General features: G+C 41.0%; 14 protein-coding genes and 1 long non-coding RNA gene across 31 annotated transcripts; 8 read left to right on the top strand and 7 right to left on the bottom strand.

Moving 5' to 3' along the window:
• Window positions 1-1,749: 1,749 nt before the first annotated feature.
• LOC116437960 (E3 ubiquitin-protein ligase KCMF1) lies at window positions 1,750-48,151 on the top strand. Its single transcript, XM_032096364.1, has 7 exons — window positions 1,750-2,323; window positions 24,689-24,856; window positions 31,940-32,079; window positions 38,540-38,641; window positions 42,507-42,681; window positions 44,788-45,070; window positions 46,001-48,151. The coding sequence occupies exons 1-7, from the start codon at window positions 1,765-1,767 to the stop codon at window positions 46,260-46,262; spliced, it is 1,689 nt and encodes a 562-aa protein (XP_031952255.1). The 5' UTR covers window positions 1,750-1,764; the 3' UTR covers window positions 46,263-48,151.
• A 5,746-nt stretch (window positions 48,152-53,897) lies between these two features.
• On the bottom strand, window positions 53,898-140,434 carry HOOK3 (hook microtubule tethering protein 3). 6 transcript variants are annotated; one of them, XM_032095150.1, is made up of 24 exons: window positions 140,307-140,432; window positions 126,140-126,225; window positions 115,933-116,005; window positions 107,851-107,901; window positions 104,724-104,856; window positions 103,201-103,268; window positions 96,040-96,102; window positions 94,485-94,568; window positions 93,303-93,466; window positions 91,077-91,217; window positions 89,406-89,607; window positions 85,991-86,101; window positions 83,348-83,435; window positions 82,732-82,801; window positions 78,451-78,591; window positions 76,158-76,245; window positions 71,873-71,950; window positions 71,136-71,170; window positions 70,261-70,343; window positions 68,831-68,931; window positions 66,637-66,741; window positions 66,459-66,530; window positions 64,868-65,004; window positions 53,898-56,793 (listed from the first exon to the last, which is right to left on the bottom strand). In XM_032095150.1, exons 1-24 carry the CDS (start codon window positions 140,361-140,363, stop codon window positions 56,778-56,780), a joined length of 2,247 nt encoding a protein of 748 aa, XP_031951041.1. In that variant the 5' UTR covers window positions 140,364-140,432; the 3' UTR covers window positions 53,898-56,777. The 6 variants fall into 6 exon arrangements, with proteins under 6 accessions (XP_031951041.1, XP_031951042.1, XP_031951045.1 ...); XM_032095151.1 differs by having other exon boundaries at window positions 71,873-71,878; XM_032095154.1 differs by lacking the exon at window positions 85,991-86,101 and having other exon boundaries at window positions 71,873-71,878; window positions 140,307-140,433.
• Window positions 140,435-140,507: 73 nt separating this feature from the next.
• RNF170 (ring finger protein 170) lies at window positions 140,508-165,420 on the top strand. Of its 4 annotated transcripts, none has more exons than XM_032095158.1 (8): window positions 140,508-140,582; window positions 143,623-143,680; window positions 150,550-150,631; window positions 155,528-155,603; window positions 156,931-157,039; window positions 158,048-158,121; window positions 159,987-160,091; window positions 161,817-165,420. In XM_032095158.1, the coding sequence occupies exons 5-8, from the start codon at window positions 156,970-156,972 to the stop codon at window positions 162,084-162,086; spliced, it is 519 nt and encodes a 172-aa protein (XP_031951049.1). In that variant the 5' UTR covers window positions 140,508-140,582; window positions 143,623-143,680; window positions 150,550-150,631; window positions 155,528-155,603; window positions 156,931-156,969; the 3' UTR covers window positions 162,087-165,420. The 4 variants fall into 4 exon arrangements, with proteins under 4 accessions (XP_031951049.1, XP_031951050.1, XP_031951047.1 ...); XM_032095159.1 differs by having other exon boundaries at window positions 140,549-140,582; window positions 150,550-150,693; window positions 156,928-157,039; XM_032095157.1 differs by having other exon boundaries at window positions 140,563-140,582; window positions 150,550-150,693.
• A 16,897-nt stretch (window positions 165,421-182,317) lies between these two features.
• On the bottom strand, window positions 182,318-195,111 carry LOC116438267 (transcription factor jun-D-like). Its single transcript, XM_032097098.1, has 2 exons — window positions 193,765-195,111; window positions 182,318-187,547 (listed from the first exon to the last, which is right to left on the bottom strand). The coding sequence occupies exon 1, from the start codon at window positions 195,109-195,111 to the stop codon at window positions 193,822-193,824; it is 1,290 nt and encodes a 429-aa protein (XP_031952989.1). The 3' UTR covers window positions 182,318-187,547; window positions 193,765-193,821.
• Window positions 195,112-198,466: 3,355 nt separating this feature from the next.
• THAP1 (THAP domain containing 1) lies at window positions 198,467-205,374 on the top strand. Its single transcript, XM_032096855.1, has 3 exons — window positions 198,467-198,646; window positions 199,081-199,276; window positions 203,332-205,374. The coding sequence occupies exons 1-3, from the start codon at window positions 198,576-198,578 to the stop codon at window positions 203,797-203,799; spliced, it is 735 nt and encodes a 244-aa protein (XP_031952746.1). The 5' UTR covers window positions 198,467-198,575; the 3' UTR covers window positions 203,800-205,374.
• On the top strand, window positions 200,456-202,186 carry LOC116438177. The gene is made up of 2 exons (XR_004237620.1): window positions 200,456-200,557; window positions 201,348-202,186. It is a non-coding gene; the product is annotated as an uncharacterized LOC116438177 (long non-coding RNA).
• Window positions 205,375-219,044: 13,670 nt separating the features above from the next.
• CHRNB3 (cholinergic receptor nicotinic beta 3 subunit) lies at window positions 219,045-231,940 on the top strand. Of its 4 annotated transcripts, XM_032097212.1 has the most exons (7): window positions 219,045-219,591; window positions 222,207-222,358; window positions 223,406-223,450; window positions 227,780-227,889; window positions 228,114-228,643; window positions 228,731-228,996; window positions 230,292-231,940. In XM_032097212.1, the coding sequence occupies exons 1-7, from the start codon at window positions 219,549-219,551 to the stop codon at window positions 230,424-230,426; spliced, it is 1,281 nt and encodes a 426-aa protein (XP_031953103.1). In that variant the 5' UTR covers window positions 219,045-219,548; the 3' UTR covers window positions 230,427-231,940. The 4 variants fall into 4 exon arrangements, with proteins under 4 accessions (XP_031953103.1, XP_031953102.1, XP_031953104.1 ...); XM_032097211.1 differs by having other exon boundaries at window positions 219,046-219,591; window positions 228,114-228,996; XM_032097213.1 differs by lacking the exon at window positions 219,045-219,591 and adding an exon at window positions 219,736-219,897 and having other exon boundaries at window positions 228,114-228,996.
• A 2,951-nt stretch (window positions 231,941-234,891) lies between these two features.
• CHRNA6 (cholinergic receptor nicotinic alpha 6 subunit) lies at window positions 234,892-245,662 on the bottom strand. The gene is made up of 6 exons (XM_032097403.1): window positions 245,314-245,662; window positions 242,835-242,974; window positions 241,634-241,678; window positions 240,477-240,586; window positions 239,352-240,336; window positions 234,892-236,376 (listed from the first exon to the last, which is right to left on the bottom strand). The coding sequence occupies exons 1-6, from the start codon at window positions 245,624-245,626 to the stop codon at window positions 236,254-236,256; spliced, it is 1,716 nt and encodes a 571-aa protein (XP_031953294.1). The 5' UTR covers window positions 245,627-245,662; the 3' UTR covers window positions 234,892-236,253.
• Window positions 245,663-268,294: 22,632 nt separating this feature from the next.
• Window positions 268,295-314,684, top strand: IDUA (alpha-L-iduronidase). Its single transcript, XM_032095221.1, has 14 exons — window positions 268,295-268,744; window positions 271,789-271,929; window positions 300,930-301,012; window positions 301,593-301,700; window positions 302,339-302,434; window positions 302,988-303,190; window positions 303,612-303,791; window positions 305,400-305,616; window positions 306,229-306,444; window positions 307,068-307,189; window positions 308,416-308,541; window positions 309,159-309,235; window positions 309,992-310,092; window positions 311,744-314,684. Exons 1-14 carry the CDS (start codon window positions 268,620-268,622, stop codon window positions 311,842-311,844), a joined length of 1,896 nt encoding a protein of 631 aa, XP_031951112.1. The 5' UTR covers window positions 268,295-268,619; the 3' UTR covers window positions 311,845-314,684.
• On the bottom strand, window positions 274,215-311,813 carry SLC26A1 (solute carrier family 26 member 1). 4 transcript variants are annotated; one of them, XM_032095220.1, is made up of 6 exons: window positions 311,263-311,351; window positions 293,955-294,058; window positions 291,100-291,182; window positions 281,532-281,615; window positions 280,465-281,115; window positions 274,215-279,086 (listed from the first exon to the last, which is right to left on the bottom strand). In XM_032095220.1, the coding sequence occupies exons 5-6, from the start codon at window positions 281,083-281,085 to the stop codon at window positions 277,566-277,568; spliced, it is 2,142 nt and encodes a 713-aa protein (XP_031951111.1). In that variant the 5' UTR covers window positions 281,086-281,115; window positions 281,532-281,615; window positions 291,100-291,182; window positions 293,955-294,058; window positions 311,263-311,351; the 3' UTR covers window positions 274,215-277,565. The 4 variants fall into 4 exon arrangements, with proteins under 4 accessions (XP_031951111.1, XP_031951108.1, XP_031951109.1 ...); XM_032095217.1 differs by lacking the exons at window positions 281,532-281,615; window positions 293,955-294,058 and adding an exon at window positions 311,730-311,813 and having other exon boundaries at window positions 311,263-311,363; XM_032095218.1 differs by lacking the exons at window positions 281,532-281,615; window positions 293,955-294,058 and adding an exon at window positions 311,654-311,745 and having other exon boundaries at window positions 311,263-311,363.
• A 2,525-nt stretch (window positions 314,685-317,209) lies between the features above and the next one.
• Window positions 317,210-324,208, bottom strand: LOC116437521 (purpurin). The gene is made up of 6 exons (XM_032095222.1): window positions 324,100-324,208; window positions 323,089-323,206; window positions 321,504-321,640; window positions 319,922-320,034; window positions 318,644-318,856; window positions 317,210-317,451 (listed from the first exon to the last, which is right to left on the bottom strand). Exons 2-6 carry the CDS (start codon window positions 323,203-323,205, stop codon window positions 317,441-317,443), a joined length of 591 nt encoding a protein of 196 aa, XP_031951113.1. The 5' UTR covers window position 323,206; window positions 324,100-324,208; the 3' UTR covers window positions 317,210-317,440.
• An 11,996-nt stretch (window positions 324,209-336,204) lies between these two features.
• On the top strand, window positions 336,205-359,270 carry PDE6B (phosphodiesterase 6B). Of its 2 annotated transcripts, none has more exons than XM_032097084.1 (22): window positions 336,205-337,015; window positions 338,937-339,089; window positions 339,423-339,512; window positions 341,809-341,949; window positions 342,969-343,043; window positions 343,134-343,198; window positions 344,170-344,236; window positions 344,381-344,428; window positions 344,612-344,761; window positions 345,647-345,790; window positions 346,366-346,431; window positions 346,998-347,144; window positions 348,667-348,774; window positions 349,794-349,903; window positions 350,897-350,984; window positions 351,537-351,637; window positions 353,062-353,169; window positions 353,893-353,956; window positions 355,384-355,458; window positions 356,377-356,460; window positions 356,741-356,897; window positions 358,025-359,270. In XM_032097084.1, exons 1-22 carry the CDS (start codon window positions 336,605-336,607, stop codon window positions 358,081-358,083), a joined length of 2,511 nt encoding a protein of 836 aa, XP_031952975.1. In that variant the 5' UTR covers window positions 336,205-336,604; the 3' UTR covers window positions 358,084-359,270. The 2 variants fall into 2 exon arrangements, with proteins under 2 accessions (XP_031952975.1, XP_031952976.1); XM_032097085.1 differs by having other exon boundaries at window positions 356,741-356,907.
• A 5,228-nt stretch (window positions 359,271-364,498) lies between these two features.
• On the bottom strand, window positions 364,499-366,882 carry ATP5ME (ATP synthase membrane subunit e). Its single transcript, XM_032096368.1, has 4 exons — window positions 366,704-366,882; window positions 366,478-366,532; window positions 366,109-366,207; window positions 364,499-364,638 (listed from the first exon to the last, which is right to left on the bottom strand). Exons 1-4 carry the CDS (start codon window positions 366,737-366,739, stop codon window positions 364,613-364,615), a joined length of 216 nt encoding a protein of 71 aa, XP_031952259.1. The 5' UTR covers window positions 366,740-366,882; the 3' UTR covers window positions 364,499-364,612.
• A 1,260-nt stretch (window positions 366,883-368,142) lies between these two features.
• Window positions 368,143-379,788, bottom strand: TMEM175 (transmembrane protein 175). Its single transcript, XM_032096367.1, has 10 exons — window positions 379,616-379,788; window positions 379,217-379,255; window positions 378,032-378,129; window positions 377,178-377,229; window positions 376,272-376,307; window positions 374,815-374,898; window positions 374,021-374,185; window positions 372,649-372,727; window positions 370,832-370,973; window positions 368,143-370,336 (listed from the first exon to the last, which is right to left on the bottom strand). The coding sequence occupies exons 1-10, from the start codon at window positions 379,745-379,747 to the stop codon at window positions 369,673-369,675; spliced, it is 1,491 nt and encodes a 496-aa protein (XP_031952258.1). The 5' UTR covers window positions 379,748-379,788; the 3' UTR covers window positions 368,143-369,672.
• A 29,388-nt stretch (window positions 379,789-409,176) lies between these two features.
• GAK (cyclin G associated kinase) lies at window positions 409,177-477,439 on the top strand. Of its 2 annotated transcripts, none has more exons than XM_032095585.1 (28): window positions 409,177-409,526; window positions 415,699-415,760; window positions 417,006-417,065; window positions 418,850-418,964; window positions 419,394-419,536; window positions 421,760-421,885; window positions 423,027-423,116; window positions 427,122-427,257; window positions 427,868-427,980; window positions 428,528-428,639; window positions 430,860-430,983; window positions 439,012-439,061; window positions 439,161-439,309; window positions 442,967-443,089; window positions 444,866-444,999; window positions 445,981-446,175; window positions 446,759-446,876; window positions 449,222-449,301; window positions 449,653-449,846; window positions 451,688-451,846; window positions 452,622-453,086; window positions 455,081-455,251; window positions 462,573-462,707; window positions 463,029-463,148; window positions 465,780-465,992; window positions 467,920-468,068; window positions 469,223-469,399; window positions 471,960-472,203. In XM_032095585.1, exons 1-28 carry the CDS (start codon window positions 409,385-409,387, stop codon window positions 472,059-472,061), a joined length of 3,957 nt encoding a protein of 1,318 aa, XP_031951476.1. In that variant the 5' UTR covers window positions 409,177-409,384; the 3' UTR covers window positions 472,062-472,203. The 2 variants fall into 2 exon arrangements, with proteins under 2 accessions (XP_031951476.1, XP_031951475.1); XM_032095584.1 differs by having other exon boundaries at window positions 409,178-409,526; window positions 452,619-453,086; window positions 471,960-477,439.
• Window positions 477,440-487,587: the final 10,148 nt, after the last annotated feature.

Below are 487,587 nucleotides of genomic sequence, written 5' to 3'. Positions count from 1 at the left end.
TGACAAAATAGAGTAGTAAGACACATGTTACTCACTGCTCCAGTCTGTGCACTGTTGCTGTGAAATGCTAGCAAGACAGGTATAGCTTTGTCACCAAAACTATCTCAGAGACACTGCTTTCCTAGTTTGGTATGTGAGTATTATGACAGCTACAAGTTGCTCTTCAGTTTCTTGTCATCTGTGGTGTACTTCTTACAACCTCCTTGCATGGTCATTGACTCTTTGCCTGCTTTCACAAGCAGTGAAGTCATTGGCTCCCATCAGTCAAAATGATCCCCAGTTTCCCCTACAGCATATCCAATTCACAGGTATTGCTTGCTGCCACTGAAAATGCCCACAAACCACTGGAATTTTAGACTTTTAGATCCAGGTTATCTTCTCAGTAGGCACCGTTTATGAAACTGCATGTGGCTAAAGAAAAGCTGGAAGTGAACCAGGTCATCAGAAACCAGGAACACCCTTGTACCAGGAACAAAGGGTGCACATGCATGTAAGGTGTCAAGCAGAGGCTGTATAAAACAAATGGCATGGGAGGGAGGTGGTGCCAGGAATGAGGTTGGCACTTCCTCCTTTCAGCGTGTTCTGGTTCAGTCCCGCCTTTCCCAGCATCTTGATACTAGGCTGCTCTGGTGTGGGCCCTCATGGCCCTTGAAATAGACTGAGAAGGTATTTCACCAACTTAAACATGTAAGAATTGTGGGGCTGGGGCAGACTTATGGGAGCTGTGGTGTAAAACAGTGGAGAGGATGGAGGTGTTGGATTGGCAAAGGGAAAAGATTAAGGAATTCCATACGCACGGTAGAGGAAAACAAAGGCAGATGGGAGAAGGTGAGAAAGATGGTGCTATTATCATGGATGCAATCTAGGGAAAGGCCAGGAAGTCATAGTAAAAAAGGCAACACAGAAGCAAAATGCATGATGTATGTGCCCTGTGAATCTGCACCAGGGAAGGAACATGGCCATGTTGCAGGTCTTTCACTCGTTCCAAGCCTGGCCTGCTTCCATGAAGTGGCAGGAAGCCATCAATGATGGGATGAAAAGTCCTCATGGTGTGGACAGACCAAGACACTTGTCTGGAGTACAGGGCCTTGAGGGGAAGCTGTATAAGAAGTGGCTGAGGTCCCTGGGTCTCTTCAGCCTGGAGGAGACTGAGGGGAGACCTCATTGTAGTTTCAACTTCCTCATGAGGGGAGCAGAAAGGGCAAGCACTGATGTCTTTATCTGCGATGATTTGTGACAAAACCCGAAGGAACTGCATGAGGGAGGAGGAGATTTAGACTGGACACTAGGGAGAGGGTGGTTGCGCACTGGAACAGGCTTCCAAGGGAAGTGGTCACAGCACCAAGCCCGACAGAGTTCAAGAAGCATTGGAACACGCTCTCAGGCACATGGTGTCACTCATGGGGCTGTCCTGTGCAGGGCCAGGAGTTTTGACTTGACGATCCTTGTGGGTCCCTTCCAAGCTATTCTGTGATTCTGTGAGCGAGACAACACACGGCACTCCGTGGGCATCCTCTTTACAGAGCTAGAGTTTAACTGAAGGACACTTCTAGCAGTCCTCTGCAGGCCTGACAAAGGCGGAACGGAGAAAAAAAACCCAAAAAAAACACGAAGGAAGGACTTCAGCCCTGTGTCTGGAGTCGCAGCTCCCCAAATCTGTCAGAACGAGTAACGCGATAAGTGACGGAACGCTGGCTCAGGGCATGCGCCCAGCTGTTCTCTGCCGCTTTTTGCCCGCTCCTTTAACATTAAAAAAGCTGATTAATGCGTGTCGTTTCGGTCAGGCCGGTGCTGGGTCCCGTTACCTCGGCTTCCTTCCCCCGGGCGGAGCCCGCCCTGGCCCGGCAGCCCGCGCGGGAGGGCCGCCGCCCTGCCAGGGAGTTTCCTCTTCCTCCAGCAGCGCGGCCGGGGCGGGAGGAGGAAGGGGAAGGGGCAGGGGCCGAGGCCGGGAACGCTCCAGCGCGGCCACCGCCGTCGCTGGTGCGGCAGGGGCGGAGCGGCGCGGGAGGCGGAGCCAGCGGCCGTTGGGGCCTGGAGTCACCGTGTCACGGCGCCCGGGAAGCCGTTGCCGCCGGATCCGCCCCCCGCAGGGCGAGCGAGGAGGCAGGAGGAGGAGGAGAAGAAGGAGGAGGAGGAGGAGGGGGGAGGCCGGCTCCTCGCCGGCTCTTGTGTTTTCGCCCTCTTCCCGGCCCAGCCCCGGACCCTCTCCTCTCGCACCGGGGCGGCGGCGGGGGGAGAGGCCGCAGCGGCGCCCGAGCTGCCCGCGGAAGCCCCGGGACGGGCCTGGGCCGCCGTCTCCGGACTAGGATGTCCCGACATGAAGGTGAGCGGCGCGGGGCGCCCAGGCCGCTCCCGGCGGCGGCGGCAGGGCCCGGCCCGGCGGCCTTGGGGGCCGATCATCATCATGGCGCCGCCGGGAGCGGGGCCCGGGGCCCGGCGGCGGAAGGAAGGAGAGGCCCCGTCGGGCGGGCCGCGCTCTGCAGTGTCATAGCGGGGGAGGCCGGTACGGCCCGTTCGCCGCGCGGCCTCCGCCGGGCGGGGCCGGGGCCGCAGGTACGGCCGGCGGGGGAGCCGGGCCGCCCCGCTTCTCCGCCCGAAGGACGGGCGGAGCGAGGTGCGGCGCCCCCGGAGGGCCCGGCCGCCGTGGGTGGGCGGTGGCGCGGGGCGGCCCTGCCGACGTGTCGGCCGCCGCCGCGGCAGGTCCGGCCGGGCTCCGCGCCCCGGGGCCCCGCTGGGTGCCGGGGGAGCGGCGCCCGGGACAGAAGTGTGCGGGCAGCCTGCCTGGCCCTGCCGAGAGGTGGCTTGTGTGCTGGCGGCCCCGGGATCTGCCCGTTTTCCCTCGGTTTTGCCTTGCGGCCGAGGAGGCCGGTGCTGGTGTAGTAGTGGCATGTTTTGAGGCCGCCGGAGAAACGTGTTCTGTGTGCTGCTTGCCTCTGATCCCGTTGTGTTTATCGCCGTGGAGGAGTTTAGTGGGTAGTTAGTCAGAAGAAGCAGGGTGGAGGAAGAGATGGAGGCTAAGAAAGGAATTCGTGCAGGAAGAGCATGCGAGTGTGAAACCAGTAGAGAAAGTTGCTCGGTTTTTCTGTGCTTGTTTACCAGCGGGTAAAGTGTTCGGAATAGTATTCTGTAAAACCAGGGATTGTCATCTGAAAAGGTAACTTTCTGCCATGTTAGGAACTTAATTCAGTATTGTCTCCATTTTCTCTTATCTAATTTATCTTTTCTCTGTTCTGTGTAATCTTAAAACCTTTTGACAGAAACGTTACAGGAGAATTCGATATTTGTGGCTCATACTGCTGGCTTCTAGTTAGTAGCTCGATTTTAGGCAGTATTGTATATGTGACGGATTTTTGGTGTGTGTCGCAGTATTTTGCAGACTTCTTGTTTGTGCAAGTACGTGTGCATCTCTGTCAAAGAATTTTCTTCCCTAAATCCACTAGCTTTTTTTTTGTTGTTTGCTTGCTAAAGTTGAAGCTTAGTAGGACTGCTGCTTTTTCTCCCTCCCCCCGCCCCCACTTCATGTTTTCCAAGAGGGTAGAGATGGATTTCTTTATGGTTAAAGATGCAGTTTTGACTGAAATAAAATGATTATTGATCACAAAATTATTGGTGGTGGTGTAGTAGGCTTATGCAGTCTGTAAGTATCTGCTGTGATGCATGTATCCGTAATACTCTCTTTAAAGTACAGTAGTGGAATACAGGCTTTTCGAACTTGAATAGGTCAAAATTATGGAAGTTTTATCATAGTGATAAGTGTTATCATGTGTTGTTCTTTAGTGGTTTTCAGTGATCAGTGCATGGACTATTGTAAGAGGTGGTGATGTGTGTTAAAAAGACATCCCAGCCCTGTCTTTTTGTTAAAATAGAATTTGAAAGTACATTTTCTTCTATGTTTCTTATGGAGATTATAGCATGAATTTTCCTTTAAGTTGTTAGGTTCTTTGTAGCAGGAAAAATTATATTTCCTGTCTTTGATATTTGTTGGTATTTTTAGAAGGAGTGACTGTTAATGAAACCAGGCTTAATATTCTCTTTGCAAAGCAGATTCATCAGTGATTGTTCTATTTAGACACACCTAGTTAGAAAAAAAGGAGATAATTGCCTAATTAATTACCTACTTGGTAAGCGAATGTGAGTTTTGGTAATTCTGGATCCTGGGTGTAGACTTCTCAGGTGTGTGTGAATAAACAATGCATTCCTAAAACCATGAGAACACTGTGAGATTAAAAATTACATCTACCATTGTATCCTTGTGATTTTTTTTTTTTTAAAAAAGCTAGTCTGTCTCTTAATTTCTCAATGATTCTCCTCTTACTTCACACTTCAGGTGTGTTCTTTTAGGCAACTTTAGTTACAGGGATAAAATAACACATATTAATATAGGAGGCATGGTTTTCCAACTTTATGGAGAAGATGTTTTGGGGGCTTGATTTTGGTAGAACTCTGGAAATCCATAGAAAGTATATACTCAAAAAGAAAGGTAATTCTTGCTTCAGATCTGCGCAAGTTTATTCACAGCTGACAGTTTTTGATCCAGTATGATGAGTTTGGGAATGGCTGTCTTGGAAGACTATGGTATAGGAGGAAAACAAGCTTTAATCATGTTTATGTGATTTCTTTTATATGTGTATTTTCTTTAAAATGGTCCATACACAAAGTTACAAACAAGCTTTATTGATATTTCTTGACAGAATCTGGATGCTGTACCAGTTTTATGGTGGAAAAGTATGTATCTGGATGTGTAGATGCTGGAGAAGTTAAAATTCTAAAGGCTTGGGACTTAAGTAGGCTGTAAAGCATTTGATGGAGATTTATGCTTACTTTCCTCTGGGGTTTCTCGACTACTTCTTTGGTGTAATAATCTGTACAAAACAATTGTTTGGGATTTTTTGGTTAGTTGGTTTTATTGTTGTTTTTTTAAAAGGGAGATTTTGTTATCTTTCACAAAAAGTTTGACCACAGCCTGCCTTTTCACTGTGCTCTCGTTTCACATATGAGCTCCAGACTCCTGTTTCTCCCAAATCCCGGAAAATAGACACCAACTAGAATTTAAATTACTGTTGCTTTTTTTGATGTGTTTATTCAGTGTTCAAGGGACTTCCTTGATAATGCTATCAAGAGTTAAGTATTTATCTCTTGCTATTGCTAGGCTCCTCTAATTTTTCAAAACCATTTTTGTTCTGTGATTGGGTGTTAAGAGGCTAGCTGTTCTTTGCCTTTGGTTTTGTAGAATGCAACGTGAGGTCATTCCCTGGTCTTGGATTTCATGTTGTTCCCTTTATAGGAGCAATATGCTGTGTTTCTCTGGGTTAGCCCCTCTGTGGAGAAATATGTGGTGGTGTAATATTTGGCAGCCTACAAGGAACAGGTAGGTAATATTTTTTTACATCCTGGAAAGTTTACCAGAAGGTATTTTGCTTATTACAGATTGTCTCTTTGTGGACATGTGTCTTGCAATGATTCTCTTACTCGGCAATAGACACCACCCAGGACAGCAGAAAAATTGAGAATTGCAACTTCCAGGAATATCATTACAAGACCATTTTTGCAACTTGTTTTGTGGAACTAGGTTGCAACAGTATTACTGGCCTGGCTTAAGATTCCCTACAGCTGGCATCTCCAGAGGGCTCCCTGTTCCATATCACCTGCATCACTTAGTTCTGTATCTCTCATGCTCTGCACCCCACTCTCAGACCCAGTTCCATCCTTTTCTTCTTATTCTCACTAAAGGACATAGTCTTTAAGCTTCAAAGAGCTGTCAGCAATTCAAGCAGTGGGGTTTTTTTGCTGGTCCCCATTTGTCAGCATTTCTTATGAATCAGCAAAGGTCTGCAGTTAATCCTAGTCTCATGTGAAGTAAATTGTAAATGGATGGCTAGGAAGGGAGAGCAGTGACTGTCAGGACCACATGGCCTTTCCAAATACTCTTCTCTGGCTTTAAGATCCTTTTACCTGAGGGAGCCAGTGTCTCTCTGCTCCTTCTCTTTCTGTGTATGCATAAATGTGTTGCATAGAGATACTGAAATCAAGTGGTTATTTGTAGTAGAAGGGTAAATAAGTAAATCTTAAAAAAGAACTGCATATAACTTCGTCTTTGAAATTCAAGAAATCATAGTTACAGTTGAATATATACCAACCACTGTAAAACTATTAGTATAAGGGTAATGTTAGCTCCAGTCCTCTAGCTGTACAGTGAAAAGATTGGGAGTCTGGGCTGATGATGTATTCTGTATGGTTACAATACAAAACATAAAACTTAATCTGAAACAAACTTTTTGAAAACATTAAAACAAAGAGTAATTTCTGCCCTTTGTAATGGTGCAATAGCTGTGTCATACTTGAGCTGCAGAAGGGTACTACAAACTTCTGTCACGACAATGCTCAGCCAGTTGATCTGTAACTTAATGCTTCATATAGTGTCAGTTATAAAGTTGCCACAAAATGCAGAATTAATATATTTTTGCATGTAAAACTTTTAATTCACTTAACAGGACTACATATTTTCCGTACAAAGTACTCAAGATACAGTGTTGGTGAAGTGTGGCATGTAGTAATGAAACATGTCTGTGAGACCAGTTACAACTTGCTGTTACAACTTCCGATACTTTGCTAGCATCTCCTTCAAAGGAGTCTGCTATTTCACAATACAGAATAATAACAAATTCTTTCATATGTTGCTGCCACTGAGATCTATTTTGTAGAAATTAAGTCCAGATTAAGTTGTGCATGTAACATAAAACAATGAGTTTTTTTGAATTTGTACTAGTATTTGAGTCTGCCAAAGCATTTTTTAACTGTATATGCAAAGTGTTTCGTACTCTTCTTAGTTTTACTCTATGGTAGCATATTAATACATCTAATTACAGATGTAGTACAGTATCTGAAAATTAGTTAGTGTGACAATTTGACTAGTGGGAGCTGTGTTTAGACACAAAAAAATGTTAATGTTAAATATAAACAGCTGCAAATGTGATTGGAAATATTTGAACATAGTAATTTGCTTTTTTATTAAACTGTTGTTTGATTTCAGTAGGAAACTGAATCATCATTTAATAATAAAAAGAGCTGGAAACATAATTCATATTTTAACTGGCATGATACTTACTGGCTTTATGAAAGCTAGGTTTTAAAAAAGGATTTTGGCTGTGGTTTAGGAAACTGTGTGAACCAAGCTGCTGCTGTTCCTGCAGAGTCTGAACAAGGTCCTCCAAAAAATGTTTGTAAAAGGAGACTGTTTTTCCTCTCAAGTCTTTATAAAAAGTAATGACACCATCATGGGAAAAGGGAGAAAAGGATTAGATTTAAGTTATCAATGTTTGAAAGACTTGTAGCCTATATTTTAAGCAGGAAAACTGGAACAGAACTGTGATACTTTTAACATTATTGTGTGGGGGTGAAGAGAGAAGACAAACGGTGAAAAAGCTCTGTTCCAAATGCTGATTTAAACAAGAAGGGATTCAGGGGAAATTTATAGAGCCATGAAAATTGCTTGAGTGGTACTGGACAAATAAAATTTGTACATGTTAAATAACAAGAATAAAGCTTTTCAAATACTTCTGCATGTTTACATTACTGATAACATTTGAGGGAGAGTTGTTAGTGTCACTGTTCATTGTTGTATCTTCATTGTTATGTTACTTCCGTTATTGTTAAATACAAAACCAAAGCAGTGATTAATACAAAAAGTGCTAATACATTCAAGAAGCTGCTGGACACAGCAGCATATTTGAAGAATGTTGCTCAGGAGTTGGGATGTGCCAGAGACAGATTCCAGAGACAGCAATAATTCAACCTCATTTGAGTATCTTTATTTTGTACACAGCTGCATATTATCTACTCCATACCACCCTGCATTCTTTAGGGTGTGCAGGAGGGTTCTCTATGTTAGACCACTGCTCAGCGTTTGGGAGTGCACAGCAAATGAGCAGATAGAGACATTATAGAAAAAAAGGATGGTCAAGGTGTTGACAGTGGAGCTTTGTTGTGGAAAGCTGGATCAACTGTTCTGTCTTCTGTTGCAGAGTTCATGTGAACTGCTAGGTAAGTTATTTTGTCAAGAATTCACAGGTAGCTGGTAGCCGTTTGTTCCTTATGAAGACCTGGTTTGGCATTTTGAGACCTGAGCATTTACACCTCCAACTGCATTAACTGAGCAGTGAGCTTTGAAAAAACACTTAACTATAGAAAATCGAGGATTCTTAAAATTCCATCCTTTGGCATCTCAGATTGGGTGACTGAGTTCAGCAGACTTAGGAGTTTTATTCTTTACGTGCTGTGGTTTCCCTTTATTTTAGGAGAAGGGAGATCTTGCTTAGAAGTGTTGTTAAAGTTAATACGTTGATGTTCGGGCTGCACTGAAATGCTATAGAGAAAATGCTTGCAGAGATAAGGCAGTGAGAAAATCCATAGTCAGTGCAAATTTCTTTGAACTGTGTGATAGCTAAGCGCTCAGGCTGACCAAGGAGGACAAAACAAAAAGGTTGTTTACTGAACATCATACACGCTGGTGCACTGAGTAAGGTGATATTTTTAAGAAAGGAATATAATTGTGTTAGATGACATCTGATAGATTCTGACCATAGATTGATACTAGGGATACATATATTTTAATGTGAGTAAGGTAGTGAGCTTTCATGGGTTTTGTTCCTGTAATCGTTTGGGCTAAATCCCCCACATGCAATGTGTTCTTCCCCTCTATAGGATTTACAATAGATGAGCGGATTTGGTAGCTGTAGGTTCTGAAAATGAAGACATAATGGAGAAGGGATATACAAAACTTTAACTATAGGCAGAAGTGTTGCTCGCTTTTACAGAAACAACATTACTAACATGATTAAAATTATTAAGGTACTGTGAGCAGTTCAGAAAACTCAACCAGGGTGCTGTTAGTGACTCAGGATGTAAGGGATGTGTGAGGGGGAATTATTGCATGGACAGAAATTGAAAAAGTATTTGCCTCAGAAAGGCTGATAGAGAATCTGAAAGAAAGGCATCACTGCATAAAATGTAATATGTAATCTCCCTTTTCAAATACAAGAAGAAATCTCATGAATTCAAGGGGAAGAATAAAATTGAACTGCTTTTTCATACACTGTGTAATGAGATTATGGAGAATTTTTTTATTTAATGTTCTTGAGGCTACCTCATACCCAGATTTAACAATTAAGGCTTTGAATTTTATCTTAAACTTTCTAGTCCTGGTATTTTAACTACTTCAGATTCAGATGTGGTTGTCAAGGATCTTAAATCTTAGCTCCCTTTCCCTGAAGCATCACTTGAGCATCTGGTTTGAACTTACTCCTACAGTTCCCTGTATATCTAGTCCTAATGGTTATCCACATTTTTTCCTCAGTGTAGCATTTTGATGATTTTAACGCAGTGAAGTGAGAGTATTTGTAATTCAGTGTGAAGCACAGAGACAAGCTCATTAGTTTAACTTTTTCAGGAAATATGTGTAAACCCAACATTTCAGTTCAGATCTACTTGAAAAGTTTTGTGTGGCTTATTGTCATTTACTAAGTTGAGAAGTGAGATCTGTGCCAAGTAAAAATTGTGAGGCAACATCACAGAAGCCTTGGAATTGTGTATCAGAGGTGTGTGCAGGTAATGGCTTGATTTCTACCACTTGAAGTTACTTGTTCTAGTTTGAAATTAATTTTTAAGTATGAATAGAAGAAGTCACTGGAGCCTCTGACATATTAGGAAAAAATTATACCACCCCACCTGCCAGGTTTAGTCTGAGAATGTGGTTTGAGTAAGTTGACAGGGGAAGGATGGATGGATTTACTTGATGGAATTTTTATCTTTTTTTATTTTTAATGTTTGAATATTTGTAAAAAAAAATTAGGCTTCGTCTATGATTTGCTTTTTATGAGAGTTCCTCTTTTTATTGCTCATTTGTCACCCTGCAGTGAATTTCATGTTTGTGTTAGTTCTTTTTGTTGTGATTGTTTTATTTGGAGCTTCTAGGAGACTGTCTCTAGAAGTCACCCCATTTTCAGTTGGAGAGCTGGGTACAACTTTTTTATTGCAATTAGGCTTGGAACTTGATACAAGAAACCGTGATGTTTCTCCCATTTGTACATGGGATATCACGTGTAGATTTTGTCTTGCCAGTAGGCCGTCAGGAGAGTCTCCTACAGGTAGAAATGAGTGGTCTTGTACTCCGTTGCAGTGAGTTTTATAGTTATAAGTCCATTCTTCCAAATTTTTTACTCATTGGGACATTTCACTAGCATAATATATTGTTTGCAGCTATCAGTTCATATGACATCCCCATATTACTTAAAATTTGTCTTTAATTTCACATTTTTGTCAAAGTACTATTGATCCACATTTGATTTGTATCATCGCACTGTCATCACTGACAAAATCCAGCTGAAGAAAAATATTAATTAGAAAAAGCTTTTTAAAAATTATACTGCAAAAGTAAGATGAAATAACAAACAAAGTTCAAAAAATTATAACTGCATTTTTTTTTCTTACCTCAGGTCAGATTTGGTCTTCCCCCTTCTGCCACTTCCTGGTGCCAGATTCTTTTTGGGAGGCAATGTTTCTTGTCTTGACTGACAAGAGGTGCTGTCTCTGGTAGGATAAATTATCTTCTTTGCTTTCTTTCTTTTTGTCTTTGATCTCTTACCCTTTACCCTCTTACTTTGTTGTCACTATTCTTTCTTCCCCTTGCTCTGCTCTCCCTCTCCTACTTTCCTCCTTTGAGTGCTCTGGGGTGGGATTTTCAACACACCCTTGGGAAGCTGTAGATCCGTGTTGGGTGCAAGTGCAATAGAAATTTAACGCCTGCCTCTGTAAGCCTCTTTGAAAAGCAAATCTCTGGTGTTTCTTGGTGCACAACTTGCCCTTGCTTATTTCAGAAAACAACAGTTGCTGGAAAGGTTTTTAGACAGCCAGATACAGAGATGGATTTGTGTTTTGGTTTTGTTTGTTAGCTGATGAGGTGCTTTTAGTCGTGAAAGTTTTACTAGGTTATGACTGATATATTCTTTAATTATTTCTTGAGCAGAGTCATTGTTTACAAAACTCTTCAGTAACAGTTGATTCTAGTGTAAATACTATGTACTATTAGCTTATTGATACTAAAGCAGCCAGTGATCACTTGAGCAGAAGGTGATTTCTAATGGCTCATTCTGTGACACTATATTTAAAAATTTGAAAGGATGAGGTGAAATCTATGTATAAACAATGTAGAAAGCAGCATAAATTAATGTGACAGATATAAATATCAATATTCGTATTAGGGATGTAATTTTAAATCAGTTTCCAGACCACTTTTCAGACCAACAGAGTTGCTTTCCAGCTGCTTGATGGTATGGGAGGAACTTCATGGCAGCTTCTGGAAGGAAACACCTGGGTGTGTGCCTAGAACAACATTAGAATTACTTGGCAGATGAATATCGGCACCCTGGAGGTGGCCGGTTGGAGAGCAGTGCTGTGAGCTGTTATACAGGTGATACTCCGGGTACTTGATAGGTATCTCAAATATCCTAGCTCCAGCAGCAGTAGGTCATACATGATTTTCAAGGTCAGAAATGCATTAGTATATAGTCATGTAAGGACCTCTTGTGTGATTGTCAGTAACTTCTGTCTTTATCTCTAAACAAATGATTCTGGTAAGAATCAACATTTAGTTTTACTGGAAATATATTTTTGCATATTTACCTCTATGTGTATATGTATTAGCTGTGCATGCTCAGAAATCATGGTTACCTGGAATCAATTTTAAACTGCTGTGAGTCTTGATTAGAAACCCTTGTCAGTTGGACTTTCTTTCATGATAGAATGAAATTAACTCTGAAGAAATCTGTGATTTGGGCACAAAGGCTTTTCTGTGCTCAAGATACCATCACATCACTTCTACTCAACAAAGCAAATGTTTTAATTAATTCAAATATTTACATATGCTTTTAGTGTAGGCAGTAATGCTGAGATGTGCCTAACAGAAATGGCATTTCGTGTACAGCTGTTATGTGCGTATCATGCTGAGGTGTGGGTTATATCTGCAAGTGGAAAATCTCTGTGGCGAGAAGCAACTCATGATCCACCGATGAAGTGGGTCTGTGAGAGCAACTTCACCAAGAGTAATAGTGCTGGAACAAAGGTCACATCTGGACTGACAAATGTGGCACTGCAGCTCATTAGTTTAACTTTTTCAGGAAATATGTGTAAACCCAACATTTCGGTTCAGATCTACTTGAAAAGTTTTGTGTGGCTTATTGTCATTTACTAAGTTGAGAAGTGAGATCTGTGCCAAGTAAAAATTGTGAGGCAACATCACAGAAGCCTTGGAATTGTGTATCAGAGCACCAAAGTTTCTTCTGACTTTGTCTTTACTTTCTGAGACTAAATAAGGCCACTAACTTCAGCCTCTGAATTATTGTTAGTATTACTTTTCACATGTCCAAAGCAGACTCTCTGAAACTGGTTGTGGAAAAGGACGTAAGTTTGGGAAAGAGATTTCAGGATGCCCATGAAGAAAGACATCTAAGCTTTGCAAAAGTAAGCTGTAGAGAATGCAGAGCTTTCTGTGTCATGACTAAGCTTTTTTCAGTCTGGATGTGCATAAGATAGTGCAGATGATTTTAATTCCATACCTGTTTCCTGCTTTCACTTGTACTGTTCTGATAAGATGAAAATGTCAGTAAGTGTAATTTGATCTCTGACTGTGCAGGTAGAAGTCAGTTATTTCTGCTGTTAGCCACAACCTGTTGATTACACTAGTTAGATGCTTTGCTGGAGTAAGAAGATGGAGTAGAAACTGCGGAATGTCTTGACTCAGGAGTAGGTCAGACACATTTTCCAGCTCTCTTCTCACTTGGTTATCTTAAATTTTAGAAAATTCCAAAGATGAATAAAAGCCTATTTGCCCTCCTGAATTCAGAAAGAATGGGTACTGTGATCTGCAGGTATCTTTCCCAAGGTTGTCTGCCATAAGGCCTCTGAAATGCCAGGCAGGGTCTGACAACAACGTTCTTATTCTGAACGACTCTGGCGGTGAGCAGAGAAAACAGCTTGAGATTTTTGCTGTAGAAGATATGCAAATATATTCTTTGGAAATGAGGATATACGTGTAAAGATTCATTAGAATATAAACATGTCTTTACAGTGTAGATAACTGAAAAATTGACTGTTACTAGTCAAAGTTGTACTGGTAGAGGTTGCTATTGATAGCATTCTTGTGCTGTTGCAAACTGCTGTTTGGAGTTTATTTGGAAGCAGAGAATCTGCAAGATGCAAACTCTCAAGTTTAACTCATGTCACATTAAAAAAAAAGAAGTATAAATGGAAACTATTAATAAGTTTTGGGTTATCTCATAGTTTGTTAGAATGTTATCCAGCTCTTAAGTATTGGAGCCAGTTACTGGGAAGTGTCATTCTTACTGTGCCTCAAAGCTCAGTTAATATCTTGTTCCTGAAAGCATTAGGAATTAAAGGAAAACTACCAGAAAGTAAAGGAATGGGTTGTTGGGAATTGAATGCCAGAATACATTTATTTAGCCAGGAATGAAGTACTTCAAGGTGATCATTGAATGAGGTGCAGGACTCCAGGCTCTAACTTTGGGGTGTACCATGATGTATCTCTTCAGAGGAAGTATTTCAGGTCATCTGCTGATGAACACTCTTGTTATGCTTTCACTAAATGTTGTGTTGAGCTTCTTCCAAACCTACTATTCGTTCCTTCTAAAGTCCTTCTTCAAAGATTACCACTTTTCAAGAAAGCAGACATTTTCTTAGCTTGTGTAATAGGACATAGCATTAAATGTCCCTAATCGGTAAGATGACATTGTCTGCATGTTCCTCCGTAGTGCTGAGCATTTGGTGATCCTGGCAGTGTATAGAAAATTTAAAAGTCGACACTGTAGTATGGTTTAGTTCAGCGCAGTTTGTTCTAGTTAATTGAAAAACTCTAGAGAAGCTGCTGGGACTCAGAAATACCTCAGAAATTAGAAATTGCAGGGGAAATCTGATGAGCTGTATTTAGGATGGAGCAAGCCTTAGGGTTAAAGAAGACAAAAGAAGTTGTATGTAAATAATTGGGTCCTTTTGTTTTCGTCCTGCAACAATTGTAGGCATCTTCTAATTGTACACAAGAAAAATGGATTCACTATAGGGTCTAAGTTACATTTGGGTCTGTTACCTGTACGGAAGGATGTCTGCAAATAAAAAAAAACCCTTGCAAACCTCTTAGCTGTAAATATATATTTTATGTGGACAGCATTTCAGGTGCATTGCCATACCTCTTTCATCCTGAAAAATTTTATAGTCAGACAGAACCATGAACTTCAGGAAGGTAAAAAGTACTGAGTTGCTTCTGAGTTTGACTGCTCTGCTGAGAAGTGTGTCAGTGAAGTAAGGTAGATGCCAACTCTGGCACATGCAGAAGAACTTGGAAGGAAAGTAGTTAATACTTATTGTGTATTGTAATAAGCTGGTGTGTTGCAACAGTCAACAAAGAGCTCAGAAAATAACAGCTGTCTTGAAGGTGTACCAGGACTGTCGGCATCCTATTCAGCTCAACGAGCTGAAGGTGTCTCTTCATCCATGCATCCCAGTGACATCACCTGGAAGACTGTCAAGGGAAATGGAAGGAGTATCAGGCTCATACCCAAGCTCATTTTACAGTTATGTGTAGACTAGGAGACTTGTAATATTTGTGATTGCATGTTTGACACACATCAAACTTTAGAATGCAACACAGTGTACAGTGAGGCAGTCCTAAAAAACAATGTATGTGTTAAAAGAAGAAGGTATGAGTTACAGAAGATACAAGTTTGTGGATGAGTGATTTTTGCTCATAAACATTTGAGAACTTGAAGAAGCTCAACAGTTTAGTGGGTGAAAACCACCTTTGTGTGAATTCAAGCAGAGTCCAATCGGCAGTGGAGAACAGAGCTTATAAGTTAGTCTGAAAGGAAAAAATCTTGTGCTTCCAAGAGGCAGAAATTGAGGTGAAACAGCTAAAATACCTGTCATATGTCCACCTTCCCCTACTTCATTATCTAGGTTTTCCTCACTAGTATCTTTGTATTACAGATTTTTTTTTCTAATAGATTGTTTAAAAATGCTTTCAATAAAGATCTGTCAGATTTTTTTGTTACACATAATTTTTTCTTTATTCTTAAAATACTGTTTCATGCATTTTGTAACTGTAGTATGGCAGCTGACCTTGTAGTAAGAAGTAGTGAGACCTAAGGGGTGTTTGATCATCCCTCTCCTTTTTTCCTAAATCCTGAAGTGAGGTACATTTTACCTGTTTTGATAAAATGCTGTATTGCTGACACCTGGTTTATTTTGTGGTTCAGCAAATAAAGTAAAACATTTGAGTCTTGTTTAAGAAAATGAGCTAATTACATTAAAAGTTCTTAAGTACTGAAGACTCATGAGCTATGATCTACAAATTAGTGATGGGTTTTAGTGTTTAGTGATAGATTGGAAGCTCTATAGAAAAATTATGTGACATGTTATTTTCAAATAGAGTGTTTAGTAAATTATTCTTAAAAGTAAGTTGGATACATATGTGAGATGATCAGGACTGTCAGGGAAATGTTCTAGAACATAATACTTGATCGTCTTTGGTTTTTTATGCATGTGCGGTTTAAAGGGACAAGAAGAACAAAACTACAGGTAATAAAGCTCAGCGAAACTCTTCCTAATGAGGAAAACAAGGGGAAAGGTAAGGCATTTGGTATGGCTGGCAAATGGTTGTGTTGCCAATACAGGGAACATATGAGCAACATATAAGGAGCCCTGCCAAGATGATCTTGAGGATGCTGGTGGATGAGAGGCTGGACATGATCTGAGAGCCCAGAAAGCCAGTTGTATGCTGAGCTGCATCCAAAGCAGCGTGGGCAGCAGGGGAGGGAGGGGATTCTGCCCCTCTGCTCTGCTCTGGTGAGACCCCACCTGGAACACTGCATCCAGCTCTGGGGTCCCGGCACAGGAAGGACAGGGACCTGTTGGAGTGAGACCAGAGGAGGCCACCAGGTTGACTAGAGGATTTCCTCCTATGAGGAAAGGCTGAAAGAACTGGAATTTTTCAGCCTGGAAAAGAGAAGGTTTTAGGGGTACCCTCATTGTGGTCTTCCAGTACCTGAGGGTAGCCTACGAGGAAGTTAGAGAGGGACTTTTTGCAGGGGCATGTAGTGACAGAACAAGGGAGAATGCCTTCAAACTGAAAGAGGATGGGTTTGGGTTAGATGTTAAAACTCTTTTGCAGATGGTGAGGCACTGGACCAGGTTGTCCAGGGAAGCTGTGGATGCCCCATCCCTGGAAGTGTTTAAGGCCAGTTTGGATGGGGCTTGGAGCAGCCTGGTCTAGTGAAAGGTGTCCCTGCCTGTACCAGGGATGTTGGATCTAGGTGATCTTTAAGGTCCCTTCCAACCCAGACAATTATATGATTGTTTGAATTAGGAAAGAAGTCTATGCCATGAAGAACTGGAAAGAAGAGGTGGAGGAACAGAACAAGCTCAAAGCCTAATCGAAGTAGACATGAAACCTTTGCTTTAGGTTACTGTGTTTCCCACAGTGCTCTACTTAGCCTTCCCATCGTAAGCGTTTGTAGTTTCTGGAGACATGTTATCAGCCTGACAAGCAGTTCTATATAACAAAAAAGTGGGAGAAAGAGTTGTCAAGGCAGTCCGTTTATGTTCAGAGTAAGAACAATGCTTTGAGAAAGCCCAGGATAGAATATTGCAACTACTTAAATGAATATGTTGTAGGATTTTAAGCTCCTATTGCCCCTCTGTGTTGTGTTCAGAGACTTACGTATTTTTACAAGTTACTAGACCTCTTGTGGTGTTAAGGAAAGATAAATTATTTTTATGATATTGTGATGCCATTCAAAATGGTGATTTTGAAGGTAGTCTTTAAGTTTGAAAGTGTTCTTGTGCTCCTCTCTATGACGTGAATTGGCTGGGAGGAATCTAGGTGTGACTGCCTTGTTTTAGGCATTGCTGCTTTCTTCAATGATGAGAAGAACCATTTGATTTTATATCCCTCCCTCTTCCAACTGCTTTCTAGTTGTGTTTTCATGACCTGGAAAGTGTGTATTTCCAGACCACTTAATGCAAGTCTTTTAAGTCTGAGCTATTATGAGGCATGTAATTCACAAAGCATTACGACTAGAGCTAAAGCACTTGCTGCATGCAGACTTCTTGTGTCTCTCACTTCCAGCTCCTTGGTTTCCTAGCCAGTATTGCCTACTTTCTGCATTGTTACCTATGATAAATCTTGCCTTCTCCCCATCCCACAGGGTGGGAAAAGCTTGCCATGTTTGCTTATTTGGGTAATGTTTAAAAGGATCAGGAGTGAGTTTAATAGTGCAAAAGGAGGTAAAGCTGAGTGTGTATTCCTTACACCAGAGCTATGTTTAAGGTGTACCCAAATAGTTAATTTCAGCTAAGCTCTTAGCCTCTGCCAAGTGTTGTGGGGGTTTTTTTCTTATCTGCCTGAAACAGTGGCTCACAGAAAAAGCATTCTTCAAGCATGTTTACTTCTCTGTTCAACTGGTCTGTACTGCTCAGTTGTCTCCCAAGCCTTACGGGACATGTGTCTTATTCTCCTTGTGTGTTTTTCCCTTTTTATGCCACTCTGCCTAAATAATGGTAATCCAAAGTGCACAAAGGTTTATTTTCTGAGAAAAGGATATGTTAATTCTTTTATGGCTCAGCAGAGAAGTACCAGTTCTTTTGTTTAATTTCTTTTTAGGATTTTAGTGTTTTCTTGATGTTTCCTTCGCCTGTAAAACTCACTTGTGTGTAATGTACTTTTCCCCCAGCCCAATTCTCTTTTAGCTGGTGCTTGCCTGAGCAGTGTATTTCTGTTGTCTCATCCTGAAACAAACTCAGGAATGTGGTCGTGTCCTATTGAGTGAGAAACTTTTCCATTGATTTTACTAGATACAGGATGTAGCTTAGTACTGTTACTGTTATTTTCTTGCCCTGGAGCTGTTTGTAGCTTTCTCAGTTTAAGTATTTTTCTGTTAATAGAATTCACATTCTGTTTGCCATTTTCCAGATTAACAGAGTTGTTAAATAAAATCATGTCTGGTGCCAGTTCTTTGCCACACTACAGACCTCATGTGCTCCATTGCAATCTGTTTATTTTTAATGTATTTACAGTACTTTAGCAGGTCTTTGTGTTGTGATGGTTTTGATGGTCAAATTAAATTATATTAATGGAATGATAAGAGACATGTGAGATAGTATCAAATATTAAATTGGAAATCCAAATTGACTTGATCAGAAATCCTGCATGAGTTCTGCATAGATCTGGGCATGTTTTGCAAGTGCTTACTAATCACTTGTTCCTGATGCCCTAGATGACTGAAACTGTTGTGCATAAAACTTCCACAACCTGGAATGTGAAAGCAAAAATAGAAAAACTTCTTTTTGCAGCAGGCTGGCTGAGGCTTTGGATCAAGTCTGAAACTTGCTGGGCCAGCTGTACTGTTCAATTCTTTGTTTTTACACCAGGGTAATGACTGTCCCCCTCTCTCAGCACTGCCGAAGCCATGCCTCAAGTATTGCATTCAGTTGTCTCTTCACTTTAAAAAGGACATCGAAGTGCTGGCATGTGTCCAGAGGAGGGCAGCAAGGCTTGCAAAAAAGTCCAGAAAATATGGAATGACTGAAGGAGCTGGGTTTGTTTAGTCTTGAGGAAGCTCAGGGGGGACATTATCACTCTCTACAACTACCCGAAAGGAGGTTGTAGTGAGATGGAGGTCGGTCTCTTTCAATGTGCCTGCAGTGAGAGGACAAGAGGAAATGGCCTGCTCCTGAGACAGGGAAGATTCAGATTAGATATTAGAAAAAAAAATTTTGGGTGGTCAGGAATTGGATTCGTTTGCCCAGGGGTGTAGTGGAGCCAGGTATCCAAGAGGCATCTGGATCTGGCACGGGGTGATACGGTTTAGTTGTTTAGAGATTACAGTGGTATTGCTGAGTGGACAGTTGGATTTGGTGATCTTAAAGGTCTTTTCCAACCTTTGTGATTCTGTGATTCTAAGTATCAGGCAAGTGGGCTTCATGAAAATTATTGACAACAGAGAGGTTAGGTGTCTGTTTCTACTCCAGACTCGAGAGGAAGGAGGAGTGCAGTGAAGAAAACGAAAAGCCTTTTGTAGGCCCAATTCCCTCTCTTTCCTCCTTTTTTTTCCCCATTTCCAAGTCAACAACATCTCTGTCTGCAACTTTAATCCTACTAGTTCTTTTCAGTCTGGTTACTTCTTTTTCCTCTTTGCTCTAAGAAGGTCCTGCATGTTTGGCCGTGTTGCGTACATGCTATGTGGGGGGACAGAGTGTTTTTGGTTTTCTCAAGGGTTTACTGTGTGAATTTTTTGTTCAGTACTTGTAGCTGCAAGGGCGAAGAAATAGGTTCTATGTTGTAGGTGTCTTTAATGTTTGTTTTCACAGTCTGCTTTAGTAAACATGAGGAAAAGTAAACAAAAATGAATGTTCTTAGATTTGGTTGATTTTTCTGGTGAAATGTTCACAGAAACAGCAGAAGTTCTTAGAATTTGACCTGTCAAACCAGGCAGTAGTCTACATTAAGAAATGAGTCTATTAAAGTAAGAAACAATTGGCATTTCTTCTTTATTAAGTATTATCAAATGGGATATATTTTCCTGTCTTCAGTCTTGGAAACAGCTGAACTGCGTAAATAGAATATCTTAAGGTTTGGACATGCTGTGTGGCATGTAGACTGTAGATGAGGTAGTTAATGTCAAGCAGATTTATTTAAAACTGAACAAACCCATAACAATCATATGAAAAGAGCATCTTACACTATCAGATGCATTTAAAAAGGACTATTACTTATGATCTTCAAAATATAGAAATAAAATGCAGTATACAGATTGCAACCATTTGTACCACGAAAGAGGTGGCACAACATTTTAAGTTTCACTTGCATGCTTAAGTTCGGGTTTTTGAAAGGTAGAAACCTTGAAGTTTATCCAGTCCCCTGAAATTCAGTGGTACTCTTGCATATAATACTTTCAGTCTTTAGAAGGGTGAATCCTTTCAGTACTTTATGTAAGTTACGAAGAAATTCTGAAGTAACTGGCATTTTCTTTCCAGAGAAGAAACCATTGATGGGCTAATTTTGTATTTGTGTTGTACATTAAAGAAATACAGTGATCCTCCCTCTGAGCACTGATGAACGAAAAACAATACCTAAATTGGCTGGAAGGTTGGGTTTTGGATGTTGAGCTGCTGGCAGGAATGCTAACTGCTGATAACTACCCATGAAATTAGTGTCTGCCAATGTATTGCTAAGAGGAGGAAATTAATTTAATTCTCAGGAAGAGCAGAATGACTAAATATTCTTCTTTGGAGGTAATTTTTGTTTTCACTGTTTGAATACTTCACATGTTGGCTTCATATGTGTTTAAAATGTTTTCTAATGACTGGTATTTTCTTGAAAGGTGTTGTTTAATTTTTAGAAATTTCTAAGTATTGATAAAGTTCATGGCCTCATTTTGAGGCTGAAATGTATTTCAGCATCTCTGTATAGCTAATCTTTCACCATATGCTCTTTATAAGACAAAAAAGATGCTGGGTTTCCTACAGTTTCTCAGGTAATTTTGTCTGGCTCAGATTACTGGGCTTTTAATATCATTATTATTCTGATTGCCCTTAGTTTCTGAGGACACCAAGTAGGGGGAAAAAACCTTTGCTTTTTTTACAAATGTGTGTCTATCCAAGGCAGTAATGGCTTGGGACACTAAGGACACTTTCACTGATGTTACCTCATAGCTTTGCTTGTAATCATAAATACAAATTAATCCTGAGGTATATAGTATTTGAACCACGTGGTTTTTTCAGTGTTACTCTCTCCATTATGAATCCAGGTTATGTGCTGTCTTTGGTGTATCTATTAAACCCAGGACCAGTTGCATTCATTTTCGTTAATTTCTAGCAAAACAGTTCAGTGTCATAAAATCAAATTATGCTTGGCTATCAGGATCAAAATATGAAAGGTGTTGGGGAAGATAATTGTTTCGACTTTTTCTTTTTTCCTAGAATCACTCAACAAATCATTCAAATCATTCAATGTGCTACATGTAAAATGCTGAAATAATTGACCTGGATTAAAAGAACCTGTGGGCTCAATAAAAATGTAGTAAGACTTTTCTATTGAAGGGGTAAAACATACTTTATTGGTGGGACTGTTAGGTATGTCCTGACTCACTTCACTCAAAGTGTGAAGCTGGAGAGATTGAGTGTTGATACTTCAAGGGAATGCTTCTGAAGAAACTTTCAGAACCCGGTGTTCGTTAGTTGAAGGTGAACCAAAAGCTTTTAGCACAATGCTGTCCTCTGGTGGAATAATGTTGCACTAAAAGAGCATTGTACACGGAGGAGAAAAGTTTTCATTAGATCTATGTTATGCAGTATATGTTGGTACTTGTGTAGCAGTAACAAAATAGAACAAAATTTGAGGATGCCTCCAAATCATCTGTGATGTAATGTAATTTGTAACTAAAATAGATATTTCTTACTCTTACCATTCCAAGCTGATGTTTTCCTTAAGGTTAATCAGAAGTTCTCATTGAACAGCAAGTCATTTGGAGTTAACAGGATTTCATTTTATGATTCTTTTAAAAGTCAATAGTAACAGTTCTTTCAAGTCAGAAGTGTATTTAAATAGTTGTCACAGATTGTTCATACTTCTCTTTTGGTTTGTTCTGTGCTTTTGTTCCTTGCTTTCATGTGGTCCATAGTCTTTAGACTGTGGGGTATTTTTCTCAAAACCAGTAATTAATGTGGATACATCCTGTTTAATCTGATAGTCTTGGATCTGTAGCATACCTGCCATACTTGGAAATGTAAAGTAAATGCAGGGAAATGTTGGATAGACACATACTGAAAGATAGGCTGTGCTAAATAAAGTATGTTATCTTTGAGTGTTTGAGGTTTGTGCAGAATGAACTTTTGTAATTTCACTTGATGTAAAGATTAAAGCGTAAAAGATTCAAATCAAAAGCTTTCGTTATAGTAGAAAGAATAAGGTGGGATGAAATTACTTGGTTATTTCACTTTCTAGATCACGTGTTGGGTAGGTAGTTGAGATTTTGGCAGCCAAGTAATAGGCTTGAAGAGGAATAGGAAGAACTGTCAGGCCTGACTTTGTTCAGACTTTTAAAAAGGGAAAAATCAGTAATACAATTTCTGGAAAATAAATCCTGCTGGATTCAGGGGAAGGTCTGGGGATTTAAGCATGTGTTTAATGCCTAAATTTTGATTTAATAATTTTCCCTTTTGCAGTTTTCATTCTCTGCTATAGAAAAGGATATAAGAGTAACCTGATACATCCCTTGCTGCCAGCCTGTTCCTCAAAGGGAAGGATGTGGTAGTTGTTGTAAAATACCAACTTTGAGAGATGCAGAAAGAATGCTGTCTCTAGAACATTGCTACTCTCTTGGTCTGACTTCACCAGCCATAGAGATGTGTTACACTAATATTAGTTTTTCTGTTTGAATCAAATTATAGATGTTCTAATAATTGATCATAAGTAACAAAGTTCATCTGTTATTTGAAGACCTGGTAGATTCTCACTGCAAATGTTCTAAAATTTTAAATACAGACATTTTTGTGATTTATGTTGATGGCTGAATTTCCCCACAGTTAATATCACATCATATATAGAGGTTACAGATTGGAGTAATATGGAGAAGTACTGACGTGAAGAAAACACGTAAATCAGAGCTTCTTAAAAATGTCTGTCTTCAAGTAGGAATGATGTAAATGTTTGAGAGAAAACATGACAGGAGTTTGTTGCAAAGAGTCTTACATCTGCATTAAATCAGTTGTTTTGAGCTTAAATGAAAAGAATGGGAAAAATACTACTTTCTGGAGAAGCATGGGTTAGTACTTCATTTGGAAAGCTGTTAGTGTCTGACATAGATTCTAGGTTAAACTAGTTTGCTTATTTCAGTGTGACGTCTAACTTGCTAATCAGCTGTTTTCTAGAAAGTTCAGTAGGCAACAAAAAGACTTGCAGTGCTGCCAGTAGCTGCTAAGTATTGTGTGTGCAGCATCAATTGTTGGGAAGATCTGCGTGCTGCATAGGTAGAATTTTGTGGGTCTCTGTGTGGGAGGAAGAAAGCAAACACACCAACTGAAGCAGTGAAATTCAGTTTACAGAGTTAGCAAGCAAGTGTTCTCAGAAGTTAGCCTGCTGTCAGCATCCACATCATCAGATTGTTAAAAATCCTTCAGAGTTTTTGGATGAAACTTCAGGAAAAAGAAAGTTAAGTGAGAAAGGCGGTTTTTTCATTTTTTCTTTTTTAAGCCAACCAAACCAATTTTGAAGATGCTAACGTGGCCATCCTCGAAACATAGTTCGGCTATTAACAAAGATTCTGGAGATATTTTCTTCTAATACGCTGTTCCATGTAGAGGGATGATTGCAGAATAGATATGCAGTGAGGTGAATAAAAAACAGGTTCAGTATTCACATAAGCACCGTGATTATACCTTAGAAGCTAATAGTGCTTCAGGCTGTCCCGATAGATGAAGAAACTAAAGGCAAAAGTGATAAAATAATTTTGCTCACTGTTCATCTAACTGCAGTGATGCAATTGTTGGAACAAGTAGGGGAGATTCAAAAGTAATTGCTTATCAATGTGTTTCTGAATTACTTGTGGTAGAGCTTCTGTTCAGATGCTATAGAGTGGAGTAGTAAAAAAAAAAAAAAAAAAGCAAAAATATTCTGTAACTCACACCAGAACAACTCGGTTTAAAAAATAGATATATGGCTAATGTGACTCTTGTTCTGGCAGTTTGCTCTAAAATTGTCTGTGCTTTTACCAAACTGTGAAGAAGAAATCTTAACTGTTGCTGAAAGAGGATGTTGATCCAAATCCTGCCTTGGGTTGTACACACTGGTTTCTTTCGTGAAGGTCCTTAATTTGCTGCTGCGGTTGAAAGATGTTTGTGTTCGCCTTCACAGATTACAAGACAATGTCACTTCTGCACTTAACTAGGCAACCCAGGGAGAACTGAAACCATACAGAGAAAAATGAAAACTTCTTGAAGCTATAAAGCCTTTCTCAGACACACATGCAGTGTGGCTACTTTACATAGCAAAGCATGAGCTTAAGGGAGAAATAGAATGGAGAGAACTCATGCAGCCTAAATTAAAAAAACGTAGAAAAACATCCTAATTTCTACCGCACATGAAATGTCAGGGATGGCTATGGTGTTATTCAGAATTAACATATTAGGAAGTGTTGAATTAAAGGCTGGAAAGCTAGCTAGTACATTTTTGCCAGTGGTTGATTTGGTTGTTGTTTTTCTTTCCTCTTGATCAACCATTATACAATTTACCTTTTAAAAGTGGCACAATTCCTGACTGAATAGTTAAAATACCAGTCAATACTAAGGGGTAAAGGTGTCTGTAGGAAGGTGGAGCTGAAGAGCTTTTATAACTTAACCTGTTATTATTTCAGGTGCTTGAGTCTGCTTTACTTCAAGAATTCAAGATTCTGATTTTGGGAGAGCAGTGTCTTTTAAAGACACAAATGCATTATAAATCGAGTCTCATGTCAGCTGCACATGTCAGACATGGTTGGCTCTGTTTAGTTACTGAGAGGCAATAGCAACAAATCTTCCTCATAAAAAATAAGTGCATTTGTTGCTGTCTTAAAGCAATTTTATTTGTTTACAGGTGTCAGCTGTGATGCATGTTTAAAAGGAAATTTTCGAGGCCGCCGATACAAGTGTTTAATTTGCTACGATTACGATCTGTGTGCAACTTGTTATGAAAGTGGTGCAACGACAACAAGGCATACAACTGACCATCCAATGCAGTGCATACTAACAAGAGTAGATTTTGGTAAGTGATAATTTCAAACTCCTGTAATTTGTTGCTATATTTTTGTGTTTCTACTTATTAATCACTTCTCCAATTAGTGCGCTAAAAATAAGGGCCAAGTTCTTGTGTTCTAATAAGCAGGCGTGTTTTCTTCTCTAGAAGAACTGAATTTTTTTTTTTTTTTTTTTTTTTTTTTTTTTTAAACTGCTGCACATGTATTTCTGATTTTTTTTATTTTGGTCTGATAACAGCAAATTATCAGACTAATAAATATACTTAGTAACAGTGACTACTGTTAAAAGTGCCACGGTCTACAGGCAGAAAAAAAATCCTAGTGACATTTTGTAGGAAGGTTGTTCATTGGTGGCTTACATGAAACTGCAAGTACAAGAAAGGTGGTGATGGACTGCATTGAGAGATTAGTAGTAAGGACTAGCATGTAGTCTTTTTAGAATTCCTTTGTAGATGTACTAGTCTCAGAATTATTTCTAACTGTAAAGTCTTGTCAGTATTTAGAATAAATAATTGTTCTTGTGTCCTATCCAGTTTGATGTTTCTGTTGCATCATACTTGAAACAGGTTGTAACTTGTGAGAAATGATTTTGTGACAATCCACTGCTCTACGATGTTGCTGATCCTGGACATGTATTTTCTTTTGATGTCAAACACATGGGACTAGCATTTCAGTATTTCTTCCTAGTGATTGCACCTGTAATACTCATTTTTTAAATCTTTTAAATATGATGATTTCTCAAAAGATGAAGTCCTAACTTCTCTACCTTTTTGATTATAACAGAAGTAAAATTTATACTTTATTGGTTTAAAGTTTAGAGAATAGCTGTATACAGAAACATGCAGTTTCTTAAAACAACCTTTATATGAAATTGTCTTCAATTTTCTTTTAATTCTCAGGGCTCCTCTTGCCCTGAGACTGCCTGATCATGACTTCAGAAATCCAGGCCATGGGAGTCCATGATTTGAAAGGAAATAATTTAGTGCATTATCAAAAAATACATGCCCCTGTTTTAACTTAAGTGTTTCTTGTCAGGCTTTTGTTTTTTCCTCTGTGTACAGTATTGGGGATTGAAGTCACTGTTTGAAATGCACAGTTGAAACTTCTTAACCTGTTATCAGCAGTTATTTTTTGACATTAAACATGGGATAAAAGGACAGCATTGCTGTAAGTACTAAATACTAATCACAGGGGTAAGAAGACTGAAACGTAGTAATATTATAAGTCAAAGATTTTGGTGTACTGCAATGAGAACTTGTTCTAAACTATACTTTTTTTTTAATGCCTATAATGAGAAACTAGGAGTGACTACAAATTTTGTTTTGTTTTTTTGCAACTTGGGTACTTCTCTTCTGGAAGTCTTTGATACATACACCTTTGGCTTAATGCCTTTTATGTATGTATTTTGTAGAGACACAGAGGGGTTATTTTCTACTATTTTAAGTATGCCTGAAGAATACAGATAGGTGGAAGAAGGTTCACAGTGAAGTGTTGAGATGGGTAATAGGATTTGAAGGACAACTTCTATATTGCTTAGTGTTTATGCTGTTTATTCTCTAAATGGGAATAAAAAACCAAGGTCTATAAATTTAATATGGCTTGCTATCCAAGCATTGCTCCCACAGAGCTAGTATCAGGAAACAAAATACTGCAGCTCAGCGCTACAGTAAGACTCCTGTTTTGATAACTGTGCAGAACAAGAATGTCACCAAATTATGAGCTGCAGCAAAGTCTGATGGCACCTAGTTACTACTGACCTTGTAAGCTTATAGAGTGGAGAATGAAATGGGAAAATTGGAAAATAACATATTCCTTAGAGTTCAGGAGGATCTGTGGCATCATTCCTAAAATGTTTTGATTTTAAAGTTCCCTGTAGAATACACGTAAAGGCACATACCTTACAATATTGTACAGATGCTTAAAGAAATTGGTGACTTTTCAAAGGGCCTTGTGTGGCCAAGAAGATCATGTGACTTTGAGGAACATGCAAAAAATTAGGAGCTAAGAAATGTTAAGTTTAGTTAGAAAATCAGTAATGGTAGAAGTAGTCTAAAATTACCTGATTCAGGGTTGTTAGGATAGTTTTATTACTGGATATTAAAAATCACTAAGGTTAGATATTAATGGCTGAGAAGAAAATAATCTCAGGGCAACTAAGTGGTATTGTTGTGGTTTATCCCCAGCCATCAGCCAAGCCCCACACAGCTACTTACTCCCCATCAGCGGAATCAGGGAGAGAATTGGAAGGGTAAAAGCTGAAAACTCCTGGCTTGAGACAAAGGCAGTTTAATAGGGAAAGCAAAAACTGTGCACACAAGCAAAGCAGAACAAGGAATTCATTCAGTGCTTCCCACGGGCAGGCAGGTGGTCAGACATCTCTGGAGAGCAGGGCCCCATCATGCCTAATGGTGACTTGCGAAGACAAACAACAAGACTCCAAATGTTCCCCGTTCCTCCTTCTTCCCGCCTTCATATACTTTATATCTGGAGTGTGGTGTCATATGGTCCAGAATGTCCCTTTGGTCAGTTGGGGTGACCTGTCCTGGCTGTGTCTCCTCCTAATCTCCCATGCACCCCAACTTCCTCGCCATTGTAGGAGTAGCAGCGCAAAAAGCAGAAAAGGTCTTGGCTCTGCGTAAGCCCTGCTCAGCAATAACAAAAATACCAGCCCTGTGTTCAACACAAATCCAGAAGATAGCCCTGTACTTCACACTGTGAAGAAAGTTAACTCTATCCCAGCTGAAACCAGCACAAGCACAGAACTGATGAAGTCTTCAGTTGCTCCCTGGTGATGTGGAAAGTCAAATGAAAGGAGAGTGTTTGTAATGTATGGCATTACAATGAGTGGGGATTTTCTTAAGTGAGGAAGATGTCACTAGAAAAACAAACTGGAAGGCTGTTAGTGTAGCTAGGTGTGTGAATTGTAGTGTACTTGGCTGTTGACAAACTTCAGTACTGTTATCTGTAGGCAGGTTTGTTTCAAAGATACAAAAATATTTTAAAAGCAGTAAACTTAAAGTTTTTCTTATGATATGGAGGAAAGCGGACAGGTAGTGAAAGATGAGTATTTTATCAAGGAAAAGGAAACAGAGTGGGTAATCCTTCTCTTACAAAACTGATGCAAGCACTTCAGAGGAAGTCACTGTCATTTTTCTGATTTTAAAAGTGCACATGGGGATCAGCAAGTCATTTGCCCAAAATCCGTCTGCTACTGAAGAAAAGGAGCCTGTACTATTGAATCCCACCACCACTCTGGCCATCACTGTCTGGGTGGGGGTATCTGTGGAGTTCACTTAAGTACTCTGCCTGAAGCTGCAACCAAATTGTTTGTGGTGGATAGCTGACCACATGGATGATCCTTTCAGTGTAGGAAAAGTCATATATTGTTTACCACTGTGAAAGTTAGGATCCGTTTTTAGAGTTCCTAGGTACTGTAATAATGTTGCAGAATATACTGCAAGAAGATGGGACTTTTTCAGGCACTCTGAAGGAGCTTTTGTTGTCATCTTGACACATTTTAATTTTTTTTCCTTGTAAGTCAGACTAGTAAAGGAGCCAGTATGAGAACACTGAAGACAAGTTAAAAGCTCTAGTGTTTTCTGGTTGTGCATGTTCACTCTTGCAGCATCTGGTTGCCATATTTATCTTTCAGGAGTCAGCATATGACCTAGTACTAATTTTGAAGCAAGACGGGATCCAGAACAATGGCAGTGCTGTTGTTCCTCAGGCCCCACAAGAGATACTGGAAAAAAGGCTTCAACACACACCAAGAGTGATATGCTTCTGTAAGAGGGACAGAGCTTAATATAAAGTATGAAGTCTCATATGTAATGAGAAGTGGCCTTCAAAGCACAAATCCAATTAGTTTATTTCAGAGGGGTGAAAGAGTAGAATTGTAATAGGCCTGTAAAGAACAGGAATGTGTTTACCAGGCAGCCACTTTTGTGCTCTTTGTAGGTCAATTTGTCAGGACAATGGAGAAGTTCACTGCGAATTTCCTAGTTTTCTTTTTCCTAAAAAAGCATTTTAAACTGTTAGGATGCTTTAGGGTCTAAGCATGTGGGTTGCCCATTACCACATCATTTTCAAGTGCCTATACTGACAAAAGAAAGTAATACAAATTGTTCATAGGGTTCTCTGCCAAAATCATATTGTGTTACTTTCATTGAAGTACAGAACCTACCTTGGTTCAGAAGTGCCTTCACTTGTCAGCTAAGATGCTTGTGTGACAGAAGATCCTGCCACTTTTTGTGCCCAATTCCTAAGCAGAGGGAGCTGATTAAATAATGGGTACCTTAATAATATGTGGTGTGAGATTGTCTGGATTCACCAGAATTCAGCTTGAGACTTTGTGGGTTTTTTGGTTTGTTTGGGGTTTTTTTCACACACTAGAACAAGATGTGTTTGCTAAATGTGTATCATGCTAAGTGTGAGCATCGTAGTTTGTTTGGAACAGGGCTCTGGAGCAGCTTTGAGGGTAATATGTATGGCTGCTTGATAAGTAATACAAGAACATACATACTTTGTTTTGTTAAGTGGTGTGTTGCCACCATTTGGTTTCTTTAAGCATTAAAAAAATAAATAAATAAATACACTACAAGTTGTGTCATACCAACATTTTTGTCTATATGTATATATCACATTGAATATACATTACTTATATAAAGAAAAGTGAAACTGAAATTCCTTACTACTGTGTACCCTTGTAAAGAATTATATCTTAACAAAAAGTACAGGCTGTTAGAAAATGTAATCCTGAATTAGATCTCTCTTTGACAGATTGATTTTTATCTAAGGAATTCTGTGATACTTCTGTTTTCTCACTAACCTCCTACCAATTTTAAGAGTGTACTCGTTAGATTTAAGTATGCATTTAACTTTTGTAGCTATAGATGGATAAAAAAGCAAAATTGCTGATATTTTTGGTTGCATTTTCACATTTAATTCAGGTTGTTTCTTGGTGTTTTTTCCCCACCAAGGAAAAGCTATAATGTCTAAATACTGTTGTGCTTGAAAACTGTCTTCATAAACTACTGTTGGGTCCTCATCAGACAGTGTTCTGATCTTTCCACTCCTTTGTATTCTTCCTCTAATTGATAAGACATATGGGTCACGAATCTTATCCTAGAGGGATGCAATTGAATCTGGTTTTACTTTTTTGCTCAATAGCCTTGTCTTTCTAGACATCTTGAACAGAGGGCTTTAGAGTTCCAGAGGAGTTTGAAGAATTATGGACTCCTCCTTTTGTCTTTGAAATGAACCAAAATTTTAATACCTGAGAGATTTCTTTGTGGTCAGAAGAGATAGTTCTTTGGTCATGGGCACATTGCATTCTAAACTGATAGATTTGTAAATGAAAACAGTAGCACAATTGTAGGTTCCTTCACTTCTGCAGCCGTGGAGGCACAGTGTTTCATTTCTTCCCATGTTACCTCTAATTCTTAATTAAATTCATTAACAAACGACCCCTTGGTCGTCAAGAACATGACTGTTCATAAATTTTAGGATTTTTTATGTCCTTGTAGACATAAAAAAACCAGATAAAAACATAAAACAGATAGAGAAATACCCATTCACTACCTTCAGTGCTCAAAACAGACACAAAGATTCATAAGATCACTTAATTACCAACCTTTTTTTTTTTTTTTTTAACTTAAATATTCCTTTTAATTAAAACCTATCTGGTGATCTATGTTTCACATTAGAAAACAGATTTTGGTTGTAGTAGGTGCAGAGAGATTAAAGTTGAAGAGGAAAAAAGAAGGGAGGTATAAATTTACGAAGGAAAAATATCTGGATTTGCCAGATATATATGTAACTTCTACACATTTTTTAATATTTCTTTTCCCAGGGGAAGGCATATTTGTTTGGCATTCTCATGTACGTTTGATGTATATTACAAGAAAGATGTGGAAGGAGGTTTGAGTGCGAGAACATGCCAGAGGTATAATCAAAAGACTGCAAAGACCTCCGACTTTTATTATATTAGTGAATAAATGTTTTGTTTTGTATTCTTTGAAAACAAGGAACAACACAGGATTTGACAGCCTTGTCAAACCTCCCCCCTTTGTGATAGAACTATGTGTGCTGCTAAAATTCTTGACGTCTCGATTGAGCTAACAGTGTATCTAAGGAGAAGATACTTCTATGTGCATGCTTATGTATTTCCAGCTCTCTTCAGATGAGTTGTGGCCCTGTGCCCTTTGCCCAGCTGTGAGGTTGGAGTTGGTACTGTTGCCTTACTTGAAAATATGTTCATTCATTCTCAGTGAGTTTTATAGGTAGAGGTTTTAAGGCAATATGATATTTAAGAGGGGGGTTGGTTTGTTTGTTTGTTTGTTTGTTTGTTTTTATATTGATGTGAGTGAGAAGCTTATTCATGTTTCCTGTAGAATACAAAATACCTGCAGAGGATGAGAGAGAATAACGTTCTGTCCTTGCATAGTTTGATAAATTTTCATCTTAAGTTTGGGGAACTTCTATGTTAGCAACTAAAAGGTACCTACTTTTCATCAATGATGCAGAAGTGCTCACATTCAACACACCTAAAAGTTGCAGCTGGTGTGTAACAGATACCCAAATTCCTTTTGCACTATCAAACTTTTATGTTATATATTTGAGACACTTCCAAAACTATTTACTGCAAAGCAGTGGTTCAACTATGGTATAAATACTGACATTTGGTGTCAGTGAGGACTTCTGAAATTTGATCTAAATTTAAGGTCTTTTCAAGAGTTCAGCTTCTGGTTGAAATCTTATGGTTGAAAAATACCATAGTTGACCCTGTATATTGGATAAGAACAGTGGTGGAAAAGTGGAAGTGTGGCAGTGTCAGCAGCATCATGATGGAAGTCTTTTTTCCTAGTAAATATTAGAAAACTTAAGTTATATGTGCTAGTGAAAATGAAGTATAGTCTCTGATTTTTTTATCAGTAACTGAACCGCTCCTGAATATAGTTATTTCAATGAAAAAACAGATTAATTTAGTAGGGATTATAATGAAGTACATTTGTAAACAGAGGTTGATGTGAACAAAATTAATAATGATACTTTCTTTGAAGTAACCTCTATTTAATCTCTTTCTGTTTCAGACTTGTACTATGGTGGGGAAGCTTTCTCTGTAGAGCAGCCACAGTCTTTCACTTGTCCTTATTGTGGGAAAATGGGTTATACGGAAACATCTCTTCAAGAACATGTTACTTCTGAGCATGCAGAAACATCAACAGAAGTGGTAAGGAGCCTCAGAGCTTGCTTTCATGGTGGAAATATATTTTAAATAGTCTCATTTCTGAAAAATTGTCTTCCTGTTCTTTCCTGAAGCATGTGTTCATTTAAGTGCTAAGTACCTATGTTTGAGAATGACGTCAAAATTCTTCTGTGATTTATGGGTATCATAATATAATGAGCTTGGTTCCTTCTTTTAGAGTTTCTGCTTGTTGTCGTGATATAAAGGCCGCCTAAACATAGGAGATTGTTATGTTGTAAGACAAAATTTAGAAAGTTCTCATGGGTATTCTGTCTAGCTGTGTCTCCCTTTTCACAGTTAGTATGTAATTGTTCTGCAAGCTTACAGCTGTGCTGGTTTTCTGTAAGAGAGAGGAAGACATGCAGGTAGTTTGTTGTGTTTTCTAATAGCATTTTTAATGAACCTCTTATTTTTTATGCAGTGGGATTTTAAAATTGTTTTAAAACTATTCTTGTCAAAGCAGGGGGTTTCCCCCAATCCATAACCAGTAGGACACTAAATGGGGTTTTAAATGCACTTCTTAAACAAGTTTCAACTTAAATACTTCAATTGGAGATGTTAACTCCTGATATCTTGATTGACCTTGGGAGGAGAAGAAACTCGGTTAGCAGAATGACATGGAGGGTGCTATTCTCTGGTTAACTGTTTTACCATAGACCCCGAGGAAGAAAGTGATACTTGAAGTGGATTACTCATCACTAATATATTGTGAAGAAATCAGTTATAAATAGGTTCTCTCTATTCTAATTCTGTAGTTTTCTTTTCTTCCGCAGAAATTTTGAAAGTTAATGAATGACTCTTCAAACCTAATAAGGAGCTTGGGTGAAGAGGTGATATGGAAAGGTGTTAAGATCTTTCTTAAAAACACAGGAAGTGAAAAGGTTTACTTCACAATCAGTTGCACTGTGGTAGAATTATTTAACTCTGTGACACACTGCAACTTTTACAGTCCTCTGAGTTTTTCTTAAACTTTGCAACTTTTACACACAGCGTCAACCACTGAAAGTTCTGCATTTGGATGACTTTATTTTGTTTGGTGGCTTTGTATTGCAATTCTGATTTGGACCACCTGATGTCAGCGATATGTTCCTGACACGGAGTGTCCATAGATCCTGGGTTTTTAAAGCTGAGGCGCCCTTGTTTGCAGTTGTGACTTCCAGAACTCTGCACATAAAGCCTAAATTTGTGATTCTTGACACCTGCTACTCTGGTGAATCCTGAAAGAGTTAAATGTGTAAAAAAAAATCCCACAAAATTTTCCTTTTTATGCATCAGTCTGCAACACTGCTGTATCATTGTTCCAAACAATGATAAAGGGCAATATTTTTTGAATACGATTGTTACTGTTTGTGCTAAGTTTTGAATCTGGCTTTTGTGATAAATGCTTAGTATGCATGCACATAAAATTGTTTGGGTACTGTACCCTTACTGAGATAGTGAAGGGAAAATACTATGGATTCTAAATGTTCGTAGTTACAGGCTTTCAAACAATTATTTATGTTTACTGAGCTTGTAGTCATTGGAGTATCTCCTTCCAAAGGTGTGTTTTGTTTTAGACATGTATTTTTAGGGATGTAAGGGAACTTTGCATTCCCAGTTTTTCAAGGAATAAGCCAAAAAAATTTTTGGTCTGTTAAATTTTGCCATTTTTATATTCAGAGTGATGCAGATAAGAAGTTTACTTTCTGCTGATTTCTCTCACTTATAGGCACTGGTAAGTACAACAATGTTACATGTCTGCAGGCAGCAATCACAGACTGAATGAGGTTGAAAGGGATCTCTGGAGGTTATCTTGAGCAGGGTCACATACAGCTGGTTGCTCAGGACCATGTCCAGACAGTTCTTTAATAGTGACTCCACTAATAGTGACTCCACAGTTAATTCTCTGGTTAACTTGTGCCAGTGCTTGGTGATCCTCACAGTGAGAAATGTTTCAGCGTTTCCTAATGTTTATGAGGAAGCTCCTATGTTTGAATTTGTGCCCACGGTCTCTCATCCTGTCGCTGCTTGGCTCCATCATTCTTTCAAGTTCCCTTTAGGTATTCATGGACATTCATAAGATACATCCCCCATTAGCCTGCCCTTCTCCAGGCTGAAGAGTTCCATCTTTGTCAGCCTTTCCTTCATTCTTGAAATCATCTTTGTGTCCTCTTACTGAGCTCTTTTCAGTGCGTGCATGTCTCTCATACATGCGGAGCTGGGAACTGGGCACTGGTGCTGGATGAAGGCAAAGGGTCACAACCCTTGACCTGCTGGCAGCTCTCTTCAGTGGAGCCCAGAACACCACTGGCTTTCTTTGCCACAAGAGCACACTGCTGTCTTGTGGTCCACCCGGACCCCAGGTTCTTTGCTGCAAAGCTGTGTTCCATATGACTGGCCTCCAGTGTGTGCTGGTTCCTGGGGTTGTGCCTGCCCAGGTGCAGGACTTTGTACTTCCCCTTCATAAGGTTCCTGTTGTCCCATTTCTTCAGTTTTTTAAGGTCTCTCCAAAGGGCCACACAGCTCCCTGGTGTATCAGCCACTCCTCATAGTTTTGTGTAATCAGCGGAATTCCCACTAATCACCACCCTCTGAGCCCAGCTGTTGAGACACACTCTCTACTTATCCAGCCTGAGCATCAACAACTTCTCTTTGAGAATCCTGTGAGAGGCAGTGCCAGTGGTCTTACTTGAGGTCCAGGTAGGAAGTTTTCCCTACTCTTCAGTCATCTATCAGGCCAGACACTTCAGCATTGAAGTGTATCAAGCATGCCTTCCCCTTTGTGAAGCCAGTGCTGACTACTATTGATTATTTTCTTGTCTTTTCATGTGCCTGAAAGTGGTTAACAATAGCTTCCTCACTTGCCCAGGGATCAAAGCAAGATGACCAGCCTGTAGTTCCCTAGGTCCTCCTCTTACTTGCCTGTCTTTAAGACGGGAGTGAAATTTGCTTTACTCCAGTCCTCAGGCATCTCACGCAGTCACCATTATTGTTAAAAGATTGAGAGGAGGGAGCCTCACAATGGCATCTGCCAGCTCCCTCAGCACCTCTTGGTGCATCACACCATCACAGCCTGTGGATTTAAGTATTCCAGTTCACATAAGTATTCTGCAGAGTAATCCTCTTCCAGCAGGGGAATGTCTTCACTGCTCCAGACTTTCTCCCTGCTCTGTGGGGCCTGGAGTGGCAAAAGACCAGTCTTGCCAGTAAAGACTAGCAAAGGAGGCACTTGGTACTTCAGCTTCTTCTGTGTCCTGTGTAACTAGGCCTCACATCTTTTGAGCAATGGGCTCGCATTTTCCCTGGTTATCTTTTTATTTTCTCTGCACTTCTAGAAGCCCTTCTTGTTACTGTGGATACTAATTGCCTGACACAGTTCCATTTAGGCTTTAGCTTTGCTTACATTGCCCTGTGATGCTCAGATAATGCTTATGTATCCCTCCAGGGCTACCCTAGGAGGGTAACCTCTGTATGGGGGGGTTTTTTGTGTTTGAGTTTGTCCGAAAGTGTCTTGATCATTTATGTAGGCCTCCTGGCATTTTTGCGTGACTTCGTATTCATTGGGATGGAGAACTCTTGAGTTTGGAGGGAAGTGGTCTTTCAATATTAATAGGCTTTCTCAGGGCCCCTTTACTCTCCAGGTTCTTACACCATGGGACTCCTCCAAGCAGTTATTTTGAGGCCAGAGTATGCTTTGCTGAGGTCCAGGGTCACGAGCTTGTTTTTCATCTTCTTCCCTGCCCTCAGGATCTCGAACTGCACCATGTCAAGGTCACTGCAGCCAAGGCTTTCTTTGACCTTCACATCCTGACTGATATCCTCCTTGTTGGTAATTATGAAGTCCCATCTAGCACCTTTCCTTGTGTGTTCCTTTATCACTTGGAGAAACCCCGAGTGCACTCCAGGAGCCTCCTGGATTGCAGTCACACTGTGTTGTCCTTCCAACAGATTCTGGGGTGGTTGAAGACCTCCATGAGGATCAGGTCCTGCAAGTGTGAGGCAGCTGCTCTATGTCGCTAGAGGGCCTGATCTGTTTCTTCCTCCTGGTCAGGTGGCCTGTAGTAGACAACCCCTATAACATCACCTTTGCCTGTTCTCTTTTTAATTCCAACATGTAAGGTCTCCATCAGGTCATCTTCCATCCAGACAGCACTTTTAATGCACCCCAGCTGCTCTCTCACTTAAAGAGCAAGCCACCCTTCCTGTTGAAAGAGCCCCCTTCCTCTTCTAAAGAACCAGTATTTCTTCACCCATATAATGTCCAGGGACAGTGGTTAGAGTTGTAAGGCAGAGGAGTCTGGGAATCAGTATGATGATTGTTTTTGTTGGTGTTGGGGGTTCAGGTTAGTTGGACTGGCCCAGATGAAATTTAGTGTTCAATTAGAAGTCTTGCTAGCATTGTAAATGAAAAAATATTTAGGAGACTTCATCAAATACCATCTCTTCAGTCTTGTTTCAGAACAAAGATTCAAATTTTCTGCTATTATATTGCACTGCAAAAGCTTTCTCACTTTTGGGAAGACAGTAACTAGGCCTCTTGGTACATGAATTGTAAGCACTAGGTTGTTGATACTTTGAGGATAAAACTGGGGAGAGCTTTTTCTGCAGTAATGAAATGGACAATCTGAGACAGTCTCAGTGTCCCTGTTCTCCCAGTGACTCTTGTTGAGGTTACAGAAGTGCTGTCACTTACAGAAGTGCTGTCACTTAAGGTGGTTACTTTGTATGTAAATGGGGAAGTTGTGATAATACATGCACAGTTCTGGAAACTGGCAGGGTTGTATGAGTGGGATTGGCTTAGGCCTTTAAAGTCATCGTTCAGGGTTGCGTGGTGATTTCCTAATACAAATGCTCATAAATTTAAGAGAAAATTCTGACAATATTTGCCTTTCAGCTGCACCGATTGTTCATGCATGTTATAATTAATAATGATTTTTAGCTGTGTCATGCTTAATAAATGATCCAGCAATCTTTGTTGTTTGTGATTCTGTCAGAGCTTATGCTTAACTAAGTTGCTGTTCGTGTGTAACAGTGCTGGAATAACTTTCCTTAGTCAATAGTTCTTGAAAGTTTAGTTGATACTTTGGATTTGGGTTGGGGTACTTCAGTTCCTTCTTACTCACTATTCATTATAACCTTTTCTTAGCTGGTATTTTCCTGAGGATTGAGTATATTCACAAATATGGGCAGTTAATTACACCTTTGTCATGTTAACAAAGAATTTTCTGATGCTTTCCTGCTTTCCAGGAGTGGGTTGTTCTTCTTACATTGGGTTTCTGCTTCCTCAGAGTAGCTTAAATAAAAGAAGATTGCTTTGAAAGTGTTGTGTACTCTTCTGTTAGAAGATTAAGCAGCTGTAATGAAGTTTAGGGAATTCAGAACCATCTGTCCAATACACATCCATTCCTATATCCCTACAGGATAGCTATATGATATGTTGGCATAGCTGAGTATTTGTTATATTATGCTGTAATAAGATGTACCCTGTAGTGCACTTGTTTGGCTTCTGTAGAGGTGAAAAATCTGTGGAGAGAAATGCTGAACATTAAAAATACAAGGGAAGGAGTTGTAGCAAAAAGCTTTTAAAATGCCTGGTTTTCTTTTCAGAACTGATCACTAAAATTAAAGTGGAATTAGATGCAGCAGCTCCTGTCAAAAGCAGCTGAGATTTTATAGTAAACTTCAAGACCTTGTTCTCACCTCCATGAGAGTCCAACAGATGTGTGTTCTTTTATACAAGTGTTCTTAATGCTTGTGGTCTTTTGACATCTACATTCATCGGCTTAAGTATACACATGAAAAATGAAATAAAAATGGAAGATGCCATTTGTAGAGTCATTCAAAGAACAAGTCATAATTATGGTAATAGTAGTGGTAATGTTTGCCTGCTTAGTTAACTGTATTTTGGTTTAAAAAACAACCAAAAACCATTAAGCGGGGCGGGGGGGGGGAAGGGAACCAAACAAAATCAAAGAGAGACCTCAGTACCTTCTCTCAAAATACTGTTGTGGAGGGGTATGGGGATTACCCCTTCTCTGCCAAGTCTGCACTTCCTGGGTGGTGTGGTCTCAGCTTGATACTTAGCAAAGAGGGGCAGTTTCATTCTGATTCCTTTGCTGCGATGAATGTCAAGGAGGCAAATAACATTCCTGTATGATTAGACTTGACTGACTGGGGCAGAACTGGCATGCAAATACTAATTTTCAAGACATTGCAAATTGAATTTGAGAATCCTAGCTCTGGTTTTCATAGTATTCTGAAATTCATAAAGTAAAAGGTGGCCAAATTAATGTCTGCACTTCAGTAATTTTTCTGAGGTTTTTGAGTATGTTGATATTCACGTGTTTGTGAATGCCAAAATGTGATTTTAGAGCATAAGAGCCAGTGTCTAATGACTGATTCGATACAAGTTCTATTTCTTGTAATATTTATAAAGTTGGGTTTTTTCCTTGCTTTGTTATTTCAGATTTGTCCAATATGTGCAGCATTACCTGGAGGGGATCCGAATCACGTAACAGATGACTTTGCAGCTCATCTTACACTGGAACACAGAGCTCCTAGAGATTTAATATCCTTTCCAATTTGAAGCAAAGGGGCTAGACTGTTTCACCTAGTAGTCATGGTGACTTGGTTTGATTTTTATAGTCAAAGGGTCATATTCTGGATTTCCTGGAACTTAGGTTGCTAAAGATATGTATGTCAAAAATAAGAAGGTTCATCTGCTAGTTTAAATAAGTGTGGTTATCAGACTGTGCACAGACTTGTAGGTATACTTGAGAGTGTTTTGTGCTCTAACAGCAGAAACATTTACAGAATTTTGACAGAGGTTTTTTCTACTTGCATTGTGTTTTATCCTGCCTCATCATTACTCTTGGTGCTGTTTTATATGTATCAAGATTCAGTGCTTGTATATATTTATGACTTAGATGATTCAGGCATAGCTGCTTGAATTGTAAACTTGCTTAACTACTTTCAACACAATCTTTTAATAAGTAATCTTGTTGTGTTACTGACATTTTGTAATACAGCTCAGAAAACCTTCAGATTTTCTGGGAAATAAGATCTTGTCCTTCAGTTACCTTAGCAGCCAGTTACGGACATTTATCTGTGCTTGATGGCTGAAGAGCTGGAACTGTTGGGTTTTTTCATCCTTGTTACAGGAATATTTGTCTCCTTCTTTGAAATTTTTTTCCTCCCTAGAATTAACTGATAAAATATCTTTTGGTTTGGGCTTTTATTTAATGACATGCAAGCTATGTAGCATCCCTACAGTAAGGAATCTCTAGATTATTCCATTTTTTCTCATTTAAATAGACAGAAAAAAAGACTGCATTATAAGTTTGATAGTGGCTTTTTTGTTCAGGGATTTTTAAAAAGGAAAAAGGAATAATGTAAGCGCAAGCAGTTGAATTTAAAAAAAAATCCAAGCCCTATCAAACAGAATTGATTACACTAATAGAAGGGAAACAGCATTTGAGGTGATGGCTCCACTTCCGTTATGATTGTGTTTGATTGCATTTAAGTTTGTCAGTATTAACATGGTTTAGGGTCAGGACTGACTAAATGTGCAGGTTAATTACTGTGCAATAATTGGATCAGGTAAAGGAGTTTGGATATAGATTTAAACTGTGAAAGGTGAATGATGGAAAAACTGATGCAAAAATCAGTGCAAAGTCAGACGAAGGCAGTTGCTTGTACTTTGCTCTCTCACAGACAGGAGTAGAGCTCTCAGCACTCAGGAGGAGCAGGGTGCTGAATACTGTGGCTCTGGTTATGAGAGCTTGATCACAGGCATCCCCAGTGGCCAGGAGTCATGCCATCCTCCCTTTCTGGAGGAGGTGGGATAAGATTGATGAGGGGAGAGTGACTTCCAGACCACCAGATCTTTCCTGGCTTTTGGACAGCTCTGAAATGTTGCTTGATGGCTGATGTAGTTTGAGCAGTTTCTCTTGTATCGTCTTAGTTCTGCTCATTGTACCAGCTGTGAGATTTTCATAGCACCTGCCTAATTAGGCTTTTTCTAGCAAGAATTACATAACTACATAGCAGTGTACCAGAGTTCAAACTGTGGGCTTCCAACATTGACTTAACTGCTCTGTTAAGGCAGGAAGTTTAAATTTTTCCAGCTACAGAGTAAAATTAATTTCCTACTGAAATACACGAAATAGTTGATTAGAATTCAGGCTACGGCTGCATTTTCTCCTCCCTAGTACCAGAGATGCCACCAGATGACTTTTAATTAGGGAATGTTTGAGCTAGAAAAGACAACCTTTTTTTCAAATACAGAGTAAGGTTTCAGTATCAGTCATCCCAAAATGGATATATTTTGGGAATACAATGCCCATGGTTAAAGATAACACATGTAGAATTTTCTACTTGTACTCTATTGTGTTGGTGTCCAGAGTTGTCAAATTTCTAAAACCTGGTAAGAAGTATCTTGAAGTGTCTGTTTGACATTGGTCTCTACATCATATCTAGCAATAGGCAGGTCTAAAGCAGGAAAAAAGGAAGCAAATATGCCCTTTTTCACTCAGGGTCTGGCAGTGTAGGAAATAAGAACCATTGGACTCTAACAGGAAGCTGTTAGAAAGCTGCTCTCTGATATACAATTATATTGCTGTATATGAAGTTGAAGCTGTACAGAACAACTCTCCAGGCCCTGTAATTGCTTTCATGTACAAAAAGGAGATAGAGGAGGCTCTTGGCTTGTACTTTTTCTAGAGTGAAAATTTATTTTGCAGTTTGAGGTAAACATTTATTGTTGGATCTGCTACAGTTCTGAGAGGTGGTCTTATCCACCAGCTATTAATTAGACATATTTGGTTAATTTTGGTTTTTGTTCTTTCCTAGAGTTGTCCCAAAACACTGCATGTGTTTCTTACTACAAACCTTGTGCAGCTATTGCAAGGTGTGTCATTTATTCCTACAGTCTGTGGACAGCTCTTTAAAACCCAGTTTCTTTCTTTAGCAGGAAAATACCTGAAAATTCATTAAATACATCTTTTCAGTGTTAATCATGCAAGTAGTTCTCACATGACTATTCAGTTTAAATGTTTGTCACAAGGTAAGGTTTGCAGAGTCTTTTCTTACTTCAGCATAGCTGGTAGGACTCAAGTGCATGCTTAGCTGGTATTTGAAGAATGACTTTTATCTCAAACCACTTTAAAAGCTGCAGTTGGGAGAGTTACCCTAGAGTCCTGTGCTTGAAAAATCCTCAGATAATATCCTGTTCTAACATGTTTAATTATTAAAAGCTTGCCAAACTACATAGATTCTATAGTCCATCTAATTTAGCAACTCATCTCCAGTAGCATCCAAAATTGGCACATCCAGAAGTGCAAGACACTCTGTACTAAGCAAAGCGTGTTCTGTGCCGGTGAGGTTTTCCTCTTGCACCCTAGATGGTAAGTTTTACTCTGTAGCATAACCAACAGTTTTGAAAGAAGCAAACGTTCTGTAAAGTCATCTTGTACTGGCCAGAAGCTGTCTCTTCCCATGAGAAGTCAAGTCATTCCTTTCAGTCTTAAGTTCTTGACCTCTGTGACATCATGAGGCTCTGCCTCATAACTGTGATTTATGAAAAGTACATTGGACACTACCCTTGCACAGAAATTGGTACCATATGAGTGGTAACCATGCTATTATAAAAATTTAAAAATGGGAGATGGAGATCTAAGCTGAATTCTAGTAACACTAAAATGAAATAGTAAAGCCTATGCTATTTCATTTTTCACAAATGAGTCATGCTAGTAATTTTTAAGAAGAAGCCTTGTCTGGACTGTCTTGGAGGAATGAATGTTAACAACTTTATGACAAAAATAATCTTTAAATAATTTGTTGATTACCTCAAAATTTATATGAGAACCTATAAAAGTGTGACACAAAATACAAGCATCTGATAGGCGGAAGTGGGGAAAAGGGAAAATGAAAAGCATCATTGTCATAACTTGAATTAGTGATATTTCTTTTGCTGTAAGAAAAAAGGTGAAACAAAGGGGTGTGATGGATGTGCTGAATATTCCAGAAACCTGCAGTTTCCTAAAGAATGAAGTGATGAAATTTCTTGGATAAAAGCATGAAGTACAGAAGTCAAAAGGAATTCGGTAACTTTCCTGATCAGAATTGTAGTTAACTTTTTAATTATTTTTGATGCTTAATGTAAGAAGTGGGAAGGGAGAATTGAAATCCCTGTCTCAGCAGTAAGCTTGGCTGAAAATGCATTTGTGTGGGTTTTCATTAAAAAAAAAATGTTACCAGATCAGTAAGTCTGACCTACAGCATAGCCACAGTGTACCTTAGCTCTGCTTCAAAAGTTAGGTCATTACTTCATGAATCAAGAACAGTACACCTGCATATTTCATCCATCAAATGTCCTTTAATGGTTATTTAAGACTCAATGCCAAACAGTTCTGTTTTCTTAACTTCTTGACTACGATGAATCCAGTGGTGTTCGGCATGTACGTAGGATGTTCCACCCAGGCCGCGGTTTGGGAGGCCCCCGTGCTCGTAGATCAAACATGCACTTTACTACCAGTTCCCCTGGTGGGCTTTCGTCTTCTCAGAGTTCGTATTCTCCAAGCAATAGAGAAGCCATGGATCCTATAGCTGGTAAGAGCTGTAACCACAAATTTTACCCCACTGTCCTCCTTCCACAGGGGAAGGAAAGTGCAAAATGACAGTAGTTGCCCTGCTCTACGTCGCTGTGAAGCTGCACTACAGGCACAGCATCCCACAGCACAGGTGAAGAGGGGAAGGGTGTTCTTACTGTCAACATCAGAAAGTAATTAGGCTGTGTCTTTAGGATTCCCAGAAATGACTTGTTTGTTCTATTTTTAGCTTTCATGTGAAAATAACTTTTTTTTACAAGGAAGAAAAACTAGAGAGTGAAGACAATTCTGAGAACAAATATAGCTTTGCCTATGGGGAAATCTAAACATGTTAATGTTATGGTCTTCCACCATGCCAGAATGTTACAGGGAAACCTCAGAATGTCTGCCACAAATCCATCTTTGCTTATAATGCAAAGGAGACACAGTGCTCAAACTGGAGCTTGCTACTATCAGGGTGTAACTTCTTCAGGGGCAGGTAGCCAGCAGCTGTCTTAATGAGGCATTGTCCCTAAAAGGGGAGCTGTGGATCCACTGCCTTCCTTAATCATGGTCCCCTTTGCCCGCTTTCTGCTGCCTCTGGTGCTCTGCTGGCCTGGTGTGACTTGATGTAACTCATTAAATTAGCTGTGAAGAAGTAGCCTGTCAAGAGAAGGAAACAAGTTCAGTGAGGTCACAGGTGAGTTTGTTCAAAGAGGGAGGATGTTCTTGAAGCTTCCAGTGCAAGACATCCTCTTTCTTTTCCCAGGGCAGCTACTTCAGCTCAGTTACAATGTGAAGTGACTGCTGAAGTTTGTTTTCAGCCTCTCGGGACCTTCCCACTTAGCAGCATTAAATGTGGGATAAAATGTCATTCTTCTGCATCTATTCTCTTTTGGTGGAAGCTGTGTTTCTGCATTTAGAGCACACTGAGCTTGGTGTCTGCCTTGTTCCAGCACTGTCTTGAGTTCACACCTGCTTCCCTGTACTCTAAGCTTCAGCTTACAGTGAGAATAAATATATCTTAATCTTGCCTGTGAGTTTATCATGCCTGCCTTTTTACTGGAGTAATAAATAGGAAACACCACAGTAATTTTCCTGTTTAAAGTTCATAGCATCAGTTACTTTTCTTAACTTTTTTTTCCTCCCTGTGGCATTCTCTAGTAATTAAAATTTACTTAATTTTGGTGCTACTGTCAGTGTTGGTGAAAATTACTCAGCCACTCTAGTCCATATTTTACTTTATTCCTTCAAAAACAGCTTGCTTTAGAATTACATTTCATTAATGCGATGGAAGAAAAATTGTCATGACCTATATAGTAACTTTGTAATGCAGAGGAGAGGGGCAGGAGCAGGATTGTCCCCTGCTTCCTCTGCCATTGCATCAACTGTGGCAGGTGTCTGAGGTGACAAGTACCTTCTGCACAGGGCATAGAATAGATTCTGCAGTAATGCACTGAGCAGTAATTTGCTGCTAATACTTATTTCTAAAAAACCTTTGTGAATAAAACTTGCAAGGAGCATTCCATCCTTCTGAATTGGAAGACTTAAAAACAGAGGGAGGTTTTAATCACTAGGTCTCCATGCTTGTGGCAGAAATAAGAATTCATACAAAATGCTTTTGAAGCATTTTGTGAAGCAGTGATTTAATATGTTTTCTTAAATAAATTTCTTTTAGTAAATGTTTGAAGCAATGGTACAGTATTTCTCTCTCTGCTGCAGCACAGCTTCCCTCTGGGATACCTGGGAGGATGTAGTTTGTTTTTTGAGGGAACACTTGTTGAAAGGGAAAAAAAAGTCACCATCCAAAGCCAAAATAAAGAAGTTTCTTAGTCAGTGGCTATTTTGACTTGGAAGTTTCAGAATTGCTGCAGAGGACGTCTTTTGCCAGCGATTACGTGTAGATTGGCTCTCCTGTCATTGTCAAGGCATTAAACTTTGACTTGTTACTTGGACTAAGTCTGCATAAATTAGTCTTAATCTTCATAGGCATTATTCTTCATAGTCTTCTGTGAGCATTGTTGGGTTTTGATGTTAGTTGAGAAAAATGGAATTCAGGGTGTATTTATTCTGCTGTGTAATGCTTATTTAAGATCTTAAGTCATAGGTGCTTTCTCTTCTCTGGCAGAGCTTTTATCCCAGCTATCAGGTGTGAGGCGTTCTGCAGGAGGACAGCTCAACTCCTCTGGCCCTTCTGCTTCTCAGTTACAGCAGCTGCAGATGCAACTGCAGTTGGAACGACAACATGCACAGGCAGCAAGACAGCAACTGGAGACTGCACGCAATGCAACCAGACGCACCAACACGATCAATGTCAACACCACTATGACACAATCTACAACAACAACCAACACATCTAACACAGAAAACAGTCAGCAGACTATCCAGAATTCCCAGTTCCTTCTGACAAGGTAACTTGTTCAGTGTATTTACTTGTATTTACCTCTTAAAATTCCTGTTCACCTTAGTTCTAGTAGAGATACAGATCTTGATGAAGCTTATGTGTTTGGAGTCAGGCACGTGCCTAGGTTGGCATTCATTAACAGAATACTTACCTAGTTTAGAAATTATACTTAGACCCCAGAGTTATTTGAAAGAGGATTCCACCTCCGGTGTCATTCCAGTTCTAGAACATGGACTACTGATCTGAAATACAAATGTTTTCCACATCTTCTCTGTCACACCCTCCACAAGCATACTTTCATTTGTCTGGTATTGTGAAGGAGTGTGGTAGTTTTAACAGCTCCTGTGCCTGAATGTGAGTCGGATGGATTTTTTGTCTTAGTTCAAAATAATGCCATGTGACATCTTTCAGTTAGAAGCTCACTTGAGAACCTTAATCAAAGCACCCACAAGAGTCACAGCCTGTGACTTTCAGAGTTGGAGTGAGCAATTTCCTTGCCACTGTTAGGGCATGCATGTGCCCTAGGAGAAATGGAATTACATTCAGTAATCCGTACGCAGGCTTTATACATGCAATGATGTGTTTTGTGGCCAGTGTGAACTTAGAAGTTGATGTGGAAACAAGGGAGGCATATAATTGCATGTCCAGGAAATGGCATCAGCCCACCCTAAAAGACTCGTGAATAGCAGGAAACCTCATGAACAGTTTTTGATGTTCCTCTAGCTTTGGGCTCCACTGTGAATGCTGCTGCAGCAGCTGGGAAGGAGTGGGTTGTTAAATGCATGCGTGTTGTACTGAGGTGCTGGACGTGTTGAAGGGCAGGCAGGACTCTCCTAAGGAGCAGTTTCTGAGCACATCTCAGCCTGTCGGTGGTGTATCAGTGAAATAAATGGGCTTTCAGCAACTTCCTGTCTTCTCTTCCCTTGCTGCTGCACAGGTTGAATGATCCGAAGATGTCGGAAGCAGAGCGTCAGTCAATGGAGAGTGAACGGGCAGACTGCAGCCTGTTTGTTCAGGAGCTTCTACTGTCCACCTTGATGCAGGAAGAAAGTTCCTCCTCAGATGAGGATGAGCGGGGGGAGATTGCAGATTTTGGTGCTATGGGCTGTGTAGATATTATGCCTCTAGATGTTGCTTTAGAAAACCTAAATTTAAAAGAGAGTAATAAAGGAAATGAGCCTCCTCCACCTCCTCTTTGATGACATCCCACTTTGCAGACAATGTCCTCTGTGCTGTATTTGCCAATGAAAGTGGACAACAACTATCTTGGGTTTGTTTTGGTGATTGTAATTTCAGGTCTGTCACTCTTGTTACATTGTGTACATTCAAAAGAAAGAGAGAAAAGATATATATGATAATCATTTCCACTTAACTAATTTTTACTTCTAGCAGGTAAATGTAGGTTGCAGTGCAGAGCAGAAGGCTCTGTGTCCTGTACCTTGACATGCAAAAGGCTCTCCTAATACTCCACATTCAAACTGAAGAGGAAAAAAAAATGAAAAATCTCTAATGAAGCTGCTGTGTGTATTTATGAATATTAATGAATAAAAACTGCTTGGATGGTTTACCTTAACTACTGCATGACGTTTTTTGCAGCGTGCATGAGTTTTAGTGACCTTGTCATTTAAAAACTTAAATACAAGGAGTAAAACTATAAAACACAAAGCTTTCCCATTATTCAAAGGTTACATGATGAAAAAGGTTAGTGCTGAGTAGCAGTTTGTGGCCACAGAGTAGCTTTTTAATAATATATGACAGAATGACATCTTCATGTGCTGTTCCTGCACAGGATGAAAACTCTGCAGTGAGATACATTGTTGTGACCAGGGTGTGGCATTTTGCTGTGTGTGACCATTATGTTGCCCTCTCAGCTGTCACCGCAATGTGGAGTTAAACTTCATTTTACGCATCTGTAGGAGACACAGCAGTAAGGCCACTGCTGGAAGCTACTGCAAGGGACTTTTGTGTGCCCTAAAATCAAATGATGTTCACTTTTGTTTAAAGTTTTCCTTTGTTGTGGTTGTTAAAATTTTTTAATTGTTAAATATGTTTTATTCAGGTGTAGACAATTCATATATTCACTGTGTTTCTTAAAAAAAAAAAAAGTTAACCTGGATCCTATTGTCTTAGTTTAAAAAGCCTTTCACAGCCTCAATCATAGTTTATTTATGTATTTGCTTCATAGTGTGCAGAGACCTGACAGTATCAGGAGAGCTTGAGGATTTGGATTCCCAGATTGTCAGTATATTACAAGAAATTCTTAATGCTAACTTCAGCACCTTTTATTTATTGTTTCTTTTGGTTATTTTCCCCAGTATAAAAAAAAAGTTGGAAAAAAGCCTTTTAGTTGAATCATGCCACCTACATGTCTTTACTGTTAATCCTACTGGTTTGGAAAAAAAAAAAGAGTATGGTGTTCTTGTGCATAGAAATTTATAATAGCCCCAAAGCAAGGGCAGAAGGGGTATGTTCGGACTTGATTTTGGTTTTCTTTCTTTTTTTTTTCCCTTTTTTTTCCTTTTTTTTTTTGGTCGGTTTTTTGAATGTAAAGTTAGATTATAAAAACAAAAGTGCACACAGCTTCTGATGAAAATCTAAACTAGGCTTATATCATAATGATGTCTTTCCAGATCTTTCACCTCACGGCCTCTCTCTTTCTCTGTATCCTCTCATCTCAGCAGCACTGTAGAGTAAACATACAGACTTGGACACCACGTGGTGTTCTCAGCAGAACTGTGACATGTATGCTAATCCAAAATAACAGCAGGAAAAAGCTACCCCATTGACTGAAGTTTAAGTTCCTTCCTTCCTCTTTTTTTTTTTTTTTTTTTTTTAATCATCAAATCTTGATTGTTTTCATGTAGAGCAGCACAAGCTTTGGTTGGGTTTTTGGGTTTTTTTTTCTTTTAGTCTCTGCAACAGAAAACTTTACATGCAGCCTCTGGTTATCCTGAGAGTTAGCCCCAGTAGGGACTTTTTTATTGATTGTTGAAGACTTTCAAAAATTTTTCAAGCTGTAGTTTTTCAAACACATCTTCTGCACATTACAATAAGACACACGGTTCAATAAAGCATTTTCAAGACTGTTGTTCAGTTGATTTTCTTTGGTTTTAATGTATTTTCCAGACAGTTTTGTTCCAGAAATTTCCGCATCTGCCTTTCATTCTAACTGTATCTTCCAACACAAAATCAGTTTGTGTAGACATTCTTGGTGGTTTATATAAACGTTTTAAAACCAAATGCTTTGGCAGGTGATGAAGTGCATAATCTACACTCTTCACAGGTAGGTGAATTGGAGGCTGCATAGACCAAGACGCATTTACAACAGGCTCTTCTCAGTCCAGTGTTTTGTATTGGTTGAGGCTGGTCTCTTACACTGCCTGAATTCCAGACACCGCCACACTTGCCCGGAAGGGGACGCAAACCAGTGCTACCCGTGTTTGTTTAGTGACTGAATACATGCTGGCTTGGATTTAAAAGTATCCTTGGGTGTCACATTAACTTGTTCAAATCCTTAGTTGTTTGGGGGCCAGTTGACCCTTTTTTTTTTTTTTTTTTTGTTTCCTTTAGGTTTAGAAATAACATGAACTGGCTACTAGGAAGGTATTCTGGTAGTCTGTTAATTCCTATTTGCGGGGAAGTGTTTCTCAGAATAAGCTTTGTGAAGGTAGTACTTTTGAGTTATTTCCAAAACATTTATTTTCAGGGTGCTTTGGGCTGCAGTGACTACAGCCTCCATGAGCTTTGAAGGGGAATCTCATAGGGGGTTACTGCCTTCAGCATGTGAGAGAGGAAAAAAAACCACAAAACGACAAAAAAACCACCACAAGACCCCCCCTTCCAGGAGCAGGAGCCTTAGTGCTCTGCACTTGCACAGTTCTGGAGTGCAGTGAAACCTGTACTGTGGCTGGGTGGTCAAGGTCATGTACAAAATCACTGTCAAAGGTATCAGCAGAAGAAATTTTATTACAAATCTCTGAAAGCACGACAAAGTTCTATGGCAAAATTCACTCTGGTACCACACAGGTAAAGCACAAAAAGGAGAACTGGATTGGAGTCAGCCTGGAACGATACACAGCAGAGACAGGATGCAAAAGGGTGAGGACTGAGAATGTAAGGGTGCAGAGGGGGAAGGGAGACCCTCCCACTGAGTCACAAGGTTCGCAGTGGACCTCTTGCCAAACCTACCCATGTAATTCCTCAGTGCTTTATGTCTAAAGGATTTGGCAGCACTTAATCATTAACTGATTTAACTCTTACAGAATGATTCCATAAGATTTATTATGGAATAAATAATAACAGTACACTTAATTTTGTTACAACAGTAACTTAATTTTGAATCTGAAATGGCAACATTGGTGCTACACTTGCTATAGTTTGTACAGTTTTCAGACACAGATACAGACTTTATATTAAAATATCTGTGTGTGTGTGCGCGTGTGCAGAGCACCTGTTACAGACTCCCCCATTGTTCAGTGAAAGACACACGCTGGATGTCCTCTGCATCTCTCCGTGGGCAAAGGCCTGAGCCTTGGGGAGGGGGTACCAGGCTGGGCCCACTGTCAGTTTCTGACGAAGCTCCTTTGAGTTCTCAGACGTGTGGGTGCTGACAAGCACCGAGGCACATCCTGCTTCAAGGGAGGTGCTGACACAGCCGCTGGGGCCAAGGGACCTCAAAGGTCCTCCTGTGGGAACTCTGTTCACAGGGTTGAGATGCTTGCCTTTAGTCTTCCTTCAGTTGCCATCCTGGACTCAATCCAGCTCAGTAATTTTCCTCAAAGGCCCAGTAACAATAATACTATTTCAGTCCAGCTGTGATTCAGATAAAAATAAGTATTCATTAGAAAAGAACTTAGTTGGGCAACAAGTGCCTGGGAACAGGGAATGTTACGGGTAAGATCGAGGAGAGCTTAATTGTACAGGTACAGGGGAAGGATGTGCCCCACCACAGACAGCTGTGTGTGCTGTGTGAGCTGTGCTGTGTGTGCTGTGTGTGCTGTGCTGTGTGAGCTGTGCTGTGTGTGCTGTGTGTGCTGTGTGAGCTGTGTGAGCTGTGCTGTGTGTGCTGTGTGTGCTGTGTGTGTTGTGTGTGCTGTGCTGTGTGTGCTGTGTGTGCTGTGTGTGCTGTGCTGTGTGTGCTGTGTGTGCTGTGTGTGCTGTGCTGTGTGTGCTGTGTGTGCTGTGTGAGCTGTGTGAGCTGTGCTGTGTGTGCTGTGTGAGCTGTGTGTGCTGTGCTGTGTGTGCTGTGCTGTGTGTGCTGTGTGAGCTGTGCTTTGCTGTGCTGTGTGTGCTGTGTGAGCTGTGTGTGCTGTGCTGTGTGTGCTGTGCTGTGTGTGCTGTGTGAGCTGTGCTTTGCTGTGCTGTGTGTGCTGTGTGAGCTGTGCTGTGTGTGCTGTGCTGTGTGTGCTGTGTGTGCTGTGTGAGCTGTGTGAGCTGTGCTGTGTGTGCTGTGTGTGCTGTGCTGCGTGTGCTGCGTGTGCTGTGTGTGCTGTGTGTGCTGTGTGTGCTGTGCTGTGTGTGCTGTGTGAGCTGTGTGAGCTGTGCTGTGTGTGCTGTGCTGTGTGTGCTGTGCTGTGTGTGCTGTGTGAGCTGTGCTTTGCTGTGCTGTGTGTGCTGTGTGAGCTGTGCTGTGTGTGCTGTGTGTGCTGTGTGTGCTGTGCTGTGTGTGCTGTGTGTGCTGTGTGAGCTGTGCTGTGTGTGCTGTGTGTGCTGTGTGTGCTGTGCTGCGTGTGCTGTGTGTGCTGTGTGTGCTGTGTGTGCTGTGTGTGCTGTGTGTGCTGTGCTGTGTGTGCTGTGTGTGCTGTGTGTGCTGTGTGTGCTGTGTGAGCTGTGCTGTGTGTGCTGTGTGTGCTGTGTGTGCTGTGCTGTGTGTGCTGTGCTGCGTGTGCTGTGTGTGCTGTGTGTGCTGTGTGTGCTGTGTGAGCTGTGTGTGCTGTGCTGTGTGTGCTGTGTGTGCTGTGTGTGCTGTGAGCTGTGTGTGCTGTGCTGTGTGTGCTGTGTGTGCTGTGTGTGCTGTGCTGTGTGTGCTGTGTGTGCTGTGTGTGCTGTGAGCTGTGTGTGCTGTGCTGTGTGAGCTGTGTGAGCTGTGCTGTGTGTGCTGTGTGTGCTGTGTGTGCTGTGCTGTGTGTGCTGTGTGAGCTGTGTGTGCTGTGAGCTGTGTGTGCTGTGCTGTGTGAGCTGTGTGAGCTGTGTGAGCTGTGTGTGCTGTGTGTGCTGTGTGTGCTGTGCTGTGTGTGCTGTGTGAGCTGTGTGTGCTGTGAGCTGTGTGTGCTGTGCTGTGTGTGCTGTGTGTGCTGTGTGAGCTGTGTGTGCTGTGTGAGCTGTGCTGTGTGTGCTGTGTGTGCTGTGAGCTGTGTGTGCTGTGCTGTGTGTGCTGTGTGAACTGTGTGAGCTGTGTGAGCTGTGTGTGCTGTGTGTGCTGTGTGAGCTGTGTGAGCTGTGCTTTGCTGTGCTATGTGTGCTGTGTGAGCTGTGCTGTGCTGTGTGTGCTGCGCTGTGTGAGCTGTGCTGCGCTCTGTTTTGCTGGCAGACGGCAGATCCCGTATCGCTGATGGCGCTCCATAGCCTGCGTTGTCCTTTCCTGCGCTGTCAGCGCGGAGCGTGCCCGCTTCGATTCTGGTGAGGGCTGCCAGACTGCCTTTGTTTGGGGGAGGGGCAAACAGAAAGACATACAGCCATTCCAATGTTTTGTGACAGTTAAAGGGGTAGGAAAAAGCATGGAAACAGTGAAGTCCCTAGAAAGCTTTTTGGAGTATCGATGTGATCTGTCTGTAACTTCTGATCTGCCTTAGAGGTCTGGGTTGGTTTTTTGGTACATTTTTTTGTTTGGGTCACAGCCAAAGAAAGGGTCTTGCACATGGTGGTGTGATAAACAGTGAAAATGCATCTGCCTCATGTTTTACTTGTGACTGCCTTCATCGAGTCCCTGGCAGTGGGGGTTGGGAGAGTTTCCATTCCCTGCCCTTAGCTCAGGTTGGGTTTCCTTCTTGGCACGGAGTTGTGCCCCCTGTTAGTTTGTGGACAGCGTAGTTTGGCGCAGAAACCAAACATCCAGATGTGTGCACAGCTGCAGCTCTGAGACACTTGTCTGTTGTGAAGGACTAAAGGCCATTCCCTGCTACCAGCAGGAAGCCCCAGCAGGCAGAGAGGCTCCACTGCCTCCTGGGGCTCTCAGAACTACAGCAGGGAAGGAGCGGGTACACTCGGTAAGTGAAGGTTTTCCAGTTACATCACATCTTCGCTCTGGCATAGCTGACCTTCACTTCTGGCCAGCCTGCTTTGCCGCATGGGTACTTTGCTGTGTTGAGGCTGTTCTACTGCTTTAGCTCCTAAGGAAGAGGAACTCGGTACGCCCAGCACAGGAGGAGACTCCCCTGCGGTGCTTTTCCCTCGCTGGAGGCAGGGTGGCAGTGTCCCCCTCCAGACCTTGCAGCCTTGTTCCAAGGGTGCTGCTGCCTCCCACTGCCAAACACACACGTGGATATAAACGTGCTGCCCTTTGCTTTGGTACACAAAGGGTTTTGAGACAGGCGGATGGGTACAAGGATTTATTTACAGGATTATACTTAATGCGAATAGTATACAGGTGCTCAGAAGTTATTTGTGGACGAAAGAGTGGAAAAGGGGAACTGTAGGGGGAAAATGTGCAGCCTCTGGAGCATGCTTCCACCACACCTTTTAACACAGCAGTGGCTGTCACCTCCTGCAACCTGGGGGACAGTGCGGCTGTGGGGTGTGGAGGAGAGGTACCACTGGAAGACAACCTGCAGTGCTGCATCCTCCCTGCTGGGCCAGCAGCTGTGGAGGGGCAGTGGGAAGCAGGGGGATAAGAGCACAGTTCCCCCATAGCATGAGAGCATAAGTCATGGCCTTGCAGGAGTGGACAGGCAGCAGAGCGGAGAGTGGGGAGTGGAGGCCAGAACAAGGGATACCAGTGTGGGTCTCAGCACACTTCGGGGTGGGACAGCTGGGAAGGGAAAAAGATGTATAGCAAAAGTTTGGAGAGGTTCGGAGTGAGGAAAAGAACAGGACAGGGAATGACAGTCAAAGACAGGAACTGTTACAGTCATGCCAAAGATGAAGAGGAGTGACAAGTGGGACTGAGGAAGGTAGAGGACCACAGTGAATAACAAGCAACTGGAAGTGAGGCTCTGGCAGCTTCCTGCCTCCACCCTCCACTGCCTGTGGTGCAGGAGGAAGCTGGGTACCACCTCTGGGGCTCTCCTGCCCTTCCCAGCCAGCAAACACTTTACCCCAGCCTGACCTCAGCCTCACAAGCTCTCCAGTCACTACCAGGCTGGCAGCACTGCCACCAGGGCACCTTCCCCTTTCTGATCCTATTCCTTTTACAGACCAGTCCCAGAAGGCTGTATCAGGGTCTCTGCACATCCTTCTTAACCCCAGTACCACCCACAACACTCATGGGCTCAGTATTGCTCTCTGGCTGTTGCCTTCTCTTTCACAAAGATCAGCACTTGCCCATTCTGAGACCCACCCAGGCCTCCTCCTCCCCAGCTGCCAGAGCTGTTCATCAGTGCAGGATGGAAGGACAGATGTTTGTGTCCACATTAGCAGTGTCTCTTTTCCTTTAGCTACATCTGTTGTGAAGCTTCCATCAGCAAGGGAAAATCGTCTTACTTTGGTCATTTGGCTCAGCCCTTGGTGAGGCAAACCATGCCATGCACCTCAGGCAGCCATATGGGATGGTTCCCAGCAGAAGTGAGGACGTTGTGCTTTCTGATATACTGGTACTGCCCACCTGCCATTCACCCTCCTTTGCAGAGCCCGAGGAAATGCGCTTTGCAACCAAGTACCAAATAAAGGGAAGACAAGCATTTACATTTTATATAAGCGTTTATTTACAACTTGTTTAACAACTGTACACTCTTCTATCACCTTGGAAGCATTAGTGTATTTGACTGGGAAAAAATATTAAACTTTTTGATTCCAATTATCATTAATGAGGTTTTTTTGTCTATATACACGTATGTATATTAATATTGCTACCATAACAATCTGGTAGTTACACAATTTGTAGATGAACTGAAATGGGAAATAAATGTTTTGACACTCTAAGAATTCATTCTTTTACAGAAAATATATCACTGGCAACTTCACAAACAGTTACTACTTTGATAATTGATCAACATTTAATTCAGGACTGTCAAACAAGCTGCTATTAAGAAGGTAAGAGAGTTTTTCTATGCAGCACAAATGAAGTTAGTATATCAGAGACATGCTGGAGATCAGCTCTGAGTTGAGAGCTCACAACCACTTCATGGCAGAGATGCCAGGTTAATCTAATTAAAGTGGCCAGCTCCTTGCTGAAAGTTACTGGCTCCACCTGGCATCTCTCTGTTGCATTAGTAAACTCAAACAACTTTTGTCAAGCTAAACACACTTACATACAAATGTCAAGGCTCAAGAACAACTGATACTTAGTCTCTAATCTGCACAGACCACTTGGAGAAATGAGGTACTGCTCGGCATCACTTTGGGACACCCGTGGAGGCAGGTGCACAAAAAAAGCAATCCCCTCCTGCCCAGCACAGTGCCCTGATTTCAGGAATCCTGCACCCAGCCTGACTTGGGGCAGGGTGCGGTCCCAGCCGGAGCAGCACTTGCAAATGAAAAACATACCATGCCTTTAACACCCAACTAAAAGAAGTTTTACTAGTAGCACTTGCCCTGACACATAACAAGGGATTCAATGGTTAGGACCTGGAAAGACACAAATCCTTCAGCTCTCAGGCTGGACTCAGTCTGATGAAATTCTGCTGCCTCTGCTGCAGGAGTAGCTGACTCGTTATCACCAAACCCCAGATCCTGGCTGCAGGTCACGTCAGACTTCACTGTCCCTGGCCCTGGTGGACCAGGAAAGACATATCCCCATCTGAAGTCTTTACGGACAGCTGTCAGCCAGAGCATCTGGTAGCCACAGTACCTGATACAGTATCCAGAAAGGGAGAACACCACAGTTCTCACTGGGATCTGAATTTTATCCTTCACTCTGCTGCCTGGCCTGGTTGGAGCCCATTCTTGCTTGCCCATCCCTTTGCCAGGCAGCACAGACCACCACGCTCTGGTGGGGCACACATCTGTCCTATCTCCATGTCATTCTGCACAAGGCCACGGACACTGTGGGATCAGATCCCTGAGGGCTGGACAAAAGCAGGTGTCTCTGCGCACGAGGTGGGGCTCTGTCAGAGCCCACCTGACGGGCCAGGGACGAGGCAGGCACTGTATGTGTGACCAGAAGAGACTGCAGAGACAAGTGGACACAACGCTTCTTCAGCGCAGGGGTGCCCCATGGCAAACAGGGCTGGAGGTTCTGCTACTGCCTAAATAACCAAAATTCCTGGAGGCAGCAGAGTTCATATCAGTATTTCTGCAGGATTAAGATTCAAGTGAGCAAGAATGGGGTTTCTCTAAAACTGGGTTTAAATCAAACTGCTTAAGGTACTCGGCATTCAGACTTCTCAGTTTTTCCAGCAGTCCTATGGCTGGAAAGCCCCTTTCCCTGTTTGTTACGTACTAACTCCTATACAAGAAACCTCTTAACGTACAACACTACAGCACTCCCTCGTCTTCTGAATCTTGCCAGTACTGGATGCCCAATACAAAACAAAGATACAGTAGTACAAATGTGCAGATATTTAGGAATATTAAATAAGCAGCTTTTTAAATTAATATAGGCAGTACAAAGCATTTTGAGTTACACTGTCTACATATGGCAAATCTTATAGCTAAACTTCAAAATACAAAGAAACAGCCAAGCTAGTGCAATTGGAAATTAAATAGCTAAGACTGTGACAGGAGAAAGAAAAAAAGAAAGGAAAAGAACAGTACAGGTGAAAGATAAACAATCCAAATTATAAACTGGCAAGGACAGTCTGCATAATACTGAAAGTGTAGATGACTTTCATAATTATCTCCATTCATGGTCTTTCCTCAGATTGTTTTAACAATTGTACACAGATTGAAAAAAAAAGCTTCTGAAAGAAACCAACAACACAGCTCAAATGTAGAGAGAAAAATACAACAGCCACAAACTACTGTGTATATACATATTAAGGAAGCAGGCAATGCCTGTGAACAAAATACCACCCGGTAGTTTGCCTGGCTCGGAGATTATCAGATGAAACTTGCTTGGTTTTCTAAGGAAGATGGGATCGCCAAGCAGCAATTCATTAGTCATTTCTCCTGGTAAAATACCTCCTTCGCTTTACTTTATTTGTTTAAAGATTCAAAGTGGATCCTTTAAGGGTGCAGGTGCTTTGAAATTTTAACAGTAACCAAAAGGCCTTTTTTAGGAACTCATTAAGACTAGATTTTTATAGTTCGGTATATGAAAATGTTGCAGGAAGTCTGTGTGTTAATACTGTTAATCAGAATTAAATAAAGCAGACAGGCGGAAGTAAGATGGAGAGCTGACAGTGCTCTGTCAGTTTGCAGAATGCCTCCTGTTGAGTTGTGAATACTGGATTTCCTCTCTTCTAGCCTCATAGGAGACTTTTTGTGAAGAGAAAGAGTAAGTGGAAGTGGGAAATGGGAAAGCCACTTCCCAGGATGGTAAGCTTCTCTGCAAGTAGATCCCCCTTTGAAATCAGATGGCCATGAGTCTTAAGTGTAGAACTGGTTAAGTTTTGGTTATGCAGTCTGGACAGAAAAGCAAGTCATGCACTGAACAGTCCCTGTTATAATAATGCTGCAGGTCATGCAACCACATCACTGCAAATAAAAGAATAAAGAAGAAAGTTAAAAAGCAGATAACATATTACTGTTGAAAAAAAAAAAAACCAAAACAGAGAACAGAACAGGTCTTTTTCAAAGCAGTTTAGTAAGGCCACCTCTACTTAAGAGTTGTGCAAATTCACAGGGAAAATACCTTTGCCAAACAACTCTTCAAATTAACAGGAAGGTTACAGGCCAGTAATTGGAAAAAGCAACAAAATAGCCATGGTCAATATCTAAATTTAGCTGTAATTAAACTTTACACACTTCTGAGTAAAATTCTTCAGGGCACCATTCTTAACTAATAAAGCTACGGAAAATAAGTTTACACGGCAATGAGCAAGTCTCAGGCATTCCTGCTGTCTGTGAGTACAACTGTTAAAGAACCAAAGGAAGATAAAGTGAAAGGTGCCCACCCAATACTGCGTTTACATGCTAAAAGACAATCAGTCAACGACTGTTTTGAGCTCTGAGCACTGCTGAAGGCATTTAAATTTCATCAGAGCTCATCCTGTGCATGAGGCTCAGCATCACTGCCCCACTGCACAGGCAAGTTCTATCCACTGCATACAAATACAGGTTTGAATTGCCAGAAAATTATACATGTTCTTCTTAAAGTAAGCTGAGTAGAGTCACTGAGCAGTTGAGAGAGCACTCCACAGTGCTGCAGAAGGGAATCTAAGTTTGGAAGAGAATCGGAGAGGTTGGCACAGCTCTCGATCCTCACCGATGCACCCTCTTTCCAGTGTAACTGGAACGGGATGCTTTACTGACACAGCTACAGTGCTTCCACTTTGCCCACATAACACATGTCCCTACACAGCACTGGCACAGCACTAAATGTGGATTTTTGTTTTCATATTGCAAAGAGCAAATTGGCTTCACCAGACTGAAGTTAGAGCTTGTTTCCCCACATCCTTCTCCCTTGTATTGCACTGGTCAAAAATGATTCTAAGAATGCTTCTTGGGACAATCCAGGTTAAATAGATAAAAAAGAGTATTTATGCTACAAGTCTTGTAGCTTGTGTATCCCTCTTCTTTTCCTTCTCATTCATCCACCCAGAATACTAACCACAGTTGAAAAACAAACAGAAACAGAGAGACACATATCAAATGGAATAAAAAATTTAACACATTCAACACATTCAAAGCCCTTGGGGGTGTGTATTTTGAACAATCATTGTCTTTTAAGCTTGCTTGGCACTGCTTGGTGCATAAAGTTACACAGTTCAGGATTAATATGAAGATCACTGTAGTTATTCTATAAAAAATTAGAAGTTCAATCTACATAAACATGTACCTATTCTATTGTGCATAAATGAATGTAATCTACTCCTTTAGTCTCACCTGGCTATTATTTAGTTCAAACTTACTATTTAGTAGCACTTCAAGTGTATGTTGCACATACACAGAAGTGATATTGTAGGCTTCTCTTTGAGTCAGCAGTACTTTTGAGAGGTCTCAGGACACTGTATTATCTTTCAAGGATGTAAAATTTCATCTGGTAGTGCCCTTTCCTGACTAGAAATTCTTATCATGTTCTAGTTGTCTGTCAGTTTCTCTATTTCAAAGCCACCTGTTGAGGCAGCAACAGATAGAAGACAACAGAGATGCAAGATGTGAGGGTAAATTAATTCAGCATAACCTGTCACTGCATCTGCAGCATCTGTAGAAAGAGACAGTTTATGCAGCAGACAATGCGTCTAGGGAGGAGTGACAACAAGAACACAAAGCAGACTATACAATTTAAAAATTGTGGCCTTATAATGTAATGCTTATAATTGTTCCAAGACTTTACTGATACTGCTAAACAAAAGCTTTAAAATCTCTCTCGAAACCACTGATGCCTCCAGGAAATAAGTTTATTCTCCAGCTTACTAACCTTTTGTGGCTGTGAACAATAACCTCTGCTTTACAATATTTTAAATTATATAACTGATCCAAATTCAAATCCAAATCAAAAGTCTGATGGTCTCATTACAACTATTTTATAACCCTATAAATACTACATCACTGGGGATTTTCTCTTAAAATTCCATCCACTTTTATGATCAGGCTAACAATGTGAGCATGCTAACACTAATAATTGAACTTTGTTAGCTCTCTTTTCAAGTTAGGTATAATCATTAGGGATTCAAATTCCATTTCTAAACTACTCTATACCTGTGGAAATACTTGCTTTTGCAGTGTTTCAGATTTGTGTCATGCTACAGTAGTTAACAGTTCCTCAGAGTGCTGACAAATGTCTGGTTTTGTAATGATTAAAACAACCACATTCCTCTTTCTGAAATGTGATATTCTAACCTCATCTGATAGCAAAGGACCTCTCTAGTGCAAAGCAATGAATAAAGTCAGCACCAGAAAGGAAAGGCTGCCCAACTGACCTGTATTTCCCTCTACCAGCAGTATTTTTCATGTTGTATGGATCAGTCTTTGAGACCTATAGCAGCAAGACAGCAGCAAGAAATTTTTATCTGACATGAAATCTGCTCTCAGTCTGGAAGTGACACCCCATGCAAAGGGGACTGAAGGATATGCCATCTTCTGAATGACTTTACGTGCACAGCAAACAGCAGCAAAACAAACTCCGGATTTGCCACCAGAGCCAACTAATGCAGAAATATACCTCAGGATAGGCCTGTACTACCTTGGCAAGGCCCAAAGGTGAAGTAAGAATCTGGACCACAGGGAAGCTGACAGCAACACCATCCCCTAGCAGATGAGGACTTAGACTACAGCAGTCAGCCCACGTTGCTACTGATCCACTGACTACAATGTGACATCAGGACAATTTGTCTGGGAAGCTATCTTGGCTATACTGCCAGGTGCTGTTTCAATGCCTCATGGGACGGTATGATTTGTCAAGTTTCCTAGAGCCCCCACTCGACATTCATTCATTGTCTAATTTGAAGAGATGATGCTTTTAAAAATGAATTTTATGTCCCAATATTTTAATGAATCCACAAAAATAAAGTCAAAGAAAAAAAGAGGATGAAGCTAGCTAGGTCCTCAGCACCTCCAAATGGTACAGTAGAGCTGGCAACAGAATCAAAGTTTCCAGGGTTTCACTGTACCAGATGCAAGAAGTCTGAGGCTGTGGTGGCTGATAATGACAGCTTCTGCTTTATACACAGGTAAAACCTCTAATTCTTACTCCATTAAAAATAAAATTTAATTAAAAAGATAAAAACCCAGCCCAATAAACTCAGGTTCTTCTTAATTCATTTAAAAATGAACATCAAAATGCAAAATGGTGAAAGATATACTGCTCTCCTGATTTTTGTATTGACTAGTTGCTTGCATCTGTCTCCTCCATTTTCATACCAAAGAAATCACACCTTATTTTTAGTTATAGCCTGCAGGATCACTGACAAACTTCTGCTACTTTTCTGGACTTCCAGAGGGAAGAAAGATCACAGCAGTAAGGCAATCCAATCAGCCATGCCAGGATGTGATCTTGATTCCTTAAGAGTGACAAACTGGAGGCATGATTAGGATCCTACATAGAATCTGACATTTGCTCAAAAAAACCTCACCACTTGGAATATATCCTGATAAACCCTTTTAGCTATTTATTTATGCAATGCCAGACGAGGAAAATGCCTGCAAAATTTGCTAAAATTGGTTAGGAGATACTGAAGTTTATCAATACAATCTTACTGCACCACACAGAGTCCACATTTTACCTAAAACACATGTGCAAAAACCCGTAAGAAGTCAGTATTGCATAGCTGACTGAGTGCAAAAATACCTCCCTCATCAATCCTTGCAAAAAGTCAGTATGTTGGGCAAGAATAAAAAATCTCTATACAATACATAAAACTGAAATACTGTTTTACTTCATAAGAAGAAAAAGGTAAGCCACATTCAGGATAGTCTTCCTCCAAAAGGAAGAAGAAAAGAAGAAAATCAAGTGGTGACATTAAAATACCTTCCAACTACCAAATCTACAGAAAATGTCAACACATCAGGACAATTAAACCCACTAAAAATCATCCAGGAAGCTGTTAAGTGTATAGTCTCATACGCTAGAGAAGAAAGGAAAAGCAAAAGCTACTAGCACATGTCAAAATACCAAGGACTTTAAAATTGCCAAAACCTTTTAAATTTTCTTGACAGCTTACACACACCACTTACTATTTGAGATCATAATAAAGCAGTAATAGGAATATTGACTGTTAATTCTTTCATACACATACAAAAATGCCAGCGCTCCTTACAGAACAAAGAGCCATGGAAAACTTGCAGAAGCATTACTGCTAACACAACTGACACTTGAACAGGAGAAGATTGCCATCTGATTATTTCCAAACAGAATGAAAGGCATCTTATAGCCATGATATATTTATTTCATTTTGCAATACATAAAGGTGAATATTCCAGATATGTATTTACCTTTGTACTGTGGGTGGAACACACAACCTTTAAATCAGATTACTTCCATTTTCACAGCACTTAGAAAATACATGTTATGATCCAAGTGGTTGTGTGTTGCTATCAAGAAAACATGGAACTTGAATATTTTTTTCCTGTAATGATCAGATCTGCTAAAAACTTAACTCTCCACAGAAGTACATGAACTGGACCGCACATACATCCTTTTAGGTCAGAAACTAAGCTTCGGCTCTGAACAATGAAAATATTTATCCATTTATCTGTTATCTTTTATTGGTATTAATTAAAATCTGTCAGAAAGATTATTCTGGGCAGATCCTCAGGACAGTGCCCAGAAAAGTACTCTCATGAACTCCTCAGCTGTTTTATCTCTGCCCTGAAGAACGTTTTCTCTTTAAGCTCAGTTGTAGGGGTTTTTTTCTGTAGTGTATCAGGACAGGATATAGCACTGGCTTAGTAATTACCACTACGATTTTGATTTAAATAGCCTTTATTGCCTCAGGGAAAAAAAGTATTCCTAAAAACTTCTCAGAACTATCTAGCACACTGAGAGAATTCTGTTTCACAGGTTGGGGTTTTTGCTTATATTCTTTTATTACTCAAGGTATGACAAATAGAGAACATTCACTGGTAGCTCCCCTATATATGTGTTTATTCCCTGGAGTCACAGTCTGAACTCCTTCTTTTTCTTAATCCACACTGCTTACAAAGCTACATAACAAGCAAGGGAAATAATGAAACTGAACCCTTTGAATAAAGAAGCTGTTCTTGTGAAAAAGAAGGTTTAATGATGGTCACCACTTGCATTCATCCACACAGAAAGATCAACAATGGATGTATGCAGCATATTAAAGAAGTAAAGCACTGAAGAACAAAGAATTTAACTCCTCTTAATCACTAATAGAAGACAGAACAAATGATTTACTGGAACTGGACAGCAACCAAGTATACGTCTGTAAGAGTGCAGTACATTTTTAGGTTTTTATATTCAACATGAATTCTGTGAAATACCAGAATTTCTGCAAGTTTGTAAATTCTCAAAGGCAAAATGATTGTTCACTTGCCTAACAATTACTATGAGCAACAGTAAAGGTCAGATTCAATATGAGTCTTGTGTTGCTCTTTGATACTATATAAAGATGCTATCTATCTTTGAAGGGAACTACAGAAGACACTTCAGTGTCTTAAAGGAAAAAGGAAAGACAGAATCACAAAGCAGAAGAGAAAAGCCAACAACCACCAAGAAGCAAAAGAAGCCATGAGAGACTGGAAAGTAAAGGCATATGACAAGGCTTCTAACCAGCATCTGTTCATCTCCTAACTCTCAAGGCCATTAGCCTGTCATCAAAACTTTGGAGGCAAAACAGTAAAACAAATAGTAACATATTAAAAGCAATTACTTTTATTCTAGTGTGCTGATTGTGTTCAAGTTCTTTTAGACCTGCGCCTAATTAACAGCAATAAGTAATTAAATTACTAGACAAAATTAAGAGAGAAAACTTCCCATTAAGGTTCCATCCCTTTCTTTCACAAAGAGCCCTTGGCAGTTTAGTAACAGAAAAAGTCAGCTAGATTAAAATTAAAATAAAAATGGAGCTTTAGGTATTCTTAGGTTCTTGCTCTGGGTGATATAAAATGCTGTAACCTCAAGCAGAACATCAAATTCCCTCAGAGGAGTGGTCTTGCTCCTGTTCGCATATAGCGTGTGGTAAAGAGTTCTTCAAGTTACTATAATCGATTGCACAACAAAATCAGTAAAAGATATCCCACACAAACTGCAATCATCTAGATAATTACAGATAGCATTTTGTATCCAGAGCATTTTATATCTCAGTAAGAGACAGAAGACTGAGTGTATCACCTCACTGAGCTACAGAAATTATCCACAATCCCCTTTGCATTGTTACCTTTCTGCACACAAGAAACTTGCAATGTCTCATCTAATTTTTGCAAGCACAGCCCATACCAGTCATACACTGCATAAGTGCAGAAAATTTTTAGAAAACCATGTTTTTCCAAATGTGAGGAATACAAGACAAAACTATATGTAGAATTCAGCATCTGTTTTCTGGCAGGCAGGGTAACTAGAACTGAAAATATTTTTCAGACACTGAATGCATTTCCTAGCCCAGATTAAAACAGATGATGTACTCCAGGATAAAACAATAGTAATTAAAAATGTCATTCACCTGTTTATTACCCTTTAATCTAGGTGTGCTTGTTTTAATTACCTTTGCTCATTGCACCCAAGTTTTGAATTAAAACACACATTCAGATTGATAAATGCCAGTATGATTGATAAATGCTAGTATGTCTTTTCTGTAAGGGCGTTTATGCAACAATGTCTCCACTTAGGAGGACATTAAAACCAGGTGAAAGAATAAATTTTTAAACTGACTGCATGCACATTAGGGTCCAAACAGTCTCTAAATAAAAACCATTTAAAACTGAATCACAACACGATGGTACGTATATGAAACTTCCAGCCAATACTCAGGTTCTCTATGTCCATCAATTCTTTGTCAAAAATGATAGGGAATGCGTAGAACTGGTCAGGGAAAAAGCACAACTTTGTAGGAACAGAACCTAAACAGGAGGAGCCTCCATCCAGTGATCAACATGAAGGTGTTACAACAATTAATCAGCTATATACTAAAAAGGCAGTACAACAAATCACAGCCAGTTTCCAACAAAGTCAGCAATAAACTCACCTGAAGGCACTGGTACCATTAGTAAGGCAACTGATACAATTATACCCTGAATCAATATATTAAAAGCAAGTCTTTTGGTAGGGGATGACAACTGGAATACATTAACAATATTAATTAGGGCCTTGATCCATTATGTATTGGTCATCCATAATTATAAAATTTTAAAACAAATGTCCTTTTTAAATGGATGATAGAGTAGCATATTAGCACATTCTAAATACTTCTCCACCTTTTTAGAATATGTATTTAAGCATACACTTGACAAGGAAGAGTGGAATAAACCATTTGAAAGTATTCATCTCTACCAGCAAAAGAGTTAACACCAGTTGATAAAGAAAAACCTGGAAAAAAATCACCCTCTTTCCCTAAATGCCAAGAATAAGAGCAAACTTTGCACTTACGAGATTAAAAAAACCCCCAATCTTTCTTTTTTGCATTGGTGAGTTTTTTTAGTATGAAATATATTTCACAATAATACTATAATCTAGCTTTGCATTTCTGTAATGAGATTTCAGCGTTTTTCTGAAGCAACAGGTTAGGAGATGAAACAAAAAGCTAATTCCCTTTGAACAAAAACAGTCTTATAAAGCATAACAACACTTATAGGCACAAAAGTACCAGCTGTGGTAAGAAATCTACATTGTCATATGTCCACATGAGGTTTTTCATAAGAGACCAGGCTTCATACAAATAAGACTGTTTTTATACAGCACTCCTCTAGATGTTTTCAAAATTTTGGCACATTCAGAAAATGCAGAGAGAAATGAACTCCAAAAAATGTAAGCAAAGGGCATTACAGAACAATGAGAAAGCATAATAAAACCCTTTCCTGAACTGTAAAATAATAGCAGTAACAAGGGAGAAAGAGAAAGGATGCTGGTTTATTTTCCTTGAATGTTGTCACTTGCAATAGAAGTGGCCTGGATCACAGGGCAGTTTTCTTTCTAAGGGCAAGGCTTCTCTACCTTGCTGTTGCTGGCTGGACATGACCAGGGTAAGATCTCCTTGTGCTCGTGGCTTGCCTTTGTCTAGCCAGGAAGGACTGTCCTGAGCCTGTACTAGCCAGTCTGTCTTCTGCTGCTTTCTTATGCAGAGTCATCCCCTACAAAGAGAAATTCTCAGTGATTACCAATACAGAACACTGAATAATTTTGTTTGCATTTTGTTCATTATTTCTGCCTTCATACTGACTAAACTAGTTTGAATTCCATACACAAAGCATCATATTTTCAAGGGCAAAGGTTAGACACTCTTCCTAATACTTTGTGTGGAACTCTTCCCCTTCCCTGCAGTCATTCTCCAGGTTTAGAGTAACCACCTAAGAACCCAAAATATGCTTCTCATGGCAATTAGATAATTCTTTTCAAAAGGGCTTCCCCCAATTCCCAGCTCTTTTCAGCATGTTGAGCTAGAAAAAGTACTTTTCTTCTGGAAAAAGTTTAGGTATTGTCATCCTCTGTGGAAACACCAGCTCATATGTCAGAAGCACATCTTGGAGACAGTATGTTCTTATCAGGCAAAAATGCAATGAGGAAATTAAGAAAGCTGTGGTGGGTTGTGCAGTTGTGTATAAAAGCAGAGGCTAACTAAAGAATGATACAGACAAAGCTGTCACCATCTTGGTGTTCATGATAGGTCACTGAACTGTGGATCTTACCTCCGGCTTGTCTTCTACTTGTTAGTGGGACTATTGTTATAAAATTGGCCAAGGACACTGGTCACTTGAAAATACCTCCAATATGTAAACAATTCAAACACTCTGCTTGAGTTCAGACTTGCTATCTATGAACACAAGAAGGATGTAGAACAGCAAGAAGGAAACTCTTCCAAAGGAATACAGAGAGAAGGAATTTGAATTCTATGATGGAGCAGAGTGAAAGTTACAGATGTCAAGGAGTCTTTCTGTATGAAGAGAAGTTTCAATGCAACCAGTCTGCCAAAGAGAAGTCTTGAACACATCTGATGTGAGTGACAACTTTCCTGGCACATAGGCCCAGAAAAAGCTGTATGGCTGCACAGATCACATCTTCTATTCAAACTTATTCTTTCAATAATTTAAGTGAGGGTCTTGCTGCTGCCCTCACTCTTCATACGGGGCTAAATTTGCACCCAAGTTAAAGGGATTGTTTCTCAGAGCACTTGAGCTGAATTGCAAGTTAACTGAATTGCTTTGATTGTGCCCCTTCATTAGAAACAACTGAAAGACTGGAGAGTGGTGAATCAAAGTAAATTTGAGCACTGTAATTTGTATAACTAAAGGGCTGTGATTACAAAATAGTGATCTGAGCCACTTCTGATTTTAAAACTTGAAAATTACAAACTTTTTTTTATTTTCCCCAAGGTTATTGTAGGAACATACTCTTACATAGAGATAACTTAAAATTACTAAAAGGTATTTGTTTCTGTGTTTGTGTGTTGGAAAATGCTTCTCAAACAAAAATACTGTAAATGAATGAATGCTGTTATAAATATGCCAGAAACAAATAGTATTAATAGTTTCTTTCCTTTTTTTTTTTTTCTTCTTCTTTTCAATTAAAAGGTTTGGGAGATTCTTACCATATTGTACCAGGCACTAACGATAAATTTCTCCTCCATTTCTCTTTGACTTTTTGTTTTCTCATATTCTTTCTATAAAACATAAAAAATCCATATATTTAAAGCCAAAGTGTAATAGAAGTATTAGTGTCTAACTAAAAAGCAATGAGCTTTTACTACAAAACACAAGGATTACTACCTCCAGGGAATGAAACATTCTGTCCCGCTCCTGCAACTGATTTTTCAGTGCCTGAATCTCAGGAGCAGCACCCTGGTTCTGTTTAGGATCTAATGTGCGGATGACCTGTAAGAGAAAACCAGTTTGCTTTTATTAAATCATGCAAAAGCAATCTTGTTAAGGAATTACAACTTTTTAAGTTAGGTTAAGAAATAAAAAAAAAAGTAACTTAAAATATCTCTCATCAAGCATGCCATATTAGAGCTTCTGAACCGGGCCCTCTTTTACAGGACTGTGAAACAAAACTACTGACAAGAAAAAGTGATACCTAAAAGGTTCAGTAACCCAGAACCACATTTGTAGCTCCTAACCCAGGCTAGATTACCTTGGGGCCACAGTGATAGAAATATCTTCTGTAAGGTTTCTCTCTTTATAGTTATGGTTTTCCTGCCTGTCAATTTCTCCTGCTTGAAGAAGGACTGCTTCTGTCCTTATGGGTATTTGCCATGATTCACCAACCTAAAATACCAGATGTTGTAATTTCTAGGTAGCTCTGTTAAGCCAAGAAGCACTCTGTGGCACATGCATAACCACCATACTACTAAAAAGATGAAGGGACACCCGGTACATTTGTATGTGTCATCCAAGAGTGCCGGCAAACCAAGCTAAACCAAGAACAAATCCAGCAAAATGCCTGAATCATTAAGCCTTTAATAGAAAATGGTTTGAAACTTTTTAACAACTTCTGGCTTTACAGAAATAAGACTTCTCATCTTCTGTCTTTCTACCTATTTCAGAATTGTGTCCAGATGCTGAAATAAAACAATGCTTTAAATCTCAGTGAGATATTTTTACTGTATGGTAAACATACAAATCCTATGAGGAGTGGCTGAGGGAGCTGGGGGTGTTTAGCCTGGAGAAAAGACAGCTCTGGGAGCCCTTATCACTCCTTACTTGAAAGGAAGTTGTAGCCAGATGGGGGTTGTGGCCTCTTCTCCCAGGCAGCCAGTGACAGGATGAGACACCATAGCCTCAGGCTGCGCCAGGCAAGGTTTAGGCTGGATTGTCAAGCATAGGAATGGGCTGCCTAGGGAGGTGGTGTAGTCACCATCCCTGGAGGTGTTCACGGAACTGCATGCGGCACTTAGTGCCATGGTCTAGTTAACAGTCGTGATCAGACAAAAGCTGGACTCAATGAGTATCTTAGAGTTCTTTTCCAACTTAAATGATTGTATGATTCTATTATCTTCTATAAAAGCATGTTATTTTTCTAAGAAAATACTCATTAGACCTGGATACACTTTCCATAGTGGAAGACTATAATGATTCTACTGGTCTTCACAAAAAACCCTGCACCAAAACCCATCAATAACAACAATGAGAAAAAAAGAAGACAACTCCAAACCAAACACAAATAAAACTCAAAATGAAAATTGATAAAAAGATTACAAAAAGTTAACCTAATTAATTCTACTGTCATATAAAAATACCCTATAGTAACACAGTACATAAAAATAAATAAGTCTTACTGAAAAAGGAAAAGCCATCTTTCAGTGGTATATACTCTAAGACGCAACAACCAATAAAAATTGGGGGGTGGGCCAAGGGACAGAGGAGAAATTTGTTTAGACTTCCTGAAGACATTTCACAAGAAGTCATTCAGGAAACTCCACAGAAGTAAAGGAAGAAAGCATAAAGTTTTGCCAAATTAGGAACCTACTTACAGATTCCAGTGTAATGATATGTATCCAAAGACACGGACACGCTTTTAAGAAACTCAAAATAGCCAAGTATAGTAAGAGAAGGGGACTATGATTAAGACCACAATATTGCCATTTTAAAGCTAGTAGTATACCCATATCCTCAGTACTTAAATATCAATCACTTTCTCAACAGAAGCATATATTAAGCAATAAAGGCAAAGAGAATGCTGAACATCATCAGAGAAATGTAACAGCTATTGAAGATGATCCAGTCAAAAAGATCACTTTACTGAGGAAAAGCATCAATAAAAGAGTCTCAAAAATGGGGTAATCTTCTGCAGAATTAATCCGTATTAAATTCTGAAACAGTAAGATGATAATCTATAGGCCTTCCTTCTCTTTTACTTGTTACTGTGTATACAGATACCTCCTCCATTTTTACTCCCACGGAGTGGACATGTAATACAGTCTATGTCAGAGAGGGATCATTTACATGGAACACATCTACTTACACTTTTGGCCTTTTCCAAATACTTTTTGTATCGTTCTTCCATTTGCTTCATTTCCTCCTCCTTTTTCCGTAAAGCTTCTTGTAATTCCTCAATTTTAAGTGCTTTATGTCAGAAGATGCACACATTGGAAAATAGCATCATTATATTATGCATATTTTCATGTTTTACAAGAGACATTTAAGACACAGCTAAAATATACTTCAGTTAAGAAAAGCTGACATAAGAAACCTGATGTGGTAGATATCACATATTTAATTACTGTACAACTCAGAAACACATTAAAAATATGTACTCCTGTAAAATCTCATAAAATTGATTTTTTGGGACATAATTTTGCTTTTTAAAATTACGACATAGAGAAATTGAATCATAAAGCAATCATGTTACTGAACACATTTAGAAAACCAGTTTACTAAAGACTTACAGCTACTATAATATCTTGGCATGTAATACAGACAAATAGGATTTTTCTTATTTTATGTAAGAGGAATAATTCCTAACAGGCACAACTCCTGCTTAAATCTGCTAAACTGTAACATGAATATACTAAATTTAATTTTCCTCTCACATTTTCTTAAGCAGCAATTGAGATCAGTAGGACAATTTAATTGCACAGATTTTTCCTGTGTTGGTGTAAGAATATGTCAAGCCACTATTACTTCTACATCTTCTATACAACTTCTTAGATCTCAGAAAACAAAATTATATTTTTTCTATTTTTCCTCCATCTTACTATGAATAAAATAATTTTACCACAAATCAGAAAATCTACCATTGGTTACAATCTTTTTGCCTTGTTCTATAACAACTAGTCTTCTAAAAAAACCAGACTACCTCCATCATTACTTCTCTAGAAAAAATATAGCAATAATGTGCTAAAAACCTACTAGATGCAGGGTTCTGCATGCCCTCTGAGCAATATGATACATATCTTATATTCTCTTTGACCAGTAACTGAAAGTTTGCTCAAATGACAACACATTTTTGAAAACACATTGAAGGAATATACACTGGAAGTAAAGATGAGCCAGTGACAGCAGCAAGGATCTTCTAAATTAGGGTCTTACGAGACATGACAGTTCTGGACAGCTAAGGTTCAACAGAAGGTATGGCAGTGAGCTGGTATTTCTACGGCCAATGTCACTGGGGTTTGGGACTAGATGATCTTTAAGGTTAATTCTAATCTCTTAGCATGCTATGATTCCATGATTTCTTACTACAGTGGTTTCTAAAATGTGATCCCATGCATTTCAAGTGCTAAGAGCATCTTTTTGGTCACCATAGTTTCCAGAGAAATTAACAACATACATGTCCCTTCCATTAAAAATGTACATTCTGCTTACCTGACACCTCCTTTAGGTATTATAATTAAAGATGTTGCACATGAAATAATTTATAAAGAAAAGAAATGGACTGCACAGGTAACTCACAACTGTTGTTGCATCTTGGTTCCAAATCTTCAATAATAGCTCGTTTCTTCTGTAGCTCATTGTTAGCTTCATGGAGCTTCTCACTGTTACAAACCACAAAAGCACATATTGTTTCCCCAGTAGTATTACTGTGCTTGAAATGAGCACTAAGCAGTACAGAAAACCCTCAGAGACAGATTATTTCTAAGGGCATGATTGATTTTTTTCTGTGGGGCTTAAGGACAAGAGACAATATCACTGTAGAAATATTTGTCAGATAAGATGAAAACCATCATTCTGTATGGAGAACTGCAACAGCAAACAGCTTCTTTATCAGTAACTGTACTTAACTTAGAACTTAAGAGTTAATTGTACAATGAGGGCCTAAAATGAATACTGATATTACATTGAGAAAGAATGGCTAAACCCAAAGGCAACAGAAAGTTCTTTTTGCAAGCCAGTCAAAAAGCAAATACTCTTTCAGGGAAATAAAAGATGTGCAAAAATAGCACAATAAAATGATAGCACATCCTAAAGTATTATCTTCTATGCCATAATGTATATTAAAGAGTAAACAAATTAATTTTGTTTATATTAGCATGCTTTCCTCAGAAGAAAATTACTTAGCCCTCTTGAGCAAAGATTTGCACAACGTTAAGCAAAGCTTTCTACCCAACACAAAATGATGGTTCCCTCATCGCTCTTACTTTCAAAATGGTTTTCTACAAGAAAAAATATAGAATCTGAACAGCAGATTCCCAAATATTCCTGTGTTATCTAATGTCTCTTAGTTGCATATTTTCCAGATCCATGATTAATGAGTGTCTGCCTTCCTCGCCATATAGAAAACACATCATTTCAAACTGCAAACAAAATAGGCAAATAAAAATACTTACAGATGTTCTTCAAGTTTCTTTTTCAGAAGAACTGACTAAAATAGAAAGTTAAATATTTTGTTTTAATATATTGTGAAACTCTAACATGTTTAAAAAATTATTTGAAAACATGCAATTTTGGCACTCTAACCAAAATCCAACTTTTTTACTTCAGTTTTAGATCACAGCTGTAAAGCCTCTGTGGTAGCAACCTTTCTCTTCACAGCTGTGTGACTGTAGTAACATTAAACCCTTTAAAACTTTACAAATATTTTCCCAGGAACTAGATCAATAAAAGCAAGATCCATAAATGACAGAATTCTATGGCAGTTGTCTTAATTTGTTCAGTACTTTGTATTGGAAAGTGCAGCTAAATTTGCAAGAAGAGCTGTCCTACCAATATTGCATTGCAACTTGCATGAAGACATGTAGCAAATTAGTTGAAGTAAATTCCCATCCCCACAGAAACTAGAAGGAGTAGAGTATTTCTAACTGGAGTGTAGCAAAAATGTCACCTTGTTTGTGTTTCTTATCTTTCTTGATTACAGACACATAAAAATCACCGTACAACTTACAGTGTTCCACTTTCTGGTTAAATCACGTTTAGATAAGCTCTTTGAATAAAAACTTTGAAGTAATTTTAAAATTTTAAACTCACTTCATACACAGTGAGTATCTTTCAAAAAGAAAAAATATCCCAACTCAATAAATGTCTATGAACTGAAAGTAGTGTTAAGTAAATAGAAAGCCATACTCACAATAGCCTTGAGCAGAAGCCCATGCCAAGAAACAGAGATGACATTAGTATAAAGCAAAACAGCAGCCAACAGAAGAAACTATTTAGAAAGTCATGAACAGAAAAAGTTAAAGCTATGTATTTTTCACGCAGGCGCAATTTTTTCCTCTGTTCTCATGAGCCCTTTCATCCTGTAACATTTTCTAAAACATGTCACTAAACCCAAAAATATAAAAATAATAAAGAAGCACATTTACAAATCATTGTGTTTAAACCAGAATTCCAAAGGAGAGCAACTGCTATTTTGGAAAGTAATTTTAAAATAAAAATCATACAACTAACAAAATGAAGGAAAATAGCCAGTCTGTTGGGCTACAATCAGAATTAAGAGATGCAGGTGTTTTTGTGGTGTGATACTGAATTGTGTTATTGCCACACTGATTGAATACAAAGCAAATGTAGAATATTTAAATCTGCAACTGCCTTTTTGGTTTGTATTTATCCAGTATTAATCACTGGTTTAGCATGTTACTGATGGTCCAAAACATCATCAAAATATAAGATAAAATCATCAACAAAATTACTTTATTTTTTTTTCTCCAATGTTCTTTCAACAAAGGTTTAGATACCTTGCTAACAGAAAAAATTACTGTTTGCACTCAAAAAGCAGTTTAGTTTGGTAATACTTCAAAATACTGTCTTTGATCACATTCCTGGGGCATGTTTTTTCATTATTTTAAAAGAGATTTTCTTTTCGCACAACAAGAAAAGTGGAGAGCCATAAAAACAAGTCAACATGGCTCTGTTGACTTCACAGTCAGAAATCTGCAGCAGCTGAGGATCTGCAGGTTTTCTTTTCCAGTCCCCTGAACAACTGCAGCAACACCACTTTTTCTGTAACAAAAAATATTTGTATGCATCTTTATCAGTCACAAATCATTTGAACTGTTCCCATCACTTATATTCGATCATTTAGGGGACTATCAGCTGGCTGGGACAAGAAAGAGAAAAAGTTGGAAGCAGTGCCCATTTCCCTAAGGTAAGAAAATCAAAACTGAACTCAGCTTTTCTTTGCAATCCTTGTATTGCACTTGGGTTTATCTTGAAACAGGCAAAACTACTACTCAACACTGATTCCACTGGTGTATTATTTACCTAGTATCTGCACTGTTGAGGGAGTAACCCTCTCCCATCTAGACGGATCATGTTCTCACAAGCAAGAAATTAATTGTGATAAACAGCACAAACAATTTAAAGAAGCAGAACTGAATTTACCCACATTAATTTACCTAAGACATATGATTAGGAAAAAGACTAAAACACTCGATATGCCATTTTAGGCACCCAAAGATCCTGTACATACTTGTCAGATAAATTCAAACAGATCACTCTAAATATGGGCAAACATTACTTCTGGGATTTCTGCAGTATCAGTAAGCTTTAAAGACTCATGTACAAATCTAAAATATAATTAGTATAAAATTGTACTCTCACAGGAAGATGAGTCTCCTAAAAATGGTAGAAATAAAAGTCCTTTTGCTTGAAGTTTCTTTCATGCTTAAACAAGCCAAAGGAACAAGTCTGTCCCCTTCTTCAGGGCAAAATTCGGTTTTGTTTCACATGTTAAGGTTATGGGCAGAACGGCTAGGCTCTGGCCTGAGATTAAGCTAACTTAGCAGGGTGTGGGAAACTATGGATCATCACTTCAGAAGACTGCTGGATGAGATCAGCAATGCTGTGAGGTGATTAAAGTCACAAAACAGCACCATGATGGAGGGTCAGATTTCAAGGATCCTGACAGTAGTGATAGAATGGTTTGGGCTGGAAGGGACTTTTAAAGGTCACATAGTCCAATCCCCTGCAACAAGCAGGGACATTTTCAACTAGGTCAGGTTGCTCAGAGCCCTGTCCAACCTGGCCTTGAATATTCCATGGATGGGGCATGGGCAACCTGTTCTAGTGTCTCATCAAATGAACAAAGTGGCTGAACTTCACGGGTAACTGAAGAGGTAACAGAGTTCTGGGGACGTTTTAGGGAGGTGTTGTATCAGTAACAGCACGTAAGGCCAAGACTGCATGTTACATTTTGAAAAATATTAGGCATGGGATGGATTTAACACATGGGGCAGAAGTAACTAAAGGCCGGGTGTTTATATAGGAAAGGATTAGGGCAGAGAACCAGAGAACAAGGATGATAAACAACAGTGGTAAGACATGCAAATGATGTAGTCGAAGCTGTTCAGGAAACTGTTGAGTAGCCCTGTGCAACTACTGCATTCTGGAAGCCAATAAATCAAAGCTATTCTGAGCACACCAGACATATCTGCATTGATTCTGTAGTCTGAAAGATGGGGGAAAGGAGGCCTTTGCCTGGCTAGCAAGGTAACACCCAGGATGGACTAATCAATAATCCCAACAGAATGTGTCAGTGCCCATTACAGGCCCAATGACACACAGCTGCCCTCCACTGCACTTCAGTATAAAATCAGAACTGCTTGCCCATGTGGACCTTGGCACACAGCATGTATCACTGCAAGGACACTTGCCTGGGTTAGGACAGTACCTCTATGTCTTTTTGGGCACATCTGAAAATAACTTCAGCTTTAAAACCAAACAAAACTTAAAAGAAAAAAAATACCAAAAAAAACCCCAACAAAAAACAAACCTGAGCTCTCATCAAACATTTCTGGACTGAATTAAAATGGAGTGCCAATTTTCTGGATTGAGCACAATTACAGTGTAAGTATGTAAAAATATGAATTTCAGTGCATTGTTGCAGAAAAATAGCAAAAACCAGGAAATTAGCTGAAAATGATGTATTGGCAAACTGTATGCCATGTCTCTCCCATTGCTTTTTCATATGTTTCTGAAGAATCACTCTTTTTGTATGGCTATCCTACAGATAACTCAGGTAGTCTCAGCACAACTTCGATGTACTTGAGCAGCTGGGTTTAACTTCTGAGGTTTGCTCTGCTTCGTCAGGGAGACTGCATGAAGACCGCGTCAGAGGTTCTTGCATCCTCAACACTTCCCTGAGTCTACATTCACTCCTTTGCTTCCTTAAGAGTAAATGAAATCCTACACATCAAACTCAGCAAAAGAGACTATGGGATCAGTGCCTGTAAGTCACCACTGCTATGGTCAGACCTAGAAAGAAGCCATGAGGGCAGACACACCCTAAATTACTGCCCCAATCAGTGCCTCCAAAGAGACACAACTAGAATTGCAGTAAATAAACGTGAATACAGTTAGACAGAGATCACTTACAATACTCAATATCTGAGAATAATTCTTTCATATTCTTGCTCACCCTGAAAAGATTTTGGCCAATAATCAAGAGAACAAAGAACATCTCAGAATTTACCTATTTTAACGTGCATTCTAAAACACATTCTTAGTTACTCAGGAAAATAATCTTGTTGGAAATCAACTAGGTGTTTTACATTCATATAGTTTATTCTGAAAATTAAAAGTATAAACTAAATTTAACACACTCTTAAGTGAACATAAGCAGCTAGTAAAAAAACTTGCACTATTTTATATAAATTAGTTAAAACAAACCCACAAAAATAGAAAGCAACACATTACAATTTGTTGCCAATTAGCAACATGATACACTGAGATTGTGAGCATACACTATGCATGTACAGTCCAACAAATCACCGCTTTCAAGAAAATTCTAGAGCTTCTTTTTTGAAATACAGGAGATAATAAACAATTTTTGAGTGGAAGACTGAAAGTTGTTTTCCACACTAACTCAGCTACAATGTGTATTCTTACATTTAAAATAAAGTTAACTCTGTATACAGAAACAGAAAATGCTGCATTATGTTGAGGGCCTAATTATTTGACCTTTTTTTCATTTTGGTCTGCCTTTTTTTATCATTCTGAGATACATTTACATGAACAATTACAGACCCTCCAGTGGCTGGAAAGGCCTCAACTTTCATTAAGAAAACTAAACCAAAACCAACTTCAGATGCTTTATTCATAGAGAATCAACATTTTCTCAATTCCCTGCAAAACTGTCTATTCCAATTAAATAGTTTTCTATTGCAACAGACACAATTATTCAAATAAAACATATTTGACATCTTCTCTACATAGGATGGTTTTCTAATCTAGACAATTGTCTTACATCCTAGTTAGAGAAGCACAATTTATTGATAAGACCATACAAGTAAATATGCAAAACTATTAGAAATCTCAGTTTGTATATTTCTTTGACATTTTTTTTTTTACAAAAAGGTCAAAGTTTCGAAAATGGTAACTATTCGAATGTAAGTTTGATGTACATTTCTACTTACATCTTCAGCTTTTGAACCTTGATCCTGCAAAGATTTTTGTAGTTCTTCAACCTGGGACTGTACTTCTAGAAGTCTCTGATTTACCAATCTAGGAAAGAGACAATATTTTTTTTTTCATTAAAAAAAACAATTGCAAGAGGAGGTGTCAGACTTTTAGTGTCCAGTGTTTCCAGCTCATCTACACAAAAAATGCAATACGGTAAATTACTCTCAAAAAATTTACAGCAGTAGTTAGAGCTTACAGCAGTTCCAGAGATTGTAACATCCAGATGTTCATCCAGAACATTTTCATATTCCTCAAGGACAACATAAATGCATGCAGAAATCATTTCTATATACATGAAAGAAAACCTTTTAACAGCCAGTTTTACTGCGTGAGAGCTGCTAGCTTATGCTTTTGCACAGTTACGGAAACCCTATAAACCTGCAGGCTGGAAGGAATGTCCACAGTTTGCCTGGATCCAACTTCCTCCTTAAAGCAGGTGCACTTACAGCAGATTGCTGGCAACCACATCCAGTACCAGGTTTGGACACTTTTAAGCATAGAGGTCTGTCTCTTTGGGCTTCTCTTCTAGAGCTCAGACCCATACTCCATATTTTGTCTGCTGCCTCTTGTCCTTCCACAAATAATGTCTTGAGAACAGCCCAAATCTGTCTTCTTACTACCTTCTCATGAAGTAGATGCAGATCACAGTACAACCTCCTCTATGCCACTTTTTCTTTGTCCTGGACACACTTGCTTCTCAGTTTTATCCCACCTGTCGCACCTTCTAGTGTCTCTCACCTTAGGAGTATTCTGCTGCACTTCTACACATCCACATCTCTCTGGCACTTGGGAATCCAAAATTACATGCTCTGTCTAGGTGTAGTATCTTAAGTACTGATAAGAGGTGAACAACCATTTTCCCAGACTGACAGCCTGCCTGCAGCTCAGTGAGAACAGTCCAGATCACAGTCAACTGCAAGGTTCCCAAATAACATATCCTCCTTTGCCACCCACTAGGACCCCAGGGCTTTTGCAGCAGAGCTGCTCCACAGCCACGGACAGGACTCCCATCAGTTCATTTCTCTGCACTGCTGAGCTCCTCTGAATAACAGCTTTCCCTTTCAGGATATCCTAAAGTGGTACTATTCTCAAACTTCCTGGGAGTCCAGTCCCTCTCATCAGTGAAGTTGTTAATAGAAGTGATGAACAACTGGTCCTGGTACTGATGACTGAGGAACTGGTTGCCAGCTGGGTTTCATTTCATTGACAGTACTACTCTAGGCTCAGCTGTCCCATCACTGTCCAATTAATTTTTTTGCTCACTTTACTGTCCACTTATTTAGTTTATATCTAACCATTCTGAACGTAAGGATACCATGGAACACTTTATCAAAGGCTTTACTGAAGCTAAGCTAAGTACCATCCTCTTTTTCACCCTTCTTCACATGTGCAGTCATCTCATTGTCAAGACAATTGGATTAGCTGGGCATGATTTGCTCTGAATAAATTCATGTTGACATTTCCCAGTTACTTTCCTGTCCCTCATGTGGCTGGAAATAGATTCCAGATGGACTTGCTTTGTGAAATTTCCAGAAAGCGACCCGTGGCTGACCAGTCTTTGTAGTTCCTCATACTCTTTTTCTTGCCCTTCCTGAAGGTGAGTGCAGTATTTACCTTTTTCCAGGCTTCAGGCACCTCCCCCAGTTGAAGGGGAAGATAGAGGAAGATTAGATAAAGAACAGATTTGAAGCTTAGATAGAAAGCAGCCTCACATCACTATCAGCCAAATACTTTGCCATGCTCAGATGCACTCTGGCCCCACAGATGCCTGTATGCTGACTGGCTCAATCCAGCAGGGTTAGGTAGAGCAGGCTACCCAGGAACACGTCCTGTTGGGTTTTAAATATCTACAAGAATGGAGACAACATCTCTGGACAACATACTCCAGTATTCATCAACCCTCACAGTGAAAATAAAGTATGTTCTTGCATTTAGATCAAATATAATGTGTTTCAAGCTCTGCACACTGCCTCTTGCCCTGCTACTGAGTACTACTGACAAGAGTCTAGCTTCATCTCCTTTAGACCCTCCCATTAGACACTTTGGTAAGATAACATTGGTAAGATCTAACCTAAGCCTCCTCTTTTCCAGGCTCTGTCCCTCAGGCTTTACTCATAACAAGACGCTGCAGTCCTGTAATCACATCCCTGTGGCCTTTCCCAGGACTGACTCCATTAAATCCATGTCTTTCTTGTCCTGAGGATGCCTGTAGGAAAGTCAACTGCAACAGAGGACAAAATTTCTTACCTGTTTTCTGTCTCCAGTTCATTCTTACGTAAGTTTGCATCATCAAGAAGGCTCTGCAACAAGGCAATCTTCTCATTGTCAGAACCTTCCTGGTTCAATTTTAACATCTTGTTCTCATGCTGAAGGCGAATTAGTTTCTCCCTAAACACATAGAACACAATTTCGTAAAAAAAGGAATGCTAATATCTGTAACAAAGAAAACAGTTTACCATAGGAAATAAAATAATAACATAAATACAATCTTTTTAAAGGAGATGGCTGCAACAGCAATCATGTTTTCAAACCCCCAAATACAAACCTAATTTAAAGAGTTGTAATTGCAGAATGCAGAACACAAGGAAATTACCTCAATTCCCCTATCAGGATCTCTGAGTACAACTCCAGAGATTTATAGGGAGAACACAAAGAATGCAAAGCTTAATGCCAAGCATGAAGAAAGACTGTAATCTCAGCTGTCACTGAACTACTGCATAAACCTGAGCAAGTCACTTCCACCCTTGGTCTGTTTACACAGAATCACTGAATCATTTGGGTTGAAAACATTCTTAAGATCATCAAGATCCAACATAAACTCAGCACAGAACCATGTCCCTTAAGCACCACATCTACACATCTTTTAAACACCACCAGGGACGAGGATTCAATCACTTCCCTAGGTAGCCTGTTGCAATGCTTGATAACCCCTTCTGGTGAAGAAATGACTCCTAATATCCAATCTAAACCTCCCCAGCACAGCTTGAGGAGAAGAGACCAATCCCTGCTTTGCTATAACCTCCTTTCAGGTAGTTGTAGGAAGTGGTACAGTCACATCTGAGCCTCCTTTTCTTCAGGATAAACAGCCCCCCTGCTCCTCACAGGACTTAACTCTTTACACCCTTCTCCAGCTCCACTGTCCTTCTCTGGACAAGCTCCACCACCTCAGTGTCCTTCTTGTAGTGAGGTGGCACAAAACTGGACACAGAACTTGAGGTGTGGCCTCACCAGTGCCAAGTATGGGGGGGACAATCCCTGCCCTGGTCTTGCTGGCCTCTCTGGTGCTGATACAGGCCAGGATGTCATTAGCCTTTCTGGCCACCTGAGCACTCAATGGTTCATGTTCAGCTGCTGTCAACCAACACCCTCAAACCACACCAGAACAACAGGTGTCATGTTGGGGTCCCCCCCCCCCGCCATGGAGCCCCGGGAGAGGGCCCTGAGGGGACAGACACGGGGTTTCCCTGTCCCTGGTCACCTCTGTTCCCCACTGGTTGGTTTGGGTTCCCCGGGGTGGCCAAGGACCCTCGGGTCCCGTGACTGCGGGGTTCCTGAGCTGAGCCCCGGCCATGCAGCTGGAGAAATAAACATCTCTGAAACATCTACCAAGAATCTGTCCATATATATTTCTTTTCCACGGGCCTCCTGGTTTGATATAGGCGTGTTCCACTATCCCCGCTGTATCAGTGTCATCCACAGGGACCTGGACAAACTGAAGAAGTGGGGCCATGAAAACCTCATGAGGGTCAACAAGGCCAAGTGCAAGGTCCTGCACTTGGCCTATGGTAAACCCTGGTATCAGTCCAGGCTGGGGATGAACAGATGGAGAGCAGCCCTGTGAGAAGGCCCTGGGGGTGCTGGGGGATGAGAGGATGGACATGACCCAGCCATGTGCACTCACAGCCCAGAGAGCCAAACGTGCCCTGGGCTGCATCCAAAGCAGCGTGGGCAGCAGGGGAGGGAGGGGATTCTGCCCCTCTGCTCTGCTCTGGTGAGACCCCACCTGGAACACTGCATCCAGCTCTGGAGTCCCAGTACAGGAAGTATGTCAACTAATTGAAGTGAGTCCTGAGGAAGCCACTAAGGTGATCACAGGGATGGAACACCTCTACTATGAAAACAGGCTGAGAGAGCTGGGGTTGTAGATCAGGGTCCAGGGATACCTTACAGTAGCCTTACAGTACCTGAAAGGAGCCAACAAGGGAGCTGGAGAGGGATTTTTTACAAGAGCATGGAGTGACAAGACAAAGGAAAGTGGTGTAAACTTAAAAAGGGTGCTTTAGATTAGACATTGAACAGAAATTCTTTACTTTGAGGGTTTGGAGGCAATGGCAAAGGGAGTTGTGGATGTCCCCTACCTGGCAGTGTTCAAGTCCAGGTTGGATGAGGATTTGAGCAACCTGGTCTACTGGAAGGTGTCCTTGCCCATGGCAGCAGAGATGAACAAGATGATCTTTAAGGTCCCTTCCAACCCAAGCTGCTCTATGATTCTACAATTACTTCCCACTGTGCATCTTTCCGGCCACTCTTCTCCAAGCCTGCAGCACTGTACAGGTTGTTGTGACCCAATGGCAGGACCTAGCACTACGCCATGTTGAACTTCATGCAATTGTCCTCCACCCACCGATACAGCCTGTTCAGATTCCTCTGCAGAGCCTTCTGACCCTCCAGCAGATCAACACTGTTCTGGGTAACCCAAAACGTTATTGTGTTCCTTATCTATCTGTGCCCAAAATTGTTACTGTCTTCCTGCAGCTGGAAAACAGAAGGGCGGGGCTGGGCGGTACCCCGGGCGCTTTAAAAGTTGAAGCGCTCTGGCAGAGTCACTCTCTGCCTGCTTGGCTTGCCTCTTGGTTCTTTCTTGCCTCTACTTGCTACAGTAGCAAATCGAGAAGCTCCATTTCACAATCAAAAACTGTTTCAGAGTGAATTTTGCAACACCTGTCCGCAGCCACTCCCTCAATACCCTTCGGTGGATCCCGCCCACTCCCATGGACTTGAGGGCGTCTAACTGGCACAGCACTGGTCATTAGATGTTTCCTCCTGTATTGCGGAGGCTTTATTCAGCTTCTTGCACCTGTCTTCCAGATAAGCAGTCTTACTATTAAAGACTGTGGCAAAGAAGGCTTCAAGTAGATCAGCCTTTTCCTTGTCCTTTACTGGTATGGCTCCCCCTGCATCCAATAACGGATTGAGAGTCTCCTTAATCCTCATTTAATTGTGAATGTATCTATAGAAACGTTTTTTATTGTCTTTTATTGGCAGTAGCCAAAATAAGCTCTAGTTGGGCTTTAGCCCATCTAATTTTCTCCCTGCATAACAGCACAACATCTCTGTAGTCCTTCTGAGTGGCTTTGCCCCTTCTTCCAAACATAACACAATCTTTTTTATCCTGAGTTCTGGCCAAAGCCCTGTGTACAGCCAAGCCAGTCTTCCTGATGGTTCTTCATTTGGCACATGGAGACATCCTGCTCCTGCACTGTTAACAGTTCCTTCTTGCCCTCCCGGACTCCTTTGCCCTTCAAGACTGACTCCCAAGCAACTTGACAGCAAGACCCCTAAACAGGCCGAACTATGCCCTCCAGAAGTCCAAAGTGGAGGTTCTGCTGGCCTCTCTCCTTAATTCTCTGTGAATCAAGAACTCTCTCATTCAGTGCTTGCTGTGCCCAAGACAGCCTCTGATCATCACATCATCCACCAGTCCTTTCCTGTTCACATTGAGTCCACTGAGACACCTTCCCTAGCTGGCTTGCTCAGTAGCTGTGTTAGGAGGTAATCTTCCACACAGTCCTGGAACCTCCTAGACTGATCCCTTTCTGCCATATTGCATTTCCAGCAGCCATCCGGTAAGTTGAAGTCCTCCATAATAAGAAGGGCCAGCAATCTCAAGACCTCTCCCAGCTGCCTATAGTATATGGCATCCTAGACGAGTGGTCTGTAACACACCCACCAGAATATCTGCCTTGTGGCCTTCCCCTTGATTCTTACTCATAAATACTCAATTCTTTTGGTACCATCATCAAGCTCTAGACAATCAAGACAGGGCAACAACAAGAAACCTTTTTCTAGTATCCAACCTAAACCTTCCTTGGCACAAATTCAGACCATTCCCTTGGGTCCTGTCACTGGTCACAACAGAAGAGAATGTCTGCCCCTCCTCTTCTTCTCGTGAGGAAGGTGGAGACCAGCATAACATCTCTGCCCAGTCTCATCTCCAGGCTGAACAGACCAAATGACCTCAGCCACTCCTCATATAGTTTCTCCTCAAGGCCCTTCACCATTTTTGTGGCCCTCTGCTGGATGCTAAGAGCTTTATGTCCTTCTCATATTGTAGCACCCAAAACTGCACACAGGACTCTGCCCCAGTGCACAGCAGGACAATCCCCTCCCTTGCCTGGCTGGTGATGCTGTGCCTGATGCACCCCAGGACACAGTTGGTCCTCCTGACTACCAGGGCACTGCTGGCTGATATTCAACTTGCCATTGACCATTGTAAAGGTTAGTAAAACAAAGCACACATTAGCTTACTTTATTTCAGGAGTAATGATTTCTGCTGCTAAACTGTCTGAAGGCTCTTGTCTTCCCAGAGGCATCAGTCCTGAGTAAGGAAAAGCACACCATTTACTTTCTTTACATGACAAGAAGTAAGAAGTTCTAGAAGTTTTAGACTATTGCTAGACAACGCAAAATGACACAAAGTCAAGCTACAGCAAGACTGACAGACAAACACCATTTCATTTGGTGAATCATTACTTCATCCATTCTGAAGAAATATTATTGCAGTTTGTTTTCTGCTTATCTAAGAACTACAAAGGTACAGAAGATTACACATAGGAATGAACTATTACGCATGAAACATCATGAGAAAATATCTCTCTAAAGAAAATTATGTAACCACACAGAAATCAGATATATATTATAAAAATATCCTACTGGAGAGGAGACTAAAATTTCTGATTGGCTGAAATAACATTTGAAGCTTTTGCTTGCTTATAAAGCTGTGACTAGTTGAAGAGGTTTTACACTACTGATTTTAGGGGAGCTTGAATTTATTCTGTCCTAAACAAAAGCACATTCAAAACTCTACAGAAAACTCCTGTAAGCTTTAGAAAAGATGCATTTAATCTCCTTATTTGTCCTTTACCTGTAGTGGTGAGTTGACCCTCCTGAGCTTGTACACATCTAAGTTCTTCAATAGTTTCTTTCAAAGAATCCCTTTCTGTTCTTAATCTCTGAATAATTGGAAAGAAAACAATTCAGTCTTGGCGGTACAAATCCATCTCTAACAGCCTTCAAAATTTTAAAAATAATTTAATGCAGCTCTAGAGATTACTTCCAAATTAAGGTATCTCAGTCTATTTCATAACAAAAGAAATGTAAATTTTATGTATTCCACAGGAACAGTGGTTTGGCATTTTTTGGGAGAAGGGTTGCTGATCTTACTGGACTAAAAATAGCAGGGTATAAGCTTACAAAATCGAGATATTAGTGGCACAAAGTCCTGGTACCAGGTAGTAAACAGTATCCACTGGGGCCACTCAGCTGTTTTCCTTTTCCTTTCATTGGGGCTGATTCCAAAGGAAATGGAAGTCAGTTGAGAGACCACAGATTTTTGCCTCACCATGAATCCAAGATTCAGCCAGGAGTGAAACCACGGGCATATAAGTACAGAGTCAACATAACAAACAAACTGCTTTTAACTTCATTTTGTTTGCCTTTCACCAGTGGAAGTGCGAGCAGCATTTCCATATCCCATTCCTCCTGTGGGTCAGCTGGCCTTGTTATTCACCAGCATCTTGGCTATGAAAGAAAACTAGTTGCTTAAGACTTGGTCCAAAGAGAAATGAAGAACAGGACTGGATCGCCTTGGGATCCAAACAGGTGTGCTACTCAGTAGCATCAGGCAAATACTCTTTCAATTTGGCACAAGTACCCTTCTGGCAAAAAAATGAGAACCTACAGATAGCACCAAGTTTTTGTCCAGAAGGGTGCCAAGAGTCAAAAAAAAGAGAAAGAATGTAATGATCCAAGTTCTAGTTTGCTCCAAAATCAGACATGTTCAGTATTACTAAATGGTCCAGGACAGACCTTGCTTCTGTGTAGGTATGGAGTTGTGTTGGCTGGTAACATTTCATTTTACTAACAGTTGATTCCCAAATGCCAGAATATTTTAGAAAAAGCTCTAGGGCTTCACTGGTACAAGCAACTCAATAATTATCTTAGTACTTATATATAACAGACCACAGAGGTAAAATTCCAAGCTGCTTTGATGGAGATATCAAACACTACCACACTTTGCCGAACATAAAGAAAAGGGTAAAATCAATTTCAGTAACTATTTCCAAAATATAACTGACAAGATACCATTACCTAGCCTGTGACCTGTGGTGGGCTACCTTACTGATACGTATTGACAACACAGAACAGAAAGAGGGGGTAATACAGACAGTGAATCACTGAGTTCATGTGATGAGAGACTTCTAGCTGTAACTTACTTCTCACAGGTGCATATCCATTCAAAAGAATGTACTTAAAAACAACATCCAGCTCAAAAAAATGCTATTTTTTGGGGGTGAAACAGAAAACTATATGATAATGGCCTGCAATTCAGATCCTTTGTGCAAGATGAAATGGTCCACTGAGCCATGGATAAGCCACAGAAACAATCTTACAATTGTTCAACATAAAAGAATTGGAAAAAAACCCCAATATAAAAATAAAAAGCAGGAAAGAAAGCCAAAGCACAATACCAGTACAGTTACTATGAACATTCCAGCCTGATTTGAAGGGCAGATGGAAGTTATGTGAAGGTCAAGTGTCCACCGCAGCTTGAAAATTTAATAAAACATGGAAACCAATGACCTACGAACATAAAATAACTAAACACTTTCAGTTCAAATGATACTTAAGTGCTGGGCTTGGAAATCTTGGAAAAAACTGGACATTAAATATGATTATTAAGGAAAAAGCCTGCAGGGTTTCCAACAGTTGGATCAACGGATTTGTAATTAAAACATGCCTAAGAAACTGCTAACTTCAATTGCTGACCTTGGTTTTAGGTAGTTTGAGGCACCTGCATATACATTTCTAAGAAACAAGCTAAAATTAACTGTTGAGAAATGACAAATGTGCAAGAGAAGTCCAAAGGATCAGTCCCGTCAAGAGAGGACGGAGCAATTAATCACAGAATCACTAGCAGCAAATGACACAAGACGAACGGGTAGATTGGCAGCTACCCTGTGTGTTCCACATTGGCAGTACAAGATAGGTCAACGAGGAGCTGTCATAAAAGCTGAGATCACCACAAAGGACATTTCCCTCTACACAACTACTACTAAGCCTCTTGCTACATTAGTGATGACTCCACAAAGAGAAGCATGCTGATGGTACCTCAAAGAATGCCTTAGGAAAAGAAAGAAACAGGAATTTAGTTCTAGGATGATACTGCAGAAACCCTGTTGTAAATAGCTTTTCAGAATATGTAACAATTACCCTGGGTATTTATGAACCTTCTCATGGTAAATGGCCAGGAAACAACTTCAGATGCCAGATATGAAGGCTTTTCCTCTTAAAAATGGGTTGCATATGTTTTTGTACAGTCACTTTATTCCATGCTGTACAATTCTTAGGTTTAAAAAGTAGCCTGTACACAAACATTAGAAAATTTTAGATGAAAAAAGACTTCCTAATTTAAAAAGATTGCTAAGTGTAATTACCATATCTCTGTGTTATAAAGGATACAAAGTTGCTATTGTTACTAACAAAAAAATAACACCTTGGCACTTACATCTTTTTCTTTTTGGAGGCTGTCTACTTTTTCTTTCAGTCGTTTGCATTCATAATCTAATTTATCAGCTTTCTTGGATTCTTCAGATAACCTGTTTTGTAGTTCAACTGCCTGTGAGAACAAGAATCAATAATGTGTCTGCAAATGTTAAAACAAAATACACAAGACAAAGTAGCCAATTACAATGCACCACAAGTCATGTTGTAAAACAAATGAAATAGTTACTTATAGGACATACTAAAAAATGCTTTCATCAGTTGTTCTGTGTTTCAGTAAAATAAAAAGCATTCAAATATAAGGTCTTAGTGCAAGCAAAAGACAGAAGAAATGCGAAGTATTTTCAGTACATCTAAAACAAGAATTTAAGCTCAAGCAGGGTTTACAGAAAGAAAAGCTATGTAGTTCTAGGAATCAAAAAGCTTATGAACAGCAGAAAAATCTTTCTGCATTCTGAAAAGCCTAGTTAAAAGAAAAAACTGTGAAGAAAGCCAATTATCTACACCGTTTGTTAACTTTATTTCATAAGCCTCACTGAGAATTCAACTACTAGTTTATGCAGCCAGGTAACATTCCCTAACCTGAGATTTCCTAGTAATTTTTAATACACTAACATAAAGATTCAGCCACAGGCTCCAAACAGTTTTGTTTATTTGAGGAGAAACTGCTAACAAAGCCACATGTATGCTCTCAACTACAGATCAGTAAAGACCTCTTAAAATTAAGTGATCAGAAATCTGAAAGCTGAGCACAACAGATGGTAAATCAGCGAAGTCTTGCCTTTTCAAAACTCTCAGCCTTTACTAGCAAAGATTAATTTCCAGAACACTAGTAAAGCTCATAATGCAGAGAGCATGGAAGCAAATAAGCTAAATAAAGACTGACCTGCAAACACAAAAGCTGAATGAAGAGTCAGCTTAAGACCTACAGCTTCTTCTGAAGCAGTTTATAAGAAGGCTTCTTCATGGCTTTTAGATTACACAGGAAGTGATTAAAGCAGTAGCCATACCTACATAAAATTGTCCAGTGGTTCTAACTGCCTTTTATTTTCAATGTGTACAACTATAACAAAGTAACTACAAGGCCTAAAATACGCATGGTCTTAAGTCTTAGAGAAGGAGTTTGCTGCTGTTATTCTTAAATTAAAGGCTGCAAAACCAGCACAGGCCTGCATTTTCTGCAATTAAAGAAATTAAAATGTTATATATGAAAATATTTCATTTTTCAGATGTGAAATCATCACTGGGGCTATCAGAACAACTGCAGGTATAAAAAAACCTGCAGGCCTTCACCAGTGATTGTGCCACCACTTGCCAAATGTGAGAATTTTCACCTCAAATGGAAACAAATGCATTCATGTTTGTAATCAATCATGCTAAGATAATGGTCTGTAGAAAAACACTGAAGGAAACAAATTTGTCTTCAATTAGGACTTGTGAGTGTATTGAAAAACATACAACTTCATGGTAATGCAGAAGATTAAAAGAAAAAATGAACTGCCATCACATTTACTAAGCATTATCTGTGTGTGGAATGAGTAAAGCAGCAATCTTGCAACAAAGAAAAGCAAGACATACTGTTAGCTATGTATCAGAATGCATATGCACAAAGGGGCTGAATTAAAATTACAAAAAAAATTATCCTGAAATCTTCACATTTCAATTCTTTATGCCAAAATAAAGTTTCTTAGAAAAGGCTTATGCTTGCTCTCAGAAGAGTGAAAACAAAACACCACCAATCTCACCAATCAATCTCACCTCACAGAGATAGTTCTGTGCAGTGAAGGTGCAATTTCCTTGCAGATTGATATAGGAATTTGAATCAACCACTTTCATCTGCATAGCACAAGGCTTCTAAGCCAAAGAAATAACTCTCTAATGGCATCCTCATGAGTGGGGCTGGATCCTTCAAACACCAGACAAGACATATTCCACTACAGGAGCACACTAGCGCTCAGCAGTGACATAACATCACAATTCTTACGTCTGGTTTACTTCTGATAGCACAATTTAGGACTCCCAGAAAAATAATTTTGTGGCTTATGATTCACAGGCAGGTCTCAAAAGGAGACCAGTCTTACAGACACTGAAGACAAACACAGAGTGTTCATTTTGAGACACCGTAGTTAGGTGAAGAAAACACATCTGCAACAGGACACCTGAGGCTTATTCCAGTCTCAGCCAGTAAACAGTTTTGCACCAAACAACAGCACCTCATACAGGAAATCCTACCCATAAAATACAGGGAATAATGAAGAAAAGGAGTACTTTAGCAGCACAAATGTTTGGGATTGCCCTTCCAAAATCCTTTTGGTTGGTGAAATAAGAATCACATGCAGGTGTTGAGGTTACACAACAGTATAACATGCTCAGCTGTTTAATGGAATGACATATTGGGCTGCCAGTAAACTTGATATTACTCATGTGTGGAAGGCCATTCCTTTCTACATTTACTTTTCCCTTTGTCCCCTTGGACAACTTTTCTTGTCCAAGGCCTTTTTTTCTGGTAAAATCATTTGGTCTGTATTTAAAATTAGACTACATAGGCTGAAACTAGTTGTTTTAAACACTGAGATAGCCAAGTGCAAGGAAAAAATCTATCAAATCTTAGGGAGACACATTGTTTCTGGGCTGGCAATATCGTTAGTGCCTGTTTCTGTATTTCATTCTACTGTAAACTGACATACAGGGACCCCTGTGCTGTGATCATTTGATCAGGCAGAAATACAGAGCAGGCACTACTATTTTAATGAACCATGCTCTGTCTGGCCCTCTAACAAGAATATAAGAATGATATCGTGTCCCTGTAGTATAGAAGCAGAGAGAAGACTAAACACATCTTCCAACTTTACAGAAACAGCATCACATGGCACTTGGATAAACAGGTGCCTTTCACTCCACAGAGTGTGCTGGTGACACATTTTGTACTCCACTAGGTGCATATAAAACAGGGATGACAAGGGTCCTTCTCTCTTAAGTGGAAAAGTTCAGATGTATCAGACAAACTAGAACCTTAAAAAAGGGGGTAATTTAACCACAGGAATAACTTACCTCAGCTGTGGTGTGTGTTCCTCACTGCTGGAATATTGTAGTGAAAAGTGGATACTTTTTCTGAAAGGAGAGCCTCTAATTCAAGCCTCACTACTGAATATGAATTTGGAATAATTTTAGAAAAAAAAAACCACTTAAAATCTGTTGAGCTTCTAAATGCAGGAAATACTGCTTTTTGACAAAGTAACATAAACTTACAGCAATGACAAGAATTGCAGGAAAAAAGGACAAAGGTAGCACCTACAAAACATCGAAGCATTCTAAACAGGAGGTGGTTTTTTCGTAGGTTTTTTACTTTGAAGTATTAGCCATGTTATGAAGTGTTGAACTATACAGAGCACTACTGCATTGATGATGCCTGTCCTCACCTGTCTCTTGTATGTTTCCAGCTGACTGCGTGCTGCATTGGCCTTCCTCAGTTCTTCTTCCAGGCTCACGGTATTTTGCATGTACATTGTATTCTTCTCTTCTAAAAGCTTCACTTGCCGCCGCAAGTCACCCAGATCCTCCAATTTCTTTTTGTATGACTCTACCTGGCTTTCTAATTTGGCTACTTTATCAGAAGAATGCCTGAAGGGACAGATTTATATCAAAGTTGAACTCTAAAAACGAACAAAACTAACAGAATTTAAAATGCTTCCTCACTGTGCTTTCTTAATGCAGAAGACATTCTGAGACATAATGGGGAGAACAATAAAGCAATCATATCCTCCTATTACTGATGTTTTCACTTTTAAATTGTCTGTTTTCTTCCAATAACTATTTGTCAACTCTATAAGCTGCTGAGGAAGGTTCTTTTAGACCCTATCCCTTTTCCTAACACCCAGAACTTTCTGATCTGCTTCCAATCTTAAAATAATAGTGAAAAAACCTCATTCCCACCCATTTCCTTTCAATTCTAAATTATCTTCTGTCTTAAATTTGTCAAAGGTAAAGAAGAAAAGTTTCTGCACTTCATTTTAATGACAGCCAGGAATAAAATCATAAAGATCCATCTCCTAGGCAAATTGAACTTGGTGACACAGAAGTACCATAATAGTTTTGGAACTTGATTCCTTCTTTAAAAAAAAAAAGAAAAAAAAAGAAACACCAGGCTTCATTCACAGCTTTTCAGAGTTTTATCAATCCACTTGCTGCACTGCCAAGACAGCAATGGACCTCACCTCCCCCAACGACCTCTGCTACTATTACTGTCCCCAGTTTCATTTTAGAATCAACCAATTTACAGACCCAATTTCCTGTGAAATCCAGGGAATCTCCCACTGAATTGATGGGCCAGTTTACGGGACACTGAGGCAAGCCAACTCTGCTTAATCCTCAGTGAGGTGCAGGGCCTCTCTCTTGGGGCAAGGAATTTTTGAACCCAAGCCACCCACACAGTTTATGCAGTGTGATGGGTTCATTCCTTTTATTAATGACAGAAGGGTAAAAGACAGATACCATTGGTAGAAGGCTACTGGTGAGTCAGGAATGGCAGTATTAAATAAACCTTGCTGGAGAGAATGGGTAACTGTTCTGAATAACCCATGGCAGCAAGATGCCAATACTGAAGGATTATGCTCCATAATAAAAGTGGCTGTCCCACCCTATAAACCCCAAGTATCATCAAATCATTACAACTTTCAATGCTAAAATCCAGTGGCAATGAGAGCTGCAACAGATGCTCGTATTATCATTATATGATAAACCAAAAGCACCACCCAAAGTCCAAACAATGCAAACCCAAGAAAGGAAATGGCCTAGTTTTATGATGAGAACAGATGCCCAAGACATGATGAAGGTGAATATTGCATACTCAAAGAGACCAGTGAGTGCCCTGTTATAACCATAAATTGGCATAGAATTACGAAGTTTACTAATAGTTATTGATTAGGTACACAATAAGCAACTATTTTACTCAATAACTGCGCATTGGTCTGTGTACCTAAACCAGAGGATCCAAAGAATCTTGGCATTGAAAGTGTTTAATATAGATTAGGTACACAAATTATATAGACTAAAACATAGTAGTTAAAAAGGATTAATGGAGCAATATTTACCTGAGTACATCTATCTCATCCTTCAAAGACTGAGCCTCCTCTGCCAGTGTAGTAAGCTCTTCTGTTTGTTGTCTCAATTCTGCAATTTCCTTTTCTAGCTCTTCACAGCGTATTCGATAGTCATCTTTGGCAGCTTCTAATCTGTAGGAATGAAAAAAAAGCCCAGAAAATAATTTCTCATCCTGAGCCACAGTCACCTTTCCTCATCATCAGCCCCTCTAAGAACACACAAAATGGTTTCCTCCTGCAGTGAAGGAAAACAACAGCCCAATGTGCTTATTCAAAATATAAAAGCAGATTGACTTTATTGATTTATGCTTCCAATATCAGTCTATTTCAAAATTCACAAGGTAACATATGTTCTCATAAAGACAAAACCTGATGTTTTTCTCTATAACAGTAGTTTTTCACAGTGGAAGCTTAAGCAGGAATTTTCATCTTTTTTCATCTTGGGACATACAGATTTGAACACGACATCTTTATTCTAAAATTTTGTTCAGCTGTCCAACTTATCTACCTCCAACAATATTGATCTGATTGTTAGATGTTATAAATTCCATACACCTCTCATTGAAATGACTTTATTTATTTACTCATAAAGAACCAGTGCATGCCCAGTATGTCTGGAGAACCAGGTTATCCAGTTAGCAAGTAAAGAACTCTGACCAAAGTTGCTGAACTGCTTCCATATAGTATACACAGGCAAAGCTCCATTAACCTTGTAGTAAACAAAGGGAGTAAGTAATAGAAATTTTGTCAAAGTATTTTGAACAAATGGAAGAGGACATAACCTGAAACACAGAGTCCTACTGTGATTTTGCTCTGAAATTAATAAAAAAACAATCCAGGCTAGGAAATAAGGGCATGAGGGAAAAAAAAAGGCAAGGAGTCCTAAAAGAATCTACAAGAAAGGAGACAAGAGAAAATCTTTAAGTCATCTAAATCAGGAACAATGAAGATTTGGATCATGACAAACCAGAACAGTCAAAGGACAAAGAAGCAAGACTAGGATGAAAACTGGTATACCACAGTGAGCATCAGTTAAGCTGTACCAATCAGCTTGATCAGGTAGAACTGGAAGCAACACACACAAATTGCCATTAGAAGCCACATGATATGAAGACAGGGGAAGGAGGTAAAGGAGACAAGGAATGAGTCTCACATATGAAAAAAGTTTAGAATGACCTTCAGAACCTGAAATTAGAGTAACAGGCAGTGCAGATATTGAACATGGGGACAAAATCTGTTAAAACAGTAATTGATACCAGACTCAGGTAGGAATCACTTCAGAGCATGGAGATGAATCAGGATAGATAAAAGGGGACATTATCACCATTCTATTCCTTTACATAGCAGAGGAATAAAAAGAAGAAATCCAGGCACTAGCTGTTGTGAAAGAGAAACACTGAATGTTTTTCAATAAACTGATGGGAGATGATATGTCAGAATAAGCAGGAAAGGAGGCTTATCAAGGGGAAATGGAAAAATGGCAAAAGAGACAAAAAAAGGAAAATAATGTGGCACATATTGTAAGAACTGGAAAAGGGCAATGAGAAGAAGACAGCAAAAGGAAAACTGGCAGTGTAAAGAAAGAAATACCATAATAGCACTCACAAAAGAGAAGGAAAGTATGGCAAAGAGAATGAAAAGGTGATGGTGAAGTGAACCAGCTTTCTTCCACAGAACAGGCTTACACAGCCTGAGAGCAACGGTCAAGAGGACCAGGAAGTATATTTAAAGAGGAAGTGTATCTTCACATATTGGGGAAATGTAAAAGAAGTGCAGAGCTCATACATGGATAATCTCCATCTTTCATCATCTACGAAATTTGTTTTCAAGGACATATTTTGCTTTGTACATAATGCCACCAGCAGTACAGCCTGTAGCAAACTTTCATCAAGGAATTACTACACTTTAAAAATACAATCAGAATAATTTGCATAAAGGAAAGCATGCTACTTTTCATTCTCACTGACTTTGCAAAACATGGGTGAAATGACTGCACACAAACAATTCAAAGTAACTCATGGTAGAGTGACAAATTGTACTTTTTTTAATGCTAGACCTCGTAAAGAGCAAAATTATAACATCACTGCAAAAATGGTACTACTGTGGTTATACACCATCCATTATACTAATTAATATTTGCCAGCAGAACCAGAAGTATCTAAGTCACCTCTGTTGCCAGCTACAAACAAACAACCTAACCAAGTGTAGCTTTTCTACCTGAATGTTTCCTCTTGAAGCTGTTCCAGTTGTGTCTGCAGCTGCAGGTGTCTACGACCTGCAGGACTGTTGGGATCTTCAATAGAATCAGATTGGTTTAAACGTTCCATCAAAATCTGGTTCTCAGCAAGCAGGCTGCTCTTCTCCTCTTGGAGGGCTGCAACCTGTTGTAATAAAAGCATGAACAGAAATAACTAACCTACCCAGGTACAGAGAGCAGCATTTTTTCATCTTCTAATGAAGTCTCAACAGAGCCCACAAACAGAAACATGCAGGCTTCACTAGGTACACTGCACAAGAATACACTGTATCATTTAAAAGGTAGTCAATTGCTATGTGATGTAACCAAGGTACTGCAACATTAGGGGCTGAGTTACCACTCGGGAAACATAATCATTCTTTGATGTACTTCGAACAAGAATTTAAAGAAAAGTCTTTGTTACGACAGAAGATCACTTCATTGTAACAAAATCTGCATACTTTCCCTAAAAACAAATAAAACTAGCTCTCCACAGTAAGGGCCATCCGTAAGCAGGCCTGTCCGGCCAGTCCGAAAAATGATTCAGTTTCCACTAGCACTGTGAAAACAGGTAGTAGTGCAAAGAATCCAAAGTGCTCCACGACCTGAAACATGGGTTCATATACTAACCACGACAAACAGACCAGCTTTATTAATTCCAACAGTTACTGAACTGCAAGAAGCCTGAATTAATACTGCAAAGTCAGGTTGCAATGGTAATGCCTTTCAGGGCTCCCCCTTCACACTCCTCATGTCTGCCCAGACTGATTTACTGACTGTAAAACTTTGTCTAAAAACCCATACATACTTAATGGTCTCCAGCAACTTCTGACTGGGATTTAACTGTTAACTGGAACTGTTACAGCAGCAGAACTTGTATTAGTTCTCTATGGCAAGAGTTTCACACAGCTCAAACCCTTCCTAACTGAATAAAAAAAGTTTTGCTAGTATGAATCATTTTAATACTGACAACGCAGCAACAAGGTAAGAAAACAATGGCATTCATTCTGCTAGCACAAGTGAAAACAAAATAATTAGTGTGTCATTTTCACCCCCCTTCTAAAAATTATGTTTCCATATTCTACTACTTATTTTCAGCCATCTAAAAGTTAGCACATCTTTTTTTCACTTCAAAATTGATACAGACTCTGTAGCAAACTTACCTGCATATCTAACTCATGACATCTCTGGGCAATTTCTTCTTTCGTTGCAAGTGCTTCATTTAATTCTTCTGTAGTTTTCTTCAGCTACCATAAACAACAAACATTTACATTTTCATCATGCTCTGTGATCCATTTAAAAATATTCTGAACTACAGACTACATATCTATAAAATTATTTTTACATTTAGATAATACACTGAATTTTTAAAAACAGAACAATTTTGTTCTTATAAAGAAAAAAAGAAGCAGATGTGAATACTGTTTCGTTTGTGTACTAGCAAAAAGTAACCGTACATAAAAGGAACATTTGCTCTTACATTAGAATTATCACATCTATTCTATAAATTGGGTCAAAAACTCCAGAAGAACTTGGGTCTGAAGAACTCATCAAATTTCTAAACTGAAAAAAAATTGTCAATACCACTTTTCTTTACAGATGCAAAGAGTGCATAATTTCAATTTTCAATCTACATTTGAAATACAGAAAGGACTGGAAGGTGGAATACAGGGAATGGACAATCAGGATAAAATCTCTCTAGTCACTGGAAGCTACTTTTAGTGCACAACAGGAATAAAACTAACATGTGACAGAGAAGCCTACCGTTCCAAAGAAGGGCACTGAACCTTATAAACAGTAGGAAATATTCAGGTACTTCCCTTCAAAGACTTAACGTTTAAGGATATGTATCTCACTGGTTTGCAAATGAATGCAGTTAAGATAGCATAAAAAACATAGCCACAAGAAAATTGGTCTGATAAAATAGGTGTATGCATGTTAAGTGTGTGTGTGCGTGTATATATATATATACATATATATATATATATATGTATTACGTATGATTAAGTTTAAATGGGCCATCTCAAACAGCATCATCATATATTGCATTTGCAAGTTTATTTCTCATGGGCCTGTTTACATACAAAAATCAACTTCGTCTGCAAGAATGTACATATTTCTGCAGAGAAAGCATGATGGAGGAATACAATGAGCACCACTAGTCTTTTTCTCCATTAGAAAAAAATCTGAGGAAGCAGACAGTGTTAGCATGAGGATAAGGTAGTAAAACAAAAATCAGGTTTGTATATTTTTAAAATAAATCAGACCAGGAAAGATTATATTTGAAAACTTCTCTACTACATTGCCACAGTTCCAGGATTCCCATAGGAGTGGGGGTTTTGTAAAAACTGACTTTGGAAATAGGAACTCACATAAAAATATTTAATCTAATAGTGCACATTTTTTATCTTTCTTTCTTTCTCCATACCTAAAGATTTGTACCAATCTGCAGTTTTGCTTTATTATGTCATACAGCTAGACTGGTTTTTCAAACCAACTTTTTAATATCCTTTAAACACAATAGGAGCAAACTCAATTTATAAAGCTAAAGGACTTGAAATACTGAAATTTAGTTTTCCGCTTCCTATTTTACTTTTCCACAAAACCCTTTAATGATTAAAGAAAAAAAAAAAAAGAGACAGAATTCTTAATATGGAAAAAAAGACTGGCCACTGACATGCTATGATTGAAGGACAAGAAACATCTAGTCTTAGATACCTGCCGATCAAGGTCAACGTAAGCATCATTTCCAACAGAGACTGGAGACTCTTTACTCATCAACTGCAATTAGATTACACTGGGTTAGAAAAAGCAAAGATTTTTACTTTTATATTAATACCTAAGTTTCAATGAAATACTGAGCTGATTTTTACTTTTGGGAGTTTTAATCCAAATTAATTTGAAAGGTTTTAACTTCATTTTTATATATGACACATTCAGAAACACGAACATAAAAAAATCTTCATAATTTGTATTATTTAGAGTGCTATAAAAGAAACCTTACATCATCTCTTTTTCTTTTGACAGTGCACATTCTTTATCTATGATGAAGCCTATAGAACATCCCACTAAATTTTTTACTGCAGTGGCAGTGGATTGATAGTAGATATCAACACACCATGCAAGACCTATCTTTAATTGTTCTCTGCTAGTGGGTGTTTTTTTCATATTTCCATTACCTGGATGTTAACATCAATTTACTTATTTATTTGTTTCACTAAACTCCAGGACATATCTCTCTCAACTACTAGTGCAAATCAAAGGTGATAAAAATTCTGCTCTGGAGTTGTCTGTAATTTTCAAGCTTAAAAAGAAATTCAGTAGAGTGCATTCGTGAAATGAGTATTACAGTTCCTTGTACACTATTTTACTGCAGGAATAGCTGATAGTGGTTTTGGCCTAGAATATTAAAAAAACCAACAAAACAAAAACCAGAATCAAACCCTCAACACAAAACCCCACATCAAATCCTACAAAATTGACTGATGTACTGATCAAAAGAAAGAAAAAAGCTGATAATTAAGTTTTCTTATAGTAACCAAATGATCAGCTGTACAGGTCGGTAAAAGTGAAATCAAGCGTAGCAGAAGTTGTAGATCAGCAACCTCCTCCCACACAGGTCAAGCAAACATACTAAAGTAACCTTCTTACTAAAAGTTGCAAGACGGCAACAGGAACAGTCTTGCAAATGAGAAATACACTGTAACTAATTCAAAAGCCATCACCGCAGAACAGCGCTGATGGTTTCTGTCCAAACACAAAATGTTCTGATGCGATCCATGAAAGTTACAATTAAAAAGGCCCTATCCTAACCAAAATCAGGACAAGACTTCTTCCCTAGAATCTCCTGGCTAGCCAGGTAACTCGAGAGACAGTACTTCCTTTATTCCTTCTAGAAATCAGTGCTTTTGCATTGTTTTCCTTGGCAAGGTTTTTGGGATACTGCACGGAGCCTTCCCTTCTCAATCCTGTTTATATCACCGCATACAAGTGAAAAATCTGTTTGACATTTACACCATTCAAATATATACATTTACTTTTCTCTCACTTTCCCCATTTCCTTAACTGGGATTTAGCTGCATAATTTAGATAATCTCTCCTCAGCAGTCCTCCTCAGACCTTGACAATATTTGCCAAATTTCTTACAATGACAAATTACTCCAGGATGAAGCATTACATCAAGCCCACATTCTCTGCAACAATAATTAGGAAGTCCCTAGCCTCAGAGCAGTCCCCTGAAAAGTGAAGTCTTGTCTTTTTCATTACCATATATAACGGCATTACAAACTTATCTTCAATTTAGGACCCTGTTTTCTAAGCCAATTATCATTTAAACAAAACCTCCCAATCCCATCCCACTCTGTGATGTTCATACTATCTTCAAATACTGCATTTCACCAGCTTTTCCACATGACTAACAGGGATATCCCATATTAACGAAATACTGAACTCCTCTCACTATTTTATATTCCACAATGCTGTTCACAAACACACTTTGGACACATGGACACACACACACACAAGTTCCACCTGCTAAGCCAGCACTTTCCAACAGGCCGGTCCCATGCTGCAGGCAGCATGGAAGGGTGTACAACACGTCCCTAACAGCCACCACCCCTTTCTGGCTCTAACACAACTTCCTCTTTGAAAAACCAGCTCAACAGGCCTGTCCAAGACTTACAGTAAAAGGAATACAAGTGACCGCACAACCCACTAGAGGCCACTGTGGTTTCATTGCTTTCTGTGACTCGCCATAAGGCAGGCCAAGAATATAATCCCTATTTTCTTCAACGAGTTTTGCCATCTCTCCAAAGCATCCTGTCCTTGAGAACCCTTAGCAGAAATATCCAGAGAAGAGGACATTATCTGGAGTAGGATTAGGTAGTGGAAATACACAGTCTGGGTGTACCATGAATGCTAAACTGCACGTGTGAATTTCACTCCATGGGGTACATAAAGAATGTAATGGGGAAATGTGAATGAGGCACCAAGGGCAAGAGCCACAGATACATGTATAGATGTATCTCACATGACTCAGTGCAACAAAAAGCACCTTGCAATTGGAAAATCTGTGGTATGGTGAGAAAGCTAAAGACAAAACTTAAGGCACTGCTTTGTGTTCAGTATCACAATCCGACAAGAAGAAAGAGATTGCCAGGTAACTCAAAAGGAACACAGGAATCCAACTTCTGATCATCAGTTAACAATAAAACAATTTTAAGAAGTGGGATGCAAAGGTAGAGTTATCCCAGCAAATGATTCCATCTCTTCCCTACACATCTCCTCACATACTCTAAAGGACAATATGTAAGAAAATGTCTTGACCATGCTCTGCTTCTGGATTGCCTGTACACAGTTTCTCCCCACTTAGAAGCAAAAACATCACTATATATAGCACAGCCAGTAGAGCACAAATCTACTCACCTACCCAAACTTCTCTCTCTTCAGTCAGATTATTTTAAAATGTCAAGGAAACTTTTACTGAATGCTATGTTTTCAGATTCCATACAGATAGGTATGTTACCTTGAAACACACACTACACCTTCCATCCACCTAAAAATTAAAAGATAAGATGCTTGCCTAGTTTCCCCTACTCTTGACTTTGTTTCTGGTCAATCAACATTTTCTGATATTCCTGAAATTTAGAGTTGCAAAATGCTCATTTAAACAATTACCTGCTGAATGGTACATCAGCTCTTTCTGCACTATTTATTACTGATCTTACAATACTAGTAGGTTGTTAATAATTTTTAAAGCAAATTTCCATACTGTTTTCTGCTATGTATCTCCTTTGCTTAAAAGCTCACATTCAGAAAAAATTCATGACATACAGATGTAGTTTCAGCGCTTCACATGCAACTTGCAAGCGTGACATTACAATATGTGATCTTGAGTGGTGTGGATCAACAGCAACACTTTTGAGTTTAGAGGGGCAAACCTTATTTCATTTGTATTTCAAAGGAGTCAAGAGAACAAAAAGTAAAAGGAAGTGGTCTTCTCATTTTCCCTTCACATCTGTTTTCTTCAAGACCAGACTACAAGGAGAATAAAGGTTTACCTTCACTATATTGCAGCACTGGAACTGGCTTTCATTTCCAAACATAATTTAGTTTAAGTATAGTATTATCACCTATTTTCACACATAACTTTAATGGAGGATGATATGCAGAGACTATAAAAAGGGAAACACAAAAAATGTGCTTGCTAATTCAAGCAATTGCATTGGGGCTCTACAGGAGAAAGAAAAGCCTGCTTAAGAGCTTCCCACAGTGAAATAAACTAGCAACTAGCATTTACAGCCTTGTTCTTTTTCTGGTTTATTTTGCAAAGAGGTCAGTCTGGATTTTAAATGGTCCAATAACCTGGACAACATAACAATTCTTACAATTATTTGTGTCATTTTATGAGAAGAAGTTGTCATTCCCTGTTAATCCTTTACATCTACATTTTTTCATGTTCACAGCTTTGGTACAGTATGTTACATAATACCTGTAGGTCTGCTAATCTTATGTTATGAAAACCTTCACCTTTTAACTGCTTTCACTGTAAAATGTGAACAGGCTGTGTTGTCATGGATACATAAAGATTAGGGAAGGGGTAAAAGTACCACAAAACCTGCATGCATGAATAACCTGAATTATGAAAGCCTTTTTTCCCCCCATACAGGATTTTGTAAACACAGCTGCTCTATTTAGTTGAGGATTTTGAAGTCCAAAACATTTGCTTTATCTGAAATGCTTCTTCTATGGTGGATAATATTGTAATAAGCTCGTTTAAGTGCCCACAAAGCAATGTCAAAACCTAGCTTCTGTACTCATGTTATGTTTTTTTCTTAGAACATTTTTATGTTAGTTTTTAGGAGTCCAGGCTATACTAGACACTGTATATCCTTTAAAGCAGCTAGACTTCATTCTTCCTCCAGCTGATACCCAGTCTATCTATTGATAGACCCAATAAAATACTTCCATATCATTTCCTAAATTCAAAAAAAATTTTTACTTCAGACAAAATAAACCTTTAAACAACCAGGACAAAATACAGGAGGGGAAACCCCACAAAACCAAACAGTGGAAGTAACACAGTCGGTGTTACCCCAGACTTAAGTAAGCACCTTTTCTTATGCACCCCAGGCAAGTTTGACACTACCCCTGACACTATTCTGACTCTCAACTTGACCTGCACAGAGAGCTGCTAAGTGATCAAGTTTAGAGATGTTCTGAACAGTAAATGTAAACAACTTGTTTACCTCAGCTACCACCTTCATCAACAATGAACTTGGCTACTCCAGGAAGAGACTGGGGAAAATGACAAAAAGGGAGAAAGGGGGAGGGAGAAAGAAAGGGGGAGGGAGAAAGAAAGGGGGAGGGGGGAAGTGAAATACATGATGGCCAAAATAATTTCTGTAAGAAAATATTTCGGGCCTTTAAAAAATCTGAAAATTATGAAATAAAAAAACCTGTTATAATACACATATTAAGATATTCAATCTTGTATCTCGCACACAACTTGCATTTTGATACCTACAACTGCAGATTAGCATCTAAGAATCTAAGTGGTGACAACACACCAGATCTATTTGACTACACTGAGAAACTAACAGAAAAGCACTGTTTCATTTATAAAACCTTTATGGAGCACAAGGCATATTTTAAACATTTAAACAGGTGAAGAAAAAAATGATGACGAACCACAAGTTAATAAAAAACTAGATAATTGAATAAAACTTAGAAAACAAAATGCTGCTTCTTCCACTGAAAAATCATCTTCATACAAAAAAATAGAGAAGACTTGTTCTATTGTGCCTCATTAAATACTTTAATGAGTAAGATGATCTATGATACCCAAAGAAGCATCAAAAAAAATTTGTATGTGCTCAGCTGAAACAGAAAAATTAATTACATAATATATCAGTAAAGCTTAGAGAGGTCTTCTGACATACCTAATTTTGAAGAGTACCTGCAATGTCATATGCTTTGAAATGTTTGGATTAGGTGACATACCAACTTTTCAAATATGCATATATAGCTGATTTCCTACATACTGCTTTTTCTAAGTCACTTGAATTCTAAAAGCTGCCATGAGTCTATGAAATAGAAAAACCTCCTTACAAAATCCCATGAAATTTCACCCTTTTAAAGACTCTCCCCATGTCAATCTGTGCTGGCTATGATCTAACTCCCAGAATAACCTTCTTCATGATTTTGCCAAGGCCCTGAAGCGAGATGGGCCTGCAACTGACAGCATCTTCCTTCTTTCTCTTCTTGAAAACTGGAATAATATTTCCCAGCTTCCAATTGACTGGGACCTCTCCAAACTCCAAGCCCATTGAAAAATAATGGAGAGAGGCCTTGCTCTCAAAGTGTGTGAAAGTCTGAGACATCTTCTCACCTCCTCATTAACCACTTGAGATCCTCCTCATTTGGTCCTAAAATGTCTTCAATTTCTAAGCAGCTTGGAAAGTAGCATTAAAATTACTCAGAACTGTGCCACTGGCTGAATAGTAAGCTTTTTGATTAATTAAATTTCAAAAATCTGCTCCAGAAGAACAGACCCTTACCCTATGGTTTCTTATGACTTCTACTCATCATCTCAGAGAAAGGGCACAAACATTGAACAAGTTCAAAGTTCACTCATCAAATGCTGAAAATTATGGGCTGCTTCAAGTCTAGCTATTTTATCAAATGAAGAAGACTTTAATAAAAATCAAATAGATTTTCAGCACAAAGAAGGAAGATAAAAGAAGGCTTTATATTTCAAGGTGGTGCAGAATACAGTAATGCTGAAATTTGGGTTTAATAAAAAACACTAGAAAAATCCACCAAAACACTTTATATTACAATTATAAAACTTACCAAAAAGTAAAATACCTCAAAACTCCAGCAAACTGGTGCTTGGCAGCACTGACTGGAAGATGATTTAGATAATGATTCTTTTGATGCTCATTTCAAAAGTCCTCTCCAGTACGTTACAGACAGCAGTCCACACACAGACAACTGAATGTATGACTGCATGGATACAGCACTGGCCAAAGTGATGACTGGGGACAGATTCCCTTGTAGTATCACTGACATCTCTTTCTCTATTCAGACACTACAGAGATGAGACACTGCTCTAAAGCTCAATGTGGAATTTAGTTTCTCTTGTTCAGGTTCAGAAGAAATGAGATTACTAGTGGTTTCCTGCTTTTCCCAGTGGCCTGCCCTGCAGCAAACATCTATAGACTGATAGGCATTTCTCTTATAGGCACTCTGGACTTCTTAGAAGTCACACACGGGCTTCAGTGGCTAACACTGTGGTTTGATTTACCACAGAAGAGCACTTCTACAAAGTGCACTGCAGTATACTCACTGACTTGTAAAAACATACCAGTTTACTGTATTATTCATGTATGTTCATATTACATATCATTACCCTGTTCATAACACTACAACTGACAAATGATTACTGTTAGTCAATTCTCTTTCCTTTCATTTGTCTACTAAATTTTTTAAAATTTTAACAGTTCACTGAGCTTTGCAGTCTCAAGATACAAATTTTGACAACATTCTACAGTAACTGGTTATCCATATAAAATCAATCTAGTGCACTTCAGGATTCACAGGGTGGGAAAGGAAAAGGAAAGGGAACCCAGTATCAAAAATATCTAGAAGTTTCAGTCTTCCAGGTTTAAAGAAAAGTGGGACATTCAACCAGAGTTCCTTGACATAAAGCAAGATTTTTCTAAACAAAAAATGGAGAAATTTTTCACTGTAAAAAGGCAAAATCTATGTCCCTTATTTTCTTAACTTCCAACTATGTTTCTCCTAAGTGGGAAAAAGCATACTACCGTAAAATACTGAAAGGCCGAAATTTTACAAACTGTGGGCTTCCCAGCATACCTCCTGAATGGCTGTCATGACAACGTGTTGAACTGATTCTTCCATCATCATTATGGTCTGGATGTACTCTGAAAATAAAAGCATTCTGAAATGTCAGTGTTGAAACTCAAGTCACAGAAGGTAAGATCAGAAGCTGCATCCTTCCTACAAGATGACTAGGTGTCATGGATGACACTGAAATGCATAATCACCAGTCAAGTTCCACCCCAACAAATTCAACAAGATTTTATCACAAGTCTGTTCAGACATAAATCCAGGCTTATTTGAACTCTACAACAATAAAAAAAGTACATTATTAACTTTTTTTCCCCTCCCCTGGCATCTCATACTTCTGAAATAACTAATTTTATCCTTTTTTCACTTTGTTCCCAAACTATTCAGGCTCTTCAAGTACACAATCCATGCACAGGTTGTCCTTTCCGGTAAGTGTAACAATAACAGCCTGCCTTCCCACAGTATCCTCATCTCAAAGCATTTTCATGCTCATTCTTGGTGTTTGTTCTTATTTCGGTACTACCTCACAAATTAAGTCCCCTCCACTTTTTAAGTCTTTAGCTATGTGTCCATGTGAGCTACACAACAGTATCACATAAGATGATACAGTAGTCAGAAGAACAAATTCTGACATTTAAACTAAGTCCAGGAGCAAATGACTTGCCCAGCATCATATGGTTTCCAGCCAAACATCATCTCCTTTGTTTTAATGATGTGATTAAGAGAAAGAAGCTGGGAAAAAGTCATCACCTTCAAGTGGTTAATTTGCTCATGCTGAATCTCACTCAAAGTACATAAAATTAGACGGTTCTGGTATTTCAAACACGTGCATTTTTAATGTCCAGACTGAAAGAGTATTTGTGCAGGTCAGAATGACAGTCAGTGCCATGGGGGTAGAGAGGCAGGAGTCTCTTTCAGGGATTGCTGAAGAGGGATTGAATTGCCAGGCAAATGGCCTGAAGTGACTTTTTGGATGCTCTTATGATACCACACTCCATCTTCAGCTGTTGTCCAGAAGGGCATGGATGCATTACTTTTTCCTATTTGCCAACCCCATAGCAACGAACATCTTAGAAACTACAGTATCCCAGACCAAACCAGACATATCTTCAGACCAAGAACCACTCATGCTGATGGCTTTTGGCCATGTAGTAAGATGATGTCTGGAATGCATTTCTAAAATCAAGAGTCATGATGAATAATGCAATAATTACATTTTTCCACTCTTAAGTATCCCGATCTGCCTCATCAATGGTTAAAAGGTGTGCCCAAGAATTTTTTTCTTTGTAGACTGATTTTTAGCTTGGCAAACCAAAATCGAAAATATGTAAGTTGGAAGTAAATTCAGTGCCACTCTGAGTCTCCAAAAATAGTGAAGCTTACAACAAAACAACAGTTACTATCTGTAGGACAAAATAATGACATCATTAAAAGAAACCAAACTGTTTCTGACAGAAACCCAAGAAATATAGTTTTTCTCCTCAGCAGTTGAACAATAACCAAGAAAACATGTTTTCAAAATCTATTACCTTGCTTCTGTTCACAATTCACAGCACATCCCAAAATAAGCTGAAGCATTCTCCCAAGCTCTGCAGCATCAGCATGCTCTCCAATCAGGTTAACATCAGGAAGGGTGAAGTCATTTATCTGTTGCCCTAGAATCTGCATGAAGACCAAGTACATGTACATGGCTGTATCACTGCACATATACATACCCATTTATTTCATACAAAGATGATTCCGAATCAGCAAGAGCAATTCACTCTTACTTTACCATAGTTTTGAATACACCTTCAAAACAAACTAAATTGCCTAACACCTAACATCCCACTATTAGATCATACCGTTTGATACAAATAATACTTGGGAAAAGACAAACATGACTGTCTCAACTCACAAGCAACTACTAGATAAACACTTAGCAAGATTGTTTTTCTTCAGATAAGAAAGCTAACAAAAGCAGGCCTCCACATGGCTAAATAATTTTTTTAAAGCATTCCATTAAAAGAATCCAACTAAAAACATCTCCTGTAGCATAAGATATTACACACATCTGACATTTCTTACAACTACAAAGTCAGAAAATCAAGTATTTCGCCTATACAATACATATATCTAACACTGACAGGTGACAAATACAAGACAGTAAAAACCTCATATCACATTTTTAGCAAATTTAAGGATATCTGGCAAGTCTTACAGCTAAGAAAGCTGTTCCATGGAGATAATCTGAGGTAGTAGTACAATGATATGTAATTAAACAGCCCACATGCAGAAAGAAAGAAAAAATCCCGCAAAACAAAAGCCCATGTGACTCACAATTAGTGTTATCTGATTTATCATTAAAGATCATTAAGGATTAACGATTGTCAGTAGAAGCAACTAGACAATTCTGCTAAATTGCTCTTTACTGAACAGAGGGTTGAAAATATGAATATGAAATTTGGAATTAAACACATCTCTGACACATTAATTGCAGATAAAAAGAAACTTCTTAAACAGGGTGCAATAAGGAAACAATGACTATAGAGGGAATCAGTTGTGTTTGCTGCATGCTCTTTTTTGTGCAATACCCAAGAAAAACAGAAATCAGATTAAGGCATTTACAAAAAACATAGCATATATGAAGAATACAAAGAAAACAAGCCATTCTTAAGTTTAGTTGGGTTGGGCTTCTTGGAAGTGTTGTGGCTATATTCTGATTATGTACGGTGTGTTTTGTATTGTAGGTAGGATTTTTAAGCAGTTTTCTCAAAGAAGTAACTTAAAGACTTCTAAAAATCTTTGTAAACTTTAAAGGACCCATATTCACTCTTGTTGGAAGAGACTTCCTTTAGGTCATAAGAATTCTGTGAATGGATCAAGCACAATGGAAAATATTACCATTGTATATAGACTGCAATAATATTTTTTTGACTCTGATATGCATTTATATATTGATCTGTAGTTCCTGAATTTCTTTCAAATATAATGCTAGGTTTAAGTTAACAACACTACAGTGACTTCATAGTTACTGACAATAAAACTTCTATTGAGGAAAGCTGAAGGGAACAGGCAAATTGGCAGGCACTGTGTAGAAACCAAGGATGTGAAGGTGTGAACAGAGTTTGAAATAAACAAGAGAAAAAATTAAAAGAACCCAAAATACCAAAAGCCCTGAAAGAAATATGAAGGATAGATTCTAAAATAACTATCTTGAGATGAAAAAGAGCACTTAACCCATTTTCAAAAACCAAAAATATAATACATTTACAAAAAAAATTAAATTTTCAGTTCCAGAGCAGCAGAGTTCTGTAGCAAGATTAACTGAGGCATAACAAAGCATGAAAGCTATAAATAGTTAACTTAGGCTTGCTGTTCTTCCATACTTGACAAAGACAGCAAACGTAGCATTTCTACTGGGAGATTGTTCTTCTGAACTCAATACAAATTTCTGAATTTTTGTGGATGAACAACATTAACATTTTTCAATGGCTTTTAGCTACATCAGGTAAAATCCACATACACATCTATATTCTAGTAGCAGAGAAGGGAATCATGCTGAGGAAAACATAAGCAGAATTCATTAGCAGAATCCAGATCATCTCTACTATCACCCCCAGGATTGCCTTGGCAGAAAAAAACCAAACTAAACCAAAATCCAGTAAGATTTATAAATGTGCACTACCTTTACAGAAATTAATCAGCTTGAAACAGCTCAAAACTTGCTTAATAGTAAAGTTTTCACACCAGAGACTTAAATCATCATAAATACTAACCAGTCAAAAAGAAGCTTTCATCACTTTGTCTTAGCAATATTAATTTTCCATACTAAAAACCTGATGTGTTTCTTTTTAGTATTTCCAGTTATGACCAGCTGGCTTAATCATCAATTTTCAACATTTATTTAAACATGAATACTTAACCATTTACTCATTATGGCCTCCTAAGACAAATTTTTCTTTCTAAAGTATTTCAGTTTATTAACAAATAACTTAATCTCTGAAGTATTTATGAGAAGACAATATTTTGAGACAAGCAATGTCTAGAATATATATATTATGGATTTTGTGCTGCTGCCTGTACAGATCAATTTGTCTCAAACATCACTGAAAGCAGATTTCACCTGAAGATTCACCACTGAAAGAAAAAATATGGTACTCTGTCTCCTCTGGAGTAATTAAGTCCTGAGTTTGCTCAAAATAAGAGAAAATGATGAGGGCTGAGTCCAATGACAATCCCTGAATTAAAATGTTTAATTGGAAGTCTTAATGCAGGGAGAGGCTAGAAATGCTCTTTCTCTCCTCAAGAGGAAAATAAGGAAAAAAGCAGACTTAAGCTGCAGAGGAGGAGGGGAAAAAAATCAGACACAGGTACAGTACAGTACATCAGACACAAAATCCATCATCAGAACATAGTCAGTAAAGCCATCTACTGTTTACATGGCAAAATTTGCATATCACGCTTCCCTGGAACTCCTGAGTTTTCAGTAAAGCAGGTGAGAAGTTTTAAAGAAGGCCAAGACTAGGGAATAGGCCATGAATCATTATACATGCCAAAATGTTTGCAAGAAAACGTCAGAACTTAACCTGCAGAATACAATTTATCTTCAACAGGTTAACTAAAATACGTAACTCAAAAGGCAAGCAGATGTAGATTACTTAAAATGGTTCTTACCTCATGGTTATAATCCAGTATTCCTTTTAAAATTTTTTTCAGGTTGCTTACCTATTTGACAAGAAGGAGGAAATAAAATAAATGCAGGGAATAAATTATAGAGAAATGATCAGAAAGTAGGTAATCACAGAAGAATCACACAAAAGAAGGATACAATTACATCTATTTACCTGCAGTAAATTTAGAATCACAAAAGTTATGCAAGGGGCCCTTATGATCAGACTTCCAGATGTGATCACAAATCTTTATTAATTCCCAGAACCCATTTAAATTTATGAAAAATATAACATTGTCTTGGATCTGCTTTAAATCAGATCCTACAGCACGAATGTTTTATGAGTACTTGTTTATTTTAGGATTATCTTCATATCCAGAAGTTGAAACATTCTTTTCCTCCTTTCTTCTCTCCAAGCATCCTAGTAATCTACTTTCTGCAGGGATAAACTTCTTCTTCCAAACCAAAACCAGCTACTGCTCAATATCATCCTTTATTCCCAACCTATTTAAGTCTAATTTGTTATTTTTCTCAGTAATTATTCCTTTTAGTTCTTTCATTTTTGTTCTTGTCATTCTCTGTCCCGCCTCCCCCCTCCCAGTTTTTACAAATGAATGTCTGTCTTACAGTATCTGGCAAAATTCACAATTCTCAGTGTTGACTTCACTGCTATACAAAGGTAGCTTCTGTTCCCTTGCACAGCCAATGGCACCAGTTAAGTAACTCCTGTACAGAATGTATGGCACATTTCTCTAGTACTCAATATTGCTCCCTTCCCAGCAAAAATCCATTTGCATCAAGCTTCTGGGAATGTAGAGTGTGTTTTAAATTATAAAAATGCCCATGGGTATCAAAGGTGAAATTTAGACCGAAAAAAAAGAACCTTTGCTGAAATTAACTACTACAGTTTACCAGCAATTATGGTCCAAGTATTCAAGAAAAGAATTTAGGTAATACTAGCAGCATCCTGTTTCCTGGGACAGAGGATCTGCTGAGGGAGCTGGGGTTGGTTCAGCCTGGAGAAAAGGAGGTTCAGAGGTGACCTTATCACTCTTTACAACTCCCTGAAAGGAGGTTGTAGCCAGGTGGGGGTCAGCCTCTTCTGCCAGGTGACAAGAGATGGGACAAGAGGAAATGGCTTCAAGTTGTGCCAGGAAGAGTTTAGACGGGGTATCAGGAAACATCTCTTCATCAAAAAGGGTTACCAAGCATTGTAACAGGCTACCCAGGACACGACTGAGTCACCATCCTTGTGGTGTGCAAAGAGCTGTGTAGATGTGGTGCACTGGGACATGACTTACTGGTGGACTTGGCAGTTTATGGTTGGATTCTAGGATCTTAAGGATCTTTTCCAACCTAAATGACTCTATAACTGAAGTTTAAACAGGATCTGCAAAGACTAAAACTGATAGAAATAGGATTCACAAAGTTCTCTTGCTGACCACAGTAGGCACTGCAGCAAACTGTGGAACTACAATGAAGGGAGCGCAAAACCTCTCAAGTTCCAATTGCCTTTGAAGCCCACGATAAATTTTACATTCTTGACTGCATTCCAAAAATATCCAGTTAGGAGATTCTGTCCACTGACAGAAGTTATATACCTTTCAAACAATGTGATGGTTGTTAGGAAATGTGATACTGAAATTCAGGGGCAAACTCAACACTTCAATACAGTCAACGAACAAAATGAGGTGATGAAAGTAAAATCCAAACTCAAGAAAGGAACAGGCTACACACACTGAAAGATTTTGCCAAGAAGTCCAAAGTGGTGACGATCTGATTATCTTACTCCTATTAATCCACTTCCTTTTGGATACAAGTGCCAGAAGTTGATTCCTTATTAAGATATAGGAACATTCTGATTGTCTCCATAATGACTGAATTTTAAGTCATACAATAAACAAAAATTCATTTGGACCTGAAAAGTGACAAATCAAATACCCTGACAACCTAGAAACAGAACGGAAGCGGCTACACTATAGTAAGTATATGGGAACATCCACTGTCTCTTCTGTAAGAGCAAATACGCAGCTTACGCCTTTTACACCAAAGCACATTCTTTTTCTGTACTACTACACACAACACAGCGCAGTTCTGTAAGAGCTACAACTATTTCTTAGCAGTCTGCCCAAGCGCAACCAAGACCACCACTCAAAGGCAAAGCACAATCATAACCAAAGTCTGCAACAGATTTAAGAATTTAAAGAAATTAAGAAATTTTATTTTTATGTCAAATCACCACAAAGAATACTGCACTGATTGGAACATAATTTTCAAACTTGATTAGTTAAAATCTTCCGGTTTATAATTTACCTGAGTCTGCTGCAGAAAGAGCCACAGAAACACAAGGGCCGTGTTGCAGAATTTAAGTCCAGTTTACCGGTGAGAACATTGTGAGGAACCTTGAACTTGAACATAATCCCAAAAAAATGAGAAACCAAATGGAAAGCATCCACCTGTGAAATACTTCTTTTCCCCTCTCCTTGTAAGCATTTTTGAATTAAAATCCCTTAAACACAAAGAGCCACCCTCCTCCATGTAACTTTCATAGAGCTTAGAGTTGAGATACTGGAACAAAAATTTGTTGCATTTCACAATAGATGGACCATTAAGTATTTCTAGACAAACATCTATCCATTTTCAATCTCTTTACGATCTGGCCTTTCTGTTTTACTTTCCCAATCTCATATTATGAATGACAGTATATCTGCTTTGAGCTAATGCATCCACATAGGCAACCTGAATATTCTCACTCCTTCTTTGAACACCTGAACTTCACTAATACCCACAGCAGAGTTGTGTGGGTGTTCTCTATGCTAAATTATCATTACCCCCTCAATTAACAGCCATCTTGGCTTAGTATAGCACTACAAACTAAGCACACAGTGTTTAGAATGATACTGATGCTTGTGACACAGCATTACCTTGATAACTGACTGGAATGAAAGCAGAGATGATGTGATCTGCCAACACCATATGACTTAATGGTTGCTTAGTTTCTCCCTGGTTTTTTCTTTTATTCTCACTTGTCATATGAAAACTCTAATTAATTACAATTTACTTACTGTTTCCAACCTCAGGTTTGTAAGGGCAGTCTGTCTAGATTTCTCTCTTTACAAATATAGTTGTGCAACAAAGGGAAAGGCTGATGAAGTGGACAATAGAAAATGCCCTTAAGCTTGTGATTGTTGATAAAAAGGGAGCATGGGTTATCTAACTTCTTGGTTTTTTCTCCAACATTAGGACAGTCAGTCCACAATTTTGCATTACACTTATATCACGTGTATGACTGAAACCTTTTTTGTGCTGAAGGCTCTGAATAAATTGGCTTTTCTTTTTGTATTTCAGATCTTGAATAACCTCTGGAAGTGTTGCTAGGGCACACTTTCAAGTGGTGTGTGAATTCTTAACCAATGGGCTTTGGATATCTCATTAAGGTACATTTTTACCCATTTGCAGTTAACAGGTGGGGTGGGGGGTGGGTGGCATGAGGCTGTGGGTGGGTGTGTGCATTGTTTGCATCACTCTCGCAGGCATTTGGTTTCTGATTTAAACTGCGTTTTGCAGGAGCATGTCTCATCACTGATTATAGATGGAACCTAGAAAAAGACTAGGTTATCCCTCTTCAGACGGTCTTCTACGAAAAAAAAAAAATCCCCAAAAGAATGTATACAGACACTTCCCTGAGTTAAATGACAAGGAAAGAAAAATTTAATGTAGCTCCGAAGACAGAGAGCATTCCCACATTCAACTTATACTGTTGACTTAGGAGTTAAGGTTATATCAAAAGAGAATTAAATATATAGTTGCTCATTAACTTTTTGACAGAAATGAATGTCAGCTTCCAATACACCTATAATCTCTGCTTCTCACTTGTAGAAGAAACATTCACATGACAGGTTTCCAGCCTTATCAGGTAAACACCTTCTAAAAGGCTGCTGGAAGTGCTCCCTTCTCCTCCAAAAGAAACAGAAAAATAGAAATAGAAATAGAAATAGAAATATGATACTGTACACTGAAAACTAGCTCCCATTATTCCAACAGTCATGTCAGCTTGTACTGAAAAAGAATTCAGAGCTAATGTAACCGTACCACTGTAAGGAGTCAAAATTAATTCTCAGAAATCAGATTTTTTTACTTAGATTACAGCATTAATTGGTTATTCCATTTTGCCATACTGTACCAAACACACGGCATTCAAACTGTAGTAGGTGTCAAAAGTTTAGTGGTTCCTGTTATTCAGTAATGGAACTAACAGAGCCTGCTACTATAAACATCACTAAAATTGTACTTTAAATTGATACTGTAGTCTGAATGCCGAAACAAAAAGCTCAGAAGAAAAAGTCAGAAATCAAGCTGAACAATTAATTTCCTTCCTTTCCTAAGCTTCCCACACTGAATGGAAGGGGGTGGGGGCAAAGGGTGACAATTTTATGCCATCCCTCAGATAGCCAACAGTTTATTCTGTAACTGCCAAAACTGACAATGTATGTATCAAATCAGTAACTTTTTTCTTGATTAGGGAATTTCATTCTTGCAAAATTTTGGCAATCATATTATTTTCTAACCTGTTTTTCATTTTGAATAAAGGTATTATGTTCAAGATGTCATCTTCCTCAGCCATGAAATACTAGGTTGTACACAATTTGAACTTGGACTATATATAAGTACTTATTGTACACAAGGAAAGAGTTAATGTCTTTGCTTTTTCTTTTTTGTAAACCATCATAGAATTGCAGGTAAGGCAGCAGTGAAAAGTTTTTTTGTTGCCTAAGGGAAAACACAAACTACTGTATTCACTGATGTATGCTACGACCATGAAATTTTAACCCTGAAGAAATAACACTTCTCTACTAAACACAGTAGACAAAGATCTGTGACCAGGAATGCTTGCTGAATGGTTCCTACATTGCAAGTTCCCTTTTTCTCTCCCGTGCATTGCTCAATTTCTCAAGTCTGGCAACTTGCCCTGAAACCAAGACTGTAAAACATCCCTGTGATTTTTTTTTTAAATGGTACAGCAACAGCAAAAACATTGCAGTTACCAGAAAGCAAAATGCTAAAAAAACCCCCCAAAAACCAAAACCCCAACCCCCCCCACAAACAAACAAAACCAAAAAAACAACCAAACCAAACAACCAAACAAAACCAAAACAAACAAAAAACACCAAACCAAAACAACCCCCACCCAAAACTAAACAAACAAACAAAAACCACCTCAGCCTTATGTTCTTGTTTTTCTCCATACAGGAAAACACACAATTTAAAATTAACTATCACATCACTTGTTACCTTCTCCCAGGTAAACAGTGACAGGACAAGAAGAAATGGCCTCAAGATGCGCCAGGTAAGTTTTAGATTAAATATTAGGTAAAAAATTTTCATGGAAAGCATTGTAGAGCATTTGAACAGACTGCCTAGCAAAACGGTAGAGACATCATCCAGGAAGTGTTCAAAAAAGTGCAGATATAGCACTTGGAGACATAATGGGTTGTGGTGAACACAGTGGTGGTGCTAGGTTGACGGCTAGACTTGATCTTAAAGGTCTTTCCCAACTTTAACAATTCTATGATTCTACAATTTTCTGAGTACTTCTATGAACAGTGGTTAGATGGGCTGTACAAGGCCTGCACTAACCTCTACCAGCCCTCCTAAACACCATTTCACAAAGCAAAACTTCCAACACATTACATTTTAGATTGTTTTTATGTATTTCCCCTACTAGACTGGCTCCTTTACGTGGTTCAAGATACCAAGAGCTTGTACAAGTGGTGACTGTTATCCCAGATGGCATCAGAGGCAAAGAGCAACCATGTTTAGCAACAAGAAAATAATGCAGCTCATTATCACATTTGAGATAATCCAATTATCACTTCTCATGGCACTTCTCAAAGGATGATGGGAAAGCTGTATTCTAGAGTCATGCAAGTATGATGCCCACATCTTTAATCTACTAATGAATATATTTCTAAAAGGAGGTTGTAGTCAGGTGAGGGTCAGTCTCTTCTCCCACTTAGCAAGGGACAGGACAAGAGGAAATGGCCTCAAGTTGCACATGGGGAAATTTAGATTGGATACTATGAAAAATTTCTTCACCACCAGGGCTGTCAAGCATTAGAACAGACTGCCCAGGGAAGCAATTGAGTTACTATCCCTGGAGGTGTTTAGAAGAGGTGTAGATGTGGAGCTTAGGGACATGGTTTAGTGTGGACTTGGTAGACTTAACTTGATCTTAAGTCTTTTCCAAGCTGAACAATTCCATGTACACAAATGCACAGACTGGAGTGTTCCTACAAGCCAGACTATAAATGAAAGACTGGCTGATAGACACTTGGAAAACTAGACTACTGATAATGTTTACTCACATATAAAGAACAGTTGGCAAAGTATAGGATTACTTTTCTGATTAAAAAACTTGAGTTCAAGTATCACAATTGTGGCTTTTAGTATTCTTCATGAAAAGGGACGTGGTCTATAAAAATGTATACAAAAAGCTGATTATACATATTTCTTAAACAGAACAAAAAAAGTTTAGTTCTTGTTTACATGGATACATGAAAAAGGAGATGGAATGACATCAGCAATAAACTTAAATTTGACCTGATGCTTTTCCAACCTCAGTCACATAAGCAAGTTACTAGATTACTCAGCTTTTTTTTTTTCACACCTACTAAGCTTTTACATCTGCCAAATTGGTGGGAGACATAAAAATAAAATATTTATTCCTCTAACTCCATATGACAGTTATAGAAGCTGCTGCTCCACTTTCAATCAGCTCAAATGCTATTATAACAAACAGTTCTCAACTTGTTATTCTCCACATTTAACAGCCAAGACTTCAATATTCCTTAGAAGAAAACCCAAAAAATATTTTAGAGAAAAGTAAGACCTTGTATCCAGCCATTCACTTGTAATTCCATACAATTCTTTGAGAAGTTCATTTATATTAAGTGCTTTACATGCAGCAGAAGCCAAGAGAGTTCTAAAGCTTTCTTAGGGATCGTGTTTTTTATTCACCAGTCAGTCAATATATCCTCATCAATGTACCCTCACTTTTGCTGGCAGCCCCAGTAGACAAAACACTCTAAAGCATTCCAGACTCCACACAGCTGGCCAGACAGCAGAATCCATGCTGATAGGTTTCCTGGCCAAGTCAAAACATAAACAGCAGCAGTGTACCCCATCTTTCTCTCAGGCAGCATTCTGCCTGTGTGTCCCTGCAATTCAAAGAGTGATGTAGACAAGCCAGTAAGTACTAGAGCATTTCACAGCTGTAGGCCTTCCCCAGATGCTCAGAATGGGCTTTGGTGGCTGGAAAAAAATGGTTTTACGGGAAACAAGAACTAACAGTAAAATCATAACTATTTTTTCCCCCGAATTAGTCAGGCTGAAAATGGAAATTTAGAAAAGCACATAGATCATTCTCTGAACAAACTAGTCAAAAACCACACTAGCATCTACATGTGAGACTGTGCTCTTCAGATTCTAAAGCAAGATGTTCCTCATTCATAGTTCTTGTAAATTCTATTTCCTTCAGGTTTGCAGAGAAGTACTAGAATGCCAAGCGATACAAATTACCCAGCAAATAGACTGTGGTTAAAAACCATGCTGAGTAGAAACACAGAAAAAACACTACTTCCTCCCTTAAAACTCAGTAGTTCTGCAGAGCTGACAAAGTAAAGGAAGCAACGCTTCGCCATTTTTCTTCAAAGATACTGCTTATTATGTTCTTATTTTTATGCAGCTGCTTCTCAAAAAAGCTGCTTTTTTAAAAGCTGCTGTCACACTGTGCATTAAAAAAAAAATCTCATTCAGCACTTGAAAAATGAGAGGTAATTGATGTATAACATTTACTTTAATATTTTCCTTTTAAGTCATTGAAGCCTATTTACAAATTCAAAATGTCTTTGCTAAAACTGTGCAGGACAATACAACATAAAAACAAGTAAGTGTAATTTAAATGGTCTAAAATTCAAAATGCTGTCTATAAAGCAAGATCCTAATCCAAAAATGTGCGAATATTTAGACACAATATTGTATTAAGAACTGAAATACAGATTCACAGACAAGCAAAGTAAGTCAAATACCTTCAGCCTCCAATTATCTCCTACTTCTGTTTTGATTCTGTTCAGCCAATTTTCATCAAAGTAAGCTGGATCTCTGAAAGATAAAAAGTGTATTCATTAAAAACAGGTTACAGAAATTGTGAGTACACATTAGTCATTAAAGCTCCTGTCTCAGGTTTGAGTTAATTTAAATGACTACCTCTTGTATCTGACACATTGCCTGAATATAGTAGTTCAGAATCCTGTCACTACTCACTTTTCTAAGATCTTGCACCCCATTGACAGCACAGCTTCATTGTGTGCCATGAGCAGCTTATGCTTTTGAGGAAGCTTTTTTGTATTTTGAATGCATTTTGCCAGTTCTCCCTCCATAAGTCCTATCTCTTAATTTCTCTTCTGGTGCTGCAGCAATATTTAGTTGCATTTCTTAAAAGTGTTAAGAATTATTCCTTTTGCGCATATGATGGATCCCTACCATTGTACACTGCTTACAACTATACAACTTCTAAAATAAAAGCCCGAAACCAAACAATACAAATGCTGTCTTGATACAGTGAGAATAGCTAAAGAGTATCACTGAAGTTTTTATGACTGAGAACACACTTCACTATTCCACATACCAAACACTATCAGTTTTTGCAAATCTCTTTTCATAGTAACCCTACACAAATCTTTTTGTGAACACCCTTCCTCAGAAGTTTTTCTGTCCCCTGCACTTTTGACAAGGCAATCAAGAAAAAGAACAGAGAACTCCTACTGCTTGCAGAGTATACTTCTATTTCTATGAACAACTTCTCCCTCTTCATTTTCCTCCAAGCATCTTCCACAAGCTGCTTCTTCAAGACACCTCCTGAGACTCTCCTGCTGCCAAGCTCAACTAAAAGGCTAACATTTTCTACTAAAAGGCTAACATTTTCTACTCTCAGTTCAGTCAAATTTTCCCTTTATCACACAGAATTTTGAAAATTATATAATCAGAACTAAGGAGGAGGAATGTACTACTTATAACTGGTTTTAAAGGAGTAGGCAAACATAAGGAAAGGCTCATATTTCATCTAACATATAAAGTTAATACAGTCATAGTGAAAAAAAAAAACACAAACCTTTCTGTTGTTAGCAAAAGGCTCTTAAGAATCTGTGTTACTGTTTCAGGTGAAGTACACTATTTTCTGGACTTACACTGCTGCATTTGCCACTGATTACTATTACATTTTCTGCTGTACCCTCTACACAGAAGGGTTCTGGACTGAGCTCTTTTTTCAAGGGCAAGATGCTGTGAGATCTTTCAGCAAAACTTCAAGAAAACTCTGCATATGCCTGGAGATTTAAATAACATCCATATCATATATACTGCAAACCAGCAATTACGTCAGTACTTTTATTAGAGCACAAACTTTGTAGCCACACTTTGCATCTGATGCACAGTACATGCTGTATTTCATCTTCCACAGTGTCCTCACAACGCATCAAGGTCTGCAAGCTGTACTACAGCTACAATACACAGCAATGGAGGAAGATCACAAACAGCAATGTTTCTCTATTGACACACTTCCATTGCTATTTTTACACACTTTGTTACAGACTCTGGTGAAGATTACAGCATATTTCCTTTCCTTTGACATGGCATCTGCAAACATATCTGGAAGAACAGCTTTAATTACTAGTTAAGTTGATGACTCCAAATTACTTCCATTCATAAACAGTACAGTTCTAGCAGAGATGTCAGAATCTTAAATTATGAAACAGAAAAAGCAATGTCTTATCCAAAGTATCATCTGGTTTTGAAATATATATTTTCAAAGAGCTTTCAAATGTCCTCTCTGCCACAAGAAGACAAGTAAACCTAAGAACGACATTGATTCAAGTATATATAAGATCTCTGAGATATAAAGAAAGTTCCCATTCAGCTTTCACATGAAACAAATAGCTCTCCTTGCAAAAAGCCTTACTTAAAACGTCTTCGTTTGGCTAACTTCCACTCAATTACAACAAAATCATCTCAACAGTAATAAAAAGAATGACAGCTCAAATACCATTTTAGGTGTGGTGTTCAAAAAGCACCCTGGTGACTCTCAAGAGGGTCTTCCGGGAATTGCCAACACACAAGTAAGCTTGCTTAACAGACTCACAATTACAAAGGATTTATGCAGCTGAGAGAGAATGTAGGTATGACCTGTGCTTCCCCATCAAAAAAACCCAATAGCACTTCCTTAGGGATTGTATCTTATAATTTTAAGGGTTGCACTTGGCCACGAACATTTTCAGCTGCTTCAAGACTGCAGTGCCATGAATATACCAATCCTTGACATACCATTTTCAAGGTAAAGGTTCTAAGAAGCAACACGGTTAAGTATAAACAACATCCCACAAGCAAAATTATATTTGAACTGACTGGGTAGCTAATATTGCATATCCAGTTTTCAACAATAACAGCACCAATAAGTGCATCAGCTGAGGAACAGTAACAAGATTTCAGAGTTAGGTCCAACTCACTTCACTCTGGAAGCCTTAGTTTCAGCAGAAACTAAGCAGCTTTTCTCAGCTACTACTGTAATAAATGGTACCCATGGACCAGCAACTGTCTTTCACAGTCTTGATGGAAGTCATAGGCTACCTAAACCCTTATATACATGATCAGACATGCTTACGGAAGGTCCTGGAGAAATAAATCTAAACTCAAGGTGGTAGTCTTCTTCCATAGATCCCATTTGGTTTTTTATTTGTATGTATACAAAACTCATGGAAGCATCCAAGGGCCCAGCAGCTGATAAGCACCCCACTTGAAATCAATATTATGTAACAGTAGTCAAAATAGCACCAACAACTCTTTTTAGAGAACCTTCATGCAGGTTACACAATAATTAATAGCACACTGCAAAAACACTTTGCTGGGAATACAACAAGCAGATGAGCAACAGGTTGGGTATCAACACCAATCAAATCTAGAATGATCATCCTTTCCTTAACATAAATAACCTACCATTATAATGTTCTTTCTCTTCAAAAGTTTAATTAAAGTTCATTACTAATACCAACAGCAATGCTCTCTCTATATAACAAATTACTGGAAATAAAAAACTTTTCCACAAGAACTTCTAAACATACTTTTAAAAAGGGGCTTCCAGATTGTGGGAACCCAGAGTGCAGAGAGTATTTCTCTGCCTGTTTTGAAGGGTTCTACCCCCCTGGACAACACTGGTTTTGACCTTCGTCCATGGAGAAAATTGCCTACCCTCTGGGAAGAATTAGAATCTACACTGGTGTGAACTAGGTGATAGAATACTATGTAAGATTGTCACAGGGTGAAAAATTTAGAGGTTTTGGGTTTATTAATATAGTAAGTAGATAAAAGCAAAAAACATCAAAATGGAGAATCCTTGTAGTTTCCAGGTTTCTTCCTCCTTCTTCACCTACTCCATTTTCTGCAGTATTGGCAGTATAGAATGATTGGTCACAAAATGCCGCAGTACAGGGTTACGCGGAAGGATAGTTCATTAGGCATTGGTAGAAAAGTAAAAATATTGTACGGTTTTAGTGGCCTTTAAAAAGCCTTGAGCTTTCCTGCATTTTGCCTTTTGTATTTTGCTCTGCTTCATGCTATGCTGTTGGCATGTGAATTACTGATAAGATATAATAAACAACCTGAAGACCAAGAAAATACAGAAGTCCCATTCGTCTCTGACTCCTTGCAAAGACACTAAAAAGTCTCCCCCATCAGGGGAGACACAATTAAGATGCAGCCTGCGTCACCAGATGTTGGGTCATTCACAGCCCTTGCAGCAAACAAGTCTCCCAACGCTGTATTTTTGGGAACCAGGATTCAATCGAATTCAGAGTTCTTTAACTGCCTTAGGCTATTTCATTCGGAAGCAACAGCATTTTTCTTATAGTGTTTAAAAAAGCATCACCTAAGCAAATATGAAAATGTGTGTCTGAGAATAGACCAGCTAAACTATCAGAAAATGGACTGGAGCATCATCATTGCCATGACATGGCTTGTGCATGAACTAAGTATTCTGAATTCAGTAAGTTCCTGAGCCTAGAGCCAAACTTACACAATCTCCAGCACTGGATAACTTTCAGGTTTAGAAAGGTATTTGTGTATCAGTTGATTGCTGCCTACTATCTGAGTAGTACTGCAGATAACTGGGACTGTTCTTCAGAGCACAAGATACTTATGCTTGTTGTTAATGTTCTATCACTTCATGTGATGTTTTCAGCAGTGCTCATTTATACCATCTCCATCTTATTTTGTATGCAAATTTTCCTTTATTTAAGCAATCATCTCTCCGCATCACAGATGCCAAGAGACAGAAATACTCTTCTGAAGAAAATCAACCCACAGAGCATGTAGTATAACTCATGATTATTACTCATTTTAACAGTGGTACAGTAAGCTGCTTCAAGAAACATGTTTACAAAAATTTCCCTCCCCCAGCGATATACAAAGGCATGGCTTTTGTGTTCTGCATGTGTCAAAACATACACAGCGTGTTGCAACGTATAATGTAACAAATGAATAATTAATTGAGAGGGGCACAATGCACAGATGACAAAAGAAAATACAGACCACTTCTTACACTTACCAAGGCCAGTATGACAGAGCAAGAAATAATCAAAACAAGAGGGACACCTGGTATTAAACAGTCTCCAGAGTGGGATGAAAGGCAAATTTTAAAACATAGTATAAAATGGGAAATCATGTTATTCTAGGGATATCAGTGGACAGTGAAAACATCAGTGCACAAGCTACAAAAAAAAAAAAGGATGTGATTCAGAAGCAAGCTACGGCACTTCTACCAGCAAAAGCTACACAATTTTAGGTAAACAGCCTACTCATAAACGATTTAAACATTTTCTTTTGCTTCCACTGTTTACTCCTGGAGTACAACATTCTTTAAAATACTCATCAACACTGATTGTGTACAGGCATTTTATCTTACTGTATTTCATATCAATCCTAGTCAGAGTGATCAATAACTATCACATCTGAATACAAACAATGAATCTTACAAAATAACACACAAAAGATAAGCTCAAGCATAGGCTGAATTTCTTCCTGCAAGATAATACAGTTAGCACTAGAAAATTACATTCAGTGATACTTTAACCTGAATCTTGAAGACAAAGTTTTAATGCTATAAAGAAAGAAAACGTCCTTCACAAATCTATCAACATCTGCTTTTTAACAGCTGAAACTGTAAGCAAAACGTTCATGCTTGGTTACATAGAACACATTTCTGCTATTTGCTATCACATACTACATCAATAGTGAAAAGCTTCTGAAGGTGTCAATTTCCTCTGTAACCTTTTCTTCTGACAGCTTCTTCCAGCAGTTTTGTTAAAGAAAATTCTGCTAGGTTTGTTGTGATGTCTGGCACTTACCTACAAATGGGCTACTACCCTGAGTGCAAAAAATATTGAGGATGATGTACAAAAAATTAAGAAGCATAGAAGAAACTGTTAGCCCCTTCCACTTAGCACAAGGCATAGCTGGTTTTTATCAGCTGATGAGCAAGCAATGTTCTTCCTTTTCGGTTTCCTCTTTTCTTCCTTTTTCTGACAAAAACTCCTACAGTTCTGTTTTGTGCAAATTTTCTGTATGTCTAAAACGACTAATTCCCTGAACTAGGGATCTGTCAAAAATTGTTCCTTATCTTGATCTACTATCTCACATCCTCATAAGTACCAGTGGGCTTTTCCTATGAAGGTAGATGTAAAAAAAAAAAAAAAAAAGAAAAAAAGAAAACAATTAGAAATAATAGAGTTCACTAGTAAACTTTTAAGCTTTTTGGAAGAAATGCTATCCTCACTCCCCTATGGAAATAGATCCAGATCACTGGATCACCCCAACAGCTTTAAATTTTCATCAATGGTCTTCTTCACTTGACTTCTTCGTTGACAATATTTTCTTCTTTCATAATGAATTCTTTTCCCTTTTTTTTTTTTTTTAATTCTCACTCGATATATTAATCTGCTCTTTCAGCTACTTTTTAAATATTAATTTATTTATTATAGTAAAATCCTGATGTACACAAAAATTGCATCATCAAAAGTTAGAGAATTCTCCCCTCCCTACCTTTACCTAATTAACCTCTCATTACTATTAGGCTCAAAAAATGCACACTTATGAAGAACCTTAAACAGGAGGCAGCTATACTGAAAAGCACCCAATTTTCAAGGAACACAAATTACAAAAATAGTAGTTTATCCTTCTAAGTGGAATAAGAGTAATGGCATTTAAGTTGTATCTGTAGTTAAAACAATAAATTTGTCCTTTGAAGACTAACTTTTTTGAGAGATTTTCATATCAAAGACACAACTATTCAAGTTTTCACTGCAAATTATATGTCTGCAGTGACCTGGTGCTTTCAGGCTTGTTCTTTGCTATTTAACTTCACTGCATGACTTTTCCAAATAACCTTAAGCATGCAGCTATCTTCCTGTTGTACAGTTCTACATCTGCAAAAATTGTCTTCTACACTTGCTTCATATTGTTGAACATGCCCTGACTCCCAGATAAGTATTCTTCCTGTTGTATCTGTTCAAAGGAGCAAAAGGAGGATTTCACTCCTAGTGTTGAAATTGGTTTCATTTTCAAGAAAGATTATTTAAAATGGCTTTGTCAACAGGCTCCTGATCAGTTTTCCAGTTAGCTATACAAATGCTGATCCCTGTGTTTGACCTATATTTCAATCTCATGTCCAGGGAAAGAAACAATGCTTGGCTATTCTACAATCCTTGGTTTCCGCTTCAAAAATCAATCAGACTAATCTTCTGTTACTCTTCTTATCTTGTACTACTTATCTTCTGTTTATTCTGTTTTATAAAGAAAAAACAAAAAAGAAGCAATAATATTTTCTCTCAAAATTGTTCATGTTATCATTCCTGTCATACAATCCAAGATCAGATTGCTCCTGCTCTTCAGAGTTTATCTAAACAGGAATGCAGTCAAGATTTAGCAATACTGTTGCTAAATTTCAGCATGAGAATATGTCTGTTCATTACATAAGTAGGCAAAATGTCAAATCTGAAGCACAACTACTGATGCCTTTTCCTGGTCTTAAAATCACGACTCAAACACAGAAGGGAAAAAGGGATTTTACCTTGGTATCTATTTTAAGGATCTTTAGGTGCATTGAAAGTGCACATCCAGGTCAAATGCACCGCAGTGCACACCACAATGCCCCCACCAAAAGATCAGGTATAACATTATAGGTCTTACTAGTTAGCATATCTATCAAAAATTCCCCAATGAGAGGCTTGAATGAGCCCCCCTCCCCAAGGAACCTTCCCCTGGATGGTTCTATCTTAGTTTACAGAATGTGTTCTGGAGAAGACCTTGAGGTCTGGGGCACACTGATCTGTAACTATGAAACTTCTAAAATGTTTAGTCTCCTAGCTGGATAAACAAGTCCAAGAATGTAGGGAAAAAGCACTAAGAATACAGAAGTTGTAAAAAGGTATAACAGGGGTATAAAAGAAAAGGCAAAAAATCATCATGGCATCACTACCATAAAGTAGGATAGTCAAATAATTTTGGCATGTTCACATTATTACATAGGGCATAAAGAAAGAATTATAAATTGTTTAGTTGGTCTCTATATTTAGCTGGAAAAAACTGAAGAATTTCTGTTTCAGTGTCAGCATGGCAGTTGTTACAAAAATATTTTAAAATAATGCTACAGAAATGCAATATTTGTATTGTATATTTATTCTAAAAACATTAGTTCATCAACTTAAAACAGTATCTTAGAACCATGTGCTAAAAAGTCCTGCTTTATTTGACTACATTGAGATTTCCCTTTTCCCCTTTTTTATTCTTCCTGTGAACTGGCAGCCCCTTCTCGCTCTAGGAGGACAGCTCCTGCTCCTGAGAATCTGCAACTACAGAACAGACTCAGTGCCCTCAAACAGTTACAGTCCTAGGAGCTCTGTCAAACAAATCATCTGTGTTCAGTAAACCTGAGCCATGCAGCAGCACAAGAGGGAAGCGCTAAGCACTAGCACAGGATGGAGGACCCTCATCTTCTGACTAACATCATCCAAGAAGGCCTGTTGCTTGCTCAGGGTTTGAATTCCTGGCATTGTTGAAAGACTGCTGAAGCTTGTCCAACCCTCACACTATTACTCCTCCTGCTCTTCCACCTGGGCACGAGTGGTACAGCTAGGGAAACCTGCAAAGTGCCGAGTGTGATTATGTGGCTTCGGAAGCTATGGTCAAGGCTCAAGTAGCGTTCTCCCCAGTTACATCAGTTAGTGAGGAGGAGGTTTGAGCAGCAGACAGATCCTGCAGGTCAACAACCAGCTGCAATCTAGTGTTGGCAACAAAGTTTTGGTTTCAATAGCCATTGAACCCTTCTGAGAATCAAGGACTGCTAGGAAGAGATGGGATCCACCAGACTGTGGTGGGCAGACACATCTTCACTAACAGGCTGGCCAAGGTGGTAAGAACAGTTTTATAAAAGTAACAACAGAAAAATGAACAGTAAGTGACAAAGCAGTGGACTCTGTTGAAAAACTAGGGGTGAGGAATGATGTGAACAAAAGATACCTCATAGTCAACAAAACAGGGCCAGGTGAAGTGGGATCACCCCAAGCATATGCACACAAATATAGAAAGGCCTAAAGAAGAACACTCTGGGGAAAGCTTCATTCTTGGGAATCAGAACGACTGGATGCATACATGGAGTGCTTGTGCACTAATGCATGCAGCATGGCAAACAAATACGAAGAAGCAGAGCTCTGTATGTAGTTACGAAGTCACAGTCTCACTGGGATCATGAAGTTGTGGTAGGATGGCTCACATGCCAGGGCTGCTGCCATGAACATACACAGGCTCTTTAAGAAGAACAAGCTGAGAAGGCAGTGACAGGGAGACGCCCTTCCTGTGAGAGAGCAGTGGGAATGGATGAGCTCTGTCTTAGGATGGATATGAGCCAGCTGAGAGATTACTGGACAGGATGACTAAGCAGACTAACGTAAGTGACACTGTTACAGATTCCTGCTACAGACTGCCTGATCAGGATAGCATCTTCATAGAAGAACTGATCAAGCATGACAGAGGTAACTGGATAGCAAGGTGGGCTGAAAAATGGCTGAAATGCCAGGCTCAGAGGTTTCAGAAGCATGAAATCCAGCTTGAGGCCAGTCCACTAGCAGCATACCCAGTGGGTCAATAGTATTAAATGTCTTTAATAGAGACCTAGATGACGGGACAGAGGGCAATTTTTCATATAATACAAAAATGGAAGGAGTGTTTGATACACCTGATAGTTGTGTTGACATTTAAGAGAAATTTGACAAGCTGGAAAAACACATTGAGAGGAACCTTACACATTTCAGAAAAGGTAAGTGCAAACAAACCCTATTCACCAGTATATACTGGGGGCCAGCTGGTTGGAAAACAGCTTTTCAGACAAGAAACTAGGTAGAAACCAAGTGGAACGCACTCCAGCAAGGTGTCCTTGCAGCAAAGAAGGCCAAACACAACCTGGGCTGTGTTGGGAAGATCGTTGCCAGCAAGCCAAGGGAGGTACTGCTCAGATATGTTAAACCTGTATCTGAACTGCTGCATCCTGGACTCCCCAGTATGAGAGACACCTGGACATACATAGTAGTTCAGCAAAGGGCAATTAAGATGATTAACAGACTGCATTTTCTGTCAAATGAGATGAGACTGGATGAGTTGTGTTTGTTTAGCCTCAAGAAGAGAGGGCTCAGTAGGATCTCACCAATCCTGTGTATAAATAACCTAATGCTTCTTCTTTATACACTCACATAATCTCAGTGGTGTCTAGTGAACAGACAAGGGATAGCGGAAACAAATTGAAAAGTACTTCCAACTGCAAACAACTAAACTGACAGCTCCATTCAGTTTATCACAGAAGTTTCATTACATTAAACTAATTCTAACAACGATCAGGACCTTACCTTGCACTGATTTCAATTTTAAGTGGGAATCTGTAAGTTCAGTTTTAATTCAGCTTACTTTCCAGTAAGTTCACACCTGACTAAACTCTTCCCTAAAACAAAACTTTCTTTATTTAAGATAGTTATCTGTAAACAACAGAGAAAAAAATCATTAGTCATGTTCCAGTTTAAAGTACCATCTAAGCCACATCCTTACGGAATACCAACCAAGTTTGAACTAAAACACATGTAAATATCGAAAAATGTACAGATAAAAATCCTCTGTATTTAATTCATTAAGTAAAGAATTACTTACATTTTTTGAAGGACCTGGGCCATCACAACCCCACTCGTTAAATCTTCCACAGTCTGGCATGGTGCCTCAACATTAAACGTTTGGATCTGTGGGAGAAAGGAAAAAGTTATCTTTTTTTCCTTCAATGTCAAGGAATTTTCAAAAGTTTGAAAAAAATGATACCAAATAGCAAACAGAATAAATGCCACACATTTAGTGTACATATTAGGTTTAAAAAGCTTTATATTTAATAGCCATCAAAGAAATTGTTTTCTCAATAAACTTTGCTACAAAAATCAGTATTAAATTCTCCAAAAGGCAAACTTTCCACTGCATTTTCTACTTACTGAAAGTGATCAGTGCATTAAAGTACTTCCATATATTCATGTGCATATATTCAAGTACACTGTCTCAATCAACAAAAGTAAGAAACTCAGTTTTTAGAAGAAACACTGAACCCACAGAATGTTCATCAGCTCCCCACAATGAGAAGACAAAATGTAGATTGACTTATATATTCCAAACTTCATTATTCCCTGCTATCAGACGGAAGAGAAGAAGACGATGCTGTTAAACCATAATTGGTCTATGCACTACTAGCATTCTGAGCCTTTCAGTCTGCTGTATTAACACAGTGACAGGCACTACAGTCCACAGCAAAGCACTTTTCTTCCTTGCTCTCTTGGTGAGAAGAATCAGTCCACTTCAGTACAGTCTTTTTAACTGGTCTAACTTATTTGATAATTTATTTTAAAGTAACATTATTTTTAAATGATGTGGATGATTTTGCAAAAGTAATTTTGATGGTATTATTTGGGGGATATCTGCCTAGTGTTCTCTGCTACTATCCTCCTCCTAGGGGAAGCCTGGGCTTATTTGTAGAAAGCACTACTCATATGCACAAGGGATAAGACAGTCTACAAGAGCACTTGCAGCTTCAGAGTACATAAATGTTAGATACATCAATCATTTTTTTTCTGAACATAATGTACAACCATTCATGCTTTAGTGGCATCTGAAGGAGTAACAGTGATCAGTCATTTCCCAATAAATACCCTTTATATGTGTGTCTTAGAATAAAAGACAATTCATGTAACAGTGTGAAATTTTGAAGGTACTTCTCTGAGAAGACTCTCAAAAGGCCACGTGCACAACAACCAGATTCTTCTTACACTTTTGGAATAGGTATAAGCACTCTAGGTCATGGAAGGTACAATAGATCATGCAAGAACTCTAGCAGTGCCATTTAATATTAATTTGGAGTACAGGCACCTAGGTGAATTTTCCTTTTTTTTCCCTTTATTCTGGAGAAAAAAAAATAACACTCTATTAGGAAAAAAAAGCAATGATATCCATGAAGAGTCAAAAATTTAAGCTCTCAGAGCATGTTTCCTGATCAAGTTCAACTGTGACCAGTCAATCATGTCCATGTTCCAAAAGCACATGAATAAATTACTGAGTGGCATATAAAACAGACAGAAGTGACCTCTGCACTTCTGATTCAGACTTTCTTACAGCATGGTCTGAGCTACTTTAAAAAAACCAAACCACAGCTGCTTCTCTAGAAAATCAAGAAGCCATCATAGATTGTCAGGACACTAGATGCAAATTGGAGTGGGTGGGTGAGGAAAAAAAACCCACACATGAAAACACAGCGTAACAGGATATAACACTGATTTGCTATTTTGCCAGAAAATTGAATTTACCAGTAGTCTCTGAATTGTGGCAACACTGTTGAAGGAATACAGAGACAATTTTGAGTCCCCAGCTCAGCAACACATTAAACAAGAAATAATACTTTACAGCTAAAAAAAAAAGGGGCTGCAATGATACCATGAATGCTTATGCTTGAAGAAGTTCAAGATGCAAAAAAGAAAAAATTATCAAGCATAGAAAATGGAAACGTTTTTCTAATTTTGCATATTATACCTTTAATTAATGAAAATTGAAATCACTTCGCTGCACAATAGCCAAATCAAAAAATCACTTAAGAAGTACTGCTATTACGGTTTTGCAGAAATAGGCAACGTTAAATGTTATTTTCAAATAAGCAACAGCAACATAATTAAGGTCTTCAGAGTTTTTTAGATTTATTTTGTAACTTGATATATGAAACACCTCCTTGACTAAATAAAAGCGTATGTAGATGATATCACTACACTGATGGTTAAAGAAAGATGACTAAGCCTATTTCCAAAACACAGAAAAACAAGATGCACATTCTCTGTTATTTTGTATATAATTTTATCATCATACTTCCCCAACACTTTACATAGAGAAAAAAGGTCAAAAGTTTCACTAAGGTTCAGGTAACCTATTTCTTCCTCCCATAACCACACATGCAAGATTGCCATTGAGGAAAATAAATGTTTTTCATAGTAAGCTGTGAAAGAACAGAAAGAAAGACTTAAATTAATGTGACTTTTATCTTCACTCATGTTTAAATTTTATAATAAATGTCTTTGCTTTTATATTTCAACTGTGTCAAATTTATGCTGCAAAACATTTATACAAATCTTAAAAAACAATGAAGTATATCCTTTTCATATGCTTCAGCAAGTATCCTTCAGAGATACAAAAGTAACAAATTTTCTTCAAAAAACCTTACATAAAACAGCTTTTCAAATTTGCATCAAAGTTAAACTCCTATACCATTCTCAGTTCTACAATATGCTAAACCCCTCTAGGAAAGCAGAGTTCATTTTCCAGAAGGGAAAAAATGGTAACAATGTGGCAATGCATACACAGAGTCCGGCCATGGAGAAAAAGGAGCAAATTTAAATTTGTGTGTGTGTGTAGGCCTCTAAACAGCTATTCAGTAACAGCTGTTAAAACAGTGCTCTTCCTGTGCATTGTGATGTATCTCCTTCTGGAAGACTTCTCTCCCTTCCTGCAGGAACTGCTCCTCTGCTCCTCCTTCTTGAGTGTTTGCAATGCACTCCTCATCTTTAGTTCCACAACACTGAAAATTAATTCCTGTTTGCTGATATGATTCTTGGGATTTTTTCCCCACTTCTTGAACCAGTGTATGGAGTCTGTGGGCACACATGAATCTCATGGATGCAACAAGGCCAAATGCTGCAACCGGGTTGGGGCAGCCCCCCAATCAACACAGTCTGGGGGATGAACAGATCGAGAGCAATCCTGCTGAGAAGGAATTGGGGGTGCTGGTGGGTGAGAGGCTGAAAATGAGTCAGAAACGTGCATGGCCAGCAGGTTAAGGGAGGCAATTTTCCCACTCTACTCCTCTCTCATGAGACCCCACCACACTTACATGTCCAACTCTAGGGTCCTTAGTACAAGGAAGACATGGACTTGTTGGAGCAGGTTCTGAATAGGGCCACAAAAATGATGAGAGGACTTTCTTCCTATGAGGAAAGGCTGGGAGAGTTGGGGTTGTTCAGTCTGGACAAGAGAAGGCTTCAGGGATATGTCACTGTGGCCCTTCAGTAGTTAAAGGGAAGATGGGGACATACTTTTAAATAGGCCCTCTAGCAACCAGAAAAGCAGTAACAGTTTTAAACAGAAAGAGCATAGATTCAGACTAGATACAAGGAAGAATTATTCTAAGATGAGGGTGGTGAAACACTGGAACAGGTTGCCCAGAGAAGTGGTAGATGCCCCATCCCCAGTAAGGTTGGGTTAGGCTCTGTGCAACCTGATCCAGTTGAAGGTGTCCCCACCCAAACCCAGGGGGCTGGACTACTTGACCTTTGAAGGTCCCTTACAACACAAACTATTCTACGATCCTATCACACAAGAGTCTGGGGAAAAGAAAGGGGTAAAGTAAAAAACCCCAGCCACTTGACTCAATCACTAGGTCTAGTAAGCCTTCATACCTTCCATCAACTATCATGTAATGAAAGAGAAGGGTGCTTTAATTTTACTAAATATTAATCCAGATCTCTGATCCACACGGACATGAACAGTAAATTTTTATACAAAGCTTAAAATAAGGATTAACAGGTGACAGTTACAACGTAAAGGAGGCTATCACTGAGGACTAAATAATTGCTTCAGGAAGACAAAACCTTAGAAAATTTACTGTTCCTCATTACATATATGGCTAGAGAGGATTTGTTAGCTACTAGAGATAGGATGCAAAAATGTTTTTCATGAAAAACACCTTTGATATGAAGGTAAGTGAACTGGACAAACACTCAGTTGTCAAAGACAGTAGGTAAAAACCAGGATGAAAATGTGATGGGGAACTCAGCATAACGAAACTTGATGGGGAAAAAAAAAAAGTAAAAAACAAACCAAAGCAAACCAATTCCGCCTCAAAGACAAAAAAAATTCTCAATGACCTTTCCCTTCACAACACTAAGGGATAATGAAAGACTTGCTCTTTGCTGAGTGATTATATACACAGCTTGGTTTTTATTACTGATACAGTTACGTAATAAACCTTTTAAGTATGGTTTTGCAATAATACCTCAAAATCGTTGTTAGTGGTTCTTAGCAGATAAAACACTGTGTGACTGGTTACGTTAAGTATAAACACAACAAACAGTAACACCCAGTTACCAATTTATCTGAGCAAAGCACTCCCCAGTCACTGCTGGGGGATAAACTGGGCATCGGTCCACAGATTCTGACCAACCTGCTTGTTTCTGTTGGGTTTTGCCACTCTCTTTCCCTCTCCTTATTATTATAATTATTAGTACTGTTGTTATTAGCATATTTAGTGCTATATGATATTAATTATTAGTACTATTTTATATTGATGTTCTCTCTAGCCTATTATTACTATTATTGTTGCTATTTTGTTTCAATTATTAAATTTTTCTTATGTCAACCTGAAAGGTTTACCTTTTCTTTCCCATTCTTCTTCCCACTGGCAGGGGAATCAGCAGGGAATGAGCGAGCAGTTGTGCGATCCTTAATTCCCAGCAAGGGTTAAACCATGATATCACCACTTCAGAATTATTTATCCACTATTTTCCTATACTTTTGGAACTGACTATGCAAGCTTACAGCTAGCTGCCATGTAGAGCCTAGAACAATACCGTGCCACTACAGAAGAAATAAATCACATAGACAAGACACAGAGAAGTGGCTGTGAAAGGAAACAAGAAAGGAACCAGCCTCACTGGGTTGGATGCAAAGAGCACACTAGCAGAGAAGATTAAGGTGGGTTGGATACTTCTGTTCTTGCACATTAATCCTGTACTACCTACAAGTTATGCAAGAATCTCACTAAAATAACGTTTACTCAGCTTCAATGCCTGGAGGAAACCAGAATATAAATTCTTTTCACAATGGCAAGATAATTATGTGATACACACAGTTGTTCTTCCTCAGATGTAAAATTCTTGTATTGAGACAGGTCTTTCAAATTAGAAGTGGATTCCCATCCTAAAAGCAGATCCTATGCTTTTGGATAACCTTAAGGTTTCTTCACCCATTTTTCTCCTCACAGTTGGTAGCACTGCTATCTTCTGCCTGCACAGTCATGGCACAAGCTGTTTTTTCATGCTTTCCAAGACAACAGCAGACTGCATGAAACCAACAATGGGGAAACAGATTCTCTAACAAGCAGCAGTTTTATTCCAAGATTTGAATTTGTGAATGTTTCCACTGATTTTTAGGTTGTCAGATTTTCATTACTAAAATATCAAAAGCTACTTTGCAATCCAGCTGTAATACTAGGCACTCAATTAGCCCAACAATGAAATTACAAGGCTTTTATATTACTGGTCAGGGTGGGGATTCTTCTAGGGAAGGACCTGAATATGAATTTTTAATTAATTTCCCTCTCATTTTATGTATATTGTGTTTAACCCGAAATATCTGAACAAGTCAAAGCCAGGAAATAGCTCAATCAATATATTTTATTCAAAATGACACTTTTTCAAATATTAAATATTTCCTTCACAGAAACACAGCACAGAAATTAGAAGATACACCTTTGATGCCTTAGGTTTTAACCTTTATATTTTTCAAATTCTGTACTGCTCGGTGTGTGACTCTGAAGTTTCTTGTAGCCTGTTAACTTCTGCTCTCTCATGCTAGGTAGACATAACAAAGCCTCTCCGGCCCTGCTTTCCAAGGACACCAAGACTGTTCTAGGCCAAAAGTATAAACCAAAGAGCAGCTAAGGTGGGGGGGCAAGCTGAGGGAGAAACTGAAGCTTTAACTGGAGAATTAACCCTGCTGTGCAAATGAACCAAACCTATAAAAGAGTGAAGAACTCGTGACCTGGGGTCCATCTTGGGGTCCATTTTGGCAATAGCCTGTAGCTGCCAGGGTGTACCTTTGAAGGCCTTTCAAATAAATACCTATTTTATTCTTTCACTCCTGTCCAGTCTCTGTGTCTAGTAGGCCTCTTAAGATATCACCTTAACCAAAGCTTTCTTACTCAAGGAGTTAAGAGATGAGAGAGCCATGACAGCATAACGCAGTTACTGCTGCACTGTCTTGGCATTGCCACTAAATTGCTGCTAACTGAAGTGTTCAAGTATGACAAATTATTAAGGATACAATGAACAGAGTCTCAAGTCTGAATGGTTTTTTGGTTTAACCATTTCAGAAACATTAATGAGAAGACAAGCTAACCTACCAACTCCTGTGGTGAAAATGAATGTATTCCTGTTTTCAGCTGAAAGCCAGATGAGCCAACAGATGAAAAAGAACTCTAAACAGCATTTGCAATGAAGATAAAATGAAAATATAATACAAAATAGAAAGGCCTAAAACAACACCATAAACCAATGGCTCTTTCCAGTCAATGCTTTCTCTTCTCAAAATACAAGCTACTAAGAAAATGCAAAACTGCCAAACATTAAATCACTGCACCCATGTTTATAGGATATGTACATTCACATTCCACCAAGCACCAATGAATTTTAGCAAGCTTCAAAAGTGCCTTTTAAGACAAGAAATATTTTCTCATGGCAAAAAAAACCCTAACCCAAAACACAAATGGTAGGATTTCCAGCAACCAGCAGCTTCCTCTGTTAATCAGAGTGCAAAAATTTCCATCTCTACTACTCAGAAGTGACAAAATAACACACTTACAACAATGTCATATTAAACACCGAAGTACGATATGTTCTACTTTCAGTACTCTGACTCACAGAAGCCTAGATGATAATTCAGCCCATAGAATTAGGACACATGAAGTTTCACCGAAGAAGGATAATGAAACTTTTCTGTAAAAAGAGGTGTTCAGTGAACAAAAGAATTAAATTCTTTTTATTCCAAATGAAGATGGCTAGGCTACTAGAAACCTGAACAACATCAGGCAAATGTGCCCAAATTGATCCATACTAAAATAAAGAACAGGCAGCAAGACCTAGCAACCATGTGAGGGCACAGGGCCAAGTAAAGTCAATTAACTTCTTGGCTAGTGGCTAGTCAGAGAAACTTCCCAAATTTATACTTATTTCTAATATTACTTAAACAACAAAACAAAAAACCCCAAATCAAACAAAAAGCAAACAGAACAAAAAATAAATAAAAACAAAACAAGAAGTGAAAAGAGATGACAGCTTTCCCCTTGCAAAATACAAAAGAAGAATAACAACTATTTAAAGCCTGTAACTCCAACCTTTGCCGCTATAATTCAGATGAGAAATATTGTCCCTATTGACAGGCGAAGGTAAGAGCTCTCTTCCCCAAAGGCACAGAAGATGAATCCAAGAACACTAAGTTCTACTGAAATATCATCTGCACACACTTTCTGATCAGTGTGGAAACACAGGCTTTCACAGAATCACATGAGTAAGAAAGATTTAGCAGTTAAAAGATAGGATTAAGAGAAAGCTGGCACTAAGTTTTCACCAGATTAAGAAATTTCAGACTTAACAGATTCTAGAACTGGTAACACAGATGTATAGCACACCACTAAAATTAGCATATCTTGCAGTTCAAGTCTTCTCCTTTTCCTTACTTATATTTCAACAGTTTCGTGAACTTCATGGAATTCTGTGCAGAACAAGATTTTTCAGAGGCTGACCAAATTCCATGGTTCCTTAATAAAAAGGCAGGAGCCACCATGTAACAGCATCTTTTGACACTGTCCATAAAATAAAATCATTAACCCTGCCAGAGTGATCAAGTCATGCTGTCTGGTTTTTTTTTTTTTCCTAGCCACAAAAGGGGCAGTACAGTTAATAAAACCAAACACACACACACAAAACCACACAAAAAATAAAATAAGAAACAAACAAAAAAAACCACAAACATAAATTCTGTCACAGTTAGTTACACACTTATTTCTACTTATTCCTACACTGAAGTGAAACTATGGATACCTTGCTGCCATGGCAAACAAGTTCACTCAAAGATTTTTCTTACGTAATCCTGAAATGTAGAAAGGCTGTAACTCATTTAATAATTTGCAACACTGGAATGAATAAATTACAGAGGCTCATTTCCCCGATCTATTGTGCCCAAAATATAAATCATGTGGGGTAAAATATGCATTTGTAGCTTAAGTATCCTAACTTAGCTACCGTGAGAGACTTAGCTTCAAATGGGAGCTCCACAGAGGACACAAAGCACTACACTTCCAGCATGACACACTTTTGCAAAGAAGCTTGCAGCTAAACGGCATGAAAGAGCCCTAGGAATCCCCAGGACTAAAGCACATTATCATCAGATTTCCAATGCATCTTCTTGTGCAATACTTGCTCCACTACCTGCATCACTTCAAAGACATTTCCTGTATGCCCCCTTTGAAAAGCTCCCATCCCTTTGTGGCCCCAGCTAGTCCACTGAAACACAACTCTAGCTTTGTATTCATTCAGAAGCTTCTGCCTGCCACAGGCAGGAGTGGAGTGCTGGCTGGATTCCCCCGCCCTTAACCTTAGAGAGCTTTTCCCTTCACTGAAACCCTTCTCCTCCTTTTCATGCTCTTTGTTCTCCGCCCTGAATGAGCAGTACTAAGGAACTCACGGGAATGACTTAAGTCATGTATGGCAAAGGCAGGCAGAAAAACAATACAAGCATACTCTGCAGGGCACGAAACCACCACCAGTAGTTAAGGGAAAGAGTTAATCCCCCTCCTTTCCCTGTGTGGCAGGACCTGCCAGGTTGTTGGCAACAAAAGCCACAAGGACACTACTACTCTCTTTCCCTCATGGTTTTTCCAACCATGCATTCCTGCCTTAACCTTGTGCTAGTGTTGGTTGCCATGTGGCAAATAACCTTGCTGTTGTTTGCAGGTTTTTTTTAATTAATTACTAGGACTTGCAAATTAAATTGATTAAACAACCCCAGACTTAGGCTCTGAAGTTGGGGGCACTTAACAAGGCAAATTAGGCAACGACCTTTCTAAACGACCACACTAGAGTCAGCCAAGAAAGCAGAGAGCAGCAAGTGCAATTGTGTAGCAGGGGAAAGATAAGAGGGGCTCACCGCTCAACTTGAATGCCTGCAATTGCTCTACAAAAGTCAAACATATTGCACCAGAGATCTTTAATGGCCCAGGAAGAACAGAATGTTAGAATATTATCTTCAAGTTTACAAGTCCCAAAATGTCACAATTAAGGCGGACAATTGTGCAAAATTCAGTTTGACTTAATCTCTTTGAAACATCTGTATTTAAGTATTTCAGAGAAGATAGAAACAGTTTTCTCTCGACACCTCCCACTTTGAGATTAACAAGCTAACAGAAAAGTTGTTTCCTTTACACTCTCTAAGGTTCACAGTTCCTAGGAGCAAAGTCTGTTTCTTCTCCAAGCAACATCTTGCAACCCTTCACCAAAAAACATGAGGGGGCCGAATTGGGAGCTGAAATTGAGCACATACTAAATCATATCTAAATTTTTTTTCAGAGAACTGCTATAAACATACACTGTATAGAACAGCTCTTCAGGAAGGAGAAAATAGAAAAAAACCCAGAATTTTGGACAAGGCCCCAGAGAATGAAAATCTAACAGTGTCAAAGTGTACGCATGATGAATAATGCCTGCACCTCCAAATTCTGCGTTCAGTTTTCCTTTCTCAGGTTGACTTAAAAGATGGCAGGGAACATATACAAACTGTACCCTATTACCTTTAATTATCGTACTCCTATGTTATCAGCCTTCTATAACTTGCTCTTCAATGTGATCTTGAAGAGAACCTCCTCTTTCTTCCTGACCTCTCAGCAACACGTTAAAAAAATCCCTATTACCTAATAATGGTGCTAGACACTCCAGCTCCTTCAAACATGGTGAATGTTACACTCAGAATATCACAGAAACACCTATCCCTTTAAAAGCTGGAGCAACAAATTCTGTACTTAGTGAGAGGTCATAAAATATAAGAAAAGGTTGCTCAGCCTACTGGTCTTTCACATTAGTTACAGGGGCTGTCATCTGCCAGGTTCCTCAAGCCACATTCCATGACTGCTGACAAGTTCAAGATTTTTGCCCTCTGAACAGCAACATATTGTATTCAAACAGAATAGTTGTCTTGATTCACTGTCGTCATCATCAACACAATCAACCACTCCTGAAACATGTTGCTTTTTTCAAGAGGTAAGACATGCTGATGCAATTATATTATCAGGAGAAAATGAAACTCTACAGCTTTATGGTCAGTGGCCAAGGATTGGAAGAAGATGCAATTTAAACAGGTATAGCAAGTTGCCTACGATCTTGGCAGCCACAAGAAACGAGAGGAGTACATAAAAACGCAAATGCACAAGCATCGAGAACAGCATAATCTGAAAAAAACATAACCGGACAGTACAGAAAAACAGCGTCCCCAATAAACTCCAGCAATTTCTCTTTGAAGAGTGCCTACCAAGCACTTGCAAGCAGCCTTCTTGAGGAATCAAAATCTGTTTCAGCAGTTGGTCACATGGTCTCTGTACTTCATACTACCATAGACAAATCCTTACTGTTGGGGATAGGCCACGACACAGAATACAGCGATGCACTGTACTGAGGAGATTTTTCAGCCAAAAAGGCAGAAATGTCAGAGGACTCACACCACATAAATGACCAAAGTGCTTGTGAAATAGAGAATACTGAAACAGGAGCCTTGCAGTGTTTAGAAAGTTCTCACTTATCACAAAAGTTTTAACAGAAACTTCGGCCTTGAGGGTTGGAAAAGAAGAAAAGCAGACAAGATGCAGCTTGGTGGAGGCAGCACATACTAAAAAAAGAGATATTTGTCATAATGAAAGAAAGTTCATGACATGTCCACATCAACTTACTACTTACAACCACTTAGCAGCAACCTTTTTGAGGAATCCTCCTGTTTATATACCAATGCTAAGCAATCTTTTCAGTATCATACCTTAGTCCTGTGCTGAAAAAGAAAACTTGTCAGGTTACGTAGCAAAAGCCTATAGCCATCACAACGATTTCACACATTAAAGTACAACTGGCACAGTTGACAGTGCTTCATGTTTTATGAAACGCCTCAGCTATGTACCTAAGTTGAGAGCACTCCTGACACCACACACACAAAAAACAACCCAAACTGAGCACCAAAAACCCATGTGTTCATATGTGAACCAGTCTTAACTTTTAAGCAAAAAAAGATGTTGTCAATCTCTTCTTAGATACACTGAAACAACTTTAGTATCATTGCAGGTATACCTCACAGACGTTTTTCTAAACTGCCTTGGCTGAAGCGCACCTCGGATAACAATTCCACAGTGCATAGGATAGTCTCAGAAGAGGTTTGTGGGAGATTTTTGGTAGAGCAATAATTCTACAACTACAGTAGGTTGCAAACAGTGCTGAAGTGCAATATCAATTTTGAGAAGCCTGTACTTGGTCTCCAGTCCTTCGTTTAGTTTTGCTCACGTTGCCACTACTGTGGCTGTCTCAAAGTAGTATCATGGTCACCTGCTAAAGTGGTAGGAAGTCAAAGGTCACCTAGCTGTTTAAAATCCTGAACAAAAATTATTTAGAAACCCATTTAATGACACTGTCAGAGGGGTGAAAAATTAACAACAATTACACCCCAAGCTAAAGCCTAACAACAAAAATGGGTATTGGCAAAATATTAAAAAATAAACCAAAACATATTCAGACGTAAGCAGCTTGCCCCAGCATAAACACAGCGGAACAGAAATCACAGGCATGCAAGGTAAAAAGCCTAAGCAATATTCTCCTTCAATAAAATCATGAGCTGGCAGAGGGAGGAGCACTTTCTTCTCACCCTATATACATCTGAGCAAACATTCAGTCTAGGCCGAACAGGTTCTCAGACTTGCAGAAACCCTTATCTATTCAAAACACAGACAAACCAGTTAAAGTACTTCTGTATGAATGTTAAGCAAGCAACCTGGGAGGTTAAACCTGTTCTACTGAGCAGCCAGCTTCTCTGGTATAATGGGAAATGACTGGTCTTCCCAGATGTGCATAAACAGTTATTAAGACAGCTCTACCCTCCTCTCTAAATGAACGGTTTCCCAAGAATCATTACGGGACTTGAGAGAAAGCCAAGAAAAAAAAAGCAACTTCTTTATAGACAGTAAGTTTCACTGAAGAACAAAAAACCTCATTGCCTCTTCTGCAAGTTTCATGTATCCTGGAATAAACTGAAGTCACCTTTCTTCTTTTTACTGAGTCTTTTTCAAAACCACATTCACACATAAATGATGAAACTGTAAAAATAATCCATAACTTCATACGTTCATCTCAGAATCAAGCTGACCCATTTGAATGCTGTTTTAAGAGAATTTACTATTTCTGCTAACCAAAAAAGCTGCAGCTAGTCTCTTCCTTAGCTCAATGTTTGAGTGGGTGGAAAGGTGAGAAGTGCAAAGGGATCTGTGTGGACCATTACTACAGACAGGACCAGGCTCCACTGGATAGGTACAGCTTCAGGAGTGCAGATTATAAAGACTGAGCCTCTCACTCAGCTTTTCTTTGCGGGTATTAACACCCATCGACTTCCTCATATTGGGACTTTTCATTCCCCATATTTAAAGGAGAAAGCATGAAAAGCCAAAAGCAAGACAAGTGGCCAACCATAACAAAGGTAGAAAAGTTGGCAGGAATGTGAAGGAAGGAGAAATTGGGTGACTTATTCCAGACTTACGCAAAGCATTTCCCCAAAAACCTCTTTCCCAATATCGTTGCCTTCTACACTTTTAGGCCACTTGTTCACCTCTAACAATAAATTCATTTCCCTTGCTTATCCTTTTTGACTTTCACTGAGAAATCTAACCTGTTATTCCCCAGGAACTTACCCATCACCATCAGAGATTCAGTCAGCTTTGGCCTCTCATAGAAAAAATGTCTAAAAATTTCTGACTCTATTTAACAATCAGCTGTATTGCAGAGTTTCATATTCTAGGTATTTACTTGGCAATTTTGCGCATAGAGAGGGGAAAAACCCCAAACCAAAATCCAGTGGTTTGAAACAACTAGTCAATAACTCAGCTACTGCAGAAACACAAGCTCCACGTCTGTGTTACAGTCATTGCTCAGACTACAGAGTAGCTGCAAACCCAAGTTTAACATCCACGACATTTGGGCTGCTCTTTGAGTGACAGCATAACCTAAAGACATTTTTGGAAGAAACTACAAACATTAAAGTGGTATAAATCAATTGCTATTATAAGATCATAGAATGGTTTGGACCGGAAAAGAACCTTGAAGATCATCTGGTTCCAACCCCTCTGCCATGAGCAGGGACACCTTCAGCTAGACCAGGCTGCTCAGAGCCCCATCCAGCCAGGCCTTGAACACCCTAAGGGATAAAAATATCACCTCTTAGGTTGATACTGTAATATCCTCGACCTCATCGGTGAGTTCTGTCTCTCGAGACTCAAGCACTGCTTAGAAACAGACAAAAAACAAACAGGCGGAAATGCAAGTTTCTGATCAAAAAGGCGGCCTTGCTGGTCAGAGCAGCGGGCGGGGGCGAACAGCGGGGCACTGACAGACCGACGGACTAGCAGGACAAGGATCAGAGCCACGGCCTGCAGCTCGCCCGCCCAGCCCGGGCGCACCTGGGGGCGCTCCCGCGCCGGCCCCCCGGCCCTTTGTTCCCCTGCTGCAGGGGCAGCGTTGAGGCAGAGCACGGCCCTGCCCGGGCACCCCCAGAGCGCCAATATAAGACGTAAACAAGGCAGGGCCGGGCCGCTCGAGCTCCGCCGACCCCGACCCGGGCGCGGTGCGGGCCGCGGGGCCTCTATCACCGGAGCGGAGGCGCGGCGGGGCGGGAGGCGCCCAGCGCCGCGGCCCTGCGGTGCGGCACAGCTCGGTGCGGGCGGGCAGCGAGCACTCACCCAGGTGAGCAGGCTCTCGCCGAGCTCGGCGCGCTCCAGGCTCTCCACGTTGAACATGGCGGGGCTGCGGGGCCGCGGCCGGGTCGGTACCGCCGGTCCCGCCCCGCCCCGTCCCGGGCCGGGCGGTGGCGCCGACACGTCACCGCGCCCTGGCGGAGTCCGGCCGCGCGCGCCTGCGCTCGGCGGCCTCGGGGCGGGGCGGGGGACGCGGCGCGACCCGGGCGCCGTCGGGGGGACGGGGCGGGGCCGCGGGGCCGGCGGCGAGCGGCGGGCCAGGTACCGCGGGGGGACGGGCGGGGCCGGACCGGACTGGGCTGTCCGCCCCTCACAGCCAGCCGGGGGGGCTGGGGAGGGCGAGGGAGACGCGAAGCCCTCCGTCGCAGGCCCGCCGAGGCACCTCGTACGTCGCCGGGCCCCCGAGGGATGCGGGGAGGAGGGTCTGCCAGCCCTTCCCCCGGCTCTGTGTGTGTGTGTGTGTGTCTCGGCGCGGAGGAGCTGGTTGGGAGAGTGTCCAGCAGGGCTGGGATCGTGGGTTTGTGAAGATGGTGCACCACAGGCGTTATCAATGTTGGTGTGTAGTGTGGCTTGGTTTCTGGATGGAGTGGCCCCTACAAGGTTTTTTCTCTTTTTGTAGCAGAAAAAGACGTTTTACCCACAGACGTTTTCCTGTTAGTGAAAGGAGCAGCCCCTACAAAGCTTTCCTCCTTTTGGAGCAGGAAATGACCCTGCACCTACAGACATTTGACAATTTCATTATCTAGTGTGGCTTGGTTTGTGTACTGAGCAGCCCTGACGACGTTTTTCTCTGTTTTGGGAGAAGACAACGACGTTAACTTCTTTTCAACAAAGCTCTGCTGTAGTAAATTTAATGAACAGGCAACCTACCAGTATCTGAAGGGGGTCTGCAGAGAAGCCAGACAGAGACTCTTCGTTAGGAACTGTAGTGACAAGGAGTAATGGGTTCAAACTTAAAGAAGGGCAATTTAGGCTAGATAGCAGGAAGGAATTTTTTGCTGTCAAGTTGGAACAAGTTGTCCAAGGAGGTTGTGAATGCCCCAACCCTGGCACTATTTTAAACCATTTTGGATAAGCCTTTGATGCTTTTTCCTGGTCTTAAAATCACGACTCAAACACTGTTAGAAGGGAAAAAGGGATTTTACCTTGGTATTTATTTTAAGGATCTTTAGGTGCACACCTCCAGGTCGAATGCACCGCAATGCACACCACAATGCCCCCACCAAAAGATCAGGTATAACATTATAGGTCTTACTAGTTAGCATATCTATCAAAAATTCTCCAGTGAGAGGCTTGAATGAGCCGCCCTCCCCAAGGAACCTTCCCCTGGATGGTTCTATCTTAGTTTACAGAATGTGTTCTGGAGAAGACCTTGGGGTCTGGGGCACACTGATCTGTAACTATGAAACTTCTAAAATGTTTAGTCTCCTAGCTGAACAAACAAGTCCAAGAATGTAGGCAAAAAGCACTAAGAATACAGAAGTTGTAAAAAGGTATAACAGGGGTATAAAAGAAAAGGCAAAAAATCATCATGGCATCACCTTGAGCAACCTGGTCTAGTGAGAGGTGTCCCTGTCCGTGGCATGGGGATATTGGGACTGGATGATCTTTAAGGTCCTTCCCAATCTCTCAACATTCTATGATTCTATAAGTTACTTGCTTAGCACTAGCTACAAGTGGTAGCCAGGAAGAAGGGTGATTAGACATTGGAATGGGCTGCCCAGGGAGTTGGTGGAATCACGGTCCCAAGGGGCATTTAAGAAAAGATTGGACATGAAACTTGGTGTCATGGTGTGGTTGACTAGGTGGTGTTCAGTCTTAGATTGGTCTTTTGATGATCTCAGTGGTCTTTTCCAGCCTAATTGGTTCTGTGTGATTCTTCAGGTGATTCAATTAATTTTTAATCTCAAAGACAAGGAGTCTGTCTGTGGCCAGAGTGCTCCCAGATCCTTACTGTGCCCCAGCCAGAGGAACTCTCCGTCATGCTGCAAATGGGTCACCTGAGGAGTTTGAGTAACTCTTTCTCAGTAGTGTGTTGGATTTTGGCCTATTTGAAGTTTGCAATGAGAGTGTGTGGCACCATGATAAGTTCTGCAGTTCCCTGTCAGTTAACAATGGGTCGGACATGTAATAACATGGAGCAGCGGGCACAGGGTAACAGTGGAGGGTTGAATAAACAGGAAGGGTCGCAGATGCAAAAACTGTCACTTTTTCCCCATTTTCTCAGAGTTCTTCCATTTAATAAATTAGTAGCATGGACAAAATCTGAGTGCTCCCTTTATGTCAGTGTCTTTTGAATTAAAGAGTATTGTAGAAGCTATGAAAATTTTCAAGTTTTCCCAGGAAAGTACTTTTGCACTGATCTCTTTGTATAACCTGCTGTATAAGTTATAAATCAAATCTGTCTTCATTTAAAGGTAATTTTCAGTTTGAGAATGAGTTTGAAATCATAGGAAACTGCACAACTACCAACTTTCCATTCCAAGTTTTAAAGTGTGCTTTAAGCATTATGCTTGGTACTTTTGACAAACAATGCTTTCACAGGTATATTGCATTGTTTAAGGTTTTCTGCCGTATCTTCCTCTGTGTCTCATTTCCCACTCTGCTTTGCTTGTTGCCACGAGGTGTAGCTTGTATTTTGTTGACTCAAACACAGTAATGTTTTTTTTGCCTTGCTATCTATTTTAGATACGAGGTTGTATATGAAAGTAGTGCTTTCTACAATAAGGAATTCTTGGGCACTTTTCCTAAAAGTGATCTGAAGCCTCTTCATGCTTAGCCGAAGTATTACCATATTCTAGTAAACATTATTATAATGAAGTGACAATATTTCTTTTTCTTCCTGTCTGACCAGGAATGTCAGGTATCCAAGCTGAAGGCATTGCCCAGCTCTTCCTCATGCTCCTATCTGCATGTGAATTCAGTTCCACCCTCTAGTTGGTTTAGAACTCTATACCTTTCAGTTTGTTTTAGCCTTATGAAGTGATGGAAGACTTTGTTGGGAATTGTTTTACACAGGTCATACATCACCCAGCCAGATATTCAGAAGAGTAATGCTAAACAGGCCATTGAATTTGTCATTTTGCTTCAAGACATCTGCACGGTTTCGGGCTCAGGAGAAAAATTATTGGAGACATTTTGTTTTCCCAGTAGAATGGTATATTAATCTTGGATTATTTTTCCTCACAGTCTTGCATTTGGAGCTTGCATCTGCATTACTTTTAACTTGCAAAACATTATTGCATCAGCAAAAGTACAATATCTACTTTCCTTTTTCTTCTTTTTTTTTTTTTCTCCTTAGGGAAAAATGTGTCTCAGAGACTGCTGACCTCAGACCTTGCAGAAACCTGCTTTATCAGGCAAGTGCCTCAGTTGGTCTGTTCATAAGTTATACTCAACAAAGTCATTATTTGCCTACTGAAGTTGCCCTCTTCTCTCTTTTGGCAAGACTCTTCAGCCTTTTCCATTCTCTTTTGCAAAGAGCACACATGCACTCGAATGTAGTCAGCACAGTCCTGAAAGCAAAGGTGATTCATGGTGAGCATATAACTGAATATTATACAGCTGAGTTTGGCTGTATTTCTTGTACCAGCTGAACTGATTTGTAAACGCAAAGTTGATGCAAGCTCATAGTAATGATGCATTAACAGACTGCATGAAATTCTAGTAGGATAATCCCAGTCAGTTTTAACAACGTTCTCACAGAATATGTCTTACCAATTTATATGTTGCTATATTAGATTTTTTTTTTTTTTTAGTTTCCATTAGTAAATGTGCCCTCGGGATTTTCTCCTACTAATTTTTAAAATATAGGGAGATACTTAGTACTAGAGATTGTTGTGTGTTGCTTTATTCAAGTAAGACTATGCTCACAAAAATGACAAGCTAATAAATCCTGTTTCCTCAGAAACAGTTTTTCTAAGTACACTATCAATCATTTCCATTATTTCTCTTTTATAATGTTGTATTTGCCTACACCACTTTTTTTAAAGTCCAGTTTCAGTACACTAAGGAACCTGGATAAAATGTATTACCTCAGGATTTAGCTGATTTAGGATTTAGGCTAGTAAACTTATAGAGTATTCAACACTTTCACTGTTCATCATGTGTAGTTCATGCCTGCTGTTGTTAACTGTTTCTGAATGCAGTCTGGGCATATCTTTGAACTGTTAAAGAAAGAGAGCATAAATAACTGTAGGATCCAATTTGCTGAGTTAAATCCATTCACAAAGTCCCATTGTCAACCATGGAGAGGGGCCATGACCTGCTACTACCCGGAAGCAGGAAGTAATTAGATAACTTCTGACAAGGCAGGTCTCAATTTTTGCCCTACATATATGAATTTGTCTTTATTTTGGGAATTTTCGCCTGTTTTTCTCTTAAATGAAATATGCTAAATTTATGCCCTCAATATTTCAATATGAGCTAATATATGTTCAGGAGCTGGATTACAGAATAAATATACTCTGTTTTAGTATGTTTAAATTCCTGAAAGTTGGTTTATGTTATCTAAAAGAGGCCAATCTTATTAGAAACTTTTTAATACAAATGAAGCCAATTTTTCTTGTTTGTTCCTCTTACCATGGAAGAAAATTTTAAGGAGTTAAAGCCTTTTTGTCTTTAAGAAAGTGAGACCTGTGGTATTTGACTATTTGGAGATGAATTAGCTTATCCAGCTTTTTTAAAGAGCAGGGGTAATGCTTTTGCTAATAAAAGGCAACTGGCAAAAGGAGTTACACGTTCTGGCTTGCACACTGGCCCACCATCACTATCTTAACTTTATAATTTTTTTCAAGAGATGTTGATGGCTGCCAGTACTGCATCAAGAGGAAAAAACTCAAAATGAAACTGAAATAAATGAAAACCCAAAACTCCATTTTTCTCATCCTGTTCACTCCCAGCCCATCCCATAAAGGACACATTGTTATCCAAATTATCTTTCAGATGTTAAGCAAATTTGTACCACATTCACAGAGTCAATACCTTAATGTTAATAACTTGTATCTCACAGCAGTATTGCTTGTGTGTTACCTCCTTGTTTACTTCTCAGACATCAAGAGAGCCTCTTACTACTTTTTCACTATGCTTGTACATTCCTTTGGTAGTGGGTCCTAAAAATATCTGTGGTTTTGAGAGTATGTTATCATATGGTACTTCCCTGATAAACTCAGAAAAGTTCAAATACTTCAGAAAACTTTGGAGAAAATTCTGACTTTGGATAGCTGACAGCTGTTTAACATATCGTGGTAACGACTGGATTGTTTTTAATGTCTTTATGAGTCATGGCATAGGGTATTGTTGTAGCTGTGCTTTATGTCTAACATTGAAAGTCTTGATAATACTTTTCAGATCTGAAAAATTAAGAAATAGTACATCCACACTACTGTATGTCTTCATTCTCTCACATTTCAATGTGATCCGTATGAATTTCCAAGAATAAAAGTCGTGGTACTTCCAGTATTGCTCATTATAGGTCTCCTTTTTTTTCTTAAATCTGCATACATTGTTCATACAAATTTCCACAGAGGGAAAAATGTAACTTTTAAAGGTCTGTATTTATTTGAAATGTAAAAACAATTAGTGTTGCTTTCTGTCAGTGATCACTCTGAGAAAAACTGATAATAAACAAGGTAATTTTCTGTTCAGATGGTTAATCGCTGACAGATTTACCAATAAAACGGTATTATTTTACTGACAGTAGATTGCATTCCTTCCTATTGCCAAACCTTTTGTGGACCATTTAGTCTGAGGTTGTTTACACTCTCTAGCTATCAAGAATCCTCGTGGAGATAAACCTGATCCTAGTCTACTGGGATGCAATGTCAAGCTGTAACTTAGCTAGCCCAAATGGAATGGAGGAGTAACTCCTTGTCTTTTTCCTCTTTCTGTATTGTTTTACTTGAAGCAAGTGCCAGTAGTCTGAACATGAGATGAAATAAAACTGGAATTTAAGATTTGGGCTTTGTTGTTGTTGTTTTTAATGTAGGAAAAAGGCCCAGCATTTTTGTCAGTTTTTTAGACTTCGCAATTGATATTTTTAACATTCTGAAGTTAATTGTATAAATTCCAGTTTTGATGTGAGTATTGTTAGATGTGGCTTGGTTTTCATCCCCTCATTGGAACACAGGGTGGAGTTATGCTTGCATTTAAGAAAGCTATCCTTGTGAAATGGCTAAAAAGAGAAAAAGGCTTAAGTATAACCAGAAATAATTTATCAGAATTTAATCTATTTTCAATTACTGCCTTTTTTTCCCGAAGTAGTTTTATACATTTGGTACTTTTCTAAGAGCTAGTGTAGACAGGAATTAATTTCTTGTATTAAAAAATAGAAACAGAGCAATAAAAAATTCAAACCTTCTTTGCAATTATAAAATGAAACAAAGTAACATAAATCTACAGAAAAGAAAGAAAAACTTTAAAATAATTTAATGTCTGAAAATCCTGTGGTGTAGAACCCAGATCTGAAAATGATTATATGAGGAAAAGGTTGATGAAATACTGTCATTTATTTTTTCATAATCAGACAAATGTAATGGATCAATGGATGGAATTTAGTATGAACCACACTAACTTGCTCTTGAATTGCATCAAATTATTTACAGTGACTATTTTAGGAGTGATTAGATATATGTGATAAAATCTGGTTCTGGAAGTCTTCTCTGACACACACTTGGTCTTTATCAAGGCTGGTTGTCTCTGAAGACTGTGTCTTCATTACATTATTTAAGAGCTAAATCTCCTATAGCTTGCTTCTTAGTCGTACCAACTGAAAGAGCAACACTTGCTAAATACATGCACTGTGAGGTGAGATCTCTTAGAAGCTATTTTAGTACTGTTATCTAGCCTATCATACATTCAAACCACTGCAGACAACTCCTTGGCTGTTATGGTTGCACTTGAAGAAATATGAACTGCAAGCTTCCAGTTCTAGGTATTTTGTTTGAAAACATTCAAGACAGCCTTGAAATCAGAAAATAATTCCTTCATCCTTCAGTCAGACATTTTTTCTATTAATGTATTTTAGCTTTTTCCTTGTAGACACTGCTTTTTTTAACATGCTATCTCAGAGATAAGAGGGGGAGGAGGAGGAGATTGTTACTGTCTCTACTGAGGCTTGAATTCAGAGAAAGTATGTATTGTTTCTTTTGAAGTGATACCCTTCTGTTTTGTAGTACCTAGTCTACACAAGTCTTGTCAGCTCTCCTGTGCAATGATCTTATTCAGAAAAAGTGCTGGAAGTAATGAGAAAAATGTACACAGCACTTGCTGGCAGTCCAGAAGCAGCGAGTAAATTAAAGTATGAACAACACGAGCATTAAGCATGGATAGTTTGTCTTGTCTAGAATTCAGCAATAGCAGCAGCTGGGAGTGAGACAGAGGCAGAGATTCCACTCCCCCGCTATATAATCTTTGCAGTATTGATACGTAAGTGAAAACAAGGTGTTTCTGGGTATTTTATGCAGAGAGAAAGACTGTGCAACAATTTCTCTTGGGTACTATGCTTGTGTCAAAAAGGTTCTTGGGAAAGTCATATATGTTCCAAAATGAAGGGCTGAAGTAGATACCAGTAACTGGCATTAGGTGCAAGGAGGAAGAGAGGTGAGGATCTGTGTATTTAGTTTTCATGTTTTGATGCTAACTTTGGCACCTTAGTTTGGTATTTCAGGAAAAGTGGGTGAGCAGAAATGAAGGCAAGTAATGAATGCAGTAAGTGCTATTAATGGTAGGCAGATAAGAATTTAGAGTGTTGTTGCAAGGAACATACAGAGAGGGAAGAGTTGGGGTGGATGTCTTGAAAGCTGTTCAGGGGAACTGATTTAAATTGCTGTGATATTGGTAATTCATGTGTTGTTTTCAAAGTGCATCAAGCAAGCAGTGACAGAGGAAGTTCAAATGTTAGTGTAAGAAACACTTGCATTCCAAAGGTACAGTTAAATCATCTGTATGCCTCTGGCACAATAGGTATTTCTAAAAAAAAAAGCCAACAAGCCAAAACCCTGTGTAATACTTAATGGGATGTAGTTGTTATTGGCATTTTGGTATATTCTAACAGAGCTGATGTGGAACAATGGAGGAATTATCACATACCAGTTCCCTGGCATTTACTTCTGGTTTTGTTCTGAGTGGTCAACCCAGAAAAAACTGTGGGACAGAGTAAAAATTAGTGGACTGATACTTAAGGAGGAAAAACTTAGGAATTGAAGACAACAGCATGCACAGTTGTGGAAAGTGGCTGTCTTAGAATGATGCAGTGAAAGAAAGGGAAGCTTCTTCAGGACTGGATATGCAAAGAAATAAAGTATACACGCAGGTAATGTTGAGCTAGGGAGGCATCACAGCACACCTACCAGTCCAGAGCCTCACCACCAGGGAACTGCTGCTCAGAAAAATTCCACATGTTAACCTCATGGCTTTAACTGTAGGAATGTAATTGTGTAACTAGCTATGCAGAGAAATGCTGTAACTCCTTGTGTAGGCCCATGTTCTTATGTAACACCTTTCCACAAAGACCTGGTCTTTTGTTCATTAGTGTATATGAAACGTGTGTAAGCATTGACCTACTTTAAACATGCCTGTTTATGAGTCACTAGTATTCCACCTTTGAAAGAAGCTTTCCAAATACTATGACATAGTTGCTTGTTGAAAGCTGTAATTAGCCAAAAATTGGCTATAGTTACAGAAATAATAGTCTCAGTTCAGATTGGCACACTTAGGATAACTTAGTTTGTTGTTTCACTTCATATATGCTTCACTATTCCATTTTGGTTTTCACAGTGAAAGCCCAAAAATATTACAAGAATTAATGAAATCTCCCCTTGTTCTCCATGAGTTTGCTCTGCTCTCATGGTACTTAATTATACCACTTACACTTTTTAACAATACTCTTAGAATGTATCAGGTCCTCTTGTGTTGCTGCTACAGAAGGCAGCTCCCACAAATGTAAGGAAGCTTGAAAAAAAGCTCCACTGCTTATACTAGAAAAAATCTGGAGGGTGAGAGTAGCTCTCTTAGGGAAAAGATGACGCTTTCTTACTAGCAATAGACTGGCATGCTGAGGTCTTGCCAGGGTAGTCATTGCAGGTATCCACTAAAATCCTGATGATTTGTACTCCATTTCAGTTTTGCAGTTAATTCAGGGCCAGAGGGTGTTTGGTGATGTTTGCTAGACAGTGAGGTTTAAATTAAAAATGACACATGAGCTGTGAAGTGTAGAGAAACACTGATGAAACTTGCAAGCTGGACTAGGAAACAGAGAAAATGATACCAGTCCTACCTGCCTTCAGAAACCAATACTGGGATTTTATGTCAGCATCATACGAGAAATACTTCAATTGTATATAGACACAGCTTCAGTGTGACTTTCCATGTCATTTGACAGAGTTAGCTTCGCCCTTCTGATTTCGTAATATTCACAGCCATAGTTCATTTCACTTCCTGATTGCAACAGGAATGATTCAGCAGTGTGTTGGAAACTGTTTTATTTTGCATGTCTCCAACTGTATGTTAGTGCTGTAGGTTAATAAATGTTAGCCTTAGTCATTCTGGTGGCTAAAAATATGAAACAAATATTAAACAAGTGAGTCTACCTAAGGAAGCCTGATAATACTGTTTTTCTTTTAAGTTTTTCCCATGTTTCCAGCTAAAGGTTGGTAATGCACAGAAAACACAAATGAAGTTTAAAATGCACTGGGTGATTCCTGTGTATCCAAATGAGCATTTAACACTAAAACCAAAATGTCCTTGTTTCTTTATTCACATAAGTGGTGAAAGTTAAGTTTCTGTGTTGGCTTAGCCTGGCAGGAATAACGTGGTGTGTAACAGCTAAAATTCTTGGTAATGCAGAGTCATTAAATTTTTTTTCTGTGAACACTCCTTAGAATATGGCCAGTTCAGTAATGACCTATTCCTATGCAATTTATCTTATAAAGATTTCCAGATAAACTATCTGACTAATTTTTTTTTTTAAATCCATAAATCATAACACAGTTATTTTATATTTGTTTACTACTGCACAAGACCTCTACAGCAAGCTCAGTGTTTGGTAAAAATGGATACATTGCTTCTTTTTATACCACTTTTTTCCCCCAACAATGACTGTTCTGTTGCTTCAGGAATTTGTTGTATATATGAATAGATGAGTACACATATTGTTTGTAACTATGTTTAAAATGTCTGTGCACATATGTTTTAATATATGTATATGTATATATTTCTTTTTATATTTTAGAGCTGTGATGGCCAGTCACCAAGCAGAAGTTCAGAGTTTGAAGCTAGATAATGATTCAGTTATAGAAGGAGTAAGTGACCAGGTACTGGTGGCAGTTGTGCTCAGTTTCACTTTCATTGCTGCTCTGGTATATACGCTTTTAAGGTGAGAATGTGTTGACAGGAATTAGTCAACATACCTGCATTTATAAAAATCGTAACTTTCTTGACAATTTTTTGCATTGGTAGATAAAAATTGTGATTTTGTGGCAGGAAGGAAGTGACTGTTAGATTGCTTACTATGTTTAACTAATTGTTTGGCACAGCTAGAATCAAAAATTCTTCCTTATCTTCAGATAATTAAGCTGAATAGGGTTCATCATTCCTGAAAATGGTTAAATTCACAGTCTGTATGGCTGCTGTGTCACATTTGGTTAAAAAGTACAGATTTGTCAACAACTCCAAAATTAAAATTGGAAATATTCCTCCAATGTATGTCCTAGCTGCAGTCTCTTTCCAACAAAAAAACCAAACCAAAACAAAAAAACCCCAACTAACCAAAAAAATCCCCAAATCCAAGTAAGTTGACTGTTTTGGTTTTTTTTAATTAGTATGCTGTAAAACAGTGGACTTCAATATTCATTCCATACAGGAAAATGTTACGTTCAGAATTCATGATCAAGTCATCAGAGCTTATTTTCATTTCAGAGTTTTTCTTTGCATCCTAACAAATATCTTAGCCTGTGGGTTTTGGGAAAATGAGTCTGAGCTTCAGATTGGGTCCTTTTATTTTATTTTATGGATGTCCATAAACATCTGAACACAGAACAGTTGTCAAAACCAAGAGAACTCAATTTTAGTGACACATTGGCATCATGGAACTTACTGAAGAGTATATGTCCACATGAATATACTGCCGGGGTAGAGTTACTTGAGAGCAAGCTACAAAATAAACTACAGGTAGAAAAACTTGGTTGGACTGCAAGGTGGTGCTGCTGTTCAGGACCAGGAGATCACAAAGGAATCTTAAGAAGTGCATTCACTTCACCTTACCTTTTTTTTCCTGAAGCTGTTTCAGTTACTCAGATTGCTTTAAGAATGCCTCTTTTTCATCTGCTCTGTTATGATTTCTCTACCCCTTATATTGACATTTTTGGCAGTTGCGATTTGAATTTTAAGTGTTTCATTTGAAAGTCAACATTTTATTTTTGAGCTTTAGAAAGGCAAGTAAGAAATATTAAAAAAAAAAAAGTAAGTGGAACAAGGGTCAGCAGTTGGCAAGAGTAGCAGGAGTTCAGTCAGAATTAAGTTCAGGAAGATGATGCATCAATTATGAAGAGTTTCTTAGGGAGGAAGATAAGGCTAGTTATTGACTACCTCCGCAGTGTAATGAGGTAGGTAAAAAGTTTGACTGTGAATCCTGTTACATACCTTGATGGTTTATTTTCTGGAAGGGCAAACAAAATGAAAACACAAAGCTTCCAGGCTTTGGAGGACTGCATTGTATGATTCGTGGCCAGTGACAGGACTCGAGGAAACACGTGAAGCTGAGTCAGAGGAGATTTAGGTTAGATATCAGAAAAAAGTTCTTCACCTAGAAGGTGGCTGAGCATTGGAACAGGCTCCCAAGGGAAGTGGTCACAGCACTGGCCTGACAGAGCTGGAGATGTGTTTTGGCGATACTCTCAGGCACATGTGTCTTGAGGGCCAGGAGTTGAACATAATGATCCTGATGGGACCCTTCCAACTCAGCATATTTTATGACTGTGATTCTATGACTGACGACTGAAAGTCTTAACAGTATCCTCTTAGCTCCCTGCTCTGCCTTCTGGTACTTTTTTGAATTGTCTGTATTCAGCAGCACTCTTCATCTACCTCCTTTGTATTGTTGCTATCAAAATCTGCTCAGTATGCTAGAAAATCTGTACAGTACAAAAATTATTGTACTTTAAATTTATTTAGCACTGAGGGAGAAAAAGAGTGTTTCCTTTTTCTTCTCTGGTTACCTTAGACAGCACAGTGATCTTTGTGTTCCTTATACGGTGTTCATTTTCTTTGCCTTTCGTGCTTCCGTATCAACAGAACAGGAATACCTAAGTTGGGTAGGAACAGGTCATGGGTAAGTATACAGGAAAGAAAGCTTACAGTAATGAATAGTTGCAGGAACTGAATAAAAAGGGCAACTAGGAGCAAGGAGTATGTGTTGCAGTAGATTTTAGGGGGCAGAAGCAGAATATGGAGAGAACTGTTAAGGGATATGGTTGTTGTACTTGTTTTCAGTTGAAAGAACTCAATGAAGTATCACATCAGGGCTTCATTCATGCTTCTGGTGGAAAAAACTTATGAGACATAATTAACATATGTAACAAGTTGCAGATGTGTAGTTCAGGCACTGTATGATACTTTTGTAAAGCTTGTATGCTTTTGAGTTATAAATTTTGATACAATGAAACCACATTTTTTCCATGATCTTTTAAACCGGTGAGGTTGTCATATTACAAATGAGGTTGTGAAAATTCAGTGTATTCAGCAAATTAAAGGAAGCCCGACCCTTTAATTTCCTACAAGGGATTCCTCATTTGTCCTAGATGACTTATCTGTTCCTTGTTTATGGATCTACAGGTTTAGATCTTTTAAATCCCATTTTTCTATCCATCATATGGTTTGATTATAAGATCAAGTCAGTATTTTCAGCAGAAGTGAGATCTTACTCCTTGGAAGTTAACAGTGTCCATCACTGCACAGTCATGCACCAGTCCCCTTAAGTACTGTCCCTCTCTTTCCATGTTTGAGACTGCGCACTGTAAGAGTAGGCAGCCTTCCTCCTTCCAATAATAATAGTTTGGTGGGGCCCTCTGTGGTACATAATAGAATCTTTCCACATCATGGGACCTTTTCCCTCAAGTTTTGGCATGCTAACAGTCAGAAATGGGGCAATAAAAAGCCTTTGCATCTAACTTTATTTTTTTCTGGCTTGTGTTTGATAATGCCTTTAATTACATGGCACCATGCTGATTTTTATTTATTTCATTTTCCTTTTCATACTAATTGCATGACAGATGTTATGAATTTGATATGTCTTGAGCTCTGCCTGTCCCTTCCTGAACATTGCATGGTTTTCTGCTACCTCACCATCTTATGCATAAGTGACAGTACATGCTGTACCTCTACAGCTCTACAAATGCTCTCGTGATTTCAGCATAGTATGCGATACCAGGGTAAGGTTCATACAAATGAACACTTTCAGTAGCAAATTTGCAATTAGTTGTTTATGGAGAAATCAGAATAAACTGTCTTAAAATTCGCACCTTCCGTTTGTGTGTGAATCAAATTGAATTTCAATATATATCAAACATTCTGGCAAAATGAAGTTGTGAACTATGTTAATTTTGTAGGTTCTAAACAGAAAAATACTTTTATACATATAACATTTATGGCAGACAACATCCACAAAATCTGACTCATGGAGACCAAGGGTGCGTAAGAAGGGTTTTAATAGCCTTCCCATCATATAGCTTTCATATGTCACCCACATTAGTGTTAAATAGATTTGGTTTTTACAGACAGCCATGTAAATATTAGCATGAAAACTATGGCACTTGTCTGTTTCTCTCTGAAGAAAGAATGAAGCAGACAAAACGTTAAACATAGAAGTAATGCAATATTATGATTGCCCACATTAAATGAAGGAAAATATTGCAGAAGCTCCTAGAGCCATTGAGGAAATTATATGATATAACTGCAACCAGGAAATGTCCTAGAAGTTCAGCCAGTCCTGACAGAGGATCAGCTTGCCTCAATATCCCTGGAAGCATTGCAACCTGTTTTTTGATTTAACTTTTAGTTCAGGATGGATGAAAATAACCTGAGTTAATCTTGGCTGATTTTGTACACTATGCAGTTAGAAATGTGTTTCCACAAGCCTTAGATAACTGTGGCAAATAATTGCTCATATTTATAGAATGGTAGCCTTATTCTGTCCCCTTTTCACTCCATGAAGAGTCTTCTGTATGAACTGACATTTCTTCAGTCTTTCTCTAATGTTTAAAAAACGTGGGCAGTAGTTCTTATTATCTTCTGAACTTCCTCCAACTTCTTTATGTTTCTATGCATTTAGCCCAAAATGGAGAACAGAATCCAGCTGAGACCTCAAGAGTCCAGAGCAGAATGTATCATCATTGAAATCCATATGAATAAATAAAGCATAAAAATTCACATTTTTTAATAGGCTGTTGACTTGTATTTATCATAACTCAACACCTCTGATTGTTGTCAGCACATTTTTAATTTAAATTCTGTCCCATTGTGCTTTAGAACTTCAAATTTCTAATACATCCGTCCTTCTTTCTTCAGTGTGTCCCTTCCCAATGATTCTTCTTGGTGTATCTAACCTGTAGTTTGCTTGCCTGTAGAATCTTTCTTTTTTTAAAAAAGAGTGATTTTAAAAGAGTGGTTTCTTTTTATATCCAGTCTGCTGATAGTTACATAAATTCAATACTCTAAATGTAAGTTTGTCTACCCTTTCTTATGCAAATGTCATGTAGCAGATAAAATTGAAGTAATTAGGGGGTTTCAACTCTATGACTTAAGCAGTGAGTGAAAAACTAGTACTTTATGGGTAGACCAACAAATAAGAAACTAGCAGTGGAGACAAAAATGAAAACTGTTTCTGCAATAAAAAAGCTTTCAAGCAACTTCATTTTTTGTAGGTTCATGGCTTAATTTTTTCTCAGATTAAAATCTAGTTTTAACATGGTTTAATGATTGGTTATGGAGTCTCTGAAAAATCTTGCTGCTGTACAGCTTTAAGTGCCCAGAGTAACTTTAGGATCCCAAATAAATTCCTGTTTCCTTAAAAATTTGTGTACTTCCTTTAAAATCCTTTATAGCAGGAAAGAACGATTTTTTGCCCTTTGTTCAATTTTCATATTTGTTTCAGTGAGTTATTTTTCAGTGTTGGATCACAGGGGTTTTTTTATTGCTTGTATTTCCTTTCACAGAAATGAACATCAGAACATACATCCAGAAAATCAAGAGCTAGTGCGAGCTCTTCGTCAGCAGCTTCAGACTGATCAGGTGCTGTGCTAAGTGTTGGCATTATTCAGCTCTGTGATGTGGGGTACTGTAGCGTGCAGAACTCTGAGGCTCTGGAAGAAGCTGATCTTGATAGTTGTGGCAGCTTACTTACTGTACAGAGGCATCCTTGAAATTCATCAAATAATGAGATAATGTAGCGTTTTTTCAATGGATGCAATAAGTAATTAAAACTAAATATTTGGCTGGTTCTTTTTTCAAAGATCTTTTTGCCACAAGGTGGAGTATGTTAGATTATGCTGCGTGCTTCCTGTAATGTTCCTGGGAACTTAATGGTAAAGGAAAGGAAATCTGGAGTACAGTTTGCTGAGACAGGACAGTGGTTAGATGTTTAGATTGATAAACAGCATGTAACAGAACAATGGCACAGCAACAAGAGCCAGGCAACAGAGTGAGAGAGGAACTTTTTAGCAAAGCCTTTAGTCACAGGACAGGGAGCAGTGGTTCTAAACTGAAAGAAGCTAGGTTGAGATGGGACGTAAGGAAGAAATTCTTTACTGTGAGGGTGGTGAGGCACTGGAACAGGCTGCCCAGAGAATTTATGGATGCTCCATCCCTGGAAATGTTCAAGGCAGGGTTGGATGGGGCTCTGAGCAGCCTGGTCTAGTGGAAGGTGTCCCTACCTATGGCAGGACAGTTGGAACCTAGTGATCTTTAAAGGCCCTTCAAGCTCAGATTATTCAGTGATTCTATGTCTGCATCTGGTTTGGACAGGTAGAGTCTAGGCCATACTTTTGGAGAATATTGAGAACAGTCTTTCATCATGATAATTCTTGAAATAATGACAGTGCATATTTATGTGGAAGACAAATACGGCAAAATGGGGAGAAAAACTGTTTCACAACAATGACATACACAAGCTGATATCTGTGTTTGGGCTTGGAAACACTAAATGCTGCAGCTGGTAAGCAATGCAGTTCAGTTACCTGGCTCTGGACAGAACTACTCGGGATAATGAAGTAACAATATAGATCCGAGTTTGTTACTCATGCTCCAGCATGTCTAACCTGGCTCAATGTGAAGGACCAAGGAGGTTCTTTCTTTGTGGTCTTTAACTGGTTTGAAGCACACACTTATTTAACAGATGAAGGGAAAATAACGGTCTTGTCACAAAAACTCACTTGTTGAATCAATGCATTTAAGTGTGTTTGATTTTTGCATTTAAATATATTTCTCATTTCACATAGTTCTTTATTTGACAGTTTGACTTATAGTAAATGACTTCCATTTTATTATTATTTTTTAGATCTCAGTAGACTTACATAGAATAGTATCTCTAACACTTTACATTTTCCTGTTGTTCCAGCAGGATGCTTCTGCTGGTGATAGGCATCGCTTCTATACAGATATGTCCTGTCCAGTGTGTTTGCAACAGGCTACATTTCCTATAGAAACAAACTGTGGACATCTCTTCTGTGGTAAGCAAGCAAAGCTCCTAGGTGCAAAGATAAAATTAGTACAGAAATACAAACTTTTGGCGCTGGTACAGGCATCCTAATTCAAAGCTTTGTTTGCTTTTAACTGTTTATCTTTTTGTCTGCATAAGAAGTATTTTTTTATAAATGGTCGAGAACTACATTTATGAATAAACAGTCACTTTAAGATTGTGCTGCACTGTTTTCTATGCCATAAGGAATGAAACTGATTAATTTTAAAATGTCAAAGAGTACAATTTGTTTCCAGTTTGGTAAAAAACTGAAGAGTTTGAGAAACATTTGGAAATGTACCATTTAAAAAACCTGTTTTAGAAAGAATAAAATAATCTTTATCTCATAGAATATTTTTTTCTTGGAAGTCCTGCAGAATTATGAGTAAGTTCAGAGTTGATTAAAGTGTTTGGTTTGGGTTTTTTTTGAGGCCATGTTTATATATAGACCCCCTAGGTAGCATTTTGCTTCCTCTCCTTCAAGTTCCCAGTAGGATTCTTTCACTGCATTCATCTAGTTTTATGAAGTATGTCATGCATACCATGCCTCCTTGTTTAAGTGAAAAAACAAGGAAGTTTGGAAAACAGATAAAGTACTCACATTTTTATATTTGTCTTCATCTGTTGAAACACTGATGATAAAGCCAAGTTTTTAGGATAAATTTTACATCTCTTGACATTTTTGTGGCTTCTAAATTTTAAACTGATAAAAATCTTAGTTATTTGCTTCTTCACTTAAGGAGTAAAAATTTGTGGTGTTTTCAGGAAATAATGCCTTAAAATTCCTGATCAGTTGAAGCTATTCCGGATTTTTCTCATTAGTAGCATTGAATTTGAACATGTTAGTTCTTGGTATCTTCAGTGAATGCTTATACAAAATTACATCGGAAAATGTGGATTTAACCTAACTGCGTATATGCACTTTCTTGTGCAACATATTACTTCAGGCAATGTGTTTTTCACCTCAGGAGTTTAAATGAGTGTCACTTATCTTCACCAGGTTCCTGCATTATTGCCTACTGGAGATACGGCTCATGGCTGGGTGCCATCCGCTGTCCAATCTGCAGACAGACGGTAATATTTTAAGTCATCATGGGCCTGTCAGTTTGGTTGTCTACGATAGCCTGCCACAAGGCACTTACATGTGAGCTGCAACAGTGAGGCTGGCAGATAAAGAAGTCTGAGAAACTGAAAGAATGTAGAGGGATATGTGAGACAGGAATGGTGGGCATTCAGGTTTTCCAAACGTTTTGCTTTGACAAATGGCTCAAAAAACTCAGATTGTTCCTGCAACTCAAACATAAGTGAACTGCACTGATAACTCAGCTCTTTTTCTGTGAGGAATATATGAAAACAGAAAATTGTGAGATTTTAACTATGATCCTTTCATGCTTTCTGTTCAAGATGTTATTTAACTTCTTTTACCAGAACTTGCATCTGAAAGGCTTGGCTGTTGTTGTAGACTGCTAGTAGCAGCACAGGTTCCTGAGAAATACCCTGTCCCTTCCTTCTCTCCCTACCAAAACACCTATCCATGTCAATTTCTTATTTTGGCCCTATTTTTAACTTGTATGTATTATTAATTTCATCTTTGTAGAGCAAGCATTAGCTTACTTCCTACGCAACTTACTTATATTGTCAGTTTGAAATAATGTTCCTGCAACTCATTAAGGCTTAGGATCTCTGAGTTTGATAGTGTATGTTTTAACAAAAGTACATCTTTATTTTAACAGTGGACAAACTACAGAGCTATTAACTTCTGATGAATTATGTAACTCATGCTTTTGCCCCTCCATTATATCCTGCTTTGATTGTGTGTATCAGCAGGACAAATGACTGTAAGAACACAGTTGAAGGAAAGAAAAATAGGTATGACTGAAGAATTACTAGGTTTAGAGTGTAGCCAGTGAGGAAAAAGACACAAATAATAAAGGTGAGGAAAGCGGAAAAGGGGAAAATAAGTGATTTTTTTTGGTGTCATTTCTTACATATATATTCATTTACCTTCCTCTGAGTAACAGATATATTGGGTGGTACTGCTTGCATGGTTATATATTCATTCTCACCCTGGTTTATAAGTGGGGAAGAGAAATATGTCTACATGAGGAACATGAGTCATACAGGAGGTTTGTGGCAGTACCAGGAGTTGAATGTACATTTGCTCATGCTCTCATTTCTAAACGTGACTGCCACACAGATTTATATTCAGTCGCCAGGTATAGAGGAAGCTTTTGAAGACTGTAATAATTACAAGGGCTATGTCTTCCCTGTTTCCTATGTTAGTCTGCATTTTATATCTGCACATTGCTTCCAAATGGAAGTCTCAAGTTTTCAGCAACTCCTATGCAGAAAGATAACATGCATAAAGTCATATTCACGTACATCTTATTTCTCTATGTTTGCATGAAAGTTAACCCAAGAACAGAGCAGAATAATCTGTGCTTGCAAAAGAGCTGAAGGTTAATATCTTTTTCTGTTAATTCATCCTGGTGTGAAGATCCATATGCAAAACTATGAATTTTGCTGCATGTTTGTTGTCATGCAAGGCAATTCTAAAGATAGAAGAAGAAAGGCCTCATTGATTTCTTCATTTGATTTTCAATTTAGGAAACAAAATTAGATGAATTTGGTAAATTAACTTTGTTCTCCAAATCATCTGTCCCACTTATGAAACATAAAGCATTTAGGTGTTTAGAAAAAAACATATAATCTTCTCTTAAAAGGAAGGTTCTTGTGTGCTTTTTTTAACAATCTCCTTAATATTCTGTGAAGAGCTATAAGCAATTAATTAGTTAAAACTTAATAGCAGTATCCATGCTAGTAATTTTCATTTATTCTCTTATTAACTATTCAAGTAAACCAAAGGTTTTTCTATGTAGTTAACTGAAGATGAGTGTTTTACAGTTGCACATGTAACATAATCTCCCTGCTGTGCCTAGGTAACACTGTTCTTACCACTCTTTGGTGAAGATCAGCAGGGTGCAACCCAAGTGTTTCAAGATGTTAATGATTACAATCGAAGATTCTCAGGACAGCCCAGATCTGTAAGTTTTGGATAAATTTGGGTGGAAGTCAGTGATGTCAGGAGAGTTTGAGTGCAATTTTTTTGTGATTTTTTTTTCCCCCCTTCTTTTTTTTTCCTTTCCCTGGGATATGGGTTTTCTCTTCCTGATGCTTAGGGCCTAGGCAACTTTTTCTTTAGGAAATTCATGTTTATATGGTTAGGTCAAACCCAAGACCTCAAAATTATTATTTTGTCATTTATGAGAATGTATGAAAACTTGAGTTTTTGTTGTGAGTGAGAATCTAGTAAGTCTTGAGTTTTCTGTTCATGTGTTAGGTTGGTTTTTAGATATGAGTCATTATTTTGAAAGGATCAATAATTAGTCAGTAAAAATACTTAATGAAATACATGACCGGCAAGGAAGAATATTCACTTCATTGATCTCTTTACCCTGATTAGAAGAATCTGAATCTGAATCTGTGCCTTTCCTCTCAGACAGCTATATGCTGTCTTGATTTTTCAATTTTCCTCCTCTTTTATATTACAGTCTTTATTCTCTGAGTAAAGAAAACCAGATTTTTTTTCTGTAAATAGATAAAAGGGGTGGTCAAAGTTCTACAAATGTTAGAAAGACAGCCTTGTGAGCACATCTCCTGTGTGTGTGTCCTGTTTCGCAAGGTGAAATGCACACACACACATACTTAGTAACTTCCCTCTTTGTCTTCATTTGTTATGGGATTTGGATATAGCAAGAAGACATTAGCAAGAAAAATGAACAGTATAAAGAAACAGAAGAGGGAGGGATGTTTTTCTAAACCACAAAATGTGTGGGTTTTGTCCAGAAGAGATTGAAAGTACCTTTCAGGCTCCATCAGACTTCTCTGTGAGCTGTGTCTAGTCCCCAGTAACCTGCCTAGGGGGTGCCAGAAATCTGGAGGTCATGCCAGAAATCTGCACTGAAGCCCTAATTGGACTAGATAAATTGTCTTTGATTTATACACAGTGTTACCACATCGAAAAATTCTTTCTCAACACTTTTTCAGCTATGGTAATAACTCATTTTAATGGAGTTTAATGGCTTTATGTATAAACTGTGTACCATAGAAGGGAACCAGTATAAAAAGGTTTTAAAGTTCACCCCTCCCTACTTGTCACAACAAAAAACTGAATATTCTCTATTGAACAGTCTCTTACTAAGCTGACAGAATCATAGCAAAATGGAAAGGAGCCAGAAATTGATGCATTTAAAGGTTCTTTAGTTTACTTTGAAGCTTCATCCATCCTTTGGAAACTTGTGTGAATCACTGGTTATACACCAGGAGAGGGGGTACTGTGTTTCTGAAAAACTGTAACCTATTCTGCTTTACCTATACCAAAGTTTGTTCTTGCAATCCTTGTTTGTCTTCCATTCTGATCAATATTTCACTCCAATTAACCTGTTTGCTGTTTCTCACTTTCCCAGTCATTTGTTTTCTTCTATTAGCAATTTCTTTTCCTTCATAATAGTTGCCAATATATGTTCTAGTGATGTATAGTAAGTGTATGCTTTTCATTATAGATTAACAGTTTGACTGTTTCTTGAAAACATATATAGTCTAAATCTGACTTTCTACCCAGTAAAACTAAACTCATTAACTCTTCCTGGATTTTGTTTTAATTCCTATAAACTGACAGGTTCTAAGATGTAATGTAGTTGTAGAAACTTCAGTTGAGCATGGATGAGTTGCTGAAGCAAAATACTAACTTTTGGGTTCTTTCTTTATAGATTATGGAAAGAATTATGGATCTTCCCACTTTATTGCGGCATGCTTTCAGGGAGATGTTTTCTGTAGGGGGCCTCTTCTGGATGTTTCGCATCAGAATATTCCTCTGCTTGATTGGAGCCTTGCTGTACCTAGCTTCACCTCTGGATTTTCTTCCTGAAGCTCTCTTTGGAATTCTGGGATTCTTGGATGATTTCTTTGTCATTTTTCTTCTGCTGATATATATCTCTATCATGTACAGAGAAGTGGTAACACAGCGTCTAAATAGATGAAACGGACAAAAGTGACCTAAAAGCAGAGTCAGTTGTGGAATGTTTTGAAAAGAAAACTATAACGTGAGTATGATATAGCAAGGTGCCTGTGTATGATTTCAGTAGTAACAATTTCTTAGCTGGTTATGTTATACAAACATAAAGGGTTAGTATGTGGTGATGCTTAACTGGAGTCTTTAATTTGTGCATTACCTATGCTTCATAAGGATGTTAGTTTTATAATGTTGTAATAAACCACCTTCATCTACTTCCACCTGATGAACAACTGTGTGTAATGAAAGCAGGAAACACTTTTTTTGGTGTGTTGTGCTTTGTGAAAAAGGATTTCTAGCAAATGACTTCAAACAATAAGCTGGTTTGCATAATCTAGGTGTGTAAGAAAATTCAGAAGTTCTTCACAGTACAGTTATCATGGCTAAATTGTTTGATGTCTTCCTGTTGTGGGCTAGAGTTTTTTGAAATAAAAGTAGCTTTGTTTGTCTCTGTGGAAGAAGAAACCCAAGGAACCGCATTACAATTATCACCCTGCTGTTTGCTGTTGTCCACATGCTTCAGAAAAATAAGGATAATACCTTGGTATTGCTTGAACTGCACTATGTACAGTTGCATGCAATTTGTACCATTTTACTTTTATATTTGGGAATATACACACAGTATCTGATCTACATTGAGAAACCAGTATTATGCATGTCACGCTCATTAGTGCTCTATTTTTTTAAGTGAGAGCATGGTTTTTCTCTTCAGACTTTTTTATTTGGTAAGTATGTATCTTGGAAGCGGAGGTTTTGTGCTACTTTGGGTCAATGCAATATGTCTGAAATGCAAGTTTGCATTTCTGTAGATGCATTAAAACATTGGGTCCATTGGAAAGGACACTCAAATTCCAAATAGTGGTTGAAATAAAGAAGTCAGAGCTGGATGTTTACACTACATGTACATGTACTTGTATGTGTACAGTGTAGATGTCTACCCAAATGTACATTCTGCAACACATGTGTACTAAACAACATAGATATTGGGGTGATTTTCAGTTGGAGTTTTCTTGGTTGGTTGGTTGGTTGATTTGGATGTGGATAGAAGAGGTTTTGAATTACCTTGAAAAATAGTCTGTGATAAGGGACCACAAAAAGATCTTGAAAATGTTCTCAAAAATTCCTGGGTATCCTTAAAGCTGATTTTTTTTTTCATGTTGAATTTGAACATAGGCTGTCATAGCTATACAAGTGGAAAATACTTTCATTTTGAGCAATGATTGCCACTAGAAAGGTCCAGGATATGACAGATCATTGTATTTTTTAGCTGTAGGAATGACAATTGCAATTTAGCTTCCTGAGTACTTGAAAGACAGTGAATTAATAGGTGATTCTTTGTGTGTTTACATATATGGGATGAGACTTACAATGAAAGGGACCTTTTCACCACTTCTGTGTTTTCCCTGTGCAGGTGTCTTTCCACAGCTTCTAGCACTTAGGCCTGTGCAGGAAGATGTTAGAGCTGAAACCTCAGGTGTCAGTCATTGAAGATGCAGATTGTCTTTCAGTGTCAGTGCTCTAAATGACATTCATTTAAAACTAAATTCACTGATTCTTCATTTGAAAATTTAGTTTTGAAAATCCAAGGACATTTTACAAATGAACTGGAAAGCTAAACTTTTCTTTGTTGCTGTTTGTTAGAGATAGGCAGGAAGAGAAAAGGGAAGTGAAGCAAGGGTTGGAGAAAGAGAGCTAGAGAGAAGATGACATTTTTGGAAGTAAATGATAACTAACTTCTCTTGAGCATCTTGGTTGAGCTTTTCTCATTGTGTTAGCATTGCTAATGTATGGTGAGGGTTTAGTGGCTACCTCAGTTAAAACTCTTTAAGGTATTATTGAGTAAGGGTGAGATATTCATAAGCTATTAGGTGCATTTACAAATCAAGATATTAGTTTAGGATGTTACGTAAGACAGGATTTCGCAGTTTGCTGTAAGTATAGTTTTTGATTTTGGGGGTTTTTTTCCCAAGAAATCTAGCTGAAAACAAACCTCAAAAATTCTTTTTTGACTGAGTAAATTTAACAGCCCCTTTTCTCCTGGAGTTTAAGTTGTAGCTCTGCTTAGAGAAGAGTGTGAACTGCTATTGTAAAGTAATTGGCATCTGTTCATGGAATTTGTTGATATAATACCTCATCCATACTTTTATCCAATGATTATAATTTTCCCATGACTCTATAAATCCGGCGTGGATATAGATGCACATGAAGCTGCTTACTGATTGGTTTTCTTTAAATTTCCCAATTCCATGTGCTACTGTGAAGTTCTGGAAACACCCATCCCATCTAAAGAGATCCTGTGTATCTGAAATCATACACAAACCACATCTGAAAGATTATATGAAGTTTCCCTGTGTTCTTTTTCTTCAGTACATTTCTGGTAGCCAGAAGGGTTTCGCTCAGAGGCTTCTGCTTACTTTTGAGTATTGAGTAACATTGTAATTTTAAATTCAACACATTAAATGCTTGACAGAATTAGGACTGTTCTTTTCACCGATACGCGTGCTTGCTTGTGGATGTTTTTTTTGGTCCTGCAAGCCAATGATAGACAGTATTATGATTTGTTCAGGCCTTTTTGTGTAATGTGAAGATGCATCTGTCCTGCAACATCTGGCCGCTGCTCCTTTACACAAATCTGAAATAGCTATAAGTGAGCTATCTTGGGTACTTAGCTTGAGCTTAACCTAAGGTCTAGCGCTCCCAAGAAGCTGCAGATTAAAATATGAGCATGTAGTATTCCTGAACTGTGTGCTGCCAAGTCGTTCTGGCAGCAATGTGAAAGGTAAGGGTTAGGGCTGAGCACTGGCTTCAGAATGTAAAGGAAATACATGATGCTGTGTGCAGAGTGACTGCAAACATCACTGTGGTTTTGTCTCCTGAGGTGGGTCAGGTGTGTCACTAAGGGGGGAAAGTTAAAAAAGGAAAACTATAGCAGGAAGATATATGGGGATAAAATACAGTTCTTAAAAGATCACAGGGTCGCCAAAAGCTATGTGAAATATTTGATTGTTCTAGCAATATTAACAAAGAGGAAAATAAAAATTACACTTAATAGCTCTTAAAAAATAACTTGTAGCATCTTGAGGCCTAATGATCATCGCTGTATAGAGCGATCCATTTCTGTGCTGTTCGTGTGCCACACCATTGATGTCTGTGAGGATCAGGCAGAACGGTGTGGTTTGGGGATACAATTTTGCCGTAAGTTTAATAGAACTGTAGCAGTGTGTTATACTAGATTTTTAAGACAAAAGAATTTAAAACTACTTGTTGTTACTTTTAATGATAATAAATTGCTGTTAAAGAGATTCTCTTGAATTATTTTATTTTATTGCCTATCTGGATGCAATATTATTTCCCCTTTTTCCACTTCCACAGGTTCAAGATTTAAGTGTGGTGTCCCACCCTTAATGGGAAGGGAGTACTCAAGATTTGTAGATGCTCATGGTCAAAAGGAATGACAAAAGTCAGAGGGTCCACAAAAACTCACAAAGTTCTATTAGTAAATTACATACTTGACATGAAATTGGTATAAGTTAGTCCCTGATCTCCTCTGTGAACACATGGCACTGGCTTTTGAACAGAGGGTCAGGGTGAAAGGGGAGAGAGAAATATAGAAATGAATTAAGGAGGGGGAGGGAGAAAGAAAGGGAGAGGGAAAGAGAGATCACCGGTCTTACCTCCAGCATTGATCCAGCTGGGGTGTCCTGTGGGTACCCACACACATGGGCTTAGTTGGGGTGCCTTTTATAGATAAATCCCCCCATCTTGGTGATCAGTTTCTCACTTTCTATGCACATCAGGAATCCTGTGCAGTCCATTCCTCTAGACCTTTCTGGAAATGGGTCAGAAGGCTTTGGGGATCTTTGGTGGTCTCCATCCCCTCTTACAGTCCATGACCCCTTCTCAGCCTCATCCCTGCACTTGTGCTGTGCTGTGTTGTGCTCATCTCCAGGAGCCAGAATAAGGATGTTTGTCCCAGAAATGTGCTGCCCTACCTCCTTATGGCCTCTTCTCCAGCCACATCCTGCTCTTTCTCAGTGTGTTATCACCAACAATTCTTGGCTGTTATCACCAACAATTCTTGGCTGTTATCACCAACAATCCATGGCTGGCTCCACAGCTACCTGGCTGTCGGTGTTTGACACATACACATTAGCCCCCTTGTCTTCTAGGATTCTGTTACTTTCCTGCAGTTGTGATCGATTTTTGTCTTGGTGTCTGTGCTCAGGATGTTTAGAGATAACTCATTGTTTTTCATCTTTATGATTGCCATAATAAAGATTACAAAATTTCTAAGATCTTAGTCCCAAAAGTGTGTTGTACATCAGACATCTTTCCCTAAGCAGTCCAACCAGTTCCATCAGATCCATGGGCACTAAGCTTTCAGGCTGATAAACCAGTACAGATGATGAGTTAGCACCTTCACGTAACAATCCTCTAGCAAACAAAAGCATAAAGCCACGTGTATGAGAATGTATGCAAACAACAAATAGTCTCTGTAGATTTACAGGAAGGATGAAGACTGGGCTCGGAAGAACTGGGTGTGACTCATCTGTGCTGCAGTCTTGGGCTTTTCTTGATTCATGTCATGAAAGGGCCCTGGGCATCAGGAAGACATGATCCATTTTTCTAAGCAGTGTCTAACAAATCATAGCTGGGAAGTCCACTGCCAGGTTGGGTCAAGTCTTTTGTTAACTTTGTAGCCTGCTTTGGTACACAGTTTCAGTGTTTATGGAAAAACATGTAATTGTGTATTTGGTAAGATGCTATTAAATCAGGTTGGAAGTTTGAGGGGTATACACTACACTTGTTCTTATACCTGCTGCCCCTGTGCTTGCCATGGAAACCAAAGCTAAACACTTGAAAGTTCCTCAGCCAAGACTGACAAAGGACATGGATTTTTAGGCGGTCTGTTGTACAGTTGCAGTTTTGGGTAGATTTTCTGCTTCCAGCTGTCAGCCAAACAGAAAACTGCCTGTTCGTCACCCATACTGAAAGCTACATGGGATTTGCTCCATGGAGACAGAGCAGTGAGTCTTACTATGCCTGTTTCTTTGAGATGGTGCGTCCTAGTAGGTTGCCTTCTTCCCTGTTGTGTGTACTGTGTTTTTAAACTGGGGAAGAAGCTGCTGAATTTCATTCAGTCTATGATTCACTCAACTTAGGGACCTGTAGATATTTAGAACAGAGATAGATCTGGAGGTCCTGCTTCTCATGTGGACAGCACATCATTAGATGCTGTGGTAAGTAGAGGTGCTTTCTGTAAGGGATTTTTTTCATCAGGGCGTGAGAAGCCTATCCAAATAATAAATAATGCAGCAAAATCAGGAAAAAAGAGCAGGAGTTTGGAGTTGAATTTCCTATTCTACAACTTGGATTCAGCCTCTTGGTATGCCCCTGCTCTGTACCGTGCTGCCTTATGTAAGATGTTTGTCGCGTCAGCATCCATATAAAAGTCTATCATAGATACATTTTGTTCTTGCCCGAGTAATCTCAGATCTTGCCATGGGGATTTCTATTGCAACCTTCATGTCAAATGTTAGGGCTGCTGTATTGAACAGGTGAAGTCAAAAGGTGTGGAAGAGTGGGGGGTGATAAAAAGGGTCCTCTTAAAGTAAATTTCTATGTAATATACTCTCATTGGGACTGTATGGCCCTGTATGAGGATATCCAAATATCTTGTCTTTGTTTATGCTAATGCTAGATAGAAGGCACAAGAATTATGGCAAGACTAGAAAATAAATCCAGAAATAAAGAAGAAACTGAGATTTTTGACTACAGGATAGACTGAGGAAGACTTGAGTCTCTAAATATGTTAAAACAGGATGCTATTTCCTGTATTAGGTGTGACTGGAGAAACGCATATGGCTGGAGCTTGAGTGACAGCAAATGAGACTTAAACTAGAGCAAATTTGCCAAAGTGAATGGGGAGGGGATTTTGTCTTGTGGAACCTCTCCTGAGAGGCCTCTTAAGGCAGGCTAATGCCTGTGGGGACTGTCTTTTGCACAGCTAGTCCTGCGGGGGAAAGGGCAGGACAACGAAAAGGTGGCTGCTTTCAAGGCAGCTGGTCTGGGCCTTAATAGATGTGAGACCAAAGAAGCCTGATCTGGCCAAATCTTTATTGTTGATGGTGTTTCTGACACACATTACCTGTATGCATCAGCTGGCAGACCTGACCAGCTTACCTTTTCCCAGGGATTTTGCTAAATAGCAGTGCTTAAAATCCATGGCATAACAATATGGCTACACCTTATTTCAGGACTTCTTAATGATTATTTACTGTAATATTCCATTTTATTGGCAAAACTCCTTGTTTGTCCAGTATTTTCTAAGTAGAGGACTGTTTATCATGATTAACAGATGATTAATTGGTGGGAGAGAGAGAAGGGTAGGGGAAAGGAACATAATTGATAATATTGAGTTCATTGCTCATTGCTGGCAGGTAACTAATGGAGAACCATGGGTGTATCAGGCGATAGTAATAGCTTGGCTAGAATATGTTTCATGGAAAGCTGTTCAGCTTCACGCTAGCATATGCTGTGCTTCACAGTGAAGAATTGTTTTCTACCCCTTCCCCCTTTTGCCTTCATTCTGGAAACTCGTTTCTTTTTTTACCAAGATGGGGGATGCAGCAAAACCTGAAAATAATCCACACTTTATACAGGGCAGTCAAGTACTCCTGACTAAAACTCCTTTTTCAGGGATAGGCTTCCTATCATTCCATGGGACGTGTTCTTACTCTCCAGAGCAGAAGGTCACATTTTTGTCCTTCCTGCCTTCTTCACCATCTAGTTGCCAGGGGCTGGTGCTGTCTGATGTGGTTGCTATTATGTGTGGGCTCTAAGGAGGGTCATGGTAATCAGTTCAATCCAGGTTGACCCAAAATATGCCTCATCAGTTTGCTGGTTTATAACAGTTTATGTTTTCATCCCATCTAGGGCCTTCAACATCCAACCAACCTGACCTGAAGCTGCTCTAGTTTCATTTCTCTTTTCCTTGCAGGATTTGGCTGTTTTGTGCATTCCCCTCCTACTTTCTTCCTGTTCTCTGTAAGGACCAGAATGAAGATGACAGAACAAATTTTGATGAATCACTTGCTTATATACCACAACACTTTGCACCTTACCTCTGAATATCCCTTCCAGCCAGCCACTTAGTGCTCTTGCATCTCACAGGCCATGCATCAGGAAGGAAGGTAGACATGTCTGTGGTTAAAGGGCCAAATTCCTCATGTAGCAACATGAAGAAGACAGTTCAGTACAGCTCTGTGGTTCTGCCTCCTGTTCATACAAGGAGCTAGGCATCCTGGCTCTGCTGCCTTTTCCCAGGAAGGATGCAGGACCTGAAGTCCATCAGACTTTTCCCTTACACCTTTAACTTCCCTTAGTATTGCTTCCTGGTTTGGTAGCTGCAAGTGGAGAGAGAAGCACCAGAAGGAGCAAGGCATCATACAGACCTCCTAGTTAGGCAGGCTGTGTTTGCGCCTGGGAAGAGCCCATGTACTAAGGAGATGTTGCATTCAGTTTCAGTCACATCTGGAGAGACTGGTTTTCTCTGTCACTGAGGTTGTCAGGTACAAGTCTTTTCTTGACGAAAAACAAAGCATTGCTTTGAAAATAATCTCTGTGGTGCTAACCTTTATTTACCTACAGGTGTTTTGAGCCCCTGGGATTCTTGTTCTTATGATTTCTTTCACAGCTCCCACAAGCAAAGGTTGCCTCAATACGAAAAGAAGAAGAGAGATCCCAGTAATCATATTGCAACTTCAAGAACCCTAGGAAAGAAACCAACCATGTAAGACACTTGATTAAAACCACAAGGACTGGCAACGTGGTGCCGACAAAGCCGCTTCTCTGGAAATCCCGTGAATTTCCCGCTCTGAGCTGCTGGGCAAACCCTTCCCTGGATTCAGATTTTCACTTTTGATTCACCTTGCTTGGAAGAAACAGGTTACTGATAATAATTTTAGATGTTAGATCAGCAGCAGAATTAGCCGCTCTGCCCCAGCCCCAGCAGAACTTCTCCTGTCCTACCTCCTGTTCTACTGTGGGCTGCCTCAGTGACTCACAGGGGCACTGTAGATGCTGTGGTAAATCTGGGGCAAAGGGGTGTAGGGGCTTACTGAAACTTCTCATAATCCACACGATTGCTGACGTTTCATTGCCAGGAATGGAAGAAGGAAGTAGGGTGGTCAGGGGACCACCAGCTGGCCGGGTTATCCCTTAGCAACAACCCCGAGTAAGGTATGAGGGTTAGTGAGACCAGATCCTAACAGAGGTCCATAATGGCACCATGAGGGGTATGAGGCAGACAAAAAGCAAGGCCAGGATGCAGCTGCAGCCTGGGCATTGGCCCTCAGCATCAGTGAACCAATGGAGGGGAGCTGCAGCAAGGCAAGGTGTCCCCCACTGTTCCCTCAGGACTGCAGAGCAGCTTCACTGTGTGCTGGAGAGAAAAGCCAATCCCTGGGGCCAGGGCAGAGCTAGAGGTGGCAGCTAGCCCTGCACCCCTGTGAGTTGGTGGGAGTGTCCCCACACTGTGCTCCTTGATGTGTCTGCAGGGCTCTCCAACTTTTTGAGGACCACCTGGCTTCTCAGGGTGTCTGTTGCTTCTTTGAGCTGCTGCAGACAGGGTGACTGGAGCCCAGCAGGAATGAATTGGTTGTACAACCTTTTTCAGAGAAGCTTAACGTGAGCTTGCTTCTGTTCTTCTGTTCTGCTTGCTTCAGCCAGTCACTATCCAGTGATTCCTGGGTAGTGTTGATCTTGATAAAGACGATGGCAGGTAAGAAAAGACTGCATTGCCCAAGCTGTCCCTGATATTATAGGAAGATTCAGGAATAGACACAGGACAGGTGGGCTCCTCTGGACAGTACACCTGTAAACAGATGTCTCACCTGACTGCTTGTAGGTATCTGCCATAGTTTCTTTTTTAATCTGCTCTTTCTGTGCATTTTCCTTAAGTACTTATGCTTGCTTGGAAGGCATGTGTTCTTTAATCTCCTTTGGGGCCCTGCCTTAGAGTGAGACACTTCTCCATATAACATGTGAAAAATCACAATAGGAAGACCCTAAAGGGTTAAACTTTATCAAGTACCGAAATTCAGCAAAAATAAAATAATCTGAATGCGAAAGAGGAATCAACTTGGGGATTAGTCATTACTGAGTAGGATTTACAGAGGAGTAAAAGTAGCGTAAAAATGTAAACTAGCTTTGCATCCACCCACCATACCATGTTTGCTTGCTGAGAAACACCAAGCAAGAATCAGTAGGCACATCATCTGATATCTGCAGCAAAGGTCCATGGGTCGAAATAATCTAGCAAAAGAACGGCATCTCAGACAGCAGGTGTACATGCCTGAGCTGGAAAAGACCTACTTATAAACACAGAGCCCACTGGTCACTGGCCACCAAGGGGTACCACAGCCTTTGCCCAGGGCTCTCTTTGCAGATCTTGGTATTGCCCATGGGCCGTTTCCCAAGAGATGTTTCACAGGGACAGTTGCAATCAAAACTATTTTCCACCCAAAGCTGTACTCTAATTCCTCCTGTTGGCACCAGAAAGATCATGTACTTACCTATGGACACTTCTACAGCAATAATGAGGTTGTGGACAGATGTGCTCCCCCGTGGATGACTCCTTTCCCTCTGATACGGCCCTTTGCAGTAAGGAATGCAGATTAAACCCCCTGTGTCCCAGTTGCATTTTCCTGCCCTTTTCCGACAGCCCTCTCCCACCAAGCCCAGCCATTTCCCAACAAAAGGCAGCAGCTTTGCACATTGCCAGTTCACAAGGTTTGACACTGTGCACAAGGATGATGATTCATTTGGCAATTCTGAGGATGTATTTCATCCCTCATGGTTCAAAGACATTTTACTTTCCAGGCAAATGTAGTCTGATAAAGAGGTTTCAGTATCTTGGCTGTTCTTGGTCTACCCTGTATCTCTTCTCATAGCCTAAGTGCCTCTTCTTTTCTTCTGACAGCATCAGCACTGCTAAATCAAGCCAACCTGGCATCCTGCTTACAGCCCCAGCTTTGGGAGTCACATGAACATGAAAAAGTCCTTGTTTACATTAATCCTTCTTCACAAGTCTCATATTTCCTGAGAAAAATTCAGTATGAGAGACCCCATGCTTACAGCCTTATATGCCAAAAAAGGGGACATGAAGAAACCAGCTGCTGAATTCATCTTTTGCTAGGTTTTATATTTCTGAAGCAAGGTTATGCTTTTGTAGGACTTGAGCTCAATTAGCTTTTGAAGCTATGGTTTGTCTGCACTACTGCTTCTCTTCTTCTCCTTCCCTCCTGCTACTGCCCATAAGTCTGTTTCTTCTCCGTTTTGTCTTGCTTCCTTCCAAGCTGCCTTTTCCTCTCCTCTTTTCATGACTGGGGGCGTTTCTGCTTGCTTACCGCTACTGTATCTACCTGCATGTTTAGTGTGACAACTCTTCAGGGAAGGCGTTGGAAGGGTAAGGGAGGTCCTTCCACTTACAGACCTCGTCATTGGTGCTGCAAAAGTAAAAACCATAGTCTCTAGTAAATGTGTGAAGTTTTAGATACTTATTCCCTCTAATTTAAAAAATATAATTATGCCAAGCCATCTGTTGCTAATGTAAAAAAAGATGTAAATAGATGATACATAGTGTACGGAGTGTCACATGAGTGCTCCATCTGCTATGAGGAAAGTCACTGCTCCCCAGCAACAACACTGGGTGCTGAAGTGCAATCCAGCATTTGGAGCAGACTTAAGCTTTCCAAAGGCATAACCAGATCTGAAGGCTGACCCAAAAGAAAAGCAACTCAAACAAGTGTGATTGGTAGATCTCTGAATATCAGTCTTTCATCTCTGTTTTTCTGACAAGTAGCCGTAGTGGCTTAATTGAGGACATCATAAGTTATATCTTTATGCTCTTGTTCCAGACTCTTGGCAAGCCCAGGGATCTTGCTCTCCTTACTCATATTTCCAAGGTTTACCTGGCAGACAGGAGCCTAACAAGCTGTGTCTCTCTACCTAACAACATCAGAATGTACCCACAATGTCAGAGCAATTGGGCAATGAACTAGCAGATGAAATGCAGCTCTGAGGAACATGAAGTAGTGGGCATGAGGCAACAGAAACCCTTTCCATGGATGCTGACTGATAGACTCCTTGTCAGCTGTTGCCACTCAGAAGGAGACCCAGGAACTGCTGTGAATTATTTGGTGTGCTCAGCAGTGGCTAGAAAAGGAAATAAAAGGTTGAGAATCATGAGAGAGGTAATAAAGGTAATTTAATCCTCTTGGGCATGTGACTGGAGAATTCTCACTCTTCTTCACTGTGAGCCCTCCACCTAGTTCTGGTCTCCCTATCTCAGGATGGGTGCAGTGACAGGATAGGGCAGACTCTTGGAAGCTGGAAGTACAGCATAGTTCTCTGCAAAGGTACTAGGATCCTCAACCTGCAAAACAGAGAAGGTATGGTAGAGATCTTAAAAAAACAGGACTCTGATGGGAGATGTGACAGGAAAACCACTATTCACCTCTTCAGATGCCGCCAGGTGTGAGTGACACCACCGGGAGTTAGCAGAGAACAGTTTCTAAACTCAGCAAAAGGATAAGCTGCTTCACAAGATGCACAGTTACCCTCTGCTGACAGAACTGGCGATGTTAAGAGTTTGTACAGTTCCCAAAAGCTTCTAAACAGATCTGTAGTACCAATTCCATGAGAACTGATAAACATGGAAGCCCCAGAATGACCCTTCTTTCCAAAAGCTCTCAAATGCCTGTCAGCAGTAGGTGGAGGCAGATCTTTTATCATGCCATACTCTTTTCTGAGGTGTCTGCTGCCATCAGCCCGGGAGCTGTGTCAAATGGCTCCACAGTCTCACCAACCTTGAACAAGCAGTTCCACAGAACCCGGTATCATGTTTCCAGCTTGCAACGGATTTGGGACAAAAAGGGAGTGCAAAACAACCCTATAGGAAGCACTTTCTGTTGAGAAAACAGTCTCCATTTCTGCAGTACTTCCTTCCCAGGTTTCTCTTGGAGGGGCTCAGCAGTGGCTGATGGTAGATGCCTTTGAAGAGCAGGCTTTTCCCCTGAGGGCACAGCCCCTACGTGAAGCCCAGAGATGGGGAGAAAGGCAACAACACAGAGAGCAGGGCAGGTCATGGTGGCTGGCCCTTACACTGAGGCTACCTACCCTGTGGTCTCCCACTGCCCACAACAGTTACTGAAGGGAAGAAACATTATCCAGGGATGGAGGGTGAGCCATTCCTCAGGGACATAAATGAGCACTCCTCTTTCTTTTCGTCTGTTGGAGTGTATCATCCAGCACCTCTTAATTTCCAAAGAGGCCAGGAGGGTTCCCTTGAGGGGCACAGCAGTACATGAGCAGTTTTTCACCTCTGAACATGAAGGTGATGTCTCAACATGGATTTTCACAGCAAAAAGATGAGTGGAAGAAAACTGAAGAGAAACCATCCAAAGTCTTCTGGGAGAGGGACAGTGGTGTGAAAGGGGATGCCCTTTTGATATCTTTGTCAGGAGCCAGGGCTTCTTGCTCCAGTAATGCTGGGGAAGACACAGTTACATCAAAACACCCACTTCTAGGGCCAAGGCAGCTGTTACCACCAGGATGAAGCCTTCCCTGTGCTACAAAATCTGTCTGAGAAAGCAGGATACATGTGGGTTTTGTAAACAGCAAAATCAGGTACAAAAAAAAAAAGAATGTCACCTTCTTAGCACCAACCCAAACATCTGTCTGGTCCAGACAGAGCCTGAGTTTTGCTATTGCTCATAATAAAGCATCACAAAACATATTTTCTGCCTTTTAAAATCTGATTCCTTGAACATAGGGGGCTCTAATTCTGCCTTTGGTAGGAAGGTCATGATCTGCTCTTGCATCTTAATCTTTCATCCCTACCAGGTAACAAAGGTTCTCAGTTGAGTGGATCATGAAAAACCTAATGCCACAGATCCAGCAGGAGGTAAATGCAGTTTGACCATGCAAACTGTAAGGTTTGGAAGTTCAAGATGGGATCAGGAGCTAGTGCCAGCTGTGTTCGCCCCCCACCCCAACCTCCCCAGCCAAAGCTCAGATGAGCAGGTCCTTCTGCAGATGTGGAGCAAGAAAGCACAGGAAAGTCTTTAATCTCCCTGTCTCTGCCTGGAAAGCTGCTTTTCAGAGGTACAAGCCAGCAAAAGGACAAGCCAGCAGAAGGACAAGCCAACAGAGGAGAGGCAGGTGAGCCACCAGTGATCAGAGAGCATTTAGGCACATGCAGGACTGGCTGTAACAGGCCCCCTCTTGTTTTTCACCTTTTATAGCTTCTTGAGAGGCCTGAATGGCCCTGACTTTGCATTTATGTCCTTTGCACTGCTGAGCAAACAAGCAGGGCCTTGTCTCCACCAGACTCCTCCACCCTTTGTTGGCTGCCTTTCAGTTTTCTGCCTTAGTGCATTGCAGGCAAATATTTGCACTGTGGTCTCAGACACTACCTCACTCCTGTTTGCCCAGGTTCTCACTTCAGTGCCTTGAACATTGTGCTTACTCCACCCACACCCTAGGGTGACCAAGTCACAAGGACACAGGCTTTGTGTGCACTGCTGTCCTTTGTGTCCTCCTTCCCTGGTACTGGCAAACCTGAAGGTCAGAGATGTCCAGGTTGCCAAACCCACCTGTAGCCTTTACAAGTGTGTCCTTGCTGGGGAGTGTAGCAGCCATGCCCAGCCCACCAGTAAGCACCAGCAGGTGAAGAGAGGGGGCAGATACCAGGCCTGGTTTTCGTGAACCTCTGTGTAAATGCTAAGCCCCTGTGTCTAAGTTTGCAGTGACTACAGTCTGCTGCATGCCCAGATGCATGGAGGCTTGGAAGTTCACTTTTTCACCCACCTTCAGGTGCCTTGCAAGCAGAGCAGTCACTTGGGAGGGCTACATTTAATTATGTGTGTAGTCTTTTTCCATTGGGCTGTGTTCCCAAAAGGACATGCAAGCCGCATAAAATTATTGGTTGTGACCATGGGGAGTGTTTAATGCTGTGCATGAAACAGCCTAGGTCTCCTTGCTAGGCAAAATTGTCCAGTTAAGGCAGCTGCGGGTTCATCCTTGCGGTGATTCTCTCAGTGGTGTGCCTAGTTTGGCCGGGTATCACATACATCCTCTGGGAGAGCCCTGACTTAGACCTCAAGGAGCAAGAGTAAAATAAAGTTCCCTATTCTGTTCTGTTCTCTTTACTTTTTTTTTCACCTCTCCTAAGCTCACAGCCTGAAAAGCTCAAAAGTGCTGCCAGACTGTTTGTGTTACACTGCAACGAGGCAGTGCTCTTTATGTGTCCTGGGGGCAAAGATGGCCCGTTATGCATCTGGAGAGGTTTAGGCAGGACTAACACCAGTGCTCACATAGATCATGAGGATGGTTAGAGTGAAGCAGCACCTTTGCAGAAGGCCCACATGGTTTTAATTTGGGAGGTACCAGGGAAGAGCCACACACCGAAGGTGAGGCTCCAGCTGTTGTACCAGTCCCAAGCCAGATGGACACGTTCTGCTGCAGGGTGCCTGCTCCGGGGAGGCGGTGCTGCTGCTGCAGTGCCGTGGAGCAGTCAGAAACAGCACAAGGAGTAAATATGACACACTAGCCCTGCTGCTAGCATCGCTGTGACCAGCTCCAACAGCAGTGGATCTATCCAAGAAGGAGGGATTTGCCTTCCTGGAGCTTCTTTTGAGGCTGGTGTATGCAAAAAGGAATCAAAGTATGTGGTTTTAATAAAGCAACACCAGCATAAAATTTGACAAGTTCCTCTGTTCAAGCAATTTGTCCTTTCTAGCCAGAACATTCACTTCACACAAAGTCAATGAAGGAAAATAGAAAGTCTCTCCTGGTTTTGGCTGTCAAAACTCAAGCAGCATTGCTAATTTTGAAAGTAGAAGGGAAAGGCAGTGAGGTCAGGACGCAGTTGCCCATTGATCCCAGCTGCATGGCACAAGGCAGACACTCCCCTGGGCCTCACTTTGCAAGTCTGTCATTTCCAGAAACGACAATGAGTCACATTTGCCCCATGTGTCATTTAAAGAAATTGAAAGAATTAACTGGTAAGGCACTGGGAAAAGCCTGGTGTGAGTCATGCTTTCAAAGCCATAGCTGCACAGGAACAGGAAAGCCCACATGGCTGTTCCCAAACTGCAGCCCATGGGCAAATATGCCCCTTAAAATCTCCAGAATCTGCAGTCAGTGAGACTCTAGCACCTTCAGAAGGGCAAGAGGTGATCCAAGGGGTATATTGAGGGTTCAAGGTGTTCAGTGGCATAATGAGATGTCCAGTCATTTGCACAGCTGGTTTTGGCTTGAGTTTGTCTTTACCCACAGTGTGTGCTCTCAGGTGGCCTGGAAACAGGCTTCAGAATAGTCAGTAAGAGAGTATTTTGTCCAACACCCACTATAAAGAGATGCACTGGAACAGAGACATTATAGGTGAGAAGGGAGAGCTGTTAATTTCCTGAGATCAACCAAGCTGGCCAGCACCTGGAGTTAAATCTCCATCACTCCTCAAAAGGCTACAGTGATGAGAGAAAGATAGTGGAATACATTCCTTTCCAGTCAACTCTTACTTAATCTGCAAATGCTGGAGAGCCTTGGCCTGTGGCAAAACAGAAGAGGTAATCTGGCACCTCTGTTGAGCTTTCTAAATTACCTTCGAGTTGTGGATTTTCTAAAGCGTGTTTTGGAGAACAGCAACAAGTCTCCCCATGCTGGTGTTTTGCCCCAAAGTATTTACATTAGTGTCAATTTCGTGTAATTTTCTGTCTGGTATTTTCCTTCATTTTCTCCCCTATTTAAGCCTGTTAAATACAGAACCCAGAAAGAAGGGAGATTCAAGATCTCCTTAAAACTAAGGGGCAAATCCACAAAGCCCACACAGTTTTTAAGGCCACATTCTTGCTGTGGCTTTACCCTAGCCCTGCCCAGCACAGGGAAGCAAGGCTGTGCTGAGCCTGCAGGCTCACGACACTCACCGTAGGCAGAGGCTCCCTCTCTTCTACAGCTGCATTTGTCAGTCAGTTTATTGATTCACTGACCTTAGATTTTCTGCTTTTGTACGTTAGCAGGTGAAACTGTGGAGGATAACATAGTATGCTCTCTCTCTGTCCTTCTACTTCCAGGAGGCAGTATTCAGTTTGCTGCACAGCAAAGTGCCTACACACACACCTGGGCAGGGAAGGCAAAGAGAGAGGGAGGGGAGCTGGGAAGGCTGCCAGCTGCAGCCTGAGGGAGCAGATGGAGATGCAGTGTTAGGGTTAGAGAAATGCAGTGAGTGGGAGGCACCAAAGGAGAGCTCAGGAATAGAGAAAGGATGGAAACAGGGTGGAAAGGAAGAAAAAGTTCTCTTTGCAACTGTCTATAAGCACCAGGAATTCCAGAGCATCAGGAGGTTTTATTTGGTTTACACGCAAGGTTCTGGTAACGGGGCACTACAGAGATGGGTTCTGTGAGAAGCTACCAGAAACCTCTCCCACATCTGACAGAGCCAATGCCAGATGGTCCCAGGATGGACCCACTGCTTCCCAAGGCCAAGCTACTCAGAGTTGATAGTAATAACTCTGTGATAACATCTTTAAACAGGAAAAAAAGTTATTGTGAGGCATTAATTGTGGCCGGAGAAGAGAGGAGTGAGAATATGTGAGAGAAACAACTATGCAGACACCGAGGTCAGTGGAGAAGGAGAGGGAGGAGGTGCTCCAGGTGCCAGGACTGAGATTCCCTACGTTGGAACTGGTGGGTGCCTGAGAGGAGGCTGTGACCCCATGGGAGGCCTGTGCTGGAGCAGGGTCCTGGCAGGGCCCTGCAGACCCATGGAGAGAAGAGCCCACACTGGAGCAGGATTCTAGTAGAACTTGTGACCCTGTGGAGGACCCACAGTGGAGCAGGGGAAGGACTCCTTTCCCTAACAAGAAAGCAGCAGGAGCAAAAAAACATATCAGGAACTCACCATAACCCCATTTCTCATCTCCCTGCACCACCTGTGGGAGGAGGGAGAGAATTGGGAACAAAGTTTGGCCTGGGAAGGAAGGAGGGGTAGGGAGAAGGTGTTTTTAGGATTTGTTTTACGTATTATCCTGCTCTGATTTTGACTGGTAATAAATTCAACCCAAGTAAAGTCTGTTTTGCCCATGATGGTAAGCAGTGAGTGACCTCTCCCTGTCGCTACCTGAGCTCCTGAGCCTTTCGTTTTATTTTCTCTCCCCTGTCCAACTGTGGGGGGAAGTTATAGAGCAATTTTGGTGGGCGCCTGGCATCCAGTCAGGGCCAACCCACCACAGAGGCCCAGCTGTTCGATGCGGAATAGAGTAATGCAGGGGCATGGATATTCCACCATAGAGCACAGGCCATGGGTAGCTGGAAACCTCCTTCAGAAGTAACATCTGCTTAAGGTCTCTCAAGCAGATGTAATAGTTGCAGCCAAAAACCCATTTCATATTCCTTTCAGGTGGGCCCTATTGCTCAGGGCCATGGATGATTGAGCTGTTTGATGTCCTGCTCCCTATGAAAAAACTGGACCTGTTCTACCAGATCCAAAGGAAAAAACTTGTTTGATTAAAGGAAACAAACACACAAAAAATGACCAAGAAAATAAGCAAAGGATGAACATTCAACCCCAGACATAGCTACCTCAGGTAATGTGTTCAGAGCTGCTGCTGTGTTGTAGGTTATGTGATGCTGTGGCTACAGGTGCACAGGAACTGCCAGGTCAGAGCAGAGCAGTAGCCCTTTCAGCTCATACGTATGGCTCAGAGAATGACTCCACAGGTTACTAAAAGCTACAAGGTGATGGTTAGGAATTATGTGCTCTGGCTGCCCTATTTGTCTTCTCCTGCATCTCCTGTTCTGGGTTGCTGGATAGCTGAAGAATGAGCTTTGAGACACCCTCCAGAATCCAACCATTACGATGCATCACACACAGTAGTCATATCATGGGACATGACAGGTATCCAGGGATCTGTGACTGGCCTTTGCAACTTGGAATCTCAGGAATCAGGCCTCCAGCCCTGCCCTACTCACCGACCATGGGCTGACATCCATCCAACCACCTCCCTGAATTTATGAATCCATCAGTTACAGTCATTAACTCTCCACCTGCCTTGCAGCTGGGTCTTTCTGGGACTGACATTTGAGAGTTGTAGCAAGAATGATGAAGACATGAATTTCAGATTTGGCAGAATGGCTCAGATGATGAAACATCTGCCCAAATCTTGTAATTTGCACTTCCTGACCTAATTTACAGTTGGTGGGGGGAAACCCAATGCAACTTGCATGTCATATCTTCCACATTGCTATGTCACACCAGAGAAAAGGAAAACTTAGAAATTACTTTAGCGCAGCCAGCTACAGATGAAATAGAAAGTAACCCGCTCACATCACGACAAGTGAGAGAAGTTCACAGCTATTTTGTGTCACCTACTATTTGACTTCTGGCAACTGATGCAACTGCCAGATCTACCTGAATGGCCTGTGCCAGAACCTCAGCCACCCAGGCTGAAGGAACAGAAATAACAGGCTGCAAGAGAACCAATGGGCCTTTGCCTCCCTTAGTCTGGAAGATGTGCAGGGACGAGGAACAAATTATGAGTTGCCGTTCTGTGTGGTTTTGGAAGTTGTGCAAGGGCCATGCCTGTTTCCCTCTTGCAAGGATCCCCGAGAGAGAGGCAGAAGAAAGGGAAATTCTCGGAAGAAAAAAAAAAAAAAACCTGAACACAATCCTGCAGGTTATTCAACCAATGGGAAGCACCCACTTTCATTCCACACCCTCTGGATAATAAAGCACAATCAGTCTCAACTGTCTCCTTCCTGAGCACTTCTGAAGGCACCATTCTGAGGCACTCAAAGTCAGAGAAACTCAAACCTTAAAGAGAACAAGCAGACTGGTTCTTATATCACATATGCTAAACACTTTTCCATAGAACCATGCTCTGAAGTTCCAATTGACATAGAAAATTAACAATACGCTCAAACATCTATCAAACCATTAAAAGCACAAACCATTTTGTTGTTCTACTTCCCCTCTGCAATTAATTTGGAAAGCATGAAGATTATTGCAACAGTGCTTCAGACTCCCCCATGAAGAAATCTGTCTTGAGTGAAAACCTGTAAGGAATGGTCTGACTAGCATGTGTGAAACACAGCCTGAAGCCATGCACGACATGGAGATTAAAAAGCATTAAACAACTCCCAGAGCACTGAGGGTTCACGTTTAGAAGTCACAGTAGTCCCACACCAAACCAATAATGCGGTCATAAACCTAAGCGCCAACATACAACAGCATGAACAACAGTGTGATTACAGCTTCCTTCCCCTCCCCCAGCTTTGTCATGCCCCAAAAATCCTAGCATTCGTATCTTAAACCAGAAAACATTCCCTCTGCTGTTTCTTCAGTGCCAGACCTGGAATCCACGCGCTCTAGAGAAAAGCCAGGGTCCAGCTGTGTGCCGGCGTGTGAGCTGGCACAGCCAGCGCCACCGGCACTGCCCTGCTTCCCAGCTCTCACTTCAGCCGGGCATCCTCGCAGCGCTCCTGCTGGGCCTTGGCACTCACTCCGCCCAGCGTCGCTAGTTTGAAAGATTGTATCCGGAAGGCAGGGCTGCCTTCCCAGAGCACGGGAGCTTTCAGCTGGGACTTCAGAAGTGTTGTCAGCACGTGGGGATGTTTACCGAGTAGCTCTCCTGTAGGAGTATGTCAAGATGTATCAATGTCCATAAGAACGATCATGGGAAAGAAAACGAAATCCCTTATTTCAACAGCTTTACTCCAGATCTGGTTCAGAACAATTCAATTTGCAAAAAGGTTTTACTGTCACTCGTTCTGTTGAACCAGAAGAGTCAAGACACGGCTAACAGGAGACCCATCCCACAGGGCTGATGACTCCAGTCAGCTTTTCTTAGCAAGGGCCTGAAATCTGATATCATCAGAGCTGGACTGTCTCTTCTCTTTTGCTCTTTATAAAAGTTTACTTTCTGAGTTGCAACTGCACTAGCATATACGGAAGTTACCACAAAGAGCAACATTTTTACAAGAAGAAATTTGTTCCTCCTTGCACTTTGGTAAGTTCACACAATCAAAGGAAGCAGTGTTATCAAGCATGGTTTAAAAATACTCCTTAAAAAGCCCAAATCACTATGCCTTAAGCCTTTTAAATTTCTTGATGAAATGATAAAAAAACACAGCCAAAAATATGAATATAAAGCAGTTTTAATTTTCCTCTAGATATTTATATCAAAGAAATAATACTCATGTCCAAGTACTGTACATACAATATCTTCCTTATAAACTCTGTAGTTTAAAACACATGTACAAAATTGCACATTGCAGTTTGCAAAAAATCATAAATACCTTTTTGCATGTAAACAATTCCAGCACAAGGATCAATGTTATACATTCCAAAATGTCTAAGTGTCTGTTCACAAACAAAAACAAACAAAAACCCCACTGTGATCTCCATAAAGGTCCTAATGTTACAAATCAATCATTAACAGATTTCTAACTGATGTACTACACACAGGGATACATAAATGAGCACAAGGCAAGTCGCCTTTTAGTCATAAGTACTTAAGACAGAGGCTTGGAATACAATCCTGCTGCCATTTAAACCCACGGTATCCATCCCACAGAATTTAGTGGTAGCAGCATTGAGTTAATTTTTCCAAGATTGCCAATTGCAGTATGCCTTATTTCCAATTCTCAAACAAGTTGGCTACCACTGAACAGTAGGAATTTGAAAATTATTGTAAACACAGTTATCACTGTTGTATATTCAGTAAGTTACAGTATTTTCCTAAACACATCACTAAATTAAGAAAATGTTTTACATTTAATCAAGTGCAAGATGCCCACTAGTATTGTCCACTTTGTCTCAGAAATAAGTATTTTGAATATAATACTACACAGTTAGTAAAAGTAATGTAAAAAAAATTACAATGGACATAATCCTCAGCTGTGTATTATTAAGCCCTGTAGCTTGTTTACAGAAAAAAATCACCACATCAGAAAAAAGGTCTCAGAAGTGCCCTTTAAAATCTCTCCTGACCAAATCCAGCAAATGAGTAGCTACTGAATTTTGTTTCACTACTATCTCCATCTGTGTGCAATGTCCTTGCCAGCACACCTGTTGAAGACTTCCCAAAATTAATCAAGTTTTTAAAGGTCCATGATATCCATACAAAATTACTTGTTTTGTTGTCTGTTTTGGGTTACTTTTGTGGGTTTTTTTTTGTTGTTTCGTTGGGGATTTTTCAACCTGTTCACATGCCGTAATTTCATAAAATTCTACCAAAAGCAGAGATTTTTAAAGGGTTTCTCAGAGGCTTCCCCTGTGCCAGCTAATTTAGTAAGGCAGAATAAGAAGGTACACATAAAGCCAACTTACAAAAACCCAAGAAAGGATGTTTGGGAAAAACACCCACCCACCAACTAGTTGCACATAAGCTGCTGGAAGAGCAAAGCCCAATTTGAACTGCTCTGCTTCCACCTTTTGTTTTGAAGAGCTACCCTGAAGGAAAAGGTTTCAGTGCCATGCTTGAAGGCCTGTGAAGAACCAGCTTGAAGAATTGTAGGAAGTGGCAGTTTGCTCACACTTCTTTTGGACAAAAAGAGAGCTTGGAGATGCTGGTGGTGACAGAGCAGGGAGGGGATTCTTGCCCTTTACAGGAAATTCCTTATTCTGTTAATCAGCATGTGGCATGAATCCCAGTAAGGACCACAGAACTTGCATCATACTACCAGCAGACCCAGCCCATGACATTGCAAGGTATTGTGATTATAGTAATGCAGATCATTAAGTGTTTTCTGCATCATGGAAGCTTAGCAAGAATCAGAAGCCATCAAGGGTTTTCAAAGCTGGGTCCTATTGCCCAAGAGCTCTCCTTTATCTTACAGGAGTTAGTTCCTCTGTTGAACTGATAGAAAGACATACTGCACAAAGAATGATAGATTTCATCTTTCCTAGTCTGCACCTAACTGGAGCTACTCCTTTCTAAGAGGATCTCCTTTGAGTCATACAGGATTAGCCACCACAAACACCACGCAGTGAGGGCACATACGTGGTCCCCTGAACCTCAGAAAGATTTTTCAGTGTAGGCAGAAATTGCACTTACAACAAGCCAGCTTTAGATGAGCCACTACAGGAAAGAGAAACTGCTCTGGAAGAATGTCCTACAACTCCACAGATGGAAAAACACAGAAAGCCAAAGAGCTACTTCATCAAAAGTCTTATTCAGCAATACAGACCCAGCCACCTCTCCTGGTAAGATGCTCCATAGGGAGTCTAAGAATTACCTTCAGATATCATAAACTAGAGGTAACCTAACAGATTGAGTTTTAAGGCCCAGGAGGCTCAAGGCCCTTCACAGCAGAATATCCCTGGTACTGCCACCTCTGAATCTCTCTACTCCTCTCCCCTTCTCTCCTTTTCACCTTAAGAAGCCAGTAGACCCGTTCCTGATTAAGAAGAGTGGGAGTGGCAAAAATCAGTAGCTAAATTTTGGTGTGCGAGAGGCCTATGCAGACTTGCCTATCATTTTCTATTTAAAAGACAGGAATTGCACAATACTATATTGCAACACTTACTCCCTTCCCTTTGTCCCGTACAAAGTAGCAAAGCGCAACCAAAGCAAAATCACTGTTGGGAGTGTTTAGATTGATGGCTCACATGTCAGAACAGCGCTAAGCGTCTCTGTAATTAACAGCACTTTGCAACAAAGTAAAACAATTCTCCAAGATATACTTGTGTTGGGCCTTTTATTTCGGGTTTGGGTTTCTTTCTGTGGGTCTTGGTTTGGTTTTGGGGCTTGTTTTTTTTTTTGGGGGGGGGGGGGGGGGGGGAGGACGGGAGAATTAAGGAAGCCTGAATATTTAATTTGTTACACACGGAGGAATGCTCAAGGGGCTCGCAAGAACTTGTTTTGCTGCACGTTGAGCAACACCACATGGCAAAGCCTTGAAATTAGAGCAAATGCTTGAAGACAGGGCGTAGCTGTCTTTTGGAGCTCGTCCTTGAAGGGCTGCATTTTATTAGAGAGCAGAGCTTTGCATCACCAGTCAGCATGCAGACCTGGGCTTTACTTGATGACATTTCAGTATGGTGGTTGCCATGGCTTTAAATAAATAAGGGTAAGTGTGAAATCAACAGTCATCAGGCCAAACAGGGAGGGGCACAGTTTCTAAAGAAGAGACATTTAGAAGACACTTAAGCAGTAATAACAAAACAAAGTAAGTAAAAAAGCATTCTGAAGAGTAGTCTTAATTATCTGCCACTTAAACATGCAACAAATATTACCATTAAATACTGTTTTAGAGATAAATATTATTTTTTCCTTGGATTCCTTTTTTTTCTCCTTCCTGGTGCTGAAAAATTCAACTATCATCTCTCATATTCCCAGTGGGGAAAGGAATAAAGACATAAACTTTATTAGACACTACTGGCCTGCTGGGAAAGTGGTATCATACCATGTAGACATACCAGCTTGTGCGGTGATTTCACTTGCAGGGTGCACACAAAGACTGTCAAAAATCACAAGGATTTACAATTCGATTTTACTAACTGGCCCAAAATGCTTTGGACAGATAACAACACTTTGGCAGCATTTCTGGAATCCCTATTCTGAAGGTGTCATCTTGCAGACTATAAATAGGTGTCCTAGCTACTTATGGCCATAACTTATGTGACATTAGACATAACAAGAACATTTAACTCCCTAACAGTATTTCCTCAATACTTCTGTCACCCTCCCATGAAGGATGTTAAAAGACAGAATGGTAAAAGTTGGAAAAATCCAAGAATTCAAACTCTGGCTCTACTCGTGAAGAACAGCAAGTTTTAAATCAGTATCTTCTACTGCTCTCTTTCCATAGCAGTTACTACGGAAAAGAAGGAGACTATCCTAAATACACTCTCTGGAACATCACACTAACTTTACTTGACACTACTCCATTGCTTCTGCCCTGCATTACAAGAAAATCTGCAGATTTATGAAACAGAGGTGTGGGAAAGATTGTCAAGTTCAGTATGTTATCTTTCAAATTACTCAGCATGTACCAGAAGACTATCTTTAGTTAGTTAGTTAGCTAGTTAGTTAGCTAAAAACTGTTAATCCTTAAAGGTCAATTTTCCATATGAGGCAGGAGAGACACATCCCTTGGGGCACTGGGAAGCTCTCTGAAGAGGACAAGAAAACGGTATCAAACAGCTTCTCAGAGTTCAAGCTACTGGCCATGATTTTTCACATGTTCAGTCCATTGTTTAAGAACAGGGATGCAGTGAGAAGCCTGACTCTTAGTAGCTTCAGCTTTCTCCATCTATGACAGAAGTAATACCACAGTTGTACAACCACTGATTGTAACTGAACAGTTGCAAGACATGCTTTAAGGTACCTATTAGAAAGGTTTTCAAATTTATTCAAATAAATTTTGAGGTAAGAGTAAAACAGGACTCAACCTAAAAAAGTAACTGGACTTGCAAAATCAAAACAGAGACTACGACCAAAGATTTTTTCTTTCCTCCCCCTTGTATGGGATGGGAGTCTGTTACTGACCTCCAGCAAGACAGCTATCCAGACCCTATTTAGCTGACTTACAATTCCACCCACACTTAGTTCTTAACCAATAAGTAACAGCAGTAGTAAATCTTATCAGCAGTGTGCTAAAAATCAGAATCATTGTATTAGTGCACAGTGAACTGGTCATATCTATTATCTCCATGTTAGCAAGGCTTCAAACCTGACCATCACTTCAAAGCATTCCTACAGAAATGGTCATTCTTTAGGCAGAACATTTACTCCTTAAACTATTGCAGACCCTGTTTGTTACTAGTACTAGAAATTCAGAGCAAAGCTCAATTTACAGCTAGCTATGCTATGGATAGAGACTTTTTGACAGCAGACAAAAAAGCAAACATCACGTAGGTAATTAATTAGGGTGACTCCTTCAAAACATTATTTATGATAATCATCATTTCACCTTACAGTAAACTACTACATATGAACTGCAGCACTTCAGATAACATTAAGGCTAAATGTGACTTTAAAATAAGTTCTCTTTTTGTGTTAATTTAGCATTGCAAGATCTGACAGTTCTCCAATTCGAATGGAAATCTAAAAAATCACCTTGTGACCACACACAGAAATGAAGGTTAGTCTTCTTCTGGAAGAATTTGACCACAATAAAAGAATATGAAAAATCCCATTGTGTACTGTTGCAGCTAAGAAAATCACAGTTCCTTCCTTTTGGCCATCCCCTTCTCTATGCATGCTGGTGTCTATGCACAGCACCTCCACATGCATTTGCAGATATCTGTGTGCTTCAGAAGAATTAGTTCATAAAGGCTGGATTTGCTGTTTCTTCAGTTAGTCCTCACTGACTTGAGAGGATACCGCCCAAAGCAGGACTCCAGCACAAGAACTCATGTCCCCTGCAGACACAAGATCAAGACTCAGTGTTTTTACATAAGTAACACACTTTTGTCAAGACTACTCAACTGAAAGTTGCATTTCAACACACAGCACTGGTGTGAAGATACAGATCCTAGACAGGTTTCCTTCCTCCCCACCACTGTTTCCCCAGTGGGACCCTGCAAAGGCAAATCAAGCAAGGCATTCTAATTGACTCGTATGAAGCCAACTGTTTCAACACTCAAGCAGAGATCCGGTTTGTGACTACATTGATGCAGAAAGTAAGCCTTCAGATATGCAATAGCTTAGGAAAAAGTGCTCCCAGACTAAAGCAAGCAGCAAGGATCAATGCCCATAGCAAGGCAACAGGATGGTGCCTTGGAAACCGCTCATTATGATTTATGTGTATACATTTCTAGATTCTTTTAGCGACACACATACAACAGCAGGTTCTCCACTGTGCCCTCACTGTTGCAGTGCTTCTCAGAAACCTACATTTAGCTTGTCACACATGACCAATTCATGGAGAAGTTGCTTCTGTCCCGCCTCCAAGTTACTGAGTTGTTATGAAGAGAGAAGTTTCACAGCACAAACAGCTGCAAGACACTTCATAGGCTAAAAAGAGACAGATCTCTGAATCACTGGAGAGTAATTATGAATTACTAAAACCTCTTGTCTCCCATAATGTACCATAATGGCCTAAGTCTCCATATATTCAGATTTAATTCAACACCTTCATAGCAAAGCTGCACAGTGTGCAACATGATTAACGAGTTTTTGATAAACTTTAGATTCTGCACTTGTCACAGGAGCATTTATCATTCTTCATCAGATACACTAAACCCAGATGCAACCCCACAACAAGTGACTGCGGTGTGAGAAGGATGAGTTAACATTTGCAGGATTATTATGCACTGTGAAAGCTTTCTGTCCAAGACTTTTTCTGCTGATACAAGTCTTGCCAAATACTGAAAGAGGTGAATCCCTGACAGACTTTACTGTCCACCTCTGCTGGAAGATGAGCAGTCACTACAAAGAGTACTGATCAAAAGAAGTGACCAACGAGAAACAAAACAGGCTAAGAATTCTTCAACACTCATTCTTAAGTAAAACTTCAAACAAAATACTGGAAAAATGGAAGTGGTTTTGTACAAATCAAAGATGTACGCAGATATGTCATACTCCAATTTGTCTACTTGCTAAACATAGAAACTTGGAGAATCAAGTCAGGAAAGAGCAAAATTATCCAGCAGCAGTCACAGCTGCACATATAAATAAACGAAAATGTAACTCATTGCTTTTCCTTTTTTAACTTGCACTCGAGAAGCAGGACACATAAAATGCATCAAAGAATGACTTATGTTACAAGTAGATGGGTTTTTTTCTCTTGCATAAATATCTCAGATATAGACAGCAGCTCTAAGAAGCTGCTGGATTCAAATAGTTAAGACTCCAGTTATGGCAGCCAAGATACTATTTTCAGCACAACTAGTAATTCAGACCAGGCACGCACCTGTACTTCAGACACTATCAAACAATACTCTTCGGTACTTTGGGAAGCATCAGTGACTTATATAACTGTTTAAAAATTACTTGCCTAACAAATTTCAACTTTAACAGCTGCAAAATGCAGAATGCATCTGGGCTTAACCTGGGGAGATCACTCCTTTGTCAAAGGTGAGACAGAGAGTCAACCAGATATTTAAATGAATAAAGGATGCCTCATGACTCTTTGTTCTGTAAAGACATAAACACAAAGACAACAAGGAACTGTCTAGGGCCACTCTTATCTTGAACAGTGCATGAGAGTCAGTAGTGACTACTGACATGCAGTGGAGAGTCCAGATCTGTTGAGATATTTACCTTTTGGAAGACCATCAAAGGGTCATAACAGAAAACACAACCATCAACACCAGAATCACTCCTCACCATGATCAGAACTTACCATGTCCAAATACCTACGCTTCTCAAAGTACATGAAGTACTTGTGTTTTTGGAAAGGTGCTCTAAGCATACTAAATGGGCTTGACCTGGAATCACAGTGAAAGTTTTAAAAACAACTCACCAGCTACCTGGAACCGTCTGGAGACCTTGTGATTCCGACAGACTTCACTACACTGGAGACTCAACCAATCAACTTTCTAGCAATGGCATCATTTGAATCAGTGTTATCAGAGTAGCTTCCTTGCACTCACAGCGAGCAGGGGCAGATCTGAAGGGGGCTCTACCCTCTGCCCAAGGAAGGAGTGAACAAGACTTCCCTTTACTTCCCTCTCCTACTTCCCAAGACAGAAAAGATCTGATAACAATTCAAATAAATCAAAGTCATATATGAATCAAACTATTGTGCCATAGCACCTAAATGAGAAGGCACTTCACATCTAAACCAAGACACCAGTTCAAGCACATTCAAAAACTGCTGAACAGCAAATGAGATGTGCACAGGAGCAAGCACTCAGCAACCAACACAGACAAAGGAGGAGACTGTAGTCTCCACAGCAGATTACAGGTAGGGCAAAGAAACAAAGATGGGCAAATGTTTATTTGTAATGGGTTTGCATCTGGAATGAAAACCAGATTAGAAGGACATGAGGGTAGCCTGCAAATCAAGTCACTCAAAAAGAGTCTTTGCAAGGACTAGCAAATAGTGTGCAAACCTGTAACAAAGCATGATAGTTTTGAAGAATGAAGAAAAATGCTAAAAAGAACTGAGCTAACAGTGAACATAAACTCTTTTATTCTGCGGTTTTAATCTTTTTGTTTGCTTTTTTTTGAGTTTTGTTTTTGAGGGGTTTTGTGTGGGTTTTTTTTCTTTCTTGCAGTAACACACAGCCAACTTGCTTGGTGTTACTGAGAAGGAGCTACATGGATGCAAATCATACAAACAGTCTGGAAAATTTTTACTCAGTATCTATCTTTTAGCATCTCACAGTGACCAAAGTTTTTGGCAGAAAATCAAAACCTAAAAGACACATATGTTTAGCAACAAACTGAAGCAAAAAGGCATACAAAATAGAGAAGCCATATTTAAAGATTTAGGAACACAGCAGGGCTAAAAGTCAGAGTATTGATACATTTTAGAAGACAGGAACATTCAAGTCTGACAGCTGCAGCAGGTAAGTACTCCTGAGTCTTTTTATATTGGTTTAAAGTGTTAGGTGCTTAGGCTTTCCACTCAAATACCTGCAAAAAATGCAGCAACCTCTAGCAGAACCAACCCAAGCAGGAAAAAAACCCCAACCACCCCAACATTATTCTCAAATTTTGTCAGTGTTAGATCCTATTTTTTAGCCTAAATGCCACCTAAAAAAAAGGCATTTATAAAGGTAACCTGCCACTCTACAGAAGACACTTTCTTTTGGACGACTCTACTACCAGAACAGTAGCCTCTGGCAGAGAGGTGGAGCTGCCAGCCTCGCTAGTAATCTCTCATCAGTCATCAGGGTAAGAGAGCTGGCCTGTCACCACTTCTACCACTGAACAGATGTCAGCTAGAACAGAAAGCAGGCTATCAAAGAAGTTACCACATGAGGTCTTTGAGATGCTGGGTGCAAGACTCCTCTTGCAGAAAAGTTCAAACTCAAGTGAGGTAATGTGGGGTGGTTTTCAGCTTTAACATTACCATGCCGAAAGGGGGCAGCTCATTATAACCCTGCTAGACTATAGACCACTAGAGCCTTGCCCGTGTCTGGGAAGGGGAACTGCAGTGATTTCCCATGCCTTATGGATCCCCCATGTCTCTCGGATATTGCTAATTTACTATGACCAGAAATTATGACATAAGTAAAGACCAAGTATTGCACAGTTTCGTTCATCATTGTCCTGTGTTCTACCACAAGATCTTTACCTAGCCGTACATTCATTTGCAAAGACAAGGACCAAAGTAATAGTGTTTACCCATGTAATTTTTTATGATTTTTTCCAGGATTCCTTAAAAAAACCCCACCTCACTACATATGCAGTAAAGTATCTCACATCTACCAGGCAGCATTACCTCTCTCACTAGGGAAAAGTGTTAAGTGTGGGGGGAAAGAAGTTTTTTATTGGTTTCTCCAGACTTGCAGCAACTTTGCGGATGGGTGATGACTACCAAAGTAAAACCCACATTTTTCACCCAGTTATTATTTAACAGGCAGTGCTACAGATTGTATGCTGTATGGTTCAGAATGCCCTTAAGAAATCTTTAAACCTGTGCTAAGATCAAAATATTTTTTTATCTGCTCATTGGTATTTCTAACAGCAGAAAGTAATGTTACAGGCAATCATGTTCAACGACCAAAAAAGGCTCTGGTGACATGATTAAACAGTTATACAACGATTAATATGGCTTCTACCTAATTTGCATATGCATTACAAAAAGAAATATCCTCAGAGCATCTCAGCTACAGTAACAGTGTAACTATGCATTTTCACATAATTTCATACATGTGCCAGGAACAACTATGCACTAAAAGGAAAAGCTCATACACTTGACTGCTGCAGCTCAACTTTCTGAACAGATAGCGCTCACATATCCCCAATAAAAGCATGAAAAACTGTGAGTCTATCTCTTTCTTATTGTATTTCAAATCATCAGCTGTAGCCTTCAGAAGAAGTAAGAGATGTTTACCAGCTCCTGAGTGGCTTTAACGGATCTGAGCAATTGCAGTACACCTAGAGATGTCTATGCTCTCTTGGCTCCTCATATGATTCCCCCTTTTCACCAGCTGGCACAGACACATATCCCCATGAAAGATTTGCCTCTGAGTTCAAGCAGAGTTTTTAGCACAGTTTCAACGAGGGGAGAGGGCCCCACACAGCAGCTGGATCGGCTCAGGAGAAGCCCTGCCTTCCCTCAGCAGCAGGGCCGGCCCGCGGCCTCCGCACGGAGGGCCTTCTGGTGAGGTGACCATCACACTCCGACAGACCCTTCCCACTGCACCATTGCCACAGGGCTCGGCAGCGCTGCGCTAGCGGCTATACTCAAAATACACAGATGCAGCAGAAGCATGGAATGCAGTGGCACCGAGCAAGGGACCTAAAGCTTTCAAAAACTTATTGAGGATTATGTCTAATCAGAAGAAATAGTTCCTTTGCTATACTCTTCTACTAGTAAATTCTCGACAAAGAAATAAATCACACCAATTCTTCCCAACCAGAAAAACATTTCACATCCTAGCATCAACTCTTTCTGTCTCTAGAGTATTGCAGAAAGTTTCTTTAGAACGATGTAGACCAAGAAGCAAGATACACAGATTTCTACTGAAAAATAAATCTAGTTCTCCATAAAATTTCTGTGATTTATTCAAACAGAATACAATGGAATTATCACCTTTACAGCTAACCCACCCCAAACCTGAGCCCTTTTCTGTATAGCACTGAATTGTTACTATACTATGGAAAGAGCACACACTACTGGAATGTACACAGTGAAGGAAAAAAAGAGAAAAAAAAGTAAAGCTCTTTTTGCCAAAGTAACCATTTTCTCTACTAACATGTTATCTAGAAAAATAAGGTCTAGGCAACGTCCAAAAAGTGTTCAAGTTTCAATAAATAACTGTCAATGCCCCAAGTTTGCACTGGCACAAGAAATATGGAGCATACAGGTTTAGAAAACTATTTTCTTATGACTGAGTCAGCAATGCATTTCAATCTGTTTAAGATTTACAACAAAAATCATTTCCCTCCAAGGTTCAACTTGCAAATCAAAGCCATGTAAGTGCAAGAGCACCCACACAGCTGTCTTAACTCTCAATGGCAAATTAAAGCTCTAGAGAAAGACAGTATTTTTAGAAAAGTTCTTTATCAATACCAAGAAAATATACATAGCCATATTATGTTTTAAATATATATATACACGCACATCTTTTCAAAAGGTACGATTCTGGCTGTTTTTTTTTTTAAGTTTGAAAAGCTTATCCATTGCTATACAGTTCAGTAAGGTGTATTAGGAAACACACGTTTTATATCCCCCATGAAAATAAAGTTGAATCTTTCTGTAAACAGTAATTTTCTTATTTTCGGAAATCTCTACAGACCTCAAGTACTTCACTGAAAAACTAACAACCACCTGCCCCAGAACCACCCACGGAAACCCTCTCTGCTGAATGCGACATCGACAGAACTCGGGAAACGCTTAGCAACACCCGGCTCTCGCAAAAAAACGCCTTCTCCGGGCGCAAATAAATAATAATAATAATTAATAATAACAATAAAAATAATAATAATCATAGCAGAAGGGCGGCGGCGGGCGCGCACCTTGGCCCCGCGGTGCCCCCGGGCGGGATGGGGCCGGGGCCGGCGGGGTGTCCCTCCTCAGCAGGCGCTGGTCTCCGGCGCGGCGGCGGCCGCCTCGGGGGCAGTCTCCCGCGGCTGGGCGGCGGCGTGAGGAGGAGGAGGATGCCCGGCGGCGTTGATGTGGCAGCCGGAGGAGAGGTGGCTGCGGACGCGACCCTGCAGCTGGGTGACCTGGGCGCGGAGGAGGTTGGCAGTGGCGGCCAGCTCGGCGTTCTGCCCCTTGAGCGCCTTCACCTTCTCCTCCAGCCGGGCGATGCGCTCCAGCTTCCGCCGGCGGCACTTGGAGGCGGCGATGCGGTTTCGCAGCCGCTTGCGCTCTGCCTTCAGACGCTCCTGGCTCTCCGCGTCCAGCGGCGACAGCGACGGCGGCGTGGGCGCGCTGCTGCCGCCCTCCCCGCCCGCCGACGGCGGCACCTCGGGCACGGTCTGCGGTTCCTCCAGGGACCGCGCCGGCGGCAGCCGGCCGCTCCCCAGACCCGCCGCCCCGAAGGCCAGGCCCGGCGGCGGCGGCGGGGCGGAGGCGGAGGGGTAGGCGCTGCCCGAGGGGCTCAGCGGCCCCGCGGGGTTGAAGCCGCTCAAGTTGGTGTAGACGGCCGGAGGGTCGGCGGCGGCAGTGGCGGGGGCTCCCGGCGGCCCCGGGCGGGCGGTGCAGCAGGGTCCCGGCGCGGAGAGCGGCGGCGGGGCCGCCAGGAGCTGGTTCTGCTTGTGCAGGTCGGCCAGGGCCTTGACGAAGCCGTCGGCGAAACCCTCCTGCTCCTGCGTCACCGGCTGCCGGTAGAGGAACGGCCCCGCCGCCCCGCCGCTCCCTGCCCCAGGTGCCGTCGGCCCCGGGCTGCCCGCGCCCAGCCCCGCGCCCCCCTGGATCAGCAGCTGCTCCAGGTCTGCGGCCGGTGGCAGCTTCAGCAGCGGCAGCTCTGCAGCCGACCCCAGCGCGGCCTCCGGGCCGCCGCGGGCCGCCGCCGCTCCGCCGCCGCTCCCCGTCTCCGCGGAGCCCGCGGTGGGCGGCGGGGCGGCGGCGGCGGCGGCGGGCGGCGGTAACAAGCGCAGAGCCGCCGCGCTGCCGCGGGCGCCGGCAGGCGGACGAAGGGCGAAGGGCCCCGGGAGCGGCGCGGGGGCGGCAGCCGGCAGGTCCCGCTTCTTCCCGGCGCCCAGCAGCAGCTTCTGCCCCGCCGCCGCATCGGCTCCAGGTCCGCCAGCGGTACCGAAACCCGGCAGCGGTACGAAGTCGGGCAGCAGCTCCAGTCCTTCCTCGGGATAAAAGGGTGCCTCCATCTTCACGGCGGATCGCCCGCTACGCCCGCCGCTCATGCTGCCGCCCTCGCCGGCCGGCGGCGGCTCCGGCGCGGGGCGGGCCGGGCTGGGCGGCTGCTCCGCGGGGCCGGCCGCCCTCGGCTGGCAGCGGGGACTGAGCCGCCTCCCGGCGCCGCCGGACCCGCGCCACGCCCCAGGCCCGCTGCCCGCCCCGCCGTCGCCGCCTCCCTGCTGCCGCCGCCGGTCCCCCCCCCGCCTGCTCCTTCCCCCGCCCGCCGGGCTTGCGCGGAACGGCTTCCCGGTGGGGTGTCCGTGGGGAACACGCGCTGCTCCTCCCCCTCGGAAACTCGCCCCGTGGCTGCGGTGTGGGAAAGAAGGCAGTGCCGGGGCCTTCGTCCGGGAATGAGGGGTTTCTCGGGGCCATCAGTCCAGCCAGGGGACGAGTCCTGCAGGAGGAAAAAGATCGATGGCCACGCGTGGCGGCTCCTGGGGGCAAGTGCTTGTGCCTTCGGTCTGTGATGGATGGGCACAGGATAGTGCAGGTGTCCGACTAATGATTCCCGACAACGCGGTGCTGGAAAGTCTGACGGGGAAATGGCTCGGCCATCAGGAAACATGCCAACTAGTCAAACTAAAAGTCTGTCAGAAGATGGACATGGATTTGATTAAGCCTTTTTTTCGTGGAAAAAAAAAGTTAAGAGAAAATATTTGAAACGGCCTAGATGTATTTTCAATATTTTCAAAATTACTGAAATGTGAATAGCATTTTCCAGTTTGGGGGTTGTATTTATTTGTTATCTTTACTCAAGACAATTGCCTCTGCCCCTCTCCAAGTTTCTGAAATTCCTATGGGATGAGGAAATTTAGTTCCACCCAGTCTTTTATCAATCCCTTTTGCTTCAGGATCCAATGTGATCCTGACAGAGCTGCTGAAAGCTCTCATTTAAGTCTTTAAAATCAGCTTGCTGACTGAGGGTCTCAATGGCTCATCTACACATTCACTAGATCTCCTCATCTCTGGTGGAACCCCTTAGTTACCTCAGTCACCTTCTGCAACCTACTTATGCTTTCATGCTCTCTCCCCAGGCATTTCCTCCCTACATATCAAGACCATGTGCCACTTCTCACAGTGTCTAGTGAAGCTGCTGAGCTCTGCTCTTAGTCCCACAATCTGTGTGGCCATACTGTGCCTCCCTTCTGCATAGGTTCATTCCAAAACCAGGAATGGAGAAGGAGATGGACACTAGTGTCAAGTCCAGAAGGACTTCAACTCAGGATCCCTCTTCAGGTCCATAGGAGAGCTGGAGTCCAGGTGCATGGACTAAGGCCTTGATGACCTTGACTCAAGTACTTTGGGGCCCCCAACTCTTGCTCATGGGGCAAGAGCTCCTTTTCAACACAGCCTGGTACCTTCAGTCCCTGCCCGGCTATGTCACAGCTGTTGCTCTCTTCAGCTCCATCTCCTGGGTGAACTTTAGACCTGTGTTTCCAGTTCTGCTCCTGGCACAATCTCCTGCTGCTCCTGCCTGAATTACCTGGGTGGACCTTGTACTTGGTTCATCACCTCACCTTGTGTGGGTGTGTCAGTGGGTCCAACCATTAATGTCTGCTCTGCTCTTGTGCTGCAGGACTCTGGCTAGGCTGGTGAGCCTGGGCTTTGGCTCTGGCCACTCCCAGCTCATATTGCTGTAAGACGGCCCAGCTCTTCTGGTCCCTGAGGCTGTGGCGGAACTGCTGCCCAGAAAACTGGCAGCAGCAGGACTCGAGGGAGAGGAAAGCCATCAGGCAAAGGCCAGGGACAGAGGCATTCACATGGATGGGGGAGGAGTAACCATATTTTTCTTGGTGAGGAAGGTAGTGTTAGAAAGAGCTTATTTTGGTTTCCTTGTCTCTTGGCTGACCTAGCAGGAGAGGGGGCAGAGTTAGCAGTGCTCAGCCAACACTGAGTACTGAAAACAGCTCATGCGAGTGGTTTTGTGGAAGTACTGCTGAAGCTGCTATACAGGCTCTTCTGTCATATTCCTGGGCAAGCAAATGGTAGTGACTGGTACGTTTCATCAGCTGGGCAAAGAGGGCTGCCTAGGCAGAGAAGCCACAGACTCCAAGCTAAAGCCAATACACCTTTTCTTTCCCTCACAAAGCAAGTGTAGACTGAGGAGAAAATAATGGTCTGTGTGGGGTCAGAGAAAAAGCTGCGGAGGTACACTTCGGTCCGGGGACATGGTCAGGGAATCTCTAGATATAATGTTACACTTGCTGACCATGTCCCCGGACCCAAGTGAACCTCCACAGCTTTTTCTCATCACTCACCTAAAGGTAGGTTCCTTCGTCATTCCTATACAAAAACTGTCACTCCAGTAGGATGGTTTTACTTGCTCATCTAATGCAGAGTTCAAAAGTGAGCCTACAAGAATGGTAATATGTTGAAACTGCTCAAAATAAACTTATTTGTACAACAGATAGATTTATTGAGAGATCTATTTACTGTTTGCTGATGCACCTGCAACCTACATTTAGGCGAGTGACACAGAGTTGTTTTACACATCCTCCATTCACCTGTGTGTTACGGCAATGTGGTCTTTGCGTTGTTTTCTTTTGCCTTTCCCCCGCCCCCTTTTTTTTTTTTTTTTTTTTTTTTTTTTTTTTTTTTTTTTCCTTTTTCTTTCTTCCCGAAGAGAGCCAGAACCTCCCGCCGGGCTCACAGAACCAACTTCTTCCTGTCCCTGTGACAGCCGCGTTGTGCACACCCGCCCGACCGCAGCCCTGCCTGCCAGATGGGGCGATCATCCCTAGCCAGGACTTCGGGCATGGCGCGGCCGGAGTAGTCCCTGAAGGGTCCCTCTCCTTGCAGGAACGACCGCAGCACAGCCCTCGGTCCCGGGATTGTGCCCAGCGGGGCGGGAGGCGCTGCCCAGCTGTGAATGCGGGGCGGAAGGCGCTGCCCAGCTGTGGATACGGGGGAGAGAGGCACTGCCCTGTTGTGGATGCGGGAGGGGGTGGACAGCGCTGCCCAGCTGCGCATGATGGGGGGTGTGGGCGGCGCTGCCCGGCTGTGGGTGCGGGGGGGTGTGGGCGGTGCGGCCCGGCTGTGGGCGCAGGGGGTGTGGGGGTCACTGCCCGGCTGTGGGTGCGGGGGGGTGTGGGCGGTGCGGCCCGGCTGTGGGTGCGGGGGTGCGGGCGGAGCAGGGCCCCGAGAAGGGGGCGGAGCGAGGGAAAGGAGGCGGCTGGATTGGAGGGCCCGCCAAACAAAGCTCCGCCTCCACCCCGCGCGCCGACGCGCCCAGTGGGCGGAGCGCGGTGCGCGCCACTACCGCGAGAGTTTCCGTTGAAGCTGGCGCCGCCATCTTGGAGTTGGGAGAGGCCGCGCGTCCCGTTCCCGTCCCTCTCCGGAGGGTCACGGGCGTGCGGGGGGGCCGCGGGAGGCGGGGGAAGCATGGGTGCCCGGCGGTGAGTTCGCGGCGCCCCGCTGGCTCGCCCGTCCCCACGGAGGCCGCGCCGCGGCGGCCGCGGGGCTGGGCGGGATGGTGCAGTCCTGTTCCGCCTACCGCTGCCGGAACCGATACGACAAAGAGAAGCCCATCTCCTTCCACAAGTGAGCGCGCGCGGGCGCCGGGGCGGGGTCGCGCCCGGGGGCGGGGCCAGCGCGGGGCCGCGCGCGCGAGGTTCGCGGGGAGCCGAGAGGTAGTGCGCGCGGGCGGGCGGGCGAGCGAGCGAGTGAGTGAGTGAGTGAGTGAGTGTCGACGGACGGACGGACGGATGGATGGACGGATGGATGGATGGATGGATGGATGGATGGATGGATGGATGGATGGATGGATGGATGGATGTGTCTGTTCGTGGCCTCGCCCGCCCCTCTCGGCGGCTCCCTGGGGAAAGCCAAGGGACGGGATCCTCTGAGCTGCCTGTTTCAGAGCGAGAGCGGGCTGAGACCACCCCCTGCTGGGGGGCAGGAGGGGTTTGGCTCTGGCCATGAGCCCCCGGGTTATAACGCTTTCCAGAAAAGCTGAAAGTACCTCTTACTTGCAGGTTTCCTCTTACAAGACCCGATCTTTGCAAGAAGTGGGAAGCTGCTGTTAAGAGGAAAAACTTCAAGCCGACCAAGTACAGCAGCATTTGCTCAGAACACTTTACCCCCGATTGCTTTAAGAGGGAGTGCAATAACAAGCTCCTAAAAGAGAATGCTGTGCCCACAATATTTTGTTACACTGAACCCGGTGAAAAGGTAAACCGAAAGCACCCATGGCTGCAGGTGCCGCAACGCGTTGTGCGTGTCACTGGTTGCAGCGTGGCAGGGCAGCGAGCAGGGAGAGGGTGCAGTCTGGGACGGATACAGTCTGGGAAGGATGAAGGCTGGCAGGGTGCTGAGGGTGTGTACGTGGGGTCGCTAGGAAGGCTGTGGTGACTGAAACACCTCTAACAGCTTTTCTTGTTTTCTGTGAGGCTGTCCGAGACTTTGGAGTGCACAGTGTTGTACAGGCAGACTCTGGCTCTGACCTGCTCATGTGTCCCTTTAATTCAGCATCCATGTGCTGAATTAAATGGAATGGCAGCAAAGTAAGAAGATACTGCCCTGTAGTTGAGCTGTTCTACAGCATTTCCTGCATATTTGGAGTCTGAGAGAGCCTTCGTTAATGCTTGCAAATGGCATTATTCTCTTCCCATGGCTGATGGCTACTGCTAGCCTTGAAGAGATGGTGGATGTTAACTGAAACTTCACTGTCCTCTTAAGAGGAGGCCCTCTGGCTTTGCAAAGTTAAAAGTGAGCGGCAGAACCTTACCTGCACCTACTGTCTGTCTGTCCTGAGACCACCTCTGTCTTGCCTTGACCTTGTGTTCAAAAGCCAGACTGGTCCCTGACTTCTGATGGTAGAGTTTTCTATGTGAGGTATTCTTTCCTTCGCTGTGCCACTAGAGCAATTTACTGTGAGATGCAACTCACTTGCAAGTTCTTCCTCCTTGATGTAATAACTTCAAGACAAGAATGGAAAAGGTTGATTTTTAACTCCTTTAAAGGATATAAAATATCTGCTCTCTCATCGCTGTCCCATAGAGAAAGTGGTAAAGGAGACAGTGATAGATACAATAGGTCTAGGGAGCAAAAGATTGAAATGGGATGAAGTTCACAGAGGAAAATTCAGATTTTTCTTGTTCAATTTTTCTATTTATATACAATATTGGATTGCTGCAGAAATAAAAAGGCAATGCATTTGAAAAATGAAAAGTGGCTAGTAACAGATAAGAGAATATAAACAAGGTAAAAATAAGGAGATGGACAATTTACAGGGAAATATGGCTGTGTTTTTTGTTTGATTACACTTCCTTGCTTATCTGTCTAATACACATTTTCTTCATTGTGTGTAAAATACTTGCAAATTTTTTTACAGTCTGAAAGCTGAATGGGTGTATAGGGTAGTCTGCAAAAGTACTGTTGGTGCAGCAGGATTAGTAGTGAGCCACGTTCCCAATTTCACTGTCATACCTGGATCTACAAAAACACAGAAGAGTGAGTGCCTTTTAATTCTGAAGGATTTAGTTCTATTCTTCTTTGTCTCGTGGCACTTTTGAATAAGCTGCCACATATCTTCAGGTAACAATGTAATAACAAAGAATAGTAGTGGTTGTTTTGAAGTTGAATCCACACTGATTTTGAAATACAGTGAATTTTGTATTTTGAAAAATTTTGAAAATTATTTTTTTCTTTTGCACAATGTAATTTGGTATATTTTTCTTTACTTATGTGTTAGGAGAAGTATTTATTGCCTGGAAGAAGTAATTAGAAGTCACTGGTGATGTCACAGTGATACCAAAGATCTGTTCTCTGTGATACGTTGTGACAATAGTAATTTGTATATAGAGGTAGCGTATGCTCTGTAGCTTCAAATAGTCTCTGTGTATTCAGCAGTCCAGCAGTGATCTGATTTTTGCTTTTGTTTCCAGCAAGAATGAGTTTCTTTTTGCTGGCTTTATCTTTGCCTTGTAGGGTTTATTTTTTTGTAGAAAAATTTGATAGTGACAGCTGAAAGGGTCAAGTTCTTTAGGATATTCATATGTGAATAGGCTAACAGCAGCAGTTTTTTATAACTGAGAAATAAGACTGATAGTTGGCTGGTTTTGTATTTTCATGTGATCAGTTACTTTTGAGTGCATATTAAATTTCCCTTTAATGCCAATCACCACTTGCCTTCAATACTAATCACTAAACTGCCTTTTCAGTTATTGTCTGCCAAGTTGTAGTTTGTATGAGGGACAGTTAGACACCCAAACATCTAATACTATCTTGTTTGCATGTTAAGCCAAGGAACTTAATGATATGACCTTCAGATCTGATGAGCTTGATGTTCTGATGGTGAGGACTGTTGGCTGTTCTTCAAATCAACATTTTCCCAGTCCTTATGCTTTTCTTCGTACTAATAGTGTTGGCAACTGGTGGGTAGGTAGAAAATTGTTTCAGTGCCTCTTTTACTGAGAATGTTTTAAGCTTTCTTTTTAACAGGCAATTTGCAAGCTCTTTTTTTTCAACAGTGCTTTTTCAATCAACGTGTGCACAGAAGCATTTCTGAATTATACTGGATTCCTTTGGCGAAGAAAGAATCTGATTCTATGCTCTGGCCTATACTCAAGTGGTTTGCGATCTGTGTTGTCCTGAACTGTACAAGTGGACCTATTAAGAGCAATGTGATAAAACATGCAGTTTTATCTGCAAAAGAAACCCTGCAGTGGAGTTGAGCCAACTGATATTTTGCTGCTGGCAAAAGGCAGAGCTGTGCTTCTCCCCTGTCCATTCCATCTGCCAGCTATGCAGTCCTGTTTCTTAACATAACCTGGCAGTGTGAGCTCACAGCCCACAAGGCCAGTCCTGGGCCGCATCCAAAGCAGCGTGGGCAGCAGGGGAGGGAGGGGATTCTGCCCCTCTGCTCTGCTCTGGTGAGACCCGACCTGGAACACTGCATCCAGCTCTGGGGTCCCAGCACAGGAAGGACAGGGACCTGTTGGAGTGAGTCCAGAGAAGGCCAGAAAGATGATCAGAGGATGGAGCACCCCTCTTAGAGACACAGGCTGAAAAAATTGGAGATGTTCAGCCTGGGGAAGAGAAGGTGTGGAAACCTCATAACAAATTTCCAGTACCTAAAAAGGGCCTACAAGAAGGCTGGAAAGGGACTTTTTTACAAGGGCAGATAGTGACAGGCCAAGGGAGAATGGCCTTAAACTGCAAGAGGGCAGGTTCAAATTAGATATTAGGTAAAAATTCTCTACTGTGAGGGTGGTGAGGCACTGGAACAGGTTGCCCAGAGAAACTGTGAATGCTCCATCCCCAGAAGTGTTCAAGGTCAGGTTGGATGGGGCTCTGAGCATCCTGGTCTAGTGAAAGGTGTCCCTGCCCATGACAGAGGGGTGTTGACACGGGATGATCTTTAGGGTCCGTTCCAACCCAAACCATTCTATGAATCCATGATTCTCACTTCTTCCACATATCAGGGCAGGTGTAGGTCATACTTTGTGTTGCATTGCTTTGACATTTAGTAATGGACAGAAAATATATGCAGTGATAGTGGGAGATTGAATAGCTTTCTGTCATTTTAGCAACTATGTTTGAGCAAAGAGTAAATACCAAAGATGAGAGGGCAGCTTTGCTGTTGAAGAGCTGTTTATTTTGGTTCGTGATGTCTCTTGCAACCAAGCCCTTATGCTGCAGCCCAGAGCCAGTGACAGAGTCCCTTCCAGTTATTGAGAAGACTGGTGTTGCTGTGTCTATCTCTCCGCGCTGCCAGCCTATCAGCCTGCTCAGTAGTTGACCCTTATTCTACCTCAGCAGAAGATTGTCTGCTTCTGATGTGTTTTTGATTAAGTTAGCTGATAGGCTCAATTACAAAGTGATGTGACACAGCAGAAAGAAGGAGGGCCAAAGGGGAATGGGGATGGCAGTGATGAGTTACTAGGTCATCTGAACTCTGTTTTATGGAATTGCAGCCTGTGTTCTTGCTTCTTAGGTAATTGTGGATATAGATTTCAAAAATCTGCTCATCAAAAGAAGTGTTTAGACATTAAGGGCTTGAGTTTCAAAGAGACCTTAAAATGAAGCTGCTTTAAAATATGTCCAGTTGAGAAGCCAGACAAAGCAGGCCCGGAAATGTTTGCCAGTTTTTGAAATCTTGGCTTTGAAATTTATTTTATTAATTTAAAACCTGGTTATTCAGTTTGTTCTGGGGTTATTATACGGGAGTTGAGTTGTAAACAATGTTAAGCATTAAATGTACATTTTTGTCTTGTTCTTTCTAGTCTGAGGAATTTGCAGAGCAGCCAGAAGATCCACTGCCACCTCCTCCACTGCCACCGCCACCACCGCCTCCGCCACCACCACCACCACCAGCAGCTCCAGTACTGGCACCGTCTCCATCAACTCCTTCTTTTCACTTGTCTCAAATAGATGCCAGATTTGTAGATCCAAGTATTGGATTATTGATGCCCCCTCTCCAGACCCCCAGCAATCTTGCTGTTTTTTGTGATCATAACTATACCGTAGAGGATACAGTTCATCAGCGAAAAAGAATTCAACAGCTGGAGGAACAAGTTGAAAAACTGCGGAAGAAGCTCAAGACAGCGCAACAGCGATGCCGGCGTCAGGAAAGACAGATTGAAAAACTGAGAGAAATTGTTCAGTTTCAGAAAGAAAAAGACATATTGGCAGGAAAAGGCTATGTGATTCTGCCTAATGACTATTTTGAAATCGTAGAAGTACCTGCCTAGAAGTCAAGAACATCTGTTTTCACTTTGGTAGGCCAAGAAATTTAGTTTAAAAACTAAATTCTTTCTAATTCTGTATGTAAGACTCTCTAGAATTCTATAACAGTAATTAAGCAGTCATACAAATAAGATATTTTTTCTTCATTGTCATTTCAGTTTGATACACTTTTAATATATTGAAGATGCAAGCATCTCAGAATTAGAATATGCAATTAATTTACAAAATCTGAATTGCTTCCAGAAGGAAAAGATGCAAGATTGAAGACACAAAGAAATTTACTTTTTTTTTAATGATGTCTGTCTTATACTTACAGGGGATGGGAACTGAATCTGGCTGAGAGTGAAATTTGGGTGGTTGTACACCTAGTGCTTTGTCAAGACTTCTAATGTTGGCTTTGGTAATCCCCAGTAAGTAGTTTTCACTGATTTTAGAAAGAACAGAATTAGGTCAGCTAACATCTGCAAGTGCTGCAGAAAGATAGATAAGATGCACATTTCAGTCTGGGAAAACTTCCAACTTCAGTTTGCTATGCATTTGAAGCACTGCAAAAAGTCTAATTCCTGGATCCCTTTGGGTGAGGTATGTAAATGAACCTCTTCTTTTGGAGTAACTGTTTGCCACATGTGTGTTTTGAGGGTGATGAGAAGAATTCATTAGCATAGCTAACGAGAGCCGTAGAAGCGTCTTTTGTTTTGAGGGCACTTAAAAATAGTCCTGAAGTGCAGGGCTGAACTGAACGCGTATGTTACTGCACTGTTGGCAGAGTCAATAAGACAATGTACTGTTTACAGTGACTGCTTGCAAAAGTATACTGGTAATACACAGTTCAGTGTGTTGTAGGGTCATCTACTCATAAACACTGTAACTGGTCAAGTGTCGTCCTTGGTTTTGAAATTATTTTGCATAATTTCATGTGTCAATAACACATGTCGACCATGTGTAGCTTCAGGAAATGAAGTAAGTTTTTTATTTTCCAGGGAATCAGATATTTATGGCTTTGCAGTATGCAGTGGTTTTATTTCTTTCCTTTTTTCACTCCCCAAAGGGCATCCACCAAAGGGCAAATAGGGAACTAGACTTTGGAGTTGCTTGGTGCTAGACTGGTTTATAATATCTCAAATGCTGCTGCCTCTTACTCAGCCTTATTAAGACTCTTTCTAGTAATAGATTAAGCATGACAAAGCAGTGCAGCAGTTTGCACTTACCGTCTAATAATTTATTTCGTCAATGAACTCATTCAAAATGAGAGAAAATGGCTAACCCTAATTTAGGCTTCACAGCTGAAATTCCTGGATATACAAGACATGAAGAAAATTGAAGTCTGTGTCAAACTTTTATGCAATGTGGGTTCTAGCTCTGATGTTAAACAAGCCTTGTTCATGATGGCTTTAAAAGCTTCCCTTAATATCCCGTTAGCATGACATTTTGAAATGTTTCAAACCAGTCTTGATACTTCTGACCTCACTCATGCCATGTGTCTATTTTCCCTACCGTATCATACACTTAAAATGAACAAAAATGCTGATGCTTCCTTTTGTGTACATTTATTATACCTAATTAAAAATTTGAAAAGCAAATGGTGTGTTAGATTTTTAATTGCCCTCTCTTCTCTTTTCCCAGGATTTTGCCAAAATTGTCTTGACATTTTGCATTTTTATTTTCTACTAGTTTCCTTGTTTAGATGTTGGGTTCCCAAGTCTTGTTGCTGTTACACTTTGTGTTTAAAATTGGTAAAATTCAAAAGTGACAAGGAAAAGACGTTTAAAAAACTGTTGCTATGCTGTTGGCATGTGTGACCAGATAGCAGATTGTGTCTATTTTCTCTGCAGAATACCCTCTCTTACTCTTCAGGAATTTCAAGTGTGACTTCCTGAGGCACAGTGGATTGCTGCAGTACCACACCCCTTGCCACCTGCGTCTGCCCCCCCCACTTGGTTGTGTACTCGTACTCCTGCTGCCACCCTTCTTATGTCCTCCAGTTCTGGTGCTGGTTGCACCCTTCTGTGGGGCACTTCAGCTCACTAAAGCAGCAGGTTTGGCTCATAGTGGAGAGGCAGTGGAGGCCAATAGTACCGCGCCTGATACAAGTTAAAGACACGGCCAAAAGCGGGGCATGAGGAGAAGTAAATCCTCTCCTCTGGGTGCAATGAGCATTATGTCAGCTGCTTCTGAATCCTACTCTTGATGTTCAGCACCATTTCCTTCCACCTTGGCCAAGGTTCCCTGTTTCCCCCCACCTTATGCTTTGGCTGCTGTGCTTGTTGGGCCTTTCCTTTGGGTGTTTTAGCTTCATAACCCTTCAGGAAGGCGGCCCAACAAAACTAAGTCTGCAAGGTAGATTTAAGGTACACTGATAGACAGCTGGTGTGTGGAGTTCTTTTTTCTTTAAGCTATTTGCGTTGGTGAAGTTGATTTAACAGCTGACTCAAATAAATGTTTCTTCTGTTGAGGGGGTTGATTATTCCTTGTCTGGACTGTTTTGGAAGTAACATGCTGAGGAGGGGACTGCTGCCCAATGGTCGTGCTTTCTTCTTACCAGAGGATTTTTCTAAGAAGAGGTGCAGCCTATTCTGACAACAGGCTTGAATTTCTTCTTCAGCAGCTATTTTTTTTTCCTTTAAAAAAAAGTCGTGTTAACTCCTGATGTAGTCATGTCAGGGCTAGGTGTGGAATTTATTAGACCCATGAGGGTGCTCGGTACTACAGAGCTCTGAAGTGGGGAAAAAAGACTGGCACAGAAACAACTGATTTTCTTTTAGCAATTGACTTTTCTGCACTGCACCCTACCCACTCTTTCACAATCTCTCTTGTTTGGTAGCAGTATAGAAAGAGAAGATGAAGGCTCTCTGCTACTGGCAAGGCTAGGAAAAGAATTCTAGCTAATAAGCACAATATGTTCCCCAAGCATGTGTTAAAATTTCCTCTTATGGGATTTGTTACATCCACGCAATCATCTGTTAAAGAGGTCTGCAACAATTACTGTTTGCATTGGCCACAAATGGTACCTGCACTAGCACCAATTTCATAAATGTCTCTGAAAAGATGTGATTGGGAATTAAAAAGCAGAGGTTGGAATTGTAGAATGGCATGTGGTTGTTCAAGTGTGTGTGCAGTAGCTGGCATTTGTTTAAATACGTTTCACTGAAGCCTGTTTTATAAACTGAGTAATTCAAGCAAGTTAGAAAATAGCAAAATTGGCAAAAAATATCCCATCCTTGAATTATAGACAGATTTATTTTGAAATGGGCAGATGCTTCAACAGATAGGAATTGGAGCCACTTCTAAAAAGTTTTGGCTTACTTCTCCCTGTTTCCCCAGTTCTCCTTTTGCTGCAGCAGGGTATCTGAATTATGTGTAGTGTTTGCTTTTTTTCTTCTTACACCTCCGCAAAGTATTAGATTTCCCTGTCTAACTGGGACTTTTCAAACTCAGAAGTATGTTTTATGGGAAAAAAATTGAATAGCTAAATACTTGAATTACTTCTTGTCATACTGAGGGAGTTCTTTGTCACTGCTCTGTTTACTCCTGCATTTCCAGTTACCACCTTGTCTACGTTGTCACTGGCATGGTATTAAAAACTGTGGCAGCAAATTAAGGAAATCAAAATGTCCAAGAAATCTTCTGTCTTGCTGACATTCTATTTTCCTTCAGCTCTCTTAGGAATTAGGGCTTTGGTGTCCTGTGTGACTCATGAAGAAGTTCTCTTGCAGCTGAAGAAAGTGCAAAGCAAGTCCCACTCTGAATGAAGGAAACAGGGGAGGAAAAGAGTTGCTTGGGTAAAACTAAAACCTCAACAGTTCCTGACTACATTCCTAAGGACTTCTCCTGCTACTTGATTTTCTGGACCCAGGCAGTTATTCCTAGTTGCCCTTTTCCTTTCTTTATTTCCTGAGATCTGTTTTAGGTTTTAGTCCATAGGCTTATTTGTTTCCTGACAGCTTACACCTTCATCAGGTGGCTTTGGCAGGGTGGAAGGGGGTGAGCTATAGTCTAATTTTAACAACCAAAACACAATCTGCTGAAGCATGTTGATGACTGCAAGTTCAGGTATGTAACTCCTGCTGTTTTAAGCACAGCAGTTTATTTACCATACTCTGCCATGATAATGATTTGTTTATAAATGAGAAACAGAAAAACAGGATACCTGACTCAAAAATATGACAGTAATTGCTCTTAGAGATTTCCCTTTGCACTTGTTCAATGCTTTCAATGGAAATTATATCTTTACATAGAGATCTTTGATAGAACTGCAGCATTTTATTGCACAAAATTAGGCAGGCCTTACAGTGTCATATAGGCTGAAAGAGTTTAAAAATGGGCAAACAAATGTGTTGCAAAGTTGCTGTTTAATCTGCTATGACTAACTCGAAACAAGTCGTCTTAAATATTCCTAAGTTAAAGAAAACATTTAAATTGGTTACTGAGAAGGAAAGGTTCAAGTACCTCTCTTGAGAATAGTTACATTACATTGTCATAACTAAATTATTAATTAAGTCTGTCCACAGTCGTGCCAGTGTGAGTTGATTTTGCATTGAGCGTCAGGCTTTTCGTTGTGCAAAATGAGCCATTGATCCTCCTGTAGGTGCCTCCTCCTATCGTACAGGGCAAATAGATTGTAGGGCCTGGGCTCACACGTTCTAGGAACTTCTGAAAAGTGATTGTCCTCTGTCTCTTAATTGGTTCCAGTGGTCTTTTAGTTAGGGATGAGTATGAAAAACACTATCAGACCAGTCAGTAGAGTGTTTGTTTGGTTTGACTGTTTTTTTGAAGTTCATGGAGGTCTTGAGCAAATCAGGCAGGCTTTTCATTTCCTTTCAGGTTTCATTGGATGTGACCATTAAATATGGAGAGTCTGAGGCTGTACCAGCCATCTGTAGAAGAACCAATGCTTCAGTATTTGAGGCTATGAAAGATGTGTGACTTTCTACTGAGAGCTCTTCAATTCAATGACCTGGAACAGGTAATCCAGAAAAAGGAAGAGGTCTTGCTTCCAGTAATGGTGTCGTCTTTTGTGTTGGGCTTATTTAGTAGCCTGCATCCATAGTCCAGTACTCTCTAACCAAGTTCTCACAGATGTATCCAGGACTTTGATTCAGCAGAATGTTACAGCAATATACTGGAATTGCAGCACAATCACAATATAGCAGCTGCAATATGCAGTGGAATCACAATTCAGATACACTGTGCAAATTCCTATTACTGGTCTCTAAATGCTTGCTGTCATGACACTGTGTCCTCACAGTTACTGGGAAGAAATATGCATGTTACACCAGCTCAAGCCAGTTACTGCCTTCTAAGCTGATTTTTTGAGTTGTGTAGTTTCTATACTTTATATTGGGCTCAGTCACATACAGACTACCCTCCCACGCTGGCCTGGTTAGCTTAGGAAAACATTACTCTTGACTAATTGTTTCAGGGAAGGCTGTTTATTTGATCTTAGGACTGCATGATGCAGCTGTATTCCTAAAGCAAAGTTTTCTATCCAGCCCCTCTTGCGCTGAGATAATTTCATCTTTATGACAATTCGTTGTTTTTCCTTACATTCTTCCTTCAGCATATCATTCTTGCCCATCTCCTCTGGGCCTTCCTCCATTGCAGGGGTCAGTCACCCATTCTCATACTTTTCAGGAATCTCACAAGTCTTTTGCAGAAAAAGTGAACTTTTTTGTCTTCAGGTGCTTTACAGCTTGTACCTGTGGCTCAAGAAGGAAGGGATGATATTTTTTTTATATTAACAGGAAGGGATTTTTTCTCAGTTTAAGAAATCCCAAGACTTCCACCTGTACTTAAAGGTTTTTGATAATAACCAGAGGTGCTTGGTCTGAGAGAAGGAAGCTTTGGATGTCTACTTTTACAGCTCAGTCCAAATTTCTTGCCCTTTTTGTGTGTTTTCTTTTTTCTTCTTCTTCTTTATTTTGTATTGACAGGATCAGACTCTTCATTAATCACTTCACTGATGCTGATGTTGTCAGGTCCAGCAGAATAGCGTCCTCATGTAAAGAAAATCTAAAGGGAGAGTTATTCCCAAGCTTGTTGTGAGCCACCAAGGTGGAGTCTTACAGCTCCCACAGGAAGTCATGTGAATTCAGGCCGCAGATGATGGCCTTACTGATAAATGTTTCAATTTCTAATTATTTTAAGCTTTATCATGCAGGTTTGTCCCATAGGTGTCCTGAGCTGATACAGTGTTATATTGAATGATTTTGTGGTGGTGGTTTTAATCTGAGGAATTCTAGGAGTTGCTGTCAGAAGAATATTTGTGGTGTTATGTTGAGGGACTGAAAAAGAATTTATATAACAATGGCCTCAAATTCTGTTGTATGTATATACTTTCAGTTATTATCTTAATTTCTTTCTTTCTGAGTTCAGACAGGGAAATATTTTTACTAGTGTTCTTTTTTCTTTTTGCATGACAAGGGACTGCAATTGCTCAGAGTTTATTTATGTGTTCAGCATGGTGAGGAACTGGGCAGGTTCTCTAGTACAGATACTACAGCATGGAAATCTCTTGGTTGTGTATAATAGGAAACATCTATTCCCCCAAGTGAATGTGCATGTAGCTGTTTCAGCTTAAAGAGCTCTGCTTGTTTGGAAATCATCTGTTTAAAATATAGACACCCACAAACCACAGTTATAGCATCAGTGGAATTGCCTTTCTTTGATACTGTCATCAGCTGACAAACTCAAGATATCCTCATGGTAAATTTTCATATAACTGGAAAAAAATTGAAATACATATGTAATAAATCTTAAATGAACAAGCAATCTTATAATAACATTACTTAACCTAATAGTATCACTATGGTGATCACCATCCTTCCATCAATACTGATGTTTACCTCTTGGTCTGTCTGCTAAGGTTGCTAGAACTTAGATTTTTTGCTTCAAATAGTAGCCACCAGGTAATTGACATGTATATGACTTCAGTGATAAGATGTAATTAAATTAAATAAATATCTGCAAATGGTGCTTTCTTGTGTTGTTCCCAATGCTGCCTGGATTCCTACACTAAATAAACGCCCAGCCTGCTTCAACACCTTTTACTCCAGTCACAGAAGAAATCAGAAGTTTACACATACAGGAGATGACATTGTCCTTGCTTGTTTTTCACAGGAGGATCACCACAAAGTCTTGCTGCCTAGTAAATCCGTCATCTCTGTGATGAGATATGAGTATAGAAGTAAGACTTTTCTCCTTGCTAGAAATCTTTTATAATACTGAATAGCATATAATTTTCTCTGGTTCTTGTGTGCCTTGCCTTGCTCCTCTACAGCATCACTCTTCTCTCTTAACAAAGATCCATCTGGGTTTTTTTCTACTAATACTCCCAGAATTTAAACATCTGTGTTTTTAAATACATTTTTTGATGTTTTGTACATGATAATGAGACACTGACCTATTCAGTTACAGAGCTTGTCAGCAATTGAACAGGGAATTGAATTTGGAAGGTGGGGCAGTAACCTTTTATTATGGATGGGTAAATTTTGCTGTTTCATACTATAAAATGTGCCACAGAGATGAAAATGCAAAATGCGGTTGGAAACAGCATTGGAATGAAAAGCCTGTCTCTGAAGACTGTTTCGGGTTAATGGATGAGTTTGGCCTGAGGAAAGAGGAGCTTGCTTAATATTTCAATGGATTTCACTCTGTGCTTTCAAGCTGAGTTTTGCTTTTATTCTGCTTGCCTCTTGATTCCTATACATAAGAGATATAAAAGTGAGCTTAGCAATTCCCACGGGACAGGAGAGTTTTCTGAGCAATGTCCTCACCACTGATGTAGCTTCCCTCCTCCCCCACCACCAAAAAAAAAAATCAACTGTAAAAGACCTGCTAGTGCTGAAATGTTAAAAGCCTAACTCTGAACATTTTGGGTAAAGCTTTGCTGAGTCCCAAGGAGCTAGAATTTCTTCTTTGAATTTCTGAAAATGTTATTGTATCATTGGGAAGTCCACCATTCTCATCAGCTTTGTGCAGAAGAGAGTTACTGTGGCAGCCTCATTGTCTCAGACAAGACTACGCAGCATTGTTCTTTTGGAACAAAGTCATGAAGTCATGTATAGCTTCAGCAGCCAAGTGCTTGCTCATGATGTCACAACAAGACATCATATGTGTGCAGTGTGGCACAAACAACAGTCCACAACAGGACTGCAGTGTGGCAGTCTGCTGTGCTGCTGTCAGATCATGGTAAGGTAAAATCCAGCTGCAATGGTAAGTGGTTATTTACCTGACTGAGTGAGGTGCCTGGTAGCAGTCCTATGCAAATAGTCATCCCCATTACCCATAGAGGAATTAAACTGTGAATTAAACTCTGCAGTTCTTTTATTGCTCCTTTTGATTTAGCTGATTATCATGTTGTTTGCATCTGGTATTAATGCATCAAGCTCTCTGGGCTTGCTGACAGCCTTAAAACATTACAAACCATATGAAATCAGGTCTGTTGGCTGCCCCAGCGAAGAGATACAAGGATGATAATGTGGAGAAGGATGACAGCAGCCCAGTTTGGCCTGAGGCAGTTAAAAGGTGTTTTTGGGCCTTTGTGAAGTTTAGTGGAGGTGGTATTTGTTCTGTAAGCTCTATCAGGTCCATGGCAAGCTGTCTCCTGGCACACTGCCCCATCATCCGTTGACTTGCCAGGGACTGGCCCTACACTTATCAGCCTTCTTTTGGAGAGCTGGACCTCTTCCCAGCCCATTCTTCCTGCACCATAGGAGTAGTCTGCAGAGCATTTTGACTGTTATGCCATATGTTCCTCCTCCTACTAATATACACAAACTGTCGGACTCTGCTCCCAGTTCAGGGAGTTACTCCAACCCAGCCTTGGTTTACTAATAGGCCAAGTTACCTAAATACCTTCAGCTGAATTCTTCTGACTAGGCACAGACAGGCCATTAAAACAGTTACAGGAAATAGGATATTCTGACATGGTATAAAGGGCAAAACTAGTTTTTGCTTATTTCGTAAGTAATATCAATTATGCTTTCCAGTGAGGTGAAGATGTAAACATTTGGTTTTGTATTCAGCTTTTCTGGCTTGTAAGAAGAAAGACAAATGACAAATATCAAAGGTGTCATCCAGTAGAGACAGCTGTTTAGGTCTCAAAACCTTCCAGTTTGCTGTTTCATAACTTTAAATATTTGATGAACTTACACAGTTTTAAGATATATCCATGGGTTATACCAAATAATTACAAAATTATATCAAGTAATTACAAAATAATTATTACCAAATAATTACAGGGCATTCTACTACCTAACATTACTTTCACATCACTTGTGTTATGATTACATGTTGCCCAAAGGTTAATTTTTGCAAATTATATGAAAAGCATACTCTGAGTTAATTCAGAAACTGTGAAAGTATCTAAACTATCTAAACTATGCTGTGTTTACACTCATCTTGATATTAGTTGATATTACTCAGAATTGTTCTGTTATGGATATAGGCTATGATGCATGCATGTCACACGACTTTATTTCTTCTACACTCAGTACTCTTAGGCATGAAGTCTGACTGGGTTTTGTTTGCACATAATCATGAGCACAGCTTTGTAAACTCTAACATAACGAGCAAATACCTGGAGGTAGACAACATGGCATTTTAAGCATATAGGTAGACATTCAAGAGGACTATAATGCTTCATATAATAAGTCATTATGGATAGAAGATTCTGGAAGTTATGTGAAAGCTGGTTTCTAGGTCTACATTTAAGTGTACTATCTCTGTTTATGAATCAGTAAAAATAGAAGCCCAAAATGTCACTGATGTTCAAAATGATGGTCCAGCATATACTGTCTTTGGTTCCTACCTGTAAACATTTTCATCTAATCTTAAGAAACCTCTAGAAGGAATAAATATTATTCTTTATAAAGTATTTGGCAATAACCCTAACGATATAAGACTCAGCGTGGCAAGCAGGCATCTCTGGATAAAAGGCTCACATCCCAGTAGAAGCCCTCAGGAAATAGTCTTCAGAACAGCAGAGGGCTGACTTGAGCCCTGCTGTGACGCCCTCGAGAAGGACGGATAGGAGTTAGCAGGTGGTATTACATGAATAACCTCTCGCAAACTCTCCCACCGCTGATTTCCCATGGAGAAGGTGGCTTTATGATACTTTGACAGAGGTGAGGTCTGGTCTGTTGACTGGTCTGCTGCCATAGCAGTTTCTGCTTTTTAGCCAGGGATGATCTGAAGTAAAATGCATGCACTTCATAGGACCCTGAGTTTTGTGAGGCTGAATGTGGCTGAGACAATTAGTGCTGTTGCATTTTCTATAAAAATAGTAGCTTCCAACAGCACCACAACAGCATACAGTAAAATAATGAAGAAAGACATAGAAGAGTACTGGCTTCCAAACATTTCTAGTAGTTTTGATTGTTTTCATCTTTGGGACAGTACAGAATTATGATCTCTGTCAAGATACATTTCTAAAGCTAAAAAAACCCCCTTCTTTTGAATTGTATGGACTGTGTGGACCCACAGGACAACCATCTCTGTTGACTCAGGAAAAGGGCATAAAGAGCAAGTGCCCTCAAATGCAGGAACAGCGTTTGTAGAACTCATTCAATTTCTGACAAAGCATCTGATTTTGCTATGATATCCTCAAGGGAGTCCCCCATCCTCCCACGTCAGATAGAGCAGCTCCAAAAAGAAAGTTTATCAGCTACCACCTTTCTGGCTGTGTGCTGGAGCTCCAAAGAGAAGTGGATGAAATGAACAAAGCTGCGTGAGGAGTCATGCAGCTTATCAAGGCCATAGGAAATGGCAGGAATTGCCCGTTGAGTTTTATGATTGCCTTGGAGACAAAAAGCCTGTATTAGATCAGAATGAGAAAGCAGAACCTCTTGTCATAGAGCACTGCGTGTGTTGGGATAAAGGCTTTCAGACAGCAGGTGTAACCATTGAAAATGAGAGGCTGATCCAGTTAGGCATGAACCAAGTTCCTCTGTCATTCCTGAAGCAGCTGTCTTTAAAACAGATTTTGCTTTCACATCTTGCAAAGTCTTGATCCTTGCTAGTTGTTTACTTACCCCTGATATCTTCCAAGCACTGACATCTGAACAGCAAGTCCATGATGCTGCAGATAAAATTTGATCTGTGAGGGGCATTTATGAAAGCAGAGATGAGGTTGATGAAATGGAAAGAAAAGCTGAGAAAATGGCTGAGCTGAGCCGGACCTTTTTTACTATTATTAATTCAGAACAAATGGGTTTGAAAACTGTCATATGCTAAGCTAGATATTGTCACCAAAACTCAGAAAGTGATCACAGCGCCTCAAGACACTCCTAAATGAGACCTCACTGTAAAGTCAGAACTGAAACAGGAAAACGAAGATTCTAATGCTGAAGGCAATGCACCACCTATGAGAAATATTAATGCACGTGCAGTGGTGAAGAGCCTCTGCCCCTCCCAAAGACCTGTGTCCCTACATGTCTGCACTACCCGTGAAGCACTGGGAGGTTTTTACAGAGCAGTGTGAAGCAGGCAGTTATGTGGACTCCGCACTGTCAGATGGCACAAGGACTCAGCTCTGTCTCAAGTTTGCATTCACATGCATGTGGTAGAAATGGAAAGGAGGGTAGGGAGGGTTCCTCACGGTAGGAAGGCGTCAGGAAACCAAGCACTGAAACGACTCTTGTTCTGCAAAACCTTGTCCCTGTACTCGCAGAGCCTGACCACTGGTGAAACCACAGCCTGGGTGAACTTGAAAGTGTTCAGTTCAGGCAGCCTGCTCAAGGGTGCCCATCAGCCCATTCTGAGCCTGCTGTGCTGAGTGGCTGCGTGTTCCTTGGCGGGCACAAACACAAATGCGTGAATTTTCATCCATGAGTTTTTAGACGTTACGCTGCTCTCCCAAAGAGAGCTCACAAAGCGTGTGATAGACATGGTAGCCCAGACAGCAGCCGTATCCATTCCCTCCGGAGGGCTGGGAGTCCTCCAGCCGTCAGGGCCCTGCGGTGCTGCCTGCGCTGCCCGCGTCCTGCCACGGCGGGGAGCTGGGACAGCGGCCACGGCAGAGCGAAAGGGCACGGATCCGGGGAAAGCACCTCCCCTCAGAGTGAGAGAAGGGGGGAAAGGAGGAGGAGAAGGGGGAGGAGGAAAGTGACGACTGTGAGATGAGGGCGGTGGGATGTGGTGCAGCTCCCGTCGGAAAAGGGTGTGTGGAGGAGGAGGGATGGATTAGAGGGGAAAACGGCACTCAGGGAGAGACCGAATGGGGTTTGCTTGGTGGGGCCTGTAAACAAACCAAGAGAGAGAAGGAGTGTGTTTGGGGGGACAGGAAGCTGGAGGAGAGCAGACAGGGTATATGGACAAGTGGGTGGTTGGCTCCAAACTGTTCCCTCTGGCATATGGAAATGCTGGTGCTGCAAAAGTTGCTAGTGAGCTGGTTAAAAACAAGTCTGGTCTTGCCCCATGAAGATGCATGTTTTGAGAAGCTGCTAGTGAAGAGAGGTGTCTGCTGCTGGCCAGAACTGAGATCAGGAAGGACCTGAGAAGTGTCAGGGCAAAGACGAGATTCCAGGAGTTCTGCTCTTTCCCACCCCATTTTTTGCTCCAGAAAATCTCCCTCACCCCTAAGGGCAGGTTTTCATCTGCTGGCTTCCTTTGTCATGCCAAATGGTACAAGATTACTTCAGTCCTCCCTGGGGATCTCTGGGGAGCCTGGCTCTATCACAAGTCCTGGCGCTCCAGGTGGGCCTTCCTTGGTTTCTGTCCTATCACCTTCAGGGACCAGGGAAGCTGAGATGGGTTTGGGAGGGAGAAGGCACATCCACCTGAAAAGTGTCTCTTGTTCCATAGTGCTGCCTCACCTCTCTTTTCTCCTTCCTGCAGCTGACAAACGTAGAGGTACAGCAAACTCTACTTTGGCGCTTGGTTTTGGAAACAAAGCCTCACAGTTCTGGTTGAGTATCTCCCATCTATGTCCTTCCTCTTCACCATCTTTCTCACTTTAGTCCAGGTTTCCCACCCTCTGATTGCCAGCCAGCACCATCACCTTTCCCTGGAGCCTGTGTTTTCCATGCTCGATAGCATGATGCCTTTAAGTAACATGGCTTAGGACAGTCTGTCACAACCTCGAGTTTTCAGTTGCTGCTAATATTAACCATGTGGGCTCGAACTGATGGATTTGTGCCTCTAGGTGGATTTCTCTTTTCCTTTTCTTGGCAGTTTTGCTGACTAGAGGGTCAGGGTCAGCTCCGGTGTTGCTTGTGCCCAGACAGTACTTGGCTCTTTGCAGCCTGGAATTGCAGCCTCATATTAGTTATAAATCCCATGAACCTGTGGAAAAGCAAAGATGTTTTCTCAACAGAGAACAGCCACTCAAGTATTGCCACAAGCAGAGTTCTGCTCAAGAATTAATTTGCTATCTCAGGGTGGATGCTCCTCATGCTTCATGGCCCGTCTGACAAAATGGAGTATTCATGCATACCTTCCTTTCCAAAATGTTGGAGTGCATGCTGAATAAGGACTTGTGAACAGAAAACAACAGGCAAACAGATTTTCTTTCTCCAGTACTCTCCTTTGGTTGTCTGGTAACTGTGGAAGCCAGTGACCAGGCAAACCTGGTCCTTACCTCTTGTCACAGTCTAGGCAGTGGGTGGGGGCAATGGTAATGCAACCATACTTCATATTTCCCTCCAAGCAACTATCATGTAGTAGCAAAAAGCCTACTCCTATAGACAGATAATAAGGTAACTCAATTGCCATAAGGCAGCACGTTAAAGCCCCATGAAAAACAAGTGTCTCTCATATCGTCTAACAGAGCAATGGTTGAATGCAATCTCAGGTGGTAACTACAATCAGAGGTGTCAATGGGCAAAGGCTGGGGCTTGCAGTCTTGAAGCAAAATAATGGATGACATCTGAGGGTGCTGAGTCCTGTACAGGACCACAAACATGATGGAAAGCATGGGCTAGTCTGCAGAGAACATTTTAAAGGGGTAACCTTGTTGCAGAAAAATTGCATCAGGCAGAATAATTGTGTTTAGTCCCCACTCCACTTCAGGGCAGACTGTGGTGTTGTCTCTCTGCACCACTACAGCCAAATGACTGCTGTTCTCTTGATGTCAGCATCAAAAAAGGAGTTTTCCTGTGTACTGCAAGAAGTTGTGTGCTTGTGCCTGGGATCGATCTAATAGGGAAAGTGAGAAGTGACAGCAGCTGGTGTTGCCAGTACACTTCATTGAAGATGGTCTTTTGGTAGCACTGTTGGTTTTGTATGGCTTTCTGCATCTGAGATGAGGAGGAGTGCAGAGGAAGCCAGCTGCTCCTCTAGCCCTGCTGGGTGACCACTGGTAGAAATGAGGAACTATCAAGGGCCATTGCACATTTCTTGTGTGCGGTACAGTAGTGGAAAAAGCAAACTCACTGAGTTGCTGCCAGCAGCCTGCCTGAGAGCTATGGATGAGGTGGTCTGCAAGCCCACAGAACCATGAATAAATTGATAGGACACTACAAGAATGTTACTTGCAGCAACAATGTGACTTTGAACCATGCGTAAATGGCAACTTTTCATTACAGGAAGCTGAATAATCTGATAAGATTATAGCTGCCAGTTATCAGTCCTCTGTGGGGACAGGAATTTAGATAAGGCAAATCTGAATCACAAAACTTGTGACTGTACCAAAATCTGTGCCACTGCAAGAAGCGGACCCAGTGTTTCTGAAAAAGATCCAGGCTTCCCATATAAGAGTCAGCAAGCAATTAAATAGCCAGCAAGAAATAATCAAAGCAGGAAGAGTTTTGGGTCTGAGGACAAGCTAAAAGAATTTTGCATGCCTCTTCCTTGAACTTGAGGAATTCAGGGGAAAACCTCCTCTTTGGAGAGGTACAGCAAAGTGACTCTCATTTGAGAAGAAAACAGAGAAGATCCTGATACCGCTTGGCAGAGGAGTGGCAGGGGGATGGGAAAAGAGGAACCTGCATCTCTTTTGATCATCAGCAATTTCGGGTGGTTTCTGAAAGGAGCCTTGTCTGAGGCATCACTGGGAGGACTGACAGAGGTCTGACTGCAGAGGAACTGGCTAAATAATCCTCATTTGCTACACACAAGACCCTGAGGCAACATTCTCTGTTAAGCTTTGCCAGTGGATAGTACTGTGTAAGCACTTCTGTGCTGCTGTCTGTGATATTTTGTGTACGTGTGATGAGATACAAATTTAGAAATCAGCGTTGTTTTCCCACCTACATCTTACTGGGGTTTTTGGCCTCCCAAATCCGTTTTATGGCTCTTAAACAGCAAGTGTAGCAGAAGTGAATAAGCTGAGTTAGGGCTGTAGGGAGTCTGCCTCTATTATTAGATCAACTGATACAGCTGGAGCAAACAAATAATCTTTAAGGCATCTGATTTATCTTTGGATCTGAACTGCAGCCTGTTTTTAGTTTTTTCCAGCTGTAATTAGGAGTATAATAAAAGATATTTCTCCTCCTTAAAAGACTTCCCTCCTTTATACTCCTAGACCGCAGTGGTTATAGCCACCCAAATACTGCCACGAAGAGATCAGTCAGAGTTTAGGACCCAGAGCCCTCTTTAAGGCTTATGGGATGTGACAGCTGACTGAAAATCAATGAAGTGTGATTTACCAAGCGTCATAATGAGGGCAAGATAAGGCTAGAAAGGTGCTGCCTTGCCTTGCAGACTCAATTGTCTGCCTTGATTTTTAACTAGATTGTTTTAGTCCCCTACAAAGATGAGACCGATTTGCTTATGAAAACAGAAGATCAGATTTAAAGGAAAAGCCACGGTGGTGCCCATGCTTTGCCTAGTGCTCTTTGCTTTGTGTCTGAGCCACTCAGGTAGGTGTGATTTCTTCTTCTTCCAAGCTGAGCTGCAGGTGTTCAAGATTTTTCTGCTGGCTGGTTAGCTGCCGCTTTCTGGGATACGGTGAATGCTGGCTTCCCTTGGTCCTCCTCTAAACACTGTGTGAGTAGCAGAAGAGGGTTATATCAGTTGCTGCCTTTGTATTGCAACCACGGTTTAATAACTGATGTTGGGGTGGTTGCTGGCTAGAAATTAACAAAAAATCCTAAGCTCAACTTTTCACTGCTAAAGGGAATTAAGGGAGAATTTCCATCGCCAAGAGGAAAACTGAAATGGTTCAGGTGAACTGATGAAGGGCTTAGTGTCTTGTCTGTACTTCTTGGGGTGTTTTGCATGTTTGTTTAGCAGACTTTCTGCCTCAGAACTCCTGTTCTGCACCCATGGGGAGCTGCTACTTGCACGGATCACAGAGAGAAGCAAGAAACCTGGGGGAGAGGGGAGATGGCAGACTGTGCTTGGGTAATTGAACGTTTGTAAACGTGCCAGGGAGCTCCCCAGTTTTTGCCTCTCAGTGCACCCTATGGTAAATTCAGGGATGTATCTGTCCTGTGGTTGCTTCTCTGTTTTTTTCAAAGGCAGTGCCACTTTGTTCAATGTTTTCTCCATGGATTTATCTAGTTTAATCATACGATGGGGCTTGGTCAAAGGAACTGTTAGGCTATTTTCTCACATGATATTTCTTATTTCTCATTAATAGCTTCTGCTTTTAAAATGTCTTTGTGCAAGTACTGAGGCTTATAAAGGCAGCAATCTTCTTCCTTCTGACTTTCTTCTTTGTGAGACTCCTCAAGTCTTTTTCTCTCTTTTGTGTGGCTTCCTCAGCAGTTGAGATTCAACATATCCAGCCCCACACCCAGCTTTACCACCTGTCTTCTATACCCACTTGGATCATTAGGGACCTGAACTTTACGTGAGATGCGGGCTGTGAAGTGGCACCATTTTCTTTTGTGAGGGATTGTGCACACCCACAGACACAGAGTGTGTGAGGCTGCATATATGTGTGCAGGATTTCATAGTAAAACAAAAACAGAGCAAGGTATTCTGGCATTAAGATAGGGCTGGTTTTGGTCCCGTATGTTTTGAGGTTACGGATTTTTCTATTCAATGGGTTTTCTGTTAAATCTGTTTTTTACAACCATGCACCCCTGTGAATCTCCTAAAGGGAAAGCAAAATGTCTAGGAGATGGAGTCTCTGCAAAGACTCTTATATGTCAGGGGGTTGGACCTCTGAGGTTGTGGGCAGTGAGGGGGGAGAAATGTGTTCTTTCTCTTTCTTTGGTTGCAGATGCAATACCTGTTTCAGAGTTTATAGCTCCTCAAAGAGGAACAGTATCTTGCTGTGGCTGAAAGTGGGAAATTACAGTGTTGCTGGGACCTTGTGCTGTCCTGAGAGGATCCAGACAGCATTAAAAAATGATTTTGTCCCATGAAAATCTCTGAGAGCAGGTTTTTGCTTTGGGCAGTCCTTCAGCTGTGTTGCTTGTTGTCAGGTCTAGCCCTGCCCACAGCCTCAGACACACCCTGACAAAGTGCGCAGCCTGTTGTGCCCAGGAGATGGGCAGCAGCTGCTGGGGAATAGGACATGGGCAGAGACAGGGGTCTGTGGTCATGTCCTTTCCTCCATGTAGGGGCAGAGCACTACCCTCTGCTTCCAGTTTTCTCTCTGGAGGAGCTGCTGGGCTTGAATGCCCTTTCTCCCCATGTGGAACTCTCCATGTGCTGGGGGCTGCCTTAGCTCTGTTCGTTGATGCACCGGGTGTGTGAGCACATTGACTGTGCCCTCCAGGGCTCTCCCACCATCAGGTCCTGGCACCATCCCTGGGCCATGACCCTCTGCCTGCAGACTCCTCTTGCATCTAATGCTTGGCAGTCCAGGCGCAGGTGTTCTGCTCACCCTGGGGCTGGCAGAGCACAAGCTGGGCCCTGGACAGTGTCCTGTGAGGTCCCCTTTGACTGCTGACACTGCTATGTGGCTGTGATCCTTACTGTATGGAGTCAATTCTTTTTCCTCCTTGGTGGCTTTGAAGAGAGGTAAAATCCTTCTCACCCTTGGGTGCTGTGTGTGTGCACAAGGGAAGACATGGAGGTTGTATCAGAACCTCAACATCACACGGAGTGGGGCCAAAGTTTGCAAAAGGGTGGAGGGTCTGAACTGCCCTTCCCCCTTCATGGTAGCAAGGGGAAGGAGGAGCATGGTGTCAGCGGTTGTGGGAGTCACAAGTCTTGCAGGTACAGACCACGATGGCTCTGTGCTTGCCTGGCAGATCTAGCCCTGACTGCATCATCCAGATCCTGCTGCTGCCAGGTGGGCTCTTTTTGCTTTGGCAAAAAGGCCATAGAAAACATGAACCTAGTACAAAGTCGTCACTGCTCTGACTTCATGATTTTTTTTTGTATGTGAGTTGGGCTTGGGCTATCTTGCCTTTCCTTTCCCTTGCCCTAGTTCTGCTGAGAGTCTGTGCATCTGAATTCCTGCAGACCTGGCCAGAGGTGAGTTTTCCTCACATCATTGCTCTGCCTCACTTCAGGTCATGGCATTTTCCATGTATGCTTTATGGCAATATCTCCACTCTGTGTTGCTCTCTTCCAGATGTGAATGCCTTCAGTTCAGTTGCTGAAAATGAGGATGCACTCCTCAAGCACTTATTTGAAGGCTATCAGAAATGGGTCCGCCCTGTGGAAAACTCCAATGACACCATCAAAGTCCTTTTTGGGTTAAAGATATCACAGCTTGTGGACGTGGTAAGTGTTGTGTTCGGCTCAGTAAAACACCCCTTCTTTTATAGACAGTTGTGCCTCCACCTGGGAGGGCTGGTAATGTAATCAGCTTTTGCTTCCTGCCACAAGAAATGCACGATGATGGTTGGGCAACAGAACACTGAGTGTGAAATGGTGCTGGTGATATGACCTTCTGCCTCCCTCCACCCTCAGCAAGGACTCTTGGACTCATTTATTTTGAAGGAAACCAGAAGGCTCTTTTTTCCCTGATGTTCTCAGGGAATTAGACCTCATTTCCACAAGGTTTTAATCAAACAACCCGTGCCAGACAGTTCTTGACATCTATGTTGCAGTTTAATGACAAGACAGCTACAGGAGAGGACTGAGGACGGGTAAGAGCTGGTCGGGCATTATTCCCTCTAAGCAAGCTTGTATTGAGGCCAAAGGTAGTTAAAGTTTTAAGCCAGCTGGTCACTCAGATAAAACTCTAGAGGCAAAATAGATAATCCTGTGTTTCTGCCCATGTGGAAATTTTTCCTTCCCTTTCCACTGCAATGCACAGTGGAATTTGCACAATGCCCAGAGGTACCCACGCAACAGTGTGCTCCTTACATCCCCCAGCCCCTGGTAATGTCTCCTTGTGCTGTGGAAGGCACACTCTAATTGTATGCTTTATTTACATATTTAGGACAGTGTTTCAGCTTGTGTCTTCCCAAACTCACTCCAGGTGGAGCAGTGCAGGGAGATGAGCCATCCTCTGAGCCCATAGCCTTGTGTGACCTGATACCACTTGCTGGCTGAGCCCTGCTGCATCCTGGCTCTTTCGCATATGATTCCTTTGATCTCCTGTGAAATGCCAGACCTCAGTTTTCCAGCCTCAGGGACTCCCAGTGATAGCAGGGACAGCATGTAGAAAGTCACCCTCAATGGTGACTGAAGAGCCCAAGCCCATGGGGAAGCAGGACCATAGGAATCTCCTCATATTGGCACAGGGTGGGACTCAGCAGGCATAGGCTCTGTTTCTAATGGCTGCTTTGGTATTGCAATCCTCTCTACCTTGTGTCACCCTAGGATGAGAAGAATCAGCTGATGACAACCAACGTGTGGCTGAAACAGGTAAATTAGACCACATCTGACCTCACTTTTCCCCATGTGGAGCTTCTGAGCTGAGTAGCCATCCCAGTCTGCTGTCCACTGTGCCATCCATCCCATTTTGTGATGCTGAGTGGCCAGCACCAAGATACCTAACCTGAAGTCTTTACTTCACTCTTCTCATTTCATTAAATGCATAAAGAGACAGAAAGGCAGGCAGGTAGGCCTTTAGGACACAGGGTACCCTCTTCTCCTGACCTTCACCCCAGCTGTATTTCAGGGAAGTGACACACCTGGTACTGCACTTGGCTATCTCTGGGATGTTGTATGTGCCCTGAGGGACTATCCTGTCTCAGAGGTCACACAAGTACTGTCTTCCTTGCCTGAGCTAAGAGTGGTGCCTCAGATAGATTTCTTCATTCCTCAGCATATGTAAAGAGAAAAAAAAGGCCACACCACAGACCTTTTCCCATTAAAAGCTGTAGCAAATGAATCAGATCTCTCTATCATAATTGCTTCTGGAACTGATGGTGATTTATACAAATGCGGGAAAGGTGCAAGTTGAACTGTTAGGTCTCCTTTCTTCTTCTTCACTCCTGAAGAATACTGTTTTTGGTTTAGGTTACATTGCACCAGTTTATTGACCTTGTGACAATTATTTTAAGTCTCTCAGCCTTGTGAGTATCTGTAAAGATGTCAGCTAATCCCAGGCAGAGGACATAAAAAACAAACCGTACTTGAAATCATGCCAGGGAGAAAGGTTCCTGGGGACCACTGGGCTGGTGGACAAGAAATGTGAGTCAATTTTTGTCTCAGTCTGGGTCCTGTAGTGCTCCAGTGGGAGATTCTGGCTGGAGCAAGACCCGTAAAACCCATATGGATATTGTGTGTAAAGATGGTCTCTCCCTTGAAGAGGGAAAAGCTCAGACTTCCCCTCACTGTGGGGAAGACAGGAATTTCCCCTTCTGCTGGAGAAATTTCTCTCTGATCCAAATACAGCTGCTGGGAGCCTGCCCTGAAATATCTGCAATATTACATTTTCCCCATCTTCAGCTGCAATTGTAGAGCCCCTTTTGTGCACGAGGCCACATCTTGGCTTCCTTACTTCAAGTATCCACTTGGGCCGACAGCAGAGCCCTTCTGTAAAGGTCACCTCTCTGCCCTCATCTGTCCTCTCCCATTCTCACCCACTCTCCTTGCAGGCTATAGCACCCAGCTTCACCTGCAGGTCCAAGCCCTGTGCACTGTAGACAGACTGATTTCTCTGGAAGCCTTGGTAATCCTCAGATTTTAGCCACGGCAGCTCCTCAGGGAAACTCAGGACTGTGATTACCCAGAGCTGGGCTCCCAGGTGTTGTTACCATTTCTAATACTGCTTCTCCATCTGATGGGCTGAGAACATTAAGGCCCGAGGTAATGCAAAGGGAGCAGAAAATGAGGCACAGGCTCTGATTTTCACACATATAAGTGCTCTCAGGAGCTCAGGCTGAGCACTGAATACCTGTGGCCTGACCCAGGTGTCCTGCTGTGGGAGCTGTGCATTCATGTAGGCCCAGCTCCCTCAGCTTTTCCTTGTAAGAGATGCTCCAGTCCCCTCATCATCTTTGCTACCCTCTGCTGGACGTGCTCCAGGAACTCTGTGGCTCCTTTGTACTGAGGAGCCCAGACCTGGACACAGCACTCCAGATGTGCCTCACCAGGGCTGAGTAGAGGGTCAGGATCACCTCACTCAGCCTCCTGGCAATGCTCTTCCTACTGCACCCCAGGATCCCATCGGCCTTCTTGGCCCCCAGGACACTGCTGGCTCATGGACAGCTTGTTGTCCACCAGGACCCCCAGGTCCTTCTCCCCAGAGCTGCTTTCCAGCAGGTCAGCCCCCAGCCTGTGCTGGTGCCTGAGATTTTTCCTCCCCAGGTTCAGGACCCTGCACTTGCCTTTGTTGAATTTCAGATGGTTCTTCTCTTCCCATCCCTCCAGCCTGTCCAGTCCTTCTGAAGGGCTGCCCAGCCCTCTGGGATATTGGCCACTCCTCTGAAGTTTGTGTCATCAGTAAACTTGGTGAGAAGGTATCTGCTCCTTCATCCATGTCACTGGTAAATAAGTTAAACTACACTGGGCCCAGTATGGAACCTTGTGAGACACCACCAGTGACGGGCCTCCAAACAGACTCTGTCCACTGATTACAACTCTCTGGGATCTGCTGTTCCACCAGTTCTCAGTCCACCTCACTGTCCACTCGTCCAGTCCAAATGTCCTGAATTTGCCTATGAAGACCTTGTGAGAGAGACGGTGTTGAAAGCCTTGCTGTAGGCAAAGTAGACAATACCCACTGCTCTCCCCTCGTCCATCCAGGGAGTTGTTTCATCATGGAAGGCAATCAGGTTGGTCAAGCATGATTTACTTTTAGTGAATCCATGCTGATTGCTCCTGATGACCTTCATAATTTCTCTGCAAGAGTCTTACTTTTCTTGGATAAGCAAAGCTTAAACACAAGCATTTTCTTTTTTTTTTTTTTTCAAACATTCTGATGCCCACGATGGTGGTCCCTGATAAACAAGCAGGCTGACACACAAGGTTCAGAGGAGCCTTTAGTGGTTGCTGAGAAAGTGTCTGGATTCAGGCAAGCTACGGGGTCTACCAGCACAGGTCGAGAATCTGGGTCCAGATTTTTCTTCCACTAGTGGTGGGTTAAACTCTTCAATGACAGCACAGAAATGGGAATTTGGCACAACTGGACACAGCAATTGCAACATCAGGAGCAGCTTGGAAAAAAGGGAGAAGAGAGGAAAGAGCCTTATGCATCTGCTGCTACAGTGTGTGTCGGCATAGCCCACAGGGAGATTCCTGTTTTAAACTGCTCATCTTCAAAATCTGCACACAACCTATATTCTGCTCTAGTAGGAAGGCATAACCATTTGCCTTGCAGACACAAAAGAGCACTTTAGCTGGGAGAGAAATCAATGCAGGGCAGGGGGAAAGTGAGGAATACTGCAGACGGAACAAATAACCCAGGCCAAGGGGCTGCTCCAATTCAACTCCAGAGGGATGATTCTATTCCAGGTGGCTCACAGGGTATTTGCTGCTCTTGTGTTAGTGGCAGCTACAAGCTGACTGTGTTGGTTGCTGCTCAGCCCTGCCTATTCCCTTACATGATGTGTGTTTCCAGCCCCGTTGTACCTATTGCAGGAAGTGTCCAGGACATATGTGAGACTGTGACCACTTCGCCTAGGCTGCTGGAGACAAGTTAGATACAGAGAAATGCTAACACTAAAAGTGGTGTTCTCTGTCCCTGATGCTGAGGTTATGAGCAGCAATGGCCCCTCTTCTCTTTCCACACATGAACAATAACAAATGTCTGTAGGTATAGCTGTGAAAAGCATGTGGAATCAAAGAAATAAGAGGGGAACAACATGGAGAATTAATAGAGAACATTGCTTTTTTGGTTCATCCTTAAGTCATGGAGGAAATTGCCCAGTGAAGGCTGAGACTTCCACATCCCTGGAGATCTCTTAGTGCTGCAGCTTAATGGAAACTGGTTCATCTTCCACTTCTTGGTATTGACCGCAGCCTACAGCTCTTGCATCATGTTGCTGCTATTTCTGTGGACAAATGAAAATCCTCATCAATAATGAACAAGGATCAGAGAGCTGGTTTTCCATTGCTTTTCTGTGGAAATCTCCAGGTTTCTGGAGCCACTTTGTTATGATCTCCCTATCTGGAAAACCAAAAAAGGAGACAAAAGTTATTCTAGACTTCAGCATGATGAAAATGGACAGGACTCTCCCTGCTTTTCTAACAAAATGCTTTACAATAGCATCATATTATTTTTCCTGAAATAGTCTGCAGGTCTTTCTGATGAAAGAGCAATTTATTTTTTGCAAGGACAGTGTGCAAGTATGAGGTGTTGTATTCCATCCACTGAAAAAAGCCAGGTCTCTACTGAAAAGTGAATTAAGGCCACCTCTCCTCATTTGAGTACTAGTACCCACACCACCTGGCTCTTCCATGGGGTTGGTGCCAGCCAAAACCTGGCTTCTTCCTTCTAGCCTACTCTCAGGTGGGCTGTGCAGGGTGGTGAGTGAAGTGAGAGTCAAGTGCTCTCCAGGAGTGCTGGCCTTGAGGTTGCCAGCCTAGGGATGGGTTCTTGGGTCTCACCTGTATCTGGAGGAGCAGTGCTTGTGGGGATTAACATCTCCCAGGCCGTGCCTGTCTGGCATCCTCTCTACAGCTGAACAGCCTCAGACCAGGCTCTACCCGCTGCGCTGTGCATGCAGTTTTTCTGAGGCACAGGCAGGGGTGAGGAAAGAGGCTGCTGCATATGAGTGGGCAGAGGACTCTGCTGTTTCGTTGTAGGAATGGATCGACCACAAGCTCTCCTGGAATCCAGATGAATATGGTGGGATCACTGCTATCCGGGTCCCCTCTGAGTCTCTGTGGCTTCCCGACATCGTTTTGTTTGAAAAGTGAGTAGTGTGGCTCCTTGCTCTGGGCTTAGGCCAGAGCTTGGGCAAGGCATGTCAGCTACCATGAGGCTTGTGTGTGCTGTCAGAGGGCTGCTTCTTTAGGCAGTGTGAATGTTGTGCACTGTGTGCTCCAGGTGAGGGACAGAAAGCAGAGCTGAGAGGGGGTAGGACTGGGGCAAACATAGTCCTGAACTCGGTACTGTTTCTTCCTGTCCAACTCCCAGTGCTGACGGACGTTTTGAGGGATCCCTGATGACCAAAGCCATAGTGAAGTACAATGGAGTGGTGACCTGGACACCACCGGCCAGTTATAAGAGCTCCTGCACAATGGATGTGACCTTCTTCCCCTTCGACAGGCAGAACTGCTCCATGAAGTTTGGGTCATGGACATATGATGGCAATATGGTGGACTTGATTTTAGTGGATGAAAATGTAGACAGAAAAGACTTCTTTGATAATGGGGAGTGGGAGATCTTAAACGCCAAAGGTATGAAAGGCAACAGGAAAGATGGGCTGTACTCTTACCCATTTGTCACTTACTCCTTTGTGTTGAGACGCCTTCCATTGTTTTACACTCTTTTCTTAATAATCCCTTGCCTGGGATTGTCTTTTCTAACTGTCCTGGTGTTTTACCTGCCTTCAGATGAAGGAGAAAAGCTTTCACTGTCGACATCAGTTCTAGTGTCCCTCACTGTTTTCCTTTTAGTGATTGAGGAAATAATCCCTTCTTCTTCCAAAGTTATCCCTCTGATTGGTGAGTATCTGCTCTTCATCATGATTTTTGTGACCCTCTCTATCATCGTGACTGTGTTTGTTATCAATGTCCACCACCGATCCTCAGCAACTTACCACCCCATGGCTCCTTGGGTTAAAAGGCTCTTTCTCCAGAAATTGCCTCGTCTGCTCTGCATGAAGGGCCATGTAGATCGCTACTCGTTCTCAGAGACTGAAGAAAAGGAAACCACCTCGAAATCAAAGTTTCTGGGGAAGCAGAAATACAAGCAAGCAAAAGATGGAGAAAAAGTTGTTATTGCCTTTCTGGAAAAGGCAGCTGACTCCATTCGGTACATTTCCAGGCACGTTAAAAAGGAGCATTTCATCAGACAGGTAGGTGGAAGGAGGGCAAGGAGGGAATCACACTTTCCTTGACAGCGATGGCCTAAGCTCTTTTCTTTTCTGCATGCTTTCCTCTTTGCCTCATCTTCCTGCTCTCCTCTGAGACATATTCTTCCTCAGATCTTGATAAATAATATGTTTCCTGAGACAACACATAGCTTTAAGGAGAAGTGTATTGTGCTGTGGGAGTCCCTGCTCTTCACAGAGGCAAGAGACTCCAGCAGCCTCTCCTGGAGGAATCCCTGGTTTGGGATTATTTTAATAACCTTGTTGTGTAAATTTGGGGCACACTTGAATCTGGAAGCCTCTAAACTCTCATATGCTCTGAAAATGTAACTTTCACACTTACAGGCAGGCTCTATGACATTTGCCAGGTGTCAGTCCTGGCCTCCCAGCACATACTCTGCACTGTGTAGCTGCTCTGTTTTGAGTGGAGGTCTTCTAGATTTTCACTAACACCTGTTCAGATTAGCTCCCAACTGCTATCCTTCACCTCTTAGTGATCCTCCTGGCTTTTAAAATGGCAAATTACTGTGTGCAAACAACGCATCTCATGCAAGGGTAGGACAGCAGAGCAATGCATCTGGCAGCATTTGGAAAGAGAAAAACTTCTGTTAGCACCCTCCTAGCAAGAGCTATGGCTTTGTTCAAACTGTGCTGAGAAGACTATAGCACAAAGAAGAGCAGTAAATCAAACATGTAGTATGTGTATACTGTCCATGACTGAAACCTGTTTGAAGCTGAAATAACTGTAATAAAAAGGTCCCTTGAATCACCTTAATAAACACACTTTTGTGTGTAGTTGTAGTAGTTGTGCTAATACTCAAAATTCAAAATTCCCTTCCTGAGTGTACCCAATCTGAGTCAACAAGTCACTTAAGCAAACACGAGTAAATCGAAGCCCTTGTACTGTGTCCAAGTGCTGTGCCAGAGCCTCATCCTGGCACTTGGAGGGAAATGCAGGTCTGTAAAAAGAAATCCAGTTCACTATAAAGCCACCTTCAAAGCTAAGTCTGTAAACTTTCCTATATGCACTTAACTAAAAGCTTTTGCACAGGCTGAAGGAGTTGTATCACCATGTGCATAGAACTATGGAACTGTTTTGGAGCCTTGAGCAATTTGCAGCTATGAGTGCTGAAAAGGATATCCCTGTTAGTTTTAGGCTACCGCATACTACAGACTTCTAATTTTAAAACCAGATTTGGGGGGCTGAAATATATGTAGCAGTATCAACAAAGTACCAGGCTTGTTACTGTTTATGTTTATCCTCCCTCTTTCCTTCCCAGGTTGTACAAGACTGGAAATTTGTAGCTCAAGTCCTGGATCGGATCTTCCTGTGGTTATTTCTGGTGGTGTCAGTGACGGGTTCAGTTCTCATCTTTACCCCTGCATTACGGATGTGGTTGAATAACACTCTGTAGAAAATGCTCCTACAGTAACATAAAACAAGCACAGTACCAAGGGATGGTGGTGCCTTCGAGCTTGGTGTCTGCTGTGCAAGAGGGGAAGCAGCAGCAAGAAAGAAGGAAGGTGATGGTAACAGTGGGCATTGATTAGTGCTTTCAATCTTCATATAACTCTACCAGTAACAGATTCCGCTGAAATCAGAGAAGAGCTTGGTGTACAGCCAAGTCCTAAAGTAAACTGGAGCTGTGCAATGGGGTTATAATTATTTTCTTGTTAGCTTGGTTGTATTACTATAAAAGCCAAGATTATTAGTTAAAATTGGAAATAGAGGCTCTTGCACAATGATTATACTTAGAAGGCAGATCTGCCAGTTAAAATGCTACGTTATAAAAAAAGTTAAAGCAGGAACACAAATCTCTACTCAGTTTATCTGTGTTTCCAAGTGAAAACCACTAAGTCTCTGCAGGTTGCTTTATGCATGTGTCAGAACTGGCAATTGCATGGCATATGCATCAGAAAAAGTATAAATTCTTCTTGGATGGGATGCTCAAAACCTTGACTCTCTAGCCTAACCTTGCTGCAGGATGAGATCGACAGCGGCAGAACTTAACACTCTGCCCACCTGCTACCAGCCTTTATGGCATGCACACTTGATCTCTCACCTCAGCCATCAGGAAACTACGAGGTGTTGCCCACCTTTCAGTATTATTTGTAATTTTGCTTGCTGCTCTGTAATGTACCAGAAGGCTGACGAAGTGAGGATTTTTCCCCTTGCTCCACATTTAGAAACTATTATTCCTTCACCTGCTTGCTCACAAGTGGAAGATCACTTAAGCATACTGCACAGAGGAAGGTGGCTACGCTACTCCATAACGCAACAGTGATATTCCTGAAGTGTTCAGCTGGAGGGAAGCTGCAAACATAGCTTTTGGCAGATGAAACTTGTGGTTGCTGCAGGAGTGGGGTTTTTCTTGAGAGCTATGGGGTGGGCTGGTCACCAGGAAGATATATTTTTGGATGTTGGCTTGTCCATATTACCCAGGCAATTCAGAATTTCATTCCTTTGATTCCTTTACTTTGGGATCTTTTTGCATGATTAGAAACAGCTCTTAAAAGTGTTAAGTAAGTGAGATGTGACTGAAAACATCCAGGTGAAACTCCTGAACACAGGAATGAAGCTCTCACCACTTTTGCTGGAACAGTGTTTTCCAACATTATGTGTTTTAGAAAATCCCATTCAGAACTTGCAAATGTTTTCAAGGTTAAGTAGGAGTTTGGAGATCCAATTTTTGACAATCTAAATATGTGTTAAAGTTTTAGCTAGCCTTGAAACTGTCTCCCTAGGGATGGAGGTTAGAAAGTGTTAAAAATACATAGAGGTGTTCTTGTGCTTGGATTATGCATGCACACCAGACCTCCATGACTTAATGCAATCCCATCTTGTTGTGTCAATGCAGAAACTTCTGTTCACTTGTGCAATTATTATTAATAAAGATGTATTTAGTAAATGATTCCTGAGGTGTCCATACACTGGGCTATGTTGTTGATTTGTTGCCAACAAAGCTAGATTGTAGCTCATTTTAAAAGTTTTGCCTCTGTTTGAATAGATTATATTCAAACAGAGGGATTGGCAGTCCTCATTACTTTTTAGCTCTGTATGTGAGTTTGAGCAAGCATTCAGATCTGGTTATTATATTGTAGGAGTGTCAGAGACTGAAATATTATATTTTATGACTTAAACATTTTCTTAAAGGACTTTTAAAACTGTATTACAAAAGCTGAAGAGAAGACTCCCACACCCTGAATGGGGTGCTGAGGCCTGACACTGCTCGATGATGAAGATAAGATAAAGTAACAACTCAGGGCTGGGGACATTCACTGAGCATGGGCTTAACACCTCCAAGATGAGGACCACAGCCCCAGGGCTATCAGCTGCCAGGCTCGAACAGACCCTCACACCAAGGGGTGGAGGGAGGAGAGGCTCTGGGTATCTTGGAAAAGCCTCTGGTCAGAGGTGCAGTGACTGCCCATCCTCCAACTGTGCAGAGGAGCCCAGCTGAGGGCTCCTCACCGGGGTGGGAAGCTTATCCACAGCAGAAGGGGGTGACATGGCCCATCACAGGGGCCCCCCCCAAGGGGTCCCCAGACCCTGCCCCAGAGCACCAGAGATGATGCAACAGACCCTCAGTGTTGCAAGGGACAGTGTCAAGCCAGCCCCTGCAAGAGAGGCACACCTGGCCCAAAGTGTGTATTAATCCACGGGATTCTGTACTCTCGGGGCGTGTGGCAGCGTGTGGCGGCCTGGCACAGCGTGTGGCGGCATGGCCACGGCGGCGACAGGGGACCCTCACCACCAGCAGAGCAGATGGAGGGGAGCAACGAGACATCATTGGGACCCTTGGAGGGGTGATCTGCTTCCACCTAACCCCTGTCACCTCTCCCTGTTCCCCCACCCCCCATGCACACTTCTTTCTTTCTTTCTTTCCTCTTCACTTCTCTTTGCCTCTTTTACTATTAAATAAAATACATCAATTTTTTGGCAACAATATCTAACCTCGTTTGGTTTTAATCTCATTTCTGGGAAAATTTTGAACCTTCTAAGTTCTTTTTGGTTTATGCACAGAGACTTAGCTTGCTTTGCTTTTCTGGGTCTAAGCCAGATCGTAACAAGGAGCAAATCCATTTAGCTTAGCACATACAGAGAGATGTCTTCGCATATGATACTGGCATAAAACTCATTCACATTGACCATTCTATCAGTTGCTCTTCTCTTCTCGCATAAAGTGCATTTGTTCCACTAGACAGTACTGTGAAATACTCGTAGGAAAAGAACCAGGAAGCTCTTATTTCCAGTCTTTCCAGGCTCTTGGGCTGCAGTAGTGATAGGTATTCCCTGTGAGCTCTGCTGCCAGGAGGCTGCCTGTTAGCTGTGACAGATGACAACCTCCTCTCCTGGGCAAGTGCCTCAGGTGTTCATCTGACAGATGGTCCTGTCCCCGCCATGCAACAGTTTTGTTGCCCACCTGCAGGCAACACATTGCTCTGTCTCACACGTCTGTGTCTGATGCCAAGATGCTTTTTCTGGCTTATGCTGGTGAAGATCAGCAGGGCTCATGTGTGGGAGATGTATGAACATTGCATAGGTATGGCTTCTGGCCTCCAGTCTTCCTAGCATTGCATCTGGAACTGCTACATCTGTAGCCTCACTTCTCATTCCCTTGTGCTGCCTGTTCCTGAGCTTCTCTAAATCTGGCCCACAAAAGCATTCAACATGTTCCCCACAAAGGCCTGCCACTAAAAACACAAGTAGGGAGGATATTTGGGCAGAAGTCCTCCAGTGGGGCCCCTCCTGCTGCTCCACCTGCTCTGCCTGTGGATGACAGCACTGCAAATCCCAAATCTTAAAAAAACCCAGTAACCCTCTGCCTTACTACTATCTCAACACATGCTGCCTTGGTTTCTGGGCACTGGTTTGCTGGGACCGTGGCCTTGCTTGGCAAGACCACATATATCACCCACTCACCAAAAGATAAATATGACAAACTCTTCTGGGCCTTTTAGTGGAGGCAAACTGGAAAAATGGTCTCCCTTGGGAAGAGAATGTAAAGAGGTGCTGAGATGCTGAATTGCTGGTGTGCTCTTAAAATTAATTCATAGATGCCATCACTCCCAAGGAAAGGAGAATTCTTGCTGCCAGTGGTACAGCCATCACTGAGATATAATAAGGGGTATTGCTGCTGTGGCTTTGGAGCTGATGGGGTGAGAATAGACCTTTCCTGTGGCTGGGCACAATGTGTGACCCAACTGCATCTGGCATGGCACCACCTCTAGTTGTAGCTTTTCTTGTTATTTCAGTTAGAAGGTCCCCCAAACTTGTTGGGGCAAGCAAAAATGTCATTTTTGTGTGGGTTCTTCCGTGTCTGCTTACAGGGGCAGCCCCACTGCAGCTTTCTTCAAGGTGACGTGCTGATATGCTTATTGTATCCCCCATCCCCACTCTCAATAATCAGTCAACTACCTTCACAAAGCTGGCAGCAGTACATTAGGATCCAGTACTGAATGTGCCAAACACAGCTGAGAATGGCAAAAAGATGGCTGCAAAAGTTACTGAGTCGAGGGAAGGAAGGGGCAATAGTACACTAGAAAGAGACAGAAGACGACTTTGTAAATCAGGGATTTTGCTGAAGTCAGACTGTGGGGTTGTAGCTGTCATGCTTAAGACACCACTGCAGTGCACCTTGAGCCACAATATTTTCATGGTTTGGATGGACATAGAATGCAACAGTGAATGTTGGCACTCAGATGTCTTTTCTGTAGAAACGAAGTTTTTGGCGTCAGAATTCAGCTTTCCTCTTCGAATTTCCTTTCTTTTCCCTCACCTTCTTTCTGATTAAAGAGCCAGCATAGTAAATGTCATTTAGTAGCATCTATAAACACATTTCACAACAGGAAATATTAAAAAAAACAACAAACCACAAATTCTTCAAGAAGGTTTATCTCAGGAGTGATATTTAATTAACAGGCTGACAAAATAAACCATGCTTTTTCATAAATCTGTCTGTCTGTCACTATATAATCAAACAACATTCAGGGGGATTACAGAAAATAATAGTTTTCTTCTACTTTTTCTTCTACAGTCATGACTGGGTGGATTAAGACAGTTATATTCTTGTCATTCCACCTTTGTCTCTAACATATACAGTAATTCATTCCTATTCTCTTTATTATGAAACGTCAAAAAAGAGTAAAAGGCCAGTCAGTGACTTCAGAAACAGGGAGTCATACATTCCAAGGATTGGTGATGTTCAGAGCCAAGACTGATACATGTCAGACACTGAAAACACTGCATTGACACTGCACAGTTAAATTTAGAGGCTCTTATAAGAGAGAAGGGATTTGTATTCTTGAAGTCATTGGGTTTAATTGTAGTGGTGCCTTTTAAAGAAGAATCTTTTAGCACAGAACTAACAGGAATACAAACAAACAAGGGATTTAAGGGTAAACCATCCACATTTTATAGAAACCACATCAGGAACACATCTGCAAAGTGTTTCAGGATGAAGCACACTAGGATTGGGACCTGATTACGTAGCAGTGACATCAGCCCCAAAGGACATGTCCCTACAGTTACAGGCTTCCACACACAGCACAGACCCACGAGGAGCCAGCAAACAGAACATTGTTGCACAGCTGTTTGAAACAAGGTGCTCAGCTTTGCACAGGATTCACGGTATCCAGCCTTTTTCTACAGGGATGTGTGTAATCCAGGTTGGTCTTAGGTTTTAAAAATGGGAAAATTCAGATCAATCCAATGCTGTCAAACCAATTCTGTCTGTGACAAGTAGCTGCTCAGGGACAGACCCTTCTCTGTTTGGTTTATGTCTGAGCCTGAGCAAGGAAGAGTTTTCAGAGCAGAACCTGTGGGCTAGGACCACTGCAACTGACAAGAGCTGTGGCTTGGAAGTCCTGCTGAAGCTCATCAAGGTCTTGGTACACACCATCAGGAAGTAAAGGGGACTTCAGTCACATGCAAAGCTAAGTGGCAGATCAAATTAGTTTGGAAAGATTTTAGAAGTATGTAGTTTTCAAATATATATGCCTCACATGGTAACCACATTCTAATGTTAAGTCCGTTTGTTTTCAAATATGATTTAACTGTTTAAGACTTGTCTGATTTCAAACATAAATGTCAACACATACTTTATTGTTCTGGGACCCTCTGTGGCTGGGTGCTGAGGAGGTGGTGAGCAGAAAGGTTATGTTAGAGGAGAGAAATAAAAGGTAAATTTCTGAACCAAAAATGAAAGAAGAACAAAAGTGGATAAAAAGCAGTGGATCAAGTTACGTCACTGCTATTAGTGGCTGGATAAAGAGCCCTACAGTCCCAAACACACAAAGAATTATAAATACCCAGAGAAATACTCTGTCTATCACCATAGCTACGTATTTCCAATCATCTTCCACCTGCAAGAGAATAAAAAAAGAAAAGGATAAACGACTGGAAATGTTACATGCAATTGTGAGTTGACATTATGCAATAGAAATGCCTCTTGTGCTTTTGAATGTGAGGAAGAACACACATGCAAGTCAGGAATGTTGCTTGCTGTGCTTATAGTTGCTGCAGTTTTCAAGTCTCTTCAGAGAGGGCTGATTTTCTAATGGTATTTTGCCACTTTTGGCTGCTAACATACAACACTGTCCTAGTCTGCTGAATTTTTCTAAATATTCAAGTCTGAGGGCAGCCCATCCATGGTTGTGATGCTGACATTAACAAATAGGACCTGATCATGCAGATCAGTGGTGCAGAGTGGGGTGGGGTGGTTTAACAGCAGGCACAGCCACCATAGCTGCACATCACTAAACCCTGCCAAAGGATTTATCCTGACAGCCCACGCAAGACACAGTTTGCTATTATACTGGTCTGACCTGAAACACGGTCTCTCCAATCAAGCCCAACTGATTTCAGAAAACTGGACACATGGACACATGGACTATAGCAAAACAAGGGCTCTGACTGAGCACAATGCAGCATCTTGTGCTAAGCAGGACAGAGTCGATTTTGTATGTCTGAGAGACAGACCTTAGAACCACATTCAATGAAGTTGCTGTCCTTCAAACTGTAGCTTTAAACTTGCACTGCACAAGAAACACTGCTGCAGAAGAACATTCACTCATATAAACTAGTGACTGTTCAAGAGCTCTCTGCTGAGGGATCTTCCATGTGTTTTCCCAATTTCATTATATTTTCCTCCCAGAAAATACTGGGTTTAGGATTTTTATTGTGTTGAGGGTGAGGAATACAGTGGCAGTTATTGGGGAGCATAAGTAAAAGTCAAGTAGGGTAAGTTCAAAGTTGTAAACTATGATAAAGGCAATTCAGCCCAGGTGAGAAAGATAAATAAGGTAAGACTTTTCAGGATTGTATTTGGTTTAATCCTATCCAGCCTCCCAAGGCTGCTGAGACGATAGCTGTAAAATCAGTAGTGTTGGGTTGAGTGATGGGGATGTTATGAAAAGAGGGTGGTTGAAGAAAACTTCATGACCATGGATAGTAACATGCTGGAAGTCAGGGAAGAACTTGGAGGACTTCTGAAAATCAGAAATGGAAGCTGTATTTTGCATGAAAAAACATGCAGGAAGAACTCCCACAGCTGTAAGTGTTGCTACAATTTTTAAAGGGTTTTTATTTATACAGGACTAGTACATAGTATCACCCATATTGCTTTGTATATCTGGCTGAAGCAGAAGCAGCCTTCAGAATCACTTTTGTCTGTCCTTGCCTGAGAAAAAATCCCATTTTTTCCCTGAAAAAGGGATTTTTGTAAATGAAAAATCATGCTTCCCATCCCTAACATGTTTTGAAAGGTAAGGTACAAAGCTGCTGATGAACACACTGGACTAAGAATACAATTTCATGTGTCAGGAGAGATTTGCAAAATGCAAATCAGCAAAACTAGCAAAGGAGGACTTCTCCTGAGCTGCATAATCAAGACAGCAAGTTATTTGGATGACTGCATGCAAAACTTCTTCTTTTTGGGAGAGCATCAGAGAAAGCAGCTGAATCAGTACATGTATATGTTTTATGCAGCTGGTGTGATAATGAAAGCCAGGCTGAGATGTTTGGGTTAAGGAAAGCACTAAGGGCATAGGAACGAGCAAGGGTCAGCTCAAACCCCATACTCCTCTATGGCAATAAATTCCTGTCTTTTGCTGCGGGCTGGCGTGTACTATATGCTCATTCTATGAATTCAGTCACCAGCTTAACTCTAGTCCTTTATTCAGAAATTAATGGATTTTGTTTTCAGATGAAATTTCTTCTGCAGGGAATAGAGAAAACGTAATCTTTAGGTTTTAGGGGAAAAAAGGTAATCTTTATGTCTCACAGAAGTTGCATGAATTCCAACACAATATTCTGATAGAAAGTATGCATATCAACACTTCACTTATAAAGCTTTTGTGAATTTCGATACAAATAGAGCAGTATTTAGTTTTGAAATGGATTTTACCATCATAGAGCATCTAAAAAACTTCAAAAGCAAAAATTCCATGACAGATCAAAGATATATGTTTCATTAGGTTCTAAACACTTTAAAAATATCTTGAAGTGTCAGAGAATTCCTGCTCCTTGTGAGGTCTCAGTGTCAGCACATCTTTCTGCAGTTTCTTTTAGTTGCTTGTGTTTACACATGAGGATGTGGCCCCAGAATTCTTTAAATTCCAATGTGCATCATTTTCTATGACAGTAATCCCAAATAGGATAAAAAATTTGTAACCTCACACAAGCAAATTCATTAGATGGTCTTCTTCCCCAGCAACTTGTCTTACTGCTCCTGTACCTTTAGGATTTCCTTCTTAGACCATGCCCAGTCTTCCTGGACTCCTTGGACCTTCAGGACTGACTTTAAAGTGTCTCTGACAACCAACCCCCTAAACAGGCCAAAATCTAGCTTCTGAAGGTCCAGTTCTGCTAGCACCCCTCTTAACTTTACCCCAAATTGAAAACTATCATTCTATGGTCGCTGTGCCCACGGCCTCCAACCATCACATCTCCCAGTAGTCCTTCTCTGTTCACAAACAGTGAGCCCAGTGGGGCACCTTCCCTGGTTGGCTTGCTTCCTGTGCCAGGAAATTATCTCCCACACACTGCAGGAACCTCCTAGACTGATTCTTCTCTGCTGTGTTATACTTCAAGCAGCCATCTGGCAAGTTGAAGTCCCTCATGAAAACAAGGGCTGGTGATCATGATACTTCTTCCAGCCTCCAGCAGAATTCATTGTCTGCCTGTTCATCCTGCCTAGGTGGTCTGTAACAGACTCCTACCAGGACATGTGCCCTGCTGACCTTGCCCCTGATCTTTACCCACAGGCACTCCACCTTGTCATCACCATTGATTTCAATACAATCAAAACAAGCCCTAATGGGATGGTTACCTCCCTTACCTCTTTGGTTTCATTTTGAGACCTCATGTTCTCTGCGATGAACTGGACATTGCTAATGACATCCTTCACCTCTGGGGAGTACTCCATGTGCTCTGCCATCCATTTCAGGGACTGATGGCTCAGCCGTCTTTTGGTCCTTGGGAGTTCAGCTGCCTTGTCACAGTGGCTGCAGCGCTGCTCCGTGTGCAATTTGGTGTCTTTGTGTTTGCTGCGCTTTGACTTGCCCAACTTACTTTCTGAAGCTCTCTCATTTTTTCTGGAGGCGTTTTTTTTCTGCTGTTCTAGTGGCCTCTGCATCAACAGGACTTTGGGGAGCAGGCTAAGGAAGATGGTTTTTACCCATTTGGGCATTTTGTGTGTGGTTGGAGTCCTGTAATGTATATTGAGGACAAACACTGTGATGACAATTGACAGAGTCACAAATATCATTGTGAAGAGTAAATATTCACCTACTAGGGGAATTACTAAAGAAGTGGATGGGATTGTTTCTGTGATCACCAGTAAAAATACAGTCAAAGAAAGAAGCACAGAGATACAAAGAGTAACTTTCTCACCACAGTCAGATGGCAGGTAAAAAACTAACACAGTCAAGAATGAGATGAAAAGACAGGGAATGATCAGATTTATGGTGTAGAACATTGGCAACCTTCGAATATAAAAGGAATATGTTATGTCTGTGTAGATCTCCTCACAGCAGTTATATTTGATATCATGTTTGTAGCCAGAAGCATCAACTATTTCCCATTCACTATTTTCCCAAAAGTCATTCATATCTACTTTGGATCCAATGATCAGAAGATCAATTTTGGCTTTGTCATAGGTCCATGAGCCAAATTTGAGTGAACAGTTCTGATGATCAAATGGGAAAAAGGTAATATCCATAGGACAGGAGCTTTTAAAAATAGCTGGTGGGGTCCAGGTGATCATTCCATCATAGCGAAGGAGGGCTTTGGTCTTGCCTTCAACTTGAAAATCTCCCACAGCACTGGAAAGACAAATGAGGCAAAGAAAAAAAATTACCATGGAAATAAAAAGTAATGGGTGCTTTCATAGGTGCTGCAAGGGGATATTTTTGAGAGAAAGAGTCAAATGAATCAATAAAATGGGTAAAATGAATCATCATACTTATTATACAAGACAATATCTGGTTTCCAAATTTTATCTGCTGGTACCCGAACAAATTCAATGCCATCATATTGTCTGGGATCCCACCGTAGTTTGTAGTCATTCCAAATCTGGAAGAAGAATGGACAAGGATTTTAAAACCTTAAATTATCAACAAATATCTGTTTCTCAGATCTTCCTGTAAAACAAGAAACTATGATAAAAATGTAGCACACAGAGAAGGGGACAATGGTCCAAAAGACAGCAAGGCCATGACCTGGAGAAACACTGGATGTGTGAATACTGCTCCCCTTGATTGCTACTCTGTTCTCTGTGACACCATGGGGTGACAATTGTTATGAGCTGCTGGCATGCTGGGATCTCTCCTCCGTCTTGCAACATCAGTAAAGAGCCCTGTCTGTGAAAGATAACTTCCCCACTGCCAGAGGAAATAGGGGCCTTGCTGCAGCACCCCATTGGTTAGGGGAGAACAGCACCAGAGGAGAGCAGTACCCTCATGAGCTAGGCAGCACACAAGCACACGAACAGGCAGCTGCTGCCAGAAGACAGTATTGCTTCCACAGGAGTAGGAACCAGGTCAGGGCAGCAAGGGATGCACAGCAGCTCTCTTGCATTGCTGGCTATTGCCCTATCATGGGGCCATGCTCCATGGTCTCTCTCCTATCATAAGTACAGTATCATTTACAGAAAACTTTGCGTGGACCACAATCAGTGCCTGAAAATAATGATGCAAGTTAGCTATATTTCTGCAGCAGTTTAGGTCCTCTAAGTATCTTTATCTATGTAAAAGCACTAAAACTATCAGGAAAAATGGAGGTATGTTCCTTTTTCTAATAAATGTTTTGGTGGAGATGACCTAGGACTGCAGAGCTGCATATTTAATCACTCTAAGGAGTACATCCAGCTAGATTTTCCAGAAGAAAACCTATAATCATGAAGTTGGAGAAGAAAAATATATCCCACAGGAAAGAAGGAAGATGTAACTTCTTGGTAAAAAGAATGGAGAAATTACTTTTTCAACTGTGGAGCTTCTCCTTATTAGTTTTTTAAATCCTTGTTACAAAACAAGAACTTGTTCGATAGATGTAACTTATAAGGTAACACACATTTCATCATTTCGATGCAGAATGCATGAGAAATGCAACACAGTCACTTACGTGTCTTAGCCACAAATTTGTTTCCATAATCTGATTGACTTCATCCTATAAAAAACACAGGCAAGAACCAGTTATAGTGTCCTGAGATGACCAAAAACTTAGCCCATAAAACCAGAAAATAGAATTTCACATTAACTAATGCCAGATTCTTTTCTAGCATCTTTCAAGAGGTTTACACATTGTACACAGTTGTGTGCAGCCCTACTGAAAAATTAATAAAGCTTTACTGAAAAATCATGCTCCATAAATATCAGACATACAGAAAGCTGCACTGTTTTGCCAGGAGCTTGAATATCTGGAGAGCACACAACCTAGAATTGCTCTGATCTGTACCAGAGGAATAAGGTTCTTCTTGTGGCTGTGTATTTTGTCGGATTCAGTGTTTAAAAAGCTCTGATTACACAGTACAGAATTGGTCAAGATCCAAGGAAAATGCCATCTGAACACATATCACAATGTTCTTGAATTTCTATGCAGACCTCTAGAGCAGATGTACTTGACCAGCACTAAATTAGGTAACTGTTATACAGAGACCTTCTTTTTGCAGTCACTTAATGCAATTGCCAATCAGTCATGAATCAGAAAGGTGATGTTTTGCTTCTTCCAGATTGCCTCTCTCCTGCTCATCGTGTTTGCCCCACACCCATTTGCATTCCAAAACATGCAACATTCATCCCCACCTCCATGCTTTAAAACACCACTCTTCCAGTTGCCACACCATTTTTTCCTTATGTCATTTTGAAACAAATAGACTGAAAAAAACCATGTAAAAAAGGAGAAGATTTTTCCCCTCAGGACCACTGGGAAATGACAGTAGCCCCACAGGAGAACTGGTCATATGCTACACACAACATGGACACACCAGATGTCTCTGGAGTGGGCTAGCCCTGTGAAGAGTGTGCTTGAACATTCAGTACTTCTGCCCTGGGCTCTGGAGGCTGCTACCTGAAGCAGAGGGGTTTGATGCTACAGAGTAAGCAAACGAACCCGTGTCATTCAAACTGCCTGTTCAAGCAACTGGAATGACCTGTCTGACTGAAAGAACAGCAAAGGTCTCAGTATGTGCACTTAGACACATATGAAATACCAGCTAGGATAGTGTGGGTGCATGCAGCCATCACATTTCCATCTCCCGCTTCAGCGATTTGCGTGTGTTTACAACCATCCCCAAAGCTCAGCAGTATTCTGTAGTGAGTCTTACCACATTTGTAAGCTGGGTAATGGCCAGTTCAAAATACACTGTGACAGGATCAGACACATTTTCCACTGGTCTAATGAACTGGTTGTACTGGGAGAAGAGTTTGTGAAATAACCGTTCCTCTGACTTGCAGGCTGTGGTATCTGTGTTAGTAAAGATAAAGAACAGCTAAGCCAGACGTAAGAAAAAGGGGAAGAAGGTACTGGATAACATACTAGTCTGTGCTATATTTATGGATCTCATGCTTTTGACCATCTTTAAAGCCATCAGAGCACAGAGAGGAGAGGGTTACTAGTATGCTGTCAGCTGAAAGCATCCTCCTGCAGAATGCTGGCTACTCCTTGTTTCCTCAAAGAGTAAGGTAACGGCTTCAATCTTCATGTCCTCTAAACTGGATTTAGCCTATGGGCTCCATTTGGCCCACCCTGGTATCACACCTGGTATCAAAGTAGAATAAGGTGGTGTGAAATAGAAGAAGTAGAAATGTGACAGATGTAATCTTTGTGAATCTTCCTGGTAAAAGAGGGTGTTTATGAGAAGCATAGCTACTTAGAAATTAAAAGCTTGAGTCTGCAACTACTGTATCAAAATCTCTATCAGGTGACTACAATGATGCCTCCTCATCTTGAACACTATGACTGCATTTGATCCTCATGTTTGATATTTCCAATCTCCAGATTGCACAGTTTTACTTTGAAGAAAGTTTATTTATTAATGAACTTTGTGAACAAGAAAAAAGTGGAAACATTAACATTTCTTATAGAATAGCATGCATCTGTGTAGTATCTATATCATGTATCTGTGTTCTCTGGGAAGAAGCAGATCACAGCTGTAACCCTCATTAAAGAAGAACAGACCAGGTGGCTTAGAAGAAACAAGGTATGTGACAGGCACTGAGCTGACTCAGGGTTAAGAAAAATGCTCCTAACCTGCTACACATAGTCCAAACCTGAAACAGTTATTTTCACAATGTTAAAGGTTATACATTTTGATTTCAAAAGGAAAATATTAAATAATAATGGCTCTGGCAACATCAGCTCAGAAGAACAATTTTCTGGAATAACTCTGCTATTACAATGCATTACTGTAATTCAGCACCTAAAATAAAAATACTTTATAAGGTCAAGATTTAGAATTTCCTTCTCATGTTGCACACAGTTGTGTTATCAAAGCTATACGATGATCCCAAAGATATTACTGATACAACTGAAGAAAAATTTGTTTTCAGACTCATTGTCATAAGTTTTTTGCATTAGTCCCAGACTGCACTAGCACACATTAGACAAGCGACCATGATAAGCCTTTATGATTGCAAATATTAAACACAGAAGGGGTTTGTGTCAGGCAGCATGGTCTCTGGCACAGCATAGAACACAAATTTGCAATTTACATATCCCTCAGTGAATACAAGGGCCTGTGGATGCACAGATGTCCTGCAGGGAGACGCTTGGTCTCAGTATGCTGCACTTCCATGCTTAGACTGCCCTTTCCCTGTTCTTGAAAAAGAGATTTTGTGTCTAAGGTGATACAAAGCATCCTGAAATTGCAGGGGATTATCATAACTGCAAGCTGAAATGTTGGCTACTGGTCACTTAAATGTATGGAAAGAAAAGTTTAGTAAAAATTTTAAAACTTGATGTTTCATTTCATCCTTTCACCATCATTCAGAGAAGACACATGAATGTCTATAAAGTTTGGATGCTTTTAGATCGTGCATTGTTCAATTCAAAAAACAACCAAAATTTTTCTTTTCAGATTTCGTCATCACCGCCCATAGCACTGTGACTAGAAGTACACTGCTGTGGGAACATAAAGCCTCGTGACTAAAGTCAATGAGTCTAAAATCATGTTTCATTTGAAATTTTCCCACTGGCTTCTTAATAGACACATGCTTTAAAATAAAGTGACAGAACCAGACAAGTATTTAGGTCTTATCTCATGGTGCTGCTTTAAGACAATATCTTATGCCTTGCTAACACAAGCACTATATTTAATGCACATTTGGTCATCTGCAGAAGCGAGATTTTCAAAACAGATGTGTGTCCTAAAAGAAAAATCCTGCTAAACTGAGTGAGTGTTGCGCGCAGAAATGACTGCAGCATATTTAAACACAGATCAAAACCAATTGTGAACAACAATAGATTAAGTTCTCACTTTTGAAAGTGTGAGTACTGACCATGCACATCCATAGCCTGCATTATTTAAGCACTTGCAAATTCAAGCACCAAATGAAATGACTAGGACTCCTCTTCCATTTTTATTGTTTTCTAGAAACAGTTCTTCAATTAGTTATCAAACAAAAATGAAGAGTTTTATGTCAGAAAACCAGTATTGCTTTAGCTCTTTTTAAATACTGTTGAAATGTTACAGTTTTCAGGTTAGAAATAGCTGGTAGAAGCTTTACGTTGAACTCATTCAAGAAAACAGAAGCAGAGACAGTGACTAGAAAATATTCTAGAAACTGGTATCAAAGAGAGCCTACCTTTAATCAAGGATGTGAACATGAATGCCCACACACAGAAAGCAGGGCAACACCAACATAGCCACCTCTCAGGATGCATTGCTAGCAGCAGAATAGAGCTTCCTTTTGATAACACAGGTTTGGGGAAAGAAACAAGAGGCAAGAAGACATATAACCCTCCTGATGGTAAGTAGGCGGTGGAAGGATGGATTTCGGTTTTGCATCTGCAGCAAACGGCAGCCTGCTGAGCTGAGCAAAGGCTTGCCGAGTTGCTTTCACTGGCACTAGGCAAGGAGAGCTTAAGCCGTGCAGAGAGAAGGGAGTCCGGCAGCATCCTATCAGCTGACTTCACATTTCCAGTCACCCGCACCCCTGCCTCGGGGAATGTATAAGAGTGCAGGAGGGGGAAGGAAGGCAAGACACAGGACAGCCATCATGGAGCAGGGGGAACATTCCCTCAGCCCTTTACCCAAGGGTTAAGAACTCTCATCCTGCTAAAGCAGCTGCTTTAGCTATTGCCTGGTGGTCACCTCAGTGAGTCTGTCAGAATACGCAGAGGTGAAACAGCTTCAGTTTCTTGGCTGAGGACTGATTCTTTGGGTGATGGAAATGGATGCTATAGGGTTTTAACACCTCTACGAGAATCCATATGAACCTTGAAATAAGCACAGCATCAAGTGATAGAATTGCTTGACAGTATTCTGAGTGAATAAATCTAAGGCAAGTAGACTTATTATTACCATCTGACAGGAGCAACTAAGCATGCTAAGTTCTTTCCTGGCAGTCAAGTCAGCTTACAACATCAATTCTTCTAACTTTTTTTCCTTATGTGCGCAGTCTCCTGTGCCAGTATGCTAGTATGAAAATGGGAGAGCCGAATAAAGAAAAAAACCACCAGGTGCTGTTACACGCAAAGTTCTCTGAAACAGAGTGTTACTCTTAATCACAGAAGTTAAAAAAACGTGATCTCATGATCCCCTAGAGGTTAATGCATGTTCCCTCCTCAGGTGTTCAGTACACATGTCCTTGTAACAGGAATGCCTGAAAAGAATCCATAGGAAAAGGATCTGAGAAACTAAGGGTCCTGTTTAGCTGCAGCGGGGTGGAAGGCACCACAGGTTATTTGGTGCCATCCAGCCTCCCAGAAAGCAGCTCAGCCAGGGAATCTCCTTTATGTGTGCTCAATCCAGCATGAACAAGTCTGAGTGATTGGATGAATAATTTCATCAAAACAGAAATGCTGCTGATTTTCAGGCACTTACATTGTTGTGTAAGTATAGAGAGAAGAAAAAAAAAAAGCCAGAATATGAAAAAAGGATGCCCTTCATACTGCAAAATACAGAGGCGAAGCTGCAGCTCAGAATAAGAAAGTAATTTGTCGCTTACACAAATTGTTAAAGTATGGATAGGAAGGAAGAGGGCTGTCTGGAAGAAAGAGACTTAGGAATGAGCTGACTGCATAAAGAAGAAACCTGAAGAGGACCAAGTTGCCTATGGTAAGTTTTGAGGGATGTGACAGGTTTTGAGGAATGAAAAATAAATCTTGAAGGATTACTAGAAGAAGCCTCATTCCAGAGCTCACTGGAGACAAGGGAGCCTTCAGCAGAGAGATGAGGAAGCAAAAGAAACAAACCACATGTGTTTTTGGAAGTCTGGGAGTCATTTTGCCCTCTCAAAAGCAGCAGTGTAAGTGCAGACCACAAGGCATGGCTATGAGGCATCTCTAAACAGAAATTAGATATAAAGTCTCCTTGCAAATAATTTTAAGACGAAAATGTGGGTTTCAGCATGGTGATTTATCTTTTAAATTTCCATTTTGCCAACATTTTCCAAGGAAAAAAGTAAAAACCACAAAAAAATTCTGCTTTGTGCCCAATTTTCCCAATTTGCAATGTTTATTAGATTGGTGTTAACAGACCAGGTCCATAAACTCTCAGTTTCCTCACCTTAATGAATGGAGTTCATACTTTCTTCCTGAATTTATGTGCCTGTAGTGCATTGTGGCTAACAGAATTATGCAGCCATGCAGCATCACAGGATGCCTGTGGCTGGCTGCAGTCAGGGCATATGCACTCCTGTTAAAGTCTAGTGCTTCTAGATGATGACATATGGTGAGATAGTCAGATACAATTTGAAAACAAATTCACCCCAACTTTAAATGTTTTGACATTTTCAAACTTTTTGTTCTTCCAAAAAATGTACCAGGCCAGGGAATCAGGTGGGAGAAATTGAAGACCTGCACATGCATGTCTGCAGACTGAAAGGTCTTCAGAGGTGAGGGTAATGAGTGTGCTTCCCCTCCAGAGAGAAGGAGAGCTGTGCAAGGCCAGCTGGCAAAGATGATCCTTCCTGCCACATTTGAGGGAAAGAACTGCTTGGTTATGAGAAGAAAGGGACTGAGGAAGCAGGCTGAATTTGGAGGCAATACCAGTCATTCAGTGAGCTGATGGCAGGAGGGGCTGTGCTGCTAAGACCCTGCTGGAGCGGGTGCTGCCTTTGGGAAAGGCTGAAGAGGAAGGCAAAGTTCAAAATGACCCATGACAAGCTGCTGCTGAGGCACCCAGATGGAGAATGCAGAGAGACCAGCTGAGGTACTGCCTTGGCACAAGGATGCCAGCTGGAAGCAGTGCAAAAAGTTGTGAATCATTCATTGCTGCTTCGGAAGGTACCTAATTTAATCTAATATGAGCTGGCCAAAACAGCCATCAAAATGCCAGGCCCAAACAGAAAGCACATATTGACAGGCTTTCATTTTTCTTTTGTCCTCTTAAGTGTGAAAGAAGAGGCTGATTTAGTCCTTTCACATGTATTTTTACCCTCCAAGAATATATTCACTCAGAAAAAAATCTCTGATTTCTTTTCTTCAGGTAAGGTAGGTGGCTCAGGAAAAAGACGGCAAGCAACCTGCAGGGATGCACAAAATCTGCCCACCAAAAATTTTTCTAGCACATGGATGCACTGCACCACTGGAGATTGATGTTGTACCAGGTGCGTGGTATTGACAGCGAAAAAAAACAACACCAAGAGGACCCCTTTGGAGGGTTGCCTGTGCACCCAGGAACTGAAGGTACTAACCCTGGTGCTATTTGCAATCCTAATAACAGATCCATCTGGAGTCCGGCTTAGGTTTGAATGGCTGATTTCCTCCTCTAGAGCCAAGTAGTCCTTTGTTGAAGAGCCGTATCTGAGTTGTTTGTAGGCTTTGACAATGCAATGGGTTAACCTGCAGTGCGACAGGTACAAACACCTCTGTGACAAACACCTTTTCTATCATGAGACACTCATGTCCTGATCATCTGCTGAGAAGCCCCTGCATGCAGTGGAGAAGTTCACAGTCTGTCAACTCTTTGCTAACTACCACTAGACAAGTGAGTTTGCACTAGGGGCACCTGTTACCCTTTGCTGGTCTGGAAGCACTGGGGATCTGAGCCACTCCTCACTGGTTTCTTGCTCAGGGATACCCGTACATTTGCTTGTAGTGCCTTCCCTGAAACAGCTGAGTGGGACCTCAGCAGCATTAAATTTTATGTCTACTCTGCTGCTTACTGCTTTTGCAAGCAGACAGCAATTAGGGAATCAACCAACTGATTAGAGCTTGCTCCTCTCTGCATATTCACACACAGTGCTTCCTTGGGCATGGGACACCTACTGCTAGTAAAAAGGGATGCCAGTGGAAGGAAACCGTAATGCAATAGGGAAAGAATCAGTCAAATCCTCCCATCTTACTGACTGTTCTGTAGTCAGCCTTGGATATCTCATGCATTAGCTAAATTAAGGTAAACAGGAAACTTGCTAAAGCTCACAGAGATGAGATTTCTGAGAATGGGAGATGCTTAAATTGAGCAGGCAATTGAAGGACAAGCTCTAAAGGCTGGAACATGAAGTTCCTTAGAAGCTTCTGAGTGATGAAGGAATAGTTTAGCTTGCAAAGCTTATTTGGACTAGTGCTTTTTCCATGTCTGTGCTTCATGGGCAACTCACCAGCATTTTTACCTTAAAACGCTCTGTTCTGATTCATGGCATTTGGATACCGTCACCTTCCACATCTTTCAAGACAGTTGCCTGTAGAAATAAAGCAGACTTTTCAACCATTCAAGGCTTTGCAGACATTAGGCAGGGAGGCAGAGGCCGCCTGTAACAATCCTCTGAGGGAAGCATTTGATCTCAGCAAGCACTGGGCTCAAAGTAGGACTCCCCAGGAGACATTTTTCACACAAGTAGTTGGGTAAAAGGGTCACAAATATTTATACTTTCTGAAGGCAAAAGCAGAATTCTATTCTTTTGTGTTGTCAGAGTTATCCTTCACTGACAAGTGTGCCTCCGTTACGAAGGCAGAGCAAATCATTGCTCTCTATGTTCTCCTATCTGACATCATCTAGATGCTTTCTCAGCTGTTTTTCTTGGTTACTCCTGCCCTGTTTCTGAACTGTATTCCCCCAGCCCTATCTCTTCTCCCCGCTTCAATAGGTAAATGATTGTCTGATGGGCTCTTTGTCTGTGTTCCACCTCTCACCTCCCCAACACAGTATAATTTCCTACGGCTTCATAGAACCAATACTGACAGCAGCTGTACCTGCCTTTATGTGACAACTGCAGTCTCATAGACATAAAATATTGCTATTAATCTGTGTTAGCCATGAGTGCTGTTGGGATCCACTGTTTTGTTTCAGCTTCTGACATCACTACAATAAATCAGGCTAATAAAGAATTTATCAGAAGAATATTAGGAATCCAGCTTTCACTGCCTTGTTGGAAGTCATTTGACTGCCACAGAAGCCCTTCTGGGACACTACCCTTTGCTAAAGTGTTAGTACAGTCCAGCTTGCCAAGTGTCACACCCTGAGAAGTGCATTCACACTCTCTGCAGCAAAACCTGGATCTCACCCATGTGTTAAGTCCTGGCCTTTGGCCTCTTTCATGCTCTGGGACCTCGTGTGCCAACAATGTTTGCTCTCTGATCCACCAGACACTGACCAGTGGCTTCCAGTGTGCAGGAGATGTGAAGTATGAGTGAAGATGGAACTTCAATGGCTACTTATGCAGAATAATGTGCTCATGGCTCAGGATCTTTTTCATTAAAGCTTGTTGTTGTTGTTGTTGTTAGTCAGATTTTAAATGATGTGTGGGAAGAGGCCTTGAAGCTTGCGTTGATTAGGGCATTTCCACAAACTGAGCTCAGGATTTCTTCACTTCAGTAGCTTGCTTTGTAATAAAGTCCTTTCTTAGCTTTTCTTTTGTATTAAAGAGATTGAACCACAGCACCTCTATGAGTCTGCCCCTGCTGGCCAGCTATGAAGTGGGTAAGTCAGGCAGTCAATATACACCAAATAGCCAAGCACATTAATGGGGATGTCTATTCCCATGATCCTGTCTGCTAAGCAGAGGCAGTAACCAGAGTACAACACAGAGATCCATTTTTTAAAAGCTAAAGCATCACTGATGGCAACATCCCCAAAGCACCTTCCATTGTAAAAACAGCATCACTTATTTTAACCTTCACTGACCTCCAGCTTGGACCAACTCTTCTTGTAACTTGATGTAGACTATATAGGCTGATAAAACCTGATCCATTTCAAGAAACGAAACTTCAAACCAATCACCTCCGTTCAGCTTTCTTAGAATTCTAAAAAAGCAACAGTTCACGGGAGTAGGTTTTCAACATGTAAAATATATGTTTCCACACTTTCCAAATGTAAATACCTTTCTTTGCTGCAAGCATACTTTGACACTATAGGGAGGATGCACTGGATATTTCTGTACCCTCCTTGCCATAGATGCCATTTCTCCTTAATCCCAAAATGGAAATCACAAAATATTTTGAAGCAACTCTAAAGAGCTATAACAGAGAGAGATCAGCAGAAATCTCTAGCTTTATGCACATAGTTGTGATAGCAGAAGTAACATAAAGACCACACAAGCTTGAATATGATCTTGTGGAAGCCACCAAATTCTATACTGACATCTGCAGTGCCTCCAGGGATGCTAGTATAGCCAACATCTTATTTCTAAGAAATTTAGCATTTCTTAAGTAGGGAAAAAACCAAATCAAGCAGAAGTGTAAACGGAAGTGCTCATATGGATGCTATGACATAACATCCTGAAAATGTTGGGTTCAGTGACTGTAGGGAGGTCTCTTCATATCCTTTCCCTGTAGTGAGGATAATGGGTGTAGTTGCAATATTGTTAGGGAAAATACAATAGCAATGAGTGAGGTGAGTGGAAAGGGTAGGGGTCTTTAACAAAAGGTACAGGGCCAGACTGAGCAAGTGAGTGATGGGAATATGACTGCAGTAAAGAGTTCTAGATGGAATGTCTGAAAATGCCTAGCCTAAAAGGGATTAAGATGCAAATTCCCAGTTTTAGCCCTTACAAGTTCATGAAATAATAGACCACTGCAAAGAGCAAGTAACTCAAGCACCATGTGAACACAGCACACCTCACAGTGCTCTTGTTGATCCAACAGTTCAAGATTACAGTCATACACTGGCTTAATAACTACTCTGAGGCTGTATTCTAGTGGACTGAGATTTAATCTTAACAATATTTTAGCAAATTTATGGGTGTGTTCCAAAGAAATTATAAAATCTTGAAGAACTTGGTGGTTGGGAAAAGAAAAAAAAAGGGGGGGAAAAGAGTCCTTAAACTAATTAGTGTGGAAAAAATCCCCTAACAATTGAAAAAAGAAGGACCACAGTTGTCATTAGGGAAATGGGCTGGTCAGTGAGCTGGAGGAGTGTTGCAAGCTTATTTTTTGTGCATGAGTCTATTGCCCCCAAACTTCCATTATATCAACAGCTGTGACCATTCCTCTTGCTCCCTTCTAGATTCCTAAGGGGTACAAAGCCACGTGTGTAGAAGCTAGGCAGGAGCTATGTGTATGTACGGTGAACTAACATGTATGTGCTGACTAACCATGTGGCTACTTCCAAATGAGATATATAGTCCGTCTGTTGTTTCTTCAGATGGGACAAATGTCATTTGGATTGTTCCCTCTTTGCAGTTTTTGATTCACAATTAATTTACAGAAACTTAATTTTCTATAAAATTCATTAAAAACTGACATTTGGAAGGGTCAGTGAATAGACAGAAAAACATGTGATGAAAAAATATTGTTTGAACAGGAAGCAGGGATGACACAAAGAACAGTTCTATTCTTGCTTCAACCATTAGCAACATACATAGAAAACAAACCATCAGATGGGAAATAAGTTAAATACAGTACCTGTCCTAAGTTTTATCCAAAATCTGGAGCAGGAAGAACACTAGATTTAAGATGAAGGATAAATCTTCTCAAATAAGGTTTATTTCCCAGAATATTTGGCCCCCAAGATATCCAAGTGCAGCAGAACTAACAAATGTATGACTTCATGGTGATAAACATTATATCCATTTATGTAATTAAATGGTATCTTCTAACTGGGGTAGAAACCTCAAAAATGCACCAGGTCTAACCAGGCAACTTGACATTCGTCTGTCACTACTGCTGTCAGAGGACAGAACTTAAGGAAAGCTAAGTAAGGGGAAAGGTGTTGTCAGGTTGGAAAACAAAGTACACCCATTTACCTTGCTGATGCTGGAGGAAAGCCTTAGCAATGTACGGGTAATCAGAGCTGAGTTCACAGCAGGCACCCCATCCAATAAAAAAAATGTTCCATTTGAGAGAACTTGTAAATAAATGAGGTAAATAATCCACGTCTGTAGGAGTTCTGCCATTCACTTCTCAGATTTCCCCTGAAATGAGACTAATCAATGAACCTTTGAAAATATCTATGGTACCTTGGCCTGAAATCTGAAACACTTTCTCAGCTGATGAGAAAGTTGAAGGACACAGCTTCTACACATATCAAAAAGAGGTTGCAAGCTTTGTTTGAAAGTTCTCAAGGCTTCAGTCCTTAGTCCTTATTCTGGAACACTGGGATGATCTACTAATGTTTCTCTTAAAAATTCTTCATGTCCAACTCTCCAACATTTCCCAAGATATTACAACACTTTATGGACACTGCAAGGATGTTTGCACATGGCAAAAGAGCTCAATATATTTAAGACATACTCAAAATTTTGTGTGGGAACTTCCTTTATTAAATGCAAATGAATGGTGGCTGGAAGTTTAAGTAATCCTATTTGTTTCAGAGTCTATGAGATGCTTTTATCCTTGGTGTCCTGTAGATTTTGAAGAAACAGTCTTGTTTGGGATTATCTGTGCTTAGTTTTGCGAGTAGTGTTGATCCCCTGTGATTATTGAGAATGTTACTCTTTTCAACTTAGCTAATTCCCTTTTTGCTCCTGAAGACCATATCACCACTACGGAACAAGAAAAGTAGTAGTACAAGTGTTTGTACTACTGGGTTCTGAGAGAACCCACCATTCCCCTTCTGCCTGTTTTCCCAATCCATCACAAAAGGTTTCTGGAGTTTTATAAAGCCAGTGGGAAGTGAGAATGCAGTCACGTAACGCACGGACAGCCAAATTTCAGTGTCAAAAAAGTCCCAGTGTCAAAAAGATTTGCTTTGCAAGACCTCTGCACAAACACTCTGACAGACAATCTTCAAAGCAGTCAATTTCTAAACTGCTATGAGAGGCAAAGCAAGGAGGAAAAGAACCTCAGTGGTCACATGAACAACTAGAAAAGCCAAAGCACTGAGCAATTAGAGGAGTCAACAAAAATTGAACAAGAAAATGTGGGCTTCAATGCACTAACCACTAAGAGATACTTTCTGGACAATCAGGCATACTCACAATCATAATGTCATCTGAAAATAAGCCTCTTTTTCTGTTTTTCATCAGATTTCACTGGAAATTGGTCAGGAGGAGCCCTTCTGGCAAAAACTATAGACACAAGTTCCTGAGAAATTTTAGAGCAAGATCAACAACAGAAACAGGCAGGAACTTAGTCAGTCAGACCTCAATAGTCCTGTAAGGATTCCATGTGGAACTGAAAAATTGTGTAAATGTTTTTCTTTAGACGCCATAAAAACTAATCAAAGCACACAAATTTAGAGCAGCACTGATGTCAGATCCTTAACAGATGCCATAAAGCACATTAAGTGTGCTTGGATTTCCCACCAGCTGAGACCTTTGTCAGAATTCTTCTGAGGGGACATTTTTCCCCTCCAGAAGGAACTGTGTGAGTCTCTGGAGAATTTTGTTCTCTTTGAAAGAGAAAATTGTTACCTCAGTGCTAAAAATGAGTCTGCTCTGTGCCATAGAACCTGTACTCAGATTGTGCCGACAAGCCTTAGTAGTGCTGGTTTAAATATCCCAAAGCTATTTACCTGAGCCATTCCTACAGTTTATCAGAAAATCATGCAGATTCTCACAAGAAATTTTAATTTCCTTTTAGGTAAATTGAGAAAAATTAACAAAAAGAGTATTTGGCCAAACCTAAACTCCCTGACAGAGCTCCTGTGGAGGGGAAGCATGCTATGACTGCAATGACATACAATACTTTCAGAAGAGCAAGCACCAAGTGACTTCTCCCATGAAATTTCATCATATCTCCTCTGCAAAATATTTCAGCTGTCAGTTGATTTATATGAGGGACAGGGAGAGGACTCTTTTATCCTTAGAAAATGGTGCCATCCATCTATAAGCAGAACCACTCAGACAAAAATCCATTTCCTTAGCAGAGAATATTTTTAATCCTCTTAAAAACTGATTTCGGAACCCCTTAATTCTTTACTTAATTGATGGCTCTCAAATGAAGTGTGCTGAGAAAGAGACTGCTGTGGGACTGACAGAATTTAAATCGGCAGCAGCATAAAGAACAAAGACACTGCAGTGTAAGTACCAAAGCTCCAGAGGTCCTGAAACATAATTTTTTAACCTTTTGAGGCTGGCTTAAGTTTGCAATTGGAAGGAGAGCACTTCAAGTCTGCCAAAGGAGACTAGCAGCAGCCCATTACAATTTAAACGGATAATGAATTAAGATCCAAATCTTGGGTAATTCAGAAAGGAAAAAGTAACGCCTCATCCTCTGTTACTGAAGAGCAATCCTGCTAACAAAACAGTCATTTTGTAACTGAAGGCACAAATGGAAGCACTCAGGTTAATAACAACCAAGTGGCAAGATCCTGCTTCTGGAGGGTCAGTGGACTTGTCCATCTCTCCTTATAACTTTGTATTACTGAAGGAGGCATGAGGCCATCAGCAGAGCTGACTGACTCTTCTTTATATAGCAAAGCTTTATTTTTGTTAAATTACTGTCTGGCAGCTAGAGTCCTGTACACTTCATTTAATGCATGGCTTTGTGAACCACATGAGTTCTGACATTTCTAGGACAGGCTGAGCAATCAATACCTCTTGTGCCTCTGGCCAAAAAGTGTGAGGAGAAAGCCTGATGTCATTATGGTCAGAAACCATCTTTTCTTTTGTGCTCTGTCTGAAAAGGCTTTTGGAAAGAATGTCAGCAGCCTCATAATGGGCATTGTGACTGAGAGAGAGAGGAAGTGGAAAAATTAATTTAAAACATCATCTGCTTTAGTTACACAAGTATTGCCACTGGCTACTATCTAGCAAGGCAGTGTCTGAAGTATAAGTTTTGTACATAGCATTAGGATTAGACCAGGGGTGTTTGGTGATCTGTTGCCAATGTGACAGTCTTTGTGATGCAATTTTAGGTTTAGGCAGAGCTGAGATATTCCTGTCTTTGCTTCAGGCAGAAGTAGATAACCCGATTAATGGGGATTAATTCTATCTAGCCCTAGCTATCCAGAAATGAGGCGTACATTTCAAGGCTTTCTCTGCTATCCGCAAATGAAGATTTGCTTCTGCAGAGCTTGACTTCCGACAGAGACATCTCAGAGCCTGTTCTGCAGGGACTAGCTAACTGCCTTCTGGGTGGTTCAGGTTCGGCTAGTTAGATCCTATCCTTTTTCCTCCTGTTGTTTCATCTGGCACAACAGAATAACAAAGTTTTGCCTCTCAGATCTTCTCTAGGCTCTGACACTGGCACAGAATCCATTCCCTGTATGCTTGTACCAATCAACACCCTCTAAAACTTGAAACATAGGCAGTAACAAGGAAGACGGTCAGAGGGATAATAATCAGGGTACACTTACATGAATAATAAGAATAATTTGCTTGTTTTTATGGAGAAAACTTGGTGACTGAAGTGAGGAAAAAAAATAGCAATTCCTTTGCAGGCCTCCGAGGCTGTGCAGCAGGTCCCATTTTAACTTTATATGATAGATGCCTCAAGGCATTCTACCAGTAATATTGTACATCTATGGTATTTGAGCTCATGGCTCATCTATATTAGTATCTAATGAAGCAAAAACTGGTGCAAAACAAGATAACAATCACCAATAGAGTTGGGCAGCTGAGTGCTGTAACTAAGTATTGTGATTTGTTTTTCGTCAGAGCATTGGGTAACATATTATTAAAAACTTCCAAAATCATTCTGCATTACCTGCTTAAGGAGGGATGTAAATATGAAAATATAATCTAAGCCAGAGCATGTGTTGAGATGGAATGTGCATAAAAGGCCAGGCAAACTTTAACTGTCATTCATTCGTACTAGAGAAGATGCAGCAGTTTTGCAAGTTCAGCTATAATGTTCCAGGGCCACAAATGTGAACATTATGGGGAAAACATGATGAAGAGAAAAAACTCACACACAGTGTCAGCTAGGCATCACAGCCTGTTGGTGCCATGTCAAACATCAGCACCAAGACAAGCAAGAGTGTCAGTGATTGTCTGACATATTTACATTGTCAATGAGCTGCAGCTTGACAAGGAAGAGCAAAGGGTGAAATTCCCTGAGCAGACCCATGAGAAGTGAGCAGCAATGACAGCTAACATCTGCTGGAACTAAAGTGTTGCTGTCTCAGCCAACAGGATCCCCTTGTTTAGAGATGGCTAGAAGCCTTGCAATTCAGAAAAGGTCAAAGTTTGCAAGAAGGCAAAAAAGGAAATAAAACACGTTTTTTGCAAAGAGCACCTCATTTTCCATGGTCACCTCTGGGGCCAGTAGAAATTTTTCAGGTAAACTAATTTGTGTTTAAGTTCACTAATTTGTGGGGTTTTTTGAAGTTTGATATCTTGAAAAGAAAATGGTCGGTTTTAGGAAGGGAAAACTATTAAAAATCAAAGCCAGTCTGATAAACACTCTAGATTTTAGTGCCTTGGTAGCTTGTACACACAGAATACTTTGTTATTTCTTACAAAAATAGCTATCAAAGCTGTTTCTCAGTTCTATTTTGTTGCTCTTGTTTCTGTAGTTTGTTTCATCCTTCCACTTTCAACCAAAAAAGTTCCAACAACTGTAAAGCAATTTTTATCAGTACGGTTGAAGTTTGCAAAATAGATGCCAAAGAAGAAGATCTGGTTTGGAAAATATAGGTTTAGTCAGATGGAAATCTGGGAGCAGCAAAATACGCCCCACGAAGAAAAATGAAGCCAGCATGTAGGGAAAGCATAATGTAGGATGTTTGCAGACAGCAACAACTGATTGACAAGAAATTGAGAGTTGACTCTTGGTAAGAGGAATATCTATCTGTGTGTTTGTGTCTGCGCATGCATATACATTTTTACTACTCATGTCAATAGGTAGGAAAGGATAAGTGCAAGGACTACTTGAAATGGATGCACTGTGTTAAACTTATCCCTCCAATGGTGCTGTTCTGTCCAGGCTGCACCACAGCATGTAAAGGTACAGACGCATATATCCCTTAAATCCCAGATGAGTGTGCAATGCTCATGTCTGCTGAGCTGCTAAATATGCTTTGGGCTCTGGAGGAAAGCAGTTGTGCTCCAGTTCAGTGAGTTCACCAGTCCATTTTCAGCAGTAGGTAAAACTGGGAATTCTAACTGTGCAGAAGAATTCACATGTTCTGTGTGGGAAGCAGCTGCAAACCCCTGAAGCTGAATGACCTTGTGCTCTCTTTTAATATGTTGTCTGAACTTCAAAAACGGCTCATTTTAACATGCATTATTTTAAGAGTTCTCTTCCCTGAAAAAGAGTACTCAGTGAATTTGAGCACACCCACTCCTCTACTGTGCAAATGAGAAAACCTTGCATGAGAAGTTTAACCATTAATTATCTACCCACAATTATAACCTACACCTTCTCCTTTAATGGAAACCCGGGGGTAAGCGCAGCAACAATCTTTCAAGCCATGCAACAAGTCCACCTTACTTTAGCTTGGGTATCACTCTGCCCACCCACATATTCTCAGGAGTACTTGTTTCTCTCACTCTGCATAGTCTAAGCGTGGCCATAAGGCTGATGTGCAAACCCTGGGCTTTTCACATGACAGTACTGTGTGTTTTAGCAGACTCCTGCCATTAGAAAGAGCCTGTTGAGAGCACTGTATAAAATGGTGAAGCAGCTGGCAAGGGGCTCTTGTAGAAGAATGGGCTTCATAGGGAAGCTGTATGAAATACTGGCATGAATATTCTGCACTATCATTTGGAATGGCAATGAAATGGGAATGTTATCACAAACTGTCACCATTTATTTATGGCTTGTGTACAACTGTGACCACAGGTAAACCTATTAAGATACAGTATCTGTTATGAGTCCAAGACCAGTAGTGCAGGGGAGGATAAATGTCAAAGAATTATATGCAAGTACCTAAAGGAGATGCCCAGCCATTTCACAGGCAACTTGAGACTGCCCAGCTCTGGAGAGCTAAGTGCATAGATTTGTTGATCTTGCAAGGCAATGCACCTGCAGAGCTGCCCAACAGCTGAAGTTGTTGACATCTCTTCCTTTCTCCCTGCTGGTACCTTATCAGATGATGCCCAAACACTGGGAGAGCACAGAAAGGCTTTTACCAGGCTTTCAGAGTGCACTGCCAAGGCCATGCTAAGACAGCAGAGGTGTCTTTCATCCCCTCTACTGCTTCAGAGAAGTGACAGTTAGTGCTACTTCTTGATGGAGAGAACTGTGTAACCACGAAACAAAAATACTGCAAGTCCTGCACTGCAGAGAAGATACCTCTGAAGCACAACTCCTGCTCTAATGCACTAGCATTAAACCTTTGCAAAACAACTAAAACAACTTAATAAATTATTAGGCAGAATATTTCCAGTGGCTTTTCTGAACTTTATTCCTTCACTTTCTAAGTATCACTTAGTGGCCTGTTACTCTGCTCTACTCTGCAGTTCATGACTAAAATAGAAAGGCTGAAAAGCTATGGGGAAGATACTGATGGACAGTTCTGCAAATTGTCCAGCTGAACCATAAAACTGTCAAACAAATGATACATGTTAGTTGTGATGGCCCCATGCCTCCCAGAAATAAAGTGAATCCTTAATGGAAGACTTTAGTAAGGAATTAAACATTAATTAGGGCTTATATTAGAGAGACATAAAAGGGATTAGAGACAAATCACAGGTTTGCTATAGCAATGGTAGAATGAAAGCATTTCTTTTTGAACTTTGGTTGATTGGTTATAAGCAATAAAGCTGCAAAGGCAGAGGAAAACATCTTTATTCCTTGTTTTGAAAGGGGTAGTGGCCCAATGCCCTTAGTTTTCTTTACTTGCCTCACAACCACAGCGCAGTGAGAGTACTTACGTTCTCAGTTATTGACATGGTTCATAACTGCAAAAGCTTCTAATGGGTTGACTCACAAACTCATGTGATAGCCACAGGAAGTCTAACACAGAAATTATGGCCATACTTGGTGTCGAAGTGGCAAAAGCTTTGTAAAGGAGATATATTTTTAACTGAGTACATCTGGGTTGACTTGTTAGACAAAATGAGCCAATGTAAGCTTTCCAGAGGACTCAGAGAGTGGCCATTCTGATTTTTCTAGAGGACTCTTTGATTTGTTATTATTTTTGCCTCTGCCTCTCCACAGCCCACACAAAACATCAGTTACAATCCATGTCCTGTGGAACAAACAAGTAAGAATTTGTACATCCTGTGCCTCTCCATTTTGGGGGGCAGGCTTCCAAACGTGTATTTATTAATTGTTGACTGGCATCTACCCTGAACCTAAAGTTGCATCCATGAGTCATCTTTCGTATTAGCACAACCAGCATCACAGATTTCCAAAACTTGGTTTCAGACCAAATACACAGGATTTTAATTGTAATTCACAAAAAAAGAAAAGAAAAAAAAAAGAAAAAAAGTCTTCTGGATTCTGTTTACTGAGCATTATGGCAAATGATAAGTTAAGTGATAATTAAAAATAGATATATAAATAATAAATATTCCCATCTGGTTCAGCTGCAAAATAAAAGCTGGCATGCATGCCTTGTAGCATTTGGGAGTACCTGGAAACTGTAACCACAGTGCAAGAATTTGCTCATGCCCAGCTACCAGTGGCTGATCACAGCCACTTGTTTAGTAGCATGAAGTGCAATTCAGTGCTGAGAAAGATCCACTGGTTAATGTTCTTCGCATGGTAGCACACAGCACTACCACTGCTGAACCAGAGAATTTGAAAGTTTCCCTTCTGGTTGTCAGCTGATCTTTGAGAAGCCATGGGGTTCAGGAGAGGTACCTGAGGACTGGAAGACAGCAAATGTCACCCCAGTCTCAAAGAGAGCAAGAAGAAGGACCCAGGGAACTACTGGTCAGTCAGCCTTACCTCAGTTGCTGGAAAGGTGATGGAGCACCTCATTCTGGAGACTATCTCAATCCACATGGATGACAAGAAGGTATAAGGAGTAGTCAGCCATGTCTCACTAAAGGGAAATCATGCTTGGCCAACCTGACTTCCTACAACGAAACAAAGACCTGGATGAATGAGGGAAGAACAGTCGATGTCTATTCTGACTTCTTTTTAAATGAGCTTGGCAGAGCAAGCTGTGGAAATCAACTCCCCACACCCTGTCCACCCTGTGTACTGATGCCAGTTCTAGGAGCAAAGACAGTACCAAAGACTGTTGAGGTTTGAGGGATAAATCTATTCTTTCCTCCACACTCAGCCTCCCTTCCTCAAAGCAAAAGGTGGAATATGCTCTGGCCATAGGTAAATATATGCAAATCCTAATTCCACCAAAGGACCTAAAGGAGTTGTAAGAGAAATTACTATGTGGGGTGCCACACAAATACATGGTAATTTTCACCCTGAGGAGCTGATGCAGCCAAAGAGGGAACTGAGGAGATAAGGTGGCTTGTTAGAAGGATGCAAGGCAGTGCGTCATCCTCAGCTAACCACATAGTCCTGCCCCTCTTCTAGCTGGCTCCAGTCATAACAGATGTGACTGCCATGTAACATCAATGCCATTCTCTCTGGTAGCTCTGCAACACTCTTCCTACATTCTAAAATAAATTTTGCTATGGGCAAAAGGGAATACAGATTATATGTGGAGCTCAGCATTTACTGTTAGTCTAACTAGGGTCTCCACAGTCTAACTGAAATACAGGAGATCACTATCATTGGTTCAGTTACAGTAGAATTAACACTCTGAAAATAAGAGTGAGACTAATACACATTAAATTTCTACTATCTATCCCTTTTCTCTGTCTTTAAGTTTAGCCTGCAGTTGTCCTTCTGAGTCCTAAGACTCAGGGAGGACATAAGCTCTCCCCAAGCAGGAAGTGGGTATCACACTGAGTCCTAGGCATGCCAATTTCTTCATCAAATGTAGGCTCTTGGTCATTGTAGTGTGGTTACCTGAGCTCCATTTGGGGCTATTTTGGATGTTTTCTTAATAAAATCTACTTTGCTTCCATTAGTTCCCATCTAAACTTTGACAGTCAGATGTAGGGTTTCTCTTTGCTCAGGGCCAGTGGAGTAAATCCAGAACTTTAGAACTGGAAGTAAAATCTTTCAGATTTATTTCCCTCCCAAGTTAAGTGCAGATGGAATACATACTAGCCTCAGGCCCAACATCCCAATCCTCCTGAAGTGGAGGAACTGGTACTTAACCCAGTATAAGAAGAACACTGCACCTTTACAGTAGTCATTTTTATCTATGAGAATTAAGTATTATCACTGTTTGCCACTGAGCTAAGCTGAAAAATTTTAGGCAGCAGTCACACAGAACCTTCCCCCTTTAGTACAGGAGCCCCATTTCAGAGGGGCTTCAACCACTACCCAAGCTATTTTGCACAAGTGCTGATCTCAGCACTGCCTACATCTGGCCACAGACCTTTGATCTAGACTGATTCATAGACTGACTTCCCAGTTTGGTCTCTGTAGGAACCCAGAGTGCCGAGAATATTTCTCTGCCTGTTTTTAAGGGTTCTTACCCCCCTGAACAACACTGTTTTGACCTCCAACCTTGGAAAAAATTACCAATGATCAGACAAGAACTAGAAAATACAATGGTGTGAATCAGGTGATAGACTACTATGTAAGATTGTCACAGGGTGAAAAATTTAGAGGTTTTAGGCTTCTCTTTGTGGTAAATAGATAAGAGCAAAAAACATCAAAATGGAGGATCGTTGTTGTTCTCTAAACCTTCTTCTTCTTCTTCTTCTTCTTCTTCTTCTTCTTCTTCTTCTACTACTACTACTCCATATTCTGCAGTAAAAGTAATTTGGGATGATTGGGCAAAGAATTCCACAGTTCCTGTCCATGTTACTGAATAACTGGTAGGAAAGTGAAAATAATATAAATTTTTAGTAACCATTTGGTTAAATTATCTTTAAAAGGCTGTGTAAATCTTGATAATCAGACTTTTCTCCTGCATTCTCGGCTCTGTGTTATGCCTGGGTCATGCTAGTGACTCTGTTTCTCTGATAAGACTTAATAAACAACTATCTGGCAGCAGTGAAACTCCAGGAAAAGTCTCCATTTGCCTCTTGTGCTAACTCCTGGCAAGAACTTTAAAACCCTCTCCCTTCAGGAGAGATTTGATTTACAGCACAGTTCAGTGTCAGCCCCAGAGCTGTCCTCTCACGATACTTGCCTGATCCAAATTTAATGACCTGGACTCTGGGCTGACCACATTTGTCCCTCAGCACCTGCCTTGCTCCTCGGCTCAGAAGCAGCGGATGAGGCCGGCGATGAGGCAGCCTGTCTCCTCAGGGATAAGCTGGCCCTTTGCTGCAGCCTGTCACGTTTTACCCTGGATGCTATCCACTGAGCTAAGCTGAAAAATTGTAGGCAGCAGTCACACAACTATCAAACAGCCCTTACCACAGCTACAACCATCTTGGGCCAAGACAAGCCCTGAGACAACACACTGTCAGGTTGATGTGAAGCCCTCGGTGTAACAGTCATAATGACAGAATTAGATTTACCAGGTTACATCTGAAGACAAAAATAGTTGTACAGGGCTGAACTGCAGCAAAACAACCCCCTTGAGTCATGTTCAACCATGGTGGAATAGAAGGTGACATCTGGGTGATAAGGTCCATGTCTCCGGAAAAATGAGAGAGCATTTAAGACATAACCCTAGGCTATATGCATTGGATGAAATATAGTGAGGTATCACAAATGCAGGGAGATGCCAAATCCTGGCCAGTTTTGCGATACTAGAGATGTGCACATGGATGGTATCTAGTATTTCAAGCATTCACATAATACTTGTTAAATCCGTTGTATTCAGCAGAGGTGATAACAAGACTAACAAGATAACAAGAGGTGATTAGGAAATCACCTCTTAGGTAAACAAAGTAATGATGAGGAAAGCACTCGTAAAGGGCTGAGAAGTATTTTCATCACTGAGTCTATTTGCATCTACCCAGACTAGGTTGTACACCAGCATTTGATCTCCTCAGGGCACAGAACACCTCCACCTTAGCTATGAAGTCTAGAAAGTGCACTGGAAAAGCCAAGAAACACTTCTCAACTTGTCAGAATTGGTGGGAATTGGAAAAACAATTATGGCATCACACCAGGAAGGAAGCAGAAACAAAAAAAATCTGAAGCCCTTGAGAGGAAACAGCACATCCTACCCTACACAGCAGACAAACCCTGTTCTCTCCTATACAAATGATCAACCCTAGATAATTCCATGCAACTCTAGGATGATATATCCCAGGCACCTTCAAGCTTTCAAGCCCCCTCAGGAGTGCACCCATGTTCCTGCATCATGTGCCACTTCTGTCTGGGGCGGATCACTGCAAGAAAATCAAGTCCAGCACAGGCAATCACCACCAGGGAGCAGGTATTATGTCTGTCTGCAACCTACTATGGTAGAAACCTAGTGCTAGAGGTATTGCAGGTCTTGAGGCAGCATAGCACTGTCCCACTGAGGGAAAAGGCAACAGATAGCTGCAGGCCACATTCAGTTCAACTACTCATCCCAAAGGCTGGAAATAAATTGAGGAAGAAGGAAATCTGGGGGCTCACAAAGCCCACCCGATCATGGCTAAAAGCCGCAACATTGTCATAAGCTGAGCTTTAAAAACAAGCCCTCCATAGGAATAGCAGGACTAAGATCCATGCTCTGTGGCTGGTAAGACTCCTGATGTGTGATACGTATGTCTGATACCTTTAGTATGTTGCAGAGACATTATAACAGCAGTGGCAATGTGGTGATTGAGAAGGGTGTATAGAACTGCTAGACTTCTGCAAGAAACAGGATCACTTCAGAGTTAGATTTTACAAGGCTGACCATGCTATGGAAGCCATGGAGATGCACAAGTTGGAGCACAATTGCATACTATGCCTTCTCCACCCTACCAGCAGGCAGTTCAGTCAGGGCTGGTCTCATTCTCTCCTGCCTCTGTCCTTGTGCTTCTTCTGTTGCGGACTACCAGGCTACACAGTGTCACGTCTCTGCAGCTTACCTGTGCACAAGAAAACAAACTGAAATAAAAAAGGAGATGCTTCCCAGGCAGTCAGCTGGATGAATTATCCTCCTTTCAGTTTCCTTGCTGCTGGACCCGACACATGGGAAACAGCAGCAACAAGCAAGCAGTGGCAGGGAAAAAGAGCAAGACAGAGGTCCTGGTTAGAATGGATTAGATGTAACATGAAAATTGAGACTGTTCAGCTGAGTCCATCTGCCCAAAGACCAGCTGCTACCATGTGGGAATGTGAAGTTATCCAAGAAGCAAAGGCTGTCATAAACCCTGGAATGCCTCACCAGTAGTTAGTTATTTACAACAGTAGTTAGTTATTAAAAAAATATCCAGATAACTCCAGATGATTTTCTAGGCTTCAAGTTCCATATGCTACAGCAAAAGTCTTGTTCCTGCCATGTGGCATGAGATGGCTGTGTGACAAAGCCATCTTGGCATTTCCAGGGATGCTCTTTGAAGCCAAGTTTATAATTCAATTAAGTGCTAAATGAGCTGGAGGCATCTGAACAGAAAACCACACACACACACACACTCACTCACCCAGATACCTACCCCCCCACCAACACGTACACCCACATTTCCTGTGCATTGTGAAGTTACCTCTTCACAGAGAAAGAAAATGCAGCAGAAAATTACCAGCTCCCTGACATGTCCGAAGGAGCTTAGAACGTCTGTGTTCTCAAAACATCTGCAGGGATGCTGCAGGGAGAGCTGCTGGGACCAAATGCTTTAAACAGTCCTTCTCAGTGGAGTGATTCAGCTCAGGAGTAACAGGTTTTACATCTCTCATCTGCCCAGTTTGAGACATTGAAGGATTTTAAACTGGCCAGACAGCTGGGAAGGGTCAGCCTCCATATACTGGAAAGGGCCAGTGAAAAGTGCTGCTCTCCATTCCCCATGCCCGTGTGCCTCCCCACAAATGCCTCAGGATAGGAAGAACACTCACTCAGTCTTTGCAGGGAGATGGGAAGAGGCTGTGTTAAAATCCCCAGTGTACTTTGGGTGGGAGTGTCAGCTGTGGGAAACCTCCCCAGTAAAACGCTGCTGGACACTTCCCAGTCCTTGGAGGAGCAGAAAGTCAAAGGCAAAAGGGGAATGTCCCAGGGTCTTTATCACGGCTCTGCCTGACCGTCTTTAGAACCATACTCACAGAAACCTAAGCACATGTGTTTAGCTCTGAATCATACTTTTAAACATGGCAAACTGCATATTGGATGTAATCTGAGGTAATCCTGGCATTTGTGCTGCCCCTGGAAGAAGAGACTTGGAAGAACTGCAGAGCAGACCACTGAGTTTCACCAGTGTAGCCTGGCATTTGACCTGAAAATGCTGCTGGAACATGTTGATCCAGTTGACTACCTTGATTAGGAAAAAGCAAGCCATATGCTCCCAGCTGCTCTCCCTGCAGCAGCCCTGAGATGTTTTGGGAACCGAGGTGTATTGGGCTCCTTCCCAGGGTGCAGGTAACTCTGCTGGATTTTCTTTCTCTGGCAGAAGGCACCAGAGCAGCTGTGGTGAGCAGAAAAGATTTCCTGAGGGCAACTGCAGTTCTTGTAATAAGATTGAAAAATTTTGTAAGACATGGAGGAGAAATCTGTGGGTGATAGAGCCTTTTGCCGAGTCTCTCCTCTAGCAGGGGTTTTGACTTCTGTCTCCCAAGTTCAGGCCTGATGTTGCTGGTGTGCTACATGTAGCACTTGCCCATACCTTGGGATAAATTGCAGAAAAAAAGGGGGATGCTCTGCTTAGGTCCTACCCCAATCTCTTGGAAATGCTCTGGAGGTCATGTTCTTGTCAGACTTCCAGGGAAGAGACTTGCCTGGAGCTCTGAGAGAGACTTCTCTAAAATGTCGACAGAGCACCATCTCTATCCGTGGCTCTGCAGTGTTTCAGGACTTTCTACAACACATCTGAGGACAGCCAAAATTTCCTGGCCAAAGAGAGCATTGGTCTGACACCTTGTCTTCCAGACGGGACTTTGAAATCAGCCAAGCTGAATGCACCCGTTCTGTTTCAGCAGTCTCTGAGGAAACATCAGCTTGGTCTCCAAGGCTCAAGTCTTGGTCTTCCAGATGTCAATAGGAATGGTCTGTGGTAGAACCCATGGGGTTCAGGGGGTTTCTCCCCTGCAAAGAACTTTTTGCTGAAATTTGTGGGTAAGTCTTTGATTGGGGACTGAGCTGTTGGCTCCTCTGCAGGGGATAGCTTCCACGTCCATCACAGCTGGGTGTTGGAGCTGCTGGCATCTTGTGCTGGCCCCACAACGAACCCTCCCCACTTAAAATGAGGTCCAGGGTTGGTGTTAATGAGCAAAAAATCAGTGTATGGCGTTTGGTTATTGGGTGTTCATCTCCTCCAATCTATCCCTCTGGAAAGGAAGCTAACAAAAGAGCCAATTTGAGTGGGTGCAAAGTCCTTCTCTCATTCCCTTTCCATCTGGCAAAATGCTATCAGCCCTCACTGAAGCCCATGCAGCAGCACTCACCTGTGTTGTCCCAGCTCAGGGTGCAGCTAGCAGCATAGAACTGGATTCCCTCCCTGGAAGGCTTGATAAGACTCCTGAAGGCACAATAATAGGTAAACGAGAATGATCCTGAGGACCAGAGTCCCACCCCTTGGAAAACTGGCTCCTCAGGTACACATGGTAACAAACAAGCATTGAGAGGATCAAGCTACAGGCTGGTTGTGATAAAGCACATATAACACTTTTCACAGAAACACGGAATCATAGAATGTTAAGAGTTGGAAGGGACCTTCAGGATCACCTAGTCCCAACATCCCCCTGCCATGGGCAGAGACACCTCCCACTAGACCGGTTTAATCAAGACGTTATCCAGCCTGGCTTTGAACAGTGCCAGGCTGGGGCATCCACAACCTCCCTGGGCAACCTGTTCCAGTGTCTCACCACCTTCGCAGTAAAGAATTTATTCCCAAAAACTAAGCTACACTTCCCCTCTTTCAATTTGTACCCGTTATTCACTAGGATTGAACAGCCCCGACTTTCATAGGCTGTATTTGTAGGGGAGGTTCTTCAGTCCCCTTATAAACTTCACTTTTCTGGACTTGCTCCAACAGGTCCACGTCCTTCCTGTAGTGAATCCCAGAGCCGGATGCAGCACTCCAGGTGGGGTTTCACCAGAGAGGAGCAGAGGGGCAGAATCCCCTCGCTCCCCTGCTGCCCACGCTGCTTTGGAGGTAGGCCAGGATGCGGCTGGCTTTATGGGCTGAGAGCGCACACTCCTCTTTGCCATGCTGAGATCAATAAATTGGTTTACACGTAGTCAGCGGACACAACTCCCACCCTGCCCCTACGCTTTTCCGGGGAAGGAGGGCGGTTCCGCCCCCGTCACAGCGGCTTTCCCGCGGGCCTGGCACAGGGAGCGCGGGCGTGGCGGTGCGCACCGACCCCGTGTGGGGCGCGGGAGAGGCGCAGCCGCCGCCGCCCGCCCCGCGGCACCGCCGGGGGAGACTCCCGGGAACCGGCGGCGCTGGGACAGCGGCCACAGCGCTGCGAGGTCGTGAGCACAGCGACGGGCAGGAGGCCGCCGGGCCCCCGGGCTCCGGGGGCGGGCGCCTCTCGGCCCCTGGGCGTGCCCTGGCGCGTCGGCAGCCGGCGGTGGTGGGGCCCCGCTCCCGGGCGCCGCTCCCCGGCCCGCGGCCCTCGCGGCGCCATGGGGCTGCTGCTGTGGCTGCTGCTGGTGCCGCTGGGCGCGGGCTCCGCGGCGTACGAGGTGTACGTGGATGCCCGGCGAGCCGAGCGGCCCCTGCAGCACTTCTGGAGGAGCACTGGCTTTTGGTAAGCGCGCACCGCCCGGCTCCGGGCCCCGAGCCGCTGGGCAGAGGTTCTCCAGCTCTCGCCTCGGCTGCATCCCGCCCTCTCGATCCCGAGGGCGTGCGGACGCTGCCTTTTAGGAGCAACCGAGGCTCTCCCGGGCTTGCTGCTGTGGGATCAGAGGGCCCTTGCGCCGCTTGCTGCTTAGCCTGCTGCTGGACCAGCTCCACCAGTGTAGGGCGGGATGTGGGATGTGGCCAGTTAACGTGAGCTGGCCAAAAGAGGGGCCTAGTCGACATTCCTTCTCTTTCTGACTTGCTTCCTTGCCCCCTCGAACACGTAAAGTCCTTCCCCAGCACGGTACATATGTTCTATTTCCCTTTACTTTTCAGTGTTTCCATTGCCAAGGCCCCTAAAGGGCCCCAGTCAAAACTTCTGATATTTCTAGTGCTACCAGACAAAAGACTGGTAGTTCTAGGAGTTTGTTCTTCTTGACAGACATTTTCCAGATGCACCACCTTTCCGATGCAGCCAGTGGGTCAGGCTGACCTAAGTTAGAGGGAAGGCTGTGACCATGCAGAAATCCCAGCTTCACCACTCGGTATTCTGGTCATGCTTTGCTTCTCGGAGAAAGCCTGGTCTTGCTCAGCTAAATGGGGTTGGAACAGCCTTCAAGTTTTGTGAGACTGCTAAAGGCTTCTAGCAGGCATGAAAGCAAGCGATGGTATATGCTACTGCTATGGTTGTATCTTACTCTAAAGTGATTATAATCTCCTTCATTTAGGCATACAGTGGGTTAAATAACAGTTATATGGAAAAGAGTTGCAATAGGGATTGAATCAGAATGTACTTTGGAAAAAGGAATTTGTGTATTTCTTTTGTATAATGCATAAGAGTCCCCTAAGACACAACTTGCAAGATTTTCTTTAGTTTTCCATGGGGGGAAAAACAGAACAGGACCTAAAATACATTGTGATGAAAAGAAATGTTTGGGCTTTCAGGTTTTGGTATTTTTTTTCTTTTGTTGTTTCAATTTTTTGTTTTAAATTTTGATTGCAATATTAGGAAACATTAATGAAAATCTGCCTTTAAAATAGTTTGTTTAGCCCATTTAAACTGCAACCCATGAAACACCCATGGTTTTAATTGTGCCAAAACTTTGGAGAGCTGCAAATGTGAAAGACGTGTGAAGGAAAGACAGAGGAGCAGTAGCAGAGGCAGAGGCTATCCATGGGTCAGCAGTTACTCTTTTATAACACCTGACTAACACTGGTATTTCTGAAAATCCCTTGAAAGCTCATGCAGTGGCACAACTGAGTTCCAGCTGCTAAAGCTTCTTTTCTGGGCAAGTGCACAGCTGTGGATCAGCAGCTGAGAAAGCCTGGGAGCAAGGCTTGAGGTTCTCTTGGATGGGCACTTGGCACTCAGAATAGGAAAGGACAGATACTGATAGCACCACTAACAAAACCCACTGTTCCATCATCTTTCTTTTGTATCTCATTGTAGTTTCTGCAAGGTTTCTCTCTAACAGGGTGTGAATTTCATAGTGGTTATTCAACATGGACTAAGCAAAAATAAGTGTCTTTGCCACTGTTGAATGGAAACCAGTTTGAATTTCAGAGTAGTAGTAAAGCACTCCATCAGAATCTGATTGTTAACGTTGTCCTCATTCACTGGAACATTTAAAAATACCCAGATGGCTGATACATTTTTAGTTAAGAGTGAAGCTGGTAATTTCTCAGTATCACTTGTGTGATTTGAAGCTATCTTATGGAGATGGTTTTTAAGTGCTTTGTATGCTGGCGAAATTGCAGCATTATAAGTGGATGTGGTTTGTGTGATGACTTGAACTTTCAGATAAGGATGCAGGAGATGGGATAATAGATAGGCAGTATCTCAGTTGTGTCAAGTTCTTGTCCAGATGGGACCAGGCTTTTCTCCCTTTGTGCACTGATGGTTATATAGTAGCAGGTTAAATCTGTAGAGCCCTGAGTGGTGGGATGATTATGTGGATGGGTACAGAGTAGGCAAGGATGTCATAAATGTCTCTTCCCAGCAGAGTTACAGTCAGCACAAGTCTGGTCGGCATCGTAGGAGACAGACTACAAGGCACAGACTTGAACAATATGTATATAGTGTGCCATCAGAGCACAAGTCATCTCTTGTTTCAGTGTGAAGACATGGATATATTTTACCAAGCCTGAGGGACAGTATTGTTTTATCCTTGTAACACAAATACTTTATCATTCAAAATGTGCACCATACGGGGAGGCTTAATCAAAGTCCCTGAGGGTGCCCAAACCCAGTGAACCGTGCAGCATTCTAAGTTTCTGACTTGTGAAGGGTGGGGTTGAGATCTCCATCTTGCAGCATTTATCTATGGGGATATGAACAACAGAAGTTTGCCACAGTGTAATGTTAATTTCAGTGGAATAAGTAGACATCAAAGTCAAGTTGATATGATCGTTGCTGTATAGCCATGAACCTGTAAAAGTGCTTGCAGAATCAAGCATAGAAACCTCAAACTGCACACTCCTGTGCTTTCTTATGCTTAAGGGTTAGCTGAACATGGCTGAAGAGTGTGAAGGCTCAGAGCATCTAATTCTGCTTCTAACAAGTGTAGTAGCATCCACAGCAGAGAAAGAATTGATGTCATTGCATGGACTTCAGCAGGAAAGTCAAGCCCATATTTTTCTTACGTCAGCAAGTCTGACTTCCACTGAAAAGCCTAAAACTGTGAGCTCCTTTATGATTAGTTACTCAGACACAAGGCGTATGTCACTATATTGTTTCCTCTGGCCACTGTTGCCTGAGATTGCTGTCTGTGCAGCAGGGACTGCTGAGACGCACCCAGGTGATACTCTACTTTGCCAAGCAACATGTACAGCCAGTTGGCCCCAAATAACCTGCAGCTCCATTTTGCTTTCATCTCATGTTAGGCAGTGCTGCTCATGCCATGTAGGAACGTGCAGGTGGTGTAGGGATGTAGCATAGGAATCTTTGCATGCCCAGTGGAGCTGTTATTTAATATTGCGATGTGTTTCTTTTCTGTCCATCTTTTCCTGAAGCCCTCCTTTACCTCATAGCCGTGCTGACCTGTTTGACCTGAGCAAAGACCAAGAGCTGAACCTCGCCTACATTTCTTCTGTTCCACATGGCGGCATTGAACAAGTTCGGATTCATTGGTTACTGGAATTAGTTGCTCTTAGGTAAGCAAACACCTCAAGTCAAAGTCTAGGAAAATGTGACACATTAAAGGGTCCAACAGGTGCTCACTTTGATGTTTATCTTAGCCTAGTTGCAAGCTGGGCATGTCTTTGCTTCCATGGAAGTCAGCTAAGTTCCAGCAGTTGGGGATTATTCTGGAGCTTTATGAGATGAAGAAAGACATAGTTTCTGCTGAGAAGCTGAGGGACTAAAAAGATGGCTTACTTTTTACTCCTTTAATTCAGGAGATGGGAAACAGCAAAAAAGTCCAACAAAGGTTGATACAGGCCTGACTTACTGAGAGGTCCAAATGAAAGGTGCCACTAATCCTTCTGCCTGTCATAGGAGTTATTTTTTTGCATCCCGAACCCCCCTGTGTACTGCATCAATTGACAGGTCGTGAGAACTAAAACAGGGTGAATTCAGGTAATACCAGTTAATATCCTGTTCCAAAAGGTTTCATATACAAAATGGCATTTTTGGTTTTAGGGAAAGACATGTCAGACTTTAGGAGGACACATGGAATTCATTGCCTTTCAAGTCCCTTTTAACTCAGTTTGAAAACACTCATATCAAGATGCCCAGTGGGAATAGCCAAATAGCCAGATGCCTAGAGCGGGAGCAATTGGTCTATGAGAGAAGACAAACCATAAAAACCCCATGAAAAGTTGTAATAGCACTTAAAAGTTCTGCCTGGCTCAGACTGTTGCTGAGCTGAGCATATTTACAATCCACATCATTGTTGCATCTGCTGTCCCAGACGCAGAAGGATGGGAATTTACCACTGTAGGGAAGCAACGGGGAAGGAGAGCTCAGACTCTGAAATGGCATGTGAGCAGAGGAGTAGGGAGTTTCAGAGTGTGCATTAGGAGCAGACTTCTTCTTCCTCATTAAAGTGTGCTTATGTATGTCAGTTTTTTAGGAGGGTGGTCAGAAGTCCTGCACGCAGGTAAGTGTTGCATCAGTACCCTAGAGTGGCCTCTCTTTGTTAGTCCATCTGTAAGTATAACAGGTAACAAGAGCTCCTTGCTCTCATCTTTCCCTGTGGAAGTTTCCAGTAAACACACTTTCATGTGTCTGTCTCCTTCTCTTACTGGTCTGTGGAGTATGTCCTCTTGGAGTGACCCACTGTCAAAGACAACTGTCACTGCTCACCACTACTGGAGTCCCCGTCTAAGAGATTCCTCCTGGGGGATGGGTTGGGTCTTTCAGGTTTCTGTAACCAATTCACTTAGGAAAAATCAATGAGTACGTTTGGAAAGAAAATAGCTGTATCTACACTTGGAGCTCAGAATCCCTTCTGCCAGCCTGTCATGGCTGTGGCATGTGTTGAATTGGACTTTCCAAATGACTGAGGGGGAGGAATGCATCCTGCGTCATGGATTCTGCTCAGCATTTGTGGGAACTGAGGCACTGAGTCTTTTAAAGTGGGATAAAATCCTTGACACTAGCAAAATTCTAGGACCATGTAAACATAGCAATCAATCAAGAAGTCCCCCAAAAACCTGCAGTGTCTCAAAGGTAGGATTCTAACCGTCTAGCCTCAATCTTTAGCCCAGCATTGACAAGTAGAAATTAGAAACTGCTGCTGTTTAGAACCAAGCTAGAACTTCTCATTTTGCAAAAAAATGTGTATTTGTCAAAGACAAGAAGACATTTAAGTTGTGGAAGGACAACCAGTGGACTAAGTGTCAGCAGTTTTGGAAGGTGAAGGAGCATGGAGCCTGCGGACAAACTCTGGGACTGAAAAAAACAACAGGAGCAGGAACAGAAGTCCAAGCAGAGATGTTCAGTGCTGATGCTTGATTTTGTGCATGTGCAAATCTCTTCCTGAACCAGTGATTTCCAGAAGGATGTAAAGAGGTTTTGAGTGCAACCATCTGAGTGTGGAACTGTATTATGTCATGGGGTTGATGAGTAGAGAACATTTCTTGAAATGTGGAGATGGGCACTTGACTGAAGAACAGTACTTAGAAAAAACAGGGGACCAGGAGATAACACCTCTGTGGAAGTCTAACAGAGACCTTGCTTTTCTTCACAGTTGTGCCATCTGTGAAAAGGTACCATGTTTCTCCCAAGAACTAGATGTGCTCAAATAAAAGACTGCCACCTTCCCTTCCTCACTTCTGTAATGGTCTTTCTCATTATGTTTTATAATCCCCCAATACCAAGTGCATTCCTTTATTTTAACTTCTTCTAGTACAGTAAGCCCCCCTCTTCATCTTTTTCTTTTTCTGAGTTAGCCCATTATTTCACCACCTGTGAAAGGATACCACAAAGCAAACTGTTTTCAGAGAACTGTTTTTTATTTTCCAACCAAAAGCATGCATTTGTCTCTTGGTCTTGTGACACAGGAATGTTCATGATTGTGGGGGAACCCAAGGTGTCTTTCATGGACTGGAAAGTTTCCAGGTTGTTGGTTACCAGTGCCAGTAAATAGAGCTATTTTGACACCTAGACCACACATTCTGGCTGTGCTTCACTAGTCAACAAGACAGGACGCTTTTAGCTGAAGACTGTGGCTCTTTGCCCAGTTCCAAGGGATGCACAGAGTCCACAAGTTAAGAATCCTTTCCCATTCTTATGTAGCAGTACTAAGCTCTGTCAGATACATGATACATGGTAAATCACAAGGCATCACAGTGAACAAAAATATAGTCAATCTACATGAAGCATATAACATTTCCTAAAAGGCATATAATGATTTTATTTCAATATTAGTATTAACCTAGTTGGAATTACAAGCCTATCCCCAGCTCCTCTCCAAGACGTGATAGCTAATTTCTGGTAGATTAGGAGAGAAGAGAATCAGCGGTTTTTGTTAATTTTCAATCTTCATGTCTTTAGTCTTAGTATAACTCAGTATAGCAAACATAAATGTACCAGAAAAAGGCTTGCTTTTTTTAGTTACCTTTTACATACTCCATAGAAATAATTCACAGTCTGCCAGCATCCCCACATCATAGCACTGAAGCTGTTTCCCTGCTGAGTTCGACATTGTCCAACACAGTTGATTATGAGCCAGCTCTGCCAGTAAAACCTAAACAGGAAATTGTTCTTACGGTTTTTTCTGACCAATAGTTTCTTTCTTCATAGTATAAGTTGTAAAGTTTACCTTCTCTCTTATGCATAGTCGTTTCTTTGCTTAGGTATCCTTTGGTACCACACTTAAAATAAATATGGTGAAAAAGAGACTTCCCACTCCTAACTTTCTCATGCTCTTCATTGTTCTCCAGAGACTCTTGGAAGGATACACCTTCCATTGGGATTTCTCTTTCTTTTTTGTCTTTTAAAATGAGATTAATCTAGAGTTAAGGGTATCTTTGCATATTTTTTTCTTTATGTTCTATGTTGGTGGCTTGATCCATAAAGCTAAAGAAAGTGTTGATTGGTAGGAAGTTTTATTTGACTTCCATTGACAGCTTGCTTAGCACAATGGCCTAAGAGTGTCTATATTGATACTGTCTGGCAGTAACTCTTATAAACCCATTCCCCTTGTTAGGCCCAAACAGGACCTTAAAAGAGGTATTCCCTGATCAAAGAAGGGTTACAAACAAAAGCAGGCACAAAGCAATATTTTGTCCTTGGGCCCTGCTCACTTGCTTGTAGAACAGAAAGAAGCTAATCATACCAAGTAAACAATTTAAATAATAATGTGAATTGCTTTGTGACAGGAAAATACTGCTAATGGTCAACCCTTTAATCTCGTGTCAGGTGTATCTGTCAGGTTTTACTGCTTTAGCAGTACTAACAGTGTGCAGCTGATAGGCTTCTTTTGTAATGAGTGCATGAAAACGTCAGCACTGAATAACCTAATACTGTGCTAGTTGTAGTCCCAGTGAAGATACTTTTTGTCTTTTGGGAGTGCACTGCTTTTCCTCTAAGAAAATACTTATTTCTGAGACACAGACAGGCTCTGGGGCACTTGGAGAACCTCAGTTTGACTGTTCTTTCATTCAGTGACCTAAAAAATTGAAATGAGCAAGTCATATGATGTGTTGACTTTTTTTTTTTTTTTTTGAATGGGACAGCAAAGAAATGGCTTCTGCATATATGGAACCTGTTTTTAGAGTCTGTTGTAAGAGGCACAGCTGTGATGGAATTTCCTTCCATGCTTAATGCTGTGTGAACCTGACATGAAAAAGGAGGGACAGCGAGCACAACTGCCTTACCTTTTGTGAAGGTAGTTATAAACTTGAGTATGAAACAGGATATTCTGCCCATGCCATGGGCCTGAACACTGAACACAAATTGTGTTACAATCAAAATCCAAGTCTGTTCTTATTTGTAAAGATATACAACAATACAACTGATGAGGGGAGTATCACGTGACATAAAGCATAATGAACAGCAGTTAATGCAAATTATTATAGAAAGTAACCAGCCCTAGAAGACATGGTCTAGTAGACCTCAAATCAAAGATTAATATGATAGGAAAAAAATGCCAAACAAAACAAACAAAACCCCCACAATGCGTGTAGTATGTACAGTGATGAAAGTTCTTCAACATAGAGGGATACACAAGTTACAAAGCATTGCTCTGTTTACTTGACCCATGTATGTTACTTGTAATACTTCATTAGCATTGCATCAGAGAAGACCAGCCAGGCAGTTCTGACTGATCCATCAATCCCCTTCAAGAAAACTCACAGATTTACCTTCCCACCCTACCCTATTTTCTCCTGTTTTTCTTTGAACCCAGGCAGGCATTTGTAGGAAGATGTGCTGCATCACAGCTCTGAGGTTTTATGTTTGATGGTCCTTATGTATCCCTGAATTAGAGTTGCATCTGCCCACCAGAGGCAACTTATTTTACAGGATGGTACAACTAGCTGGGTAGCTGCCAGTTAAAGCCATTAATTTTTCTTAATCCTGTTTATCATCTTACTAGTTACAAGATTGTGCATCAGAGTCATATTTCTTCCAGGATAATTAGGGGCATCACAGTCTTCAGTAACTAATTATGACAGATTTGATCCAATAAAACAGATGACTCCTGTGACTCCAAAGCCAGCAGTTTTTGGAAATGGTTGTTTTGAGAGGAACCTGTGATGGATCGTAGTTTCTTCTCCTGTGGCAGGTTATACTGTTAAGCCTGTGTGGTTAAGGAGGAGCGATATTCTACATTCCACAATATTTTATACATTTTATTTGTATGCAAACAGTGGGGACTTTTTTAGGAGTACACCTAGAATGTTTGGAAGGGGCAGGGCCTTGCAAGCCAGAATTTAAACCATTATGTGTCCAGAATGATGTATTGATTGCATTTTCATGGAAGTGGCTTAGCCTTCTTGACACAAGCCATTAAATCACTGGGAGAACAAGCTGATACTGGGCAGACCTTCCACCACAACAGTCCTCTGATATCCATGTTGGGTCACAATGATCATGGTACAAGGGACAAGTCAATCCCAAATTGTCTTTGCCTGCATTTTAAAGTGAAAATGGTAGTCTAACCTGTTCCACGCTTGTCCTGGACTGTCTCTCCAGTAGCTGCTCTATGTGACGTATGACATAAAGTGAAGCTCTTAGGGGGGAATGGCTTTACACAGCCAACAGTGTGTCTGATAATTTACTTGTTGCAAACTGCCCCTCTCCATCTGTCACTTCGTAGCGAATCATCAGCGAAGATGCAGGGTTAAACTGAGCAATCTGCTGAAAGCTTTTGGTCTTTTGCAAACAGCACAGCATTATGTATACTGTAGAATAGCATTTCCTGCATACATCCAAAATCTCTTCCAAAGTAACCCCCTCTTTTCAGAGAGTCTATCACTGAGGGATTGCAGCAAGCCAGGAGAACAGAAATGTTTAAATTCTTGTAGTCTTTCAGGATTTCCTTTAAAGTATTAACTCCAGTGGTGTCCAGAAATGAGATGGAAGAGCAATCTACAACAAGGGCTTGGAAATCAATTTGCTTAGGAACTAGTTGCATAGTGGTTTCTCCAATGCCCAGTCCATTAGCAGTTCTGTGATTTCCCTTTTTCAGATGCTGCTTTTCCTTCTTCTCATATTTCTTCCTTCTAGCAGCTTCTAGGTTAGGATCTAAATTGGTCAATCTGTACAGAGACTTTAGGAAGTAGTTTCTATTTGCATAGTAAAGTGGGGCCTCAAACCGAAATATTTTGACCTTTGGAACAGTAGAGAGATTTTCATATTCTAAGTCATCCTCATAAAAGCTTGTGTCTTGGATCTGACCAAGCAGGGCTGTCCGTGGCCGCTGGGTCCGAACAATGATGCATAACATGGAGAAAACAATGCCAACCAACAGCCCTATTTCTGTGCTGACCAAGGCAGAGGCAGACATGGTAACTACCCAGACAAGTGTGTCCACCTTATTCACATGGTACCGTGCTGGCACATCTCGGAACTTCCTCAGGGCTCCCCGAAGGCTGACAATGATAATACAAGCCAAGACACACTTCTGCAAGGAGTAGAATAGAGGTGCCAGGAAGAGCAGCACCAGCAAAACCATCATTGCACTGATTACTCCAGAGATTTGAGTCTGGCAGCCTGTAGATGTTTTGACGAGTGTTTTTGCCAGAGCTGCACTGGTTGCAAAAGAGTGGAAGAAAGAAGGAATGATGTTGCAGAACCCCACAGCAAACATTTCCTGATTGGCTCGGATGGTGTAAGCATATTTCTTTGCAAACATTTCGGAAAGGGATACAGTGAAGACAAAACTAACTATGGCAAGAGGCAAAGCATCTACAGCAACTCGGAGCATTAAGTTGAACTCTGGTACCTTTGGAGGGATAAATCCTGTTGGAATAGCTCCAGAAACACTGGATGCATATACTTCATTTAACTTACCATAGTGTGACACCAATGTTGCCACAACAATAACTACCAGCTCTGTGGGAAGAGGAAATTTCAGTTTATGCTTATACCGATCTCCGAGTTCCTTAGCAGTGACCAGCACCACGATACAAATGGCACTTGTGATGACATCACAAAGGTTAGCCTGAGAAATGTTCCGGAAGATGTTAATCCAGGTAATAACAAGCATCCCATGCCCTTGGCTACGTGGAATTTTTATTCCAATCAGATACTTCACTTGAGCTGTTAAAATGGTTAAGGAAGCACCAGTTGCAAAGCCATCTAGTACGGATTCAGATAGGTACATAGATACGAAACCCAGACGGAAGATCCCCATTAGAACCTGAGGAAACAGAAAAAGAAAAAAAAAACAACAAATAAACCATGAGCTGTAACCATTGCTGCAAATAATTAAGTACAGATGGGGGAGAACTAGCTGGAGGTCAATAGCTTTTGGCTATTTCAGTCTTGAAACAGGAATTATCCTTTATTGTTTCCAGTCTGCTTTTAAAACATGTGATTCCTTTTACTGTTGTGGAATGCTACAAACCCAAGAGGTGAATGAGGAGTTTGGGACAGGGTCAGTCAAATATTTATCTGAAGTGGCTTGCCTGATTTTTATTTCCCATGCAAAAGAGCAGTGGGTCCAAAATACTTCTATTATACCACAGTCAGTTTTCTTTTTTCTCTGTCTTAAAGTGAATATAGTTAAAATGTATGGCTTTTTTTTGTAAACAGAACTTGAATGACAGCAAATAAGATCCCTACTTTAGCTGTTGTATTAAACAGCTTTTAATTTTAGCCCTCTGGACAGGAGGGAAAATAGAGCACAGACAGCCTTTATGGCATGTCTAAGACCAAAAGTGGCAGAACAGCTCACAAACTCCAGGATTCTGTCCTTAACTAGTTGATTCTCCTTCTTTAGAAGGTTTTGGAAAATCGAACTTCACAAGGGCATTTTTTTGTTCATAAATGTGACCTGAAACTCCTTACTACAACAGGAAGATAGCTAGCTCTTTCTTAATTGATATATATATATGTATATATATATGTATGTTTACACACACACGCACACACACACACACACACACACACACACAGAGTTAATAGATAAGTATGTTCATGATGCTTCCTTCTGTGTTCTCTTGATATCCTTGTGATGGCAGCATGTTGACAAGTGTCAAGGAGTCCAGCACAGCCATTGTCTGAAAAGTAGGTTAGTCAGTCGATTTATCCTCTTGTCCTTTCTTTGAATTATCTTTTGGACAGTTTCTTAGAAAATAGCACCCCTAGCAAAACACTGAGCTGCACATTCTGAACTTGTAGAAGTAGATGAGTAGGTCTACACCTCTATTAATATATCTAGGGAAAGAGAGTTATTTCTTCATTGTTGAAGTACACAGCTACCTGGGAATTTCCTATATCTGTATTGGGGCTCATTGTCTCATGAAAGCAGCAAGGCCAAGAAGCAGTAGAGTATCAAAACAATGGTCTTTCAGAAGACTCTTGTTTTACCTGTGTTTGCTAGTAGCTAAGAAAACTGCTAGCCTCATGGTGTCTCTGAGTTGCCTACAGTTAGGTTTCCTGGGGAAGACAGTCCTAGGTACATTCAAATGAACTGATGATGTATCTCATTGAAAGACAGTCAAGCCAAAGCTTAGGTCATGCAAAAAAGCTTCAGGAACTTCATACCTTGCCTCTGGATGTCAGCAACCACTTACCTGATACACTCCTGCCACGAATGTCAAGGCTGTAGCAATGCCGATAGCATAGCACTCTTTCCCACACTCGGCATTTGTCCCCACAATGGTAAGGTTGAAGGCAGTTGTGTTGGACAGACTGTCATTCTGCAGAGAGCCATCATCTGGGGCTGGTGGGGCATCATCATTCAAGTCAAACCCAGCCAAGAGAAGTTCTCGGTCCACAACTTGTCCCACCATTAAGCTTATCAAGCTGAAAATGCCAACTGAGACATGACGGGATGTGCCCATTAAGAAATAGATGATGTTGGCAAAGAATGATGTGTAAAGGCTGTAAATGGGCTTCAGACCTGCCAGCAGTGAGTATGCAATTGCTTGAGGCACCAAAATGATCCCAATCACTAACCCAGACATAACATCCCCCCAAATGTACTCTTTGCACTGGTACTTGGGAAGCCATCGTAAAACAGGAAAGAAGTCCATAACAAAGTTCTTCAGCTTCTGTGGTGTGCAGGAGCAGCTCTTTCTCAGCTTAGCTAGGATGACTTCTTTCCTGTTAATCTTGATGTGAGGCTTTCTTTCCATGAGAAAGCAGGATGAGGTGTTGTTTTCCATTCTGGTAGCATCAAGTGGTCTTTCCATTTTCCCAGTGTTTACTTCATTTATGTGTTCCTGCAAAGTGAAGAAAACCTCTGTTAGGTTGCAATTCAGGAAGGTTTTCTTAGCACAGTCGCTTAACACTGTAAGTTTGTCACCTGATTTTGCTTTTAAGGAAGCATCATCCCAACAAGAACACTATCACAGGGCTCCAGTGACACTCAAGTCTAAGAAATAAATCTGCCCTTTCTTGCAGACATTAAAGAGTACTTTCAATTGAATCCAGTTTGTTCTATTAAAGAAAAATGGGGTTAAATTAGTAATTTCTTTGTGTGACAAAGATTTCCATCATCTATTCCAAATGTTCCATCATAAAGGTCTCTGTGAGCAGAGGCAGAACTTGATGGTGTGAAATAAACATGCACTAGTGAGGTAGGTTATAGTGTTTCTGTATAGGGAGTACATCTTGTAGTCATTGATTTGTCACTCACATGGGATATAATGATCTGTCACTGCAGTTGTTGTCAATGCAGAGGAGGAAAATGTTGCTGGTAGGACCTGTAAAGCAGAATTTTCTGGAGAGCAACAGTTTAGTCTTACATAAAAGATATGCACACAAACCATTGATGGACTCTTTGTAGCTGCTACATAACATGAACTTGTTGAATTGTAGATTGTTTTGATGTGCAACTTCTGGTAATAAATACCTACTCACAAATACCACCACACTGGCAACATATGGACCAAGCACCATGATGTTACCATGTCAGAAGAGTGCTACATGTTAGTATTTTCGGGTTTAAATCCATAGTTACCCAACTTTGCTCTCCCAGTAACGAGATACAAAAAATAATTATGTGTACAGCCAAACAAACACAGCAGTGTTTCGTATGGTTCTCCTGCTTGTTTTCTGTTATATGATGACTGGGATTATTTGTATGCCCCTGATGGGGATGCTTTCAATGTCTCTTGCCTCAATGGACACAACTGTTTTCACCAAACTCAACCTCTGCATTTTTACTCAGTTGTCAAATTAAATTGAGATTAGCTTAGTGCATTCATAAGTAGTTTTGGGGTAGGTGGGAACATGACTAAGAGGCAAAACATGCAAGTGCCCTAACTTACATAGCTCCAAAAATAAAATAGGAACACACAAGTGGAAAATGTTAAACAGACTATGCCAAATGGGAAATCTTGTCTTCTGGTTAGCAGTGGAAAGAAAGAAGAGAGTTCCACGTGAGGATGCCCATATATGAGTAGTGGGAGATAAGGAGTGACTCATACTGATCTAAATGACGATAGTATGTACTAGTACAACTGTATGCAGAACTTCTAGGAAAGCAGACCATCACTAGGCTCAGCCTCTCCCAGTGTCATTAACAGCCAGGATCTCTACATCAGAGCTGTTTGGTGCCAGGAGTGACATTGCAATAATGTCAAAGCTTGTCTTCACTTACAAGTAAAAGCTGTTTCTTTCCTCTTTCAATGTTTAGAGACAGACTCTGTACCCATCAGTTTCATAAAACTTGAAGTACACTTACTGGCACAGTATTCTGTTGGTAAATTTTAATGGTTTTAACAATTAATACGTAGTTTAGATGGTAGTGACAGAAGTCATCATTCTCTGTGTAAATTTAATGTATTTTTTTGTTGTTAAGAAGAATATTTTGATTTGTTAATTTTTGGTAACAGCCTGTTAAGGTGTAGAATTACAAGTTTAGAAAAAGCAAAGTGTTTATGAGTCTGACTGGAAGCATAATTGAAAACCAAAAAAATAGATTATCAATAGCCTGTACGCTTTTGATCTGGAGCGGTCCAAATAGAGGGTGGCTTATTAGAAAGTCTTTTGTGTATCCTGCTTAGAAGTAGTTTTCAAGATTTTAATAATTACATTTTGCCACCAGATTGAAAATAATAAGATACATATCTGTAACTAGTTCAGAACTCTTAAGCGAGTTCTCAGATATCATGATACAGCATACAGATAAATGATACAGTATGAGTTCTAAGGCTATGCGAGGTTTAACCGCAATTCAAAGCAGGATGTTTAGGTGGTATAGGTAATTTATAAATTTGTAAAAGGCACAGTAGAGATTCTCGTTAGAAATGTGTGGACTGATTGTCCAGGTTTAAAAGGACCTGCATAATAGTCTAAATACATTCTACAAAATCAGTAGATTTTTATCCATCCCAATTAAATAAACCCATTTTTAGTTCCCATTGTGCTTGTTACATACATTTCTTTGTGTTTGTAAGTAAGGTTTATTTTCATCATAAGGGAATGCTAATTACAATTTAATGTAATTATTTAGAAAGATCAATGTTTATTTTTTTTCAATGCTAAGTTTACTTTAGACCCTAATTTACTGCACGGTTATGCTAGCTGAGATCTGCTTGTACAGGAAGTAGGTTGGATCTAGTCTTTGTTAGAATGCAAAGGTGACAGAAAAGATAAATGAAGTTGCAACACCAAGAGAAGTATTTGAGAGCTTATGAATGAAGTTTACCAAATACAGAATACTAGCAAATGTAATAAAGACACTCGTTTTTAAAAGGCAAAAGCTCAATAGTTCCTGTCTTACCTAAATTAGTTTGGAGAATGAGAAATTTGTGCATGAGGACAGCAAGTCCTTATTCAAATGCCACTCACTTCTTACAGCCGAGTGAATTCAGCCAGCCAGGAAATAAGTACTGTGCCCTTGCTCTACATACTTAAAAGCTGGTGGGCAGTTCAATATCCAATGAGTGCTTTTTATAGGCTACATAAAAAAGATTGCATCAGCTTCTGTACACTAGGCTCATATATTTAATTGCATAGTTGCTGTCTGCCCCTCTCTAATCTCATACAATTTACCTGGAAGTAATTTGGTATTTACCAAAAAAAAAAAAACCCCATTGCAATTCAGATGTGTGTATTGTTTGTGCAACTCCCTGAGGGATAATAGTGACTTTTAATACATGATTGAAACATAATTTCTTTGGAAATTTATTAAGAGATCTTGTGTTTGAATGATAGTTTAGTTATATGTATCTATTAGCTATACTGCCTTACTGGATAATCAGAATAATAGCTTTTTGTAAAAAAACAACCAATCCTCCGCCTCCCCCCCCCCAAAAAAAAAGCTAGCACAGTAAAGTATGTATCTTCTGTGTTCAAGCTGACAGGAAGTAATTTTCTTCAATTATTTTTTTTTCCTGAAAATAAAGGTTTCCTTCCTGTAAGTAACTGTCTATTCTACTATATATGCATTCAGATTCCATGTCAAATGAACATGGTAGCTGCAATGCACTCAGCTCTCAACCTATATTGGTATCCAGAAACTGTTAATATTTAAAGTTTCCTTGTTGCTTTTAGAATACCGTAAAGCCACACCAAGTAAGGGAAGGGACATTGTTATCAGCAATGCATTTTTCAGCTGTATAACCAAATAATTGTCAGCTAACTCATTGCTTCACCTGAAGGAAATGAGATTCCACCACAGATATGTGCTATCCCCTGTATGCTTGTGCAGCCTAGCAGAGCTTGGAGCTTCCAATGTTCTTGCCATCTCCAAAGACAAAATGGTGGCGAGATCTGTCTGCTGCTGTGCTCATGAGCCAACTCCAGCCTTCTGATTCCGGCACTGACATACACCACCATCCTTCCAAAGTGGTAATACCTGAGAAATATGCAGGAGCCCTAGCGGTGTCAGTAAGTGGATTCCTTTACTGGTTCACCAAATGACCCATTTTCAGCTTAGGCCGTACTATCAAATGGAAAACTGCTATTTCACTCTCCCTTTCTTCCTCCAGAGCTCCACAGAACATAATTGCATTTTATTCAAGTCATCATTTGCTGAAAGAGCTGTTCTTAGCAGGGCTGTACAGATGAAGCAGCACATAACACAAAACATGTTAGTTCATTGTATTTGACTTTGGTATTGGAAGAACTGTTTAAAACAAGTGAAAGTTTACTTGTGTGCACAGTCATGTATATGTTTAACATTCATGTAATTAGAATGGAAAGTGGTCTTGGTTATTTTTAATTGTACTTTTGTGTTTGGAATCTTCACAGTGAAGTTTTTTCAAGTTTCCCTTGACCATATGACCAAAAACAATTGAGCAGAACCTTGTCTGAACAACTCATTCTTTCGGGTTAAATGCATTGACTCACATTTTTTTGTGAAAAAAAGGAATAAGGGAAAGAACCATTCAAGCCAAACAAACTGCTGACTTTCCAACTGGCCTTTCTTCCTGTCTTTTCATCATGCCTGTGACCTGACAAAATCTTTCAGCAGGGTCAGAAATGTTTATCACAGTATGTTCATGTGGGATTTCTCTTTGCGGATTCTTTGGCAGGCAGTTTCTGCTGCTGCATGTATGACCATTCTGAATGGATGAGTTGTTCTTTGTGAAACAGCACAGCCCCCCAAAACTTTTTTTTTTCCATCATTTTGCCTCCCCATCCTGATTGTCCACCAAAAAATCTGAAGCTGTGTCTCTAGAAAGCCCAGGAGGGAGCAGCGAGGGTGAGCCTGTCTCCTGTGCTAAGGATATATTTTAAATTCTTTGTTTAGAACAGAAGTCAGACAGTATCATAACTCTATACTATAATTGCTCGCTTGCTGAAATACTGACTTCAAGTGTAAGTTGGGATAGAACCATTTAAAAACTTCGAGCCAAGTGATGTTCACTGTTTTCTCCATGTTTGAACTATGAAAAACGAATGTGGTTAGGGTGGGTTTTGTATTTATTGTTGCATAACTCACAGAAAAACATGAGAGACATCAGTTTAGTTAAACATTTGATTGGAAGCGCAGGTGTTGAGTTAAACTGTTCATGTTGCTCATCTTTCATATTAGAAACCTTTCTTGGCTCTAATGGCTATGACTATGTTACTGTTCTGGTTTTGAGCAATGGCACAATTTTGAAAAATCTCCTTGTTCAGCCTCATGGTGCATAGATTCAATGTACAGAGGTGTGTTATTCTTGCAAACCAGATTTTTTTTCAGAGGAAAGTACCTAGAAACTATGCCCCAGTGCACTTTGACCCTTTATGGTAGCATAAAAACCTAAGCCAGCAATTGGTGCTTTGGACATATTTGAACAGATGTGGGGAGTACATTTAGTTTGTGAGAACTGACTAGTCTGAAATAAATCCCCTGAGCTGCATGTAATGTAAGACAATACTGCTTTGGCATGTACTGCTTTGATTTATTTATCTGCTTTTGTTCTGCAGGGTTGCTTAGATATGTCAGCATAACCTAAATGTTTTAGAAGTGATCAAGTGCTAAAACAGAACAAGTAAGATAAATGTTTCTCCCTGTTTTGCATTAGCTGTTGTATTTTCATCTTCAGGACTAAGATGTACTTGCAAGCAGACTTAAGCAAGGTGCCAGCAACCAAAACCATTTATTTATACACTGACCTAGCGAGCTGTCAGACTATAGGTACAGAACATGGCAATGCCTTTTAGGAAAATTATGTGAAACTTGATAGACTTGGTTAGTTTTTTCACTATATTTGGGCAAAATATTGTCGCTTCAAAGCACTTTGTTGCATTTCAGTTTTACGCTAATTCCGAAGTGTAAGAGGAAACTGCATTCCAGCTTAGTGGTCTCTACTAAGTCAGGAAAGCCAGATCAAGTCCTCTGCAGATTAAAACTGCTATAGAAAGGAGAGATTTATTCTGAGAGTCTTTTAGATTTGTGTATTTCTAATAAAATCTCCAATTGATAATTTTTATTCCCAACTGTAAATTGGTCTAGGATTTTCCAGGCAAGTTAGGCTCTTTTTTAAATGCTTGCGTTCACCACCAGCTATGATTCAAATCTTGTTTTCCCAAGGATTCTCAGTTCCATATCCCAGTGAGTAAGGTGACAGTCACTGGCAGGTAACAATCCCAGAGCTGATGAGCAGGCGACAGTGGAACTCACACAGTCAGCCAGCACCTGTTGTTAAGGCTGGCCCATCAGATCATCTTTGGAAATGATCATATATGCAATTAAATGATCAAGTAGTTTCACTTGTTCTCAAGAGACGGGTTTTGTTCAAGGATTCCAGAACATGCTGTTCTAACTATTGACATGCATTTGAAGGCAAGACAGCATTATTCTTCTGGAGAGTCTTAGGACATGACCACTGAAAAGGCATTTCCTGTGGAGTCAAAAAAACATTCCTGAAAATCAGATTTCTTGCTTTTGGAAAAGTAACTGTTTCAAAGTGAAAGTCTGTTATTAAAAAAAAAAGTCTTTCAAGATAGCTTTTCAAGACCGGGTCATCATTCACAAAGTTAAATACTGAGCTCTGCTTTCTGCCCTGTGGTTTTGCTGGACATTGTTTAGCCATACTAAGCTGTCATAGAGAAAACCAAATTGATAGTCCATTCTCATGGTTTTTCCTGTTGTCTTCTGTGGCATCTTGTGTTTACTACATGCAATAAGGACAGTATTTTGGAAACACTCTTTTGTACTTAAGCACTGAGAAAATGCTCTCAGTTTCAGTATCAATGTAGTACTTTGAGAAACAGATAAGCCTAGTATATGCCATTTTTAAAAATAGAATTAAAAACCAGCCAAATGGTTGAACTCTTGGACGAGGGTTGCAGGAAAGATAATTGCTGTACCATTTACAGCTGACTGCATGCTTTACAAACTTTTGCCCAGTGTCTACCTTATTAGCAATATTTATGAACAACAACATAATGAGAAACCAAAAAAAACCATCACGATCAAAGTAAGCCAAAAGAGGCAGTTCTGCACCTTTGAGAACAGGTAAAGAAAAAATTAACCTGAATTCAGAGGCACAGGAAGGGAGACAAATCTCTTACCTGAATAGCTTTTTGACAGGAATGTACCAGCTCTGTTTTTGCCCGTTGGAATGAATGAAAATCTTCAGACAGACATTTCTCTATTTGTGTAAAGGATAATTATTAGCTAAATATTCCTCAAAGTAAGAATGGGTAGTTATGGAATCTTAAGCTTCCTGTTTGGTAGTGTGTTGTCACTTCTATCTTTTTGTAAAGCTGGATATATATGTAGCACTAGCTGAGGATTTGAGTTTAAATAATGCATAAGATTATTAATTAACTAGCACTGATCCAAAAATTGTGCTGAGTTCAGGCTAGCACATCTCTGACCTTTGAAGCTACTTTTCATCTGAGATTTGATCTGGTTTATGCATCCTCATGTAGCATTAGGTTTTGATTTTACATATTCAAGGTGTATGAATAGAATTTCCGTCTCGCTTGAGATCTGTGCACTTTGCAGGCTGGAATAAGTACTGTTCTACTCAGTGCATAGGATGGGATGGCTGGAGGTCAGAGTTCTGTTCCTACATGCCAGCACATTCAGATCACAAGATTTGTTGCTTTTGCGTAAACCAAAGACTGTAAAATGTAGGCAGACCAGCAGGACAAAGATAGACTTTTCTGTTGAAAGTCTACTTCATTCTTTTGAAGTATAAAAATGACCAAGTTCCCTCTCAGTTATCTTAGATCTTTGTATAAGTGCAGAGCTATCCAAATGACAAATAAACATCTATCTCCTCCTCTTGACAAAGGTGATAGGTAATGTTTAATGGTTACTAAGCAGTGAAGATAACAGGTTGGGCACAAGGCCATGACTTGCAGGAACTGTATTCAGCTGGCCTACGAGCTAAGGGATGAGGATATGTGTCTATTTCTCAGCCAAGGAAGAGCATGAGCAGGCATGCAGTAAGAATCTGAGATGAGAGTTTCAAGGCCACAAAAAGACTATGTTGCTGGCTTGTGGAGAGGTGCAGGGGGGGTGCAGTGCACAAGCACAACTAGAGAGGGCCAGGTTCCAGCATTGTCTTTTATCCCAGTGCAAAAAGTTTTTTCCTGCTCTTTAAAAGTAAGAAGGAAACATAAAAATTATGTAAATGAAACGTCAAAACTTAGGTGAGGGTGGAATAGAAAGGGAAGCATCTCGCATCTGACTTCTGTGGTGTTAAACTGGTCATAGATTCTTAAAACTACTGGCTGTTACCAGGGACTTAGACTCGGTGATAGTAGTTGTGATATTCTGAACTCTAAAGAGGGTAATTTCAGTCTTACTAAAATCCTGTTTCTTGCTTCTTTATTATGGAATGTCTTGTCAACCACTCGCATCCCTTTCCCTTTGCTAAAGTAGCTCTTAGAAGAAAGGGGATGCCTTACTGCATAACGAATTTTGCACACTGGTCAGAAAGACGGTGTGTTTCTTTGGTCTTGTGCTCTACAGAATAGAAGACTTCACTGCTTCTGTTAATTTAATTTTAGCCTTGCAGTATTTCTTCATTAAAAATCAAGTGACTTAAACTCAAGTCTCTCAAATTCATCCTTTCATCCATTTTACTGTCTTAATTGTTAGAAACAAGAGTTATCTTGTCTAGCGACCTCCTAAAATGCGTGTGCCATCTGCTTCAGTACTAAAGTAAGCTTGCCCACTCTGTTGTCCTTCACAATGCATTAAATATTTGGAAACTCTCTGAGTTCTGGTCTTCGCAGTCTTGGAATTTTCAGAATAATTGGGGTTTGCCCAACTTAACATTTTTTTGACAAAGACCTCTCTGCGTTTCTCTCCAACAGCACTTTTCCCAATATCAGGCTCCTAAGAGAAAGGATATTACTGTATCATTATCACTTGACCCTTTCCATATATGGTTGTAACTTTGTTTTGCCTCAAGCTAGCCTAAAAATAACACTTTTTGAAATCTAAAGAAAGAAACTTAAAATAATAATTTTGAACAATTTTTTAGGTACAGCACAGTACAAGTGAGGCTAAATGTCTCTGGACAGGACAGTTCCACATGGGAAAAAAGTGACAAAATGAAGCAATCTCTCATTCTGTCTCTAGGAATTTTGAAAATTATATCATTTTGACAAAACTGTGTTTTATGATGAAAAAGTTTTACTTAACCTACAAAAATACTGACAGCAGAAGGTTCATCTGTGGATTATGGAAATGAGAGTTCACACTCCATTACATGAAGTCATTCATCAAGGCTTCAGTCCAGCAATAATTCTGAGTGGGCGGGTCCTGGCATCCTGGTTGTATTCCACTGACACTAACAAAAAAGACTCAGTTCTAAACATGCTGTCTTTCCTTGTCGGCTGCTGAGTTGTGAAACAGTTGTAACTGGCCAAAATAACCAAAAGAGGTACTACAATGAAACACCTGTTGCTAAGAATAGAAACTACAGTAAAAAGAATGATGATCATTGACCAGTAATTCTGAGTTTACAGATGATTTATCTTTATGAACAGATGCATACCCGTAACTGGTTAAAAAGCTGTAAAAGGTTAAAAGCAGAATTGAACAGAGGTATTTATGAAATAAATGCTTTAAAGATATAAAATATATTTGACTTTGTTGACACATTTACTTGAGGATTTCAGATTATTTCAGAAAAATTCATGGCATTGCTATGTACAATTCATATCTGGTAACCTAACTATGTACTTTAAAAAAATAGTGCTGAATTAGTCACATAGGGACAGTTAATCTTAGAATCACAGAATCATAGTTAAAAATGTTTGTTTACTGGGCCGCAGTCAATAATACCAAATCTTCAAAAGTACAAAGTCCAAATGTAATAGCCATGTTCTTCCTTCTATGCAAGTGTTTCAAGTTCATAAATTCAGTGAATTAAAAAAACCTCTTAAGCCTAATGCCTGCATTGTTTAAAATGCCCTCAAGCCTCAATTACTCTGTAGTTTACCTTTCTATCATAGCAACCAGGTGATGTGCCTAAAAAGCACACATTTGGTTGCAATTTAATTGGAAAGATGGGCTCACTGAAGGTAAACATCCACTCCCTTCCAATCCACTATGCACTGCACCCCACATTCCTTCTCTAGCTGTAGCAAGTGTCCAGTGCAGCTGAAAATGTATGCAGAGAGTCATGTTGCTGATTTTTTTAAATGAAAAAGATCTGTAGTTCCTATTGTAGGAGAAACTGAGATCTACAAGATTCAGTGCAGATTTGTATACTCAAAACTGAGGAAGGCTGTCACTCAGCATGCAAGCGCCTTTCCATTTCCCACTACAAACACAGAACCAATGGATTAGTACTTACCAAAGGCACAAAGTAGCTGCAGTAGTTCCACGATAGTTTTTGGATCAGCACACAGTAGCACAGTACCTCAGGAGCACAGCTTTCTGTAAGAATAGATTAGAAATTGTGTGGGCCTTTCCAATTGGGTATCACTCTAATAATGTTTACAGTGAGATAATATAAATAAGCAGTAGCACTGGAAAAATCTTTGTCCTGTAGAGTGTAATCACAGGTAAAAGATAAACTTCAAGTCATTACATTAGCTGGTAATCTCTGACTTCTTACTCATCTCTGCTGTTTTGCCTTAATAGAACTGGTTGAACTGTGTGGAGTTCAAATAGAATTGCAGTACTGACTTGGCTTTTTAACAGTTTCAGAGGTTTTGTATACTTACTTCAATTAGATGAAAAAATACTCTTATTGTGTTAGATGAGGTTAGGGCAGGAAGTGTGTGGAACTGTCTTTACACTTAGCATGTGACTTGAGATTTGTCCTTTGAAAAAGGATTTTTATTAAAATAAATCATGAAGGGGGTCTAGCTGATAAATCTTATATATAGGAAGAATTTACGTATGTCAACTGACATTGAGTGTAAAATGTCTGAGCTTTCCTGCCTTGTAGAGAAAACTGCCAGTTGTTTCACCCCAGACAGCCAGAATTGTAGAACCACAGCCTGCTTATTGGTGAAGATGAATGTTACTACTGATATTTATATATCTTAGAGGCAAATTTAATGTAGCAAGGATAGTCTTGCTGGAATTCTGAAGCTTGTTCACCCATTCCTTGAAATTTTGTGTAATCTTAACTGGATATTGAAAACCCATTTCTGGGTGCAAAGAAAATAGATTATTTCTTACTACATTGTGAAGTAAATTTTCTTGTTTCATAAACACACAATGTAATGCATCTTTATATTGAAAGGGGAGATATTTTTCTTTTTAATGGAAGTTTTTTAGGATGGGGAAAGAATGAAGGAAAAAGGGTAGCACATGAACATGAAGACCATGAATGGAAGACCTATCACTGCTGTATTTAATAATACACCAGTAGTCTAAATTGTAATGCCAAACCTAGGTTCAAAATAGAATTATCAGATCTCAGTTTGTAGACACTTGTAGGTTTGCATCTCATAGAAGACTCTCTATAAATGTAACTGGCTAGTTTGACCTCCTTAATTGTAAGAGGTTTTATGTTCAAGAGTGAGTAGCAGACACTGGCATGCCATTTAAAAAGCTGCTCTTTCCAGATTAGCTTATAGTGGTCATTTGTCAGTTCTGAAGTACTCAGAAACCACTCATCACAAAAATTCTTGAGGATTAAGAGCAAGACATGGATGACATATTCATTGTGCCTTTTCACCATCAGAAGTTATTAAATTCTAGTAAATTAGAAAATAAACTCAGTATCATTTTGCAAGTAAGTTACATAGTCAAGTTAGACATAAAGTTGCCTGTGGAGAATCAAGGATTGATACAGAAAGACACACCTGAAACTACATCTGATATGCAAATAGATCCAGCAGCTGCTGGACTTCACCAGACACCATGTGCTGTTTGTATTTTAGATATAAGAGAAGTACATCAGCTGAGAAATCTAGCTGCAAATCTTCACACTTTCAGTATTTAGCTCCATGTTTTTCTTTTCTTAGGCTGTTTGTTGGTTCATCCATCACATGCTCCTTAGTACACATCTTGACAAGTGGAAACAAGTTTTGAGAACATGAGATGGAAAAAATTAAAGTATCTGGTAAAAGTAGCACATTGTGCATTAGTGCAGAATTTCAGGTCCATTTACAGTATGTCCATGAGCAACCAAACTGCTTGCAAGAGCACATTAAGTAAAGCATTGCTGAATTTGGTTCTTGTTGCATATTTGGCACCAGGGACGGCAATTGTTCCCTCTCAGTGTTATGATTTACACAATAGTAAATAAGCTGTGTTCCGTGATATAGCTGGACTCACATACTTTTGGACTGTATTTCCTCGTACAGCTAGCAGGCAAAAGAATAGATGGCGCATAAACAGCAAATAAAAATGTGAACATGAAGGAGTGATAATAACAGAACCATGAAATGAAAACAGTAAGTCCAAGTCCAAATATGTACCAAGGAGGCTCATTACAGGAGGTGCAGTATTGTGTGTGCTTGAGTTAGAATGCTGGATGCATACAGAGAACTGTTCTGTCACTGCTTGGAAAGAAAAGTTAAGTTACAACTTTCTCAGGCAATGCCAAAAGGTGTTATGTGCTTGAAGTAAGCTAGTTTTAGCATTTGGTCACATTTTCTCTTCCTTCTGCATCTTTAATCTTCATTATTGATTTAGTCTCCCTGTCACCTCATTTCAAAACTTTTGCTTTTAGGTGACATTATTTGGAGTTCCATCATCAAGGGCAGTATCAAACCACAATGAACATTTTACTTGTAGCCAAGTTACTTGTAGCCAAGTGTTAGGCAGAAGGGCATCAGTTTCATTCATCAAACTCAGTCAGAAAGGTCCTCTAGCAGTCCAGCTCATATACAGTAACTGAACCTATCTTTCAATCACTTGCAAAGCCTTTAAATTTGTAGCGAAGAATCAGCCGAAAAGCATTTTCTGCTGTTTCACGTTATTATTTAATTGTTGCCTTTGCAAATGAATGTGAACATGACAAACCTCAACAAGGGATCTCAGGGTCTCACAACACTGAATTATCCATGCTTAGGTGATCTGATTGGCTATGTCTAGAGAGGTCAGATACTAAAATAGCATATGCCTTTGCCTAAATTGCTTCTACAGCCTGTTTCTCCTTTTACGTCTGGAATTTGTTTTAAAGGGGAAGAGGGGCGTGGGGGGAGACAAGATGCAACAGTCTAACAATATTTTCTGAGGTTAACTCACCTCGACACAGGAAGCTGTTGGTGCTTTGTCTGCCTCTCTCTTCCCCCCACACACAGCACGCTCATTGCTGAAAGAAGGACTGAGACTATGCTCACAAAAGCAGGCTGAGTAAGAAATGGAAAATCATAGGCTGTGATTAGCATTGGCTTGAAAACATCCATTGTTTGCTTGCACTTCTGTGCCTGTGAATTTCAGCCAGATCACAGCAAGGATTTTGTGAGTTGCTTTGCAGGGTGAAGCTCAGATAATGCTGATTTCAAAGAGCAAAGAAGCATATTAAAATGCTGTATAAATCAAAGTAAATTCTATTTTTATGTTTTTAAAAAAGAAAAAAGATTCAGCTGAATGCACAGCCTCTTGGCTGGCTTTTGGAAGAGGCAGTGATTTCCAGTAAATAACAGCTGATGTATTCTTCATTTTTGAAGCAGTTTATTCCTAAGTCACAGAGATTCTACCCATCCTTCTTTTTGCGCATGTACCACGCTGGTTGGTTGTGTGGATGGATTAACTGTGACAAGCTGTGACATCAGCAAAGGCTGGATGCTGCCTAGCTCTGTGGTTTTGTAATGCATCCTCCCATTACTGCTGGGCTGACTCATTCCTGCTATAGGGTGAGTGAATTATGTGAAGTGTGGGCCAGCACAGACTGAAGTTCTCAGCGTTGTGCTTCTGTGCAGAAGCTGTGCCGTAATTGTAAAGCAAGCAGATTTTCCAACCCTGCTTGCACAAATGATAGAGCAGAGAAGCAAATGCAGAAAAATATTAATGCTAATAAATAGACACAGAAGTGATAAAATATACAAGTTAGTGTGGGTGAAGTAGTCTTTGGCCTTTGAAAAAGCCTCTGAATTAGGGTTTTTGGTCTGCAAAGCATGTGTGAAAAGCACAGGCTGTGTTTTGCTTGGGAACCACCAGGGAGGAAGAATCAGTGTTCGTCAACCTGAAAAATATCAAGTTATCACGGTTATTTTGGAATATGGGGATTTCATGAGCAGGAGCCAATTTACTTTACCTATAGTGATCATAGGAAGTGAGAGCGAGTGGAGCAAGAACATGGTAGAAGCGGCTCTAGTGTGAGTGAGTGCTATACTGTTAACTTCCACTCAATTCAGGAGGGGCAAGTGTTGTTTATTAATAACCCAGGAACCTACCGATTTCTCAGTTACTTATTAATGATCTTGTACTTAAACCTGAAGTACCAGACTAGTAGGGTTTTTGGTTGACACTGAAGAGACTTGGAGAGAACTGTTGAGAATTCAGCCTCTGGAAAGGTGAATGCTAATGAGTGCTATTCTGCCCTTCATATACTGAGGTATCATTTCAATAGTGCTCACAGTCCCTTAGGATCTGCTTTTAAGGTCCAGAGGTTTCTTTAAGTACTCAGCAGAACAAGAAGATTATGTAGACAGTTGGTGGGTTTGCAGCAAACAAGGTCTTTGTAAAAACCTGAATGTTAAATTGGCTTAATTTCATTCATCATAGCGGCAAAAGTAATTAGAAAAACCAAGGAGGCGTGATCCTTTTGTGTTGTAAGAGACACTTGGAGGGCAGTAAGTTTCCCTTCTGGAAAAAATAAACTTCTGACATTTTCTGTCCAGAGCTTTTGACCTTCATCTTGTAGATTCTCTGCTCTAAGCTTACGTTTAACATTTAACAGCCTGTTCTGGCTAAAAAACAGGACAGGTACTTCTGAAGACCATTCCTTCTGGAGGACCTGGTAGCAGCAAGAATTTGAAATGGCACAGATTATTATTATTGTTTGTTCCCCCAACAGTTACCGTGGGAACATTTGCAAGCTTATTGTTGTTTGTTTTCAGTGAAGACCTTGAGTTTGGACACTGAACTCCTTTCCAGGATAGATAGATACTTGTGCGTATTCTGGAGCTTTATGATCCCTAAAATGGCATCATGCATTCCAGAAAGGTGGTAAGCAATTCCTTGGGATGCTGTATCTACAGATGCTCTTGATAGTCACTTACTTCAAGAACTACTTTCACTTCATCTAGTCTTGAGCGGGTGAATTCAATTGTCATGCATATTTACACTCATTAAGAGCAATGGTGACGGTGTTACCATTGATCCACATCCTGGACTTGGACACCATGGACAAGAGAGTGTATGATTGCAGGAACCACCTTACAAGGGCAGGCAAAGATGGTCTGGCACACGGCTAAGCATCTTTATCAAATGAATAGTGGTATGTAATATGATCATTACATAGTATGATGTGTAATAGTATGATACATACATGATCAATATAGTATCTCTGCTGTAATATCAGCAGAGATACTAGATACTGCTGTAGCAGGGTAGTGTCTTGGACTACACTGTTGCTTCCCTAGGATTAACACAGAAAACTTTCAATGGAGACGGGTCTTTTTTAGGTGGCCCCCTCATGGAGTCTACCTTCCAAGTGCGAGGTTGGCCAATAGTCCGCTGAAAAATTTCACAGGTGTGAGTTGCATCTCTCCGCTGCTAATATCTTGTGCCAGTTTTTTGTCCCTGCTTCTTGGCTACTTTTGCAACTAGGTGGGCAGTCTTTCCAAGTAGAAGTTCCCAATGAGGATGTACGCAGGCTCTGCTGCCATGGGAGTGGTGTTAGCCAGCCCCTACGGCCAGTCTGCTGGAAGAGAGGCTGTTGTCAGATACTGATGAGAGCAATCCAGATTATGTCAGCTTTTGGTGTGCGTGGTAACTGTGTTCACTAGAAATACAAAAGGGAGACCACACCAACTGAGTGAGAATGTCAGGATGAGGATGAGTACTATTCCAGTATATTGGTGTTTCCCAATCATCTTAATTCTAGGCTCTCTTCAACAGAGGGCCTCTGTTGATGGTTACCCTACATGATACATTTGAGTTCCTAAATGGGCTATGACAGGGGTCAGGCACAAGACTTCCTATCCCAGGAGATTTAGTTCAGTACATTACAATAAAGTCTGATAAAGTTAGCTTGACGTGTTATCGGATATTCAGTACTTGACTGAAGATCACCTGGAAAGGAAACACTCTCTGCCTGTGGTTTTTGTTCTCTCTTCTTGGTAGATAAGATATTTGGTCCAATGTCTGTGTGTGCACTTGTTTGCCAGGATATGCAACTATATTCCTGGACAGGATCAACCCAGGGCAGAAGAGAAGCAACAGATGGGCATGGGAGGGAAGCAATAGCTGTAGGCTAAGTAGTAGTATCTGCAGTTGTGCTAACTGGAGCGGATCTGGCTGTGATGCAAGGTGTTGACAGCTAAAGCTATCTTACCTCTGCCCTCCCAATAGATTAAGTTTCTGAATGGGAGTAGGCTGAAAGTGGCATGGATAAGAAGCACAACATGAGTATCTTACAACACTTTGGCAAGCTGTCTAGTGCTACCTATGCACCTGAAAAGAATTTCCCTGCATACTTTACTTCAGTTATAGGAGGCAATGGAAAGCCATTAAGATGGGCCGGTAACCTTTGATTGAGCAAAGGACTACCCACAAAGCAAGCCTTTTCAAGGAAGGGAGCAAACAGATTTTGTGACAATCAGCAGACACCCCTCTGTACTCATCACTGCTCTTCATATTCATAGCATGATCATTGCTCCCAAGTGGCAGCACATGGGTCTGGAACTGAGACCATGACACAGACTGGAAAGATGCCTCACCAGCAGGCAACAGCTTCTGGAGTATAGCAGCCTCAAGCCTGGTGCTTCCGTGGGCCTTGGTGCCAGGATGCCAGCAAATGTGCTTTAGTGTAGTTGTTGGTAATGACTGAAGATGAAGAACATCTATCTGGCAAGTCTCCCAGAGAAATCCCAGCTGAGGAGCAGTTGAAAGCTGCGCACAGACAGGACAGCGATTGCATCTAAAATACCCAACAGCAACCGATGAACGATCTCAGTCTTGCAAGCACTCAAATGAAATGATGAGTACATAATTTTCTGGGTGTTTATAAAAGTAGGCGGTGGTGTCTAGAAGCCATGACAGAAAGATTGGAAGAGGAGCAGGCAAAAAAATGACTGTAAAATTCTGTGAGCTTGCAACCAAGAGCCCAATCATAGGTACAAGATGTTGCACCAACAGGTTAGATGTAGAACGATGTTGATGTTTTGAACAACTTTGGCAATGTCATGTGGTTTTATCCTGGGCTGTGGATTTACCTTGTCACATGCCTGTAACAGTTTCGATCTGGCTTTCAGTGTCCTAAAATTGTCTTAGAGCACTCCTAGCAGGGGCCTGGCAGTTGAACCAATCTTCTCCATGCAGAATGTTTGTTGATAGTACCAGTTTCTGTGCCTCAAGTGCAACAGTCAGCATGGCTTCCAGTCACTACATGGCAGGCAACCATGCAACACAAGTTCTAGCAGTACTGTATATGCTGTAAAAAAATGCATCAATCTCACACCAGAAATGTAGTATGGGGTTAGGATAAGATCAAAATCTGAGGAAGTGTCAATCCTGTCAGTCAAGTAATCATTTTATTAATGGGAGCGTATTGTTTGGTCCACTTGGAAGGAAGAAGAGATTCTTATAAAGATCAGCCAAAGAACATAAGAAGTACCTCTACACCTACACACATAACACAACAAGATCTCATGTACCATCACTCAGTCATGGTTGGCAATGGCACTCTGTTTTAAATATGTTACTTAATTGATGCAGTAGGAAAAATATAAATGTGCTGGGACCCTAAGTGTGCAGGCATCAAATAGAAGGTTTTATTTATGCATGTATTTTCACATAATACTGTGTAGACCTTAGATTGAAGTCAGGAAGACCCTAGTTCCTTTGCTTTTATCTAAATGGCATTATTAACTTTTTACAAGACAGTGTAGTTAATCATTCTTACACACACTGACTGTAAGTGTGCATGTAAGCAAATATTTCAATAGAACACAGGGTGCAACTGGAAATAGTTAATGGATCTGAGGGAGCAGAACTAGTTTTTGCAAAAAAACCTGAAACTTGTGTTTGAACTTTGGAATAGGACTTCTTTTTAAAAAACCTTTGTCTAAGCAAAAAAAACCTGGTTCCAAATGGCTGTTCTTTAGTTCAACAGTGACTTTTAAAATACTTCAAAGTATACTAAAGCAAATAAATTTCTTTCTGCTATTTGCTTCTTTTACAGCTGCACCATTTGACTTGGGCAGGAACTCTTAAGCCTATCGGTGTCTGCATACACGACAATTTCTGTCATGGTAGTAGGATATACTTTAAAAATAAAAAGCCTGCTTCAGATCTTTGGTAAAAGAGTGTGACCAGGCTGGGGCTAAGACTGTGTTCTTCGTTACATAACGTGGAGCTGGCACAGTGGCTATGGCCTGTGTTACACTTTGCCTGCCTTGTCTTTCTCTTCTAGACCCTGGTCAGAGATTTGTCTTCTTCAGATTCCACAGTTCCCTTATTTATGCACTAGGAAATTCTGTCAGCCTTTTTTAATTCTCTGAGAATTTGGAACTGCTATTACAGTTTTTTCACTGAAACCTTTTCTTGACAAGAAAGCACAGAGGAAGAGCCTCCATCAAAGAGGCTCAGAAATGCCTGGGGAGGCACAGAAAGAAGCAAGTTGTGACTCAGCACAGAGTCCAGCATTGGTTTAAGAGCTCTGTTGATGGCTCCATTCTCATGTAAAATCCTGTGTGCTTGTCATGGTGTGCTAACACTGATCAGTTGCAAGAACTGTGATTGTCTCTCCTCCTTCCATCATACTGAGGGAATTGGATCAGTAGTTCACTTGTACAGCTTTCCATCCAAGCAAAGGCAAAGTGCCTAGGAAAGAGCAGGCAAGATTTCAGGAGAAGTGGTCAGGCTGCACTGTACCAGAAAAATTAGTTGTTGTGCCCTGGCATGGCTAGAGAAATCAGCTTTGAGAGGGGTTGCCAAGACTCTGCTCAGTGCTGCTGTGTGACTGCGGCTGGACTTACGTCAAGGGTGCTTAAAAAGTCTTTTGGTCAGGTCATACTGAGGCCAGAATTTGGCCACCAGGCCAAGGCTGTTGCTTGGGCCACTGCCCTTACTTGAGCAGAATATTCTCAACAGAAGTTCGTTGTTAATTCCTATTTGGCACTTCATACTGGCAAAAGTTCTGCAACCCTTTCATATTTCAGTTAAATCAGGCCTTAAGTTCAGAAGTTACGGGAAACTGACCACACAGTACTTTGTATTTGTTTCTACTGTTTACCTGGCAAGAAAGCCTTTCAGGAATTTAAAGTAAATCTTCTAGTATATCACATATAAATTGCAAATGCCATTTTTCATCCCCTGGATAAAAGAATTCTGTGTTCCCATGCATGTGCATGTCCAAATTTTGGTACCTGTGTTCCTGCAAGATTCCCTGACACAAAGGGATGCATCATAGGGCTGCTAAGTCTTTGAATGCATTTATTTAAAGCTGGATAAAAGATTAGCAGCCTGTTCTTGGGAGTACAGGAGAAATACTAAGCAAATGCTTGCAATGAAGTAAAAATTACAGACATTGTGTACATAAATTCAGCATTCTTTGAAAAACACGAAGTTATTTTTCAGCTGAACCTAAATCCATAAGAAGTGCTACTAAGAAATCTATATTATATATTGCAAATTAGGAGTACATTGAGAAAGACTGCATATGGGGCAATGTGGAAAGAGCTGGCCTAGTAGTGGGTAATCCAATGGAAATTGAAAAAACAGCTTAACCAAAAAAAGAAAATATATGTAAATTTTACTTCAGGAAAGAGTTAGAAATGTTAATATTCTGTTAAAAAATCAGAATTCAGCAAGCAAATCCATTATATTGCTTCTATTGCTGCTGAAGTGGGAAGAGGGCATGGATTGGTCAAGAGACATGACTTGCTTATGGTGAACACTTGTTACTTTAGAGGAAGGAAATTTGTGTACAATTCCAAGAACCTAAGTCACATATAAATTTTGAGAAGGAAGCCATCTGACTATTATCTACTAATCAAGTCCTAGCTCTGCTATAATATTTGCGTTTGTAATTTTTATTTCTTTGCTCTTCAGAGTGGTGAATGGCAAACTTAACTACGATTTTACTGCCTTGGATAACCTTATGGATCTCCTGTGGGAAAATAAGCTGATTCCAGGTAAGGGCACAGCCTCCACAGCTTAGTATATCTGTTTGCCCATACTGTACAATCATTAGAATATTCTTAGAGAGCTTTTCCAAAGCTGGTTTTGATAAAAATTCATTATTTACCTGCTTGGCCTTACATCATGTCCATGAAAAACAGTGTGAGCAAAATGATATTATAGCAATTAAAGCAACACAAATGGTTTTACACTGCGTTTGAAGGTAGTTTCAGATGGATGGACTTGTAAATTAGATGTCTTGAAGAGGAGAAGACTTTGTACTCATTGACATGTACCTAAAGGGGCCAGAGAAGCAGATACTCAAGGTATAACTTCTCGTAAATTTATGCAAACATCCACTGTTTTAAGTTTCCTCTGAGCCTTGCATTTATGTTAGCAATTACTATTTTTGATTGCTATAGTCACTGACAAGTAACAAGTGAACAACATCAAATCTGAAATATTTCTGGTGGGAACATGTGAAAACAGGAAAGAGAGCCCATTTAATGATGCTTCTTCATTAACAAGTTTGTTTCAGATGATGTGATAACCCCTTCACAAAAAAAGGAGACCAATTTCTTATGTCTTTTTTAGGATTTGAACTGATGGGGAATCCATCAGGATACTTTTTAGATTTTGAAGATAAAGAACATGTAGTACAGTGGAGAAACTTAATTACGGTTCTGGCCAGGAGATACATAGGTAAGTTAAAAAAATAAAAGCCTTGTTATGTATTCTGTTGTAATCCTTCTAGCTACTTGAAAAAGTTCTGTGTATTCTGATCAATTTCAAGACCCTGGATTTCAACACAAAACCAGAAAAAACCCATGCCAGAACAGACCGTGGAGACCATGGGATAATAGTCCCTCTTTTTACTGATCCATGGCTGACATCCAGAATGAGTAGAGTGTTCTGGGTAGCACATTTGGCCTGCAAGGACTTTTAACCTTGTTACATTGTTGTGGTTGTAAACCACCAGCTTTCACTGAAGCATGACAACCTGAATACTTCTCGCATGCCAGCTTCAAGTATTTCTAACAAGGCAGAAGACCCAACCTGAATTAAGGGTAGGTGCCCTAATCACAAAGCTGTAAGTCATCTCCCTCTCACTTTCCATCTTTTTCAAGTATTCCTGCATTTCATCAAAAATGAGAGATCATTTTGAAACTCCCAAATCACATTTCCCTCATTGTTAAAAATAGTGAGGGAAATGAAGTAGTTGTGTTTCGGGGTGCTGAGCCTCACCTGCAGCCCTAACTAATAGAACTGTCTGTATAAGTCACTTATTGATAGTATTGTCTGGATATGCAGCTCACTGATAAATGAGGCCTCTCCTACAGATAGGTATGGATTGGAGCATGTTGCTAAGTGGAATTTTGAAACATGGAATGAACCAGACCACCACGACTTTGACAATGTGTCTATGACAGTAAAAGGTGAGCATGTTTGGGAGCACTTATGAGTGTGGTGAAGAGAGGCAGGTGTGTGGGGTGAGCAGAGGGGTGACACAGAGAAGTAAGTTATACTGACAAAGAAGTAGGGTAGACGGGCATGATAAGGAATGTGACAGGTACACCAAATCTGTTTTGCTGAGGTTGTGTTACTGGCTACACTTTATTCCCTGCTGGGGTATCAGGGATAGTAGAACAGGAGGAACAAAACAGGAGTTACACTAAGAAGATGCAGTTCATTAACTTGGATATAAGATACAGTTAATAGCAGGAAGGGGGCGAAGGGTGGAATAAGAGGAAAACTCTTCATTGACGGTTGCATGCCTTGGGAACCTATTCATACAAAATCTTTGGAAGAATCTTGTGAGAGCAGCTGAGGTTTTGATGTTTTCTTGTGTTGTCCGTGCATAGGAAAGGGTAGACCCAGTTTGTGAGGTCTTGCCAATAAAGCAAGTAATAGGGTTATAACATCTCCTTGTAGTTTTAGATCCAGTTTCTGTTTTATCATCTTTGATATATACATCTGCTTGGACTTCAGGGTTTCTCAACTATTATGATGCTTGCTCAGAAGGATTAAGAGCAGCCAGTCCTCTTCTAAAATTTGGAGGGCCTGGGGATTCCTTCCATCCCTTACCCAAGTCACCCATATGCTGGAGTCTTCTTTGTCATTGCTACAATGGGACCAACTTCTTCACAGGGGAGACTGGTGTAAGGCTGGATTACATCTCTCTCCATAGGAAGGTTAGTCCAAGATTTCAGTTTAAAGCCATTTTATCAATCAGTTCAATCAAAGTTACATTTTATTCTGATTTATGAAGTTGATGATGATCATGATGAGTGTCCAGCCTATAGCAGGAAGCATGGCTACCTATTCCTGCAAAACTTATGTGATGTTTAGTTACAAGACTTCAACTCAAAGCAGATTTGCCTTTGCCTGATTCCCAAGGGAAAACAACTCCTCTACTTCTGTTCCATTTTATATTCTAGGAGGAGCTCATGCAAGCAGCACATGCTGTAGTAGATGAGGTAAAAATACTAATATTGTTGGTCCACAGCACCTTGATGACCCAGGATATGTTTTATGTTTATGACTCTGGGTTATGTCTGTATGTTTACCACTGTTTTCTCACTACCACTAAGCAGATATGAAATATTGTTGTAGGGAGGTGGGAATTCTCTCTACATCTTGCAACAAGAAGTGGAAGCAGTTCAACAAATTCAGAAGCTGTTTCCAAGTTTTTCTTCGGTTGCCATATACAATGATGAAGCAGATCCAATGGTTGGATGGTCCATTCCACAGCTCTGGCGAGCTGATGTGACCTATGCAGCTATGGTTGTAAAGGTAAGAATTCGTTGGTAGTTTTGGCACAGTAGTGTTTCCTGATGTGTTAATGCAGTTGAAAAACAGACTTAACAGTTAATTTTTAAGCAGCTACTCAGACTAATAGATCCTAAAAAAGGAGAGCTCCCTACTGATAAAGTAGGGAGTCTGAATAGTCTGGTTTTAGTAGCTCAATTTAATTTGTATTAATTTTCTTCATCTTTCCTTAAAAAAAGAAAATCCAACTCAAAACCAAACTGAGAACTTGTCAGAGAAGTGCTAGAGAACTGAGTTGAAGAATGTATACAGTCCCCCAGATAGATCCATTTGATAAGATTACTCCCACACATGCCATCTCCATGTAATTCTACTGCTCTGGTGTCAGTACTCACGTATGTGAGACATTATTTCCCAGCTCCTTCGTAAGTTTATCTCATCAAGAGATATCAGGCATAATTAAGAAGTCCCTTGAGCTCTCAGCATAGATCTATTCTTTGGTTTTGGATACTGGCTGTACACATGGTCTTATTAATTACTGCTAATAATTACTGATGTTGACCAGAAAAGCAGAAGAAGAGAATGCTCAACATTTCTGCCTCTGCAGTAATTGAACCCTGGCCCCAGAGCAAACTCAGCTTTTCCCCTGCATAGCAGTAATTTCCACGGCGCGCCTGGTGCTTTGTGAGCCGTTACCTTATACAGCACGTAGAGTCCAAGTGCTGCTGTGTAAAGGAATAATTCCCAAACACAGGAGCATGTATGTCACCCAGAAAAATGATTTATCTTATCAGCTGCTCCTGGGGAGACAAAGGCTCCCAGCTCTCTGAGACTGCATATACAAGCAGTCTTCTGTAAGGCAGCAAGCCATTGACTTCATCACAGAGAGTTTGCAAGACAAAATAACAGTGTTTATAATGATGTGGTGATATGAAGGGGGAAAGAAAGACAATACAGTGGAAAATTAATGCTTGGGTGTATAGAAGTTGAAGCCCTGTACTCCTTCAGGGACACAGTTGTGAGACTGTTCAGTTGTCAGCCTTCTGAAGTTCTGCTTGATTCTGCTACTCAGGCACAATCTAATAAACAGAGAGCTTGGGAACTGTGATGTTTTACAGGAAAGCAGCACAGCAATCAGTGAAACATCAGGAGAATTAATTCCAAGTTAGCACCAAGTGGGAAAAATGATTAATTAAGAAAGAGAACCCGGGACCAGCTGACAGACACTGGTGTAGTGGGTACAAAGTAACTCCAGATTTGGAGAACCATTTAGGTTTAATTCAGATGGTAAATCCTGATTGCTAATTAAGTATTCAAGACAGAGGAGCATCATCTGTAGTGCAGTAGACAAGGAAATGTATTCATTATTTATGGAGAGTACTAGTAAGAGTTATTTCAGAGACTTATTACTGTCAAAACTATGTAGATACTTCAGATTTTACAGTGATTAATATATCACCTAAAGTATAGTTTTTCTAAGAATTGTGATGAACAGTTTTTTCTTCAGTCTTTTCTAAAAGGCAGAGTGACAGTTCTTTCCAGAATGCTGTGAAGATTTTGAAAAAATACAGGCACTGTGTGTTTGTTGGTTTTTCTCCAAGGTGAGGGTCCATTTTCTTTATGACTTTTCAGGTAATCATCCAGCACCAAAACCTGCTCATTTCCAAAGCCAACAACACCATCAACTACTCGTTGCTGAGTAATGACAATGCCTTCTTGAGCTACTACCCCCATTATTTCACACAGCGGACTCTGACAGCACGTTTCCAGATGAACAATACAAAGCCGCCTCATGTCCAGATGGTGCGGAAACCGGTGCTGACTGCTATGGGCTTGCTGGCACTGCTAGGTATAGTAACCACTGATTAAAGACACATCAATGACCCCTCCTACCTAGAAGCTTCCAGCCTAAGAAAGATTGTTCCAGCCATCTCACCGTTCATAAAAGCAGGAGTTCTCCTACTCACTGTCTACTAGCTGTATTAAGAAAATAAAACTTCATTTCCTCAGAGAGATTAATAGCTCATAAAATATTGCTGAGAATCTGTTATCTGTTTAATTTAATTTAGTGCTTTGTTTATACCCTCTGTGTGCCAACCACTCATATTTTGTTGACTGGTACTTCCCTCTTGTGATGCAAGGGGTAACATCCCATCAGGCTGCAACTGTCTTTAAGAAATCCCTGCAGCTGGAAGACTCGTGCAGCATATTACAGGAAGAACCTCATTCACCGTCACCTGTTTGCATGTTACTAGCTGAACTGCTAAGCGTAAGAACTGCTGTAGTATGTGCATGCTCTGCTGTTGTAAAATAAATCTGACTGAAGGCTGTAACTGGCAAAATAAGGCAGAACATAGCTCAACCTATGCTCAGCCTATTTGCATGCTTTCACCCCGCAGCTTCTGATCCAGGACTGACTAACAATGATGCTTACAGTTGTCACATTTTACATTTTTTAAAGGAGAAGAGCAGATTTTAGCGGAAGTGAAGATCAGTGGAGATGAAAGCGCTCAAAACAGCACAGTTGGTGTGCTGGCATCTGTGCACACCCCAAGTGAGACACAGCCCTCAGACAGCTGGCAAGCTACTGTACTGATGTATTCAAGTGAGGATAACAGGACTTCATCCAACATCAGCACCATCACAGTGAATGCCACCCACTTCCCCAAACTTAGAGGTAAACAAATATCATGTAGGCAGCTCACGTTACGTGATCTTTAGGACAGAACAACAGCTGGAAAACTTCTACTGAGTTGCCTTTCATTGCAAGAGTGAATTTAGTTTGCTAACTGGCTCTCTTATCTTTTGCGCACTCCTAGATTTTCTCAGGTATAATCATGTTCTTCTTTGAAAGGTTAATTCCTAATGCCTACACTTTGACCCTGCCTTTAATGGCAACTGCCAAGTGCTACCTTGTTTGAAAACTATTGATCTATTGATCCTTGGCTGGATATTGCCAAGCAATTCCCTTAATGAGATGGCTCCAAGACAGCCAATGCAAACACACAATTGCACAGCTGATGCAGTTACCCAACAAATGCATGCAGCACCTGTGCAAAAAGAGGATTTCAGTTCTTGTTTTGGAAGTAATAGTTTGAAATGTAAACTTGGCAAATGTAAATTGTAGAGCCTCATAAGAGTGCTAGCCATGGGACTTTTCTAGTGGAAGTCAGGCTCCAAAGTTCTGAAATCACTTTTGAAAAGGTAGACACACCTGCAGGTACACACCTGCTGAATTTATTCTTGTTAATCTTTAAATCCAAGTAAAGAATTTACTTTGTTTTGTTTGTGTTCCTTCAGGGCTGATGTATGTGACGTATTACATGGATAACAACCAAACCAATCCCTATCTGAAGTGGAAAAACCTAGGAAGCCCTGACTTTCCTTCTCCAGAACAGTTCCAGCAAATAAGGGATGCTGAGGTATGATTATATGTTTGTTTGAAGTGTTGTACGGGTAAAGTGCTTGTGTAAAAGACAAGAAATAAGGCCTGTGGTCAAAATTTCCTTAGCCACAGTCATTCACTTTTCATACACACAAAAATTCACTTGTAGTCCTGCAGAAAAGTGCAGATGATACAAAACTTACGCCTTTGTGTTTGTGTTATACAACCTCTTTGCTCTGGGCCTACCCATAGAGTAAGGAGGCACAGTTGCTCCTGGGGAAGAAGATTCTCCCTGAATCTTCTGTGAGCTTTGAGACTTCTTCTGTTCCGTCTCCCCAAATAAGTCACATGGCCCTGTTTATATTACAGAATGGACAAATTGCTGCGTTAGAGAGTTGGAATGAACCCCCTTAATAATAGAAAACAAATACCTCTCTGAGGGGAAACCTCTGAGGGGCTCATAGGGAAACCTACAGTTTTCCCTCATTCTCACTAGTGCTGAATGCACCACAGAGATAATTAAAGAATAAGTCTTTGAGAAATCCTCTCGTCCCTATGGATGAAAGCTATGTGAAGATTACTTACCATATGTGAGCATGTTTGAACAGCCTGTCACTTCAGCTCCCTCTCCCATAGTTTCCTCTATGCGTGACTCCCAGGTTAAAAAAAGAGGTCATCTTTATCCCATTCAGGGCCCACAGACACTACTTGCCTTCTTACTTTGGTATACAGTACTGTGTCTTCTCTTTCCAGTCACCATAACTGGCTATTGCTGAGGCCTCTTGGATACTGTAGGAGACATCAGCTCTTCCTTGAAAAGGGCCGCAGCAAGATTTTAAATGCTCGTGGCTATTTGGTACAGCCTCATCCCCAGAGACCAGCTGCGTAGCTGTTGTAGCTGTCGTAGCTAGCAGTAGCTTGCTCTGTACACTGGGAGGAGATGGGGGCATGGTTTGTAAAGACCTCTAGCCTGAAAGACATACTGGGGAGGTTACCAGAAGTGACAGATTGTGCCTAAGGGCATTTGTGATCAACCCAGTTTGTGAGATGGACAAACCCTCTGTTTCCTGAAGAGCTGGAAAACTGGTGAGTATTAAGTCTCCCAGTGTGAAGAGGTTTGATGCCTGTAAGCATTAGCAGTATCAACTCTATTGGAAATTTAGAGTCCTACAGTAAATACACAGGCACTTTACACTGATTTGACAGTTGGTCTTTAGTGCTGTAATGAAAGATTTTTCGCAACACTACTCTTTGGCTCCACAGGACCCACTGGCAACAGGCCCATTCCCATTTCCTGAAGATGGCATCCTGACACTGAAGCAAGACCTTCCCATTCCCTCAGTCTTTCTTATCCACATCTGTGCACAACCCAGATCAGCTCCTGATCAAGTATGTGTTGTATTCTGCTATCAGACACATTGAAACAGAAACTGCTTCCTGCCTTAAATCTTAGAAGAAGACCATTTGAGTTAATTTTTTGTTAAAAGTACCATGTAGGAATTAGTAAATAAACAATTCTTCTCTCCTTTGATGAGAAGGCTCTCAAAGATATAATTCAAGAGAAAATACTACATAGCAAGTGATAGGAGCCATCACTGAGATGAATGGAAGTTCCCATGGAGGGAAATTAGTAATGCAGGACTGAAAACTGCAGTATCTTTTTTAAAATCACATGGTGTGCTACAAGGCTTGATGAGAGCTCTCCAGTTAATAATGGATAGCTAAAGCTAAAATGGAATAATGGCTGCCATATTAGACATCTATCTGCTCATCAGTCTCACCCATGTTCATAGTGGTACCCAGAGCCTCTGAAGGTCCTCTGCACAGCTGATGAGTGGGGGACATAGGCTACAAAAAGCTACAGAGCCAAGAATTTTTTTTTACACCTGATCTCAATGGGGAAAAAAAATCAAAGCAAATAATTAGTAAGGAAGGTTGAACACAGAAATGTGACCTGGCTGATTGGTTTGTACAGTTTTCTTACATGGGCTTCTGTCTCTGGACAGGTGACTGGTGTTCGTTTGATCCCCCTCACAAAGGGGCAGGTCGTTGTGCTGTGGGACGACGATTGTGTAAAGTCAAAGTAAGTAGCTTTAAAATAAAATAGATACAAATGAGTTACCAACATATTACTCCCTAGGTTTCCACAAGCCCTACAGAGTAAAACAAGTTCAAAAATTAATGAATTACTGCTCTTTGATAGATGATACAGTGTGTTTGTCTGACAAAACGAACTGTAGGACCTGCATGCAGAAACTTTGAAGAGGAGCCCTGCTTAATTTGCTGCCTGACCAAAGGAATCTGCCTGTTCCTCACCAGCATTCAGTGGCAGGAAGATTTATGGTAAAAGTTATATTATCAGCAGATGCCTAAGTGGGATCTTGCACATCTCTGTAAGGGATGTGAACTGGAATAGAAAATCTCCAGTTGCTTGCTTTGGTAAGCTGGACTCGACTGGAAACCCTCTGTAGGTGAGCTCTGAAAGGTATTACAGTGTACAGCCAGATTGCCTCAGGAGGCAGTGACTTAGCTCCTTTTCAAGCCAGTCTCCCTAGATTCTTCATCCTTGATAACCCTGATGTCTGAGTGAAAGATGAGTGACATTTTGTGGTGCTGCATATATCCAAAGTAGCAAGTCAGTCTAGGTGTTCTTCTGCGGGCTATTGGAGCCCTGGTTCTTCTTAATACTGAAAATCATGCCATCCTACTTTTGGTAGGAGTGAGTCAACTGAATGTTTATTATTTTTGTCCTTCTTGCTGAAATAGCCCTGAGACTAGTATTTGAATGTTCAACACATTATCAGTTGTATTTACAAACCTCTCTGGTTTTCTTTTCTAGATGTATAAAGACCTTTGAAGTGGAATTCTCACCAGATGGAAAAACGTACCAGCGGATTAATGCGAAAGACACAATATTCACTCTCTGGGTCTACAGTCCAGGTATGGCAAGAACACTGGTATTAGGTAATCTGTCACGTTGATATTGCCACTCATGAGTATGTGAAACACTGTTTAGTAACTACTAAAGGCAGGTCACTTGCTAGTAACAGTCCCATCACAAATAAGAGCTCATCCCTTGCTTTAGGATCATATTCTCAGTGAGAGCCTTATTCTCAAGGACGAACAGTGATTGAGAAATAGCCTTGAGGACATTATTAGTAGTATGCCATGGGTAATTGTCACAAAAGTCACTTGTCACCCAGCTGCAGGCCTGGCAAGGTCCCTGAGAAGTTAAGGAGCACTTCTGTAGCTGGTGTAGAAATACACAAAAATGATAACAAAAAACCCCACAAAAAACCATGACCAGACCTTGCAACAGAATGCTTTACTTTACTCAGATAAGACATCGGAGTGATGGAAGGTAGTGATGTTTTATTTGGGTATTTTTTTGTTTATCTGCGGGGGGGGGAGGGTGGGTGTGGGGTGGTGGTGGTTGGTTGTAGGTTTGGGGGGTTTTTTTCCCTTTTTTTTTTCTTTTCTTTTCTTCTTCTTTTCTTTTCTTTTTTTTTTTAAGCAAATGCAGTCTAGTCAGCAACATGACCATCCAACAAATATTGATAATAAGCACTGATGAGAGCTGGGTGAAACACAGACAAACTTTCCCTCATACTGATAGTATTAAAAAGCAATTGAGAAGTTTTTTTACCAGAAATACAGGCTTATATTACCCTGAGAAAGTCTTAACATCAGCAGTGGTTGCATAATAAAAGTTCAGAGCTATTATTGCAATATAAAGGCTACACAGGCAAGCAAAAACTGTAAATCATGGCTATGGCCAATCTTTGAAATTATTATTCATTATTATATTATAATATTATATACCGGTTTTAATTGTTTGTTTCAAAACCAACAACAACAAAAAAGACTGTTTTGAAAAATACCATGTCTCAGTAGTCCTTATTGCTAGGAACTTCTCACCCATTATTTCTAGCGTTCTTTTTCTTCCAGAATAAAAACACTAAAACACATATAAAAATCAATTAAATAGATAAAATACCCCCAAATTTATATTGCTTGTGGGTTCAAAGATTCTGCTAAGGAAATCTTCTAGTTCTTTGAACTGGATCAAGGATAAAAAGCAGCAGAACCACAGAACGTCAACTCACATACCTTTAAAGTAAGTGGTGCTGCTTCCTGAGTAGAGCAGATGGTTTTCAGTCAGCCTGCATACTTCTTGTTCTGCTTCTTTGTTGAACCTGGCCCCACATAACCTGTTCCAAAGGCACAATTCAGGCAGAAAAGTAAGTCAGAAAAAAAGGAGATAACTAGTTGTGTGTAGCAGATGTCACAGCCTTCTTCCAAATGGACTGCTGGGAAAGCAGTCCCGTAGCTGTACTTGCAAATCCTAATAAGTAGAGAGGACATCCTTGGTGAAACAAGATATAAAAGCCAGTACTTGGCTAATAAATTGAGGAATTTATTATAATTTTTAATCAGACAGGCACAGACACACTTACTTAGGGTGCAAAACTGATTTCCCCAGCCCGTTCCACAAACCTACATTTTACAGGAGTAATGTCTGCTTCACATCCTCCAAGTACCACAGGTGTCAGCATTTCACAGTGACCATTTCTAACCTTTTCATTTGCAGGAAGCTCAGTCTCCGGCTTTTACAGAGTGCGTGCCATTGACTACTGGGGGAAGGCAGGCCTGTCCTCTCTTCCCGTGGGGTATGTTGAAGCTTTCAAGTGACCCTGAAGAGTGGTGCCTGGCTTGGTGTCAGAGTGGTGTATGTTCCTTGCAAATGACAACTCCCCAGAAAAATAAACTCCTCCCAACCTGAGGAGGGAGTATGGAAATGACCTGATGAAGTTAGGAATGCAAGTTAGAAGCAACTGCCCCTATTAACTCTTCACAGCACAAAAGACAGCATTATCAAACAACCACGACTGCCAACCCAGCTGGTAGGAGGCTGCTGTAGGACAGGGATTGAGCCTGGTAACTAGGAATCACGGGGATAAATATTTATTATTCCCTATTATTACACTGAGCTAACAGCCAGGGCAAGCTGAGATTTATAGAGGTCGCAGACTGTAACAGGAACAAGACCATTGCTTCACTGCGTGAGTGAGGATGGTAGCAAAGGCACATGGAGGACCTGTCTAAGAGTGAACTGCCTGCCTTAGCTGCCAGGCTGTCTTGACATAAGGGTTTGATGGAAAAGTGCACGGCAACCAGACACATTCAGAGCATGAAGTGAAGGATCCCTTATTCCCTGCTGGTTAGTCACAGTGGGTTATTTCAGAACACTTGCCATGTCTTCAGGTGTATGAGGTACTTCATTCTCTCACAGAGGGGTTTCCACCCAACTCTCTCAGTATTTGTGACTATTACATGATGCCAGAGCTATTTCCCATACTCAGAGGAAGGGCTATCAGCTCATTCTCAGAGGGGAGAAGGCACAGAAAGCCCTAGCCTCCAGACTTCCCGGCCTTTTCTCTTTTTAGTTTTTGTCCAAGTCACCTATTTGGACTCTGGCCGTCAGCTGCTGCCTCTTTGTGGAGGAGGCTCTAACCCTGAAAGTCCCTCTTTCTCTCCGTTGCTGTCACCTAGCCTGGTGTCCTTCAGGCCTTAGAGCTAGCACCTCCCCTCACAGAATGTAAGTGACCACTCAGCTCTGCATGGCCAGGAGAAAGCAGAAACACTAGTTAGAGCCTTTTGTGTTTTCATATGACAGAACAGCACACTCTTGAATGTAGCAGGGCAGCTACTTAGGACACTTAGGAAGTTAACAAAGAACAGTTTGAGCTCCTGTGCTTTGCAAAGCATGTGCACAAGCGTGTGACAGCCCTAGATCATGGGCTACGGATCACCACTGGCTGTGCTTGCAGCTGCCAAACACTTTGTGTAAACAGCAAAGTTCCCTGAAATTGCAGGGGGTGCTGTTTTATTCTTCCCTTTTCACAACTGGCACAGTTTGAGCTGTGCCTTTAACAGGCTTGCAGAGAGAAGGATAATGCCAGTGAAAACAGCCAGAGTGTTTTCCGTAAGAGGAGTGACTTTGTCACACAAACAAGTCCCCTACTGCTCTCTTTGCTGACATCAGCCACCTCAGCAACATAACAACAAAAACTGCATATTTGATGAAACATTCAGGTGTCAGAAAAAAGAAGTGCCCAAGTTTGCACAGTAGGAGAGAGGTGAACTACCTCAAATACCCTCAACTTTTACAGCGCAGAAAAGAAGCATATGCAAAAAGGCAGTGTATGTGAGATGTGGCCTTGTATCTCCTCACCTGCTGGTTACTTGTTCTTGTGCCTGTACTGAAAATTAGCCTTAAAAGATGCATTTTGTCACAGAATTCAGAAGAAATATTTCTTGTCTCCTTTAATAAGGGGCACTTGTTACATCCTAGTCCTCCAGTTCCTTGTCCCTACAGGCAGAGCAGAAAAGGGCCATGGACTCCACAGAATTGAAAACCCTCTCAATTTAAGAAAAGTTACTGAGACATTCTACTTGGATGGGGATAGTAAAAATACATTTTAAAGTTGTGATAATAGCCCCTGAGTGAAGAACAGTTAAGTAAAATCTAGCAGTTAACACATGTTGTTTTGCTAGTATGAGGTGGAACCACGAATAAAATTATTTTCAGAAATACTAAGTATAGGGTCTTGAGAGATTTTAGTGTGTCTGAAGCAGGGGAAGATGCAGGAGCTGGAGAGGACAGTTTAGTGTGTTAGGATGTCCTAGTTGAGTACCCCTTCTGCTTTAAAATTTTCCCACCCTGGCAATCAGAATATAGCAGTCTTTATCAAACCGAGGACTATGCACTAGTTACAGGTGTATTAAACAAAAAAAACCCCAAAACAAAAAAACAAAACCAGCAAAAAAAAAAAAAAAAAAAAAAAAACTGTAGTGAGTAGTATTGATTTTGTTGTGCAGGGATGAAAATGTATAGATGTGCAAACCATGAAAAATAGAAGATTTCTTCTGAAAATCTTCTTTGCTGCTATGATGTAAACTCATGCCCTTAAGAAATTAACATGTATTAACAATTACAGAGAGAAGAGAAGTTGTTATTTCCAGGTATGAGTTTATTTCTAACAAAGTATAAAAGTTTTGAAATGGCGTTTTCTTTTCTTATCATTTAATGTGTACAGAAAAACGCTATTTAGTACTTGAAACTTGAGATTTCTGTAACCATCTGTTGCTGACTCTGACAGTGTTTCCAAAATTGCATGTTTAACTAATCTCCTCTGTTACATGTAGTGATCAGCCTCCCATTACAGTTTGAGTTTTCAGAAGTGCCAAGTATCCATAGCACTAGGTGTTCTGTAGTATCATAACCAAAGCAAGACTGCAGAGCACTCATGTATTTCTCTTGCTGTTCATTAATCCAAATAAGAATATGTAACTGCAACTGCAACATGTGATTGTTTGCCTGCGCTTCAAACAAAAGCTTGTGAGGCTATATAACCATTTTGCAACTGAAAGAACCTTTCAACTGAGTATTTTACATTGTCTAATTGTGTATATGCTACATTTGTTACCATCTTTTGTGCTAGTCAATAAAACCGGTTTTTAATCTTTCATATGAACCCTGTAAAAACAGGATCTGATCATTGTGTTGTAGAAACTGCTTAAAACTCTTACGTCAACAACTTAATCTTGTGAAGACTGTTCTCAAGCACTGTCATGTTTTAACCTCAGACAACAACCAAGTACCACACAGCTTCTCACAGTGGCTACCAGCACAAGGGGTAAAAAGTAGCTTGACTCATGGAAGTTCCAACATTACATAAAACTGAAGCATAAAGGGAACTTTACCATAAAAAATGTTAAGGCTGAAGTAGAAACCTAAATGCATAGATTGCTTCAGTTACCACAACCTGGGGAAAACTGGTCAAACTCAGGGTGGTATCATAGTGCCTGATCTCAGGAGTTGCAGTGTCCTTGCTGGAGGAGGTTCACTGGTGTGTGAAGGACAATATCCTTGCAGGGTACCTCCTGCTGTTGCGCAGTCATAGTCTTTCTGCCAGCACTAAAGGACCTTCTGAGGACAAAACAACAGTCCTTTTAATGCATAAACAATTTTTTTATTTTGTCTTGTTAGTGGAAAGTTTGTTCAGGACAAGTGTGACTTGGGACCTATGCACACACTTAAAACCCAGGAATAATAGACTGCTTTTCATCAGCCAGCTCAAACAGCAGACAGAAGATGTCTGCCTCTAGATATACCCGAGATGTTTCATGTTGAACTCAAGAGAATCTCAAGATAAGTGTAAATCTCATCAGAATACATTTATGGCTGCCTCCCCTACCCTACCTTGTCTTTCACATTTCCTGCACTCATTGGAGAGAAATGGATATGAGGTAACTCCCATCTGTTCATTAACTCACCACATCACAATGAGGACCTGCTTGTGGTCCTGATGGAAATATGCTCTCCCAAGTACAATTCCTGGGGCATTTGAACTCTGTGGTGTATTCAACCAGAATTGCCACTATGTTTCTATGATTCTGCAGGCTTTGCCTCTTGCAGCTGAGGAGGAATTTCACTGCCTATCTCATCTAGACAGACTACACCAAGCACAATAAGGATGCATTTGTTCCTGCATGTTGATTGTCTCTTCTTGCTACAACTCTCATCTGCTTTGGTCATACAATTACCATAACCATAGACATTAAAAATCCCACTTCTCTAAGACTGGTAGTATTGGTCTGAAAGTTCTGGCCAAAGGCCATGCTTCTTCAGCTAAGGGTTAGTGTTGTCTAATCAGTTGTTATACAAGTCCTAAGTTCACAGATTCCACCCCAATACTTCCTTCTGGGAGAAGGGTGCTAGTGGAGAACATTCAATCAATGCACCGACCTTGCACTTAGTCCAGCAGAAAAGGCTGATATTTTTTCAATGCTCAGTAGTTCTCTATCTGTGTGGGCTTTTGTTAGCATTGCCTGCTAGTGCTCCTCTGTTTCTGTCCTTAGCTTTAGGTGGTAGTTCACAATCTTGTTCCCTGTCAGGGTAGATTTCCCTAGACCTGAAGAGCAAGGACACCTTTGTTCAAGTGGGTTGAGAGCCTTACGAGTATTGCCAGGAAATCCTGGGAAATACAAGTTTGAGAGATTTGCTGCATCCCTGGGATGATGTCTCTGGTCCTGGAGAGTGTCTCTGGTCTTTGGTTTCTATGTTCTTTCTAGTTACTCTAGGTAAGATTGTGCAAGCATCTTGCAGAAGCTGTTTAACAGTGCAGTGCTCTGGAGGTCTTCAGTCAACATCAGCCTCGTGCCACACACCTTTTGGAAGCCTTATCAGCAGGGGCTGTTCACCTTGGTCTTACCTCTGTGCTTGGTAATTATAACTTGTAAAAATTTGTGTAGTTGACAAACTGCAGGGTTCAGCAGGGTGCTGGTGTGTTCTACAGGTATTTTTATTACTAGGAAACACAAAGTGAAGGCCATTTTACTAAAAGCAGTGGGAAATACATCTCAATAATGCTGGCTCGGGTTACCCTTTTTCTACCTGGAGATTTCTAGGTACTCTTCTTCTGGTGTTCTCTACCTGTGAAATTCTTGGCCATAAAACCAGTCTGTTCTGTATCTTTCAGTTCTATACCTTTCAGATACTGAAAACTGGATTATGAAGGTGGAGGGGAGCAAATTACTGGTAATGTCATTAGAAATGCAAGCACCTGCTCATTTAAGCAATGTCCAGAGTTATTGAAAGTAGCATCTGTTTTATTGAATTTGTGTTTCTCCCCTTGGGAGCCTTGCTGCAGGTAGCTCTGCCTCAGACATGCTCTCCAGTCCTGGTTTTGGCTGGAGCCATCTCACTGGCGTGCCTGTGCCCTGCCCTGTGCCTTGTTGCCCTCACTTGCTGGCTGGACTTCCGAGGTGAATCGCAGACATGCCCTGTCACCATGCTCTTGTCTGATGACATGCACTATCAGGGGACCTGCCCCTCTCACCATCCTTGCCCTGCTCCTCTGCTGGGGAGCGACATGCCCTGTGTGAGCTGGGAACACCCTTGGCTGCTGTCTCACCTGTCCTCAGTGAGCATCCTTAGTCTTTCTGCTCCCCAACAGAGAGGACAGCAGATAATAAAAACCAATTCCAGAGGTGCCTTTTTTTCAAAAACATTTATTGACAAATGCTACATTAGGTATTCCACTGAAAATTCAAATATTACTATTATATTGCACACAGTTTACAGATCCCCCAATATTTTCATGTGTTTTTGAGGAAAAACACACTATTCCATACTATGATTTTTTTTATTGTTAGTTGAGTGGCAACTTCAAGACGAAGAGGTCTGGTTTCTGTGCTTAAGGATAGGATCAGAAGCGTAGTTTTAGCAGGCCCCTGCAATGAAAGAAAAGTAAACTTTAGTCTGTGTAAGTAAATTTGCAAAGTGCTTTAACAACCTTTTAGTCTCCAGTGAATCTATAGTTACAACCTTCCTAGGATACTTCTGAATCACAGTACAAGACTAGGATGTGGGGTGCAAAAGTTGCTGTTTGCATTGTTCTGTGTCTATTGGCACAGACTCAGGCAGCCTTTCCCAGCTAGCCATGGGCTTTCAGCTTTCCTGAGTTCCCGGCCATGACCCTGCAAACCAGCTGCCTTCCCTCTGCCACAGGGAACAGTACAGAGCGGAATGGGGCAGGGCTGCCCATGCCATTGCCACAGCCTTGGATGATGCCAGTACCTGCTCTGTAGTGGAGGACTGGCTGACACAACGATGTGCTGTTCAGGAAGTTTTAGCTGCCATTCCTTGTCCCACAGTGCGGAATGCATGTGTTACCTGGCTTAGTAAAGGGTCAAGGCAAGGCCTTGAAATTGAGGATGTGAAGGGTGTGGGTACTCAACTGCCAACAAAGAGGAATTTCTGCCTCCAGCATAGCCCTGAAAAAGTATCTGCCTATCTCATGGACAGCATTTGAACTAGGAGATCAATTCCTGTACCTCTGGAAAAATGTTCTCAAAATGAGCCTTAGACATGGTCTGTTTGCATGTATGTGGTGCAACTGTTGACTCCCACTGCCAGCAGACACAGTCAGAAATGCTGCTCAGAGCCCCTCACCCCTGCTACTCAGACCACACAGGACACAAGTCATGATGGAACTAAGAAGTGCGAGAGTGGTCCTTCCTGGAGGCACCTTCTCATCCTTTCGTGGAGGACACTGCACAGACCCAGGGTAAGATACTATTATGCAAGTGGCCAAGACACACGTTTCCAAGTGCAGAAACACTGGCTTGTTGCATCTATCCCTGTCCTGTCTACTACAGTAACAAGGCTGATCTTCTTCTGGTAGTGTACCAGTTTCAACACACAGGATTCCTGTAAGTAGCAATCTGAAGGCTGCAGAACCAGCCTGTAGCAGGCTCTTGCCCTTGCATGGATTTCCCTTTGTAGCTCTTTTTCTAATAGATCTAACATTAAGAAACAGTTGCTAAAAAAGAACAACTATGTTTGCTGTGGTTCTGTCACATTTAAAGCAAATGCAATCACCTACTGTACAGCTCAGTGAGTTTGCTAAGTAGCCCCAAGTACCTGACTGAAGCACAGGCTGGAACTGGCCAGACATGCAGATTTCTTCCTGCTTCTGGCGCACAATGCGCTGGATGGCTGGGGGGAGGCCACGGGGATTGCGCGAGAAGATCAGGGAATAGCCATCGTCACAGGAGCCATCCTCCTTCAGGCTGCGGCAGGCGTAGGTGATAGCATAGTTATCATAGTCGGTGTCAATCACCCAGTAGTTGTCCCCTGAAACATCAGAACACATGCGTTTGTCACACTGGGCAAAACAGAGCAGAGGTAGATCCTTCAGCACGGAGATGACAAATTTCAACACATGGCAAGGATAGCTTTCCAAAGGACCTATAATCATGTCACACATCCAGCTTGTCTCCACACCATGAAGGGAAGAACTGGGACAAGCACAGGGCATCTTGAGACCATGTTTTTCCCCATGATGCTCAGTGCATTTTCACCTTTAGTTTCTTAGGCTAGAAGTATTAGGAGGACTAGGATTTTCTAAGTTTTCAATGACAAAATATCTCTATGTTGCTCGCTCAAGCAACATAGGTGGAAGGAAGGACATACAGTACAGATTACATTTCCTATACAGGAAGCCTCAGTAAAACATTCCTCCTGTGTTCTAGCCTTGCTCAACTAAGTTTTTTTTTGTGTGGCTTATCTGGCAGTACTAAGTGAATGTATTTCTTTCTTACACACTAGAAGTCCTCCCCAACTTCTACAGCTGAAGAGCTACAGCTATGGGAGACTCAGGCACAAAGGATGGGCTTTGAGGGGTGCATAAATGAGGTTCAGCATGAGCAGTTTCTGAGAGCAGGACTTGAGTTAACAGCTCCATTTCTTGAGTCCAGCTCTGTCTGCCTGAGGAGAAATGTCTTGTTGCTGGGGTGCAGTTGTGGGTCCACCTGTCTCCTCTATTTAGCTATGAGGAATACAAGGATGATGGACCTCAGCACTTATATAATGCCCACAGTGGGGCGCAGGAAGTACTGCTTCCCCAGGTTCAACACCACGCTTGGCTGTACAAAATCCATGCGTGTGGCCCACTGCCTCTGAGCCTCCATGTTAACATACATGGTGGATAAGAGGGATCTCTGGGAGGTCTCTGGATGCTGCCCTTTCTGTGGACATAAAATTCACTGCTTGGATAAAGCATGCACCCCAAAAAAGGATGTTTTGTCTTCACTTGGAGCAATCTGAGCTGAACTGTTTTTCCTGCTTGTATGTTGAAACACACATCTGGACAGCTGTAAGCAATTGACTAGCATCAGGGGGCTGGAGAATTTCACTCACCACCACTGGAGAGGTAGCTGGCCAGTCCCTGGTAGGTCATATACATTTTTGCTGGAGTGGTTGGGTCAGGTACCGTATACTGAGCAGCCATGTCAGCACAGATCACCCAGAAACTGCAATGAGATCCATAAGACTCAAGGTAAAACTTGGCAGCATGAGAGCTTCAGATGGGTGTCCCACACTCAGGACTTGGGCACAGCTGCCTCAGGCATGGGCATGGTTTTCCATAGTGCAAAGTCACTCTTTGTCACTGAGTAATGCAAATCTGCGACACCCCCCAGTCACTGCTGGTGATTGCTGCTGCTGTCTGGTCCCCAACTCTGCTGTACGGCTACACTGTGGCTGGGGCAGTGCCCTGACCCTCCTTCAGTTCGGTGGGTGTTTTACCACCCATTTCTGTACAAGCAGACAGCCACCAAGAACAATAATGAACATGGTTTCTTGGTTCCCTGCTAGCAGTCTGCAGGGTGAGCTGACCTGCATTTGGGCTCACTTGGGGTCAGTAGCTGTGCCCCAGGCAGAGGAAGGGAATTGGCTCTCCCCTGTCTAACCTTTCCCAGCAATATGAGCACAGGGATGTCTGTTACAAGCACAGTAATAGTTACAGACCCTCTGCTAAGCTTGTGAAAAGCCATCACACAGCCTTTGAGACACCCCGTGGGAGTCCATTTGTTCCAATATCCTTCTCTGTTTGGTATCTGTTTGCTTTGAATGCCACCCATATTTCAACACTGTTCATCAAGCATTACCTGGATTTGTGAAACAGTGGAAGGGTCTTCATTCCCCTCCTTGCTCAGGCTGTGCTTCCCCTTATCCTGGCTTTGCAGAAATAAAATTTGCAGCAGCCTTGAGACCCCACTTGTTTTCTGAAGAGTCCTTCTGGGAATCTTCCCACTTGCGCTGTGTGGCATGCCTGCAAAGCTTCATTTGCCCATTCCCAAAATATCCTGGAGTGCTGCACTGTTGAGATGTACAAAGGTTCATAGCAACCTGCTAGTGCTAGCCTGTTGGAGGCCACAGATTTTCTTTTCTGCACTCAGAAAGCTATTTAATCTCTTTACATGCTGTAATTCCTTGTAGTAATCATGACCAAGAGGCAAAACTCTAAGCTTCCTGCCATCTGTCCATTCAGGCATTGCAATTACATCTAAGAGTTAACCACATGTTCTCCTCAGAAACCTGTCCAACATTGTGTTGAGATATCTGTGAAAGTAATGCTCCTCCCCTTTCCCATACCTCTCAGTGAAGTGAGGGTTGTCCTGCCCTTGCAGCCCCACAGCCTTCATTAGCTCCTTTACTTGATTGCAATGAATTTATCTAACCATTCCATCAATCAAGATTTGACTTAATAATTGACTTTACACAGTAGTTTTGTGATAGACCCAAACATGAGCAAGGCTGAGAAGAAATTCAGTACTTTAAAGTGTCTAACCTCTAGCTTCTAAACTAACACCCTGGATAAACTTCTCTTTTTAATGAAGAAAACCCAGCCATGTTGTGTGTTCAGGATAGATCACTATCCATGTCCCCCTCATCCAGTACCTCATGGCAGCAGCTAGAGCTGAAAGTCAAGAGAGCTTACCCAAAAAGCTTCACTCGGCCTTTGGAGGACGCTGTCATTGTGCCATCTTCCTCCACGGTGTATTCAGCAGAAATGTTGTCCTGAAGGAAAAGGCCTTCTGGATCCTTCTTGGCCAGAGCATACCATTTTCCTGCATACTGTCATGAAAAGTGTATTAATATCTGGATTAATCACCATGGCAAGATTAGCACAAAAACCATTTTGTGATCAAAGTGCCTTTCTAACTTCCCATTGCCTGATAAATGCCAGTCTGAGTTTGGGTGGGAATGTAGCACACAGATCCTACAGTGCTGCCTGATGAGCCCTCTGTGCCAGAGGGAGTGGGTCTAGCAGCTCTGCACTGCTGTGTGTGTCTACTCGTCAAGTGAGACGTTCCTGTCACAGTAACCCCACACCAAAAGCATCTCCCATCCTAAGACATCTTCTGAGAGACTGGTTCTTCCCTGTTCCTGTTCAAGCCCCTGCTCTTCCATGAAATACCATACCAAATTCAACAATATCAAATTGCAGGTGCAAAGACTGTAGCAAGCTGGCTGGGGACAATCTTTGTGGCTTCCAGGGGCCACAGCTGATCTCTGACAAGGAAAAGGCTCTACCCAGCAAGGCAGAAAGTGATGACTATGTATTCAAAACAAGAAGATGATGTGCTGGGGAGAGTAACAACAGAGAGAAATCGGATGAGATTAAGAGAAAGAATATGTTCATGCAAAAAATGGCCCCTGGAAAATATACAAGAAGTATCTAGTGAAATGAAAACAAGATCTGAACAGATGACTGACAGAGAGGAAGACCCTTAAAAGTTAACATTATCAGTAGAAATGCTGAGGAGAGCAGGATCTAGCTATGTTAAATTTGATTCTGCAGTGAAGCTAATGAAATCTATTAGGCAAGTTATATGCTTAAGCCTGCAAGCCCTTAATTTCCAAATACAGGAGCCAGAGCAAAAACTTTGACTTTTTAAAAGTGGGATATTCCCAAAGCTTTCCCTGGACATGGTTTGTTTCCAGCAAAGCCAATCCTGTATAAAGTGTTTGCCACATCCCAGCTGCCCCTGGAATTGTAGTGTTTGCTGACCATTAGTTAAAATCAGTACTGACACATATGTCTTGACCTTTCCAACAGCAAGTTAGCCCTCATTTCCTCCTCAGAAGCACAGATAATGTGTCTAAACAAGAGTCAGTGTTCAGGATACCAGACTAGGTAAGATTTCTCTTTGCTATGACTCCCAAGAATGACTAGTGGTGGATGCAAGTACCCTAGGGCTTGTGCTTGATCTTCCTCTCTGATGTGGCTCTAAATTGTTTCTTTCACGGAACTGCTCAAAGCTCAAAGCTGTGCTGAGCTAAGAGAAGATGACCTCTAACTGAGTAACATCCCTGGCTTTCAAGACCAGTTTTAACATAATGTTCAGAAGGTTAAACAGTACTGAGGAGAGCAAACAACAGGAACAGCATTTGCAAGACAGCTTATGAAAGAAGTTAACTTTTTTGTGAAGAACCTGTTTAGATGAACAAAACTCATAACCTGGAAAACCAGTTTATATGTAAAGCTTCTTCATATGTACTATTGAAGTAACCATAATTACCCTTTTTGGATCAAAATTGTCTTTCACAGCAAAGGACTCCACTGCACAGGTCTGAGCTAGGCTGTATTCAACAGTATAGAAGACCGAGGCCAGGAAAACATACTGTGCGTATTTCATTCTGCAAGACAAAAGCAGACATGGGGGGTTTATTTCATGCAGTAGGTGGAGGTAGCTAGTGCTACAGATGCATGTCCATCATTTTAAAACTAGTTTCTTTCCATGCTAAGTAGACAACCAACTCTTCCACTGATACTGAGTCATTGTGGTGCCTAAATTTAGCCAAAACTGAACATCAGTGGCAATTACTTTGCAAGAGTATTTTGCTTGCCAGTAGTAGTAATGCAGTTCATGGTATTTTTGTATTATAAATCAAGCCAGACTATGGATAAGGTTGGTAAGAATTGGTAAAAAATTGAAATGTTTTGAATTTTGTTTTCACAAGAAGAAAAATATTCTGATGAGCTCTGGTAAAGCACTGTACATTGTAAAGATGTTTTTTTCTAATTATTTCATAGTGAATGTCCACTTTGCTTTCGAAGCAGCAAATCCGTGTTCTCATCACCAAAGCAGGCCTTTTCTAGGTGCCTACTCTAATGGCATAGTACACCTTGGTATTGGCTGTCCTCTGACCATTCCTTCAACAAACATGACAAATAATATTAATTTTCTAAAGACTTGGTCTGTCACTGCAGCACAACCACTAGGTGCCCATGGCTTTATTTTCCTTGTTGGGTATCCCTACTCATCCATATCCCAGTATATTTGTTTCTCAGAGTTTGGGAAGAGAGCACCTTCATGATACGTTCTTGCAGAGTATTTGACTCTGAATAGCTGTCCTGATGCCAAGATAAAACAGTTACCTGATGCTTGTCAGCACCATCCAAGCTGAGCTACTAACCCAGAGCCCAAAAACCCAAGCAGCTACTCTGTTTCTAGCTGCTGCCATGCAAGCTGCACTTCCCTGCTGCAAGAGATGCCAGTCTGATCCACCTCTGCTGAAGAGAGACCTACCTGCTGAGTAGAGATGTTGGAGATCCTTGAGACTACTCTGCTTCAGTCTTTGGGCTGCAGGAGAGTTTTGTGTCAATTGTCCTCCAGCTCCCTTTAAATAAGGAATCTGCAAAGTCACTAATTGGTTATTTTTGCTCATGTGCCTGAATAAAACACTTAATCTTGGATAATCCATTATGTAAAAACCAAGTGTAATCCTCACGCTGGTGGGTCTGACTGCTATACTAATACAAACACAGCTTTTACATAATGGAAAAAGCTGCCCAGAAAGCTAATAAATCTGCTGATTTGATTGTACCACTGCTTTGTCTCATTGAAGTCTTTCTGCTTCTAACACATTAGGAGAATTAAGCACAGAGCATTAATTAGAGAGACACTTGGACTATACACACACATCTGCATAGACACGTGCTCAAGTTTGACAACTTGCATGGAGCAGGTACATAATTAGCTCTTCCGATACTGGCATCATCAAATTAAGGTGATCCTTGCAAGAGGAGGAAGACATTGCGCATTACCGACATGTGGGAGGGGACAAAAAGTTGCAAAATTGCAGTTTTGCCCTCATGTTTGTATCAAAATCTTGGGAGTCGTCGGTTCTCCTGTGCACTGAAACAGTTTTATGTACATTTTTCCTAGTTAATCTTGTCAACATTTCCAGTTACATAAATACTACAGCTCTCTCCTACCTAAAATGTTCCTTCTAGTAGCCTTTCATGGGGATACAATACATCGCAAAAAGACAAGAAGGCAGAAATCACTAGAGGAGTACTTTTGGTAGCAAACCATGCCTGTCATTCTCAAGCGCCTGAAGAATTTCTCCAAATGCAAAGGCTGCTCCTGTACTCTTCGTCCCAGTCTCATCTGGGAGCTCTAAGACTTCAGACATTGAAATAGGAGTTCCCAGTATTAGTTACTCTTCACACTGGGTGCTAAGTGCTGGGGAGCCTTGGACATAGCCGCTAGAGACAACCCTGTTATTCCTGTGGAGTGAGCCCAGGAAGTCCGGAAGCTTTTGGTTCAGATCCAACAGTCTGGACTTCCAGAGTGAGGCTAAAGCCTTCTGGATGTTTTCAGCTTGGTCCAGTGATCACTTACCCTCTCTTGCCCAGGAATTCCTGAACAGAAGCACACAATTTTGCTGTGTAGCTGGTGTGAACTGTGTTGCTTTCCAGGCAGCTTATTTAGGGCTGGCCATTGTCTGGAAAACGCTGTCCTTGCTTGCTGCCAGAGGAAACTTTGATCTGGCCTCTGTGCAGCTTCCATCTACACTTTGGAGGGAGGCAGTGGTACTTCGCATGCAGCGTGGTGACTGAACATACCCTGTCCATGCTATCTGTGTGTCTTCAGAGGCAGCCTGGGCAAGTCCACACGGAAATGCGCAGATGGTTACTGGGACTGCTTGGTCACCTAAAGAGTACACAAAAAGTAACTTCTTAAACCGTACTTCAGGGCTAGATGCCCATTAGATCTTAAAGGGACTGACACTGGATATGAAGTGTTTTCTTCCACCCTGACAGGGGGACTTGATGGAGAACAAACTGCAGTGTTTTCTGTAAATTAGAAGGCTTCCAAACACTTACCACTTCATCTGTTTCCAACAAAACAGATTAGTGTATGTCCATGTGAGACATAGGTGACACTCGAAGCCATGCTTAGATGAACCACTTAATCCCCTAGGGATTAGACATATGCTAATAATAGCTAATCACAGCACAAGGTTTTGGTTGGTGAGCATAACATCTGTCACTGCATTATTTGCTGTTTGGAGCAAGAAGAAAACAAAAGCAAATTTACCTTCATTTTTGCAGTATTATGGTCATTTGTGCTGGGCATAGGAAAAAAAAAAAGGGAGGAATCAAAGCACTGAAACATATTCCTGGGCTTGTTGAATTTGATGTGACATGAAGCAGATTTCATAAAAACAAAGATGCCCTACTGGCTTTGGTTATCAAAGAAGATACCCAAGAGCCTGTTCCAGACCTGCTCATCACAACTGGCTGGTTTGTAGTAGAAGAGGTGGCTTGACCATTCGATGTACTGAACTCAGCACAAGGGTAACTGGTAGTTCTAATGACTTGCAGCAAAACAGGTGTGCAGATGAGATGGTTAATCTTATCTTCTTTCCTATCCTTTGAAATACAGCAGCAACAGTTTTGTATTTCTTGCCCCTAGCAGGTCCTCTTCCTTTTGCCTTATTATTGGAATAAGCATTGGGTAAACTGCTCTGGAAATTACTGCAATTGCACTGCCATCTTAGATTTAGTAACTTGTGCTACTAGCTCAGCAGCCGGTGGCACAGGATGAGGGCTCTAAATACGCTTCTGCACCAGCTGCTAAGTTCCCTGCTGTCCAGTGGGTGGTCAAGTTGTGGGCTTGTTTGCCAGGGCACTGGAGAAGAGCTACATGTACGTGTGTTCTGAGTTGCCCCTGACAGCTGCTGCAGTGGTTATTGCACCATGAGTCATGGGGACTTCATCCTCTAGCTTCAGATCTAATTTGTGCTGCTGAGGGTGCTGGGCTATTTTTTGGGGATGTCACATGCTTGTGCCTGCATTGTTGGAGAACCAGTCCAAGGTCTGCCAAGAGCTGAGAGGACAGTAATAATCTGCTCCACTTCTTTGTTAGGGCAGGAAGCAGGAGAAATAAGTCTTCCCCATAGTGGGACACCACATGAAAGCTGTGGACATAGAGGTTTTCAGTTTCTGTGACTTCTGCTCAGAAATGCTGATGTTTTCCAAGGAAGAGAGTTGTGCAATACAGATGAAGAGGAAATAATTTGAAGTTTGTTCTTCTGTGGTTCAAGGGCAAGATTCTTGGGTGTGTTATATAATTAGGTTAAAAAGGCATCATAAATTACTGCCTTAGGACTTTCAAGGTGATATTCAAATACCTCACAGTTTTAAAAGACAGGAACTGAAAGACACCCTTCCCTTCTGAAAAATGATAGTGTAATTCTTGCTGAATATATTGACTGACAATTGGCAGAGCAGGGCCTCACAAGCTCCCATGCACACAATGCACCTCAGAAAAAGGCACACGTCACCCTGTTTGCAGGTGAAACAGGGGGCTGCTCAAAGCAAGAGAAGTTGTGAAGCCTCAGCCTCCCTGCCACTATGGGTAGTCAGCCTGGAGGGAATGTTTTTCTCAGAGCCATTGATGAGAGCTTGCAGAAAAATTAAGTTGCAGCCACTCTTCCAAACCCTTCAGCATCTTGCTGCCTTGGTAGAACAGGGTTATGCAGAGCTGGCTAAAATCTCTCCTTCAGCGGGATTTTTGCACACAATGATCTGCTGGCCAAAGAAACATACTGGGTTTTGTGCCACCTCCTGGTTTCTGCGCAACTGTATGGATGGTTGTTGCAGCTTCATCAGTGAGCTGCTGGATTTTCTCTCCAACGCATGAGTTTCCCAAACAGCCTGTTACTAATCTCTACCAAAAGACCATTCAGGCCTGAGGCAACCTCATGAAAAGGAGACCTTTTGTGGCCATCAGATAAAAAGATGAACTTTTCATTTGTTGTTTTCTGGTACTTACTCTAAGGCATACTGTTGACATATCTCTATACATATCTAGTATTTACTACTACTGAACTGATCTATTTCCAGGCATTGACAGGTTTATTCATTTTGGTTGCAACATTGGTTTAAAGATACAATATTTGCCTTCTTCCTGCCAAGCTCCCAGGTCCTGGAGGGCAAAGACCAGCTCCTTCAGCACAAAAACACTGGAGGGTCTGCCATTTGTTTTGGACAAGGAGGGTGGCATCTGCAAATAGGAAAGGAGCTCAGTTCTCTGGCGATAAGATCTTTACGCTTGAGAAGATCTCTGACATATCTGTATGGCCTGATCCTATTCTTCTCCTGGGGGAAGACGGGAGGAAGGAGATTGTTTCCTTCAGGCAGCAGTAGCCTCTCCCACATTTCGCAATGAGGTAACAGACCAGAGTTAATTTAATCCCTGGTGTTATTCTCAGGATGCCTTCCACAAACCAGGACGCACAGAGGTTATGTGAATATCCCTGAAGGTATAAACCAGGCATGTAGTATTCTCTTTCCTTTTCTTTGTTAATGCAACAGAAACAGCTTAACACAAAAAAATGCAGGAATAAATCTGTAGGCTCTAACTGGTTGCAAAGCATGATGTAACAGGAGACCATATGTCCACATGTTTCAGACACTAAATTCTGCCTCCAGATTATTGCACCAGATTACTCCAATGGGATATATACAGCTCCTTACATAGCGTGCATCTCAAGGTGCTTTACAAAAGTGATACTGCTGGCACAGAACTTGAGTGGTTATGGATAAGCCAGGATGTCCATGCAAGCCCTGATGATGGATTTAAAAGCTAAAACCAGAAGCACAAATTACAAAAGCCAAGGAAATCTGTATGTGCATGCAGTCAAAAGCCATTAGCTGGCACCTGGCCTTAGAAGGTGTTAGAGGACACAGTTTCCATGTGCAACAGAAGGTGCAAGGAGGGAAGGTTTAGGTCAGAGCACCTTTCTGCACTCCAAAGGGAGGGCAGCTGTGAACACAAGGCTGATTAGTGAGTCACAGAGCTAGACAATAAGCAAAGGCTTTCACATAAAACTGCACTTCAGCTTTCTATCTCTGCTTCTTCTGCAGGAGAAATGGAGGGAAGTATGTAGCTTGGGAAAACAGAAGAATTTTCTACACTGTCAAAAATAATAATTTTTTTTTTCCTGGAGGATTTTTTTGGTTTATTTTATGCTTTAAGCAGCTGATCTTTAAAGCTGCAAGGCTTTAGATAGTGTAAGTCTTCTGTAGATAGGAAAGTTCACTGTTTTCACCATGCTTCTCAACACTTACACAGAAAAATTATTCATTTAAGGACAAGCCCAGAGGTTCCAGTCAAATCTCAGAGTCCCACAGTGTTACCACCTCTGTAAATTTACAACTGGAATAGTCAGCCTGAAGACCAAGCTTTCATCTGCTTCAGACTGAGCAACAAGCTGGAAACACTGAAAATTGCAGGGTTGCCCCAAAGAGAGAGGCCCATTAAAAATACCACCACTGCAGCCACCGCTGCTGCAGGAACTGGACACTAAGCATCCCTCTAGAGGCCCACAAGAAGAGAAGGAAGGGGAGGCAGGCCACAGTGTACCCCAACATCATCAAAACCTCTGCAGGACTCACTGCAGTCCTGTGCCTGCAGGCCTGGCAGGGGAGCTATGGCCGCTCCTGTTAGGAGCAGTGAAACTCCTGTATGACCACCCCTGCTGCTGGTCCCTGGAATATGAGTACTTGCTTCCTCTTTGCTGCAGCCTTGTGTCTGCCAATGCTGCAAACCTCTTTATGCTGTTCTGACATGTGCACTGAGACTACACAGACACTCCCAGCTTCTTCTTGTGATTTCTGGACTTGAATTCTTCTTACCCAAGGTGGCTATGCTTGTTCCCACACTTCTGGTTCCACAGCTTTTTATGGACTCAGTAGCCCTTTTTAATTCCTCATTACTTGTTCTTCCATTACTCTTGAAGTTAGAGTCATTTTGTCTGCTCCCTTCCTTTTCTGCTAAACAATCCTGCTCTCCACCTTTTTTACCCCCAATTTTGTGGCCAGGTTTCCCGAAAATCACTTCCCTCATTTCTTACCTGTGATGCTGTCCTCTTGTTCTGCAAACATCTGCAAATCTTTCCTTAGATTCTTCTCTTTTCTTCCTTGTTTATTCACAATATTGCAAAAGCAAGCCTATTTCTGGGTACATCTGAGCACATATTTTGTGTCATTAGAGTTCCTTCTAAGAGATTTCGTATGTCCTACCACTGAGCTTTCCTTAGTTCCATGCCCAGAACATTTTGGGAAGGAACTTGAGAAGGAAGTATTTTGTGCATGTGGCTTAGTTTGAGAAGAGTTTAATGATCTTTTTAGTCCTTCAGCTTCACAGAACATTTGATGAATGAAGTAATCTTCTTATTCAAGGTTCAGTGATTTGTGCTAAGAGCTTTGGATACAATCTGTCAATTGAAACATATTAAACTCATGCAGACTTAGGGCAGAAATTGCCGCTGCTACTGTATTGTAGTATTTTTTATCAGAGCCATCTCTCCATGAAATTAGGCAAAGAGAATCTGAGCATATTTACAACATATACAAGGAGGAGGAAGTCAAGGAGGCACATCTGGCCTGTGGTGACTCACAGGCTTAGGTACCTTTACAGTCTCCTGGCATGGCAGAGATACATTTCCTCATAAAAATCTCTCATAAAAAGTAACAATCGGACTTGACAAACCCCAAACTGCCCTCTGTGCTTTCAGAAACCCACCTCCCTTCTATGAGAACCATTCAGATGGAAATCTCTGACTAATTCCTGCAATTCACCAATGAATGCAAAAAGTTGTATGCTAATTTTAAGGTAATTCTCCAAAGGAATTAATAGGTTGAGGGCTGATGTTCCTTTGTGGAGGTGGAGTCAACATTCTGGCCAAAATGCAAGCCTGTGACAAAGTTCTTACCCTTTGCAACTGGACTGCCAGCAGCACACTTTCTCCTGCACACAAAAGTGCAAAGGATTTATATGTTATTGCAAAGATTTAATGGTCTGGATACAATTCAGCTATCAACTGTCCTGCTAGCAAGGAAATACAGCTCTAGCATAACCAGGTACTGCTCAATGGCATTTTCTGCAAACCTAGAGTCTGCTGCTGTACTTCTGTGTGACAGTCAGATTGCACGAAAACAAGTATGTCTTCAGCTATGCTCATGCACATGCCCCAGCTGACACATGTCCCCACTGCTGCCACCCTGCACCTTTTCAGGCTCCTACCAGCTCCAGGGGCAGGACTTGGTGCTTGCCCAGGCTGCAGGAGGTTCTCCAGCCCCTGAGCTCCTGATGAAGGGTAGCCCAGGTGCATTCTTCCCCTGGTCCAGCCCCAACCAGCTTGACCATATGTGTGGACAGGAAGGCTGTGGCAGTATCCCACCCACTGGTGGCTGCACAAGCTGGGACCACAGGCCAGGAGAGGGGACCAGCAGAGTCTGGGGTGAGATCCCACTGGCAAGGCTGTGCTGTGGTGGCACCTAAACATTGCTGGGGAGCCACAGAGGGGAAGGAGAGGGGGAGGATGCTGAGCAAGACCCGTAAGGTTTTGCACGTTAGTCCTCCATGTGGGAAGTGACAATCCATGTGCAGCTAAAGGGGAGGAGGAGGGGGGCGGAGGGGGAGGGCAGGCTCTGGGGGACAGAAAAAGGCCCTGGCCCAGGAGGGGCAAGGGACATGGCTCTGATCCTTGCTGGGCTCCCATGGCTACAGGCAGGAAAGCTTATTCTTGTATACAAGCAGGTGGCATGAGAATATTACATGGTAAATCAGATAAGCTGCAATCTTGTTATGCCGACAGATGAGTGGGTCAGAAAGGTTTGAGTATAGCTGTCAATACAGCACCCTGTAAGGATAGTGTCTGATCAAATTAGTCACTTGCAGCTCCACTCCCCACAGCCTCTTGGTTAGGGGGAAAAACAATGTTCCCATGAAGGAGGAGTACGAATCATCTTAGCAGCCTGAACAACCCAAGCACTTCCCATCCCTCTTTCTGCTTTCCACGTAGTGTCTGCACCCACTGCTTCGGACACAGTCCCACTAATGGCCCTAACATTAATGCTTCTCTTGGGCAGTATGTTTTGCACCATGTTAGCCAGATGATTTTTAGTCAACAAATTTTCAGTAGTTTTCATCCTAGGACTAGGGAGAGTCTGTCATATGAGTTGTTGGGAGGAGAAGAATTTTATTCCCAGAAACTCCACCTTGTTTTCCCAGCTACCAGCCAAGCCTTCAGTACAGCTTAAATATTTGAGGTTTCCAATTGGAACAGTGTTTAAATGACATCTACCAACACCCGACAAAGCAGAGGTCTTATGCCAATTCTGCAATTTGGGTTTAATGCTATTGGAAACAAGTTTGTGCAACCACACGTGTTTAGATATTATTATGCTGTGTGACAGCCTCGTGCAAGTTTCCTAAAATAGCAGCCTCATCTTCCTCCAAAATCCTCCATTGTCTGCCTAAGTCCATTCAAAGAACATTATCCTACTGCAAGCTTAGGCTGTATCCACCTCAGTTATCATTGTTATGCCAGCAATGGTTGTCATGGTGCCACTTGAGTATCCCTGAAGGCCTAGGGAGCACTTATGCTTTTTTGCCCCATGCTTATCATTCTGCGTACATCAGCCCACCAGAGGGATTGCTCTGGCCCTGCTGGCTCCATTTGCAAAGGTGATTTAGAGTTCCACCTGCCATTCATACATGGTTTAAATTGCAGAGCAATTACACAGCCCTGGCTTGCCTTAAGAAATATTGCCTCAGTTTCTGCGCTTCTACAGCTGTAAACATCAGTACGTTAGGATCTTCATTCTTCCCCCTTGTTAAGAGGAAATTTTCTTGGTAAATTTCAAACCCTGAGTGCAGAAGTGGGAACTGAATTTGGATCTTTCATATTTGGAGCCTGGAGTATCACTGTTGGACGCTGTTTGTTTTTCTTACAAATCTTTTGAAAGAAAAAATATTTATCTTGAACTGAACACAACCTTTCTTACCAAAGTATGAATATCTGGAAGGTTTGGATCCAAGAGAGTGCGAAATTTGATTCAATATGAATAGTTCACCCATTTGCAATTTTTCAGCTCCCAAATAACAACTGAAAAGCACATACAACAGTTTTCATACCCCTTAGTGCATCCACAAAACCTTTTTTTTGTTCCATGTTACCAATCCCAAAGGACCTTCTGTTCAGACATAGGGCATCCTGAGTACATCCTCTAGCTGCAGAACTCTGTCCTGTGATATCCACTTTATATAATTCCTGGACATATGATCATTCATATGATTCCCGGACATTGAAACATTTCTGAGAAGTGGCTGTGAGCTCCCAGGAGACTTTCTCTCCTTCCACAAACCTGACCTGGCACAAGAAGGATCCAATAGATCATAAAAGCTGCCAGGTCACAGTATGCTGGACTCTAAGAAGAATTAAACTTCAGATTTTCTTCAAAGACCTGGTGGGAGGAAACTTCATTCCTATAGGATACCAGAATCCAAAATGTGTGAGTTCCCCTGGAAAGACTTTTAACTGGTTTTACTCTACCCTTTTTCCTCCCTATCACTGTGAGATGAAACAAGGCCTGTATTTTACCATGCACTGGAAGGGCCCAGATTGCTACTAAAGCAGAGACATTGGAAGGCAGAAGGCTGCCTCCAGCTTTCCACGTGTTCATCATAAATAAACTACAGGAGGGAGTTTACAGAGCTGCAAATGAAGACTTTACTGGCGTATGAGCAATGGTTTCCTTACTGACAGACCATGGACAGGAAGGCTGGACCCACAGAAAAGTGTGTTTTCCCCCGACTCTAAGAAGTTGTTTGTCTTTATCAGTTCCAGCTGGCTGGTGTCATTAGATGCTCACCTCTTCTGAAGTGTTCCCTGGGAAAAAGGATAACATCTCTGTTTCTAGGGATATCTAAGATAAAGTGAGAGCAATCTCTTCCCAATGTTTTGGAAGCCTTTTCTCTGCAGGTCTAAAATCTGCTGTCCTATATGATTATGGAGAACAGACTGTTCCTTTTTTCTTAGCAATAGCCTTTTATACAATTGGGGACTGTTTTGTTAGAAAAGAGGTGACTCAAAAAGAGACATGAGAAACCTCAGTATTTCCTCAAAGATCACATTTTCCCACTGTATTCCAGGTGAAACATCTGTTCAGAACAACTTGGCATGATCTGTTATGCAAGAGAAGGTTCCTCCTAATGGATGTATACCTCCTTCTGCCTGGAAGTCTTGACACACGTGCAGTCCGTGTTAAGCCGAGATAGTGACTCATCCCCATGAATTTACCAGGTGACTGTTCTCTACATGAGTAGGACTTTCCATGCACCCCTGGGGAGTTCTAGTCCTCTAGTCCTGAACACACCTGTCTGCAATTTAGTTTTAAGATGGTGCTTAAACACATTTACAGACACCTGACCATGGCTTACTTGCTGGCCTAGTATTTTTCCACCTATCAGTGGAAATACTGAGATGTTCTACATCTGTTATGGCCTTCACAGAGAATCTTACTCAAGAAATTCTACATTTCATTAGTTAGCTACTAAAACAAACTCTTCATCTTTCAAATACATTTGCTGCCACCTTCTAATTATCTCATCTAAGCCCTCACCACAAGAGACAAAACATCTGTTGTGTTATTTCCTCATCAGTGAAGAGTTGTGATAGCCATTACTTGCCTTGTGTCCACAGACTTCTGACTCTGCCATAGAGGAAACTATGCTGTATGGCACAGTTTGCTCCTGACAAAATCACACTGGCTGTTATTTGCCTCCTCGACTTATATACATAAACTGGTTTGTTGTTCCTGTATTTTCTTAGAAGCCAATCTTAAAAAGTGGTCTGTTGTAGAATTCTCCAGTTCTTTCTTTTTCCTATTTTGCTGAAAGAATCACTACATTTACTTTTTCCCAGTCTTTCAAAACCTCAGAAGATCCTCCATTAGTTGTCAGAAAAAGACATTAAGAGTTTAGAGGTTGTTTTACACAATCCTCTAAGACTTCATCTTTTCAGTAATTTTCTTGATATTCTTGCTCTTCCATATATGATAAACAGAAAATGTTCATTGCCTTTCATATTCCTAATTTAACCTCATATTCGACCTTGAGTTTTCTGACTTTCCATTTTTACTTGTTCATGGTATTTTTATACACATCGTCAATAATTTCACCACTTTCACTTACACACTTTCTGCCTGCTTTTCTCTTAAGATTAACAAGAACACATAATTTACAAAATGGCCTATTTTTTCCAGTTTGAAACTTTTGTTTCATGGTCTTACTCACCTAAACTGTCTTCCACCATCATTTCTCAGCTAGTTCTTCCCATTGCCTCCAGACAAAAATGAAGAAAATTCCCTCTTGCCCTTTCTGCCACCCTTTGAACCTAGAAAACTGCTGCAACATATGAAACCTTGCTGAACAGCCTGCAACCTGAAGTGCTGCTGTCCCTACTAAAATTCTCCGTTGCCACCAAGCCCTATGCTTGGGACAGTCCTCCTTGCTGCTCACAAAACACTTCATGCACCTCCTATCCTGGAGGCCTGGAGCAGACCCCACCATGCCAGATCTGAGTAAGTCCTTGTTCCTCTGCTAGAACATGGTTGTGGAACATGTGCGGCACACACCACCTCCTCCAAGTCTTCTTGAGCAATAATTCTATTTTGATATTCTGACTGTGAGAATTACCAGAACAAGCCACCTTCCTCCCAGGCAATCATATTCACATTTGGGCTGGATTGAGCCACTCCTGGCAGTAGTGGCAGTACTCAGAGACACAGGCAGCCTGGACCCTTAGACCCTTACTCCCTGAGCAGGTGAGCCTTGCTTATTTTCCAGCAATGTAGTAGATGGGATTCAGCCTTGCTCCTCAGTAATGAAAACTCCTGTGCATTGTTTAATTCTTCTGAGAAGTAATGGCCTCTGTAGCACTTTGCCTCCCAGCATCACACTGACCCTCACCTGCTGTTCGCAGCATTGTGACTTCATTGATGTGAAATTGCTTCTGTTCCTCACAGCCATAATTCTCCCCCTTTCTCCACTGATAGTGATGAGGGAAATATTTCTACGTTCCTGGCTTGCTTGGGTTTTGCTTGGTGTTTGTTTTTTTGTTTTATCTGCAGGGCTTCCCATGTTTCTTCAGAGTGTTTAAATTCAGCAATCCCAAACAGAAGCTCTCCAGATTCCTTCCTAAAGGGATGCCACTAAGAGGCATGTTTTCCTGTTGTGGCTCTTACTAGCAAGAAATGAAGACCATAGACCTTGCAAATTCAGTTCAAACCCTGGACTAAAGCATTCAGGATTGGTGCTTCCCTTAGAGTACAGCCCTTACATGAGCTGCTGTAGAGCCATGCAATAGTAGAGAGAATCCTAAAGAGCAGCATTACCTCATTATTTTTGTTCTGGCCACTGAGTTCTTTTGTGAAGGATACACTTCCTACTACTGCTGGGAGCTGGGAGAACAGAAATAATAAGATGCTCACCTTGTTAGCCAAGGATTAGGCCCAAGCAGTATATATTTAATTAGACTTTAAAGAGCTTATTTCAATGTTAGGAGATGCACTCCTTCCCTGTTGCTGCTGCCTCAATAGAATTGTTTCAGTAAGCGTTCTGTTTATCAAGAGAAAGGATAGTGTTTTCAGACATTGTGAGTACTCAGTTTTTGTTTGTAGTTAGATTAAGAAGAGGAAAGTTGACCCAAAGCTCTTGTAGAGGTCATCTAATCTCTTTGGTTGAGAAGATCTGTCCTCCCACAGACACACCTTCAGCATTATAAGGGAATACCTCTTCCTGATGACAAGCTCTCTTGACAGGGATACCTGAAACTTGGTCATTCCAGAAGCAGCATCTTCTATTACAAAAATTTAAGACATACATGAGAAATTAGAGTGCTGCTTGCACACCTTTGGACTGCTACTTACCCACAAGATCCAAGGCATTCACAATGAGCATTAGTGAAGACGACGTGGAAAAGTTTCTTGATGGCAACCCTGCTTTTGCCAAGCAGTACTTTGAGAAGAAACTAAAAACAGAGTCCTGGGATAACAATGAGAGCGAAATACTTTTTGAGTTGATCCAAGACATGCAAGAAAGCATCAACATGGAGAAAGTTGTTTTCAAGACCTTGAGAAGAATCAGGTCCCTTATTCATGCTGATCGCTGTAGTCTTTTCATGTATAGGCAGAGAAATGGAACTCCTGAACTGGCAACAAGGCTTTTCAACATCCAAGAGGGAAGTACTCTGGAGGAATGCCTGGTCTCTCCAGACTGCGAGATTGTCTACCCGTTGGATATAGGCATTGTGGGCCATGTTGCTCAGACCAAAAAAACCATGAACATCAAGGATGTCCACGAGGTATGTTTGCCTTTTATTCATTTTCTGGGTAGAAGAGAGGCTCACAGGGGTCAAGAGGCAGCAGCACACCTCAGTGCTTGTGATGTAGTAGCTGTGTATTGGAAACAAGTAGCAAGTCTGAAAGTTGCTTCCAATTTCATTAGTGGAGTGAGGTGAAACTAAGCACATTGATTACACTAGGTCTTACTGCCTGCAAACAGGGCACTGCTACACCTTGTCTGTCTAATTAAAAAAAAAATCACTTCTAGTCCAGCGGAGGAGAGTGAGGCAGCCAGTGCACTGAATGCACATGGAATTTTCCATACAATTTTATATTCTACGAGGAAGGGGCAAAGACAAAGAAATCCTTTACAGTGAGTCCAAAGACAGTTTTCCATCACGAAAGACCTTTGAAAATCAAAGCTGTGATGAAGATTTAGTTAAGGGCATTTAGAGGCATTATTATCAATCAGAGGGAGTGGACCCCAGAGCAGGTGCATTAATGGCAATCTGTGTATGGGTGATCTTCATCAGAAGCAGCAAGAAACACGCTTTGACCAAAAAAAGTCTTTCAGCAAAAACTGCAATCTGCAATATCAGGAGGGATCTGAGGGATTTTAATGTTTTATGTTTATGCTTTCATGACAGTATTTACTTCCCATACTTCTGGTTCAATCATGTAAACCTGGGTGGCTGGAATAAGAATCTGCTTGTTCTAATCATAGATATAAAACTAAAATCCATGTGACCCAAATATGGCATTTGGGATTACTCCATCTATTGTTTGCTAGTTACAAAGAGGCCATCTGTTTATTCATTCATTTGTTGCTCAATGCAGGCATAGCCCAACCCTCCAGCAAAACCTTCCTTGTCTTCCACGGAACACACTGAGACACTCTTTTGGTTCTGCAACCTGTTTGTTTTTTTTTTTTTGCTGGGGGTATTGTTGGTGTTGGGGGAAGCATCAGAATGTGACTTAAACTTTTTAAAGTTGTTTGGTTTCTGATGTTTCTCCAAATGTATGGAAGGCTTTCCGTGCTGTGAGATAAGTGCTGCACTCCAACCCTAGTGCTTTTAGACATTGCCATAAGACAATTCCTTTGAAGAAGACCCAGAGACAAAATAAATGCTTGGTCTACGCCATTTGGCAGAAAAGGCCAACAGAGGGGAAGGTATGGGCAGAAGATGCATTAGGGAGTGATCATTCTTTCTGGTGCAACCTTCTGAATATGATCAGAGCTGTGTGGCTTTTTCTAACCCAAATAGAAGAACTAATAGCTGACAAGCTATTCACCCGAGCAGGGAGAAGATCCTTTGTCAGCAAGACCATCCCTGCAATCCCCCGTGGCTGGTGATGACGGTATCAGTATGGCCCTGTGCAGGTGAAATCATTGGCCATCTGCTTTCTCTATACTATCCTTTCTCTGCTTTCCAAGAGAAACTAGGGGTAGATGGTGCAAGCTGACAACAAGCTTCACAGTAAAAGCAGATGAAAAATGAGGGTGAGTGAACTTGCCAGTCACTGCACTGGTTTATACACTGTGGCTGTGCAGTGCTACCTGGCTCTACCCACTCTGCAGTGCTAACAAGAAGTCAGAGGAAAGGACGGAGGAGGTACTGTGAAGAATGTCATTGATCTGAGAGTGACCAGTGGAGAGTCCCCTTGTTCTGAGAGAGTTTGACATGTTAAAGCTTATGATTTGCAAGATCTTTACAGAAAGTTAAAAGTGTACATGTGGCAGTCAAAAGCCACAGCTTCTGCTCTTGATATTAGCTTTATCATCTGTACATTGTCCAATTTTCTGCTAATTCATTGCTTTTCCTGAGTAATTTTTAAGCAAAATTTTTTTAGGCAGCTTACTTCAAGGGGCTGTGCTTTGACTTGATTTCAAGACTACACATGTTGTGGAAAACACTTATTTGTAAATTCTCTATTAAACAGTGTGCCCAGTTCAGCGCATTTGTTGACGAGCTCACCGACTACACTACAAAAAACATCCTTGCAACACCCATCTTGAATGGCAAAGATTTGGTTGCAGTCATTGTGGCTATAAATAAGCTGAATGGCCCACACTTCACCAGCTCTGATGAAACAGTAAGTGGTAGTAGATGAGTTCCTATCAAACAGCTGTTACTTCTGTCATGTAACAGAGATTCTTTTATGCTAGTGATGTCTGCTCTAGTGGGGCTCCACTGGTGTGTATTTCCCTAAAGAGCACTCACACCCTCATAGAAGAGGCTCATAATGAGGATACTTACCTCAGATCTTTCAGGGAAAGTACAGTGGGATAAGCCTCATGTCAAGGCAGTGCAAAGCAAAGCATTTATCCTGGGAAATTACCTTGATGCTTGTAAAGCAGTGTTATGCAATACTGTACACATGAGGTTGATACTGCATTCAATTCAATCTCACAATTTGCCTTTTCAGCTCTTTCTGAAGTATCTGAATTTTGCATCCTTGAACCTGAAAATTTATCACTTGAGTTATCTTCACAACTGTGAGACTCGTAGGGGCCAGGTAAGAGCGAAAATGCAGATTGACTATCTCAAAATCAAATGAATACATTCTTCTGTTTTAAAAGGTGATTTTGATTTTCTTCAGAGATTTGTTCCTGAAGAGCAGAAAGGAAAAGATGCCCTCAACTGTTTTGAGATACTGATCCTTTCCCTAGAGTCCTTCATTACTCTGCTGCTATTGGTGAAACTGCAGGACCTGATGCAGTGGCACCAGTTTCAGCAGGACAGACCTCTAGATGTTTTGTTGACTTGAGGCTGTGAAACACTCTTGGATCACTTAATCACTTCAGACAGCAGCACCAAGACATTTTCTGAAACACTTAGGAATGTGGTATTTTTTCCTTATCTGCTCATTAAAAAGTGTTATTGGATTTCCTCTTAGAGGCAGTAAAATGGTTGCCATCTGCCTGTTGTATTGGCCTCCACCAGTAGAAAAGAACATATATTAAGGGTTTAGGATATTCTGGATTGAAGTAATTCAGGCACTATTCTTTTCCATTACTTGGGGTACAATAGAATTCTCAGATTTATTAGTACAGATGTGAATCCTTGCAACCACTTTGTGAAGCAGGTATTGGTTATCACTGAAGAGGACCTGGAATTGTACCTGTGCTTCATGGCAGCCATGCTGTATTCTCCACTGGGATTCCCATGGAGAAATGCCTCTCTCAGCAAAATGGATGCAGAATGAAAATTTATTTTGAAGCTTTGGAACAGCACTTACACTTTCTAACTCATTATGCTTTGCCTAATTTTTTTCACTTAACAAAACATGAATGATATTCCAGTGATACAGCCACCAGCAATGGTGAATAGTTAACTAAAGTAGAACTGGCAGAGGTTTATTCCCATTGAGAGCTTAGCAGTAGGACTAGTCAGGATAAAAAAGGGGCTAGAAGACAAAACGGGGTCCCAAAAAGTGGAAGGCCTAATGCTTCTGGTCTGGGACTGAACCCAGGAGTCCTGTGTTCATATATTAGTGCTGTCTGAGCAGGTCCCACAGAAAGGGAGGAAAGCAACAATGAGATGCAGGACACACTGCTCTAGTTCTGCCAACAGCTCAGTTGTCAAACCTCTGATTAATATAGGTCTTCAGGGCTTTGTGAAATTTATTACAGTTCATTGTGTTAGAAATTAAAGTACTGAGGTACAGAGTGAGCAAATGACATTCTCAAAAGTGGTCTAGGATTTTAATATTGCAAATCCCAACAGCAAAGACTGGGTGATACCGTGGGTAAAATGGCTTGTGCAAAGACAGTTCAGTCTGCTTGCGCTCAGATACTGTGTAAGAGTCTTACTAGAAGACCATGTAATACATTTTGACCAAATTCTTTGCAAGATTCCTTGACTTAGATATTTTTCAGCTGTTTCTCTCAGTCCTTCTCACTGGGCTTGTGGCTTTCAGCATTACCTGTTGCATGCTGTAAAGTGCCAAAAAGCTAAACTGCTGCTCATTTTCATTTGTTTGTATGACAACACCACTACCCTGTTTGAGGGATGCTGTTATTGAATGACTCAGACTTCATACAAGTGGCAGAGTTGTCCCAATTTATGGATTAGAAACAGACCAGTGCATCTCAGAATTGCTCAAAAGACATCTACTAGTGCCCAGTGAAGAGGTGAGACACTTTTTCTGACTGTGGCCATGTAACAGTATTTCTTGGACAAAGCATAGGTCCAGTCTGCTTCAGGTTGCAGCTCTCAGTGCTTCTGAAGCACAGCTCCTCATACCTCCTGGGCTCGGAAAGCCAGGCACACACCTTGGATACAGGCACACATGCATTAGCTAAGCTAAGCAAGAGTGTGGGTGCCTTCCTTATCATTTCAGAGCAATATCTGTGTAACGTCTGCTTTTACAAATGAAAGGGTCTAATAGCAACAGCTTTCTTAAAGGTACATCTGTAGGCCAGAAGATGAGGAAAAGGATCATGGGCCGATGTACACAAAAAACAGCTGCTCAAAGTCTTTGAGGAAAGTGTTAATTCAGCTATTTCAAGCATGAGCCTCTGGAATTTGCAACGTTTTTGGTGTTAACCGGTTTTGGATGCAAGATTTTACTAATGGATGCAAAATTTAAGTGGGGACAGCTCTTTGCCTGACACTACTACTTTTTTGTGCTGTGTTGGTAACGTTTGACTTCTATATAACACTATGATGACCTGACTCTTCCTCCATAGTAATTCCCAGTGTGAACAAGCAGTGTAGGTTTTCTGCACTTTTCGGGGACTGTAACCCAACATTTGGGAAGCACATCTCTCTGAGAAAGGCTGTGCTTACATTTTGATTTTCTCCCGCAGGTGCTGTTGTGGTCAGCTAATAAGGTTTTTGAGGAACTGACGGACATTGAGAGGCAGTTCCACAAAGCCTTTTATACAGTGCGGGCGTACCTGAACTGTGACCGGTACTCAGTCGGTCTCCTGGACATGACAAAGGAGAAGGTGAGTGTTCACATATGTGCTGTGCATCTTTCGGATTGCTGCTATCCCCTGAGGGGTGATGCATGGAGATAAGATTTACCGAGGCAGTGAAAGTTGGAGCTAACTTTGAGCCATTATTCTTACTTTGGTTGGCATTCTTTTTTTGTGCAAAGATTAAGATAATGGGCTAACTAAAACAGGAAAGGCAAAGAGTTTATCACTGGAATGAGACTGTCTGAGACTGGGAATACATAGGAGGGGAAGATGTGTCTGAGTCTGGCAATCCTGGTCAAAGCCTGCAGCACAAACAAAACCTCACAGTCTGTGGGTATCGGAAGTGTAGTGAGACACCTGTGGAAACCCCCATCAACAAAGCAGCCATCTTCCTCAAGGACTCATTCATGCTCACAATATCCAGGTTTTTAGATGAAATTTGGCTTCACGAAAACAAGCTGACAGAATTGAAGTTACCTCTGATTTGGTCTGATTGTTTGCAAACTTTATGTGAGGGTTACACAGCATCCTTGCCAGTGGAGCCCTGTTTGTCCCACTGTCAGGCTGCCTGTCTTGTTGACAGAGCTCTTGTAGCATATTGTCTTGTGAAGAGGAGTGTTAAAAGATGGTTAGTGTAAGATAAAGACACTTTGATCAACATTATAATGTAGCCTAACAGAATAAAAAGCAAGAGAAGTATTTCACTTCTTCTATCTGGCAAGTAGTAGGTCAGCCTATAGTCACACTCTGGAAAATGAAGAACATAAGAGCATTGTCATAGCTGTTTGCTGTGAGTACAGCCAGTACTCACTGTTCACCGAATGAAGTGTATAGGCAGTGTATGATCATATGCAGCCATATAAATGCACCTGACACTTCCAGATTTGGATATTTGGGTATCATTCTGCTGCCTAGTATTGAATTAGTTTTATTGTTTCCTGCCTTGCTTACACAACTCCAAACCCAGCATGGTAGAGCAATAGTTTGAGGCTCAAGACAGAATGCACTTTCCTACTCTAAAAATACTTTTTAAATTTTAAAACCAGGAATTTTTTGACCTGTGGCCAGTCCTGTTGGGAGAAGTACCCCCCTACTCAGGACCTCGAACCCCAGATGGCAGGGTATGTGAAAACAAGATTTCTTTAACTTTCTCTTGTCCGGATGCATTGCCTCACCAGTCATTTTAATGCCACTCTTTTTTTCACTTGTAGGAAATAGTCTTTTACAAGGTCATTGATTATATATTACATGGAAAAGAAGACATTAAAGTCATCCCGTAAGTGCCCAGTCCCTGTATGCTAGGTACTGACACAGGGTGTAGCTAAAAGCAAGGTTCCCCATAGTTTAAAGACATCCATGTGGAGAAATGCAAAGGACTGATAGAAGACCGAGACTCAGAATGTAAGTTGGTGCTTCCACTCACATTTCTGTGGGGTAAAGATTTCCTCAAGGGCATTGGGATCCTGACTTGGAAGTCAGGCTCCAAAATCCACTGCAACCAGTGTTTGCTTTTGGCTGCAGAAGTGAGCTGCCTTGATTGCCTGCAGGTTTCCTCTCTCCTTGCCAAGCTGAGGCATCACTCCCCTACATGCCTTTCCTGTGCCAGTGGGTGAGCCCCACCCAGGATGCCCTTGTGTTGAGGCTTCCTTGCTTCTCTCCAATCCTTCTATCCCTGACCCTATCTTAAGGCTACCACTAGCCTTTTCTCCCCTCCTGACAGGCTGGGACTCCCTCTCTTTGAGAACTGTCCTCTCTTCTTGCCACTGAATTTCTCAGAGAAGCCTTGGGCATCTTAGTGAAACCTGACATTAGAGGGGTTTTGCCCATTTCTTGTAACATTGCTTCACATTGGTGCATGTGCTGCAAAAAAGGCCCCCATTTCTTGTGTACAGCAGTGTTCAAAATTCAGGCTCGCAGACATCCTTAGCCAAGAATCTCCTTTTATCTTTCTCTGTGTTGAAGGTCTGAAACATGGCCCTCACTCTCAGGAGCGACTTTTTATTAAGTCTCTGCAAACTGATACTTTATCAGTCATTTTGTCTTGAATCCTTGAAGGGAAAGTGTTTACTTATGTGGAAAATTTTTGCCTGTGCACATGGATCCTTTGAAAGTGACAGGACCATTTATGGACTGGGGGTTCCAGGCCTAAACCTGGATTATGCAATCAGCTGAACACACTTCAGCTCCATGATCTTTCTTTAGTAAATGTATGTCTTTAATTTCCCTTATACCTTTTTCTTCCATTAGAAATCCTACCCCGGATCACTGGGCACTAGTAACTGGACTGCCAACGTATGTGGCTGAAAGTGGATTTGTAAGTACTTAACCTAGGATTCATCAAGTCTTTCTGAGATGAATAATACCCATGCTGCTTTCTCAGCAATTCAGTCCTTTGTTTTGGCAGTTAAACTTCTCGTTGCCCATATTGTAATACTTTTTCTTTTGTGTGATCCCCTAGATCTGCAACATTATGAATGCTGCTGCAGATGAGATGTTTAACTTTCAGGTATTGTGAAAACTTCCAGTTCTATCAAGGATTCAACATTTTTTTTGCAGAAATGTAATGTAGAGTCAATGTTATGCATATAAATACTTTTTTTGTTTGTAGTCCTAATGTAAAACTGGAGTGCTCATTTATTTAGAAAACGTATTAAGTACATGATGTCTTTCTGCTTGCTGTTGCTTCAAGGAAGGTCCTCTAGATGAATCAGGATGGACAATCAAAAACGTTCTCTCCATGCCAATAGTGAATAAAAGGGAAGAAATTGTTGGCGTTGTCACATTTTATAACAGAAAAGATGGGAAACCATTTGATGAACAGGATGAAACCCTCATGGAGGTATAGTTTCTTGCTGGAAGAAATTCATGTGGTTGAAGAGGTCACTATTGCTCCATGTACACCCGCAAAGCATCCCAAGTGTTTTGCAGCTAAGTGGGTACCTTTGTTGCTTAGAGAGGTGTTATACATCGGCTTGAAAATTTTGGGTTGTACACCTAGCCATGAGCAGCTGCTGTGTGCCAACACAACCATTCTCACCTGTGTTTGCATACCTGACCACTGGCTCTCACTGGCTGGGCAAGTGAAAAAATTACACAGAAACTGTCTGTGTAGGTAGGATACAAAGGGAAGCCAGCTATTGAATCTACCAACAGCGGCTGTGACTAAGGGCCTTGCTGTTTAGAAATGTTCCTTTGCTAGTTTCAATGAAATATAAGTATTTAGCTCTTGGCATCTGTTATCAATCAGGACATTTCCTGAAATAGACATTTATTATCAAACAAAAAGACTGTGGAAAAAAAATCCATTTGAATTGGCCATTGGACAGCAAACAAGTTGAAAGCAAGCACAGGATGTGAGTAAATACATGTGAGACAGGTTGACATCACCTTGCTCTCCTTTGATATGAGGGTTCCTGACCGGCTGTCACCATTGTGACAGAAACCTTTCCACAGGCATGGAGACACACAGAAATAGTCTTCTGTACCCTGAACTGGACAGAGGGTCCTTCAGTCTCAAGGCTTGGGCAGATTCAACAGCTGGGGAGCTGCTTTGCTGAGGAGGAAGTCGCAGCTGGGAGCAAAGACATGGTTGCTCATTGCTGGGATTGTGGCCAAAGTCGAGCTTGCATTTCTTTAAAAATGTATCATACAGTGTCATAAGGCTGTGTCTTTGAGGAACAGATGTTATGGCTATTTCACTCTTGCCTTCTCTTCCCTCACCAAGTCCTTGACGCAGTTCCTGGGTTGGTCTGTACTCAACACAGACACATATGATAAGATGAACAAGTTGGAGAACCGTAAGGACATTGCTCAGGACATGGTGCTCTACCACGTGAAATGTGACAAGGATGAAATCCAGGAAATTCTGGTAATGCCTCTCAACGTGAAACACACACCCAAGTACTGACCTGGCCCATGAGTTGTGGCACAGATACAGGTCTCCCATTTCACAGAAATGCTGCCAGCCACCACGACGCGGCAGCAGCACCTGGGCCCTAGTAACAGCACAGGGGCAGACAAAGCCTTTCTTTTTGTTCTGTGGTCTGCCCTCCACGTTGGCATACTGTGCCACTATGTTCTTTCTAATTTCCTCAGCAAAGCCAACCTTGAAGGTGGGCTTGAATGAGTGCTACTCAGGGCAGGGCTGTAGGGGTGGAACAGAAACTGATTTATTCTTCAAAACATTCTTAGTGCTGAGGATGTGAAATTAGAGGACCCAGTGGCAACACTGGGGAACATTTGCAAGTAAGGGAAACACAAAACAAAATTGAGGAGAGGGAGAACACTACCAGGAAAAATATGCTGAAAGACAAGAAACTGAAGTAAGGTCCAGGAAAGAAGCACAATTTGAATATGAGAGCTGCCCTAGATTGCCCCAAAGCTGCCCAGTGCAAAGTCCAGTGGAGTTCAGTTGTCTGCTTAACACACCCATGCTCTTTGCAGCCAACACGAGAAAAGCTGGGGAAGGAACCAAATGAGTGTGACGAAGAGGAGCTGGCAAGCATTCTGGTAAGAACAATGCACTGCTGAAAAGAACAGCCCGGGCAAACAAATATTGCCTGCATAGATGTAGGGAGGAATTCCCAGTGCTGGCATGCTGATCCCTGGTGAAGGGTAAAGGCAAAGCATACCCTGCCCTCCTCTGCTCCACGAGTTTGAGATTATCATTATTATGTCTCAGCAAGTGCCTTCCAGAGCTCCTGGTGAGTCCCTGCTCTCTGCCACTTTATCTCAAGGGGTTCAAAGTCCATCTGGAAACACGTCAGCCACCTTGGCTTGTCACACATTTTGATCTTCAGAGTAATTAAGGAAGGCTGTAAGTCTTCTCCCATTCTGAGTCTTCAAATTATATCAAATCAAGTGCTTAACAGGAAACAAACAATATTTCCTGCACTTAACCAAAATTGCCCTCCCTCTTCCTCCACTTAATGGGGTTATCATGAAAAGCTTAATATCAATCCATTTCTGTGTTATGTTCTAGAAGAAAAGCAGCATCTGACTGATATATTTTTATTTAGCAAAGCTTAGGAATGACATAAGTAGAACAGCAATAAACCTGCCCACCTCTCTTACAGAAAGAAGAACTCCCGGGGCCCACTAAGTTTGAAATCTATGAGTTCAGGTTCTCTGATTTTGACTGCACCGAGCTAGAGCTGGTGAAATGTGGCATTCAGATGTACTACGAGCTTGGCGTGGTGAAAAAGTTCCAGATCCCGCAGGAGGTATGAGCTGGAAAAAGCTAGGATCTCCTGTCTTAGATGTACAGCAGACTCACCCATGCTGGTGCTGGGACTGAGGTTCCCGTGCGTACCCAGCCCAGCTCAGAGAGCAGCCACAGAACTGGGTTCACGGGGACTTGCCGGGAGAGGGTCACTGTCCTGAGCCCCCTCACCCTGCTGAGGGCAGGAACGGTCTCTCATGTGGGACTGGAGCGTAAAGCTGGCCTCTTCTGCTCCTCACTGCCTGCCACAGGAGCAGGTTTGCTATGAGGTCTGTATGGATGGGTGGTGGCCCCTGAAAAAGATTGCTTGCACTTTCTGTATCCAGTGCCACTCACAGCTGCAGTGTAAAAACACATCCCAGCAGCAACACGGGGAGTTCCCACCTGTGTGCCTGTTTCCTTTGCCAGAGTGTGTACCCTGCAGCTTTCAGCCAGCATGTGCTGAAACCCGCTCTGCCAAGTCCCTCTGTTTTTCATTCCCATGCAAACATGGATGTGCCTTCATTTGGCGCAGTTGGCACCAATTTGTCGATGGGAATGGTGTGGCCTTGTGGGAACAAGGACCCCATAAGCCCTGACGTGGGAACTCACGACTTCTGCAGTCCAAAACCCTACAGGAATTGTGAAACTGGTGTTCCAGCAGCTCCGTGCTCCCCAAGGGATTTCTCTGCACATCACGTGAAGTCGATTTCCATCTAGTGGGATCTGGCGGTAATTGCAGGAAGAGTTTACACCCTGGAAAAGCAGGATCGCAACTGAGGGGGAAGTGAATGAGAGTTAACTCTGTGCTTCTTACATGTAGAATGTCAGTGTCAAAAATACTCAAAATATCTACTCCGGAACAACTAACCCCTGGAACAGGTGTGAAAAGCAGTAATTCTCATGGTTGAGATTTTAAGAAATGAATACTCATTCATAAAAAATTTGCTCTTTAATGAGAAAACCTACATAGCTACAAGAGGTAGTACACATGGCGAAGTAGACTGCAGAGGGAAAAAAACAGTTCTCTGTTTAGTGCCCTATATTGTAATTCTTTAGGTGATATAAATGTCATTCATCTCTACATCTATGGATCCATATCTCTTGAAGAGAGGTATCAGTATTAATACATCACAAGACAAAAGGAAAAATCTTATGACTGAGAACTTAGAGAAACATAACCATTCAATAAATTCACAAAAAGTAAGATGAAATTGCTTTTTCTTTAGGCAGAGCTGATTCTTGTTTACCACATAGGCATCTCTTTGGTTTTATTTTTCTTACCAAAAAAAAAAAAAAAAAAAAAAAGACAGAGAGAGAGAGATTAGAAAACAGCTACATTTTAGTGTCCCCTTTTGCTCTCGACTAGGCTTTATTCTAACAACATTGTCAGGGTAGCCTGATGGTATTACAGCTTCTGATCCCTTTCTGGGCCCACCTGGCTGGTTTGAGCCTCATCCATGATTTCTGTACATGACCCTCATGGCTAGATAAACAGGCAGCAGCATCATCACCCACACTAACATCCTCTTCCCCTCTGGCAGGTTCTGGTAAGGTTTGTGTACTCCGTCAGCAAAGGCTACCGGAAGATAACTTACCACAACTGGCGCCATGGCTTCAATGTTGCACAGACCATGTTCACACTCCTGATGGTAAGGTGACATCGCCACGGTTAATTCTGTGGCACAGCTTCACTTACAGCAGGTCTTCTGCTGCACCTGGGAATTATGCAGGGCTCCCTTTGAAACTCCCTTTTGGTGTAGGAAAAAGGTTTGTCACTCCTAGCACAGGTCCTGCTAAACAAGGTCTCCATTTGCCTGAAGTGACAGTCACTACATTACATGTGAAGAAATCTTTGGTCAATATTGGCCAATGAATGGAGAGCTTTAATTCTCATAGACGCAGATGTGTATGGTGTTGAATAGACTCCAGATTAAATCCTTCTGCAGAATAGAGGAGAGAGACTACAGGACTTCCATTCTTCCAATAGATTCTGACAGTAAGAGCCAGACTGAAGTCAGCTGGCTGGGATAGACACAACCTTGTGCTTTCCATTTCCACCCAGGACAGACACAGGTACAAGTCTATTGCCAGTGTGAACATAGAGAGTGCCATTTCTCACAGGTCCCCAGGGCAACAGATACCTCAACAAGAAAAACAGGTGTCAGACTGCTGCTCCACACCAGGGACTGATCAGCCAGGAACCAGTGAAGATGGTCACATCTGCTCACACATCTGCTCACACATCTGGCAGCAGACTTATGCCTACCACCCCTGGACAATCCTTTGGGTGATTCAGCTTGACAGCCACGCTGACCTGAAAGATGCAGAGCCTTTTCACAAAGTACTTTGTGTGCAGTGTCTGGGAGGGGCACTTATGACAGCCTGGGTGAATCCTAGGGCACAAGGCTCCTATAGCAGTGGGTAGCCAACCCTACAGGTGTGCATCAAGCAGATAAACACTACAGATGTGCCTGCCTGGGTCTGAAATATTTTGTTCCCAGCTGATTCCCCATTCTAACCTAAGTGTACTGTGCATTGCATTTCTGTTCACAAATACTTTGAGTTGTCCTGGACTGTGCCAGGACATCCCCAGCGCAGAGCAGTCACTGCTCAGTACCTTTTCCTGTTAGAGATGCTAACATACGGCATTTAAATTCTCTCCCTCCAGACTGGCAAACTGAAGCGTTACTACACAGACCTCGAAGCCCTTGCAATGGTAACTGCTGCTCTGTGCCACGATATTGACCACAGGGGAACCAACAACCTCTACCAAATGAAGTAAGCATTTTCTCACCACTTCAAACCATTTTCTGTTGCTCCTACTTGGCGTGGAATCAGGCTGTGATCACACCAAACTCCAGTACAGCTCTGTTTAATACACAAAGGTGACAACCTTCTTTGACAAGTTACCTTGCTTTTCAGCTTGCTGCAGTGTTTGAGCTCATGCTTTGGCTGCTGGGGAAAATTCACGGTGCTCTCTGGGGCTTTCTTTACCTCCTAGCAAACCTCCTCTGGTTAAAGCAAAACTCTACATTACCATTACCGTGTGGAACAGGTGCAGAGCAGGCACTCAGTATCCTGAGCACTACAGGAGACTTAGGATGCCAATAGAAGCATCCTGGACGTAAGATGACCAGTTTTTCTGTATCTATGGAGAAAGCACCATGAATGGCATTGCCCTCACCACCTACAGAAACAAAGCACCTATGAGAATGCTGCTCTCAGTAGGCGGTCATTAGCTACAGATAAACAACTGCATAATTTTGTTGCCTAGTCAGGACTCTGTTGCTCACTTTAGGAAGTCAGATCACAGCTCTTCTGCAATGCTTGCCGGCTGTATTGTCTTACTTCCTGGAGATTTGAAAAAACATTAAGTGAAGTTGGCTTGGGTTTTTGATACAAGAGGGCCTTGCTTTTCAGCTAGGAAGGTATCCAAGGGTTGCAGGTTTTTCTGTTCCTATTACCAGATATCAACATGTAATTATTCAGGAATTATACTTACTTAGCTGAGTAATTACACTGCAGTCATAAAGAAGAGTTGGAGTGATATTTCCAGTTGGAAGACTGTTTTACACGGTGTCCAAAGAGTTATAAGCAACGTCACATAAGTCTTATTAGACCAAAGTCATTACCTACTAAAAAGTTCTACTCACAGGCCTTTTAAAAATAATTGAACTTATGTGTGTGACAGAAATTAAATACGAAATGAGACACTTCTTTTCAATTTTAAGTGCTGCACTAATATCTTCATTTTTTCCTTTATGCAACCAGATCTCAAAATCCTTTAGCTAAACTTCATGGATCTTCAATTTTAGAGAGACATCACTTGGAATTTGGAAAATTCTTGCTCTCTGAGGAGGTCGGTAATGAACAGTAGTATAAGGGCATGAATAATTTTCTTTTAGGGAGATTTTCCATTAACGACCGAGCTGTCAGCACAAGACCTTTCTCTGGTTTGGATGCCAACAAACTGCAACTGCTTCATTTCCTAAGGATTCTATGCTCGGCCAGGACCAAAGCACATAGGCTTCCTAAATGCATGACTTGGTTTCTTCAGAAGCTACATTGTTATCGCCATAGGAATACATTAAATACAGGGTTGTTCTTCTGTAGCCCCTCTGGCAGGACCAAGGCTAACACATTCCCACAGCTAACTTTCAATTTCAGGCAAATTTCCCCTGTAGCCAGGGGATGGGGTTTGTGTAGACGCTGTGTAACAACCTCCCCCTGTTCAGTGAACTAAAGGGGAAATGGCACCACACCATGAATGGGCTCACACCCTTTGCACCTGAGGGGACCAAGGTAAACAATTGAAAGAAAAAAAGTGAATATATTTGGGAAAGGGAGGTGGCCAGGAACTCATAACAACACAGAGCTTGGATTTTGCAACTCCCTTTCTTTTGCTTTTCAGTCACTGAATATATGTCAGAACCTCAACCGCAGACAGCACGAGCATGTGATTCACCTGATGGAAATTGCCATTATAGCAACAGACCTGGCACTCTACTTCAAGTAAGTTGGTCATGCACACTGTGTGTGAGAGGCAGAAAGCAGCTGGCCTTTTACAAAGGCCAAATGTGATGCTTTGCTCTGAAAGCCACCCACCAGTGCAGCACTTCTCTTCATGGACACTGGCTCTAGGAGACTGCCCTTAATACTGACCTCAGAGCTGGTGGGAGAACTCAAATCATTCAAAAGAATTTTGAACCTCTGCTCAATTAAATCATATACATGACTTTTTAACCCTCTATTTCCAACAAGGGAGGGCTATGTGATCCCCTATGGGAAGAAATGTCAGGATTGTTTTGGCTTGTTTTTTTTTACCTAGCATTTCAGCTCTGAAAATACTCCTAGGTGGCAAATGGCCTGGCCAGAACTATACTAACTTCTCTGTGAGAGAGGCATGACACAAATAACAAGTAGTCCATTGTAGGTTAATGTCCAGCTCATAGTCTGTTTCACACCCAAGGGCCAAAAAAGCCAAAATCTTGGAGCAGTGCATGCTAACTTTCTGGGACGTAAGACTGAAACTCAATGACATATAACTTTCTAATTAGCAAGGAGCTTTCAAAATGTGGTTTCAAAATACTGTGTCAAGACCAGAAACTGCTTCTGTGTTTTGCACTGCAGTATAATTACACTAAATTTAAACAGCCCAAAAGAGAGGAATTTGAGGGAGGTTGGAATAACCAGAACTCTTTCTGTGGAGATGCAATATCTGTTTGGCACCATCTATCTGTATAATACCATTTCCTCACCAGCTGGGAGCAAACTGGTCCTTGCCCTCCTTGGGCAAAGTGAACTGCAAGCAGAGGCTTGGTTGAGCTGACACAGGATTATTTATGTGAGAACACATGCACAAGTCACTTTGTGATATGGCCTGTTTTCTCTGCTAATATTGAAACATCGGGTTTCTTCAGATCTTACGCCACTCCAAACAAGGGTGTATTGTGTATAAACCATTCCTCAGAATTCCCTATATATATTTAGATTATATAAATAAGTCTATCAATGCTTGACTAAGTATATAAAGCCAGGTAGCTTTAAAAATACTCCGGCTAGCTCTAGGTTTCTGCAGTTTGCTTAACATTTAAGGAAAAATGCTTCTTGTACTGCCAGCTAAGGTGGAAGCATTTCTCAGCTGACATAGCTTGCAGTAGGTCATACTTTCAAGGACCTGCTCATGTCTCACCACTATACGTATTTTTAAGGCATTTACAATAGTTAAGAGACCAGATGATGGTTCTTGGTTTTGATGGGGGCTTCCTTGAGGACATAAAGTGTCAGGACAGCAACTACTGGAAACCCTTCTGGAAGAGTTACCAATATCAGGATCAGCCACCTGTATTTAACATATTTGTTTCCTTGTTTAATAGATTTTTCTTTTTTTCCTTTTTTTTTTTTTTTTTTTAACCTTCCTCCCCTACCCCCCAAAGAAAGAGAACAATGTTTCAAAAGATTGTGGATGAGTCTAAGACCTATGACAGTGTGACTGCCTGGACTGAGTATCTGTCTCTGGAGACAACAAAGAAAGAGGTTGTCATGTGAGTAGTTGGCTCTGGGGAAAGGTTAGTGATGTGGACACCTGATGAGAGTTCCACCACACACTTTGTGCTGCACTTAGTGCAAAGTCAGCGAGTGATACATTACTGGCCACTCAGATTTGATCTTCTGGAGAAGCAGGGAAAATTAAACAGGGGAAAAAAACCTTAAAGTGGTTCTTCATCCAAATAAGTGTCATGTTGGTCATATACTCCTAAGGAGATGCAGGATCCCTTCTGGTTATATACTCCTACCAGGTCACCCTGTAGGCCACAGACAGGGACATCCGATCCATTAGCTGTTCTTCCCAGTGGCAACGAATCTGAGTTGCACAATGCTGCTCTTGTGACCAGACAGACACTTTGCAGGATGAAGTGCTGCTACACTGGCGATGAAGTGCCCTCACAACCTCACCGCAGACTGCACTGCTACACACCCATGAGGGAGCCAAGGTGTTACTCTAAAGTCATGGAGTTCAGCTCAGCAATGACTAAAGAAGTAAATATCTTAGTGCCAGAAGCAAGTAGTTCCTCATCATAATTGCATTTTAATCAAGAGAGCAACCTTTGATGATTGTTCCAGTCAGAACCAAGGCTGTTGCAGCAATACATCTTTTTTTGTCTATCAATTCACCAGGGGCCAGGGTAGACCTGATACAGTACTGAGGTGTGAGGGTCCTGAGCCTGAAAAAATAGGGAATAAATTAATTTCTTTCCTGTTTTTAGGGCCATGATGATGACTGCTTGTGACTTGTCGGCTATCACAAAACCTTGGGAAGTCCAGAGTAAGGTCAGGTGCTTGAAATCCTGTTAGATTTCTGTACTTATACTTCAAAGTAATGCAATTTCTAAGCTGCCTAGAAGTTAAATCAAAGTCTCCTACCAAAATTACCAAAAGGAATAGCTATGGTTTTGATGGATTAACCAGTCTTTCAGATCGTAGTTGTGAGTTCCTCAAAAAATTCATGTTTACAAAAAAACGCCCCATCAAAACAAAAAGCAAAACAAACCTCCCAGTAATATAGATTTTTGGGTCACAGTGAGATTTTTTAGATATAACATATGCACTGGCTTTATTACAGCAATACCTACCTCCAGTTTGCTCAGTTGTTTGAGTTCCTTAAGGAGTTCATTCCTGAACTGTACTTGAGTAATTGCTAAATAATAAACACTTGTGCCAGTTTGGTCAAATTTAGAAAGATATCCTCTGAGAGAAGGCACAACCACCCCTCCCCCCACCAGGTTCAGGAAAAATAAATTTCCTAGAAGGAAATTGAAAGAGATAAAAACTATTTATTTAACAAACACACAGGAAAAGGATAATAATGCTAAATAATAAAACCCCTTGCCTTGCTGAGAGAAACCTGGGAAAATTTCAGAGTCCTTCCGCAGTCTCTCTCTCCCCCTCCTTGGAGCTAGGATTGGGTGGTGAGCCCACCTCCAGGGTCAAGGCCTTGGTGGAAAGTCCTCCCAATGTATTCTGATGTTGAAAGAGTCCAGCAGAGAGAAAAGGAAAAAAATGAATTCCCAGGAAAACAAAAGTTCAACTCTCCAAAGGAAAAAGAGCTGAGGAAAAAAAACTGCTGAAGGCTGGCTGGAAAGAAAAGCAAGCCGGGTGCTTCCCTTCCCTCCTGCTCTCCTGCTGCAGCTGAAAATAAAAGCCTCTATCTCTGTGTCTCCTTGAACAAGCTGCAAATTGCTTTGAAAAAGTTTTGCTCAGTTTTTCCTTCCCCCTCTCAGGCTCAGTTTAAAGGCATAGAAAGGTACAAAAATTAATTTCTGGGCATAGGGCAGTGATATGGGATACACATCATAAAGTCACCCCAAGACAACACTAAAATTTAAAGGAGGGTAAAAGAAATAAAGCCTACCTTCCTGTTCAGCATGAAGAAAAGACAACAGAAAAAAAAAATTAAATAGACACCCACAAGGCAACCAGTAAGCAAATCCTAAAGAGGAATACAATGGAAATGTTTCTTAATAGATGAGGAGTGGACTAATGAGATCCAGTGCAACAGGACTGTCGAGTTGTCACTAGACAGGTGCAATCCTATTGCCACAGCTGCCCTTCCCAGGAGAAAGAGTGGGGCTATGGTTGGACTAGAAGAAACAGAAGGATTACAAGTGAGATTTGCTTCAGAATGGAGATGTGAAGTGCATCAAGTTACGAGGCTGAAGTTAGTGCTAACTTTTCTTTTTCCTTCTTTATCAATGTAGGTAGCTCTACTGGTGGCAGCTGAGTTCTGGGAGCAAGGAGATTTGGAAATAAGCGTCCTTCAGCAGCAGCCCATTGTAAGTACCGTGCAAGAACCAGGCAGTTCAATTCAGACAGCAAGCAGTGCTGCTCTGAACTACACACTTACCACAAGCAGTGCTGTTCTGACTGCTCTGTGTCTGCCTGAAATCACCATGCTTGCCAAAATCCAATAGAAAACTGTGTTCTGAGAAAGTGAAGAGCATCTCTGACTGTGCCCAGTGCCTCTTGTCCAGCTGTCCGTATAGTTAGATGGGTTCAGTAGCTGTGAACCATCAAAGGGTGACTAACCCCCTGGAGATTTTGTGCAGGTCCCTTACAGAAAAAGTGAAAAACTGAATAGACAGGTCACAGAAGAAAGAAGAGTTTCTAATAAAGAGAAAAACCACAAACACAGACTCCATAGAGTCAAGGAATTACTGATAAATGGAAGGGCATTTCTAACTTTTTTTTTTTGGATAAATTTGACATTGAAAGAACCAGGAGTTTTTCCTTGATGTGGCATCCACCTGTGTGGTTTGGGTTTTTTTTCAAAGTAGATTTTCATGCACCCCCTCTACCTACAGTGGCATCACAAATTATATAGTTATCAACAAGATCTTGTAGAAATATAATTTCTTGTTCAGTCATGTTTTAGAGTATTTAAAACCTCTTCAACGTTTTATAACATGAAACTTTTCTGGTATCTGTTTGGGAGGCACAAGGGAAAAACTTGTTGTTCTCCTCCCCATCCATAGATGCTTGAAATGCTGCCTCAAATTTCTGCTAAAATGGCAATAGAAATGAGCCCACTTCACTCCTCTGCAGCTGAGGAAGAGATCTGTGATGGACAGTCTTTAGGGTAGCATGACAAAAGTGCCAGGCTGACACAACAAGGCAGTTTTGGGGAGAAGATAGAGGTGTGTTTTTCAATTAAGTGGTCTCATAAATCATGGTGAATTTGTGTCCTCCCACAGCCCATGATGGACCGAAGGAAAGCTGCTGAGCTTCCAAAGCTTCAAGTGGGTTTCATTGACTTTGTGTGCACATTTGTCTATAAGGTAAGTAATGTGCACCCTTACACACCTCATCCTTATCAACAGGGGTTCAAATCCCAGGTGACTGAGTCCTGGTGCAGCAACATCACTCCTGGGGAGAGGGATATGTTGATGAGGGAACATCTGCCCTTTTCTGGGGCATTGCAACATGGTGCCTTTTTCTGCCATTAATGCTTTCTGCAAAGCATCAGCTTTGGATGCAAAGTGTCAGGGTCTATCCTGGGGTGTGATGGACAAGCATTCCCTCTGCATTGCATTGTACTGAGAGGTGTGTTTGGATTAGGAATTTTCCCGTTTCCATGAGGAAATTCAGCCTATGCTTGATGGGCTTCTGAACAACAGGAATGAGTGGAAGACTCGTGCTGATGAGTATGATGCAAAAATTAAAGCTCTGGAGGAAGAGAAGAAAAAAGAGGAAGAGAGAATGGCTGCAAAGAGAGGTCAGAAAAAGTAATTAGCTTTTCATTCATAACTCAAAAACATGCTTATGAATACTCTCACAGATCTACAGCAAGCTTTGCTGAAACAGCAGAGTAAGACACCCAGAACAAGTTTCATATATTTGGCTCCACTGGCAAGGCTGAAGGCACCTTGCCTTCAAACCTGACACCATGACAGGTTGTCAAAAAGGCCACCAGCTTATATTCCCAAACACTAGTATCTGAGAAACTAGTGAGAATACATTCAGCATGAATTCCCATGCACCTGAGGACAGCAGAATATCATTTGCTGTCCCTGGAAAACAGCAGGGAGACATCCCTTTGTACACAGGGGCTGTGGCTGATCTGCTGTCCCACAGGTCACGAAGCAGAAGCTAAGAAAAGTTAACACAGTCCTAGGAGAACACTTAAGAAATAATGGTTCATCCCATTTCTAGCCTGGATTAAGTACTACCTAGAAGCAAGCAGTCCTGGCAGTACCCAGTAGCAATTTATTTTGGTTGAACATGGTTTTCTTTTTCTGTTGGCCCAGCCTGTGTCGTACTGAAATCCATCAGCTGTAGTGGGCTTTGGGTGAAAGCTTGTCTGATAGCCTGAGGATTTGTTTGACTCTCAGAAAGGGAGAAGCAGAAGGTTCTCCTGGCCTCTCCCAAATGTCTGACCAAATATCTGCCACGACTGGGTGCTTTCACTCCCCAGAGACTGTATCTGAACTCTTCTTTTGTTACAAACTGGACCAAAATTCCAACAGCCCATGGTGTGGACATTGCTCAAATGACACAGTTTAGAAATTATTAGAGTTGTCTAGATGTTTTATTTCAGTTTAACTCACAGTAGTTAACTTAAAATATCAAAAGTAAGTGTTTTAACTACAATTTAGACAATTTCTGAAGAATTATTTCCTGAATAAGTAATTGATATTCAAGTAAGGAAGATTTTCACTAACTCCACAATACTCTTTCCAATACTCTTTCCAAGCACAATTACTTTGCAGCTCTAGGTAGGGCGCCATAGGCATGATCTACACCAATCACTGGATAACAGAAAAGTTCTAAAAAACTCCTGCAATGACTGAGAAGGAAATTTATGACTGTGCCTCTAATTCTGTGTTTCTTTTTATATGGCAGGTGAAATAACATGTAATGGAGGAACAGCTCCAGCTTCCAGAACCTGTAGTATACTTTAGACCTATTATAACTGCAGTATATGCCACCCAAAATGAGAATGCTCACACTTAAAAACAAACAAAAAAAATCATGGCATACAAATATATTCCTGATTGGACTACCCTGGTAATTTATTAGGCTTGTGACCAACCAGGGAAGGGCTAGATCTTGTTTGCCTTAATCGCATCTCTTCCTGACAGTAAGGAGCCATTTCTGTCTTGTCTCCTGCCCTCCATTTAATGCACCTGCTATCAGATGGCATGTGGCAACTCAGAACAACATTTGGCCCAGTAAATCAGGTTGCAAGATTATGATTATTTCCCTGCATTTTTCCTGCAGGGAAACACTTCTTACCCCAAAGCTGATGGGGATAGTCCTGCTCTATACAACCCCATGAGACTGACAGTGAATGCAACCATAGCCTGCAGGGTAGGAAAACTGAAGAAGAGATATTTATCATTTATCATATCTAAGTCTGTATCTGTAAGGATATTAGAAAGAAATCTGAGGGTAAAGATAAAGCATGAAAACTGACCATAGTAAACTTTTGAACTGCTCTAAAATGTTACTATTCCATGTAAATCCAAGAAAAAATCAGACAGATAATAGCTCTGTATTCACTTCAAGAATCTGGATGGGTTGCTATCCCAAAGCTTGGAGCCATCCATGCAACACACAGTAGCTACCTTATTCAGGAGCAGGATCCACGCTGTGTGCTAATTGAAGATTTGCTCTTTCACATGTCATTTAAAGAAGACAGTGTTATCATCACCCATTACAGTTCCTCATACAATTAACCAAGCAACCTGAGTTATGGCATCTCATAAATTTGTTCTGTTTTGCCTCTTAATACTAGTTATTTAAGACAATTGATCAGAACCAGCTGTCCTTCCTTTCCTCCTCCTGTTCTGAGATGTCTGGTTTTTAGATTATCCTCCAGACCTGTGACTCTTTTATTTCAGATGAATGTTATTTTTCATGTTTATTCATGCAAATATATTAGAACATTCAATCACACTCTTGTACTAGTAAACACACCCTTCTCAGCTCCTGCTTCCCCCCCCCCTTTTTCTTTTTTGAAACTGTTTGGAGATCTGTTTTGCTGGGGATTTTCTTCTTCTTCTATTACTCCTGCTACCTTCACGGCTTTACCCTTCAGTATATTGTTTTGCATTGCAAAAATACTGCAAGTAAAAGGAAAACTAGAGCTATGGTGGTATCTGGTGATCATTTATCTGTCTCGGTGTAGTAAGCAAGCTGTAATCTTCAATCACTATGCAGCAATTCTGTGAGAGGCAACTTATCTTTTGGGAAAACACAGAAACTTATCCACTTGCATGAAAGCTAACATGCCACAGGTAGTGACTCCATGCTGTATGTCTCAGTTTCATTAAGAAGCTTAGCATGTTAAGGGTTGGAAGGGACCTTCAAGGTCATCTAGTGGCAACCTCACTGCCATGGGCAGGGACACCTCTCAATAGATCAGGTTGCTCAAGACCTTATCCAACCTGGCTTTGATCAGTGCCAGGGTTGGGGCATCCGCAGCCTCCCTGGGCAACCTGTTCCAGTGTCTCATCACCTTTGCAGGAAAGAATTTCTTCCCAATATTTAATGTAAATTTCTCTTCTTTCAGTTTGTACCCATTACTTCTTGCCCTGTCACTACAGTTCCTGACAAAGAGTCCCTCTCCAGCCTCCCTGTAGGACCCTTCAGATACTGCAAGGTTGCTAGGGGGTCTCCAACAGCCTTCTCTTCTCCAGGCTGAACAGCCCCAGCTTTCTCAGCCTGTCTAGGGGAGGTGCTCCAGTTCTCTTATCAAGATCATCGCCTCCTCTGGACTTGCTCCTACAGTTCCATGTCCTTATTATGTTGGGGGCACTGGAACTGCTCACAGTACTCCAAGTGGGGTCTCACAAGAGCAGAGGACCATGTGGAAAGCTTTTATCATACAGCAGAAGAAGTCAAATAAGTTTGTTCTTCCGTTTTTAAGTGGAAAAAATGCCACAAGTTTATTGCACAGTGGAGCGGTAAGCAGTGGGCTTTTGAAGATCACCACAAGACACTGTACACTTAAATGCTGAGAAAAGCTCCTCCTGTTCTCAAATGTTTTCTGGGAAATAAAACCTGGAGGCTAACCCTCCTGCTCCCTGTGCCCGATGTGAAGCACTCAGAGCACTGCAGGGTGCTCCAGCAGGGCTGCTCACACAAGGAGCATGGGGTGCCTGCCCAGCACACCCTGTGAGCTGTGGGTGGCTGTGCCCTGTCTGCCCACATGCACTTGGGTGCTCAGCTTGTCCTCAAAGCCTCAGGGTGGCCATGCTGCCAGGTATTTCCAAAGGGGACCATGAATGCATGCATGCAGAGGGGTGTCCATGGACACTCAGAGTGGAGTACCAGTGCAGGAGGCTGTTTCTCAAGGGTGGACCCTTTCCATGGGAGCAGTGAATGTTTCTCACTGGAGGTATTGGCCAGTTAGATGCAGGTGAAACTTGGCATAATTCCTCCTGCAGTGGTCTCCCTTTGCAACTGGGAGCTGACTGCCTGGATATATTAGACATGGAGAAAGAAAGGGCCAAGAGACAGATTTGTCCACTGTTTTCCCAGGCGTGATGGACCGAACTTTGCTTGGGTGGGCTGGTTGTGCCACTTGCCATGATTACCTGGGACTGATGTCTTAAACAAAGTGTTTTCACATCAGATAGTGAAAAAGGCAGATAAGAAGCAGATCCTGCAGAGGTAGGGTAATGCTTTTTATCATGCCAATCTCCTTCCTTCTGGTGAGGTACAACCACATCTAACAATGTAAAACTCCCCCTCCAGCGGAGATATGGGGGTGTTCACACATAGGCCTGAGGTTATTCCTCTTTTCTGATAAGGCACAACTGGCAAAACTATGCAGTCACAAGAAGCAGGGCCAAACAGCTCTTGTGCCATTAGAAGGCAACATAAGCCATCAAAGACCCTGAAGAACCACCCTGACTCATTTCCACAGTGTTGCATCAGACAGTGTAAAACCCCTCTCCAGGGGCAGTATCAGGCTGCTCCCACACAGGCTTGAACACATAACAACTCGTCAAACTCTTTGTTGTGTGGGCCTCCGCCCACAATGGATCAAAACTGCAACCATCAGAGTGATGACCATGGACACCAAAATTGAAATGATCAAGTCACTGGATCCTTCCTCTCCACTATCTACACTTGTCCTTTCCTTCTGCTTCTTTCTTTTCCTTATGTATTTCCCTTGGGATATTTTTATATATATTTTTAATAGAAAAGAACCAAAACAGCTACATACCTCCTTTCCACTGCAACCAAATTGTTTTAAAATAAACCTGCCTCATATACATACCAGTCATTCAGTGTTGTTTCACTCTAATCTACCCAAGGGATCTATTAACAAGAACCTCAGTTAGCCTACCTCAAAGGCAGGTCATAACACCAGGTCTGAAAAAAAATGTATGTCATTGCAACACAATTTTGGGAAAAGTCTGTTGAGGGCTGTAGATAATTTAAATCTGCTTATGTCATATTTGCCTACCCTCCAGTTAACTGTTTTCACCTCTGGCTTGATGCAGCTCTCAAGTCCAGTGGGAGACAAGAGGGGATCTGTTTTGTAAGTGCCTCACTGAAGCAGGTAATGCATACAGACCTCCATTCTTGTTTATGAAGGTGGCTGTTAGGGGGTAGGAAAATTAAAATCTCTGTGAGACTGGCAGGAGAGGTTTCTCAGAGAGATGCTCAGGGGTGAAGTGTATATCTTCCCTCCATGCAGGAGAAGAGGCTTGCTTGAGTGAGAAACTGTGAAGGGACTTTTAGTCCTGCATCTTGGCCATCATCTGATGTCCCTGGTGGAAGGGGTAGGACAAGCTGACACAAGACAGGACCTCTTTGCTACTGAAAAAGAGCATGTGTATGCCCTTCAGCCATTCCTTCTGCTGGAGCCTAGACTGCTGCTGGGTTGTGAGTGGACATACCTGACCTGGCACGGTCAGACATGTGGGAGCATGTACAAGGCCTCTGCTGCTGGCAGAGCTGTGAGGATGGCAGTTCTAGCAGAGAGGAAAGGATAAACTTCCAGGGAGAACGGAGAATGTGGTCCTCAGCCACCTCTTGTGAATTTGAGCAAAATGCTTACGGTCTTTTCCCAGTCAGCCACAGTCTGACTCAGGCTAAGGCTGGGAAGTGCTCCTCTCCTCCCAGGCAGGCAGGACAGGAACAACTCAACCTTCAATCAGTTCTTCAAACAAAGAGATAGTATTGAGCACTACAGTGTGGGTATGGATCTCGGCTCCACCCTTCAGGCAGATGGGTTGCATGTCTTGCTGCTCAGTAAAGGGGCTCTGTCCTATCAGCATCTCCAGATCCTGTATAAGGAAATCTCCATGAAAGCCCAGAGACTACTAGATCCAAGATTTTATTGTTGTCTGGGCTGAGTGTGGTTTGCATCATCTATCATAAAACTTGCAAGAGGAAGATCTTTTTTCTCTGTACCTCTTCCTCTACTCCTTCCACAAAACAATAGGATTAGAAAAAACTTCCAGTAGATTCAGTAGAAAACCATTCAACTCTGTCTCAAGAAGCAGCAGAGTACTCAGGAGTCACACAAATGTAGTTCCAGCAGAAGAAAACGTGAATGTAGTGTTTTCCAGAATATGGAACAAACATGAGGGGTCTTCCCTCTCATACCCTTTGACAGGAAAGAAATTTTTTCATTGCTTCCTTTCTTTTCTTGGCCTTTTTTTGGCTTGAACCCGATAATCATCTACTGTCTGGCCAAAATGGGGTGGCAGAGAACTAATTTGGTCCCCATGGGATGGCTGTAAAGAGATACATGGTACCTTTCCCAGCCCACATAGGAATTCTTCCCAATCTAAGAGGTATTACCAGGACAGCTTTCTTGCCTGGAGCCAGTATTTGAAGACAGTATGGAAAGTGTGGCAGACCTCTCCTGCATAATCAGGATGCATAAATGGTCACTCCCTATAAAAGAGACAGACTACCATTTGGCTGTACTTAGTTTGAGGAACATCATCTGTCCATCTGTAGCGTTCAGAATATCTGACTATTGGGTCAGCACCAGTTCCTCAGATCATAGCACAGTTTGACAAGCCAGAATCCAATCTGACTGCCCTGTCACATGCAAGAATTGAGCAATAATCCACTGTGATAGCAAAGCTGAAAAAAAGATGTCAGAAAGGCAGAATTGTGATCAACATGCAGACCAGTGACAGATGGTCACTGACTCTCAAGGGACAGTACTGGGGCTGATACTGTTCAACACTTTGGTCAGTGACATGGACAGTGGGATCAATGGCAGCCTCAGCAAGTTTGCCACCAACACCAAGCTGCGTGGGGCAGTCGACACACTGGAGGGAAGGGATGTCATCCACAGGGACCTGGACAGGCTGGAGAGGTGGGGCTGTGCAAACCCCATGAAGTTCAGCAAGGCCAAGTGCAAGGTCCTGCACCTGGGTTGTGGCAACACCTGACACAGCTACAGGCTGGGTGGACAAGTGATTGACAGCAGCCCTGAGGAGAAGGACTTGGGGGTGGTGGTGGATGAAAAACCCAGCAAGACCCAGCCAGGTGCACTCACAGCCCAGAAAGGCAATGGGATCCTGGGCTGCATCCAAAGCAGCGTGGGCAGCAGGGCATGGGAGGGGATTCTGCCCCTCTACTCTGCTCTGGTGAGGCTGCCCCTGGAACACTGCATCCAGCTCTGGGGTCCCAGCATAAGGACATGGAACTGTTGGAGCAAGTCCAGAGGAGGGTACAACGTTGGTAAGAGGACTGGAGCACCTTCACTGTGAAGACAAACTGAGGAAGCTGGGTCTGCTCAGCCTGGAGAAGACTGTGTGGAGACCCCCTAGCAACCTTGCAGTATCTGAAGGGTCCTACAGGGAAGCTGGAGAGGGACTCTGTCAGTAAGTGTAGTGATAGGACAAGGAGTAATGGGTACAAACTGAAAGAAATTTGCGTTAAATATTGGGAAGAAATTCTTTCCTGCGAAGGTGATGAGACACTGGAACAGGTTGCCCAGGGAGGCTGCGGATGCCCCAACCCTGGCACTGATCAAAGCCAGGTTGGATAAGGTCTTGAGCAACCTGATCTAGTGGGAGGTGTGGCCATGGCAGGAGGATGTTGAAATCAGATGCTCCTGAAGGTCCCTTCCAACCCTTAACATTCTGATTCTATGAAACTCCCCAGCCAAATCATTAAAGTAACACATTCAGGCAGTCAATGCCTCACCAGCCTCCCCCATCTGCCCATATATATCAAATCGTATGTATTTTCTGATCACAATCACTACCTGTGGGTAATGGGTGTTGTGAGTGGCTACTGCTGGGGGAATACAGGATTGTGACAGATGGCTCCTGTCACATTCTCTAAGCATTTCTGCTGCTGTTCTGTGCAATTCACTCAAAAAATACCAACTGAAGTGTAGTAAATACTTTATTGATAGAATATCACACAGAGTTCAGAAACCACAGGACAGCTCAGAGCCTAGCCATGTATTTCCATGTGCGAAATTCAGATGAAATCTGTTGTTTATTTCAGTATGGAATCTTCACTTGCTAAAAGGGAAGGAAACAAAAACATGGTTAGGAATATTAGCCACTCCCATGAAGAACTAAAATATGCAAAGCACTAGTGGAACCAAAGATTATCTTTATGTATTTTTTTCTAGCTAGTATTTATAATTCTCACTTTGTTTATTCAACAGAATTGTAATTCATAGCTTTGGGATAAAGGCAAACTTTTAAGTTTACTCCCTAGTAAAAGGAGTTTTCAGAACTGACAAGTCAAATAAGCCCAGAAAAAGCTACCACTGCAGGTATGTTCATCTTTAAGGAACAATCTTCAGCAACTGCTCTGCACATAGTGAGAGTTTAAGAACAGCTTTTCTGAAAAAAGCACACCAAAACCATTGTTGGGAACAACAGACCTGTCACACTGCCACTTTAAAACAGATTAAGCACTCTAAAGAAATAATAAAGAAAATTTCCTTTCTAAGTGCCCTGGCAACATTACAGCACAGCCTCTACCTCCAAAAACACAGGAAGTTTCATCTAACTAGAGGACATCTAAAAGATCCATTTATTTAGTCCATGACCAATGGAGATCATACGTTTAAGATGGCAAAACAGCTTTATCTCTAATGAGTGATACACATCACATTTGATTTTCTGTATGTGTAGTTAACTTAATTTTAATGTTTTGTTCAACACTAGTTTTGTTTAGGACGATGCAAATGTCACTCCTTCCCATGGGAAGAGTTACTGAGTGTGTATCTGCACCAAGAACAGCTTATTATTCAATTTTCTTAAAATTCTTCTTAGGTTTAACTCTACCTAAAAACCCTAGGTGAAACAAAACCAGAAAACACATTCCTCTGTACAGCAGCAGAGTTCTGTTAGAACTGTACAGGGAACACAAGAAATAATCCCAAAGGCAAAGGAAACAATGCTGCAGCAAGAATACAACAGATGGAAAGGAATGAAAACAAAAGCAGCAGTATTAATCGCCAAGTAATGCCCTACAGAACACCCTCTTAATGTGAGAGATACAAAAAATGAAGCTGACCTCTAACAATACACCACTTAAAAGCCTCAAGTTGCAATTACATGCAGTTCCCTATGGCTTACAGCCTAGACAGTCATATTTTTGAGGTTTCTACACTGCATGGAGAAAAGGGCTCATACATCCAGATGAATAAGGGACATCGTGCTACAGTTAATACATGGATTCAGTTATTCCTCACAGAATAACCAGCAGCTCTTGGCAGTTTCTTTTTGCAGTGGAAATTCAGCCATTTAACAAGTCCTGACTGTCGCAAAAACGTTAACTCTTGCTCTGATGACCTTTTCAAAATGCAAGCATCATTAAACAGCAGCACTATTTACTCCTCACACGGCCCTAACCACTGCCTCCAGGGATTAGCCACAGGCCTCAATTACTCCTAAGAGCACTGCGGTGGAACAGCAGTCCTGCAGCCAAACACCTGCAAGGCAGCGTGGGATGAATAACCTACACCGAGGAACTACCTTCTGCAAGCTCTTTTGCAATCCGCTCCAGTTCTTCACGTTTCTTTTTCTCCTCCGCCTCTATTCTTCTCTCTTCTTCAGCAATCGGCTTCAGGTAGTCTGCCATCAACACAATCCCTTTAAAACACAACTTCCCGAACCCCCGATGGAAAGCTCCGCGCCTGTAGGCTCGCCCAAAAAGGAGGAAAAGCCAGTTCTGCTGGCACAAAGGCACATTTCACACGGATCTGTGGCTTCACACCAGCAGGTCCGTCCTGGCAGGGCCGCGGCCGGGCCGGGGGAGGCAAATGGCGGCCGGACCATTTCAAGGTGCCCTTGCGCGGCGGGCGCGGGGGAACGGGGAGCGGCCGCCCGGGACGCCACACTCACCGTATCTCTTCTTGCCGTAGATCATCCCCACGAGAAGCGCCGAGTACCGGGTGAACTGCGGGAAGCAGAGACAAGGACGCGCCCTTCACTCAGCCCACAGGCACAGCCGGCCCCCGCCGGCCCCCGCCGCCCCCCGCCCCGGCCCGCCGAGGCCGCCGGCCCCGCCAGCCCTCCCCGCGCCCCGGGACACGCGAGACAGTCCGGGTGATCCCCGCACCGCCCTCACCTTGATGAGCGGGGAGACCTGCACCGGAGGGACCATCCTGGCGGCGGCGGCGGCGGCCGGAACTGAGCGCGGCGGCAGGAAGGGGCGGGGAGCAGCCGTGACCGGGAAGCCGAATGCCTGCGCTGTCCTCTGCTTCCCGAGTGCGGGCGAGTCCAGCGCTCAAAGAGCTCCGGCGGCGCAGGCACCGCAGCGGCTCTGCCGCAAGGAGGGGCTGAGGGAGCTGCGACTGTGCAGCCTGTGAGAAGGATCGAGGGGACCTCATCGATGTTTATCAGTGATAAACAGACACAGACTGAAATGCAGGAAATTCCTTTTAAATGGAAGAAAAAACCCCACTTCTTCTTCTTCCTTTTTTCTCCCCCCTCATAAGGGTAATTGAACATTAGAACGGGTTGAGCCCTTTGAAAACAGACACTGGAAAAAATTTTCACTGTCAGAGTGGTCAGGTATTGGCATAGGTTGGCCAGGGAGGTGGTGGAGTCCCCATTCCTGCAGGTGTTCAAGAGGCATGTGGATCTGGTGCAGGTGAGGTGGGTTAGTGGGTTAGGGGTTACAGTGGCAGTGCTGGGTGGATGGTTGGACTGGATGATTTTAAAGGTCTCTTCCAACCTTGATTCCATCATGCTATAAACTATTGAGTGGTTATGGTGTCTCTGTGCAGATGCTCAGTCGGACTGGACACACACCGCTGCAACCAGTCTAGCCAATCCTACTTTAAACTGGAGGGTTGGACTACATGGTTTTCAGAGGCCCCTTCCAACGACATCCATTCTGTGATTCTGGGATTGTAATAATCATTGGATTTCACTTTAATTTTCATAGATACAAAATCCTGTGGTCATTAGTAATTCTATAAAGAACAGCTAGTTACAGTTACATTTAGGAATGATCTTTCTAACTTGAGAATGACACAATTCAAATTAATGCAGTTTGTTTCTCAAGAACTTTAAAATTATGCCGGGTGAGCTCTGTTTATACAAAGTCTCAAATGGTTTGTCCTCAGGTTTAGGTTCTGAGAATAAATTACTTATTTATAAGTAAGGTAAACAACAACAACAACAAAAAAAACCAACAAAAAACCCCAAACCAAAACAAAAATCAAAAAGGAAAAATGCATTATTGAGCCAATACAGTGCCTTGTAGTATTTATGCGCTGCTTTATACAAAGCATCCTTGTAAACACTGAAATGAAACTCCTTGGTCAGATTCAGATTTTGGGTTTCATTTTCTTCAGATACCAAAAGAAGTAGAATCAACATTTCTTTACATCACATTAAAAGCATTTTGGTGTTTTATAAAAAAATCACAAAACTGCTGAGGTTGGAAGGGACCTTGCTGATTTTGAAGGAAAACACCCATCTAACAATTTTAATTACAGACATCGGACTTAGGGTTCACCTACAGAGAAGAAATAAATGACTTAAAAGTTTTGTTTTTTTGCTGATTGCAATTTATTACAAATACATATATTCACTACTTACTATGTGCCTGCTGCACATTAGAAACAAAACCATACAGAACCAAAAGTGCTTTTATTAAGTATCAGAAAAAAACGTTATACACAACACAAGTCATTTAACCACAACTAGGTATAAATCCCCTTGAATAGCTGAACATACTCTTCACAAGAAGTATGTAATAGTCACAATTAGATATCGGTATCAAGGTGCTTCAAAACAAAAGCACAAGTGCTTTCAAGACTGATGTCAACTGAAACAAGATATTTGAATTTGTTTTCACCTATACGTTCTTCAGGCATACTTTGCAACAGTATTTTTTTTTTTATGATGAACAACAAAATCCCCCAAATGCCTTTAATTATGGCATTAAAGTTATCAGGCACTAAGACAATTCAAGATACAAATTAACTGCTCCGCCAGAAGGAAATATAATGGCTTCTAGGACAGCCAGAGGTTAGATGACTTGATAAGCACAAAACTTATCCAGCTGCAGGTAAGTGTAAAAAAACAACTTCAACGTATCATGGACAGGAACTTCTACGGGGTTAGTTTCTTCTGCTGGCTTTCTGAGACTCAGAAATCTGTGGGATCCCTTAGTTATGCACAACTCAGGAGAAAGCTGAACTCCCTTACCTGATGTGGAACTCTTACACATGGCAGTCTCATACTCTGCCTTAATATGACACCATGCCTTCTGAATAACAGAAGGATGTTACATTGACAGACACAAAAAGCCTTAGAAATTCAAACATTTCAGATGAGCAGCTGCTGCAGAACAGAAAAAAACCTCATCTCTAGTCACAGAGCTCTTTTCCTTCAGAAATTATCAAAGCTAGTTGAATGCAAAGCCACGTGAATCCTCATTTGTTACATATATCGTTTTTTAGAATAGATATGCTAAAAGAACTTGTGTTCAGGTAGCTTGGAAGACTGCTATCACAATTGCAACTCCCATCTAAACTCACACACAGAACCACTCAAACACAGGTAGATTTCCAGCTGCTATCCCCTTTTTGTAACTATGCAGAACAGACAGTGCAACGATTGAAAAAAAAATTAAGAAAAAACAAAGAAAAGGAAACCAGCAACTTGTATGCGCATATGTTCTACTATGATGCGCCATCCAGAAATCCAGCAGTCTCCATGTCTTCCATGCCTCACATTCTCTTGCATAGAAGCACAAGTAGCTTCTATGTCTGTGTTTGGCTGCCATTTTGCTGGGCATCTGTGCACTTCTTAATCAATCATCACTGCGGTTACATGTCAAGCAGCATTTTTTCCTATAGGGTAACCCTAAACGAGAGGGAACATGCTTTTCTTTGTATCCCCTGTTTACCCAATATTTTCAATAGCAGATTTTGGAGAAAGGGTCTTGAGCTAAAACATAAATATGCCCCAGTTATGGCCAATACAGGCTTTGGTTTACATCAATATAATCCACACATGAATATAATGCGAGTCAGAGGAAATGAAGTTGCTCTTGTAACTTCACATGCACTGTGCGGAAATTTAGGACAGTGTTTCATTTGGAGACAAACATGCCTCCTCTTCTTCTAACAATACAACCTTCCGTCTGGAGAGAGACATCACAGACTTCATGGCAGTTAAAGAAATTCTAACAAAGATGCGCAAGGCAAGAAAAGCAAATGGTATTACAATCTGCATAAGATGGAAAATTGCTGTGCTAAATTCACTTAACAAGCAAGTTAGAAAGAAGGCCCCAAGGCTTACGCAAGGGTAGAGAGCCAGCTTGGCAAACATGAAGGCATGCTCCTTGCCACCATATCTTGCAAAGGCATGCAAAGTTTCCTCTTCATTGAGAAGGGCTGTAGTCCATATGGCAAACTGAAATATGCTGGCAAAGAAAGTGATAACGCAGCTGACCTGAATGGCTTCTATTTCATTATGAGACTTTTCTGCGAATTCACTGGTCAGCTGGTAAGCTAGTGGAAGCCCACCAATGAAAGCCAATGAAAGTATGTTAAGCAGTCCCATTAAGCGGGTAGCTTTTGTTACATAAAGGAAAAGTGAGTGATGGACAAACCACAGGAGACCAATTGTGACAAATGAGCCAAAGTAAGCAAGGTAGTTTGGCCCATATTCACTTAAAGCTTCAAGAAGACTGCTGTGGAACTTCTCCTCAACTTCTCTGGGATCAGGAACATTGTCTTCACTGTGGAGAGAAAAATTACTGGAGGAACACTGAACTGCTTTACTTTGAGGAAGTAGTGAACAACAAGCATCCACTCCATAGTTTTCTAATTTATAACTTAGTATTTTAAATAACACCTCTGCAAAGAAATTCTATAGAAAAGGAAATCTGAATGTAAGTTGGCATTCCTTTGGGTTAATTGTCACAGTGACTAAACAGCTTTTATTGATAAAAGCCTTTCATCTGAAAACTAAGCTAAAAAGTTTTGTTCTTCAAGACTCTAGATCCCAACATGTATTACACACACTGATGATCATTACTGCTGTAACGTGAGTGTTAGAAGCATCTTTGGTTTGTGCTCTGTGTCGTTCCAGAAAATCATACTTTAAAGTAACCACTGCAGATTTTAGAAGTTAAAGACAATGTTTGATTAATTTTATTTCCTCAAATATTACATACAGACAAAAGTTACTATATTTAACAAGACAAATTGTAAAAATCAGCACAAAGCCTTACCATATATCCAAAATGAGCAGGGTTGCTACAATGGCATAGACTCCATCACTGAATGCTTCTACCCGTTCCTTACTCAGAGGCTCACTGAGGTAAAAACTGAAGGTTTCCATGCTATGATGTTCCTCCTCTTCACTTCTCTGACCTGGTAACAAATCCAGAGGCTTAATAATGAGAAGAAGTATAAAACAAGGTAGTTCAACAACCTACTGTGACCCCCCCTTTTTCCCCATTGCCAAATATTTTCTTTAGAAAAAAGGATGCCTGTCATCCACAAATGTCAGTCACTCCACTTTTTTGGCCTATGTGCCTCTTCCTGAAGTTTATGTTTCTTTCAAGGAAAGTGCTTCAGGAACAAAAAAAAATCCCTGTCCTTTAAACCATATGGCAAACCATTATCACCACGTGAATAATGATTCAAAGCTGTAATTGAACAAAACAAATCAGATGCTGTGCCTCAGAAAGCCCTAACAGCTGTAGGGCCTCTATGCCAGCTCAGAGAACTTACACTACATGGCAGAAAAAAATCTGTCTTGAGTGTGAGGCTGAACTGGGATATCAAATGACCTGATTTAAAATAACACAAGCCTTTTGTCAAAAGGTGTAGCTTTTATAGTAAATGTCAAATACATCTCTTAAGACTGAACTCAGAACTGCCTAGCTAGCCAAAATACACTGCTTCGTGTGTGTAGACTGGACAAAGAAAAAGGTTAAGGTTCCACAGGAACGCAAAGCAGGTGTAACGACAAGAAACTAAATAAAGCAGTAAATCAGCCATCTGACAGGGTGAGAGGTACAGACATGACATGACCACAAACCACAGTGGCCCCATTGCAATAAGCACACTCAATATTTGTATGTGCTTATTCTCAGGCTCTGAGAACTCTCTGGCTTCATCCTTTCAGAGCATTTCTGCCTCCCTACTATTGCTACCACATGAGGGAGTCAAGAGTATGCTCCCGTTTGCACTGTAGACAGACAGACTTGTACTAATCTGAACAGCAGCACCAGAAGCACAAAGGTGTTATTCTTCTGACCCAGCTCAGGAGTGTCAGTTCCAAAGACATTATCTGTTCAGTGGTTTTGTGGTCCCTCTCAGAGGGACACTGCACCTTTTGGCCAAGTAGGTTACATGATATCCCCTTCTCCTTTTATTTTGGCAAAGGCAACCTCTTTCTCAGCAGGATTTAAGCGCAGTTCAGGTTGTTGGTATGGTTGTGCAATTGTTAGTCCTGACACAAGGAGGGCAGAAAGCACGTGAGGGAAGGAAGCATGGATTTAGGCTAACTTAAGACATGTGTTAAGGCACCTCTTTAGACCACAGCAGTTAGATTACTGAGACGTAATACCCTGAACAGTTAACTATTGTGACGAAGTTTGATTTACAGCTGCAGCGCTTGCTGGTTTGAAAATGTGTGACTATTCAGCATTGCAGAGAAGTGATAATGGCACAGAGCTTGCTTCCTTATGTTCTTCCATCTCCATGCTCTCTCTTGAGGAGGGAAAAGGGATAGATGGCCTGCAGCCATCATCCATATAGCTCTGTGTGTCTGCATGCACTTGCATTATCAGGACAAACCAGGAAGGTTTCGCACAGGGAAATGATCTTTAAATGTGTTGTGCCTTGCACAAATCACATCATAATGATGGAAAACCATGGAGCAAGGGAGACACTGTTTAGAAGCACATCAACAAACCCTAAAATCACTATGTTCTGAGACTGAAAATGAAAGCAGAACTAAAATTACTTCATTCTGGGCTGTATGCATAACATGTTGACAACCTAATCTGAACATATGCCTAGGAGTTTTGTTACTCACCAAGAACTTTGGTTTTACACCATGTAATTAATCGAGTGAGATGCGGAAAAACAATTACGAGTCCAAGAAGTACGTAAGACTGTTGGAGAAGAAGATGAACAGTTTAAATATAGTTATCAAAATACAAATTACCTTCCAACTTTAGTATGAAAATAACTGTCAATCTTAGATCTAGTGACATTGAGAAAAACAAATCTTGACTTTCAAAAAGAAAAAACGGCTCAGCTGAAATGCACATGCACCTCCTGAATACTGCATGTGGAACCAAGCACTGCTTTTTCCTACCTAATTTAGTACCAGTAATAAAGAAAGCTAAAACAAACATTACAAAACAATTCTGCTAACAAAAAGTGTAGGAATAACTGCTTTAGAAGCTAAAGAATTATCCCAAATGATCCTTATGGGTCCTTCCAATTAATGATATCCTAAGAATCTACTGTTTGTGTCACAAAAACACATTGGTGGGTCCTAAGTGGTTCACAGGCTTTGTACAGGTCTAAGCACACACAGGAGCAACTTGGAGACTAATTTCACTGTTGTTAATATTAAAACAAACAACCAAATTACAGTGAACAGAGTGAGGAAGAAGAAAACATACTTTCAGATAAAACTAGATTTTTTCACCTTTGGACTCCTAAATGCTCCTTTCATCAACAGCAACCTGATTTCTCACAAATTTGGGGATTTTTTTAAATACTGCTAATTCCTGTGGAATCTTCCTCAAAATTCAGTTAAATCCATCTTTTCCTAAAGAACATGAGGAATGGAAGCTCAGGATACATTCAAAAAACTAGCTTTCAGTTCCAAATAGGGGTTCCAAAAAAGATTTAAAGCTATTAATAAGGAGGAGCACCTCATTGACCTTAATTAAAGATGGAAGAGAAAAAGGCTGTGTAAAAGCAGGCTGTAGCCAAAACTACTTGTTTTGAGATGCAGGTTGTCTAACCGGGTCTCCTTACTCTATTTGCTCTTACACCCTGAGTTAGTGCAGCAATTGCATTCACTTCTCTTCAGTTTGTGCAATGTGGTGTTTATTTCGTGCACTTTCCATATTACCTCAACTACTTCTGATGCGTAAGATACTAAGGTAGAATTGAGAAGACTTTACTAAAACGAAAAAAGCAGGCATAGCAAGTAATATTGTAGCAGAATATTATTTTTAAATGACACAAATTCATGGATCAAGTTACAGGTTGATACATGTGATTAAAAACATTCAATGCAAAATAGCAGTCATGACTACAACACCACAGAACGGGCAACTGAGAAAGTCTGCATAAGTAATGCAGACATCATTATTTTCATACACAGTCCTAAAGACAACTAATACAAACTGCTGCATCAAAGTTTTCAGTTAACTGGGAGAACTTACCAAAGGAATAAAGAAAAAAGAAAAGATGGCTGCTAAAAAGCATAAAACTGGTCCTCTTAGAATAATCTTTAAGATATGACGTTTATAGAAATCCTGATTTTCGGACTCCTGTATCTGTTGATTCAGTAAGTGTGGGTGATAGAATCCATATGCTACTATCACAGCCTGCAAGGAAAAGAGCATTACTGAAATTATTACATATAAGTATATGCAGCATTTCAAATATAAGACATAGAACTATAAATCAACAAATTCCAAAACACTTCCAAACTTATTCTTCACTTCCATATCAAAGGCTGGTCCTAGAAACTCTGAGATTTGACAACATGCTGCATGTCAAGACTTTAATCTCCTCTGCAGAGCCTGTCATGACCTTTGATCCTTGATGAAGAGGAATGAAAATCGCTGTAATAAGGAACTGAAAGTGACAAAGCACTGCACCAGGAGGAAGAGTGCTGCTGGACTTGAGGCTGAAAGTCTGTGTTCCCTCACCCACTGCTGCACAGCTCAGAAATACCTCGGCAGGAAAACTCAATTGTTCTTTCCCCACGGCATTTCTACAACGAGTGGGAAAGGAATTCTGTGAACTTTGAGATCAGCATGAAACAGCTTCACATGACTGAACTTTCATCTTACATACCGGCACTGTATTATCATAACGGGCACAACATTGAAGAAGAATGCTATACAAACAACACATTTAGCAATTTATGCCCCTCACTAAGAAACTTAATTTCAGTTCTACACAAGAAAGTCTATTTAAAAGTGAAAATGTAAATGGATAGCTCCAATACCTGTATAAGGCCAATGACAACAGCACAGACACTGAACAGGAAGATGCCAAAAGGTACCCCTGGAAAGGAGGCCATTAAGGAAAACTGGAAAAAAATGCAACAAGATCAAATATTTAATTAAGAAGTGATGTAGGAATAGCAGTAAACAAACAGAAGCACTCTTCATTCAATAGTGAAACTCATATATCTAAGTAATAATTTGTATTTCACCATAATTCCATTAAATGCAATTTCTACCAACTAATATCCCAACCAAAAGCATCTGGAGAGATGGTTTTGCTCTGACATTGATAGTGCTAAACCTTAACCACTCTGGCACTGTGCCTGCATAGTAATTACAGACTGGCTTGTACCCGAGCGTAAAGTTTAACTGGCTTTGGACATGTCATAGCTGTGAAAATTCTTGATATTAGGATACCTTTTTGAATCTTTTATTTTGTCTATCTCCATGGCTCCCTGTTGTATTAATTTCTGCAGCTTCTTTAGGGGAGGATAAAAAAAAAAAGAAAAGCAGAGTGTAGTAGTAAAGTAACATTGACAGCTTTCCAAAAATTATTTCAGCTTCAGGACAAAATGAAAAGTATGTTCTCTTGCTGCTAAAGATCATTTTACTGACCACAGCCTTATTTTTTGCAGACTAAATGTAGGACATATATATCCATAGAGAAACAGGTGCCTGTCTTACACATACAACAGTCAAGATGCATTTTAAGCAACTGTTTTGTTCTGTTAATATAGCATTCAGTTAATATATATTCAGCAAATATTCCTTTGAGGTCATCTGACCAAAAATTGTGCAGATTTTAAACATGAACTATCAGCTACCAGAATCAACCTTGCGGAGCAAGTCAGAAGTGATACCACAAACTTGGTCTAAATTACAAAAGGAAAATGTCCTGCCATATACGGAGGAGTTTGAAACACAGTTTTATTTATCTTGCCAAAATTCTCATCAGATAACTTGGTTGCTTTTTTAAAAGAAATCATGGGAATTTTTTTACCATGAGGGTGGTGAAACATTGGCACAGGTTGCCCAGTCCCTGGAGACAGACAAGGTGAGGTTGGATGGGGCTTTGAGCAACCTCATCTAGTTGAAGATGTTCCTGATTTTTGCAGGGGTTGGACTACATGACCTTTAATGGCCCCTCCCAATCCAAACTGTTCTATGATTCTATGATACTGTGACTTCCCATGACTGTAATTTTTGTTCCAGTCATGGAAAATGGAACAAATTTTCTGCCCATTTTCTGCCAGGTCTAAAACATGCAATATTTGAAGGTTATAAAATAGGTTAATGAATTTTAAAGAAGAAACACTTGACTATGATAATGGATTCAGGGTTTACACTATAACAACATTTTCCTGGGTTTCTGAATACTTTGGTAAAGTCTTTCCAAATAAATAAAGAAACAAACACTTTAATTTAAACATATGACAGATTTTAGAAAATTACTTACTGTATATGGCAAGAAGGTTATGATCATCATACAAGCCTAAAATAGAAAAAAAGCATATTGAAACACTATGTATTTTCTGGACACATCTTCAATGAGGGTATTGCTTGCTTTGTATTTTACAAAGAGATCAAATGCTTGCGCTGCATAATGAAAACCACCCACATTTCTGAAGTTACTGAGTTTTGACTAAAACAAATGGCTAGTTTTGTACACATCTTCCATGTTCTCTATCCGAATTGTACACGCTTATTTTAGAAAACATTGCAGTTTTTTACCAATACCACAGGTAAAAGTTTTGCTATGGTTTTTAAGAGACTTCTCTCTAAAGTAGCAATGCTAAATGTACCACACCTTCTAAATAGGTGTTTCTGATTTGTCAAGAACATTAATATGTGATCCCAAAGACTTCATATCTAAAAAAGCAAAATTAAAAAAACCCAACCAACCAAACAAAAGCGTAAAGAAATGCATTGCTTTGAAAGCTACATTAGGTAAGAATTAGATGTCTTAGGATATTCTTTTAAAAGAATTTCCTCTAATGTTATCTCATGGAGCTCCAACAGTGCTCCATGAGTAACAAAATTAAATTAACTGTGTGGTTGCATACTTTCAGAGAACAGAGTTTTAAACAACATAGCAAAATACTCAGTTCCCTCAGATGAACTTCAGACTAACCTGCTGCAGAGCTTCTATTGGCTTACAGTAAAACATTTCTAAGTTAAACGCAAGCTACTTATGAATCAGTCATAACTGATTGGAACTAAAGATCTTTGTGTTTTCCTGACTTGGAAATATGACAGAGTTACGCTATTTAAAGTAGAAACTTTTGGATATTCACAGACACACTTAAGAAAAAGTGACCTGTATCTGCTAGGTTAAACATCCAGCCTGTCTGACATGACTTACCAGATTTAGAAGAGCCAGGACATCATCTATATGCTCTATCACCTGAAACAACCTAGCAAGGCAAGGCAAGGTAAGGTTATTATGAACAAGCCAACTCACAAAATATATTTTACAACACTACATATGAATTGTACATTTCTCATAGTGTAGGGGAACCCAATTTCCTTTGCTCCGGAATTAATACAGGTGCTCCAGGTGCTACCAAAACTCATGTAGCTCAAATACAAAAGTAATTTCTTAGAAAAATATGAAAAGTGAGATACAATCAAGTCACTCATGAAGCAGTTATCAAGAACCTTGTTTCTATTTGAACGGCAGAGTATCTTCAAAATATTGTAAATTTCAAAATTCAAACAAAAACTGCCCCGGTTCCAGTATGATACCTACATGCCAATTTCTTTTTAACCACCAAGACACGGCAGGTGGGGATGTCCACAGCTCTATAAAATTCAGAATCTGCAACATTACAATTGATTTTGTGACAAGTACTTCTGAGGACAGAGAGATGAGTTTTGCCCAGCTGGCACTATATCAGTTCCTTTGTTGTGGAGTATGCAAGTTACAAATTCCTGTTTTTTCAGCATAATTAGAAGTCTAATTCCATCTAGACTTTGAAGTAAAATGAAAAGTAACTCTAAAAGCTATATAATTCTTGTGTTTCTCTGTATCACCATGGCAGTGGTGTAAGAGTAGCTATTCACTGGTAAGAGTAACATTTCTTTACAATGATTTTCTAATATTATTCAACAAAAGACATTTCACAAGTCTGGCAGCAAGACAGAAATGTATCAGAGACATGGTTATCTCCTGCACTTTCTAACTTTTAACTTTAGATTTAAACACTGTGATCCTACCTTACATGAGCTGCCCATGCCACTGTGACTATTAAAAAGGTCATCAAGTAGACTGCAATTTTTGCTAGAAGAAGTTGCTGAACACTTTCACCTAATTTCTGAAACAGAAAGTGACACCCAGGGAAACAAAATTTAAATGTTATATTACAAAATCATTACCAACATCTGCAAAAGAGATGTACAGTAATGTAATCTATTTTTTGAAAATGTCTCCCAAGAATGCAGTTCCCATTCAACAATCTCTTTAGTACATTGCAGAGAAACCAGTTTATTAGGAACTTGTTAAGTAGGCTGAAATATGGCATGTGATATGCCAACACATCTCTTCAATCTGTAAAAGGGCTTCCCAATGCTCTGTTCACCTTGTGATTCATCTCTCATCACCGTTACTTTAATAATGCGTTTCAGAGAACTGGACACAACACGCCCCTTTTACTTTCACAGCACTGACTTCTGCACTAGAAGCCGCACACAGGTTTTTGTGTAATGATTGTTAACAAGGAGAAAGGAGAGGGCTTAACCTCACCGAATTTTGCACATTTTACCACCAGAATGGCTTAAACAGACTCATGTAGTATATTTGCTGTGTTACAGATCTTATCTGAGCTCCTTGAATTAAGACTTAGGTCTGTTTGAGAGTAGAAAAACAAATCATGATTAAAAAAACCCATCTGTAAACATTCTCAAATTATTAATGTTTCCTAAAATTCCTGGGTATTTTCAGTATTAATTTATTTCCTACAGTCTTCTTTTTCAATCTCTGCTCATTCAAATTACATTTATTATGAACCTAACTTTAAAACTAGCATTCATATTGTGGTATAGAAGTGGCTTCACTAAGTGATGGTTTATTACCAAGAAGACCAGATGCTTTCTGAAAGATGTTTTGGTCAGATGGGCAATTCATTCTTCATAGAAAAGTAACTACATATAATCTATGGCCTATAACATATAGCTCATTCTGGCTTTATGTCAAAACATGTGCAGATAACACAAATATTCATCTTCAAGTTTTACACTCAAAGTTCACCAGTTCCTTGCCCTATGCAAAATTTCTGTTAGGTTTAATGTTCCTTAATGGTTTCTGCTTTTTAAAGCCTGTTACTTGAAATGAAGCAGGCGAGCTGAACGAGGCTGTCACATCTACTTGCGAGGACTCAAGAAACAACAAAAGCCACGTGATACCTGGTCAGGATGTATTTTTGTGTGAGCCACCGGCAAAATCTGAAATAACAAAATGTTTATTAGCACATGACGTTCTTTTCCTTGTTGAGCACTTCCCTAAAACCACACAACCCTCAGGTGCCCGCGGATGGCGTAGCCAGGACCTACGCTCTGCAAGTCACAGCCGGTATTGAGCCGTGGCCCGGCCCCGCCCGGCCCGGCACGGCCGGCACTGCCGACACCGCCCCGGGACAGTCGCCGACATGTCGCGACAGCGGAGCCGGGCGGCACGGGCGGTCGCGGCCCCGCGGGAGCGCGGGGCGGGCCGGACAGGCACGGGCGCTACCCGGAAACCCAGGACCAGTCGCGGCTGCCCCAGGCTTCTCCCTCCCTCTCTCCCTCCCGCCGCCGGGCGCTCACCATCACGGTAGCGATGATGGAGAGCAGCGCGTCACTGTAGGCCAGCAGCCGGTGCGATGTCTGCGTGCTGCTGCCCGGTTCCGGCCCCAGCCCCAGGCCGCGCTCCGGCGCCGCAACTCGCGGAGCCGACATAGCCCCGCTGCGCTCAGCGGCGGCGGGGGCGGCGCTTCCCCTCGCCCTCAGAGGGGCGGGAGCCGCCCGGTGGCCCTGGGAGGCAGGGGAACGCTGCTCTGGGAAACAATGGGATAGGTGTCCCTGAACCGTGGTGACGCTGGGCGTCCAGCGCCTGAAGCACCCAGCCCCTCTGATCTCCCAGGACCAGCTGAAAAACCAGGGGGTTTATCTTCTGCCATATTCTATATTCTTAACAGTGTACTCAGAAAGATTGACTCTTCTTTTGCATGTATTTTTTTTTTCCTTTTACGTTTAAGGTTGGAATTGGAGTATACCCTACTAAGGAGTATCTGTTGAATGAGAATGTTGTATGAGATACAATCACAGAATAGGTAAGGTTAGAAGGGGTCACTGGAGGATACCTAGTCCAACCTCTCTGCTCGAGCAGGGTCCCCTACAGTATGTTGCTTAGAACTGTGTCCATATGGCTTATTAATATCTCCAGAGAAGGAGACTCCGCAACCTCTCTGGAAAACCTGTTCCAGTGCACAGTCACCTGCACGGTAAAGGAGTTCTTGCTCATGTTCAAGTGGAACTTCCTGCACATCAGTTTCTGCCCATTGCATCTTGTCCTATTGCTAAACACCAAGAAGAGCCTGGATCCATCCTCTGACATCCTCCCTTCAGATATTTCTATGCAATGGTAAGATCCTCTGTCAATCTTCACTTTTCCAGGCTGAAGAGACTCAGCTCCCTCAACCTTTCCTTATAAGAGAGATGCTCCAGGCCTCTCATCATCTTTGTCATCTTGTGCTCAACCCAATCCAGGAGCTCTATGTGTCTCTTCTACTGAGGAGCCCAGAAATGGACACAGCACTCCAGATGTACCTCACCAGGGCTGAGTAGAGGGTCAGGATCACCCCCCTCAACCTGCAGGCAATGCTCTTCCTACTGCACCCCAGGCATTCTCAGCCACATGGACACACTGCTGGCTCATAGACAGCTTGTTGTCCACCAGGACCCCCAGGTCCTTCTCCCCAGAGCTGCTTTCCAGCAGGTCAGCCCCCAGCCTGTGCTGGGGCCTGGGGTTATTCCTCCCCAGGTGCAGGACCCTGCACTGTCTTTTGTTGACCTTCAGACAGTTCCTCTCTACCGATTCCTCCAGCTTGTCGAGGTCCTTCTGAAGGGCTGCACAGCCCTCTGGGGCATTGGCCACTCCTCCCATCTTTGTGTCATCAGTGAACTTGCTGAGGAGGCCTCTGTCCCTTCATCCAAGTCATTGGTGAACAAGTTAAGCAACACTGGGCCCAGTATTGAACCTTGTGACAGGCCTGCAACTAGACCCTGTGCCACCGATTACAAAACCTCTGGGATCTGCCATTCAGCCAGGTCTCCATCCACTTTACCATCCATTCATCCAGCTTCCATTTATGGGCACATCATGAGAGATAGTGTTGAAATCCTTGTTGAAGTCACGGTAGACAATATCCACTGCTCTCATCCATCCAGGTAGTTGTCCCATTGTAGGAGGCAATCAGGTTGGTCAAGCATGATTTTCCTTTAGTGAATCCATGCTGACTACTCCTGATCATCTTCTTGTCATCCATTTGGATAGAGATATCCTTCAGGATCTGCTATTCCATCACCTTTTCACGTGGAACGATGTAAAGCACGAGTATTTTAGAATGCAGTATAAAATGAATTCCTGATGGAGGAGACTGAAATTATTCATTTGAATGTTGTCCCATGTGTTGTATGAAGTGTTTTACAGAAGATGTAACTTGAGCTCAAAACAGAATTGAAATATTTCCAGGCAAATACATACAAATCTCTGTATGGCTAGTTTAATTTTCTAGTTGTTGGGGTTTTAAGAGATCTAGTTTTTTTTCTGTTAAAGGAATTTTCCCCCATTCTGTTACTAAGACGATAAATTGCTGGGTGTTTAAGAGAAGACAAAAGGGCCTGGCCACTCTTTTGTTTCACCTGGGTGTGGGTTCAGTTCGCTCTCAGCGTCCGGAGAGAGAAGCTGGAGAGAAAGGAGCTGCTGGTTCCTTTTTTCGGCCGTTTTTCTTTTTGCTGGAAACAACGCCGGGATCCCAAAAGCCGCTTTCCCTGCCCTGCTGGAGGCCGGGCTGTGGCTGCCCTGCCCCGCTGCTGCGTCGAGCTTTCGCTGCGTTGTAGCCGTGCTCGCCCTGCCTGCCTGGACCTCCGGGGGTTCCCCCTTTGGATACATCTCGGCTGCCACCCGGGATTTGTGTTTGTGCCTGCCGTTCCAGCCTGCTGTTCCAGCCTGCTGTTCCTGAGAGTCCGGGATCGGCTGCCCAGGGGTTTGTGAAGCCTTTGTCCCATCCCTTCCCGGGATCCCAGGCCGCCATTGCCGCGTGCTCCCCGAGCTCGCTCCGGAGCGCCCCCTGCAGCCGCGGGGGAACCATCGCACCTGCCCTGCTCACCGGGAGCCGCCAGCGCCCCTGCCGGCTGCGAGCGGAACTGCACCCGAGGGGAAAGGGCCCGACAGCCGAGAAGGCTGGCACTGGGTTTGTGATTGTTTGCTGTTACTGCCATAGTTGTTGTTGTTTGTTTGACTGGTTATACACACATATATATATATATAGTAATATATGTATGTATATATATGTAATATATATATATGTGTATATATATATAGTAAAGAACTGTTATTCCTATTTTCCTATTTCCCACATCTTTGCCTAAAGGCCCTCGATTTCAAAATTATAATAACTCAGAGGGAAAGGGGTTATATCTGCCACTTCAAGGGAGGCTTCTGCCTTCCTTAGCAGACACCTGTCTTTCAAAACCAAGACACAAGTGTATCATAATAAATTCTTAAACTAAAGAAAGGCAATTAAATAGATGAGCTAATGGATTTCACAGGGCATTTCTGATAATTGTGAATTTGGTTTAAAGTCTTTTCTTTAATGGTGTTCCCCACAAACACTTAAGCAATAATTGTTCTCTGGAGAACTGGTATTTTTTGGTGTTATGTGCTGAAAACTTTTGTTTGTAGGATTTAAAAAAAAAACAACAGGCAAGACAAAACCAAAAAGGGTACAGATGGTCTTTTTCCTTCAACTAACTCACCTCTTCACATATTGCTTTCCAGAGGGGTGGTTTTCACTGTTAGTGACTGGCCTCTCGCAGCACACTAGCTATCACTTGCATGGCCACAGCTAGGCTGTGCCTTCTCCAGTCATTGCAGCTGACATATAATTTTGCTTTATATTTTTGATGGTTGGCTTTGTCTCATTTGTTTAAGTGCTTTGCCTTCACTACTGATTTTATTATCTCATATACCTCACTACTGGGAAGTCTCCTGAAGTGAAGTCGTGTCTCTTCCTAGCATTGAAGACTTCAGAATGAACACACATCTCTTATGAGATGTTTGCTGGTGGCCTGGTAAGGAATGTGGTTTACTCGTGATGGCCAGCTGTAAAGCCTTCTGTTGTCAGTGAAGTTGTACCTGCATTTCAGTGCCACTCTTGCTGCTGTTTAATACACTTAGGTTATGGAGCAACATTTTCAGAAATGATGAATTATTTAGAGAAGCTGAGCTCAACATGATGTATAGCAGCAGTGTAGAGCTGCTCAGAAGGACAAGGGTTTTTAAGACCAGACACAACTGTTGTTACTCCTAGGTAGCTTTTTGACACTGCTATATTCAGGTGCTCTGGTGTGTTGTTGCCCTGTGTTCTGAAAAAAGCCAAAGGGAAATAGTGCTTCCAAATAGGAAGCGCTTCTTTGCTTAGTTTGGATACTTGAGTCTATCTGTTTCCTACTAGTGTCTCTCAATCGAGACAAAAAGTATGAGAGAAGGGGTCTTTAAAATTAATTGTGAGAGCCTGATCATTAACGAATCAAAAATTTATTGAGCTAGGGTATAGCTTTCAGTTTCAGAATTCAAGGTAACTTGTAGTAAAGCTACTGCCTTCATCCCTGCTTCTACAGAGCATGCTGCTTTGTTGCCCTACAGGTCCTGACTTAGCCATAGTATTGTGGAAGAAGAGCACATTTCTTCCACCTGGAGCTGTTATGAACATTTGTTCTCACATAAAGAGAGATTTCTGCGCAGTTCACTACTGCAGCTGAGTAAAAAGTATGGATATTATGCCTAGTTGAAAACATCATTTACCCCTACAGATTCAAATAAAATCTGTGTTCTGCGTTACTATCTTGAAATGCTCTTTAGTTTGCACTTAGAATAAAGAGTAAGAGTGGAGGCTCAGGGAAGTCTGCAAGAGCACTGAACTCTGAATTAGCTATGTTCACCTTTCACGTAACGATACACTTCTGCACAGTTTAGGAGGTTACCCACACTGAAGTATTAGGAGAGAAGTCTCTGTAGCAGTGCACTGTAAAAGCCGCACAGATCAGTCTTACCTATTGAACCTTTGGGGAACAAACAGGGAGGAGCAGTGACGTCAGCTGTTTGCATTAAGACATTAACCTTTCCACTTCACCTTCTGCCTGTGCTTCTTCTGTAGTCCAGTTGCTTTGGTTCCTTCTCACTTGCAGGCCTGCTAAAGATATCAAAACATGTCAAATAAAGAAAAACTATTTCTTTTTACCTCAGAATCTGTTGCTGAAGGACATTCTGGTAAGTAAAAACTCTGATTGTATCCTTGCTTTTATGGATGCTTGCTCAGAAAAATGCTATCTGATGAAAGTTCAGTCATATCTCCCCTAATGGAGAAAAGAAAAATTAATTATTTTGAATAGACTTTGGATTAGTGTCTTTGTTCGCTTGACTAGGATTTGTCTTATTTGTTTAGCATGCAATACAATCTGGCACAGGTAACTTTAAACTTTTGCTCGAGAAAAGCATGGATTGGTCTACAGGTAGATGTGGAGCCGCCACATATACTAGAATTGCTATTTCATTTTTTATCCTGTAATGAAGAAACTAGTACCTTATGCACATGTATATTATAGGTGATCTTTGAACTTTGATTCTCTTAAATGTTTGGAATATTCAGCATTAATTTGCATCAGAGCTGCATTCCAGATACTGCTGTAATACTGCATATGTCCGTTTGTCACACTGGTTTTGGTAACACAAGGTTACCACAAGCGTAGTATGTACAAAACCATTGTATTTTCCAGGTCTTGAACTGCAAGACAATGCTTCAGCTCTAATTGCTTACTAAATTCAGCTATTTGTCATATAGCTTTGTTTACAAAAATATTTATCTAGAAGCACTGCAGTTAACAAGAGGCACTGGAGGAAGTTTTGACCTTCAAAACACACAGTAATGACTCAAATTTACAGTAAAGATAGTACCTTCAAACGGAGCATTTCAATGTTAAGAGTAAAACTAACATTTCCTCTTACTTTTTCCATAGTAGAAGACAAAAAAAAAAAAAAAAAAAAAAAAAAAAGAGAAATAGAGGGTGGTGTCAAACACTAAAAGTTTGCAGTGAGTTTTTCTTGTGTATCTGTATTCTTACTCGTTAGATGGGAATGGTACAATGTGAGACCAGTTACATGGTCTGTCCTGCCCCTAATGAACGGCTGAACAGCTTTGGGACCACTGCAGCATGTGGCACCGTATCTTGAACCACCACTTGCTCACTGTAAAACAGTGTACTGCATGTTGTAACTGTGCACGTAAGCAATAAAACTTAGCATTTGCTAAAGGTTATGCCATTCCTGCTTGAGCCTTGGACCCTTTGGTGTGAATCAATTTCTCAATCTTCGAAACTCAGTTCACCTCAGGGTATCAAACTGGCCAGGTGACATGGCATTTCTGATTTTATCCTTGCTTGCACAAATGGCTTCTGTGTCTGAAATTATGACCACATGTTGTTTCTGCCTTTCACCTTATTTCCTTGCATCTTCCATCAGTGGTCAATTTTTATCAGTGAAGGTGAAATATAACTTATAGAACTGATCAGGATTCTTAACCTTTGAGTAGCAAGAAATTTCATGAAGATGATGCCTAAGCTGGGAAATAATGCAGCACAAATAGCTGAAGATGGGCTTTACAGTTATGAAGATGGTGGTTTTTTTGTTTTGTTTTCCAAGCCTCTAAGTTGTTGGACTTACTTTGTGAATGATTAAGGAATACAGTTAGATGTTTACCTTTAGCTTGTTTGGGGAAAATGTTAGAAATAGAATGTAAAAAGTACAGACATTGCCGATTCATGTTGTGAAAATTATGTCAGTAAAGAAGCAACCTGTGCACTTCCATAAGAAAATCTCATGAAGACACTGAGACCACTGTAGCCTGTCTGAATAAAAGGGACACATGTATTTTTAGCACTCATGCTTTGCTTTTGATTATAGTTTGTATTTGAGTGTGGTGGTATTGATGGCACAATGGTTCATCATAGCTACCTGCTAGCATTTCTCCCTTTTCCATGCTTTTAGATTGTGATGAAAGATAAGAGCAGTTACCATACTAAAATTCCATTGGTACTTAAACTCTGCTTTGAATTACAGCCCTTTCAGGGTACAGAATAACTCTACTCTTGATTTATAATTTCATGCTGATGTTTGTGTGCTTCCAGATGAGATTATCTGTAAAAGTAAATAAGTAGTTTAAGGTGGACATTCAGTTATGCTTCTTCATTAATTTTCTCTGTGGGCCCTCAAAAGATAATATTTTCAATTGGCAATTATGTGTATAATTACATAGACTATTACAAACTATATGGGCACCTGGCTCACTAATACAGATAATCTTGAAGATCCAGCTGTGTATTTGTGTGGCTGAACATATTTTGGATGGGGTTTTTTTGTAATGATGGTGGGTGAAAATTCATTCATATTCCTTATGTTGGTTCTGCAGATATGCTACCTCACAAACATGTAGTTCTGAGGTAATAATATGGATTGCTTTCAACTGGTTCAGTTATCCTGATGAGACAATCCCAATTTGTCCTGTAAATTGTTTTCATTAACTTTTAACAAACCCAATGCATTTGACATACTCAGGTCTCATGTGGACGACAGGTCATAGGTGCTAAAGATGGTATAGGTAAAACCTTTTTTCTCCAGTGCTTTTTTCCCAAAACAGAAAGACCAGCACCTCAGAAATATAACTGTAAAAAGTCATGGGGGGGGAATGCTTGACTGAATGTTTGCAGAAGCTTTTCTGAACTTGAGTGATCCAGATAGCAGTGCATAATTGCAGGAACAGACTTCAATATAATGCACCTTTTTGTAGGGATAGCAATTTCTCTTGTCATCCAAAAAATTGACACATGAGATTTCAGAGGTCCACACTGCAGGTAGAGAAGGGATAAACCCTCACTGAAGTGTAGACCTCTGACAGTTATAAGATGTGGATCAAAACAGGTAATCCACGCAGAAAATGCAATACACAGTTTAAAATAAAAGAGGAGAAGAATGCAAAACTGCTAGAGAAAGGTCTTATCTTAAATACTTCTTCCAAAATTACTACAAGAATAGTTTTTATCCTGAAATTATAATGATTATTTGAGATGCCTTTCCAGGCATTTTTCGTTGTCCCCGCACCAAGGAGGCTGCTGGCCTGTGCAGGTGATAGTAAAATGTCAGAACTGACTTGAGGAGAGGAGTGAAAACAGGGTAAGATGTACCTTTCAGGATGTAAGTTGATAAAATTACCTCTTGGCAGATGCCCAAAGAACTCTCTTGCCCACTGGAAATTACAATTTATTAAGAAATCCTTTTTTTTTTTTAAAGTCACAAAAAAGAAATGTGTTATATGTCTTATTTTTATCTTCTAGATAAGATATGTGATCAGATAAGTGATGCTGTTCTAGATGCTCATCTCAGTATTGATCCAGATGCCAAGGTTGCCTGGGGTAAGTACAATACAGATAGAAAAACAGATTAATGAAGTATAACACATAATCAATGTTGATATAATGTCTTTTGTTCCAAAATTCCTCCAGTAGCTTGCTGCCACTCAAGACTTTCAGAAACAGTCAGTAAAGATGTCAGCTGTGACACTCTGATTCAGAAGAAAAGGAAAAGCAGGAAAAAAGCTGCAAAAAAAAGATCAGAATAAAGGGAATACATAGTACTCCTGTGCAAATTAAAAATTATGAAATATAAGAACTACACTAGGTGGTATCAAGGAAAAGTAGGGTTGTCAGGATGGATGATAATGAGGAATCTAATAAAACCAGGGAAAAAGAGAAGTGTGGAAAGATATATGTCAAAATACATGTCTTCACAGAGTCATTATGGTGATGCCCTTTGTTCACAGGAGGATAAGATCATTTGAATGTGATTCTGGTCAAAGTGGCCTGCTTTTTTGTGTGATTTTCCATTAGGACGATGCACAGATATTGTCATTAGCAATAGAGACTATGAATGTGTTACCAAATTGGAAAGAGCTGGACTGCCACAGAAAAATGGACATGGAAAGGGAATGTACCTAAAGAGCTTTCCAAATACAGTAATTTTTTTTCCAGAACAAGCCACCAAGGCCATAGGTACAGCACAGAGGACTAGCTGTGTCTCATAAACACAATGATCTGATATTTTTCGTCTGAAAAATCTCATGTGATCCTTCATGCACAGATGTGAGCAGTGAGATGTGAGGGAAGGGTTTAGCATATGCGTTAGACTCGATGAAGCATGTATTTCAATACTGCAGGCAGTTATGCTTCCAAAACTGCTGTAAAGATGATGATGGTAACCGAGGAATGCTGCAAAAATGTCAAGGAAAAATGTGTGTAAGAGATGTGAGAAACACCAACAGTTTGTCTTACTAAGATAAAAGACTGAGGTGTGACATGATTACATAGACCTAGAAGATCATATTGTTGTACCAATTTTTTTTGTGATTGTCTGCTATATGTTTTTACATAAAACAGAAAAGTTTGGAGACCAGATGGACTCTTGAAACAAACAACAATGTAAAATATTGAATGATTCTGCACAAAATTTCTAATGAAGTTGCATAGCTTCCTGCTCCAGGATCTTGTCGAAGCTGGAAGTTTTTGTGGTTGCCAAGGACAACTGGGTGAATTACTGTAATAAAAATATATCAAAGACTGGTAGTACCATCTGTTAATAAATTATGTTCCTTTGGCTTCAGGAAAACCCTGAGCTGAAATTCTTGTATTTGGAGAAGCAGCCCTACACACTTGATCTGGTTTTGTAGACATTTGCTTCTAGCCAATGTGAAGATAAGATAATTGGCTATGATGGGGCCCCACCACATGCAGGCTTTTAAATGCTCATATCAGCTGAAGAGAAGGGTCGTTGCACAAAGACCCACAAGTGTGCTAAGGCTTTACACTGACTTTCCCCTGTAATCAAGCCTTTTTTCATAGAACCATCTTCAGGATCTCTCTGTTTAACTGTAAAATTCTGACATTTTACTGACATATTTTCTCCAGAGTGTGTGGCAAAAACTGGAATGATTTTGCTCTGTGGAGAGATCACATCCCAGGCTATAGTGCATTATCAACAAATTGTAAGAGAGACCCTTAAGAAGATAGGATATGATGACTCTTCCAAAGGTGAGTGAGATGCATGGTGTTGGTAATACTGATTGTGGGTTCAAACCAGGTATGGGCCATTCACTTAAGAACTGGATGCGACGATCCTTGTGGGTCCCTTCCAACTCAGAATATTTGGTGATTCTCTGTGATTCTCTAATGAGATCCCACATGTGTTCATTCATGGATCTGTTCTGCATGTGGCCAAAGTCATGTTTCTATGGTCTTCTGAAGAATAAAATGAAGTGTGTATCCAGGCCTGGGAGAAGACTCACAGCTGTTGTTGTTGATATGTATTTCTCACTGCCTGGTATTGAAGGAGCTATTTTAAGAGGCATACTTGTAAAAGACTTATTCTTGAAAGCGTCAGGTTTCAAGAATGCTTCTCTGATGCAGAAAAGCTAGTGTTTGGACAAATGTCAGAAGGTGGTTACATCTGTAGGTTTGTACAATGAAAACTTTAACACTGATGTTCCTTGTCCTTGGAATGTACAGGCCCGTGACGCTGGAAGTTCACACCAAAGGACCTCTTTATGTGTTCTTAACATGTACCCTGAAGGAGTTTCCTTTCAGCAGTTGAACTACTTACATGACTACTCGCCTTCAGTCTTTCCTTTTCACGCATGATATATACTTCTTTTCAAATTCAATTGAATCCTAGAACATACTACAAGAAAAGCCAAACACCAGTTTCTGGTAACATTTTCTGCACTCCTCTCCGAGGTTTAATAACCAAATAGTTTGAACCCTAGTCAAAATAAGCTATGTCAAAATAAGCAATACCATAATAAGCATAACAAGCTTTGGCAGGGTAGCTTGCAGGATTACACTTACCCTGTCAGTTTCAAGGATTCAAGTTTTCCCTAATAGCACTAACCTACCCATGTCCTGAAACTGTTTAGTAAATGTGCTGATTGTCTGCTTCTGTTAACAATAAAAAATGTACTACAGGAAGCTTACATGCTTAGAATTTTGAAAGTTTTAGCCAAGATAACTAGATAATCCTTAAAAACTTCTCTAGCAATCTGTGAACTCCCAGGAATGTATGAGCTAACTTTACAAAATTCCTTTCACTAGGACTGGACTATAAGACTTGCACAGTTTTAGTTGCTCTAGAACAACAGTGTAAAAAATCAAGCATGCTGTCTCTGATGGCAAGACCGACGATGACATTGGAGCAGGGGATCAGGTAATTCCAGTCACTACTCAAATCTAGTTTATGCACAAGCAGTTACAATTACAGTGGGCTGGAGACTTTCCTTAAAAGCTATTATGCAAATTGCAAGAATCAGCAGTTGACCGCTGTGCATTCTCTTAATCACCAGAAGTGTGAAAATGTATCACAGCCTTCACCAATTTCAAGGAAAGTGGCTTTCCCCATATTCAGTGGCCTTAGCAGGATACAGTCACAATTAGGATTTTTGTCAGTCAGTAACCTTCTGATCTTTCAAGTCCTTTAGCCAGGCAGCAATTTCTGTGTCATGTGTGGAGAGAAGACTGAGCAGTCTTGATGAGCTTCATGTTTATTAAGCCTTTGCTGTGGGTTTTTATGGATGTGTAAGGCAGGGTCATTCTTGGGAACCAGCCCCTGTTGTGGCTGTGATTCTTGCACATATATGTTATTTTAGGCTGGTTATATGTCAAGGGTATTAACTCTGCATGTTACTGCTGCCTCTTGCTAAGCTTGGGTGATTCTAAAGTACTATGAGGAAAAAACAGGTGCAGAAATGGAAAGAGAACATGGAAATGAGTGGCTTATTTCCCCATTTTTCAATCCAGCTCCCCAATTTTCAATGCAGGGTTTGATGTTTGGCTATGCCACTGATGAAACTGGGGAATGTATGCCCTTAACAGTCTTCCTGGCACACAAACTGACTGCAAGCATAAGGGCTCTGGAACGGAATGGAACATGGCCCTGGGTTAGACCAGATGGGAAAACACAGGTGTGTAACAAATGCACCAACTGTAAGGGAGAGAAACAACAGAAACCATTTACGCTGTCTGCTACTATATTAGAATTTATATTTGTCAAAAATGGTACTGTCATTCTCATGTTCCAAGGTGATGTGAGTTTCATAAGCTACATTTGTATATAGCACATATGGTTTGTTTAAACTGTTCTATCAGTGTCTCAGCAGGTCTCTTCAAAACAATACTTGTATTTTCCTTCTTTTCCCGCGGAGATAAGGAAAATTAACAAATTACCAACAATCAGGTTTAGGGGGTTTTCTGAATAAACGTCAGCTACTGACAGCTGTGTTGCAGAGCTCAGTGGATTAGTCACTGAGCCTACTGTAAAAGTGATGCACTTTGGCTGTCTCAAAGATTGTTAAGTTCTCTGTTTTCTGGGCTATGAAACCTGCAGGACAGGAAAGGGATTTCCAGTACAGCAAAGTGTTTTAGTCTTAATTTCTGTTATTTAGTGTGGATCAACTGCATTGAATTATACTGCTGCTGTTGCAGTACAACATGGTTTGTGCCCCTGCCTCTTGTCAGGAGTGTACAGAACATGCGAACAGGCTGATTTCTTTATGATGTATCTATTCAAGCATGTTTGAAGGGTAGGAAAGTAAAGAGACCACTCTAGTCTGCAAGAAAACAGATATTAAGGATGGAGCAATACCAGTTTATACTTGCACGTGCATAAAAGCCGTGCACAAGGAAGCAAAAGATACAGCCTATCATATGATCTAGTTGTTAATTTTAGCAGTGTTCTCCAAAATTTTTTTTGGCTTTACTTTGCTAATCCACAATTTGAAGTGATGTTAACATAGCAAACCAGATTGATTTCAGCATCAACTGCTAAAATCATAGGATTTTGTAGCTTTCTTGTTATTTTGCTTCTCTGTGACAATACATGTAATATCCTGTAGTTAATCCTTTTGGCAGTGGTAGTTCAGTATTTTTTTTTGTTAAAGTGAGTTTAAGCATTGACAACAATCCATTATTTTTCATCCTATTTCTCTTCATCTGTTTATTTTTAGCTGCAGGAAATAACTGTGATGTTCATTTCCAGCTTTCAGACAGGTGCTTTTGGCCCTGAGTGCTCATTTTGGCCCTGACTGTTCATTGTCCATTTTTTTTTCCTCACTAGGTCATAATGGAATAGAAGGAGTGTAATGGTGCACTGGAGCCCATCCGAGTGCACACACTTGTGATTTCAGTAAATCATGTGCCAGACATACCGCTACAACAAATACAGAATGAGCTGATGGAGAAAGTTGTTAAAAAAGTCATTCCAGAGAAGTATCTTGATGAGGACACCATTTATCATCTCCTTCCAAGTGAAAAGTTTGTAGAAGGTGGTCCTAAGTTATGGTACTTTGAAAAACAACAGCCTATGCAGACCTGGATTCCACTTCATCACATGCTTGTAAATGTTCTCTTGAAAAATAGTGCAATGGAATGGTGTACCTTTGACCAAAAAGTCTTCGCATTTTTAAGGAAGCTTCAGTTATTTCTACTGGAGCTTTCCTGCTGTGCAGCTGTCATCTAAACTGAAGCTATATCTGCTTGGAGAGCCACATATACACATTCTTGGATCTTTGTCTTGCTTCCAGAAAGTATTTTAAATAATCAAAAGCCAGTTCTTAAGTTATGTGCTAAAATGGCTGGTTGGAAGTATCTCTTCACTTCCACAATAAAAATCAAAACCAGAAATAACAATCAATCTGATATCTACACTGAAATTATTCAGAAAGCTGAACAAATTTCAAGGGAGACTTAACATATTAAATATCAATAGTCGTTAGGATTTGACATATGTTCTACTTTCCAGGTGTTGGCACTAGATAAGAAGGCCATTGGTGTGAAATTGTAAAAAGTTAAGTTACACAAAACTGTCTAGTTTGTGTAAAGAGTTCATAAGGATTAAAACTACAAGGTGTGCTCTTGATCACACTGCAGTGATGTAGGGATACCACTTTCACTGAGAAATAAATGTTGGCTTTGCTCCCATATTACTTATTTGGAGATTTTAAAACAGTGGATTAGTGCTGTTTATCTTCTTTCAGGACGGAATTTATCAGCACTTGAGTTCATTTATCAGCATGTAGTTGCCAGCTTTACTAATCTGACAGGCAGTATTTCTCTCCTAGCTGAGTAAGTTGGATCAGCTCATAAAGTTGTAGGAGGCAGACAAAAATCTATGCAAGAGTTTGGGACTATTATCAGGGGCACAGGAGGGAAGGAAGAAGAAAGAAGTGTAGTATCACTTGTGTCACTACTGAACCATTAATTTGAAACTGATCTAGAATTTCTCAGTACTCCTGTGCTAACAACATTGAGCTGCATTTCCATGAAGCCCCTGCTTCCCATTCAGTGTGTGTATCTAATTGAAGCTTGTTAACCTTTTAGGTTGTATGTGATCTGTTTTTGTCTCTCTAAGTTCTTGGCCTTCATCAAAGTTTTGCTGAGTGAAGACTTTGACCAGTAACCCAGAGACAGTATTTCATAATTGCTGATTTGAAGGGAGCATTCTTTTTGTCATGTTTACAGTTGTGCTGCCTTGTTAAAGGTTTTCAAAAGTGACTGCAGCACAGACAACTTAGTACATTTCTGAAGAGGACTCCAGCCACCGAGTGAACTCTTTCATTAAGCAGTTGCATGGGAAAGTGAACACTGTGAACAGAATCATATACATGAAAAATAAAAAAGAAAGCCATACTCATTAACCTAATATGGGATTGGATGAGCTATTGTGTCTTGTGAATATATTTAGTTATTTTTCCTTCAGACTGATGCTGGACTGACTGGCTGGAAGATCATTGTTGATACGTATGGAGGCTGGGGAGGCCACGGTGGAGGTGCATTCTCTGGAAAGATCCCTCCAAAGTTGATCGTTCTGCAGCATATGCAGCTCGCTGGATTGCAAAATCTTTGGTGAAAGCTAGTCTCTGTAAAAGGGTATTAATCCAGGTAAGAGCAACCGTAAAAGTAATATACCAAATTCTGAAACAGAAATTCTGTCTCAGAGTAAATATGACCAACATAACAGCATTGCTCCAGTTTCAGAAAACCTCATAGTAGAATGGGGCTCCAGGAATTTTTTAGGACCCTTATGAGGGAAACCAAAGACATGGGCCAGGATGGTCCTGAAACAAGGAATTTGTTCTCAGTAATGTGCTTTCTCCAACTCCCTTGTCATCCCATGTCTAGGTACTTCTCTGCACAATCCTTACTTTTTAGGTGCTCTGCACACACCTGCATGCCCAGCACCCTGGCCTGGGCTGCACAGCACATTACAGTTATGGGAGCACTTCCCAGATGTAGTTATGCAACTTGCAATAACTTAATCTGTTCTAAGCTGTATTTGAAATTACCTTGATTTGTTCCTAGTATTCTCCTATGGTGTAGGGTGTGACTAAAAGCAAAATTCAATTGGTTTAGAGTTTAGAGTTTAAGACAAGAACAACTTTCATTAGTCTTACATACTCAGACAAAAAAAATGCACTTGTGCATGAATTTTTTTGACTACTAAGTCAAAGAAGTAGAAAGAGGTATTTTATTGACACCTTGACAGTTCCACCATTAAATGTGAACAGAATGTAACTATTAAACAGTGAGATTTGCCTAGGTATTTTGCGATACTAGTTTTTACAAATACTTGTTCTGAGTAGCTGCTGTGTTCAAAGTAATTACATAGTATTTCCTAAGAAAGTAAAATGTAGCAGCAATCTGGCCAATGTTTTGCTGCAGTGGTGTGTTTAAGACCTTTTACTTTCTCTATGGAGCAGAGGAGAAGCCCACTGGATGTGGTTATGATCAACGACATGGTATCCACGCATCCCAATTAGCAACAAGGCTGCCTGCTTTAGATGTTGTGCATGTGTTTGACACCTGGTAGTTTGCAGTTAGTTAAGAAAAGGGGAGACTGGGAATAAAGCAAGCATAAGTAAGTTTTGGTTAGCAAATTGTTGATAATTTCTTTTTCTGAGGGGAAAGAAGACAAACTTCTGATTTCTTGGTATGTACATTTTGAGTGTCATTTTTGAACAACTATGTCACTTATTTTTGAGTCAGGTGGGAATGTCGTTATTCCAGTAATTCCAAAGACCCTCCTTAAATCCCTGAACCTGTCTCTAGACAAGGAAAGACTGATCTTTTTAACAGCAAATAATGGAGATCTCAGATACTAGCAATGAAGATAAGATGAGAAGATAGGAGACCAGAAACTCCAATATCCTTTGAAGTCTTCGAAGGCTGGATTAAAGATTAATGAAAGGAAAAATGTATCAAGTGGAAATGCTAAAATGATTTCAGCCCATTAGTGTCGGTGTGCTATGCCGAGACCTTGCAAGCCTTCACTGAGGCTGACAAATGAGCTAGCTCTCGTATGGATATCGCTTCTATGCTAACCATCTCTCACAAGGAAAGAAAAAAATGGATAATAGAGGTAACTGCAGTCTAATTAGCTGTATATTAATACAATATTATTTAGTGTTACATAGAATTGTCAGCTTATTGGTTAACGGCAATCAGACATCGTAATCTCATAATTAGCTACAGGAAAGATAGTCATGATTAGAACAGTTTCTAAAACACCCCAATTCTTGGTTACTAAGATGCATATAGACAGAACAGAGCCATTAGACTACTCTTGAAATCTGCAGAAAGCAGACACAATTGTTACAGTGGGGATACCGCAACACGTGTATCAGACAACTAGGCCCGTGGAAAAGAAGTATGTATAGGCTGATTCTTGGTAGGTGTTTCAGAGGTGTTTATTTCTCCAGCCGCATGGCCGGAGCTCTGCCCAGGAACTGTTCCAGTCACGGGACCAAGGGTCCTTCTGCCCGCGCAGGGAACACAAACCAACCCATGGGAACGAGGCTGAGCAGGGGCAGGGAAGCCCCGTGTCTGTGCCCTCAGGGCCCCTCTCCCAGGGCTACACGGCAGGGGAGGGACCCGTGAAGGGCAATGAGGAAGGCAACAATGAGGAAAGCAACAATGAGGAAGACCAGTGAAAGGCACAAAATGGTTTGCATTATTTGGTGACATTCAGTCAAAACATATTTTCATCCAAATAAACTGCAGCAGGAAAAAAATTAAGTGTATGTTAGCCTATACTGCAGCAGGGCTGTATTTTGGAAAGGGGGCTGAATGATGAAAGAAAATAGATTTCAGGGGAACCTGCCAGTGCTGTGCTGAGCAGTGTTGTGGTGAAAAGAAGCTAGCATGACTCTTGGATGACAGAAAGGAGATGTAGAGCTGTACTTCCTGGGTTACTTTGTCTACTTCTGATAGCTATGTTTTAAAAAGTACATGGCACTATAGCATGAAGTTCTAGGGAGTGCATCGAAGTAACACTCTGGGGAAAGAAGTCTGTGAGTGCTTTAGGAACATGGAGCTTTTCCTTATCTTTTCCTAGATAATATTTTCTCTGCCTCAGAAAAGAAAAAAATCAAAACCAAACCATAAATATTTGTAGAATTCAGAGTCTCCAGTCTCAAAGGCATGAAATCCTTGTGTCTAGCTGAAACTGAAGGATGAAGAATGGCCGTAGCTGAGGATGACAGAAAGTACCTCATTTGTTTTAAAGGAATGTCACCTATGCCTCACATTTTACTAGGCTGAACACCCTCTGAGGAAAACATAATTTTCTAACATAAAGGACAAATAGCAAAAAGATATCTCCTAACTTTCTTTATGGAGACAGGATGTTAATAAACTCTACCCTGAGACATATGATAAGTCTTTTCTTTCTATTCAGCAAAAAGCAGGAAGGACTTTATTAACTGTATTTGTGTTGTATGCTTGTGTTCTACAGCTACCATATGCCATTGGCCTCAGTCACCCTCTTGCCATCTCAGTGTTTCATTATGGAACATCAGACAGATCTGAAGAAGAACTGCTTGAAATTGTCCAGAAAAACTTTGATCTATGCCTTGGAGCTATTATAAGGTTAGTGTGATGTTAGTACTTACTGTAGGGAATCATGTTTTTAATGCTCTCTCTAACAGTTTAATTATTTGGTTTATAACCTCAAGGATGTCACCTTCATCTTAAATCTCTAATTGATATAATTTCTGCTTTTTCCTCATCTGTGCATCCAGTACAACATACAAGAGCCAATTGATAAATCAGGTCACAAAGTGCACTGAATAAGTAAGACCCGCCTAAATTACACCATGTATATCTAACAGTAACCCTGATAGTGAGCTGTGTTGTAATTCATTAGCCAGGTGGTAGTGTGCCTGGTGAAGCAGAATTAAAATTTAGTAGTTAGGCTTTCCAGTCTGTTTACAGGGTGTGTAAGGCTCCAAATCTCTGCCTTATCTGAAGAGCAACAGAAATATGGCTCTTTCTGAAAAAAGTATTAGGCTAAGTATGGTCTCTGCACCTTTGGTATTCAGGTGGCAACAACTTATTAGACAGATGAAAGGCTCTGGTGCTTTCATGTCAGTTTGGAGTCAACTAAACTTAACTAAAAAGGAATCCAGGTTTCTTAAATGCTCTCTTAAGATCTGAACTATTGTAACGAAACTATTGTAACTGAACTACTGTAAAAATTTAGAAACCAGAACAAGGATAGCCATGAGAAGAACGTTCTTGAAGTGAAAATTCAGTTGTGATCAGAAGTGTCACTGAGGCTACCATGCAATCAGACAGCACATGCAAACCCAAGCCTATTAACATTGTCTTTTGCAGCCCGCTATTTCTGAAGTATTTCTGGGCCTGAAATAGCAGGTCTTTTAGACAAATACAATCCTTACATTTAAAGATGCATGGGAATTACTCTTTTCTTTGAGAGAAGATCAGCACTTGTCCTTATCAGCCATTACCGACCTCCATTCCAGTAAGCTGTAATTTGACCCTAGCATTTTTCACTATTCTTCTCCCATTTGTGACTAACTCATATGTTTCTTTATGTAAACTTCAAGGCAGCAGAGTTTCTTGCTTTTTTTGTAGTATGGCTTCCTGAGACCTAAAGGTACAGGATCATCTTCTCAGTTCTGAATAACTTCCTGATCTTTTGGCTGATTTTCACCAAACCTGATAGACTGGCCCTCTTAGAAGTTTTGTGTAAGGGAGAGAAACACTATCTCCTTCCGATTTTAAGGGAGCAACCACATAGTGAGTTCCCCCTTTATTTTAAGTCTCTGAAATTGACATAGAAGCTCAAGCCTGACATAGATACCAGCAAGAACTTGAGTCCATGCACATACTTTGTCATTTTGAGCAATGCAGATTTTAAAAGCTCTGTTCTAAAATGCTAAAACATAAATGTTAGCCATCTCATTATTTGAGGAAAATGGTTTTAATTATTCACTTCTCGTTTAAATTCAGAGATATTAATACCATTCCTTTCCCTATATTCCAGAACAATCTTGAGCATATTTGTCTCTGAGGGAAAAAAATATCAACATGACTAGGAAGTCTCTTTTTTTCCCTTGAAAAAGGAAATACTTTTCTGACAAGCTACATCAACATTCTGCTGCTGTGCTCAGCCTTCTGCATTCCTTTTCAGAGTATCCGATATATATGCTGACAGCAGAGCTGACTTATAACTTTAATACTCAAAGATAATGGAAAGCATTATGGCAACTTCTATTGGTACGTAATGTTTTCCAAGTGTTATCAGTTCCTAAATATAATCAAAACTGTTTGTTAGCTTTATCATTATGGCAGTTCATTGCTAATAATTTTTGTGGGGATTCCCAGACACTCATCTTGATCTGTTGTAATGAAAAATGATGCATTTAAAAAATACACTATCATAATCCTGGAGGTGATGAAGGCAGTAGGAAAGGAAGAAAGCAGGGCATTGTTGAGTGAGTATTTCCTTGTTAAACATCACCTCACCATATTTAAAATCCTATAAATGGTGCTGGCTGTCTATTCTAATCAACTATTCATTGACATAATTCATGATGTCTTACTTTTCATTTAGTCAGCATTTGTATTTCAACAGCATTTGGCTTAGGATCAAGCACAAATGACTCCCACAGTAGCCATTGCAGCATGTCCCTATGCTGCACAAAATATTACTTGAAACAAGACTTACCTGTTCTACATCATAAATGTCCACATAACTGCAAGAATGTGTAATCTCTTCACCTTCTGAAATGTCTTGATTATCCTGTCAGTATCTGTACTTCTTTTCTTATTTTGTCATTTCTCTACCAATCTTCTCTCCAGCAGTTTACAATATGAATCATCCATTTTAAGTATGCTTTCAAAGATAATTAAAGCAAGATAATACCAGACATAAGAAAGCCCAAGCACATGAAAATGTTTCAGATCTTTCATGAAATGAAGAGAAACTTCTATATAGATACCTGTAGCTAACCCTTTAGCACTGCTGCAATCCACTATGTTGTGTAGGCTAAAAGGCAACAAGCATGACTTGCACCTTCATTATGATTTATCTGGTCATAATTATGTCAGGTTATGCTCTATTCTAATGATAAGCTCTCTATTTTTCCTTCTGTAAATCTGTGTGGGGAAGGAAACAACACCTAGGTTTTATTATTTTCCAAGGATGATACTGATTATCCCTCTGATGTGTCTAGATCATATTATACATTAGAGTAGAGTTAAGTGTAAGACTGTTCTTTTATTTTTCATTTAGGGAGCTGGATTTGAAGAAGCCAATCTATCAAAAAACAGCATGCTATGGGCACTTTGGAAGAGGAGAATTTACTTGGGAGATACCCAAAAAAGCGTGTGTTTTAAGCTTTTCAAAATGTTCCATGTTATTGACATGTGGTTTAATAATCTGGTAAAATTTCAAGCAGTTGAAGGAAAGACTGTATCTACTCTTTTAAAAATGACATTCTGTAGTTAATAGATACCCTGAAAATTATTTGTATTTGATTTCTAACTTTTATAGTCCCCTTACACTTTTAATGCACGCAGCTCTATCTAGGTAACATGAATAATTTAGACCTTTGACTGTGACCAGACATTAAAATGGTTTTGGGTACTGATGCCATCCCTATTCTGTCAGGGAAATCCACTATTGCTTACCCAATTTGCTTAGCACTGAAGTGGATGAAGTTGGTGAGGTAACTTTAAGAGCTTCCTGTGAGAGGAGAGCAGAAATAGCACAAATTGCCATAATTATTTGGGCCAGAACTTCCATGACTACAGCTTTAGTTAAGGTGCTTCAGTTATGTTTAAACAAATCAGTAAAAATACCCATTTCTGAACACTGGTCATTGTAACCCTACATATATGTAGCTCTTAAGTAATGCTATTTGTTTGCTTTTAACATTATATTTTTGCAGTTGTATCTACAAAGCTTGATGAACTCCTATGTTGTGATTCTTTTATTCATTTATAGTTATTCTCTCAAACTTGAATTTTCCATATCTGCATGAATTGAAATTGGTCATATAAATTTTCAACTAAATTTATTTTGGCCACTTCTGAAATGTAATAAAATGTAAAAAACACTTGGAGGATGTGACTCTCCTTTTACTTTTCTGCCTGAAAGGATAAAATGGACAGAGAGCATTCAAAATCATTTAGCTTCTCTTCAAGGACTAGAGAAGAGGAAAATGCTTGAATATCAAAAATAGCAATTCTGGAAAGCAAATTTATCATTAAATTGATTCCTAAGACAGAATGTTGGAGTGTTACCACTGCTCTAATACCAGGGTATTTTAGTAGAACACTAAGCAAAATGGCTACCTTGCCCCTGTTAACAGAAAGATAAAGGCTCCAGTGGTAAGTCTAACCAAATGCAAGTAGTTGATTATATCATTAGTCTCAAGCAAGTTTTAAAAAGCTTCTTCCTTTTATACAAAGACTGATCAATCCTTTGATAGACCAGAGCTGACATGAAGTCACTGTACAGCTGTACCTGCACCTTACCTGCCTTGGTACAGTTAACCTGATCTAGCACATTAGTGCTGCAGTCAGTTCTTGTGATCTACACATGAGGCACATTTTTCTTGTATAAGTAACGCTGTTCGAGTTATTAATTGCCGTCTTCCCTGGTGGGGGAGATGTTCAGATTTTTGCCAGGAGAAAAAAGGAGGCGAACGGGACTTCATGCTTCTCAGTCCCCAGAGAGGTGTTTATTAATTCTTATCTAAGGAGTACAAGCCACTGGCGTGGCCTAGACATAGCACAGAGCAGAGAATGTAGCAAGAAGACAACTTATCAAGATTTCACAGCCTTTTTAAAGGTAAATTACCCAATGAAAACTTAAAATGCAAGATATTTTCACTTTTTTACCAATGTCCAACAAGTTCCTAAATCATGTAGACAGGAACTGTGGAATTCTGTATCCAATCATCCCAAACTACTTCTACTGCAGAATATGGAGTAGTAGAAGAAGAAGAAGAAGGTCTGGAGAACAACAACAATCCTCTATTCTGATTTTTTTTGCTTTTATCTATTTACTATGCAAATAGACCTAAAAACTTGAAATTTTTCACCCTGTGATAATCTCACATAGTATTCTATCACCTAATTCACACCATTGTAGATTCAAATTCTTCCCAGAGGCTAGGCAAAAATTTTTGCATGGACAAAGGCCAAAACCAGTACTGTCCAGGGGGGTAAAACCCTTCAAAACAGGCAGAGAAATATTCTCTGCATTCTGGGTTCCTGCCTATACCCCTCCTGTTTGAATCAAAACCACTTCTTTGACAGCTTTGTCCATGGCTCGTCCAGCACAGTGAAGTATACATGGCACAAATACTAAAAGAATAACAACAACAATTAAGACATACAAACCTATCTTCATGAATTTCTCTGCATTCTGGGTTCCCACAATAAGAAACCAAAATTAATTTCTGCAATTCTTTTTTGGGCATTTTGGGCAGTTTTTTATTTAAGGAGAACTTTTCCTTTTTATCACAAGACCCTGGACCCTATCATTGCCTAAAAATAATCTAGTTTAGTTTGCGTATAGCTATGTAGGCATCAAACCTATCATTAACCTTTATTAAAATTTGTTCCAAGTAGTATTGTCTAAGAAATGCTAATGTAGCTTGCTAATTCTGAAACGTCAGAATAATTTCCACTTTTAGTAATATGGGGGTACAATGTTTAAATGGCAAGGGGTTGCAGAGATCACTACACAGTAAAATTACTATAATGACCTTTTAATAGAGATTGATTATATGGCATATAGTAAATGGGCATATAGTCTCAATTTTACAGCTGTCTCAATTACAGTTAATATCAATTTTACTGTCATAATACTTCACCCTTCCAAAGTGAAATAGTGATGCTTTGGTTATCACAGAAGAAGAGCATTTTAATAAAAAGTCTTTTGTTAAATTTAATAAAGAAACTGTTGTTCAGTGGAGGTGTCTGTTAATCACAGCTTATCATCAAACAAACAAACAAACAAGAAAAGCAACACCACCCAAAAACCCCACAGTGTATATCAGACAGGAAGAACACATTCCTGAAACGCTTCTTTCACCTTGCTTTCTGGCTTCCAAGTTAAAGACCTTTTCTTCAAGGAGTTGGATAGACCCCAAATCTTCCTTTCCCTTGTCATTGACTGGTGTTTCAAAGAAGCCAGAAGCACCAACTGCAGAAGAAATCCCTAATTACAGACTGGGACAGTGTACATTCAATCTCCAGAGACCCTGTCCACAAATTTCAGTGGGTTTTCTAATAACCAGTAAATTAATTTTAATTGTACGGGGTAGCTAATTTGCCCCATATGAAATTTTCCAAAAGAAGAGCAAAAAGATATATGCCTTATTTGAAGCCAGTGAACAGAGAAAAGATACCTCTGCTAACTTTGTAATGTCTAATCCAAAGCTAGAGACAAAACAATTGCTCCACAAAACCGGTGAAGTAATTTTTTTGGAAAGATTGGCATATTTTCCTATTATCATTCTAGAAATAGTTAACTTAAACTAGAAACTAAACTATAAAGAAAGATTCCCAAATCAGACTGTGTTGGGTTGACCCTGAGTTGATGGACAGTCTTTAAGACCAATTACGCTTCTCACAATTTACATATTTAAACCGCACAGAAAGGCGGGACTTCCCCTTTTGGTCGGAGCTCGCCTGCTGGAAGGTGGGGGGGCTCCGAGCTTCCCGGCCCCGCTGGGCCGGGCCGGGGCCACTGCCCCTTTCCCCCTTTCTCAGCACCACGGCACGGACCCTGGGTCGCTGGGGGGGGACTGTCCCAGAGCCGCAGGCAGCTCAAACCAGCCATGGACTGCTCACAGCTAAACCCATCCAGCGCAGCTTCTTGGGACAGGCGGGTCCCTCTCCTCTCCATGCGGAGCCGGCGGAGCCAGCGGGAGCCGGCAGAGCCTCCTGTCTGCAGCCAGCACACTTCGTGCTGAACTGAAGAGGACACCGTGCAGCCAGCAGCACAGAGGGAGCGAGGCTTTCCCCACCGTCAAGCCCGAACAAGAACACCCTTCAACATGGCGGTTTCAGAGTCAGAGAAAGAGAAGTGAGTCACGTGGGACGGAGCTGGAAATGGCGACGGGAGAGAAGAGGGCGGTGCCGCAATTCTGGCGCGCAGCTTAAAAGAAACCTTCTTGCATGCCGTGGTAAGAAACCGTAATACCACAAACTGTTTGTCTCTTTAATCCAATGAAAGAACATGGGGGGATGGAGTATCCTCGTGTGCCTGTGAAGATTGTGAAGAATGCCTATGCCAGGCTATATAGAAGTAGTGAGAGGCTGTTAGAGACTTGTGGCGAAGAAAAGCCTCTGTGTGCAGGCCAAAATAACTTATCCTTAAAAAGATGAATAACCCCATGTGATGGCCCATGTTTTGTAGTATGAAAGAACTGTGAAATTCTTCATGGGAGAGATGTTCTACACACAACAGACTGTTTGTTTCCGGGCGGGTGTGCTGTTGGTGGCAGTTTGGGAACCACGTGCAACTGAAGGAAAACCTTTTCTTCCTTAAGCATAAGAGAAAGACTTTTCAAGAACTGCAACACTGACTAACATCCCATGTTCTGTTATCCCTTGTGTGAGCTGGATAAAAGGAGAGAAGTGCTGAAAAGGGGGGGGGGGGGGAATTTACTTTAATTTTGTTTTGTTGTTTTCCCTTTACTTTTAATTCTGTTAGTAATAAAGCTCTTTCATTGTACTGCAACTGTTTAAGGTTTGTGCCTGCTTTGCTTTTCTCCTAATTCTTATCTCACAGAAGGAAAATAAGTAAATAATGGATATTTTGAATCAAAACCACTACACAGACATAAGCATTAAGATGGCAGTTATTGCTGAAAATTTAGCTAAATTAGAATGTAGCATACATACGTAGAGATCAGTTGAAATATCTTTATTTCCAAATGCTTCAACTACTGCTTTATTAACCTTGTTATTTTAATATCAAATGAACAGGCTTTTATTTGAAATTTGCAGTTAGAGTATGTTATAAAAATCTCCCAACATATAGCAGGTGATAATCTGCATATGAAAAAATGGTACATCAGAAGAACACAACAACTTATGCATTGTGTTTTGAAACTAATACAAAAAGCCACATGAATGAAAAATTTGTACTGCACAAAATTACTTGGATGTAACGTGGAGGTATTACTGGCTGTTCACTTCCCAAAGTTGCTGATTCTTGGTGGATTGTGTGAGGCAGAGAATTAAGCCTAAATCTTTCAAAAGGGCATAGTTTCGCTCAAACCTAGGCTAGCCAATTAGGAAAGAAAATGACTGGACAGAAGTGCCACCTTGGCTATAAGAATGCCTTTGGTATATTTCTGTTCTCAGAAGAAATTGAGGGTCTCTGCATGCAAATTGAAGATACTAAATTAAGAATGGTCAAGCTTCTTTTGTTTGCTTTGTGTGAAGATTATTAGCTTTATGTCTCATTCTTTTGGAGTATATCACAAGAGCAATTGCAATAAAAAGTACAAACACTGAAGAAGTATATAATCTTCTTTCTGAGATGTACTTCTAAAATAGATTTTCAGCTGTGCTGAACCTAATGAACCCTATCTAGATCTATGGAGACATTATTCCATTTTCTAGTTATATTTTGATTAAAGGTTACGTAGAGAAATGCAAAGTAGAATGTTAATTCATTGCTATTTAATTAATTTAATCCCTAAGAAGCTGAAAGCAATTACTGGAATGAAAATAAAAGTGCTATCTTTACTACATGCTAATAGACAAAATGAACTTTTCATTTAATAAATCCCCAGATTATGGTTCTGCCCTGCCTTGAACTTATGATACAAAAGGAAATCCCTTCTTTACCGCCTTCCCCACCCAACATTTGTGGCCAAAATGATTTGTGGTGCATTCTGTGTGAAGCTGTAGAAGAAAGAGGACTAAGTGAGAGTTAAAATGGGAAGGCTGGAGCAGAGCTTTTTGATCAGGAGCTCAAGCATCCCACTGGAGTCCAGTGTGGTTGTCAGAACTGGGATCCAAACTAGTAAGAGATGGCACAACCTTGTTTTCCTCTGCTTTTCAACAGGAACTGTGCCAGCATATAAATGGATAAACCTTACTGCTTTCAGCAACTTAAAAAAAATATCCATAGGCCTCTCAAGCTGCATAAATAAAAAGAATACATTACTTTTTTCTGTCCAAGTACTCTTTAAAACCTGGACCATTTTACCACACTTTTGCCTCAGCAATAAATGAAAATGTCAGCCCCCACCACTGCAGAGTCTTCTAGATCCACTGAATGATCTGCTTGACCTCCCCGGTATAGTCGTAGGTATTTAAAACCACAGGTCAGTAAAATATTACCCAGGTATACTTCTAAACTTTTTAAATCCAGAAAAGCTGCATTTATATCAAGGGTCTCCTATCTTATCTGCAGTGGTTACAGTACCAAATCCATCCTCATTTTTTCAAATGTAACATTCCTGCTGCCTATCCTATGTTTTTTCTTATACCTCCTTCATGTGTAACAGATACTGTTCCTTCAATCTTTCTGAGAACAAGCTCCCACTGCAAGCTATGACTGACCTATCTGAGCAATTTCAAGCAACAATTGGTTGAGCTTTTAGTATCAAATCTCACACTTGGTGCCTACCTGCATATAATTTTTGGAATGGAATTTTGATTATTTGTGTCAAGAGCCTTTCTCAACAGTCAAATTAAATCTCTTGCATAAGCAGTAAACCTATAAAGTTTTAAATACAATCAGTTTTCGTGGATGGACTTTTATTTACTAATTTTTATACATTAAGAAGGTACACATTGATACAGAATAAAGATTCTCAGACAATACATTTAATGGCATTTCAGTCAGGCAGGCTGCTGCTGAAACAAATAAAGTCTTACTGCCTTGTCATCTTCAGCTGTTTCTTTTGACTTTAGGACACCTCTTCTGCACTGAGATAAATATGAGGCTTATCAGTGAAACATGGAATTTTAGTGCGGCGTTGAAGCTGGTTAGCAAAAAACCCTCAAATAACCAAACATCCAAAGAGGTTATTTTAGCCCAGGTCACTCAGTCTGTTACTGAAGTTACATTAGAAACCTCAGTCTTCATTTAAGATGAACTAATATGAAGTAGTTGTCTCATATTCTATCTACTACAGTGTTCCATTTGGGAACAAGAAAGCTACTACAATAAAACCTAGACCTTCAAAAACAGAAGGATTGCTTCTGTGGCTCCTCATAGAAGTTCCTGTCCTTTTTCCAGTGGCCTTTTATGAACGAGTCTTTGAAGGGGTAGGTGCAGTGAATGATATAAGAGATAGTGACTGGAACCGTATGGTGTAGCATGCCTAACTAGCAGTGTTTGTTTGTAAAAAATAATTCCAGCATTTCCCTGAACAAAAATAACCAGAAAGGTCAGAAACCAAAACAGGACTGAAGGTAAGATGCTCCTGCAGGTAGGAATTTTCTGCAAAGAAGTAATTGTGGTATGATTTACTGTAACAAAAGAAGTTTTATTACAGTGAGAATTGAAAGAGAAAAATAGCAGCTGAGCTGACCTCTGCTACAGATAGAAGGAAGCTATCATAATCTTTGATAATTTGGGGTTTTTAAAAATTAAAGGTATGAAAACATGGGATGTCCATGTAAATCTATTGGCCTTTAGAACAACACTTCTTGATTGATCAAGCACTACAGAACGGTGAAGGAACCACAAGAGGCCATGCCCCTGTAATTTACACAGTGCGTGAAGAACAGCAAGTTCTTAGTTTATGGAAGTTGATTGAGAAATATAACTTTAAAAAATTTAACCAGTCATCTGTGCAGGAGAAAGTAGCCATGGCCACCTGAAATTTTACAGAATTTGGGGATGTCTGGGGTCGTCTCAAAGTAATGACTGTTGGCAGGGTGCAGACAGTAAAGACTGAACTTCTGAAAGAGAATCTTGACTATCAGTGTTATTTCTGAAACAAAAAGTTTGGAGAAAAGCCTTGCTTGTAGTGATCTGCTGATCAGGTCATACAGCCTTATTCAAAAAATGGGCTGGCCAGTTTGGGATCTGCCGAACACACAGAGGCATCAGCCCTACCTGTAAAAACGCAGGCTGACACTCTCTGTGGATACGGCAATTCCCAACATTCGTGTGTGTGTTGGTTTTTGCATTCATGTGCATGGCCTGGTTTTTGGTAGTGGTGGGGGGCCCAGACATGGCTTCTGTGAGAAGCTGCTGGAAGCTTCCACCATGTCCAGCAGAGCCAATCTCTGGTGGCTCTGAAGATGGACATGCTGCTGGCCAAGGCTGGGCCAATTAGAGAGGCTGGTAACACCTTTGTGATAACATATTTAAGAAATTAAAACAAAAGTAGGGACACAGTTTTAATTCTAGCCAAAGAGGAGGAGGTGAGAACATGTGAGGGAAACAACATGGCAACACCAAGGTCAGTGAAAAGGAGGGGGTGGAGGTGCTCCAGGGCCCGGAGCTGAGATGCCTCTGCAGGCCGTGGTGATGGCCATAGTGAAGCAGCTGTGCCCCTGCAGCCCATGGGGATCCACGGGGGATGCAGAGATCCACCCGCAGCCCCTGGGGGAGGTGCCCGTGCCGGAGCGGGGGGATGCCTGGAGGGGGCTGTGATCCAGTGGGAGACCCAGTGGAGAGAGAGGGCCCTGCTTCCAGGCTGGAGCAGCCTGTCCTTGGAGGACTGCACCCCGTGGAAGAGAGACCCACGGCGCAGCAGTTTTGGGAGGACTGCTGCTCCTGAGATTGGAACCATGCTGGAGAAGTTCACGGAGAACTGTCTCAAGTGGGAAGGGACCCCATGGCATAGCAGGGGAATGCCTTCTCTGTCTGACCAGCGGAAGAAAACCTCGGGTGATGAACTGACCAAAACCCCCATGCTCTGTCTCCCCGCACTGTCGGTGGGAAGGAGGGAGGGGTTGGGGAAAAAAAGGTGTTAAGGTCTTGTTTTGCTGCTCATTATCCTCCTCTCACTTTGTTACTAATAAACTCTCTTTGTATCTCTACGTTAAGCCTGTTCTGCCCTTGGAGTGTTTTCTCCCGGTCCTCATGTCAACTCGTGAACCCTTCATTAAATGTTTCTGTTCTCTGCCCAGCTGTGGCACGGGAGGGTGAGTGAGCGGCTTTCGTGGGTGCCTGGCGTTTGGCCAGTGTCAAAGCGTGACAGCGCTCCCCGGACGCCCTCCGGTGAGTCCCGCTGCTGGCAGTGGGGGTGCAGGGAGGGCAGCGGCTGGAGGACCTGCCGTCAGGGCTGCAGGGGAAAGCGACAGACGTGGTAAGATCCTGAGGGCAGACGAAGAGGGAAAGAACGCCAGCAATGTTCTGTGGGAAAAGCGCAGGTGCTGCCCAAGCGCCAGCAGTGCCGGCGAACAGAAGAACATTTATCTCTCGCCGACTGCCAGCTTAAGTGTTAACTTGGGGAAACGCACGGCTGCCTAGGAAATGGAAACCCTTCCTGGGGGGAAAAAGCCGTGGGCAGGCCAGGAAGGCGAACTCCGCGCATCCCCCGGGACCGGCGGGAGTAGGAGCCCGAGCGGGAGCCGGGAGCAGCAGCGGAGGCCGCAGCAGGAGCGGGAGCCGATGAAGGAACGGGGCGGGAGCCGGAGCTCCTCCCGCGGGGCGGGGCCGCGCCCGGCCTGGCTGCGGCGGGCGGGCGGGCGGCACCGGGAGCGCGTAAATGACGCAGCGTTCCCGGAAGCCGCCCGGAGCTGAGGGAAGGGCGGTTGAGGAGACGGCAGGAGGAGGCAGATGGGCTCTCGCCGCGGCTGTTGGTAGCTCGGCGGAGCCCTCCAACTCCATCCCACCCTGCTTCCATCCCTTTCCGTCCTGCCCCATTCTGTTCCATTCCTACGCGCCCGGCCGCCGCCGGGCATTGCCTGCCGGGGGCCATGTCGCTCTTCCAGTCCGCCCTGGACTTCCTGGCGGGCCCCGGCTCCCTGGGAGCCGCCAGCCGCGACCAGAACGATTTCGTGGGACAGACGGTGGAGATGGGCGAGATGAAGCTGCGCATCAAGCGGGTCATCGCCGAAGGTAAGAGCGGGCGGCGGGGCCGGGCCGTGCGGGGCGGACCCCGGCGCTGCGGGGCTGGGATGGGCTTTCCCGCGGGCCTCCTGGTGCCCTTTTCCCCGTCTTCTCTTCCTAGATCGGGAGGGTTTCCTCCTTGGCAGGCCGCGCCCGGGTGGGGGCGGGCGGGGCGGCGGTTCCGGCCTCTCGGGAAGGGCTGGCGGTGTCCGTGCCGCTCCGCGCCGAGCCAGTGTCACAGGCACGGCGGGACGGTGCCCCAGGCCCCGTCGGAGCCGTGCCTGGTGTTACTGTCCCGCCCGAGGAATAGCCGCCCGAGAGCCGCTGTGTTGTATGGCCACTTCTTCGCTTGTTTCGTGGTTTAAAATGCTTTCACCGCATAACAGAAGTCAGAGAAGTTTATAATCTATCAAGGTCTCTGTAATCTACCAAGGACCTCATGGAAATTCTGGATTGCTTGTCGGCTTTGTTTTTCTTTTTAATGACAATGTATATATAATATTATGCCAAACATACAAGATTGCCTCTGTTGTTTGGAAGACTATGGAATGCAGGAAATGTGTTTGCTTTAAACACATGTGTTATAGAAGGCTGATCTAACTGTGCACATAGAGTGTGCTAGAGTACAAGGAGTTAAATACCTGGGCAGTTTTCAGTTTCAGGGAAGTTTTGGGTAGGTAGCCTGGCACACGACTTGTTAATCTGTTTTAGAATAGATGCTATGTTTGATGGATGCAAATTACTTAGGTATTAGCAGAAATCTGGATTGTCTTATGCTTGTGGTCCGAGAAAATACTTTATTTCCTCAAGCAGAAGAACTGTTGAAGGCTAGTCTCAGAAGACTAAACTCTGAACTTTTCCGTACTACTGCACTTAAATATTTCATTAACTTTATAGAGGTGGTTGATGTTACTTAGGTTAAATACCTCAAAGCTCTATTTAGAGTTCCTTTTCATTATTGGAGTTACTTCTGCAGTTTCTTCTTGTAATTATCTGGTACTAAGTAGTTTTCTGTTGAAATCTTGGTGATCAGCACAGAAGAAAAATTTGGCTCTTTAAGATTCGCTTCCTCAAACTACTTGTAAGCTACTTATAAAATTTTTGTTCTTTAAAACTACAGCAAATAGATCTTCACCTCTGATGTATCTTCTTAAGGGCAATAATTTGTCACTTGAATGCTCAAGCGTTTTTGGCATATGATCTTAGAGAAAACCTGGCAGTTTCTTATGTAGTAAGTTGCATTAAAAACAGTACTAAATGTCACGTCCTCCTGTTCTGCCTTTGGCCTTTACTTACAGCTTCTTTACAGTCAACTTTACAGAGCTGTGAGTGAAATGTAAGCACTAGGTAGGATGTGAAGGCTAAAAGAACTGTCTGTGCTGCTGATACTGTAACATTATTGCAGGCAGTGACCACAGCAGTTACCAAAGGACAAAGGAAAGTTAGGGCAGGAAGCTATTTTTGAGGCATACATGCTATTTGGTTTTTGGTTCTGGAGCAGGTATTTTAGCACTTTGACAGCAGCCTACTGTTTCCCAGGATCTGACACAGGCATTGTAAAATGTCAGGGGAAAGATGCCAGGTTGGAGCAAACGGAGACATGTTTTAACTTTACAGTTCTTAACAATTTCTCTGTAACCACTGCTTTGTGTTCCATGTTTGTCTCAGTGCTATGGTTTCATTTTATGTTGTTTTCCTTCCTTTGCTAACTGAAGTTGGGCTAGTTGCTTGCTTTTTCTGGAAAGTATAATTTTCTGGCCAGCATAGCTGGTCTAAAAGAGCACTTGCGGCATATAGAGTATAAAGGTAAACTAGACATAAAATGTAGAAGTCCCAGCCTCTTTTGCTATCTTCAGACTTGAATTTGTCTGTAGTGTATTGTTTATTTTGTTGCTCAACTTGCATTTATCTGTCATCTCTGGACCTGTTGTGGTACCTTCTGATACATGGGTCCACAGTTGTGGCTTTTATGTATTCCCTTCCATATTTACAAATACAGAATCTGTTTTTCTTCTAGATGAGCTCTTTCATGCCAGATTCCCTACTGGAAAGTCAAGTGCAGCTTTCTGAGTTTGGATTTCAAATCCACGGTGAACTGCGTGTCGTCTGCCAATGCAGAGAGAGAGCCTTTTCTGTAGGCTCGTACGTTCAGCTTTGTTTGTAGCTGGTGTGAACAGAGCCTGTGGTTTAGCATTGCACGGTATCATGTGGCAGCACAGGTTCAATTGTTGCCGTAGTGCACAGCTCCTTGCAGCTCTGTAGTGTGCTGGACACCAGCGCTGGTGCAAGGCCACGTTTGGCAGTGCTCTAAGCTGGGACTCGTTGCACAGGTCTCTTGGACGCGTTTCCCTGGTGGTTTCACAGAGGTGTTGTGCTGGGGTGGGACTGGACTGATTGAAAGTACGGTGTGCTGCTGCAAGAGGCTGACGTCCCTGGGGGGGTTGAGCTTGGTCATGATCTCTAGTGCTGATCCTACTTCTAAATGCAAGAACAGACTAAGTGTGTCACAGACTGGATTGAGCACTCCTAGAATATGGTATCCTTTTTTTTTTTTCTGCTTGGATGTTTCAGTAGCTCACTGTAGGTAAGATTTTAGAGGATCTTGGTGGGGGCCTTTATGTATAATCCCTACTTGCCTTAGGTATGATGGTGGCTTCAGATGTCATGGCTCTCTTGGGTCCTCCAGTTAAGTGTACAGACCCCCCCACAATTTTACTTAAGTAAAATAGTCACAGATTTCCTACTTAATTAGTGAATATTGTTGCTTCTTTTGTGTATGAGGCTGAACAATTTAGAATAAACCGGGTGTTTGGTTGTGTGAAAAACAAGGAACAAGCAAGTTCTGTAGCACACGTTTAACAACCATTCTGCATGTGCAGTGATTTCTAATGCTTCCTTTGAGCAACAAACATTGACAACAGAGCACACAAAAAGAGAAATACGATGAGAAAAAGAATGCACTATTCGAACTGTTTGATCTGAGTTTAAAACTTTTATCATAATGAAAAAATCATTCCTTAGTCAGAAAGATAGCAATAGGCTACAGACTTAAACAATGTTAATATTTTTTTTGAGTTTAAAAATAGATGTCATTGAAACCATGTAGGTAGGGGCTTGTTACAGGCTGCTTTCTGTCAAGGTGAAACTTCTGCAATTAAAGCAAGTTTTCTTTTCTTTGGTACTTCAAGGCTTCCTCAGTATTTTGAGCGTGAACAGGCAGTATTACAGTTTGCCAAGCTTGTAGGAACAATTTTATTGTCTCTGCAACTACTGGATTCATAGGATAATGATAACCTAATTAGGTCCAGGTTTTTGGGTGGATTTAATTTGTAAAACTCTAGCAGCAGAGGCACAATGAATGCTTAATGTCAAGTTTCTGTGAACATTGTTAGTTTTGTTTGCTGACAGATAGGAATAATCTTTTTTTTTCCCCCTAAAGAACAACTGAAGCACCTGACCTAGCAGCTTTCCAGTTTGCATTCTCTTTACTGTAAATGTAGACAATGTTTTCAACATGGAGCCGAACAGTTCTATTTTTCAAAGCTGTTGTTTCTTGGCTCTAGCAGTTCCTGCTGCCAGGGGAGCTCTGAAAGTTTCAAGATATTCTACCTCTCTGCTTCTCAAGGGTGTGGGAAAATGTACAGATCTTTAAGTTTGGGCCATCTTTCATTCTTGAGGCAGTTTCATCTTGTTACTAGGACTTTGCAATGGACACAAATACATGACTGGGCTTAAAAAAAAAAACTTGGCAACAGTAACAGAGCATCTTTTCTGTTTTGATACTCTGACAGAAAAGCTTTCAGGTAAGATGCACTGTAACTTACAGTCCAGGCTATAATTATAGTCTTTCAGTCAAGTTATAGTTGAAACATAAACCACTGAAAATTGATATAGAAACAAATTTGGTCAGTGTTTGGGAGGGGAGTAGACAAGTCGTTCCAAATGGTTACAAACAGGAAGCTACTCACACCACCGCTTTCTCATGACTTGTTAAGTGTGTAATGAAACAGTGAGTGAATTACAGTAGCAAGCAGTGTTACTGTTGTGGTTGATGTCCCTATTTTGATCCTTCTCTAGCTGTCATTTTACTGAAGCCGCTTATCTGAAAAAATAATTAGTGAAGATGTGAAAAACAGGGACAGGATAAAGAAGAACAGTTTTAAATCAAACTTGATGTGTAAGTGCAGTGAAGTTATTCAGTATTATGTGACACCTAGGTTTGATTTGAGGGAGAATCCAAATCTCTTGGTTGGAAAAGCAAGGGTCTTCAAATCGTTGTAAGAGAATGATGAAGTACTGACAGGAGCAGTGCCTGAGGCCTGAGGTGGTGTAAGGATAAGTGTAGAGTGCTCACTAATAAAGCAAATGAGGTAGGGCTAGTTCCTGGTTTTCATGCCATGGTGTGGTGCTCTGTACTGAGCCTTGATGTGTGAGAGCTTGTGTCTACAAAAAAGAAATAAACCCAATTTTCTTCTGCTGTAATTTCTGTGGCAGAAAGCATTATCTGAGACAACTTTGGAGGGCTTGGGCTGTGTTCTGAGAATGGGGCTCTGAAATGCCTCAGCAAAGCAAAACCTGTCTCTCTGGGCAATAGCTGGGATGGGTGTATCCGTATCTACAATGGTAATCTTTATGGGGGAATACTAAGATGATTTTGCTGATACAGAAAGGTTCAGAAAACTGTTTTAAAACCATCTACAAACATTTACATGAGTGGAAAAAAGTGAGTGAGAACACCTCAAATGTAATTACATTCTTCAGACACCCCTAGAAGTTGTTCTACTCGTAACCTCCATTTTACCGTTTGCCTCAGTTAGGTCTGCTGTACGAGTGTTTGTTTGTACAGGTTTGTTGAAAGTGCTTTTAAAATTATTTTTTCTGATTTTTTTCTGCAAAATATTGGTCAGAGGGCTTGGAGTAAACTGTTATGGCAGAGAAGAAGTTTTGCCAGTAAACTTGTCCCTGCTGAGGGTATATTAAAACTGCTTTAATGGACTACTTCTTCAAGGGAGCCAGCATCAAATTATAAATGAAATTTCATTTAAGAATGAAGCAGTAGGACTAGTTTCACCTTTTGTGTAAGAATTGTTTTCATCAAAACCAGACGGTTTTAAAAAAATAAATTAAAAGTACCTTTATAACATGCTCTAACTCCTTTATTATCCCAGAAAATCCATGGATTTAAACATGGTATCTGCTGTAGTGCTGCAGTAGTAGTGAACCAAACACTACATGGAATGAGCTGTGTTGTGTAGAGCTGAATTGTGTTCAGGTAAAAGAGTGAAATGACAGAATGGGAAACTTACTTGAAGCTGATGTTTTGAGAGGAGCATAGTTGTAAAAGGTGAGCTTGTAGACCATAGCAGTTGGATTCTCTATAAAGCAGGTGCAATGAAGTAGGAATTAACCAGGTGTGATACCACCGGCTTTTCTCTGGAAATCTGCAAAATTTGATGAACTTTATTCTTGTTTAGCACTTCAGTACTTGATAATAGGGTGCAATCACTGAAGTAAAAATGTGTATTTTAAGCTTGTTATGTACTCTCAAACTTCTGCTATCTCAGTGCGGTTTGCACACTGTTCTTGAGCAAAAGGAAGTGTTTGAGAAAATAGTTTGACAAAAGGAGCCGGAAGGAAAATATTTTATGGAATAACACATTGCAATTTAGTAACAATATTACCCTTATTGGAATGTGTGCTTCAGTGCTTTAAAATGCTTTCTGCTTTTAATACGAAGCTTGAAGAAAGACAATTGTTTTAAAAATAGGAGGTGTATGTTTAACACTTATCTTTCTTGGTTATTGCTGCTTTTATAGGATGTGTTAGCAGTGTAATACCAAAAAGTTTAATTGAAATTATCAGGTAATATTGGCTGTACTGGATTTTAGTTTTATAAGGATCTTTTTTAAAAAATGGCTTAATAAGAAATCTGCATATGCAGACTTAACAAAATGCAGGAAAGTAACAATGTCGGTGTGCTCTTGGCATATATACAAGAAAGGAATCGAGTATTTGAACTGTCATGTGCAGGTAACCAGAAATCTTGACCAGATGCTGAAAAATGTGTGCTTGGTACATTCAGAAATGTATCTAAATTCATGTATTTATTCTATTAGACTAAAAAGAATGATGTACCTGAATATTGAAATTAAAACTAACTTCATGTGCCTTCTTCTTGTAGGGGGCTTTGCTTTTGTCTATGAAGCTCAAGATCTTGGAAGTGGGAAAGATTATGCTTTGAAGGTAAAATTAATTTACTATAGGTGGTTTATAAGGTCTGTCTTTTAGCTTGACATTTTAGCATGACAGTTAATCCTTGATGTATGCCACTGAACAAGTAACTTGGAAAAATCCAGTATAATAGTGATGTTTGTAGCCCACTATTTAGAATAGTCATTCCAGGTAGAACCCTGCACTTCATACTTAGATGACAAACATGGGAATTGGTCTTTTAGGTGCCACTGGTCTTTATTTTTCACTTGATCTAGAAATTCATGACCCAGTCCAAAACATTTTTTTTGCATGGGTAAAAAGAAAATTTCATAGTTACCTGAAGTGGGGTGCAGGGATCTTTTTCACTCGTCAGAAGCAGATTTAGCCTATCTTCTTGCTTTAGGAGTAAGTTTAATTAGTGTTAAAAGTAATGCTCCAAACTTTCACTCATTGTTTAAACATTCAGCCTGGTACTTTTTAGAGATACTTCTCTGGATTCTTGGTTTCAAGAGGCTTCTGGTAATCAGCTGTAAACAGGGTAGTTGTATGAGGGGTTAGAGAGGTAAGATCGCATTATACCACCAGTAATAAGATTGTTTTTTTCCATTTCATGCCACATCCTACAATAACAAAGCATGTGACCAAAGCCATATACTATATGTGTTCAAAAGGTCCCCTAGAAGTAGCCCCATTAAAAAATAACAGGTAAAAGGTGAACCATTACTATACTTCCTCTGTTCTGTAAAACTGGTACTTTTGTAGCAAATGCTCAGGCTGATTGTAGTCAAATGTTGACTGCAAATTCAGGTAATACTAGAAAGAGTAATGCTTAATTTTTTTACTGATTACTCAAGTACCATTGAAAAAGTTGGGCTACATAATTTGGAGGAGTTTTGTCTAGAGTGAGTTGAAGGTTGTTGCTGAATATTTCAGACAGAAGGTGAATCTTTCCTTGTTAGCCCACAATGCTGCAGCCAAGAGACTTTAGTGTTTTATATATCAGAACTGTCAGAGCTGTTACTTCGAAGAGTGTCAAAACTTATAACTGCTCAATTACCACTAAACCTGAATAGTCCAGGTAACTGGAAAACTGGGTATTATTTATGGCAGAATGTCAAAATGGACAATAAGCCAGCTCTGTTTACTGCCCCATTACAGTTCCTCAGGTTTTTGACTATAGTTCATCCTTTGTATTCTGTGAAAAAAAATCTATGTACTGTTATTCTGTAAGTTTTAGTAACTTTGTCTTCTCAATTGTTTTGTTTTTTTTGACAGCGATTGTTGTCTAATGAAGAGGAAAAGAACAAAGCCATCATTCAGGAAGTTTGTTTTATGGTATCCTTTTCTGTAATATATTTAACTGTGATATTTTTGGGAAACAAAGGACTGCTGTACAGATTCTGTTTTTTTTCATGCCATACACTGCCTAAGAGGACTGATGTTCTGGAGGTCTGGGTTCATGGTTTGTCATGAATCTGGTACCAACATCCAGAATTCTGTTCTTCAAAAATTGCTGTAATACAGTGTGTGCAGATAGTTCTGGTAGCTGGTGTAGACTGTGCCACGTACCTCTAGCAAGAAGTGAAATTCTTGTTTGGGCTTTCTTGCAGCCCTATGAATGTAGTCAGGAGACCTTTTGACTATTCAGATGATACTTAGATGCACTCAATTTATTGCTCTTTGCTTTTACTCTGAATGTTTATTAATTTCTGCTTGGATACATCTGGCTTTAAGAAGTAATGCTGGATGTTAAGGAAGAAATTTCAGTAGACTACATGCATCAGAAACAAGAAGCAGATGTTTCTCAGTGTCCTTGCTGTTCTTCTTGTCTTCAGTCAGATAGTAGGGTAAAATGTAATCTCAAAGTATTTTCAATCCTTGATTTTAGTAAATTCAATATTTTCTCCTTGGCCTGGCTCCTCTTAGACCCTCAGTTTGTTTCAAGAGTCAGTGAGTAGCTCTGGTATGCTGATGTGTTCCACTCTGTGTATTCAGCTTCATTTTGAATTAGCAGGCAAACCCACTGATCTTAATTTAAGCTACTCAAACATTTATTTTTATGATTGCTGATATGTTTGGCGAAATCTTAGCCTAAACATCACTTACTAGAAATTCACTTCCAAGAACAGAGTACCATAGCACTGTATATTTTCTATATACTCTGAGTTCTTTACTCTTGGCAAGATAATGTCAATGTTCTTTGAATGTTTTTCACAACTCAGAGTCATGAAAGCATGTGTACAACATGATGAAGGGTTAATTGTTGCTAACTTTCTGAGATAAGACTGTGAAATGCAATTAATTCCTGCAGCTCTGAATAGAAGGTTGTGGAGAGATGTGTAAGATAAGATTCATGCAAATTGCATGGATCCAACTTGCTCTTTTGTAATGGCTTTGTTCTACTTACAATCTTTGCTTTTCTCTCTTCAGACTTGGTGAATGCATCCTGTAAATAGATTGTCTCATAGGCATGAGTCTCAGTGTATGCACACACAGGCATAATGCAACATAGCTTCCACTGGCAGGAGCTGAGATCACTTACACTGTACTCCCCTTTGCATAGCTCAAAAATGATACCTCGAATTTTTGAACTGGAAGTGAAACATGATAAAGGTTTTAGCATGAAGAATATTGCCAGTGATGGGAGGATAAGTTCCTTGTGCTTTTAGACCTCTAATTCTTTTGAACTTTATTTTAATTACTTAAAATTGAAGGATGGCATGCTTAATACTTCCTTGGGAAAGATAGATGAGGAGACAATAGCCCTTTCTTGATCAGCCATCCGGAGAAGTAGCAGATAATTACAAGATGTCCCTCCCTGCTGCTCATGCTAGGGTCTTGCAGTCACTGTCAAAAGACAAAAAGCACTAGACCTGTTATTGAGTCCAGTTTCCTCTAAGCTGTAATCACAAGGACTTTTAAAATACTTTGTGTTGACTTTTTATTACATTACCTTAGGCTGCTTTCTCAGCAAAGGCATGGATTTTCCTGTTTTTCTTAGGGTATTGATTGCAGCTTTTATGCTTTCTGTGGTTTTAAGCTGACATTTCAAATGGACTACTGGATGCAGTAGTATCAATGAACTTGGCAGTCATCTTCCTTGAGCGTGTTATCTCCAGAAAAAACTTTCAGGTCATCCCAACATTGTCCAGTTTTGTTCTGCAGCATCTATAGGAAAAGAAGAATCAGACACGGGGCAGGGAGAGTTCCTTCTGCTTACAGAGCTGTGTAAAGGTAAACTTTATTTCTTTTCCCAGCAGACCACATAGCTTCTGGCAGCTGTTTTGCACAGGTTGCTTGTTAACTTACAAGCTTTGAATGACTGTAGAAGATAGCATGGTTCAGTGGAGCTAGAGTTCAACCTTATCTTTTATAGGATAAAGATCATGGTTTTTTAGACTACAGTTTAACCTTGTCTTAAATATGAGGTAATCATTAAGTTTTTTGTGTTGGAGACTAGTCAGAGAAAGGAAGAATAGGAGTAGTTTCTTAGAGGTCTCATTCTTTTGTCACTGTAGTCAGTGTGGACTTGCCATTTTCAGAATATCTATTAAATGCAACTCACGACTGTAAATCTTTCTTGACAAGGGCCTATTTGTGTCAGGTTTTCAGAATTTGCAGTGTTCTCTGTGTGCTTATGTGAATTTCTCTGATTTCCTGCAGGACAGCTGGTGGAATTCTTAAAGAAAGTAGAATCCAAAGGACCCATCTCTTGTGACACAGTTTTGAAGATCTTTTATCAAACCTGCAGAGCAGTGCAGCATATGCATAAGCAGAAGCCTCCTATTATCCATAGAGACTTAAAGGTGCGTTACAATATTTAAATAAAGGCTGAACTTCTAGACAACAAAGGAGCCTCTTGGGCTGGATCAGTGTTAAAAACGACTCTTGAGCATGGTGCTTAGATCTATTGCCTTGCCACAACTGAGTTAGTGAAGTCCATCACTGAAATACTTGCATCTCTTCAAACAACATCTTTTCCTTGTGCTTGGGGTTAAGAACTGCTTGTACTCTGTCTGAAACAAGCTGGCAGAAAAGTAGTGTATCACGTTTGCTGATTGAGTTAGCCTAAGTATGTGTTTGATAAAATAGCCAGTTACAACTGGGGAACTGCAGTTCTTGGATAAATAGGTATCTTACTAGAAGAGAGAAAGCTTTGAAAGAGAAGAATGTTGAATTATCTGTGAAGGATTGCATTGCCATTGAGAATGTGTAGTAAGCTGTTAGTTTTAGAACTGGCAACTTGCATTGTACTTCAGTGCTTGTTTTTAAGTTGAATTTTAAAATTTGTTAGGCATAATTCATGTTAGATCTTGTTTCTTAGGGTTTTTGTGTTTGTTTGTTTTTGTGTTTGCCTGTTTTATTAGCTTTCACCTGGAGTCTATAGGGTTATGCTGTAAAAGGTGTTCTACCCGTAAGAGCTTTGGGGATTGGAAAGAACTTACCTGAGTTTGAATTTTGTATTTTGAAGACAGGGTTCCACCTTCACTTGTTCACTTAGATGAAGAAGCCCTAATCATCAGTGAGATTCTGCAGTACCATGAATATATTTGAATTTTCATTAACATAAAATAAGAGAGAGAAGATTCTTACTCTTGGAACAGTGTCTGAATTTCACATGTGTCTGTATCCAGCCTGATGTGATTTCATTTGAATATAAAAATAGGAAAATTCGTTCCTCCTTAAATAAGCATGTAGTCAGTTACTTTGGGGAAAGGAAAATAAGACCACTCTTTTAGAAGTTAATGTGTTAAGTGTTTTCAACACTCTTGATGACAGCTTTGATGTTAGCTGTTAGTATAGCCCATAAATATAAACCTAGTTTTTGTGACAGAGCACTCCTTTTTTTTTTTTTTTTTTACTTCATACCGTTTTTTGCTTTGAACAGGCTTTTAGGTTGTGAGGTCATGTCAAAGACATGTTAATCATTCGTCACTGAAATTTCTATAAGCCAGTCCCTAGCTTGTAGAAAAGGTGCATCTTTCTTCTGGGGAAAAGAAAAAGTAAAATCCGTATTTCTTTCATAGATGTTGAGCTAATGCTGTAATTCAGTAACTGTTTTTTCTTCTCAAGGAGCGTATGTTCCTGACAGAGATAAAACATGGGAAAAGACAGGAGTTTGGTTTTGTGTTGGTATCATGTTGCAGAGACTGCAAAGCAAGGTTAAATGATTGTTGTGCTCCAAGTGGCAGAGGCCTTACTACAGCCAGGAGCCAAATAGGGATCATTTAACTGTGCTACCCTTTTTAGCAGGCTAAACTAAGGTCAGCAGCGTAGGCAACTGTAAATCAAAAGTTTTGAGCCAATTAACTTTGATCCCTTTTCCTAACATTATACAGAGGTACAAATTTCATTTTTCAGCCCTTCAGTGATTATCATTCCAAGTACATCTGCCCAATACATTTACTCTTTCCTTAAGTTTCTTCCATGTTCAATTAACAATACAGGAAGGTTGGAATTTATGTAGTAGAAAAAGGCAGGGATAATGGATGATAAACTATTCAGGCAACACATGGTCCTCAAATAGCTGTATTCTGTCTCTGTACAGGTGACAGCTGCCTCTTCATGGGTGTCTCCTAGCAGCCTGCTTCTCTACTAGTACCTTCCTCTTTTGTGTCTCTAGCAATTCTAACCTCCGCTCCACTGGAGTTAAGCTAAAAGTGTTCAATTTTATGCCTGAAAACATTTGGATTCTAAGACACTGCTTCTACAAGTTCTCATCTGAAAATCTGGCCTATTCTTAGGCTCTAATGAAATTATTTTTTTCCCCCTGGGGTCTATTTCTTGCTCTCCTGAATGTTTCCTGCTCATGGTGTGCTTGGTGCTTCCTTTTAAAATTTGGCTATGTTGCTACCCTATAAAACTACAGTATTGTAAGAAATCTGTGTTCTCCTGTAAACAGTATTTTTGGCTCAAGTGATTAGTTTTTATATGTATGCACAAGTAAGATGATGTGTAAAAACGTGTGTCTTAGCATACAGGGCAAAAAAGATGCATTTTTTAATCTATTATTCTACATCTTCTTGAAGGTGGAAAACTTGCTTATTAGTAACCAGGGGACAATTAAACTTTGTGACTTCGGTAGTGCTACAACTATAGCTTACTATCCTGACTACAACTGGTCTGCACAGAAGAGAGCACTGGTTGAAGAAGAGGTGAGATTATTTTAATGTGATTTAATTTTAATAACAACAGTGGAATAATTTAACTGTTAGTATTAATCTGGTATTGATTCATGAGGCTTCTAAGACAACTGAAGATTGTTTCAGTTAGAGTGTTGTTTATAAAGTTTTGGGTTTGTATTTGTTCTGCTGGAGTTCAAAAGCTGTCTGCAGTTACACTTAAAGCTTGTGTTCTGTAGCTACATATAGAAACACTGCTTCAGCATGGTCAGTGTCCATTCTGCAATTTGCTGTGAAAATAGAAGTGATTACTAGAACTTCTTCTAATTGTGCTCTTGACAAGAAATTGGTTGTGCCAGACTGGTTGTGCCACTGGTTGTCGCATCTTCCTTCTGATCTGTTTTTCTCAGTTGAATGAGAGATAAAGGAGGGGCAAATCTGCTCAGCAGAACAGGAATGGGCAACGTTACAGTGCCTTGGACTACAGTGGCCAAGTCTAGCGTGCAGTGTGCTTTTGCAAAGTACTTTTATTCTTAGAGTTGAGAGTAATGCTGGTAAATCTAATGTAGTACATCAACAGGAGAAATACTCCTAAGTTCATGTGTGCAACTTCAGACATCACAAATCTCTTTAAAAGTCCCCTGTTTTGCAGTCTGGCATTCTTGGAAAGCACTGCACTGGTTTCTGGTGAAATTATGATGTTGTACCCACTGTCTTGTATAGTCTATGCAAAAAGATGGTAGAAAAAGTCTCTTCAGGTGTCCTTACGACCAGAATTTCTCTTTGGATGTGTCTGCACTGTCATTAAGTGTACTGAGAAAGAGAGAGACATACTGGAGCATGAATTCACTTATTGGCTTATTGTTAATTTTTGGTATCAGTGTTCCTATCCATTTTTGCCTCATTTAGAACAGTCACGTTATGTGCTTTGCTGTTTGGGAGGGCTCTTGGCTGTCGCAATGTTATTTGAGTACTACTGTCTTCATCTGACCTTATGTCAAAGCTGTTGTGACTATTGCAGGATTAAATTGATGGTTTTTTCCTTGACAAGTGTTTCTGAAATTAATTTTAAAATTTAGGGTACTATCTATTCTACATGGAGAGCTGTTTCCTTGGTTGAATGCTGTTAGAGCTCATTGTTCAAGATTGTTTCAATAAAGTCTGTTTTCTCCAGATCACAAGGAATACAACACCAATGTACAGGACACCAGAAATGATAGACTTGTATTCAAATTTTCCAATTGGTGAAAAGCAGGACATTTGGGTAAGAAGTTTTTTTTTCTTGCTGCATCATAATTGCTCACATCATAGTGAAACTGATTTTGCAGGCTTCATGTTAGTTTGTTGATTAAATAACTAAAGCACCAAAATAAATGTAGGATGCTGTCTTAAATCAATGTAAATAGTATGGACCATATCTAAATGTTAAAGGAATGAGACATACTGTTCAAGGTTTTCTCCCAGATCAAGCTTGACTTCCATTTGAGAGGCAGTGCTGAACTTCCCTAACATTCACTGGAACTGTTGCCTAGCTGGAACTTGCCACCATAAATCCAGAATTCTTAGAGTCCTTAGATTCAAATTCTTGCCTTTCATACTCTGCTATGCATATAATCCTGGGACAGCCTACTGCTGAGTTCAAAATGGTTATGTTGAGGTATGGCATGCAGCTAAAATACTCAGATAGCAAGGATGAGAACGATGCAGAGGTCATTCATGCTTTGTATAGAAAGGATGATAAGCTGTTCCCATTCACTTAAAATCTGTAGTGGGAATTAAAGGTAAATATTAAATCCTCAATTGTACCTTTTCTGGCTGCATAATATTGCAGTACTGAGGTACTCCCCAGTAGTGTAGTTCTTAGGGACTTAGTTTACGGAGTGTTTTTTACAGAGGCAGATGTCAAGCTGTTCAGTTCTTACCTGTATGGGCAATGTGTCGAAAGACATATTGAGAAAATGTGATGCTGGTGCTTTAAAAGTTTTCATATGGAATCTTAGAACTTTGTTCAGTTTATTAAATTAGTTGCAAAATATTGTGGATACTCTTGTTTGGTTTCTACAGCTGTTGGTGATGTTCTTGTGGCATGTGAAGAAACACCAAGTAAAACACATTTTTCTGACCACTTGGTCACTTAATGTGCACAAAATACTGTCAGTCTGAGCCAGGATTACATCCAGTTAAAGACAAAACTAGAAATATGTTTAATAAAAGCCTCACTCAAAAGGGCAATTGCAGTTTATTTTTTTGTTTAAAATAACTCTGTATGTTAATATGGTGATTGTTGCCTTCTGTATCTTGGGAAGATCTATTTCATTTACCATGCCTGGATTGGAACATGTTGTTCCATATCTTTTTCTTTATGCTTTGGGTTCAATAAAAATAGGCAAAGTATTTGGCAGTAGAATATGGCTCTGTCTCTAGAAGCATAAATGATTTGTAGTTTGTGGTTAGGATAAGCAAAGCAGTTTCCCGAAGAAAGCAGGTAGAGTGATTAATACTCTTGAGTTTGTGTGCTTGTCACTGTGTGACCTTAAAAACAAAGGAAGTAATGTCTGTCATGGAACAGCAGGACAGATGAAATTATCAACTGCATTGACTCCACAATGGGGATGTGATTAGGTATCGATTATAAGACTAAAGGTTCTTAGACTTGGCTGACTGCTTTCTGTACATTTCCTACCTAAGTCTGAAGATCAGGAAATAAACACTAAATCCAAATAACTACATGTTTTAGTTACATGTTTTCAAAATTAACGTGAATTCCTGACCTGAAATTCAACTAAGTGACAGGCTTTTTCCTTGTCAAGTGATTTTTCTCTCATTGAGATTATCTTTTGCTTGAAAGGCCCTTCATAGCCTCTCAAAGATTTCTGAAAGAGCAAAGTAGTTTACTTCGGAAATGTTTTGTAAAGGAGCAAAACTTCAAAGTTGGGTTCTCCTTACCAATATCTAATTAAAAAATCTTAGTGGTCCATGCAAGACATCCTGCAGATTTTAATTCAGTGTGAGCTGAACAATCTCTGTAGGTTTCATGTAGTTCAATTTGACTTAGAAAGTACTTCGGTGTAATATCTTGGTGTCATCCTGCACCTGAACTGTAGAACTTTGTGCGCTGCTTGTTGCCTGAAGCTAGTCAGGGGAAAAACAACAATGTTTTCATTTGTTCCAAACAATCCCACCCCTTCCTTATTCCCTCAATCCCCAAACACTATATCAACCCTCCAAAAACTGCACTGTTTCCTTAAGGAAGGTTTAAATTAGTTTCTGGTAAGGGCCCAGTAGCAGGTCAGAAAGTTATTCCCAGTTATTTTTGGTCACTTTATGGTTCTGCTTTTTGACCTTCTGGCATATGAGTGCTCAGACTGATCTAGGTAACTTCTGTAGAGGGACTATGCAACTTTGGGACAACATCTTGGAAATGGGCTCTTTGGTTAACTGTAGCGGTGCTGAGGCTGTGTGGTTGGTGTTGGCTTTGAGGAGTTGCCTTGCTGCACCTGAAGTTGCCTTCTAGCCAAATTGAATGATGGTGTTTAAAATAGGACTGTAACTGTGATAAATTTTGGCTAGGTTACAGGTAAAATAAGGAAATGAAAAACATTCTCTAGCAATTGAACCAAAAATCAAATTTGGGTGGCCCTCCCTTTCCCGTGTGTTCAACTGATTGCCTTGGTGCTTTTCTCTCCTGTGTGGCTGTGGGGGCTCTCTCCTCATCACTGCAGAGTGTCTTGGACTGCACCGGGAGTAATTTTGTTCCTCTAAGTAAGTGATGATCTGCTTTGTAAGCAGGCATTTCTGTGGAAGAGTAGATGCTATTTTCTGTACTCCCCTGCTGGATTAGTTTGTGTGGACTCTCAGATGCTTCGCTGTATACATTATAGGGAGTTTTTTTCAACAGCCTGACAAAAATGCGCAGGAATATACAGAATTAACACATGTACTTTATTTCTGGCCCTGGACTGAGAGACTCACTAAGCGTTTTGGAGACTTCAATAACCTTCAGACCTTAGAAGCTGTTCTTGGGATAAATTGACAACCAAGGGCAGTTAGAGATGGTGCACACAGAGGACTGGAGGCATTGGGCAGTTTTCTTGGGTAACATCCAAAATGGCTTGCTTTATTTGTGGCGACTATAAAAGCCCATATGCTTAAGCAGCCATACTTACTGGGGTTCAGAAGAAACTTTGAGGAGGAATTTTCCAACTCATTGTGACAGCTGTTGCTTGGAGGCATTGGGTGCTTTATTATCAAACTTTTATAGGTGACATGGAACATGTTTCTGTTACAATAGTATAACTCTGCCAGCATATTTCATATCTTAATTTATTTGAAAAAATATGTATCAACTTACATTTACTTTAGTAACAGATACAGTTATCCTAGCTAATCCGTAACACCTAGATTAGAGATTAGAATTCAAAACTGACTTCTGTCTTTGTTAGTTGTTCCCTTCTCAGTTTACATAAATGTCAAGTTAGACACATGAAGGAACCTTGAAGTTCCCAGGATGTGGTAGTCCAGGTTTTGTGATTTTTGAGGCTTGAATGAACTTACCTGAAAATGATCTTAAATTTAATTTGTTCCAAGAGCTGAGTAGCCATCTGACTGTAGCGAATAAAGGGACTGTCATTTCGGGCTTGTTTTCTTCAAACCTTTACTGGAAGATGTGTTTTAGAGAGATTGTTGTGTGTCTCCCTAGCGTCATTTAAGTAATTTGCTTAACCCTTATATAATCACCTAGCTGTTGTATTGCGTAACAGTGTATCTAAGTTAGACCAAATTCTGTTCTCACAAATAAAATGTGTCTCCTTGCAGCACAGGATGAAGATATGAAATAAAACTTCTGAACTTAGTTTTAAGGAATAATCTGTTCTTGAACATGTTCAATATGGCAAAACTACTCATTTTTGTATTGTGCGAAGTCTTGTAATGACTTCTAAATGATTTTTAAAAATAGACAGGAATACTTTTCACAAGTAACAAGTGTTAGGACAAGAGGAAATGGCCTCAAGTTGCACAAGGGGATGCTTAAGTTGGATGTTAGAAAAGATTCCTTCACTGCAAGGGCTGCTGGGCATTGGAAGAGACTGTCCAGGGCAGTTACCATGCCTGGAGGTGTTTAAAAGACATGTAGATGTGGTACTGAGGGACATGGTTTAATGGTGGACTTGGCAGTGCTGAGTTAACGTTTGAACTTAAGGACTGTAAAGGTCTTTTCCAGCCTAAATGACTCCATGATTCTACGCAGTATTTCTGTTTATCTCTGTAGGCTCTGGGCTGTATCCTGTACTTGCTGTGCTTTAGGCAACACCCATTTGAAGATGGAGCTAAACTTCGCATAGTCAATGGGAAATATGTCATCCCACAAAATGACACCCGCTATTCTGTGTTTCATGATCTCATTCGTAAGTTTACAGTGTTGTTTAATTCTGTGTCATTGTAGATACATGTTGTTATTGAGAATTGTTTTACTGATACTTGAATGTTATTGACGTGGTGGTGAAAAAGGTAAACTGCAGCAACTCATTTTATTAATAATCTTAATCCATTATAAAAAATGATGAAATTTTATGTGAAAATTGCTTTTTTAGTTCTGTTAATTGTCTTGCTTAGTATGTGAATTAGTCCATTGGCACAACTAGTGTTTTGATTTGGTTTCTCTGAACTTGCTTAAAAAATTCTATTTTCTTTAGATTTCAGATAGATTACTGGAAGTGTTAATTACTGATCCAGAAATTTATCTGACTCCAGCAGTATTAGACACAAAGCTACCTGTGATGTTCTTTATTAACTGATCCTAAGGTGTATTCTTTGAAATATTATTGACCCTAAGTAGTGTTGTGGTTTTTTTCTAATGGATACTATTATGAAAATTATATTTAGATACTGATTTAGCGGTTTCTCCACTCTGTTCATGCATTTGCTTATTGCACTGGGATGTTTTGAAGAAATCATTACCAGTTGGGAGAAAAGCTCTGAATGATTTGTTACGTTGTCTGAATATCCTTCTTTTAGGCTCCACTTTGAAGGTGAACCCAGAGGAGAGGTTGTCAATCACTGAACTTGTGAACCAACTGCAGGAGATTGCAGCAGCTAGGAATGTCAATCCTAAATCCCCCATCACAGAGGTAAAAATGTCTCATAAGGAGTATTATTGATTAGGCTTCCTTTCTGTCCCCTGCAGTGTATGTGCATTTACTAACAGATTTCAGAGCAGGTCCCCTGTTCCTCGGTATTTTTGGAAATTTTGCACTAATTTATTTTGAGGTTCAGTTGAATTGATAGGACCTTTGAAAATATGCACTTTAAAGAACAGAGACATTAAAGGGAATTTAGTATTTCTTACTCCTTTTTGAAAATCTTTTCATCCTCTTGGTTTATTCTTTAGTATGCTAGCACTCTGTTTGACATGCTGTATTTTATCCTAATTAACTTGCACAGAAAAATTTCATATATGAAGGCTCTGCCTGCACTAGCTTGAAACCCACTTAAGCATCTCCTGTTCAATGCTTAATTTGCACAATACTTCAGGTGAGTCAATTAGTGTATCTTAACTTCCTGGCTTTGTCCTGAGCTTCAGTTTGCTTGTTCGCACCAAGTAGCAGTAATTTGCCAAGCATAGCAAGATGGCTAAAGTAGCAAGAAAATACTGATCTGGGGTATTATTCTCCTTAGCTCCTGGAACAGAATGGAGGCTATGGAAACAATGCTCAGTCTCGGACATCTGTGACCTCTGTTTCACAGAGCTCCAAGCCTGCAGGGCAGCTCAACAATTTGTACAATGCAGGTATGTTCAAAAAGAGATGTCATTTTAGTGTAAAGACAATCGCATATCTTCTGTGGGGGGGAAAAAAAGTCATTTGGGGTTTTAGGTATTTTGCGCTAGTACTAGCTATTTGGCATTTATATGATTGCTTCTAGCCTTGTATATTTTTTTTTGGCAAGGTTTCTTTTTATGTTGATACATGCAAATATGAATTTCTCAAGTTCATTGCTGTGCAAGAGAAAAATTGTCTCCTATGGAAAATAATTTAAAGTGCACTATTGACCTGTAGAGGCAGGAGTGTTGACATAAGTGAACTAAAACTGGGTGAAAGTGTGGCTATGAGAAGCAATAATAGTCTAAAGGATAAGAGCTGTAGAGGAAGAGTCTGCAGGTTATGACAAACAGGTGAAAATAGCTTATTTTAAACCTCAAAATTTTTTGATTCAATGCGGCAACCATACTGAAAGTGCATTGTCTAAAGAGTAGCATTTAAAAGGAGTTTGAATTTGAACTGTTAAAAATCTTCAAGTTCTGTATTTTAATTGAAACATTACCTTGTGGAAGAAGGTCCTGAAATCAGGACACATCCTGAGTTTGTGTTCAACACAGTCTCTGAGGTAAAAAAGACAAGAGTTGCCTTTGCTTATCTGATTTAACGTCAGATATGTTACAACATAAAAAGATAGCAGCTGTTTGTGGTGTGTTGGTATCACCTTGTGCTAAAATGGGCTTTATGTCTGGCTTCATGAGAGAGCTTAATAAAGAAGTGCAGAAGCAATTGTAGGGATTCTGGCTATGGACCATGATAATTCAGTAATGCTCGAAAGTCGCTGACCTCACATGTGTTTATTTTAGACGGCAAAAATCCTACATGAGGAAGAAATACTTCCATAAGCGTCTGGGTCCACCTCTCTCTCCTTTTCTCTTGTGCCCGAAAAGACTTTTGACCACCCCCCACCATGATATTTTGAAGTGCATCTGACAGCGATAGTAGCCTAAAGCTATTTAGTTTTTCACTTCCGAAAAATCCATGTCTGACAGCCTGAAAGGGAAAAGGCAGCAGTCTTTCAATCTAAACTAATTTCAATCTAAATGCAGTCTAGTGACTATCCAGTCAGCACTGGATACTAGAAACACTATAGCTGCTACTGCCTTGAGCCCTGCTGATTATGGGAGCATTGTCCAGGCCAGACGTGAGGAGATGGTTGCACCATAGGACATCAGTGGTGAGGAGAAGGAGTTGGGGTTCCATCTGGGAAAAACAGAGGTTGGACTAGCAGAACTAAATGGAATCAACCAAAACATGTCTCCGAATTACACATTTAAAAGCTGAAGTACTTATTCTGTAGAAATGGATATTCCAGAGTACATTCAGTTGAAAATATTTAACATAGTAAAGAAAATAAGATGCTTGATAGGTTTATTTACATCTAGTTTTTTACTACTCTTTCTGCACCCATATTAACTATTACATATGAATATGAAGCACTTCAATTAATGTGGAAGATATCAAGGGACTATTTCATATTGTATTCAGTTTTCCTTCCAGCTTGATATTTCTTGCTTGATATTAATTATGGTGAAGTGTCAATGAGACAATGGATATTAATTTTCCAGGGGAAATGTTAATATTGGGTAATAATTATAGCACTAATATTATGTGTATATCTATTTCTGTGGAAGAATCCAGCTTCCTAATGCAATTATAATCAAAAGTCTGCCTAGTCATCTGTTTCGTGCTAGAATGCCTACTGTTTGTTGTATGCAATGATGTTAATAGGAATATTGTGCTGTGATGTGCTATCTGGGATGTTGTGCTTAAACCTTAAGCTTATTCCAGCTGCTTTTTTCTGCATTAAAGTGTGTCTACTGGAGACAAGTTGTTCTGCTAATGATAAGCTGCACTTTAAGATGTTGATACTTAAGCAAAGCAATGTTTTGCTGCATTGACAATATGAAACATATGCCTTACTTGCAGAATTTTTTTACCTTGTTGTCTCATAATACAGACAGCAAATTGAACACTGTGTTAGGTATATCACTAGTACCTCCTGACTGCAGGAAGTACTATTTTTTTGCATAGGTCATAGTTAAGGAGAGCTTTAGAACTGTGAGCCTTACAGCAAAGTGTAGCCTGTATGTGTATTCACTTCCTTCCAGCTTTATAGGCAATATACTTTAAGTCATATCCTGGAATGGGCTCCATAATAAAGTACAATTATTTTTATTCGACTACTCTAGGCCTGACCGTTGCGGAATGTGACCAGACTTATGGAGGGTTCTTTGATATTCTGAGGGGTGGAACAGAACGATTTTTCACTAATATTAAGGATACATCTTCTAAAGTTATCCAGTCTGTGGCCAAGTGAGTAAAAAAAAAAAAAAAAAAAAAATTGTACTGGTAAGAGTTCTAAATGAAGGCTCAGGAGTTTACTCCAAAAATGGTAAATTCAGCATATTTTTCCAAGTTTGAGCTGTTATAGCTGGTAGCTAACCCCTGAGATTTTATGAATGATATTAATACAAAAGTTACTTCATCAGTTATATATGAGAATTGACAATGTTGCAGCAAGAGCCTGTCCATAAGTATTACTTGCCCTGCTGTATTTTAAATAGTGAAAACTTGTAAGAGATGAGCAGGTGGGACTGGAGCAGCATGGAGAATTGAAATATTAGATAGGGCCTTAATGAATAAGAAACAAATTAAAAAGATTGAGTGGTGAAAGGTGCAAATCAAGGGAATGGATGTTAGGAGGGGAAAAAAACTTCAGGGAAATAAGCCCTTCAGTTTAGTTTTCAGGTGGAATCCTATGCATTCAAGACAGTCTGAGAGGAACTCCACTGTTTGTCTCCTTTGCCCTGCATTGCCTGGATGAATACTCTCATGTTTAGATGTGTATGTTTTCAGATTCGTATTGTGTGATTATTCTTTTCTAATCAGGTTGTCAGTCCCATTTCAAATGTTTCTAATACTTCCTTATGATCAATATTAATCAATCTGTACAATTTATACATTTTTAGCTCGTAATAAAATTCTATGCAGTGTTAAAGGGTTTTCTTAGTTCTAGTAAGAGCAGGTAGGTCACTACTGAGTACCATGTCGGAACTAGAGCCTCTGAAAGAACACTGAACTCTTTCTCATTGTAGGCTTTGTGTCCCTTTAATTGGGCTATTGTGTTACAGCTTGTGAAATCTATTTCTTCCTATGTAGGCTTTTTCAGAACTTATGCATAGTACTGCTCTAAAGTATTTTTAATGATCAGGTAAGTCAGATTTGTAGATACTGCACCTCTGTAGCCACTTTGAGTGTGTTTTTAATTGTTTGCTCTTACACTTAGTCTGTTTTAACTTCTATATATGGCTCAGAAAGGCCAGGTCCTCTATTTTTTAAAGGTTGCAAAAGCTGCGCAGCTTTGGTTTGTCCTTAAGCTTTCTATAGAAGTAACTGGGATGATGCCTTTTTCTGGTCTTAAAATCAAGAGTCAAACATGGTTAGAAGGGATTTTACCTTGGTATTTATTTTAAGGATCCCTAATAGGTGCATCATGTCCAGGTCGAATGCACAGAAATGCACACCTCAATAGATCTGGTATAACATTACAGGTCTTACTAATTAGCATATCTATCAAAAATTCCCCAGTGAGAGGCTTGAATGAGCTGCCCTCCCCAAGGAACCTTCCCTTGGATGGTTCTATCTTAGTTTACAGAATGTGTTCTGGAGAGGACCTTGGGGTCTGGGGCACACTAACCCTTACTTACAAAGCTTCTAGAATGTTTAGTCTTCTAGCTGAACAAACAAGTCCAAGAATGTAGGCAAAAAGCACTAAGAATACAGAAGTTGTAAAAAGGTATAATAGGGGTATAAAAGAAAAGGCAAAAAATCTTCATGGCAGCAGGGACAGTGGCATCAAACTCTTCTCCCACGGACTACAGGACAGGGAGGTGTACAAGGGCTACAAACCATTGCATGATGAAAAGCAGCTTTGACAAAGTTACAAGCCCTACTTTCCCATGGCTTAGATCTTACTATGTTTTTATTGTACACTACATACATCTGAAGTGCTCCTACACTTCACTTTCTTATTCTCTTGACTCCACATGACTTTCTGGGTGTGCCTCCATCACTTAGTTATGTTGGAAGAAGTTTTCTCTTCCTGCCCTTGCAAGTGGTTTCTTCTTTAAAGGCTACTGGAAGTTCTATTACTTTTTTGAATTTCATCTTATGCCTCTTTTCCCTTTTCTAGCAGTGTATTAGGACTGTCTAAAACTGTCATTTTAATATGGAATGGCTTATGCTATGCCTACACCTTATTTTTATTTCTTTTACCTTACAGATGTGTATAGCTTTTTGCTTTGTGTGATTTCCTTTGCTTCCATAGTAAGTGTAGTGGGCAAGGAGTAAAACAGTAACTGTACATCCAACCACATCTGCAGAGCTCATCTAGCAACTTCTGAAGTACTGGACAGTGAGTACTTGCTGTCTGAAAAGGTTCTGGTCAGTTCTCATGCTCTTCTCTGCAATTGTTTGTGTAGATTATGGTGACTGCCTGAAATAAGTCTTGCGTCTGTCTTCTTGTTGAGACTTAGTATGCCTCTTTACAGTTGCTAGTTTGTGTTCTGTGGCTGAACACAACAGCTTAGTGCATGGCTTGTGGAACTTACTAAATATTAGTCAAAGGAAAACCCACTATTTTTCCTCTTGCTTGAATTGCGGAAAGTCACATGTGGATGTTTACTAGAATTATCTTGAAAATGTAGTTGTTTTACCTCATGCTGGTTTGTAGCTTTTAATGGGTGAGTATTGTCATATCCAAGTAAGATCAATTAGCCACAGACCATTTCAAGCTACTGAGGGATACACATTTGTATGGACTGTGGTGGTTTGACAGAGGATTGTCAGACAGTGTATGCTATGTCCCAAGATTCATCATGAGGTGATCAGTCCCTCTCAGATATTTTGGACTCTGTTGGTTGAATAAGGGTCTATGTTTAGGTGACTCTTGAACATCACCTTTGACACAATATGTGAAACTGTCAAATTTTTGTTTGAGTTCTGCACTATCATAAGCAAATCTGGGTTTTGTGGAGCACCTTCTGTCTCCATACAACTGTTTTTCTTTTCTTGTGTTATCTAAGTGGATTTAGTCATTGGGCTGAGGAGTGGAAAAAAAAAGGGAATGTGCCAAGCATGTAATTCTTCTAGTGAGAATCAATTACTTCAATACTTATTTTCCAGTGACTGAAAGAGAAACTCTCTCCACTTGTAATTTGCCAGTATTATTTAGCAGCCCCGAGTTATGTAGCTTTCATTCTTTGTATTGTCTTTTATTTTGAATCCTTACTGTATTTAACAGTTCAGTGAAATGGCAAAACATGAATTAGCATGACCAATACATACTGTTCTGTAGGGCCTAAGGTAGGCTTCGGTATTTAACATTGCTAGAATTGAACATTGTGTGTTGCTGAGAGTTCCACCACTGGGCTTGTACAATCTTAAACTGTGTTTAATCAAGCTGAATTGTTAATTCTTTCTTTGCATCTATGGTGGGGCATGTCTGTTTGTCATGTTCTTTCTCTGCCTTCACAAACTTGTCTTGTGGATACGTGTGATCAATGATGTGAGATGACCTCTTCTCCTGTTGCATCTTTGACTGCCTTTCTTTCCAAAACTCTTCAACCAACATAAGAAGCAGACATTCTGGAAAAATTAAAATGTCTCTTCTTTGTCATGCATATTCCTCACCCCACTTAAGCACTTTTCATGTTGGAGTCTGTCATTTCATTAGGTAGGCTCTCTCCTTCCTACTTACCATTGCTTTTCTGAATTATGGAATTGCTTCCTTTGTGTGCAGACAGACTTCTCTCTCACTGAATCCAAACTATGGTGTAAGATTTAAGTGTTTTGTAGTTATGACAAAGAAAGTTAATTTTTTCTTTTCTGTAGCTACCTTTAGCTTGATTCTGATTTTGATCTCTTGTTAGTCCTAATAAATAAATAATAAATAAAATCTAACAACTAAAACACACATTACAGGCTGGTAGGAACAGGAGAGTGAACATCTTCGTTGTCACCCAAGCCACCTCAGTTGCAAGTGTCATAACCTGTATTACAGATTCAGGTCAGGCCGATGCAGCAGCTTATAGTTATATGAGAGAGAACAAAGAGCAACAGAGGTTCAGCCCTCGTTACAAACGGACTTAAAAGCAGGTACCAGGGTGGAGATGGAGAAGATATGCACTGCTTTATGAAATGACACCATCTGCACCGATGGGGACTTGGATCCAGCAGATGTGCCCTTGTGTGCCTGAAAGCTCAGCCTTGCAGTGGTGCAGCCACAGCATATCTCTAAGATGATCAGTTTCTTGCATATGGAGCTTCTGTGCCCTTGATCAGTTTTTATGCTTGAGACCTGCATCCATACAGGTTACAAATGCCCTGGCAAAAAACATAGCTGAATGTTTTAAGTATCTGATCTTCACTGGTATTGAAAGCAGCTGGCAAAACTTGTGATCAGTCTCCTTTGTCAGAATGATCTCTTTTGCTGAAGAGATTATAATGTAGTAATCTAGGAACAATTAGCAACCTTTTATGCTTGCTTTCTTTGCTTTTAATGTTATTTTATTTTTGTTTAATACTTTATTTCATGGATCTTTGCATTGCACTAGGTAGTTGAATGATTAATTCAGTTTTATGAAGCAAAACCAAGTGGGAACAGATTGATGTGAATTTTATTGCTTCATGTTAGGGCAGTATTTAACTTAATGGTTTATATGCTCACATTGTAGCTATGCTGGTTAGTCTGTCATTCTTTGTTCTTTCTCATCTTCAGTTGTTAGTAAACAGAAGGTAACTATGAACTATTGTAGAATTTTGTTCTGTATGTTAAGTAGTTTATTCTGTGAATTCAGTTGCTAATTTTAGTTTCGTTGTTTTTAATTTGCTGGAATGGCCTTTTGTTTAATATTACTTATGGTCTTTAGGTGCAGCTACTCTCTGGCAGGAATGATAATGCCAACCATTTACACAGTGAGAAGTTTGTAACGCGTGTTTTTGCAAAATCAGGATTCATGTCTTATTTGCTACATTTCATAGACTCAAACAGTGGTTTGGATTGGAAGAAGCATCTGATTCTAACCCCTGAGCAATGGGCACCTTCAATTAGACCAGATTAATATCAATCTGCCCTCTTTCAGTTTAAAGCCATTCCCTCATATCCTGCCCTTGCAAAACGTCCCTCTCCAGCTTTCTTGTAGGCTGCCATTAGATATGGTAAGGAAAAAGTGGACTAGTCTAGTCCACTAGACTGTGAAGTAGTCCCAGTTTTGAAGTAGCCTGCTATCATCAGAAAAGTGACTAAATGTTGGTGTCATATTGTACTTTTTTGTTGAGCTTAATTAGACCCTTAAAAGCACACAGAATTTCCCATGTTGAATCACGGGCTGGAAACCCTCTATGTATGTCCATGTTTCCATGCTTTCCATCTCTTATCACCTGCCTACAAAACTGCTATGTAAACGAAATTTCTGCTGTTAAGGATATGAAAGGAAAGACCTTATTTATGATTTTTAGTTAAGAGAGTTGTATCTTGAAATGCATAGGAATTCTTACCAATGTGAAGAATATACATTTTTTTCTTCTGAAGAAGAAGAATTTTCTTCTTCTAAAGTAAGAAAATTCTTTAAATTTCTTACCATTTAAAGAAATCTCAGTTACCATTCTGATGTAAAACACTTCACTGGAAACAGACTACCTTGTGTTCAGCTCTTACTACTGAAATAGCTGTGAAATCTTCAGAAAAAGTTCAATGAATTCAAGGACATGGACGTGTTCTGAAGACTTGCGTTGATTTTGCAGTTAGAAGCTTCATTTTAATTAAGAGTGCGCAAACATTCTGAAGCTTTTTCAGTGTAACAGTCACATGCTTGGAATACTCCTGGAAAATAAAAAGCTTGAGTTGGCTGTGCTGTGCTCTGTTGTTCATGTACTAAACTGCACTCTTACATCAATATGTATATGGTGAGATCCATGCTCCTTGTGTTGCTTTTCAATTTAGACAAATGTAAAAACCACAGCTGAGTTGAGTGGTATGGGTAGTAATAACTCAGTATCTGGAAGTCTTCCCAAGGAAATGGGTGTGAGTACTGTTGGTTTTTTTGCTCTTCAGTTCTGTGCCTGTTACAAGTTGCTGCTTAACCTCAGGATAGTGGTTCTGTGTTCTACAGCTGTTGTATTAGGTGGTCCTTTATCTTGATACAAAAAAATGGATATTACAATGATAACACATTTTCTTGCTTGAAGTTGTTTGATGTAGCCAACAAATAGCATTTGACACTTCTCATCTGTATAAAGGACAACAATCATCACAAATTTCAGTAAGCAATCGTTATTAGCTCTGAATGTAAATTTCTGCCTTCATTAGTTTGGCTGCAACAGGATTACCACCTGATCTTACATAATGACTTATGTCCTTCCAAAGGCGCAAAAAATTTTGAAATTGTGGCCATTTGTCTACCTCCTTCTGCAGGGTTTCTCAAGCCTGAGGTTTTGTTTTTTGTTTTTTATTTATTGCTTTGTCTACACAAACTTCCTTGTGGTTTCAGTTTGAGACAATGAGTCATTATCATTGCTAGGATGCTGATTATGCCTTTCTGCATAAATACTGTTTAATGGCCTTGAATTCAGGAATTTTTTCCCCCTAATATAAAATTCTCCTCCCTATCCTTGTATATTCAATAGTCTTTTAATCAATCCTCCCTCTAACCTCCATGATCACTAGCAAGCAGTAAAGAATCAAAACTTAATGTTCTCTCTTGGTGTGTCAAAAGTTGAGTGCAGTATCTGAGGTCTGCTAAGTAGTGTCTTGAAACTTTGTTGGGATATAAAAGTTTTGTTAGTGTCTCTGAATTCACTAAATATGCATCATAGTGTTTTGATGACATTTTGATATTCTGGAGTTAATAGGCTACTGAGATGTTTAAGTTAGGGATGTTTAAATCAAATTCTGTAGGTGAGATTTGTTCTTACTTTGCCAATCCAGGAGTGCAGACCTATGTAGTTATACTCAAGGGTGCTGGCCCGCACTGTGTCTCTTCAGTTTTTTTCTCTTGCTTTTTTGTTCTGCTACATAGCAGGTACCATAGAAACAAAAAAATTATAGTGGTCTTAAATTAGTTAATTACTGACATAATGTGGATGATTAGGTAAAGGTGCAGTGAATAGACCTAAATAAATTAAAAATATTACTACTGGGAGATTATTTTTTTAAAAGGCTGCTCTTTTAAACTGTGCACAGTTGTATGAGAGAGAAATGAGTAATGATTAATGCCTTGCTCACTAGGGGAGTTCTGGAAGTGAATTTTTGGAAGAACGATTTAAATGAGGAAAGAGATTCTGGTACCCTCTATGTTGAGTGCAGGTAGCTCAGGGTGCAGCTGCAGTGGGAGCTGCAGGTTGAGCTCTGGGTGGGAGCCTGAGGCAAGAGGTCAGGAACTGCCAACCCTTGGCACAGGAGCCTGTGACCCAGCCAGGTGAGACACAGCAGGAGCTGAGGACTCAGCAGGAAGACCCCAGACTTTGGCACCCGTAGACTGTGGGAGTATAAAAGCCCGCTGTTTCCTTTGTTCACAGTCCCTCCTGGGAGGCAGCCGCTGCAGCTGTTACTCTGTTGCTGCACCAGGATTAAATTGCTAAAAGCAACCAGAGATCTGGGACTCTGCTGTGGGAAACATGGGGTCCAACTGGTAAGGAAGCCTGGTCTGACTGTATGAGTGCAGGGTGTGTAGGGAATCAAGCGGGGCACCCATCGACTCACCAGCTGCAAAGGAACTTCAGTCCTGGCAGTGACAAGTCTGGTGGTGGTTTGAGTGTGACTGCCAGAGTCCTTCCTGAATGGCTAGCAGGCAAGTGTTCTTAACACTCTGTTGGCGTGGAATTTGGGTATTGGGCAGCATGGCCATCTGCCAGATAGTAACATGCCAGAGTTACGTAATTTAAACTTTGATGTTGAACTAGTAGTCTTTCTTTTAAGCATTGAGATAATCTTCATTAAAGATGTTAATGTATCCTCATTAGGCTTTCAAACTGACACCCTACGGTGAATATTTATCGGTAAGAGCAGGGGCTGGAGGAGTGAGTTAAAGAGTAAAGGAGGCATCTGTACAAAATCCCACAGATGGTTTTGGTGCAAGTTATTTAAAGGAGTAACTGCTTATACACAGTATCTGTTCTGAAAGCTCTGTTCTGAAACTCTTGAAGTGTGAGGTAACAAGCCTCAGATGGAAGAAATGAAACATTATTCATGGTGGTGTGTGCAGCCTGAAGAGAGATGGCTTTTAGACTTATGGCTTGAATGGTTATATCTCCCAGTATTAACGCCGAGTTGTTCTGTTTCAGTTATGCAAAAGGAGACTTGGATATATCATACATCACTTCCAGAATTGCTGGTATGATAGCTGTATCTTTCTTAAATATAATTTCTCATTGTTCTTATATAATGTAATTTCTCATTGGAAAATTTCACCTTCTGTTTGTTCTGTCTTCAGTGATGTCCTTTCCAGCGGAAGGTGTGGAATCTGCTATCAAAAATAACATAGAAGATGTGCGGTTGTGTCTGGACTCTAAACATCCTGGCCATTATGCTGTGTACAATCTCTCTCCAAGAACATACAGGCCTTCAAGATTCCATAACAGGGTGTGTATAATTTTTGTGTATTTCTCTAAAAGGCCTTGCAATAGAATGTTTTCATGATACCTTCAGCTTTTTATTGTAAAATAGGTTAAAGTAGGTTAATCAAAAGGTGACAAAAGAATAAGTATAAACACAAGCTTGAAGAGTAACCTTTACTCTGCTTGTCTTTGCTTTAAATCCAGACTTAACTGGTAGCAGACTAATCCTTAATCTTACTGACTAAAGTCTGTTTTTTCTCGGATGGTGGTATCTTTGAAAAAAAGTCCAGGTACCTTATGTGTTTCAAATTTAAGTGGAGAATCCTTAAAGTAATTAAAGTCTTACTAAAATTTCAATCTCTCATGTATTCTGCCATTTTCCTTTATCAAGGATGTGGTGACTGATTTGCATAACCTGTTCCCTGGAATTTCTCCTTGTCCCACTACATACCATTTGATTCTCATTATGACTCAGCCATAGCTGACTGATTCTTCCCACTGTCGTCAGTATTACTGTAGCTTAGCTGAGCCTCCATCACCCTTTCTGGCAATTTCTCTGATACTAATATGAAGGCGTTGCCTAATTCAGCCACAAGGTATTGAGAACATCGTGTTAGGTGCTGAGGTACTGGACTTCAGTCTCTGCTTCTAAGTAAACCTCAACTGTCCTGTAAGAGGCTCAACAGTTGAGACTGTTACTGTGTTGTGAATTGTCCAGCACCTTAACAGTCTGTAGTGATCATGCCCCTTCCACACAATATTATCTGCTAAGAAGAGAGTCTAGAACCATTATTTATTACAGAATAATAATGCCTTTTGGGCCTTATTATGCAGAGCCATCCTTAGCATTACTTCAGTTGTCAGAGTTGACTTAACATATCAGGGTGAGGTATATTTAATGTATTCTTTCTGGTGCTATCACTTCCTTTTGTTTCCTTGTAAACAAGATAAAGGACTGTCACACATGAAAGAAATTACTGCCTCTTTGGATGAATGCAATCAGCTTCTTTATCTGTATCTGGTTCAGTATGAGGTTAAGGCAGAAGCTATTCAAGATGGGAGGCAAAAAAAGCTTGATTATGCAGGACATCTATTCATAATTTTTTGTAGCAGGTTCCTCAAAGCAAAATGTTCAGCAATTCTTTTTAGCACTAAATTGCTGGAAAGTCTGATGTAGTGAACTGATTTATTCCTCATCCTACCAAGTGATCAGTTTGTTTGTGGAATGATAAATTCTGTGACTTGGAATTTGCTTACTCTGGAAATGGATTTTTTGGTTATGCAAGTCTGAGGTGTTTATACACCTGATATTTCTGATGTGTTGGTACTAAGAATGGTAATATGATTTTGGTTTTGTTGGGAAGTCATAGTAGGTCATAACTTGTTGAAACATTACAGGTTCATGACAACTTTAGGAAGGCAAGTATTTTACTTGGAAACAAACTCTTTAATTGTATTTGGGAATGCTGACCTGCCTATATTTAAAATTGAGATCTCCAACAGTACTCACTAACTTCATTGCTCAGTGCTGGATGAGAGCAGCTGTGTAGGAACCCATAGAAGCTTAGTTTTACTTTAGTGCCTGCAGAAGATGATAGTGGTAAGCCTTAAACATGATCAGAGAAGAACAGCTTCTAAAATTCTTAATTCTGACACTTTGCTTAGAAGGTATTTGTGAAATTACATATTACTGGTTTCTTGCTGTTTGCTATGTGTGGAACTTCTACGAATTTCTTTAATCTTGGTTAAAATTAATGGTAGTTTTGAAGTCTTCTCTGCTAGTTTTGAGTCTTGCTTGGAATGGGTTGCTCTGACAGTTTGTGCACTATCCATCATTCTGCTAATTATCGGGACGCTTTGAGCTTAAAGCCAAAGAAGCAGAAAGTGGTGTTGTTTTTCTTACATCTTGTAAGAAAACTAGGGTTTGAGTAGAAAGTAAATGGTAAATAAAAAGGAAAAAAGTTAGTACTCTGCTTTTTTGAATACACCTGTTTTTCTAGGCTCTGTTCTGTTCTGAAGCTGCAGTGCTTCAATATGATTCTTTTGCAGTGTTGTGATTTAACTTCAGCCAGCAACCAAACCCACACAGCTGCTACCTTATTTCTCCCTGGTAGGATTGGGGAGAGAATCACAAGCTAAAAGTGAGAACTTGTGGGTTGAAACAAAGTCAGTTTAATAGGTAAGGCAAAAACCACAGGGTGCAAGCAAAACAAAACAAGGAATTCATTTGCCTTTTCCCATGGCCAGGCAGGTATACAGCCATCTCCAGGAATGCAAGGCTCCATCATGCATGATGGTTACTTGGGAAGACAAAAACCATTGCTGTGAATGTTTCCCCTTACCTTCTTCCCCTTACCCAGCTTTATGGGTTGGGCATGATGTCCTGTGTAACGGAATATTCCTTTGGATAGCTGGGGTCAGGTGTCCTGGCTGTGTCCCTTCCCAGTTTCTTGTGCACCCCAAGCCTGCTTGCTGGTGAGGTGATGTGAGAGGCAGAAAATACCTCAACTCTGTGTAAGCCCTGCTTACCAATTAAAAAAAAAAAATCCCTGTGTTATCAGCACTGTTTCCCTCACAAATACAAAACACAGCCTCATTTAGTTACTATGAAGAAAATTACTTCTGCTGAAACCAGCACACACTACTGTTGTAATATTTGAGATGTACTTAAGCCCATGTTGAATCCTGTGGCGAACAGGGATAGAAAGGACTTTTTGCCTTAGCTTTTCTTTGTTTACTGGTGACTTTACATAAGCTTGCACTAACAAAGGAATGCGCTATTTAAATCTCTTACAAAGTGATGCTTTCTGAAATTATCTTATTTATAAATTAAAATACTAGAGTACAATGAAAAGTTGTAGGAGACTTAGACTGTTTATTTCAGCCTTTTTTCCTGTGCTTAGCACAAACACAATTTTTTGTGATAATCAGTTCAGGTAATTCATCTCAGTAACCCTTGAACTCCTTATCTGGATAGGAAGACATGTTGCTGATAGGAAAACTTGGTCTTCAACATCTGGCAATTGCGGTTGAGACTTAAAACAAAAAGAAGAAGCTTCGTTTGTAACTTGCTTCCTTGATCCTGAATATATCTACTCTTTAGGTGTTTTGAGTGCCCCAAGAATCAAGTTTCATATACTATATCCTTACTGGACAGTTGATTTCAAGGATATAGGTTCTTAGCAGTAAAGCTGATTTTTTGTTAGTGTTTTGAAGCACCAAAGGAATATTACTGAACCATTCAAGCTTTTTGAACAAAGGACAAATATTAAAAGAAGCCTAATCTTTCTTTTTTTTTGTTGTTTTGTTTGGGGGTTTTTTTTGTTATTTGTTTTTGGGGTTTTAAAACTTTTTCTGGCTTAAATATATGTGCACAAATTAAGTTGAAAGCTGTTTTACTTTATTCCTTGCTTTAAGAATATTTCAGATAGTAATCTGAGTTGTTGATACTTCTAGTGCAGCAGAGTTGTAGGCAGGACTGAAGTTTTATTGCACTTCATTCTAAAAAGCGGTGTTTACACTGTGTAACACTACTTTTGTTGAGCATCTTGCTTAATTTCAACATGAAGGTGGCAATAAAGTGTAAAATTGCTTCTTAGACATTTGCATAACCTAAGTTGTGTATATGTGACTATATAATACTGTTTCTCACATCTACTGTCTCTTGTCTCTCTCACTGCAGGTTTCTGAATGTGGCTGGCCAGCAAGACGAGCACCAAATCTTCAGAATCTCTATAGCATATGCAAGAACATGCATTTATGGCTGAAACAAGACCAGAAAAATGTTTGCATTGTGCATTGCCTTGTAAGAAATTGGTCTTAGTCTGAAGTGCTTTGTTCAATAGAGCTTTAAACTGTAAATAAGGGTGCTAGTATCCATTCAGTTGGGGACTGTTACTGGCTTTCTTTGATGGAAGCCCCAAGGTCAATTCTTTCCTACTGTGTTTGTAGGGAAGTTACTTGCATCAATTTTCTCCTTAGGGAAATTAGTAGGGTAATGTAGTCCTTGCTTACTTGCATTTAGAGTGAAATGCAGTGTAGAGGTGGTATTAAGGCGAATAAGGTTGTATTAAGATATTTGGGAGAAAAAGAAATCAACTGCACTCTTTCGCTATTTGCTCCCTTTTTTTGTCTTCTGTGTGATAGATGGGTGTACACTGCATATCCCACTACTGTCCATTCAGAATGTAATCTGTAGCCACAGAATGTCAGAAACTGACTGTGAGACTTCTGGTTTACTTTCTTTTGCTGGCAGCAGATTGCTCTGTAACTTTCACTATTCTCCAAAGTATTATTAACTTCGATACAACCAAAAAAAGCAATAAAACTGTCTATAGAGCCACTTCATGTCAAACATGGTGTGGGGGAGGAATGAATTTAAAGGATAGTAACTCTGCTCAGGTTTTAAAAATGAGGTCACTCTTACACTTAAGAGAATTGAATGTGAAATTTTGACATTTTACTGTACAGTAAAAAGAGAAACATGACTGTGACAATGCTTGCAATGCTGCTGGAAAGCATTCAAAACCTGTTTGTTGATATGGTATAGCAGTCAATAGGGAATATCACTATCAGAGTCAAAATCAGGATTTGTTAATCTGACAAACCATACTTGTGTGTTATGCAGTGTTTTGCAAGTAAAAAGTCAGTTAATGTCATCTCCTGGAAACCAACATATTTTTTGGTGCTGCTGTGAGGTTAGGCATCTAGTTCTATATTAATGTGATGCTTCTAATACCTCAGTGTCACATGATTGTGTCAAGTAGGTAAGAAGCTCATGTGATGAATTAGCGCCAGGTTTTGTAACATCTTTCCTTTGAAGTCTTTTGTTCAAGGCACCTAACTCATTCATTTTCCTCACGTGTGAGGGAAACTTTTTTATATATGTGGCTGTGTGCCAGATGTGATGTAAAAAGTGTACACCAGGACTATCAGAAATCAATGATAAAAATTCTGTTCCATGTTGCTAGCAAACAAACCTGGAGAAGTGCTGTTTTGTTAACCATTACCTCTTTCAAATCTTCTGCCTTTTAAAATATAGGGATGTATCTATGGATATGTATGTAGCTGGGGTTCCTGCAGAAAGAAGTTCAGTGTTTTAATCTCCTTCTCTTGGTTTCTTGGCAAGCTATTAACAGCTTTAGACAGAAGTCTAAAGAGTTTAGTGTGGTTTAGTTCTTCTGAATCTTTGTACTTCCCTTTGAGCAGAAGCCCATGGCTGTCAGTCAAAAATAGCACTGATCTGGGATTTCAGATAGCAGCCAGGAAACAAACCTAAAAAATGGGTATTACTGACAGTAAGGTAAAGAACATCAACTGAAAATTTCAAATAGTGTTCAGCTAAAGTAATTATTCGCATTTGAAGAAGAAGGTAATACGTAATATATTTTGTGTTGTGTGGAAATGAAATGAAAACGTCTCACATTCAGATACAAACTTCAAATCAAATCATGGCACTGGACCTTGGACGTCACGACATTAAATAATGACAGGATATAGGATACATAATAGGATGTTCTTCAGTAACTTGTATAATGCTTTTTCCACTAGGTTTACTAACAAAGCTATTTTTTTTTATTAGGATGGAAGAGCAGCATCTGCTGTTGTAGTTTGTTCCTTCCTGTGTTTTTGTCGTCTTTTCACTACTGCTGAAGCTGCTGTTTATATGTTCAGTATGAAACGCTGTCCACCTGGCATTTGGCCTTCTCATAAAAGGTACTGTTGAAGCAAGTAGTTATTAAATTCTGAATATGGCATAGGATGTTTTTAGAAAGATAGATAATTTCAGTAATGTCTGCGTTCAAACGTGTTTTTCCACGTATTTTGCTTTATTGTGTATAGAAGGTAGTTCTGAATTTTCTGAGCCTGTAAGTACCCATCAGAAGTGGGTCAAGTATGACCTGTAGTGAAGAAGTGTCAGGAATGAAGACAAGGGTATGCAGAGCTTTTCAATGCTTTCTTAATTACACAATCCTCTTCCACATGTGTAAGAATTACTTCATATTTCCTGGTTGTTACAGTAGGTTTTATTGTGTCAGAGCACTGCAAGGTCTATGGGAATACCAGAAGTTTTTTCAGTCAGTTGGGTAAAAATGCCTAGTGCTTTTTAAAGGAGTGTATGCAGAGGTGACTTGCATATACTTTGACAAATGTTTTCAACTGGTTATTTGATTTAATTTGATAGATCTTACAACCATAAAGTCTGAATAGCAAGTGACACTGGTAGTAAGGGTGTTTCCTACAAAAAGGACTAAATTTTGAGGGGTGGGTAAAGTATTAGTTCACTATAAATGACAGATTATGTTTTTGTACACATTTAGTTTGAGTATACTTAAGGGGTTCTCCACAAAATAATATCTATTAGGACAAATTTAAAGCCTTTAGGAAGATTTGAGTGATCCATTATGTATAAGACACAAAATAAGTAGTTCTCCTAGTTTAGTGTTTTAAGACCTTTTGAAATAGCAGCTAGTTTGTTTTAGAAGTCAATATATGTAAAGCTACAAACCCTTTTGTGTCATTCTATCAGGTTTGAAAATCTGTTCACTGGAGGTGGTCTTAAGTGTTCCCACTGTTTCACTGTTAACACTTACCAAGGCTTAGCGACTGGATAAGAACAGAAGTAACTCGCTTGTGCCTTCACCCGTTTCTTAGAATTTTGTGCTCTGACTAAATGAGTACCTTCTGCTTTGGCAGATACATTGAATACATGTGTGACATGATGGCTGAAGAACCCATTATTCCTCACAGCAAGCCCATCCTGGTCAGATCAATTGTCATGACTCCCGTTCCGCTTTTCAGTAAGCAGCGTAATGGCTGCAGGCCTTTTTGTGAGGTTTATGTGGGGGATGAAAGAGTAACCACTACGTCCCAGGAATATGACAAAATGAAGTAAGTACAGATTACAACTTGCTCTGAAGCAAGTTTTGTTTTTCTAGATTATACCATTTACATGTTTCTAGATTCCTCTGTCCCCTTTTACCTGATCTTGAAAGGTAAATCATCGGGAAGAGAATGTGGTTGTTACAGCAGCTTGGATCTAGTCTTGCAGAACAGTGGGTGTGATGGTGGGGTGGCACCCTGGACACTGCAAGACAGTGAGCAAGACCCTTTTCTCACTCCATGTGATGTAAGACTGGGAACTTTGATCCCTGATGTACTTGTGCTAAGCACAGTGTTATGTCTCAGTCATGGAAACTGTAAGGATTCCACAGGCATGGCAGCTGCAAGGTGACTGCTTATTAGCCCCTATAGAGCTCTGGTGTCTGTACAAGAATTGCAAATACTAACACTACTAGATGTGGGTAATCATAGACAAGAGAAATGAGAGAATACAGAAATCTGTCTAGCTTTTCAGCTACTGAAGGCCTTGGAGAAAGCAGGCTAAATACTAAGGTAGTACTCTGTTTAATCTCTTTTAAATTAAATTAACTGTGGTTATGTTTGTTTTTTTGGTTTTTTTTTTTTTCTTTAGGGAGTTTAAAATTGAAGATGGGAAAGCAGTAATCCCACTGGGTATAACAGTCCAAGGAGATGTTCTCATTGTGATCTATCATGCCAGGTCAACTCTAGGAGGACGACTACAAGCCAAGGTAATTGATAAATTTAAGAGCCTAAATGGAGGATTTGCTTTTTTCGTTGCAGTTTTGTATCCTACTAGTTATCTCCTAAGTACTTTGCTATATTTACTGTTCTTCATTCATAGAAATGTTTGAGGTTTTCATTCACTTGTGAATTCAACATTTTCAAGCCTTCTGAGTATGTCCACTCCTAATGCTGTACATGTAGATGCTTTCGTAAGCATTTTTGGAAAGTACTTCAGTATTGATAATTATTATATTTGTAAGGAAAGCCACTAGCCAGCTTTTTTGAGGCAGCAATTATTGTCTGTTAAGTTACACAACAAGCCAGAACTTTTTGATTCTGTGCGCACAAACTGCAAACAAAGGAAAAATACCACTCAGCAGAAAAGTGGGATTCCAGAGACTGCCTATACAAAACAGGCTAGAGAAATCCATGTGGTTTTATAACCTATTTCTAAAGTCAGGTTCAGTTTTTATAGCTAATTTTCTTACTTTTGTTCTACTAGGGAGAATGCATATTTTCTTTTTTAATTCAACTATGGATGCAAATAAGATCACAAGAAACTTGTTAATGAAGCCTGTCTTCAAATTTTTTAAAAGAGAGGCATGTTCTTTTTTCTCCAGATGAGTAACCCAAATTAAACTTGGAAATCTGTGTAAAAGATAAGGAGGGGAAGTGCAAAGTTTAGAGCTTGGAGCTTTGTGGAAATTGATCCAGTTTTTCAACCAGTTTCTGTACATGTGGGACATACATATATATTCATACATAGTTACTGTTACTGAAATTGTTTTCCCTATGGTTTTTTTCTGCTTTGTGAGTAGGAAGGTGAGTATCAAATCTTGTCATGTTGCAGAGGTTCAACAAAACCTTCCAGAACACCTTAAAACTAAAAACCTCAGTGAAATGATTCCTTAATGCACAAAAATAACTACTGTATGGATCAACATCATCAGGAAAAGGGCATAAAACTGATAAAATTTAGTGAAGGTTAGGTTATGCTCCTTGTACAACCTCACCTTTATTCATGATAGAGTTTCTTTGATGTGGTTTCTCTGGCATTTATTCACTAATAGAAAAGACTAGAATTTTCTCAGCTGTCAGCTATAGCACGATACATCAACAGTGTGTGTGATGATCTGGGTTTGGAGGTTTGATGGAACAATATTCAATGTGTCCTTAGTTTTATGTACTGTAAATTGCCCCCTGAAGTTCTCTGCAGGTCTCTTACAGAGATCAGCCACCACATTTCAGGATTTCTCTTGTGTTTAGAGCTGAGCATTGTGAATGTCTTCTGCTTGCTCACAGCTAATTTGAGAGAGGGTTTAGTTTATCTTTTAGGAAAGCGCTGGTAGGGATGGAAGAATCAGAGAAGCTCTCTCCAGTGTATCCATGTCTCTTGGAGTAAGGAGCCCAGCACTGGACACAATTACAGATGGGGCTTCACTGGTGCTGAATAGAGGGGAATGATCAACCCCCCCTTAACCTGTGGCAGTGCTTTTTGTATTATTTGGTTTCTGGCTATGATGTTCGGTAAACGCTCATTTACAAGGAAAGCTTTCATAATTCAAATTATTGTATCGTATTTTCTGGACTATTACTGTATTACTTCTTTGTAAGAACTGGCAAGACTATTTCACAGGTGTTGTAACTAAGGCTGGGAAACAAATGCGGGCTACGTTGATCAGTGAGCTGTAATTTGGATTTGTGCAAGACCAGGAGCTACATGAATCTTCTATAGTAGCCTTTTCTGGGCACTCACATTCCCATCAGGCATGGGAAAGTAGTTTTTCTCTCAACAGTTGAGTGATTAAAATGAGTCAGTTCAGAAAAGCCCTAACATTCTGTCTGGAATGAATGGCTGACTTGAAGTTGCACTTGAAGGAAAAAACCCTTGCACGCCTTCTGAAGTGCTCTTTTAAATGTGCTACATTTAAAACTGTTTTCAGTCGATTCCTTTATATGTGACATAAGTATATTTCTTGGCTACTGTATTGCACAATGGATTTTTCTGAGCATGTGTTACTCAGAAACGGAACAAAGGTCATGCAATTTTAGCCTCCAGAACAGAATCTGGAAGTACATTAGACTTTGGTAGTGTGTTTTGAGGTTAGTGATGAGATGTATCTTACTGAGGGTCTTTTGGTTTATTAGTGGTAGTAATAGATCTATGTTCTGTCTCAACTGCATTTAAATCTTTCAAGATAAAGTATACTGCTAATTAAATGGAAGTTTTTTGTAGCAAAGCAAATACTAAAATATTTTAATACAGTTAATACTTTGCATTATGTTAAAGGCAGAACATTGTACATACTGTTCGTGTTGGTTTATGCAGTTTCCTGTTTCTTTTCAACAGATGGCTTCAATGAAGATGTTTCAGATTCAGTTCCATACAGGTTTTGTGCCCCGAAATGCCACTACAGTGAAATTTGCCAAGTATGTTGACACCTTTTTGTAGGAGACTGGAAGAAATTTTCTTTGAAACTGCTTAACCTGCCAAACATCAACATATAGCAGGGAGAAGGAAATATAGTCAGTGTAGGAAGTAGATGACTTTGATTGCAGTAAGATTATTTTGTTTACTCACATTAAGGAAACTAAATGTTTTGTTAATGATACAAAAAAACCCTGTGTGCAAAAATACCACCTGTTTAAAATGGGAAAAGTAAAGAAATACAGCATTTTTTATGTCTTATACTAAATGCTTTGAAGTTTTGTTTTGGACTGCAGTAGGTCTAATCCAGTTAGCCCTCAGTATCAAGAAACTTCTTGTCTGTGTCTTTACAGGTATGATCTGGATGCCTGTGACATACAAGAGAAATACCCTGATTTATTTCAAGTCAATCTGGAAGTAGAGGTGGAGCCCAGAGATAGGCCCAGCTGTGAACAGCCACCTTGGGATAACATGAATATAAAGGGACTAAATCCCAAGATCCTCTTCTCCACCCGAGAGGAACAACAAGAGATTTTATCCAAATTTGGTAATGAATCCCTTGAAAAACTAAAGAACGTGAAAAAATTTTCAATGTACTTAGTGTTTGAGGCTTTTGTTTAATTTTTGATATTCCATTAATTGAAAGAAATTTAAAAGGTGGTTTTTTTTGTAAATACCAGTTTAAAATATGCTTTGTATGGAGGAGCTTAAGTTATCCTCCAGTAGTGGATTATAATTATCCCTGTCTTACTTTCACTGTGCTTACTTGTGCTTGCTTTAAAGCTATGAATAGGCCATTTGCAGGGAGGGACTTTTAGCAAATGGAATTGTAAAAGTCGGTATTTGTAGACACAAATACTTGAAAGAGATTTATTTGGCTAAACTGGCATCAGTATCATTTCAGTTAAAATTATGTGAGCATGCCTCACAAATGGTTTTAGGCAAGAATGTTTTTATCAACATACTTATGCATAGCCATGTAATGTTGTAATTAATTTCCCCAACTTTTCCTAATATGTTCTAGCAGAGTTTTTTTGTTAATGCTGCTTATTCAGTGCTTCATCTGTAGATGCCTGCATTAATTCCAGTTAATGGTATTCAGTGTCTTTCTTCTTCTCCTGATATCAGTAATTAGCTTTTACATTTTCATTCAGGCTCTTAAGCCTTCTCTGTGTTTTGAGGATAAAGAGGCATTATGAAGATTACTATGGTGATTTTAGTGATACGTGAGATCTCACCCTATGTTACATGTCAAGTACGTTTCTTTTCATATAAGGTGGTTGCTGCTGGCCTTTTTTTCTTTTAAGCAGGATATATGTTGTTTGTATTATGATTTTGACCATTTTCTATTTAACTTAGCTTAATCCTATTGTGAACACAACTCTCAGCTCTCTAAAGCTAAGGTGTGTAGCTTTGCATCATTGTTACTCTTGTGTTCTTAAGTCACTTCCATTTTCTGATTGATACATGATATGTAAGGATTTCAAATTACACTGAAAGTATTTCTTAAGATTGGTGGGAAGGGAATAGGACAAAAGCAAGTGCTGTGAAGTGATTTTATTAAACTTGCCATTAAAATTGAATTTACTCTTTCATTAGTCATGATCTTTCATGTACGGTTTGAGACATACTATTTATTCATCATCTCTGAACTAAAACTGAGAATGTGGAGGAAGAGTGAAAAAGTGCTCTACTAGTTGCGTATTTCAATTTAGATAAATAGGTTTCTCCCAGCCATTCATCCATTTTTTTCAAACAGTAGATGAATATTGACTAATTTAGGAAGTCTTCTTAATTTGCCTTGAGAAAACTTTGGTTTTGAGAGCTAATACAACAGTAGGTAACTGCCCTACTAGGTCTTACACAAGAGTCACTTAATATCTGATTTCAGTAAAATAAGAAATATAAGAAGCAGTTAATAGCAGCATACAATGTATTAACCCCTTTTGTGGTGTTTTTTAATCGCTCCATGTTCTTCACTAGCTTTGTATATTCTGAGTCTTTCTACAGCTGCATTTGCTTTTTTCTGTTTTTCTGTCTCTTATTTCAGATACTGTTCATAGCTCTTGCATGTTTTAGGGGATGGTTGGTACAAGTGAGGTGTTAATTACATTTTTCTACAAATATAAATAGAATGCTTGAGTGTTACACTATGATTCTGATTTAATGTCCTAGTTCAAAACAGGATCTTGCCAGTTTTTGCAGTTGAAACAAAGTTAATAATGCTAATTTCAGAGATGGTGGGGGCAGGAATTTGCATTTGCAGAGCAATAGATTGGAGGTAATTTGTCTTCCTACAGCAGTCAGCCTGAAAGATAAGTATCAGCTGCCATGTGGAGGATTGAGAAGTTTCTCTCTAAGTGTTCTGGCTTAAATTCTGTTTTATAGGGAAACCAGAGTTGCCTAGACAGCCAGGTTCCACTGCACAATATGAAGCAGAGGCATCCCAGCTGGAGCAGTCTTCAGAAAGTGCACCTACTGATACAGAATCCCCACACAGCGGTAGTACTGATGCCAATAACTTCTTTCACTCTCTGGACTGGAAAGGTACAGGTTTTCCTCTGAAGTAACTGTGTGGCTTATGTTTGTCTTGTATGCTTTCCAGTGAATGCTTAAGCCTTCTTACGCAGCAAGAGTCTCTAATTCACTAACCATGAGGAAAAGCTATTTAAAGAGTGAGCCCTGCAGAATAACAAGCGGTTGTTCTGCTTCATTTGGATAAACACCAAGTAAGGGGGTTTGGTGTTGAGTTTAACTTAAATGCTGAGCTAAATTTTTCTTTTTCTGTAGAAATCTTAACCTTTAAGGTCTGCAAGGAAGCTTTTTACTCCCATAGCCCCACGCCGGCTGAGGAACAGAGGAAACAAAGTAGACTAGCCAGTAGGGTCCAGATCAGTAAAGAGGACTAAGAAAATGTAATTTTATAGCACATGTGTGACTCCCTTTTCTGGGCGCTCCTTTGTTGGCAAAAATGACAGCAGCTGCTTATGCTTTTATTGAGTGGAGAAGCAATTACTGAGAAATCTTGTAAGCTCTGAGTGGCACAGAGATCTGAGGTGAATGTCCAAGTCAGTCTAATTTTGAAAAAATTTGTAATGCCTACTATTGTGGAGTGGCAAGTAGGGTAGTCAGCTGCTGCTTCGCCTGCCCTGTACAAACAGGTGGCAGGCAACACTTAGTTCCTTTTTCATCAATTCTTATGTGAGTTTTGGTTAGTTAGGAATTAATTTCATATGATGTCACCATGAAAGTCTCTCTTACCCTAGTCAGAAGAATAACCCTGGTCATTTAAAGATGTTATTCTTTTTTTCTATTCAAGAAGGAAAAACTCCAGAAAGTGGAATAGAAGACAATTCATCTAAAAATGATCCTGTTCAGCTATCTGATGACAGAGAAGAGAGTGATCCTTCAGATGAGGAGTTCCCTACATTTCCAGATGAAGGAAATGCAGTAATTGTTGATGAAAAAGACTCTACTCCAGAAGGAGAGTTGCTTTTTGAAACTAGTTTTGAAGCTCCATCTGCACCGTTACAAAAATCTCTCCCTGAAGAGAATGTAGACTTGCTGGGACTAGACTCTGATATTTCAGCAGAACAGAAACAACCTATCTCAGAAATTAACTCTTCATCAAGTAATGCTGACTTGTTGAACAATCTGTTTGTGAGTAGTGTGTCACAGGTTTCAGAGCCCACTGGAGATCTTCTTGGACAAGGAACAGATTTCTTTTTCAGCAGTCAGTGTCCAGCTGCTACTCAGGGTACGTCTTCAGCAGCAGCCATGTCTTCAGGTATGTGAGTTTTAACATCAGTACTTGTCGCCTGGGCAACACATGAATTGCTGCTTGCACTGTGCTTAGAAAATAAGTACCATGTTTCAACAGTACTGTGAAGACGTGTCAGTCTATAGCAAGACTGTGAATAGAATAGATATTATTTCTGCATGAAGGAGAGAAATTCCTGTACATTATCCAAGCATTCTATTATGTTGCCAGTATCCTATTAACTTTAAATTCCGTAAACAGAAAAGTATAAAATTTTGAATTTAAAGGAAATTCAGTATCTTAAAGAATTCTTAGCTTTCCCGTATGAATGTTATGTGCTAGATCCTTTTCTAAATCTATAACTTTTATTGCTAAGGCATAGAATTGTCATAACTTACTGCTTTTTTGAACTTTACCTAAAGCGATGGCATTAGATGCACAGAGCTGTCTGCTTAGGTCAAATGTGTGCGTGGGATTTTTAAGTGTTAATCACATAAGACTGCTGAGCAACTGGAAATTCTGTAGATTATTGTCCAAAACAGTAGGATAATGATACTGCTAAAAGATGTTTTCTTGCTGATTTTACTGATGTTGTTGGCAGGTCAGTATCCTTAAAGAGCATGCTAGGTAGTGCTGTCTATTTGGTATTTAAACAAGATGTTTTCGTTCAGAGATTCTGTTCCTCTTACCAGTGAATATTTAGCTCTTTGTCACTTTACTGAACTTTTGGTAATAATTCTCTGCCTGAAGTTAACATTAAGATTTCTGGGAATATTGGTTGGTAATCTGGGAAACCATTACAAGGCTTTGTTTGTTTGCACAAAGATAATTCATAGGGACTAAAAGCTTTCATCTATAGACAATTAAAAGTATTTTTTACAGCGTATTTAGATGACTTAAAATATTTACTTATTTTGAGGAATTCACTGTTGAACTTAGTTACTGTGATCAGGGAGAAATTATTTTAATTTACCATTTTTACATAGGTAGTAATAAAGGTTCCCTTTTATAGAATTCTTTATCTTTCTTTACTCATATCCACTGCATGAAGCACCTGAGCAGTAGTCATGTATGTATCCCATTCTTGTAGTCATTGTCATTCAGTGTATTTCATTGAATTGTATTGAGAGGTAAGTGCAAAAGTGAGAATATTTGGCCACTGTTACACGTTGTCTTGCACAACAAACTTGTACTTGAGCTTTTGTTTATGTGCGATGTTATAGTAAGTTTGCTTGAAATGTTGTTGAGTCCTGCACAACGTGGTTATTACCTGAGGACGTGCTGGGGTATTATAGCAGGATTATTCCTTCTCTTCAGCTTCTGAGTGAGTCTGGCAGGACTCCCTGGGCTCTTGAGGGTTCTTGACCCTAGAGGGCAGCAGAAACAGGAAGCTCTAAAGCCGTGATTCCAGCTGACTGTCACATGTTACTCCATGCTGACTATAAATACTCTTCCAGTTAGTTTTTTTCTTCATTGGAATCACTAGAGACCTGCTGCAGTCTTACTTCTATTGGTTTTCATTCTTGGGTTGACGTGCTTTCTGCCCCAGAATCGTCAATGCCTTCAAGTCTAAATGGTAGTATGAATGTTTCACTTCATATTCTTTCTAATAGTATAATAGTCCATTTTCTTAAAATCTGTTGCAAATTTGGTGTTATAGAGTATTTAACAAATGTAATTCTTCTTTGTGTATGTAGGTGATCACTCAAACTTAAGGTGTGTCTTAAATGGATGAAATTAACAATGCTGATGAATTGTATGCAGTCTTGCTGCTTGTATTTGAAGACATAGCTATTCATATTATGTATGGCTGAGATCTTTTTTGTACCAATGTGAAAGTTCATTTGTCTAGAGGAAGGAATAGGTGATTACTCTTCGCCACAAAAAGTTGTCAGAAGGCTGCTGCAGTTACTAGCATGAACTTTACTTTTTGTCTGTGCCCTCAGAGGAGTAAGGCTTTTCCAGCTTCATTTATTCTGCAATTTGTCATAAGATAATTTTGTTTTCTGCTTCTTTTTTAGCCGACCCATTTGACCCATTCACAATGTCATCAAGTTCAGAGAATCAAGCCCTGTCTGGTCCAGACCTCTTTGGGGACTTTCTTAATCCAACCTCAACATCTACAGCTAATGCAGTTCCTTCCACACAAAGTTCACTTCCACCTTCTTCCAGCTCAGATTTCTTAAATTTAGGTAAGTGTGCTTCTGTTGTTCTGTTTCTCAACAGTTTCCTCTCCTCTGTGCATTTATCTTTCAGCTTAGTGGATTAGTGTCTTAATAGATCCACTTGTGATTGCTGTTTTAATTAGCTTTGTATTCTGGAAGTGCAGATGCAAATGCATGAAGAAGCAAGTGTTTCCTGTATAATGTTATGCTATTATTTATGATGTGACAGAATTTCTAGTATTGCTAACCATATGTTAGGAGATGGAGTCTCCTCTCAATGATCTAAGAACTGAGGGTACACAAACATCTGGAAACTTACTTTATAGGTGATAGTATGCTATGTTGACTGTTCAGATTTTAAAGATTTTATGGAAACGTAGGAAGAGAAGTGAGCAAGTCAAGTTATAATATAGCCAGTTGACGAAGTGCAGGCTGGGGCTAGCTAGCACCTTCCTGACCTGAATGCATTCTGGTAATATACTCACAAAGTACATTATGTAATACTCTAATCTTATTTGTTTCATTTCTCTGATATATTCTTGGCAAAGCCTTTCCCTCATGCATTTATTTTAAAATCTATTAATCTTTAAACAAAAATGTTTGTGATATGTTCAGTCTTCCCATCATTCTTTAAAGAGAAACAGACATTTGCAAAAATGGTGGAGTGGTAGAGCCACTAGTGTTAGAGCTTTTTAAAATCTGACTTTGAAAGAAAGGTATGAGTTCTCTCCATAGGAATATGAGCTGTGATCAGTCTGTAAGAGCTCTTCTCTGCTGCTCTCTCATTCCTCTCTTTCTGCATAGGCCCTTCCCATGGGATACAATCTTTTAAGAACATGGGTCTCTGTAGGGTACAGTCCCTTAGGAAGAGATTGATATAGGGGTGTGGTTCTCCCAGGGACTGCAGCTTTTGCCAGGAACCTGCTGCTGCATGGGCTGCTCTCCCTGGGCTGTGGCTTCATCCAGGACATATCCACCTGTGTAGCGTCCTCCACAGGCTACAGTGTGAATATTTGTTCCCCTGTGGTGTTTCCCGTGTGTTGCAGGGCAATCCCTGCTCTTGGCATCTGGAGCACCTCCTTCCATTCCTTCTCTACCAACCTTAATGTCTGCAGGCCTGTTTCTCGCACATCTCTCCCTTCTCTTACAGCTGCTGTGCAGTATTTTTTGCTTTTTCTAGCATGTTTTCTCAAAGACATCTAGTCTGGGAGGCTCAGCTGTGGCTTGTGGTGAATCTGTTGGAGCTGGCTCTTTCCAACAGAGAAGCCCAGGCCTCTTCTCCCACAGACACCTCCTTAAAATGTGCAGATAGCTAGGAATGGTGGTATCACACACCTTATCCTGAATCTAGAATGATTTCTTCCCAGGGCTTATTGCATGCAGCTTTGACTTGCCCCTCCTTGTTTAGCAGTTGCTCTAGTTGACCCTGCCTCTGAGTGATGCAGTCTGAGTATTAGCTACAGATAAACTGGACAGAAAAAAATGCATTATTTGTCTGACTGACAGAAGGGCTTCTTCTTTGAAATAAAAGGCTACCCAGCTGACTGCTCTCTCTACCATATTATTAATCATTATATTCCAGCTGTGCTTGATTCTGCTGAGAAGATTCCACTTGCTGCCTCCTTTGCAATGTTTTTGTTCTGTCCTGTAGATAGTAACAGCCATATGTTTCAGTTGTATAGTTGCCAGTTTTATGCCACTATTGCTGTCCCTGGGTGAGGTTACCAAACATGAATGTTTTGCTCAATAGAAGATTTTATCAATACTGATCTGTGGAGCATTATCTCCAGCAGACTCTGCAGCTGGGATGGGGCAACTCTGGATGCAGACAGACTGGGGAATGAGATGCTGGAGAGGAGCACCATGGAAGGGGACCTGGGAGTCCTGGTCGATGGCAAGCTGAATGAGTCAGCAGTGCCCTGGCAGCCAGAGAGCCAACCATGTCCTGGGGGTATCAGGCACAGCATCGACAGCTGGGCAAGGGAGGGGATTGTCCTGCTCTGCACTGGAGAAGCCTCACCTTGAGTGCTGAGGGCAGTTTTGGGTGCCACAATATAAAAAAGACATTAAGCTGTTAGAGAGTGTCCAAAGGAGGGCCATGAGGATGGTGAAGGTTCTTGAGGGGAAGCTGTATGAGGAGCAGCTGAGGTCACTTGGTCTGTTGAGCTTGGAGGAGACTGAGGGGAGACCTCATTGCAGTTAAAACTTCCTTGTGAGGGGAAGAGGAGAAGCAGACACTGATCTGATCTCTGTGGTGACCAGTGACAGGACCCAAGGGTGACAGGCCTGAAGTTGTGTCAGAGGAGGTTTAGGTCGGATATCAGGAAAAGGTTTTTCTACCAGAGGCTGGTTGGGCATTGGAACAGTGGGAAGTGGTCACAGCACCAGCCTGACAAGGTGCTGTAGAAGCTGTAGAAGCGTTTGGAAAACACTGTTAGGCACATGGTATGGTTCTTGGGGCTGCCCTGTGCAGAGCTGGGAGCTGGACTTCATGGTCCTTGTGGTTCCCTTGCAGCTCAACATATTTTATGGTCTCAGCCAAAATTTAACTCACTTGGGAGGCAGGACCTCTGGAGATACTCTAGTTGATGTGCTTAAAGCCAGGGTCAAGTAAAGTAGGCTATTCAGGACTGTGTCCTTGCTGATTTTTAGTATTTCCAGGGCTGTAGACTCTGCAGCTGGGCAACCTATGCCAGTGTTGGAGAGATCTTAGAGGAAAGAAAGTGTTTTTTAATGGAGTTCCTTGTGGTTCAGTTTGTGCCCATTGCCTCTTGTCCTTCCACTGGGCAACACAGATAAGAGTCTGTCTCAGTCTTTTTTTGTTTATTCACATTAAGTATTTTTACACATTTATAAGAGCGTTCCCAGTTCTTTTCTCCAAGTTTAATAGTACCAGAACCCCCATATCAGAGAGGAGACAAAAAACCCTTTTATGTATTAAAGTGGGGAAAAAAATTACAGATTTCTGTTCACTAAATGTTTATCTGCAGTCTTAAGGAGAACAGCATCAATATTCAGCTGTTAATAATATTTGAGCAAGTACAGAAAAAAAAGGAATATTTTTACATCTAACTTCAATGCTTATTGTTTTGTGGTTACTCCTTCTGATTTTACTTGATAGCTTGCGCCCCATTAAGTGCGTTAGGATACCTGCTATTTTAATGTAATTTGTGGGGCTTTCTGTCAACATAGGAAAAGATACTTAAAATGTACCCATTTTCTCTTCAGCCTGCTGTTTTACACTGTTTTCCCAATATTTCTCTATTGCTATGCAGTCTTTAAAAACCATATGGAAGTGGAGAAACTGGGGTAACATTTCATGCTTTTTTATATTTATCTTTCAAATGAGAGCTTTTATCTGTGTTTAGCTGAAATGATGTATGTATTTTAGTCTTTAGCATTCTATCCGGTTGCAGTTACCAATTTAATCAAGTAAGTTAGGAATATTAAAAGTTATATTGCTTTTAATGTGAATTTGTGAGTCCTGAAAGGACAGGATCACTAGTAACTGGAGAAGAAAGGAGAAATAAGAACATGTTCTCAAATGACATATTTGGAAGAGTTGTGTTAAGTGAGCAGAAGACAGTGCAAACATGAGGTCATTAAAGGGAGGAAAAAAAGTTAGTAGTAATGGCAGTGACCATTGAAAATAAGCTGCAGTAATGAGATTTCATCAATCTGTTAGAGCAGTTTTATAAGTGTCTAGAATCGAATTTTAGTGGTGGGTACGCTTTGTTAGTAAATGATTACTAGACGGCTATAGATACCAGGAGAAAAGCTGTTTCAGTGAACACAAGTTCAAGACACAGAATTTTAACCTTGTATTTCTCAAATGTTGGCTTAAAATTTAAAATCACAGGGGTTTTAAAATGAAAGATAGTTCTTTGTGCCAGTTTGGCCAAATTTAGAAATACATCCTCTTAGAGAAGGCACAACCCCACCAGGTTCAGGAAAAAATAAATTTTCCTCGAAGGAAAGTGAAAGAGATAAAAACTATTTATTTAACAAACACATGGGAAAGGAAAATAATGCTGAATAATAAAATCTTTCGCTGTGGGGGAAAAACCTGGGAAAGTGTTAGAGTCCTCCCTTTGGTCTCCTCGGAGCTGGGGCTTGGCCCAGGGCCAGGCCCTCTGTGCTCAGTGGAAAGCCCTCCCAATGTGTTCTGATACTGAAGCAGTCCAGCAGAAAAGAGAGAAAATCTGAAATTCCAGAGAAGGAAAAAAAAGTTCAACTCTCAGTCTCTCTCCGGAGAAAAAAGTTGAAAAAGTGGCCAAAAGCTGACTGGAGAGCCGCAAGCCAGGTGCTTCCTCGCTCTCCTGCTGCAGCTGGAAAAAAAGTCGCTATCTCTGTGTGACTTTGAACAAGCTGCAAACTGCTTTGAAAAAGTTTTGCTCAGTTTTTCCTTCCCCCTCTCAGGCTCAGTTTAAAGGCATAAAAAGGCACAAAAATTAATTCCTGGGCGTAGGCAGTGATATGGGATACACATCATAAAGTCACCCCAAGACATTCTTATACAATATCTGGTCTCTTAAGGCATTCTGTCCTGTAATAGGAAAATGTTGTGCTGTTGCTGCTAAACAGCTGTGCATTTACAAGGTAACTTAATTTTCTTTTGGATTTTTCAAGTAGCAGATCATCTTTAATGCAGGTTGAGTCAGGAATATATTTCCCTCGAAGACAGCACAAGATCTAGGAGGCGATCAAAAGAAACCAGAGTGATCAGTGTAGTTTTTTCTTGAGCAGAAGTTAGTTTCTGTGAACTTGTGTTCTCAAACAGGCTTTAGACAAGGCTAAAAAAACTTGCATCATACTAAACCAGCCTCTTGGTTCACAGAAAATCCTGTTGTCGTCTGTGATTAAAGGATTTCCTGTAGACATGACAAGTTAAATAAAGAAAACCTTATGTGAAGTTGTGTGTAGGATATAGTAAAATGCAGGTCTCTTATTTTGGGAAGCTGGAAAGTGTGATCTGATTACCACCAACTTATTCTTGCATCTTAGCTTAGTTTGAGCAGTGTTAGTAATGAACACCGTTCTTTGCTCTGACCTCCAGTGGTTCATTGCTGTATGGCTAAGGAGTATCAATATGCATATTAAAAACTTGAAACAACCAGGTTTGGGTCTGCATGCCCATGATCTTAGTTGCTTCCATTTTTGGAATACTGAGCTATAGTTCATGTTTTACCATTTCTTCAGATATGCTGCTCCTTTATCTTAATGTGTCTGTATGAACTCCAGTGTGCCAGTTATAAAAATAGGGAATCATCATACCATCATGTGGTCTCATCATACCTTTTCAGAATATGTAGAAGTCAGAGAATCATGTTAATAACACTTTTTCTTGATGTTAAAATCTGACATATAATAGTGCCCAGGTTTTAGAACTAAACAGAAGATAGCATAAGAATAAAAAGTTTCCGGAGGAATAGGTTATCTGTTCAGTATATTGTACATTGCATGTTTCAGCTTTTTCTGGTAAGCGTAGTGGATGTATATGTGTTTTTACTATTAATAGTGAATTTACTGCTGTGCGTAGCAGTAGGCTACTTCCTGCTTAGTTCAGGGTGGGGGAGGTGATGAACTTGACTGCTCTTAAGCCAACTGTTATAAAACAGCTCAATTTCCACAGTATGTTCTCGATCTTTCAAATGCACTCAGCTGTAATTTAATTTATTCTTATTTCTCTCCACTTGTATTCATAATAGTTAATTTTATGTGTTGTTGTTAATTTTCTTATGCCCCTGTAAGAAGACTTTCAATAGCAGAGATTGTAGAACAAAGTAATTTCTAGTCTAAAAATCAATATTAGTATTAATTCAAGGCCTGCTAAACTTTTGGGAGTGGTATATGATACAGCAGACTTCTGAGCTGGTGAATAGGTCCTGGTTTATAGCCTGACACTGCTGTTTAGCAGATAGCTGGGGTCCTGAGTATTGAGGCAAATACGTACTGTTTCTCTCGTGGTTTCAGAGGCAGGGAGATGAAGCTTGGGTGTGGAGAACGGGCTGGAAATGGTGGGTACTTCTTGCATTTTATTGTGATGTTTTCCTTCCCATGCAGCAGAGAATACTGCTGAAATACAGGCTTTCAGCAGATATTTGTGCAGTATTTGATGTGCTTCCTTTGCAGCTGTAAGATCTAATTATAAATAGTATTACTAGATTGAGGTACTGGAGGGGTATTTAATTTGCTTCTAATTATTTCCTTGATTAAGAGGATTTGATATCAATATTTACAGAATGTAAAGTTGAGAAGCTGAGACAAGTGAAAGACTGTGATGTAGTAGTTGAAACAGTCAAACCCTCAAAATGTCATTGCTTTTTTAAGGATGAGTGGGTTAGGGTTTAGAAAGTTATGTCTGTGAAATGTCTTAGAGCACCACTAAATGTTCTGGCTTTACTGAAATATCACCTCTCACTGTAGCACTGACTGTTGTTGTAGCATTAAAGTAGGGGTTCCATTCAAGAGCTGTCCTGCTTCACTGTAAGTCTCCAAAAGCTGTGCTTAAGAACAATGCTCAGAACTGTCATGCAGCTTTGAGCGTTCCATACATAGCATATCTCGTTCTGAGGATGGCTCACCTCACAGTATGTGTGAGTGTGTAAGTGGAGAATCATTTGCAAGCATCAGGGATGGCAGTTATACCTTTAGGTGGGATGTGGCATTTTCCAGGAGTTAGTGGCAGCACCTTGCATGCTTTTAAATACGGCTTTTTCATTTAGATGTCATGGTGGGTTTGTTTTGCATGTAGAAGAGCGATTTTTATCCATGGAGCTAGAGATTCTTAACCTTTCCCCAGAAAAAACCCCATTCTTCCTGTATCCTGGTCTTCAATTCTGTGCATTTGTTTGTGTGTTACACCTAAAAGGGTCTATTAGTTGTCCAAGAGGCCCCTTTGTCACAAGAGGCTTAGGTTAGGCATACCTGCAGTTTGAACTGACCTGGCTTCACCTGTGTAGCACCCAGACTGCTGAGTGATTAAGAGCACCATTCATGAAGCACTGCTGCTTCCCGCTTATCTGCTGTGTTGTCAGAAACAGCAGCATGCACTAGACCTGTACCTGAGCTAGTCCTTTTTGTCAGGAGACCTAAGCTGTTAAATTCAAAGCATTGCTTGTGCATGAAAATACTTTATTTATGAAGTGTGTGGGATGTTTTAAAATAGAGATGAAGGAATCCCAGTGGTAAAACCCTTCTGAGTCCTGCTTAAGACTGCACAACTGTTATCAAGAGATTTAAGCAAGCTGTGCAGCTGACAATGTGGTACCCGTTCTGTTGGAATTGGTAAAATATGTTATTGTGATGGTTTTCTTAAACGTAAAAATATTTCTTTTTTCTTCTGTAGGCAATTTGACACCAGAGCCACCTAAAATATCATCATCTACAAGCCACCCAGATCTCTTAAGTGGTTGGGATTCTTGGGCAGATTCCTCAACAACCAGCAGTGTAGCATCACCACAGCTGAAGCCTGTTTGTGAAGGTATTATGAAATAAAATGTTTCCATTAGAGGAGTACTCCAGACTGGGTCAGTTTAACCACCTGAACATGTCTTCAAGCATTTCTGGTTTGTTGCTTAAAAGCTCCTTTAGTAAGGCACTCATGTAGTTTTTCAGATTTAAGTTCACAACACAGGAATTAAATTGTTTCAGTTCTCTGTAGTAATGGTGATTCTTGTCGTGGGAAAAGATGTGAAGCAGGATGCTGGGGAGGTTTGCATGAGGCATTGTGGAGATACTACTTTTATTCTTTCCCTCAATTTCCAAACAGACCAAGTACGTGATGTGTTTTCTTATTATTCAGGCCAAGCTTTTACCACCGGAAGCCAGTCCAGTGTGTCTTCAGGTCTGTCTTTCAACCAGGCGAAATCTCAGAACTTTGATCCTTTTGCTGATCTTGCAAATCTGGGATCTGGTCTTCCAGGTGAGATCTTACTTTTTTAGACTATACTTAGTGCTTCTACTGTTTGATTTGCTTCTTGTACCAATAAATGTTACTGACAGCCTATAAAGGTAAGTTTTTCCTTTTAATTCTTAATGACCAGCTTGAGGTATTTGCTGAGAGCTGGTGAGTAACAAGAAAAGATTGAATCTTACAGATATTGTGTGAAACATCCAGAATAATATTTGAGAAGATAACTACAGCTAACAGTGATATAGAAACAGTAAAAATAAGCAATGCTTCAGAATCTAGTTGAGATGGTAAGAGAAACCAGGAGTTACTGATTCAATAAGTGAGCATGAGGTTTCTTACCTTGCATCGATTAATACTGTTCTCAAAGGATTTAAAATGAAAGCAGGATTAAGTTAGTTAAATTTGTTAGTTCCAAAGTGACAATTGTTTTCCTGTTAGCTCAGTACTTTGAATTCAGCGGACTTTCATAGCTCTGCTACTCAGATCTACCGTGTCTGTAAGATGAGCACAAAGTAAACCTCTGTGTGCACACCAGTACCAAAAGCATTATGAGCATTTGTCAGTTTGCAATGGAGGGCACAAGGAGTTCTGGAAGATAAGACACATTGCAGAGTAACTCCCATTCCAGGGTGTTTTATTGGCCTGAAATTCAGGAATTAGTCCTGCAGCATTCTCAAAAGGGCTGGAAAAAGGAAGGGCAGTGAAAAGAGCTGAGGTCTTTGCATTTCAGAACCTATACTACCATAACAAATGTGACCAGCTGCCCAGAATACAAGGAATGATTCAGAACAGCCTAGTGTCACTGAACTGCACAAACCTGCTCTTCCCTTAGCTTGGAGCCTGTTTCTTCCCTGTTGCCTTGGAAGTTAGTGTTGTGTATTGAATTGAGTACCAGTGGAATTCTTGTAGAAACACTAGGTAACATGCAGTGTTTGACTTCTTGTTGTTGCTTGTGCATAATCACTGCCAAAATTCTGGTGTTGAAGCAGTACCCATGAGGCTGCTTTGCAGTAAACAATTTTCAAAAATTTTCTAGTTTAATAACTCAGGTTAATACAGATCGTTAAATATACAGATAGTGTGACAGTAAAAAAGGTCAATTTATCTTTGACTTGAAGATGTAGGTATAGCCTACACTGAATCCAGTGAAAGAAATCACACTAATTTTAGCAGGACTTGGGTCAATTAATTATTCTTTCAGTTAGCTTCCAACAGGAAAAATGACTGCATTAAAAAGTAGCCAGATGTCGTTGTCCTAGTTAACGTTTGCAAGCTTGAAATGAATTTTCAAGTCGTCACAAGAACTGTAATTCAGTTTTGGAATACAACTGGAATGCCCACACTGTGTTGTATTTTTCATGGGAGTTTTTTGGCTTCCTCATACAAACCATTGTTCTGGAAGAAAATTTGAGAGTTCAGGCTGCTTAATTATGAACTATATATAAACCCAAAAGAAACAGTAGCTAAAGCTATATAAACCCAAAAGAAACAGTAGCTAAAAGTAGTTAATCGTGGTGTATTAGCATAGTGGTAGGATACCAATAGTGGTAGGATACCAATAGTGCTCTGTCCTGGTTGGTGTTATCACACTCTTCCTTAGGAACGGTCTTGTATCTGAAAGTAGGAGTGTGGTGTTGAAAAGTTTCTGTGAGCAGTGAGGCACTGACTTGTCCTACAGGAAGAATTCGTTGACCTTGGAAACTGGAATAATGAACGTAGAATGCTTTGAAAGAATAAGAGAAATAGAATTTTTCAGTATGCAGGGTTATTTGCTCTGACTACTAACAAATTTTTTTCTGTAAATTTCACAAGTTATCAATGACTGAAAACTGAGTTGACTGCAATTGAGTGATTTCATGAAAAAACAGTGCATTCCTAGATGTTATTAGGTGTTGTATTGCAACACTGGGTTTTATCAGGTGTGGTACTTCAAGATACGGTATGGTATCTCGTACATGGCCCTGCGGAGACATCGTCTTGTGCAAGTTAGAACTACGAGCAGCCACTACAAAAGAAGAGGTATCAGGAGAGCTGAAGTGTGAGCAGCCATTTTTGAAAGAGCAAGCCAAGTTTACATTGCTGTGCATACCCAGACAAGCTTGGCCTATGCCACAGCAGGGTGGTTAATGTATCTCCTGCAGGCTGCTGTGCTTTTCTTACTCATGTGCAGTATTCCTTGTCAATGCTGCTGTAGAATAATCTTCCCATCTTCCTTTGAAAGCATTCATTTGAAAATAATATCAGCCTGTTACCTTTTTTTGTAATTAGTTATTTATTGTGCACTGCATGTTACCAGAAGTATAATGAAGTGGGAGACAGAGCTACTGTCACAACGAAATTATCTACTGGCCTGACACATGCCTGACCCTTCAGATAAGGGTGCATGTTTTTGCTAAAACTGACAGTCAAGACCCTGAGTTGTAAGAGAAGAACTTTAGTAATGCCTCCAGCTCCTGCCATCCAAGTTACTTGTTAATGAGACTCTTAACTTCATTTTACCCACACTTTCCTGTTGTATTTTGTCTTGTACGATGGTATCGCTGTGAGCTATGTGGTTATATGTCAAGACCAAACTGTCCTACTCGTGTTAAAAGGGTGACAGGCACTGAACTGACCAACTAACTTAGTATTTATTGTTAGGTTCATCCACTGGTGGACTTCTGGGTAGTGGATTTAGTCAGAAGACTGCTCCATCTCAGAAGCTGGGAAATCAGTGGCAGAAGTCCCCGAAACTACAGAGTACTTCATGGCAGTCCCGGACTAAGTCCAGCACAGCAACTAAGCCCAACTACACAGTAAACTTGAGTGTTATTGCAGGACGAGAAGAAAGAGGAGTCAGAGCCCCAAGCTTTGGTAAGTTTTCTGAATGCATATTACTTGTAATGTCCCATGTTGTCTTGGTTTTTGAGATAAAACTTCAGGAGGAAACACTCTGGAATGAGTGTTGCTCCCCTTTTCCTCCATCAATGAGACAAATGGGTCACAAGGAGTGAAAGTGGGATAAAGAGACCAAACTTTTTATTAACACACAAACAAAACAGGGTAGAACAGGATAAAAAAAAAGCAAGCTCAAAATACAACAAATTCTCAGAGAGGGAACAGACACCCGGGCTTGGACCAGCCGGGGCCGCGCCTGCAGGCTCCCTGGACCGGCAAGGAGGGAAGGGAGGCAGTGAGGCAAGAGGAAGGGAAGGGAAAAAAGAACAAGAAAAAAAGCCAACAGAACCTTTTCCCAGCTAGCTGGAACACAAAGGGAACCGAGAAAAACAGCACAGCGCTCCTGAGCCGTTGGGCTGAAGGTTTCCACTGCCCCCTCGGGTCCGTGGCTCTGGCCCCGGGTCCATCTTAAAGGCACAGCGTTCTTGTGCATTGAGTGGATGGTTAAGGAATAAAGCGGCTTCATAACATCACCCCAGGACACGTGTATAGTTAGTTAGGTGTGCTGTTACCTGCAGAAGCGCTTTTAACTTCATATTTTTATTTACATTTAAGTTGTGTCTAGTAGAAAACAGAAAAACCCTTGCCAAATTTGGTATCCTGCTTTTCCAAAGCTATCCCAGTACGTAACAGACAAGCTGAAGATGGCACAAGTGTATGCAATTTTGGGCATAAAGTCTCAAGGCTGTAGTAACTTGCCCACATGCGTAGGGGTTTTGTGTCACTGGTTTAGAGTAAATTTGATCCATCTGGGGAGGCATGATTGATAATGTTGCTTCATGTTAGCCTATTTGTGATACACAGGTAAAGGGATACAGTGTTTTTCCTATCTGAAGCTAGAAGTAGCTAGTCTTGAGAAACATTGAGATTAAAATGACTGAAAATTCTTGTGCTTGAACGAGATACAGGGACAGGACCAGTCCTTTAAGGTGTTCCAACTGAATAGGCAAACCTAGAGTTACAGGGATAGGCTTGGCCTCTTTTATATGAACTTTATTGGTAAATTTTATTTTCTGGTGGTTGGTATTAGGATTATGCCTCCCTTAAACTGGCATGTAAGTGAATAGCAGGTACTTCTTTAAATTGAAATTATTCTGTTGATCCATATCTGGGAAGAGGTGTCAGGAGAGAGAGGCAGTGGGCATAGGCTGCAGCATGGGAAAGTCTGTAGAACAAGACAAAAAAATCAATTGGCACAATGAAATGCTGAAGAAAGATGGTGTAGTTCCTGTCCCTTGAAAACAGATGGGCCTCAGCTGAACAAGGATCTAACAAATATGCCTAGGTGTCATTGCTTTGAGTGAGGATTGGACTAGACAACATCCAGAGGCCTCTTCAAAGTTGAGTTATTCTACAGTTCTCTGAAATTTGTTGGCTCTGTAATGAATATTCATGTTGGTGTTTTATACCTTCATTATTTTGTGTAAGTTTTGACGTACTTAGGTGTTGACTACATGCTTTGAATGAGAATATCGAGTATATGGTTACTTGAAAAACTGCCGCGTAGTATTTGGAACTAACTTAGAGTGGAAAAATGGAGCCATTTCCAAAATCATGGATAGTTGTGTGCTCCCTCAAATCTACTCAACTGTTTTAAAAAGGAGGGCATGCAACCATTTAGTCAGAGGTTAGCATGTGAGGTTGTCTGCTCTGCTGGACTGAAAGTTTGTTAATGATCCGTTTTATTTCTATCCTTCTTAGTTTTGTGGCATCTGTCATCACAGAAGGGTATTTATCATGGTAGTGATAAATGCCATCCAAGTGAATATAAGTGCAATATATTTCCCCTGTAAATGTATTCTCCTGTGGAACTTTGCATTTAATGTTTTTTCTCCTTTCATAGGTCAAAAGCCAAAAGTTTCAGAAAATGACTTTGAGGATCTCTTATCTAATCAAGGATTTTCAGCAAAATCTGATAAAAAGGGACCGAAGACAATTGCTGAGATGAGAAAACAAGAGATGTCTAAAGATATGGACCCCTTGAAACTCAAGGTTTGTTTAACAGTGATTTTAAGTGAAAATCTGATCTTATGCTTAGAACTGCAGATAACAGAGCAGAAGGATACAATGACTAACAGAGAAACTAATGGTCATGGTTTAGAAAAGACGGATTTAGCTGATAATACAAAAATATACATTAAAAATGAGGCATGTGGGAATAGCTGTCTTCAGGGTGACCATGTACTTTCACTTTCTGGTTAACAAGTGCTGCTGCTGTCCTAAGATATTACTAGAAGGTGCAATTCTGGAGGTAGGCTGTGTAACTAGTTTGGGAGATGTTCCTTGCTGTTCAGATTTTTTTTGATGCTTTAGTCATTGATAACTTCACATATTAATACACTTCCTGTTTTGTGGTCTTTACAAACTTTTCTAAAGCACCCATAAAAACTTCAGAGGGATGCTGAAGCTTGTTTTCAGAAAGTGTCCTTCCTGAAGAGAGAGTGCATAGCTTGTATGGGTAGCTTTTAACACAAATCACCACAGATGGAAATAAGTACAGATATGTACAGATACTCTATCACTACTGGTGATAGAGGGCAGAGATTTTCATACTATGTAAGTGTTCAATGAAAACACTGCATCCCTATATCATGGCTTGAATATTGCTGTTAAAGTCTGAAAAGTTACTCTGATTGACTTTGGGGATATCTCAAAGAACACTTCCATTTGTGCACCTCTGCAGGTTGCTTAAGTAAACATGAAATATTAATATACTTGATCTTTTGCACAAAGCTTGTACAATAGAAGTTTTAAAATATATTTACACTTTTGTACAAATCAAGTAATACTTTCAATATGCATGCCCTGGCAGGGACAAGATGAATGTAATATCTAATTGTAACAGATGTTTTTAATTACTCCTGTCAGTTCTCTTGCCATTACATTTACAGGGGTTTGTAACATGTAACTGTCTCATTAATTTCTCTTGCGGTAACTGAATTTCTTCAATAAACTAGTTACAGTGAGCTATTCCCTAGTGGTAGATGCAAAATACCACTTTTGGGTGGCTAAGACAATTGAATGTGGGGAGTGAGTGCAGTTGGACAACTGTACTTGAGTCGTGATCATACAGTCTTGCAGAGAGTGAAGATTATATCTGTAGAGGCTGAGAATGCATTCACTTCTGTATATTCTGATTTTCCCAGATTCTTGAATGGATTGAAGGAAAGGAGAGAAATATCAGAGCATTAATATCCACTCTTCATACAGTGCTTTGGGAAGGGGAAAATAAGTGGAAACCAGTCAGCATGGCAGATTTAGTAACTCCTGAACAAGTAAAGAAGTACTACAGGAGAGCAGTGCTTGTGGTTCATCCTGATAAGGTGAGTGTGTTCCTCTGATCTTCTTTATTTTAGAAGGAATACAAACTGCTTTTATCACACCATACTGGTTACTGGCAAATGCCTTGCTTTTTGATCAGCAGCCTAGATGTTCTTCAGTTTGTTTCCAATGTCTTCTGAATCTACCTACTGCATTCAGGTAGCACAGTATTATTCTTGTCATCCTGACACAGCACGGAATTCAACAGAGAAGTATTAACAAATGAAAGATCCCACGAAGGTTGTACTGAGCACCAAAGTCAGTCATGCTGGGTTCTGACTGACAGTTGGCAGATTTCATGCTGTTTAGTGGAATCTGTTTCATTTCTGTGAGCTGATACTTCAAGTCTTTTAGAACTAATATGGAAATTCAGGGGCTGCCACAGCAAAACTGGTAGGAAAAACCTGCCAAACCTCATTTACTAAATCATTTTTACTTGCAGAAGTAAACTTACTAGAATGAACAGATTATTGAATGAAAAATATGTAATGAATATTGCATTGCAGTTGTCTTTTTAAAAATACTTAATGCATCCCAATGTATCAAGGTAGCTTCTTGTTCTGAGCAGTTGCATTAGATATAAAGATAAGTATTGGATATACCTGGTTTGAATTTTCAGATTTGCATTCACTGGTGAGTAGTAGTGTAAATCCTATGTTATCTGTGAGAAATGAGACAACTCTTAGAAAGATTAATTAATTGAAAACAGAAAAATCGAAAAATTACAGAAATTACAAAAATATAAAAATTTGGGATCCTATGGCTCAGTAGATGGTATGCCCCAGGAGCGCAGGGATCTGAGATCTTCTGGCTGAGACAGCACTAGACCTCAGGTAGAGAAAAAGAACTTGCAGTGCTGGGCTGGCTTTTAGCTGGTCCAAAGTCAAAAAAAAATTACTAATAGCTCCTTAATAGGAGTAGGCTTTTAACACCCAGCACCAACGTCTCCCACAGCTGGTCTGGAGAGAGCAAGAGGGGAAAAGAGACCCCCCGCCTCTCGGCTTCATCCTTTTTATAGTTTTTGCGCTGGCCCCCCCCCCCCCCCCCAGCCCACCCCCAGCCCGCCCCTTCGGTCCAAAGCGATTGGTGCTTTCCCTTTGATGGATCATCTCCGTCCACCAATGGCTCATCGTTGTCCGGGGGGGGGGGGGGGGGTGTGGTATTAGTTGAGATAAGGGGAATACAGTGCCGTCATTAAAATTCAGGTATTCAGGTTGCCATTGAGCTTGCCTGCAGAGTAATAGCTCTGTAGCTAAAAATAGCTGCTGGCTATTAAGACTGGGTGGGGTTTTGGCCTTGGAATCAGAATGCAAGTCCAACACATCTCAAAACACTTGTAAAAATATACAGTAAACACAGGAAAGGTAACTCTTACGGTGTGTAGGTGGTTTGGAGTTTGAGAAGGGGCAAGTTTGTGATTTTTAACTGGGAAAGTTTTAACTGGGAAGGGTGCAACTCTCTTAATAAACTACTTTGAACAATTGAAAACACTGATAATGGAACTGGATTTTTGTACCTGGGCTGATGGGTTAATTGTAGCATTCAATTTAAAGATAATTAACTCAAAATTAATTAATTAAAGCACTTAATATGCAAAGACCAAGCACAAATAGGGATTTCATGTATGACATTATCTTGTGTCCATAACAGGAAAAAACATAACATTTTTTGGTTTTTTAATTCCCCCTGTCCCTCAGTGTTCTTGGCCATGTGACTTCTTCCACCTTTGTGGTGGTTTTTTAGGTGTTTTCTTTAAGCCCCTTAACACATCAGGGTCAGAACACAGCTCTCTTTAAGCCGTATTTGTCTTCCTTGTTCTTTTATTCTGCCACTTATCCATTAAAGCACTCTCTAAAAGGGTGAATAAAGTACTGCAGGTGGCAAAAACTAAGCAGCAGGAGAAGGGGAAGGATACTGGAGGGGGCTCTGGGGTTTCCTTTTCATGTTGGAGAGAACCATCTTTTGGGACTGGATCTTTATTAACCACAAGGGTTGGATTGTGTTGGCGCAGAGTCAGGGCTGCTGTGAAACCGGCAGAGAATCAGGAGCGTACTATCTTTGAGTATGGAAGCAAACACACAGGAAGTGCTATGGCAGTTATATTGAGTCTTAACATCATTCACAACCAGCAACAGATTTTTCTCCAGGGAATCCCATTCAAAAGAAGTTGTCTTAAATAAGACTCAGATTTTATTGTTGTACACTACTGCAAGATCTCTCAGGAAGCAATTCCAAAAATTACTTAACTTGATTAGTAAGTAATAATAACTAAAACTATTTATGAAAAGAACAGCTTTGAAAACTGTTTTTAGTTAAGTTTCAATTATTCATGAATTGTACTGAAAGCTTGAAGATAAAGTAAGGAAACCAAGGATTTGGATTTGTTTAAATACTCATGGCAAGCTTTGGATAAGGTTGGAGAGGGTTCTGTGTCTGTAAAATTATATTCACAAAGTAGTCTGCAGCTGTTGAATAAGTGCAAATATAAAAAGAGTGGGATATTTCCTAAGTGACCTTATTCCTTATATTTTTATGCTTATGGTACCTTCTGTTTGTTTCCAGGCCACAGGACAACCTTATGAGCAATATGCCAAAATGATCTTCATGGAATTGAATGATGCATGGTCAGAGTTCGAAAACCAGGGATCAAAGTCCCTTTTCTGAAGCTTCACCTTTCACAGAACTGCTTCCAGAAACTGGAGCTGAGCATTGTTATGACTCCATTGCACCTGAGATTTATGAAGCGCTTTTCCATGATTTCAGCACAGTTTCTAGTCATGCACTTAAATGTGGGGATGTATTTTGTAAGATGTAGAGTACAAAGCATTACATAGATGCATTAAGACAAAAGCTGCTGAGTACCTGTAGAAATCACAGTCTGGGAGTAAAGGTTTCTCTTCAGTTTTGTATAAGAAAAATTGAATTTTAATGAAGCTAAATAATTCCTGATAGGCTAGTATTAGTTATAAATCATTCCAACTTAACTGATCTTTGCTGTACCTCTACCTTCCCAAATTTGTCTGTTACTTTGAGTAGTTTTGTGATTCAATTTTGATATTTGGTGCCTGTCGCCTTAGTTAGCAGCAGTGAATTTGCTTGGCTTATTTCAAACCTAAGGGTGTATATTTTCATCTGTATTTTATATAATCAATCTGATAATCAGTCTGTAAATAATGTTTTCTGGTAATATGTGTGTTCCCTACACATAGAGTAACAGTTGTTTAGTCAAAAAGACACCACATGCGGGAAAGTCAGACAGGGTTGTTCTTGATGAAATTTTTTTTTTTTTTTTCATATCATGAATCTCAAAAGAAATTTTGACTCTTAACGTCTGCATGTTCCTGCTGTTTTGTTATTTATTGCAGTACTCTGACCTGTGCTTATTTTCCTAGTTCTTTAAATGGTGTCTCTTGCTTCTGAATTCAGTGGAATGTTCCTTTTCTGATACTCTGATAGAAACAATGTTACTCTGAAACTTGAAGTGTAAGCACAAACCTTTTACTGTGCTTTGATTTGTCTGAGTATTAAATCACTCATTATCATCTGGAGAGCATTTAAAGTGCTTTAACAAACGTTTTGCTGCATGTTTTAACTTCTGTATTTTTGAGATACGCATGGCATCAGTGCATGTGAAAACATGGTGTGTCTTGGTAGACTGTTGAATTTCTGCTCACCTATTTCCATGCACTGCTTAGTGCAAGATGAGTAGAGACACAACGTGGTAACAAAACTTGCCTTGTTTTCTCATCCCTGTTCAGAAGGCACTTTTTCACTAGTGCTGGGGTGTATGATGCAAACGACCAATGACTGTTATACTCTGTGTAATAACAAAATGCAATTTTCATATCAAGTTTGAAAATGTTGAAATTTAGTGCTGGGGTATTAAATCTTCAGCAGCAGTCTCTTAATACCGTGCAGTTGGGCATTCAAGGGGATATTTTGATCACTTGCCTTTTTATATATTTTTGCATGCTTAACTGAGAGGGAAGCTGTATTATTAGCAGCTGAGCAACATCTGAACAGGAAACACAAGATTCTAATGCCACCTGAAAGGTGTGTTGGAAGAGATTTTCCACTGCTGCGCCAGCCTGAGAGCTGATGGGTTAGAGTCTGCTGAACATTTGCAATGTCTAGTCTCTAGCTCTGATAAAACACAGTTACTTATTAACCTCCGATCAAAGGTTTTGTTTGTGTATATTTGCATATATATTCAGCTGCTGTGATTTTTTTTTTTTTTTTTTAAGATGAAGCTAGGATCAGTTATGGATCAGGAAGGTTATATATTATTCATAGCTGCTGTTGTATTTCAGTTACTGCTTTGAAGCAGTCTTAAATCTCAATAGATTTCTTCATAAAAATATGTAATTTGCTGTCTGATTTAAAGTAAGAGTTAATCTTTTTTCCTTTGGACACTTCATTAATTCTTTATATATGTGTTCTGCATCCATGGAAATTAAAGGCTTCTGCTGGTAGGATAGGTTTGTGGGAGACCTGCATGGCTCTTTACAGTTCTAGGGCAAATCATATCTAGTAATAGATTTAAAAGGATAGATGCAGATATATAACAAATTTGTAGTGCTATATACAGTTGAGAGATAAAGCATTTCTGAGGGAGCTGCTTAGAATAGGGAGGGACTGCTTTAAAAACCCATGTTCATTCAGCACGTACAGGCAATTTAATTCTGAGGCATACATTTTTAATTGCTCTTTTCTTGAAATATGTGTTTAAAAAATTAAAACATGAAAATTGGGAGGAAAATACCTTCCTCTGCTGTGTGTATTTGGTAGCATTTTCTGGATGATGTCTACACTAATCTTTTTTAAATTTCTCTAGTCTCGCTTGCAAAATCATCTTGAAACATCAGAGGAGAACCTTAGATGTGATTTAAGTAAGCAGGGAAAACATGAGTGCAAGTATTTTACCTGGAACTGAAGATGTCTTGAAATTAGCTCTCTCTTTTTAAAATTATGGAAAATCAAGACGTTTGGCTGTGGATTCTTCCAAGAGCCATTACATAATTACTGAAACTTCAGTCAGGTTGACAGAGCCACTCAGCTTATTTTATGGCTTAGGCAGCTCTGGTTCTCAGTGGGGGAACTGACTGATTTCTCTGTCCTGCTCCTCTCTACATAGTTGAATTTTGCTGCTAAGAATCTGGGAGAGGCTTGGTTTGGTAAACCGATAAATCTTGACAATGAAACTACTTCAGGTAGGGTGTTTTGGTGGTTTTTTTTTTTTTTTGTAGCTGTGCCATTTATCTGTGTTACATACAAGAATGTGCAAACAATGGGGATTTCACTAAGGTTCTGTAAGCAAACTGTAATTTGGAAATTAAAAAAAGTTCAAGTGGTGAATATAAACATAATAAACTGAAGTTTTGTTTTCTGTGAAATACAAAGCAGCATGAGGACCATTAAGTGTTTCTTTGTGTAAGGCTTTTATGTTAGATACAAGAATCTGGGAAGAGGGAAGTATATTTCATATAAATGTGTATTGAGTCTTAATGTCACTTTTATAGGAGAGGGTCATTTGGAAGAAAAAGTCCAGCAGTTGTATGAATTCATCTTAAAACAGCAGAAAAAAAATGGTAGAAAATCTGGGAATGAGGGCTTTTCAACCTTTTGCATGCTTTGTACTTGGTCGTTGTCTGTCTGCTCTATGGGCTAGGAGTGCACTCAAATGATTACACACACATTTCACTGTAGCTGTATTCTTAGTGTCCACAAACTGAAAAGCTTTTAGAATGGGCTTCAGAAAAAAATAATTAACCAGTGACTTGGCTGGATTCTCTCTTTGCTAAAAATGTATATTTTCCATTCATGTTAATTCTTCACTGCACGGTTTTGAAGTGTTGAAGCTGTGCCCTGGATGCTGGACTTTGTATCTGCTTCTGCTGGCTATGAAGCTTCAAGCTGTTGCCAGCAGGTTGATACTGTGCGTACCAGGCTTTGCCTGTGGCACTTGATGTTCTCTTGTGAAGCACCTCCTTGACTCTTGCAGCAAATCGTGGTGCCTGCTGGCCCGTGTTGGTTGTTCCTCTGTCTGGTAACAGCACCTGACTAAAGTCATGCACTGTTTGCAGCCTACCAGAGCTCACTTTCCAAAAGTAAGGAGGCTGAGATGGTTATTGCAAGGAAAAAGGAAAACAGCACAAGAGAGATTAAAGGAAGAGTAGAGAAAACCACCAGGGCTCTAAAGTACATCTGAAATACTGTTTTCTAATTCTCTGTCCACTGACCTGTTGCTACCTACCTCTGCTAAAAACAGGTCTGGGCTAGCAGAGAACCTGGTTTGCAGCCTGCTTTTCCAGCCCTTTTAGAATGCTGCTGTCTGACTGTAACAGGCGGGAGTACCAAGGGTCCTTAGCTTTTTTTTCCCCCAGAAGTTTCTGTAAAGCAGGTTTAAAAAATGATTGGGCAGGTTTCCAGTAGTTACTTTTTAATTAAATTACTTGTGTTACATTGCTGTTAGATCTGGGGAGTCCAGCAACATAACTTTTAAAACGGAGATCTGTGAAGAAGAATTGGTGTGCAGAATGTGTGTGGCTGGAGTCTCTCTGATAGAAGCAAGTGGTGTATTTTATCCTTGTTGGAGGAAATCAGTTGGTGTCTTCAACCTCGGGCATGCCTGTTTGGTGTTTCCTAGTGCTGTCAGAGTTCCTTAGGAGCAGCAAAGAGTGTTAGTGGTTAGTTAGACAAAAAGCCTGGAAGGAAAAGTTCTTCAGCATTGTTAGTTGGGTCAAGTTCAGCTATTAACTAATCAATGGTAGCTTCTTCAGCTACAGTACAGGAAACAGTACAGAACAGGAAACCTCCAACAGTGCTGATGAAGTGCATATCCTTGGAACAGTGGCAGAGTCCTTGGCGTTGTACTTGTGAGGGTAGCTAGTGCTCTTGAAAAATGCCTTGTTTACCTCCATTTTCTTGGTAATTCTGGACAGTTCCTCCCATTTTGTGTTGCCAAGCACAGAGCAACAGTTTGTTTGTGAAAGCTACGGGCACAAGATTAGTATTTTGCACAAACCAAAGCAGAGTTTGAGTGTGACAGAAATCTCATCAGGCCTTTGGGGCTGCTGGGTTCTGTGCACCTTTCCACCTCCCGAGGCCAGACTGCAGTTTCCCTAGCAGTGGCAGTGTGTTTGCATACTTGCTGGCCACTGCATTCTCTGCTGCTCACAGAAGTGTTTCAGGGATAACATAAATGTGGAAACTTGTTGCTCCTTAGCTGTGTCCTTAATTGTCTAACAATAGCAGTGTAACAGCTGCTTTGTAAATAAGCTCAAATAAATCTTGTATGAGTCAGTTGACATCTTCTGTCAAGAACTTGCAGGTGATTGACCTGCGAAAGCTGTAAAAGGAATGTATCACTTCCCACTCTTTTGAGCCTGTCTCTGGTGCAGAGCAGCTCTTGCACCCAGAAGCCCAATGACGACGAGCTGGCCTCTGGTTCTGAACTTGATCAATCTTGCAATGCTTGCTTACTCTCTCTTTGGGTGAGCTTATCATGGACTACAGTTTACACTGCATTAAGCTTCCAACATATGCTCCAAAAATACGAATTCAGTAATTTTTATGAAGGATACATGTTGTCATAGAAGTTTTTATTACCAAAAGGGGATTAAGAGGCATTGTGGGAACTCCCAAAACTCTTTAGTGGAATGTACTGTATATTTGCAATGTAGATTTCTTGTAGTGATTGTCATCTCTCATAAGGTCTTGGCTTGCTCTGAGGTCCTTATTGTATTTACCTGTAGTTGTGACTGTACTTTCAATACCTGTGTTTATTTTCTGATTTGGAGTGTGTGGAAGGACAGAACAGACACTCAAGTCCTGTTTTTGCCATCTTTCAGGAAATGCAATGTACTGTGTAATTTTGCTACTAGTGAAATGAAACTTATACCTGTATGTATATAAGGTAAAATAGTCAAATTAAGCCTTGTTTAAAAGTAGATTTAATGTTTGGTACAATGTCCTTGAACAGATTATTTTGCTTTGAAATGTAGTACAATTTGACCAGTGATCAATTAAAACAAACAAAATAATTTTGTATGTTTCCTTCTTTACCAAGGGAGAAATGGCCTGAACACCCAAAGCATTTCCACTGCCTCTTCCAGAGCGATCTGCAAATGTTAGAGAAGTGGTTCTCATTACTATGTTCAGATTGTCTGAACCTGTTAGGAGCTAAGCGGCTCTTCAGAAGTGTCTCTCCTGTTGGAGAGGTGTTGCTGCAGTGTGCCCTGGGGTTTGGCAGCTGCATTTTCTAAGTGCTTGTGTTGGGTTGAGGGGGTCCTTGCACAGGATCTGGTGCAGTGCTTTTCTGTTGCCCAGGGGAAGCTCTGGCCTGAGTGTACAGCAGTAATCAAAGAGAAGAGGGCAGGAGAGAGGACTGAGCAGCCTGTAGAGATGGTGGGGGGACACATCCGGTGCTGAAGGACTGCAGATGGCAGGAATCTGAGGGAATGTGGCATGGCAAAGGGTGAGCTGCTGCTGGGAGTGTACTGACAGGGGGCCCAGAAGCATCTTTTGGCTCCATATTCTCAAACAAGAATGGGCAAGCAGGGTCTTTCATACATTGGAACAAACCACTCAGTGACATTGAGAAAGCTTATTTTAAAGTTAAAAGCACAGAAGTACAGGATTACCATTGGAGGTCCCCAAGGGGAAGGGTGAAAAACAGGAAGGTGAAGAGAATGGACAGGTATGACCAAAGAAGTACAGGTGGAAATGCATGGGACAAGAAAGAGAAGCGCTAGCAAGCAAATGCCTTTCTTTTAAGGGGAAAGGCCATTGCTACTGGATAATGTTTTTCATATTCTGCTTACTACTTTGAATAATCTGATGGGTTTACAAGAATTTATGATAGATTACACAGTGACAAGCTGCTAAAAGACCTTTCTCCATGTATCACATACAGAACAGGCTGCCACTTTTGCTGCTAATCAGTTTTTTTCTAACATGAAAAGATGCTGAAAAATGTATGGATACCTACTTCTGGTCCTTCACTGCAGCAAAGGAGGATAATGTTAGTCAAGGGCATCTTTCTCTGCCATATGAAAGGCTTTCTGGCTACTGTGACGTGTATTTAGAAAGACTTGAATTGGGAGAACACAGAAGATAGAAATCCTGAAGAGTCAAGCTAGCAAGTGTCAGTAATTGCACCAGGTAGGCAGAATGCATTACAAAGAAATAGCATGGCCATAAATTCAGTATCAAGCAAAACAAACAAAACAGAGTGAATGGGGGATTAAAAAAAGGCAGCAGAAACACTCTGTATTCTCTGGTGTGCAGAGCAGCCTGTAGCAGTCAAAGATTTCCAAGTCTGCACTTGTAGACGCCTGACCTGATTACTGTAGTGTGGGAGAGGATATGATTTGCCCTGCCTCAGCACTGCCTCTCTTACGAGGGTGAGAGGAAGACTTCTGGTAGAGTTTTGGTCAAAAATACACTGAAGAAGGGGAAATGGAGCATGCAGATAGGTGAAGACTTGAACTAGAAGGATCCCTTTTAGTACAAACTTGTAAGGAACTCCTCAACTCCTTTAATCTGTAAAGCTGCTGGGTGTTCTGGAGTGGCTTCAGCTCTGGGCACACACAAAATGAGGGCTGTGAAGTTTTCCAGTATATAACAGTGTTGGTAGACCCAAGATTTAAGTAATTGTCTGTGTGCAGGTGTTTGGGGGCTCACTTTTAATAAGGCCATTAGTAATTGGTGAACTGCAGTGCTTGTTTCTTTGCACATGGCTCTGGTGAGCAGCAGGACAGCACAAGTACTCTGTAGGAGATGGGATTGTCAGTGCACTGCCTCCCTGACAATATGCAATGGGTTCAGCACACTTCTAATGTGCAAGAGGAAACCTGAAGAAACAGCTCATCCAGCTTGCTCAGGAAGCTACTTTAAATTACAAGCCTTGGTTTGCCATTGGAGGGGTGTTGCTGTGTGTACTGTGAAACACTGAGTGTTCCATAGTTTAGTGTGTGAGTTTGGTGCTCCTGCTGGATCTGCTCCTCTCCTGACCCCTGCTAGCCCAGTCATTAATGTCAGTCTCATTAGAAAACTCAAAAATGCTGACAGCATTCCTAGAAGGTGTTAGTGGAGTGTCTGATCCAAAGACTTTCCTCTTGTCACCAGTTCCAAGATTTCACATTACTCTGGGCTTCTGAAGCTTTTAAAGCAACGGATTCACTAGACTTCATGTGGAAACTGACCTCCAGCGAAGCAGAACCAGAAACCGTCACTTACAGCAGTTAGCTACTGTGATATCTCATAGCTCTTCCTTTCTTGCTGCACACCTGCTCTGTCCACATCCTAGCTGTGGCTCACCTTAGAGGCAACTAAGGTGCCAGGTTCTGTTCTAGGCATGTATGAACCACAATAACTGGCCTCCTACATCTTTTTTCAGTGGATTGAATTAAGGCTGTTGAATCCAGTGTATATGCTATGTAATTTCATGCTGAGACATTTTTATATAGTATGGCTAAACTTGTCGGTCGTACCTTTACTGACTCATCGTGAAACCAGGGATGAATGCAGGAGTTTTATAATATTTGTTTTATTACCAACATTTTTTTCCCCCTCAACTATCTTCACTGCCCTCCCTTTTTCTTCCCCCACTCACTTCTCCTCACAAGGCTTTTCTGCTGCTCTTACCACCATGAGCCTAACACGTTATTGGACCTGGAAATTCCTCACCTGCTTCTGTGCGCCCACTGCAGCTGTTGCCCCATGTGTGCAAGGTACGAGCCTCTGTCAGACCTCTTTATTTCTTCCCTTGTGTGTGGGACCACATGAGGACCACATCTCCTGTGGAGAGTTGAACTGCAATTGTTTACCATCTTCAGATATATTAAAGGATGTTTGGGGGTTTCTTCAAAAATCTTCCTAGGAGTTCATCCAAGGGGGAGAGGCAGAAAGGATGTCAATCTGTGCTCTGCTTTTTCTAATGCAGGCAGCTCTTCTTGGCCTGTCCTTGGCCCACCAACCCTCCACCATGTATAACCCCTCGTGGTGGGTGGCAACTTCATTGCTCCCCTGAGTAAAATGCACCTGACTTCTTGTGGAATTATTGCTCGTCAGTAACCATGTTTCTTTGTTTTGATTGCCATCTGCTGGCAGAATGATGCGTTCATCACCATTTCACACACCACATAGATTTTTTTACTACTAAGCCTTTTAAATGTGTTTGTGCAGTTTGTATGTGAATGTTGCAAAAAAGGGCTGCTTTTGGACATCTGAATTCACAGGCTGACAATGCCTGAGGCAGAACTCACAGCTCTCTGGAGCTGGAAGAGCAGCAGAGGCACACAGCTGCTCTACCCGAGCTCGGCTGGGGACTGTGCGGTGCAGCTGCTCCTTTTTCCAGAGAGGGCACTGCTGTCTCCTTTAGCCCTCCAGGAGCACACAGCTCCTTTTAACTCCTACCCCATGAGAACAGGTGCTCCATTCCAAGTGGACAGAAGCAAGTAATCTATGCTGGAGGATGAGGCAGAGGAGACATGCAGCACACGAGTCCCGGAACTTTGGGTGGGGGGTTGGACACACGGACTGGAAACAGCACAGGAGAGCACGGGGCTGTGCAGTAAGCACCCAGGTAGATCCCAGGGCTGTGCACTGCATGTGCTCAGCCTGTGGTGAGCAGATGTGACCGCAGCACACACAGGGAATATTTAGAATGCAGGTACTCAGAGAGCTGCAGTGGGAGGAGGAAGGATAGACCAAAGCTTCCTGGCAGTGCGAAATGCTGTACTGTCCCAGCACCTGCTCTGAGTAAATGAGGCTGCCCTGACTGTTTGGCCCAGGCTGCTTCACCCATGTGAGGTTGTTGAGGTGACTGGGGTGAGGTTCCTGGGTGACTGCAAAGGGTACCTGCCTGCACGGTCCAGCACTACAGCCAGGGTTAGCAGCCTTAACAAGTGCTCTCAGAGAAAGGCCAATCTCTCACCAGTGTTCCTGTGCCCTACCATGAATGCCACAAAATTCATCTGGTGGGCATCTTGAATACTCAAACTCAGGTTTTGAATCAAGTTCTGTCCTGGAATATTTCCTGTATGAAAAAAAATGTCCAGAGTTTCAAAGGAAAATTGATGTGCATTTATTCATCCTTGTACAGAATGGTATAAAACTCAGCCTAACTGACAGCAATTCAAAAGGATTTGATACTAACAAGACCTTAAAAATAAAGTTTGAGTTTTACCTGGATAAATGATTGGAAACTGCATTTTAATATGATCAAGCATCTTGTGTAAGGTAAATAAAATCAGATGAGCTTCAACTTTTAATTCCATTGCTGTCAAGTGTAATGTGTCTGCTTCAACTGAGACGTGATAAATGAAGTTCTTTAATTTCAGTGCTATGCAAATAATATTAGAAGATTACTCCTGATGCTGGAAAATCAGAATCTGCTGAATTTTTCAGCAGATCTTTAGCATAGGCTGGAATTCCTGTTGCTGTCATCTGTGGTGGCATTTAATACTTCATATCCTTTTCCACAGACAGACTGAAATGCAAATACATTTCCCAAAGACATTTCTCCTAGCAGTGTTAGCAATTTCTGCAGAAGCATGCATGTTAGCAGACCATGCTCTTATCCAGAATTGTGAAATGAAGCTCCAGTTCTGCGGAGCAGTGGTGTACCTTTTTACCCCTTAACAGGACAAAGGCTGCATCAGTTTTAGTGATCCCCACTGGACAATGAACAGGAGAAGGCACACATCTACCTACTGTGCCAACCGTGTCCTCCTGCCAGACCCACCCCTGAATTTTCTCCCAGGAAGTCACTTGCCTTCAAGATAAAGAAAACCAAACAATTTTTCCTCACCTTCCTCTTAGAAATGGTTTGAGTGTTACGCATTCTCCCTCCCTACGTTGCTCTCGTGAGATGGCACCTGAAGTACTGAGTCCATCTCTGTAGTCCCCTGCATAAGGATATGGACCCGTTGGAGTGAGTTCCAAGGGGGCCACAGAGATCATCAGAGGGCTGAAGCAGCTCTCCTGTGAAGACCTGGGATCGTTCAGCATGGAAAGAGAAGGCTCTGAGATGACCTCATTGTGGCCTTCCAGCACCTAAAGGATGCTTACAAAAAGGAGGGAGAGGGACTTTTGGAAAAAGCAGTAGTGACAGGATAAGGGGCAGGAGTTTTATTGAAGCTCAAGAACCTGGACATGTCCTGGCTTCATCTGGGGCACAGCATTGCTCCTGAGCTGGCCTCTCCAACATAAGAAAAGGAAAAGAGCAAAAAGTTTGTCCTAAAAGGGACAATGCTTTGCTTGTAGCACTGGTTATTTCACCAGTATCTTGCCTTATCCCTTCCTGTACATTGCTCATTGGCATTTCACAGCATTTTCCAGGAAAATGCTTTGTGGATAATGGTTACTATTTTTCTTCTTTTTCTTGGGTACATTTAGGGAGATCTTTGTATGTATCAACCTCGCACATACTGGTAAGTTATACTTCCTTGTCTCCTGTGGGTCCACAGGATTAATTATATCATGATTATTCAGGTTTGCTGTTTCTTTGTGTAAGAAACAATTTCTTAGGAAGGAAGAGCAACACAATTGCATGAACTAAACAAAACTTACACTAAAAGACATTTGAGGCAATAGCTCAAAGAAAAAAAGCTCAAAGCCACAGGACAAGAGCAGGCACAATTTTGCTGTTGCAGCTAAGACAAGCTAGATGCAGGTGATGCATCTTAACAGATTTTGCAAAGGTGGCCAAAATCAAGCAAAGATACATTTAAGGCCTGACAACTTGAGGTCTAATAAAGCAATGTCACGAAGCCCAAGATCTGTTGTTAGTATGTGTCATGGTTTAGTATAGTCTGGGTTTTTAGTTAGAGGTCTCCATCAGCCACGGAAGTGATTCTTTGCAAAGAGGTGCTTACAGCTTCCTCTATGACCTGACAGAACCAATCAATTGGCCAGTTTGAATATTGGCGACTTTTTAAGCCACTTAGGAAGCTTGACACGCCTCTGTGATCCACATTTAAGAATGAACAAAGCACGGGAAAGCTCTCTTGCTTCTGGCTTTCAGACAGGTAACTGGGGAGCGTGTGCAGCCCAGCGGGGCCGGGCCAGGCCCTGTTCGGCCCAGGCCGGCCAGGAGAGCCATCCTGGAGCCGTGCGGCCCTGCGCCACCCACAGCCCCTCAGTGCAGGCCAGGCCCGCGGCCCTGCTCCGTGCGGGCTCCGTGCGGGCGCCGTGGCCCGGCTCCCCCCTCCAGTGCGGCCGAAATTCACCTCAGGCCGCTGCCCGCAAAGAGCAGGTGACCAACAGCGATAAGGGAATTCCAGCTGCGGGGCCGGGTGACATTAACCCTTGTAGGGCTGTAAGCTCCCTCCAGAACAGATGACGCCTGCAGACATCAATCCTCTCCCAAGTCGGAGGAAGAAGAGAGGTGGAGGCAAGTGAAGAAAACACCATAGAGACACCAAAGTCAGTGAAGAAAAAAGAGCTGAAACTCTGAGAGAGGAGAAAGAGGAGATGCTTCAAGCCTAGAAGCTGAAATTCTGTTGTAAAGCTATGGTGATGGACTATGACACATCAGAGTACCTGTTGTAATTTCATGAAAGCATGTGGGGGTGGAGCGTTCAAACTGCAATTGTGAGCAAAAGTACCTGTGCTGAAATAAGCAAATGATGAAGTAGCTGTGATTTGATGAGAAGCTTGAACAGAGAGAGATGAAAGTGATGAAGACCCTTGCTCCCAGGGAAGAAGAAGACCTCTGTTCCTAGAGATGAAGAAGCTCCCAGAGATAGGTGAAGAGAACCTTTGCTTCTGAACAGCTCAACCTTAAAATGGTACCCCATCAGCTCAAGATTGAACCCTCGAAAGCAGTTGTGGGGAAAGCTGTAAGACAAGGGAAGGGACTCTCACATGCGAGCAGAGAACCATCCTGGGTAGCTGTCTGGCTGTGACATTGAAGCCATGAGAGAACTGTTTCTTGTGGAGATGTCTCCATAGCATGAGCAAGAGAGACTCCTCTCCCTAAGTGAACTGAACAAGGTTATTATAGAAGTGGTAAACTGACTGAAAATCCCAAGGGTTGTCTTTTTACATTGTCAGTGGGAGAGGGGAGAAAGGTGGGGGGAGGAGAAGTGTTCTGAAGGTTTAGTCTGACTTTTTTTCCTTCTTTTAGGTCTGTTAATAAACTTCCTTATATTCTTTTAAGTGTTGTGCCTGCTTTGCTTTCTCCTAATTCTTATCTCACAGAAGGAAAATAAGTAAGTAATGGATATTTTGAACCAAACCACTACACTTAATTGGTGTTTCTGCCCAGTTTACAAACTGAACCTGCTACAGTATGACTGAGCTACAAGGTTACAATTTCTAGGTGAGAGAAGGCAAATCCGAGGCCTCTTTGATATGGAAGATACGAAATGTCAGAAATTCTGTTTTCAGTGATATATTTGTGGAGAACAAACAGGCACTTTACTCTGTCAGGAGTTTCCAAAAGTTACAAGGAATTAAGCCCTTAAAGTAACCTACAGTACTGTGGACTTTGCAATGGGAGGTCAATACTTCTGATAACTTAGGCAGCTTCCAAAAAATCTAAGGTTTTTAGATTTTCATGCCTTTAGTACAGGCCCTACAGGCCTATGTATTTTGTATTTTCTGATGTTTGACTGTGTCTGAAGTAATGTTTGCCCTTGTTTTACGCATCCAGTTATCAATGCTGAAGCTATTTATTTTTGGAGAAGTAAGCATGAACAAGAAAGCAGCCCAGCACCCTAGGCAAATATGTGCTGAGGCAGAGACTTGTTTTCAGATATGTGGCTTTTGCAGAACTATCTGCTTATCAATCTCTGAAACTCCAGCATCAGAGTCATCTGAAATAGTGGTGATTTATCTGTTTTTCTCACTATGGTATTTTTTGAATTCTGAAGTGGTTCCCCTGGCATTAAGCACTATGGCAGGCACGTCCCCACTTATCTTTTTAGCTACAACTCAGGTTTCCACAGCAGTGATTGGCCAGTGCTGTGGGGTCCCTGGCTTGGGCAGATGTCTCTTTGGTGACACATGCACACTGTGTTGCCTGCGCCACCTGGAATGTGTTCCCAAGCCAGGCCCAGGAGTGGGGTCACAAGACTTCATGGAGGATAGAGAGAACTTCTGTGGCATTAGGAAAGTGCAGCCTTCCCAGCAGGAGAGTTTAGTAAGAAAATTATGCTTTGCATTTCTGCTTCTTGCTAAAGGGCAGAATAAATATTGGTGTGCTAGTAAGGTCCAGCTGAGCTGTCTGAATAATCCTCTAATAAATTGTATAATAAGGAAGTGAATTCAGTGGGATATCAGCTGTTTATACTGATCTGTAATTGATCTCTAGCAAATAACACATGCATTTAGAATCTTTCTTGCTTTTAATATGGACATTTCAGCCCTGGGGACACGGAAGATGAGATGGCACAAGCCATTTCCTGCCTCTCTACTTGTAATATCACAGTTTGCATTGTCATCAGGACCAGGAGCATCCTGTGCAGTGGGAGCCACTGCTGGCCAACTGAACCCTGAGGCTCTGCATGAGCAGCATGCAGCTACACAGATTGATGTCAGGCAGAAATACCTCACTAGGCAGAATTGGTTCTGCTCCTGCTGCTGCAGGCTCAACAGGAGCTGACAAGGGAGCTGGCTCTGCATTGCTGCTGGGGGACTGTTTGCAGGAGCTTGCTCCAGGGCCGACAGAGGCTGCTGCAGGAAGCAGGGCAGCTCTGGAGTTCTGGGTACCTGCTGTGGTCTTGGATCTCTGACTTCAGAGCAGACCTTTTAGAAGCAAGGCACGTGACAGTTGGGAATCTGCACACTGCTTCCCCAGGGACCCTGAACTAGATCCACCTGCCTTGTGTGGTCTGGACCCCTGGAAGAGAGTCTTTGTATGTTTACTCTTTTGGCTGTGGGGCTATCATATCCTGGGGTTTCTGGTAAGCTTGATACAGTGTCTGTGATGTTGTGAGCCTGAAGCAGTGGAACAGCTGACCATGCAAATGCAGATCTAACAGCTCAGCATCAGAGAAGGGTTCTTCCCTTCCCCAGGGGCTGGTGTCGTGGTAATGTACCCATTTGTGCCATGGGACAATGAACTGAATAAAAGGAATCGGGTTCCTTCAACCAGCCCTCCAGGCTCTCCTTCTCCTGCTGTTTCCCCCGACATACCTCATGCTGGGGCAGGAGACCAGAGGAACCTGCCTGTTGTTGCATGTCCTGTAAATCCTGCCCCAGGTGTCTTGGAGAGGCCTGCCCCTGCTCCTCTTACTGTCACAGCAGCTAAAAAGCAAGGGACGCAATGTTCTCCTTATGGTCCAAAGCTGCACTTCTTAAGTCTTTTACGTGCCCTTCTGCAACAGACACACCTCTGTGTCGTACAACAGCACAAGAGGCCCTGCTGCTCAGCCTGGTTTTCCTTGGTACCACAGAGGGACAGGCACTTCCCACAGGCCTCCCTCCTGCTGCCCTGCCTGTGACAGCCATGCTGAGCTGCAAGGCACGACACCTTTTAAAGCTTCCCACCCACCCTCTGCTGAGGAGCTGCCCTGACGCTGGGCTTGAGGCGGCAGGGTTTGTGCCTAGCAGCAAGCACGGAGCGTGCTTTGGCCCCAGAACAGGTTTTATGTGTGTACTTTGAAGCCCTGGTGCGTGTCCGGGTGAAAGGCTTGTTGGGCTGCAAACGATGCCGAGCCCTGGGTCGACGCAGCCTGTCAGTGGGACCCAGCTGACAGCACCGCCTTCCTGTCATGCACAGCACGATCTGCCTCCTCCCGAGGCCACAGGCTCCATCTGCCAGTGAGCAGACGCCTCGGGAATGCAGAGCACGTTGCCATACACATGGCCAGCTTCACTGCTAGGAAGGCTTTATTTAGTGCCTGTGAAATGAGATAAGCCAGACAGCGCTACGTTGGTATCAGTGGACAAAAGAATTGAAAGTAAGGGCTCTGCATAACAGCAACAACAACAACAAAAAAAGACGTACCAAGTCTGATGTTAGATGATTCATAAAATAATTGGCGTTTCTGAGCGTGTCCTAATTTCAGACAAAAGTGAAAATACAACAAGATGAGCAGAAAATGATGGGTTATGCTTTTGGAACAAGGCACTTTAATTGAGCCAGATGGGCCCAGATGTTTCCTCACACTCTGACTGAAATGATCACCTATTCAGAGAGATATGTTGTGGGAGAAACTGTAACAAAGATGCAAGAGGA

Source organism: Corvus moneduloides, chromosome Z (assembly GCF_009650955.1).
Source record: "Corvus moneduloides isolate bCorMon1 chromosome Z, bCorMon1.pri, whole genome shotgun sequence".
Lineage (NCBI taxonomy): Eukaryota > Metazoa > Chordata > Aves > Passeriformes > Corvidae > Corvus > Corvus moneduloides.
This window is presented reverse-complemented; position numbering and strand designations above follow the sequence as displayed.

Coding starts and splice junctions, on each gene's coding strand:
- CHRNA6 (XM_032097403.1), bottom strand. CDS start 245,626: ATGCTGCCGGACTCCCTTCTCTCTGCACGGCTTAAGCTCTCCTTGCCT. Junction 240,337..240,476: donor GATATTGTCTTGTATAATAA/GTATGATGATTC, acceptor TTGTCTTTCCAG/TGCTGTGGGAGATTTTCAAG. Junction 236,377..239,351: donor CTCAAAATGAAACCAAAGAG/GTAAGGGAGGTA, acceptor ATTCTCTTGCAG/GTGGAAGATGATTGGAAATA.
- LOC116437960 (XM_032096364.1), top strand. CDS start 1,765: ATGCGTGTCGTTTCGGTCAGGCCGGTGCTGGGTCCCGTTACCTCGGCT. Junction 38,642..42,506: donor ACAGAGCTCCTAGAGATTTA/ATATCCTTTCCA, acceptor CTTCTTGACTAC/GATGAATCCAGTGGTGTTCG. Junction 42,682..44,787: donor AGCCATGGATCCTATAGCTG/GTAAGAGCTGTA, acceptor CTTCTCTGGCAG/AGCTTTTATCCCAGCTATCA.
- SLC26A1 (XM_032095217.1), bottom strand. Junction 291,183..311,262: donor CAGCACCACTTACTTTAAAG/GTATGTGAGTTG, acceptor CTATTCTTACAG/AAAGCTGTGCTCCTGAGGTA. Junction 279,087..280,464: donor TCGTGGCAGGAGTGTATCAG/GTAAGTGGTTGC, acceptor CTGTTTCCTCAG/GTTCTAATGGGGATCTTCCG.
- CHRNB3 (XM_032097211.1), top strand. CDS start 219,549: ATGCTTTGCCTAGTGCTCTTTGCTTTGTGTCTGAGCCACTCAG. Junction 219,592..222,206: donor TTTGTGTCTGAGCCACTCAG/GTAGGTGTGATT, acceptor GCTCTCTTCCAG/ATGTGAATGCCTTCAGTTCA. Junction 223,451..227,779: donor CCAACGTGTGGCTGAAACAG/GTAAATTAGACC, acceptor GTTTCGTTGTAG/GAATGGATCGACCACAAGCT.
- PDE6B (XM_032097084.1), top strand. CDS start 336,605: ATGAGCATTAGTGAAGACGACGTGGAAAAGTTTCTTGATGGCAACCCT. Junction 339,513..341,808: donor GTGAGACTCGTAGGGGCCAG/GTAAGAGCGAAA, acceptor TTTCTCCCGCAG/GTGCTGTTGTGGTCAGCTAA. Junction 344,237..344,380: donor ATGTGGCTGAAAGTGGATTT/GTAAGTACTTAA, acceptor GTGATCCCCTAG/ATCTGCAACATTATGAATGC.
- THAP1 (XM_032096855.1), top strand. CDS start 198,576: ATGGTGCAGTCCTGTTCCGCCTACCGCTGCCGGAACCGATACGACAAA. Junction 198,647..199,080: donor AAGCCCATCTCCTTCCACAA/GTGAGCGCGCGC, acceptor TCTTACTTGCAG/GTTTCCTCTTACAAGACCCG. Junction 199,277..203,331: donor ACACTGAACCCGGTGAAAAG/GTAAACCGAAAG, acceptor TGTTCTTTCTAG/TCTGAGGAATTTGCAGAGCA.
- IDUA (XM_032095221.1), top strand. CDS start 268,620: ATGGGGCTGCTGCTGTGGCTGCTGCTGGTGCCGCTGGGCGCGGGCTCC. Junction 301,701..302,338: donor TCTGGCCAGGAGATACATAG/GTAAGTTAAAAA, acceptor CCTCTCCTACAG/ATAGGTATGGATTGGAGCAT. Junction 307,190..308,415: donor AGCAAATAAGGGATGCTGAG/GTATGATTATAT, acceptor TTGGCTCCACAG/GACCCACTGGCAACAGGCCC.
- RNF170 (XM_032095159.1), top strand. CDS start 150,557: ATGGCCAGTCACCAAGCAGAAGTTCAGAGTTTGAAGCTAGATAATGAT. Junction 150,694..155,527: donor CTGGTATATACGCTTTTAAG/GTGAGAATGTGT, acceptor TTCCTTTCACAG/AAATGAACATCAGAACATAC. Junction 160,092..161,816: donor TCTCAGGACAGCCCAGATCT/GTAAGTTTTGGA, acceptor CTTTCTTTATAG/ATTATGGAAAGAATTATGGA.
- LOC116437521 (XM_032095222.1), bottom strand. CDS start 323,205: ATGAAATACGCACAGTATGTTTTCCTGGCCTCGGTCTTCTATACTGTT. Junction 321,641..323,088: donor ACAATTTTGATCCAAAAAGG/GTAATTATGGTT, acceptor TTTTCATGACAG/TATGCAGGAAAATGGTATGC. Junction 318,857..319,921: donor CAGCTACCTCTCCAGTGGTG/GTGAGTGAAATT, acceptor CTGATGTTTCAG/GGGACAACTACTGGGTGATT.
- ATP5ME (XM_032096368.1), bottom strand. CDS start 366,739: ATGGTCCCTCCGGTGCAGGTCTCCCCGCTCATCAAG. Junction 366,533..366,703: donor AGGTCTCCCCGCTCATCAAG/GTGAGGGCGGTG, acceptor TGCTTCCCGCAG/TTCACCCGGTACTCGGCGCT. Junction 364,639..366,108: donor TGCAAAAGAGCTTGCAGAAG/GTAGTTCCTCGG, acceptor CTTCCCTTTTAG/CAAGTGAAGATTCCATACTG.
- LOC116438267 (XM_032097098.1), bottom strand. CDS start 195,111: ATGAGCGGCGGGCGTAGCGGGCGATCCGCCGTGAAGATGGAGGCACCC.
- HOOK3 (XM_032095150.1), bottom strand. CDS start 140,363: ATGTTCAACGTGGAGAGCCTGGAGCGCGCCGAGCTCGGCGAGAGCCTG. Junction 68,932..70,260: donor ACCAAGATGCAACAACAGTT/GTGAGTTACCTG, acceptor TCTGACATAAAG/CACTTAAAATTGAGGAATTA. Junction 65,005..66,458: donor TTAGTGCCTGGTACAATATG/GTAAGAATCTCC, acceptor TTCTCTTTGTAG/GGGATGACTCTGCATAAGAA.
- GAK (XM_032095584.1), top strand. CDS start 409,385: ATGTCGCTCTTCCAGTCCGCCCTGGACTTCCTGGCGGGCCCCGGCTCC. Junction 453,087..455,080: donor AGCAGCAGCCATGTCTTCAG/GTATGTGAGTTT, acceptor CTTCTTTTTTAG/CCGACCCATTTGACCCATTC. Junction 463,149..465,779: donor TCTGGGATCTGGTCTTCCAG/GTGAGATCTTAC, acceptor ATTTATTGTTAG/GTTCATCCACTGGTGGACTT.
- TMEM175 (XM_032096367.1), bottom strand. CDS start 379,747: ATGTCGGCTCCGCGAGTTGCGGCGCCGGAGCGCGGCCTGGGGCTGGGG. Junction 379,256..379,615: donor CCATCATCGCTACCGTGATG/GTGAGCGCCCGG, acceptor TTGTTATTTCAG/ATTTTGCCGGTGGCTCACAC. Junction 374,186..374,814: donor TTGTCATTGGCCTTATACAG/GTATTGGAGCTA, acceptor TTTTCCTTGCAG/GCTGTGATAGTAGCATATGG.